Raw genomic sequence first — 539,434 nt, 5'->3', positions numbered from 1 at the left:
TAGCTGGCGGCTTTGTTGGTTTAGGGAACGTCTGGCGTTTCCCGTATCTCTGCTACAAGAATGGTGGAGGTAAGGCATTAACATACATCACATATTTACATATAGGGAAGATTTGCTTAAAAACATGCTCTATTTAGGGCTATTTCACAAAACCAAGATAAGGGATTAAACTGGGATTTCCCAGTTATCCTGGCTCAATTTAGCCTTGACTCGGTTTCACAAAAGCAGAGGCACCTCTAAGATACCATGGAGATTTATTCTGTACAGCTAGCCTGGTTCCGACCAGGCTAACAGCCAGGATTTATTAATCCTGGAGCCTTTTCTGATCACTCAGCAGTGGTTTTACCTTATTGTTATCAGCCTGCATTAAAAAACAACAGGTGCATATTGTTGTTCAGTTAAGTACTGTTATTTAAAGTTGTGACCATTCTTTTTTTATAATTCATGTGACATTGTTACTGTTATATTGCTGTATGAAGACTGCTGTTCATATTGTTAGAAGTTTGATGAATATATTACGGCAGTAATTAGAAAAGGCTGATAAAGTTGCCAAATGTGTTTTTAAATGAAGTCAGTTACTAAGGGCAATATATAAAGTGCTGTACATGTGTGTTTCTATAGTGGACCAATGCACCTTGAATTATTTTAGTTGATTTATTTTGTTTTGTATTCTTTAACAATAAATGATTCAATGAATTGGCATTCTTAGCACACAATTTGTGTTGTCCAGTAAACTGGGACTATAATTTGGGAGGATTGTACAATTTTAAGAACATATCCTAATTGTACAATCCTCCCAAATTATAGTCTTAGTTCACTGAACCAATAACTATATAGTGTAGACTACTGTACATTCATGTAACAACAGGGAGAGGACGCCTCAATGGTTTTTGACCTTATATTTTGCTGGGGGGGAAATAACTGATGAATATCACTCTGTTACGTTCATGTTTACAGTGTGCATTATATTTATCACTTAATTCTCTTTATAGCTTCTAGATTTTAGAGTGCAGTTTCTTCAGTGTTTTCTTTTCTATGCCCATATATACAAGGGAGCAAAGCATATAGTATGTAAAGAAGGAAACTCGGCCTAATAAAAAAAAACAAAAAAACGTGAGAAAAAGCGTGGCAGATAATAGCGGACCAACTGAATGATAGTCTAAAAATATACATTTACCAACTGCTGCTCTTAACTGAAACCATCCAATGAGTCACTTGTCATTTGCAAAAACAAAGTTGTACACTTTGCATTAAAAGCGGGCAGTGGAAGTTATATGACTTAGGTAATTTATATTTTAGCCCATGAGAGAGAGGGAGAAACGGAGTGAAAGAGACGTTTACGCATCATATTCTAGCATACTTCCACAAGAAGCTGCTGCTTCTCACTCTGTATAATGTATGAACAATGCGTAGTCTCCATTTTAGCATCAGTAAATCTGTGATCGACCTCGCGGTCTGTTAAGGAAAGCCGTGAACGTGCATCTATCCGAATTACTGATGCACAGAGTCAGGTCAAGTCTCGCTTTATCAGTTATCCTGGATTTATAAATTCTGCTTTTGTGAAACAGCCTCATGGTCTTCTTTGAATTCATGCTGATTGTTTTCACACCACCCAGGTGCATTTCTCATCCCCTACTTCATTTTCCTGTTTGGCGGAGGTCTGCCAGTCTTCTTCCTGGAGGTTGCCCTGGGTCAGTTCACCTCTGAGGGTGGCATCACCTGCTGGGAGAAGCTCTGCCCCATCTTTACTGGTATGTAGCCCCTCACCAATTAATTTAATTATTGTATAGTATTACATTTTGGGCAAACATAGTGCCTGTCATAACGTGAATGGTTTTAAAGGGGCTGTACTCGAAATACTGAGGAAAAAAAACAGTGGGATGGGATTGCCTCCAAAAGGCTCTCACAATACGTGAAATACCCACGTTTTTCAAGTGTGACTTCATTCTGTGCTCCCAACGCCATTACTTCACTATATCTTAACATAGCAAATATTTGTTTGATGCTATATTAATGTTCTGGATGTTGTGCACAGCCCCCCTGAAGAGCAGCAAAAAGAACGGTTGGTTGGGGTGGTGGGTGGATGGCAATTTCCCCCTCATCAACAGTGTCCCAGGTGTGTTTTTGTCTCATGGGGGCTCTTAGACCCTGCTCCTGGAAACCCCCTCACTTACCACCATGGAGACACAGTCTAATTTATAAAAAATGTGGTTTACATTCACAAGCAAACAGAACCAGTAAACGCATTAAGACCTAGCTGGAACTGGCATGGTAGGAGTACATTTAAGGGGTTAAACACCTGAATTTGGTCAAGTCATGGATGTTGAATATGGTCTGCAGACAGCTTTTAAAGTTGGCATAACTTAATTGCGACGGCATTATTTAAAGATATTTAAAATCTTGCAAATGTAGGGCACTTTGAGGAATTGAATAGCATAGTTTTCAGCCAGAGTGGCTAAAAGAAGCTCTAAGAAGGCACTGTACACTACCTGCTGGTGGTAGAGACAGAGCTAAAAAGGGAGAACATTGGCGTAACATTGGACAGAAACACGACTTGGTGGTATACTGTTCACTTATTGAATACTCACTTTATATCTCAGCCTGGTACAACGCCCTCACCATCAAACACAAAACAAAACTTTTCCGGATTATTAATCAGGCCAGCAAGACAACATGGCATGATGATGAGCCAACGCTCACTGGACCCTCAATGGGTCCGTATGATATTGTACGAAAATGAACGCACACCAAAACGTAGGATATCCTACGAAAGGAGACTGCTTAGGCTACAAAAAGTGAGTGTTACGCGGCGACGAAAGTTATTAGGGGTGTGCAGAAATATTGATTCACAGTCGAATCGCGATTCAACTCTACCGATTTCAAATTTGATTCATAGAATTCCAAAAATCGATTCAAATTTTTTTTTTTTTATTGTATGTCTACTGCAATTACATGGGAAAAGTAACTACATTTCGTTTTTTTAATCGAGAATCGTTTTTGAATCGAAAACTGATTTTTTTTTTTTAATCAAATCTTGAGCCTAAAAATCGATAACGAATCATGACATTTTCTGAATCGTGCACTCCTAAAAGTTATGTTTAGGCACCAAAATTACTAGTTAGGTTTAGGAAAAAGATCGTAGTTTGGAATTAAACACTCCCAAGGACCACACATTTCCTGGGTGAAAGTCTTTTGTTTTCCCTGGGAAGCGAACTCTGCTCCCCGGCTTTAAAGTCCTGTGTTTTATGGCCCAGCCATCAACTCCGACCTCCTCCCAGCAGCAGTCATTCGGGTGCATACAGCCAAAAAAAACCGTGGAATTCTTACGAGTTACGGTGTTTAACTTTTCGTAGTATATGAACGTATGGTTCATGAGAACAGGCTGGATGAGCACACAGCCCAGTGTCACAGCCTTTTTCCTGCCCAACTACTGGGTTTGAATTTTCCAGACCTCTGTTGCTTTTCACAGATGAATATCTGTGCAACATAAGGCTGAGTCACACCAGACTCTCCTCCAATCAGATGGCTGAGACCTTACCCTGCAACCGTTACCAGGCAACCTGGCTTGCACTGGTACACCAATACACTGAGGCCTCTATTCAGCGTTTACCTTCTCTAGCTCGCATATCCTCTCCTGTGAAAACCTTCTCACTCATAAGAATGCACATTTAGAGTTCCCATGTATTTCCTGACTCTATTACAGGTATCAAAGCGAGACGTGTTTTTTTTCCAGTCTCTTCTTTTTAGTCTTACTTCTACTCTCTCTTCCTTTCTTCCATCATATTTCTTCCCTCTCTTCCGTCCTAAGCTTCTCCACCTCTCCATTTACCTCATCAGTTGTTCTCACCTCCCTCCCTCCTACTGTTTGTTACCAGCTGATTAAGGTTAATGTATTATTCATAACTGTCAATTTTGCTCTCGGGGGGGGGGGGGGGGGGGTTATTATATATATCTTTTATTTATTTACTCACGCTGTTCTCACTTTCACATATACACATGTCCTTTCTTCCTTTCTTTCAGACACATCCCCCCCCCTCGTACACACACACACACACACACACACACAGCCGAGACGGTGTACAGCGTGTCCCAAATCACACGTTGCTACGGCAACAGTGCTGCAACACATCAGAAAGATGAAAGCGATAGAAAAGAAGCAGAGCAGCGAGATCTGAGGAGCTGTGAGATGGATTGATAAAGGAGAAAGGAAGGAGACTGAAGGAAATGAGGCGAGAATGAAAAAAATATTTAAAGCAAAAAAAGAGAGAGAGAGGGAGGAGGAATACCTTTTATATACCTTTCTTATGTGTTTGAAGCATGGTTTGGAAATATAAATGTGTAGTCTTGGCGTGCTAATATATCATTACGGATCTGAAGTGAAATAAGAAAGAGAGAAGACAAAGGAAATGGAGTCATGTGGTTCCGGACATCTGAATTGCTGCCCGCATCTCTGATTTTTCAAGCATTGGAAAGTGCCTCGTGTTGTGCTTATTAAAAACACTGAGTCAATCAGAGCTGTGCTGGTCCATTCCGAACCCTTCCAAAGAAAAGCATGACATTACGCGCTGATGGGATCAATGCAGGTTGTTGTCGACCTACAGAAATAACAACTCTTAAATCAGCATTTTTCTCAACAGAAAAACACTACGATGATGATATGCAGAGGGCCGATATACAGTCACTACTGATTGGTTAGGGCAAAACAACCCCTGTCCCAAACTGAGAGCGGCTAACACAACATGAACAACAATGTCAGACATGTATATATGGAATTCAGTCTAAATATCAGGCAACATATGATTAAGATGCCCCACATATAGCAACTGTTTCCACCAACATACAGGTATGTGCAGGAAGGAGCCCATAATGAATGGCATAGTAAATGCATAGAAAACACACTGGGCGACAGGTAGACAGTTATTAGTTGTCGCTTGGCAACTCCCAAAGTCAGGCTCTCAACATGTTCTTTCCAAAACAGTTTGTTCGTCACACTGCAATCCATGGTGGAGGTGAAAAGGCGGAGAGAAAAAATGCTACATTTGGATGGAAAGATGGTGAATGGAAAGCTGATGAAGCGGACTATAAAATAAGTGCTGCTCTCTCACTCAAAGCACATTGCACTTTATTATTTGCTTGTTTTTTTATTATAATTATTTCATATTGTTTTATTTTTTATTATTGCTTTGCTATTTTCATATTTATTTATCCCGATTGCACATGTCATGCCGGCGGTCCCGGGTCCCGTCTTAAACATCAAACATGTTTCGCTCAATTCAAAGAGAACAGCTGCTGTTGTGAACACGTAAAAGTCGAGTCCTGGAATATAATACGACCCACACATTTTCAAACAAAATGTCAAAAGAAAAATGTTATTCTGGCAAATAAAGTAATTCCATTAAGGGACTGGATCAGAGAGCAAATTGGTCAATAGCACACACTGTATGACTACATGATTTGATTATCTAAACTGGAACAGACTCTTGCATCTAACGTGCACAAATAGGTAATGGCGGAGACACACATTGTGATGTTTGAGCTGCAACTTATACAGAACTTTGCTGCTTGACTGCTAACAAAACCAAAGAAGAGAGAAGACATTACTCAGTCTTAGCTACACTGCATTGGCTCCCTGTGTCCTCTAGAATTGATTTTAAAGTCATACTTGTATACAAAGCTCTCGACGGCTTAAGACCGGCCTACATCACCGATTCTCTGCCGTCCTATGTTCCTTAACAAGCCCTTAGATCCTCTTCTGCAGATTTGTTTTAGGTACTTAAAACCACAAGAAAGAGAAAATTGCAGTTTTTTTTTTTTTTTTACATATACTCCTAAACTTTGGAACAGCCTCCCCAAAGATATTAGAGGCGTGCTCTGTTGAAAATTTTAAACTGCCCTTTAAAACATACATGTTCTACCAAAACCAGTTCCTTCTGAGGCTATTTTGCAGAGGCGCCTTCATTGTGTCCGGGGCTTAGCACCGCCCAAGACGATTGTGATTTGTTTATAGAAATGCCAATAAACCAGAGCACGTTACTCTCCCATCCCAGAATGCTGTGTGAACTAGCCAGACCCTCCTCCGCAGCGCTGTGGAGGAAGGTCTGGCAATGTGAGACTACCCTGACACTAAACAATATTACAGACAACTATTTCTTCTCAATCCTCCAAAGATACTTTATTCTTCCAGATTCCTCTGGGAATCATCATGTGTGAAGTGCAACGCTTTATTTTTTACAGTGGTAATGTGCGTTTAAAGGATCGGTTGTAAATGTAAACAGACGGAGCGAGGTCAGCCGAGGTCAGCGGTGAGCAGGAGAGATGACATCATGGAGGCGGACGCAACTGTTTGTTTGATCAGCACTTGTGTGTGTGTGTGTGTGAGCTGCACATTATCTGAGTGAATAAAAGGACATGATCCTATGGTGAAATAGTTCATACACACAGAGACACACTCTAAAATTCATGCGGACAGTTCACAAAGACCAACGTGCACACGCACACACACACAGATGGCCAATGACATTGAAGGACATTAATTTGGATGAGTGGGCTCTGTCGGCAATGTGTGCTGACACACACACACACACACACACACACACAAGTCTGTACTAATATACTTATAAGGACCACAATCATTACTTAACCTCTAACCTAAAACCTAATCCATGTCCAAATCTTGACCCAAATCCCAACTCCTACACCTGTTTCTCCCATTTTCTTATCCTTATATCCTTGTGTAGTAGAAACACAGGAACACAAACACACACAGCCCGGATCCTGTGTTTACCACCAGCACTATCTCAAGGCTAGATAATGCCATTGAAGGTTAAAACCACTAAAACATGATTGCTGTAGACCTAGATCTTGAACCTAGTACTGTCACGTCCTGCTTTATGGCCAGTCAAAATCCAGCACTAAAAACCTTACTGTTAATCAAAATGTGACACTACAGGGACTAATATGATGAAAATTGTTCTTGTTTTTTGAAGGAATTGACAATGTCAGTCAGCAATCATTCACATGTGGACATAGGGAAATGCCCTAAATTCCAGATGTTGTATTTTTACATAGAAATGGCATATGTTATTTAAAAGAGGGTTCAGTTTAGGTTTTTATGTACTTTTATATAAACAAATGTCTTTTGCCATCTTTTCTGCTATGTGGCCATTTCACTGGACTGTTGACGTCTTCTTGTATCATCACTTTGACCCCTCTCCCATTCTCCAGGTATTGGTTATGCCTCAGTCGTGATCGTGTCCCTACTGAATATCTACTACATTGTCATCCTGGCCTGGGGCCTCTACTACCTGTTCCAGGTAGGTTTGGAAAAAAGAAACTCTGATGGCAATAAAAAAAAAACTTTCATTTATTTTCTCTCATTTCCCTCATAAATGACTTCCATTGTAGAAATACTGAAGGATTTTTGTCCTGTGTGACTTCTGATTCTCGACCCTCTACGTACTCACTCGCTGGAATGTCAGTCTTGTAGAAACACTTCTGGTAGAATTTTTTGAGTGTCTGGAGTAAAATGAATAGTTCATCGAAGTAAATCATAATTTCTTACCAGCCCATGAACATAATGTAAGCCAAGGTTGGTTCATATAAAAACTACTTTTGAATTTGCACATAAATGAAAAAGGGAGAGTGTAAATGTGTGTGTATACAGTACATACCTGTATGTGTAGGTGTGTTTTTGTGTATAAGGTCATAGCATCAAGTTTCAAATCAATAACTTCACAGCTTATCATACCTCACCGTTGATTCCACTGGTGCTGCGTCTGTAGTCCTCCGCTGGCTGAGCATTTTTGGGACAGATGGCATCAAATGACGGGCTGGGAGTTGTAATTCCACTATTTAGGCACTATGTTTAATTTGCTTCAAAGCCCGGTGCACTTCCTGAGGGCCTGATGGAAATGCTCTGATTAGCCCCCTTAAAGATGTTGGTTAACTGCACAGGCGAACATTCAGTATGTTCACTAGGGACGTGCGTCAGTGCTAGCTGGGCCAGGCGTTCACGTAATTGCGTTGAAAATGTTTCGGGCCTTACCCCCAATTTCCACCAGTTGCGGAACGGCTCCGGAACGGCGGCGGAGTCAATAGGTTTCCATTAAAGTCAATGTGTGTATTTCCACTGACTGCGGAACGGCTGCGTTCCAACTGCGTCCCAGCTCCGGCGGTCCGCAGCCCTCCGGAGCAGATACGCAGAGCTTCTATTTTTGCCGGACGCCGGAGAGCTCCGCAGCAATTCAGCACAATTCAGATTGTGCGGGACAGGAAATTGAGCACAGAAAAAACAAAATAAAACATCCGGTTAATTTTCGAAATAAAATAAACCGTGCTCACGGCGGATCATATTTCCCTGCACTACACCTTGAAAACACAGCACAGAGTTGTTTCCCCTCTACTCCTCTGGATGGAAACAAACTGTTGTTGGTTTTGTGGTTCTGTTCTACGTGAATTCGCGAGATCTCGTGGGTCCTCGTGACTTCAGCTGTCAGTCATGGCCGCAGCCGTACTGCAACAAATCCGGACCTGGTGGGTATTGACGGACGGCAGAGCACGGAGCTGTTCGCAGCGGAGCCGTTCCGCAGCCGTTTCGCAACCGGTGGAAATTAGGAGTTAGAGTGTATTACACTTAGGCCATGTCAACCTACCTTAGACAAAAAGAGAAGCTGTACTCAATGATTTCAAACAATTAAAACTTGAGTGGTGCAAGCATGGCACAAAGCTAAGTTGTCCTCTAATGTAACTCCTGTTTTTTGTATGTGTTTCAGTGTTTTCAGCCGGAGCTGCCCTGGGCCAAGTGCAATCAGTCCTGGAACACCGATCGCTGCATTGAGGACACCTACCGCAAGAACAAATCCCTATGGCTGGCCGCCAACGCCACCAACTTCACCTCCCCCGTCACCGAGTTCTGGGAGTGAGTTACATAAGAGCACACATGCATGAATGCTCACTTGCATAACTACACGTTTTCATGTTATGTCATGTAATGTGTCATGGTTAGTTACATTCTATATGTCTTCTAAATGGTAACCTACAACTTTATGTAGGCCAAGACAGACATTAAGGAACCATAATACAGAGGCTTTGTTTTAGCTTTGATTTGATTGGCTGGCAGTCGGAGAGACTAATAAAGGGAAACGGACGAATACCAAAGACTGCAGGGTTGTTAGATTTTATTATCTCAAACATTTAGCAGGCAGTGTGGTTGAAGACCCCCGCCAAAGACAACCTTTTCAGTTGTCGAAAGGACACGGGAAGCTCAAACATCAGTAATTTGGTCAAAAACGCCCACTTGATTAACCTGAAATTGGTGTAATTGTCTTTTTGTCAACATGTCATGAAGTGCTGTGATTGAGTTGCACAGATGGACCCACACATTTACAGAGCTTTCCTTTTATGTTTCAGACATAATGTGCTGGGTATCACCAGTGGTATAGAGGATATTGGTCCTGTTAAATGGGACCTGGCTCTGTGTTTACTGCTCGTCTGGGTCATCTGCTTCTTCTGCATCTGGAAGGGAGTCAAGTCTACTGGCAAGGTAAATATATGTTTCTGTTATCCTATACTATCCTGTATTTTTTGTTTTTATGACTAGAGCCGTAGGATTGGTTACCAAAACCTGGTGCCAATATGGCCCCAGTTCCTTAACAACCAGTATCTACTGGACCAAATGACAACCCAGATTTCAGTGCCTCATTGCGGTGCTACTTAAATGCCTGTGCTGCTGTCATTTCGTGCTCTTTAAATTATCGGTTCAGGCAACGTTTAGGCACCGGAACCATTTTAAAAGTATCATTTTAGCACTGGTATCGGAAAAAAACCCAAATGCTACCCAACCCTAGACAGCCCGGGCCGGAGGCATTATGTTTTTGGGTTGTCCGTCTGTCACTCCCATTCTCATGAACGCAATATCTTAGGGAACGCCTTGGAGGGAAATTCTTCAAATGTGGCACAAACAACCACTTTGGGTAAGGTCACTGTGACCTCACAAATTGTGTTTTTGGCCATAACTCAAGAATTCCTATGCTTATTATGACAACATTTCACACATATGTCTGATACGATAAAATGATGGTGTGATGACATTTTATTTACAAAAGGTCAACTTGACTGTGACATCAAAGAAACACTTTTCATTATTCAACGCCGTAACTCAGGAACAGAAGGGAGGACATTAAGTCGGATACTGTACAGGTGACACTAATCTTAGGTGCCCCACCTTGAAACTGTGGTGATTGTCTTCGGTGCTGCCAGGTTGAAGATGTGTGTTAAGCGTCCATTTTACACAAAACATAGGCTTAATATATTTTATTGAATTGCTTTACAGTCTTCACTAAATATATTATATGAGTCTGGACAGACATCAATGTAAACTGCAACTTGACTGGTTGGTGGAGGCAAACAACCTCAAGGCGGTAGTTCTAGTTTATTACAGATTGTGTTTTGCATTGTTAATTTAGAGGAACGAGATAAAGTTCCTCTTGAGCTCGCTGAACTTAAAATAAATGCAAGAACTGACTCGTTTACTTGTATTATTGCTGAATCATAATGACTGCCAGAAACCATGACAGGGTGATTCTCATGTGACTCTTTCACACATTTTGTTTTTAGGTCTTACCAAGAGAACAATAAGGGCTATGTTCAAACTTAGTGCAGAGAAATGCAAGATTTTCTGAAGGCCTGGATGGGCTGTTTAATCAATTGAATAATCTTGTTTTAGCCCTTACATCAAAATAATGTAAAAAAAAACGACAACAATAGCAAGGTCATTAATTAGACAAGGTTGTACAAACATTTATGTGGCAGTAGTTCCTCTTTTTCTAGGAGGAAGAATAGAATACTGTTAGGGCAACATTTGGGTACACTCTGCTGTTGTATTTTCTCACAAAAAAAATATATCACCTGATTTTTAAGACTTCAAGACAGAGCAAGGGTTGAAAGTACTCAGATGTACTGTATAAGTTAAACAGTAAAGATATTTTACAGTTGAAAACACACTTGCTTGTCAGTGCTCTCAGCTGGATAAACTACTAATATGTAATGGACACAATTGTTAAAATCCCGAACATATCTGTACTGCAACTTTTTGTCATTTATTGCCTAATATACTGTGTACTGTATGCAGTATATATTTCAGTTTAACGGCTTAACAAGAAAAAAATTTATGGGGGGGGGATTCTGCAGTGGCTACCTTGTTTGTTTGTTTGTATAGTCTTGCAGGATGGATGTACCCTTGGATAAATGCATAAAGGGAACATTTCAGACCTTGTTCAATTGCTGCTACAACAACATCAACAACTCACCCGAGACCAGAGGCAGCTCCATCAATCCTAGACTGCTTTTTATATAACCTCAACACTATTTATTGATTGGTCTGGCCTGACGCATGCTCTCTGGTAGCTCCAAGTTGTAACTCTTGTAATAAAGTCACTCTGGCAAGGCCAAATGTGGTCACTGTTTTCCAAATAACAGAAACTGATACACTGCTATTGATCTAAGGGACAGCCTGTGGTCTTGGTCATAAGCCAAGAAGAGTTCACACATTTATCAAATAAAATTCCCTGTAATGACATTAAGGATAGCTAGTAGACCAAATAACAAACATGACATTTATGTCATGGCCAAAGCAAAACATATTTGAAACTCAAGTTCCAACTAATAGCCTTCCTCTGTAGAATAATACAAACTTGAGGAGTGTTTCCATAATGGGTGACTTTGCTTTTCTGCATTGTGATCTCCCTAAGGTGGTCTACATCACAGCCACGTTCCCATTTGTCATGCTCATCGTGCTGTTGATTCGTGGCGTAACACTGCCCGGTGCTGCTGCGGGCATCAAGTTCTACCTGTACCCTGACCTCGCTCGTCTGAAGGACCCAGAGGTAGGTGCCCCTGTGCTGTCTGAGTGAGAAAACCCCATCATTCTTCTTCAGGTATAGTTTAGTCACAACAGAATTACTGCACTAGATTTTCTACCCGACTTCCCTAGTCCATATTAGTGTTACCCACAACTTAAGGCATTTTCACACCTATAGTTTGTTTGCTCTAGTCCAAATCAGTTAATGAGCCTTGGAACGTTTTCCTCTTTTGGTTTTGTTACCCACGGAGAAAAAGTGTACCAAAATGAGTCATTACAAATCACACAAGAACGTTCACTCCGCTTATCAGTCAGATGTGTTTGGGGCAGGAGCAAGAAAGTAAATACAGGAAGAAGGTCCTGTGTTCTGGACTAGTGCGTATTTCTTCCATCTCCATGGTCAAACCAGCTAATTTCATTTAAATCATTTTTCAGACATTGTTTCGCGAGCGACACTACTATCACTATGACCGTCACATTGCTCTGTCTCCAACTTTGACCAGGGAAATACGAGGTTCAGTGCTGCTTCTGTTTGCTGCTCTGCCGTATCATAGATTGCAAAGCACACCTGACACATAGTTGGTGCGGTTCGAGGTCGGGTCGTTATCACCACAAACAAACCGCTCCAGAGTTAGTTTGAAAGTGTATCGAGACCACCTCATCAAGGTGGTCTCAGTATGCTTGTTTAGTCTGCTTTTGGTTCATATTTGAGTGTGATTGCTGCGTTCTCACCTGTCCAAATGAACCGCACCAAGGGGGTAAACTCTAGTGTGCTTCAACTGTACTAAATGAGGCAGGTACCCAAATCCTAACCCTAACCCGCCCCTCTAGCTTCTTGCTTCTCTATGCATGCCCTGTGCTTCCCATCATCAGCAGGCCTCAGCCTTTCTTTCCCCACTCTCGCCCCCTACTTGACAGGTGTGGATTGATGCCGGCACCCAGATCTTCTTCTCCTATGCCATCTGTTTGGGCGCCATGACATCCTTGGGGAGCTACAACAAGTACAAATACAATTGCTACAGGTGAGGAATCAGTTTTCAGTGAGGGGGTTAGCGGTAGTGGAGAGAGGGAAGTGAAGGGATCCTTGTGTGTTCATTAACAAATCCTCCTCATGACATATGTGTGACATAGGGACTGTTTGCTGCTGGGAGCCCTCAACAGTGGTACCAGTTTTGTGTCTGGCTTCGCAATATTTTCCGTCCTGGGCTTCATGGCACAAGAGCAAGGGGTGGACATTGCTGATGTGGCAGAGTCAGGTACGAGGGTTCTGTAAAGGTGGCAGTGATGGTGGGCGCTGCTTCCTGGATAACAAATTAAACAACAGTAATTGCAAAGAAAAACCGCAACGAATCCCTAAAGAGAATTAGCCAATATGTTTATTTTTAGACTTGAATGGTAACTTAGTATTAAATAGATTTAAATGGATTTCAAATGACGGCAATCGGAATATGGAAGTTTCCGCAATCAAACACTACTTGACAAAAGCAGAATGTGAGAAAATATTAACATATTTGATCGGTTTGTTAGCGCATCATTCAAGTAAAGCAAGTTAGTATAGATTAGGGCTAAGATAGAGATGTTGTAAAAATGATTTAGTTTTTGAAAAGAGAGACATTAAAAAATAAGCTAGAATTTACCCTTAGAACTAGCTGTGTGCATCTTGTGCCAGAAGCTTTAACATGCTATCACAGTTCTGGTCCTGAAAGGTTCCTACATGTGACAAACTGACGTCACCATTGCTGTGGCTCGTATCTATTTGAGTGCCAAATCGGCATATGGGGTTATTAGTTGTTGTTTTTTTTTTCTTTAACTGGCAACTTCATCTTTTTGTAATTTATGTCAGGGCCCACAGCCATGAAATAACTAACCAAATCACAAAACTCCATGGTAAACATGAACTACTTAACATTTCAGCAAAGTAAGAAAAGACAGTTACATAACATGAGTATTCATGATCACATTTCCATGGACTTGAACTATATCTATTACATTATATAGCGTTAGCTTATGCCATTTTACAAAAACTCTGACGCTGCAAATGCAACTTTTGTTTTTGTGAGGAGACAATGTTAGCCCAGTTTAAGCTGGACGTCATGCTTGCTTTTCCGAATCACAAAATGATTTCATTTAAGCTTGTTTTTCACGTCACAAAGCAGATACAAATTGCTGTTGGCTTGTTCTTTTTTTTTCTAGAGCCACTATTGGGCCTTGTTTGGAAAGTTTGAATCTCCTCTTTTTTGGATTTTACCTGCTTCTGTTACACCCTTAAGACATAAGTCATCTTGTTTGACGCACACACAAACTTGAAACTTTCATTTTTGCTTATTACAGAACAATGATGTTGTTAGCGTCGAATTCTTTTGTGAAACCTAGGCTTCATCTATTGCCCCGAGATTATCCAGTTTAACAAAATGAAATTTTGATTAGACTTTAAACACTGTCCATGCTGCCAGCCCAGTCGATACGAATATTGGACAATTCTATAGTCTCCAATTTGAGTCCAGTGCCAAATTAATTTTTAGCAGAATTATCCAGTATCAACGTTGTGTTTGGCGAGTGGGTTGGTGTTCCTCAGGTGACCAAAGATTAGAAGAGTATATCAGAGGAACTAGACACAGCAACATGTCACTCAAACGTCACAATAGAAATAGAAGGTTAGTCTGGGGTTAGCACTATTGGAATATCATATTATGGACAGACAAATCACAGTTCAAACATCTGCACACTGCAGAGGGCCCAAAGAAAACCTCAATATTTAGAGCCAATTGCACCGTTGTGCAGCTGCTAATCAAGAGGTAATTTTCCAGCTTGAAAAAGAGTGTCCATGTGCTGTGAGCCTAAGAATAGATTTACCGAACATTTGGGAACATCACAAGTAAGCCTGCCTTAACTGCGACTGCTTGTTTCTGATGTACCTGACATAGGAATGAAAATTATCAGCATGAGAGTGCAGTATAAGCACACATGCGACGGCTTCTGTAGACCCACGACTATACTAAAAAAGAAAAGAAATAAAAAAACGTAGGTTTTAATAAGTAGTATTTTATGTTTTATTTGACGGTCAAGTTATGATTTATCACACTGTTTGATGTGGATCTCATGAGTTAAAGGGTAACTTGTTCTTTTTTTCAACCTGGATTCTTGGTATCCTTGGACAATCTCTGAAATTGGTCCAGTATTAAGCAAGACCGCTGCAGTCGGCAGTGGCGAAACTAGCTACAATCAAAGTTATTGGGCAATTGCGTACCTTCAATTTACGTCCATAAAATCACTTGTTTTGCGACTGACAGACTCAGATTGTAATTCTAAGTGTCTGACAACATTATGGAAAGGTTCCCTAGAGAGATAGACCTTTCTGTTAAAGAGTAAGATCCTTTTTGTTTAACAAGAAATCCCCAAAATTGCTAACTGTCAAAAGCCGTCTTGGTTCGTCTTTCCACTGTTCGAACAATCCCCACTCTAGTGTGGTTGAAATAAACCCTTGACTCACCCATTTACATGTGAAAAAATGCTGGCACTATACCAGTAAAAGTATTGTTTATGGAGTTAATAAAGTCTGGTGAGTTTGGTGATGGCAATTTCAGGGCGGTTTCTAAGGATACTCTTACTTACTCTTTAATAAAAAAGTCCGTCTCTGCAGGGATCCTTTCCATAATGTTGTCAGACACTTAGAATAATAATCCAAGCCTGTAGTGGCAAAAACAGCACTTTTAGTAAACAAAATTGACGATGCACACGCCCTATGTGATTACAATGCAGCCCGGTTCGCTGTCTGCCGGATACAGCGTTCTCCCTCGATACTGGACCAATTTCAAAGATTTTTGTTCACATTAGTCACTTAGACACCAATGCATGAGAAAATCGAGTCCAGGTTAAAAAAAAAAAAAGAAATTAATTACTTTTTTGAAAAATTTGATTAACTGCTAGAATTTCCCATCTCAGGAAATGGAAGTTGGTACTATTTTTTCGAGTCAACACGGTGTTTGGTTGGATGCCTTGTCATAATTTGCAAAAAAACAAAAAACTGAACATACTTTAGTAACTTGCTATCAGTTGCAATACTGTATTGCTGTCACGGCTGTTTCCTTGTTTCTTAACTTCTGTTTTACAGTTCCCAATTTAGCATCAATGTCAAATTACACTGCAGAAAAAAAAGCCTCTGCCATCTGCTGCTATGTTGCTGTGGCCATTTTGTATTCCTGATAGAGACGATCATTCTTAATTCAGTCAGGGATGCAAAATGGCTAGAGTGACGTAGGTGTTGATATACTTAAACACTAAATATTTTGAGAAACCAAGATGCACTTGATTTACCTTTTCTAGCAGTTGATTGTCTTTCAGCTGCCTGGAAAGGTGAATCAAGCAAAATTAGGTTAAATATATCATTACATTTCTTTGTTTACTGCGATCTACGGTATTTTTGTTTACTCCACACAACATATAAAATTAGTACATGCTGTACATGCTTCTCGACTTCTTATGACTTACTTCCACAGAGATGCAGTTACACGATACTAATAATTTACATCACATGTTATACTCTACATGTTCTTTGTTATTGTTCTGTTTTCCATTATTATAAGTTTTCCTTGTAATATGTCATTTTCAATGTTTTGAAATGGTGTCATTTGTTAACTGCATAAGTAATGTTTTCAAATGAAGTAACAGGTAAGTAAAGATGTGTGTTAGACATACTTAATCCCTATTTATTGACAACACCTAGCTGCATTCAAATACATAACACATAAACATTTATTTTCAGTGTTGTAGCCCAGGTTTGATCATGCATTCATATCCAGTTTTGCATCTCCAATGTTCGGTTTTTTTTCTTCCCACAGGGAGGCAGATCAGATGAGCTTACCGTGATACTAATGTTGCCTCCCCCCCATCCCCCTCTGTCTGCTCTCACCCTCCCCCACCTCCCATCCCTTCTCCTCTGTAGGCCCAGGTCTGGCGTTCATTGCCTACCCTAAAGCTGTTTCCATGATGCCCTTTCCTACAGTCTGGGCAATTCTCTTCTTCATTATGCTGCTGCTGTTGGGCCTCGACAGTCAGGTGAGCAGAAACATGAAACAACTTTCACACATTTACAGCTGTTGGAGCTGCAGGAGCCTGGGTGCTAAGGGATGTGGTGATAACACTCATGGCTGTTATTGAGGTTCACATGAGCAACACACTGCAGTAGAAGCCTGTGCACAAACATTAAGGGTGTTTAAACAAGCCTCCTGCAGCATATTTTTATTTTCTGAAAATGTGTGTTTCTGTGTATTTTGAAGCATACAAACAGATTTTTCTTTTTTTCTAATAAACCAAAGTCTGATTAACATACATGAAGAAACCAACGTGCATCATACCAACATACTGGCAGATTTACAGATGCAAGAAAAAAGAATTTCTGACATTGTATCTTACCTTACATTTACAAAAATACTCGGTCACCTCACCTCCACTAATCCGCAGTCTTCAAGTGCAGAAATTAACATTGGCACTGACGTGTTAGTGGATCTGTATCCATCTTATTTTATATTTTTGATAACACCACTGTCTCTGTGTCCCCCTGCAGTTTGTGGAGGTGGAAGGGCAGATCACATCACTGGTGGATCTGTATCCGTCCTTCCTAAGGAAGGGTTACCGCAGAGAGATCTTCATCGCTATCATATGCTGCATCAGCTACCTGCTTGGACTTACCATGGTTACCAAGGTAACAACACCAAGCCACAGAGACAGAGCGCATTGTGTCATACTCTGAAAGCCACGCCCACCGGAGGGGAAAACAATCTGCGCCACAATATGCAACCAAGTGCCTGTAGCTAACTAAAGGCATCCGATTTACAAATGTCAAAGGATTATTTTAGCACCCATTGTCTAGTTAGCTGTTAGTAAGCTAATGTTAGCGAGTTAAGGCACTTGCAAACATAATAGTAAGCTTAACTTACAGAATTATAGTTAGCCTAACACTGACAATTGGATATTTAACTTGGTAACAAAATGCTTGCTGCAAACTAACATTGGGCATGTCGTTAGGTTAGGGTCTCTCCTTTCCTCACGTCTGTATCCACTTTTGTCTTCCTAAAAGCTCAGTTTTTCGATTTGACAGCGTATAAAAACTTAAGTTGTGGGTTCTTTACCATGTTGGTAATGCATCTTACCACACAGCAGCTTTTAGGCATTTTTCTGTTGTTTGCTAGCAGACGGAATTGACAAAGAGACACATTAACTTTATGCAATATAAGTCAATCGAGAGCGAGGAGTTGTTTTCCCCATCCGGTGTGGGCGGGACAAAAAAATTGTTCTGTCTCTATTAAAGGACAAATCAGCAAAATGAACCTAGGGGTTACGAACATGTGTACGGAGTTTGATGTTCTCTGGGATATGTTTTCATGCTAATCAAATGTGACCAGGTTTATCGCTAATTAGCTTATAACACTAGCCGTAGGGGCACGGGTAAAATAAAAAGAAATCGCTATTTCTACACCACTAACAAGGCTCAAAATAGCACCACACTTCCACGGTAGCATAATGAGGGTCCTTACATGTAAACCAAAGCATTGAGAACTTTCTAAGTGTACAGACAGTTTATTAAAAAGATAGTTTAGAAAGACAGTACCGTTTACGTATACAGGCGGGTCCCACCTTGGGAAAACAGTCACGACCAGTCGAATGACGAACGCCATTACCATGCACACAGCACATGTTGATATTGTATACTATGGCTGCTGGCCTCATTTCCAACAGCTCAATACTCCAGGGACAACAGTGTTCATGCAGCTATTAAGTGTCGGTCTCTGGGGAGATGACAGGGGGCTATTTATACTGTCAAGTCATGAGAACTTCCCATCAAACCTCTGGTATTAATAGATACTGTAGACCTGACTTAGCTTTTTCCAAATCTTCCTCTTCTTACTCCTTCTATCCTATTTCTGTCTCTTGTCTGTTTTCCCCTGTTTCTCATCATGTCTTATTCCGGTCCTTCATCTCCTCTCACTCGCTTCTCTCCTCTTTCTCTAGAATTATTCTGCCTTGTTCTCTCCTCTGTCAAACTTTTTGCTTCTCAAACCTTCTTCCTGCTTGCGTCCCCCATGTTCATTCTCTGGAAAAAAAAAATCAACATTTCCTTCACATAGATTCATACAGACACATCGTTGTGATGTATCATCCTCCCAACACTTAACAATAGACCCTTCTCACTATGGACATTTTGACTTGTCGCATACACGTGTTACTGTCATAAATTCGCTGGTATTGTGCATGCTGGCTCAGTGTGGATTAGCAGGACACAAAATGAAACTGAATCCCAAGTTATTTGTTTACCTATCATATTTGTGTCAAGTCCTAGCATAGCACATTTGGCTGTGAAAAAGGTCTTTTAATTGAGGCTTCTCAAAGTTGGACATTTTGTTACCTTGAGTGAAATAAGGAGGAATCCACCAAAAATGCTGCACTTTGAAACTTCTTAAGCATGTCATGTATCGACAGACTTGTTTTTTTAATCAAAAAAAAGTGTGTGTGTGTGTGTGTGTGTGTGTGTGTGTGTTCTGCACAGCCTTGTGGGGCCCAAAATGCTGGACCCCACAAGGTTAAAGGGTTTGAGGGTTAACACTTGGTTTTAGGGTTAGAATTAGGTTATGGTTAGGGTGAGGGTAAGGGTTAAGGCTAGGCATTTAGTTGTGATGGTTAAGGTTAGGGTAAGGGGCTAGGGAATGCATTATGTCAATGACGGGTCCCCACAAAGATAGTGAAACAAACTTTGTGTGTGTGTGTCTTTTGATGGACAAATGTTGTCCACACAGCAGTTTAAAAGGAGATTGAATGTAATTAGAGCCTAATATTCAAACACAATTACAACATGGCTACCAATGTGCCAAACTGAAATTGATATTGAAACATATTGAGTGTTTTGAGACACTAGAATCCAGTGCCAAAATGGTTAAAACACCAATTTCCTTTGTCAAAATTTTACTACGCTTATTGTACCTTCATTCCCTAGAGCACAAACCGACATCTCATATAAAGGTTGTCTACGTGCCAAAACTATGAGAGTATAACGTGACAAAGACCAAACTAACCTAACTATCTTGACTGGAACTGCTGGGTTACACAATGCAGTTAGCATCCCTCTGTTTAAAAAAAAAATAAATAAATAAATAAAAAATCCCTAATTTCCCATTAGGCTTTTTTCCCCAGTGAAAAACATACTTTAAAACATGAAACGCTTAGATGAAATATCTGTAGGTTGAATCAGTTATGGTACAAAAGAGCAGATTAGACATTTTTGTTGTTTGTTTATGGTGAAAAGTGTTTCTGTCCATCCATTGTCTCCAATTCCTGCACTTAATCTCACACTCTCCGCTCTTTTCTTCATTCATCCTCATCCTCTCCTTCCTATGCAAACCTGGTCTCACACAACATTCAACCTTCTCACTGTCATTCTATTTTCTGCCCTCTCTCTCTCTCTCTCTCTCTCTCTCTCTCTCTCTCTCTCTCTCTCTCTCTCTCTCTCTCTCTCTCTCTCTCTGTATCCTTCTGTCGTTCCCATGACAACATCTTTTTATGGCTGCGGTGGCCTGGTTCAAGTTTAGGATTCCCATGATTTTTAAAACAGTTTTCACACTGGACACACACACACACACACACACACACGCACGCACGCACACACAAGCATGTGTGCTCAAACTCAGGCAGTAGCAGTCTCGCGTATGGCCATGTCGGTTGCTCACATTTGGTCATGTTAAAGTCTTGAAAATGTCCCCGTTTTACATATTTTAATGATCATTATATGATCTTTCAAGAATCACATTTTATTTACAAGCTCCTACACTTTAGTGAGTGTTCCTGAAGCTCAGTGTATTGAGGAAGGCTAAACTGAAACTGTATGCACAGAAAGGCACAAGAATATAGACCCTGCACAGGTTTTAATATTTCACGTGAGATGAAAATATTGCCTGATATATGTACTTGGGAAAAAAAATGATTTTAAAGCCTGTTTGTCTGTGTGTCTGTCTGCAGGGTGGCATGTATGTTTTCCAGCTGTTTGATTACTATGCAGCTAGCGGTGTGTGCCTTCTGTGGGTGGCATTCTTTGAATGTATAGCTGTTGCCTGGGTTTATGGTGAGTACCATGCTTTGAAATGTAACTAAATATTGTGAGCCTGTAGGATGTATACTAAATAACTTACTAGTGCACAGGAAGTGAATGCTTCTAATGTATTGTCTTGTAATGTCTCCATATACTGACTTTGACGTCCGGCTGCCTTTTTGCACTCTCTCAAAGAGCATGCCTAGATCCCTAGATAGCTGTATCACAGCAAAGTCCATTTAGAGACAGCAAAGCTATCTTATCAGACCGCAGGCCAATTGCTGGTAATGCAACTGCAAATAAAAGAAGTACGGATGTAACGATGCATCATGAATCGGTTAAAAATCAATGCAAGTGGGGCAAACTCTAGCTTACCCAGTAGAGAGTGCGCCCCATGTAGGCTGAGTCCTTCGCAGCAGCCTGGGTTCAAGTCCGTTTTTAAACGGCCTAGGGCGTGATCTACTTTTGATTTCATTTGTCTAACTTCAGACCTCACTGTGTCATCTTAGTTTATTCATTTGAAGAGATTATTTTTCTATTTATTTAGTTATTTGGATGTGGGATTTGTTTATATAATATTTTTTTTATTCATTTTTTTCACTTTTGATAAGAGGAGCATCATTTGTCCGCAGCTCATTCTGTTAAAGAAATCGTGAGAAATTCGTATCGCGAACTTAAAATCGTGAATCGTATCGAATCGTGACTGTATCTTTACATCCCTAACTAGAAGGTTACATATACCTTTTTACAACACAGTAGTTTTCATGGAACATGGGATACAGCTTACTGTGGACTTGCAAAAGATAGGAACTTTTAGGACAACATTTTTCTGAATTGTGTCGAGGTAAAAACTGGCTAAGGCCATTGTTGGAACTTTATGAAGTATACACTAAATCTGCTGAAGCAAGAATACATCTAAGTATTAAAGTGCTTATATTATGCTTTTTGGCTTTTCCCATTTCCTTTATTGTATTATATATATTTTTGTGCACGTTTATAGGTTTACAAAGTGAAAAAGCCCAAAGTCCACCCCAAAGGGACTTACCATCTCCAACAGAAAACACTGTTCACAAACTGCTCCAAACAGCTCTATTGTAGTCCAGCCTTTACTTCTGTGACAAACGTGTGTCACTTAGTAACACATGTTATAATGCTCACCTAGCTTCTAGCGTGGTACTCCCTAATGCTCTGCAACTGACTGGCTAGCAGTACTTACTGCGCATGTGCGACTCCCAACAAAGATGGAACAGAAGTGTGATGCCTCACTCTGTAGCTAAAACAGAGAGCTCAACACACAGGGGGAAAAGAGGAGCTGCAGCAATGTGCAGTACAACAAATATATGGTGTTTTCTGAAAATTAAACCACATAAACCTATTCTGATACAACCTCTAAATACAATTATGAACCTGAAAATGAGCATAATATGAGCACTTTAAAACATTGTAGCTGGAAATCATCCATGCACAAGCCATCCAAGATTGGACACCTAGATTAATTGTTACTCTCTCTGACTTAGACAGAAAATAAGTTTGCAATGCAGAAAATGAATCAACCTAAGTTCTTTATTTTATTTTCCTCTTCATTATGTCATTTTTTTTAATTCCCTGTGTAAAGCACTTTGTATTGCCTCTGTGTTTTTATAAAAACAATAATCTTGCCTTGCCTATTTATTGTTGTGAAATCAAAAATATCAGTCCTGGTGCATTGTGTTACTGAGTAAGAGTTTACTTGCAGAACATAATCAGTATTTATAATAATCATCTTTTCACTATCTTCCCAGGCGTTGATAATTTCTATGATGCACTTGAGGACATGCTTGGCTACAGACCAAATCGTTGGATGAAATGGAGCTGGAGTTTCATCACTCCTTTACTGTGCATGGTAAGAGCCTGCTCTTATTGCAATAAACAGTAATCCATAACCAAGGGTTTGACTTCCTCCTCTTTTTATTACCACAATTTTTCTGCTTCCTGAAACTTGCAGAAGTGTCACAATGGTCACATGTGTCTTAAAGAGACATGTCGCCATTTTAAATCAAGAGTGGAATTCAATCCCAGACCATAATTACACACACATAAGTCTTTTACTGAGCAGCTAAAACATATGGATGGTCAGTACATATACAGTACATGTCAGCTCTAACACTATTTATTATGTATATATTCTGTTAGTTTGCAATCTTAACATATATGTACTTTATTTATGTTGTCCTCTTATATTCACTACTGCTTTTTATTGCTCTCAACAGCTGTCTTTTCTAATCTTTGTACTCTGTGCTCTGTTGTTTTTACCTTGTAACCTGTTCTGCTTTGTGCTTCCTTTTTTTTTTTTTTTGCTGCTAATCTTTTTGGTTCGGTGCTGTGTTTTGTCTTTCTTTCTTGTTTATTTGTATGTTAAAAAGCCTTTTTAACATCGAGGCCAGGGGACTACAGTTAAAAGAAATAGCCTTTTTGGCTAATTCTGTCTTTTTTAACCCCTGTAAAATCATGCATTTTTTTTGTTAATTTGCACTGTCCCCTTCTTAAATAAACTGAATTGAATTGAGTTAATTAACTTAAAATTCAATATACAATATTTGCCTTGAACCTGCCATAAATGCTTTACCAAAATGTCTCCACAGCATGTAAAAACAAGAATATCCGGTAACACTTTACTTGAAGGTATCTACATAAGAGTGACATGACACTGTCATGATAGGTAATTAGGACTACAGTTGAAAATTAGCCAACTGGCTAACACTGCTGCATTTACAGAAATGTTGATTAATGTGCATTGTCCTAATCAAATGAACTTACTAACAAACAAACAAATAACATGACACAGTCATGACACATGAACTCTAACCCTAACCTTAACCATTAATTCTAATGACAAAAACACTTAACACTTAACTTAAAGAAGCTTTATGTCATAAACGTCTATGACTTGTTTATAATGTTTATGACACGTTCATGACAGTGTCATGTCACTCTTATGTAGATACCTTCAAGTAAAGTGTAACCGAATATCCTCAAAACATAATCGAATAAATTATATAGTACATTGATACCCTTGGGCCATTACCACCATGTTATATTGTATACTTACTTACTATAGATACAAAACATTTCAAAATGTGAAACTATCCCTTTTTAAAGGTTGACATTTGTGTTGAAACGTGTTCCTCTTCCTCTCCAGGGCTGCTTTATCTTCTCCTTGGTCAAATACAAGCCACTGACATACAACAAGGTCTACGAGTATCCGGACTGGGCCATCGGAATAGGTTGGACTCTGGCCCTGACCTCCATGATCTGCATCCCCATGGTGGTTGTCATCAAGATCATCCGATCTGATGGGCCACTCATTGAGGTGGGTGGAGGAGCCATCTGGTAGCTATGCAGCTTCAAACAGTTAGTTTTGAAGGCTGGTTCAGTTTAGGGCTGCAACTAACGATTGTTTTCATTGTCGATTAATCGGTCGATTATTTTCTCGATTAATGGATTTGTTGTTTGGCCTGTAAAATTGTTAAAAAATCCACAACTCACAGATATTCAGTTTATTGTCACACAGGAGTGAAGAAACTAGAAAATATTCACATTTATGAAGCTGGAATCAGAGATTTTTTTTCTTAAGAAATGACAGAAACCTTAGGGACATAAAAGTTAGTCAATTATCAAAATAGTTGGCGTTTAATTTAATAGTTGACAACTAATCGATTCCTCCTGTCAGCTCTAGTACAGATCAGAGATGCTTGTTCCACTGAATGACAGACCGTGGGCTAAAAAAACCCAAATGATTATTTCAATTACCTCAAATGCAGATTTTGTAGGTTTTTTGTGGGTTTTTAGCAACAACAAAAATAAGCTAACACCCTCTTATCTCTTTTTTTGTTGCATTTTTTCTATCCCATCTCCCCTCTTTTGCTCACTCCCCTTTCCGTTACTGCTCACTCCATTCCTCTCTTTCACTTCCCTTTTCATCATTCCTTCTGTGGTCTTCTCCCCTTTAACTTGCCTTCTCTCACACTTCACTTCTCACTTCACTCCAATCCATCCTTCCTTCCTTCCTTCCTTCCTTCCTTTCATCCTTTATTTTCTTCCTTTCATCCTTTCCTTCCTTCCTTCCTTTCTTTGATCCTTCTGTCCTTCCGTCCATCCTCGCTTCCTTCCTTTCGTCCTTCTTTCCTTCCTTCCTGCAGAGGATCAAGGCGGTGGCCGCCCCGGTTCGCGGCGGGGCCAGCTCCCGTCCTGCAGACCACCGTGGCCTCAAGGAGCTCTCCTACCCGCTGGACCCCAACGGGAACAAGGGCCTGCTGATGAAGGCCCCCACCCACACCATTGTAGAAACCATGATGTAAAGGAATGAGGCGGAGGCTCTCCATGAGATCGCTCTTCTCTCCTCTCCTGTCCTGTCCTCTCAAATGCTTCTAAAGCTAGCTAGTTTTCTGTCTATCTGTCTGTCTGTCTGTCTGGTGGACTGATAAGGGTTTTAAGGAGAAAAAAAAATAGGTTCCCGTTTCAAATGTTTGTAGGAATACTTTGGAAGTAGTTTGCTCTCGGTGGGTTTTCTTAAGAGGGTGGCAATCACATTTCAAATCTTTTTCTGAATGATGGTGCTGGTCCTTTTTTTTTCTTCCTTCTCTTTGTAACATCCATGTGACTACATGTCCCACTATTGTCTTGTTTAAAGGCAGAGTGGCAACTACACACCAGCCTCTGGTCATCTGCTGGTACATATCTATGTTTTGTTACACCAGCTACTTTTGCAGAAAACCAGCCATTGTTCTAAAAAAAAAAAAAAAAAAAAAAGAAGGAAGAAGTGGTTATTGAGTCTTGGAATCAAACAGCCTTTTGTAGCCACAAAATGGAAAAAAAAGAAAGGTTTCTGACATTGATCACAGATCGCCAGTTTTTGGCGCTGTTCTTGGAATAGAACAGCTCTTTGTCTGTGTTTCAATGAACACGGTGCACTTATCTGAGCGTGTGTGCCGTAGGGTTCAACTTTGGCTTTTTCTGTTCCGCTGCATTCAGCAGAGGCCCAGTTGAGATGAGGTAGAAGATTGAGGCACTGCAGGTACAGCGTTATTAATTACGAAACGTGTTTTCTACCCATGTCACAATCAGACATAGTCAGGGATAAAGTCCCCCTTCAGTAATCAGACATTCTGATCGTGATATTTCAGTTGCACAAGGCAAGATGTTTTCGTCAGAAATGTGACCAAACTTTACCGTCCCTAAATTTCAAAATGTGGCTGTCGCAGGGGAAGTTTCCCAATCCTACGAATATTCCAACCTGTAGATTGTTTTTTTTTTTTCTTTCTGTGTTCTCACTTGGAGCTACTAATACACAAAATTGCCTGGTACAGCTAAAAGAAAGATTAAACAAATGTATAATTGACACAGCCATGATAGCCGATGACTTTTATCAAACCAGGGTAGATATCCTGGTTTTTAAATGCACCTTAGCACAAATATCCCCATCTTCCATAGCCATAAGCTATGGGACAAAGAGAGAACTTGCACTGAAACCCGCTCCTGCACAGAGAGAGAGGTATCTGAAAGGATTTGAAGTGTGGAGGTTGAACCCTTGAGTGTGTTGTCTGTGGCGTACTGTACAGTAGTAGCTAAACAGTCTGTATCTATCTCTTTATCTATCTTTCTCTGTCCTAGACCAGTTTACAGTACATTAGTGACTGCTATAGGCACTCTTGGCTTACAATTTTGGATTGGATTTGTTTTATTTTCCACAGAGGAAGTCACATTGTTATTAGTTTTTTTTCTTCCTCTGTCAATGTTTTAGATTTTTTTTAATTTTTTTTTTATTAAGACTATAATGTTATTGGTATTCACTATTGACGATAAGTGCTGTAGTTTTACATAGAAGAAGGAACACTTCTTTCATCGGGTGAAAATACCAAGCTATTATACAAATCATGCATTTACAGTGGCAGCCATTGTAGTAATAATCCTACATCATTCATTTCTCCAGTGTTGGTGTGGCTAACAGTTCCATCTTTGGCATCAAACAAACAACAACGCAACTGATTTCTCTAGTGTAGTTCAATGTACAGTAAAAAAACAGAAGGGAATTCTACAATGGCTCCATCTGTAAGTTCGTAGGTGTTGGGGGTTTATAGCTTTTCCTCTTCTGTAAATACCAGGGGACAGTGTTTAATTTGGATACATTCAGCGAGACCAGTGGTAAAACGCAACTATTGGTTGGGTGACACTCCCGACAAATCAGCCAGACTGTCCACTCGTCTGAGCGTCAAACTCCTTTCCAGACGCTGTGAAATGTGGCAGCTGGCTGCAGACAAATCCGAGCCAGGGAATGACAGTTTGGTCACGTCTTTCCCATAGTTGATTCTCCTCTCACTCAAAATGAGAGCTGAAAGCTTCATTTCAAAAAAGGAACCCCAACGGCTCTAAAAAGCAATTAAAAGGCATGCCGATGCAAGTTTTAGAATTTGAACCCACTGCACCTTAAATTCCCTGCAGTGGGAACTGGGTGTCTATCATAATTTTTGGGATAATTAGAATAATAGTTTTTTTGGCATAGAAACTATAACTGAAAATATTTTTACCTTCAAAACATTCTAAAAAAAACAAAACTTCAAATGTGTAAAGTCAGACCTGGACTTTGTAAGACCTTAAAATGCTGCCTGGAATTCAAACCAAAAAACAAAAATGAAGAGAGTAGTAAAATAAACTTAAGATCGAATATAAGCTGTGAAATTGGGCACTATATAATATAAGATGTATACGAAAATGACACTGGGAAGATATGTCTGACACCCTTAAAACCTGTACTTAACATACAACATATGTTGATGCATTTATAGCTCATTTAAAATGTCTTTAGACAGCCATAATGTTGTCCCATGTGAGCCTTTAACAACTGAAAGCAGACTATCTAAGAAGTATGACATTACAGCTGTTGCATTCACTTTAATATGTCTGTGTAACGTGTGTGTGTCACCAGTGTCCCGTTTCCTATAGATGCATTAACCCAGTGTCGGGAAATTTAGACTTTTAACTGTGGTAGCAAACAAAATTGATGTTTTTGTCCAGCTTGAAAGGCCATTAGATCAGTTCTTTGCCACACAGAATGGAAAATCACAACTTAACTGCCTAGGTTTTCCACAGTCAAAGGCAAATGTACAGAAATGGTGAGTCAAAGTCAGTTTTTATTGCACCTTATTTGTATAATATTGACTTTATATCAAATTATGAGGCCAAAAAGAAAGAAAACACTGCCATCTTTTTATTCAGGGCTCCTCATTGGCCTCCAAACAAATCTGAATACTGTCAAAACCCTTAAGCTTTTAGCTTTAAGTGCTTCTGTTCGCCCCCAAAAGCAGAAATATTAAAATAGATCAAAATGTTCATAAACTATTCATTTATGTCAGATATACAGTTACACATGCATTGCAGGAATTTGACCAACAGGGCCTCATTTTGCATCCTCTAAGATTTTGACTATTTCTTTTGTCAGTTTATTTGATTTCTTCAAATAGAATAAAGTAGTTCATATCATTAAAGGGGGGATTTGTGAAACCAAATCCACATCAGACATCTATTTTCATACAGTGACAAACTTTTCCTATATGAGTCGTCTTTGTACAGCTAAGCTCCCATTGCAGACGTCCCGTTTTAATACACAAAGCTTCATTTTAATCTTAAACTTTTGTACAGATCTGGTTCTCGATTCCCCTTAAGGATCTTTGCACAAGAAAAGAAAAAGGAAATAATGCTAAAAGGAAAGATCTGTCAGCACTTTCCAGTAAGAACAACAGCAGAAGCATTAAATAACATATACAAAAAAAAATGATTCATGGCATTTTAAAAACAGGAATTGCACAGAGCACCTATGGACAGTTAAATAAAATACAGCTGATCTTGTTCGATACTCTCACAACTAAATAAAATCTTTCCTGAGTGCTAAGATCCTTTTTTTTTTTTTGGTGGGGGAAACATGGACCACAAATAATAACTAATGCAGTCATTTATTGGTTTATTCTGCCTCTGTGTGTATATTAACAGTATGTACCAGTCCCTCTGCCTTCTTACACTCCCCTTCAGTTAGCCTACGTAAACCTTCCCTTGATCTAAGATAACCGATTTTTTTTTCTCAGATAAAAATGAATTTGCAAGAGAATCGAAGCATTAGCGATGCACAAGTTTTTACCGCCGAATGTTAAAATGTGAAAGTCACCTGCGGGTGAATGTAAACATTTCTGAAGATTTATTTTTTAGGGTGAGAAAAATTGCTTTCTTGTATTTCTTTAGTTATTGATTGTGTTTCATTGACTTCAGCAGTTTCTTGTTTGAGTTTATTTTTGATTGTGTGTCTGTCACGTTTGCCTTTTGTATTCCAAATATAGTGTATTGTGAACCTCTGTCGTTGGAGTAACGTACACAACTATCAATCATAAAAAAAAAACAAGCAAAAAAAAAAAAAGCTACGATTTGTTACGTGCAATACTTTGTAGAATACCTTTTATTTTTATTGCCGTTTTTCCAAGAGGTGGTACTAACCTTTGTAACACTTCAAGACGATAGCCTGTGAATTCTTAATGAAGAAAATTTTAATCTTAAGGGTCCATTTCAATTTAAAAAACCCGCCACAAAATGCTCTGCAGTGTGGAACTAAAATCCAAACTAAACTTCTACTCCAACAAAGATCTTGTGGTTTGAAATGCACTGAGAATGATACTAATCCGTTGTCACATCAAACTGAAGCGAAATGCTATTTTTTTGTTTTATTGTTGTGACACACTGCTAAGTTGTGAGTTTGTGAGGGGTATGAAACACAGTAACACTGCCACTAAGCCCACCTTCCTCCTACCTGCCTATGTTTATCTCAGTACTGCCAGGTTGCAAAAAAAATCAGGGCAGCTTTCCAAAAGCATGCTGCCACCAAAGTTCACCATTTCTAATCTACTAACACATCAGCGATATTTGATCAATCTAACCAGTCCCCTATAAGGCTTGTACATCTTATTTGCTCGTGATGGAACAAATACCTTTTTGGAGTCATTTCGGCTGCTTTTGGGAAGCCTGCCCCACAGCAGCAAAAGCAGTACATATAAAAACCTGATTACACCATATCAAATGTGGGCTTTTCTTTTAAAACCTTGTATGCAATTTCTACATTCTGCTTCTTCAGACATTTCTATCTAAATCCAAATCCACTTCGCCAAACCCTGCAACCTTAGTGCTTTATCAAAGAAACCGAAGAACCAAACTACATCTACACAGGAACAGATAACCTGATTGGAAATCCCATGTTGCCTACAGCATGTTTGTATGTGTGTATTACTGGTATGAAAACACCACCATATCTGCAGGATTCAGGATCCGATTTTCTGTTTCTGCGATACAGATGCAACATTGGACCATACAAATGTGATCTTCGGGCTATAGAGGTGACACAAAACTGCGACTGCGTGGCTGCGAAGGAATATAAATGGGGCTCCATTTTCTTAATGCAAGGATCGTCTTGGTTCTTTGGTTGAAAGTTTTGAAAAAGATGTCTCACTCAGAGAACCATATCTATGATGTAACCCAATTTACAGTTTTTGGCATTCATAGCTTTGATTCAAGATTTGACTTTTGGGGACGAGAAAATGAAACGCAATGCTGTAAAATCATCTTTTCTCCTTTTTAACTGAAACAATGGGCGCTAAGTCCTCTGGGAAATGGAGTCCCACTCATCCTTCCCATCCTCTCTGGCCAGACTCATTCTGACAGGTTTTCCTGCATTATAATGTATGCCAGCCCTTCCTTTTTGAGAATGTACATGAGAAAATGTTTTTTAATTCTTGGTGAAGAAAAAAACATTTTTTAAAGAATTTGAAAGGTTTTATTTTTATTTCTATGGCCAACCTGTAAGCTAGGTAGAAAAAAATGAAAAAAAAAAAATATGTGTTTGAACAGGTTTTACAAAGGTGTAAAACTTTTTTTTATTTCTTAATAAAAAATGTGTCTTCAGAAAATGAACTCTGGATGTTATGTGTCCGTCTGATTGTTCAACATTTTCAGGTGGGGTAAAGGTATGAAGTACATAGACACCCACATCTCAGAAAGACGGACACACACACACAAAGATCATTCCCTTCAAGTTCAATTTCCCCAACTCGTGGGACTTATGTACCTAAATCCCCTCAACAGCATAATAAACTCTAATCCTACAAAGCCTGTAATACAAGATTTAACGTATTCAAGCCAACACAGGAGGCTGCATTCCAGCACAGTCACTGCTGCCAGTTTTCCTTAAATATGTGAAAGTAGTCAAATGGGTTGGAAACTGCTTTGTGGCAATTACAATACTGAAACCTGCATGTAATTAAGATATATGTCATTCTGGCACCTGCTTATATTGCTTTTGCCGTTTGTTATTATAATGTAAAGCATAGAAACCAGAACTGCTAGTTGTTTTACAGACTGAAACAGTTTATTGCTGTTCCTAGTAAGCACTGAGGAGGTGAGTTGCAGGCCAAACCTGTCAGAACAAGGCCACATCTGCTTGAACGCTTGAAATGTTAGTGTTTTAGATGTTGCATAGAACTATTGTTTCAGGACTAACTACATGTTGACATATGGTACTCCAATGCTGTTGAAATAGCAGTTACATATACATAACTTGCACACCTAAACAAATGCATTTTTTATGGAGCTCTCAGTCTGAAGACACATTATTTTTTTGATCCTGTGTTCACACAAGTTAAAGTAGAATAACAATAACGATGTCTTTTGACATGCAAATCCTAAACTCAGTGCTGTACAGGATTCTGGTCTTCCCCTGTCTATAGGCTATATTTGGGTGTATAAGATAGTGGAAACCCTTCACAATATATTGAATTGCAATACAACAACACCACTATACAATGCTACAAACAGATCTACACAGCCAGAAGCTTATGGTGACTTTCAGACAGACGTGGTGGCTGGATGTGAGTTTGGGCTTATATGAGAACGCAACCAAAACAATGTATTACAAATGGCAGATCAATGTGCTGCCACTCAGCAGTAGGCTACTGTTAGTTAAGGTACAGTAACTCAGATTTTTCTTTGACATTTTCCACTGTTACAACCAAACAACAGACTTGTGTATTCCATGACATGTGTTGTGGCTCTCTCTCCGTCTTCCTGTGGACCTGCTGTGTGTGTGTGTGATGCAGTGTTGTAGTCGAGTCACCAACTGTTGAGTCCGAGTCATGTCTCGAGCTCCCAGTGTTCAAGTCCGAGTCACCAAAGAAGAGTCTGAGTCGAGTCACCATTACCTGTGTTCGAGCACCAGTGGAGACATGAGTCCAGAGAATAGTGACCAGAGTCCGAGTCCAGGACTGGAGTACTCCATCACTGCCTATTACACATAAAAGTAGTCAGAAACTGCATCAAACTTCCGTGTCCCATTTTGTCAATGCTCAAGTCCGTGTCCAATTGCAAGTCATCAGTGTGTGAGTCCAAGTCGAGTCACAAGTCCAGAGAATAGTGACTTGAATCGGACTCGAGTCAGAGTCCAGGGCCATTTTCAGTCCTGACAAAACGTAGCAACGCGTTTTTTTAAACTGAAACGGGGGTGCGTTGAACTCCCTGTTGTGTGCACAAGCGCTCTAAATGGTTGCCCATGTGGTTCTTTGGTTGGTGATTGGTAAGTAAGTAAGTAAGTAAGTAAGTACATTTTATTTATACAGCGCTTTTTACAGACAAGGTCACAAAGTGCTTTACAATATGCATAGACAATAACAACATGGTAAAAATAGTCAATAGAATAATATACAAATACAACAGATACAATTATCAATAAATAAAAGACATAGGCTACCCAAAAGCTAGACTGAACAAGTGAGTCTTCACTTGTCCCTTAAAACAGTCCACATTCTCAGCAAACCTAATGCTGGCTGGTAGAGCATTCCAGAGTATGGGTGCCATAGCCTCAAAGGCTCTATCCCCACATGTCTTCCTCCATGGCAGCCATTGAGGACATAAGACCAGCTGCCCCCAGGTTCTCCTTTTGCCAAAAAGTCAACAACTATAAATCCTCTTTTTTTTAATGTTTGTGTTGTGTTTTGGAGTTAATCATCTGATGCAAAAAAAACTCTGCCACTGTGGGAACTGTTGGGGTGAGTCACTTTTTTTTCCCAAAGTTAAGGGTTTGTGTTGGCTTCATGGTGGCACTACAACCCATAACAAGTGAGCTAAATCAATAAAACCTGTGCTTCCCTAATCCCCAAAAATACACCAAAACAGACATCATTTCCCTAAGCAAAAACAGGAGAAAAACAGTACAAACAACCTCCAACCCCTCCCAAATTAAGCTGCATGTTCTGAAATAATGGCAGTAAGCAGCTCTGTGAAGCTGCTGGAAACAGCTTCAGTTTATGGAATATTTTGACCCAAACATCCGTTTCACAACAGGGAAATCAAGGCTTAGACATGCTGGTGATTAATAGAAGCTGGGTACTGAACATAGCTAATTTTCCCAGACTGTAATTTTCCCTCAATGCGGCTGCGATTACATGCGGTTACTTTTTTCTCTCTCTTCAAATCAAAACAACTGACTTCCATTAAAGTATTAATATGAGTGCTACATAAAATACAAATTTAAGATGTCCTATATATGCTTCACAGCAAGTAGTCAATAAAGACAGAAGGCTCTTTCAGGCACAGTACAAATCCAGTCACGAGTATTTGTTCCTTATTTTGTCTTGATTTATAATTTTACCCGGGAATGTGGCACACAAATACCACCACGTTAGTTATGATTATTGCTCCCATGTGAACCAATAAAAGCCCCATTCGTTCAGCAGGACCACCGAGGATGTTGGTGGCTTGAACCTGCTGTTGAATAATGTTAAATTTGCTGTTGGGTTGTTGCAGTCTGAGCTTTAAATAACTTGCACTCCAGAGAAAGAAGCAAGACGCTGACATTTCCATTCTCTGCCTGCCAGTTCCAAGAATAGACTTTCCTGCTGAGAATTTCTTTTTCCATTTCATCTTTGTGACAGTTTTTTGGCGTTCACACAGAAACAAGCAATGCAAATCAGTGTGTTTTTTAAGATTACTGTTTCATGGTACTTTCACCTTTTGTTCTACAGTCAAAAATAGAACAGGAAATGGAAGGGCAAAGCACGTGAGGGATGATGTGAAAAATCAAATGTGGCCAGGTTTTGATCCCAGGATGTTGTGGTGACTTGGAACAAGCCACAGGGACACCGTGTGTGCACTTTTTTCCATGCACTTTTGCAGATTTTCCCGTGTTAACTCCCATTTGGCATGTCAAGTTCCATCCACACTGTATCCCAGTTAATGGTAACTACTGTTTTCCTGTGAAAGGCTGCATACGGACATGTGCTACCTTTTTGACACAATATTTTGCCTTTTTCTTTAACCTACCACAAGTAAGATTCACCTGGGTATAATGCCCATTCTCTGGGGGACAGTGTTCGTCACTTCCACCTACAAACAGCCCTTTATCTAGTGTGGACCAAAGAACAATCTTTTTTCTTAGTTAGAAAACCTTCCAGTCCAGTGGTGAAAGAACAAAAAATCATAGAAAGTCATAAAAAAACGTCACAGTATGGTATATTGAAAAAGTTAAAATAGTATAGTATGTCAAAAAAGTCATAGTATATTGTGTCTAATGAAGTCATAGTTTTGTATGTCGAAAAAAGTAAGAGTCATTGTATAGTATGTAAAAGAGTGATAGTTTAGTATGTCAAAATAGTCAGTGTAGTGTGTAGAAATAATTCACAAAAATCATAGTATAGTATGTCGAAGAAAGTTACAAGATAGTCAAATTATAGTATGTCAAAATAAGTCATAGTATATTATGTTAAAGTCATGAAAACAGCATAATATGTTATTTTAAACAAAGTCATAATATTGTAGGTTAAAAAAAGTAAAATATGGCATATAGTATTTTAAAAGAAATATAGGATAGTATTTTAAAAGTCACGGTATAGTATGTCGAACAAAAGTCATAAAAAGTAACAAAAAATCAGTACATAGTATAGTACATAAAAGTCATAGTACATTATGTCAAAAAAATCAAAGTATAGTATGTCAAATAAGGTAATACTATAGTATGTCGAAAAAAGTCGTATTAAAGTAAGTCAAAAAAAGTCATAAGTAGCATGTCGAAAAAACTCACACAAAGAAATAGTATGTCGAAGAAAGTCATATTATTTATTGTATGTTGAAAAAAGTCGAAAAAATGTCATAGTATAGTGTACTGAAAAAAGTCACAAAAAAGGTAAAAAAAAAAAAGTCACAAAAAAGTCAAAGTATGTTGAAAGAAAACATCACAAAGTCACAGTATAGTATGCAGAAAAATCACAAAAATGTCATATTATAGTTTATTGAAAAAAGTCATAGTATCCAATGTCGAAAAAAGTCATAGTATATTATTTCGAAAAAAGATATAGTATGTAAAAAAAAAAGTCATAATAACGTCATAATATATTATTTCTAACAAAGTCACAGTATTGTAGGTTGAAAAAAGTAAAAAAAAAAAAAAAGCACAGTATAGTATTTCAAAAGAAATCATAGTAAGTAGTAGCAGATGTAGTAAGTCTAAGAGGTCACAAAAACGTCAGTTTAATATGGTGAAAAAGTCATAGTATAGTATGTCAAAAAACACACAGTATAGTATGTACAAATAAAAGTCAGTTTATTTTGTCAAAAAAGTCATGAAATATTAAATCATAATAATAATACTGTAGTATGTAGAAAAAAATCACAGTATAGTATGTTGAAAATAGTCTTAGTATAGAATGTCTAAAAAAGTCAGTGTATATTATATTGAAAAAGGTCATAGTATAGAATGTCTAAAAAATCACAAAAAAGTTATAGTGCGGCAAAAACTCATAGTATAGTGTGTTAAAAAAATTATAGTATAGTATGTTTTAAAGAAGTCACAAAAACATCAGTAAAAATGATGAATAATTCATAGTATTGTAGGTCAAAAAAGTCATATCATGTCAAAAAAGTCATAGAATGGTAGGTCAAAAAAGGCATAATATAGTATGTTGAAAACAGTAAAACAAAAGTTTTAGTATACTACAGACATAGTATTTTAAAATGTCATATATGTATATGTATTGTATGTTAAAAAAAGTCACAAAGACGTCGTAGTATAGTATGTGGAAAATGTTATATTATAGTATGTCGAAAACAATGACAAAAAAGTCATAGTATGTTATATCGAAAAAAGTGACAGTATAGTCAATAGAAAAAGTCATAGAATATTAAGTCAAACAAAGATATATAACTGTAGGATGACAAAAGTTCAACAAATCATAATGTTGAATGTGCAATAAATGGCACAGTATAGTAAGTCCAAAATGTCATAGAATATATTGTAAAAATAATTGTTGCAAAAAAAAAATCAAAATAAAAGAAGTAGTATTGAATGTTGAAAAAATCACAAAAAGTCATAATTTCAATTAAATTTTATTTATAATATCAAATCATAACAATAGTTATCTCACAACACTTTACAGATAGTAGAGTAGGTTTAGACCATCCTGTAAAATTTACAAAGACCCAACAATTCCAATAATTCCCCCAAGAGCAAGCATTTAGTGCAACCGTGGCGAGAAAAAACTTTGTTTTAGGCAGAAACCTTGAGTTGCGAGGAAAAACTTCATTTTAGGCAGAAACCTCGGACAGATCCAGGCTCTTGGTGGGCAGTTGACTGACGGTGCCAGTTGGGGGTTCGATCTGGCAACAACGGCATTTATAGTCACATTAAAGATAATGAAACTATGACCAGAAATAGTAGTTGGAATAGCTCATGGTATAGCAGGGCACTGCAGGGCGTAGCAGGGTGTAGCAGGGCGCCAAGCAGGACCATGGCGGCAGCTGCAACCATGATTTAGGTGCCACACTAATCCAAGGTATTGTATGTAGAAGAAAAGTCACAAATAGTCATAGTTTGTCTGTAGAAAAATGTCATACTATAGTATATCCGAAAAAGTAATAGTATAGTATGTCGAAATAAGTGATAAAAACTCATAATATAGTATGTGGAAAAAAAGTGATAAAAAAGTCAAAGTATAGTATGTCGAAAAAAGTGATAAAAAAGTCTTAGTATATATAGTATGTCGAAAAAAGTTATGAAAAAGTCATAGTATAGTATGTCGAAATACGTCATAGTATAGTATGTCGAAAAAGTCATAGTATAGTATGTTGAAAAAAGTGATAAAAAGTCATAGTATAGTCTGTGGAAAAAAGTGACAAAAAAGTCATAGTTTAGTATGTTGAAAAAAGTCATAGTATAGTATGTTGAAAAAAGTGATAAAAAAATTATTGTATAGTGTGTCAAAAAAGTGATAAAAAAGTCATTGTAAAGTATGTCGAAAAAAGTGATACAAAAGTCATAGTATAGTATGTCGAAAAAGTCATAATATAGTGTGTCGAAAAAAGTCATAGTATAGTATGTAGGAAAAAAGTGATAAAAAAGTCAAAGTATAGTATGTCAAAACAAAGTGATACAAAAGTCATTGTATAGTATGTAAATAAAAGTTAATAAAAAGTCATAGTATAGTATGTTGAAAAAAGTCATAGTATAATATGTCATAATAAGTGACGAAAAGTCATAGTATAGTTTGTGGAAAAAAAGTGATAAAAAAGTCATAGTATATAATTTGTCGAAAAAGGTGATGAAAAAGTCGTAGTATAGTAAGTCGAAAAAAGTGATAAAAAGTCATAGTATAGTATATCGAAATACGTCATAATATAGTGTGTAGAAAAAAGTCATAGCATAGTATGTCAAAAAAAGTGATAAAAAAGTCATAGTATAGAATGTCGAAAACAGTGACAAAAAAGTCATAGTATAGTATGTTGAAAAAAGTGATACAAAATTCATAGTATATAGTATGTCGAAAAAGTCATAGTATAGTATGTCGAAATAAGTGATAAAAAGTCATATTATAGTATGTTGAAAAAAGTCGTAGTATAGTATTTCGAAATAAGTGATAAAAAGTCGCAGTATAGTATGTTGAAAAAAAACATAAAATAGTATGTAGAAAAAAGTGATAAAAAAGTTATAGTATAGTATGTAGAAAAAAGTGATAAAAAAGTCTTAGTATAGTATGTGAAAAAAAGTGATGAAAAAGTCATAGTATAGTATGTTGAAAAAAGTCATAAAATAGTGTGTAGAAAAAAGTAATAAAAAAGTCATAGCATAGTATGTCAAAAAAAGTGATACAAAAGTCATAGTATATAGTATTTCGAAAAAGTCATAGTATATAGTATGTTGAAAAAAGTGATAAAAAAAGTCATAGTATAGAATGTCGAAAACAGTGACAAAAAAGTCATAGTATAGTATGTTGAAAAAAGTGATACAAAATTCATAGTATATAGTATGTCGAAAAAGTCATAGTATAGTATGTCGAAATAAGTGATAAAAAGTCATATTATAGTATGTTGAAAAAAGTCGTAGTATAGTATTTCGAAATAAGTGATAAAAAGTCGCAGTATAGTATGTTGAAAAAAAACATAAAATAGTATGTAGAAAAAAGTGATAAAAAAGTTATAGTATAGTATGTAGAAAAAAGTGATAAAAAAGTCTTAGTATAGTATGTGAAAAAAAGTGATGAAAAAGTCATAGTATAGTATGTTGAAAAAAGTCATAAAATAGTGTGTAGAAAAAAGTAATAAAAAAGTCATAGCATAGTATGTCAAAAAAAGTGATACAAAAGTCATAGTATATAGTATTTCGAAAAAGTCATAGTATATAGTATGTTGAAAAAAGTGATAAAAAAGTCATAGTATAGTATGTCAAAAGAGTCATAGTATAGTATTAGGAAAAAAAGTGATAAAAAAGTTATAGTATAGTATGTCAAAACAAAGTGATACAAAAGTAATTTTATAGTATGTAGATAAAAGTTAATTAAAAGTCTTATAGTATGTCGAAAAAAGTCATAGTATAGTATGTCGAAATAAGTGATATAAAGTCATAGTGTAGTATGTGGAAAAAAATGATAAAAAAAGTCATAGTGTAGTATGTTGAAAAAAGTCATAGTATAATATGTAATAATAAGTGATAAAAAGTCATAGTATAGTTTGTGGAAAAAGAGCGATAAAAAGTCATAACATACAGTTTGTCGAAAAAAAAAGATAAAAAGTCGTAGTATAGTAAGTTAAAAAAAAGTGATAAAAAAGTTATAGTATGTCGAAAAAGTGACAGAAAAGTAATTGTATAGCATGTCGATGAAAGTCAATAATAAGTCATAATATTGTATGTCAAAAAAAGTCATAACAAAGTCATAGTATAGTATTTCAAAAAAAGTGATAAAAACTCATAGTATAGTATGTCGAAATACGTCATAATATAGTATGTCAAAAAAAGTCATACAAAAAAAAAGTCATACAAAAGTCATAGTATGTCGAAAAAAGTCATAAAATAGTATGTAGAAAAAAGTGATAAAAAAGTAACAGTATGGTATGTCGAAAAAAGTGATGAAAATGTCATAGCATAGTATATCGAAAAAAGTGATAAAAGTCATACTATAGTATGTCAATAAAAAAAGTGATAAAAAAGTCATAGTATAGTTTGTCGAAAAAAGTGATACAAAAGTCATTGTATAGTATGTCGATGAAAGTTGGTAAAAATCCATAGTATAGTATGTTGAAAAAAGTCATAGTAAAGTATGTGGAAAAAAAGTGATAAACAAAGTCATAGTATAGTATGTAACAGTAACAGTATAGTATGTCGAAAAAAGTGATACAAAAGTCATAGTATAGTATGTCGAAAAAAAAGTCATAGTATAATATGTCAAAATAAGTGATAAAAAGTCATAGTATAGTATTTCGAAAAAAGTGATAAAAAGTCATAGTATAGTATGACGAAATACATCATAGTATAGTATGTCGAAATACGTCATACTAGTGTGTCGAAATAAGTCATAGTATAATATGTTGAAAAAAGTGATAAAAAAGTCATAGTATATAGTATGTCGAAAAAAGTCATAAAATAATACGTAGAAAAAAGTGATAAAAAAGTAACAGTATAGTATGTCGAAAAAAGTGATGGAAAAGTCATAGCATAGTATGTCGAAAAAAGTGATACAAAAGTCATTGTATAGTATGTCGATGAAAGTTAATAAAAAGTCATAGTACAGCATGTCAAAAAATGTCATAACAAAGTCATAGTATAGTATGTTGAAAAAAGTGATAAAAAGTCATAGTATAGTATGTTGAAAAAAGTGATAAAAAAAGTCATAGCATAGTATGTCAAAAAAAGTCATAAAAAAGTCATAGTATAGTATGACGAAATACATCATAGTATAGTATGTCGAAATACGTCATACTACAGTGTGTCGAAAAAAGTCATAGTATAGTAAGTTGAAAAAAGTGATAAAAAAGTCATAGTATAGTATGTCGAAATACGTCATAGTATAGCATGTCGAAAAAAGTGATAAAAAGTCATAGTTTAGTATGTCGAAATACGTCATAGTGTAGTATTTCGAGAAAAGTGATACAAAAGTCATAGTATATAGTATGTCGAAAAGAGTCATAACGTAGTGTGTCGAAAAAAGTCATAGTATAGTATGTCGAAATACGGCATAGTATAGTGTGTCAAAAAATGTCATAGTATAGTATGTCGAAAAAAGTGATAAAAAAGTCAGAGTTTAGTATGTCAAAATTCGTCATTATATAGTGTGTCGTATAAAGTCATAGCATAGTATGTCGAAAAAAGTGATAAAAAAGTCATAGTATAGTAGGGCGAAAAAAGTGATAAAAAAGTCATAGTATAGTAGGGCGATAAAAGTGATAAAAAAGTCATAGTATAATATGTCAAAAAAAGACATAGTATAGTATGTCGAAACAAAGTGAAAAAAAAGTCATATTATAGTAGGGCGAAAAAAGTGATAAAAAAAGTCATAGTATAGTAGGGCGAAAAAAGTTATAAAAAAGTCATAGTATAATATGTCGAAAAAAGACATAGTATAGTATGTCAATAAAAAAAGTGATAAAAAAGTTATAGTATAGCATTTCGAAAAAAGTGATACAAAAGTCATTGTATATAGTATGTCGAAAAAAAGTCATAAAATAGTATGTAGAAAAAAGTGATAAAAAAGTCATAGCATAGTATGTCAAAAAAAGTGATAAAAAAGTCATAGTATATAGTATGTCGAAAATACGTCATAGTATAGTGTGTTGACAAATGTCATAGTATAGTATGTCAAAAAATGTGATAAAAAAGTCATAGTATATAGTATGTCGAAAAAGTCATAGTATAGTATGTTGAAAAAGGTGACAGAAAAGTCATAGTATAGTATGTCAATAAAAAAAGTGATAAAAAAGTTATAGTATAGTATGTTGAAAAAAAGTGTTAAAAAAAGTCATAGTATTGTGTCGAAAAAAGTCAAAAAAATAATTGTATAGTATGTCGAAAAAAGTGATAAAAAAAAGTCATAGTTTAGTATGTCGAAATACGTCATAGTGTAGTATGTCGAGAAAAGTGATACAAAAGTCATAGTATATACTATGTTGAAAAAAGTCATAATGTAGTGTGTCGAAAAAAGTCATAGTATAGTATGTCGGAAAAACTGATAAAAAGTCATAGTATATTATGTCGAATATAGTGATAAAAAAGTCATAGTATAGTATGTCGAAATACGGCATAGTATAGTGTGTCGAAAAATGTCATAGTATAGTATGTCGAAAGAAGTGATAAAAAAGTCAGAGTTTAGTATGTCAAAATACGTCATAATCTAGTGTGTCGTAAAAAGTCATAGCATACTATGTCGAAAAAAGTGATAAAAAAGTCATAGTATAGTAGGGCGAAAAAAGTGATAAAAAAGTCATAGTTTAATATTTCGAAAAAAGACATAGTATAGTATGTCGAAACAAAGTGAAAAAACAGTCATGGTATAGTATGTCGAAAAAGGTGACAGAAAAGTCATAGTATAGTATGTCATTAAAAAAAGTGATAAAAAAGTCATAGTATAGTATGTTGAAAAAAGTGATAAAAAAAAGTTATATTATTGTGTCGAAAAAAGTGACACAAAAGTCATAGTATAGTATGTCGAAAAAAGTGATTAAAAAGTCATAGTATAGTATGTCAAAATACGTCATAATATAGTGTGTCGTAAAAAGTTATAGCATAGTATGTCGAAAAAAGTGATAAAAAAGTCATAGTATAGTAGGGCGAAAAAAGTGATAAAAAAGTCATAGTATAATATGTCGAAAAAAGACATAGTATAGTATGTCGAAACAAAGTGAAAAAACAGTCATAGTATAGTATGTCGAAAAAGGTGACAGAAAAGTCATAGTATAGTATGTCAATAAAAAAAAGTGATAAAAAAGTTATAGTATAGTATTTTGAAAAAAGTGATAAAAAAAGTCATAGTATTGTGTCGAAAAAAGTCAAAAAAATAATTGTATAGTATGTCGAAAAAAGTGATAAAAAAGTCATAGTTTAGTATGTCGAAATACGTCATAGTGTAGTATGTCGAGAAAAGTGATACAAAAGTCATAGTATATAGTATGTCGAAAAAAAAGTGATAAAAAGTAAGTATAGTATGTCGAAAAAAGTGACAGAAAAGTCATTGTATAGTATGTCGATGAAAGTTAATAAAAAGTCATAATATAGTATGTCAAAAAAAGTGATAAAATGTCATAGTATAGTATGTCGAAACAAAAAGATAAAAAAGTCATAATATAGTATGTCGAAAAAAGTGATACAAAAGTCATTGTATAGTATGTCAAAAAAAGTCATAAAAAAGTACAGTATAGTATGTTGAAAAAAGTGATGAAAAAGTCGTAGCATAGTATGTCGATGAAAGTTAATAAAAAGTCATAATATAGTATGTCAAAAAAAGTGATAAAAAAGTCAGAGTACAGTATGTCAAAATACGTCATAGAATACTATGTTGAAAAAAGCGACACAAAAGTCATAGTATAGTATGTCGAAAAAGTGATAAAAATGTCATAGTTTAGTATGTCGAAATACGTCATAGTGTAATATGTTGAAAAAAGTGATACAAAAGTCATAGTATATAGTATGTCGAAAAAAGTTATAAAATATTATGTAGAAAAAAGTGATAAAAAAGTCATAGTATAGTATGTCGAAATACGGCATAGTATAGTGTGTCGAAAAATGTCATAGTATAGTATGTCGAAAAATGTGATAAAAAAGTCATAGTATAGTAGGACGATAAAAGTGATAAAAAAGTCATAGTATAATATGTCGAAAAAAGACATAGTACAGTATGTCGAAACAAAGAGAAAAAAAAGTCATAGTATAGTATGTCAAAAAAGGTGACAGAAAAGTCATAGTATAGTATGTTGAAAAAAGTGATAAAAAAAGTTATAGTATTGTGTCGAAAAAAGTGACACAAAAGTCATAGTATAGTATGTCGAAAAAAGCGATTAAAAAGTCATAGTATAGTATGTCGAAATACGTCATAATATAGTGTGTCGTAAAAAGTTATAGCATAGTATGTCGAAAAAAGTGATAAAAAAGTCATAGAATAGTACGGCGAAAAAAGTGATAAAAAAAGTCAGTATAGTAGGGCGAAAAAAGTGATAAAAAAAAGTCATAGTATAATATGTCAAAAAAAGACATAGTATAGTATGTCGAAACAAAGTGAAAAAACAGTCATAGTATAGTATGTCGAAAAAGGTGACAGAAAAGTCATAGTATAGTATGTCAATAAAAAAAGTGATAATAAAGTCATAGTTTAGTATGTCGAAATACGTCATAGTGTAATATGTTGAAAAAAGTGATACAATAGTCATATTATATAGTATGTCGAAAAAAGTTATAAAATATTATGTAGAAAAAAGTGATAAAAAAGTAACAATATAGTATGTCAAAAAAAGTGATGAAAAAGTCAGAGTATAGTATGTTGAATATAGTGATAAAAAAGTCATAGTATAGTAGGGCGAAAAAAGTGATTAAAAAGTCATAGTATAGTATGTCGAAAAAAGTGATAAAAAAGTCATAGTATAGTAGGGCGAAAAAAGTGATAAAAAAGTCATAGTATAATATGTCGAAAAAGGTGACAGAAAAGTCATAGTATAGTATGTCAATAAAAAAAGTGATAAAAAAGTCATAGTATAGTATGTTGAAAAAAGTGATAAAAAAAAGTTATAGTATTGTGTCGAAAAAAGTGACACAACAGTCATAGTATAGTATGACGAAAAAAGTGATTCAAAAGTCATAGTATAGTATGTCGAAATATGTCATAATATAGTGTGTCGTAAAAAGTTATAGCATAGTATGTCGAAAAAGTGATAAAAAAGTCATAGAATAGTAGGGCGAAAAAAGTGATAAAAAAAGTCATAGTATAGTAGGGCGAAAAAAGACATAGTATAGTATGTCGAAACAAAGTGAAAAAACAGTCATAGTATAGTATGTCGAAAAAGGTGACAGAAAAGTCATAGTATAGTATGTCAATAAAAAAAGTGATAAAAAAGTTATAGTATAGCATGTTGAAAAATGTGATAAAAAAAGTTATAGTATTGTGTCGAAAAAAGTCAAAAAAATAATTGTATAGTATGTCGAGAAAAGTGATACAAAAGTCATAGTATATAGTATGTCGAAAAAAAAGTGATAAAAAGTAAGTATAGTATGTCAAAAAAAGTGACAGAAAAGTCATAGTATAGTATGTCGAAAAAAGTGATAAAAAAGTCATAGTATAGTAGGGCGAAAAAAGTGATAAAAAAGTCATAGTATAATATGTCGAAAAAAAGTGAAAAAAAGTCATAGTATAGTATGTCGAAAAAGGTGACAGAAAAGTCATAGTATGTCAAAAAAAAAAAGTGATAAAAAAGTCATAGTATAGTATGTTGAAAAAAGTGATAAAAAAAAGTTATAGTATTGTGTCGAAAAAAGTGACACAAAAGTCATAGTATAGTATGTCGAAAAAAGTGATTAAAAAGTCATAGTATAGTATGTCGAAATATGTCATAATATAGTGTGTCGTAAAAAGTTATAGCATAGTATGTCGAAAAAGTGATAAAAAAAGTCATAGTATAGTAGGGCGAAAAAAGTCATAAAGTCATAGTATAGTATGTCAATAAAAAAAGTGATAAAAAAGTTATAGTATAGCATGTTGAAAAAAGTGATAAAAAAAGTCATAGTATTGTGTCGAAAAAAGTCAAAAAAATAATTGTATAGTATGTCGAGAAAAGTGATACAAAAGTCATAGTATATAGTATGTCGGAAAAAAAGTGATAAAAAGTAAGTATAGTATGTCAAAAAAAGTGACAGAAAAGTCATTGTATAGTATGTCGATGAAAGTTAATAAAAAGTCATAATATAGTATGTTAAAAAAAGTCATAACAAAGTCATAGTATAGTATTTTTAAAAAAGTGATAAAATGTCATAGTATAGTATGTCGAAAAAAGTGTTAAAAAAGTCATAGTATAGTATGTCGAGAAAAGTGATACAAAAGTCATAGTATATAGTATGTCGGAAAAAAAGTGATAAAAAGTAAGTATAGTATGTCAAAAAAAGTGACAGAAAAGTCATTGTATAGTATGTCGATGAAAGTTAATAAAAAGTCATAATATAGTATGTTAAAAAAAGTCATAACAAAGTCATAGTATAGTATTTTTAAAAAAGTGATAAAATGTCATAGTATAGTATGTCGAAAAAAGTGTTAAAAAAGTCATAGTATAGTATGTCGAGAAAAGTGATACAAAAGTCATAGTATATAGTATGTCGGAAAAAAAGTGATAAAAAGTAAGTATAGTATGTCAAAAAAAGTGACAGAAAAGTCATTGTATAGTATGTCGATGAAAGTTAATAAAAAGTCATAATATAGTATGTTAAAAAAAGTCATAACAAAGTCATAGTATAGTATTTTAAAAAAAGTGATAAAATGTCATAGTATAGTATGTCGAAAAAAGTGTTAAAAAAGTCATAGTATAGTATGTCGAAACAAAAAGATAAAAAAGTCATAATATAGTATGTCGAGAAAAGTGATACAAAAGTCATTGTAGTATGTCTGTCATGAATCCCGCTGTTTGAGTCTGTTTTCTGCTTGAGTTGCCTGTATTCTGCCCTGGAGTCTGTTTTCCTGTGTTCCTGAACGCACCCTGTCTGGTTGCCTGGCAACGTAGCAAGGCGGGAGATCTCTCTACTACCCACACCTGCGTCTCATCAGCTACCTGCACACCTGGTCCTGATCACCACCTCTCCACTACATAAGCTCTGACCTGACATCCATTCCCTGCCGGATCGTTAGCCACTAACACTATGTTGTGCCTGCGTCTCAGCCTCAGTTTGCTAAGAGTTAGTTTTGCTGCTCAGTTATTTGTATTTGCTGTTAACTTACCTCCGTTTCTTCTGTCAGCAGTTACTCTCCCGGAAGATTCACTCCACCTCTGCCGAAACTACATTGGATCTGCTCATTCCCTCCCACCTACTCACCTCCACTGCCTGCTTCGTCACCTGGATTCTCCTGCTTCCACATTTAAATCTGTAAATAAATACTCACCTTTTCTCAACTCACCTTGTCCTGGTCTGCTTCTGGGTTCCGCCTTAGAGAATCGTGACAATGTTGATAAAAGTTAATAAAAAGTCATAGTATAGTATGTCAAAAAAAGTCATAAAAAAGTACAGTATAGTATGTTGAAAAAAGTGATGAAAAAGTCGTAGCATAGTATGTTGAATAAAGTGATAAAAAAAGTCATAATATAGTATGTCTAAAAAAGTCATAGTATAGTATGTCAAAATACGTCATGATATAGTGTGTCGTAAAAAGTCATAGCATAGTATGTCGAAAAAAGTGATAAAAAAAGTCATAGTATAATCTGTTGAAACAAAGTGGAAAAAAAAGTCATAGTATAGTATGTTAAAAAAAGTTATAGTATGTCGAAAAAAGTGACAGAAAAGTCATTGTATAGTATGTCGATAAAAGTCAATAAGTCATAATATAGTATGTCAAAAAAAGTCATAGCAAGTCATAGTATAGTATTTCAAAAAAAGTGATAAAAAATCATAGTATAGTATGTCGAAATACGTCATAATATAGTATGTCAAAAAAAGGCATACAAAAGTCATAGTATATAGCATTCGAAAAAAGTCATAAAATAGTATGTAGAAAAAAGTGATAAAAAAGTAACAGTATGGTATGTCGAAAAAAGTGATGAAAAAGTCATAGCATAGTATATCGAAAAAAGTGATAAAAGTCATACTATAGTATGTCAATAAAAAAAGTGATAAAAAAGTCATAGTATAGTATGTCGAAACAAAGTAATAAAAAAGTCATAGTATAGTATGTTAAAAAGTCATAAAATAATATGTAGAAAAAAATGATAAAAAAGTAACAGTATAGTATATCGAAAAAAGTGATACAAAAGTCATTGTACAGTATGGCGATGAAAGTTAATAAAAAGTCATAGTACACTATGTCAAAAAATGTCATAACAAAGTCATAGTATAATATTTCGAAAAAAGTGATAAAAAAGACATAGTATAGCATGTCGAAATACGTCATAGTATAGTATGTCGAAAAAAGTGATACAAAAGTGAGAATATAGTATGTCGAAATACGTCATAGTATAGTATGTCAAAAAAAGTGATACAAAAGTCATAGTATAGTATACCAAAAAAGTCATTGTATAATATGTCAAAATAAGTGATAAAAAGTCATAGTATAGTATTTCGAAAAAAGTGATACAAAGTCAGTGTATATAGTATGTCGAAAAAAGTGATAAAATAGTATGTAAAAAAAAGTGATAAAAAAGTCATAGCATAGCATGTCAAAAAAAAGTGATAAAAAAGTCACAGTATAGTATGTCGAAATACGTCATACTACAGTCTGTCGAAAAAAGTCATAGTATAGTAAGTTGAAAAAAGTGATAAAAAAGTCATAGTATAATATGTCGAAAAAAGACATAGTATAGTATGTCGAAAAAGGTGACAGAAAAGTCATAGTATAGTATGTCAATAAAAAAAGTGATAAAAAAAGTTATAGTATTATGTCGAAAAAACTCAAAAAAATAATTGTATAGTATGTCGAAAAAAGTGATAAAAAAGTCATAGTATAGTATGTCGAAATATGTCATAGTATAGCATGTCGAAAAAAGTGATACAAAAGTCATTGTATATAGTATGTAGAAAAAAGTCATAAAATAGTATGTAGAAAAAAGTGATAAAAAAGTCATAGCATAGTATGTCAAAAAAAGTGATAAAAAAGTCATAGTATAGTATGTTGAAAAAAGTGATACAAAAGTCATAGCATAGTATGTCAAAAAAGTGATAAAAAAGTCATAGTATATAGTATGTCGAAATACGTCATAGTATTGTGTGTTGACAAATGTCATAGTTTAAGTATGTCAAAAAATGTGATAAAAAAGTCATAGTATATTGTATGTCGAAAAAATCATAGTATAGTGTGTCGAAAAAAGTCATAAAAAAGTCATAGTATAGTATGTCGAAAAAAGTCATGGTACAGTATGTCAACAAAGTCATAGTATATTATCAAGAAAAAAAGTGATAAAAAAGTCATAGTATAGTATGTCAAAATACTTAGAAAAAAGTCACAGTATAGTATTTCTAAAAAAGTCATAGTATAGTATGTCGAAATAAGTGATACAAAAGTAATTGTATAGTATGATGAAAAAAGTCATAGTATAGTATGTCGAAATACGTGATAAAAAATCATAGAATAGTAAGTCGAAAAAAGTGATAAAAAAGTCATAATATAGTATGTCGAAAAAAATTAATAAAGTAATTGTATGTATGTTGAAAAAATTGACAAAAAACTTCATAGAATAGTATTTCTAAAAATGTCATAGTATAGTATTTCGAAAAAAGTGATACAAAAGTCATTGTATATAGTATGTCGAAAAAAGTCATAAAATAGTATGTAGAAAAAAGTGATAAAAAAGTCATAGCATAGTATGTCAAAAAAAGTGATAAATAAGTCAGAGTATAGTATGTCGAAATACGTCATAGTATAGTGTGTTGACAAATGTCATAGTATAGTATGTCAAAAAATGTGATAAAAAAGTCATAGTATATAGTATGTCGAAAAAGTCATTGTATAGAGTGTCGAAAAAAGTCATAAAAAAGTCATAGTATAGTATCAAGAAAAAAAGTCATAAAAAAGTCATAGTATAGTATGTCAAAATACTTATAAAAATATAGTATGTTGAAAAAAGTTATAGTATAGTATCTCGAAAAAAGTAACAATATAGTATGTATATCTAAAATGTAGTAGAGTAGACATATGCAAATACTCAAGTAAAATAGTCCCTAAAAATATTCTTAGTACTGTTTTTGAGTAAATTAAAGTGTGGATACACGATATGATTTGCGAGTGATGATTAGACTGTTTTGGTAAAGAAATACACAATAATAACCTGTTTGCCTGTTGCTTAGTGATGCAACTCTAATCATGCTTTACCTGTCGCCTCTAGTGCTTCTTTCTGGCTTCCAAGACAAAAAAAATCAGTGTTTGATGGTGGAAGTCAATCATTAGGTGTGGTATGTTTTAGCTGGCCTTCAGGTCTTTCTCGAGCTGCAGTTACTTTCCTCCACTCCTGGTGGAAGTGGAAAAGCATGATAAAGACCTCTGATACAGTCCAGAGACGGACTTTCCTGTTTCATGGTTGGGGCTTGTTTGCATGCACATTAGCAGAACTGTTAGGTGGGAGTGTGCATACTTGTGAGTTTGTGTGTGTAATGTACATATAATGTAGTGCGCCATAAGGTCTTTAACTACTTTTCCATGTGTTGCTGTGCTTGTGTGTGTGTGTTTGTGTGGGACCTGTTATGTAACAGTAGACTCTTGGGGATAATTAAGTCAGCAAAAGAAGAATGTACAGTGGTGCTTTGGGCAAGAAACAAAAATTAAAACCCGGTTCCTTTAGTTGTAAAATGTGTTCTTGTACAAGTTCCTGAACTCTGGATGGAAAACGTATTCATGCACTTTAAAACAGTTTGTCCTGCCATCACTTAATCAGTCACACACGACTGTGCAGTACTAGCACTTAAGTATTTGGCTTACATTACATCACAAAGACGCACCAAAATAACGACAGACCAGTCACCCAACATAATATTTGACATTTTATTGTTCTTGCTTCTGATCTTTTCTCTTGTTCTTCTCGAAAAGAGAAGTATAGCAGTACACTCTTTGTTTCATAGAAAATGAAGAAATAAAACCCGACAACAACAAGTTATACATTTTATTTTCCCTTTGATCATTTTTGTTTTGTTTTCCTCCCATGTTTCGGGAGAGTAATACTGTCATAGAAAAATACTATATTACATAGAATAGAACTTTACACAATTTGAAAAAAATACACAATATCAACGCAAACATTATTAATGGCCCAATCCAGAATCGCAACATGCCACTTGTCAACACATCTTTTTTTATTTTTTTTATTTTAATGTTAAAATAAAGTCATAAAACAAATACAAATGTCATAGGCTTGCTGACTCCAATAACTTCTATGGAAAAAGTTCTTGTGGGATTTATCAGAAATGTGTGGCAAAGATTGAAGAAACATTTGTGACCAACATAAGACACTGAAATGTGCTAGTTTGGAAATTAAGCAACATTATCTTCTTTTCCCTCAGTATAGTCACAGCCACAGGTGGCTGGAGGTCCAGTGAAGAAGTTGGCATTCATGTTTACAGTAATGGCAACATGGTGAGCTCCATAACTTTAGTTCTCTGGGCTGAATGCTAATGGTTAGCTGACAAGATACTATAGTTAGCATGTTAACCGTTGTCTCAGTCCCATAGCCAGAGGAAACTTCTTGAAAGGATATATGATTTTTTTTCATCTTCACTTGAATTACAATATGCTGAAATATTATTATAGAATGTATGCCCTACGAAGCCCAAAAGAAATTGTCTAGCACAGCTTTGAAAACGATAATGGGAAATAATGCAAATATCATCAGGCAATAAGCTAATTTTAGCTAACCATCATTTATTGTTAGCTATAGTTTTCTAATGGTTAATTGAACAGATACTGTGTTTTTTCTTTTAGAAAACATGCTAAATCTAATTAAATAATCAGCTAGTCAAATACAAAAGCCATGTCTGAACTCTGTTACGTAAAGCTGTGCACAGCTACATTAAATCAGCTTTTGCAACTGTTAGCTAGCGGCTGAGAACCTCCAGTATGCACTGCCACTGCATGGTAAAAAAAAACAACCTGAAAGTCTACTTTTTCTCAAACAGTACAAACAGAAAGCTGTGACTTGACAGAAACAGTAAGCAGTGATCTTTTTTTTTTTTTTTTCAACGTGTCTCCAAATTCAAACACTGAAAGAATGCTGGCTACCATTGCACAATAAACAAAAAAATGCACGTGCTCGAACACCAACAAGGAACTTGTTAACGAAACACACAGTTATGACCTGCTGCTAAATCCGTCTTCTTCCCCAGCCTGGTTTCCCTCCTGGCAAAGGGATTTGAGCTAGCATCCTCTTGTTCAGAAACTGGGTTCTGTTGAAGCTTTAGGTTAGGATAAACCATAAAAACACAATCTATTGTGTGTCAGTGTGTGTTTAAGTAGGTGGGCATGTACTGCAGCTGATTTGGTACTGTAATAAATGTCAGATTATATAACAATGTGTCAATGCAACAGGTTCAGGGGCAAATCTTCAGACTGACGTGACATTTCTCCCCCCAAATTCAAAAATGAGTGACTCAATAATCTGTAATATTGATTTTAAATGATTGCCAAAGCAGTCCTACATTATCGCAGTGATCGAATGTTTTGTAATTTTTACATTTCCAACCACTTATCTGTAAATGTGTCATTTTTTACATCGTATCATATAACTGTGATACAGTTTTATATTTTCTTATAAACTTCACTCCTCCGTGGGACTTTTGTTACGATTCTGGATTGGGCTTTAAACTGACCTTTGACCCAGAAATGCATAGGGAGTATGGATGACCACACATACTGTACGTACATAAATAAAAAACAACAAAACAATTTGGAAGGCTTTTCTCAGCATTTTGTCTTTTTTCCTTTGTTGCTATACAAAACTTTTTTTTTTTTTTTGGCCACTTGACATTGGGTAAAAAACACTCAGACAAGTTTGTTCCATTGTACATGAAAATGCTTACAGTGCATGGTATTCAACAGTGTGCTTCTTTTTTTGTAGTAAATGCTCGGAGAGAAGTAAATGTCCATTTTTTGTTATTTTTGAAAAAAGTTGACTTCTTCCGGCTCGCTCACAAAAACTGAGTTTATAATGTTTTCACTCTCATCAGGGTTTTGGAACAGCCCACAACCCTGAAAAATATCACCACTGTACAATGAAATGTACACCACCTAGCTCTCTGTCTCGCTCTCTGACAAACACACACACACACACAAACACACACACACACACACAATGCATGCTCAAAAGCTCATACATGCTTAAAAGGAAAAGAAAAACCTGACATCCTTGGATACATACATGTAAACAAAATTATATAGTACACACAGAGGCACACATACCGATAGCCCCACACACACACACACACACACACACACACACACACACACACAAACACAAGTGCACACACACACACACACACACACACACACACACACACACACACACACACACACACACACACACACGGGTGTTCTCAAAGGGGGCAGCTGGATTCTTACTGTATTATGTAACAAAATGAAGAAAGAGTGGGAGACATGCAAACAGTGAAAGAGAGAGAACAGAGGTTGTGATTGTTCCTGTCGAAACATTTTCCAATCCTTCAGAGCACAAAGGCTATTCTGTCTCCTCTCTTTCACACACTCACACACATTCTCGCATGTAGTATTCCTGTGTTTTATTTCATACACTCACACAGTATTAGTTCTCTCTATTGTGCTTGCTTACTTACATACACAGAGGAACACATGTATGAAATGTTATATCCTAACCCGTATACACTTTACACATGTATATAATTTATCTCTGGCAAACACACATACACACAGTGCCGTGTGCAGTTGGAGCGGAGCGACAGCCAATTGCATTTCTGTTAATGCACAGATAATAAGGGCAAAGGCAGTTTTGTCAAAAAAAATCATGAAGACATGAAGTGGAAGGAATCTTTCTTGTTACCAAACAGACTAAAAATAGGCAGTGAGGAGAGGTGGGAGGGTTAAAAGAGAAGTCAATAAATGAAAGGTTCAGATTTCTTTGACTTTGGCAATGGGGTATTTTTGTAGTAAGACACAGTTGCAAAGTGAGTGGGGCTATTTTAAGCACACTGACAGTTGCCACACTTTTTGAGGGTCACAAATGTGATTAATTTTCTTCTTTCTTTGCTTATATATATTTTTAATAATTATTTTTATTATATAGTACTACTACTACTTAGCATGACATATCTGGTTCTTTGATTTAAAGGTCCCATTGGTTATAGTGCAAACATTCAACCACAGATTAAAAATCTGTTACTTGCACTGCTAAACGGTTGTTGGAAGCTAAAGATTATGCTGTTTAGAGGATTAAAAATACAATCTGCAGCTAGGATCAATTCACTTTTGAATTCTCACAATTTTGGATGATATCAGCAACTACGACACTGTTTTGTTTTCAATTGACAAAGTATTTAGTAAAATTCCCTACAGCTCTTATTAGCACCTGTGACTGGCTTTGTCTCCAAAGCAATGGCAGCCAAATCTCATGGGTATTATCATTTAATATTAAGAGCCATCCACCATGCCAAACAGATAAAACATTATTTTTCAGAAGCATAGTTTAAGTAATTAAACGTGGAGGGCATTACATAAACCTATAGTTTGGAAGAGATAGGGCACAGCTTCTGTGCAAAATGCATTCGAAAAGTTCAGCCAAAGCTATTATGAGAATTGAGCAGTTTCAGTTGGCCATCGAGTGGGTAACAGCATGTATATGCACCCTTTCAGATACACCCACAAAGATAGAAATGCACTGGCACACTCATGTACATGCACATTAGAAACAGAGATGCAATACAACACAGCCGAACACACAGAAACATGAACAAACATCAAGTCAAACACAAACTGCATTGTTTCATGTCCTTATGTTATCTGTGCTTGCTGGCCCTGTTCTGAGAATGAGAATGTGTGTGTGTGTGTGTGTGACCTGTTCCTATTCTGAACAGCTTGCTACCCTCAGCATCCTGACAAATTCAATTTCTATGTTTGCAGACGATGCTGTTAACTTTGTTTATGATCTCAGTGCCGCAAAAGGGCCAGTCTTCCCTACAAAGCCAAACAGCAGTAACACTTTATATACGGTAGACATCATTTGAAGGTCCTATGTGGAGCATTTTCAACGTCAGTTGTCAAAATTGTTGTCGTAGCTGGTTATAAGTGGTACTATTGATATTTGGAGTTTTTTTTTTTTTAACTTAAAGCAACACTATGTACCAGACAACCTGTAGGGGGACCGAAGCGGGAAAAGTTACATAGTGTTGCTTTAAGACTGTCGCTTGTGTACCCTGTTGCTTCCTGTAGCAAAGACGGTGTTGCTTCTTTTTGACTTTTGTTCACACTTTTCTTCTTGACATACAGTAGGCAGCATATGTGGAGCTAGCTACCTATTTATGAATGAAGTCAAAGAATAATATACACCTAATACCACCAAACATGCTTCGCTATGCTTGTATATTTTACAATCCATAAATGAGCAACAATATGGTGGAGCCTTAAATTATGAGAACAAGGAGTGTTAAGCATTAATACTAAAATACATCTTGCAAAAATAGTGTAATGTGTCAGTGTATGTCTAGCTCTTTAGTTACTGTATGTTGAGTCAACACGGGACTTAAGTATTAACTCCCCGGGCGAATTTTGATTCATACCAGTGAAAATTACAAATTGACCCTATATTACACTTTTGTCTGTTTAATGTGAAGATAAACCATGTTGGATAAATATGTTCCTACAAGCCTTACATTTAATCTACCATTTGTTTGAACTCACAGGCTTTACTGTAGCTTTGTTTGTTGTTGAAGAATATTGCTTTATTCCTGTTTTGTGTTAAGCAATTATCCTCAAAAGCTGCTGCAGAGGCTTACAGTGTGAAATATAGTTTGGCTGCTGTGACAGGCTCCTTCACATTGTTTGTTTATGGCAATTATACTACTGTTTCAAAATATATGTGGTACTGAATTTCTCCTAAGTGCTTCGCATAGCACCTTTTAATGGCATACATATGTTATTTCTGATTATTGTGAACCTCAACCTTTATCATGAGCCCTGCTATTTAGCTACTGCTCTTCAACTTTGTAGGCCAGCAATGAGCTGAGGTGAGATGAACCCAGTGCTCTAAGTCAACTCTAGGGACCGATTGGGAACTCTCCCAGCAATTTGCAAATAAAAACCACAACCCCAATAAAAACCGGAAAAGGGTCAGTAATCTCTCAGAAGGTTGCAGGAAAATGTTTTTTCTGTTGGCATCACAGTTTACTCTGAGGCATCTCCATGAGCACAGCTGTCCAACTGTGTTGCAGCAAAAGTTGCCTTTGCTTATCAATCCTTTCAAGACACAAAAGGAAAGCAATCCTTCCCTTCTTTCTCTTCTTTTTGATGATTGGAAAAAAACAGTTTGGCAGTTGTGATAACATCCCTGTCTTGACCTTGTAATGATGGCACAAATCTCACTATAATCTGTGCTAATTCACTAATAACTGTGCTGATGTGCAGACGTATCCAACATAGAAGTCCACCTTCATGCATACAACCACAGTCCGACACAATTCCTTTATAAACTGTTGGTCCCATCGTCTAGTGAGTGTTGAGGGCCTTTCTTAAAACAAATGGAATCTGCAAACTGAGCAAGGCAGTTTCTCTCTTTTATCAATAAGGTTTTACTTGAAATTTACTAGAATCACTTACAATATTGTGTAATAAGGCAGATCCCTCTGGCAACATTAGCCCTAGACATTTTCTATAAACCTGTGGCCTGGCATTAAAAACAGCTGAAACTACCTAACCCAAAATGCAGGGTTTTATTCTTTTGTTTTAAGTAAAAACAATATTTAAAGAGTCAGAATCAGTTATAGGTTGGTTAAAGGGCCAAGTAAGTGGTTCACGTTGGAACAACACTGCGAGGACTCAAAGCCAGCCTTCAGGAGAGCGTCTCTGGTGGTTTCTCTGCACGGTGCCAGTGCGTTCATCGCGGATTATAGTGTATGACAGCAGTTCAACCCAGTGTGAATGGGAAGGGGTGAATGTGTAAGCATGCAAGTGTGTGTGCCTCAAGGAGTCTCTGTGTTTAAGTAGAATTGTTGCAAGCCAGTGACGTGTGTTTGTGTGTGTTGTGTGTTTGGGCCAGTTCCATTAGATATAACTTTGCGCCTCATCACTAGTTAGAGTATGTCATCTGCCTGAGTTTGACTGACAGATACATCTGTAGACATACACACACAAATGCATTCACTCTGTCTTTTTGTCTGTGTGTTACAGGTCCAGCGGGTGGTCTAAAGTGTTGTTATTGTCCTCTGTGTCGTCGTCATCGTTTGCCAGTGGGTTGCGACTGATGACCAGCTCCAGTCTGTCCCCAGCCTCTGTGATCAGAGGCACCGCCAGGCAGCAGTCAAAGTCCCGCGTCCTCACATGGTTCACCTGGACACAGACAGAGACACGCAGAAAATAGCTGCTATGGTAAAGGGTGCTGCTGTTGGTTAGCTCGCTAACAAACACTGAGGCCAACTACTGCTTAAGGTTAAAGGAGAATTCCTCGTAACTTGGGACTTATTTTTATCGCTTGTCTGTAAGTGGTACGGCTGCACTACTGAGTTACACTGCTGAGTTTGAAATAAATGAAAGGAAATCATTTCCAACATTCTTTTATTGAACAAATTGAACATTGAATTGAATGTAAAAGGCACCATTAAAAAAAAGATTGAGTTAGATTTTGATTTTTTTTAAGGTTTCTGCTGATATTTTCTTTCAACCAACACAAATAAATGTATGTCTTTCGCGATACGCAAAGTGTTTATTGTGCCAGTTGATATAGCGATGATGATAAAAAAAATTATATATTGTGCAGCTCTAGTAAGTAGTAACGTGATGAAGCTGTGTTTGCTCTGACATCCTTCCCATTGAAGTTAAAACAAAACAACATGGTTAAAATGGTGAATTTGAGCATTCATTTGAGGGTGTTTGATTCCACAATTTTTATACAGTCCCCTTATTTTACAGGGACACATTTTTAGAAATGTAGAAGTAACTAATCTCATCATATTTATTATTTGGTACTAAATCCTTTTGTGTTGAATAATGTATGAAGAGTCAGACCGACAGATATGACCAGATTCATGGTATATTTCCTGGTGATGCTCTGCTAGGCCTTTACTGCAGTTGAAGATGACTGACTCTTGCTCATTTTGGGGGCTTTTTGCCATCAGCAACTGAAAGTTAGATAGAGGTTGACTAACTTGACTAACGTCATAATATTGGGACTATGTATGAAAGGGCTTTGAGGTCCAAACTGTGGCCCAGATATGGATGTTATCACCCTCAGACATTAAATAGAACCCCTATCTATCCTCCACTGGGCGTGTCTGCGCTGGGTTCTGGAGGTGCTGCGCCACCCGCGAGCAATCACAGCCATTCAAGTCAATGCTTGATATTCCACCAGCCACGGCGCGTCCTAGAAGCGTGCGTGAAGCAGCTCTCCGCTCCGCTAAAGCTACGCTCCAGGTCTATTTTCACGGGAGCTGCGGGACGTTCGGACAGCCGGGCAGAAAGTGAAACAGCGAGAGCTTCCAGTCAATTTACCAAAAGACACCACTACAACACCACGGACAACGGGAGATTCATCTTGGAGGTGGAAAAACGTAATAGACACCACAGATATTTTTTATCAAGACAACACCAGAAAAGAGAAGGCATGGCGTTTGATTACAGGAGTGCTTGGAGTGGAAGGTAGATACTAGCTAATAAACACATTTACATTTACAGATTGTTCTGAAAAGTGCTTGTAGAGACAATTACATCTGCGAGTCGGACAGGCAAGACGCTCCTGTTCTGAGACGCTCCCGGTGTGGTGTGGCGCGTGACAGAGGACGAAACAAAACTGGAATGCAGCAGACACGCCCAGTGGAAAAATCGAGGTTATCATTACCTGCAGGATCCTGTCGTAGGGTTTGAGCCCGGCTCGGTCAGCTGGTCCATCAGGTCTGATCATGTTGACGTAAACCCCTTTCTCCAAGAAGCCGTCGGACACGCTGAATCCAAAGTCGTCGATCTCTGGGTCCTTTACCACCGTTACCTACGGAAGACGACACAAGGATAGGATGTTGAATCTTTTAACTCTAAGTTTAGAGTAACCCAAGTTTAAACGTGAATGGAAAGAAATGGCTGTCTGTGGCTTAGAGTAAAGCATTAATCTATCCAAAAACACAAAAAACCATATACTTTAGAAAATGCAGCACAGGTTGTCTTTAAGGGCCCAGACACATGCCCATGCTACATATTTTACTGAAGCATGATTAAATGCAGGACAAATGCTTAACAGGCCTCTCCAACAAACAGCAGCTGCACAATACAGTATGATGAACAATAAAGTCAGAGAGAGTCAGAGGGTTTATGCAATTGGTAATGCAGGCCAGATGTGTTGCTAAAAATTATAGCTTAACAAAAAAATGAAAAGGCAGTATTATATGATGTATGAATATTGTATGCTCTTTTAATGAGAAACCATTCAGAGGCTGTAACATTTTGGCTGATGGCCAATGAGCCCATCAGTAAAACAGATCTAGCAGACTTTAATGTATTTTCTCCCTGAGGATAACAAATGCATTTCTCATTCTGGCCATGGGCTGTACAAGTTTAGTTTCAAGTAAAATCCACAGCAGAGGACATGTACTTTCCAGCATAAAGTAAAAAACAAGGTTCAGTATGTCATCGTCTTTGTGAGGTTGCCAGGCACAGAACTGTTAGGCAGACAGATTTGTCAAGAAATAGTTTCAGCATGTAATTCTAAAACCACATATATATTATGTATACAGGTTAACAAACCAGCATATTTTGAAACTTTGGACAGCTAGACGTGAGAATGGTATCAATCTTTTTATCCAACTCTCAGCAGGAAAGCCAATACCGGTAAGCATATTTCTCAAAATGCTAAAAACTATTCCATGAAGCTGAGGCTCTGCACTGAAACCTAGATGAACTAGACCTGTACGGCGACTTTTTATATTGTATCAAGATCTTCATCATGAGTGATATGTTTTTTGTGTGTCATTGCTTATTACTGCTTTGCATGGTTGCATGGGTCAAGAAAATGGCTCCAATCTGTGTTGCTTGACTGTGTTTTGTTGCTTGCATGACTTAATGTACTGAATGTGGATGCTGTTGATGTGTAACTTTACTAATGTCTTGCTGCTTCCTGTCACTCAGCATGCCACTTGAGGAAGCTTATTTTGTTGCTCTAGCTGTTCTGGTAGATTGCAGGGAGAGGTGAGGGGAGTGATAATTGAAGGAAGGTATCTTGCGGCCCGTTGGCTTTTGGATTTTGCTGCTTTCTGTTGCTCTGGTCTCAAAACATCTGGCCAAAGGACTACAGTTGAAAATTAGCCGGCTGGCTAACACTGGAACATTTACAGAAATGTTGATTAATGTGCGTTGTCCTTTTTATAAATAAAGAATAAATAAATAAATAAAATAAATCCAGACAGTCTTTTGAGGTTTGAACTCACTTTGTGCAGCTCCAAAGGCGTCGGGGACAGAATCCCCTGCATCTCCTCTTTGATCCGACGAGACTCCCACGTCCTCTCTGACACTCGCAGTGAGGCCTTCGACTTGGGCTCATGGTGCAGGAGAGGGGATTGGTTGTCTTGGTGGATGTGGGAACCCTGGTGCAGGTGGGCCTCATGGTTGAAATGGGCCTCCTGGAACAGGTGGGCGTCTGGGTGGAATGAAAGGGTTAGTTATAAATTAGATTAAAACTATTTCTACAAGTATAGTGCACTTCTATATGTTTATTATAAAATAATGCAGATAGTGTTCAGGGCTAATTCAAAGTCACTTCCACTACAGGAAAGTAAATATGATTTTAGAGGTATTTTTAGGTTTACTTTTGAAAAAGCAAACAGAGATTAAAAGGAAATGTATTTCTATTGTTGGGGTAAAATTATGGAACAATGTCAATATACATTTTAAAATGTCGCTCTTTTGGTTTTCAAGAAAATTACTTGTAATGCTTTTTTCTGAGGGTTACAAATGTGAATAATTATTTTTTGTTTCTTTAGCCATATCTTAGTGTCTTTATTTTCTTTTTCCTTTGAGGTGGTAGATTTAATTGATGAGAACAGAGGATAGGCATGTATAAGCTTTTGCTACCGCCTAAGCCTTTTCACTCAACAAATGCTACTTTACACAGCAACATGCTTGTACATAAACATTTGTTCAGTTAATTAGAAAGAATTAGTATTAGATTTTGGAGTTTTTTTCTTTCTTTTGTCAGTCCTATATTATGAACTACTCTGTCACATCAGCTGTGGAACTACCTTGGTGGAGTTGGGCCTCTTCATGCAGGTGGGCCTCCTCATGCAAATGGGCACCCTGGTGGAGGTGCGTACCCTGGTGGAGCAGGTTTCCCTGGTGTAGGAGAGAATTTCTCCGCAACGGGCTCATCCTGCTGTGGCTCAGTATGGGCTCAGCTGGAGGCTTGTTGACGCCGTCTACACCCAGACTGATGGCTGTTCCTGTCATAATGGATGCCTGCACAAACCAGAACACAAAAACCCTTAGACGTCAGCTGAAACTGCTACTTTGTGAGTGATACTGATGGTAGCCTACGGTACATCAAGGCCTTGCAATGTTTGATGAGTAATAAAAATGGGTAAGGTTTGAATCCATGCTTGATGCCATACTATCCAACAGGCCATTTGTTTGTGGTAACATTGTTTTTTTTTTCCGGGGGACTGCAGTTTAAGTTGTACTGTAGGTGGATGCTTGCATGCTAACTGACCTCTATCTCTCGGAGTAGTTCTGATTGGCCGCATGTCTCCAGATCCTCAAGCGCCTGACACCAGAAACTGTCATCTGGATCCAACAGAATGCCGTCTGGTGGTTGGCCGATAAATCTGTACGTAGACAAAGATACGCTTGGACAAACACTTCAATCTTGGTCAATCTGCATGACTTCTATATTATGCAAACTGTGTTTATTCTCTACAACACTTAAAATTACGCTAAAACAGTACCGTGGCCTGACAATGACTCATGCATTGTAATGTGAACAAATGTGCACTGCGTAATTGAGTCCACACATTAAAGGCAGAAATCAGTAAAGCATTATCAACAAAGCCGGTGTGAAGACAGAGCAGTGTCAGTATGGGGCAAGGCTATTTGTTCTGGTTAAATCCAACATGAGTAATCTTTTAAAACGTGTCCTTGACTGACCAGATTAATTCACTTCCACTGTGCAGCTGATTTAGTTCCCCCCCCTACCTCACCTTTCCTCTCCACCCCCCATTATAGTGTTATATAAGCCCAGTGAATGTTGCTATCCTCACAAGGCTTAACCTCCTGACTCATGACTATGCATACAGAGACACAAACGCACAGATACCACTCAGTCATGCTCACTGGCAACCTCCACACTGACATTTCCACTTCATCACAAACTCTTGGTGCTGATACTGGAACACAAGCAACCAGAGAATCAAATGTAACCTTTTGTTTTAAACCTAAAACACTGGGGTGTATAATTCAGACACCAGAGTTATGAAGATATGCAATTAGTCAATCGACTAGAGTAAAAGTTTTGATGAATAACCATGCATAATTTAGCAAAACTCCAGTTTATTCTTATTCTTAAATGTAAAGATTAAACAAATATTTTCCCTCTGATTTATATGATTAGAAGATGAACATCTCTTGGTCAGGCCACAGACTAAAAAAAAATGACGCCACCCAAACCAGCAGTCAGTCCAACTGGCAGTGAGATGTTGCTGTTCCTAACGCTGGATTTAGTTTATCAAAGATGCTAGCAAAGTAGACTCAAAGCGAGACCTTCCTCCACAACGCTGCGGAGGAGTGAGAATAATGTGCTCTGGTTTAATGGCATTTCTTTAAACCAATCACAATCGTCATGGGCGGCGCTAAGCCCCGCACGGAGCAACGGTGCCGCTGCAAAATAGCCTCGGGAAGGAACTTGTTTTGGTGGAACGTGCTTGTTCAAAGGTTGTTTTAGTCATGCAACAGAAAGCTCAGATTGGACAGATAGTCTAGCTAGCTGTCTGGATTTACCCTGCAGAGATCTGAGGAGCAGTTAACCATAGTCCTCAGAAATCCATCGGAGTTTAGAATTACAACACAAAGAAAGCAGAAGGACATCCGGCCAAAATGAAAGACATCCGGCGGAGTTTCAGGCGGAATTTCTGATGGCACCTGACCAATCCTGGAAGTGGAACGTCGCGGATATAGACTACTAGCAAAGCAACACAGGACAGGAAATTAACACAGCAGAGACGTCAAGATAGGTCGGACCTCCATGTTTAACTATATATCTTTACATGTTACAGTTACAGCTGAAAATGACAACAGAAATGAAAACAACTTTGCCGATTTCACGTCTCAAATTCAATTTAAATAAACTGCCATTTATTGAATGTATTTTTGTGTTGACGCAACGTCACGGTGATTCGGTCTAAAGCATGTTTTCAAGGATACAAGACTGCTAGTTAAAAAGATAACACTAAGTTCAGTCCTACCCAGGTGGTTTGTCCCAGTCATCCTCACTGAAGCCTCCGTCACTGAAAGGGTAGTTCTTCCGGCGTCCAGGAGGAGGCGTGGTGCTGCGCTGCTGCTTGGCACTACGCCACTCATGGGGGTGCAGGGCGATACCAGCTGCCTGGTGGCTGTAGGTACCTGCAGGACCAGTAGAGATGATCATAAATGGCCTGTAACAGCAAATGAGACTAACGGTGAAAAGAACGCTATTCTTATACGCCTCTGCCCGGGTCTGATTTTTCCCGCAAAGTCACAAAATGATTCACGGCAGGTAAACGGCGCTACAGTAACACATTCTGACGCGTCACAGATTTCGGCGTAACACCGGAAAAGCCTGTGTTAGTGAGTATCCAGCCAGGTAAAAGGTAGCAGGAGGTTTCTTTATATAGGCCTAATTGTATTCTAATGTTATCTGCTGTAGTTGTGGCTGATACTGGGGAAGGACCATCACAGAAAAGAAGGAAATTAAACGAAGAACAACTGAAAGTTAAAAGGGAAAGTGAAAGACAACTTTGGTCGGGCTTTCAACAGATGGAGACAATTACGGGAATGTAAATTATTCAAAAATGTCCCTGAATTGGCCCTCAGGTATGTAATATGTCTGTTTCATTCATAAAATAACTTTAGCATGTGCGATGTGGTTGTACGCCAGAAGCCTAGATTAAATGACGTCCCCCTTCCATTTAGCGCGTACGTGTTATTCCTTTTACTCAGTGTTTGTGTTGGCTTACTATTTTCTGTTCCCTTGTCCCCCTGTACCTGCGTAAAGCTTCCATGGGTTTCATGAAATGCGCTATATTAATCTAAGTTATTACTACGTTGGTTGCTACAACAAACTCTTAATGCTCTGGCTCTTGACAGTGACAGTGATAACGTTGCCCGGTTTAGCTCACGATATATCCAAAGTAGGCTAAGTTACTGTATGCAACACTTGAAATGCAACGATGCATCTGTAACGGATTCTCTTATTGTATAATAATGATTTTCTGTCTGAGCAAAACATTCATCGCAACTATATGACCTCCCGGTAATGCTAACTCAGTAATACTGTATACAGTGGGCAATACAGCACCATATAGAATAGACCTTTACGACAGCAGGTGTGGTAAAAACACTACCGCTTTTGTCCAAAGGGGCCGCTAGAATCAACACAAACTGAAAGTTACATATAGCCACTTTAAGTAAAAAATACTTATACCACAGTGTAAAAATCCAGCATTGAAAAGGTTACTTAAGTTAAAGTATGTATGAATGAATGAATGAATAGTTTATTTTCATGTCCGGCTGCTTAACCAGCCCATCCATTATAGGATTATTCAGACACATTTTAAATAAACACTTTCCTAGTGCTGACACAAAATATGAAATTTACAATTCAACACAAAAACCAGATAAAAACAGGGTAAATAAAATTAGTGTACCAACATAAAGTTAACGTTTCAAAATAAAAGCCTTTCAGATCAGAATAAATTACGGTACAAGTAAGTATGTAAGTATCATCAGGAGTGCGTGTGTGTGAATGTGTTATGTGTTCATGTGTGTCCAGGACAGGGGCTATTCATGTAGGTGATCGGATCCTGGCTATCAACAGCGTCAGTTTAAAAGGCAAACCCCTGAGTGAAGCTATCCACCTGCTGCAGATGGCTGGGGAGACGGTCACCCTCAAGATAAAGAAACAGCTTGATAGTAAGTATGAAAACTGTTAATGGTAACATCCATCAACTTGGTTGTGATGAAACAAAGTGCTATTTATTTTTGTTCATTTCTGTGTTCTTGGTGCTTTATCTTTATAACAATTACCAAGCTATTGACCTGATCTCAGCGGTTTTAGAATCAGCCTTATAGTACACATTCTTTGATCCTGCCATTTTCTTAAAGAACTTTTCTTAGATACTTACAGTCTGTTTTGTAGAAACATGTGCATGGTAGAAGAAGTATTCAAATCCTTTAGTTAAGTAAAGGTACTAATACCACACTGTAAACAATTCTCAGTTAAAAGAAAAACTCCTGCATTGAAAATGTTACTTTAGTAAACGTATGTAAGTATCCTCAGGAAAATGTACTTAAAGTATTACAAGTAAAATTACTTAATGCAGAAAAATACTCACAGTTTAGAAACTGGAAACGATCCAAAACGTTCTGCCTAATCATTTCAGCTGGACTTGTAGGCCGTTATATTGTTGGGCAGATTAATTCATAATAAAACATCTACATTATAAGAATACATGTGTTTTGTGTGCAAACATTTTAACATTTTGTGAAGTAACAGTAACTAAAGCTATCAGATTAATGTAGTGGAGTAAAAAGTATAATATTTCTCTCTGAAATGTAGCGGAGTAGAAGTAGCATGGCATGAAAAGAAAAGACTCAAATAAAGTACAAGTACCTCACTGTACTTAAGTACAGTACTTGAGTAAATGTACTTAGTTACATTCCACCACTGGATATACCCATTTAGGATCTGTAATATTTCTAAGAGCTACTCTTAATATATGTAGCAGTGTATGGCCATGCTGGCCTTTCACCATCTCCATGTTTTAATCCAAAGCTTACCCTGGCTGCCATAGCCGGCGTCCATCCCTGAGCCATCCCACGACTCCATGGCAGAGTCGACGCTGGGTATGGTTGTGGAGTAAAGCTCTGACAGCTTATTGGTCTGTTGGCTGTCCGTCAAATCATCCTCCTCCGGGTCACTGAGCTCATTCTCTGTGGTGTCCTCTGCATCTGCTGCCTTCCTCTCCTCTCCATCTTGGGGAGAAAAAGTTCAAAATTAGATTTGTCCGATAAAATGATCATCAAATGGCAAATGAGTTGATTGCAAGTCATCACAAGAGGCACATGTTCAGTGCTGGAATGTAACTAAGAACATTTACTCAAGTACAGTACTTAAGTACAAATTTAAGGTACACGGTACTTTACTTGAGTCTTTTCCTTTCATGCCACTTTCTACTTCTACTGCACTACATTTGAGAGAGAAATATTATACTTTTTACTCCACTACATTAATCTGACATCTTTAGTTACTAGTTACTTTACAGATAAAGAGTTTTTCACACAAAACACATGTAGTTTATAAAATACGATGCTTTATTATAAATGAAACTACCCAACAATATAACGGCCTACAAGTCCAGCTGAAATGATTAGACCATGTTTGGATCGTTTCAAGTTTCTAAACTGTGAGGATTTTTCTGCATTGAATGCTTTTACTTTTAATACTTTAAGGTCATTTTCCTGATGATACTTACACACTTTTACTCAAGTCACATTTTCAATGCAGGAGTTTTTCTTGTAACCGAGAATTTTTGAGAATTTTTTAGTGTTGTATTAGTAGCTTTACTTAAGTAAAGGATTTGAATACTTCTTCTACCATGCACATACTCCTACAAAACAGACTACAAGTATTTAAGAAAAGTTCTTTAAGAAAATGGCAGGATCAAAGAATGTGTCAAAAGGGTCAGGTCAGGTCAAAAGCTTGGTAATTGTTATAAAGATAAAGCACCAAGAACACAGCATTTTACAAAAATAAATAGCACTTTGTTTCATCACGACCAAGCTGATGGATGTTACCATTAACAGTTTTCATACTTACTATCAAGCTGTTTCTTTATCTTGAGGGTGACCGTCTCCCCAGCCATCTGCAGCAGGTGGATAGCTTCACTCAGGGGTTTGCCTTTTAAACTGACGCTGTTGATAGCCAGGATCCGATCACCTACATGAATAGCCCCTGTCCTGGACACACATGAACACATAACACATTCATTCACACACACACACACACACACACACACACACACACACACACACACACACACACACACACACATAGGTAAGAGGACACACACATAATGCACAATTTAGTACTATGAATGAACAGAGAAAACTATTACAAGGAGAGATCAGGTTAAGATAAGCCATGGAACAGTTGAGATCAGGTAAGATAAGACATGGAACAGTTAAGTGGATGGACATGATTCCTCGAAAATCCCAGTTTATATCAGCTCTAAAGGGAAACAGTACAGTAGTACACCAATAGTACATTTCTTACAGGTTGTCCGTTTGTCCCATTCTCATGAATGCGATATCTCAGAAAAGCCTTGAGGGGAAAGCCCGACGCAAGTGTCTTTGCTAGTTTAAGACCGATGCCATTGTCAATTTCCCGTTCGGCGCCCACGTCGTTTAAATAACAAATGCAGCTGCGCCCATCTGTGCGCCCATGGGCGTGCTGGTCTTACAGGGAGGTGTGTTCAGGTGCATTCTTGGCATTTAATATCTTGAGGCAGCGGAAAGTGATCGCGCTACTGACCAACAAAAACCTGGTCTGAAGTCAATAGTGCAACATTTCATTGTTATTTTAACAGCGCATTAGTAAAAGGCGTCACGGCTTGTGCACATCGCGCCCATACTATGCTTGTTACACACACAGGTAGGCACGGCAGCACACAAACATGCAGTAGATTAAAAATAAAAATATTACAATGTGAAATAGTATTATGTTATGATCTGCTTGCGCGCTTTCACTTCATGCATGAGCAGATCAGTTTCTTCTCCTGAAAATCTCTCCTTCCTGCTTAGCAAATGCGCCATCATAATAGCAATGCGCCAAGGTACAAACACGCCTGGCTTTTAAAGGGAATGGGAGATGACACTCCTGATTGGTTTATTTCATGTTACACCCAAAACACACCTATGATTAATTAAGACAATAAGTACAACCCTTTTGAACCATGCGCCTGGTGCACGGACCCTTTTCTTTGCCGTTAAACTAGCAAAAGTGGATTTGTACGCGCCCTAAACGCACCTACATCAGGCGCTTCACGCCGTGTGCTTAGATCGTTAAAATAGAGCCCTCTGTGTGTGGCCGTTCTCAAAATCCCTTCGCTACAAGAAATAACAACAAACTTCCAGCTAGCAAGCTACACGTTGAAAATGGCACGTTTTGAAGAAAATTTGTATGATGCAACAAGGCAGGCCTGCTTGGTTCTTTCGGTTATTCTGTGATTGTAAAGATTTACAAAGAATATACTAGTTTACTAGATAGTTTACTGCATTTACTATCTAACTGGAAAATGTTGGGACTGATTGGTGGGGATTTGCTATGGACGAAATACACACGGCGATACACTGGTAAGAGCAAATGACGTTTAACCATGTATCCAGCTAATTGAAATCCACTTTTTGTAATTTGTGTTAACTGACCCTTTGAAATTCTAGAAAAGCCTGATTTTCTCAAAAACGTTTTCAATATTGAAAACAAGACCCCAATCTATCCCTAACCTTATAATATTTCTTACGAAACACATTTGCAAGTGCAAATTAGCTTTATACAAATCTAATATGTAGGGAAGCGCATTGGATACAAACTGGATGCTGAAACATTAGGCTTTAGCGCTGCACAGTCATTGTTTGCAGATCAGAATTGGGTTTGAGAATTGAATTTAAAGGTCTTACTGTTGAAACAAAACTACATGTCTAGGGTCACAACAAAGTGACTCTGGAATGAAAAACACTGATTCCCTTCAATCCCACTATCACTGACCTACTGTATGAGTCTTTTATCTTGTGGCCTACTTTGATAAAGAATACAGAAGTTCATTTAAATCTCTTATCTCGAACATGCTCATGGACCAATATATCACATGCACATGCTTTAAACCTACATGCACAAGTGATTGAAGCCAGAGAAATATGTGTTGTTTTTTTTTAAAGAGAAGGTGTTCTAGATTTTATCTCTTTAGTTTTCTATTTACCTGAGCTGATTTTAACTAAATCAAGGCACTCGAATGGCTCAAAGAAAAACTGGGTCAGTGGGAACATTTTCCATTAGCCACACAGATGCAGAGATGTTACACATCTGAATTCCTGCAGTTTCTTTCTTCTGTGTCAAGCTGAGCCACATTTTATAGCGTGCTTTTAGCCAACAGGTCTGGGGCAAAGTGCGTTATCGACAACAGGACAGGACAGGACAGGACATAGAACAATTGCATCACAAACTCCAAGAAACGGGGTCACAGTTTGTGAGAAAGTGTGTGCGTGTATGGAAGTGTAGCAGGATTAGCAGTAAGCCGCCTCCCTGGGTGTGTTTTGGTGGAATAACGTGTGAGCCAGCTGACATTTTATTTTGAAATAAATGTGTGGTGGGCTGCATATAACCTGAATTCACCAATGGATGATTATGACTCAGGAAAACTATTATGTCAACCTCTGTTCAGTCTTGTTGCTGTGGAAACTAGCTGCCATCCCATCTCTGCACCGCATCATGTTTCTTATTATCTCATCGGTCATCACTCGGTGTCACATGTCACCTGCTGCACACTCAGCTGCTGGTGGGGAATACCTCTATTATTTATCCTAATAAGGTGTTACCCCCACTCCTCGGGAGGACTAAATAAGGCAACAACCGGGTGGTACCTTCATCTGCCTCAGTTGGGTTTAATTTTCTGCATGTGTTGCCATGATAACACAAAGTCCTGAATGATCTTTTTTTTTCATCTTGCTATGGATATACAAGATAATAATTATTCAATTTCCAGTGAAGGAAGAAGTATTCAGATCCTTTACTTAAGTAAAAGTACCAATACCACACTGTAAAAATACTCAAATAAAAGTCCTGTATTGAAAATGTTACTTAATAATTTGTGCTTTTTTATTGATCCCCACTGGGAAAATTACAATTTTTTCCACTCTGTTTTTTAGAACACATTACACTGGCACGCATCCTACACATGCTCAGGTCCTATACATGCATAAACTGGCACCTCTCCAGCTACCAGTCCACACTCCGTACCTCGGTCCTTGAACCAGCGACCCTCTGTTGCCAAACCCAACTCCCTACGGACTGAGGTATTGCCACCCCCTTAAGTAAAAGTACTATGTAAGTATCATCAGAAAAATTTACTTAAAGAATTAAAAGTAAAAGTACTCGATGCAGAAAAATCCTCACATTTTAGAAACTGGAAAGAAGTGTTTAATCAGCTAATCTTTTCGGCTGGACTGCCAAATTCAACATGCTTCTGATGTATTTATTTGGCAAAAAATGTTGCTTTAACAAAATTCTGGCTAAGAACATAAGGAACATAAACACTTCTTAACTGTCAAATCTGTAGTAGAGGAATAGATTTTTTTCAAAATGCGGCTTTGTTATTTGTATATGAAAATGGCCAAATTATAGACTAAGGTCATCAACATCAGCATCAATAGGCTGTTTAACCGCTGCAGGGAGAGGTTGCTCTTTACCAGTGGTGGAATGTAACTAAGTACATTCACTCAAGTACTGTACTTAAGTACATATTTGAGGTACTTGTACTTTAGTCTTTTCTCTCCATGCCACTTTCTACTTCTACTCTGCTACATTTCAGAAAGAAATATTGTTCTTTTTACTCCACTACATTAATCTGACAGCTTTAGTTACTTTACAAATTAAGATTTTTGCACACAAAACACATGTAGTTATAATATACAATGTTTTATTATAAATGAAACTACCCAATAATATATCAATAATCAATACAAGTCCAGCTGAAATGATTCGACCATTAAACACTTAGTTGATTGACAGAACAGTTTGGATCGTTTCTACAATGTGAGGATTTTTCTGCATTAGTAAAGGATCTGAATACTTGTTCCACCACTGCTCTTTCCTACCTGGCTCTCTCCTATTTGCACTGTCAACAGAAATACTGGCGTGATGTCTTCACAAATGCGTCATCATATTGGAAGTATTGCTGCTATGTGTTGCAAAGTGCCTGCACACAGTCGCCGCTTTATCCATCACTTGTTATGACATTGTCAGGTATCACTAAATCAGTAATGCTCTCATACAGCAGACAGAGACTGACTGGCACCTTCACTCTGCCCCTCATCCGTGACTGAAACTGAGGTTTTACCACGGCACAAGGCTTTTTTCCATGCCGTTTCATCCCTAAAATATATAATTTCTTGTTTGTGTACATACTAACTTGGCCAACATAAGGCTGATTCTGGTTCTGACCTTGTCCTAACCCCTTCCCAACCTAATAGGACAGTGTGAAAGATAATAGGGTGAAAAGGTGGGACTCAGGGTTTTTAGGAATCACACGTGTTGGACAAAGTGTTCCTTTTAGCTGCCAGTAGAAAAGAACATAGTGTACACCCATAATACCTCTTGTAAATTCACCGGTGGAGCTGCAGGTAAGTTGTTCCATGTTGTGCATGCTCAGGCTGTCAGTGAAAGATAACTCATCACCGCTACTGATGTTGCATAAATTGCGTTTTTGGAGGCTCGATGGTGTTTTTTTCCCCCCAACTGCTCCTTCCAGGCAGCGCTGCGACCGCTGCCTCCAAGGCACCTAACCCTAACCCTAACCATAACCAGTGCCTAATCCTAGTGCCTTCCAGGCAGCGCTATCTGGAAGGAGCCGTTGGGGGCAAAAAACACCGATAAACTTTTTGGAGTGAAATATTAACAGTTTACAGCAGCACTTTTAGTAGTCCTGGTAGTCTTCCATTTAATGTTTTTGCCACATTTGTATGCTGAAGCGCAATGTTAAAATATGAAAACTGAACAATCCAAAAATCTCCAGCTGCAATGCCTTTCCTAATGCTTCAAAACTCAAACTTGTAACCTAGATTTCAAAGAAAAGACAACGTGTGTGTGTCTGTGTGTGTGTGTGTGTGTGTGAGTGAGTGAGTGAGTGAGTGAGTGAGTGAGTGAGTGAGTGAGTGAGTGAGTGAGTGAGTGTGTGTGTGTGTGTGTGTGTGTGTGTGTGTGTGTGTGTGTGTGTGTGTGTGCGTGTGTTTGTGTGCGTGCGTGTGAGCATGTACCTCTCGGCAAGGCCTCTCTTGGTTAGGCCGGATATAGTGATGGGGTCAAAAGGCTCCTCGGTGCCCGAGATGGTGATACCCAGAGGGCCTCCATACCGCTTCAGCTCCACTGTGTAGATGATGCTGCCTGACGTCTCCTGCTCATCTGATACACACACACACACACACACACACACACACACACACACACACACACACACACACACACACACACACACACACACGTGTTATTTTAATGTTTCATCTCCAGTGGGTTGATCAAACTGCCATAGTATGATGCTCAAACTATCTACTGCATCACGTTCCCTGTTCATGTGAAATGCACACACACACACACACACACACACACACACAAACATTTGATTCCACAAGTAGGTCAAAACTCTCAAGACAGCACTGGTGAGAAAGACACAGTTTCCATGGTAACCAGGGAGAAGACTGCCTAGTCATGATGTAGCATTAACACATAATCTCTGTGTTTTACCCCATGCATGTGTCTGTCTGTGTGCATGCTCTGAATCATAATCTACTCTAGCATGATTACACAATCCTTCCCTGTGTTTGTGTGTGTGTGTTTGTGTTTTACATCACATCAGAACACACAGTGGAACAGGGTGACATCTCCTGCAACAATCTGGATGTGTTCATGTAATGAACTCGTCAAATCACACAAATCCCAAATGTTGGTGGTCAGATCGGTAACACGTGACTAAGGGTGCTTTTCACACCTACCTCGCTTGGTACGGAAATTTTGTCAGACGAAAAGAGGTGGTCTGGGTCCGGATCAAACTGAACCATGGTTCGGTTCGTTTCTAGTGTGAAAGCATTTTTTGGATGGTTCAGACTTTCGGACCAAATACAGGAAGTTCTGGCAGACTACCTGGTTTTATCAGACCAGGGAAGCTCCTTAAGGAATAGCTCAGTGCTTAGTGTGTACTTGAGAGAGTGATGTTGGATGAGCTCAGGGCAGACAGCTGTTGGCTATCAGAGCAGAGAATAAATTAGCATTTTACTTGTTAAGTGGTAGTAAATGTACAGTGTAGGTTTCAGTTTGTCTCTGAATAAAGTGGTTCCTCAGAACCACTAAAAAAAGTAATTGTGGGTACCTTTAGCCTCCGTTGTTGGTGTTAGCCATGCTGCTGTGGTTGGTTTACTTATTTACTTATTTTATTACATGTACTGTAGCCTATTTATAACTTGTATTGTATAAAAGTTTAATAAAGGTCTTTAAAAAAAAAAAGTAAAGACATGCTGTAATGAACAGTTAATATTCCGTCCTAGTCATCACATGTTATATCTAGTAACACAAAAACAACAAACAAAACAACAAAACAAAAAGAGCCGCGGTAGCACGGGGAGAGCAGGAGTCAGTTGCAAAACAAATTATTAGTTACTGTATGTCATGTATAGTTCTGTAGTGCAGGGGTCTTCAACGTTTGTTAGGCCAAGGACCCCTCAGCAGAAAAAAGACGGAGCAGAGACCCCCTACTACATATGATGTATAAAATTGAGTTGCATATTAAACTGGGCCTACAATACCATGTAGGGTGGCCTGGAGCCTTCAGATATACCTTTTTATGGTGCATGCAATACTAAGCTATTAAAATAATTATATTTATACATCATGTTTTAAAGCCTTAGTGCGTAACTTTTTGATATTAATGTACATCCGTTACATTCAAGCCATTACAAAGCTAATTAAGACTATCAGCGCCACACAACTCCATCTGTATTTGTCAGTATGGCTGTGTTCAGAAGGTTGTGTCGTCCGGTGACTTTCCCACACAGAAACTTGAGTGAAGATAATTACCTCTTCTGAAGAGTCCATCATGTTTTTTTAATCCTGCGTGTCCTCCTTGGCTACTAGCAACTGCTTGGGGGAGGGGTGGGGGTGGTGCGCGATCACGTAAGGCTTGTATCATGTGGACGCGCTGACAGTGTTGTTGTCATTACTTAGAATTCCTCATGGGGGAGACAGAAACTACGATCTATAGCTTTAATGTTAAAATGTGGAACAGTGAATCCTTAAGTTTAACTGTATCTGTGGATGTTCTACCTTACCTATAGGCCAATAGACCTATCATCAATGTTGTGTAAATAATAAAAAGATAATATGTTGGATTCATGTTAATATGTTATATATATATATATATATATATATATATATATATATATATATATATATATATATATATATATATATATATATATATATATTAAACTATCCAACAATAATTTGGTAACCTACCTGCAGCAACTCTGAGGACCTCCTAGGGGTCCCGGACCCCCTGTTGAAGATCTCTGCTTTAGTGCACTTGCGTAACTGCAGTGTGAATCCAAAACTAACCATATCAAATGTATACAATGTAGTGATAGACCGATTTTATCGTGTATCGGCATCGGCCGATACGCGGCTGCTGCGTTCGCCGATAGTTTTTTCCCAGCATTATTTACAGACAGGCATCCACAGGCAGCTCTGTGTTGCTGGAGACGCTGCAGTTCACGTGCAGACCATGCACTGCCCTCCCCCACTAGCAGAGTCCTCTTAAATTACAAATCAAGCACTTTATTTCAATGGCTACTTTTCAGGTTTATTGTTTTCTTCAATTATTTAAATGTGTTGACAAAGGACATTTTGTGAAGAACTGATTATATCTGTCTTATAATATGTCAGCAAGCCATGCATCATCACGGCTGTGTTGTAGATGTTGATGAAAGCCTTTTACCCTTTCACAGTTAACCATAGGCAGTGCACCTATCCATATGATGCACATTGCACACATAATTTGGGTGATATGAATGTAAGATGATTGCATAAGTGACACTGTTTTTGTTTATTATTTTTAAAGAAATGCAGATTCCGAAAACAAATCCAGTGTGGCAGGGTTTACATTTTTATGATGTAAATTGAGGGAGCAAAAGCAGTATCGGCTCCAAATATCGGCTCAAGAAAATCGGCAGCCGGTATCGGTCATCGGCTAAGGCTGATGAAAAAAAATCGGTACCGGCACTAAAAAATCCATATCGGTCAATCCCTAATACAATTTAACAAAAACATGAATCTTGGTCTGCAACTTGGTTCAGACTTTGAGGTGTGAAAAGGCCCTAAGTGAGGAAGCACAAGGCTCCTGGATTAAAATGTATGGTGTACACATTAGACCACTACACCAGCAGGATATCACTTTCCGAAAACATTTTCTTGCTATATCCCAGATATTTCGTTATTTGTTCTTCATGATTTGTTGAAATATAACTTTTGTTTCACCCTGGATTAAATTGCTCACTTTTCCAATAGTTTCTGTTTCCTCACTGGGATCAGTAATAAAGAAGCATCTTACAGTGTCCCAGTTGATCATTTTAGAGCTTGAGCAGGAATCCATGAGTCGCGGACAGCACCACCACCTGGTGGTCAAAGACTGTTAGTGCATCTCCTTAACCCCTTTAAACTAGAAATGGTCCGCCAGTGCCTACACTGGTGTTTTGTGCTAATTGTGATGTCATTTCTTAGAGTATCTTCAAATGCTTCATATCCCTAAAATAAGTACAACCTAAGCTGCAAGGTAAGTCAATAAACCATAATGTGTCATAAATATTATATTATATTTCATCATGTTGTTGAGGTGTTTGTTGTTTTTTACAAATAGTCTGATTTATCTTTGCTAATAATGTGTGTGATTCATGTTAATGTATATTTTCAAACATATTTTAACTTTGAGGGAAATGAACTTTCAAAAAAGTATTAAACAATAATTTGGCGGCCCCCCTGCAGTGACTCCGAGGACCCCCAAGGGGTCACAGACCCCCTGTTGAAGATCTGTGCTCTAGCTGTTATGGTTTTTATTTTGGAACACCAGGATCATGTAGACAACGATCTCCCACGGCCTTAGGGTTAAAACTGATGCCTGCTGAGCTGATGAACATTATTTCATAACAAACACATCAGAAAACTAAGTTTCTGACTGAAAAGTCTTAGTTGTGCAATGGTGCTTCCCTTACATCACATTGCTCATCACCCTCCCTCCTCTCCCTCCCCTCCCCTCTGCCCCCAATAAAGCTGGACTCTGAACCCCCCCCCCCGCATCAGGATCACTTTGCATAAAAGAAGACACTCAGGAACTCTTCCTTTACATTGCACATTTTAATATCTTCATCTGTAGTTTTCTGTACTGGTTGATTTTGCCTTACATTTGCACTATTTAGAATTCAATACTGTATTGTACATATTACTTATCTTTTTTCAATTGTATATATTACTTATTATTATATCTTTTTTATCTTATTTGTACATATTACTTATCTTTTTTAAATCTGTATTTGTATATATTTCTTATCTTTTACATTATATTTGTTGTACGTGTCCTTATTGCACCGTGGGTCGGAGAGAAACGTATTTTCAATTGCTGTATGTCTGGCACATATTGCAGAATTGACAAATAAAGTGGACTTCACATTATCATGTTTACTGAACCAACATAGACAGACTCAGCGTACCCATATGCACACACGTACCAGAGTTGTCTTCATCTTTGCGTATCTTTAGTTTGACCAGTTCCTCACACTGCTGCAGGATCTGCTCGGCATCTTCCTTAGAGCAGTTCTCCAGTCGGATGTTGTCGATGGCCAACAGCTTATCACCGGGCTCCAGTGTTCCTGTTCTGAAGGAGAGACAGAGACACAAAGGTGGAACCACGTACCATCACTTCTGTCAAGGTTGTCCTACAGCATCCTCTGTCACATTTCTGTCAAACTGTACTCACAGAGCGGCACTTGTAAGTATACTGAGAATAGAGTGTGACAAGTTAATAAATAATAGGGGTGGGAAAAAGAATCGAAAATCATATGTATCGTGACTTTTTTCCCCGACAATTTTGAAAATCGATTCTTTTCCCTAGAATGAATATTTTTTTATTATTGTTTTTACCAATGATTCACCTAAATACTTTCTGTTTATACGGTAGCGCCGCCGACAACTACATCATATCCGTTTTCTGAATGAAAACAGAAAATGCTGAAAAGCCATGTTATGTACTTCTTTACAAATAAAATAATGTGTCATGTCGTCTGACTGACATGTGATGTGCATTCTTCTTAGAAAACAATTTTTTTTAGAGTTTTTAGAAAGGTCTCATGATATATTGTCTCTAGAAGTGTATTATTCAACTTTTGTTTGTGTTAAAGAAGGAAAAGAAAATCACAATACTTAATACTATCGAATCGCAATAAATGCAAATCGCAATGATAGAAGATAAAGATATGAATCGGGACAAAAGCATATCGTCCCAGCCCTTATAAAGTACATATGTACATATATACATGCCATATACAGGAAGACACAGTTGAACACTAAATACATTAAAAGAGATCAAAATCGAGGGATGAGAAAAAAATGTGTTAGACCCAATAAAGAATCTAATAGTGCAGACTGTAAGATACCTGTGGGCCATGCTGCCCTTCTTGATGTCAGAAATGATGAGGGGCTCTCCTGGCTTCTTACTGGCTGTGGAGGGAGATGACATCACACTGAGCAGCAGCAACAACAAGTCAAAGTGTTCATTGCCATATGCACAGTTAAAAACAAGTTGCCCTGTACGATGCAATTCTTTCTTAGCCCTCCGCACTGAATGCCGTTCAAAAGGAAACGAAAAAAAAAGTACACAAATACAAGATAACAAGAAAGAAATAACACTATGTGCAATATACAATATATACAGAAAGAGGAATATATGTCCAAAACAACAAAGTATGAAAGTGCATATAACATCAACAACAAATTGTGCTACATTCATTCATTCAACCTTTATTTATCCTAGAGAGATCATTGAGGGGTGACCCTCCTTTTCAATGTCATCAAGTCAGATTACAAAGACAAATACAGGACAACAACACAGAAAGCACAATCATAAGGAATAGAGAAAGACAAAACATTTGGAATTGGAAACAGATTTGATAAATAAATTAGGATAATAGGGATGCAAAAGAAAAGAAAATGATGTAAAGCAGTTACAAGTAGAAGTTTGTAGGTTTAAAACCAGGTTTCTAAATTGTCCAACAGGCTGACAACTGAGTTGATTTTAAGAAAGTGCTTTAATTTGTTCCAGGAGTCGCTACATAAATAACATTGGTGAAAATAACGTGTATTACATTGTCAAGTTTTATATTGTTTTTATAGAATGGAAGCAAGTTAAAATCTGTTACTAAAATTTAGTTGCACACATCACAAATCAAATACTCAGACAGCCACTGAGACTGAGGAAGGCTGTACGCCTTGTTCGCACAGGACTAATATTACCAGGGCACCTCATGTGATTTTGAAATTGAAATTTGAAATGTCTGTTTCGTGCTGCCTATCACACGTGATGAGTGACGTCTGTATTTTACTCCAATTTACTGATATTATCAGACAGATATGATGTCAAGGTTCTGTCAAAACTTTCTTTTATAATTGCCAATGCAGCCAATACAACCTGGAATTAGGGGTGTCACGATACCAAAAATTCAGTAGTCGGTGCCAATACCAGTAAATTAACACGATTCCTCGATGCCAATTTCAATACCACAGTAAAAAAAAAAGGATTTTCTAAGATTCCATGTACTTGAACTTGAAACATGAACTTCTTTATAAAAAAATTGTATAGACATACAGAACATGTGCAATAGAACATAGAACAACATAATAAAGTGCAATGAATGGTCATAGTGCAACAACTAGTGTCCCCAGACACATTCCAGACTTCCAGGCATCTTTTCAAAAGGTACTGTGCAAAAACAACAACAGTGTTTCTAACAGTTGCGTGACCAGAGACGTTACAAACCCCGGGTAAATATTGGAGATGTATTTGAAAGATGGAGACAGCTTAGAGCCCAAGAGGACGCAGAGTTGGCTAATTTCCTCCTGAACAGGTAGCTAAGCATTAGCTTCAGGCTAATTTATCACGGCTACAAGGGACGGGCATTTTATGTCATTTCAACATTCGTGTAATCACATTAACTTATATAGCTAGAGTACCCAAGTTGGTTACTCGCAAAAACAACTGAGACACAGCCAGTAAAGTGATCCAAATCCAAATTACAGACATGGCAGATTCACACAGGATTAAGATCACAGACAACCTCCGTAAGTATTACAAATGACTAGAGGTCCCCAGGCAGTGTTGAAATGTAACTAAGTACATTTACTCAAGTACTGTACTTAATAACTATATACTTAAAATTGAGGTACTTGTACTTCACTTGAGTCTTTTCTTTTAATGCCACTTTCTACTTCTACTCCGCTACATTTCAGAGAGAAATATTATACTTTTTACTCCACTACATACGTCTGACAGCTTTAGTTACTTTACAAATTCAGATTGTTGCACACAAAACATATGTAGTTTATAAAATACCATGCTTTATTATAAATTAAACTACCCAACAATATAAAGGCCTACAAGTCCAGCTGAAATGATTAGCTGATTAATCACTTAGTTGGTTGACAGAACTGTTTTGTTTCCAGTTTCTGGAATGTGAGGATGTTCTGCATTGAGCACTTTTACTTAATACTTTAAGTACATTTTCCTGATGATACCTAGATAACTTCACTTAAGTAACATTTTCAATGCAGGACTTTTATTTGTAACAGAGTATTTTTTACAGTGTGGTATTTGGGATCTGAATACTTCTTCCACCACTGTCCCCAGGTAGTACTAGTCCTGTGCGAATAGGGCTTTTAACACTATCAGGGAAAAAAAAAACTATTGTTTAATTTGTCAAATGAGATAATGTGTGTAGCCTTCTCACTTACAGCTGTGATGCATTCAGAAGATGGCACCATTGCACCATTCTCTGCCTCAGACGCTGTTACAGCATAGCCTGTTATTCATGCAGATGCATTATAAAGTGAAGCTGAAAACTCTCTGGTGTCAGGCACTGATCAGCCCTTATTCACCAATGTCATTTTTGTTTTGTTGTAACCCCCCCACACATCAGGGCCATTTCTCTCAATTTACACATAGTTTTTACATAGTTGGGATGACATTTGTCTTTTTAAAATGACACATATGGCTTTATTGAAAGGCTTATAATCAGTTTAACACACTTTTCCTGGTAAAACACTTTGAGGTACTTGTACTTTACTGAAGTATTTTAATTTTGTTACGTTGTACTTCCACACTACTTCATCTTGGAGGCATTGTACATGTTAGTAACTTTGCAGATTCAGAACAATAATACAAACTATAATCAACTAATGCATTATGATAATTTTTTATGGATTAAGCCATCCCAAATTGTGATGCATACTGTACACATTAAAGCATTCATAATTGTAATCCAACAACATAATGTTTATTATTCTGAAATGGGCCGTTCTGCATAATGAGTACTTTTACATTTGGTACTTAAAGTGCTCATATTATGCTCATTTTCAGGTTCATAATTGTATTTAGAGGTTGTACCAGAATAGTTTTACATGGTTTGATTTACACCATATATTTGTTGTACTGCACATCGCTGCAGCTCCTCTTTTCCCCCTGTGTGTTGAGCTCTCTGTTTTAGCTACAGAGTGAGGCATCACACTTCTGTTCCATCTTTGTTGGGAGTCGCACTTGAGCAGTAGCTAGGTAAGGACTACTAGCCAGTCAGAAGCAGAGTATGAGGGCGTGCCATGCTAGCAGCTAGGCGAGCATTATAACGTTTGTTACAAAGTGACGCACGTTTGTCACAGAAGTAAAGGCTGGACTACAATAGAGCTGTTTGGAGCAGTTTGTAAACAGTGTTTTCTGTTGGAGATGGTAAGTCCCTTTGGGGTGGACTTTGGGCTTCTTCACTTTGTAAACCTATAACATGCACAAAAAAAGATATATAACACAATACAGGAAAGGGGAAAAGCCAAAAAGCATAATATGAGCAATTTAAAGTATTTTAATTCTAATACTTTTGTACTTTTACCTTGGTAAAGTTGGGTGCATAGCTTGCAGAGGTGTGGACTCGAGTCATGTGACTTGGACTCGAGTCAGACTCGAGTCATGAATTTGATGACTTCAGACTCGACTCGACAAAATGTACAAAGACTTGCAACTCGACTTGGACTTTAACATCAATGACTCGTGACTTCACTTGGACTTGCACCTTTTGACTCGAGAAGACTTGCTACTTCCCACTGGGGAAGAAAATGTTCACACGGCCGCGCCGCTCTCAGTTTATCTGCATCTGTGAAAAAAATATGCACCACCTGTATGCATGCAGAGAGCACGCGCGCTGCCTGCACGACATCCAATCACTGTAGTCCCACGTTGTTTTGATTCGACAGCATCTAAGCAGGCACATTGCAAGACAACCAATGAAGCACAAGCAACAACGCGCCAGTTGGCAAAATGATACCGAAGATAGTTTCGTTTGGTTATAACAATTACGAGGTAGTCGACAAAAAAAGAGTTGCAATTTGCAAAACATGCGGGTCGAAGATTACAGACGGAGCTGCCACAACGTCCAACTTTGTTCGACACCTGAAGTTGCACAAAGAAAGGTAAGTTTTGAATGAATGCTAAGCACCTTATCGGATGTATGTACCGTAACATACTAGCTGCTGCATATTTACTGTCTCAACGAGACAGTAAATGCACGTCTCCCTTGCTGGTTCATGCTTACAAAAATAGGGATTTTTGAACCCTGATTATATGAGGTACATGAGTGTAGCACACTCAGATGGAAAACCTCGCCAACATCATGTCAACGTCCGTTTTAAAGTAACGTTACCATAACACAGTCACAGTAGATCCACCATTAGCCTTCCCTTTTCATTTCAGGGGTTGTATTCGCTATAACTACCGCCTCGCTATACATTATCCCGCTTATTACATGACTACCTATCAAATAAATCATTACTTTGACACAAAATATTGATTTAAAAAGGAGTTTATTGATTTAAAAGCGATTGTATTGCTTCCGCTAAACCGAACTGCGTCCATAGCAACGCTCTGTTTTTCATGGCAACGGTCTGTTATCAAGAAATAACAGACCGCATTCTACATTGGAATTCAACCAAGCCATGTAATAAAATAAAATAATAACGATTACAGTAGTAATGTTCAGAGATGCAATAGATTATTATAGTGCAGTTCTTAACTAATGGGAATATTGTTTAGCTTATTTTTGGTTTAATTTGGTTTACTTTAGTTATTTAATTTATTCAATTATTTTGTTTTGCTATACTTTTCATGCCAACTTGCCATGGCCCCCCTAGCACCCCCTCGCAGCACCCAGGGGTCCCCGTCCCCACTTTGAAAACCACTGCTATAAAGCATATGACTTCAGTTTCTTGAGAGAAAGGGCTTTCTTATGACTTTAGAAGCAGTGAAAATATTCTTAATATTGCATACACTGAAACTGAAATGACTTGAAATGACTCGAAACGAAAATGGTAGGACTTTGGACTCGACTTGAGACTTGTTGGCTTTGACTTGTGACTCGACTCGGGACTTGCCTCATCTTTGACTCGACTTGACTCGGGACTCGAGGGCAAAGACTTGAGACTTACTTGTGACTTGCATAACAATGACTTTGTCCCACCTCTGATAGCTTGTAAGTTTCTCGTTGGTTTATTCAGCTGTTCATTTTGAGATATTGATAAATATTGTATAGTGATAAGATATAAGATACTAGATGGTAATGTTTATTTTTGTAAACTAGTTACTTGCATTCTGCATATGCATGTCATTTAAATTACACATACATGCTAAATACACACAATAGCTTGTTTATTATTTTTCTAAATACATCTTATGTTTGTATAGTGGACATTTTGTTAATTGTACTTTGTTAATTTTTTCAGTTTTACTACTAAATCGAAACTTCATGTAGAGTATACATGATGATGTCATATCATGTATACTATATATATATATAGTATTTATTAATTACTCCAAATATTTCAAATGTGCTGGGTTCAACAGTCTACAGTACCTGCCACTGAGCTCACACTACCATTGGAACATTAAAGTACACACGCACTCCAGACTAACAGTTTTGTGGGACAGCAGCACTAAAGCTTTACAGTGAAGTATGTAATTAATAACTTCATCAATAATCACAATAAAGTCCTTCACTGGAAGAGAAATAACACCATTGCAAACTGCATTCAATATGTTTAAAATACATTGATTTTTCTGCCAAAAGTGTGACATTTGGGTAGCTGAACCAAATAACGTTTTACATATAGCAAAATTGTATATGCTCCATGAACATTACAGACTTCTCACAAGGTTTTTGGAACCTGGCTGCAGGGATTTGCTACTATTTAGCCTGAGGAGCGTTAGTGAGTACTGATGTTGGACAATAAGTCCTGACTCTAATGGGGTTAAGGTCAGGGCTCTGTGCAGGCCACTCAAATTCTTTCCACTCCAAACTGCGAAAAATATTTCTAAAGCATCTGTCCTTGTGTACAAATCAGGAAAGGGCCTGCCACAAAGTTGGAAGCCCAGTACTGTATAGATCTAGAAATATAATTTTTATTATCATTATCTATTAAGATTTGCCTTAATTGCAACTAAGGGGCCTCAGGCTTTTCTCATGAACCATTGGTACATATATATGTATACTCAATATTTATAACTGTATGCAACACATTGACTGCCACTGTATAAGAGCACGGAGATCTGCATAGCGAGGAGGTCAGGGTGAATGAGTGGGCCATAAAACACAGGGCTTTCAGGCGGGGGAGTGAAGTTTGTGTCCCGGATAAAACACAAGACTTTCACTCAGGAAACGGGTGTTTGTGTCCCGGAAGTACTACTTAAAGGGGCCGGTGTTTTAACCCAAACCACAATCCCTTTTTCTAATCTTAACTCGTCGTTTTTTGCTTAACTGTCGTCGCCGTAAGACACTCACCTTTTGTAACCTCACACAGTAACCTGTACTCAGCTCACAGTGAAAAATTTCGGCTAAATTTAATTGTCAAGACCACTCAACTAAACTGTCATGTGTTTGGTCGTCACGTGACCGGTCGCCTAATTCCATAGGATATCATACGAATTGTTGTGCATAAGTTTTAATATGACATCATACATCATGAGAACGCGTTGGGGGGACCTAGACCAAAAAAAACTGCCTCAGACTAAAAGATCACAAATTTGACAGTGTGTCCAAATACTTTTGGTCATAAAGTATGAGGCCAGTCAGGCAAACAGAGTGTGAGGCCTGGTATCTATAGCCTTTCATAAACAGTGGTAATGTTTACAGCTGAGCTTTCCTGCAGGCTACAGTTACCATGAGAGATACATGTGTATGCTTGTGTGAGAATTGCAGGGTGGTCTCGTGACATTTAAACACTGCTAGCAGTTTGAAACAAAAAATAGATCATATGAACAACGGTGTGTGTGTGTGTGTGTGTGTGTGTGTGTGTGTGTGTGTGTGTGTGTGTGTCCTACCACTGATGGTGAGCCCCAGCTCCACTCCTCTTTTCTTCGGCAGTTTGACGTGGAACGTACCACTGCTAGGCACCACTGACTCTGTGACACAAACACATGCAGATAGACCATAGTTATTAAAAAAAAAAAAAATCAACAATTAAGTATTTTCATCCTGCGTAACATTTGTAATTACAAGGCATTTGGCTCTTGCTCTTATGCTACTCTGAATTGCTCTTCTACGGGGCAAACAGCAACTACAAATCCTCACAGTTTGCCTGCATGAGTCATAATACTAATTCCAGCAGTATAACAACACCATCCAGGCATTAACATGATGAGTGCAAGTTGTGAGCAGAGAAACCACTTAAGACTTCCCAACAAGCTATTCATATAGATCAGCTTCTCACTTCAGCATCCTCATCAAGATGCTCTAATCATTCTCTGACACTGCACACATGATAATCAACTTCTTTAGCTGTCCATCCGTCAGATTTCCATGTGCACCATTCATTTCATGAACAGTGTTGTGCCTCACAGCTACAAAAAGTGGACAATGAGTATATTCCATTCAGAGCTGTCTAACTTATTTTGAAAGCCTGCGAAAGAGTAATAGTCTTAATGCTATGCTTGGTAATTGACTGCATCAACGTATGGGGTTAATGGTAGGGTAAGAAATCATTCTAATGTCTCTTTGTTTTGTGGGATGAATGCTAATTTCATAATTACTTGCCATGTTAACTAAATGATGCAACATTAAGAAAGGCAATACCAAAACAGTGGTAAGTGCAGAGAGCTACACAGCTTAAATCAAGTCTCTGTCTTTACCAGTTTACCATACTGTTTCATTAAATGGATGAAACCACACCAAAAACACTTCTTCAACCAAAACAAATTCAATTGTGAGTTAAGTGTACCACTGTCATTTCCAATGACTGAAATCCTTCTGCCTCTTGGTGTTAAAATATTTCCATTTAAATGATGGATGTATACTGTTTTCTAAACTACATCCCTGGGAAACAGTTTTAGCAAATGATGTTGTAGTGCACATGCCTCATTCTGCAGAGCCAGGTCTAAAATCGGCTGTTCTGTAATCGAATGGCATTACTGCCGGCTCCTATATTTTACTGTTAAACGACAATGACATGATGATTTATAATGTTTACTCATTATTAGGATTGTTATAATTAATGTTATTTTATCATTAGTTTAGTGTCATATACAATAATAAGTTTAACAGATCGTTTATACTTTGTCAGTGGTTAATAATTGTTTTGTAAACCGTCTATAAACATTATTTGAATGGCTATTATTAAGTTGCAACTAATCCTTATAATAATACATTAATGATTAATAAAGGGTTTATAAAGCATCAAGTAACATTCATTTGGCTTCATTAAATCTTTTTTTGGCGATCTATAAAAGAGATGATTATTTTATTATTTGAGCACTGATAATAACTATCTAAATAATGTTTATAGATGCTTCACAAAGTCTTTATTAACCATTATCGAGGTATTATTTTCATCAGATGAAAAGAGTAGGAGCAGGAGCAACTTTTGGCCTCCACGTCCCCCAGATTGCCTGCGAGCTTCTCCTGACTATATGGTAATTTATCTATTGTGCGACAGAAAGTTGCGTGGTTATGACACAATCGTTAGCCTATTTTTATAAAAACACCTGCTACAGAGCCATAACGTGAGGTACAAGGTAATGAAGCCTTTTATACATTGTTGTGTTTCCTTAGGAATAAAGAATGGACAAATAAAGTCTTTAAACGCTTCAGATGTAAAGTTATTCGCTGTCAAAGTGACACTAAAATGAATGACAGTCAATGGAATGCTAGCAGAAGGTGATGCTTGTTAGCCTATGAACCTCCCAATAGGAGGTACGCTTTTCGGGTGCTCGCTTACCCCCTTGGTATTTATTCAGGGCAGTTTCACTGACGCCATATTTAAAGCAACACCAAAGCACTTTTCCTCTTCGGTCCCCCTACAGGTTGGAAGTGGAATTGTCCATTACCGTTCTCATTCGAACTACAGATCCGCTACCCGATCTGGCAAACTTGCATAGTACGGTTATAGCCGATAGAGTTACGAGTTGATGAACCACTGAAACGATTTTAGAAACATTATTTTAAGGTACAAAATAATCTTTGGTGTTGCTTTAATGTTTCACTGTGTCTTTAGCAGGAAAGCCCTGATCAAATCACATTACACATTTATTTAATTTAAACTACCTAACAATATAATGGCCTACAAGTCCAGCTGAAATGATGAGACCATTAATCACTTAGTTAATGACAGAACTGTTTGGATCGTTTCCAGTTTCTAAAATGTGAGGATTTTTCTGCATCGAGTACTTTTACTTTTAATACTTTAAGTACATTTTACTGATTACACTTACATACTTTTACTTAAGTAACCTTTTCAATGCACACTTAGAAAGATAGAAAGGTAGAAAAGGTACTAGTAATTTTCTGCCAGCACATCATCCGTTTTTCTGCAGAATTTTTTCTTAGCAGAGCTCAAGGATACACACAATGCGTTTGGGTGAGTAACACTGATTGTTTGTTTACCAGGAAACTCCACAGGGCTCCTATGAGTAACTTTAACAAAACAACAAGGCCAAGCAAGTTTTCTCTCGGAATGAGAAGTAATAAAAAGCAGCAGACTGCTTTGTCCTAGAGATCCTACCCAGAAATTAAACTAAATAAATACATTAAATGCTAGGTGGCGGTGATGGTGCAGTGGTTATGACACATACCTTTGGTGTGGGAGACCCGGGTTTGAATCCCACTGCGATACATCAACCAATGTGTCCCTGAGCAAGACACTTAACCCCTAGTTGCTCCAGAGGTGATATATATAGCAATTGTAAGTCGCTTTGGATAAAAGCGTCAGCTAAATTAGCTGTAATGTAATAATGTAATGTTAGCCATCAGTAGAATCACTTCAAAACAAACTGAATACTCTTTCAAGTTCACCTTTCCAAAAGCTAGCTTGCTTGAACCTTTATCTATGTGTGCGTTCAGCAACATATGCAATGCAATTGGATGACTTTTCTTCAATATAAAAATCAGAACGAAGGGGAGTAAAACACAGATTTAAACTTGTACGGTATTAGTGTGGTTGTTATATTTTCATAGAGTTAAAAGCATGTATAGATGGGGCCATTCCCTGCAGTGAAAAGCTGTAATTATTCTGTCTGCTCCTGTCTGCACTGAGACAAAAGCTCTCAGCGGCTGAGTTTGACCAGTTCATGCTATCTGTGCAAATGTGTCTATTTGTACAACAAAAAAGCTAAATGCTTGCTAATAAAGAATGCGCAGTTGCTCTGTGCTCTTTAATTACACTCTTTGAAAAGCGGTTCAAACCTTCACAGATGAGGACATAATTTCAGGTGTCTGACACAATTTACTATATTGACATGAGCTCTAATAAAGACACGCTGCAACAATACCAAGTAGCAAGACAGCTAATTCTGGCACAAATCTGGCGAAGAGGTAATATAGCCTATATCATGGTTTAATGATACAAGAGACAGAACTCTGAGAATGTGGTAAACTTTTTGTTAACAAACCTGCTACATCAAATTCTATCTCCAATGTGACCTTATTGGTTAGCGCCGCGTCTCGGAGAAGCTGATTGGCCTCCTCTAGTGTTCCGTCTTCTGTGGGGATTCCATTGATTGACAGGAGGCGGTCTCCAACCTGCAGCAGGCCACACCTACAACAGGAGTTACCATGGTGATGTCAGAAATATTGGAAACATTTGTTATTTTACCTTCTAAATATCACTACATCTTACCGCTATTTCCCACCGGGTGCGTCTGCGCTGCGTTCCAGAGGCGCCGCGAGCAATCGCAGCCATTCAAGTCAATGCTTGATATCCCACCAGCCGGGCCATGGCGCGGCCCAGAAGCGTGCGTGAAACGGACTTGACTATCCAGTCAATTTACCAAAACACCCCCCCAATATTGTTTATATCTCCTTTACAGCGCTACGAGAGATTCTTCTGGGAGGTGGAAAAACATAATAGACATCACAGATATTTTTTTTAAGGACTAAGCTAAAAAAGAGAAGGCATGGAGTTTAATTACAGGAGTGCTTGGGGTGGAAGGTAGATACTAGCTTAATAAACACGTGATTGCTCTGTAAAGTACTTGTAGAAACAATTAGATCTGCGAGTCGGGCAGCTAGACGCTCCGCTTCTGAGACGCTCCCTCAGTGGTATGGCGCGTGGCGGAGGACGGAACAAAACCGGAACGCAGCATAGACGCACCCAGTTAGTTTAAGCGCTTTCAGGCAAAAGTAGTGCTTTTAAAAAACTACAGGTACCATGTTGTTCTACCAGAGCAGCAGTGTGCTGCCATGATATCCACCAACGCTGTCTTTTAATACCTTTTATATACTGTATCTCTAATGTTTTATTTGTAAGCTCTGCATGTCTAAATGATGTGGTGATGCTCTTGGGCTTGTGGGACATGTTGCTTACATTTCAGAGCAGGGTTTTAGAAGTTTGTGTTATGCTTACTTCTGGAACATAACCTGGAAGTTCTGGTTTAATTTAGGTTTGCCATAGACAAGTGTATGAGTACTTTGGGTTCATCATCTAAATCATCTTGTACAACAACTTAGGCTTTTTTTCACCCTAACCCTGATACCCCCCCCCCCCCCCCAAAAAAAAAAGAGTTATATTAAATAGACCTTGGGAAAGGCAGAGGTTTAGTCAAAAGTGGTACTTTTCATGTTTATGAAGCCATTAATAGAGGGGTTCAATAAGGAACGCTCTGAGGTTCTATCGTCATTTCAGTCTGAATGTCCCATATAAGGGTTCTTCAAAGCAGAGCGAGATGAACATTTCCAAAAACATCCTGAAATAAAACATGTTTGTGTAGCTATTTTCTGCCCCTATTTAGATATGATTATCCCCAGGGTTAAAATGCTCCTGCAACAACAAGCATGTAGTAGTCGTGATCGTCAGTAGCCCCCCTACCTGGAATGTTTTTTTTTAATCTTTAATTCCTTTTACATAGAGAGATTACACCAGAAGGAGCTTCAGACTCCGTGTTACATATCACATTCTTTTTAGCTCCTGTATATTAAATATTTCAGACACCCCCAAAGCTGGCTCCACACTACATAAATCAGTTCTGCAAGGAAAGTAAAGCACATCAGTGCTGACAATTAAAGTAATTAATCATGTACTGTAAATACCTTTCCTTGGCAAAATAGAGGTGTATCACGAAGGAGTCATTCTGTCTTTTTAGAGGTTGGCCTGTGAATGCAAGCTAGTTTGGAAGCAAAGCTCCTCAAACTGGAAATTTAACTACATTTCAAGTCCAGTTTAGTTCAGGAATTCCCAATATTGCAATCGCACCAAATCACTGAGGGCCACTGACAGTGTGAACAAGTTGACGTAACACACAAACGTCGCCAAATTCATTTCCTTGTTTCTAGTATGAAGATGAGAGGTGTTTGGTGTTTTAAGCCCCCAATGTTGTCTTCCAGGCAGCGCTGCCTGGAAGGCACTAGGATTAGGCAATGGTTAGGGTTAGGTGCCTTGAAGTTGACGGTGGGGGCTTAAAACACCATCGAGCAAGATGTGTTTGAAGTTTGAAGTTTATTTATTTTTATACTTTATATATAAAGGGACTGTGTATATTAATGAACATTTCAAAGAATGTACAGTAAATATACAGGATTATAGCCAAAGGTTAATTTCCATCCTTAGTCCCTGACAGGTTGATAGTCCCTATACGTTATGAGACGTGTGACTTGAAAACCTCACATTTACCAGCTGAACCTACGGAGAAAGACCATCCTGCCAACAACCTGTACACATTTTAACATCAAAGTAGACTCAAGTCTTTTCCTTTCATGCCACTTTCTACTTCTACTACTACATTTCAGGGAGAAATATTGTACTTTTTACTCCACTACATTCATCTGACAGCTTCAGATACTAGTTACTTTACAAATGTAAAGATAATTTTTTGGGGCATTTTAGGCCTTTTTTATTTTCATAGGACTGATGAAGACACGAAAGGGGAGAGAGAGGGGGAGTGACATGCAGCAAAGGGCCGCAGGTCGGAGTCGAAGCTACGTCGTCGAGGAGTAAACCTCTATATATGGGCGTGCGCGCTACCAGGTGAGCTACCCAGGCGCCCATTACTTTACAAATTGAGATTTTTGCACACAAAACTATAAAATATAACTTAAAAAATTTAACTTCCCAACAACATAGGCTATAGACCTACAAGTACAGATGGACAAATGATTAGACGATTTAGCTGACATTTTCAATGCAGGACATTTACCTGTAAGAGAGTATTTATATAGTGAGGAGATGTTTGCTGTATGTGACAAAAAAATGTTGTAGCCTAAAAAACGTGTGACATTGCTTAGAGCACCTTTAAGTAGAGGATCTTAATACTTCTTCCACCACTAGGTGGAACATAGGTCAGGCTGAGCTAACTGGCACACTGTGATGTAAACCTATGCTGCATACACCTACAGTACTCTCCGCACTGTTCTCTGCGCCCTGTGAGCACAGCTATGTAGAGAAACTCTAGTGCTACGATCAATTAATGGGGAAAAGTGGACAATGTGATTCTAACTGTAGTAACTTTTTTTTTTGGTATGGCTTAAGGGCCAAAAGTCATGACTGTGGTTTAGAATTGGTGCAATGAACTTAAATAAAATAGGAGCCATGTTATTAAGTGCTACTGAATGATTACAGTCATGATCCCTTTCTGCTCCGAGGAGACTTCTGACAGGACGAAATGAAGATAAAGAGATTTCACTTTAACTAGGCCTCACCTTACTGCCCTCTGGATTTGCAGGACACTTAGGATTTTCATTTGACACACACACACACACACACACACACACACACACACACACACACACACACACACACACACACACACACACACACACACACACACACACACACACACACACACACACACACACACACAGAGTTGATTTATCCTCCATTAAGCCATGACTGGGTGACCAGACAACATCATTATGATCGCCTGAGTATTAAATGGCGTGCCAAGACTCTCGTCCCTGTCTCGCTGTCCCCTCGTATTTATTTATTTTTTTACAGTTTTGTTCTTTGCACTTATTTCCTGTTCTCATTTTCCCATTCTTTTCTTTTTGTGTAGTTTAAAAAATAAACTCAGTCTTATGTTCCAACCCTTTTTTTTACCTGTCTCACTCTCATTTCTCTTATGCTCTCATCTTATTTTTTTTGCTCTTTATTCCTTCCTTTTGCTTTTCATTCATCTTTGTCCTGCAAGGTGTTGATATCAGATCTGGTTCTTAGTGAGTAGTTTTCATAATCCAGCCTTAATCTGTAGTTTGTACAATGGTACATTTAACTAACAACATAGTATATATCTGTATATAATGTATTGGTTTGATTACTGGTTATATTGTACTACTTTGGTGTTGCAGAGAACTCAGTGGCGTGCATCATCAGTACTGTAAGTCTGACACAGTTTATACAGAGGCTTAGGTCAGGATAAGGATGTGGCTGTGTGTGGAGCACCTGTTTGTGTGTCCCGCCTCACGCTACTCCCTCAGTTCAGCATCCCTGAATGACTACACATGAGTGTATGTATGGCTACAGTAGCAGTTCCTGCACTGTCACCAGACTTCCTTAAAAAACCTGGCACTTTGATTGATTGATATCTTTTATTTTGAACATGTAAATAAAATAAGACATCAGAAAAGAAAATACTAATAAAAGACAGTTAAACAACAAAATAAAACTCCATAATTTCCAGTACTTAAATACATCTATTTACACATACAAAAAGGAGTAGGAAGAAGTACAACTTATGTACTCCTACCCCTTTATACCCTTTCTACCCTATTAAATAAGTTAGCTACAAAATAATGACTCTACAGAGATAATAAATCTGTAATCAATGAAAATATATATTCAGAAGTTCTATTGACATTCATATATTTACCCATACACAACAATAATTATACACATACTACAAATTGTTCAATAAAAACTCAGCTTATTAATTACACTGTGTTTCTCTGTACCTCTGGAATATAATTTCTTTGAACATCTTTTTGAATTGGAATATGTTTAGACATTGCTTTAATTCATTATTTAGTTTATTCCACAATTTAGTGCCACTGACAGATAAACAGAAACTTTTCCTTGTAGTTCAAAAACTGGGAGTCTTAAAATTTGACTTTCCCCTTAAGTCATAGCCCCCCCTCTCTTTCAGAAAATCTTTTCTGTATGTTGCCAGGCAATAAATTGTTTCTCGCCTTGAAAAAGTAATTTTAATGCTTTAGACTGTAAAAATAATGAATGTGTGTTCCAAATATCCAGTGTTATGAATTATTCTTATTGCTCTTTTTTGATGTATAATTAACGATTACAATGAATTTTGATACGCGTTTCCCCAAACCTCTACACAGTAATGTAAATAAGGTAACACCATTGAACAATACAAAATGTGTAGTGATTTGTAGTCTAAAATGTGCTTTGCTTTAGCCAAGACTGAAATACTTGTAGACAGTTTTGTTTGGATATATTTTATGTGAGATTTCCAGCAAATCTTGTCATCTATCATCACTCCAAGGAATTTCATTTCATATATTCTTTCTATATTGACACCTTCTATCTGTAACTGAACTTGATTGAATAATTTACAATTGCTAAATATCATGAATTTGGTTTTACTCACATTTAATAACTTATTCGTGTCAAACCACTGTTTTATTTTTCTGAATTCTGAAGTGATTATGTCCAGGAGTTGCTGTAAATTCTGACCAGAACCAAAGATGTTTGTGTCGTCTGCAAATAATACAAATTTCAGTAATTCAGATACTTTACATATGTCATTTATATAGAGGATAAATAGTTTTAGTCCCAATACTGACCCCTGGGGGACACCACACGCAATGTCCAAACATTCAGATGTATGACTTTAACTGTGCATTGCTTGGAGAAACGTCAAATACTCGTTGAAGCAGCCAATTCTTAATTGTTAATGTCTTTGTGTGCATTTGGCATTAAACAAAGAGTCCAAACTAACATTTCCACTCAGGTGGACAATGGAGTCAATCAAATTAAAATAATACATTAAGTTTCAGCTATTTCAAGAAATATCTATACTGCCGTTTGATGCTAAACATATACTGAACCATTTCTTGCCTTTGTAGTCCAAAAGTTACTTTTGTTTTGTTCTTTACACCCTTATTTAATTGTTCACTGTACATTTTCAGTCAAGATTTTGTATAGCAATGCTGACAGTTTTACAGTAAAAGTGGAATGTCAATATAGCGTTACAATGGGCTCCACCTCGCTTGCAGATGCCTCACAGATGCCACCTGGGGGTTTTTGGCTTTCAGAGCAACTACTGGCAGTTGAAGTGGCTCACTGCTGGCTAAAGGCCATGTTATGTTATGTTATGTTTAAGCGTTAAATAGACACCGTGGGTACGTACGTGGGTACATGGAGACACTGACCCTACGCCAGACTCTATGCCGTAGCCTGAAGTGCACCTCTCAAAAAATTTAACAACACGTCGCTCGGCCCGTGGCTTGGAAGCGTTGCATTTCCACCTACTCATTTCCTGGTTCTCCATCTCAATAAACAACATGAAATCAATGAGAGGGTTAACGTTTCCTGCTTTGGATTTCGGACCGTGGTCAGAAAGCACAGGGCGGACACTTTGTTTCTCCCACTATGACTCTAGAGTCAGTACTCGCTCCGAAGCTAATCCCCATCACATTCTTAATCGCTCTCACACACACACACACACACACACACACACACACACACACACACACACACACACACACACACACACACACACACACCAGCCCTGCTGTTATCTTAAAGAGATCAACGCACACACCAACGCACAAGTATAAACTTCAGGCCACTTACTTAGGCTACGATGTTCCACTTCCCAGACTGTTCAGGTGCCGCCAGAAATATCGTTGGATGTCCGTTACCTTCTGCTTTCTTTGTGTTGGCATTCTAAACTCCGGTGGATTTATTAGGACTATGGTTAACTTCTCCTCAGATCTCTGCAGGGTAAATCCAGACAGCAAGCTAGACTATCCGTCCAATCTGAGTTTTCTGTTGCACGACTAAAACAACTTTTGAACGTATACATGTTCCACCAAAACATCTTCCTTTACGAGGCTATTTTGCAGCGGCACTATTGCTCCATCCAGCACTTTGCGCCGTCCAAGACGATTGTGATTGGTTTAAAGAAATGGCAATAAACCAGAGCTCCCATCCAGGAATGTTGTGTGGACTAGCCAGACCCTCCTCCTCAGTGCAGGAGGAAGGTCTGCCAATGCGAAACTAGCAGAACAATAAATCAGATTTTAGTAGTGGGTTTTCTGAGGACTGCTACATATAAATACTTAAAATGAATTTAAAAGTAAAAGACTAAATAACATTTATGGTAAGAACTTCTAGCAGCACTAACGCTGGATAATTACAGGTGAAAACGTTAAAGGAGGATGCCCTTGCTGGTCACCGCTGCACAAGACTTATGCTTTTAAAGACTATAAATTGTTTAAAGTGTAATTCAGGGTGGTGTGAAAAGGGGTTTATTTAGATTCATCCTGTCAAGCAGGAAGGAGGGTACTTATCGATTCCTCCAGCGTGAGCGAGGGGAAACTAGCTAATTAGTGTTGTTAGCGTGGGCGCTAATGGAGAAGGGAGTGTGGCCTCAGGGTGCTGAAACACACCCCGCACTTACAGAGGCTGTTAATACGACGGGAACATCAATCAGTACACACACACATACACGCACACACATCGCATACACAATTGAGAACTCACACAGAAAGACTTAGAGTTGTGAACATATAGCCTATGGTTGAATAAAAGTGCAACAAAAGACATATTGCGAACACAGGCACACAGACTCGCAGACACACACACACACACACACACACACACACACACACACACACACACACACTTTTGCACGCTAATACTTGGAAAGCCCCACCTACACTCATGTACATACATTAAATGCTTAAAAATGTTCATACACCCACACATCACACAGAGCCAAGCAGAGCTTTTAATACGCGGCAACATCAGTCTCACACACACACACACACACACACACACACAAGCCTTAACACTGATATACACGCAAAGCTGAGTAAAGCTTCAAGCATTAAAGTCAACACGTGCATGCGCACACACACACACACACACACACACACAAGCCTTAACACTGATATACACGCAAAGCTGAGTAAAGCTTCAAGCATTAAAGTCAACACGTGCATGTGCACACGCGCACACTCACACACTCACACACACACACACACACACACACACACACACACATAACTGCACATTTGTTTAAGTTTGTTATTGAGCATGTGAAAGGTTTGTGATGCTGTAGTGTCTGTTATACGTCCCGATAGGGATTAATTATTGATGTTAAATGGGTTAAAGGAAGGATGGGAGACACTTCAACACCAAAAACCAGCTTGCCATAGACAGACAGAGGCCGATCAACTACACACAAAGGCTTTTATATTCGTATATCGTTTCTTCCATTTTTCCCCGTCAAAGAGTTTTTCTTTATCCCGTCGTATGCTGTACAGATTGTAAAGCCCTTTGGAGGTAAATTGATGATTTGTGATATTGGACTGTATAAGTAAAACTGACCACTTGACTGTTTGTTCACTTGACTAACTTTTTTTGTGTCTAAACGGCTTTACATCACAGAGCAGACACATTCAATTATTCATGTGTGAACATCTCACCTCTCTGCAGAGCTGTCGGGCTCTATGAATCGGATAAGTGGGGGTGCGGACAACGTTTCGGTGGCGAATATGCCTCCCTGCAGCTGGACACCGAAGCCGTTGAGTGGGTCGCCTGTTAGGACGACCTCACTGGTCTCTACATGGACCACTTGACCACCTGGACCCACCGAACTGGACGCCAGGGACACTTTAAACATACACAGACACATAAAACATAGATTTTTTTGATTACACATTTCCCTTCAGAGGAATGATATCATAGTCAAGACAGAGAGACATATGGAGCTTACAGGAGCTTTTGTGCTCTTTCTTTCTCTGCCGTCGTTTGAGCAGCGAGTTACGTGGGCTCATGGGAATTGTAGGCCTGGGCAGGGTGCTGGAGCTCTGGCTACTGGGCCCAGATGTAGTGGTAGAGCCGGGAGAGAAACTGGCAGATACCAGAGCTGCAAAAAGGGAGAGAGAAAAGAAGGTGACTATACCTAAAACAGTAAACGAGTTGTTTAGTGTACTGTAGGAACCTTAAGGGCTTCCGCCAAGTATTTCAATTTTATGTAAAGCAATTAATACAGTACTGTTCAGTGGCCATTGTGGCAAAGTGGATACATGTAAACCTTTGGGATAATGTAAGTATGTGTCTTTAGTATGGCCGACCCGAATGCTCTGAAGCTTTGAAGCTTTGTTAGTTGCCATGGTAATCTGCATCCAAATGAGTATTAAAATGCTTTGTATATTTGTCTTACTTTTATCATTACACACCCAAGAAAATCCTGAACATCCAATGCAATAAGGAATAGTAGTCCTACATCATTCATTTGTGCATCAACATTAATTATAACTGGTTATTCTCAGACCGACCACACCTGTCTCGGCCTGCCTTACTTCTTCATCCCCAACGTTACCACTACCAAAACTCAAAGTTTGACCACATGAGGCTAACTCGACTGCAACTGTCGCGACGCAAATATTTTAAAAAGTCAAGTGTCTGGAATAATTTCACAATTTGTGAAGATGACAACCAAAAAGTCGAGTGCCAGATATACCAAATTAAGCAAATCATCTAAAAGAAACCTGTAAGAAACCGCGTAGCTGTGATAGAGTGTGATTGCTAGGTCTCTTAAATTTTACATAAGAAGCTACGAATGTATTCGCATACTTCCCACCAAAGCTTCGAAACCTTAAAAGCGCGATATTGGGGACAGCCCTAGTCTTTAGCCGAGAAGCCCCATTTGCTAGGGTTACCCTGTTTCACCGAGCAGCAGGAAAATGTAAGAACTTCTCTGATTGGCGCCAATCCTCCATTACTATATTTTTGTTAAGACAAAATTAAAGACCAAATAGATAAACAGGAAGTAAAAGAAAACAGACAGACACAGTTGTATTGTTAGTGTTCTTACACTTGCAGTAGTCGAGGTTGATGGTGTTGTTATTCGAGGCGGTCCACGACTTGTTGAGGGTGGCGCTTGTGTTGCAGAGGGTGGAGTTTGAAGGGTGACAGTAGTTCACACAGGGGTCCCAGGAATGGGGGTGGTCCGACTTCTGAACCTTCACTGGAACACACAAAAATCATTTTGTTACTTGTGTCACGTCATAATCCAGTTGTTGGTTTCTATTGGCTGCCGGGTTGTGGTGGGTGTGGCTTATCTGTGTCACAGGGCTGACAAGCGGAAGTGAAGCAGACACGTTGCGGTGGAACAGCTCAGTGAGAGACTGCTGAAGCGGATTGTGTTTTCTGACTTGTCATGACGTTTGCCCACGGAGTTTGTGTTAATGTTATGTCCGCGTTTTGAATGTCAAAAAAATTAACTGTCAACTGAGCGTCAACGCTCTTCGACGCTGCACCGACTGACAGGGGGAGAGGAGCGGGCCGGCCAGCGTTGAAGCTGATTTCACGCCGAGCCGAAGAATGCCAGGTAGGCCTCTAACCCTTACCTGCAGTCGGGCGGCTAATCGGTTAGCTTTTCCAGTTTTCAAATGCACGAGTAATACCAAGCTCTGTTGTAATACTAGACGTAACTTACATTAATTCCCTGGAAGATTTCTCTAACCCTAAACATGTGTTAACACGTCTAACTTTAACCTTAACAGACACGGTTATTATAACTTTAAAAGGTAACTAACAACACAGTGGCTACAAAATGCAAGCCTGATATAAAATTAAAAAGAAAACTTAAAAAAAAAAAAAACAGACTGTGCCATCTGTTAAAAAGTCACGTTTCCTCAGATGTCGGGGAGAACCTCTTCTGGGGAAACTCCCACTGAGAGCATCAGCATACAATCAAGGCTAAAGTCTGACAACCTACACGGCTTCATGTGTAATTCCTCACCACACACACTTTTGTTGTTAGTTGATCTTAAGCTGCCCTGTACTGCCACGTCTATCCAGCAGAGCTTTTATTTCCTCGACATGTGAGTCATCCTTATCTAAATCGCTCGGTTGGCGGGAGGTTTGAGGAGCCGAAGTGTTGGGCGGCTTCAGGGTGGGATCTGAGAAAGGTCTGTCTCACTCTCATCCCCTCCCAGTAAAAATAAAGTCATTACGTCCAGCGACAACACACTGGAGAGACAGATCTGCTGACAGGAAAAGGCTACAGTCACACAGATAGATGCACACAGGCAGGCCACACACAAAAAGGCACTGCACATACACAGTTATATGCTCACTTACACACCTGTCATACATAAGAGAAGATACATAAATACACACAAGGTGCAGCGGATAGGGTGTGTACACACACTTATGTCCAGACTCACCAACACTAATCTATGCTGCAGTAACACAAACTGCAACGCAATCAAAGACACACACACACACACACACACACACACACACACACACACACACACACACACACACACACACACACACACACACACACAACCTTTAATGAGAGTGTCTATTAATAAAGCAGTGGGAGGCTGGCAGCAAGGTCTCCTGCAAGGCCATCAGTATCCTAATGAGCTGTGCTCACTTCCTCACACACACACACAAACACACACACACACACACACACACAAAAGGCAGTCACAAAAGGCAGTCACAATCATGATTAGAGGGAGGAAAGAATGAATTTTGCTGCAAAGACAAATGAAGGAGGTGCGAGATGAGATGCCGACCTTTCGAGTTTGTGTGTGTGTGTGTGTGTGTGTGAGTGTGTGTGTGTGTGTGTGTGTGGTCGGTTAACTTGCAGACTCTAGTGCTTCCTTAAAATAACTTTAAAATAACTGTTTTTTGTCACTTCAACCTAGATTAGAATGAAATAGAAGAGTAGGCAGGAAAAAAAATAGAAATAGGAAATATGAGACAAGAATAGATAAAAGGGGGGGCAAGATGAGAAGAGATGGTAGGAGAGACAGAAAGGAAGACAATAAAAACAAATAGAGGAGAAAACAGGAAGGAGATGAAACAAAATAGGAATAGAGAAGGAGAGGAGGAGGTTTCAAGCTGTATGCAACGTCTGATAGCATGGAGGAAAGGTGTAATGACTTTAATCCAATACCATCCTGCCTTTACACTCCCCGTCACTCACTTCTCATTCATCCGCCACTTCTCCTTTCAACTTTCTCTCTTCGTGCCTTCATGAAACTACTGCCCCCACCGAAATGCTCTACAAAGAGCCGTGGCAGAGGGTTTAGTCTATTTCAGTCTATAATTTCTCTTCTCTTTTTTTATCTCGCTCCTTCTTAACCTGTCATGAGTCTCTCATCAGGTTAAAGATTTTTCCAACCAACCTGGGTAAAAAAAAAAAAAAAAGGTAAGATGTGTGTGTGCTCGTGGTTGTTAATAGAGGGAAAACAGAATAAATTAAAGCTGTGCTAGGCACTTAACTTTTGGTGTCGTAGGGCAAAAATTTCATAATAATCTTTCAGCATATTGTAATTCAAGTGGTCATGAGAAAACTAGACTTCTGCGACTCTTCTTGACTCGGTTTTCAGGCTTTAGAAAAGCTAGCCCGTGACAGGAGACTTTGGCCAATCACAGGTCATTTCAGAGAGACAGAGAGAGCGTTCCTATTGACTGTTCTGCGCATGCATTGCCCATGCGAGAGAGAGAGTAGGGAGGAGTTGGAGAGCTGCAGGAAGAGTTCTCAATCTATATCAAATTCTGGCGTTTTTGTTGCATTCTACACACTGCAGCTTAAAATACACATTTGTCTGACGTAAACCGCAACAATACTGGCAGCTTAATCACAGGTTCACATGTGTGTGTGAAGCAGTGTACACTCAGCGTACAGGCGTGTGTTTCTACAGTATGTGTGTGCAAACTTGTCATACTGTACTTAAACCCCTCAGCTGCGAGGCATTAACCTGGGATAAGTAGCGTTTCCCCTGTAAATCCACTGGCACTATTTCTCCCGCAGATGAAAAGCTGTCACTTGGCCGCGGGTGAAGAAACACTCCTTCAACTAATTAAGCACCAAGTTGCTGTCATAGCGGAAATATTCCTCAATCAGTGTTCTGCGAGAGAGGAAGGCGGTTAGAAAATCACTTGATGGGTGCCACTTTTTTTACCTCTCTGATCTGGTAAATGTGCATAGGCCGACTTAATTGGGGCAAAAACTTTGATACTCTGCCCTAATTCCCTGTTTCCCTGTTCATCCAATATGACGGAGAATGATGCTGAGGATTTTTCCAAGTTTGCTTCCCTATTTTAAAACATAACCAGGCGTGCCTGGTGAGCACCACGGAGTTAACATCTGGGGCAAAATTCATATCTTCACACTATGCATTGGCTACTGGAGTAAATAGTTCACTTACTTAAAAGTATTTTAAAGTTTGTGCAGCTGCTGTATCCTGCTTTAACACTACTAAATCTGTCCAAAACAATCAAAGGTTTTTCAGCAGATCGATATCAACAAAAAACTACAGTACCCTTTCCAACGACCTGTCATTTTAGTCTTCAGTGGCTGAAAGATTAGATTTGAACAGGTTAATAAGAAATGGGTAACTATCTGAGGATAGAATACAAAGAAAAATGAAGATGTTGGTGGCTACAAACCAGACGTTTTAGTGACACACACACACACACACACACACACACACACACACACACACACACACACACATCGCACTATTTTCCGCGGCAATACCGTATCGATATACGGACGCAGAGTATCAAACTTTATTTAGGCCTTCCTCAGTCTTCTTTTAGTCGCCTAAAGATGGTCCAAAATGCAGCTGCAAGGACGTTGACTGGTAGTACAAAATGTGAGCACAACACCCCAGTGCTAGCCTCTCTTCACTGGCTCCCTGTGCACTTCAGAATCCAATTAAAGACCCTGCTGATTGCCTTCAAAGGCTTTTAATAGTCAGCACCATCTTATATTATGGATCTTATTCAAAGGCACTCAGCCCTGAGCTCTCTTAGATCTGATGATAAATCTCTCCTGTATGCTCCCTCCATTTCTGTATTTAAGTCTAGGCTAAACACACTTATAGTTATGTCTATAATATAAATCTGTATTTGTGAATTGCAGCTTCTTGTTGTCGTTAGGATGTTCTTTTTATGTTTTGTGTGTTTTTTTTGTTTTTTTTTACTGTTATTTTTACATTTCAATTTTCTTTTATACAGAACTATGGTGCTTTTTGTACAGCACATTGGTCCAACACAGTCTCTGACAATTATGATTGGTGTAAAGAAAGCGGTTTTTTTTTTCTCCTATCCCAGAATGTATCTGTGGTGTAGCCAGACCTTCCTCCACAGAGCTGTGGAGACAGAGCTGGCAATGCCAGATTTAAAGTGACCTGATGTAAACCTTTACATGCTGTAAGTTACATGAAGAAAGTTGTACTGTGTGTGTCAAACCAATGAAGTCGCAATCTTTTTCATGTTTTCACACTGTAAATTCAGTTAAATGTGAAAAACAGATATATAAAGAATATTGTGTTTTTTTAACAAAAAATACACTGTTTGAAAGTGTTCCCTCATTCACTCACTCACTCACTATTCCCTATGTAGTGTTTATTAAATAGTGAACTATATAGGGAACGACCAAACCAGATTTCGGACACTACACTGAAAACACATCGTTGCGTCAGTAGATGCGCCGGTTATGTGTGTGACTGAGGCGGGCGCGCCCAGCATCATTAAAACAAACCGAAACAAAAACATTTTTAATACGTCTCTGAAACAAACCGAGCACCCAGGAGGATAGTAACATGTTGTGTATATATATGTTCCGTGTTACATTTCCACTGTTAAGAAACAAAAGTCCGCTCCAGTTTTCCTTTTCAGTTTTCGAGTTGACTTCTGCTTCTTCTTCTCCTCCTCCTCCTCAGGGAAAACGTGGCCGCGTTGCATCGTGGTATACGGGAGTAAAATGTAGGGTACATTGTATGTACACTCAAATTAGCAGTACATTGTGGGTATTTTATAGTGGACTATATAGTGAATGAAACGAACTGGGAAGAATTCGAACACCACTACAAAATGGCGAACACACTATATAGTGCACTATTTACGTGATAGGGAACGGTTTTCAACACAGCTATAGACTGTTACTATTTACAGTCAATGAGTAGACAACGCGGACTTTGTACATACATAGATACACTGGTGCACTCACCTGTGTCGTGCTGTTTCCCAGTTAGCCTTGTTTGATGGGAGGGGAGTATTTCTAATTTCACCAGCTCTGTTGTGCTCGCTAATAGCTGTGTTGCCTCCAGGACTGTACAGTGTTCTGTCGATGTCCCATCTATGGACAGCAGGTGATCCCCAGCATGCAATGCTCCACATCTGGCAAAACACAGAGACAGGGAAAGTAATAGCGGTGGGAATCCGCAGAGGCCTCACAATATGAGAATATCACCCTACGTATGTCACAATACAACATTATTGCGATTTTAAACATATTGTGATATTCTGCGACACATTGCAATTAATTACCTTTTTTCCCCACTTAAAATGATGTCCCCAACAGAAAACTTCTGTTTTATCTAAAAGTATAGTGTATGTCTATTTTTGTTCATCTCATATCAATTTTATTTAGTTAAATTATCATGTGCAATTTATATAATAAATCAATATCAATACAGTATTGCCCCAGAAAATATTATGATTCAATGCCGTATCAATTCTTTCCCCCCAAGCCTAGAAAATAAGGAGGGAAGCTTACCACAATGAAAACACAGGAGAAAGAAATGCAGTACAGATGGTTCCTTTTCTGTTTCTGACATACTTTGCCATGTTTTTGTTCTGTTTGAAAACCATGTGTTTTTTCATGTTTATTTGAATAGGGACAGATGCTATCATATGTGTGCAACACATCTCCAATGTACAGCATCACAGCATTTATAGCTATTGTTAATTTCCAATTTACCAGTACTAGGCTACACGTTGCCTAGTACTGACCATGACCAAGACCATGCCGATCTGAGCCTGATTGGCTCAGATCGGCATGGTCAACCTGGTGTCTCTGCTCTTTCAAATTTAAAATTAAAATAAATTTCCAACCATGCGGGAATGAACAATGACAGAACATGGACCTGCACAGTCAACCTGCTCAGTTGACTGGGGGTATTTTAGAGCTTGTTTTAACACTGACACAATATCAAGGGCTTCATGTATATTTTAGAGGCAGAGTGAGGCTCGGGGAAATACCCTATCTCCTGCTGTCTGTGTTAGTTAGACGTAGGCCTAGACACAGCTTATGTGTGTGCGTCTGCGTGTGTCTTCGAGAGAGAGAGAGAGAGAGAGAGAGAGAGAGAGAGAGAGAGAGATTGCATAAATATGCAACCGTTGCATTTCTGTAACCCAACTACGTATGTTACAGAAGTGGCAGAGGGGACATGAAGACGGAGGTTCTTTAAATGTCCCATGGCATGAAAATGTCACTTGAGTGACATGAGTTTTTTTTAACATTATTATGAGTTCCCCTAACCTGCCTATGGTCCCCCAGTGGCTAGAAATGGCGATAGGTCTAAACCAAGCTCTGGGTATCCTGCTCTGCCTTTGAGAAAATGAAAGCTCAGATGGGCCGATCTGGAATCTCCTCCTTATGACGTCACAAGGTTACCTCCCCTTTCTCTGCTTTGCCCGCCCAGAGAATTTGGCCCACCCATGAGAAAGAGAGAGACATCATGGCTTGCAAACGAGCGAAGCATGACAGTTGGTCAAGGCCACCCCCCCCCCCCCCCTCTCTCCTCCTCAATAGCATTTAAGGCTACAGACACAGAAATGGCACATCCTAAGCAAAGCTCATTGTGGGACTGGCTCGTAGTGGCTGTAATTCTGCACCAAGGCTGAATTTCGGCAAAGAAACTTCAGATACAGTATTAGGGGACCACTAAGGCCTATATAAAAGCATCCAAAAAGCAGCATGTCATAGGACCTTTAACTTAAAAAATGCTGCATTCACACATTCATTTATATCACATTGCCCCCTTGGTTATTGTGCTTTCTATAATTATGATCTAATGCTAGGCAGATTGCTTAATTATCAATGCACTTACCCTTCATATTTAGTTTAATTGTTTTACATGAATTATATATTTGCATCTTCACTGAAAAAGTCCACTGTCCTTTACTTCCACAAACATAGTTTGATGTTCAGTGTGGTTTAAGGAAGATATTATAATTAGACTTTGTCAACTTTGAATCAATAAATGAATAAGATGTGGAGTGCTGTATTTTTTTAGTCCTGAGTAGTGTCTGCAGATTTACTTTTCAGACTGTATGTGGCCCCAACAAGTAGAGCTGCAACAATTAATCGATTAGATGTCAACTATTAAATTACTATTTTGATAATCGATTAATCCGTTTGAGTCATTTTTCATAAAACAAGTACACATTCTCTGATTCCAGCTTCTTAAATGTGAATATTTTCTAAACTGAATATCTTTGAGCTGTGGACAAAACAAGACATTTGAGGACGTCATCTTGGACTTTTGGAAAATACTGATTGACGTTTTTCACCATTTTGATTACATTTTCATACCAAACAACTAATCGATTAATTAAATCATTAAATCATGTGAACATTGTCAACCACCAATGGGTGCGCTCCCTCCAGCACCAAACAGGAAGCAGCAAACCGGCTAGATCAGGGGTCTTCAACGTTTCTTTAAGCCAAGGACCCCTTTACTGAAAGAGAGACGGAGCAGGGACCCCCTACTACAGTGGGGAGAACAAGTATTTGATACACTGCCGATTTTGCAGGTTTTCCTACTTACAAAGCATGTAGAGGTCTGTAATTTTTATCATAGGTACACTTCAACTGTGAGAGACGGAATCTAAAACAAAAATCCAGAAAATCACATTGTATGATTTTTAAATAATTAATTTGCATTTTATTGCATGACATAAGTATATGATCACCTACCAACCAGTAAGAATTCCGGCTCTCACAGACCTGTTAGTTTTTCTTTAAGAAGCCCTCCTGTTCTCCACTCATTACCTGTATTAACTGCACCTGTTTGAACTTGTTACCTGTATAAAAGACACCTGTCCACACACACAATCAAACAGACTCCAACCTCTCCACAATGACCAGAGAGCAGAGAGCTGTGTCAGGACATCAGGGATAAAACTGTAGACCTGCACAAGGCTGGGATGGCAACTGTTGGCACAATTATTAGAAAATGGAAGTTGTTCAAGATGACGGTCAATCTTCGGTCTGGGGCTCCATGCAAGATCTCACCTCGTGGGGCATCAATGATCATGAGGAAGGTGAGGGATCAGCCCAGAACTACACGGCAGGACCTGGTCAATGACCTGAAGAGAGCTGGGACCACAGTCTCAAAGAAAACCTAGTAAAACACTACGCCATCATGGATTAAAATCCTGCAGCGCACGCAAGGTCCCCCTGCTCAAGCCAGCGCATGTCCAGGCCCGTCTGAAGTTTGCCAATGACCATCTGGATGATCCAGAGGAGGAATGGGAGAAGGTCATGTGGTCTGATGAGACAAAAATACAGCTTTTTGGTTTAAACTCCACTTGCCGTGTTTGGAGGAAGAAGAAGGATGAGTACAACCCCAAGAACACCATCCCAACCGTGAAGCATGGAGGTGGAAACATCATTCTTTGGGGATGCTTTTCTGCAAAGGGGACAGGAAGACTGCACCGTATTGAGGGGAGGATGGATGGGGCCATGTATTGCGAGATCTTGGCCAACAACCTCCTTCCCTCAGTAAGAGCATTGAAGATGGGTCGTGGCTGGGTCTTCCAGCATGACAACGACCCGAAATACAGAGCCAGGGCAACTAAGGAGTGGCTCCGTAAGAAGCATCTCAAGGTCCTGGAGTGGCCTAGCCAGTCTCCAGACCTGAACCCAACAGAAAATCTTTGGAGGGAGCTGAAAGTCCGTATTGCCCAGCGACAGCCCCGAAACCTGAAGGATCTGGAGAAGGTCTGTATGGAGGAGTGGGTCAAAATCCTTGCTGCAGTGTGTGCAAACCTGGTCAAGAACTACAGGAAACTTATGACCTCTGTAATTGCAAACAAAGGTTTCTGTACCAAATGTTTGCTTTTCTGATGTATCAAATACTTATGTCAAGCTATAAAATGCAAATTAATTACTTAAAAATCATACAATGTGATTTTCTGGATTTCTGTTTTAGATTCCGTCTCTCACAGTTGAAGAGTACCTATGATCAAAATTACAGACCTCTACATGCTTTGTAAGTGGGAAAACCTGCAAAATCGGCAGTGTATCAAATACTTGTTCTCCCCACTGTACTTATATTGTATAAAATTAAGTTGCATATTGAACTGGGCCTACAATAAAGTGTAGGGCGGCCTAGAGACTTTAGACATACCTTTTTGCATAGAATACTAAGATATTCAAATAGTTTAATAATTGTTGGCATGATTTTATAAATCATGTTAAATGTTAAACATACCTGTGGCACAGACAATCCTTAGGATGAACTGTATATGTGGATGGCTAGTGACTACCTTACCTATAGGCCAGTAAGCAGTGGGGATTTATATTTGCTAATATGTTGGATTCACGTCAAGACTTTTTAATTTTTGAAAAAACTTTCAAAAATACCAAAATGCGCCACTACAAATCACGCAAGAACGTCCACTCCTCTTATTGGTCTGATGTGTCTAGGGGCGGGAGCAAGAAAGTAAATACAGGAAGAAGGTCCTGTGTTCTGGACTAGTGCATATTTCTTGCATCTACATGGTCAAACCAGCTCATTTCATTAAAATGATCAGACATTGTTTCGCGAGAGACGTTACTACGTATGCTCTGGTCACCGAGACTTCGCTCTGCTCTGCCGGCGTCTGTCTCCAATTTTAGCGGCAGCTGGTTTGACCACGGAGATGCGAGTGACGGACGGCAAGCTTGACCGCAGTCTATTTCTGTGAGAGAAACACTACAAGCTGCCACAGTTTGCTGCTCTGCTGCATCGCAGATTGCTAAGCACACCTGACTACAGGAGACATTAGCTCAGACTTGCGGAGTATGTATAGTTGGTAGAGGTTCGAGGTCGGATCACGTTCTCACCACAAACAAACCTCTCCAGAGTTCGATTGAAAGCGTACCGAGACCACCTCATCAAGCAGGTCTCGGTACGCTTGTTTGGTCCGCTTTTGGTGCGCACCTGAGTGTGAATGCCGCATTCTCACCTGCCCAAACGAACCGCACCAGCGGGACAAATGATCTCTAATACGATTCAACCGAACTAAACGAGGCAGTTGTGAAAGCTCATTTGTACCACGATAGAGTGGAGAAGAAAAAAAGTGGACCGAAATGACTGCAGCCCACAAAACCAGCTCCATTGTTGAACAGTTTTTTCTTCTTGCAAATTTTCACCAGTTTTCAAAACAAATGTAGTTGTAATTGTGACCCTCCAAGATCCACAGGCTTAAAAATCTGGCAAAATCTTATCGTCTGTGACTAAAAACTCAGTGACATTAGGAAACATTGTCTTTAGATGTGAGATGGTTTCAGACCTTAGTCTTTCAAAGTCTTGAGTCTCAGAGTCTTCTGGTGTATGGTAGACATCAGTTTCAGCCCTACAAAGAAGCTTTACCAAGTTCAGCCTGCATGTAGCCTGAAAGGTGAATCCCAGGACAAAAAAACAGTCCATAGAACTCATGCGCTGCTTTAAACCTTAAAGGTAACCTAGATGAGTGTATTAACACTTATCAACTCAGAGCTTCTTTCATCTGAAGTTTGTCAGCCAGAAGGCACAGTTAACAGAGATTTTAGAGAGTGAATCATGAGGTACATCCCATGTCCCTTATTTGATAGCTCCTCGACTCCTAGGTCCTCGACTGAACCAGAAGTTGTTCTGTCCCTCCTCGGTGAAGGCTGGCTCAAAGCTCTTATTTCTGGCCAGAGAACAGAGGAGCGAGGAGCTATAGCCGAGGATACACGAGAGCAGCCTTCCAGGAAGCCGTGCAGCTGAAGGAGTTGCTAACTCCGCCCGTACAGCTGACGGATTCATGTGACGCTTCAGAGGAAAGGACGTCTCATTCCTCTAAAACACATTTACTCGTTGCGTCTCTCCCATGCCTCCTTGGTGGTGGGGACTAAGACCCGATGAAGGGAGGCAGGTGGAGGAGTCGAGGAGGAAATTTAAGCAACATGAGATGCAGCTATGTTACATGCCATATTGTTTTGGCTGTGTTTGCTGCTTGTGTGTGATCCTCTTCAGGTGTGCGCTGGTGACCTCACTCCCACAGCTGAAGCCGTTCAGCTGCAATCAGGGAGAAGCATTAAGCGGCCGAGCTGAGCCGGTGACAGGAGAGCTTCAGTGGAAGCTGTGCGAACCTGCGTGCTCCAAGCTATAAGTGTCTATTGAATTCATCCGTTTGTTAAACCTTCGTTTTTTAGGGCGTTTTCCCACCTGAAAGTCCGAACCAAGGTAAGTTTTGGTTTCACGCTGCAGTTATGCAAGCGCACAAAAGAACTATACGTGACAAAACTACGTCCTGCAGTCATCGCATACGTGAGCTGCGTCTCCAGATACTTATAACTGATTGGTTTGTAGACGGGCTTCCCCGTCCTCTCGTATCCTCTCTCTGTGTCTGAGTTTTTTCAACTGACTGCTGCTCTCCCCTACTGCCGCGCCTCTTTTTGTTTTTTTTTTTTTGCAAGGGGCCGGATTTGGCCCCCGGGCCTTGAGCTTGACACGTGATACATAAACTGCTGATGTATTCTCTGCTCTGATAGCCGACAGCTGTCTGCTCTAAGTGCATTCACCGTCACACACTCTCTCATGTAGCCTACACACTAAGCACTGAGCTATTCCTTAAAGGAGCGTCCCTGGTCTTGTAACACACGGAGAGCCTGCCAGAGCTTCTTGTATTTGGTCCAAAAGTCCGAACCATCCAAAAAATGCTTTCACACTATAAACGAACCGGAGACCATCTCTCTTGATCGGACCAAAATTTTGTCTTTTGATCCGGACCGTGGTCCGGGGGAGGTTTCACACCTGTTATTTTGGTTCGGATCAAACTGAAAAGTCTGAAGGTCCGGACCAAATGAGGTAGGTGTGAAAATGCCCTTAGTGTATCTTTTTGAGAAATAGCAGTTAGTTTAACAATACATAACTTGACTACTACTGAATTAATCTTGAACTGTTTCCACCATTCCCTTGGTTTACCCCCCCCCCCCCCGGTTTTATTTAAATGTTAGCGTCCTCCACATAGCACATGGTCAAACTGCAAGAGTGCATGTATGCAAACATATAGAGCGTGTGTGTACCTGTCCACCACGCTGCCAGGTTTAACCCGGTCGATGACAATGACCTGCTTATTTCGATGATTGGCCGACGTCAGCGTGATACCCAGCGTTGCTCCGGGTGCCTTGACAATTTCCACTAAAAGCGGGCCGGAGGCGTTTGTTACGGTGTCTGATTGGGGGGAAAAGCAATTGTTTTCATTTTCAATCATTTTGCTCGTTACTGTGATCAGATGCTCCTGTGATATGAAAAACAGTGACACAATGTAGCAGAGTACCTTTCAATTCGGGATGCACTGATCCAACTTTTTCAGTCCCAATACCGATACCGATGCCTGGGCTTTGTGTATCTGTCGATACCTGATACCGATCCGATACTGTTGTTAATAATACACTGTATACCTTCCACCTTATACCTTCCTTCCACCATGTGGAAGAGACTAAAGGCACCAGACTTTCCTAACTAAACATTACTTTCCTAACTAAGACAAAATAACAGATGTAATGTATTAAATTCTTATTTATTTGTACACTCAACTCTTCCAGCATGTGACACATGTGCGACAGAGGGAAAAAAACTAACAAAACTGGATCGGCCTGTGGATCTGTTAATTTTTCCGATCCAGCTATTTTGTCAATATTGGGACCGATATCCGATCTTAATATTGGATCGGTGCATCCCTACTTTCAATGTCTGTTTCACCAACATTATGAGCCTAGCAGACGAGCTTGAGGTACACATGCCCTTAAAAGCAACAACTATGAGTTGTGATGATTCTTTGCAATGCATTTTGGGTGAGTTCAATTTCAGTTTCACATTGAAAGAAAAGGCATCACTTAGCCTGAGGTGGCAGAAAATGCCAACACATCCACAAAACACATCCAATTTAAAATTTCACTGCCATGTTAGTAAAGTGTATTATGCCCCTAGCTTTAATACTTGTGGTGTGTGTGTGTGTGGTCTCTCACCCATGATAGTGACGTCATACTCTATCTGGAACAGGGCTTCCTGGCCACACTGAGCCAACACACTGAGCGCGTCGCTGTGGTTGGTGTTGTGCAACGGCACGCCGTCCACACTGAGGAGACGGTCCCCGGGACGCAGTGTCCCCTCTCTGAACACACACACACACACACACACACAGAGAGATGACATAAGATGATAGTGATTAGAGAAGAGATTTGATAATACAAGAATTCAGAAACACAGCCAAAAAGTAAAATTAAAATTGAGACAAACCACCTCAGAGGGAACAATCAAACTATGTCTGCCAAGAGTCTAATGCTTTGTATTTCTCCTGCTTCCTTTCTTCAACATTTCTCCCTTTATCTTCTCATAGAAGTCTTAATGCACCAATTTGTTGTCTTACTCCTTTTTTAGTCCTACCTTCAATATCTCAAGTTCAAATGTGTTTTATTTGTATGATTGGGGAATGACCATTGTTGGAGAATATGACACGAGTATCCTGTGTGAAAGAATGACATCACGATAGACAAATGGCAAAGCCATAAAAAAATCCTAATAAAAAAAACACTTCCAACTACTTTCTTATGATCTGCACTTCCTCTGTGACTTCTTCTTACATCCTCTTTATATTGTCCCTTTTTCCCTTTCTGAGAAAGCTTCTCTCCCAGCTTTTTTTTTTTTTTTTTTTTTGTTCTCCAATCCTTACTTCCAAAAATCTTTTTCCTTTTAACATCTCTCTTATTTCTTACTTCCTGGCTGTCCAACTTGGTCCAAGCTTCTTTCTACTCCTACTTCCCCTAGTGTCCGTCTTTCTGATCTCATCCTCCTCTTTTCTCTCCTCTCATCAGTCTGAGACTTACAGTATTATTTCTCCTTGAGTTGAAATGGAGGACAAACCCAGTGGAAACAGCATTAAGATGATACTGCTCTGCTTCACAGTATTCAAAATATCAAGATTGAACATGTTGGCTTCATTTAAACTATTAAAAAATTCCCTGCATGGTGGACAAAAACCCTTTATCAAATAATGGATATGCAGCTTTTTGATTTTTTCATGCAAAGTGCTGCATTAAAGAGCTGAAAGATGCTTTATGCATGAAGCCAGAGTGTGAGTAATACCGAGCTGTCATCATACCAGCCAGAAGTTGTAAAGTATGATGCCGAGAGCCCTGAAGCTTTTAAACAACATGATGCAGACTAGGCTGAGACCAAAAGGCTTCATTAAGGCTGGAATGAGGTTATATGAAAGACGCATCTTAGAAAGAAAGTTTCACAAGAAATATGGAGTCAAATAAAAGTTTTAGGGCTGTCAAAATCAAGACGATAGTGAGCTGACGCAAATTCCTTTTAAACCCACAAATTTTTGTTGATGCGCGTTCTGTGATTTGGGCCTCGGGCCAATAGTTTGGGTAGTTTGGGTAATAAGGAAGCGATGCAGCAGTAACATTGTGGATGGCTAGCAGTAGTTAATATCAAAAACATTTTATTTCCGGGATTGTTCAGGTCCCGCCGGATGTCTTTCATTTCGGCCGGATGTCCGTCACCTTCCGCTTTCTTTGTGTTGTAGTTCTAAACTCTGGTGGATTTATGAGGACAATGGTTAACTGCTCCTCAGATCTCTGCAGGGTAAATCCAGACAGCTAGCTAGACTATCTGTCCAATCTGAGTTTTCTGTTGCACGACTAAAACAACCTTTGAACGTATACACGTTCCACCAAAACAAGTTCCTTCCTGAGGCTATTTTGCAGCGGCATCGTGGCTCCGTCCGCCCAAGATGATTGTGATTGATTTAAAGAAATGTCAATAAACCAGAGCATGTTTTTCTTCTCTCCGGAATGCTGTGTGGATTAGCCAGACCTTCCTCATCGCTGTGGAGGAAGGTCTGGCAACGCGAGACTAAGCTAGCAGAAACAAAGCTCCTTGAGCAGTAATGGATGAAGAAAAGGGTCTTTGGAATGGCAAGTTGAGTATCAGAGCCCTTCCAGATGGTTCTCTCCACAAGACTAAAAGTTATTTCCATGTACTGTCGATATGGCTGATGCAGAGAACCAAAAGCAAGCATACTTGTCCGCTGCCATCTTGATAAGAGCATTAAAAACCTTGACATTTTTTCCTTTCCGTTCATTTAGAACAGATAAAAAATGTACGATTAATTTGCGATTAATCACAAGTTAACGATGAAAGACTGTGTGATAAAAAAAGAAAATATTTAAATCGATTGACAGCCACTAAAAAGTTTTTAAAAAATAAATAAAATTGTAACAAAACTGAAAGAGAAAGGTTTGCCTTTGGATCTACCTTTTCAAAAGCAATAGAGCAGTTTTTCCCCCAACAAAATAGCTGCAGGCCGTACTCTTTAGCCAACCTGTTAACCCTTTTGTTACAGTGCGGATCCATTTTTGCGACACGACTGAAGCATGGTGTCGCGATGTAATACATCCATGGTTGATGCTCCACGCCTTTGACCGGCAGCTGATTGGACGAACGCGTGACGCGGGTCTGGCTACTCCCGAATTTCAAAACGACCGTCACGGCGGCTCGTTGAGAATACGATCTAGTATTTTACGAAAATAGTTCACCAAAACGTGTTTCTGAAAACATTTTAAGCGAGAAATAGGCCATACAGTTGTTGAATCCGTCTTCATTTCAGATCGACAAAGGTCAGTTTGAAAGATTTTCGTCTACTTCTATTGGATAGTCGCGTCGCGTTAAACGGATTCATTTGCATTAAGATGGGCATCGGCCAGCTTTTTTGACGCGTAGCATTTTTTCAAATGCAGCGCCGCCTTCCCGGGATGCTTTGCGGGCGCGTTAAAGTCGCTTGACGTCACCCATAGGAATAAAGTGGAGCACGGCGCAACAGAAGCGTCACACGGCCAGGTGGATCTGCACTGTTACACTCAGATTCTGATGGACAAATGCCAACATCTGATGTCTGCTGTCCAAGTTAAACCAGTTTTTAAGGTTCTTAAAACTATTAAAAAGGAATATCACCCTCAGCTGTTATTTCAAGAGGGAAGGGTTAATTTTAGTTAAGTTGCTGGTTGAAAATCTGAAGTCTTAAGGACTTCACAGCCTCATTTGTTTTCTGTTCATATGATGATGCAGTAAAACCATGGCTCTAACTTTCAGTGGTGGCGCTTTAATTCCCACTGGGTAATGCTAAAATGTAGGCACTCCTGAGACTGCATGGTGCTCTGGATTAAGTTTTCTCCAATTGGCATATAAATGGGATATAAAGCAGCATGAATATCTAATTCGTTTCCCCTGGACTGACCCACATTTTGAAGATGATTTTCTTTGGAATGGAGTTAAATGAGTTTTGGAGGAAAATAACCTAATAGTAAGCTAAAATTTAATTGCTGTCTTGTCCAAGTCTGTCACTGAGCATGTTTACATGCACACTAATATTCCACTATTATTCTGAATATGACAATATTCTGAATTCGACACGAGTCATGTTAAAGATGCAGTAGGTAAGTCTTATAAAACTAACTTTCTGTCATATTTGCTGAAACTGACCCTATGTTCCAATAGAACTATATAAAGCAGGTAATTAAAAAAAATCCAGCTCCTCTGGCACCACCTACAGCATGTAGTGCGAGTCTAACTGCGTGTCAATCACTGCTCATGCACACGCATTCATTGTCCCTTGTGGGGGGAGGGGCTCAGGAGATCGTTAGGGCTTTAGCAGAAAGGGGGGGAGGGACTGAGAAGTTGTCGATGTTCAAATTCTTTGGCTAAGTCCTGGATCTTCACAATCCTATCTACAGCACCTTTAACAGCATATTCCGTTTGGATATTCCAAATAAGGCCTTTTGCCGAATTTAGCATTTTCAGAAAAAGTCACGTGAGATATGCCGGTATTATTCTGGTTTTAAAAGAATTCTTTGGAATATGTGTCTCAATCAGGGGTTTTACCGCAGATGAGCTCTGTGCATTGCTATTTGGTTATGGTGTATAGGTTGTTGTACACTAACCAACTAGCGAACAATTTGAAAGGCAGCAACAGAGATGCATGCCCAAAAGAATAGACCACATTTCTGGTCACTTTTAAACATTATGAAAGACTTTGATACCAACAGGTCTTTGGATATGTGCAAACATGGCAATGCCGACCTTTTCAAGAAGGTGGTTGAAGAAATGAAAGAGGGAGGTTGCGTTCACACGGTCGAACAAGTACGCCACCAGTGGAAAACTTTGAAAAAATAGTATATTGCACTGCTGCATGTAAACGGGAATATCATTGGAATATTTATTTTAATTAGCCATGTAAACAGCTTAGTTGGAATGTTGTCTTTTTGTCAGGGCAAAAAACGGAGTAATATTTGCATGTAAACATAGTCACTGTGTGTGAACCTGTGAAGGATGAACTAGAATCAGGCCCTGGATAATGCAAAACCAATAGTTTGGGTTGAACTGCAATCAATTTGGACAAATATATGTTGGCTCACAATGAAACAGTCCTTTCACATGACCTAAAGATGCAAACCCAAATATCTCCACCAAGCATTCACTTACTCTGCAGAAACATACAACTGCTTAGTATCATGCAGTTGTTCTGCATGTGTCCTGATTTATCGTTTCATGCAATTCTCTCAAAGATAGATGCCACTAGAATAAAAATAGCATTCCCCAGTTCTAAAGTCTAGCATCAACTGAAGCTGCTGAGTGATCAGAAAAGGATTTTTAAAACATATCTTCCTATTGTATATTTGCTGGAGTGTCATTGTAGAAACAGCTAAGTAAAGTATGCTGTTCAAAATGGGACTCTCTAACTAGTGACCTTTACGTAATGGCAATACAGATGGATGACAATCAAAGGGAAAAAACTAAGTGTCTTAGAGCTACGTGTCGTTCTAGCACAAGCCTCCAGAACAGCTTGAGTGCTCAGATTATCCAAGTCTGTTGAACTTTTCTGAAGGGATGAGCATTCTGCAGAAATATCCTCCCATATATATATATATATATTTAAAGATGGTGGGGAGCAGTTTGCTCTAAAATCTCCCATGTTTTCAGTTTGCCTGAGATCTGGTTACTGTGAAGATCATACAGTATATTTATTCTAGTACATTCACATCATCTTCATACTTCTTTTGTGTCTGAATTTGATACGTTTCCTTTCATCACACTTTTCCTTGAATTTGTCATTTGTATGCGTTTTATTCTGTTGGGTGAAGTTAATTCTTAAGGGGCTTTATATAAAAGAAATATTTTCCTCCAGTTTGTTGCTAAGCAGTCACTGCTATGGTCCTTTGTTAACAGCATTTCTTCAAAACACCTAACAATTAAACTGCATCGTACAAGTTGTATCAAAGTTAGACCAGCATGAGATTAAATTAACAAAGCAATTACATACTCCGAATGTTACTGTTATCGATCATTTCATGAGGTCAACGTGTTTTACACAGCAGTACAAATGCAGAAGTACAATGTTTGCCACCCAACCAAAGTTATGACTTTAAGAAGACTTATGTTGAAGGTTGGGGTTAATTGACTCTTGGAGAAGGTATTGGAGCATATTTTTGCTTCAGTAACATTTTGCTCGTGGTCCTTGCTGGTTTAATATAGAAACACCACCTAATTTAGTCTACATGAGCCACAATGTTGTACACATATTTATGTACATTATTTTAGGTGCAAATTAATATAAATATGTTGATCAGCCTCAGGAGAACACAAGCTTCACAATAGGGCTGGACAACCATTTAAATTTATCAAATTACCGACAATCTCCTGACAGTCTAAACTTTATTTGTGATGGCAACACTAGAACAGTGACAGTTGCTTTTACAAACACATTTCAAGTTATGACATGACGCAGTTATTCCTTTTCATACTGCATTATTTATTGCATTTATGTCACAGATTCTTAATTTGACTGCAGGCATTTTAGCTAACACTCTGCTAAAGAAACAAAGATGTACCTTGTTTTTTGTCATGGGTTCATGTTGAGTATTCTCTTGGGCAAACAAGTGCAACTAGTTAAGATGGCCTCCCATACTCCTCAAACAGGAAGTGGAAGAGACCAACTATCTATGTTCATGAGGGGGGCCCACCACCTGGAATCCTTATTAAATCCTTTTTTTTTTTAAATAGCTGACAAAAGATGTAAAATGTTTATCTCTGTTTCTGTTCAATATTAATTGTGTTGTAGAGTTTACTTATTTCTCCCTGTGTTTCTGTGTAGGAGAGGTTGTGTGAATACCCTCCCCCCCAGTCCCCTATGTGTAGTGATAAGTAGATGTATCCTTACTGAAGCAATGAGGGGGTTCTAAGCATTGACTATAAAAAAATTAAAAAAAATAATATAAAAATAAAATAATTCTGAAAATTGAAGCCAATGCGGAAGAGCCTTAAACTTATATTCTATCTAATTTCCAGCAAGGGGCGACTCCACTGGCTCCAAAAAGAAGTCTGTTTCTATAGAAGTCTATGACCCTACTCCTCACTTTACCTTAGTAAACATTTTCATCATGAGTTTATCACCTCAATCACTACTTTTAAGTCTTCAATACAGCATGATGTTCATTTTGTAAATTATGGTTCCATTTATTTTAAAATAGACGATAAAGCAGGGGATGATTTAGGGGCGTGACTACACGCTGACCTGTCAATCAGGACAGAGGCTTAACAATGCTAACCATGGCGCTGTCTACACTAAATTAGCCATAAACTTGTTTTTGGGTGTTGTCCATGTTTTCATCTTAAACTTTGCGTTCTGCCAACCGAGCTAGCTAGCAACCACAAGCATTAATTTAAGAGAAAGTTTGTCTATTTTTCCGTAGCTTATGGGCAAACGTTTTTCTTACTCCGCAATGAATGGGCTTTAAGGTATATATAGGTAAAAATAAGGTGATATATTTGTGTACCTTAGCAAAAATGATTCAGTAGTAAGTAAGTGATTCAGTAGTAAGTAAGTAAGTAAAAACTAGTATGCATTTATTGGCTGTTAGCCCCAATTCAGCACAATACTCACACCTGAAAATTGACAAAAAAACCCAATAATGTCTAATTAGACATTCAACCATTCAAACAGTCAGTACAAAGCCCAGTCCAGAAAGTGCAGAATATTTTACTGGCCAAAGCAGTTAAGGGACAAACAAATCATAAATGAGCACTGTTATTAAGGTACATATAACAATTTGTTAGATAGTATAGATATTGTATAGATTCTCCCAGCCCTGCTATGGAAAATGTGTGTCCACCATTTGTGTTCCAGTGTTGGAGCTAAATTGATGGTATTTTGCAGGGTGTCATCTTCTGCCTGAGATAATGTGGTCCGAATTTCAGTAAATGTCACTCTTTTCTCTGTCTGTTGTCTGTCTGTTAAGTTCACTGCAGACTTATTTACACAAATAGAAATGTAAAAGGCATCGTTTTTGAAAATGTTTAGGAATTCATGCACTAGATCTACAGAAGGTTGAATCACTGCTGTGTTACATTAGTTTAACAGTCACAAAGCTGACATTTATATGAAATTGTCATGGATTATTACTTAAACATGAAGACTGAGACAAACACATGATGACAACTTTAAAGGAATATGAGGTGATTCATGCTGCTGCAGCTATGAGTAACACACAACTGTCAACATACCACTGACGGTTAAAGGAAATGTCACCATTATCCTTTGGCTTTATTTGCATGAAGGCACTGGCAAATCTCCCAGACTCCTGACTAGTTTGCACATGCATAACTTGCACTGTTTACATTTGCACTGTTTATTATTACTATTGTTGCTTTATTTTTCACATGCTGCCTTTTAAAAATCTTGTATTTTCTTAGTATATTTGTAGTATATATTGTAGATTTTACATTGCTTGGCATTCTGTGGACAGCAAAGGAAGAATTTCATTGTACAGGGAAAACATGTTTCCTTACTGTGCGTATGACAACAAAACTCTATAAGCTGTCCACTCCTCCTAATACTTAGGATGGGTTAAACTGCAGAAATGAAATGTCACTACATTGTACTGTGTGTACCTGACCATTAAGACCATTCTCTCTCTGGCCCTTACTGCGTATGTGTACAGTACATGTGTTTACATTACATTTAGCTGATGCTTTTATCCAAAGCGACTTGCAATTGATCGATATATCAGAGGTCGCACACCTCTGGAGCAACTAGGAGCTAAGTGTCTTGCTCAGAGACACATTGGTTGATGTATCGCAGGGGGAATTGAACCCGGATCTCCCACACCAAAGGCATGTGTCATAGCCCCTGCGCCATCACCACCACCATCAGCTGTGTCTCACTACAACTGTGTGTGTTAGTGAATATGTTTGTTTCTATTCTGGTGTATTCATGTGGCTTTGTGTGAGGTTTTACATTTATGCACTTGAGGCTGCATGTACAGTATATTGGTAGATCCTTAATCAGATCTGCTACACTGGTCGACATAGTTAGGTTTAAGCATGGGGAGTGGGGATTGGTTAAGGTTAATCCACCTACACATGATAGGAGGCAAAACCGCTTTGTGCTGGCCATTCCATTGATTTCCTATGGGGAGAGCGGTGCTGCCCAACTATGTGCTGCGCTACCCCTGGCGCCGCGCACCGCCCGGATTTGCCTCTTTGCACTGCGGTCAAAGTTCAAATTATTTCAACTTTGACCCAGTTGCCGCTTACCTTTCGAAAGCGCAACCGATGAGATAACAGCTGTCAGCTGTCAATACCTAGCAACGGGAAATAGCTTCGTTGCCACCTATGATGACGAATACCTGAGCTTTGCTTTCTGCACTTTGCTCTCTGCGCTTTGCTCTGCGCCCTACCCAGCGGTGCACAGAGAGCAAAACGCTTAAAATGTGTAGGCGGCTTTAGGGTAAGAATACCAGGGGGAGCCAATTAGAGGCAGAATAAGGGTGGCCACAAGGCACTTTCTTTGAAGTCGACACGTCTAGCGGATCCGATCTGGCATCTACCCAGTATATGTGGGTTTATGGTTGCATGGGTGTGCAGTCAGTGCTACCTGTCTGCAGGACCTCCCGGTCTGACGTAGGTGACCACTAGGGGGCGGGACTTGTGCCAGTCCTCGTGGATACCGCCTGCAAGAAGGGTATACTGAAGGTTAAAGCCAATCACACTAAACACTGGACTCATACGACTAGAAACCTTCACTCTCTATCTTTATTTCCCTTCAGTAGAACAACTACAGAAACTCGCCTCAGATAATCTATCACAGTGAGGAGTTTATTTCTTTAGTTACTTATTTTTATTGACAAAAGGCATTGTACAAAGCATCAGGTAAACAACAAGAGCACTTCAAGACTAAATCGAGACTAACTCTTACAAAAATATATTATGAATAAAAATAGATACAAAATAAATATAAAAACACAATAAAATAACAGATACATTACATAAAAATATAGATAAATAAGTAAAGAAACAAAGACTAAACAGAGAAGTCAGAGGATTCGGGGGGGAAAAGCTCTACAGTTTCCAAAAAGTGTAATACTTTTGTTGTTTAACAAATGGAGTCACTTAAGTTAAAAATTCAGATCTTTGAGAAAAGGTCAAAAATTAGGAAGTGAATTAGAAAAGTTCTGTTTGTGAATATACAATTTGACGTATAGAATAATTAAATGAATTCAATTTTGAAGAAAGCTATTTTCTAGATTATACAGTAAGTCATTTATTCATTTTGTATGTTGGTCAAAATGATGTCACTGTATCCATTGTACTGTAACACTGCTTCCAACTGCATGGGATTGTTCTGAAAACTCTCCATTAAGAAAACCCTGTCATCTGAGGCCAATGAGTCAGATTCAATCAATGTGTTCAATTTCAGATGACCAAAAAAACCAAACAACTTAACCATGAAGGTTATTTTTTCCTAACTTGAACTGCTTCAATTTAATTTTTTATTTTCCTAAAATAACGGGAGACTTTGGCCGATCACAGGTCATTTTAGAGATAGAGAGCGTTTCTATTGGCTGCTCTACACATGCAGACAGAGAGGGGATAGCTGCAGGAAGAGGTCTCACTCTAATGTGTTTGCTTTGCATCTACTGCAGCTTTAATGGGGAAAAAAACATATAAACCATCGTAGCCTTCTGGTTAACCATTAGTCGTTTAGGTGTGCCATGTTAGCCGAGTGACATCAACGTTTCCAGCTTCATTCTCTTTTCTTTTTCTAATGAAATAAATGTTGCAATAAGGCAGGGAAGTCTTTCATTGAGTGACAGCATTCCATCATGGTGCCAAAGTCAATCATATATTTCCCTAAACACACAATCTTTCACTGATGGTTACCTCTCATGACGAAACCAAAGCTGTTCCCCTCTTTGTGCAAACAGATGTCGATTGTCTTTGATATAACCCCTGAGGTGCTGTCTGGTGCTTTGAGAGGGAGGGAGAGAGCGAGAGAAAAAGAGAGAGAGAGAGAGAGAGAGAGAGAGAGAGAGAGAGAGAGAGAAAGGCAGAGAGAGAGAGAGAGAGAGAGAGAGAGAGAGAAAGAGAGGTAATTTATTCATTTTAGTGAAAGAATTTATGCTGCAGCTGTTAACTATTTCTGCTCCATAATAAGGTTTTGTTCAAGTTTTGTTCAGTTACAATACATTTTACATCATGCTAATGGGGCATAAACATATAATACAACAAAATAAAAAGGAGGGCTAATGACTCAATATAATGAGATAATGCAATACTGTTACAACACTACAAGAAATACATGTTTTTACTTGAAATTGCTCCTGAATGCCTATGATCTCCTTTGCTGCTATTACTATGGCTACCAATGCTACAATTCTATCATGTTAAAATGCAGTATGATTTCCATTCCACTCCATTACAGACAGAATACCAGCTGAGATCAGTTGCATTGTTTTTTTAACCAGGGCGGCAGTTTTCACATAATTGCAAAAGGGTTCTCCAATGTTTTCTCAGTTAGCCTTATAAAATGATATCAGATTAGTAAACAGAATGTGCCTTTGGAACATTGGATGAATGGTTGCTGATAATGGGCAATGTAGATATTGCATTAAAGATCAGCCACTTCTTTCTACAACAGTCGAGAACCCTTTTGTAATTATGTAAGCACATAATGTAATCTGAAAACTGCTGCCCTGATTAAAAAAACAATGCAACTGATCTCAGCTGGTATTCTGTCTGGAATGGAGTGGAAAGGAAATTTCTAAGTTACCCCAAACTTTTGACCGGTAGTATGTACTCTTTCATTTAACATGCATTCAGGCAGAAAATGGCACAGCTAAGGCAAGGGGTGTTGGTGCAGGTACCAGGGATACAGTGAGATAGATTGAGCAATAGATCCAAGAGTGTAAAGACTTTTCAGATGAGGAAACACTGCGAAGCAGTTTATCATACTTTGACTGGAAAGTCAAAGCGACACTCATTTTATCCTTATGATTGTCTTGCATCTGACAACCCTGTTTTTCTTTTGCCCTATGAATAAGGACCCCTGCTGTACCAAGAGTGGTCTCATTGAAATTAATAAGTAGGCTGTGTTTTTCCAGCTCAATATCATAGGAAACACATTCACAGTGGACATTTCCAAATCTCACTATTTACAATGAGTGCCAACATTCAACGCTGTAACCACCACCTCTCTCTAACCTTAACCAAGTGATTTAGTTGCCTCAGTCTAAAATACCCTAGTCTGGACCGCCAGATGCTGCGCAGGATGTTCTGGGGATGTTCTGCGGGATGTCCCTCACCTTCCACCCCACCCCTCCTACCTCTCACCTTTCACCCTCTGTGTGTTGCCGTTATCTAACTCTGTTCTCTTCAGGAAACAACAAACCTCCGAGCTAGCAAGTTACACACTGAATATGGCAAGTTTTGAAGAAAATTTGAATTGCGCAACAAGGCAGACCTGCTTGGTTCTTTAGGGGAATGATTGTAAAGATTTACAAAGAATATGTTTACAGCATTTACTCTCTAACTGGGATGTTTTGGGACCGATTGGTGGGACAAAATACATCCGCCGGTACACTGGTAAGATCAAATGAGGTTTAACCATGTATCCAGCTAATTTAAATAGCTGATATTACTGTATTGTGTGAACAGTTAACTTCATTTAATATTGTATGTGGCGTTTTCTTTTGCAGGTCGCAAATGTTCCACTAAAACAAGTTCCTTTCCGAGACTATTTTGCAGAGCCACCGTCACTGTGTCCGGAGCTTATCGCCGCCCAAGACGATTGTGAATGGTTTAAAGAAATGCAAACAACCCCAAGCTTTTTTTCTCCTATCCTGGAATGTAAGTATGTGTGACAATACGTTTTTCACGGCCACATGCAATACCATGCACACATGGCCAGACCGGCTATTAAAACAAAGTATAGAAAAGCTCAGATGACAGCACACACAGAGGGAGTGTGAATTAATTCTCTACTAAGGATGCTATTACTCCATATATCTTGACATAGCAAATATTTGTTTGCTGCTATATAAATGTTCTGAATTTCGAGTACAGCCCCTTTACCATTTCATTAATTCCAGAAATGTAATATCGACCTTGCTGTTTGCGGGTAGGGTTGCGTTTTTCACACTATGCTAATGTCAAACTCAACCTCACTAAAGCTATTACTTTATGACCATAAAAGCCATGTGAATGTATGTGTATGGAGCCAAACTAATATGCACATGTACCTGTAGGGGGCAGTTCATACTCCACCTCCAGCAGAACTCTCTCTCCTACGTTCTTCAGTAAGCTGATGATCTCCTCATGCCGCAGTTTGGTCAGGTTGATGCCGTTTACTGACTTGATGTAGTCACCGACATTTAGCTGGTCACTCCTGCACAAAAGGGAAATCACACTGGATTTAAAAAAAAAAATCAGAGGTACATTGTTTAGAAAATGTGGCTGTTACACTGTAAGACAAGTTCATTTTGTTCACTCCTGAGCATTATGTGAGTTGTTTTATTACAGATTATCAAGAAAGTCTGAAAGTCTTCCTTTTCTTCTCAGGCTGTTCTCATGAACCATTCGCACATATAGCTATGGAAAGTAATGCACTGTAATTCGTATGGATTCCACGTTTTTGTTGCTGTATGCACTACATTGACCGCTGCTGTTTAAGGGTGCTTTCACACCTGCCTCGTTTAGTTCGGTTGAATCGCACTAGAGTTGATTTCCCCCTAGGTGTGGTTCATTTGGGCAGGTGAGAATGCAGCAATCACACTCGGATGCGCACCAAAAACAGACCAAACAAACATACTGAGACCTCCTTGATGAGGTGGTCTCGATACGCTTTAAAACAAACTTGGTTTGTCTGTGGTGAGAACGTGATCAGACCTGAAACTGCACCAACTACTGTATGTGTAAAAAGTCTGAGCTAATGTCTCCTGTAGTCAGGTGTGCTTTGCAATCTGTGATGCGGCAGAGCAGCAAACTGTAACAGCTTGCAGTGTTTCTCTCCCAGAAACAGACTGCAGTCAAGCTCGTCATCACTCATATTTCCTTGGTCAAACCAGCCGCCACTTAAGTTAGAGACAGATGGAGTGAAGTCTCGGTGGGTGTCATAAAACACAGGGCTTTCAAGCGGGGGAGCTTGAGTTTGCTTCCTGGAAGAAGTTAAGGGGAAAACACAAGACTTCTACCCAGGAAACATGTGTTCATGTCGCTGGAGTACTACTTAAGGGGGCCGCTGTTTTAATTTAAACCACAATCTTTTTTCTGAACTTAACTACTCATTTTGTTGCCTAAACCTAAAGTCTACCTGTTGTCGGATAAACTGAAAGCAATGTTACCTCTCGGTGATCTGTGCCCGGCTCACAGTCAAGTTTTGTGGGCTAAACTCAACGGCCACGGCCGTTGAAACTGCCGGCACCTCGCGTTGAACAGTACCAGCTCCCAGTAACGTTTTCTTGGCTAAATGTAACTGTAAAGACTGCTAAACGTAACTGTCACGTGACCAGCCAGTGGACGCCGTCATTTTGTAGGATATCATACTAATTGTGCTTAACTTTTCGTTCAAAATATATATCATATGAGTGAATGCGTTGTTCTTCTTTACTGGTGTTGCACCTACCTGGCCGCCAGTCCTCCAGGCCGTAGGTTTGATACCCGCGGTTTCCCATCCTTGTCGGTTCCTCCTGAGATGGTGAGGCCCAGTGTGCTGCCTTCTTTCTTCACCAGCTCCACCATGGTCACCCCCCGCAGAGCTTCTAACCAAAAACACACATACACATAAAGACAAATACACACACACACACACACACACACACACACACACACACACACACACACACACACACAATAGGGAAAGAGAAGGATGTAACCACACACACACGGATGTGCACACAGACATACACACACACACACACACTCAAACACACAAATACAGCAGAGAGATGGAAAGTGGTTAGTGGCTACCCTCTGTCCATACTGATTCCCGGATTAAAGGCAAGGCGAGTTACAAGAAAGATGAATCAAAAGATGTTTGCTGCTGTGTGTCCTTGAGTGAGACACTGATCCTCTGTCTGCTCAATATAGGAGAGTCAGCTGAAATGACTAAAGTGTAAATGTGAAGATCAGATAAGATAAGCATCACTTAATTAGAAATAACAAAGCCTCGGCCATCATTGTACTTGAAAAGTCCCTGGCAGGGAGGGAAAGGTCTTGAAAGGTGAAAGCACGTCATCAGTACCAGCAAACTGTCGCATGACTTGAGAGTAAACTATGTGTTTTAAAACTGTTTTTTTAATGACAGAAACAAGATGTTTTGAAAAGACAAAACAATACATGTTCAAATATATAGACTGCAGGTTATTGATGGTAGTGTAGAGATTTGTTTTTTCCCTGCGAGGTTCTTCGGGCGCTTTCACACCTATGGTTCAGTAAACTCGGTGCGACTCGTGGGATAAGTTGCAACATTGTTGTATTTCTCATTTGGTTTGGTTTGTGTTCACAGTCTTTGCAAATTCTGCACTCAACCCATTCAGCCTCTTTTTTGTTATGCAACAATTATTTTGTATTTATATATTTGTTTTTCTGTATTTATTGGTTATTTCATATTAATGTTTAATATGTTTGTTTGTTTATGTATGCACCTTTCAACAAGGCAAATTCCAAATAAGTGTACCTATTGTGGCAATAAAACCTTTTCTGATTCTGACTTTATATAGAGTATGAATCCTTTTGTCTGAAGTTGATTTATTAAAGCAGTTTGTCCTTTAAGAAAGGACTGAATCGTGACATTAAAGCTATAGTGCATAGTTTCTGTCGCCCCCATGAGGAATTCTAAGAAAATACAACACTGTCGTTGAAGCAAGCCTTCTGTGATCGCGCACCACCCCCAGGGATGTATTAGAAGTGTTTTTGTTTCGGTTTGTTTACATGATGCTGGGCGCGCCTGCCGCCGTCACACAAACAACGGGCACATCTCCTGACGCAATTCACGCAATGATGTGTTTTCAGCGAGTGTCTGAAATCTCGTTTGGTAGCTCCCAATATAGTATAAACAGTGAGTGAGTGGATCAGGGTACGGTTTCCAACACAGCTATGGTCATGTCAGGTTATATCTGGGGACATGTTTCTGCTGTGTTTGTATGCAACAAATACAGCGTAATGCGTTGTTATCAACTGGTATTGCTAACAATGGCTAACCTGGCTAGAGCAAAATTATTCCTGTGGTGGAATTTCCAGCTTACGACCTCATGCTACCTTTCCAGGCAGAGTAGTAGTTCAACTCTGTGTCTCCAAAGAAGACAGTAGACATAACAGCAGTATGGTAACACAGTGCTGCCTCGTCCTGCCAAGGTCATGGAGGAAGTAAACACGTAACACATTCTGTCTGTGCTGAGGATCTAGGCTTTAGCATCTGTGTTTTAGGCGCCTGCAATATCTTTCTTTACATTGAAGGTTCAGCTCAAACATAACGCCTCCAGCATGAGTTTAAATACACCTTCAGGATGACAGGAACTTCAGAGAGTTGGGGACAACACTGCATGATGAACATCGTGGTTAAACTGTAAATCTGTCTACCTTAATTGTCTCCTCAATTGAGAATTCATTAAATGCTTCTGTGTAAGTCATCAGAGTCTCCCTGAACCTTTTTCACGTATGTGAAATGAGTTGTGCTGCTCCAGAGTTTTTCCTTAACAATTCCAGCTTGTACTGGAACGCGGGTGTGATGTCATTCTCAGCTCCGACTTCCAAAGTAAATGAAGCACAGCATTACATTCGTACGCACACACCTAACATTCATACGCACAGAAACTGCAGTAGTGATGCACACATAGAAACACTGGACGGTCACAGATGAATGCTGCATGTGATCTGGGGTACCTACAATGTATGTGACTTGTTACAAGGTAAGCATAGTTGTTGTAAATGATCCAATAGCATCTTCACCCAGGCATAGATGAGTGAAGAATGACCTAATTTGGTATTCTCTAAATCATGTATGTCCAGCCAGTGTTTAAATTAACCTTCAGGAGGACAGAAATTTCAGAATTTGGGATGGCACTACACCAAACTACATTGTGGTTAAAATGTACTGCTTAAAAATATATCTCCTCGATCAAGAATTCATTAAATGCTGTGTAAGTCATCAAAGATTCCCGAACCTTCTTCACAAGCTGCTCCCGAGTTCTTCCCTAACACTATTAATAATACAAGATTTCAAGACTCCCGATTGAAACCAAGACAATTGACAAACTTTGAAACAGCCTGTGTAAAACTACAACTCTCCCCCGAACCCACTGGAGGGGATTCTCTGTGCACTGTGGAAACAAGGATCAAGGAACGGTGGACCACTCCGACTTATTCCAACAGGAGGACAGTAAACTATGCAGTGTTATATTCCCCAAACACTTAAACTACTGTATAAACAAAAGGCATCGAAATATCCAGAAAAAATACATTTAACCTCTTTTCTAACAACGGTTAATTGTAGCTGCTCAGCTATTCTCTGACTGAGTCAAGGCTTCGTGAGGTAAACAATTTAATGGGCTGACTTGGGAATGATTCTGCAGAGCTGCAGAGTTCACTTCACCTTGACTCTTCTGCTGCTTTGAAGTGAAAAAGTTCAAGAAGAAAGACTAGTTTCTCCTTGACTGTGTGCACGATTACATGTAAAACATAATCAGGTTGGGTCCAAATCATCAACCGGCCTTTGAGGGAGGCACTGAACACCCAACTGCTAGCAATAATACACAATGGAAATGCATCTTTTTTTTACTTTTGTCGACAGTACTCATTCTGCATATGATAGCAGACTGATAAAGACATTTAGTGTATGAGAGACCATGTGAGCTTTTTTTTATATATATACTATAATGCGCAGCATTGACATATTTTTTTCGTTTTAAAGGGATATTTCACTGTTGGAAAGATGAATATGTCTTTAAATTGGGTCACGTATGTAGTAGAAATGTGAATTTGTTTTAGAAATTGGTGGCTTCTAGGCCGAGAAAAGCCAGAAAATTTATTTTTGGCTTATGTGGATGAAAGACACCAAATCCCAGAATGCACTTGCTTCGCTGCTTCGCTGCTAGAGTCCACTCCCAAGCCACGCCTACCATTTACAGACAGACAGACAGACAGACAGTCAACTCTTTTATTGTCATTTCAACCATATATACGAAACAACATTTCACCGTGGCTCAAGTGGTGTTACACATTTAAAATATATAAAAACGACCTTATATAAAAACGACATACGAAACAGGCTACATTTAGTGCACACACATATAGGCTCCGTAAAGTTCAGCTAACGCATACTAGCATTAGCACTTTGGTGGGCTGTAAACACCGAGTATAAACACAGGCGTAAATTTGCGTGGAATGTAGAATGTTCGGCATCTAACAGTCACAAACTCCACCAGCAGTTAGCAGTTAGTTGGATACAAGCACCCCATTTCTGTACCAGTCCATGTTAACACAGCCCACCTCCACTAGTCTTACCTGGCAACAGAGCAGCAGGCCTGGTAGCTGGATAGTCCCGTACACTTTTGTTCAGTAATGTTTTCACAACAACAAAAACACAGCAGTCTCTGTTGTGTCCTGTTGATACTGTTAGTGAACACTAGGGGCGCTAGAGTGCACCGTGCGGATACAGGTGAAAGGTATGTGCGTAGATGAAGAGAAGGATGTGCAGAGAAGAAGAAGAATAAAGTTGGAAGTAGTGTGACACGTGTCTCTCGGCTCGTACTTAAAATACTTTTACAAAACACCAGTCTCTGAACTCGTGTTGGGAGTTTCGTTGAAGTTGGATGTAGTCCAGTTTGTTGTCTAATGAGCGGACACGTGCAAGCAGGATTGACGGAACAGGTGGCCGGCTAGCGTTAGCTTTACACCTAGCTGCTTTCCACTCCTGCACACCGCTGTCGAGGTCCCTTTCCCCGGCTAGCGGCATCGGGCGACTCCGCAGGCTGAGGTGCTGGTCTCCATAGCAGGCAAAGCTCGCGTAGTGTGTCGAGTATTCCATATGTAATAAAGTGTCCTGCATATTCTCCGATCTGTAGCAATGTATCCCAGTGGTACACATGTGCGGTAGTTTGAATGCACATAATTGTTGTAAAAGTTTTCTGCTGAAAAGACGGAGCCTGTTAGCGAAGCTTCAAGATGGCTGACACTCGTTTTGCTTCGGCAAGCTTTGGGTAAAGATAACAGTCCAACCCCCTATGGGCGGGTTGAAAACATGCGGAAGTAGCTCCTACTACTGGCTGTAGTCCATTGCCTCTGGGCAAAAAAATCTTCCGATGACGCAAAAATTTTCGTTTTCTGTCATCGAAAGATTTTTTCCAGGCCCATGATACAGAGATCTCTCGTCTCAGGGGGACATGAGGGAGGTAAGCACGGTCATTCGAAAATACTACCGTGTTTCTACTGATACAAAGCTTAATGCTAAATCGGTGAAGTATCCCTTCAAGTTGATATGGTGAGCCAGCAGTTGCTTATTAACACATCCAGTAGTAACACAGCCACATTAGCTATCAATTGGAGTCATGTTTCTGGCCACCTGATGAATGTAAGTCTAGTATTCACACTATTTTAGCCCTGTCTTTGGTCCTGAGGGAATTATCTGGCTCTTTAGCTGCTAAATGTCTCGAACTGTGTCTGCCTGCTGTTTGGTGCTGAACAGGTTGTGAACAGGGGTTTTTAGAGCTTTTTCACTGAGAAAACAGCTGCTTTGTGCAGCTAAAAAGGGCAATTATGAGAGCGATGAGTGTGAATCAGAACAGACATTTACGGGCAAGACAGATAAACAACGAGCTGAAACTAAAGGTTCGGTAAAGCCGAGGGGAGCTGTAAATACAGGGGGTAATTCTCTGTAGGTTCCAGTGGTGGAATGTTAGTACATATATTCAAGAACTGTACTTAATTACAAATGTGAGGTACTTGTACTTTACTTGAGATGTTTGCACACAAAACACATTGTTGTGTTTACTTACCATGTATAGTCCACATTACACCACTAGGTGGTGCTGTGAGTAATTTGATCGTAGTTGTTAGACAGGAAGTACTGTAGTCATTAGATAGGAAGTACTGTTGTTGTTCTTACTACCTGTGTGTGGATGTAGATTGCGCCATGCTGCTCTGATTAAAACATCTATAACCATCCTACCTGATATTACATTTTTGGACATTCAAACCTTACACACATGTAGTTTATAAAATCTGATGTTTTATTATAATTTAAACTACCCAACAATATAACAGCCTACAAGTCCAGCTGAAAATATTAGCTGATTAATCACTTAGTTGATTGACAGAACTGTTTGGATCGTTTCCAGTTTCTAAAATGTGAGGATTTTTCTGCATTGAGTACTTTTACTTTTATTACTTTAAGTTCATTTTCCTGATGATAGTCAAATACATTTACTTAAGGGACCGTTCGGTATTTATGGTATGGACCACCGGAGGAAAATAGGGGAGGGTCATGTCTTTTTATATTTTGCTGAGGGGAGGGTCATCCAACATTTTTTAGTCTGGGTGGGGGGGTCACCCAACTTTTTTATTCATGAAAAGAGCAAAATTGTGGCTTGTTTGGTGCATATTTATCCATGTAGCTCTCAGTCTCGGCAGCTGGCGTGCAGCTCCTCTGACCCCGAGCTGGCGTGCAGCTCCTCTGACCCCGAGCTGGCGTGCAGCTCCCCTGACCCCGAGCTAGTTAGCAGCCTCCCTAATCCCCGCTAGCTAGCATCTCCCCAGAATCCAGGGTAGCTAGCAGTCTTCCTAATCCCCGGCTAGCTAGCAGCCCACCTGAATGCAAGCTGGCTAGCAACTTCCCTGAGCCCCGGCTAGCTAACGATCCCCCTGAGTCCCTGCTAGCTAGCAACCCCCCTGATTCCCCGCTAGCTAGCATCTCCCCAGAATCCAGGGTAGCCAGCAGTCTTCCTAATCCCCAGCTAGCTGGCAGCCCACCTGAATGCAAGCTGGCTAGCAACTTCCCTGAGCCCCGGCTAGCTAGCGATCCCCCTGAGTCCCTGCTAGCTAGCAACCCCCCTGATTCCCCGCTAGCTAGCATCTCCCCAGAATCCAGGCTAGCTAGCAGTCTTCCTGATTCCCGGCTAGCTAGCAGCCCACCTGAATGCAAGCTGGCTAGCAACTTCCCTGAGCCCCGGCTAGCTAACGATCCCCCTGAGTCCCTGCTAGCTAGCAACCCCTCTGATTCCCCGCTAGCTAGCATCTCCCCAGAATCCAGGGTAGCTAGAAGTCTTCCTAATCCCCGGCTAGCTAGCAGCCCACCTGAATGCAAGCTGGCTAGCAACTTCCCTGAGCCCCGGCTAGCTAACGATCCCCCTGAGTCCCTGCTAGCTAGCAACCCCCCTGATTCCCCGCTAGCTAGCATCTCCCCAGAATCCAGGGTAGCCAGCAGTCTTCCTAATCCCCAGCTAGCTGGCAGCCCACCTGAATGCAAGCTGGCTAGCAACTTCCCTGAGCCCCGGCTAGCTAGCGATCCCCCTGAGTCCCTGCTAGCTAGCAACCCCCCTGATTCCCCGCTAGCTAGCATCTCCCCAGAATCCAGGGTAGCTAGAAGTCTTCCTAATCCCCGGCTAGCTAGCAGCCCACCTGAATGCAAGCTGGCTAGCAACTTCCCTGAGCCCCGGCTAGCTAACGATCCCCCTGAGTCCCTGCTAGCTAGCAACCCCCCTGATTCCCCGCTAGCTAGCATCTCCCCAGAATCCAGGGTAGCCAGCAGTCTTCCTAATCCCCAGCTAGCTGGCAGCCCACCTGAATGCAAGCTGGCTAGCAACTTCCCTGAGCCCCGGCTAGCTAGCGATCCCCCTGAGTCCCTGCTAGCTAGCAACCCCCCTGATTCCCCGCTAGCTAGCATCTCCCCAGAATCCAGGCTAGCTAGCAATCTTCCTGATTCCCGGCTAGCTAGCAGCCCACCTGAATGCAAGCTGGCTAGCAACTTCCCTGAGCCCCGGCTAGCTAACGATCCCCCTGAGTCCCTGCTAGCTAGCAACCCCTCTGATTCCCCGCTAGCTAGCATCTCCCCAGAATCCAGGGTAGCTAGCAGTCTTCCTAATCCCCGGCTAGCTAGCAGCCCACCTGAATGCAAGCTGGCTAGCAACTTCCCTGAGCCCCGGCTAGCTAACGATCCCCCTGAGTCCCTGCTAGCTAGCAACCCCTCTGATTCCCCGCTAGCTAGCATCTCCCCAGAATCCAGGGTAGCTAGCAGTCTTCCTAATCCCCGGCTAGCTAGCAGCCCAACTGAATGCAAGCTGGCTAGCAACCTCCCTGAGCCCCGGCTAGCTAACGATCCCCCTGAGTCCCTGCTAGCTAGCAACCCCCCTGATTCCCCGCTAGCTAGCATCTCCCCAGAATCCAGGGTAGCTAGCAGTCTTCCTAATCCCCGGCTAGCTAGCAGCCCACCTGAATGCAAGCTGGCTAGCAACTTCCCTGAGCCCCGGCTAGCTAACGATCCCCCTGAGTCCCTGCTAGCTAGCAACCCCCCTGATTCCCCGCTAGCTAGCATCTCCCCAGAATCCAGGGTAGCCAGCAGTCTTCCTAATCCCCAGCTAGCTGGCAGCCCACCTGAATGCAAGCTGGCTAGCAACTTCCCTGAGCCCCGGCTAGCTAGCGATCCCCCTGAGTCCCTGCTAGCTAGCAACCCCCCTGATTCCCCGCTAGCTAGCATCTCCCCAGAATCCAGGCTAGCTAGCAGTCTTCCTGATTCCCGGCTAGCTAGCAGCCTCTCAATTTCCCCGCTAGCTAGCAACCTCCCTGAGCCCCAGCTAGCTAGCAGCTCCCCTGAATCCAGGCTAGCTAGCAGCCTTCTTGGTCCCCGGCTGGCTAACAGCCTCCCTGAGCCCCGGCTAGCTAGCGATCCCCCTGAGCCCCGGCTAGCTAGCGATCCCCCTGAGTCCCTGCTAGCTAGCGATCCCCCTGAGCCCCTGCTAGCTAGCGATCCCCCTGAGCCCCTGCTAGCTAGCATTTCCCCAGAATCCAGGCTAGCTAGCAGTCTTCCTGATTTCCGGCTAGCTAGCAGCCTCTCAACTTCCCCGCTAGCTAGCAACCTCCTTGAATCCGGGCTATCTAGCAACCTCCCTGAGCCTCGGTTAGCTAGCAACCTCCCTAAATCCAGGCTAGCTAGCAAACCCCCTGAATCCAGGCTAGCTAGTAGCCTTCCCGAGCCCCGGCTAGCTAGCAACCTCCCTGAGCCCCGGCTAGCTAGCGATCCCCCTGAGTCCCTGCTAGCTAGCGATTCCCCTGAGCCCCTGCTAGCTAGCGATCCCCCTGAGCCCATGCTAGCTAGCATTTCCCCAGAATCCAGGTTAACTAGCAGTCTTCCTGATTCCCGGCTAGCTAGCAGCCTCTCAACTTCCCCGCTAGCTAGCAACCTCCTTGAATCCGGGCTAGCTAGCAACCTCCCTGAGCCTCGGTTAGCTAGCAACCTCCCTAAATCCAGGCTAGCTAGCAAACCCCCTGAATCCAGGCTAGCTAGTAGCCTTCCCGAGCCCCGGCTAGCTAGCAGCCCTCTTGAATCCAGGCTAGCTAACAGCCTTCCCGAGCCCCGGCTAGCTAGCAACCTCCCTGAGCCCCAGCTAGCTAGCAACCCCCCTGATTCCCTGCTAGCTAGCATCTCCCCTGAATTCAGGCTAGCTAGCAGCCTCTCTGAGTCCCGGCTAGCTAGTAGCCTTCCTGAGCCCCGGCTAGTTAGCAGCCCCTCTGAGTCCAGGCTAGCTAGCACTCTCCCAGATCCCAGGCTAGCTAGCCCCCCCCCCCTGAATTTAGGCTGGCTAGCAGCCTCTCAGAGCCCCAGCTAGCTAGCAACCTCCCGGAATCCTGGCCACCTAGTAACCCCCCTGACTCCAGGCTTGCTAGCAGCCTTCCTAGTGTCCCCGAGCTTCCTAGTGTCCCCAAGCTGCCCAGTGTCCCAGCACTGCTTAGTGTCCTCGAGCTTCCTAGTGTCCCCGAGCTTCCTAGTGTCCCCAAGCTGCCCAGTGTCCCAGCACTGCCCAGCGTCCCCGAGCTTCCTAGTGTCCCCAAGCTGCCCAGTGTCCCAGCACTGCCCAGCGTCCCCGAGTTTCCTAGTGTCCCCGAGTTTCCTAGTGTCCCCGAGTTTCCTAGAGTTCCCGAGTTTCCTAGAGTTCCCGAGTTTCCTAGAGTTCCTGAGTTCCCTAGTGCCCCAAGGCTGTCCTTTATCCTTGATCCCTGGCTGACTAGCAGCTTTCCTGATCCCCGGCTGACTAGCAGCTTTCCTGATCCCCGGCTGACTAGCAGCTTTCCTGATCCCCGGCTGGCTAGCAGCCTCCCTGAATCCAGGTTAGCTAGCAGCCTCCCTAGTCCCCGGCTGGCTAGCCACCCTCCTGAATCCTGGCTGGTGTCCAGCCCCTCTGAACTGGCTATAGCCGCCCCTGAGACCGCCCTTGAGACCACCCCTAGGACTTTGCCTTTGTTCTGCCCCCCTGAGACTTTGCCCGTGGCGGTCAGGCCGACTCCTGCCCCTCGTGTCCTGTCGGCGGTCAGGCCGACTCCTGCCCCTCGTGTCCTGTCGGCGGTCAGGCCGACTCCTGCCCCTCGTGTCCTGTCGGCGGTCAGGCCCACTCCTGCCCCTCGTGCCCTGTCGGCGGTCAGGCCCACTCCTGCCCCTCGTGCCCGGTTGGCACCCCAGTCAACCTCTGCCCCGGTTGCCTGGCCACCTGACTCCGGCCCAGCTGACCCGCCGCCTGACTCCGGCCCAGCTGACCCATCGCCTGACTCCAGTCCAGCTGACCCGTCGCCTGGTCCCGGCCCCTTCACCTGCACAGCCTCCCAAGGGGCTCCACCTTGGCCGACCTGCAAGGCCCCCGGAGGGGCGCTGCCCTCGACGTCCTGCCTGGCCACCTGAGTGCCCTCGACGTCCAGTACGGTCTCCTAAGGGATTCTGCCTTCGTCGCAGGCCGCCAGAGGGATTCTGCCTTCGTCGCAGGCCGCCAGAGGGATTCTGCCTTCGTCGCCGGTGGCCAGAAGGTTTCTGCCTCCGTCGCAGGCCGCCAGAGGGATTCTGCCTTCATCGCTGGTGGCCAGAGGGATTCTGCCTTCGTCGCAGGCCGCCAGAGGGATTCGGCCTTCGTCGCCGGTGGCCAGAAGGTTTCTGCCTCCGTCGCAGGCCGCCAGAGGGATTCTGCCTTCGTCGCCGGTGGCCAGAGGGATTCTGCCTTCGTCGCAGGCCGCCTGAAGGTTTCTGCCTCTGTTGCGGCTCTCAGTCCCCTGTTGCCGAGGCCTCTCAGTCCCCTGTTGCCGAGGCCTCCCAGTGACTCTCTGTTTCCCCCCGAGTGGCCCCGCTCTGTGTTTCCCCCGAGTGGCCCCGCACTGTGTTTCCCCCGAGTGGCCCCGCTCTGTGTTTCCCCCGAGACTCTCTGTTCCCTGTCCCGAGTGGCCCCTCTGTTTCCCCCAGGCCTCACCGGCCCTCTGTTTCCCCCAGGCCTCACCGGCCCTCTGTTTCCCCCAGGCCTCACCGGCCCTTTGTTTCCTGTGCCCCAGTGACTCTGTTCCCTGTGTGCCAGTGATTTCTGCTCCCTGGTCCCCAGCGACTTGCTGCCTCCCCCGAACTCTCTTTCGCCCTCCCTGGGTTGTTTTTAGTTATGTTTCTTTGGACGTCTGGTATCCGCCCTTGAGGGGGGGGCCCTGTTACGGTTTAGGGATATTTCTGTTACCAGTTTGTTCATTTCGGTTGCCTTTATTGTTTTATTGTGTACGATTCCTGTGTTCTGTGTTGTCAAGTTTCTGTGTTTAGTTGTGATTTTAGGTTTTTGTTAGTGTTCCTGTTTCCTGTTTTATTTTGATAGTCTGTTTTCTGTCCTGTCATGTCTAGTTTTACTTTTTGCTTTTGTTGATTGTCCTGCCCCGCCCTGATGTGTTTCACCTGTCGTGTCACCTGTCCCTCATTTGTTCATTACCTCTTGTATTTAACCCCTGTGTTCCCTTTGTCTCTTGTCAGATTGTTTTGTATTCCCCCGTGTCAGTGTGTGTGTGTGTCTGCGTCAGTCTCTCCTTTTTCTCCCCGGTATTAGTTTTTGCCTGCAGCTCACAGGACTCCTTGATTGGTTTTTGTTTTTTGAGAAAATAAATCTTTGAGTTTCTACACTGCTCCTGCCTGCCTGTCTCTCTCTGCGTTTGGGTCCTCTACCTTCCACCATCATAACAAGTTTACTAGAGGAGTAACTTAGTATTTGAAGTAATGCAGTAATACATGAAGCGTGCATTTAGTTTCCATGCTTATTGTGTTTCCACAACAATGTTAGTGAGTAAATCTACTGAAATGGCCACCACACCATAACAGGAGTGTGATGTGTAAGATGAGAATGCAGAGGTTAACTCTGTACATCATGGCTGTAAAAATCAAATGGAATTTGTACTTCTTTGTTAAGTGCAAACTTGCACGCAAGGGGAGGGTCATTCCTTTTTTTCAAATCGTTTTGGAGGGTCATAGGAAAATTATTACTGATGAGGGGAGGGTCAAGTCTTTTTAGGTTAGAGGCCACAAAACTCCTCCGGTGGCCCCTAAGTAACATATTTAATGTGGGACTTTTACTTGTAACAGAGTATTTTTACAGAGTGGTATTAGTACTTTTACTTAAGTAAAGGCTCTAAGGATCTAAGGATAAGGATCTGAATACTTCTTCCACCACTGGTAGGTTCATCGCTACCAGCGACTTTTTTTTACATGTGCAACATTGTTATTGTTGAATATTGGTTATAGCTGCTTTAAAGATAAGTTTTACAGTACTTATTATGTTAACTAGTGCAATGCCCGTTTAGAGCATGTGCCTGTTGGAACGGGCCGATTGCTTGGTTTCCAGTATTTCTGTTTGAAACGTTGCCAGGCGCCCATTGGAAACGTTCTTGAGAACCACTTATCCAATGGTAAATGGTAAATGTACTGCATTTATATAGCGCCTTTCTACCTTACCGGACAAAGTGCTTACGAATTAGCCTCTCTTTCCCCCATTCACATACGCCACCATCGGTGCAATATCATATAAGTAATAGAATATAGCAATAGCTAGTGTGCAGATACATATGTAATGACATTGGTACACAGCAAGTTTAAAAATGTCTGGGTTTATGAGTAAAACGTGTGTGTTTAAGGCCAAAGCAGACAGGAGAACATTGGTAGGTAAAATAAGACAGGTAGTAATGTAATAGGTACAATGTAACCTTTGAGCTGTGCTGATAGTTCAGTTGTCTGTATTTATGTCATCATTCACACATGCACACACAGGCTCCAGGAGCCATTGAGTGAGTCCTGCAGATAAATAGCAGTCTCAATATCTTCCATTTCACACACACACACACACACACACACACACACACACACACACACACACACACACACACACACACACACACACACACACACACACAGGTGAGATGAAGCTTTGGTGTGATAGATGGCTAGATTAGGTAAATCCCTGAGGCGACACTGAGATCAGTGAGGTGCTTCACACCGCAGTTACCTCTGGTGGATATTACAACACACATTTTCAAACACACACACACACACACACACACACACACACACACACACACACACAAACTAACACCGCTTGTACACCCCACAGAAAAAGTCAGGAAATGAATTCTATCATCTAAACGGAGAACTGAGGAAAGCTATTTTACATCTTATAATGCTCAGGCAAATATTATTCATTTCTACTATACACACACACACACACACAACACACACACAGGTTGTACTCAAATAATAACACCAAGGAAACAGACGGACAATGTGGCTATGCAAGGTGAATGAGACAAATACTTGTAAATGTATACCTGAAGCAAGGTGACGCTGGAACCGAGCATGGAGCTGAGTTACGTAACTCATTAAGGCATGAAAATTAAAAAAAGGAGAGAAGGGAAAGCATAAAATAAATAGAAAATAGAAGAAATAGACAGAGTCAGACAGATAGGATGGGACAGTAAAAGGAGGGATTTGGTCGAGGTGATGAGAAGGCAGCAACTGATGCAGGAGATGAACTAACATGAGTAATTTGATGCATGGAAGAAATTCATGTGACAGAGACAGTAACAAACAATGAAGCAAATAAAACCAAAGTGTAATTCGAAAAAGAAGTCATGGAACACTATGCTTATATCTAAAATAATTTACACAATTCTTTACATTTCTTGACATTATTACATTTTTTTTGTAAGTAGATTCACAAGTTTTTGAGATTACAGTTTTAGCTCACTTTCAGCCAGGCTTCTGCTTGTGTGCTTGACATAGTTGGCATAAAAGAATCATTGTAAACAAATAAGAATTTCTTGATTTTTTTTAATGTAATATAATGTCTTCCTTAATGTGATGTTTGGGTTTGACTCAATGTAGGAAGACGTCAAACCAATATCACATCAGTTGGGACGAGGAAGACGGTTGTACTGGATGAGAGTGTATGTCAATCTGATGGTTTTAGTGATTATAGTTGTATGTAGCTCTTACTGGTACAGCATCAGGACACCATTTACTGTTTGATACATTGTTTTCAGAAAGTAGAATACATTCCTTTACAAAAATTCTGGTTTTGTAGGACAGTTCGCACTCAGGGACACTTTCAGAGCAAACAGGTTTTATCCCAGACCACCTGGGACCTTGTTGTCAAATGCATACTGTCTCTGCAATCATCAGCTCACCCTGCCATTCAAACACAAAGTACATCAGAATCTGCTAGTGAATTAGAGTCAAAAGTATCCAGTTTGGACCGCAGGAAGCTGTTTGCTGTCGTAGCGAAATTCTGCTTTAGATAATGGATCATTGTGATGTTTAGTGTGGTGATCATGATAGATAGATAGATAGATAGATAGATAGATAGATAGATACGACAGACAGACAGACAGACAGACAGACAAACAGACAAACAGATAGATAGATAGATAGATAGATAGATAGATAGATAGATAGACAATATAGAATGATAAGATAGATAGATACATAAGATAGAAAGATAGATGCGACAGACAGACAGACAGACAGACAGAATAGATGGATAGATAGATAGATAGATAGATAGATAGATAGATAGATAGATAGATAGATAGATGGATAGATGAGATAGAAAAATAGATACAACAGACAGACAGACAGACAGACAGACAAACTAGATAGATAGATAGATAATTAAGACAGATAAGATAGATAGATAGATAGATGGATAGATAGATGGATAGATGAGATAGAAAAATAGATACAACAGACAGACAAACTAGATAGATCGATAGATAGATATATAGATAGATAATTAAGACAGATAGATAGATAGATAGATAGATAGATAAATAGATGGATAGATGGATAGATGAGATAGAAAAATAGATAAAACAGACAGACAGACAAACTAGATAGATCGATAGATAGATATATAGATAGATAATTAAGACAGATAAGATAGATAGATCGATAGATCGATCGATAGATAGATAGATAGATAGATAGATAGATAGATAAATAGAGGTTGCATGTACCTGGTATACTGTGTCTTCTCGAGGCCATGGTCTGTTCTGGTCCAGAGATATCCTTAGTTTTTCCATATGGTCCGTCATCTAGAGAGAACAGGGACACACAATGAAGCTAGAGGTATCAAAATACTTCAATTCTTTTTTGATTTGGCTAATTGGTGCGAATCGCTGCTGTTTGGACATACATGCATTACTTGATGCCTGACAAGATGGATTTTTGTGTGATATGTGATCCCGCGATTCTTGCCTGATGTCGTGATATGGCGAAAATCCAGCTGCCGTGCAAGGTAAAGTGTATGCTGGCTTTTTGTGGATTTAGTTCCTTAAGATACTAGATGAAAATGAGTCTGTTCCCTATATTGCATGCCAATATAAATTAGAGTATCCCACAAGCCTTCAATATATGGTAAATTATGGGTTGCCAATACATAAATCCCCAGAGGATGGACCCAAACGACTTTGGTTAGCCCGAAAAGTGTCATACAGTGCCACAGAATTTCCACTTGTCTGGCACGTTAGCAAAGTGTATAGCATGAGCACATGTGAGGCTGACAAAGTGCACCACTGAGTCGGACAAAAGCTGACAATGTAGTTGACGATGTAGAGATGCAATTGAAATTATACAACTGTTAATTATTTCAAATTTTTTATTAGAGATCCACGATCCAAGTTTCCTTTCCCATTGGACAGATGCAGCCACAGCGGGTCTCCCTGCCTAAGGAGCTGCACCATGCTCTCTAAATGCTATGTTGGGGATGTTTCCTCCCTGACAAGTTCAACATTGAGAATTCCACAAACATGCTATGTTAATTCTTGAAAACGTCCCTATAATCTACTTAGCACTATCACCAGTGCACATTTTGCTTCCACTTTGTACTCAACCTTGTAAGATCATTACGCGTAAGATAGATATTCCAGGTACCTAGTTCTCGTAGATAGTTTGACACATTGGAAAATACACAGTCAGGCCATTTGTGAAGTGTTGATGAGGTTAGTTAGTGAAACCGACGCCATCATTGGTAAATGTCACAGGGGGAAACAGATGTTCTGTTTTATGGTCTCTGGCAGAGACTTTGTGGCAGAGACGTGTGAGGATTTTAATATTTGATATTATAAATTCAGTTCTCCTCGGATCTCCACAGGTGTTTAAAACTAAACTTTTAAACTGCTGAATTAACTGAAAAGGTACTTTGCTTTCATCAATCAATCAATCAATCAATCAATCAATCAATCAATCCATCCATCCATCATTCAATCAATCAATCAACCAGCACATCAATAATAAATTAAAAATTAAATCAAACAAGGTTGGGGATTCAGAGAACAAAGGAAATCAATAATGAAAATAACAATATAGTACAATATTGAATATACTATTTTATATTTTACCAATAGATTACATTAATATCCATTGGATGTGACACAATAAAGTTTAAAAAAATGTTTTTTTTAAATGTCCACTTGTTGAAACTGCTGCAGAAGAGCTTTTTGGACAGAAAAACCAGGCTGAGAAAATGTAATGTAATAGCAGGGCTGCAGTTTTAACTCTGCAGCTGTGGACCTGTAGCTCCAGTCCAACAGCAGCCTCACTTACTTTACACAGAAGTTCCACAATACTGCCGTAAAGAAGATCCACAATTAGACCGTCTTTACGTTTTTACACTGAACCAAACAAGGGCATATTGCTGCCCCAGTGTGTGATTTTAGATAAGATGCCAGCATTCCGGAAGCAAAAGAGCCTAAACTTAACTGCCGTCATTGCAGGACAGTCACCTTTTGTCAGCTAAACTTAAATGCAACGGCCCCTGAAACAACAGGGACCTCATAGTGGTCTGTACCAGGCTCACCGTAACATTTTCCTCGGCTAAATTTAACTGTAAAGACCACTAAACGTAACCGTCATAAGACCTTTCATCATGTGACCGGCCGGTCATATGCATTGTGCATACGTTTTCGTCCGAAATCCCATGAACCCGTACATGAGAATGCGTTGCTTCGTTATACTGCTGCTTTTGCTTTCCTTTTCTCCAGAAGTGCAGGCTGATACACAATAGATTTTGAGTAAACAATCACTTTAATCTTTGAACATCTTTCTTACAAAGTGTTTAAGAAGGTCATAGTTTTAGTTATTAAGGAGTCATGAGCGTTTATTTTGAGCATTTTTAGATTGACATATTCTAAGGTCTCATCTATGAGACACAAAGGACATTAAGTATTTTGCTAACCCAGACTCTATAACTCAGTTTGACAGCAGCTGTGACGCTATTGTTGTTGTGGCTTTTAGGGGAGAGGATGTGTCCTACTTTACATCCGCTGCTTCATCACAGGGGTGGGATAGGTTTAACAATTCATAAGCCAATTTTCAACTACTGTCAAACCCTACTTCAGAAGTGTCATTAAGTTGCAATATAATCAGGGACAATTACGCTGCAGCTTAAAGAGAAATGTCTCTGCTAAACTTCCAGAATACATTTTTATTACATATTTCTAATGCTTTCCAGCACCTGAAGCAGCATTTTAAACCAGCTTACTATCATCAACAGAGTTAAGCAGTTGGAAAGGACTTTCAAATCCAAAAATATGTCCTGCCAAATCCTTTATCTCCTTAGTTGTGCTTTTAATTCTTCTTTAAATTACATTTCCACTCTGTTTCGCAAGATTGCCTTCAAGTCTCAATTTCACTTTGTCAAAAAAACTGCAATAATTAGTTTGTGTTTTTTAGCTATTCACTTAAGCTCCTGTATATAGGAAATATTCCACGATACTTTCACCAAGCTAGTGGTTTTCGTTTTTTCTATACTAAATCCTAAATCACTTGCTCAATTAACCTGTGACTACGGGTTTCCAGCCTTAATCCAAACACATGCAGGGTAGCTGAACGTGTGTGTGTGTGTGTGTGTGTGTGTGTGTGTGTGTGTATGTGTGTGTGTGTGTGTGTGTGTGTGTGTGTGTGTGTGTGAAGCCAAAATATTCTGGATACGGGCGGCTCCATCTTGTAATTTTGGAGCCAGAGTCAGCGCAGTAGTGATCGGGTGGTGGAGCCTGTTTGAATCGATGCAACAAGTCAGTGTTTCCAGATTGGTCTGATTTCCACCGAGTAATTTGCGCGGTTTTGTGTGTGCTTGGCTTGGAAACCTAATCTGTATCTGGCAGCACTGCTTGTAAAACTAATCCTACATTTCCCATGAACACCTATGTTGTGACGTGTCATACAACCGTTGGCTACGTGCCTAGCGTGTGTGGTATCGATTAAGAGCTACGCTAAAACAGGCAAGACCAACGGAACGGCACAAAACAAACCGGAGGAGCTGAAATTAAAGTAAAGTTAGTTAGGAAAAAAAACAAAAACAAACATGGCTAGTGGAAAATCTGATTGGCTTGTAAACATTAAAAATCTACTAGCCATGTTGGCTGGTGATCAAAAAAAGTTAATTTAAAGCCCTGCCCGCCTGACCAATCACGAGTCATTCACAGTTGTCAATCATGACGTTTCACCCTGTTTTTATAGCATGAAATAACGCCAACCAAACTTATCAGAAAAGTGAACATGTCACCCGACTGGCCGGCGGTTGCCGTTTTGTAGGATATCATACAAATTGTGCATACGTTTTCGTAAGATATCATACAAACCCTTTCAGAATGCGTTGACCAGTTCAGTAAAGTAAGACTAAATATATAATAAAAAACATTTCAAGGCTGACACAGATTTTATATAGGACACATATCCACATATCAGGTAGCTAGGTTAAACATGAAAACTGTATATATATATATATATATATATTCTATAATAATATATTCTACTACTAAAGTAGTTTCCTACCATACAACAAGTAGTTTCCAGCCTTCCAACAGCCTCTGTATATAAAGTGTTTTCTCTCAGACGATCCCAATATGTGACACATTTCCCTGCCATCTAAGACATCTGAAATATGCAGCACTTCCCCACCGGTAATGCTCAGAAATCAGTTCTCTTCCCAGAAGTGACAGTGGCAAGGAGGCCATTGTTGTTGTGTTTCGGAGTTTAGCAATCTTCACAGAGGTGTAATGAGTTTAATCATTTATAAGTTGTGAATTCAATTTTGCTTTAAACTGCTTTCATAAGTTATCTGGCTGGCTGCTTCCCTGCTGTGGGGCTGTCACAGGCATAATGGGCCCCAGAGGCTGCTCATCAACACACACAAACAGGAACACATGCACACAAACTAACACGCACGCACAGCCTCTGGCGGCACAGATTGATGCATACCCAAAAGGATTAAGGCACCAAATGTACACCTGCATGTGCACAGGCACCAAAACACACAAAATAGACTAAAATAAGTCCTACACGCACGGTTATATAAACAGTAACTTGCACACACACAGTAAGACATAAAAGACGCTTTAGGCAACTTGGCCATCTCTGTTTCTGTGACTGGATGTAAAACAAACTGTTTTAGTCACAACTTTCTTCCCCCCAGCAGTATGAATCCTCAGCTCTTGTCCTTCCAAACCCAAACATTTCCTGTGCCATAGTTCTGGTGGCTGTGGTGGCAGCACACTGCAAATATGGTTGTCACAACAGGCTTCTGGAAGCATAGCACATGATCTGTTCTTTTTGAATGGATATTCAGATCAGCATCACTCTTAACACATTTTCTCTTTAGGGCCTTTTTTTCCTGTTGCCTTTTCTCTCTGTTGTCCAACTCTGCCTGATAAATTGGCGTCTCCCGGTGAATAATTTGAAGGTGATTAGGCTAATGAGTGCTGGCGCTGTCAGCTTACTGAACAGGTTGAGTTATAGAGGAGGCGTCAGGCTAGACCCCCCCCACCCCCTCACATTAGAAGCGCTGGCATAATGCTTACAGCGTGAGCATCTTTTCAAACAGAGACCGTAATGACTTAAGCACATGCAAGGCAGGGTGACAGAGTAAAGGAATGGTGTCATCATAAAGACCTGACTCATTTTTTCAAAGATTCAGATTCATCATTCAGCCACAGCAGTAATGCTTTTGTTGACATTGAAATTGTAGTTGAAGACGCATAGCTAGTTTTTTGTTTTTCAGACCATAATTGCATATTTTAACAATTCCAGAAATATTACCATTTGCTTGCTGTGACTTTTAACTGCCTGTTTTAACAACCCGTTTCCACTCCCAACTCATCAAATCCTGACACTTGGTCAGTGTCTCTCAGCGTCAGATAGCGACGCAAAAATCACCCTTCAGCATCTGTATGGAACGCACCGGGCCGAGCAGCAGCTCGACCGCGGCGCTGTAAGATGACGTAGTATTAAGAGCGGCAACAGTAGCGAGTAGTATGAAAGACCGAAAATCTGCGTAACGTTTCCCATTACAGTAAGAGGAATTGAGACAAAAGAAGATGCCATTAGATAATTGTAACACTGCTGTAATATTGGAGTAAAGCAAATGCTAAATAGGAAAAAGGTTTTCAAGTGTCCATCTACTTTAATTCAGTTTAGGTTCTGGTCTGTCTTTGCCTCAGATTTATTTCAGCTTAGGTACACATTTCTGGACTAGTGAAGACCACTACTGGGGGATGGCATGTTTATTTGTTACCAAGAAGAACACGCACCCATAATAATTCCTCTCCGTTGATAACGGAGCTGTGCAGCAGTAGTTCAGCAGGCACGTGAAAATGTCCTTTACCTGATACATTTGTTACAGAACTTAAATGTATCTATTGACAAATTGCACACACCTATAGAAGCTGAAGTACAAACTGCTACCTTTTGCTTGTTTTACAGGGTTGTAAGTGAAAAATTCCACCGCTCAGATTAAAAACATCCAGCTTTTTACAGAAACACCTGCTAGGCCTGTGAGTGTGTGTGTGTGTGTGTGTGTGTGTGCACATTTCTGTAAGTGTATCTCTGCCTGTGTGTGCACGCATGCATGAAGGAAATCTTAACAGACACTGCTCTGTTGTATCTTTCAGAATTCCCTCAAGCTTTCACAAAACCTTTACACACACACACACACACACACACTACGTATACAGTATAATCACACACACAATCTCTTTGTCCTCGGTGCAGGCTGCTAAGGATGAGGCTGTACTGACGACAGCCGAGGTTGAAAGAGATGTGATTGCTGTAGTACACAAACGTCCTCACTGCCTCCTCACAACCCTACAGCAGCATTCCCCAAACTACACAGCAAAACATTTCTGCAAATGTCAATCATCCGGGTACATGTAAGGTTGAAATGACCAAAGTTTTAATTTAAATGTCTGGGTGTCTTCAGATGTGCCACATCAATGCTTACTCTGAGTTACATACAGTAGCAGTCATGTGGGATTCACCAGGGTCACATGAATTGGTGTGAATACATCTGGGACATCTGTACATTCACTATCAGTGTAGCTTGTGACGTTTAGCTTAGCTTAGCACAACCAATGGAAGCAGGGGGAAACAGCTAGCTAGCTGCACCAATGTATCATCTTCAACTCCTTCCTCTCAAGCTACCACCGACACACACACACACACACACACACACACACACACACACACACACACACACACACACACACGCCGTGGAAACACTGACATGCAAATGCATCAGGTTATTTCACATTTTGCCTCAAGAACAACAGATACCTACTAGACAGGCAATGGGCCAGACAGACAGAGAGAGAGAGAGAGAGAAAGAGAGAGAGAGAGACACACACATAAACACACACAATTTCACACAGACAAAACACAAAAGACACATATGAGCATGCTCTGACAGATACTCAGGGCGATATCACATAATTACACAAACACACACTTGTATAGCTAATCCAGAGGGCACTCCTGTAGTCGCAGCCATGGTGAACATACATTATCCATGAGGACTGCTGACTCTACTAGGTAGTGATTATTTTTCAGATGAGCACACAGACTTATTGCTCAAACACATTTACATGCACAGAAAGTGTCGCATATAATATGCAGAGCAAATGTAGAAGCAGACACACAACCCAATTCATACATGTTGCCTACAAGCACACCCACACAGCATGTAGGATATTTTACATATTTACAGCGCATTAAAATTATCATGAATAAGTATTATCATATAGAGACATAACAGTAACAGCTCACATACAGGCATACACACATGAACAGAAATGCAAACACACATACAGAACTCTAAAGTTATTTCCCTGTATGCGACAGGTATGTAGATGTGTGGGTCGGACCTGCGTTATGATCAAAGTTCCACCTCACTAGGTTGAATGTGATACACACACACACACACACAAGACTAAGTAAAACAGTGCCATTAGATTTGTCTGTGTGTGTGTGTGTGTGTGTGTGTGTGTGTGTGTGTGTGAGTGTGTGTGTTTATGGGAACATGAAATAAGACGAGCAGTGTGTAATGACTGCAATGTACAGTAGTCATTGTAGCAGTAGTAGACTCTTCAGAGTAAAAAGGGGTGAGGGACTTCAGCATAGTATCTCAATATTTTCCTTGGCAATACCGTATCAATACACAGATGCCAAGTAATGATCGATTTTTATATAAATTTCACATGAGAATAAAAATTTTTGGTACTAGAATAATAAAATCAACTGCTTTTTCAGTCTGTTACATGGAACATTGAAGTGAGATGTATCTTTTTAGATGGGGGACATAAAATCGCAATATTGTACCGTGACATAAGTATCGTGATAATATTGCATCGTGATAATATCGCATCGTGATAATACCGTGCTGTGACATAAGTATTATGATAATATTGTATCGTGATAATATTGTACTGTGATATCGTATTGTGATAATATTGTACTGTGACATACTGTATTGTGATAATATTGTATTGTGATAATAACGTACCGTGAGATAAGTATCGTGATAATATCGTCTCGTGATAATATCATACCGTGACATAAGTATGGTGATAATATTGTATGGTGATAATATCGTATGGTGATAATACTGTACTGTGACATAAGTATTATGATAATATTGTATCGTGATAATATTGTACTGTTACATACTGTATCGTGATAATATTGTATTGTGATAATAATGTACCGTGAGATAAGTATCGTGATAATATCGTCTCGTGATAATATTGTCTCGTGATAATATCATACCGTGACATAAGTATGGTGATAATATTGTACCTTGACATAAGCATAGTGATAATATCGTATCGTGATAATATCGCACCGTGATAATATTGTATCGTGATAACATCGTTTGGTGGTGGGGCGTCAGGTGATTCCCACTAGAGTTCGGACAGATATTTAGAAATGATGTTCAGGTTTGAGTCGGCTCGCTCACATCAGCGCGACAAGGCATTTGTTGTAAAATGGTGCTGCGGCTCCTTTAAGAGAGCTCAGTGCATGTGTGTGTGTGTGTGTGGAAAGTGGGCAGAAGAGAGATAGAGAAAGAGGAAGCAGACGTGTAGATGCGACCGGAGCAGAGTTGGTGGAATAAGTTTAAGTTTTGTACACAGTATGTGCGGTGACTGAAAGCCAAGTTCATTCATTTGCTCACCAGAAACGGGATATAACCCTAACGTTATTCATTTTATAACGTCGGCCCTGGAGGTAACGAGTCTCCCCTGGTTTTCTGATCACGGTCGGAAACGAAGCAATCAGGAAAGGTTAACACATTGAACATTTTAAATTAAACAGCTTATTAACGTGCGCTTGTTGCCCCGTGTGCGCTGATGCGCTCATCTGTTGACATTTTCGAATGCCTTCCAGTTGCTTAATAAAAGTGGGCTTTCCACACAAACAAACATACATGTGTCATTAATATGAGAAAAAAATTAGATTTTAACTGTGTTGGGCTCGGGTTGGGTTCGGTTACTGCTCTGTCGGACGCGGGCCATGCTCGGACAGAAAAATGCGGCCCGATCAGCACTCTAATTCCCACCCATACAGAGTAAGTGTACCTGAAATTAATTTTATGGATGAGGTTCGGAGGTTTGGAGATTGGGGTCAGAATGTTTTCTAAAACTGATGTATTGATACAAAATTGAACAGTGGTGCTGAAACAAAAGAATATCAAGGTAATGTAAGCACGGAGGCCCTGAGAGCTCTGCTAAAATCCTACAATGTTGTCGGGACCTGTCTGGTTCAGTCGGGGCTTTTTGTTAAAACCGAAGTATTTTTTTAAACTTTCGTCTAAATTCACACAATACTGTCTGCCCAGCCTATTATGCTCTCTAATTATAATATTAAAATGACAGTAGGACCAATTGACTATGTAAATGCAGTCTTTAAAAATATAGCATTTGTATACCACCCATTTGGAGCCACCTTCATGGTCTTAAAAAACAAAAATCTGCTGAAATTCACATGACATAAAGTTCAGTAAAACAGCACATTAATATCCCAACCTGCTTAAAATAGTTCAACTTTGTCAAAATCGACAATTTTCAAATCTGTACAAGTCTGAGTCGATAAAGAAACTCAACTGTTGAAAAAGAAAATATTCTGCAACTGAAATCTAAAATCAATCATAACATTCTACATAATGTGTTTTTTTAATTAAAATAAGTGGTGTGACATAACCAAAAAAACTTTCAAAATATTACATTAGCTACTTATAAAAAACGGTGTCAGTCTGTTAAAACTGTCTTGCTCATAATGCAACAGATGTTACCATTTAGTGAATGCAACAGAAAGATTTAAAAGACCAGGAATCCTGGTGTGCAAAATGCTTCAAGGTGTTGAAACCTCCGATGGTTGTTTGTTTTCTTCGACTGAGGCACCCTGAGGCTTTAGATGAACCGAGTCTGTGTAACATGTTTGTTTGAAGATATTTTCAATCTCTCAGTTTCTTTCTCATATTATCTTATATTATTATTATAAAATAATTCTTTAAGACCACAGTTAGAATGTGTGACACAGTGTTTTTTTACCCTTAACTACACATAGAATGGCTTTCCCCTTATTTTTTCTGCCAAATCAATTGAACCATTCTACACCTACTCACCCACACAGATTGACAAATGTTCCAGCTATTCTGTAAATTACTATGAGTAACATTCTACTACTGGGCATTTTATTACTGTAAAAAGACCATGAATGGGTTTTCCAGATTAGCACCACAGAAGTAATATGTTTAAAGATTCATGATTCAGTAACCTCATCATCATTGGTTTCTTTAAAGATCCATTTCCGAGTTTAGAGACACAAAAGTGCATTTTAGCTACCTCACTCCTTTCAAACAACCCACAAGAAGAGCATGCTGAGACTTTGCTAACAGCATCTCCTCTGACTCCATGCATGTTTTAAACTCTGAATACCAACTTTTGCCTTCTAACAGGCGATTTAGAGTCCCATTATTTAGACAAATCAGGCTTAAGAACTCTTTTATACATCAGTGTATCCTGTTGCTAAACCAAAATCAGTTTGCTGCCAATTAAGATCTGGATCCGAGGATATCATGAATGTTTTCATCTTTTGTAGTATATGTGTAGTTGTTGTCTAAGTTTTTGTGTACTTTTCTTATTTTTTTTTGGAGCGGAGCTGCTAGAAATCACAAAATGAATTTTAGTGTAAACTGATCAAAAACAAGTTGTATAGTATCTTAGAAATACAAAGCAACACCTTGCTTTTACAACGCACAATGCTGGAAATCATGAAGAAACGACACAAAAGGATTTAAAACGGCACTTACAGAATAAGTGAAACTTTGTCCTGCGGGTTTCTTCTGTAGCAACAAAACATTGATGCATTTACTTTTTATTACAACAGCAGCACTCCATACGGTCTGACAGTCTGAGATATTTTTTTATTTTTATTTTTAAGAGATGATTTTTTTTTGGCTTTTCCGCTTTTAATTTTGACAGGACAGCTAGGTGAGAAAGGGGAGGGAGAGAGGGGGAAGACATGCAGGAAATCGTCACAGGTCAGATTCAAACCCTGGACCTCTGCGTCAAGGCATAAACCTCTCAATATACGTGCGCCTTATCTACCCACTGAGACAACCCGGCCACGACAGTGTGTTTCATCTGTGAGTAGAGCTGTAACAATTCCAAATTTTGCCGTACAATTAATTGTCTCGGAAATAATTGCGTTTAACAATATAATTGTCTCTTTCAGTCCAATTTAAAAATATGTATTCATTTATTACTTTTGCAAACAAATTAAAGTTTTGAATGAATCCCAGAATACATCTTATTGTTATATCACTATATATGTGACCGAGATGATGTAATAACACAAGTACCATGCCTCTTTATTATCATAAAACATTGACTTTTCTTCTTAAATGAACATAAAATTGGCAATGACCATCAACAGTCATTCTGGTTTAACAAAGAAATGGCAATTATGTAAAAAGAAAATTGCTTAGACAATGATGTTATAATTGTGACAAGCCTATCTGTGGGCAAACTATAATTTTGACTAGTTTTAATATGACCCAAGATATTCAAATTACTCATATTGTGAAAACAGAAAACACTTAATGAAAATCTCCAAACAACAATGTGTTTGCAAGGCTGCAACAAAATGAATGTCCAGAAGGTACTGCACTGTGCACAATAGTACATATTAACATAACAATGCTGCCTATTTATGATGTTTTGTTGTCTGAGTTAATATGGAAAATACACTTGACTGAGCTGAAATTACAGGAGTGTGCTGTGTTTGTATTGGGCAGCTGCCAGGTGCCAACGTCCGTATTAAAAGTGAAGCAGGCTGCCGTTGAAAAAAAAGCACCAATACTCAGCCAGTGTAATCTGGGTACATGAAAGAAAACGCAAGATGCTATTGAAAGGAGTTGAATCGAACAGAGTAATGCACTCAGCCTATTTCATTTCTTTGAATAAGGCATTTAAGCCGACACACCATTATAATCAACCAACTATTCAGCAAGCATCCAGGTAGGCGTCCCAATACAAATGAACCAACACGCTGCTGAAGAGCTCAGATAAAGGCCGATGCACCTGTTCATTCACAGCTGCAATACAGAAAGATTGGAAGCACAACATACGTGAAAAACCCTCTTATTCTAAATCCAAACACTATTTTCTCAGAAAAGGTATCAAATTATGCATATTATCTAGCACTACTTTCACCAAAGTTTTAGCATGACATGGCTAACTTTTTGTGCTTATTTTGCATTGATTCACATTCGAACTGGATACACTTCACTTAGCACTTTAATTATTACAGTTAATTCTTAGGATGTTGTGTTGTCTGTGCTGTCATGTGTGTCCTTCTTTTGTGTCTTAGGACGCTTTGCTGATCTAACTTTTCATGTTGATTTTATTTTATTGTGTTGTATATGTATTTTATTTTGATTTTAGAATGCTTTTTATGTTACATGTTGTTTATGTTGTGAAGCAACAGATTGTAGCACTATGTCCAAGACAAATTTCCCCTCAGGGACAATAAAGTGTATTCTATTCTATTCTATCTAAAATACAACAATTTCCGACAGTGACGTTGAGTCGAGTAAATTATCAAGTAAGAGCTTGTATACATTTGCCATCGTTTCTTGTGGATCCAATAGACAGATAACAGAGACTAACGTCAACAGATCAATGACACCATTGGGCCTTTATTTAAAAAAATGTTCCTGCTTTTGCCAAAGCCTGATCTAAGATCATAATAATAATCCTGATCCAAGGCATATCTTCTTCCTCTGTGCCATAGAGCTCCATTGTTGTTCAAAAACTATTAAAAACACATCAGTGAGCAACATGTTCCTTCATTACCATGAACTCACACACACACTGACTCAATCCCACACACACCGGTGCTCTTAGGTGGTAGAGCAGTCGTCTACCAATCGGAAGGTTGTTGGTTCGATCCCCTTGGGCAAGACACTGAACCCCAAATTGCTCCCGATGCTGCGCCATCTGCTGCGCCATGTGTGTGTAAATGTGTAAATGTTTATCTGATCCACCAGTGTATGGTGTGTGGGTGAATGGTGAATGGTCCTGTACTATGTAAAGGCGCCTTGAGGAGTCATTAAGACTAGAAAAGCGAAATATAAATGCAGGCCATTTACATTTACACAGTCCTGTTACTGAAATTACTTACTAGCTCATTGTGTGACTGACAATAGTCCCAAACAAAATAAGTGCACTATTTATTTCTGTTAGAGCAATGTTTGCTAAAAACTAGAGTGCCCAGCTTATTAAGGATATGACTAAGCCTTTTTTCAAAACATAAAGATATATATTTGTGACCCAGTTTAAAATATTTAGAGACATTGTTGGTTTTGGTCTTTTCACGGGATGACAAAGATTTAGAATATCACCAGTCTTACCCACTACTTTTCCAAATCAGAAGTATTAACTCCCAGAAATAACATTTAGAACTGTTAGCTACTTTGCTGACAACATGTATACTATTGACACAATATATAATTTACAATGCATGTGTTAACACCATAAAACCTATTTTTTTCTTGTGTTTAAAAACAGATCAGAAAACGCTCATGGAATCATTAGACAATGACCTACTTCAATCTATTTAAGCATGAGGACATGTTGATCACACAATACACGTACAAACACACAGCAAACCAAAGCAAAAAGATTGTGGACGTCTCCACTTACCCATGTATGTGGGTGTGTTTGTGTGTGCATGATGACACATACATACACACACACACACACACACACACACACACACACACACACACACACACACACACACACACACACACACACAAAGGCTCTGAGTTACTGAATGCCAAAGAGTCTGATTGCGGTCATTATGATGCTAAAGGCGGTGAAGATGTGTAATTAGCTATTGTTCGCGACAACGCTGGCACACAGTGCGCCTGTGGTTAACAAACACACACACACACACACACACACACACACACACACACAACGCATATACGGGGGGCAATAAGAGAAAGAGAGATGAGAGAAGTGAAACAATACCACAAAAATGAACCGTATCACCCCCCCTCATCCCACACCCGCTGAGCACACATTTTATACATGTACAGCACAGGCACGAACACACGCACACACACACACACACACACACAATTAAGCAAACAAACTCTGTCACCCCATGCACAAATTGTATCCTTTTCCACCAACACACACGCACACACAAACATACACAAAACTATCTCTCACCCACACATATAGAGCGGCTGTGGAAGGAACAAGCAGTAATTAGGCCGGTTAATGGCTTCTCTGTTGTGGTTAATTGCAGCCTGTATGGATCTGGTTGGGGGGTGGGCAAGGGCAGGGAGGAGGGAGGGGTAAACATGGGTGTCACCAGCGCTTTAGCTCTAATGATCGCATGTTTTTTTTTCCCTCCTCTGCTTCCTCTCTTTACCTCGTTTCTCTCAAAGCTCTAAACTTTAAACATCGGAGGAGGATTAGTCTGAAAACGGAGGCATCGTCTTCAGTGGACACTTAAGTCTCCATTTTGGTGTGACACAAGAGTTCCAGCTCAATTCAGCATACCATCGCTGTCGGGCGAAAACCTTGTATATCCCAAACCATTGTTTTTCAGGAAATTTAATTTAAAAAATGCTATCGTGAAAACATTATATTGAGGTATTCACCTTTGCCAAAGTTAGATGAAATTGCCTCATCACTGTTTAAGTATTAGTAAAAGCCAGAGACAGACGTAAAGGCTGACCAATAGCATTGATTTATGAAAAAAAAATTAACGAGGAAATTTGGAGATACGTTTCTGCCCGACAGCGACGATATTTATACCAGATTTATAAAGCAAATTCATTTCTTAAAAACTGCCCTGTATAGCATTTCATAATGTTGATGCAATTACTAGGGCTGTCAAAATTAGCGCGATTAAAAACAAGTTAACGCAAAGCCCTTTTAGCGGCAACTAAATATTAGCAGTGTTGGGCAAGTTACTTTTAAAAAGTAATAATTTGTAACTGAATAACTAATTTAGTTACTTCTTCCAAAAAGTAACTAAATTAGTTATTCAGTTACAAATTATGAAAGTAACTAGTTACTTAAGAAAGTAACTATTGCATTACTTTCAAGTAAATTTTTAAATGCTCAAATGTGACCCCACCTCCACCCCTCTTTAAACTTAAAATACATGTGCATGTTCAATTATTTATGATAAATCTGAATATTATAATGAAATGGACACTTAATACAATAGATTATTAACAGAAACAATGTACACAAATCTAAACTATTTTAATGTTGCTGTGGGACAAAGTGAGACTAGCCTCTCAATCCAATAGATATTATGTTTATATAGTGGATCGTTACAAATAACACAATATCTCAACAGGCCACAACTGGGCAAAATTAAATTATGCTTGTTAAGCACTATACCAAAAATAAATAACAAATATATACACTCTGTAGTGCAAATAACGTAAGTGGCCTGATCTTTATACTTGTGCGCTGGTGTGTGCGTCGAGCACACACCACACACAAGTGTGTGTGTGTGTGTGTGGAGTAGGTGATAGAGCGAGGAAGAAGTGAGAGAGTGACGGCGATTAGCTTTCGAGCAAGTACAGACTCTAGAGTCATATAGTAAGAGAAACAAAGTGTCTCCCCTGTTCTTTCTGACCACGGTGGAAAATCTGTAGCAGGAAAAGTTAACCCTCTCCTTGATTTCATAACGCCATACCTGTCTCTCTCTCTCGTTGACTGACTCGCTTGTGTTGTTCGCTGTGTGTCCGACTATGCGTGCTTTCGAACACCCGCCCAACTCTACCTTTGATTGGCTAACCATGACATTTTACTCAACCTCAGCTAATCGTCAGCATTTATGCGCTTGCGTCGTGCACTGCCCACTAACTAAGGAAGAACAGTAAAAAAAGAATTTGCCTTTCGGCTCAGACTCAGAGATCTAGTTGGTCTGATGAAAAAAACAGCTTCAAATATAGTAACGCGCCGCATTTTTTGGCAGTAACGGTAACAGCGTTATTAAGATGGGAAGAGTAATCAATTAGATTACTCGTTACGTAAAAAAAGTAACGCCGTTAGTAACGCCGTTATTTATAACGCCGTTATTCCCATCACTGAATATTAGATACGCGATTAACGCACCTGCCGCTCCATAGTTTGGGAAATCAGGAAGCGATGCAGGATCGCTGCACTCACATGAGACTACCGTACTTCTCTCAGTTATCACCTCGGGGTCACAGCACATTAGTTTGACCCACAGTGGGAACTTCGGTCGCATGCTTTAACTGTTGAAGATGCCGACGGGTGCAGCGAGCACTTTCTGCAATTAGCCAGACAGCGGGACATTGGACATGAAGTCAGCACAGCACACTGACCACTGGTAGCGCACGCAACAAGACTGCAGCGGCCAGGACACTCCTGCTGGAGCATAAGCCCTGTGTCGCACACAGTGTCTCTCACCCTTTGGTTATTGTTTGGTTGAATTTATTTTTTGTATTACTCTGTTTTGATCCCACTTAGTAGAAAGGGATGGTTTTGTGAGCCTTTTTATTTTCCAACATGTTAGGTTAAACACAATGACATTGTTACATTATAGTGTCACATTTAGCTGACCAATGTACTTGTACACTGTGTCTGTTGACAGACAGACAGACAGACTGACAGACAGACAGAGAGACAGTCGGTCAGACAGACAGACAGAGATAGATAGATAGATAGATAGATAGATAGATAGATAGATAGATAGATAGATAGACATAGTCTTTATTGTCCACTGGGGAAATTAGTTTTTTGTCTGTACAGGACTTCACAAATGTACATACATACACATACAGTAAACATTGACACCTCAACGAGCTACAAAAGCCAGTTCTATGGCCGGTTAGGGTAATGTGTGAGTCATGGAGATGACGTCCTGGTTCTGCTATTCACAATCACCACAAACTCTAATTAAAGCTTTAGCTCAGTTTGCTGTAAAAGCACAACAAAACCAAAAGCCTTAAAAAAACTGCTTTTCAACTACTGTAGACACATGATATGTCACTAAAACCCTTGGCAATGGCAGGCAAACCTTCCTAAAAACATGACAAACAAAAGGGAAGCTGTTTTTTATTATTATTTTTTTTTTTTAAAGGAAAGGTCTCACAGCTGAAGAGAAGCAGGCATGAGGAGGCTTGGCAGGTGGTGTGCAGAAAAAATACACACATCAAAAATTCCTTTGAAGATAAAGTTTCATTCTTCCAACACTTGGATGCCACGTTAACGCTGCTGACATGTTCATCGGAGTGCCGGCCAAAGCAGACAGATGAAGAGATGAAAATGAGAAATAAGTGGGTTTTGTGGTGAGAGAGACAGTCCCATAATTAATAAGTCAGATGGTTTGGTCCCCGTCAGCTGCCGTAGGCCTGTGCTCTGCCATGATATGATGTACCTGCGCGCTGCTTGTAAGCCGCTTGGAGTAAGAGCGTTATCTAAATGCCTCGACATGTAAATGACAGAGGGAGGAACTGAAAGACACAGAGAAATTTGTGTTTCTCACTACACGTCACTTTCATTATAATCAGTGGTGGAATGTACCTAAGTACATTTACTCAAGTACTGTACTGAAGTGCATATTTGAGGTACTTGTACTTTATTTGAGTCTTGTCTTTTCATGCCACTTTCTTCTTCTACTCCGCTACATTTCAGAGAGAAATATTGTACTTTTTACTCCACTACATTCATCTGACAGCTTTCGTTACTAGTTACTTTACAAATTAAGATTTTTGCACACAAAACACATGTAATTTAAAATACAATGTTTTATTATAAATTAAACTACCCAACAATATAACAGCCTACTGTAGTACTCTAGTCCAGCTGAAATGTTTAGCTGATTAAACACTTAGTTGATTGACAGAACTGTTTGGATCGTTTCTAGTTTTTAAAATATGAGGATTTTTCTGCATTGAGTACTTTTACTTCTAATACTAGTACATTTACCTGATGATACTTACATACTTTTACTTAAAGCTTTAGTGCGTAACTTTTTGATATTAATGAACGTCTGTTACATTCAAGCCATCGCCAAATGAGTTGCTACAAAGCTAATTAAGACTATCAGCTCACAACTCTCTCTGTATTTCTCAGTATGACTATGTTCAGAAGATTGTGTCATCCGGTGACTTTCTAGGCGCAGAAACTCGAGTGAAGATAATGACCTCTTCTGAAGAGTCCATCATGTTTTTTTAATCCTCCGTGTCCTCCTTGGCTACTGGCAACTGTGTGAAGGGGGCGTGGGGGCGGTGCGCGGTCAGGGAAGGCTTGTATCATGTGGACGCACTAACAATTTTGTCATTACTTAGAATTCCTCATAGGGGCGACAGAAACTGCGCACTATAGCTTTACGTAACATTTTCAATGGACTTTTACTTGTAACAGAGTATTTTTACTTTACTTAAAGGAACACGCCAAGTTATTGGGACTTTAGCTTATTCACCGTATCCCCCAGAGTTAGATAAGTCCATACATACCCTGTATGCCTTCTGAGAATATAGGGCCTCATTCACCAATATCTTCCTAAGTTTTCTCTTAAATATGTTCTTAAGAAAGTCCTTAAGAAAAGTCTACGTCGGATTCATGACGTGTTCTTAAACAACAGAATTGTTCGCACCTGTGTTCTTAGGATTGTTGAATCCCACGTCTTCGTAATTGAAAGCGTGTGCCAGTTGTTCCTAATTAGCATAAGGAAACGCCCCGCAAATTCCCATCTAAGGACATGACACTTCCTGTGCACCTCCTGGGAAGCGGGAGACTGCGTTCAAGAGATGATTGTCGGCGTCGCAGATGACTTGTACATTGCAGTGGTGGAGGAAGTACTGAATCTTAGTACTTAAGTAAAAGTACAAATAACCAGAGACATATTTACTTTAGTAAAAGTAGAAGATGTCCACTACCACAAAAAAAAAAGTTCCTATCCTAACCAGCATAAAACGGAAATATTTTGTTAGAATCAGAATGCGATTGGTTTTATTCATGGATGTATTTTAAGACAGTTTTATTTTCTTTAACCATGCAAATAAGCAAATAAAGTGTGTGAAGCAGCGAACATAGGGAGGAGATGTGAAGAGGTCTAGCCAAATAAATAAGATATGAACACGTCTTACGCCTGGCGGAAGAGTAAACAACGCTGTGGAGAGAAATAGATGGCAACTATGATTTAAAAATGGGAATAATAAAAAACAAGCATTTTCATTTTCACTTTTACCGGAGGCTGTATTACCATAGCTGCACCCGAGCTCTGGAGCACCGGAGCCGGTTTGGAAGCTGAAGGATCGGCGGTGCCCCATATCTATGGTAACCAAACTTCACTGGTGAGACAAACGTGTGACAGTCAGGAAGACGTTTTGGTAGGGGGAAAAACTGATCAGAAAATGTAACGGAACGTTGCAGAAATGTAGTGGAGGAGAAAGTATAGATAATTGCTGCAAAATGTAACGAAGATACGTGAAAAATGTAGGCTACTTAAGTACAGCAACAAAGAATTTGTACTTTGTTACATTCCACCACTGCATTTTGGCCCTATAAATAGCGCGATCAATCACCAAATAACGCAGGATTTAATCAGTTTAATTGCTGATGTAAATTGCAGTGTTAGTGTTTCTTTGCATACTATTATTTTTTTTTCAATAAATGATCAGAAATACATTACAGTACAATAATATCATTGTAAACAACTGTAGAATTAAATAAAATGCAGTAACCAATTATTTGGAGCAAATTGTCATCACTCAAATGTGCGTAAGAGTGCTCTTGAGTGTTCGTAGATTTTGTTCTTAGCTAAGAACAAATCCAAGATAAGAAAACATTAGTGAATGTCAGAATCTTCGTAAAAAGTGCGTAAGTGGGGTTTAAGAACACATTTTTTTGTATGAACGGTTGGTGAATGAGGCCCATAGTTCCCAGTATGTATACGGTTAGAAGATGGCTGTGTCTCATGTGACCTTGTTATTTGTACACGCTGTGACTATACAAATCACAACATGTAAATAGGAAAACGTTGGCGTTATTTTGTCACTTATTGGGAGCAGTAGGCTGGATGGAGCTGGTTACTTCCAGGATCTGTGCTAAGCGAGGCTAGCGGTGGGTGCGTCAGACAGAGTTACGTATGTATGGACTTATCTAACTCTGGGGGATACAGTGAATAAGCTAAAGTCCCAATAAGTCGGCGTGTTCCTTTAAGTAAAGGATCTGAATACTTCTTCCACCACTGGTTATAGTATATGAAATATTTAGTTGCAATCTACAGCTATACCATGTTACCAGTGTGGGCATGTACAGAATATATGTTCAATGAGTTCTCATCTTTGTGTGCTGTTTGCCTGCACCGCCGTCACGCTCTCCACCACAGAACAGACGCCCTCCTGGAGGATTATGGGTACAACATGCTGAGCCAAAGGCAGTTTGTCAGGAACGGCAGAGAAAATGAAAGAAAATGATCTGATGATAATATCCAACACACTCACAACAGCCACCATTAAATTCTCAGTCGGTCAGCTCAGTAATGCTCAGCAAACGGAGTGAATCAACTTGCACAATTGGCAGAAAACAAAGGCGGTGATACACCCCTCATCATTCATTTTTTCTCCATTTATCCTCCATTTTATGCACTCATTCCTTCAACACTGATAAAAAAGATTAAATCAGTCCCAGAAACAATGCAGACAACACACGCAGTAACAAACAGGCACCGCCACACTGCCCAAAAGCAAGGAAGAATTTAAGGCATTGAAATACACAAAAAAATCGAAGAAATAACAGAAGTTCAAACCAATCATGAATGTGCTCTTTGGACCAGAACACAAAAGTTCAAAAGCCTTTATCAACGTATCATAAGCCTCTATTATTTATTTTACGCATAGCAGCACGTGGGTTGCTACCCAGCTCTATCTTTAATGTTTAATGTACTACAATTTCAATATGATATATAAATAAAGGCTTTTTAACTTTTTGGAAGACAAGTTGACCTGCTGTTCTCCAAACCTTTTCTTCTAACTGCTTGACTTTTCCAATGAATCCCTCTTGAGGATGTAGACAAAGTGCAGCAGTAGTTTAACAAAGCATGCAGTGAAATATGAGACCTCTATAGTGTCTATATCGCCATAAAACTCCAAGAAAGAAAAGCATCTTCCTGAGTTTTTAGCACATTTCCAGCACAGCTATCGGCTTAGATAGTCTCTGAGGCCATTGAAGAGAATATAGCTCCCACTATGCTCATTGGTGCATGAAATAGGATGGCGCTCACATTATTAATACCCCTGGTGCATCTCTCTTACTCTACTATTACTCTACTAGTACAGTAAGTTATAAAGGACAAGATTAAAACCAGCTGTGTGCTGCTTTTGTATTTGCTGGTTTGGAGTCTGGACCATCGAGGTGAGCAGAATAGTTCAAGACGACATTGACCAGTGGGAATGAGCTTTGTTCATGCAAACACAGCTGGAACATTTTTTTTCAGGTTTTGGAAAGTCAGCCTTTAGGGTCTTTTAAACCTCTGGGAAGAGTTTGAGAAAATCCTAAACCATATTTTATACTAGGAAAGATACAATCAGTGGACATGCATCTTTTTAACATATTGCGTGTGATGCATGTGGAAAAAGCCAAATACTAAACTAAATGCATGGCTATCAATAATAGAACAAACTTTAGACATGGAAAAATCAACCTTCACAATCAGAAATCACATACACAAATGGAATAGGATCTACCCCAAAGATAGAATCTGCAAAAGAAAATATCTCAATCTTGCCCAAGATTTACAATGAAGAACTCGTCCCGCATCCTAATCCCAATACCCTCTTTTGAAGCTAATATCTGTTAGCTATTCATTTCAATTGTATAAAAAGTATAAAAATGTGCAATGGAAGAACATTGCAACAAAGAAATAAAGCATTTTTTTGGAAAGTCAGCTGAAAAAACAAAGATATTTTAAATCAAATACACAATAAAACAAGTAAATCATTATTACAGCTAAAGCACTTAGCATTGCCTAGTATGTTAATGGAAGATTGAGCTCATGTAAACTTCAGTACTACGAATACTAAAATAAATATAATGTGAAGTGGAATAAAGTGTTCTTCTTTATTTTAATGCATAAGCAGTGGAGGCAGTAACTGGAGGCATTTCACATATGGAAGTTCAACAGGAACCAAACTAAAGTCTTGCCATGCAGCAATCCAAACAGATCAACCGAAATGAAAACGCAATGTACATCATGAATTTCCTTTGCATTTGAACTCTTCAACCCCACGGAATTGTAGGTGATTTTACCCTGAAAAGAAACATCACACAACAACCACAAGGCATCTCGGGTGCAAATAGCTTAAAGGAGACGTATCATGCTCGTGTTTAGGTTCAAACTTGCATTTCGGGTTTCTACTCGAACATGTTCACATGCTTTAATGTTCAAAAAACTCGTCCGAATATTCCTGTATTTACCCTCTGTGGTATATCCTAAGGGGAAGGGGAGCCAAAATCTGAATGACTTGTTGAATCCCATGTTTTTGGATCTAGGCAGCCCAAAACAATCTGACTGGGTTGTATGATTTCACAGTTTGTGGGTTGGTTGGCACTCCAAAGACCCAAATGTATGTACTCTAGCACTGAAAAAGGGACTTATTCATGATATGTCCCCTTTAAGGTGGAAACATCCGAGCTGCATGTAAGTGAACATGCACTCGTTAGGAGGAGTTTACATGGCTGTTTTCTTTTCTTTACCTGGATGGGTTTTGAGTATGACGTTTATGAATAAATAACACAAATCCCTTTCTACCTCTTGACTCAACTAATGCCTACAATACACTAGAAGACTCTGAACAGACTTTGAAAAGACTAAAGTCTGACACCGTCTCACATCTAAACACAATCATCTCATATCTAACATCTAAGACTAATATGTAAAAACTGGGGATCGTGCAGGGTCGCACATTGCAAGACAACAACTACTGTATATTAGTTTTGAAAAATGTAACCAAGCTAGCTAGCTAACAATAGCGTTAGGTGGTTAGTTTTCTGTTCTGCCATACATGCAGATGAATGACAGGAGTACACGGAGGTCCGCGTTTATCCGCTGGTAAAACTGGTGGAATCACTTGAGAAGTCGTTTGAGATTTGGGAGTTGTGCATGTGCACTGCAACCCCATTTTACCCATAACTCCCTCTCTGTGTAGACATGCAAAGACATTTTTGTTTTAACCTACACTGAATCGGTATTGCCTGTTGTCTCTTAAAGCTGGATTCATGTTGTACTTGTGCATTAGGAGTGTGTCATTGTAAAACACGTAACTAAGAAGGCTATGTGCGTAAAAACCACAAAAAGTGTGATTGGCTGCTTGGGTTTTCTCCAACATGTTTCTGATGCTGGTATAAAGAAAGATAACAGCATCACGATTAAGAAATGTCCTCCTTTTTAGTAACACCACCCTTTATGATCCCTAGCTAAGAACTTCCCACAAATGTTACTCTCAATCACAGCAGATGTAAGAACGTCAGTATGATTACTTCCGCTATTAACAAGCATCCCGCAGTTTTCCACCCACAGTAAGACCGATTTAACACATACTACAGAAGCATAAATCCAAATCTTTTCCAAGAAAGAACCTCTACTGGTATAAAGAAATGCTATTTTGGAAATCCACTGACATTTCTGAAAAAAAAAAGGAAAAGTAAAAGACATAATGAACAAATACAAAACAGAAGCTGAACGAACAAAGGAACAGCACCTACTGAACCTAATCTTCATCAGCAGCACATCTATGCCATTGGACCTGCATGCAATGTTTTGAATGACAGGTGATTTCTGGGAAGTGTAGTTCAGAATCACCACTACAGTGGGAGCTTAACAGCAATAAATGAATCAATATAAAATCTAATCAGTGAAGGAATTTCCCCTCAAGGGTTCCGCACTCACCAACAGTGTTTGCCCCAACATCCCTCTTCAGACCGCAAAACATGACTGCAGACATCAAGCTTTCCTTATCAGAGTAACATCCACAGAGGAGAAAGAGAGAGCAGTGACACTCAGAGAGAAGAAGAAGACAGAGGGACGAGGAGACACAGGGAGAGATGTGGACTGCCGAGTGCTCAGGGAACACAGTGGCTGATGATAAGAGATGACTGGCGCTTACGTTACGACCGCTCAACCCCCGAGAGAGAGAGAGAGAGAGAGAGAGAGAGAGAGAGAGAGAGAGAGAGAGAGAGAGGGTAGGATGAGCTTAGGAGAGAGAAAGTGTGTAAGAGTGTGTGAGGGGAGAAGCAAAAAAAAAGAAAGGAAAAGGAAGTGATGCCAAGAGTGTAGAGTGTGGAAAGTGACAGGCAAAGAAATAAAAGGATACGGACGAGAGAGAGAGAACGTGTGTTTATTTTTGAAAGCAGAGAAAGAGAGTTCTTAGGGCCAAGTTATCCATGTTTATTTCAAACACTAAAATGGCAGCACTGTTTTACACCTCTGTACCTGTTTGTCTCCCTATTGCCGGTCTATATCGATATAACGTTTCGTATCCGGGATTGTTCAGGTGCCGCCAGAAGATCCGCCGGATGTCCCTCATTTCGGCCAGATGTCCGTTACCTTCGCTTTCTTTGTGTTGGCATGCTAAACTCCCATGGATGTATGAGGACTATGGTTAACTGCTCCTCAGATCTCTGCAGGGTAAATCCAGACAGCTAGCTAGACTATCTGTCCAATCTGAGTTTTCTGTTGAACGACTTAGACAACTTTTGAACATAAACATGTTCCATCAAAACAAGTTCCTTCCCAGGGCTATTTTGCAGACGCACTGTTGCTCCGTGCGGCGCCGCCCAAGACGATTGTGATTGGTTTAAAGAAATGCCAATAAACCAGAGCACGTTTTTCTCCCATCCCGGAATGTTGTGTGGAATAGTGTACACTATTCCGTGTTGTGTGGAATAGTGTAGTCTCGCAAAGCGGGACTACACTATTCCCAATATGTCCACAGTGTTGGGAAGCAAAGCATGCTACTGAAGGAATACCATGGATGTATATTAAGAGTTGGATACAGCATATGAGACAGACCCCCGTTCATTCCTATGAGAGTTGCTCAGTGGCGCATGAAGCCATCAGGGAGCCAGAAATTACGTGGATGATAGGTGCTACTTTCTCACTGTGCGGCCCATAGAACAGACGCACTATACCTCAACTGGCCAAGCCGGCTACTTCCGCTTTAGCGCTGCACTAACTTTAATGGGGATTAAATGATTTAATCGTGCAGCTGTTCTAGACTTCCCAAATCGGACCCAATCGATTAAATTCTGATAGAGAAACAAGTCATTTCACGGGGGTTGTGACGCCCAAAAAATCTATCTACTGATTTACAGACGTGTCTTTGGGCCAGAGGGCATCACGTGGCAGCCCAGGAGTTCCAACTGGCCGCTGCTTAATTTGCTTCAATGCCTGGCACACTTCCTGGGGGCCTGACGGATACACATTAATATCTATGCAAACCTATGCAGAGAAGGGTGCTATAAGTAACCTACAGTTATTCACAACACCTCCCAAATCAACAATGCACAGTGCAAACATGTGTGTCAAGCAAGCTCATTGGTTCATCCAACATCCTGTCAGGAAGTTTTCTATATCATTGCCCATCTTGACATTGTCCTGTCCATTAAGAGTTGATAAATCCATGGTGGACAGCTAGGCAGCGAACTAAACGCTCTGCCAAAAGGTTGAAGGCAGCAGATTGCTTTGAAAGTTTAAAATTTTAAATTTTTGTGAAAACGATGACATTCCATAAACAAGACCAAAAGTATTATTGTAAAAAAATTGTTCACCAATTCAGTAACAAAGACTACACAATTACAGAAAGGTCATGCCAATAGAGAACTGTATAGGGTTGGGAACTGAAACCCGGTAATGCCTGCGCTTCTCTCTGATGCTCCGAAATGGACGTTACAGACAACAGAAGCATCACTTCACATGACGCTAGTTAACACTACACTTAGCAGCAGGTAACATTAGCCTATGGTTAGCTAATAGCTGGATTAAACGCGGTTAATTTGCTGACAGCTAACGTTAAACGGTGTAAAGTGTGACTGTATTTCACTGTAGAGGATTCCATCATAGGGACATAATAGTCTGCCGTTGTTGGAAAAACAACACAGACTTGAAACTGGTAGCCTAAGCCTTGTGGTGCATTCAAGGTTATTGTAGAATACCCTTTTCCCATCTGGTGGTTGTTTTTGTCGTTTAACGGCAATTTACTGGTAAACGGTTAAGGCACAGTGCCTGAACCAATACTGCTTAGCACCAGTATCAGAAAAAACCCAAATGATACCTAACCCTAGAAATGTATTTATTTAAATGTGTTTAAAGAAAGGGAGAGAGAGATGAGGGTAAGAGGTATAAGCTGGAGACAGAGATAGATTGAGAGAGAGAGGACACAAAAGAAGTATGTTGAAAGCATCAGAGTAAGATATATTGTGTGTAAAGATATGAAAAGAGTGTGTGGAGATTAGATAGAGAGCAAGAGAGAGAGAGAGAGAGAGAGAGAGAGAGGGAGAGAGAGAGAGGATAGACTGGTTCAAGACATCCCACTCCTCCTCCTCCAGCTTCTCTCCACATTTGAATATACATTTTGTTCACACTTTTATCCACAGCAGCTTCAAACACATCACACGCTCCATTGACTAAATACCTTACAATACAAGCCACCAAAATATATATTTGATTTAATTTATGACGTGCCACTTTCATTTCCAGGATAAGGCATTTCTTTAATTCAGAGAAGACTAGTTTAGGCTAGTAAAAATGAGGTTTAGGCTAGTAAAAATGAGGTTAAGTGTCTTAAGTGTTAAATCTTATCCAAGACCACAATCTTTCCCAAATCTTAACCAAATCCTTTGAGTTACATAAACAGAACCATAACAATGTGAATTGTGCTTTAGTTGCCACACAGAGATATTTTATTCCTCAATAGCAGTTAAAAGATTAATGGAGATCTATCATTTCGTCGCTGCCAGGCAGAAACCTTTAATCTCCATATTTCCTCATTTTAATTTGTCTCCATAAATCAATGCTTTTGGTTTGCACTCTTTATGTCTGTCTGTGGGTTTTACGAACATTTGAACAGTGACGAGGTGGTTTTGTCTGACTTTGTCTGAGAAAAATAGATCAATAAAATGTTTTTAAATTAGCATTTTTTTCAATTTCCTGAAAAACAACGGTTTTGGACATACAAGGCTTTTGCCCCACACCAACAATATATAAATGCATGTACTGTATACATATATACAAAATTCACTGCACACAGGAACTTATTGTTCTGGCTGCATCATTGGTAACAAACAAGCCTTGTCTCCTTCATACCAACAGTTTCTCACTCTCCACTTCTAAAATCCTCGCTCACTCTCTTTTTTTTTTCTCCTCCAGCAATCTCATCCTCCTTGTATTTATTTTCTTTTCCATCTCTTACTCTCTCCATCCCTTTGTCTCTGCTCAGTAAGGTAGCTGCTTTAGGTTCTTTATGTCGCCCACTGTCAAGATCATCAAACTAAACAGATTCACATCACACACACACACACACACACACATATAGTAAATATATGCATATCTGACGTGCTTACACAAACCCTCTCACACACACACACACACACACACACACACACACACACACACACAGTCTAATCTGTCTGCTGGGCAGAGACATGAATAACCCTAGTTATTACTCTCTCTCTCTCTCTCCCTCATGGTCAGTACATCATCAAGGTTGCTTGCCCCGCGCTGCCTGACCTAGATTCATCCCAAACAGCTCAACCCCACATCTTTACATCAGCAGAGGTTCTGAGTCACATTGCTCAGTCTCGTCTAGCTACAAATTACTTGCTGCCAGCAACTCACACAAAGCGTGCAAACAGTTTTTCCACTTTTTTTTACATAAAAACTGCAAAAGTATCATAACGTTCAATCCGCCGAGAAATGCACATAGCCCGTATTCAGAAACTGTGCCTTTAAACGTCAGGACCTCTGTACGTTGTGATGTCACAACTATACTATATACATAGGTAGAAAGTGCCATTACAGTCACACCCCGGCTGCAATGACAGTGCAGAGACTCTGAGAGCACAGATGCTGAAGACCGGTAAGCGCTGACCAATTAGAGCAGACTGTGTTTTTTTTGTTGATTGGGCCTTAAAGAGACAGGCGCTAAAACTGATCATTTCAGACTAAGGGTGAATACAGGTATATTCAGACAGTGTGAAAGAAAAAAACTTTTTTTTTAACATTAAAGCATGTAAAAACCCAAAATACGAGCATGAAATTAAAAATGAGCATAATATGGGACCTTTAAGTGTGCAGTCCAATTTTCATAATGTGAAAATACTGTAAGGCATGCTTTAATGTCAAATGTGTCAGGTAGAAATACATGTCAATAGCCTACGTAAACAACCTCCATCTGCTGTGATGCCAAAACTTTCATCCAGCTATCAGTGCCAGGAGATGTGAGTCGAAAAACACAGAAAACAGAGAAGCTGCTTCTTGTCATGGCTTCTCGCAGACAGTACACAGTGAAGGAGGATATCAAGATCTGAGGCTAATAACTAAAAATACATGCAACGTTTTTCTTCATCTTTAGTTCATTGGCTCATAAAAGAACTAATTATAGTCCATGCTGCATCTCAAACTGAACAACAGCAACTTTATTTTAAACGCTAGAAGGTGATTGTTCCTCAGAATGTTTTTCCTGGTATGTCTGAGACGATACAATGATACAGTATACATTTTTAAATACAATTGGCTACAACCTTACATCCATGTGTGTAAAGCAGCAGCAAATGTGTATCTTTTCAGAGGTTTTAAGCGTATTTTGGAAGGAAACAGGTGCCTGTGATGTATGTGAGGGTTGGACAAATCTACACATTGGTTGCTTCTCATGTCCCTTATTTGATAGCTCCTCGTTCCTCGGTCCTCGGCTAAACCGGAAGTTGTTCTGGCCAACCTCCGTGAAGGTCGTCTCAAAGGTCTTATTCCTGCCCCGAGGAGCTAGGATTGAGGATTGATCTCTGATGAGCTATGAGCGAGGATGTATGAAAGCAGCCTTCCTGGAAGCCGTGCAGCTGAAAGCCGTTGCTTACTCCGCCCATACAGCAGACAAATTTGTCTGTTGCTTGTCTGATGCACAGAGAAAAGGACGTCTCATTCCTCGGTGGGACTGACTAAGACGCGAGGAAGGAGAAAAGAGGAGGAGCCGGGGAGGCCATTTAAGGGAAGTGAGAAAGACCCAATGAACAATTGGAGAATCAAGCTGCTGGAAATACATCAGTGTGTTTAGAGAGAAAAAAAACACTATTATCTGCCACATTTGATGCATCAACTACACAAAAAATACAAGATTAACTCTCTCATCTCTCAGTCGTTTTTAATTATTTTGAAGTCATAACTACTCTGTGATGAATATCTTGTCACATAAGCCAACACTGAGTATGTTAGTCTCAAAGAAACATGACAAATCACAGATGAGCTTTTTCATTTTGTGTTTCATTTTCAAAGACATTAGTTGTTATGTTCTGTTTGTGTAAAATCTTTGGCCCAAATATTCAAGGAAACAATCAGAAGATGCACTTTTGATATCGACCATACAGTAAATAATACACCAGGGTAACAGTTGTAGACTCTGGCAGAAAACCACCACGCCTACAGCTGAAAAGTAAAGTCTAATATGATCTGCCAAAGACTTCTAAACAAATGGCAACCAAAAATATATATTGGGTTCCAACTATTTCTGTGTTTGTATGCTAAAGAAAATCATATGAAACTGCACAGTGAAGTTTTGCTGTGCACAGGCTTTCAGGCAAGCCTGAAGTCACAGAGATAACAAACCCAATTTTGTTCTTTTCTTGGACTAGTTGTTGTTTGGCTGGACAAGTGCTCAGAGGCTCTCACGGGTTTCAAAATTGGTGTGAGTCACTGTTTTGAAGAGGACTTTTTGGCAATATTTCCTTTATTAAAGAGTTCAAGGAGGAAAATGACAAAAAATAAAAGTCCTGGACTGGAGCCAAACTCAGGACAAACGCACAGAGACACAATTAAAAATGCTGAAGGAGAACCAAAATGTACAAATAAAATTGAAAGTGAGCCAAGAAGAACTCAATGTCTGTTTTCCACTGAACAGAGAGCAACTACTGGAAGGAAGCAATAGAGAGAACAAAGACAGAATGGTAATCTCTTTAACACACACACACACACACACACACACACACAAGATAATCTAATAATCTAATCTGCACGCATGAATGGAGATCTATCATATCGTCGCTGCCAGGCAGAAACCTTTAATCTCCATATTTCCTCATTTTAATTTGTCTCCATAAATCAATGCTTTTGGTTTGCACTCTTTATGTCTGTCTGTGGGTTTTACGAACATTTGAACAGTGACGAGGTGGTTTTGTCTGACTTTGTCTGAGAAAAATAGATCAATAAAATGTTTTTAAATAAGCAGTTTTTTCAATTTCCTAAAAAACAACGGTTTTGGACATACAAGGCTTTTGCCCCACACCAACAATATATAAATGCATGTACTGTATACATATATACAAAATTCACTGCACACAGGAACTTATTGTTCTGGCTGCATCATTGTTAACAAACAAACCTTCTCTCCTTCATACCATTTTTTTCTCCTCCAGCAATCTCCTCCTCCTTGTATTTCTTTTCTTTTCCGTCTCTTACTCTCTCCATCTCTTTGTCTCTGCTCAGTAAGGTAGCTGCTTTAGGTTCTTTATGTCTCCCACTGTCTAAAATCATGAAACTAAACACAGATTCACATCACACACACATATAGTAAATACATGCATATCTGACGTGCTTACACACACACACACACACACACACACACACACACACACACACACACACACACACACACAGACAGAAAGTAAAGTTGTCAGAGGTGGATGGAAAGTCACTGCTGGTCTATTGAGACAGAAAAAAAAAACTCTTAAAGCCTGTGTGCTGAGAGAGATTAGTTTGTGCATTCGTTTGTGTGTGGGAGTGAATGTGTGTGTGTGTGTGTGTGTGTGTGTGTGTGTGTGTGTGTGTGTGTGTGTGTGTGTGTGTGTGTGCATCCCAGCTACCATCTCAATGAGTGTTTTATGTATGAATCTATGTGCCTGCGTGTGATTAAGTGGGATGTGTGAGTGTGCACATACAGTACATGTGCATTAGTGGGTCGGCCAAGTGTTTTTGAGTGTGCTTGCATCCGTGGACTGCATGACTGAGTGTGTAGACTGAGTGTGTATTTGGGCATCCCTGTGAGAGCTTTCTTTAAGGCTCCGAAAGAGCAAAAGAAAAGATGGAGAGAGGGAACGAAAAGAGAATGAGGCAGAGGTGGAAGGAGCAGAGGCAAAATAAGCAGTCAGGAAAATGAGTCATGTCGGCTTGCTCCTCCAGACACACACACACACACACACACACACACAGATATCTGAGATCACATTTTATGTTGCACATGGTCAGAGTTTTTGTAATCTTATCGCTGTCTCCTTTCCTCTCTTTCTTGCTCTCCTTGTCCCTCCTTCTCTCTCTCTCCCTCGTTCTGTTGGTTTCAAGTGCAAATGAATCCACACTCCGAGGATTATGGGTAAGTACTTTGAAGTGGCAAATGATGGCCTCCTGTGGCTAGGTGCATGAAACACATGCACACAGACACGCATAACATAAGACACCCACATTCGGACGTGTACACACACGTGCACTTTTTACACATAGAACGGCCACTTCATACACATTCATACATGCACAAACAGCAGGCACCTGGTTAAGAAGACTTCTGCACAGATGTTTAGGTGTCTAGACAGGGACAGACTGTACACACACACACACACACACACACACACACACACACAAGCTATCTAATCTGCACACATGCACTAATTTTCTCTCTGTCAGTCAGAGAGCAGCAGCCATTCTCGGACAGAAGCTCCTCATGGTTTGAATGAAATTAAATTAAAAGTTAAATTAGATGAAACTTAAAAAACATTTGTGTGTAAATTTAGTATAAGTAGGATACGGCGAGGGAAATGGAATACAAATGTATACAAATATACGCAGATGATACTCAACACAATCGGTGAAATGTAATATTTCTAGCAGAAATCTATGTATGTAATCAAAATTGTAGATTGATTACAGCCCTATAGGGTGTGCAAACAACTTGAGTCTTTCAAAAATATTCAAACTACAAATATTGTAAATGCATACCCAAATAATCGGGGTAAAGAACACACAGAAGAAAAATCAAACATAAATGACCTTTTCAATCAAAAACAGACTGTGGAGAAAAATAAATAAACAATAATAACGTAATCTTGCTGTAATTGTTTACATGCTAAATTCAGCATAATGTACAGTACCGCAGCATTAATTCCTCTCATAAATCTCTCTGCCGCTCTGTCTTCACTTCCCTGCTCTACCTTTTCTTCACTTACTTTACTTCCCTCTGTTTCTCTCTCTCTGAGTCTATATCTCCCCCTGCTGTGCATCTTCATTCTCTCATTCTAATAGCAATCTGCACTGCAGGACACAAATGAGGACAGATGGAAAGTTAAAAAGTGTCTGCTGGCAACACAAAAGAAAGAAAAGGAAAAATGAGTAAAATAAAAGATCGGATGAGAGAGAGAGAAAGTCAGAGAGGGGGATCGATTGGATGAAAGAGTGAGGTGAAGGAAAGAAAACCAGAAAATACATCTGAGTATATGGGAGAAAAAGAAGGGAACGGAAATGTGACAGTGTAATCAGCACAAACAATTAAAATTAATCAAATTATAAAACATTCCCCGATACTTATACAATACTCATAATCACATTTATCATACATTAATTGGTACAGTTGGTCATGATATACTGCAGATTTAAGGTTATCCTGCCCTTAGACAAAGACAAAGCTGTAGGCAAAATAGAGAGGGAATGAAAAAAAAAAAAAAAAAAAAAAAAAAATATATATATATATATATATATATATATATTTATGTATTAGGGCTGTCAGCGTTAACGCGTTAATCGTGATGCGATTAAGGGCCGACATGATGCGATTCATTTTTTTTTATCGCATTAATCGCATGCCGGCATTTATTAATTTATTTTACACTTCACTTGGCTTTGCGTCGTGCCTAACAGGCTACTATTTTGACCCTTTGCAGCACCGTTACTTATCATCAAGCTGCCACTTCCTCGTATCACATCCTGCTGCTGCAGGCTGCAGGCATGATGGAGAAAGACAGCAGCAATGAAATCCTGAATGGCGCTTTTTATTTTCCAAAACTCCCGGACGGCTCGTAGACAAGTCGAAAGCCATATGCACATTGTGTAAAGCCGAATTAAGATATCACCGAAGCACGTCAAGCTTGAGCTACCACCTATGGAGCTAAGAATAGTATTATAGAAGAGTAGTACAGTTCACACCGCGAGCGGGTACGCGCGACACACGGCGGAAAAGTTGAGAGAAAGGAAAAAGAGACTGTGCTGTCGCGTCCGTGTGTGCGTGCGTCCTTGAGAACTGTAACTCATATAAGTTATGTTGTCAGTTAATTGTAGCATTGACCGGCATGCTACTTGCCGACCTGTGGATGAAACCAAATCCCAAAAAATTACTACAGCTCTTGCGAAACGGGTGGCAACTAACTGCAGACCTGTCAGCATCGTAGAGGACTCGGGTCTTAAAGACGTACTACGGTTGGAATGTTCAGACCTGTCTCGTTGCCGTCGAGGGGGACAGTAGTTTCACCATACACAGCCTGTATGACACGGAGAAAGCAGCCACACTGGAACAGCTGCAAAGTGCTGCAAACGCTGTCTCATTAACCGGTGATCACTGGACGTCAGTGAGTAATCAACATTATTTAGGAGTTACTAAACACTATATTGACAGGATATGATAAGGATAGGGATTTTTAGTTTTTTAGTTAGGTACTTGGAGGAATTGTGCAATAATGACAGATTCACACATTTTTCTTTTGTTTACAGTAAATAAATAATTACAAATCTTAAAATCAAGTTCATAAAGTAACTTTCTTTGCATTCATTTGATTCCCAATCAAGATACACTGGTTAATATGTACTTAAAAACTGTTCTGAAATGCAAAATAATAGAATTTTAATCATGTGATAAAATATGCGATTAATCGCGATTAACTATAAAAATTCAGCGATTAAAAAAAATGAATCGTTTGACAGCCCTAGTATATATATAAAGAACATTGGAGGAGAGAGACAGAGAGGATGACATATGGGGCTCTATCTTGCACCCGGCGCAGCGCAAAGATCGACGCAGTTGTCAATTTCCCGTCCAGCGCCCACGTCGTTTAAATAGCAAATGCAGCTGCGCCCATCTGTGCGCCCATGGGCGTGCTGGTCTTACAGGGAGGTGTGTTCAGGTGCATTCTTGGCGTATTGCTATCTTGAGGCAGCAGGAAGTGATTGCACCACTGACCAACAAAAACCTGGTCTAAAGTCAATAGCGCAGCATTTCATTGTTATTTTAACAGCGCATCAGTAAAATGTGTCTAGGCTCATGCACAGCGCATGCACACTATGCTTGTTACACACACACAGGGAGGCGCAGCAGCACACAAACATGCAGAAGATTTAAAATAAAAATATTATAATGTGAAATAGTATTATGTTATGATCTGCTCGCACGCTGTCACTTCACGCACGAGCAGATCAGTTTCTTCTCCTGAAAATCTCTCCTTCCTGCTTAGCAAATGCGCCATCATAATAGCAATGTGCCAAGGTACAAACGCGCCTGGCTTTTAAAGGGAATGGGAGATGACACTCCTGATTGGTTTATTTCATGTTACACCCAAAACACACCTATGATTAATTAAGACACTAAGTACAACCCTTTTGAACCATGCGCCTGGTGCACGGACCCTTTTTTCCACCGTTAAACTAGCAAAAGTGGATTCATACGCGCCCTAAACGCACCTGCATCAGGCGCTTCACGCCGTGCGCTTAGATCATTAAAATTGGGCCCATGGAGATAATGAAACATTCTGAAAGACTAAACCAATCTGCAAGAGAGATAGAAAATACACAGTAGGGGAAAAAAATGCAATAAATCAGGAAAATAGAGAAAAATGGAAATATAGAGATGAAATGAGAAAGAGCGAGACGAGGCAGAGGAGAGGAGAGGAGTAGAGTGCAAATCAGCAGGTTTCTGGCATCGCAGGCTGGAAGTCGGGCGAGTTTGAAATGCAAATTAACCCCAAATCTGCTTTCCGCTCTTCCTCGGTGGAATCACAGCTTTCTGCCGTGCCAGCTACGCTACCTGTCAGTCTTCTTATAATTCACTCTCTCATTTCTCTCTCTGCTCTTCCTCTTTTATATTGCCTTTTTTCTCTTGCTTTCCTTTTTGCTGGATCCAGGCTGCTAAATTTGGGTTACACACAGAAAGAGCAGGTTTTTTTCACTGTTTCTTGTTCGGGTACTAATCTGTAGCATCTTTTATGTCCAGTTTACCACCAAAGCTGATTGTCATCTTTAATGTGACTTCTGTTCTTGTGGTTACAGGCAAACTTCTTTATTTATGCCTCACAAAGTGCAAATTGCAAAAAGCATTAGCTGCATTACATAATAAACATAATCAACAAACAAACCACTATATTAAAAGGGAGCTTTCCAGACAAACTTTAGTCAGAATCTGAGAGCAGCATATTTCTACAGTCTAATGCCTACCATACACTAGAAAAAGACTTTAAAAAACTAAAGTCTGACACCATCTCACATCTACAGACTATCTTTTTTTTTTTTTTTTTCAAGACTACAGCTATCGCTAGCGTTAGCTGGTAACATGAAGGAAAGTTTGCAGAATTTCCTTTTGGGTGCTGGAAGGAGCCCACCCATTGGCTGTTGACACTGTTCACCTGATTTCACTTAACTACCAAGACTTAAAACTTACAGCAATATTGAACACATTTGATTTTGTTGGAACGTCAAAATGGGAAAAACACTGACTCGGACTGATTTTTATGACCACCTTACACCAAATGATTCAGAGGACGGGCCCCAACTCTAGCAAGACTCTCAGGATTTCATTCTGATATTGTAAATAAGTCTGCGACAGTAGAATCACTCATAAAGTTGTTTGGTGTAAGGTCGGGTTAATCACAATCATGACTAAAAATGTAATAATAGTAACAACATTATTATTATAAACCAGTGCTCAGTGTTTTAAGCTGATAATCTGATAAGCCTTTAAACTCATGGATGTATTTACCAAACTGGACTTCCTGGATCCTATTTCATGTCTATCGTATCTTTTGAGTTTGTGAGAACTAAAACACTATTCCCTTTTAACTTCAGACATGTCCTTGTATGCAGATGACAGTATTCAGCTTCATGCAACAAGTCCTGCAAACAAAACAACAACACACTTCACTTGCCATGGCCACCTACAGTATAAAACAAAGCAGGGTTGTGTTCCATGGTTAAAATGTCGGACATTTTGGTTTTATGGCACTATAAAAATATCACGCTACTCCTGCCTTTGCTTCTTAGACAACTAGGGCTGGGTACCAAACTTTAATACCTTTTTGCGCACCAACCAAATTGCCTCCTTAGTATCGAGTATCAAGAAATTACTCTTCATTCAATACCAAATTTCAATACCTAAGCCTTATGTAATTTCTTTTTGTTAAATAGATTTTATAGAATTTGTTCAGGAACCGGTATCAAATTCACTAGCAAAAACTTGTGATTAATACCCAGCCCTAACAGTTATTATCTGTAGTATGTATCCAGTCGTTTTAGACATTTGAACAAAGAGACTTTTCTTCTGGCCAGAGAGATGGTTTTAACCATAAAATGCTTTTTTCTTGGAAACAGAATCATGTTTTGAAATTGACATTTTGTACAGTTTAGATTTTAAACAGAGAAAAGACACACAAAAACAAAAGACATTTTACACAGAAGGCAAAGAAAAAATACAAAATAAAAACAAAATCCACCCACCCCACACTGGCTTAGTTGTAATCATATGCACACATAAAAAATATAACAGAACTTAGTCTGATAAGACTTGCAAGTCTGCGAAATATGATAGAAAAAGTCTGCCATCTATTAAATAACTTGTCAGTATTTCCTTTTATCGTGTACTTAATTTCCTCAAGTTTCAAGAAAAACTACATCTACTATATCTTTAAGCCACTGTGAAACTGAAGGTGGGTTTGGAGACTTCCACTGAAATGCTTTTCTAAATAATATACTGTATTGTCTTACCCACATAACACACAAGTAGAATTCTTTCTGTTCTTCAAGCCCTCTCATTCCTTCCGTCACTCTCTTTTTTTTAATTCTCTTTCTAAATATTACTCCCCCCACCGTCTCTTATCTTCCCCCTTTTACTCTCGTGTAACCCGGCCTTGACATAATGAGGCCAGCATACCAAAAGTGTGAAGCCTCTGTCTCTCTCTTCGTTTTTATTTGTTGTTGTTTTTTTCCTTTCTTTCTGTGGGCTCATTGTTGTCACTGGCAGCTGACTGAGGGAGCTGAGAAAAGGCCAAGCAATGGTTTCTGAAAAGGTTTCTGAAAGGGCTTCTTCAAAGTGTCAGTCAGAGCCCTTATCTGCCTAATGGCACCAAACACACTGGCACTTGTCACTGCCTTCGTTCTTTACCCAATATGCAACACAACCCGTTATTACTCCCTCAATTTCTCTCTCTCCCTCTCTCTCATCCCGGCCTTATTTTGTTTCTCCTCCCTCTTGCCCTCTTGCTTGTTCCCTCTCTTTCTCATGTCCTGAAGGCTGCTTTGCCTCTTCCAACCTCTCTGTTAACCTCTCCTCTAACCTTACCTTCCATATTCCACTTTTCATGATTTATCTTTGTGTGAATGTGTCTTTCTTTGCTCTGTTTTCATTATCTGTACTCTTATCATCCACTGGCTCATTCTGACTCTGTACTTCGAGCCAGCTGCCCCAAACAGACAGTGCTGCTGATAGTCATAAGAAATAAATGCAGCTTCTGTTGTTTGTTCCTGTAGACTGCAACCTGAAGCCAGTCCTCAACAACTCTGCCACCCTCTTGAAACTAACGGCCCCACTGCAGCTTGTTCCTGACAGATGGGTAGCATTTTGAAGTGGGCAAGTACATTGTAAAATGGACTGCATTTACAGTGTCTTTCTACCTTACCTGACAAGGCGCTTTACAATTTGCCTCTCATTCACCCATTCACACACTCATTCATACACCAATCTTTCTTACACAAGGCCACATCGACATTTGGAGGAGGAGCCAGGTGAATCTCCAACCTTAGGGCGACCTGCTCTACCTCCTGAGCCACAGTAAGCCTCAAGAGCCGACAGTCAGCTCAATCAAATGTATCAACATGATGGTGGCATAGAAGGGATATTTTAGTCCAAAAAATGACAGAGACTGTCCTATCTAAAAAAAACGCCCCCATAAGTCGCATGTTGAAGAAGCAATTACAACTCATATTTATGCTTATGGTTGCGGAGAAAGAGAATTCTCCGCAACTAGAGAATTTTAACAGGGCGGCATTAGTACCTTTACTTAAGTAAAGGATCTGAAAACTACTTCCATCACTGAAATGATGCACCTCAGGTTTTTAACAGCTATTGTCTTCCTGCTGGCTCTGAATGGGAGCTCCGCCGCCCTTCACTGCCATGGTGCATCTGTGAGTTCACTTATCAAACAGCAGGCAAGTGAGCAACAGAGAGTTACATCATTCCAGTTGCTATGCAACAGAGTTGACAACAACTTTTTTTTTTGCATTTACTGGCTAACAAGACATAACAACGGGTATACTGTTGTCGAAATTAAAAATGGACGAGAAAAAAATGTTTCTCTACTTTCTCTATGACAAAAAGATGAGAACGCTGCTCTGAAATGGAGGATGTATTATTTTGTTAACCACTATGAAACTGTGAGAGGTGTTGTCATTTCTTAGCCTGTGTGACGCTGGTGTGAAGCGTTGCTGAAGATGATACTTGCTTTCAATAGTTCCGAGAAACACAAAAAAACAAAACAAGAAGCGCATCCTTTCTGCCTCCGGGATGGTACCACTTGTACTGATGCACTTCTATCTTCTTCAACAACAAATTAATAATTAAAGGTTTCTTTTTTTTAATAATATTTTTTTTTTACATGTTTGTCAGTTTTGTCTCAAAGCCTAAAGCTTTGCAGGGATTTGCAGGCAGAACGAGTTTTAAGAGTCACAGCGGGGTTGAAATCTGACAGGAGTATGCTTATTTTCCACTTTGGGTTTCAATAATCCATATTTAATTTTTTTCCGATTGTGGGGTTCAGTAAATTCGCTCCATGGCTGAATATTGTTTTAAACATCCGTCTAAGATCCCTCATCACTCTCATTCTTTCTCCCCTCGCTCTCTCCATCTCTCCATCATCCCTCTGGCAGTCGTCACCCTGTCTCTCTTCATCCCTCTCTTCTTCTTTTACAACCTCGCCTCCTCCTACCTCACTGACCTCCTGCACCAACGTACTCCTACCTCGTCGCTCCATGGTGTTTTAAACCCACAACGTCTCCTTCCAGGCAGCGCTGCGACCGACTTGACTTCAAGGTACCTAACTCTAACCTTAACCATAACCATTGCCTAATCCTAGTGCCTTCCAGGCAGCACTGTCTGGAAGGAGACGTTGGGGGCTTAAAACACTGATAAACTACCTCGTCGCTGCTCTTTGGGGGAAAATCTCGGGGACTTTCTCCATCACTGGCCCCTCGCTCTGGAACTCTCTCCCCCAACACCTCTGACAATCTCCTTCGCTCCTCTCTTTCAAAACCACACTCAAAACGCACCTACTTAAATCCGCTTTTAATCTGTGATTATTATTATTATTTCTAGAGCTGCTAAGAATGATCAATTAATAGACTACTTGTAAACTATTTATCACCAACCATTTTGATAATCGACTTATAGGTTTGAGTCATTTTTCATGACAAAAAGCTTTTTAAAAGCAGCTTTAGTTACTAATTACTTTACAAATTAGGATTTTTGCACATAAAACACATGAAGTTTATTAAATACAATGTTTTATTGTAAATTAAACTACCCAACAATATAATGGCCTACAAGTCCAGCTGAAATGATTAGATGATGAAACATGTAGTTGATTGACAGAACAGTTTGGATCGTTTCCAGTTTCTAAAATGTGAGGATTTTTCTGCATCGAGTACTTTTACCTTTAATACTTTAAGTACATTTTCCTGATGATACTTACATACTTTTAATTAAGTAACATTTTCAATGCAGGACTTTTACTTGTACAGAGTATTTGTACAGTGTGGTATCAGTACTTTTACTTAAGTAAAGGATCTGAATACTTCCTCCACCACTGCGTACCAATACCACTACTAAATCATTTCCCAAATAGGTTTTATAAGAATGTATGCGTACTGCGTGGATATTCTCTGGCAACATTCTCTCTACTGTAATAAGTACTTCATTTCGGACTGGGACACCTAAGACTGGGGTTCACATCCTGAGTCATACGTGTGACTAATGACCTATTTAGTCATTTAGTGAGGAGGACTTGTTCTTGCCGTCCTGCATCTCCTTTTCCTGTCTATCATTCTCTTTCCTGTTGCACTCGCTTCTCTGTATCCCTTTGTCTTGATCTCTGTTGACTATTCCCATTCCTGCACTTGTCTTTTATCCTTGCAGCCTCTATTTCTATGCTGCTTGCTTCTCATATTTTCTCATCCTTCCCCACCTCTTTCACTTTTGTCCCACTTATTCTCTTTTTCCATCATTCCCTCTAACCCCCGTCTTCTCCCGTCTCCATTTTTGCCTCAGTCTATCAGTCTCTCACTCCTCCTTCCCCTCCTCATCCTTCTCTCTTTCCCCTCTCGCTGCTGGAGGTATAAATAGGACTCCTAATAAAGTGCTAATTAATCTCTGGTGACAAAATCAAAGAAAGCACATCTGCATTGCTGCGAGGAGTGACGGAGGGGAGGAAAAGAGGCAGACAGGAAGAGAGGGGGAACATGAGGAAGGGTGGAGATAGAGGGAGAGAAAAATGCAAGAGAGGTAGGTGAGGAAATAATGAGGGAAATAAGGGGGGGGGGGAGACGGCAACAGAGATACTCAAAATGTTTCCACGAAGATTGGATAGTATCTTTGAGAAGTTATGATTTCCACTTGAGTATAAAACAGGAAACTTAAATCAAGCATGCTGATTGGTTTATAGCTGTGATATAATAACCACATATAACCGCTATGGGATTAAATTCCTTTGCACAATAATGCCTACCATACACTAGACAGTCTGACACCATCTCACATCTAAAGACAATCATCTCACATTTAATGTTAAAGACTGTCCTAATCTGTAAAAACTGGGGATCTTGCAGGGGTCACAAATTGCAAGACTACAACCAGATTTGTTTTGAAAAAGTTAACCAAGCTAGCTAGCTACCACTAGTGTTAGCTGGTAACCTGAGGGAAGGTTTGCAGATTTTCTGTTCTACCGTACATGCAGATAAATGGTGGCAGTACCCGGATGTCTGCCTTTATTTTTATATTTTATTTTATGGAAAATAGTCTGCGACAGTGGAATCGCTTGAAAAGTCGTTTGGTGTAAGGACGGCATAAGTTGCACTCTGCGTCTGAAAAAAAAACAGTTGAACGAACTGATAGCTGATGCCATGGAAGGAAGACGTTCATCTGCGCACACACACACTGCCGTGACAAAGAGCTGCTTTTAAATCGGCAAAGTATCGCTTTAAGTGTATGCTATATTTAGAATATTTTCCACCGCTTTACCTAGCCGTCAGAGACAGCCTTTTCTGACAGGATCCTGATGCCGTTATCTCTGCTTTCTTCAAAGACACCAGACTCATCTGACAAAAACAGTGATTTTACCTTGCAGAACGCAGGAGTTGACGGTCTACCGCTGCCCCGGTCGGTAAGTTTGTGTTGTTGTGCAAGCTTAATGAATCTGACACGAACTCTTTAGCATAAAGCTATGCTATCTGCTAGTGTAGGCTAACATTTCCTGCGCTGAGTTCCCTAGCAACCGTCTCGGAATGAGCAGGCAGCCGAGGAGGGCCTATTTTATTGTGAACACGATTATTTGTATTAACAGAAATCGAATGTGACTATAACTTTCATATTGCTCTACTTGATGACCATTTTTTTAAGACCAATAGCTAACTTCAGTCCGTGATATGTTGTGATTATACCACAGCTAAGGGGCGTTGTTTGACCCAATTCGAACAACATACCACGGCCTGTCCTAAGCTATTGCTTAAATATACAGGGTCATTAGGTTGATGGATCATCACTTCTGTATCCCACCTAAGAAAATGTGATGGAGGGGAAGAGAAAAGGTGTGAGGGAAGAATGGGAGAGCCATTACTTTAAGGATAGAGAAAAAACAATGAAAGATGTGATGGGAGTGAAGATTAAAAGTTTCAAACTCTTCAGGAGGATTGATGTACAAAAAAAAGATAAAATGGTGGCACATAATTTAGAGTCATATTTGTCATCTCAGCTCAACTTCCACTTAGTTTCAGCCGGTTGGACACTCGACTCAGTCGTCAATCAGCCCATTTCTTCTGATGAATATTTTAAACAGCTCGCCTCAAATCTACATCTCAACCAGGCATTGAAATCCCTCACATTCCTATTCCTTACTGCATAGAATCACTCATTTATGCATTTTAAATGCTCAACTGTAGGACCAAATTAAAGCAATGCAAAAAATGTAAAACTAACATGTTGCCAATACATTCATGAATAAGATATTGCTGCTGCATAAAAAAAACTTGTCATCTCTTAAATGTCACTTCAGGATCAACGGAAGTGCAATGCCAGGATAAACCTTCCCCTGTTGCTATCTGTGTGTCAAAATCCCTTCGCTACGGGAAACAACTAGAACAACCTCGGAGCTAGCAAGCTAACGTTACATGCTGAAAATGGCAAGGTTTGAAGAAAATTTAGATCGTTTACTGCTTGGATCTTTTGTAACATGATTGTAAAGATTTACAATGAATATGTTTACAGCATTTCCTCTCTAACTGGGACGTTTTGGGACTGTTTGGTGGGATTGCTGTGTGACAAAGTACACACGGCGATATACTGGTAAGAGCAAATGAGGTTTAACTATGTATCCAGCTAATTTAAATGGCTCACGGTACTGTAGCTGACTCTGGGTGTTCACTCTTTCAGTTAAACCAACCAGATTTGGCCACAATCTCCGTGAGCTGTCGCATTGTTGCATTCAAACTTTAAATCTGTTATCCTCTCTGCTGCTGTCAGTTGACACTTTAGGCAAAATCGATGCCACCCTCCTCCTCCACCCCATTCACCTCCAGTTCTCATCATTCCCAGCACCAAGACTCCATCGAGGGGATATTCCTGTATATCCATGGCGTCTATACCACTTAAAATTTAACATCGCAATGGAGTCCAATCGCCAAAGACTCTGACATATCAACCTATCATGCACCATGTTCATTAAACTTATTTTGACTCTTAAATAAAGTCTCTCCTGATTAAAGTGTTGTATGTATTCTTTTGCGGGGTGCAAATGTTCCACCAAAACAAGTTCCTTCCCGAGACTATTTAGCAGAGCCCCCGTCACTGCGTCCGGAGCTAAGCGCCGCCCAAGGCTATTGTGATTGGTTTAAAGAAATGCAAACAACCCAGAGTGTTTTTTTCTCCTATCCCAGAATGAGTCTGTGGTGTAGCCAGACCTTACTCCGTAGCGCTGTGGAGATAGTTCTGGCAATGGGAGTTCATAAAAAGGTTGAAAAATCTTCACAAAAAGTCTAGCTTCACTTTAAACTGTGCAGTGTTTACACCTTAATTGTTTTTGACACATTGTAAAATCCTTTCAGAAGAAACGTTTGCACTTTTATGAAAAGTATTCAATTGGTATTTCACACAGCAAAGTGTGAAATCACCTTCCATCTCCACAAACCAATTGCCTGGGAACAGCCATAGACAATTCAATCAGGAGAGACTCTGTTGTAGATATGCAAACATTTATTAATAAGCTATAACCAAGTAAGTACAAACATAATATTTTTTGGAGATTAGACTCCATTGTAAAGGGGTATTTATACAATTCTAATGTTTAGGAAAACCAAACATATCCCCCAATGGAATCTAGACACTGGTGGTGGTGAGAAAAATCTGTAGACGTAAAACGAGCCGTCAGCCGGGAGAAGACCGAGAACACCGTCGAAAATGCCTGGAGGTAGAAGGGGAGGAGGCGGGTCGCACTCTCGTCTGAAAATACAACTGACAGAAGCAGGAGAGAGAACAGATTTAAAACATGGTAGTCATGCTGTGATTGGTTAGAACACACGTGTCCGATTCTAATTGGTATACAGAACCGTAACACCCACTGCCCAGCTGATCAGTTAAAGAGAAGAGAGATAAAGTAATTGAAGTCTCCCTGACAGAATTTACGCTGAGCTACATTACAACTCTCCACTGACACTCGCAGTGATAATGACAGCAATACGAATATATACATGTATGAAATTAGATCAAAACATTATATTAGATTCAACTTTAAGATACCCTGTGAAAACGAAGACAGAGCATGTGGCGCTGTGGCGACAGGGTTCCCCGTGGACGGGCAGCTAATCTGCAGAACAACCATCAGCTGCCTGGAGAGAAGAGACACAGTGTTTAAAGCCACCATTGCTAAGTCATTGCCTGAGGTTCAGTGTGTAATAGGTTTGATGTGACTTCACAGGTAAATCTGCAGGTCTTGGAATTATTAAGTTTCAGAGAGGCTTTGACTTGGTGGATAAAAAAATCACAGGCAACCTGTAGCCCTTGCAGCTCTACAAAGCAGAGCTACAGCATTGAATGATACCAGCTTTTGCAGAATGATTGGAGGGACATGGTTTTTTTTTTTTAAGACTGAACAAAGGGACATTTCTTCCTCGTAGCAGCATGGTGACATAAAGTAAAAATGGGTTAGATAGTTCCTTGTGTCGACAAGGGGACAACTTACTTCAGTGCTAGAACACGACACTGAACAGCTGACCTTCTACCCTCCTGATATGGAGAGGAAAGTACAAAAAATAAAGGTTTTATCATATATGGCATTACAGTGTAGGTTTGTTTAAATGTCCCGTAAACAGCAGATGGTTGAGATTTTGTTTCTAACCACAAAACAGGTGCAGCGAAATGCTGCAGATTTCTTTTCAGGATGAGATTGACATAATTAATACTTCCACTCACAGTTTATTTTCCCATGATACCATATCATGCTTATATATTCAGTTTCCGTAATCTATTTTACAAGTACTTTTCGAATGAATTTTCTTGATGTAATTTCATGTTAAATGTTTAATAATGTAGAAAAAAGTGTTAGTGTAGTGTTTTGAAAAAGGTTTTTTGCCCGAGCCAAATGATGCTGTTTTAAGAACAGAAACTTTCTGCGTTGATTTTTAAACAATGAGAAAGCTTTTGGCAGTGATTGTGTTTAACCATGTTGTAGTAGTTGATTGTGAAAGGACTCCAACAAGAAAGTTTCAATGCTAATACTGACTATCAAATCATTTTAAATTATTAGCTATGTGTTGTGACGGGCATAACGTGCTTTCTCGCCTCGCAGATTTCCTTGGATTGTGGTGGCATCTGGATCGTGGTTGCAGCTGCTGCTGTGGTCCTGCTCTACGCCCTGCTACGCCCTTCACTACTACTTTTATTAGTAGTCATAGTTCTATTATCTTTACCGTTACTATAATTGTTCCACTGTCCATCATTCCCACTGCTATAATTATTTTGAGTCATATTTCTGTACTTGTAGAGTGGTTTAGACCTACTCTATCTGTAAAATGTCCTGAGATAACTTCTGTTATGATTGACACTTTAAATAAAATGTAATTGAAATTGAATTGCAGATTTTAGACAGGCTATTTAGCAAGTATGTATTGTATTGCATATATTACTTACAGTATATGTTTTTGAATCTTCTGCATATATTATTTATCTTTTATTTATCTCTGTACTTGAGATAAATGTACCTGTCCTTATTGCACCGCGGGTTGGCGAGAAACGCATTTTCGATTCGTCTGTATGTCTGGCACATATTGCAGAATTGACAATAAAGTCGACTTGACTTGAAGTCATTACATTTATGTTTCATAAAACTATAGCACCTAACCCAGAAATGCTGCTAAATGATGCGCAGGGCACGTCTGCATGTGCAGTCATGCAGTCATGGCTGTGTAACTCTGAACTTTGACCTCTTCACCATAATGTCACTGATCTTTAGTGAAGCTTCTTCTCCTCTGTCAAGAAGAGAGCATCTCCTAAATGTTACAAGAGTCCCCATTATCGCAAACATCCTTTAATATTAATGTATGAACACCAGCGGTGCACTCTGAAATCTTTATGTGGCTTTCCATTTATTGTAGTGATGAATTTGCAGATATAGTTATTGTGGAAGTCACAGTTTTTACTGCAGATTGAGCAACTCAAATGTCAAAGTTGTTCTCTTCAGCTCTGAGAAGTTACTCCGAATACTCTGGTTTCTATGTTACTGAGAGACATTAGGCTTATGTAATATTAACACCAGATAGAAGCAGTAAATATGACAACTCGCACTTCCTGTGGGTATTCAGATTGTTTTTGTTATGATAGTAATCCCACGGCAGGCTGCAGTGTGCCCTGACAGGCGAAAGGTGCCGTTTTGTCCCTGTTTTCCTACTTCTCCACTGCGTCTCAAGGCTTCATTTCAAAGTATTAGATATCCAAATTCATAAATAAATCAGCAGGGGAGGGAGGGAGGGGAATACTGCACATCTCTCCTAAAAACACAGGCAGAGGGGGCTAGAGGAGCGCCACATGCAAACGGCAAAATGAGCTATAGAAACCCAAGGATCATAAAAACGCCATGATAAAGAATATATGCAAGAAATATTAAGGAAAGGAAAATTAAACTCAATAAATCATCTTATCAGGTCACTTTTAATGAACAGTTTAGCTCTCAAAGCAACACCACGTCTCTAAAAAAAATAAAATAAAATCAACTATGTCATAGAGATATTATTAAAGACACAATTCCATAAAGTACAATTTAAAAACTCAATATAGTCCCTTAGTCCATATCGGGTTATTAAAATTAAATCATAGATGCCGTATAAAATACATGACTACGTCCCTTTTAGTAACTGAGTGACTTTTGAGGACAAAAGTCCCCAATAGGAAAATGTTATAGAGTTATTATGGCACACAATCAATTTACTTCATTTCATAATGTCACGGTAACTCACAATTAATCACAAAATGCAGCCAAAAATTCTTTCCAAAAACACTTTTGACATAGTTATAAAGAGCGTTTAGCACTGGATTGTCACCATGAACTATATTATTGAGTATCACACAGGCACTTCATGTGGAAATATTATAGTACTAATATTGAGTTGCTGGTACAAGCATGTCAATTTGAAGCAAACTATTCAATTACCATATCATTATTCACAAAGGCTAGTCATAAAAAATTGAAAACATGCACAGCACTATCATTAAAAAGATAATTTAACACAATAGAATCACAGTGAACTGCTAATTAATACCACACAGGATTTAAGTCTTTACAGACATGTTATAGAACTTATAATAATGTATCTGTAAGTTAAAAACATAAAGCAAGACTTGTTCATGGCTTAAGAGGTGAAAGAGGAGGCGGCGGTGGGACACTAAAACTATTTTTGGAGGTGATGACATTAAGCCACATGGGTAAAAGACTGCCCTCTCAGATACAAAAACACCGCTTTGTACTGCTTGTCTCCTGTCTGTAATGACTGAAACTGAAAAAATCCAGTGCTGCCTGTCCATCACTATAGAAATGCACGCCTGATGGGGAAATATTTGGCTGCTTGTAGCCCGCAACAAAGCATCAAGTACAAAAAGAGATCAATCACAGGATGATGGATGGCAGCAGATGTGCAGAGGGAGAGGGGCCTGGAGCAAACCGGGAGCTTCAAGTCGCAGCAATAAGCGCAAAACGGTAAACCAATGAGTATGATAATGAAGAGAAAGAAATGCTTTTTTTTGTTTGTTTTTTTACCTTTCTGCAGCAGCCTTCTTTTCAAAATAGCCTGAAGAAAAAGCATTTTCCACACCGGTTGCAGACTAGATGGGTAATTCTCTCCTCATGGAAGAGCAGAGGATGAAGAGGGAGGCACAACTTTTGTCTGCATGCACCTCTCTCTCTGTCTGTCTCTCTCTCTCTCTCTCTCTCTCTCTCCTCCTCCTCCTCTATCTCTGTTGGCTCTCTCAAAGGGATCCCCTCCCTGATGACACCAGCTGAACTGTAGGCTGCCTGTGTGTGTGTGTGTGTGTGTGTGTGTGTGTGTGTGTGCGCTGCATGTGTTTTAACACTCCTCAGAAGAAAACAGGAAGAAAAAGCTGTCTCTATAATCAACTTTAATCTTAGTCTGGTGCTTCCAGTCTGCTACTGATATTCGTGTTTTTCCACATATTCTCCTCCTCGTTTTCTTTATGCACTAATTTAATTACAGATTATCTCTCTCCTGCCCTCTCCGTCTCTCACTTTCTCTCCTGATTATGCAAAAAAATTGTAGCTCAAAGCCTTCGGGACTTTTGATGCCCTAGTTTTTTTTCTTCTTCAGAGTCTGTGTCTTGTGGGCCTGCATGTGCATGTGAAGCAGTTATGTGTGTGTGTGTGTGTGTGTGTGTGTGTGTGTGTGTGTGTGTGTGTGTGTGTGTGTGTGTGTGTGTGTGTGTAAAGCCGTTGAAAGTGTAGCCAAAAGATGAAAGCTTCCAACACTGAAACCCACCACATCATGACTTCTTTCTCGGCTCCCCTGTTGGATGGTGATCATAAGGTGACCGATGTCGCTTGAAGTGACATGAAACCAAGAAAACTTCTCTCCCTCAACCCACAAATGTGTCCCATCCATCCATCCTACATACATTAAACCAATGATTCCTGGTCAGAGTCAGGGCTGGAGCGTGCCTCAGCATATATTACATATGTTTTATGCACAAAAACTACTTCTTCGTGCTTAGAAAAAAATCGTGGTTTGGTTTAAAATCAGACGTTACTTCACTTTCGGTTCCGCATGTGATGTGTGAAACATTTCCATAAGGGTTCGCAGCACAGTGCAGTTTGTAAGTATTCAGACAGTTCTGGCTTTGGGTTCATAACAATAAAATCATAACAATGATTAGGAGATGCTGGCATCTTTTATCTGAAGGTGTTTACATCCACATCGGGTGAATTGTGTAGAAATTGCAACACTTCTAATACATACCCTCAAGGGTAAAAAGGGTTGCAAGCCCTACATTGTTCAGCCGTAATGGATGTGAACACCCCCAAACTCCCTCAAAGCTGAGAGTCAGCAATTTCACCGCCTCGTACTGTATGCAGATCCTGGAGTGCTGGAGTAGAGCGAATATATTGAAAAAAACATATCACTGTAGAGCTGCAAAGATTAATCGAGTAATTGATTAGTTGTTAATTATTAAATTATTCGCCAACCATTTTGATAATCCATTAATCAGTTTGAGTCATTTTTTATGAAAAAAAATTCTCTTATCCCAGCTTGTTCAATGTGAATATTTTCTAGTTTATTCTCTCTGTGATAGTAAACTGAATATCTTTGAGTTGTGGACAACACAAGACATTTGAGGATGTCATCTTGGGCTTTGGGAAACACTAGTCGACATTTTTCACCGTTTTCTGAAATTTATAGACCAAACAACTAATCCATTCATCCAGAAAATAATTGATCATTTGTTGCACCCCTATATCATTGCAGTGAATACTTATATAATACACGTTTATATGTTCTAGTTTTACATGCTTACTATTAATATGTATTAAATTGAATACCTGGTCATGCAAACAGCATTTGCACGTAATTTAGACTACTGTGATTGACATTTGTGGGAGTAAACTTGAGCATCCAGACCATACAAACAAACAAACATGGGGAGCTTGCCAATCCCCTCACAAATTAGTCAGTCCAGTTTGAAATGAGCCGCTTTTCCACCCAACATGTTTGTCTTGTCAATCCAGTACTGCCTGAATCCCTCATTCCTTTCCTTTCCTTTCCTCCGCTACTTAGGGTCACAGGGAGGTGAAACCTAAATATCCCAGCATGCACTGTGCAGTGGGCAGAAGGCAAGGTTGCTGGACCATCACATGTTTTACACACTCAGGCTAAACCCTGATGTACACACTCAAAAACTCCTGCTGAGTCCACAAGGGCTTGGAACTGCGCAACTGCACAATCAGAAAGTGCTTAAAGGCTCTGCTAAGAAGATTTTTTTTTACAGAGTCTGCAACCCTGTACATTTTTAGAGGTAATTGCCCATAATTTAGGAGACCGTGCAAGGAAATCTGGATAAAAAAAACACTGCAAGCTTAACTGAAAATAGAAGCATGTTAGTTGTGTTTAGCTTTAAATATCTGTATACATCAAGCTGCAACTTCTGGGCCTGGCAAGAGACCCCAATGCAAAAGAGCCTTAAACCTGCATTATATCTCATTTCCACCAGGGGGCGTATCCACTGGATGCAAACATAGCCGTTAACTTTTTTTTAGGTGTTGTCCATGTTTTCATCTTAAACTTTGACCCTCTGACTGTGTGTTTTCACTTCATCAAAGTAAGTTAGTTGGGACACTTTGGTTGCCTAGCAATGTCTTGTTTAGCGCTCTGCCAACCAAGCTGGCTAACTAGCGGTAGCGTTAGCTGGTAACTTAAGATAAATAAGTGTGTTTCAATTTACTTCTGTGAGTACATAACATGTAGTACACTGTGTACACTATGTATTCACTTGTGTATTGTGTACATTTTGACAGGGTAGTGTTGTCTCAAATCGCGCACGGCCGTTATGCACTGACTGGAAATGAATATGGTCACTTCTGGCTCCAAACATCTTTATCTTTATTTTAAAAATAACAATAAAATAAAACATACAAACACAATAAGTGCGTAACAACACACCAAAAGGAAAAACAATATCTATGAAGTGTTACAAATAATATGTTTAATTTGTCCAAAAAGGAGCAGGATGAACCCATACTTGTAATTTTTCCCACCCCTCATTCATCTGTAAATAGTTCCTGTATATGCTATATATTTTGTATTGCAAGATAACAAATACACATAACATATACATATATATATATATATATATACAATTAATATGGCAATGGCCAAAATGCAAACCCCTGGTTTAAAAACGGCAGTTCACAAACCAATGGGTGACGTCACTGATGGTACGTCTTTTATTTTTAGTCTATGGTATACATGAACACAGTAGTTTGAATCTTCAGACAACTGTGTATAGATACAATCCAAACCTATGTCTATCAAATTTATGTGATAAATGTCCAAGCATGTGGTATATTTATGTATTAGACAGTTGCATCATTATACCCAAACTATTATGTAAGTATATGACAATATCAAATCATTGATTCCTTGCTGTCCCTTCTATAGCATCTAGAGTCTTCTACCCTTCTAGCAGTCTCTTAACATATCTGTCACCAATGAGTCTGGAGGTCACAATTCAACTAGAGACAAACAACTGCCAGCCCTCCACAGCAGAGGAACAATATATGTCTATATCCACAGACTTGTACATCGCCTACCGATTGGTACAAACAGTAAACTGATTTTTTTCATCCTCCAAGCTGTCAAGCAGTGGAAGGCTGCAGTCGCACCAGGCAGCTCCAAGGCATGTGAAACTATAAAGCAGGGCATTGCTATGAAGAAGCAAGTGTTTTCCATAAACAACACCTGGGTAACATAAGGTAAAATAATATATATATATATATATATATATATATATATATATATATATATATATATATATATATATATATATATATATATATATATATATATATATATATAGTCACCAGGCTTCTGTTTTTTTTACATGTGGAGGCAGAGCTGTCACAGAGAGAAGTTTCATAAGTTTCTCTCTCTGGAAATCTTTTCATGTCTTCATGTGTCACCAGTGACATATCTGAGGTGAGGGGAACACAGAATAAAAGCTACCACAGAAGCTTTTGATTTGATATCCACCATTGCACACCAGTGACACATTCAAAAAGTGTTGAATTGTGCAATACATAAAGAAGTAGGATAAGTTAAAGGTATATGTGTACTTTTGGCTGGTAACAGCTTAGAACAGCATAGATCCAATACATTTTAAAGATAATAAACAATGTAGCTGAAGTAATGAATTCTACCTTCACCAGTGGTAGGCTATGTGTGGCATTTAATGTTGTCACATCCACTGTGATCACTGGTTCTAAATTAAAGCTATAGTGTGTAGTTTCTGTCGCCCCCATGAGGAATTCTAAGTAATGACAACAACACTGTAGTTGCATCCACATGACACAAGACTTCCGTGATCGCGCACCACCCCCACCCCTCCTCCACGCAGTTACTTGTAACCAAGGAGGACACGGAGGATTAAAAAAACATGATGGACTCTTCAGAAGAGGTAATTATCTTCCTTTGAGTTTCTGTGCACGAAAGTCGCTGGACGACACCAATTTCTGAACACAGCCATACTGAGAAATACAAAGGGGGTTGTGTGGAGCTGATAGTCTTAACCCTTGTGTTGTCTTCCCGTCGACCGTGCAACTTTTTGTTTTTCTGGGTCAAAATTTAAACTTTTTTTTCCAACGTTTTGGTCGTCTTTTTCAAAACTTTTGTTGCTTTACCTCACAATGTATTTGTCACTTTTTCCAATGTTTTTGTCAATTTTTTTCTGCACCTTTTGACATTTTTGTGGGGTTTTCCCCCCCAATTTTTGAAGCTTTTGCGGACATTTTTTTCAACGTTCTGTCATAAAAATAAATAAATTTGAATGTTATAAAATTTAGTAAAGCATCCAAATTTAAAGAAAGTAGAGGATTGATAATTTATTTTACTTGTGAAGAGCGTTGTGTGTAACAATCCGCGTTATTTTTCTGAAAATTTGGTTGAAAGAAACACACCACAAAAGCACAGAATGATAGAAACAGGAAGTAACTTGACATTGAATAGCCCCTATTATGCTTTTTTAAATTTTTTTGTGTATGTAATAGATGTATAAAGTAAATAAAAAAACACATTTCACTGCAAATAGAGCTTTCTCTTAAACAGATCAGAACAAAAAGTCGCTGAGGGGGTCTCAAAAGTCATTGAATCTAGCAACAAAGTCGCTAAGTTGCCAACGCTGCTGTACAGAGGCTTGTAACAGCGTGCTGCGTGTGACGTCTTTTGTAGATACGGGATCGTTTTAATGACACACACACACACAGAGGTTCCTCTATTTATAGTTAGATGAATATTTTCTGTCAATTTAAGCACCAGTTGGCCTAAATAACACAAATGTCTTACAACTGTTTTGCATTATAATGTAAAGACCTTCACTGGCACTAGCAGTTTAATTGCTCAAAAATGACCACAGAGATGAACCAAAACTTTGTCTTACTCTTGCCTTGACAAAACCATGACATTCCTCACACAGTTAGTGTTTGTTGCAGGGATATTGCATTAGGCTCCTGCATGATGCAATCAATTCATTTAGTCTACAGTGTGCTCCAAGCACAAGTTGTTGTTTTCAATTCTACTTGCTAATTTCCTCAATTCTTTTCAATTAAAGCCAACTGGAATGTTCGCTTGTAGCTGGCTGCAGAGGCGCTGTCACCTAGAAAAGTGTCAAAAAAGTTCTCACCAGCCGAGGGAAAAGGTCTTTTCATCTTTTCCTGTGTCAACAGTGAACCGTTTGAAGGGAGCGGTCCTCGGAGAGAAAGGATGTGGAAGTCTGCTGGCGCTGACTCCCGCTGCGTGTTTTTCATCACTTGTCTGCTAGAAGAGAGCGTGACCTCAAACTGCACGCTAGAAATTGGTAGTTTGATGTTTTATCTCACTCTCTCTCTTTCGTTTAGGTTAGACATAACTTCGGAATGTTTCTGTGAATTAAGGTCTACTTCTCACATGGTTCACAAGACATGACAATACATCTACTATATAATTTAAACAGTTTGCATTCATACTCAATGTGGTACAGCAGGTTTAGGTGCTGACTCAAAACTAGTATTTGACAGGTTTACACACGAAAGTGAGAAATATGAATTTCAGAATTTTGCAGATTCATATACATAATGTCCTGAAAACAATATGATTGGCAACAAAAAGGAAAGCCAAAAGGAACTATCATTTTTGGATGAAATGTGCACCTTTATAACAGTTCAAACCAAATAGTTGCAATGAGACAAAACCGTTTTTAGATCGTTGCAGCATTCTGAACCGGCCCATCTCAGCTCGACGTAACCTGGCTGATGTCGTCGCTGCGACTCAGTTGGTTAAGTTGCCAGAGGCTGGTTTTAGAACGTTAAGGACAGCACCTGTTTCAACAGCCAATAGGGGAATAGAGCTTGTAAAGTCAGCTACACATTATAGGAAATAAAAGTCTTGCATAGCTCAATGCATCCCTTATGTCCCTTTTCACAGGAAGTTTCTGGAAACTGAGGATCCCTGGTTTACCATATATATACCATCTTCGTCTTCACAAAAATCATCTGTTGAGTGTTTGATGGTAATTTATGTGTGCTTTAGAATGTGATCAGTGTGAAGCAATAGTAAAATAAGCTTAATTTCTCTCTGCCTACTGTACAATGGCAAATTCAACTACAAAACAACTCTCAACTACTGCCAGAAAACGCTTAGTTATGTTGTAACCTTGGTTCTCTGAGTGAAGAGACTCTCTCTCCACCATACATACGGAATGAGTAACAGTGTAACTGTTAGTTATACAGGAGAGAAGCCAGTCATTTGAGTTAATGGCAAAACCTTTCAGTGCTCGGTTTTCATTTTGTGACTTTGGATTGAATAAAGGACTATGTTTCCAGTCTTATTTCTTCATTGAAGTTTTCTTTAAAATAGTGTTAAAATCTCGTCTCGATCTCGTGAACCTAATCTCGTGTCTCGTGTCTCGTGAGCTGGGTGTCTCATCACACCACTATGAGTTACTATTCCTTATTTCGTGGGCTATTTGGGATTTTTGGGGTAATGCATATATAATAATAATAAAAATGAAAAGAAACGAAGCGTTACCATGTCAACAGTCAGAGCTTCGAAGCATTCAGGTAAGCCCTAGAGTTATGGCATGTCAAAGGGATCTGATTTAGTTTCAGTGGCTATTGGACCTTTAGATACAAATCACCCTGTTAATTTTTTTAACTACAAGTATACTTATGCTCCGGTCAGCATCTGGTTAGTCTGGATTGACGACAATTAATTATACCGGATAATCGCCGGAACATGTCTAACTCCTTTCTCTTCGGGAAACAACAACGAACTTCGAGCTAGCAAGCTAAATGCTGAAAATAGTTTTGAAGGAAATTTGGAAGATAACAAGGCAGTCCTGCTTGGTTCTTTCAGGGAGTGATTGTAAAGATTTACAACGAATATGTTCATGGCATTTACTCTCTAACTGGGACGTTTTGGGACCAGTTGGTGGGATTGCTGTGGACAAAGTACACACGGTGATACACTGGTAAGAGCAAATGCTGTTTAACCATGTATCCAGCTAATTTAAATAGCTCACGTTACTGTAGTGGTGAACAGTAAATTAATTTAATATTGTATGTAGAGTATACTATTTAGCAGATCCACCGTCGCTACGTCCGGACCTTAGTGCCGCCCAAGACAATTGTGACTGGTTTACAGAAATGCAAAAAAAAAAAAAACAGAGCGTCTTTTTCTCCTAGCTCAACATGTACTTGTGGTGTAGCCAGACCTTACTCTACAGGAATGTGCAGATAGGTCTTGGCAATGCGAGACTAGCATCTGGATAACTGTCTTAAACAGATCCAAGAGCGTTTTGTTCATATAGACAGCTGAAGCAAACACACGTCTCCTGTTTGACCTCATTACTATCAGCCTTCATCAGCAACATTTAGACTGGCAGCACACTGGAGCACACATAACACACAAGATAAATGGTTTGGGTACTAGAACAGCCATGTCACAATCATTCCTATCATATTTTGTCATCTTCATGCTCATCGTCACCATCATGACAGCCAACAAACTGCATACATTTAGTTATCAGGATGTCATTGTCTTCAAGACTAACAGCATTATTTTTACTATCAAAGTCATTATCATTGTCACAGTCATGGTATTTAAATAGCCGCCTTCAAACTCCTAACACAGTCCTCATCTCTCCATTTTTATGATGCTACATGTCTTCTACAGAGGAATGTTTTCTGTTTCTTCGAAAAACTCCAATAGTTGCCTGCTGCTGTTGGGGATTGATGCATTCTCTAAGACTGATCTATAGTACCAAGCTCCAGAGAGCTACAGAGTTGGTAATAATTCTCTGTGGGTTTGTCACTACAAATGAAAACTTTCGCATTACACATTCTTTTCAATCCTCCAAGACCTTCTAGTTCACAAACACGCACAGATTCATTTTGCTGTTGTTGTGAATATGTTACATTCCATTCTCTGAACAAAGCCTCTGTCATCTGTGTTAATTGGTATCATAAATTGTTACACTGTTTTCTGCCCTGAAGATTTATCTGTGCAAACCTACCTTGAACCAATCCTCTCCTTTGGTGTCCCTTTATTATCTATCTACTCTCACATCATTGAAGTGAATGAAGAAAATGTATATATTCTTGTGTGTACCAATAAAACTTTAGAACATTGTGAACTGAACCCTGCTTCGTGTAACTTTGTTTTCCGAGATCTCGTAACTGCTTTCAGAATCAACTCACAGAGGTCAAGCCAGAAGATGATAGGATACCAAATACAAAACAGTCGTGATCGGATTGCTTTTTATAACAGTTGTGCCATTGTCTAGTGTGACCAGGCACTCAGCTGTGGTCAAATGAACGCACTCACCTAACATTTGCGATTCAATTAATATTCCTACAATATCCACACATGCCAGCTACAATATGGTTAAGGTATGGTACAACAAACAACTTTGTACAAAATTGTAGGTCTGAGATACAACTAACACTCAGGTCTATGACATGAAAGTCCATCTATCACTTCTACTTCAACACCCTTACTTTCCAATGTGCTACCTAAATGACACACAACTTCCTGCATCAAAACATGAGCATTGGAAAACTCAATGAACAATAATAACCTATGGGAGACATGGATGTATTATGTTAACTGGATACCGGATCACAAAATGCTCGCCTGGCGCACAGCTTCCAGGTTTACTTCTGTGATACGTGGCCCATTGAATATGTGAAGTAGTGTTTCTCCTGCTGGCCTCGCCCAACAGTTCCCGCTCGGCCCAGAGACTTTACATTGTGGTGACGTCACAGGTTTTTAAACCGCTTATCTCGGCTAGAGGGAAGTTTTTCCAAATATATAAAGTCCATGGATTAAAAATTCAGAATAGAAAGGGTCATAACCAACCTTGTTTGCAGTTTGAGGTGTCCTGGCACCAGTTTTACAAACAGTCTTTTACAATGGTGGCCTATGGGGAAAATCATTTCTGGGCCGCAGCGGGATTTTCTGTTGCAATACCGCTAGTGGCCACTGGAAAAAGTTTGCTGCAAGGCTGAGTGCTCTTACTTGGGTGCCTGATGGGTGCCCAAGCTACTGTTAGGTTTACGAACTCTACAATGAGATTGTAGTGACATTTGCATTTTACCCCCTTCAGTTGATGAGTTTTTGGCCCTGACAGGGATGCATACATGTTTCAGCCTTTCTGGTGCCAATGGACTCGTGCTCTGACTCCTTTTACCTTTCGATGGTGACTAAATGCTGAACCCATCGAGCTACGCAGGGCCACTGAATGAGTCATGACATGATTCAGGAGAAGCGAGCAGCTGATGTGTAGGCAGTCTGGTTTTTTTCACTTGCTCAGTCAACCCATAAGAACATTCACCGCTCATGTTTATTCTGCACAATACGGTCTGGTATTTTTTCATACGCCCTTGATATCTCTCTCTCTCTCTCTCCTTCTCTCTCTCTTTCTCTTTCTCTCTGTGGCTTCCTCCATCCCTCTCTATGTCATAACTCTCCCATCCCAGCACCTTATTTAGCATGATAAACTCAAATCGAATGCAGCCACGGCTGGGGAACGCTTTTTTTCTCCGGGTCAGGTCAGGGTGATTAACTCCATCCCACCTGTGTGTCAAGATGATTAAATCGAACTTCAGCCTCTGCTGGAGACAGCAGCCAACAGGAGCTTAGTGTTCCACACACACATACACACACACACACACACACACACACACACACACACACACACACACACACACACACACACACACACACACACACACACACAGACACACACACACACAGGCTCTTGACAACTTCCTGCACAGCCACTTAGTAGTCAGGGGCTTAATTCTATTGGACAATCAAGAACCCCTGCTGTAATCTAATTGGACAAGTGGGCCTGCAGTTACAGTATAATCTAATTGGGCAGCCTCTCGTTAACAAACACAGCTGCAGCTCAGGATACAAACAGTGGGTCCCTGATGAAATAAAATTTCTCATTCCTGAGATGTTCTGAGGAACAGATCATATCTGTATTTTCTTTTTAAAATGTTGGTTTCCTTTTCAGTACTTCCCAAAGTTCTTTCCCTGTGCCCCTTGTTTTAATGTTATACTATCTCTTGGTATATGTCAAATAGGCCCCCATAAAAGTTTTTTTAAGCATTTATTTATTAAGATCCGCCTCTTTTGTCTTCTTTAAAAACAATAATTCATGACTCATTCTGCAATCGAAGGTGTATGCATCATTTTATTTGATCAAATTTGACTTCGGGTGTTTTGACTACGTTGTTGGAATCAATATATGATTAAGCATGGAGGCAAACAGTCCTCTTAAATTGCAGAGGGCGGTATGAACAACTGTAACTATTCAATGACAACATTTTCTTTCACATCCACAGAAATGATCACATTCTACAATGTCTGCCCATGGTTAGGGAAATAGCATTGTCATAGCAAATACACTATGTTTAAGGTACGGTTAGGGTCACGCTGGAACACTTGGTAAAAGTTAATTTAAAAGTCATTGTTAATTGCAGGTCTGTGATGGGATGAAAACTCTGATCTCCTACATGACACAACACATCCTAACTTTCCATCTTGGGAAACTCTTGGCCAATGAGTAATGTCTATTTGCCAGTTAAAAGCAAATGTACTTCTTGACATTGGATTTGACTATATGTAGTACAATATCATCTCACCATGATACTTCAGAATACAATAAAGTCATTGATATTTATTTAAAAGAAAAAAGTTTATTTCTGGTTATTTTCCTCATCTTCCTGTTCTGACTTTATGAATATAAACTCGATGTGCATTGTTTCCCCTATAATGGTATAAGCCGTGGTGGGCTGCTAAGCCAACGGGAACCTCCGCCAGAAATGCCAAAAATAATGCCAAATATCCATTGTGTTTCCCTTATATTCATTCTGCAGCGACGCACTGCTGTGAGTCTATAAAAGAGGCAACTGTCTGTGGTTAGTTTGCGTCTGTAACAGCAGGACAGTCGAGTGTGTTATCTAAACTGCTGTCAGTTGAAACGTTGTTGGTAGCCTACCGGTTACAAACAGGCTCGGTGGAGAACGACACACTAATGTGCGGACGGTTTCCGTGTTGTTGTGTTTTTTGCTGAGCTGGAAAATATTTGGTTAAAAACAGATCGGTAATGCCGTTTTGCCCTTATTGTTCTCCGTGAACTTAGCTGGAAGGGATGTAACGTAGCGCTTTATGTCAACTGAGTACTGTGCCGGACTTTGTTTTTAAAATGAATGCTACATTGCTTCTAAGGAACAGTGGAACCAACTTTAAAAGTGACATATTTTCTGTGTTGTGCGGATACAAATGATGCCAATGTGAAAAGTGGTCCACGTGGATTTCCACAAGTAACTGATAAATATTTAACGAAACTTTTAAGTGTTACGTTTTATGTTGTGTCTATATCCATAACTTTCCACTTCCGGGATTGCTCTCGTTCTGCCGGAAATTCCACCAGATGTCACTCTTTTCGGATGTCCATTTTCGGATGTCCGTCACCTTCCTCTTTCTTTGTGTTTATGAGGACTATGGTTAACTGCTCCTCAGATCTCTGCAGGGTAAATCCAGACAGCTAGCTAGACTATCTGTCCAATCTGAGTTTTCTGTTGCACGACTAAAACAACCTTTGAATGTACGCGTTCCACCAAAACAAGTTCCTTCCCGAGGCTATTTTGCAGAGGCACCTCACGTCAAGCGCTTAGCGCCACCCTAGACGATTGTGATTGGTTTAAAGAAATGCTAATATACCAGAGCACATTTTTCTCCCATCTCAAAATGCTGTGTGGACTAGCCAGACCTTCCTCCGCAAAGCTGTGGAGGAAGGTCTGGCAATGCGAAACTAAGTCTCCGCTAATTTGCAGCCCTTGTCCCTGGTCAGGCTTTTACAAAAACAACAACAACAAAACAAACTAATATAAAATTCTCAGAAAATACAGAAATAAATAAAAAAGAAATAATAAATAAATAATATAATTTGGCACACTTTACACTTTTAGTTCTGTTTGGGATTTAAGTTCCGTGGATAAAAGAATTCCATGAGTGTACACCTTTTACTAAGAGGATTGACCAAAATTTGTTTTGCACATTGGGACTCTACAATACTGGTTAGCTGCTACTCCTCTTGTCGTGGTCCGGCCATTATTTCTCTCATCATCCCTTGAAGGCTCTGAAGACACATGCTGTCTTATCCAATAGCTACAGTAACATCCGAAAGAATGAGGCCTGTAGCAAAACTACTCCACAAGGTTTATTCAGCTCTCACAAGGCTTCTACCTTCAATAGCAGCTCATTGTTTAACCAGCAGAGTCTGTGATCTCTCGCTCATCTCTCTATCTTTCTTTTGGCCTTGGAATTGTTTGTGAGGAGATGGTGGTACCTTGAGACTTTCAGAACAGATATGAAATGATACCAATTAAGCTTAACGATCTATATTTAAGAGAAATTAAAGCGGCCATTTCCCTGCACTAGAATGGACAGTAGAGTAAATGTATATAATTAAAGATTTCTACAGTGGCTGTTGCAGTGATACAAGTCCAAAGTGTTCATGTTTTAAATAAGCCATCTTGATATGAGATTTCCACTGACTACCACTGTGTATAATGGATTAAAGATCCGCTGACTTAAAGATGTGAAGTTTCCTACAAGACGACTCTGACTGCAGTTATGCAGAAGTGAATCTAATCTTCTAGAGGGCCATGGCAAGGACACGGGAATAATTTGAATATGCTTGAGTTTTCATTTTAATTTCAGGCTTATCTTCTATTTTTACTTTACCTTTACCCTTACCTTTTCACGACAGACATACTATAGTTTTATTTTTATTTTTTATTTACATGTAATTAGTGACGGTGAGTGACAGTGGTTTTTCTTTTTAGATTTTTGTCAAGGACTTTAATCTGATACTATGCAATTTTAACAATAATGTCCCTTTTGCAACTTTCTACTGCTAAAAGAAACACAGAATGCAGGGAAAGCATGAGCATTTAGCATGCAGCTATGTATAGCAGACGTGTGTTCTTTATTAGTTCCCCTTTTCTCTCTCTTAACATTGCATTTTTCTTGTATCCTAGCCTCCTCCTTTCTCTGCTTTATGGTTTTTATTCATTCATTTAGAACAGCACTGCTTGTCCACATGCACAACAGACACACATAAATATGTGCATGCATGCTGGATAAGTCCTGCCACAGTTAATAAGGATCCCATAGATGTGCACACAAACACACACACACACACACACACACACACACACACACACACACACACACACACATGCAAATAAAGAATATCTAGTGATTTCTGCTCGACTTAATTAGGATCGTGGACGCACACGAGAGTCCTGCCTCAGTTAATGAAGCATGCTGGGTAAGATACTGTACATGCGGCTTATTATTTTCAGCTTTGTTTCAGGCAGGATTATATCAGGATTGATATTTAAATTGGAAAAATAGTTTAGGTTCAGATGAATAAAAATCTATCAACGCACAATTTTAAATGAAGATCATAATCTCTATAAAAAAAAAACTAAAAAAACCTTTTGCAGCACAAACAAGACTGATTACCTTTTTGGCTTATTTCTTCTCATGTTTGTTAGCGAAACCTCATCTCACCACCAAATTTATTTTCAGTAAAGAGTGTTAATCACACACTATTAAAATATCTTGATACTTGATTTAGTGGGACCGTTGCTCAGCTCTAAATGAGTGGAAACCAAATAATATTTCATTAACCTTTAAGAATATTTGTGAAACTAGTAACAAAATGCCAAGTATAATTTCATTGACAAAAACATTATCTACAACATAAACTTTTATACACGTTTCTCATACTGTATGTACGGAAGCCTTGAAAAGCAAGGTGAAAAACCTAAACTGACCTGTAAGAGGCAGCAATGTGCAGCAAGGCATCTAGTCTGCTGGAAAGCCAGAAGCAGATGAGAAACAAGCCAATAGGCTACACCTGTTCAACAGGCAGAAACATGTAGCGAACCGTTAAATCAACCTGCTGTTCTCCACTGCAGCTGTTACACAGCACAGAGAGCGACTTGCTACAAACATGCTGAAAAGTCTTATATGTAGTCTAACTGTTTATCTTACTAAGCAAATTCTTGTAACCTTTTTGTTTATGCTGCATTTGGCCGAACTTTCAATTCCCTTTGTGCCCTAATCAAACTGCGTGAAAACGTTTAACAACGTTAAAGACTGTTTTAAACGTTTTAAACTGCGCTCTTTACATTCACAACAGTGACCAGCGTTCTCTGGGTAAGATATGAGGACGGAAAACGTAGGAACAAACGACCCATATTGTCGTAGGTTGCTATGAAAACATAACACAAGAAAGTGGATGTTGGAAATACCAGGAGGCACATTTCTCCACTGGTGGTATAGACTATAGCCTCATCCCTCCACCAATCCCTGCACCAAATACGGCCAGTCTGTGAAAGCACAAACTGATATCCACTCTGCATCCAACGCCTGGTTAGACAGCTAACAAGCTGATCCCCAAAATGTCAAAGTAACTTTAGTGTTAGTCAAATTAGTACTTGTAAAGTCATTAACTGAATTTTCAAATTGTAATCGGAATTAAAGCTGCAAGCAGCAATGGAAGTTGAAGTATGATGCCTGGAAAATGGCGAAAAATGTATTGAAATTGAACTCTAAATTCTAAATTCCTGTTTAGTTTAGGGTACACCCCCGAAAGGCTTTTTTGTACGTCTCAACATGTTACATATGCCTACCAATTTCCATCAGTCACAAAAGTTAAAGGAGTGGGCTTTTACTTTGAAAACTGTTAGGGGGAGCTATTGAGCCATTTTGTCACAGCCAAGCACAGATGAGTTTGTGAGCATCCTAAGCCCCTCGGAAATGTGATTCATTGGGGATAATAATAAACGCAACAGTTTCAATAGCGCTTTCGTCGACCGACGCTGTTGGTGCTCGGGCCCTAAAAATACTCATTTCATTCCTGTAAAATGTTTTTTTTGGTTTATCTACAAAAGTTGTTGTCAAAAAGACAACAGACTTTAGACTTTATTCTATCTGTCTTACCTGTTGTACTCATCTGTAGTGATTCATTTGAGAAGTTATTTATGTAGGAAGGAGAGAAGGGGATTTGCTGTGTTTGATCAGTAGGAGCAGAACAGAGGGCAGGACTCACCAAGGCCACATGGGGACCAATAAAGAACCAGAGCATGAAAGAACTGAGGGAAGAAACAAATATACACACAAAGAGGTTTTGTTGTTGTTTTCTTTGGTTTTTGCGTTTCATCAGGGCATTTGCTTTTATCGCTGGGTGTCTCTGTTGTACAGTGCAAATGAAATGAACTAGAAATTTGTAGTTTAATGAATGTGGAACAGAGATACAGCGGAGCTAAAAAAAGATGGTGGGGGAAATCTGGGTAGCAAAAGGAAACAAGACACAGAGTGTGCCACTGTTGAAGTGCCACTGAGCAAATCATTGAAACGAAGGAGGCTATTTCTCCAGTGGCCAGCAATATAGCTTAGATCGGGCCCAAAAAAAATCAAGCCCGACCCTACCCGAGCCCGTGCACGTTGCGTCCGAGCCCAGTCCGGCCCGACACATTAACTGTAATTATGAGCCGAGCCCGATTTAAACCCGACAATTTTTGAATACGTGGGCCGTTATAACTGACGTTCTCAACTACAATTCAGAGTTGTTTGAACTACAGAAATCTGTTTAGAATTACCTTAATAAATACAGGTAATGCAACAAGGACGAAGCATGTAAACTGCGCTGTTTGTTTATTCAGAATGGAATGGATCGCATATGGATCTGAAAGAAGAAACGTAAAAAAAAAACTCCCTCATCCGAATAGTGTGGGTAACAGATCAAGGCAGCAACATAATCAAAGCCCTGGAAACATATAGGAGACTTTCTTGTCTCGATCACCTAATTAATACTGTCCTTCGGCACAGTCTGCATGCTGACGCACTGGCCGTGAACAGTGCTGCAGATGGGGGAGACACGATGTAGCACAGTTTACCTTACACTCAAGTCAGTGCAGGATATACGCCCAAAGCTACGGGAGAAGCTGGAGAGGCATAGCTTTCTCCCCACCGAATAAGGCTAATGAAGTAATGATTAAAAAAACACAAATGCTTGATCAAGGGCCCGGCCCGAGGATAGCGGCGGAAAATATCGGCCCGGCCCGGCCCGAGGGTCTGGTCGGGTCCAGTTTGGGCTTGGGCTTGGGCAGAGAATCTAAACTCTAGTCAGCAATAGATCACTGTTTGTGTGATGTGGTGACTGTGTGGACATGGTGCTAAAAGTGTTTGGGCCCTATCTTGCACCCGGTGCAGCGTACCACAAAACCAGACGCAAGTGTCTTTGCTAGTTTTAGACTGACGCAGTTGTCAACTTCCCGTCCAGCGGCCACGTTGTTTAAATAGCATTCTCTTTCTCATGAACGGTATCGTACGATAACATACAAAATAACGTATGCACAGCAATTTGTATGATATCATATGAAATTAGGCGATCAAACAGTCACATGACAGTTAAGTTTAGCAGTCTTTACAGTTAAATTTAGCCCAGAAATGGTTACTGTGAGCCGGGAACAGGACATTGTGAGGTTGCGGTCTTTTCAGGGGCCATTGCAGTTGAGTTTCACCGACAAAAGGTGACTGTTAGCCAGGTACAGAGCACCGCGAGGTGTCATAGTAGTTGAGTTTAGCCGACAAAAATTGAGCGTCATGCGGTAACGACAGCTAAGTTTAGTCAAAACGACTAGAAAAAAGATTGTGATTTGGAGTAAAACATGCTGTTCCTGGGTGAAAGTCCTGTGTTTTTCCCGGGACACAAACTCTGATCCAAGGGTTGAAACCGCTGCGTTTTATGACCCATCTATCCACTGCCAACTCCTCCCTACGCGGACCAGAACAGCAGCAGTCAACGCGCTGCATACAGCAATAAAACCGTGGAATACAAATTACAGCACATTTTCCCCAAACGGGGGAAGCATCCATTTATTAAGCTAATGTGGTGCGAGAGCTTTCACCTCTGTGAGTCTGTAATGAAGTGAAGTTCAAACAATTTGTGTCCTCTGGGTCAGAGCCGCCTTTCTCTCCCCGTCACGACTCGATGAGCTCGGTGCTGGTTGGGTGGCAGAGGTTAACGGCTGAGGCAGTGAAAGTAGTTTGCGGTTACTGAAGTAGTAAGAAGTTGTCTTCACTAACCTGTTTTTTTTTTGTCATTTTAGGGGTGTAGCGTTACATTGATCTGGATCGATTTGTCGATTCAATGATCCACGATCCAGTATTATAGATGCAAAGTGAAAGTATCGACACATGTCATCTGTAAGATGCCCCTTTATTTTAGACTACCACTTTATATTTAATTATTTTTATTGAAAAAGAATAGTTGGTTTTTAATTGAAATGTCTGGTTTAATAAAGTATTTTTTAAACATGTGGTGTTGTCTCCCTCTTTGTTATGACCATCTGAGCCAGGTCACGACAAGTGGGGGCTCGTCCGGGATAAATAAAATAAAGTATTGTCTATGCTAACCTTGGGGTTTCCATCAGTGCTCATTTCTGTTTTGCTCTCTCTCATTCCTGTGAATTTGCTTCAGGATCCAGTTGCTGAGGTGTGAGAAGGGTGGCAAGACAGTGCAGGTTTTGTGGAGGTTCCCTCGTGCTGGGTAGGCCTATAGTAAAATGATTGCATCATGCCCTGTCATGTGCCCCAGTTGGTAAATGTGGTTTTCTTTGTTGTTGTTTGTGTGCTTGGTGGTGGTTACAATTTTCAGTGTTTTGTGGATCACTTTGTGACCCACGTCTTAAGGGGGGGAATGCGATGCACTTTGGTGTCATTTAAGTGTTGTTGCTGTCTACATTAAGGGGGTGTGTCTTGACTCGTGCCTCCTGTTTGCAGGTTACTAATTAGAGTAACTCAGCTCATCTGGGTCTGGTGTGCTGAGGCCACTTAAGCTGCAGTATCCTCTGTCTCTCCTCTCTGCTCTGGCTGTCCTCACAGGCACACCAAGGTTTGGTTATGTTTGGTTATGTTGTCCTAGGTTTGCTTTTTGCTAAGTTTACACTTTATAACACCAACACACACACTCACCTATTTCACTCATGCACACCCTACACCACTGACGCTACTGATTTCCACATCCCATTCTGTATATAGTTAATTTGGTCAAATTTGGTTCAGTTTGGTAAAAAAATAGTAATAAAGTATTGTTTAAACATTTAACATGGTGTTGTATCCCTCTTTGTTATGACCACCTGAGCCATGTCATGACAGAGACGAACACGCGTTTCCTGGGTGAAGGTCTTTTGTTTTTCATTGGGACGCAAACTTTGCTCCCCCGCTTGAAAGCCCTGTGTTTTATGACCCACCCATCCACCCTGACCTCTTCCTCTACGTGGTTCTTTGCGCTCTTATACAGCGGCAGTTACTGTGGCGCATACAGTAAAAAATATGTGGAATACATACAAATTCCAGTCATTACTTTCCGTAGCTATATGTAGTGGTTCATTAGAACAGCCTGATCTATAACACCTAGTGTTTTTTTTAGGTTTTAGTTTCAAGAGACGAAGAGTCACATATAGCAGCTAATGGTCGGCTTGACGCTGGGTAGTCGTCGTTGTCAAGTTGCTTTATTCAATGAGTTGTATTACATTAGAATATGCTCTATGTCACGTAAGTTAAACTGAGTCATACAGTACAGAGTAAGGTTAGAATGTGTTATTGTCTTGTAATATGTCTTATTCATCTTGTCATATCCATGCAAGTAAGAATTAGGTCTCTATGGTGAAGTCTATTATAAAATATCTTTCTTGGAAAATTGTCTCTCAGTGAAGTGTGATTAAAAATAAATGTGCACTTAGTTTATGACAGTACATCTAGCTTTGTTCAGGAAGGGAAGAATGAGTCACTGGTCAACTTGCTGCACTGAATAAGGACATGTTCTTATCAAAATGCCTTTCAATATCAAAAGATTGCATTCTAAGTGAACATTTAGAAATGTTTTTTTTTTTTTTCCAAAAGTTTTTCTATGTACTTAAAGGTGCAATTGGTAAGACTTATAAAACTAACTTTCTGTCATATTTGCTGAAATCCAGCTCCTCTGGCACCACCTACAGCCTGTAGTGTGATTTGCAAAAATCCACAGCTCCCTGTTCAGCTACACCAATCAAAGCCAGGGAGGATGTCTAACTGTGTGTCAATCACTGTTCATGCACACGCATTCATTCTCCCTTGTGGGGGGAGGGGCTTAGGAGACCATCTTGGCTTTAGCAGAAAGGGGGGAGGGACTGAGAAGTTGTTGATGTTCAAATTTGTTGGCTAAGTCCTGGAACCTCCCAATCCTACCTACAGCACCTTTAATTAAAGTAATTTGGAAGTGTCTCTAGTCAATTTGGTGCCTGTAGTCAAGAGTATATTCGTATGTCTTCCAAAGAATGAATAATCATAATGAACTAGAATATGAACTAGAATAAGTCTGGTAAATTATTTTTTTTAAAGTTCTCTGTGTAAGGGAATGATTGTAAAGATTTACAAAGAATATGTTTACGGCATTTACTTTTTAACTGGGACGATTGGTGGGATTGCTGTGGACGAACTGGTAAAAGCAAGTGCTGTTCGCCCATGTATGCAGCTAATTTAAATAGCTCTCGTTACTGTATTGTGTGAACAGTTAAGTTTTTTATTTAATATTGTACGTGGAGTTTTCATTTGCGGGGTGCAAATGTTCCACCAAAATAAGTTCCTTCCCGAGACTAATTTACAGAGCCACCGTTGCTGCGTTGGCTCTGTAAGACGATTGTGATTGGTTTAAAGGAATGCAATCAAGCATTTTTTCTCCTATGCTGGAATGTATGTGTGGTGTAGCCAGACCTTACTCCGCAGCGCTGTGGAGATAAGTCTGGCAATGTGAGACTACGCTTTGGTAAAAGTCTTCTTTTGTTAAATAAAGTATGCCGTTGCATCACATTGTTCGTCAACTTGTGATGTTAAATAAGGACACTTAAGCACAAAGACAGCAAGCTGCGTTTGTTCAAAGTGAAATTGTTTGGCTGAGTAAAGACTTATAGCCACTTTAGGAATAATGCAGAATGCTTGGCTTGGATAAGGTTGTGTTCACAGTCATCTAGCGGTTCAGAAAAGAGTGTCTTCTGTAAAGCCGCTTTGGGAAACAAATTAGAACTCCTGAAATATCAAACAAGTCTTTCATAGCGCCGTACTGCTGAATAAGTAAAGTGTCCACACAGAGAAATTGGATCAGCTGGAGTGTGTTTGAAGTTCTAAAGTCACAGCGTGGCCTCAGTGATCCTCCTCTCGTGATACAAAGAGGCAGGCTTATTGTTGCCTCAGCTCCATTCAAGAGCTTCTTTTCAGAGCATTTGCAAATGAACATCTTGTGACTTATATCTGCTTCCCCCAAAAATACACCATGCATCTTTAAGGAAGGACCGTACGAAACACTTTGTGTGTCTCTCTGCCGGTTTTTTTCCACTGACTCGGCTTCCCCGAATCGTTTCAAAGCTGCAGTTCCATAACTGCAGAATTATAATGACACAAAATTGCAATCACTGTAATTATAGGATTATTGTGAGTATTATTAGACTGAACATGTTCCCACTTACATAATGATTGTGTATGCACTTCATTCAAGGACTGACAGAGATGTAATTGCCACAGCTTGTTTCTCTCCTCTTTTTTCAAATACTCACATATAACCAGGATGTAAATCTGCATCTCCTTAATTATCTCCCTTTTCTTACCTCTCCTCATGATCTTAATGATCATCTCCTTATTTCCTCTCTACCTTCGGGTTTGCAGAGCTCATCACCATCTCCCACATCTCTCACTTTCATTATTTCTTATATTTCAATGTCATTATTTCTTGTCATAACTATCCGTCTGTCCATCCAACGTCTGTCCTCCCCCTCGCTCTCTCATTGCTCATCCATCTCTCACCTTCCTTTTCCTCTAATGAGCAAAATGTTCACAATCTCTGCTCCAGATATGTCAGAAATCTCCCCTGACACAATCAAACATTCATCACACACACATACGCACAATAACATGGCAGATTGTGCATCCCCGTGTCTCTGAAGGCTTGTGAGGAGAGCTCATCGCCTTCCTTGTCTACTTCCTTCCTTTCTGTCTGTAAAGACATACAGGTAATGATATGTTTAAATTTACATTGCAAACTTGGAGTCCCCTGGACAGTGTAAATGTTTCCACTGGGATTACAAACCAATGACAGCTGTGATCATGGCATTAGATGCAAAACAATATGTGGCACGCTTTTCTCGAGCTGCTGCAGATGAGCAAATTTGCTTCCTAATAGGGATGTTAACAATTAACCCTTTATTAACCGACTGACAAAAATAATTTTGACTGAATCAGTAAAACAGTTAATTATTATTAAATGAAAAAAAAGTTTGTTGCATGGTAAAAAAAAAATAAAAAATAGGCTATGTTTTTGCTGCAAACCTTTCTGCTCTGACTGCTGAATGCCGCTCACAGTGGCCAGCTACATTCCACTATATCGATGAGGCCACCGGTACAAGTCAAGACTGCATAAGTTAGCTAAAACATCTGGATCGCCCCCTGATGGCTGGCTGCAGTATAGGTCATAAACCGGGCATGGGGCATAGTAAAAACCTGTCATGTACACGTCAAATAAATTTTTCCCAAAGATAGTTTCTGACATTTTAGGTAGTTCTTATCACACTGATGTTTGTTCAAGTGTTCATTTTTCTGATAAGTTTGGTTTCTATTCGTTATTTGTACCTATAAAAACGTGGTGAAACGTCATGATTGACAGCTGTGATTGACTCACAACTGGTCGAGCGAGTGTATAGGCGGGGATTCCCCTGAAAGGACTGGCACCTCGCAGTAATCTGTACCCGGCTAACAGAAACCTTTTGTCAGCTAAATTGCAAAGGCCGCTAAACTTAACCGTCACGTGACCGGCTGGCGGTCGCCTAATTTCGTAAGATAGCATATGAATTGTTGTGCATATATTATCTTACGATCTTACGATATCATACCAACCCATTCACAACCAGCGTTGCATCTTTAAGGGAACGCACGTCAGCTACGGGGTAACCTACAGCCTAGTTACAGATACGTGGGTATGGCTCCAAAGCTACATCATAACCTCTTAATACAAACTATTCATCCAGCTAAACACAAGCTTTTGGGGACCTGCGTGGTACAGTAGCACGGCCAAACACAGGATGATACCAGCAGGTTGCTCATGACCCAGCATGCAAGTATCCCTACATACAGTATAAACAACATTGAATGTAATCAGAAAATCAGTAAGAGCATCAAAACTAACTAAATTACTTTTCTCAGATCTAATGGTTGTAGTTGGTCCCCAGTGGACTTCTTTAACAAGTTTTGTCTTTAAGCTCTTTGAGCTTTTGATTGGCTCCAGCTTTTCCAACATTTTAGACACAAATATGGTAAAAGTAATGGTCCAAAAAGATGTGATTTTCTTTTATTGAAAAACCACATTTTCTCAAGGAAGGACCCCTAAACAACCCCACCAAATACATACACTTATGTCTTTAACAATATAGGGAAAACACCGCAACAGGGTTTATGGATAGTTTTAAAATCAATCATCTAATTAACCATCTGATAGTAAAGTGTGCAATAACAAAATTCACCAAATTATGTTAAAACTTTTGTGCGCAACTATTTGATATTAATGAATGTCTGTTACATGCAAGCCATTGCTAAATGAGTTGATATAAAGCTAATTAAGAGTCCTCCTTGGCTACTACCAACTGCATGGAGGAGGGGTGGGGGTGGTGCACGGTCACGGACGGCTGTCATGTGGATGCGCCGACAGTGTTGTGGTCATTACTTAGAATTCCTCATGGGGGCGACAGAAACTATGCACTATAGCTTTAAGTCTGCAACCCAGTCCCCACCACAGGCACCCACCACAGCTTAATCTCTGCCTATCGGATGAGTTGTTAGCTCAGCTCAGCTGTAAGACTCTGGTGTTTGTAACCGGCAATTTCCACTGGATGCGGAACGTCTGCGGAACGTCTCCGGAACGTCGACGGAGTCATTAGGTTTCCATTAAAGTCAATGTGTGACTGTAGAACGTCTGCGTCCTGACTCCGTCCCAGTTCCGTCAGTCCGCAGCCCTCCGGAGCAGATACGCAGAGCTTCTATTTTTGACGGACGACGGAGAGCTCCGCAGCAATTCAGCACAATTCGGATAGTGCGGGACAGGATGTCGAGCACAGAAACAAAATAAAACATCCGGATACTTTTCAAAATAAAATGCACCGTGCTCACGGCAGGTCATATTTCCCTGCACTACACCTTGAAAACACAGCACAGAGTTGTTTCCCTTCTACTCCTCTGGATGGAAACAAACTGTTGTTGGTTTTGTGGTTCTGTTTATAGAAACTACATCCTGTTATATCGTACGAACATACGTGAATTCGCGAGATCTCGTGGTCGGCTGGCCGCAGCCGTTACGCAACAAATCCGGACCTGGTGGGTATTGACGGACGGCGGAGCACGCAGCCGTTCCGCAGCGGAGCCGGTCCGGTGGAAATCCACGGTAAGTGATACAACTAGATCAGACATGAAGGCAATTCATAGTCTCAGCAACAACATTTTAGACTATTGTATTTGTGTTTGGTTTTCTTCTTCTTGTGCTCTTGTATGTGTATATACTGTATGTGTATATGTAATTGGGTCTTAAACATATAATACAGACAGGGATAGGGCTACTTATATCTGCTAAAATTACCAATTTTTATTCATAACATTATAGGATTTGGAGCCTAATAGTGAATGTAATGCAGTGGAAACCAATCTTCACCTAACGTTGATTGATGTTAAATGCTAATGTGTTGGATGATGTATTGACATCCCTGTTGATGCATGTAAGAGCCAATATGTCAAATGTCATTTGTTTCTTACTAATGGTAATGATGCCAAAGATGACTGCAATGATTCGATGACTATTGAATTCATATTTAATCCATCTTCCAACACTGCCGGACACCTGAAAAAACTGGAACAGAGCGTCGGCTCAGCCTCTTCAGGGTGATGTGAAGCTGCCATCAATCAGCAGAGGGCAGTGATGGCACAGTGAGTGGAAGAAAGAAGGAGAGAAGGCAGCAGGGTGTATTAGAGAGCAAAAAGGAAAAAGAGGAGAGAAGAGGATACACGAAAAAGGGAGATGAGGGGAGAGGAAGTCAATGGAAAGAGAATACAAAAAGAAAGGATGAAATGTAGGTGTTGAAGAGGAAGGAGGGGATACAAAAGGGGGAGGAAATAGGGGGCTACGTGAAGGACAGTTAAGGGGAAGAATAAGAGAAAACATGAGAGGATAGAAGTGTGTAGATTGGTGGGATAAAATATAGAAAAGGGAAGGAATGGAGGAGAAATGGGATGGTAAGATGAGGAGAGTTAGAAAGAGACAGTACAGAAGTAGGAGAAGAGGACACAAGAGACAAGGAGAGGTGAGAGATAACAAGACATGCTGATAGTTTACTGTCAGGAATGGATGGGTGTCCGTCAAATTCATTAAAATACCTGAAATAAGATGTGTATCAATTGATAACCCATCATATTCTTCTAATATCTACAGGCTCTCAGGACAAATACTATGTTGCGATTAGTCCCCAAAACAGGACGTTTTTACTCAGAACTTTAATACCAATCCATCTAGTATATGTTAAGATACTCCACTGGATAAGTGAAAACTTGCTAGAGGCAGAAAAGGAAAAGTCAGGGAATCACCAAAGTCATTGGGTTTCTTCCTCTATGGAGCATGGATGTCTGTTAAAATATCATGGCAATCCATCTCATAGATGTTGAGACATTTCATTAAAACCCCAAAATGTCAAACCTCATGGTGAGACGAGAAGAAAAATCAGAGAATCCCCAAAGTTAGTAGGATTCATCATCTAGGAACCATGAATGTCTGTATAAAATTGTATGATAATCCATTAAAAAGGTGTTGAGATATTTGAGTCTGGCCCAAAGTGCTGAACCGACTACCCAACAGTGATATTGCCATCCATAGATCCATACTAAAACCAGTATGTGGTGAAGAGAATTTGAGCATAAAGGTGAACTAAATGAGCTGTGGAACGAGCAACTGCGTTGGTCTTTATTCAACAAATGGAGCTCGTTCTTTCGATTCTTCAGTCAAGTGGTAACAAGACTGACAAAGACATAGTGTAACCCCCATCTTTTGTTAAGCCTGACCTTTGGTGTTGGATGTGAATGGACTTCACATCAGCCATACAAACTTTCTTCTTCAAGGACATTGAGCCCCTCCCAATTGTTTAGCATCCACACTTTGAAGCTGATTTTCTAAATGAAAACCACGAGATACAGTTAAAAGCCCCAAAGATCTAAGATATTTTGATATGCATTTGTCCACTATGAAAAAATATAATGGTTAGGTCTGTCACACTCAACGGGCAAGTCAGTTCACAATCGAAGCGACAGTGTCTAAAGTCAAAGGTCAAAGCTAAGCTGAGGTACCAAAATCACTAGACAACGGCAGAGTCAAAAAAACAGGCAAGGGTCTTAACTTGGAAATACGATGAAGGAATGCTACAAGGCTATCACGTAGGTACAAAATGATGGCAACTAAGCCTTAGATCCTACCAAATGCGTCAGTGCTGCGTTCTGGCGGCACCAGCAATCCCAACCAATCATGACAATGCTTGTGATTCTATGCAGCATGTCCCAGAAGAAGCTCTCCGCTCTGCTCCACTGAAAATACGCGTTAGGTCTATTTTTAACGGAGCCACAGGGGGTTCAACAAGCCGGGCAGGGAGGGCAGGGAGGGCAGGGGCTAGAACAACCAGTCAATTTTCAAAATAATCATCCTGTGCAGACTCCAGATTGCATGTCCATAACTAACTGATAATAACTGGACTAAATGGAAGAAGCCATTTAACTATGTAGACTACTCACTTTCATGGTAGAAGCACAATATCCAGGAAACAACCAAAACAACAAAAAATTGCGAGTCGGGCAGGCAAAACAGTCCACTTTCAGACGCTTACGGTGTGGTATGACGCATGAACGGAACAGAACCACGGCACAGCCGCACCTGGTGAAATTCCAGGTGACACAGGTGAAACACATTAGGGTGATGATTAGGTGATCACACAGGCGGGAAAGCAGACAGACACCGGAAGTGAAGCGACCTGAAACGTGACACTAAAGGTCTTCAAATGCCTAAATAACGCTGTTCCCCCACCCCTTTGTGAAAACAATAACAAGACAGCAAAGTGGTACCAGATCCACCACCCAAGCAGCATTAAAAGGCAATTGTAGTATCCCTTTCCATAGAACATAATTTGACCAAACTGCCTTTTCAGTAAAAGGGGCAAAATGATGAAACTATCTGCCAGACCACTTGAAATGTATCCCAACATTAGCCACCTTCAAAAAAAATACAAAATTGTGGCTAATTCAGGAACAATATTGCTCTCATATTTAGTTTTTACACTGTGCTCTTCTGTATACTTTCTTTCAATTCCATTGTATTTCATCTCTCTCTTATTTTTAATAATGCAAATCTGTATAATTTTTAACCAAAAGCCCTACTAGGGACAAGTGTCGTGAATTAGCTTCAGCTAAAAACACTATGATACATACATCAGATGACTGTTTAAGAAAATCTATGTTTTTTTTGTATCCGTCCCTACCTAAATAAACTTTAATAATAATAAAGGTGGCGAGGATTGGAGTTTCAAAATGAAAAAAACAAAACAGTGTGTTTCAAAGCTATTTTGACCTTAGAAAAACAGATTAAATGTGTAATTGCTAAACACCAGGAAGAAATACTTGGCTCATTGCTCCACTTTCTCTCTCCTCTTCCTCTCTCTTCAGTTCACAGTGGTGTAAAACCAACTCCCTCCTAACTCAAGCTAACTAATAAACATGTGTATACAAATGATAAATGGTGCAAACATATACAGACATGAGTTGGCTCATTGTTTCACTATCTGTCTCTCGCTAAATTCCGGTCACATCATTACTGCTTAAAATGAACTATCCCTGACCAAATCAATCAATATTATGTGTACACATAATACATAATTAAGCATTGCGTTAGTTCGTGCAGGACACGGAAGTTGTAGGCCCACTAATTGAATTATCATTCCAGCCACTCACAACCAATCACAGCCATTTTCACATCAGGCGGTCCATTTAAATGTCTCCCTATTCCTCTCTGCTTCCTGCTACTCAAATGCTGCCTCACACCGCTGCTGCTGGTAAAGCTTGCTTCCACCACCCTAACCTCCACCTTCCTGGTTTTGGGTGTCATCATAACTATGTCTGAAATTGTTTTGATGTCCTGGATTGAACCTACTCTTGGGTACAGGGGGGTCTCAGCAGTGTGCTCCCTGTGTCATCTTAGCATGCTGCTTGGCTGATCCAGGGAACATCATCAGAACAGAGCCTTCATCGCCAAGTATAACTGTATTTCCATGTGTTGCAATAAATGGTTAAATCTATGACGATGAGTGTTCCTGACTGAATTTATGTAAACATATACAAATCTGATGATTAAGTTGGCTCATTGTCTCACTGTCTTCCACTCACAATTCAACACTGTGAAGTGACCCAATCCTGACTGACTGAATGAATGAATGACTGCAGGGTAATGTGTTGGCTTCACATTACAAACAATAGCAGCTAACAATAGAATCCAATCATGTTTGTGCGCTTCTGTCTTGACTGACGCTACACTATTAGCTGCAAAATATTACGTTCAAAACAGACATATTAGAAATGCACAGTAGCATTACATGTCAATTTTATGAAAAGGAAAGGTCAGTATTGAATTTAACTGCATTCCATTTTATTTTACCTTTTTATTATTATTCATAGATTTGTTTGTATCAAGCACATTTGACTGAACATATTTGTCTCATCTCTAAATAACAAAATATTACGCAGGTCATTGTTATTTGTTTATGCCGGTTATCCAAAGATAACCATACGATAGTCACGAATCGATGAGCCTTTTCAGTTTCAGCCATCAAAAGTCAGATCAGCCTGCGCTGCGACCACAGATAATCAAATGATACATTTTCACTTTCCTTGAGGATTGACGAAGGCAGAAATTGGTGTCTTATTTGCTCTTTTGTTAAAGAAGTTGAATACAGGCTAGGTCTTTGTCAGTGAGAAGAGAACAGTCATGCTAACTTACTTTGTATTTGTACCTAAATTTAATTCGTGATGCCATTATTTTCAAATAACGAGACCGTGAGACAACAAGATCAATAAATTGTGATTGCCAAAGTACAATGTCTGATTAGACGTCGTCATTGTCATGATATCGATATAGATTGTGTCAAAGCTAACATCCAGGACACTGTTAGAACTTCAGACACAACGCAACTGTTTCTCAGTTTCATCTCTGCTTATCAATTTTTTTGTCTCCTTTGTTGTTTTGTAAAGCTCTCTGTGGTAAACATGTGTACAATTCCTTTAAGCACAATTGTAGATATAGAATATGATGCATCATTTTCCTCCACCTTTTTTTTCTTAACATTTCTATAATCTCATTCTAGAATATTACACCTTTTTTATAATAATAATAATTAAATTTTAGTATTAACATTACAGCACACTTTGTACTAACCTCCATCCTGGACTATACATCTGCCCATTGCACACACTATATCTTTCTTTGCATTCTGCACTAAACCCATTCAGCCTACTTTCTTTTATACTAAACTGCTATTTTGTATACATTTGTCTCTGTTTCTGTATTTATTGTTAATTTCTTATTAATGTTTGATATGTTTGTTTGGGTATGCATGCACCTATCAAGGCAAATTCCACATAGGGTAAATGCTGTGGTAATAAACATCTTTCTGATTCAGTCATTATTATTGACTAAAACTATAATTAGTACATTGCCTTGTTTTCTTCCCTTCATTTAACTAATTGAACTTCTGTTTTTTGCATTTTATATTCTTCCTTTTTTCCTCGCTTCTTTCACTCTCTTCCCCACCCAATTCTAATAATTCTTTAACTCAATGTCTTTTTCTTTAGAGTTACTGTCTGTGTTTGATAATGATGATAATAATGATGATAATTGCGGTGTCTTAGGACCAGATTCTGTCTGTGTGTGTGTGTGCGTGTGTTTGTATGTGTGTATGTGGGCCAATGCATCATGGTATTATGAATACCCTTCTGCATCAGTGTGTGTGTGTGTGTGTGTGTGTGTGTGTGTGTGTATGGGTTATATGTCATGATATTATGAATTATACACAATGTGAATTTCACAGCGCTGACCCTATAAATAATATATTTTGAGAATAACTTAGTGAGTGTGTGTGTGTGTGTGTGTGTGTGTGTGTGTGTGTGTGTGTGTGTCTGTGTGTGTGTGTGTGTGTGTGTGTGTGTGTGTGTGTGTGTGTGAGTGTGATTTGACACTTAATATAATGCACTAAGCCACAGAAGAATGCTCCTGATGTCCGGGTCTTATAGAGCAGCAGCAGCAGTGAAAAGCCTCAGCAGCAGACTTCACATGTTACATCCTCGCAGTCTAAGAAGGCTAATCTCTGCTGACACTGTGTGTGGGCTACAACATCCATATTAAAACACAAAAGCACAGTGGGGTCTTGAAAAAATAGGCCTACTGGAAAAGCACACCCCCAATCTTCTATTGCATGCTGAAATGTCATCTCCTCAGGAAAAATAAAGTGAACTCCCCGAATAACTATCCTCCGTCTCTTCTGGCTCTAATCTGCTCTTGTCTAAAAAAAAAAGGAAGTACTTAGCTTTCACACTTGCTAACTCAGTGGTCACAGGACAACGCATTCTAATGAACGGGTTCGGTTCGTATGATATCCTACAAAATTAGGCGACCGCTGGCTGGTCACGTGAAGACCGGTCACATGACAGTTAAGTTTTGTGGTCTTTACAGTTAAATTTAGCCGAGTAAAGGATACTTTCAGCTGGGTTCCGGTCACTGTGAGGTCCCACTCGTATCAACGGCAGTTGCAGTGGGGTTTAGCTTACAGAAGGTGACTGTGAGCCGGGTACAGAGCACAGTGAGGCCTGGTCTTTTCAGCGGCCGTTGCAGTTTATGCGACAAACGGGGATCATCGTGAAGAAACGACAGTTAAGTTTAAGACTAGTCAACATTAGAAAAAACATTGTGCTTTGGATTGAAACAGCGACCCCCTTAAGTGGTACTCCCAGGACACAAACACCGGTTTCCTGGGTGAAAGTCTTGCATTTTCCCCGGGGCACAAACTCTGCTCTCCCGCTTATAAGCCCTGTGTTGTATGACCCACCCATCCACCCCGACCTCCTCCCTACACGAATCTTTGCGCTCTCTACAGCAGCAGTCAATGTGGCGCATACAGTAATAAAAACATTGAATACATGCAAATTACAGTGCATTACCTTTCGTAGCTATATGTACCAATGGCCTGCACAGGAACATGTTGAGGTGGCTCTGTCAGTTTCACTCATTAGTGGATGCTTGTGTTACTGGTTCTGTTGAAAATTAAATCTCTCACGTCCAACAAGGGAACCTCTCGCTGTTATTACAAAATAACAAGTCATCATACATAGCAAAAGGAGCTCGAGAAATCACACGTGATATATGGTTATAAGAATGAAGAAATGCTTTCAATCACAGCACAGCTAAAAAGGCCGAGTCAGGACCCTGAGGTGGACGGTGTGCAAATTAAAATCTGCCCCCCCTGAAGTTAATATCACAAATTATGAAGGGGTCAGCAGTGTTGAGTTGTAGGAGCTTCCCTATAGTGTTAGGTGTGTTGGTGTGTGTGAGTGAAAGAAGTATGATAGCTCAGAGAAGCCCCTGAGCCAATGAAGCCTTTCCAAGTTTCTTGTGGGTGATAGAGTACATAACCTGAGTACACTCAACACTGCTGCGCCTCTGCACTGTTGTTTCCACCTGGAACCTGCATCTCATAAATGCCTCCGTAACACTGCAGATATAAAATACATTGGATGTTCCAGAGGAACAGGGGTGTTCAAGAATTTGCAGTTTTAGCAAAAACAAGAAAAGTTACTACTTGATTATCAAAGTCTGCTGGATGATGACAAACAAGGAATACATGAAGAGGCCAGGCTCTAAATAAGACCTAGGTTAAGAAATAAAGGACTACATTCATTCTTAAAAAAATGACCAGCTAAAATAAAATGGGAAAAAGAATTAGAGACAGAAATATCCCAGGAGGATTGGCATCTAATTTGGAAAACACAACACTCAACAAGTTCCAAGAGGTGGTGAGAATTTGGCTGGAAAAACCTGATTCACTTTTTCATCACACCCCAAATCAAAAGCAAAATATCCCAGTCACAGCAGCAGTGTTGGAGACAGTGTGGACAAAAGGATGCCAGTTACTCCCACGTTTTCAAATATTTTGGAGTAAAATATACTTAAGTTTAAAAAAGATTCTGGGATATGAAATACCTATTGATGTTAAGGTCCTGTATTCAGGGATAATAAAGCTCTTAATAAAAACGACTGGTATTTGGGTAAGATATTGTGTATTGCCTGTAAGAAAGCGATTACAAAGATTTGGTACAATCCTGAGTCTCTGAGCCTTAAACAGTGCATGCACATAATCAAGATGATCAATACAACGGAAATGATAACTTTTACTCTAATATCTAGAAGAGCAATCATCAAAAAATGGGAGAAGATATGGATGCTTTTTCACTGTGAATGTCTGTGGCCATTTAACACGAGGGATCATGTAAAACTAGCTGTAGTGCCCGTTTGTATTTCCAGTTAATACAATATAAAAATCATTACTGCATGAAGAAAGAGGGTAAGATTAGTGAGGAAATTCAAGCCAGGCCAGGCATTCTCTGGACAGGAGCGGTGTCGCTGCTATTCATATGCTAATTAGGCCAGACACTCTCTGGCCAGGAGAGGTTTCCCTGGTATTCATGTGCTTACTAGAGCCATTAGCACCTCCGCGGGAGCTCTCCACATACGTCATGGTTCGTTTCCGACAATATGTGGCACAGACGAACGTGACGTTCACAGCCTGTAAATTGTCGTTTACTGCCGAAAATTAGGGAGATTTACGGGTGTTTACAGGGACGAAAATCCCACTTTTCATGCAGTGCTCCTTGGTGTGCTGGATTAAAATGATACTTCTGGAGCCAAATATGCTGTTACATCCTGCATCTATTGAGATCTTATATTTCAAGGTTTGTAATACATTTTCATTGGGCTTGGTCTCCACGTGAGACTAAATGATTACTTTTTCAGAACAGAGTGAAAGAGTTGAGAGCGGAGCGCCTGACTGTTACCCGAGCAGTGGTCTGAATCAAATGAACTCAACATGAAACCAACTATAAATTCAAAGATTAAAGAGTCTTAGTGGACGCAGAGAAGCTGAATGTTAAGTTAATCAAACTCTGTGACTGCAAATCAGCGTTGATTAAATGACATATTTTTGCTGTGATTTCTAGGATTGTAATATTTTTATGACTGTGATTGGTTTTAATTGTCTTTAAAAAATATAATACCTTGTATAACATTTCCAAATAAAATAACATAGAGAAATCTGAATTTAAAACATAAAATCTCAAAGTCGTCAGTCAGTCTTTAGAGGTTAACGAGACAACCCCCAAAAAACGGCAGCAATTAAGACCTACGTTACATTGACGTTTCTAGTGGCGGCATCCTCTAGTGGCCGCAGTAATTATGACGGAGGAGCAAAGTCCCGCATGTCACTGAAACCTACATTTTGTAACCCCACCCACCATCTTTTCCTAACCCTAACTGTCCCGTTCTTGTGCCACATGTCAGTAAAACATACGTCCCGACGCAGAGCATCAAAAAGTGACGCCAAGAGATGAAAAATGCTTCTGTGGGTCTTATTAGAAGGTAGGGAACAAACAACACATATCGTCACATTGGTGGGGAAGGACTTGTTGGTCTACAGCCATGCTGTCGACCCTGTGAGGCTGTACTTAGGTAGAGCAGTGGTTGAAGCTTAATGCTAATGTCAGCATGGAAAAAATGCTTACCCCTAAGGGGGAGTTTTTTAAAACTTTCAATTTCAAGCAGGAAGTCAGGTGATCATGAACGTCAATAGGACACATCATCTGGTAACCATGAATGTCTGTGGAAAATGTCATGGCAATCCCGGGAAATCATTTCCACTGGGATGGGGAGGACATGTCTTCCTCACTTCCTCACAAAATCCTATTTTTCTCCCCATCACTGTTACAGTTTGTTAGATTTACTCACAGCAATCTTACTAGATATTTATGGACTTCGTTGCCCTGGGTTTTGCCTCTACAGTACATACGAACTACTGCCTGACCCAGGTTAAACCTGCAGCCTGCAGCCCATATACCCCGGCCTGAAAAAGTTATTAGCAGTGCTCTTTTTTGTGTAGATGCACATACAATATTTATCTAAAATGTATATATTTGGCCACACAGAGTTACCCTGGCTGTTCCCAAGCAGTTAAGTACCCCAATACTATACACACTTCTAAACTGTATCAGTTGTGCTGTACTGTTATATCGGTTACATCTGAACAGCCTCCCTCTAATAACTTTTCTGCCGCATAAAGTAATATATTGGTAATTATGGATCGTGTACATTTACCAAATCAATGTATTGGCCGGTGTTCAGACTAGAAACAGTTCTGCATTAAAAATGCAAGGGGCAGTGTTGGAGTGAGTGTGTTGCTTCAGGTACCAGTTGTAAGAGGAATATGTGGAAAAGAACAAAATAGAAAATGGAGAATAAGTTGTCTGTTATTATGTAATGTTCTGAGTAAGTACAACGTCATGATAATAAAGGCTGAAAGTATATTTACTGAATTCACATTCAAATTTCTTTTCAAAAGACACTAATAATCTGACATAACTAATATGTTTTGTTTTTTTTTTATTGGATGCCGAGCAGCCTCGGCAGATGCAAAAAGTGTACAAAATGAAATCTTCACGAGATCAAAAATGAGCACATTTAAAACGAATGCTTCAGACGCTGCCTCGCCCACAAATCTAAGTAAGCTGCAGCTATTTTACAGACGCATGTGTATTGGAATTTATTCTTTCATATTTTAAGAGTTTCATTCCGAAAAGATGTATCCACTGTTGGAAAAATGGGCCACTTACAGTAGGCTGACAACATGACTGCATGACATCAAAGTTAAACTAACTGCTGATTAATAGTTATGTGGAACATTTCAGAAGATGGAATTTTTATAGAGTGCTGGGTACAAAGTCATTCTGCACATGAATGTATTTATAGACGAGCAGAGAGAAATCTGAAATCAAGTTTGCTATCAGAAAATGAAATGCTATCACAGAAGATAGCGCTTCAAATGCACTAATTTGCCAGATCTTTAACTCTATTTTCCAATAATTACAGATAGAGAGATGCTATAGTACATGCTGCAGCAATAAACAAGCCAGAGTTTATTAACACTGATACAGCCAGTAACAACTACTGTTGGCTGTGGGAAATTAGGGCTTGGAGAAATTCAATATTTACATGTAGAGCTGCAACAATTAGTCAATTGACAGAAATTTAATCAGCCATTTAATCATTTTTGAAGTAACAAATCCAAACCAATTGCTTGGTTTCCAGCTTCTCAAACTGCTACATTAGTAAATGACAACTTTTTTACAATAACCTCCAGGTAGATACCTCCTGCATCCCGTCCATACAGTTTACCAGCACCAAGCAAACGGGGGCGAGGAACAACATGATATACTCTCATGTCATTCATCTTAAATGCATGTTTGATGCTTTCATATTCCAACACTTTCACTAACATTAGGTTGGATACAGGGGCAGGGCTAGAATGGGGGCACGGGGTGGCACTGGCCTCCCCTGGAATATGATTGGCCTCCCCCCTCTCGCAAATCCATTGGACTAGAGCGCTGTCAATCTGACAATTTTGATTTCCTTTGGATCAGAGTACTGTCACTTGGCTGCCTGTTCTGCCAATCTTCCCAGCCCTTGTCACATGACCAATTCATGTTTCCATGATGACTAGCCAGAATTCTGATACCATGGAACCAGCACTGGAATTGTTTTTTTTGTTTGTTTTTTTTAAAGTGGCAGACTGAGCCTATAGAAAATGTGTATTGTATTGTGATGTCAAAATGAAAACAAGTAAAACTAATAATTAATGTGATATTTTATTTAGGAGAATTACATTATGTTCTATCCCATCTAATATTTCCTATATTTTTAAGCAGATTTTCTACGCTGTATTCTGATGAAATATATATAAAAATAATGTCCTCTGAAATGACAGGCGGCCTGCGGTGCCCTATACCCGACTCATAGTCACCTTTTGTCGACATGACCATCCGGCTGTCGCCTAGTTTCCATACCTCACAGGGAAAATGTCTCACTGTGAAACTATCCCACTCAAAAGAAAACCAAATCAACTTAGCACTGTGGCCATTTGCTGTTATCCTACCCTTGTTATCTGCACTAATACAGTAATTGTGGAAACAGAAGCTCCACAGTGAGTGTTCCAGAGGCCTCGCGCTGTGACAGAAACATGTCATCTGAAGAGGCCTGAGGATGGAATTAAACTGAGCTGTGACAAATGAAATGAGCCTGGAATGGTAGAGTGGTGGTGTTTCCTTCAGGCAAACACAGAGGCATCAAACATACAATTATAATCCAAGAGTTGCCACCGACAAGCAGCACACAAATATGACAAAAAATGTACATATGAATTCCAAGATCCATCAAAGCATGAACCCGTTCTGAATGTTCAAGACACTGCAGTCATCAATCTTGGTACACTACAGGAAACATGCTAAAGTTTAAGCCAATGTCGAAGGTATTCTAGAAGCATTAACCGCACTACATCTGGTGTCATGACTTCAATTTTCCCCTTGAAGATCTGAGGTTTTCTGCTGAATTTAACCAGTGGAAAGTCTGACATCAACTCCATTGGGCTGATATACATAATATATTAATCCTGAGACCTGTGTCCCCCATGAAACTGTCTCAGGAGACTATTGCCACAGCAGTGTGCAGCTTTAACATGGAGGATGAGACATTCATAAATATGGACTGAAAGCTGTGCTTGGTGAGAAAAAGTTTGCTTTGGTCTTGACTGATTAGGTTATAGAAAAAAAGAAAATGTTATAATTCCATTATATTTGAAAGTTGTCATTTTTGTGGTTGAACTGTCGAGGTACGTTATTTTGTATAACCTGCTATGGTATTATCTTAGCTGCACAAGTTTAATTGATCCTCTTATTGAGCAAATAAGAGATGAGCCATTCGTACATAAAGCTACGAAAAGTAAAGCACTGTAATTCCTAAGCATTCCACGTATTTATTCCTCTATGCACCACACTGACTGCCGCTGTATAACAACCTGTGGACTGCATAATGAGGAGGTTGGTGTAAATAGGTGGGTCATAAAACACAGCACTTTTAAGCAGGGAAGCGGAGTTCGCTTGCCAGCGAAAACAAAAGACTTCCACCCAGGAAACACGTGTTCGTTCTTCGTGAGTGTTAATCCAAACCACAATCTTTTTCCTAATCTTAACTAGTCGTTTTGGTGCCTGAATTTAACTTTCGTCGTTGCATGACGCCACCTTTTTTCGGCTAAACTCAACTACCACGGCCCCTGAAAGGACTGTCATCTGGCGGTGCCTGTAGCCGGCTCACAGTCACCTATTGGCGGCTAAACACAACTACCAACTCCGGCTGAGATGAGGGAGCTCTGTAGCTGGTTTCACGTGACCAGACGGCGGTCGCCTAGTTTCGTAGGATATCATACAAATTGGTGTGCATACATTTTCGTACGCTATCGTACGAACCCATTCATGAGAATTTCGTCGCATAGAGGGAGGAAAGCAGACAGTCTCTCAAACACAAGCATATGTTGCAGTGATCATTTAATTGAATTCAATTTCTATTCAATTTTATTTCTATTGTCAAATCATAGAAGTTATCTCACTTTACAGATATAGTAGGTCTAGACCACATTTTATTATTTACACAGACCCAACAATTCCCCACAGCAAGCATTTTGGTACAAAATCATACAGTTTTTGTTTCTGTTTTTCTTGGGTTTTTTTCCAGATCGTAAGCACGCATCCAAGAGAAAGCTACGGAAATGTCACAGTGCCGACAAAAACTAAAATATGGTAAGGCGAAATGCCAAGGAGACAAAAACATGTTCCAAAATGAGAGTTAATCTGGGGTTAGCTTTCACCCGCTTGGGAGGAGGGGGGGCAACTATGAATGTGTGTTTACAAACCGCAATGGACAAATCCTAGTCATTGAGTCTTTAACGTTACAGCTTACAGTTGAAATCCTCTTGAATCAGAGAGCCAGAATGTGTAATGCTGGAGCTGCTTTATTAGACTCATAACTCTAATCCAACAGAGCAACTACACAAGATACCCTCTGGGCTCTGCTTCATAGAGCAGGATTCTGTGGGTTCTGTGCAGCTCAATGAGTAGAACAAAGCACTAACACTGTCAGGGTTAGGGGTTCAATTCCCATTAGACATAGCCAAGTTTAACACATGCAAATTGCTTGGGGCAATAAGTTAAAGACAACCATTTTATACACAAAAAAAAAGTTATATTCAACACTCACAAGCAGTGTCTGTCTTTCCTGCTTAAATCCCACATTTTCTGGAGATGGAGCTCAACAACAGTTGAATCAGGAAGACATTCATTCTTCTATTCTAACCCTAAGCCGCAATGTGTGCCTTCTATCTATTCATGTATTGTCTTGCTTCCATCTTTTATGCTATCAGTTAGAAATCTAAAGGATTTGTCATAATTGCATACATCTAAGCAAATATCCATCTGGCTTCCCACTGAACTTCATACAACTGATTCTGTATGTTTGAACTGTAGTAAAAAAAGAATCAAAGTTCCCCTTCGTTGAACTATGACTTGCACATTTGCACAGGTTATTAACACAATGTTGTCTTGATGCAAATCAGATCTTTGCATTAAATCATTTAATACACAGCCTTTTTGTTGAGGTGTGGCCAGTGTTAAGCTGGGGCCATCAGTGTGAGGTTCGTGGCTGAAATAAAGGAAAGTCAGAGCAGACAGTAATGGAGAAAGAAAGGCAAATGAGAAGACAAATGTTTTGAAAAATAATCAACGTTGAACTAGAACTTTAGCTTCTTCTTCTTCAGCACCTACAGTACTGATTACCTCAGACTTAGGTTGGATGGCAGTTCATTACAATGAATGTTGGAGGCAAATCTTTGACTAACTGAACGAGTAAAAAATCTGCCCCCCTTGAGGCCTGGAGCTTTAAAGAACTAGCAACTCATTAAAGATTGATGGACGTGATTTTCTTCGCAGGTGAGAAACAGAAAGTGTATCTGATCTAAAAAAAGATCTACATGGCAGTAGAGACTTTTCCACATACCTCTGTGTGGAATGATATATATTTAATTAGCTGAGAAGGCAAGGTTGGAGACAGGGAGTGAGTACAAGCGCCCTCGGGCAAATCACCACCACATTGTGTGTTTCCAGTGCATCACACCTGACGTCTGGTTCGCTCGACCCCTCATTTAACCTACTTGTTAATGCGGTGCAGAGGGAGCCGACGGTGGCGGTGCATCAGGACGTCACTTGTACAGTCTGTTCAAGTGAGAGACTGGGGTTTGACGGAGTCTAATGCCTTCTCTACATTAAGTCGCTTTGCTCAGAGCCCCAGGGGCTCGCCAAGGGATGGGAAGGTTTAGCTAATGAACGGCAGAATATGAGAAGTGCATTATGTTCACCTTGGATTTGAATTAGCTTTGAAGACGGCACTGCAGGAACAATGAGGACAAAAATACCAAAAAGTGACAGCTTGCATTGTCTTCTTGTTGCTTTGTAAGTCAGTCAAACGTTCTTGGAATAAAATGTTAAATCACAAAAAGGAATATTCATAACATGAGTTTTCTGTACTTTTCGTGAAAAAGTCATTCTGGTACAGCCTTTGTTTTTCTACTAAACCAGGGAACATTGACTCTTGAAAGACTTCTAGTGGAAGTGGGGCACATTAGACACACAACACACTCAATCTTTCATGCTGTCATGCTCTCCAGACACAAAGTGAAACTCAAATATCATGTTCCAGCAAGTTTCTGAGTTTCTTTCTTAGATATCTGTCTCACTGCCTCTGTCTCCTTGGGATGCTGTTTACTTTAAGAAAACAGTATAAAAATCTGACGTATTTTGCAGAAGCAGAAATCATTGGTAGGTATGCCATGTACTGTAAGAGCTCATCCAGGGCCCAACCAGGGTATTTTAGCTCAAATAATCATTGAAATATACTTTTACAGGAAGTTATCAAGACTCAATCCTGCATTAGAGCTGCAAGCAATTGTTCTTTACCATTACACTGTAGAAAAGTGAGTTATTGAAGTATTTCAGTGACTAGAACATTCTCTCTGAAGCGCAACAGGTGAAAAAAACAAAACCTGATCTGCCCAGACCAATTCTGTTAAGGTTTAAACTAAACTGCAGCACGACTTAAGCAAGGCTGTAATATACTGTAAGTGGGGAAGTACAGGGAACATGTTCCGACACCTCCAACGTTGGATCCGGAACCTTTTTTATTGGATCTGGCACCTCCTGTGTCACTATGAAAAATTAATCACCTAAATGAAAAAAATAAATTACTGTTGGTGTAGTGTTCAAATTGTTATCTGTCTTTTTAGTCTTTATCCCCATTGATGTTCCACAAAAATCTCATGTTTGCATTTTCGATGTGTTTTGAGGTGAATTTTCAGGGTAAGACAGAGGGGGGAGAGGGACGGAGGGAGGGGAGGCACTTCAAGTGACACATGCACTTGTGCTGGTTGAGATGGCTGTTAGCCTCGTTTCACTCAGGGGGAAAATGTCAAAAAGACAACAAAGTTTGCTTAACTTGTTCAAATATGCTGGCCAGTCGGATCCCAAACAAGCAAAAATCGTTTCCGCCGATCAAGAATGTGGAGACATTAGCCTACATTTCGTACCCATGCAGTGCATGTTCTGAAATTAAAATAAACATTTCCCTGATGTACACACAGCGTTGTTTAGGTTTTTTTTTAGTCAGAGAAGCTACGTAGGCAGTGTAATTTTTTTTGTTCCGTTACCTCCAACCTTCGTTTTGAGTCGCCGGATCCACCCCCCATCTGCGCTCCGGGACCTCCCACTTTACAAATTAAGCACTGGGGAAGTTGTAGGTAATCTCTGAGGTCACAGTTTATGCCTATCGCTGCTTTTTAGTGGTATTCCCCTTAGAGTAGGGCTGCAACTAACGATCTTTAATCTGTTGATTATTTTCTCGATTAATTGATTAGTTGTTTGGCCTATAACATTTCAGGAAATGGTGAAAAATGTCATGTTTTGTCCACTACGCAGTTTACTGCCATAGAGGAGTGAAGAAAATAGGAAATAGTCATATCTAAGATGCTGGAATTAGAGAATTTTTACTTTTTAACTTTTTTAATAAAAAATGACTCAAACCGATTAATCATTATCAAAATAGTTGGCGATTAATTTAATAGTTGACAACAAATCGATTAATCTTTGCAGCTCTAGATTCACTGCAATACAAATGGAGAGGCCATCAGCACTTTCCAGAACAGGGTACAATACTACAGTTGTAAATAGTCTCAGCTTTTCTGCATTGATATCTTCTTGACACATTTTATACTTACTGAAACTTTGTGGTATGCGACTAAATCTTTATGTGAGTGTTATTCCAATGGGCATTTATCACAGATTGTCCTTTCCTAGGTAGGTGCACAGCTGAAGACGAGGTTGTTTGTCATAAGTTATCTAGAATTGATTAAATATCACAATGCACACGTTTTCATATAATTATTGATATGATATTATCTCTCTCTCTCAACTTTTTTCAATTTTAGTTTGCTTTATTGGCATGACAAAATCAATACATCTGTGTTGCCAAAGCATAAGAACTCACTCACTCTCTCTCTCTCTCTCTCTCTCTCTCTCTCTCTCTCTCTCTCTCTCTCTCGTCTTGATTGGTGGAACCTTGAGTAGTAGTATTTGTATCAGATTATGAGTAATTGTGTCAGTTTTTGGTGTATTTTTGTAGTTGTGTGTCATGAAGGATGTCATATTCTTGCTGTAGAACAAATCTACCTACGGGTAAAAATATAGTTTATTCTATATATTAACTATACTATTAGCAATCATCCCAAAGCTGTATTTAATGGAGAACACAGTTAAGTTCTGTAAATGTTGGTGATACAGGGAATGTGCTGGCACACTGAACGTTTAATATTCAAAACACATTTTTTATATAATTTTTTATTAAAGTATGATCTCATGATGATCTTATAACTTAAAGTAATTATGAACATTTTAGTTTGAGAAGTTATAAAAAAAGCCTCTTTTCTAGCACTTTGACACTGACTCCAGCTGGACTGGTTCCAGTACAGCTGTTCCTGGGGTTTGAGTAATCACTGAGGGATGACTGAAATCTGTCCAATTAGGCCACTTTACTTTACTTTGGACTGGAAAAGCTTTAGTCACCACGTTTACCTCAGTCAAACTACGGGAACTATACTCGTGATGAATAATCAGGCTCCAAAACCAGTTGTTCACATTCTTTAAACTGACCTAAATAAACTAATTCAGTCCAACTTTAAAATTAAGATAATTAAGGGTATCTGTTATCTGAAATCGTAGTTGTTATCTGAAACAACTAAGAATCTTTCAAGTCTGCAACATGGACAGCCTTAAAGGAAGCTGTTGTGGTTTTTAGTCAGCAAAGTTCCAACAAGACAGTTAAAATTAACCTGGTAGCCAAACAATGCATCAACAACTGAACCGTAATACATGACGTACATTGTACTGGGAAAACAGGACTCCGTTTTAGTGTACTACAAGTATTATTATAACCTTTATCGAATCGGGTAATCTCATTGAGCAACACTTTCTCACTCCTATAACACCAAAAAGCGACACTTGGTCAAGTGCCTTTAGCGTTTGTTACTGACGCAAAAAGTCTTCTATAGCGTCACTTTTTGGCGCGATGGGTCGCTCATATGTTTAACTGATATGTGGCCCAAGAACGGGACAGTTGGGTTTAGGAAAATATCGTATGTGGGGTTACATAATGTATGTTTCAGTGACACGCGGGACAAGAACGGGACACGAACCCCGGTCTCCTGGGTGAAAGTCCTCTGTTTTTGACCCATCCATCACCCCAACCATCCTCTTACACGGATCAAGCTGCTGCTATGCCTGGTTCGTTCCATACAGATGCTAAAGGCTGATTTTTGCGTCGGTATCTGACGCTGATGGCCACTGACCAAGCATCAGTATTTTACGAGTTGGGAGTGAGAACGGGTTGCATTGAGATCTCTTTTGCAAGAGTTGCCTCAGTACAACTGAAGAAGCAGCAACAAAACACAGCCAGTGACACACAAACACCATCAGAAGACCATCATATACATCTCGAGAAGAGAGAGTAGGGAGTAGACATTTGCCAGCCATCTAGAATTATAGAACAACACTTTCAGTGATTGTTGGTTATCTGCTAAAACAGCCCTCAGGGACGTAGCAGCATTTAGCTGATAATCATCTGCCTCATTTCAAGGAACAAAAGGGAAATGTAACTCTATTTCAACACTCACATGTTAATGTCAGTGGCTTTAAGATGGGTTTAATTGCATCTTAAAACACTTCTCAGTTGGGTGTTACTGCTAATTGGCTTGAATTGGTGGGAAACAGAACACAGTTTTCTTCCTTATTCACTGCATTGTCAAACCTCTCAGCAGTTTTGGACCCGGCTACTCTGTGGTCTGTGCATATGTGTATGTGTGAATACTGTATGCACTGGAGTGTATTTTCATGTCTTATGGAAGTGTGTGCCATTTCCTCCTGGGTATGTATGTATATGTATGTACATGTGTGACTTTGAGAAAAAGAGAGAGAGACATCTGTGGTACCCCCTCGAGGGTATAGGCGTCCCGCTTGGTTCTTTATCAGGTTCTCAGTGCTTTGATGCTGCTCCTGCTGTCTCCTCTCATATCGACTCCTAAACCCTCTGATAAAACCGGGGATAGATGCTGGTACATGTATTGTGATTGTGACTAGATCTTCAAAGAAAATCATCTGAAACCTTTCATGCTCCCTCTGCTATGTTTCCAGTGCTCTCATACATAAGGACACTACGACGGGTGAGCTGGCAGAGGCTTCACTGTCTTTCCTGAGGACATTTTGTCAGCTGTTGTTTGGGTCACTTTAACTGAGAGGCCAATATGTCGCCACTTCTGCTCATACAGACAGTGTCCTCTGAAACATGTTGTGTTGCATAACAAAATATTATGGGTTGAGTTAGCACCCAAGACTATGCTACATTTCTTTCCAACTATAACAATTGTTTTTCTCAATCTGGGAAACTCTGCCTATTCAACTATTTTGTGTGGAATCTTGCATAGATGCTCTTTTTGTTTGGTTGCATTTTGTTGAAGCAAGACACAGGAACTTTGCTTTTTAAATGGTTTTGAGGAGCTGCAGCATTTATTCAGAGACCAACTGAAACCTACACTGTACATTTACTACCACTTCACAAGTAAAATGCTAATTTATTCTCTGCTCCGGTAGCCGGCAGCTGTCTCCTCTGAGCGCATCCACCGTCACTCTCTCTCACGTACATACTAAGCACCGAGCTATTCCTTAAGGAGCTTCTGCGTTCTTATAAAACCAGGTAGTCTGCCAGAACTTCCTGTATTTGGTCCAAAAGTCTGAACCATCCATAAAATGCTTTCACACTAGAAAATGAACCGAAACATGGTTCAGTTTGATCCAAATCGACACTACCTCTTTCGGTGGGGCTAAATGTCGGCTGTTTGGTCCAGACCGTGGTTGGGGGAGGTTTTACACCTGTAATTTTGGTTCGGATCAAACTGAAAAGACCGCAAGTCCAGACAAAACGAGGTAGGTGTGAAAGCCCCCTTAAACACTCTTGTAATATCCAACGTTTCATTTGTCCATGAATAATTATTTTATTTGAATTTAGCTTTCTTTGAATATAAGAAAGTGCTTTTATATAATTTGGTTGAAACATGGTGCAGTGGTTAGTGTGGGCTCCCTCCGACCGGCCAGAGACATGCAGCTGTTTATTGTTGACTCTAAATTGCCTGTATGTGTGAATGGGAGCTTGAATGCTTGTCTGTCCCTATGTGTCTGGCGATCTGTCCAGGGTATACCCCGCCTCTCGCCCAATGTTAGCTCGGATTGGCTCCAGCACCCCCGCCACCCTAAATAGGATAAGCGGTTACAGATAGTGGATGGATGGTTTTTTCATTCATTGTCATCAAGTCAAATTACAAAGCCAAAAACTAACAGCAAGACAGAAAAGAAGCGACAACATATGAAAAATAGAAAGACACTAAAACTTTCTGAATTGTAAAAATTATTTGATAAATAAATTAGGATAATACAGATGCAAAACAAAGTACAATTATCTAAAGCAGTGGCTCTCAAACGTTTTACACCACGTACCACTTCAGAAAATATTAGGCTCTCTAAGTACCACCATTATGGCCCACGTTAAAATAGAGTAGCATACATAGTAGATCCTGTTTGGAGCCACGATTGCAGTGTTTTTGAACCATTCATTTTACCTCTGCTTACTATATCGCCATCACAGCTCGTAACTTATTATGGATGTATGCTCACTCCTTTAATGAACGTAACTATGTAGCAAGCTGATATCTAAACAAAAATGTTACACTTAAACAAACACTTATTTTAAATTACTTTTAACTGATCATAGTTTAGGTATTATTATTGGAAACATTGTAGTATTTCTATAGTATTATGATTTTAAATTTATTTAATTTTTTTTAAAAATATATCAGATTCCATCCGCATAGAGGGAGCTCGTGTACCACCAGTTTGAGAACCAGTGATGTAAAGCAATTACAGGTAGAAGTTTGCAGGTTTAAAACCTCTTAAGAAACGCTTGAAATTCCATGCTTTTTGGTCTAAACATCATACCCAAATTAAAAGTGGTACAGCTCCCATATACTTTGACACTCAGGGGTGTGCCTGACATCATTGGAAAGGTAACACTCTCAAGTTGTTGTTACAAGTGTCAGGGTGATTCTAGGCCTTACTGATACAGAGTTACAGAGGCTAGAATGGAGTTTTTTAATTTCCGTCCAAGTCATACATCTGTAAAATGATTAAAATCCACTGCTGTAAACACATCTGAGATACAGACAACACAAGGTCATAGCCACATGTCTCAGCTTACTACAGAAAAAATCCAGAAGCCAAAAGACTCAAAAATTATGATTTCTTTTCTACAGATATGTATGTACGTTTTTCTTATTTCAATTTGAAAAGTGCAAAGAAAAAAGCCAATAAATTACAAAATAAAACACACAAATACACAAACACACCCACATCAATCACACAAAACTTGAAATAACTATTTACATAAATATATAGAAATAAGTAATTATAAATTGCACAGGGTGTGATATGCTTATAGGAGGCCCTGTTTTTGCTTTGACAATTTTGTGAAAATTTCAGTGTCAAGTTTGGTGTCTATTAAATTGTCTGCTCATTGGCTATAACAATATTAGGGTCTCGTAACATGGGAGTCTAACTGGTCCGAGCAAATGTCGATCAGCCACACGTGGGCCTGACATCGCGTCAGAGGGATCATCAGATACCCATAGGGCTATCAAAGGCTAAACTGAACGTATTGGCTCAAACAAGGTATCTATGGAAACCTTAGACCTGCGAAAATACAGTGACGCCCACATTGAGCATGTAGAAGTGTCGGGTGAGAAGCAAGCCGTGATACAAGTGCAGAAATGAAAAACATGTTTAGCGTTTTTCCGTTGTGATTCGGCCAGAAACTTCAAGATTGTGAGGTGAACAGCTCGTTTTGGATATAATGGCTTGGATATTCCATTTCCTTTGACTCTTGGGGATTTATGTAAAAAAAGTTTTGGGCAAAATATCCCCGCTATGGCTAAGGAGAGAAGAAAAGAAAGGTATGGATGCACTCTCGACTCTACACACCAGCTATGCAGTTTACGTCTATATTGCTTTATTTTCTTTAACTTTATAGCAGTTGTATAACTGCTATAAATCATCTTATGCTTTGTGTGTTTGTGTTGAATCATGAGAGGCTAAGCTTTCAATTGTTGTGTCGCATGGCTGTATATTTTGAAGATTTAATGCTTTAAAGTTCTAAAAACGTTTATGAATGGAGGTTACAGCGATGTTACAGCGACGCTACAGCGACAAAGTGTGCCGTCCACGGTACAGTGAACCTAGAGAGGTTAAAACCAGATTTCTAAAATGTCCACAAGGCAAAAGTGAGTTGATTTTAAGGAAGTGTTGTCATTTGTTCCAAAGGTCAGGTGCACTAAAGTTAAAAGCAGTTTTTTTTAAGTTCAGATCGAGCTTGTGGAACATTAAGTAAAAGCCAGTCAGCAAAGCGAGTGTGATAATGTCCCTCTGAGTAACAGAGAAGTTCTCTAAGGTAGTGTGGTAGTTTTCCAAAAAGAGCCTCATAGATAAAGAGATACCAGTGAGTGTCACATCTCTCTTGGAGAGAAGACCACCCAACACTTTCATATAAAATACAATGATGTGAACCATAGGCATGACCGGTTAGGAATCTCAAGGCGGAGTGATAGACTTGAGTCTAGAGATTCAAGAGTTGAAGAGGATGCGTGTCCATAAATCACATCACTGCAGTCCAAGACTGACATGAGAATTGCCTCAACAACCCTTTTCCTACAAAACATGGGAAAGATGCTTTTGTTGTTGTAGGAATAGTCCACTTTTTGTCTGAGTCGGAACTTTATCAATGTGAAATTTGAAGATGAGCTTTTCGTCAATCCAGATGCCGAGATATTTATATTCTGTGACTCTCGCGATAGTAAGTCTGTTCATAATGGAAATATTAAGGTTAGTATAATCTATAGCTCTGGCTCTGGAAAAAATAGCATATACTTTGTTATCAGCGTTTAGTACAAGCCTTTAGGAGCCCTTCGGGTAAAACATGTCAAAGACTCATAAAATCATGCTGACAACCATCTGACTGTAGCAGAATAACACCGGATCCCTCCGAGCTGCGGAGGTGATGTTCTGTTTGAACTTCTCTTGAGGTAATCAAAAAAAAGGAGCACTTATAGTAAGTAAGCAAGTAAGGTATAAACATGCCTTCAGCCAGGTTTGCTAGAGAGGGAGAACAACCCTGACGTCTTGTAATTTGTGTTTATGAACTTAGTCATAGCAAAAAATAAATAAAAAATAGCTGACTCAAAATGACATGTTACTTAGCAACTACTCCTAGGAAGCAGGGCTATGGAGCTATGCTTGCTTAACCCTGATTTAACAGATAGCGAGAAGGAGTTCATTGCAGGTAGACACAAGCCACTTGAGGGGATCAAATCTATGACCTTTTCATTTTATGAGGATCAAAATGAGTGGTTAGTCTAAATGCTGACTTCCTTTACACTCATGGCGAAATACAATTTGATCTTTTGTGCACCTACTGTGGCTAAAATAAAATACTCTTGAAAAATGCACACAGCAAAAAGTGTAGGGAAGACAGAAATGGGAGGGAGCAAGTACATTTTAGGGCTGTCCAATTAATCAAATTTTTATTGCAATTTCGATTTCGGCTCCTAACCATCACAAAATCAGAATAATCTAGAAAAATGATTATTTTGCACATTATGTTTGCAAAAAAAGTCTTACTTTGTCTTGTTTTCTAAAGGGTAAGAAGTTCAACAGGAAAAGTATTCCCAGTTATTCCCAGTCATACAGTTCAAGGGGTTCAATAAATGACACATCTTTCCAAAAGTCAATGAGTAATCGTATTAAATGAATGCGATTTCAATATATATATATATATTTTGGGCATTTTTAGGCCTTTATTTGACAGGACAGCTGTCGACATGAAAGGGGAGAGAGAGGGGGAATGACATGCAGCAGGTCAGTAAACCTCTGTATATGGGCGTCCGCTCTACCAACTGACTGTGCTATCCGGGCGTCTCGTGATTTCAATATTAAAGGTCCAATATGTAATATATTTACTGTAATAAATCCAAAAATGACCCCAATGCGTCATCAGATATTAAGGAAACATGCTAAGTTGAAATACTATCTTTTCTGACAACAATGCTAATGCCAGTATTTTCTCCTTTTGAAATTTTCGTTGCGTGACAGAATTTCTGTTTATGTTTTGCCCTGTTTGTTGTTATCAACTGCCCAGTTTGTCAGCCAGGCCAGGTTGCCAGATATACCTGTAAAAACGTAAGCCCAGCGGGCTACAGCTGTAAGGTTAGTACATCCATGAAAGCAGCAAACAAACGAACAGGATCAACGGAGATTGATTTTACCCAACAAAAAACAGCATGTTTCTAATAGTTGCGTGACCAGAGATGTAACAAACCCGTCTGGGTAAATATTGGAGATGTATTTGAAAGATGGAGACAGCTAAGAGCCCAAAAGGACGCAGAGTTGGCTAATATCCTCCTGAACAGGTAAGCATTAGCTTCAGGCTAATTTATCACAACTACTAGGGACGGGCATTTTATGTCATTTCAACATTTGTGTAGCTACTCACATTGAATTATATAGCTAGAGTACCCGAGTTGGTTACTCGCAAAAACAATTGAGACAGCCAGTGAAGTGATCCCGACTGGTCCTGGCTAACGCCGCCATGCTAACCCTGCTAACGGCTAACGTTACCGGAGGACCAGGGAAGCAGCCACAGCTGTTTACAACGTGTAGCCTGTTCAGCGGCTGTAGCCGACAACGGTGAGTTATTTGAAGCCAAGAGAGGGGGGCTGTAAATCGGAAAGAGAGGACCTTGAGTTTGCAGTAGGTTTAGCGATTGTTGCCGTAATTCTAAGCCAATAAAGTGTGTTCAATCGGGTGGAAAATAGAGCTTAGATCGGCCCAAAAAATCAAGCCCGAACCTACAGTTTTGTAACTGCAGCCTAAATTTTGAACACATTTGCTACTTTTATATAGCTTATATATACATATTTATAATATTTCTGATTATGGCATAGCTTTCTCCCCACCCAATTAGGCTAAATAGGTAATGGATAAAAAAAAAAAAAAAAATGCTTGATCAAGGGTCCGAGGGTAATTCTAAGCCGAAAAAGTGTCTGTCAGTTGGGTACAGAGCTCCATGTGAACACGGGCTTTTTATGTCAATATAGCCAGCATCTAACGTTACTCCACAGCACAGCAGAGTAGCTAATGTCTGGCTATGTGAGACAAGCGTCTAGCAACATTGTTGTGGATGCTCCGATATCAGCCTGGCAACCAACGTGAACTTCGAGTCTGGGGAGGAGGGGGCGGGGGAGACGACTCTATCCAGTATTTTGAATTTGTACTGCAGTAACTATTTTAAACACTAGCTGTCAGTATTACATATTGGACCTTTAATCAAAAGAATTGTGATGATGATTTTTTCCATAATCGAGCAGACCTAGTAGATTTAATGCAAAACTCACAGGTTTTCAAGGCATCATAAGACAAATAGTGACTTTAAAGGTCCATGTGTGGGAATTTCTCCCATCTAGCGTTGAGATCATATATCTCAACTCAACTCTTTCACGCCACGCAGTTCAAAGTACGTATTAAAGCTATGGTAGCCTTCACGCTTTTTTCAGATGACGCCAGTCTTTTGCTCTTTTCAATATCCTTTTTCTTTTTCTGGGTGAAGAAGAAGACTCCTGTTCCTGAAATTTGGATTTTGAATACGTGTGGTCCTCCATGTTTCCTTCTTCAAATTTGTCGGTGCCAGGAAGCGACGATACCGATTAGCAGCATTAGCAGCACCTGTGAGTTTATCATGTGACAGCGAAAATGCGAAAGGCGGAGCAGTATATCCTGTATGTCCCTTACCAGCTAACGCATGAATATGCGCCAATTCATGCAAACGCAAATGTTAAATTTCAAGCCAAAAGGAATACTTGGAATTGATGGTTGTGGTGAATATTTATGAAAAGGACAAGTTTGTGAACGGGCAACACAGATTTTGAGAATGAACAACTAAAAACGTTACACACTGGACCTTTAAGGTTTAATACTCTAGGTTGAGTAAGTGTGTGTACTCTATAACAAGTTACACACAGAGAGTGTCCGAAGGCCAGGAATCAGCGCCACAGACAGCATACGAGGGAGAAAACTAAGTCAAGTGTGGTAGATAATCTATTTTCCAGTGCAGGTGCTCCAGTCTAATGGATCACGGACCTGAAGACATCGCTGACCGCTCAGTGATCAGCGAAAGAGCTTTTTGATCCGGTCACGCTTACAGAGGAAGCCTCTGCTTGGAGGAAGAAATACAGTCAAACAGCAGATAGTTGCCACAGAGGGGCTAAAGAAGTGTAACCAACCCAATAAAACTGGTAAGTCTTGGGCTCAGCGTTCCAGGAGGATAAAAGCTCAATCAGATCCTGACCCTCACCTACTGACAACACATCCCTGAAGCACTTCAGTTACCCTTTCTCCTCTAAAATGGTTGTATTTTTTGATGTTGGTGTTTCAGATTTCATTGTGAAAACATCCAATTGCAATCCCAGTGCAGCAGCTTACTGTTCAAATACACAACATTCATATACTACATTCTACTATTGGTATACTTGCTACTTCTGGCTTGTACAGTATTCCAAATTTGTTGAGTGTCCTTAACTTTTTTTTTTTTTGTTTAAGATTACTGTGAATTGGCTGCTACAACACAATTTCCCTTTGGGATTAGTAAAGGACTCTGTCTATTTTAAGAATGGTAAATGGACTGCACAGGGGTCGGAAACCTTTTTAATATGAAGATTCATTTTAAAATGTTCTTGTTAATCAGTGTGCCATATCAGCATTAAGCCTGCCGTCATCTACCAAGCCCAATCAGGCAGTGTTATTTTTTTTCGTCACGAGAACTAGCCAATCAGAGGCAATGTAAGGCGGGTCTTCGCGGAATGCGGATGGGGAAAAAAGTCAATCAAAGTACCGTAAATAACAGACTATGCTCCTGCCAATGGCTGTGAAAGATATCATTTGGCATGCGGACTGAAACATTTCCAAAAAACTCTCTGTCACACTTACTGTTGCCTTACAAGTGTGCCATTGGTTGAGCACCGTGCCTAAGGTTGCTGAACCCTGCTATAGTGCCTTTCTATGCTACCGGACAAAACGCCTCACAATTTGCCTCCCATTCACCCATTCACACATATTCATACACCGATTAGTAGTGAAGCTGCCATGCAATTTGGGGAGCGTATTGGGGTCCAGTGTCTTGCTTAAGAACACTTTGACATGCAGACAGGAGGAGCTGGGGGATCTAACCGACAACCGACGACCCGCTCTACACAGCCTGAGCCACAAGACTATAGTAACTTGTCATTTCTGCAGTATAATATAGCAAGTTGTTGGTTATATGTCTTATGCCATGATCAATCCAAATTCGAGGCAGACCCGAGGGATTAATGTGTCAAAAGTACAACCATTACCTCATGTTGTCTTGACTCGTTCCCCACTTGTGTCTGCCTTTTGGAAACTTTTCTTATCAACCAGGCTAACAATAGTTTACAAAGCGGAGGCACAGTCTCACAGCTGCGAGCACTGACAACAGCAATGATGAAACAAGCAGTAGTTCTGCTCATCACTGCAGGCTGCTGGTGCTATCAACAACCTATGGGATTCCTTCCGCGGGTTGTGTTAACCATGATCTACACTGCACACAATGCTGGTATTTCAGGGGCCAGGCATTCAAAACCAATTCCAGTAAGACTAAAGTCTAACAAAGTATCATGTGAGAGGACAAATGTGTCAAATAAATGAAACTTCTTTACATTTTTACTATCATTATTATTTTGCTTTCTTAATGTCATATAGTTATATGCATGTGTTATTTGTTTCTGTATTAATTGTTTGTTTATTTCATATTAAAAAGCTCATATTATGCTTTTTGGCTTTTTCCCTTTTCTTTGTTGTGTTACATATCTTAGTTTGTGCATGTGATAGGTTTAAAAAGTGAAAAAGCCCAAAGTTCGCCCCAGAGGGAGTTACCATCTCCAACAGACAAGATTGAACAAATTAAAGTGTGGTTTCTTTTGTAATCACTGGTGGGAAATCTCCACCTACAGAAAGTGATGAATCACTAAAGAATTCATCTCGACCAAAAAAGAAGCAAGTGAGCAACATGTCAGATAAAAACAAAGACGACCAAATCAGAGATTCAAAGCACAAGGTTCCTTAGTTCATATAGCAAATTACATAATTTCTGAGCAATGGGTTTTTTTTATTTTTGAAATTCGAAGCAAATGAAGTTTTCCAAACATCATTTTGAGATGAATATAAAAATGTAATCTACCATAACCATCTCTTCCCTTCTATGCAGCATCAGATAAAAAGCCAAAACTTCCATTTCAATACCGTACACCATCAGCTCAACGTCTCCTCATTCAACGCTTCGTTTGTTATCTTACAAAAAGTTATGGACAATTCTTTGTGCCTTTTCCAACGTAGGTCCAGCAACACGAGCGCTCAGTGCTCCTGTTCAAACCTCTGCAGGACAGAACATGTTTAGGGAATAAAACTACTTGGTTAGGTTTAGGAAAAGATTGTGGTTTGGGTAACATAATTGTTTACATAAATAACTTACATACTTAACTAACACCTAGTACGTAAGTTACGTAACAAAAAGAGTTCAAATAAGTTAACGTTGACTTTTGGTTTCACACCGGACACAAACAGCGGTCTCCTGAGTGAAAGTCATGTGTTTGTTTGACCCATCTAGGGCTGCAACTAACGATTATTTTCATTGTCTATTAATCTATTTTCTCAATTAATGGATTAGTTGTTTGGTCTATAAAATGTCAGAAAGTGGTGAAAAATATGGATCAGTGTTTCCCAAAGCCCAAGATGAAGTTCTTAGATGTCTTGTTTTGTCCACAACTCAAAGATATTCAGTTTACTGTCACAGAGGAGTGAAGAAACTAGAAAATATTCACATTTAAAGGTACAGTAGGTAAACCTTATAAAACTAACTATCTATCATATTTGCTGAAACTGACCCTATGTTCCAGTAGAACTACATGAAGCAGGTCATTTAAAAAAAAATCTGGCTCCTCTGGCACCACCTACAGCCTGTAGTGTGATTTGCAAAAATCCACCGCTCCCTGTTCAGATGCACCAATCAGGGCCAGGGGGATGTCTAACTGCATGTCAATCACTGCTCATGCACACGCATTCATTCTCCCTTGTGGGGGGAGGGGCTTAGGAGACCGTTCTGGGCTTTAGCGGAAAGGAGGGAGGGACTGATAAGTTGTCAATGTTCAAAGTCCTGGAGCTTCACAATCCTACCTACAGCACCTTTAACAAGCTGGGATCAGAGAACTTTTGACTCAGTTGACTCGATTCATTGCTTTTCAAAAGAATTGGCAATTAATTTAATAGTTCACAACTAATCGATTAATCTTTGCAGCTCTAGACTCATCCATCCACGCCCCCCCCGACCACATGTGGACTTTGTTGCTCTTTATACTACATCGCCTGAATTCCTTGCATGCATTGCTTTTCATAGGTAAATTGCGAACAGTAAATGTGAACAGCCAGGTAAATTGATTAAATATGTTGTGAAACATTCCTGTGACCCTGGTAAGATCATACATGACAGACAAGTGCGATCGTTGAATAGAAAGAATCTGAGCAGGACGCTCATTTAGATAGATTGCAGAGCCTTAATATTGGCACTCCTCAGCCGTTTAGCCCTCTGAACTGTGTAAACCTCTTATCTAATGCACCCAGCAACACCTCTGCTCTATTGATTTCTGCACCTATTACTAAGTGAGGAATTCTGCACACCGAGTTTTCCACACACGGCACCTCAGGCTTCCTTTAAATATGTTTTTTCCACCCAGGGAAGGTTTGCTGAGCACATTGTTCTCATTTTCACATTCACACACACTCTCACACCCTCTCCCCTGTGACAGGGAAAGCAAAGCAGTTTAAACCAGCTTGCCGTCCATGTTAATAACGGACAGTGGTTGGAATAACGCCGTTTAAAAGAACGGCGTTAGGTAACAACGTTATTTTTTCAGTAACAGGGTAATCTAACGAATTACTTTTCCCGTCGTTACAACGCCGTTAACGTTACTGGACGTTAAATGCGGTGCGTTACTATGCATTGATTGAATAAACTGTGTAATCCGAACGCACCCCTGGCTCACAGCTAGTGAGGAGGTGGGTTAATAACGAGGTAAGCGATTATGATTGGCTAAGGCAGAGTCATGTTTCATGGTAGCCAATCAGAGCCAGTGTTTTTACACACATGCCAGCACGCACCACACACACACACACACACAACAGCTAAACAGAGATTCGATGAAGCAGCAGAGATGGCGAGTCAGGAGCAATCCGATGAAAAGTTGGCATTTTCAAGGTGGAGATATAAGCACTACTTCAAATTCATTGTGGTCAAAAGCAAGAACGTGCATGTAATGTGTACATTATGTCCAGGAGCGAAGACTTTGTCGACATCCGTTGTAAACAACTCTAATTTAATGAAGCATCTCACAACAACACACGCATCTACAAAGCTAGTGGCCAAAACCACTGATACCTCCACCTCAGAGGATATATAGCTCGCCATCCACTAGCAAAGAAGGACTCGGAGCAAAGTCCTCCAAGCAGCAAAAGCTAGATCTTTGTGCCTCACGACAAAAAAAACTGCTCAAAAAAATCCGAATTCTTTGACATGTAGCAACTTTTTTTTTTTTTTTTTAACAGTAACGCAAATAGTTACTTTCCCTGGTAACGAGTTACTTTCATCATAGAGTAATTCAGTTACTAACTCAGTTACTTTTTGGAACAAGTAGTGAGTAACTATAACTAATTACTTTTTTAAAGTAACGTTCCCAACACTGATAATGGAGGTATTATACCTACGTTTTCTTTGAAAATGCTGAAAGCACCTGGGCTGACAGGGGATTGTCCTGTATCTCAGTAACAGAGTGTTGGATGAGATTAATAACACTTTCATATATGTGCACTACATACAAATCTACCGCCAGCAGCTGGCTAGCTTAGCTTAGCACAAAGACACAAAGGTGGGAACAGCTAGCCTTGCTCTGTCCAAAGTTAACAAAAGTCTGCCTGCCGGCACCTCTAAAGCTCACTCGTTAGTAGGGCTGGGACAATATGCTTTTGCAACTCACTCCGAACTCGTAAAATACGGACGTTTGGACAGTGGCTGTCAGCGTCAGAAGGGATGAAAAAAGCGCCCTTCAGCGTGTGTGTAGAACGTACCGCGGAGAGCAGGCAGCTACACGGGGTTTGAAGATGACGTAACACTAAGAGCGACTACGGTAGCGAGTAGTATGTAAGGGCGAAATTCCGCATAGGGAGGTTGGTAGGGGTGGTGGATGGGTCAAACACAGGACTTTCACCCAGGAGACGGGGGTTCGCATCTTGCTTGTGACTTTTCCTAAAGTCGCTTTCTTCTTTTCCTAAACCCAACCGTCCCGTTCTTCTCGCGTGTCACGGAACCGTAAGCCCACCCACGACCTTTTTCTTAACATAACTGCGTCAAAAGGGACGCCAATAGTCCCGAACAAGCGCGTTTAGATAAAGCGCGTTATATGACGCTAAAGGAGACTTTTAGCGTCAATAACGACAAAGGCACCTGACCAAGCGTCCATATTTTACGAGATGGGAGTGAGAATGTGTTGGCTTTTGTCCCGATTCCATTCTTTCACCATACATGGGTGCTAATTCAATTTGTATTGTGATTTTCATTTATTGCGATTCTAGAAGTATTGTGATTCGATAGTATTGAGTATTGCTACTTTCTTTTCCTTCTTTAACAAAAACAGAAGTTGAACAATACACTTCTAGAGACAATATATCATGAGACCTTTCTAAAAACTCATTGTTTTCTAAGAAGAATGCACATCACATGTCAGTCAGTCTGACATTTATTTCATTTGAAAAGGCAGTAGCTCAGTCTGTAGGTATTTGGGTTGAGAAGCGGACAGTCGCTAGTTCAAGTACCAAAAGTCCCAAAGTCCCAGTCAGACCAAAGTACAGTGGTGGACTGGTTGCTGGAGAGATGGCAGTTCATCTCCTGGACACTGCCAAGGTGCTCTTGAGCAAGGCACTGAACCCCCAACTGCTCGGGTGCCTGTCCATCGACAGCTGCAGCCCCATTCACTCTCACATCTCTCCATAAATGCATGTATATGACCTGTGTGTGTATTTCAGGCCTGTGTGTAATGTGTTCTAACAACAGAGTAATTTATACATACATTGTAATTTATACTTATAGATAATAAAATATGTATTATTATTATTATTATTATTATTAAGAAGTACATAACATGGATTTTCTACTTTCAGTCTGTTTAGCTAGGAACGGATATGATGTAGTCGTCATCAGCGGTACCGTTTAAACAGAATATATTTAGGTGAGTCACTGGAAAAAAATGCATGAAAAATCTTGATTCTAAGGAAAAGTATCGATTTAAAAAATTGTCGCAAAAAAATCACGATACATCCGATTTTCAATCTAACCTCCCCCCCCCACCCTTACTAAATAGCACGTTGTATCTCATTTGTTTAATCCATACAAAAGCAGAAGTGTAAAACTAACAAATCACAATTTTATTGGCTATGATGTGTCGGACTACTTCCAGCCGAGGACCAGTAACTTCCTGGAGTCTCTTCTGGTTGCCTTGCAACTGCTCAGAGCTGAGACATAAAACAGCATGTAATTTTTACACTTCTTTTATTTAATTTTTTTTAACGTGTTAATTATTGGCAGGGGCAAATTTTGGTACCTATGGACAGAGCCAGGCTAGCTTGTGCTAGGGGTAGCTTCATATTTAGCCAACAGATATGAGAGCGGTATAACTCTTTGGTTACACTTTACTTGAAGGTATCTATATAGACAGACTGACATGACACTGTCATGAATGTGTCATAAACATTATAAACAAGTCAAAAACATTTGTGACATAAGTGTCATTCAGTTTTTGTCATGCCAAGTTATGGTTAGGGTTCATGTGTCATGACTTTGCACCCGGCGCAGCGCAAAGCCCAAAGCCCAACACAAGTGTCTTTGCTAGTTTAAGACCAACGCAGTTGTCAATTTCCCGTCCAGCGCCTGCGTCGTTTAAATAGCAAATGCACCTGCGCCCATCTTTGCGCCCATGGGCGTGCTGGTCTTACAGGGAGGTGTGTTCAGGTGAATTCTTGGCGTATTGCTACCTTGAGGCAGTGGGAAGTGATAGTGCCACTGACCAACAAAAACCTGGTCTGAAGTCAATAGTGCAGAATTTCATTGTTATTTGAACAGCAAATTAGTAAAATGCGCCTAGACTCGTGCACAGCACACGCACACTATGCTTGTTACACACACACAGGGAAGCGCAGCGGTACACAAACATGCCGAAGATTACAAATAAAAATATTACGGTGCAAATCCGCCATCATAATAGCAATGTGCCAAGGTACAAACGCACATGGCTTTTAAAGGGAATGGGAGATGACACTCTGATTGGTGTATTGCATGTTACACCCAAAACACACCTATGAATTAATGAAGACACTAAGTACAACCCTTTGAACCATGCGCCTGGTGCACGGACCCTTTTTTCCGCCGTCAAACTAGCAAAAATTGATTCGTACGCGCCCTAAACGCACCTGCGCAATGCGCTTCACGCTGTGCACTTAGATCGTTCAAATAGGGCCCATTCTGTCTCTCTCACACACACACCAGCACACACACATAAAAACATTCAGACCCAAAAACATGAAACATTTTTGCCAACAATAAATAGTAAAGATAACTTATTTGCGAGTGGCGGACAATTTTGTTTTCTTTGATACATGAAACATTACACACAGACACACAGACACACAGACACACACACACACACACACACACACACAGATGCCCACTGCTGCAGTAATAAAAAGCAGGTAGAGCCCAACAAACGCTGATCAATGTAAATTCAAACACCAAAACAACATACACAAAGTTGAGAAAACAATAATTATTGGAACCTGCAAAGACTAAACACATCAGATATAATAACTTTTTAATGTTTTTAAATAGGAGCACACATTGACTGACAGGTAGGCTAGGAGAAAAGTCACATCAACATCCATCAAAAACGTATTTATGCTTTTGATGCAGAAAAGATAAATAATAGGAGGCAAAACATCACATTTGATCATTTGATGTGATTGCGTTCATAGATGTGAGTAACTTTAAACTCCACAGAGAGAGCTACAGGGGAGATAACTTTATCAGAGTGAGTTAAACTTCATCTGAAACTTGGTGAGAATAATTGACCCAACAGTGATAATTTATTGAATTGTTGAAATCTGTGCAGATGTTTACTCAATTTTTAAGATAAGCTTAAAACATTAAATAGTGAACAAATACTGGATGTGGGTGTTATTTATCTATGCAGTAAAGTTGTTTTTCATGCATGGTCCATGTGAAATATAATAGCTTTATGTTTGTTGAAAACTTATGTCAAGTATTTGTCATATTTCATTGGTGGTTATTTGGTTGTAAGGTTTCTTCCATAGATATTTTTTGTTTAGCAATAATAATCATCACATTAATTTTAAGTGCTGACAGAAATCTCAAACGTCTATCAGTTCCTCGCTGGCTTCTGCAAACTGTTGCAATCACTTGGGATTGTTTTCATAAATTTGCAAATTACATAAATGTCACCTCTATTTATGACCTGGTTCGGCTTTAATTTCAATGATTTAATTTTGACACTCAACTGGAAAAATCAAATGCTTCCCTTGTGATAAATAATAAACATCCTCGCGTGCTTCATTTCACTAAATTAAGTGAATTTGTTGAATAAAACAAGAGTCATGAGCTTTATAATCTCCAGCCATAAAAGTTTATAAACTGGCACTCATCCAGCCAGTATGCCCCAGTAAGCAAGAGTTGTACTGTATGATACAAAACAAACCCATATGACCATGAAACACATACACAACATAGTATGCATTGATACATGCATTAATCCCTATACCAGTTGTTCCTCCACACTCCTGTCAGATTACTCACCTACCTCTTCACCAATTTGTAATGCGTTCCAAGTGTATAACACTATTCATTATATACAAGTGGATATTCTTAATTTTTTCATACAACTGAACTATCAATGTTTAGGTTGGTTAGGTCAGCAATCGTAGTACTACTACTTGGGAGTGAAGCTAAGTATTTCAACTGTTTCTATTACTTTTCGCTAACTGTTTAGTCAGTAGTTTTAGCTAACTATTTGAACCGTAGTAGTCTTGGCTAACTATTTCAACTATTTAGTCAGTAGTCTTACCGGCAATTTCCACTGGATGTGTAACGGCTGCGGATCCGCTCCGGAACGTCGACGGAGTCAATAGGTTTCCAGTAAAGTCAATGTGTGTATTTCCACTGACTGCGGAACGGCTGCGTTCCGACTGCGTCCCAGCTCCGGCGGTCCGCAGCCCTCCGGAGCAGATACGCAGAGCTTCTATTTTTGCCGGACGCCGGAGAGCTCCGCAGCAATTCAGCACACGGCAGATAGTGGGGGACAGCACAGAAACAAAATAAAAATGCGGTTAATTTTCAAAATAAAATACACCGTGCTCACAGCGGATCATATTTCCCTGCACTACACCTTGAAAACACAGCACAGAGTTGTTTCCCTTCTACTCCTCTGGATGGAAACAAACTGTTGTTGGTTTTGTGGTTCTATTCTACGTGAATTCGCGAGATATTGTGGGTCCTCGTGACTACAGCTGTCAGTCATGGCCGCAGACGTGCCGCAACAAATCCGGACCTAGTGGGTATTGACGGACGGCGGAGCACGCAGCCGTTCCGCAGCGGAGCCGGTCCGCAGACGTTCCGCATCCAGTGGAAATCTGGAGTTAGCTAACTATTTGAAGTGTTAGTCAGTAGTTTTAGCTTACTATTGGAACTGTTTAGTCAGTAATTTAAGCTAATTATTGGAACTGTTAAGTCAGTAGTTTTAGCGAACTATTTGAACTGTTAGTCAGTAGTTTTAGCTAACTATTTAGGCCGCTTATGCGATACTTTTAGCTATTTATTTCTACCATTTATCCATTTCTTTTAGTTAACTATATGAACTGTTTAGTCAGTAGTTTTAGATAACTATTTCAACTGTTTAGTCAATACTTTAAAGGAACCATTTTAGCCCCTTATGCTTATGCATTACTTTTAGCTATTTATTCCTACCATTCATGTACTCATTACTTTTAGCTACCTGCCTAAATTCCTGTGTTCAGGTGTTACAGTTGATACAATATCTTAATCAAATCATAATTTTTTTAATTGTTTTAAATTAGTTCTGCTCCACAATTTTTCCAAGTATCCCCTGGCACTAGCAGAAGTACTCCACGGGGTACAAGTATCCCTGGTTGGGAGTCACTGCCCTATGCCAAAATAAAAAAAAGAAGACCATAATGTCAGTGGGCTTCAGGTTAAGACAACAACTATTTTGCAGAATCAGACTCAAAAAGGTATAATAATGTCAATATGATTGAATTTACCTAATAAAGGGTTTAATCTCTGACTAAAACAAATATTAAACCCCTTCAAAACGTGTCTCTTACTTCACTTCAACTTCACTTAAGTCACTTCATTGTCCCTTTTAGAGAAACTTGCAACCATTCCAAATCAAACATCACATAACCTGAAATTCTTTATATTTCAGGTTAGGGAGACAAAACAAAAATTCACATGCTCAAAATAAGATACTCACAACTGTCTAAACAGGATCTAAAGTACTGTTTCCATAATAAAAGACACATAGAAATCTACCATACATACCAAACAATTTGTGATAATCAACCTGTTGTGAAACGGATCAGCAGGGCTCACCTCGCAGGAAGAAAACTGAAAGTGGTTTGTATTTCCAAACACCAGCCAAGACACTTTGTTTACTCACATCAAGAAAATCAAGTTGACTTTCAAAGCGGAGAATAAGACCTTCTTATTTCAATCCAAACACAAACCTCATTCAGAGATTGCTTGGCTCCCTGTGGACATTCAGCCTTTGTTACAAGGACTAAGTAAAGTGGAGAAGAAGAAGAAGAAGAAGAAGAAGAAGAAGAAGAAGAAGAAGAAGAAGAAGAAGAAGAAGAAAAGGGGGACAGATGAGTAAAATAACATGCCGACAACATCAGCCGGAAGAAGGCGTCATGTTTTCCTCGTGGAACACACACACACAAATAACACATACAGTATGTATCTTACAGTAGGTACACACAAACATGTACACTTGCAGGGACACACAAAAACACACAAATACACCCATAAGACACACGCACACATACTATTATGTAAAGAGACAAACTGTGCACACACACAAAAAGCATTAAAGATAACACATATTACAGACACGTTCAAATAATCATAAAAACCACACACACACACACACACAGTATCCTTACTACGGCGTCTGATGACCCCCAAGCGGCACTTGAGTGAAACGGAGAACATCCTTCCTCTCTTTTCTTCTCTTTATCTTCTTCCTGCTTTCCTGCTTTCTTTCTTTCTCTCTCTCCTGTTCTTCCTCCTCAGTCAGACATAGTGTGAGCCGAGCGAAGGATGACAGAGTGAAAAAGAGCGGTATTGGAGCGTTGGCCGGTCACATGGCAAAGACAGGGAAAGAGAGAGAGCAAGCAAGTCCTTTTCTCTAACGTGGAGAAGTGATTACACAGTCTCCTGTTCTCTCTCTGTATCTTTCACCTGTCTCTCACGTTTGTTGTTCTCTCGTTCTCTCTCTCTCTCTCTCTCTCTCTCTCTCTCTGTGTGGGATGTAATGTGAAATAGAACTGCCTCCTTCTTTCTCTTTTACACTCTATTCTTCCTCTGCCTTGGTGTTAATTTCTTTCCTCTCTTTTTCCTTCTCCAAGGTATCTTGTCTATTGATCCTAATGTTCTCTTTGAGGCCACTTCCACACATACCAAAACGATCTTTTTTTCCCTCGTCTTACCTGGAACCGTGTCAAAAAAAAAGTGCGTCCAAACGGATCCATTTGTAAAAGACTCAACATGCTACTTCATATTCCAGGCCTATAGGTGGCGCTGTTTCTGCTACAGAAATTCACCAAAAACGGAGAAGAAGAGCATAGTCTTCAGTCACTTGCACTTCGGTTCATAACATGACTAGACTTTAATAACTTTCACCACTGCTCATTTTAAAGGCTGCCGCAAGAAAATGTGTCTATGTTTACATTGTATAATGTGCTGTTGGATTGCTTTTTATTTTGCAATTCTGTCTGCCATCGGACATGACTGCAGCTCTGCTAGTTAACATCGGCAGTCAAACAAACATCAATGATCCAATGTCTTTTTGATAATCTACACGTTTTTCTTGCGGTAGCCTTTCTACAATAAGCCGTGCTAAAAGTTACTATAATCCGTTCAAGGAGTTGATAAGCAGACAGATTAGCTAGCTAGTTGATAAGTTGTCTTCTTCCACTTTATAAACAGCTAACCATAGCATCTATCATTAACGTTAGCTAGCTACGTCTCTGCTGGAGCGGTCGACTACTTTAGCGATGTTTAACGTTAGCTACATAACGTTGGCAATATATCTTATGTAGAATCCAGGACCAGCAGAGCAGAGGGAAGTGTCAGGGATCAGAGACAAAGTATTTAGATGAAGTGAGCTGGTTTAACCATGTAGATGGGATATGGTTAGCTTCACCGCAGTCGTGTCAGTGGCCGTGCACTAGCTAGTGCGGGGTAAGAGGTCGAGGGGTGTGGCGATGACATCATCGATACGCACGTATGCGGCTTCGCCGTCCAAACGAAGCCAAAAGGGAGCCTATTTGTTTGGACGATCGGCCCAAACGATGCAAAACATGTGCGTTTGCATCAAAAAGCGTCTCCGTGTGGATGGCCCCTTATTGTTGTGTCTTTTCCCACTCTGTCATACTCTTATAATCTTTCTTCCTCTCTTTTTCAGGAATTTCTTCCGGCTTATTTTTCTCTTCATCTTTTATGTTTGCCTTGAATATGGTCATATACTCCTTTTATGTCTCCATTGAGTCTTAGTGTCCTCTCTCTTTAGCCATTACTATTTAAAGAAAAAAACATCTAACTGATTGTCTTTCTTTCCTCAAGTAATCTGTCGCTCTTAAGTCACACTAGGGATTTAATAATCATTTAATAAATAATAAAATAAAAAGATTGGCTGTTCAGTTGGTTATACTTTAGTATCCCGTCAAATATGGGATGGATTGCTATTAATTTAAGATATTCATGGTATCCAGAGAATAAAGCCCTAATGACGTTGGTGATCCCATGACATTCTATCCATAGTCCCTATAAGTTTTAAATTCTTGGTTTTGAGTGAAATATCTTGACTATTGACTATTATTATAACTATGGAAAATTCCGGAAATTTGATCTATTGCCACAACGCATTCTCATGAATGGGTTCATATGATATCGTACGACAAACTTTTGCACAACAGTTTGTATGATATCCTACGAAATTATTTGATTGCTGTGGACGAAGTACACACGGCGGTATACTGGTAAGAGCAAATGAGGTTTAACCATGTATCCAGCTCATTTCAATTGCTCACATTACTGTAGTGTGTGAACAGTTAACTTCATGTAATATTGTATATGGTGTTTTATTTTCCGGGTCGCAAATGTTCCACCATAACAAGTTCCTTCCAGAGACCATTTAGCAGAGCCACTGTCGCTTAGCGCCGCGCAAGAAATTATGATTGGTTTAAAGAAATGCTAACAACCCAGAGCGTTTCTTTTCTCCTATCCCAGAATGTATGTGTGGTGTAGCCAGACCTTACTCCACAGTACTGTGGAGATTAGAGACTAGTGTGAACGTGGCCTTAGACTCTGCCTTTAAAACTGCCTTTCTTCCTTAAAAAAATAAATAAACCGGTTCTATTTTCTTCACTGATAATTGCCTTTGTGTATTTTACTGCTTTACACTTAAACAATATGACTTGTCTATGCCTCTCTCTCTCTAATTTATTCCTCTCTCTCTCTCTCTCTCTCTCTCTCTCTCTCTATTTGTCGCTTTCTCTGTTGTCGTCTCTCGCCCCCAACATTAATCTCCACTCTTGCTCTTTTTCTCTCAATTTAACCTCCCTCACTCCAAATCATCTTCTGCATGGCTCCACATTCCTACAATCCACCTCTCTCGATCGCTCTCTCTCTCTCTCCAACTATCTTCCCTGCTCTCGGTAAATCTCTCTCTCTCTCTTTCTCAGTGTCATGGTAACAGTGTTGAGGGGGTGGAAAGGGTTGGGGGGGGGGGGATTGAAGAATAAGCTATAGAAAAATGAGAGATCAAAGGAGCAAACGGCTGGGCTCAGCAGGGGAAGGGAAGAATGGAGAGATGGGGAGGAGAAGGACGAGGGCAAGTAGGTGGAGGTGTGTTGAATAGGGAGCAGAGAGAGGATGGGAGAGGTGGAGCAGAAGGAAGGAAAAGGAGAGTTGAGGAAAGGAGGGAGGGAGAGAGAGCGCGAGGAAGTGAAGAAAAAATCCAAGCGGAGAAGAGGCAGGAAGTTGAGAAGAGAAAGAAAAAAACTGTGGGCAGCAGATGAGAGAAGACGTGAACAAGAGGAGAGTGAAAAATGGAATAGGGAGAGGGGAAAAGTGAAGCGAAGAATAAAGCTGTTTAGTTGCGCTGTGATGAGAGGGGTGACAGAGATGAGCTCACAGAAGAGAGGATGAAAAGAGGACAGATGAGAGGTGGCTCACAGAGAGGTGGAAAAGGAGACATGACAGGTATGAATGGAGAGGATAACCTATTCTCACTCCCAACTCGTAAAATACGACGCTTAGTCAGTGTGTCTCTCAGCGTCAGATACCGACGCAAAAATAACCCTTTAGCATCTGTATGGAACGCACCGGGCAGAGCAGCAGCTCGACCGTGGCGCTGTAAGATGATGTAGTATGAAGAACGACAATAGCAGCGAGTAGTACGAAAGACTGGAAATCTGTTTAAGGAGGTTGGTTGGGATGGTGGATGGGTCAAACAACACAGGACTTTCACGTCACGTTCATGTCCCCACTCGTCACTAAAACATACATTCTGTAACCCCACCCAAGATCTTTTCATAAACCTAACTGTCCCGTTGTTGTGCAGTTAAACGTACGTCCCGACCCAAAATGTCAAACAGTGACGCCAAGAGTCCCGACCAAGCACTTCTAAATATGACCCTAAAGGAGACTTTTTGCGTCAGTAACAAACGTCAAAGGCACCTGACCAAGCGTCGCTTTTTGACGCGCTGGGAGTGAGAATGTGTTGGGGAGGGAGAACGATGGAAGCGATTGTGGGAGATTCCATAGTGAATGAAACACTGTTACCTCCACTAAGAAGGTTATGTTTGTCTGTTTGGTATGTTTGTCTGTCAGCAGGATTACGGAAGAAATACTGGCCTTATTTCCATGAAACTTGGTAGAAGGGTGAAGCATGGGCCAAGAAAGAACCCATTACATTTTGGAACGGATCCGAATCACGGGGCGGATACACCGATTATATTCCACTTTTGTTTACATTTGAGAGATATGGCTTGGCCTTGGCAGAGGTCTGCACTCGCCATTCTCTCTCTTCTAGTTTTCATTATGTTTTGCGAATAATAATATGCTTTCACAGTTTTGGCAGACTCGTGAGTAAGAGGCTGAAGGAGTCAGCTCAGTGTTACGATGATGCTGTGTCTACATAGCAATAGTCTATTTTAGATACAGTATATCTGTTTTCTAGCTCGGTTATATATTTAGAAAATAGCTGTAAGAAAGAAAAACAATCATTATACCAGTGTCGCTCCATGCTTAGCCTCTGTATTCAATCTGTTTAAAGCCTTCTAATTATTACGTGTAGGCTTATACTTTAGTTGACTTTAGGATTATTTTGGTTCGATATTACTAAATTGTTTTCCCAGTTACGTTATGGTGGCAAATGTAATGCTGCCCTTATGTCCAGAGGCAACAGTTTTTTGTTGTTTTTTTTATGAATGAAGCACTACATTTACCAACCTCGGAACCTAAGGGCTCGCAGGGCGGTGGGGATGATTAGCAGCCGAAAAAAAGTTCAGGATTTTGAGTCCTAAGACCAGAGATTGCATCTTGAATCCCATGTGTTGTTAGGGTTATAGGCAACAAAAGCATGTTGGTTAAGGTTAGGGAAAGATTATGGTCTTGGTTTAATGGTAAACACATTGTGTCTCATGAGTCACGGTTGATTTTCTGTATTAAACCAAGACCATGATCATTCCCTAACCTCAAAGAGCAGCTATTAAACAACTTTTCTGGTGTTACTTTTTGATTCAGGAATCCTATAGAGCAACCTGACATGATTCACCGCACAATAAACTATGTAGATCGTCTGGAAACTCTTACCGTCACACCGTTGTCATCTTTCGGAAGACTTCCAAAGGGGACGGCTCGGAGCGTACAGCAGCATGACCGTAGCTGCATTTCATGTTGCTTAAATTGCCTCCTCGACTCCTCCACTTGCATCCCTTCCTTGCGTCTTAGTCCCTCCCACCGAGAAGGCACGGGAGAGACGAGAGGAAATCACCAGTGGAGAGAGGCAACGAGGAAATGTGTTTTAGAGGAATGAGACGTCCTTTCCTCTGAAGCGTCACATGAATTTGTCAACTGTATGGGCGGAGTTAGCAACTCCTTCAGCTGCACGGCTTCCTGGAACGCTGCTCTTGTGTATCCTCGGCCATAGCTCCTCGATGATCCCTCCTTGATGCTCGGTCCTCTGTCCTCGGGGCAGAAATAAGAGCTTTGAGACAGCCTTCACCGAGGAGGGACAGAACATCTTCCTGTTCAGTCGAGGACGAAGGAGTCAAGGAGCTATCAAATAAGGGCCATGGATGTACCCCTTGTAGGGAATTCCGTTTCACTGATGTAGACAAATACAGGAAATGACCCCACTGAGACCCAATGAGATCTGACCGTTCAGAGCTGGGCAGAGCGAACCCAAGCACCCTGCAGTGCTCACGTCTAAAGGCATTTACCTGATTAGTTGACACTTTGGCATCGTTTACCATGACTATAAAACATTATACCAACATTTATAGGTCAGACAAGATGAAAAATCCAAATATGTGCTCTTTAACCAAGTGCTGTGAGTGCCTAACGTTATAATTAATAATGCTTTAGCTGCAAGGAGTTGATCTTTTTTCAGATTTTTGGTGAAAAACAATTGAAATACTTTGTCAGGGAATATTTTAGTAATATGTTCAGTATCAACCTTTTTGTGACTTGCCAGATATATTCATTAACAATATTTCCTCATTATGTTAATATAAAAAGTAATCAGGCTGACATTACCACAATATTTTTCCTAAACTTAACTAGTTGTTTTGGTGCCTAAAATTAACTGTTGTCGCCGCATGACGCTTACCTTTTGTCGCTTACTTTTTGTTGCCTAAAATTATCCGTAAGGTGCGCAGCTCGCGGTGCCCTGCACCTGGCCCAAAGTCACCTTTTATCGGGTTAACTGAACTACCAACTGCCACCGATTCGGTGAAATCTCACGGAGCTCTGTAGCCCGCGTCATGTGACCAGCCGTAAGATATCATACGTATCGGTGTGCATACATTTTCGTACAATATCATAGAAAAACGATCATGAGAATGCTTTGTGCAATTGTAGATTTGGGAGTTAATTCTCAGTGGGTTTGGTTCCAAACATATATAAAAATATACATATCAGAATCCACTCCGTCATTTTACAATAAAAAACAATATCATGTACAGTGTGCTAAAATAACAAAGCACAGGCCCATTTGTAGTCAAATCATGCAGACAGATATTGAGCTCCACTAACTGGGAAGGGTACCATGCAGGCCTAATTATGATTCTGATGCTCCATGTGTACACATGAAACAATACACGTCACAGAGCATCTCTAACACGGGTGACACAGAATCCCTTGAGGCCTATTAAGGAAACTGCTTAACCACAAACTGCAAAATACAAATTAATGGTCTATTATACAAACAGCAGCACAGTCAGTGCAAATCCAGTAGCATGCAAAAAAACATTCGATCATAGCTGTCACTCAAGACCCACCCGCCAGAAAATGATATTATCTTGTTACAAATGAAATAATTCTTCAGCACAATTGCTGGAGGACATTAAACTGGTAATTGAGACAATAATGACCTGTGAAAATAAAGTATTAACAAGATGTCGACCCTTTTTGTTAATGGGTTCTTCTCAGAGAGACATATTTCGAACCAATTCAATTTCAAGTCAATTTTATTTTTAGTGTCAAATCATAACAGACGTTATCTCAGGACACTTTATAGATAGAGTAGGTGTAGACCACTCTCCCCCCGGAGAGTAAGCATTTGGTGCAACAGCGGCGAGGAAAAACCTCCTTTAAACAGGCAGAAACCTCACAGACAGAACCTGGCTCTAGGTGGGCGGCCATCTGACGCGACCATTCAGAGCCATCTAGCAGCCATCAGCGGCACTGCACCTTCTGACTCTTGGTCAGTGTCTCTCAGCGTCAGATACCGACGCAAAACTCACCCTTAAGCGTCTGTATGGAACGCACCGGGCAGAGCAGCAGCTCGACCGCGGTGCTGTAAGATGACGTAGTATGAAGAGAGACAATGGTAGCGAGTATTATGAATGACCGTAAATCGGCGTGAGGAGGTTGGTTGGGGTGGTGGATGGGTCAAACAACACAGGACTTTCACCCAGGAGACCAGGGTTCATGTGCCGTTCTTGTCCCGCGTGTCACTAAAACGTACATTTTGTAAACCCACCCACGATCTTTTCCTAAACCTAACGGTCCCGTTCTTGTGCCACATGTCAGTTAAACGTACGAAGAGTCCCGACCAAGCGCGTCTAAATATGATGCTAATGGAGACTTTTTGCATCAATAACCAACGGCAAAGGCCCCTGACCAAGCGTCGCTTTTTGACGCGATGGGAGTGAGAATGTGTTGGGCAGTTGATTGAATGAACCATCTGTCTGTCATGTCCCCCATTGTTGTTTTGAACAAACAGTCGAGGCCGTTTCACACACACGTCAACCACGCCCAAAGCTGCCAGTAGCCCCTCTCAGGACGCTGATTGGTTCGGACACAAACACATTACTTAAAGCCTGACAAGATGGATTTTCATGTGATATGTGATCCCGCGATTATCGCGTGATATTGCGAGAATCCAGCCGCCGTGCGAGGTAAATAGAGAGCAGAACAGAAAAAACCTGACCTGATCCAGACCCTGAGGGAGATACAGGCTTTTCCTTTGCATTTCAATCCATCGCTAGTAGGAATTGATCCATATTTATGATTCTCCTCGCCTTTGCCTCCACACACAAATGCATATGCACCAACACATGCACATATACAATAATCAAAAGGGGAAAAAACAAAATCCATGTATTAGCTTCAAACATAAACAAGACTCACAAAAGCACTATGTTGTAAACACCCTGTTATTTGGGGTTCTCTTTCATTCTTATCCATCAGACAAACACACACACACACACACACACACACACACAGATTGTACGTCACACATCCTCCAAAAAAAATTGCAGGCGAATAATACACCAACCCACGCACAGGTATACATGAGCAGAGTAGAGTGCACTGGCAAAACATCAATACAAACATCTGCCTACACAACAACAACACACGCAGCACACACTAAATGTTATATTGCCTGAGAGAGAGATGAAAAAGGGAAATAATTAAAGTCATAAAAAGGTCTTTAACATGTACATACAGTTTTTTATTTTATAATTATGGCTTGGTTCTGTTAATGCAATGTTAAAGGTAAAGGTACTTTATTGTGACATACACATACATGTAGTGAAATTCATTCTCTGCATTTAACCCATCCCTCAAGGAAGCAGTGGGCAGCCATTTACAGCCATTACCAACTCCAGATCTGAGCCAGTGCCTTGATCAAGGGCAATGACTGCAGAACCTAGTACATGTTTTTTGATGGTGGGGGAAACCAGAGCACCCGGAAAACATGGGAAGAACATACAAATTCCACACAGAAAGGCCCGAAATGACCTGGATTCTAACCCAGAACCTTCTTGCTGTGAGGCCACAGTGCTAACCATTGGGCCACCATGCTGCCAGTTAGAGCAAGATCATGCTCACTCAAACCTAAAAGAAGCCAATGATGAATGTTCTATGTAGAGGAATGTAAACTGTGGCCTCCAGAGTCAAAGTAAGTCCCCCAACCAATCCTTGCTCTTGGGGGGAATTGTTGGGTTTTTGTAAATTATAGAGTGTGTTCTAGACCTACTCTATCTGTAAAGTTTCCTGAGATAACTCCTGTTGTGATTTGACACTATATATGAGCGGTTTAGTGATTCTATAACAACATCATGCCTCTCCCTCTTTCAATTCCAGCATTTGACCAAATGACCAATGCTGTAGTTTCTCTGGTGAGGACAGTCTCCATATTTTCATTTATTTGCAGTATTTCAAAGCTTTGGTTAATATTTGCTGGGAATTAAACAGGGATTACTTCAAACATACAGAGGAGCAGGAAGCTGATGAAAGACATTTAAGTAAGAAGCACATACAAAGGCTTTGCAGAATGCAACTGCATCATTTTCTGGTTCGTATTAGAGTCTCTTAAGTGTGTGTTCAGCACAGTTATTAATCACAGCACTGCTGCGTAGCTTGTACACTTTATCACCCTTCAACACACAACCAGAGTGCAGATGTGCAGAGCAGCAAGCCACTGTAGCACCACGCTTGTTCAATTAATTGGTCCATACAAGCCCAGTGCACAGAGAACAGAAATAAGGGATGTGTTGCACCAAGATAATGTGACCTGCTGCAGTCCAAAGCTATGTCTATTTAAAGAGCAACACACAACAGTGTTCAAATACAGAGGAGTAAAACCAATGGTTGAATATAACTAAGTACTGTACTTAAGTACAAATTTGAGGTACCTTTCACTACATTAATCTGACAGCTTTAGTTACTTTACAAATTAAGATTTTTGCACACAAAATATGATGCTTTATTATAAACTATATAAACTACCCAACAATATAATGGCCTACAAGTCCAGCTGAAATGATTAGCTGATTAAACACTTAAACACAGTTGATTGACAGAACAGTTTGGATCGTTTCCAGTTTCTAACTTTTACTCTTAATACTTTAAGTTCATTTTCCTGCTGACACGCACATGTGTTTACTTAAGTAACATTTTCAATGCAGGACTTTTACTTGTAACAGAGTATTTTTACAGTGTGGTATAAGTAATTTTACTTAAGTAAAGGATCTGACTACTTCTTCCACCACTGAGTGAAACCAATGTTGGTGATTTTAAATGATTGTATTCATTGACAGAGTGTGAGTTTGTGAAGCATTAAACTCTAGTCTATGTCCCTATGTCTTTCCCTGGATGTATAGCGTAAATCAATCACACTTTAATGCAGGAACTGTTTGAATCGATGCACACAATGCAGATGAGCAGAGCAGGAACTAGCAGACCAAAGCTTGTTAAATAAATCATCACAACAGCATAGTCCACAGAGTACAGCAAGAAGCCAATATGACTGCTCAGTACAGCACACAGCCTACTTCAATACAGTGTGAAAATATAGATGTCTGCAGGGTTAGCAATTAGGCCTACCACCACCCCGGGTCAATGCAATCTTTACATTCTAATAGATAAAGCTTACTTTTGGTAAAATGTTCCAGGCACTTTGGCTGCTACCCATCTACAGTACGGTTCAAGGGTGCGTCATACTTGGCTAAGACAGTCTGTGTATTGTAAATTGTAGAAACCTTAAGCAACTGTGGTTAGAAAAGGTTCCTTTCCTTCTGGTACTAACTGGGGTTGGGTGTGCACTAGGATTGGGCATCGAGCACCAATTCCTACTTGGAATCGTTTAAAAAATTACAATTCCATTAGAATCGTTTCTTTATTTGGAATCGTGGTTTCAAATCCGATCATCGCGTCCCAATTTAATATGCGCAAGTTTTGGTTTCCGCAACAAGCGCCTGGCCGCTTGTTGTGTTGCAGCCTTGGAGAACAGTAAGCACCGCTCTAGTGTGGCTTTATTTTACATTGAAAAAGCCCTGTAAAACTGCAAACCACCATTGAATAAAAATAAAACGTTCCTCTTATTTGTGAAAATAGGCATGTGACCCATTTCAACTCCACCCCTCAAAGAATCGGAATCGAGAATCAATAAGAACCGGAATCGAAAGGAAGAATCGGAATTGGAATCAGAATTGTTAAAATCCAAACAATGCACAACCCTAGTGTGCACAGTGCCCTCCTCCTCCTCTTCTTATTTACTACATAAAAGAAGAACACAGCACTGTTACCAACAAGTCCTCCAAACCATACGACAATACCGGTCGTTTCTTCCTACCCTCTAATACGACCCATATAAACTAGCACTCCATAGCGGTGGCAGGGAACGTATCCTCATATCTAAACCAGGGAACGTAACGTTAGTGTTAAACACGTTAACGGTCACAATTTAGTTAGGTTTAAGCACAACAACTACTTGGTTATGTTTGGGCACCAATGTTAATTAGTTACGTTGTAAAAAAGATGGTGCTTTGGGTTGGAGTCAGACGCTACTTCACATCCGGGAAAGCACGGAACGCAGAACGTGACGTAGTTCCGTTTGTTCCGTAAAGTAGAAAAAAAAAATCCCCGTTTACGTGATTTATGGCAACTGCAGTGCAGAAAAAGGACAGCAATAAGCTTTTAACTCCATACTGAACTAGATAGAAATACATGTTAAACAAGTGAGAAACCTGAGGATAAACCCTTTCAATGAACAGAGATGTTTTTTATGGACAAATATGGAAAAAGCTATAGGAACACAATAAATGCTGTAATTGTAAATTGTACATGTTGCATGTTTTGGTTGCTAAGTCAATTAGTACTGTCATCCTCATACCATTACAAATCCAACACACACACACACACACACACACACACACATACACACACAGCATTATGTGTGGTCTGTATAGGGCATTAGCGAACAAGTGATGTGGCTGGATTAACTCTGCTCTACTCTCATTAGCTTAATCTTCTGTGTGAAACATTTTCAAGGCCCAGTACTAACGGGTCCAAGGACCTGGGGGTTGGGAATCGCTGCCTTAAACCCATTACATCCACTGCTACTGTGTTTACTTTCTTTCCATTGCCTCCTGCTCTTTTCATAAAATATCTGATTTGGGGTCCACTTATCTTCCTCTTTCTCCCGTCCCTGCTCTTCCTCTTCAGTTTTGGCAGAAATGGAAATTAGTGCTAATCTCAGAGCATGAGGCTTAGTGTTTGCAGACACACACATATGAGTGTATGCACTCAAAGATCTCCTCCCACATAGTGTGTGTGTGTGTGTGTGTGTGTGTGTGTTTCTTTTTCTTCTTTGTTGCTGTGCTCTAAGTGTGCATCTGCATACATGCATGAGGATGCAGTTGTTTGTGCTTGCATGCGCTTGTGTGTGTGTGTGTGTGTGTGTGTGTGTGTGTGTGTGTGTGTGTGTGTGTGTGTGTGTGTGTGTGTGTGTGTGTATGTTGGTCTTTTGCATACGTGTGCATCTGTTATCTACGGGAGTGCAAATGTGTTTGTTGCATTTGTTATGTCCGTTTTTTGGGTACTCATCTGTGCATATGTGCATGCAAGTGTGTTCTAGATTTGTGGATGTATGTAGATTTGTGTGTGTGTGTGTGTGTGTGTGTGTGTGTGTGTGTGTGTGTCTTGAATCTAGGCCACATCTTATGATCTCGACACTAAAACAGCATCACATTAGTGTTGGGTTTTTGGAATCCAAAAACAGTTCAACAGCCAATAGGCAGCAGTGATGACGGATTTAGCCCCACCTTGTCACGTGACATCACCATGTCAGTCAAACACCACGGCTGCACTGAAAGCAGCATATGGAGACTAAGGTTCACTGATTCATGTGAAGTAGGACAGAACTGAATGTGAAAACATCCAATCAGACAAGTTGCTGAAGCAGGTTTTGTTGGCTCTACCAGTTTTGTTACATGAAAATGTGTTTTTATGTTGTATAATCATCTATTTTTAAACTAATAGAAACTAGGTTTTTTGTTGTTTTTATGAATTTATTTCATGTATTAATCTATTTTTTTTATTTGTCTTATGAACACAAATAATTTAATATATTTCTTGTCTTGTGTACCATTAATTATGGTTATTGCATTATCATCTTTATTTGGTCTTTTGGAGCCTCTTCTTTATTTTGTTTTGGCATTCAACCATAAACTGCTCTCATTAGGTTAATCTTCTGTGTGAAACACACAAAAACACACACACACACACACACACACACACACACACACACACATAATAAAGTAAAAAAGCATTTGAAAGCATGTCCACTACACAAATACATCAACAAATTGTTGAATTGCTGCCTTAAACCCATTTCACCTGTCATCCTCTACTACTGTGTTTGCTCTTTTTTTCTTTTTCTTCGCCAATCAAATATCTGATTTTGGGTTCACTTATCTACCAATTTCTTCCATCCCTGCTCTTTTTCATCAGTTTTGGCAGAAATGGAAATGCGAATGATGTGAATTACCCTAAAGCACATATCAATCTCTCATCTGCCAGCTTCTGACTTTGAACAAAAACGTCCCACCGACTGGAATAATTCATCACTGAATTGTAAGATCTGCTGTCTTGTCCTTCGAGCCATCTCAAATTCTGTGCTATCAATCACGTTATGAGAGTGGGTGTAAAATTGTTCACTCCTAAACCCAAACCATCAGTTAATGGAGGCCGTAGGTTTGCTGATGTTTGTGTGTATTTCAATATCTTCTGTGAAAAGCTTTGCTAGAACTTAGGGCTGGGCGATAGGGAGAAAATCACATATCACGATATTCTTGACCAAATACCTCGATATCGATATTGCGGCGATATTCTAGGGTTGACAATTGGTGCTTTAACAAAATATCTTCACACTTACACTTTAGATAAATAATCATCGGTAATGTGGACATAATGTCTAAGTGGGGAAAAGGCAAATAATAGAACAGCTAGAACAGTGTGGTAAGTTCAGAAAAGTACTTTACTGTAATGCAGCCCTTAAAACCAGTAAAAGACACCACTTATGTCATATCTAGGGATGGGAATCTCTTGGCACCTCACGATTCGATTCGATTCCGATTCAGAGGCCAACGATTCGATTCTAAACCGATTATCGATGCATCTCAATGCAACAGTTTTTTAATGTACATTTCCATGCGTGATTTAAAAAAATATACATATAAATCTGAGTTTGCTACTCAGAGTTTGCTAATCACTTCCTAGACAAAGCAGCTAGACAAAGCTTAGATTTTGACATATACAATATTTGTCACACACAAGTTTTAATGAACTGTTTTGTCTACTGAGGTTTTTGTTTGGTAGTCGTTCCATGCTTAAGCCTTAAACGTGCTGTCCCAGTAATCTTCCACGTCAGAGGCTCAGTCATGTTTAAAGGTGGATAATTGGCTTCTTAGAACATGAAACATGAGGTGGTCAGATGTAATGTGATAAAGTAGATGAACAGCCTATATGTGTTTATATATATGTCTTATTAGATCATGTGTATATATACAAAAAAATGTTTTTCCTTTTGGCCATTTTTGTGTGTTTTTTTCTGCCTAAACTCTAAGTTGTTGTCCATTATCCCATCCTCTTTCAGTCACTCTGTTTTCTGATTCGTACATGTCTGGTGACAGTAACTTTTAAATAAAAATCAACACATAAAAAAAAAATAAAAAAAATCTTAAATAAAATAAATAATCGATTATTAACTTATCAGAATCGATAATCGAATTGTTCTAGGGAGAATCGCGATGCATCTAAGAATTGATTATTTTTCCCACCCCTAGTCATATCACGATATTACGATATCCAAAATCTAAGACGATATCTAGTCTCATATCACAATATCGATATAAAATCGATATATTGCCCAGCGCTTCTACAACTTCTTTCTCTTCAACATCGCCTCTCCTCTTGCTGTTTGCACACTCTGCATAATTTCAGATATCAGGGCTTATTTTTCCCCAACAGAAGTAAACCACTCTCTCTTGTACAGTATGAAAAAAAACTTCTGCAGAATGGCCTAATTCATTTGAAGTAAACAACTCGACGCTAGGACTTAAGTTGGTGATAGTTTAATCCTGCCAAGTAGGTTCATATTGGTGCAGCACCATCCACTCCCTACTGACACATTCCTGTCTACTTATTTAAGAATTCTTTCCAAGCCAAAGCAGGACGGTTTGTATATCAAAAAGTACAAATATGAATGATACAGACCAAGCATGGACTGGAACTCTAAATACCACAATAGTCTCCCTTACAAGCGTGCTGCAGTGCCAGATAAAACTGATGTGCATTTATTGTACGTGGCAAATTAAATGATTCTCCTTTCAAATATAACTCCCCCTGTGGTTCCGCAGGGAGTCACTGCACAGTATGTTCAGGGTTAAAAAGGTCTTCAGTTAACCATTAGGAGGATAATTTACAGCCATGTTTTATTCAAATGGAAGGGGAGGTAATGGCTGCTAATAGAGAAGGGATAATGGACAGGAAAGGAAAAGAGCAAAAATGAAGTGGGAAGTGTTTGTGTGTGTGTGTGTGTGTGTGTGTGTGTGTGGATATGGAGGAGAGGGAATCTCAGAGTTGCAAATTGGCACTTTTCATTTCTAGATTGGAGAGGGAAAGAGAGATAGAGAGGGAACGTATGTGATTTTTCTGTCTCTTGCACCCTCCAGTGGTACGTCCGACAAATCTTCCAAACTTCACGGCAAAATATGTTCTTTCTTATTGCCCTTCAAAGGGACGTTTTCTGATCTCACTCCTCTATTGTCAGAGTGGCAGCATTTGTCACTGTGTTCCCAAAACTGTTACATATGCCTGTCACAAGAAAGGAAGCTAGCTTAAGTTCAGACAGGAAGACTATCATGTACTCACTCACTCTCATTCACCTCACTCTCCCTCTCCTCCTGCTCCACAATACCAGCTGATTAGGGGGCGTTTGCACTTAGTTAAACCAACAAGTTTGAGCCACAATCTCAATCAGCCAATCGCATTCTTGCGGTCAATATTTAAATGTTGCCCTCTCTGTTGATGTCAGCTCTCATTTCAGCGTGAATAGTTGCGACCCTCCTCGACCTGTTCGCCTCCAGTTCATCAATTCCGGCTCCCAGGTCTGAGCTCACCAGAGCTCTCTCCTCTTCTCATTCATCCAGATCTCACCATCCTCTTCATTCATCACCATCACCACCAATGTCTCCATTGGGAGGGTATCCTACATACTCACGGCTTCTCGGCCCCCTGGAAATATGACAACGTCACAATGGGAATTTGATGATGTCACGATGGGGTCTACCCGGCAAAAGACTATTTATCATTATCATGCACACATTAATAAATAATTTTTTCACTCAAATTAGGTCTCTCCTGATTGAACTGTTATAGTTAAGGTCCTTTACATGTCTGCAAATACCAATGCAGGTCCACCTGTGCCTGCATTGGTATTTTTGCTTATTGTGATGTCATTTCTTGGAGTATCTTCAAATGCTTCTTATCCCTAAAATCATCAAATTCATCAAATTCATCAAATTTGACTAAATAAACACAAACAATTATTGATTCAGAAGATTTCTAAATGTAGAAACATGAACAAATAATTTCTTATTTAAAAATCATTATAAAAAACTATTTTCTGCTGCAAAAGAAATGAATGCTCTAGCTGTTTTGGTTTATATTTTAGAATGATTCAAACAGTATCATGTAAACAACGATCTCCCGCAGCTGCCGGCGGGAGGTCTATAAGGGTTATTAATATGCTATGGGTTTCATTAGAAAATGTCAGACTTTTGCGACTCCCAGTAAACAGTCGCCTTTCTAAAAAGACACTACAGTAAGCATTAATATACACCAACAAACGTATGCCATCAGAATACTTAAATACATAAGATGCAGCAACCACATATTGATTCTGCAGATGAAGGATTTACATTCCCAATAAAGTAGTAAAATATATGATCACACTGTGTCAAGCACTGTAGGCGTAGTGGCAGTCTTTGTAAAACAACACAGCAACAGCAAAACAGCTTAGAGAAAAGCAGCAGGATGAAATGACCCAGTCAGAATATACCACAGCAAACAGAGAAGGACAAACACTGCACAAACTCATATAGGAGTTACACTGGTACTCAAACACTGAGACAACGTGACTATGGCACAGATGTGCAGGCAAGCAAATAAGCCAGTAAGCTAATAATGAAATATGAATGTGAATACAAACAGGACAAAGCTGCAATAATAGCTAGATAGATGGATGGGTGGGTATCTTCTTTCTTTACAGCAGTGATCCCAACCAGGGGTACTAGTACCCCAAGGGGTACTTCTGCAGATGCCAGGGGCTACGTGGAAAGATTGTGGAGTAACTCCAAATTGATATCTCCAAATTGCCTAATTATGTGGCCTGGTGGAAGCATATACAACGTAAATAAAATCGGACCTAACACAGAGCCCTGAGGCACCCCACAAGAAAGGGCAGCAGTTTCAGAGAAATAGGGATCAAGAGACACAGAAAAACGTCTATCTGAAAGATAAGAGGCGAACCAGTTCAGGGTGCTCCCAGAGATACCAACCCAGTGCTTTGGTATTTCAAGCAACATGGCGTGATCCACAGTATCGAAAGCTGCGCTAAGGTCCAGCAGCACCAAAACAGAACATTTACCCGCATCAGAAGACATTGTTAAATCATTGGACACTCTAAGAAGAGCGGTTTCTGTTGAGTGTTTCTGACGGAAGCCAGATAGAAATTTGTCTAGAATGTTGTATGTGGCCAAGACAGCAGAGAGATGTTTGGCAACAACTTTTTCTAAAATTTTGGAAATAAAAGGCATCTTGGAGATAGGCCTATAGTTTGCTTGAGTTCATGGATCCAGATTAGTTTTCTTCAATAGTGGCTGAACAACTGCATGTTTAAAATACAATGGGACACAACCAGTTTGCAGAGAGCTGATTATAGACAGCACACAAGTACTCACAGACCCAAGGACATTTTTAAATAAGGAAGTTGGTATAACATCTAGCGGACTCGAGGAAGATTCCATACTGCTCACCAAGTCACTGAGTTCTTGCAGTGAAATAGGAGCAAAACGATTCAAAATTGATGGCCAAGAACATGCAGAAGCGGAAATGATGATGCTATTCCTGACATCTCTGATCTTATTTTCAAAGAAAAATAGCTACGGTCACGGAAGGCTTGTATCATGTGGACGTGCCGACAGTTTTGTTGTCATTACTTTGAATTCCTCATGGGTGAGACAGAAACTACCACTTTAGCTTTAAAATAATGTATATTTGTTCTCTTGCTATGAATATATAATGATATACATATGTACAGGAACTATTTAGAGTTGAATGAGGAGTGGGGAAAAATAAGCTTCGGCTTTGTCCCGCTCATTTACGGACATATTGAACATGTTTGTAACTAGGGCTGTCAGCATTAACGCGTTAATCGCGATGCGATTAAGGGCCGAGCATAATGCATACATTTTTTTTTAATCGTATTAATTGCATGCCGCCATTTATTAATTTATTTTCACTTCACTCGGCTTTGCATCGTGCCTAACAGGCTACTATTTTGCCGTACTTCCTCGTAACACATCCTGCTGCTGCAGGAAGAGCAACGCGGATTTCGGTGCCTCAATTCGGTGCCACTGATATGCCTGCACTTCTCTCTGATGCTCTGAAACAGACGTTAGAGGCAACAGAAACATTGCTGCATGTGACGCTAGTTTCGACAGCAGCTAACGTTAGCCTACCGCTAGCTAGTAGCTGGATTAAACATGGTTACAATGCTGACAGCTAACCCTAAACGGTGTAAAGTTTGTCTGTATTTCACTGTAGAGGATTCCGACACCGGGATGTAACAATACGCAGCTGCTGTTGTTGGAAAAACACAGACGGTGCGTTCAATGAAACTGGTAATTTACAGCCTCGTGGTGTATTCAAAGTTGTTGTTAAATGCCATTTTCCCATCTGGTGGTTGTTGTTGTCATTCAACAGCTATTTACTAGTTAAATAAGTTATTGTTATAGTGATTACATTATTATTAAACATTTAATTTTGACGATATGGCCTTAGCAATAAACAAGCCATTCTTTAATGTCGCCAACTGTTTAGTACCCTTCTTTTTTTTAATCTTTCTTAAAAAGTATCAGTTCAGGCACCGTTAAGGCACCTGTACCGTTTTAAAAGTACCGCTTTAGCACCGGTATCCAAACCAAATAATACCCAACCCTAATATTGACTCTAGATTCAAATGTGTGACTAGATTAAATATAAAATAAACAAATACAAATCTTAAAATCAAGTTCATAAAGTCATTTTCTTTGCATTCATTTGATTCCCAGTCAAGATACACTGGTAAGAAATGCTTTCCATTGTTAATATGTACTTAAAAACAGTTCTGAAATGCAAAATAATAGAATTGTAATCATGTGATAAAACATGCGATTAATTGCGATTAACTATAGAAATTCAACGATTAATCGCAATTAAGAAAATGTAATCGTTTGACAGCCCTATTTGTAACACTTCATAGATATAGTGTTTTTGTTGCATTTTGGTGTGTTGCAACACTTTTTGATTTAAAATGTTGTTGGGTAGGTGGGTATATCTGACAGGGCTGTGGAGGTACCTTAGACCAAAGAAGTTTGAACCACTGCTTTAGACGATAAATTGATTTCTTACTGTCTCCTGTCTCCTTACTTACCTCCTGTCTTCTTTACCTCTCTTGTCTGTCATCTAAATATCTGACATTTCTCCCACTCCCTCTCTTCTCCTCATCTTTTCTAAACCCTTCTTAAACCTCTTCCCTATCAATCCATCCTTATCTAATTTTCTCTCTTGTTCTTCTGACACCTTTTTCCCCTCTCAGTTACCTCTCCCTTGTTTGTTTTTCTTGCTCTCAATTCGCCATTGTTCCCTCTCCCTCCTCCTTTATCTGACATCCACATGTCCATCTCCATCTCTTCCTCTGCCTCCCTTGCATATTCATGTGTGTGTCTTCCTTTCTTTCCCGCCCACCCCTAACATCGCCCCACTTCTCCAACCATTTCTTTGCTGTTTCAACATCTGATGCAACCCAAAGCAACAGCACCCACTGCTGCTTCCATTCCACAATGCAACAACTACTGGAATCTGCACACACAGCCCGAGCCTGTAATGGCGCAGGAAGGAGACGCCAGCTGCTGTGTTGTTCCCACAGCGGCCAGTGCACAATAACGCCAGCATCATTTCTGCTTTAACTTTCCTGCTGAGTGTGAAAATGTTTTTCCTCCAAGCAAAGCTGTGCGTAAACGGTGTTGTGCTGATGGACTGCAGCCGTCCACACTGTATGGCCCTGATCTAAAAACGTATTGTCCCGGGAGGGAAATTTGACTGCAGACAGGATTTGCATAAAAAAAATAAAAATAAATAAAACTAACACTAAATGCATGAGGCATTTTGAGATAATGATATACAAGTCATATCCATGTGTAAAGTTAAAGGCAATATACATTTTGCACAGTAGGTCATATGCATGTTTAGGGCTGGCTATCGCTAGAGCTTTAAAGGTCCCATGGCATGAAAATTTCACTTTGAGGTTTTTTAACATTAATATGCCTAGCCTGCCTATGGTCCACCAGTGGCTAGAAATGGTGATAGGTGTAAATCATGTTATCATATAAAATTGTCTCCAAAGTATCCCCCAAGGTCATTTTTGTTGCTATGAACGTGTATAGGTTCAAGTGCCAACAACTAACAATTGAAATAATAATAAAAATCTAGTCTGACCAATAATCACTTATTTAATTACAGTTTGGCATATCAAAAATTACCTCATACGTCATACGCCTTAAGACCTTAGCCAATGATCGTAATTAATTGCAGTTAGACAAAGAAATGGCGATTATTTAAAAAGAATTGACAATTAGACAATTATGTAATAACTGTTACAAGCCTAGGTATCGCTCAAAAAGTTTCCGTACTGATACAGGTACCGAATTTTTTCGATAACAATTTTTTTTTAAATCCATTTTAACAAAAATAAATTTGCAACATTACACGTTATAGTGTACATTTTTTATTTTCTGCTCCTTTACTCCTATGTGATGCACACTCTATTCAAGCCTTTCAAAATAAGCAACACACACACGAGCCCAGCTCTGTGCGTAAGGTAGAGTTTGTCCGGCATGCCTCTGAGATGTGTAACATTAGACAGCCAATCACAAGCATTATTAGATCTTGGTACAATCATGCTGCATTCTTATTGGCTCACTGACGCTGATGAGTATTATTCCTAAGGTATTGAAATTTGGAATTGAATGACAAGGCATTTTTCAATACTCGATACTATGGAGGCAATTCCGTCACTGCCTAAAAAGTATCAAAGTCTGGTACCCAGCCCTACGCGTGTGTTAGAAGAAGAGTAAGAGACAGTATACATTACAGTATGGGATAGTTCCCCATAAATTTCCCCCAAACAGTCAGTTTAAATAAATTATGCTGCATTTGTATTCTTACGGGTTTATATGAAACCTCAAACTTGTTCTCCATCCTGAAGCATTTTATGTTTCAAATTACTTTACAAAGAATCTATAAATCAACATTCACACTACAGTAGTATGCAACACAATACAGTGAGTCACAGCACAGACCATGGCCCTGCTACATGCTATGCATGTCAATAAAAAAATGCTTCACAAGACAATGACTGCTTATTACGGAAGAGGATTAGGGCCACATGTGAAACATGTATTTGAGTTTTGAGTTTAAAGTCAGAATTCTCAGTTTTAAGTCCTTGTCATAAAAACATAGGTCCAATGGCACAAGAAACACAAGCAGTCAGACGATAGGTAAGGGTTGTAAAACAAAGCCCCAGGTTGGTCAGATTTATTTGGAAGAAAAGACGAAGGCAAATGATAAAACTATTACCCAGACTGTCTTGTTGTACACATCCATCACAGTTTACAGACCAATTTCCTGGTGCAACTTTGATCTAACACACTTGGTGCATTTGTGCCCACTAACAAGTTTAATGTTGCAATTTTACAACCAAGTAAAGTGGATTTAATAACTGTAATGTTGGACTTTGTTGTAGCAATGCTGCCGGTTCCCAGAATTCAGCATTGGTGAGTACGTCATTAGAATGACTAGAATCGATGGCCACAGCTCCGAAAATAAAATTTAGGTTGTACAATAGTAAACCATAGTTTTCTTTTAAGCATGGTTTATTTTTTTAAATACCTTACACAACCACTTGTTCTGTTTTTCCTGACAAGCACTATCTAATAGTTTTAGCTAAAATCAACTGAAAACAATAGACTAATGAACGAAAAGCTGTAAATGAACACATTTTTACATTCAGTAGAAAAGCCATAACTATAAACTAGGGCTGTCAATCGATTAAAAAATGTAATCTAATTAATTACATACTCTGTGATTAATTAATCGCATACATAATTAACAGTGCCTGAACCGATACTTTTTAAGAAAGTAAAAAAAGAAAAGAAAAAAAAAGGATAGGATAGGTTTGGATACCGGTGCTAAAGCGGTACTTTTAAAACCTGTCTGTCTGTCTCTGTCTGTCATTAATTGCAGGAGTGAAGCCTGGTGTGCGGGAGTCAGGGTTCCAGCTGCAGCTCATTCACCACAATCACCTCAGCTTTAAATACCCCAGTCAACTTTCCACTCTTCGTCAGATCATAGTCAAGACTACCACGTTAGTCTAGCTGTTGACTTCACCACTTTGTACTAGCTCTTGTGTGTTTTGCTCGCTCTGACTTTTTCCTGTTTTTGACCACAGCTCTTGGAACCTGACTCCTGCTGCCACTTCACTCCTGCTATCCACCATTCCTGCCATCCTCCATTCCGGCCATTCCTCTTCCTCCTCTCCACATTGGATCTCTGGATTATTGGACACAGACCTTGGATTTTACGGTACCTCTCCCGCTCTGTACCCTGGATCTGCAATCAGTGGACTTGGACTTTGCTTTTCCGGTTGCCTTTTGATCTTGGACATTTTATAATAAACCTGTTAAACTTCCATTTGGCTCTTGTATTGTCTGCACTTGGGTTCAACCGTAGTTTCACTCATAACAATTTCACTAGTAAATTGCTGTTGAACGACAAAAACAACCTCCAGATGGGAAAAGGACATTTACAATAACTTAAAATGCACCACGAGGCTGTAGTTTACCAGTTTCAAGGAACACACCGTCTGTGTTGTTTCTCCGACGGCAGCTGCAGATTGTTACATACCGGTGTTGAATCCTCTACAGTAAAACACAGTCAAACTTTTGTTTAATCCAGCTACTAGCTAGCGGTAGGCTAACGTTAGCTGCTGTCGAGTATAGTGTTAACTAGCGTCACGTGCAGCGGTGTTTGTGTTGCCTGTATCGTCTGTTTCAGAGCATCAGAGAGAAGCGCAGACATATCAGTGACACCAGATTTCGGTAGCCAGGGTTGGCAGGAAGAAGATTTTTACAGGTAAATGTTCCAATTAATGATCCAGGCAGCACATTGTCGTCTCCCTCCTTCATTTTACAGTCCAATGGTGGCTAAACGTCAATATGGAATAGATTAATCTGTTATTTTTTTTAACGCATTATTTTTTCTCAGATTAATCAAAATGAACGCGTTATTTTGACAGCCCTACTATAAACATTATTATACTGCTGCCAAAAGTCTTAGGATGGGGGTTGGGATGGATGGATGGGCATGTTTGACCAACGCCAGAGACCAAGGTATGCGTACTGTTTTTCCCAACCATAACCAAAAAGTTTTAGCTGCTTAAAGTGTACATTCTCATGAACGGGTGCATATGATATGGTACGAAAATGTATGCACAGCGAAATGTATGACATCCTACGAAACTAGGAGACCGCCGGCTGGTCACGTGACGCCGGCTGGCTATGAGCTCCATGACGCCGAGCGACGGTTGCTAGTTGTTTAAGCCGCTACAGAGCTTCGTGAAACCGGCTTTAGACCTCCGTTGTATCAGCGGTAGTTGGTGGTTCAGTTACCCGCAAATAGGTGACTTTGAACCGGGTACAAAGCACCGCGAGCTGCCGGTAGTTTCGGCCGGCATTACGGTTAAATTTAGTCCACAATATATGAGCGTTTTGCTGCGACGAAAATTAAGATTGGGCATTAGGAAAAAGATCGTGGTTTGGATTAAAACACTCCTGAGGAACACACATTTCCTGGCTGAAAGGCTTTAATTTTCCCTGGGAAACTCCGCTCTCTGGCTTGAAAGTTTTCTATGTTGACGCCCACCCATCCCCCCTACCTCCTCCCTTGACGGCCAGCCGCGTTCTTATACAGCGGCCGTCAATGTAGTGAATACAGAAAAAAAACAAAACATGGAATGCTTACGAATTATAGTGCTTAACTTTTCGTAGCTTTTTGAACGAATGGTTCGTGAGAACAGGCTGACCAAAACCAGCCCACCACATGCTTTTATACACACAGACTTTGGATTTTTCAACTGAAAGGGATACGGGACATTTTAGTTGAGGCTGTAACAGAGACCACAGTGTAATGGAAATAACATAACAATGGGATGGAAAGAAAAGGAATGCAATGAGATATTAATTATAGAGTAAGTCAAGACATCTTTAAAGAAGCTCGTTTTGATTATATTTTGAATATGTCTGCAACATTAAACTGCTGTGATGGTTGCTGGATTTGCATCTCCAGACACTATGATCTGATATGAGCATAATTCTCCAAAAGCTGTGCTTGTGATTCATAGAATCTGAAAACTAGGACAGGGGAACATTAGATTCCAAATATATAAAAATTGCAGTTGTTGTAAGCTGGAAGGGGAAAAAAAACTTTTTAATCTATATAGACTGTTAAGGCCTTTATAAAGAACATGTCCATGGATCATCATGGGTGTAAATATGCCATGGGTTTAATTTGAACATTTTAGACTTTTGCGACTCCCAGTGAACAGTCGCCTATATAAAAAGACACTGCAGTAAGCATTTAAGCAATACTAGAGAACTTTTCCCGCTTCGTCCCCCTACAGGTTGGAAGCGGAACTGTCCATTACATTACATTATGCAAGTTTCAGAATCAGAAATACTTTAATAATCCCAGGGGGAAATTATTTAAAGTTTGCCAGATCGGGTAGCGCGAGCTGTAGTTCCAATGAGACAAACTGTAGGGGGACCAAAGCAGGAAAAGTTCTCTAGTGTTGCTTTAATATATGCCAACAAAATTTATGCCGTCAGATTACTCCATAAAATGCAGACATCACACTTTTTATTATTAAAAAAGCATAGAATCTGAAAACTAGGACAGAGAAAAATTTGATTCTGAAAATCAAAATTGAAGTTGTAATAAACTGGCAGGGAAAAAACAAACATTGTAATATTTGGACTGTTGGCATTTTGTTGACACAACCCTGAGACAAAGATAAGATGATGACTCCAGCAGGAATGTTGAGACAGAAAGACACATATGAAGGACATGTTTGAGATGAACCTCCTACAATCATCTCTTTTCTCCACCTATTTGCATATTTTATTTAGTGTGATGCTTGAAATCTCTAACTTGCAGTATAGTCAGGCTGCTCATTATGAATTCATGCTGCAGTATTTATTTATATTGCCTCAATTTCATAAGTAGTGAATCAACAAATTCAGCATTAACATTACAGTAGTCAGTGGTTATCTGACCAGTTAGATACTGAAATGATCACAGGTCTATAAAAGTAAGACTCTTCTGAGCTCTCCATGTCCTCAACAAAGTCATGTCATTCCAACAGAGATGTGGATTTGAGACTTGGTGACTTGGACTCGAGTCGACTCAAGTCACCGTTTTGACAAATAAGAAAGAAAAAATAAATGACTTGAGACTCGACTTGGACTTGTAAGTTAATGACGCAAGACTTGACTTGACGTGAGGCACGATGACATGACAGCCCAATCCCAAAGTCCGGACTCACAGACTCACGGACTTTGGTGCGCGTTCTTGTGAAATTCGTAAGGGCTTAGGGTTGTCCCAATGTCGAATTTCAAAGGGTGTGAGGGTTTGAGTACACACTTACCGAGCCCTTTCCATGAGTCTGCATCGATGCAGACTTCACCAAAGGGAATTACCCACAGTTCAAAGTGTTGTGATGTTTACCGCGGAGACCATAGGGAAATCCGGAAATTACAAAGGTAAACAACAGCACGACATACGACCACGGAACACAGACCAACCTGTTGTCCAGCTTGTAAAAGAGTTTGAAAAAATATGGAATCAGGCCTCACTTTGGGATTGGGCCAGTCTCACTCCCATCGCTTAAATTATGGATGCTGGGTCAGGTGCCTTTGGCATTGTTATTGACACTAAAAGTCTCCTTTGGCGTCATAACTTAACACACTATATCTAAACGAGCTTTATTTAAACGCGCTGGGTCGGGACTATTGGCGTCACTTTTGATGCAGTTAGGTTAATGAATAGATCGTGGGTGGGCGTATAAAAGTCTCCATGACACGTGGGACAAGAACGGGACAGTTGGGTTTAGCAAAAGTGACACGCAGGACACGGATCCCAGTCTCTTGGGTGAAAGTCCTGTGTTGTTTGACCCATCCACCACCCCAACTAACCTCCTTACGCGGAATTTCGGCCTTTCATACTACTCGCTACCTGTGTTCTGACTGGGTGCTCTTTGCATTGTATCTGACGCTGACAGCCACTGCCCAAGTCCGTATTTCAGAGTGAGAAATGGTTGTGTTTTCATACATTTGAATGTCAGCTGTTAAATATAAAATAATATAATTTAAAGGTACACTGTAGTGTTTTAAGTATTTTATTAGCTAAAACCAATGTCTTCATTCATAAATATGTCCTCATTGGTGTAAATTAACTCTGCCAATGATCTGACTTATCCTCGTAAGCAAAGAATTTCTTATCTGTATTTACATTGGACGGGCAAGTCCAAGGAGGCTTCCATGTAGTTCTGCCATTTGGAAAAACTACAATCGCTGAGAGGGACATAAAGCATTAGCCTACCTGTCTAGCTAATCCACAACATGTTTTTGTTCAGAGCCAGCGTCACGTGACTGAAACCAGTTGAAACGGAGAAGGAGATTAGTGAGAGGAGCTTGTCACTGCCCCGGCAAATTTGAAAGCCTGCACTGCACTTTAGTTCATAATGGAGGATCATAATTATGCCGAGCCACAGGAGAAGGAATCCTCGAAGCGAAAACATGTTGTTATGTTATGACATGTTGTCATAGCTTCTTGGTACATAACGGCTACCGTAGTTGCAACACGCATTTGAAAAGTGAGGCGCTAGAGAGCACTATTCGTTTGAATGCAAAGTACAATTTCACCGCTAGATGGGAGAAATTCCTACACAGTGTACCTTTAACGTTATCAGGTTAACTATCAAGTATGCTATGCAGCGGCAGCAGCGCAAACTGTGAATCATGATTGGACGTCTCAAAAAGCTCACCGGTATGTAACTGTCATGATTGGATGACTGGCTGTCAGTCAAACTCCTCGCTATGGCAACACGTAACATCAAAGACCCCTTACCCATGCCTTGTCTTTTCTCTTTATAAAGACCAGATACTACAGGTGACCCCGATTTTCCACTGGGCACGTCTGTGCTGCGTTGTGGTTTTGTTCCGTCCTCCGCCACGCGCCATACCACATACACAACAATCACGTGTTTATTAGCTAGTATCTACCTTCCACTGCAAGCACTCCTAATAATAATAGTAATTCAACTCCATGCCTTGTCTTTTCTGGTGTTGTCCTTAAAAAAAAAATTGTGATGTCTATTATCTCCCAAAACTCCCCAAAGTTGCACAAATGTTGACAATCCCCACCCAGAAAACATACAATAGTAGGGCAACTTTTATAATTAAAATAAATTAATAAATCAAACCTAAAAAAAACAATAAATAAATAAGACTTAGAAATAACTTTCAACTTTCTTATGCTTACTGTAAAAAAAAAATGTATCTAGTGGGAAAATTTGATTTCTTCCCTTATGTGCAGTTCTGTCACGACAATTTCCACTATTATAGATCACTGAATGCAGACCATCTTGGATGCCCTATCTTCCTCTTAATTTACATTTACAATGAAAATAAAGTCTTCCATTTCTCAGAGGATAAAAACATAAATAACTTCTCAATACAGTGGTAGTGCAACTTTTATAAATAAAAAATAAATAAATAATAAAGTATGAATGTGAGGAAGTTAAAAGTGATGCAGGAAGCTCAGGTATTCTTGCCAGTGACAGCACAAGCAGATATAAAGGCTCTAACGGAACACATCATGTTCCTCATGCTTCAAAAAACAGTGAGGGGGAGAAAGATAGACAGATAGAGAGAAAGAGAGGGGGACATTTTTTATTATTTCATTTTGCTCTCCCCACCGATGGCAGAAAACAGTTTGAAGCTGTTCTCCTTCCCTCTGGTATGTCAAGGTTTAGAGATGTTCCCGAATTGAGCGCTTCCCGTCTCTTCTGGCGTCCTGCTGATCTGTCTCTGTCTTTATACACTCTCTGTTTCAACATTACGCCACGGGAAGGCTTCCTGTGTGTGAGCATGTGTGGAGTTTTTTTTACAACTAAAACTGTGTGTGACCATGTCTGTGTGTTTTTGACTGTGTAAGCGCATATATTTTCAGGCTTATGCCGACCTTACACCAACCAACTTTTCAAGCGATTCCATTGTCACAGACTAATTTACAATATCGGAATGAAATCCTGAGAGTATTGCTAGAGTTGGGGCCCGTCCTCTCAATCGTTTGGTGTAAGGTGGTCATAAAACTCAGTGTACGGCAAAACAGAAATTCTGCAAACTTTCCCTCAAGTTACCAGCTAACGCTAGCGGTAGCTAGCTTGCTTGGTTACATTTTTCAAAACAAATCTAGTTGTAGTCCTGCAATTTGTGACCCCTGCAAGATCTCCAATTAACCCTTTAATGTTAGATGTGGTGTCAGACTTTAGTCTTTTCAAAGTCTGTTCAAAGTCTTCTTGTATATGGTAGGCATTAACTAGATGGGCCTATCTTGTTTTCTGTCGTAAAACCTGATTTAGTTTTTTTCTGTGTATGTGTGTAGGCTGTTCTCATGAACCATTCGTACATATAGCTACGAAAAGTCATGCACTGTAATGCGTATGTATCCCACATATTTATTACTGTATGCAGAGTGTTCTGGTCTGCATAGGGAGGAGGTCAGGGTGGGTCCTAAAACACAGGGCTTTCAAGTGGGGCAGCGAGTTTGTGTCCCTGAAGAAGTTAAAGGTGCTGTAGGTAGGATTGTGAAGATCCAGGACTTAGCCAAAGAATTTGAACATCAACAACTTCTAAGTCCCTCCCCCCCTTTCTGCTACAGGCCAAACGGTCTCCTAAGCCCCTCCCTACCACAAGGGAGAATGAATGTGTGTGCATGAGCAGTGATTGACACTCAGTTAGACACCCCCCCCCCGATTGGAGTGTATGAACAGGGAGCGCTGGATTTTTGCAAATCGCACTACAGGCTGTAGGTGGTGCCAGAGGAGCTGGATTTTTTTTTAAAATTACCTGATTCATGTAGTTCTACTGGAACATAGGGTCAGTTTCAGCAAATATGAAAGAAAGTTAGTTTTATAAGTCTTACCTACTGCATCTTTAAGGAAAATACAAGACTTTCACCCAGGAAATGGGTGTTCGTGTCACAGTAGTACTACTTGAGGGGACCGGTGTTTTAACCAAAACCACAATCTTTTTTTTCTAATCGTAACTAGTCATTTTGGTGCCTAAGCTGTCATTGCCTCATGACGGTCATATTTTGTCAGCTAAACTCAACGGCGACTAAAACGACCGGCACCTCACAGCGCCCTGTACCCGGCTGTATTATTACCCCTGTAGACCGCTCAACCTAACTGTTATGTTACTGGTCAGAGGACCAGTCGTCAGTCAGTAATTTTGTAGGATATCGTAAGATTTGTTCTGCAGAAGTTTTTGTACAATATCATATAAATCCATTCATGACAATGCGTTGGTGCGTGTTTGCATAAGTGTATGTCTGTAGGAGGGAGATAGAGAATGAACAGCAGGGTTAAGCAGGACAGAAGAAGACTCTTTACCGTGCACTTTTGTCCTCAATTCGTCAGGGTTAGTGTAAAACATTCATGTTCCTTCACTGATCTTTTCAATACAGCATTGTGGCTAACTGAAACTACTAAAAAGTCTTTGGCCTGCTTGTTCAGGATGACATAGGAAGGATCTGCAGTTAATGCTTGATCGTGTGTAGAAGACTGAAAAACAAACATCTAAAGTTGCAACATACAACATCCAAATGATGAGTAGCATCATAGAGATACGTGCTACATTATCAGTGGCTGACCCTGTAGGTTCTAAATCCCCTGATTGTCAGACTTGTCTTGTCAGTCTCTCCAGGTGCCAGATAGCTCAAACTCGAGTTGTACAGCTCATAGGGGGAGAGAGCACCAGGTGGGGTGAAGGTAGTGCACACTGTAACATAATGTCTTTCTAGCAGTAGCAGGTGATTTCTAAAAAAACGTTCGTTGATGGAATTGATTTTATTTCATTTTTGGGTAATTTAGAAATCTGGTTTTAAACCTGCAAACTTCTACTTGTAATTGCTTTACATAATTGTTCATTCTTTTGCATCATTATTATCCTAACTTATTTATCAAGTGATTTTTTCCAATTCAGAAGGTTTTATTGCCTCTCTGATTTTCTTATGATGGTGTTTTCTGTTTTGTTGTTTTGTTTTTGTCTTTGTAATTTTTACTTGGGGTCGCCCCCTCAATGATCTCTCGATAAATAAATAAGATCTTATATGAATAAAGGTTGAATGAATGAATGAGGGTCTGAACCAACTTAGAAAAGCTACAGATGACAACGCAGGCTGCTCTAAAGGCAAGCTTACCCTTTGCTAGTCTTAACGAATACTCAAAGCATGTTTACATCAGAGATCTTCAACAGGGGGTCCGGGACCCACTAAGGGTCCCGGACTGCACAGGGTCACAAAATTATACTTTTTTGAAAGTTAAAATGTCTTAACATGAAGTCAACATATTATTAGCAAATATAAATCAGCCTATTTGTGAAAAAAAGCCCACTGATGATAGGATAACTGGCCTATAGGTAAGGTAGATACTAAGATAGCCATCCACAGATACACTTAATCATAAGGATTCACTGTGCTTTCAATTCAATGTTTAACATTAAGACATGTTTTATAAAATCATGCTAACTATTATCATTTTGATAGCTTGGTATTCTAGGCACTAAAAAGGTAGGTAATTTACTGTATGTAGTAGGGGGTCCCTTATCCGTCTCTCTCAGTTAAGGAGTCCTTGGCTTAAAAAACGTTACAGACCCCTGGCATACACACACACACATTCATACACTGTGGCCAAGGCTTCAATACAAGGTGCCACTTGCTCATCAGATAAACATTCGCACACTGATTGCGCAGCATCGTAAGCAATTTGGGGTTCAGCGTCTTGCCCAAGGGCACTTGGACATGGGACTGCAGGGGACCAGGCATCGAACCACATGTCTCGACATTTAGAACGGAGCACATTGAGAAACAGAGAAAATAGACAATACAAGGTGCTGAAGAACTGGTAAATGGACTGCATTTATATAGGGTCTTTCCACCTGTAATGTATGATTTTATCTCCTAACTTTCCACTACTAGGCTTCTCCTACCTACTGGCCTAGACTCGAACACGGTCCAAAGTTGGTCGGATCAGCTGTGACACATTAATCATTTGAGCATTTATAAAAATGATCTTTTGGGTTATTCTGGAAAGCACTGTCAAACAACTTCATTTGTTAGTTTAAAAAAAAAGGTAATTATCTCTGTCATATCATGAACTATGCCTCTAAAGAAAGTATTGTTACAGAGCCAGCTTTTGCAACATGCACCAAAGACACTATCACATCTTCCAGGACTAATATACAGCAGCACTTCCCCTTTCGGCCACTATAGCTAGACGTGCACGGCTCTACTCCATCAGCTCCTGCACGGAAGGGTGAAATGAATCGACCTCTGCATTCAGATGGCTCAGACGAGAAGCAAATTGCCAATTTTGCAGACAGATCAAATGAGAGAGGTCAGACTCTATTAAGGGAAAGCAGATGGCAGATCTTCAATCTACCAAACAGTGCACAACAAATAAAGCCTTCTCTGGTGAAATGTGCTTTTAAAAGCACCCAAAAGGTGTCATTAAAGCACTTGGATTGAATTACAGGCATCACATCTAGTCCGTAAATGTTTTCCGTGATATGATAGTTCCAAATTATGGTCTGGTTGTTAACTCGCATGCCCGCAGGAGTCACTGGGTAGTGGTGCATGGCTTGGTTATCTTGATTCTATCAGGGGTGTCCGCCAACCAATCAACCTCATGACCCAGACGTTTCAGAGTGGAAGCAAATTGCCAATTTTGTTGTCAGAGCCTGCTGGGTTGGCTTGGCTTGTTGTAGGCAGATAGCTGCTCTTTTCTGCCTGCGAGCTGCCAGAAATCACGGCTCAACCTCCGCAGTGTGCATCAGCCTCGTCAAGTACCCATCCAGACAAGTGGCCATTCCATCAGACAGCTAAGACTTTAGGGTAAGGGTTCAATCAGAGGAGGAATGCGAGTTATAAACAGCCACTGTTCATGTTCATTGTATAACATAATTTCGAGAAATTAACAGTGGAGTAATAATAATAATACATTTTATTTAAAGGCACTCAAGGACACCGAGCATGTTCCTCTGATTTAGCTGTAACAAGTAGCAGAGCTTATTTCTGATTTGTTTGTTTATTATAATTATTTTTAGGATATTATGTTAATAAATCTATCTGAGAGTTATAATATTTTCTATGTATCAATCAATTGACACAATTTAATTTGTATTTCTGTGATTACCATGTTTCTACCTATACAGTACTATCCATCAGAGGTGAGAGTAAGTCACACATGTGCAAGTCGCAAGCAGGTCTCAAGTCGAGTCCCTGCTATAAGTCAAGCAAGTCACAAGTCAAGTCATACAAAAATTCTGATGATCTACCCCAGTTTCCACATTTAAATCAGTTCAAAGACAGTTGTCATGAAAAGTGTTGTTTTATTTCTAATATTACAATGAAAACTAACAAAATCTAAATATCATACAAACCTGATGTAAACTACGAAAGACCTCAGCAAAACAAACAACAGCATTGCTTCTTCATCATTTGAGAACACAGCATTTTCTGCATTACTGCCACCTAGTGGACAGAGTGATTGAGATCACCAACCTATTATATTATTTAGGGCTGTCAGCATTAACGCGTTAATCGCGATGAGATTAAAGACAGAGCTTGACACGTTATAATTGTGTTCATCACGTTAATCGCGTGCACCAAAGATTCTTTATTTTACACCGTCACTGGTGTTGTTACCAAATTAACTTTGCTAAAAAGAATCGCTATGCTCTAGAATTTTTTGCAGACCATCTAGACTTCTTGTGCATGCACTTTTGCTGTATAATTTATTTTTACATTTTTAAAAAGCAAGCTTAAGGCAAGCTATATTTCTGAACCCATTGATTGTGTTACCTCAGTCTCGTTGCGGATCTTTTGATTTGAAATAATCAAATAAATCTCATAAAAAGTCAAGTTCATAAAGTAACTTCCTTTGCCTTGGTTTGATTCCCAATCAAGATACACTGGTAATAATTTGTTTACATTGATAATGCAGACTTAAAAACAGTTATGAAATGCAAAATAATTGAATTTTAATCATGTGATAAAACATGTGATTAATCACGATTAACTATTGAAATTCAGCGATTAAGAAAAAATTAATCGTTTGACAGCCCTACTATTATTATAAATCAGAGCTTCTAGGTGGCGTTACACACATGAGAATGGATGAAAGAAGTCAATTGCTCCTGGAGATGTCCTTTTGCCCCTACTGGTACCTGCCACGTATTACATTGATAAAACGTCACGTCCTTTTGAGTCATCTGTCTCAAGTCCAAGTCAAGTCTCAAGTCTTGACTAGCAAGTCAAGTCGAGTTCTTTATCAATGTAAGTCAAGCAGGTCTCAAACCCTCAAATTTACGACTTGAGTCCAACTTGAGTCAAGTCACGGGATTTGAGTCCCCTACCTCTGCTATCCATGGAGAGAATGCATGTGCAAATATCTTAATAATAAGATACAATCATTCCAAAATGACTTTGCATTTGGCTACAAACACCCACTCGAAATTCTTCTTCCAGCAACCCTCATCTTTGTTGCACATTTGCATTCACACTGCTAAATCCATGCAATCCAGACTTTGCCAACAAAAGTCACACAGACTCAAAAGTAGTTTTTTTTTAAGACAGAGTGTTGGCAACCTGCTTTTCCATGAGATTAGAAATTACACAAACACATCAGTCTGGAACTCAGGCTAAGCATGATGGATTCTCTGACAGATGGACTCTCTGACAGATGCACATCTGCTGAAATGTACCTGCTCTAGTGTTCAGAGTCGGTTCATTCATCAGCCCCAGTACTGAAGAGGTATTTCACCTGATGATGTTTCAAAGTATCCCTTCAGGAATTTCCTGCAGTGAGGCTGGCTGTATAGATGTCTGCATTTGTCTCCGTACGTGTGCTAAACCTTGTCCTTTGGGTTTGTTTTACTGCATTTGATTTATACTTGGTCCTCACTACAGCTACATGACTGATCTCTGATGTCTGGAAGGAATTCCTAAACAAACATTACGGAAATCAATCCTTTCAGAGAAACTGAATACACAACTTTCTGTGGAGCTAATCCTCAATGCGCTAAGGGTTGCTGCGAAGTCAAGAGTAGGCTGCTACTGTAATTATATTGCTGCAACTAATGATTATTTTCATTTCATTCAACAGGCTAATGATTGTGTCATAACCACGCGACTTACTGTCACATAGTAGAGGAATTACCGTATAGTACAGGAGACGATCGCAGGCAGTTTCGACTTACATTAGCTGTTTAAGTTTAATTACTAATGTTAACTATGATTTTAGTGATCAATACTTAGCCTGTGCCTATGTTATCTCCTTACATATACCTACGCTCTACGTCTCTGCAAGATTGGGAATGATTGAGATTTCTCTTGGCACAGCTACCAGAAGACTTACAACTTTCAGACAGGTTGCTCACGTCACATTTACGTCGTCTCTCTCAGTTGGAGGCTGCTCAGTAACGCTCAGCGCTCACCGGAAAAGTGCTTCTAACAGCCTTCACTGGTCTCTGTCCAGAGCAACGGGATCTATTGGTCCATTCTTATATACCGTCTATGGGAAAACCACAGAGGTAGATTCTGGACATTATCATAACTGCTGATGTAAATAATCAAACATGTAATGTAAACAAATAGTTAACTGTATAACGATTATAAACATTTTTTTGTAAATTAACTCAAATATATAACTTGTAAACCTTAAAATAGTTCAAATAAGCAGAGTACCTGCATGTAATGGACTAACAATGGTGTTTGGAGTACAGATAAAAGATTATCACACTGTAGGTCACAAATCTGACAAAACTTGACATGTAAAATGTCAGTTTAAATGCAAATGCTATGGCATTGTGCCAGTAGTGGTTGCTATTAGCAACATGGACATTTAACTAACTAACTGCTGCTGGCAATTAGATATATTGTTAAATAATTACACACATGTACAATAAAACAATATACATGGAAATATCTATGATTTACACACATGCATTATTACTTATATGGATACATTTTATGCTGTATTTTCAATTTGTTTTCCACGAAATAAGTGCTTTATTAATCAAACCAGACTAGCAATCAACACATTAGAAATCTGCTTCAAACATCAAAAAGCAAATGAAGGCAAAACAAAACATCAGCTGCATCAGGAGATGCTAAAATCAGTGCTAGCAGGGAATGAAACATCCACCCACACACAACTGTAGTATCTCCGAGAGAGAGAGAGAGAGAGAGAGAGAGAGAGAGAGAGAGAGAGAGAGAGAGAACAAGGTATATGAGGGAGAGAGGTTGACAGAGAGAGCAAAAGGAGAAGCAGAGAGACAGGAAAGAGAGAGAGAGAGAGAGAGAGAGAGAGAGAGAGAGAGAGGGAGAGAGAGAGAGACCAAACGAGTAAGACAGAAAGAGGACTGGGGGTGGAGAGATGAGAGAGCAAAAGAAAAGGAGGATTTAACACCTAAATTTAGCTGCTAAACGTGTCTCATGAGCGCACACACAGATAGACACAGCAGCCATAACATCTGATATTACCATCTGAATACCAGGAGGATTTAAAACCACTGAGACATGTATCATCATATCCACAAAACATGATGTATCACTCGTGTCTGTTTGGTTGGAAATCTACTGTAGAAACTGTTGTGGATGCTACCAAAGGCACTCAAAATATGCCAGCAGATCAAGAGACAATCAAACAACGTAGTCAAATAAACACTGGATTAGCATTAGGGTTGGGTATCAAAACCTGGTGCCAATATGGCTACGGGTTTTGACCGGTATCTACCAACAACGCAGATTTCCGTGCCTTATTTTGGTGCCTCTTCAGTGCCTGTGCTGCCCTTTGGTGGTCCGAAACGGACGTTAGAGGCAACAGTAGCATTGCTGCACGTGACGCTAGTTAACACTACACTTGGCAGCAGCTAACGTTAGCCTACCGTTAGCTAGTAGCTGGCGTACACATGGTTAAAATGCTGGCAGTTAAACGGTCTAAACTGTGGCTGTATTACACTGGAAAGGATTTCAACAAGGGGACGTACAACAGTCTGCAGCTAAAGACACAGAGTAATGTTAGACCAGCTGCATTATGGCCACTGCCGTAGTCGGAGGTACAACATCAAAAGTTAGAGAATCTGCTTCAGAGTTTTGTGTTCACAACAGTAATTTAGATTTATAAGCTTATCCTTAGATCATAAAATGTTGTCAGACAATGTAACACATGGTCTTATTTTCCTCATTATCTCTATTGTTTTAGCAATAGCATGTCTAACCAGCTGGTCATTGCGATCTTGCGGGCCCGACGTTACGTTTTTTAGCTTAACGTGCAGTTATATAGTTAGCCTAAAACTGACATTTGGATATTTCACTTGGTAACAAAATGCTTGCTAACATGACATTGGGCATGTAGTTAGCTTTGTGTCAGGATCCCACAGTCTCCCCTTTCTTCCTGCTGATTACTCACATCTGTATCCACTCAATGTCTTCCTAAAAGCTCAGTTTTTCGGGTCAGCAGCTTATAAAAACTTAATTTATGGGTAATACACATTGTTAGTAGTGCATCCTACCACACAGCCGCTTTTAGGCATTTTCTGTTGTTTGCTAGGATATGGAATTGACAAAGAGGCGCCTTCACGCAATACAAGTCAATAGAGAGCGGGGAATTGTTTCCCCCTCCGGTGGGCGTGGCTTTCAGAATATAATATTCAATATTTCAATATTGCGATGACTGTAGTTCAGCACCTGTAGAGTTAACTCAGTTAAAATGCCAGTTTTGGAGGAGGCAAATCTTTTGTTTTCTGCTTACACCTGTATGGTAATTTCATTGCTCCAAATAAACACACAGGGAGCACTAGAGTGTGGCAGCTGAAGTTGTGTTTATGCATAACTGGCAGTTTAGTGCAATTGTTGTACTTGTTTTGGCATGAAATAAACCTTTTTATATTTTTACCAAACAGCATTAGATGCAATTACATGCTGGTCAGGTTAGATTGTCACATGTGGTTGGTTTCAGTTACAATAGGTAAAATTGGGTGAATATAGGGTAGGTAAGATTAGGTTAGGTTGGATTGGGTTGAATTAGGCATAGGGCATCATGTTACAGTAGGTTACGCAAACTAGGGTTGGTTTCATTACAGTTTTTACTCAGCTTGTATGCCCACAGAGCCCTGTCACCTAAAAATGTTGTTCCCATACAACTAAACTGCATTCTCAATTACATTTTGACGATTTTGTCCCGGATAACTTTGGTTTATGAAGCATCACAAATAGGTTTCTAATCAAAGTCCGTGTATAGGTTGGGATGGATGGATGGATGGATGGATGGATGGATGGATGGGTCAGTCAAACACAATAATTTCACCCAGTACCAACCACCGCTGTTCGTGTTCCGTGTGAAACTAAAAGTCGACGTTGACTTATTTTAACTTTTGTTACATAATAAACATACTTATTTTACTCCATGATCTCTTTTCTAAACCTTACCAAGTAGTTTTCTTTCACAATGTGTGCCTGTCGGTGGTATGAGGACATGTAAAATACATTTCCCTCGTAATGTAATTGAGAATGCAGGTAACTTGTATGGGAACGTATTTCTTTAGGAGACAGGGTTGTCTTAAAATATATAAAAGCAGATTATAACCTACACATTCAGCTTAAATAATCCCACACATAAGGATCAGGATCACAAAGATCAAACCAAGTCGATATAAATCATGAGTTACCAGTGCCCTGCTCATTTTAGGGGTTTAGTACAGTGACATGTCTTAACAAAATCCAGAGGGTATTGGCAACTGCAAAGACAAGGATATTGAAGATAAATTATCAAGTCATTACACATTGTAAGCCCTCTTTATATGCTGTATCAACTATGCTATTTTCTCTCTGAAAAGATGAACATGATAACACTACTATCAGTAGTTGTTACAGATGTAGCCAATGAGATAAGTAAGAAGATATGATGAGCTTTGTTGATCCCTGAGGCAAAACTGGATCACTCCAGCTGCAAAAAATAGCCCCTGAAAATAAATACTCTAAAATATGTTTGGATCCTGGCCACAGAAATGCCTGGCTCTTCTTAAGTATATTTTTTGTAAAAAGTACAGTATAGTGACAGACATGTAGATGTCTACAGTTTGAAGATTCTTTTCGGGAGATAAACAGTGTATGCTCATGTGGAAAAATATTAAAGAGACCGAGACAGTACAATAGCAGATGTGGCACTGCACAACTATCACAAAATATCCAAAATTAAATAAATGTATTTGAAATTGACTCATTTAAATTCCATATTAGAAAAATGAATGAAGTTATTTTGGTGCTGTACAGCAACGGTCCCCAACCACCGGACCACGGCCAGCACTAGGCCGCAAAGCATTTTATAAATATGAATAATAAACATAACATAACATAAAACTGAATTGAACTTGCCTCGGTCTGTCTGTGCTGCCCCTTTCCTCACCAGTCATGCCTATAACATGCATGTGAAATAGCCACGAAAGCACGGAAAACGCATTAAAAATATTGAATCCCTTCAATATATTGATTTGGTTCTGCCTTATAATGTTCAATAAAGCACAAGTTAGATGGAGAATAAATGTACAAAAATATATTAACAACTCCACAACTGACCACTACAGATGTTTCCTCCTTTTGTGAAACACTACCTCACTGCATTATTTTCACTTTCACTTACGACTTTCTCCCTTTTATGTGTATGCATAAACTGTGCTGAATGCCAGTTTTTGTGTGTTTCATGTTTTATTTTCATTTATGCATTCATGCAGTAAAAAGACATTCCTGCATCACGAACAAGTCTGATCACATTTCTCTCAGCTGTGGGTTTTTACATTTGTAGCAAAAACCAGCAGTTATCAATCTTTCTTTCTACAGTGTATGTAAAGTGTTTCTGAAATGAAAACCTTGATATTCAGAGAATGAAACTACATTTTTATCTAACTTCCAAAGGTAGAAACTTAGTAATTTGCTACAGCAGTCTATAGCGACGAGGGTATAGTTCCGGTGCTGCCGGATGTCACTTTCTGCTTTCTTTGAGTTAACGTTAAACTCTGGTCGTATTGAGCAACCTTAACCGGAAATTCTGAGCAACGGTACAGGCTGAAAATGGCAAGTATTAAGGAAAATGTGGATCGGGCAACAAGGCAGGCCTGCTTGGGTCTTTCGGGTAAGGATTGTAAATATTTACAGAGAATATGTTTACGGCTTTACTCTCTAACTGGGACGCTTTGGGAGAGATTGGCGTTGATTTACTATGGACAAAATACACACTGTAATATACTGGTAAAAGCAAATGAGGTTTAATCATGTATCCAGCTAATTTAAATAGCTCACATTACTGTATTGTGTGAACAGTTAACTTCATTTAAAATTGTATGTGACGTTTTCTTTTGCGGGGTGCAAATGTTCCACGATAAAAAAATGTTCCTAATTTTGACTAATTTGCAGAGCCACCGTCCTGCGTCTGGAGCTTAGCGCCGCCCAAGACGATTGTTACTGGTTTAAAGAAATGCAAACAACCTATTCTCCTATCCTGGAATGTTGTGTGGACTAGCCAGACCTTCCACCGCAGCGCCGTGGAGATAGATCTGGCAATGCGAGACTACGCTATAGAAACGCTGACAAGAGAAAGTGCGATTCAACCCTGGTAGAGGAAAGTTCTTTACGAAGAAGCATGACGTTATGTGATTAAAGCCACAAAGTTACGGAAGCCTTACAGCCGAAGGCCCAAGAACACCTGGTGAAGAGCCCTCAAGACAGACATCATGCAAAACGAGATGACATGGGAACAGCTGGAACAAAAAGCCCAGGACTGAAAACTCTGGCAAGCTGTGATCATTGGCCTATGCTTGATGAAAAAGGCGTGATAGGCGTAAATAAGTAGCCATGTGGGTCACAGTATGGCACAGGTAAGCAGGGAGGGATGTTTATATTGACATCAGGCAGTGTGCTGTAGATGTTATTTACCTGTTTGAAGCAGGTTTCTAATGTCACATTTAATTTTCTGCCCTGTTTGATGCCTCGCCTTTTCTGTGATGTTTTTTTCATTGCTGGAATATTCAATTATCTCCCCTCTCTCCATAGTTTTGGATGTTGTTCAGCATCTTAAGCCTTTTTGCTTTCAATGGGCTGATGTAAAATGTTTCTCCATCTGCTGGGCTTTTGATGTGCATCCACACATTTTTCCAGTTAACAGGTCATTCAAACACTTCAGTTGTTGTAAACAAGCCAGGCAACTAATTTCTTTTGTCCATGGTAGAAATAGCTAATTCATCCCTAGATTCACCTGCCAGGTGCATAATTTTAAACAGATGTTCGATGGTTAGAATGATAATTGACTCCCAAATGACAGTTATTTGCTGCCAATGGGGCTGTAAGTGCAGGTAAATCCACCAGCCAAACCCAAAAATGTATAGCAATTTGTCTTGTGGCTAATAATAATTTCCGATTGCCATTATAAGTTGGCTCCTGCTATTTTTGAAAGATATTTATCCAAGCCTTTAGGTTTTCTTTCAAACTTTATTTTTTTTTTAAAGCAAATACCTGTTCCACTTTTTTACCACCACAAAGAGATTATGGATATGGGGGAAACACAAATTGGAAAGGTAAAAAATTAAGTAAAATACTGAAAGTGTTTTGTCGGAATTAAAAGTGGATGACTGGCGGAAGCATTGAGAGGAGACATTAACCTCACCTAATGTCACTTCACGTGGAGTCAGAATTATCCATGTCTAAAATATATCTGCCACAATTGAAGGCTGGTGCATAAGGCTGACATGACGCTGTCATAACCATGACATGACGGTCATGAACATGAAGGAGTCTTTATGAATGTTTATGACTTTTGTCATTAAGTGTCACACGGTAAACAATGACATTTTTAATGCTAAGCGTTTGAGATGTTTGCGTTATGACAACTTGACATTAACGAGGACAACAACGTTTGTACATGACAATGTAACCTGTCATAAATATGTCATAGCAGGCCTAATTATCAAACTTAAAGAAACATTAGCTTTATGTGTTAACATTAGATTAAACTGTCAGACTTGTCATAACGATGTCATTAAGTTGGATTTCCCTATCGAATGCTTTTATAACAGTGTCATGGATAATTCCCTTGACCTTGAAGTAAAGTGGAACCATTTGGACTCGCCATTAAGATGTCATAAATGTTGTAAGACCAGTTTGACAGACAGTGACAGCTTCCACATTTTACTGTTTACTTTCTCTGTTGTTTATGATATTCTGAAGGGTATTTTAGGAGGTTAAATGAAAAGGCCAGAGGGTGCCAGTTAAATGCACCCAGAACATGCCTGAACTGAAATGTACTGCAGGGTTTGTTTATCTACAGCTCCAGTAAAGGTGAAGCTTTGACTGTTGGAGCAGGATTTAGCTTCTGTCTGATGGTAATTTCCCACCTCGATCACACATCTATTTTGCATTATCTGTCAGCTGCTGTAGTATAAGTTAAACAGCTGGAGTTTCACTGTGGAACGTACCATTTCAATGCGGTAGGCGTAATTATAAGATGCAGATTTGAGATGAAAAATTGGATCTCATTGAAATACTGCAGAGGCTCAGCAGCTTTCGGGTATATTTAGGTTCCAGAACACACATGCACAAACCAAATCTGGCAGGGTTTGACAATATCGGTGGCTTGAGGGATTACTCACAGTCACTCACCAACAGACCTGATCCTTCTGAAGTATCATAATCTTTTGTACAACCAAGGGAAACTGTATGACTGGTAAAACAAAGCATGGTTTAATTTTGTTACCTTTTTCATGATCTGTTTTTTCCACCAGAATTCCACAAAATGAAATGAAATGAAAAAAAACATGTGCTTTAATGTAGTACATGCATACTGATTGTTGTAAATTAAATCTTGTTATATTATCATCACCTTATCTGGAGACAAACAACCTCTTCACATTCTGAAGCAGCAATCTGTTTTTGGCTTTACATGCATAACATCAAAGGCATTGTTTTGATCTGTTTGTTTGCAACTGAATCCACCTTGTTCATAATTACTTTTTTTGCTTCTTTCTGTTATGTATATGCTAGATTTAAGGGTATTGACCCACACCTCCATACAATAACTGGCAAAATAAGTGGATATTACAAGATTTGAAATAATCCTAAATTCACTTTTAATATTTTGGTAAAATTGGCAAAACCTTTGGACACTATCATCCTCATCATGTGACATTTTCGAGCATGCTTATAGTCCATTATTACACCCCAAAATAACATTTCAGACACCCATGTCAAATTATCATCATCTACATGTTTTGTGCCATGAACATCCTTTTTTCGACTACCAAAATACATTATACTAAATAGTTTTCTTCAAATTAAAAATGTTGCCAGTAAAGGGGCATAAATGTTTGCAGCTAATTAACATCCTGCTTTAGCACTTGATCACACTGTTTTTGCGCATATGTCAGCATATGGGTCGACTTATTGTGGCTAATTTCCAACATTTCCACGACTGAATGTGTAGATTACTTTCTTCCTGTTCCTTACCCTGGCTTTCAAGCCATTCGCCTGACATAAATTTGAATCTTTGCTGCAGGGCACATCCACTATGCTCATTCAAATTTAGCACAGGATGACAGTTGTAGTTGTACTAGTTTTATTGGCATTCATTTGTGTCACAGGGCCATTTTGGCAAGAGATAATCATGCTTTGAGACATTTGATTTTCCAGCCTGGTCTAAACCCAACCCAACCCAAATTTCCCAGCATCCCATCACTTTCCCATATCTTAATCTATCTAGTAATTCCCATCTTTATTACACACACACACACGCGCACACACACACACACACACACACACACACACACACACACACACACTGTTCAGAGACAATAGTCAACATGTTCCATGAATTCCTCCTCTCAGATTATTGTAGGTTGTGCCTTTCACTAACTGTCAGTTACTGCACTTAGTTGGATAGAAAGAGAGCCGTGAGAACTGCAGTTAACAAGGAACACTGAATTGTAATGTCAAAGTTAATGTGTCTTTGATTGAAAGGACTTGGGAAGCTTGACAGCTATTTTTTACCCCACAGATTGTCCAATGCCTTGTGCCAATATCCCATGAATTAAAAGTGTATCTTTTGTGTGGTTATATTTGTCAGGGTGGAAAAGCCTCTAAAACAATAGCCCACCTTGGGATGCCACAACTGTTCATTGAAGTCATAATAAGGGGGCTTTAACATCGACACTGTTCCAATCCAGAAAGAGTTCACCTAAAACAATTTGTATTAAAAATGCATTTTCCAAAACCGGGTGCTGACCGAGAAACCACACTTGAGTCTACTTGTACAAGCTGGCCTGAGACTGGTTCCAGTTGAACTTTGGAACAGTTGAAACACAATCTGTACTCCTATAGGAGGACAAACATTGCAGGTGCACTATAAGCCAGCAAATGTAGGTGATAAAACGCCTCACTCATGTCTGAGCAGAGGATAATTTTTACGGCCAATGTGATGAACCATGACATTTTGCTACCCTGTGCTGCGACGTTGCTGTATGGAGCAGAGCGGACATGTTCACGGGGCAGCTGATATGCAAAAATTAACTAAATGGGGTTTCTTTCTTTAAAAAAGAAAGCTAAACGATGGTGGGGGCGATAGGCAAGAATGTAATCGGTGTATGCCTGACCACCGTGGCAAGCCTAATGCGGTTTGAAGAAAAGTTAATATGTCTGACAGCAGACCAGTGGGAACGAGGGACATTTGAACTCTTGTTTGGACTTAAACCTGGATCAATAGGATTCAATTAAAACTATTATCAACCACAACAGTCAAAAACTAGCTAGCTGCTTCTCAAAGTGGCTTGGCCATGTTTTCTATTTCTTTTTTTTCCCCTGCAGCTATAATCACCACCATAGCAGAGGTGTTACGAGAGGTCTTTCAAATGGTTAGCCGATAGGGAAAGTCCTGACATGTGACATAAGGGGGCGTGTTTTTGTGACGCTGATAACTTAGTCCATTGCAGGTGTGTGGAAGAGACACATTGAGATATTGTTTGAGGAAGCAGAGGCAGAGGGTCCATCAGGTCTTGTGGGTTGTTTGATGCTGTTTGAAGTCTGGCTGCTGCAGATTCTGCTGAGTGATCAGAAAAAAAATGTTTGATGAAAGGATATATGGGAGGAGGGAGAGGAAAATAGGCATGCTCACACATGTACATTTACTGCTGTATTCACCCTTTCTCTATATGTACTACTATACTCACCCTCTCGCTCTCTTCACAGAGCTGTTTGTGTACGATCAAAGCAAGTTAAAAAATAAATCTCGCAAAAAAACTCTGAACTCTCAAACACTTCCCAAAGTCTTTGAAGAACATGAGGTACCTAAACTGTAGCATCAAAACTAACCAGCTCAGAGCTAATTAAATGCTAGCACTAACTAATTAAGCCAAATGAACAGCAATGCAGCAAACACTGGCAAACAGACAACAAAACAGTGTCACAGAAACTGTGAGAGCCAAACTTTTCTGTCCCTGAAGGAGAAAATGTCTTCACATGACATCTCAGCAGTGCCAGTTTCCTCCAATCTTCCATGAGTCATATGCAAGACTTATGCATTTAGCAATTATATTTCAGGCCAACATTGCTAGTAAAGAAACAAGTCTAATGTTCGTATGTGGTGCAGTGGTCAAGGTGGTGGATAGGCATTAGTTTGCCTTCAAAAGGTGTCCAGTCAATATTTAAATGTTGCTCAACCATGACCAATTTTGGCATCATATATGATAACAATTTACTTAGAAGTTTCATCACATAGAGAAGTGTGAGACTGAAAATTTGCACAATTTAGTTGCATCTTATTTCATGTGGGTGGATACTGTAGTATAACTGAATGAAAAACGTTGGCAGTGAACATAACCTGGGCAACATCAGGCCTGTTTCCCCCAAAAAGTCATTGCTGATGCAAATAGGGTTGCCACCTATGTCTGATAAAAAACCTGGACATATCGATGACCCGCTTTGCTCACAAGTGAAAATGTCCATTAGACATTAGACCCACAAGACAAAATTGGCCTTTTTGCAGTAAGACTGTGCATAGTCCTGAATATTTTAAACATCTCAAGTATTCTCATAAGTGGAAACTTATCTTACTTAACTTATCTTAGCTTACCTGATTGCTTAGATACTAGTGCTTGTGCTTGCTTTTGCTCCCTCTTTGCTAAAGAAATAAGTAGAGGGATGACATTAGATTTGCATTTACCATACCTTAGCCACATCTATAGCCACTTTTATTTATTCGCTGCAGCTATCAGTGGTTTCTGTTCTTAAATGAATGTCTTGAATTCACTGCATGACAATTTTAAATTCAATCTGACCTGAAGCTCAGACTTCACGATTGCAACTGACAGTCTGTTTCTTTTATTGGACCAAATATCCTCCATATGACTGAACGCTCTTTCTGTATAGGCATTAGAGTGCGGATCGGGCCGCATTTTTCTGTCCCAGCCCAGCCCGCGTGCGACAGAGCAGTAACCGATCCCGGCCCAAGCCCGACAGGCATTAAGATATTTATGTCCGAGCCCGACCCTAGCCCGACACAGTTAAAATCTCTATTTTTTCTCATACTAATGACACATGTACGTTTGTAGGAAGGCATTCGGAAAGTGCATCAGCGCACACGGGGCAACAAGTGCACGTTAACACAGGCGCGCACCTACATAATAAGCATTTTTTAAAGGGGTGATTGAATGCAAAACCGATTTTACCTTGTCATAGTTGAATAATGACAGTTTGGTGGGTAACTAGGACATACATAGAACCTCAAAATCCCATTGACACCTTTTTCCTCTGCAAATCTCACAATTTGAAACTGCCTCTGAAAATGGGCAAATCTCAATCTCCTCCTCATTTGGCTCTAGTCTCTATCTTTGTAATGCCCCAAAATTTACATAGGCCACTAACTGATCTGAGGTCAGTTAGTCTTCTAAATCTAGGTCGCGCAAATCTCAGACACTTTTCACATTGTTCGCCTGCTCTTGCATTACTAAATTCACTTCTGAGACTTCAGAAATCAACTATGTAGAGGTCAAATATGGGCCGTTTTACGAAAATGTATGGCTAATTGCAAATTTTGTCCGACTGTGTGTCGCAGTCCATACCCGTGCAAAGTCACCGTTTCTCGGTTACTGGACTACCAAATGTCGAGGCCCTGATGGAGCTCCAGGGCCTGCAGCTAGCTGCGATCTTTACCCATAGGATTGTAGGGACAGTCGCAGCTAACGAAACCCCTAATGTTCGCAAAAATTCATTAAATTCAAATCGGACACCATTGTTAGCTTTATAAGACCTTGGGGTATATGTTATGTAAGTGGCGTGATGAAATTCAAACTGTAAATATACTCGGAATTACGCCGAAAATGAAGCTAACTAGCCGCTACCTGTACACATAGGATTGGAGGGACAGTCGCAGCTAACGAAACCCCTAATGTTCACAAAAATTCATTAAATTGAAATCGGACACCATTGTTAGCTTTATAAGACGTTGGGGTATATGTTATGTAAGTGGCATGACGAAATTCAAACTGTAAATATATGAAAGTTATGCCGAAAGTGTAGCAACGATCTTTTCCCATAGGATTAAATGGGACACATAGTCTAGCTTGCAGCTCCGGAGCTCCGCGGAGCCCCGAGCCCCAGTCGTCCAGTAACCGAGAAACGGTGACTTTCACTGGGTATGGAGTTTGCCGCTTTGTCCACTGTGTGGAGCTCCTAAAGTCTGACACGTCTTACCAAATTTGCAATTAGCCATACATTTTCGTAAAACGGCCCATATTTGAGCTTTATATAGTTGATTTCTCGCTTAAAAAAGTCTCAGAAGTGAATTTAATAACAAAATAGCCCAACAAACAATGTATAACTTTGCAGTGTCTGAAATATGAGACCTGCTGTCTCGTCTCCAATGTGTTTCTATGGGGTTCGCTCAAACCAATCCGCGCGCATCTCATCTAAATATTCATGAGCATACCATATTTGGAAGAAAAGCTCTTGTTCCAAATAGAGCCATATTCACAGGGTAGTTAAGGGCGTAATAAAATAGCATTCGGGAAATTTTCAGCCCAACCAATGTTACATACCCTATTAGGAGACCTTAAGGAACAGTGTAAAATATCCTATATAATCACTCAATCACCCCTTTAAATTTAAAATGTTCAATGCCTTATCGCACTGATGTGAATGAGCCCGACCCGAACCCGAACATCATTTCTAAATATTTGTCTGAACCCGGCCCGGCCCGTCGGGTACTGCCGGGTCCCGACGGCTCGGTTCTGGTATCCATCCTCTAATAAGCATTACTGACTGGTATGGAAAAAAACAAAAGCAACTACTTTCAACAGCTCCGTGGATTCAGTTGCCTTGCTAAAAAAAAAAGGCCCACTTTCTGTCTGGGGTAAGGTCTGTTGGAATGGTGTTTAACACCTCATTCAGAATGACTACATCACCATACAGCTGGTCTTCTTCAACATCCAGGGCCAGTTTTTCCACTAAAACATCCAACTCTGACCACTGGAGTGATTGTCCTCCATGAAAGCTGAGACAGCCAATGTGTGCAAGAACCTGGTCATTGAAGTCAAATTTATCCTTTTTTTAAGCAGAAAAACTGAATTAACTATACACCTTCAGCACAAAGGCCTCCACGTCACACCCTCCAGCACTAAAGACATGATTAGCTGCTTTGATAGTGTTGTTTATGATGTGACACTTGCAATTGCCCTTCACAATTTGTGGGTTAGCTTCGCTGAGTTTCTGAAAAACTGAGTTGTGCCGACCATAATTAACTGATGAGTTATCTGCACCATAGGCACTGATCTGGCTGACTGAAAGTCCATTGTTCTCAGTAATAGACACTATTTCTTTGAATATGGCTTCACTAGATTCGTTGGCGTCGTCGTAAAAGTCTATCAATCCGTACTTCACAACCTCGGATGCATAGAAATACTGGACCGTGTAGGGAAACAATTTTGTGTGCCAAAATTGGACGCATCAGAACATACCGCAAAACAGTGCGCTTTCTGCAACTCTGCTGCTAATCTTTGCTGACTAAATGGTGCCAACACATTTTCCACTAAGGCCTTACTTGTAGTTCTGCCACAAGACATCTTAGTTGCAATATCAGTCACTGAATATTTTTACACTGACCTTGTTCCCACAGTCACTTGACAGATAGCTATGGCCATGTAATTAATTTCATTAATTCGGCGACAGTAATTTTGTCCTGAGTTTTTTGTTATCATGAATGATGAAATTGCCTTGGTTTGTCTGGTTACTTGAACACAACTCTGATGTTTCTTTGTTTTAGCATGGTCATCCAAAGCAGTTTTGCCTTCATGTTTAACCAGAATTTTAACTGAGCATATGGAGCAGGTAGCATAAAGTGGGTCACCTGGTGTTGGCTTTAGCCATGTGGAGTAATTGTCATTTTTCATCCAGACATTATTAAAGTATGTTTCATTTTCTTTTTTACTGGCCTGTCAGTCTTTGTGAACACACGGTCATCTTCGTCCTCCGTCTCGCCACCCATGTTAACGAACAACGTTGACGTACAATCTTCAATGATTCTTTAATTGCCGCTTGTAGTAGGCGTAGTAGCTGCCAAGACAGACGCGCTATATAGGCTACCGTCCCTACAGAGCCAATGATAGCGCATTCTATACACAAGAGACACCGACTGCTCTGTGTACAACACATAGGCTATTTCAAGTGGAGAGAAAATAGTAAATTGAACATATATATTCACGTAGCCTTTCAAAAACCGGGACATTCAGTGTCCCGGGAGAGTGGATAAATTTCCCGGGACAGGTTATTAAAAAGAAGGACAATCCCGGTAAAACCAGGACAGGTGGCAACCCTAGATGCAAAGTAGTTACATTTGACAAAGTGATCCCATGGGAAGGTGTGTTGATAACACATCACTTTTAAGGACATTTTGTGTGTTATGCCAATGCAATTTAAGCTTTTTGCGTGTCATTTAACGCACCGTTCTCTTTCCCAACTCTTCAGCTTTAAACACATGGTTAGCTTTGTTCTCATTCCCAACTTGTCAGTTTTAAACATGTGGTTAACATAGTAAATTCAAACAAAACTACTTGGTTAGGTTTAGGAAAAGATCATTGTGTGGGTTAAAATAAGTATGTTTGTAACATAAATTAAATTACAAAAGTAGGTTAAGTAGTAAAAACAGTAAACGTTGGCTTTAGTTTTCACACAGGACACAAACAGCTGTGTCCTGGGTGAAAGTCCTGTTTGTTTGACCTGTCCATCCACTCCAGTCTCCTCCCTACGCAGATGTCACTCTTCATACTACGTCCAAATGTAAGTCAGAGACTAAATGGCATGAAATGACACACGAAAAGCAACACGTGTTGTGATAATATGCAAAATTACTAAAGAAAGTGGGAACCTCACTTTGGGAACCACTGATCTAATCAACAATGTAGGAAGTTTATTGGCGACTTCTGAAAATGACTCACATGAGCCTTTTCCTGTCTGCCATCTCTATGGTTAAGGTCTGATTGAGTTAAGGCAACTTTACCTGCTTGATTAAGGTAGGAAAAGTTTATAGTCATGGTTAAAACAACCAGCACTGACTTGTGTGGGAGACAGGACACAAAGCCTGATCTCCAGTGTGACACCCTGACATCCTCCCTGGGACTTTTAGAGGACCTGACCAATCCCGCCATTTTTTTTTTTCTCCTGAAGAGTCATTTTTCACATGACGGTGGTTAATTGCAAATTGCATGGATCTACAAAGCCAACTAAACAATGTTGCAGTATCTTTCAGTCCCACTGAATCAAAGCAGCTCAAAGAACAAAAGAAGCACATGAAAATGACACAAACATATGACTCAGAACATATGGAATATAGATAAAGAATAAATTTGCATATTAACTATAATGTAGTCTTCATCTTTGAGGCATGCAGGCAATGTGTGTTCTATACACCATAAATAAACAGACAGACACTTCTCTCAGAAGCAATGCATACATGTCTTTTAAACACACATGCGCACATACACTCAGAAGAACATACGCCGTCCAATTGTGTCGTCCGGTGACTTTCCTGCGCAGAAACTTGAGTGAAGATAATTACCTCTTCTGAAGAGTCCATCACGTTTGTTAATCCTCTATGTCCTCCGTGGCTACCATGGTGGCTACTAGCATCTGTGTGAAAGGGGCGTGGGATCGGTGCTCGGTCACAGAAGGCTCGTATCACGTGGATGCACCGACAGTTTTGTTGTCATACTTAGAATTCCTCATGGGGGCGGCAGAAACTACGCACTATAGCTTTAAACCACTTAGGTTATTGATAGGGAAAGATCGTGGATGAGGTTTAAAAAAAAGTATGTGTAACTAACACGCAGGACAAGAACAGGACAGTTAGGTTTAGGAAAAGATGGTGGCTGGGGTTATAAAATCTACGTTTCTGTGACACGCGGGACAAGAACGGGACAAGTCCTGTGTTGTTTGACCCATCCACCCACCCCCAACCAACCTCCTTACCTAGATTTTAGGTCTTTCGTACTACTCTTAATATTACGTCACTCTCGGCCCGGTGCGTTCCATACAGACGCTAAAGGGTGACTTTGCTGTCGGTATCTGACAATGAGAGCCACTGACCAAGCGTCAGGATTTGATGACTTGGGAATAAGAACAGGTTGGCTATGGTATGTTCATGAACAAACACCCAACTTCTCACAAACACACACACACACACACACACACACACACACACACACAGGTTGCGGTACGACTTCTCACCACTGATGCAGAGGCTGAAACGGCAGAGTTCGTCGCACAGGGTGTCCGGGCTCTCCAGCTCTCCTGGTCCTCCCCCTCTTCCTCCTCCTCCTTCTCTCCTCTTCTTCCTCGGCGACATCCTCTTCACCATCTTCATCACTCGCTCCACTTTGTCCATCCTGTATGATGCGATGGCTGACCAAGTTTTAAGGTTCAGCTGTAGGCAGACCTCTGTTTTTCTCCTTATCCCCCTTCTTCTCTCTTTCTTTTCTCACTCTTTAGCTTCTTCTGTCTCCCACTTCCTCGTCCTTTCTATCGTTGTCTTTTTGAGAATCCTGATAACTTTCACCACTTGTTTCTTGTTTCCCTCTCCTCTCTCGTCTTTCAAGCACAGTGGGTCTATTGCCTTCCCAAAAGCCCTCCTCCCCTTCTCTCTTCTTCCTCTTCCCGGTCTTGTCTTCTTCTTCACCTCCCTTTACAATGCAGCACTTAGTTGCTCAGGTTAAGTACGACAAACACATCAGTCATTCTCTTCTTCTTCTTTGTTCTTCTCTTATTTTTCTTCCCTCTCCAGCTCACGGAAAAATGCGACGAACGAAGCAACGAGAGAAGTGAGACACTGAGGGAAAAGAGACGAGAGGGAGAAAGGGAGAGGCAGCACATTTACTTCTCCCCTCCTTTCTCTGTCTCTCTCTCTCTCTCTCTCTCTCTCTCTCTCTATGCACCCCCACTTCGCCAACTCCCACATCAAACCTTCAAAACTCTCAGCTGGTACTTCCAGAGAGAAAGAGGGGAGAAAAAAAATAATGCAACATTTTAAAAAAAAAAGTCTCAGTGTGGTGCTATTGTTTTGTGTCTCTGCAGTTCTATGCTCCATTATTTCTCTCTTTCTCACACACACACACTTTTCATTCTGTCAATTAGCACATACACAGACACACACACACACACACACACACACACACACACACACACAGTGTCTCCTTCCACAACAGCAACCACAGCTAACTTCTCCAATCAATCTGTGTCTCCCTCCCTCCTGCTTTATATCATTTCTTCCTTCTTTCCTCTTCCCTATATTCCTCCCTGTATATCCCTCCATCCCTCCCACTCCACCTGTTCCCTTGACCCTAACACAATCCCTCTTCCTCTTCTCTCTCACGCCTCCATGTTATCTGACCCTCTTAGTTTCTCTCTCAACATCCACATTCTCTTTTTCCTATACTTCTTCTTCTTTTATCCCTCCATCCCTCATCTGCTCTTTAATCTCTGTATCGTGTCTCTACATAATAAGCTCATCATCGCACACATCATCAGGTCTCACACACACACACACACACACACACACACACACACACACACACAGTTTAAGCAGGTATGCTGTATGACACACACTGGACACTTCTGCTTAGCTCTCTCACACACAAAAGTATACTCTCTATGCTACACACTCAGCCTTTTGTGCTTACACACACACACACACACACACACGCGCACACACACACACACACACACACACACACACACACACACACACACACACACACACGGGGTGTAGGAGATGCTTTTTAATCACTGACCAGAGACGATCCATACAGACAGTGTGATCCTGCAGTGAAGTTCTTACTCTTTGAAAAGTCTGACACCTGATGAAATTGATTGCAGGCAGGAAATTAACAGTCACCCCATGAAGATTATTGAGGTTTCTGAGTGTCTTGGGTCAGCTGCCTCTGAAAGAGTAGCACTTTAGAGGACACTATCATCTGTGGGAGTGTTTTTCAGCATTAATTAAAGGAGTTCAAATATTTTGTGATTTGGAATTTCATATTGACATGAGGTCAGGAGAGAAAATAACTTTTATTTGGGGTGTAATCTTGAGGTGTAAAAATTCCATTAAAACATTATTTGCAGGTCATAAATCTAGCTGAGGGTGGAGGGGATGGCCGTGTTTGCAGAAGTCAGGTTTGCTATCCATTAAGAGGTTGTATTCATGTCATGTAGGATGGCAACCTGTTCTCATTCCGAACTCGTAAAATAAGGACGTTTGGACAGTGGCTGTCAGCGTCTGATGCGATGAAAAAGGCGTCTTTCAGCGTGTTTGTGTAACGCACTGGGGAGAGCAGCAGTTAGATAGGATTTAGCGAGTAGTATATAAGGGCGAATTTCCGCGTAAGGAGGTTGGGGTGGTGGTTGGGTCAAACAAACACAGGACTTTCCCCCAGGAGAGCGGGGTTCGCGTCCCGCTTGTCACGCTTGCTATAGTCGTTTCTTTCTTTCCTCCCGCGTGTCACGGAACCGTAAGCCCACCCACGACCTTTTCCTTAACATAACTGCGCCAATAGGGACGGCAATAGTCCCGACCAAGCGCGTTTACTTAAAGCGCTAAAGGGACGGCAATAGTTCCGACCAAGCGCGTTTAAAGGAGACTTTTAGCGTCTGTAAGAACGACATGATAGTTATATGTATTGGCAATGTAGCACTATACATTACATATGGGTGTGAAATACCTTAAACAACAAAATAGCTGATGTAAGGCATCCATTTTTTTCAGACACTTCCATGTTATTAAGTGCCAAGTCAGTCGTAATTACAAAGATATTAGAGTCTTGAACTGGCATAACTTACAAAGACCTTTTCCGTGTGTTTTTTCTTTGGTTAGTTTGGTTTGAGTTAAACAATATTAGCCAGCTCTCGCTTGATGTCTTTATCTACAAACCCACCTCAACAATCTCTTGAGAAGAATTTGAGACTGAAACTGAACTAAAAGTTTAAAAAGGAGGTCAGCTGCAGACTGAGCAGCACTGGAGGACTGTCCTCGGCTCAAAGTATAACAACTTTCAAAGTATTATAGACTCTGCAGGAGTCAGAGAGACAGAAATAGACTAAATTCAGCATTTGGCTTTGTCAGCGGATTCCAAGACCTAAAACCAGTTGTTTCTTTCCTCCAGTGCATTAAAGCTTTAGTGCGTAACTTTTTGATATTAATGAATGTCTGTTACATTCAAGCCATTGCCAAATGAGTTCATACAAAGCTAATTAAGACTATCAGCTCCACACAACTCTCTCTCTGTATTTCTCAGTATGGCTATGTTCAGAAGATTGTGTCGTCCGGCGACTATCACACGCAGAAACTTGAGTGAAGATAATTACCTTTTCTAAAGAGTCCATGTTTTTTTTAATCCTCTGAGTCCTCTTTGGCTACTAGCAACTGCGTGGAGGAGAGGTGGGGGTGGTGCGCGGTCACGGAAGACTTGTATCATGTGGACGCGCCGACAGTGTTGTGGTCATTACATAGAATTCCTAATGGGGGCGACAGAAACTACGCACTATAGCTTTAAGAGAAAACTAAACTCCACCAAAGCAAAAGCATCCCGGCTGCAAATTCCTAATGTCTGAAATGAGCACATAACATATATAAACTGCACCTTGTAGGGATGGATAATGTGAAGATGACATTCTGTCACCTCTTAACTACTGTGTGTATGGGAAATGACTTGGTAATTAGAATTATTTTCTTATTAAAAAGGTACTGTAGTCACATCACCTTCCGACCAATATTAGCAGTGCATTACTCTTCACATTACTTTCTGTTACTCAGCCAAGCTCCCTCTACAGTGCTCCAACTTAACATATTCTTAAACCACGATGTCTCACTTTCTATTTCTTCATGTGTTAAATATAGAGATCGACAGCCAGCCTTCACAGTAAAGCTATTTACAGCTTACATCAGCTAGTTTACCCCCCAGAAGCGTAGCCCTGAGCACACAGAACTCCCGTCTTCACAGCACAGCCACTGCATACTTTCACTCACCCTACAAACTAGACTGAATAAAATCAAGCGGATTCATGGATACTAGCTAGCCAGTTAAAGGCAGGGTTGGTAACAATTTCCAAGATACACTTTTTTATACATTATTTGAAATGGTCTTTACACCCCGACAGCAATACATAACGTATTGGCTCTGAAAAGGAGCGAAAAAGATCTATAATCTGTAGCTGCTGTAATCCTGTAAAAACGCCCACCAATCACTGCATCCTCCGCTTGGAGAGAACCAATGAAATGCCTCCTTACCCCGCTGAGTGTACTCTACCCCTCCCGTGCACGAGCCTGAGCTAAATGTGGGTGTTCGCCACAGTCATGTTTGTTTTAAACATTCATTGCCTGCCTCCGATACTGCCTAACATGCTGGTACTGTATCTGAGTCTATGCACCGATCCAATACCACGTAATTTAGCCATGTAAAAGAAGAAAGAAGAATCTACTTCTAAAGTTGTTTATTCATGTTTTTTTAAGTTGTGTCTAACTGTCAAAGTAGATAATAAAAGAAAGTACTTTGGCATTTATTCTCTGTAACCTGACCCATACGAACAACGATAACAATCATATCGAAGCCATACAAGGTTTACATTATACAGCTTGCACTATATATATATATATATATATATATATATATATATATATATATATATATATATATATATATATATATACACACACACACACAGTACTGTGCAAAAGTTTTAGGCAGGTATGAAAACATGCTGTAAACTTAGAATGCTTTGAAAAATGGAAGTGTTAATAGTTTATTTTCATCAATTAACAAAATGCAGTGAAATCTAAATCAAATCAATATTTGGTGTGACCACCCTTTGCCTTCAAGACAGGATCAATTCTTCTAGGTACACTTGCACAAAGTTTTTGAAGGAACTCGGCAGGTAGGTTATTCCAAACATCTTGGAGAACCAACCACAGATCTTCTATGGATGTAGGCTTCCTCAAATCCTTCTGTCTCTTCATGTAATCCCAGACAGATTTGATGATGCTGAGATCAGGGCTCTGTGGGGGCCATGCCATCACTTCCAGGACTTCTTGTTCTTCTTTACACTGAAGATACTTCTTAATGACCTTGGCTCTATGTTTGGGGTCGTTGTCCTGCTGCAGAATACATTTGGGGCCAATCATACGCCTCCCTGATGGTATTGCATGATGGATAAGTATCTGCCTGTATTTCTCAGCATTGAGGACACCATTAATCCTGACCAAATCTCCAACTCCATTTGCAGAAATGCAGCCCCAAACTTGCAAGGAACCTCCACCATGCTTCACTGTTGCCTGCAGACACTCATTGTACTGCTCTACAGCCCTTCAGTGAACAAACTGCCTTCTGCTACAGCCAAATATTTCAAATTTTGACATATCAGTCCAGAGCACCTGCTGCCATTTTTCTGCACCCCAGTTCCTATGTTTTCGTGCATAGTTGAGTCCCTTGGCCTTGTTTCTATGTTGGAGGTATGGATTTTTGGCTGCAAATCTTCCATGAAGTCCACTTCTGGCCAGACTTCTCCGGACAGTAGATGAGTGTACCTGGGTCCCACTGGTTTCTGTCAGTTCTGAGCTGATGGCACTGCTGGACATCTTCAGATTTCGAAGGGTTTGGCCAAGTTTCCTTGGCCAACCACTGTGTCTACGATCCTCAACGTTGCCGGTTTCTTTGTGCTTTTTCAAAAGAGCTTGAACAGCACATCTTGAAACACCAGTCTGCTTTGAAATATTTGTCTGGGAGAGACCTTGCTGATGCAGTATAACAACCTATATACTATAATTGGTTGATCATACACCTGACTATAATCCTACAAAATCCCTGACTTTTTGCAAGTACCTATAAGAATTGATGCTGGTTTGAAGGCAAAGGGTAGTAACACCAAATATTGATGTGATTTAGATTTTTTCTTTTGTTCACTCACTTTGCATGTAGTAAATTGATAAAAATAAACAATCATTATTTATATTTTTGAAAGCATTCTTAGTTTACAGCATTTTTTCACACCTGCCTAAGACTTTTGCACAGTACTATATATATATATATATATATATATATATATACACACATACATATATACACACATATACATATATACACACATATACTGGTATCGGATCGGTACTCTGTATCGGCCGATACACAAGTTCATCGGAATCAGTATCAGGAAAAGGAAGAAAATTATATTTGTACATTCAGGGCATTTAGATGTTATTGCATTTGGCTCATTTCATTAAAGCTTCAGAAAAGATCATAACATGTATGCCCATCCAAACCACTTTTCTTTTAATTCTGGCTGAACAACAGCGCACATATATTTGTGATGTATCTCTTTTTTTATCTGTTTTTACATAACTATCAAAAGACAAAAAAAGCTAATGACTGAAAACATTTATAGGAGTGATTACCTTATACGTTATCTAACAGGCAGAAAGGCACAGAAAGTCTAATGGGATACAAAGGGGTGATTATCTGATGCCAAGAGTGTGTTGCCATTGGTACTCTACATGAACTCGTTATTAAACAGTCTCACAAAGTGGGGGTGTGAATTAATCATAGCAGTTCAATTGCATTCAATGACTTCAACTGTGCATGCACACAAGCAACATTCAAATGTATATAAGCATCTAAATGTATAGAAGTGACTGTATGAAATATTTCGATCAAGAGGGACAAAAATATATTTGAATGAAAACTCAAAGGGTTTCAGTTATTCTGTGAGAAGGTCAAAATATGTACAGCACACACCGTGATGTGTTGGTAGACGGTTGTTTCATGGATTGTAAAGCCCAAGAAGTTTCTATAAACAGATATATTTATGTGTCACAAATGTGTCATTAATGCTTGTTTTTCCACCTTTCCTCCTCCTAATTGTACAATTAGAGCATTAATGCTAATCCTAATTTATGACATACATACACGCACACGCACGCAGAGACGTATGCATTGATGCAAATATTTTTAAAAGTCTGCAACACAGTGTAGTGGCAATCTGACCACAACAAATGCCACTTGAGGGAATTTGAAACCATTTCCAATGCTTGCTGGTGCAAATAATGAGGTCCGCCATTTTCTTAAGGTTAACCCTTTATTTTATAAATGCATTTAAAAACACCTACAAAAAGACTGACTGTGAAAGATTAAAAAACGAGCAGACGAGATCTAAAAACATCACTTGCACACAGCTGAGGTTGAAAAACTGTGTGCCTTCCCAGATCCTAATTTCCTCCTTCCCCTTCTCACCTGTGATTCCCTTTCTAACCTCTGAATAGCACAGATACACACAGGTGCGCAGGTGACGTAGCAAAAAAAACATTCACACAAACCTACCACACAAACACACACACACACACACACACACACACACACACACAAACACACTTTACACATAATACACGCAGGCAGCACATGTCTAAATTGGCTACAACAAAAGCATTTGGAACACAGATGCACATTAAACAAGGCAATCTAAGATAATGGAGAAAATAATGATTCAAAATCACTCAAAACTCAAAAGATGACATTTGAAAGCTGCAGTCATTACAGTAAACTTCTGACTCAGCCATATGAAAGCCAGGTCCCAAATTCAACATAAAAGGGATTTATTACACAGAGGATGGCTTTATGGGTTTGGATCTTGTCCGATTCCTGGTGCAAACTTCCACATGATGAAAAGCAACATAAAAAAGCATTCATTGATTTTTGTGGAATTCAGCCGATGTCAATGGGGCACCTTCTGAATAACTTTTAATCTGAATTTCTCATATTTCTGATTGCATATTCACTTTGGTGTTACCCTTTGGTGTAACACCCAGGGAACCAGGCTCATCAAAACAGCCTTGTGTCATGTTGGCAAACCACAAGAAACAGACTCATGACCCATTTTTCGGGTCGACTTGCTCTAAATTCACTCAAACTTTTCCATTCCTTCCGTGGATTGACTGACTGGATGGTTTCACACAGTGACAGGCCATTTGGCCGGGTGAGAACAATGCTAGTTTAGTCTCAAATTGCCAGACATTCCTCCACAGCGTTGCGGAGGAGGGTCTGGCGAGTCTACACGGCATTCCGGGATAAGAGAAACCAATCACAATAATCATGGGCGACTAACACTAGGAAAAACCAGAAAAAATGAACAGCCAATTCCTAGAATGCCTTTTAGTACAACCGAACACTGAACAAGACATTTTTCGGCGACCAAAATGTTACAATTAACTGAAAACACACAGGGAAACGGTTAAAGTTATAAGCCAAAAACACGGACAACACCCAAAAACAAGTTCACGGCTATTTATGGATATACACTGCATAACCTCTATCCTGATCGACAGATCGCCGTGGTAGCAACTTGTCAATTACAATGTAGCCACACCCTAAAATGTTTAAAATAAATGGGACCATAATTTACTAAATTAACATCATGCTGTATTGAAGAAGACTTCAAACTAACGATTTAAACCATAAACTCATTATGAGAGAGAAGTGAGAAGTAGGGTCATTTTCTCATAAACTTCTTTCAAATCGGACTTCTTTTAACAAACAGTGGAGTCGCCGCCTGCTGGCCATTAGGATGAATGCAGGCTGCCAACATTTGTAAGCTCGCACAATGTCAGGTGGTAAGGAGGTAATTGTGATTCATGTGGCATTAACAAGTTCTCATCGGCTTGTATTTTGGTGGCAAAAAGATTATTTGACTTGGACCAAAGAAAACTGTAGCTGGTGGTGTAACTCTACTGTATGCTTAAGTAAAAGTGGCTAAACTAATTTGAAGTGTAACATTCTCAACTGTTTTCCTAAACCTCAAAAAGAAATCGTTACATAAGGCCTAACAAAAGGCCTCCTTTTTCTCATAAGGCTGTATTGTGTTTGAATGATTGCCTCTTTCCTCCCTTGTCTGTCAATATCTCCCACTCCCTTCCTTAGCTTTTCTTTTCCATCCCCCGTCTCGGTCAGCTTGTCAAGCAATGATCTAAGTCTAACAATTAGGAATGCACTGTAAGTGCTAAATTATAATGCAGTGCAGACTACAGTGAAGTGACAGCCTAGCGTGTTGCAAGACACCTTGGATAAAGTGTGCATGACATTTCCTGAGGCAGATTAAGTCTTAAAATATAAAGAAAAACCTGTAGAACTAATTATGTCAAACAACTCATTGAATGTCTTGGCAGTGGCTTTGTGAATGTGACTGCCGACTCGATGGATATACACGTGTGTATTAGCACACTAAATGTACAGTTTTCCTGTTTTCAGGTTTTGAGATATCTGCCTCTAAGATTCCCTGTGCTAAGACAAAAACAATGTCGAATTGAAAACATTTTGACAGTTTTTACTAAACTAGTTTTCAAAATGGATTTTTCAGTGTACCGCAAACAAAGCTCCTTCCACATCTTTTGTATTTGGATGGAGGCATAAATCTCAGAGATGGATATTTCAAAACCTAAAGAAATACAGGAGAGTGAGTAAATGTGTTTCTGGGTGAAGTGACTCTTTATGATAATAGTTTAAACTAGCAAAACAAACAAACAAAATAAAATGTTGAGTTTTGTTCAATTTTAATGATGAATTAAAGCTTTAGTGCGTAACTTTTTGATATTAAAGTGCCCATATTATGCTCATTTTCAGGTTCATATCGTATATAATCGTATTTTGAGGTTGTACCAGAATAGGTTTACATGGTTTAATTTTCAAAAAACACCATATTTTTGTTGTACTGCACATTGCTGCAGCTCCTCTTTTCACCCTGTGTGTTCAGGTCTCTGTTTCAGCTACAGAGTGAGGCATCACACTTCTATCCCATCTTTGGTGGGAGTCGCACATGCGCAGTAGCTAGGTAAGGACTACTAGCTAGAAGCTAACGCTGCTTTAGCTAATACCACATCAGCTAGCTGTTTCTCCAACTTCGGTCAGTACAAGGCAGGATTAGCCAGGAAACTTCTTCTAAAAGAGGGTGACCTATCCAACTTTGCGTGGAATACCTGCAGAACAGGGACATGTAAGTAGTTCTTTTGTAGATTATGGTGAACTTGTGTGTGTTGTAGCAGTGTTTTGTTGGCTGTAGCTAGCGCTAGCATGCTAACAGTTAGCCACCTCGTTCTCAATGGCAAAACACTACTACAACACACACGAGTTCACCCTAATCTACAAAAGAAATTGTATAGAACTACTTACATGTCCCTCGTCTGCAGGTATTCCACGCAAAGTTGGAAGTGCACCCTCGTTTAGAAGAAGTCTCCCGGCTAATCCTGCCTTGTACTGACCGAAGTTGGAGAAACAGCTAGCTGATGTGGTATTAGCTAAAGTGGTTAGCACACACCAAATGTTTCGGCCAATGACATAGATAGCCCTGCCGATTTTGACCAGGCTCTGGTTCTGGCTTGGCTCTGTTTAGAAATTGGTGTCGTTTGGCGACTTTGGCGCATAAACTTGAGTGAAGATAATTAACTCTTCTGAAGAGTCCATCATGATTTTTTAATCCTCCGTGTCCTCCTTGGCTTCTAGCAACTGCGTGGAGGAGGGGTGGGTGCGCGATCATGGAAGGCTTGTATCATGTGGATGCAACATCAGAAACTACGTACTATAGCATTAAGAAAAACCGGCATCCAGGTCATTTACCTCCGGGACTTTGATCTTCATGTAGAGCTGGTGTTAACATGTGATCTTGATCTGTTACCTGACAAATGTCTCCTCGTTTAATCTTGAATCTGCCAACATTTTGATCGGCAAATAGGCTGATCTGATCCAGATAAGATGTCCAAATACAGATAGCACGCTAATAACTAAATTCTGAGCAATGCAGGTATATTAACCAATCTATGGTGCTGCTTGCAGTTGTTGTGAAAAGCTAGGCTAAAGTCTATCCTGATGCTGTGACTGCATTATCTGTCTTAAAATGTGTTGATGAGTGAGTGTTACAATACAAAATGTTGCTAACTTTCAATGAAAATAACTCAAGGTCACAAATCCAGTACTATGTTTTTTAGGTAGATAAGCTAACTAGAAGCTGATGTCATCAGCCAACTCATTCTCATGAATGGACCGTTGCAGTTGAGTTTAGCCGACAAAAGGTAACCGTCCTGCAGTGACCACAGTTAAAACTATAGTGCGTAGTTGCTGCCGCCCCGATGAGGAATTCTAAGTAATGACAACAAAACTGTCGGCGTGTCCACATGATGCAAGCCTTCCATGACCGCGCCCCCCCCTCCTTCACGCAGTTGCTAGTAACCATGGAGGACACGGAGGATAAAAAAAAACATGGACTCTTCAGAAGAGGTAATTATCTTCACATGAGGTTCTGCGTGGGAAAGTCACCTGACGACACAATCTTCAGAACATAGCCATACTGAGAAATACAGAGAGTTGTGTGGAGCGGAGAGTCTTAATTAGCTTTGTAGCAACTAATTAGGCAATGGCTTGAATGTAACGGACGTTCATTAATATCAAAAAGTTACGCACTAAAGCTTTAAGTTCAGGCACTAAAGAGACTAGGTAAAATTAGAAAAAAAGATTGTGGTTTGGGTTAAAGCACTATTCCTCTTAAGTAGTACTCCCGGGACATGAACACCCGTTTCCTGGGTGAAAGTCTTGTGTTTTCCGCTTGAAAGCTCTGTTTTTTATCACCCATCCATCCACCCTGACATCCTCCCTACGCACATCTTTGCACTCTTACACAGCGGCAGTCATTGTGATGTATACAGTAATACATAGAGTACGTGGTATACATACTAATTACAGTGCATTACCTTTCGTAGCTATATGTATGAATGGTTCTTGAAAACACAGAGCATTCAACCAGCTCAGGAACTATGTTGCTGTTACGGTTGAGAACCCTACCAGGTCCCCTTTAATGTTTTATTTCTCCTGTTAAACCAGCTACCCTCAACTTCCTCTTACATACTGGTAAATCTGGGACCGGACCAGTGATGTATAGTAAGCAGATGTCCAAATCTATATTGTAAACATACTCATCTACTGAGAGTAGATGAGTGCAGTACTGCAGTCAATGTGCCTGACCCTGTGAGGAACATTTGGGCACATCACATTTTACTGTCCTGTTAGCTGTCCAGAGTTTGAAAGGAGCTAATTAGTTCAAAGACATTAGACATTTGTTTCATACCAATTCTACATTGGAATTTTGAGAAGAACTTTCTGCAGAGCGACTGCAGGAGAGATTCTAGATAAATGGATGTAGCAGAGCCTCTACACTTGGCTGTAAAGGAGCATTTGTAGCGTTGATGAGTCAAGTCAGAGAAGGAGTCTAACTCTGCACTGCATCACTGAAAGAATGAGACGATTAGTCACAGACACACATGCACGCGCACAAATTCCAGTATAGTTTTTATTTTTTATTTTTGTATACAAAGAGAGGAACAGAGACAGAAAGAGATAGTGGGATAGGAAATGAGCTGGGAAGGGAATGGTAAATTGAGGATGAAGAGAGGTAAAGCAAGGGGAGGGAAAAAAAACAGAGGAGGACAAATTATAGCTTTGAACTGCAGAGCACACACTCTCTCTCCATCGGTCTTTTTTTAATTCTTCTGGGTTGCATTCACAAACACACACGCATATACAGCATACATTCCCTCAGAATGTTTCTGAAGATGTTCTGGCTCCTTCTCCCCGAGTGACAAGCAGGACATAAAAATCAGGACGTGTTCCCGAAATTTTCGGTGGTTTCTTCTTAGTATGACTGAAAAACTTCTGCTGACATTGGTAGGGGTTGGGGGGTGGGGTGTGTGTGTGTGTGTGTGTGTGTGTGTGTGTGTGTGTGTGTGTGTGTGTGTGTGTGTGTGTGTGTATATGTGTGTGTGTGCGTGTGTGTGTGTGCGTGTGTGTGTGTGTGTGTGTGTGTGTGTGTGTGTGTGTGTGTGTGTTGGGGGGGAAACACAATTTCCTATGTTTTCCAGCAGGGTTTTGTTAGTACTGTATGGAAACCATACAGTATGAGAAACAAACCAAAGTATACCAAGTATACCATTTTTTTTAAGTGAAATGAAAAGCTGTTTTAGGGGCAATATGACTGATTATTGATGAATGCAGAGTACAACAAATCCTTAGTTCATTATGGGCTGCAATACATGTTCAGCACTGTTCAGTCTGACAGCTCGGTAATGTAGAAGGGAACTTGCTGATTCAGTCATTGTACCCAACATGTTTGCTGAACAGCTTCTGCAGTTTGGCTCCATCTGCATGAATAAATTAGAAACTGTTTGAACTTTTGGTGAACGGCTGAACCTTCAGATGCTAAGAAGCTAGATGATTATTGAACATTCTTTATTGTTTCAAAAACAGTTTGGTCTTCTTTTTTGTACTCAAGATCAGACTGGTCAAGTGTACAGCTCCAATTCTGCCCCTAAAAATAAAGTCCAACAAAAAAAGAAAGTAGGTTGTTTAGGTGTGATTGCACATTGACCTACATGTCCGTTACAAAAGAGAATAATATTAGGGTTCTCTCAAATTTCACACAGAGCTTTGTAATAGAAATAGCAGCCTATATGAAGCTTTTACTGTTATTATCAATTGATTTCACTGGGATTTGTCCATTGATTGTCTTGTACTCAATGTCAATGGTGACCTGGAGATTGGACCGTGACAGAAGCTTTAGCATTTTTCTATTTCTGGACTTATTTGTTGTTTAAAAATGTGTAAGCTGCACTCTGGTTGTGGTTTGTATGAATTTATGGTGTCTTGTAAGGACATGTGGGCTGGCCATAGTAATATGCATGAGACAGTAATGAACATTTGATTATTTCATTCATTCATTTTATTGTGTCTTTGCTTTCATTGTGTCAGGTTGAGTGGTGCATTGTATGTACTGTGCGTGCTGCTTTTGTCTGTGCTTCTGCTTTGCATATTTCAATTAGTGTCTAATAATGGAGCATAATGTCATATTATTTAGTCAATATTTCTATTAACATTAATAACCCCCATTTCATTGCTTTGCATGTCTTGTATTATTTGCTTCTGTGTTGCATGTTTTAAATGGAAATAAATAGTATAATGGTGTGCTGTTTGGTATTTTCCCTGCATGAATCAATAGTGTGTATGCCCCGAAACAATCTCAATAACTTTTATCTTAATAATAATCTTTTTTTAGATTGTTAATTGTCCGCATTACTTTTGTAACATCTGTCCATGGATTGCTAATGAACAGACCCAAACAGAATTTGCAGATTTATTACATTTTTCTTAACGGTTTTCAGCGGTAATCCAGAATGAAAATCTGTGGAATTTAGCGGGCTTTCTTCTGCTTGTGGTGGAGATGTATTGACATTCTGCATTCTACTGTTTTTTTTTTTTAATCTGCAGAAAATCTGAAGAAAATTCATTGACAGCAATGCCCTTTTAAATAAACCAATTAATAAATGATTAAGATCCACGATCCCAACACCATCAGTGTCAAAAGCATTTTTGTTCACTTGTGGTGTCCCGTCTGATTGAAAAGACTAGGCTACAACATACCTCTAACACTGAGAGTCCATCTAAACAAATTTGGCACTATTTCTTTCTTCATACACCAATACAGAGTATTGCACCCTTTCTGCTATACACCACTGCTGGTTTGCAACAAATTTAACTCCCCAGCCAGCTTTTATTATTCACATTTTTGTGGATTTTCACAGATTCTGTCAATATGTGTTCATGTTCATTCAGCTGTTCTTAGACTCGTGTTTTATGAACTTAGGGATACAAACTAAAAAAACTTAAGTGCAGTGTTAAAAGGAGAATTCCGGCCAATTTTTACCTGAATCTTGATCGCTATATATCTCCGAGTACTGTCGATAGGAAAAAAAAAACTAGCAAAATCGGTGCTACCAAACTGGAGTTACTGCAGCTACGTCCAGAGCTCCCAGTTAGCTAAAATGCCAGTTGTTGGAGCATCTTATAAAGAGTGACTTTGTGCCTCTTAACAGACACAAATGCAATTAAAAGGTCTGTGCAACATGAACAGGGCCCTTACGTGACAACAAGATGCGTCCAAATGATGCCTGTGGCTTGCGCAGTAATAGCGTTACTGAAGGCTAGTTGTAGTCTCGCGCTGAAGTCCCGTTGGAATTCAGTTGTTGCAGGAAATGGTAAACAAACAAACGCAAACCACTTCTTTTCCACAATAGATCAACACGTTATTCTTACTCCAAGCTTTTTCCCTTGTGAACACCTCCGATCTTCACTCTTCACACATTACGCTCCGATCTGCACACTACTGTTTACCGACGGGAGAGAAAGCAGAAGCGAAGATGCCAGTCGGCCTGCTAGCAGGCCGAGCTAGCTACTGGCAGGATCGAGATAGGTGACAATACAAACTTTGAATTTAAGCGGTTTCTGTCAGAGTTGAAAACGCATCTTGTTGTCACATAAGGGCCCTGTTCATGTTGCATAGACATTTTAATGACATTTGTGTCTGTTAAGAGGCACAAAGGCACTCTTTATAAAATGCTCCGACAACTGGCATTTTAGCTAACTGGGAGCTCTGGAGGCAGCTGCAGCAACTCCAGTTTGCTAGTACCGATTTTGCTATTTTTTTTTTTTTCTATCGACAGTACTCTGAGATATATAGCGATCAAGCTTCAGGTAAAAATCGGCCAGAATTCTCCTTTAATGCTAATTTTTAAATGTTTTTACACACTGGAGTTTCAGAGTTTCTCTTCTTTTCCAGCAAACATGTACTAATCCTCTCTAACAAATACACACTCTCACACACCAGGTCGTACAAACAAACAAAGAAACTTTCAAACACACACAACTTCTCAATCCTGTACACACACTTCAATACCTGTGTTCCACATATCTCTCCAAACCCCCTGATGCTCTAACACAAATGCACACACTAACTCTGTAACACACATGAGTTCGAGCCATGCGTTGCCACGGGTAACGGGACTGTGTCAGTGGTGTACAGAGGAAATTAAATGGGTCATGAGAGGAGCAGAGTGGTGTGTGCAGCAGAGATAATGTTGAGCTGCCACACACTGCAGCATCTCCCGAACACGCGCTCACACACACACACACACACACACACACACACACACACACACACACACACACACACAGAAGACCTAAATGGTGAGTGACATAGTCCAGCAATGCAAACGGAGGGATTAAGTCTAATGAATAGATAAGTGTCATGAAAGCCATATGCCATGAATCAGCATGTCTGTGTGAGAGAGAGAGAGAGACTGTTGAAATGTGTTTGTATATGTGAAATGTAGTTAGGTTTTTAATGTAATCTGTTTACGTACGCATATTGTGTGTGTGTGTGTGTGTGTGTGTGTGTGTGTATAATAATGTGAACTAGGGGTTGCACAGACTTGTCCACTTTACTACTCCACAATGACGTTTTGAGCTTGACGTCCCTGATCATGTGGTTTTGTCACTAACAACATGAGGCTTTTCCCAATTCCCAACCTCCTCGACTCTTCGGGCTTGTGACCCGGAAATCGCTCTCAGCGCGTCATGTTAAAGGACATCCCAAATCCTAAAATGCACATTATCCTCACAAGGAGTGAGCATCGAGCATCGAGGATACACTGATGTATCCTCGCGGAAGACTTTTCACCCAACGCATGTAAACAAAGAGGCATACAAGAGTGAGAAGAGGAGGGAGAGAGAGAGAGAGAGAGAGAGAGAGAGAGAGAAAACCGGAGAGAGAGCGAGCGAGAGCGATAATATCCGCGGCTCTGTGGTTAATCTTACATTACGGATCGGGCCGGTCAAATCATACAAATTAACATTCTGATTAATAGCGGGTGTGTGAAATAATACACAATCAAAAAGGAAAATATTATTAATGTTCTCTAAAAGGTGAACAGAGAGCTGCTGTTGGACACACGGCTTCATTTGTAAGATCGTCTGAGAGACGCTCGAGAAACAGCAATTTAACTTCATTAGGATTATTTCAGAATCTAAAGGTCTAGTTCGGTTCACTCTGTCCAGTTTATAACTACAGTTAGTTTTGCTGCTTAAATATCCGACGATATCAGCTGCAGTGGCATTTCTGCGCGCATGGAAACATTTACAAGCAGCATATCTAGTCCTCAAAGAGAATTGCTATAGAAAACACTTGTACATTAATACAGTACATCATTTAAAAAGCAACGGAGCCTGCATGGACAGCAGAGGGGGGGGGTATCGAGGAGAGGAATCAGGGATGCACAAACTGGGAAATGGGAAAGGCCCATGGACGCCTAGAGAAAGCAACAGGTGATTGTTGGGTCAGTGCAGCAAACTAGCAGCGGTACATCAAGTGTGTGGAAATATTTCAATAAAGATGAGACCGGAGCCCTTTTCCAATTCCCAGTTTGTGCATCCCAGATTCCTCTCCTCTATTCCTCCCCTCGCGTCTTAGTCCCCCCCACTGGAGATCCAAGCCGAGGAGTCGAGGAAGAGCCTCGAGGAGAGAGGAGTCGAGGTAACAGCCATTTAACAAACACAAGACATCTCTTCCTCGGAGCAGTCATTAAAAGCGACGGCAATTAAATATGACGTGCAGCACAACTGCATCAGCTGTCTATTGTTTTGTCACACGCTGCATTTTATGATCTCTGTCAGAGGAGCAGAAGTGTTCAAGACAACTTCTATATTTACTTTGAATTGATTGAGAATGATTTCTGGGTCACAAGCCAGAGGATCGAGGAGTCGAGTAGGTACAAATTTGCTACTGTCATTAGCAACATTATAACAGCAGAATGTGTGTGTGTGTGTGTGTGTGTGTGTGTGTGTGTGTGTGTGTGTGTGTGAGAGACTGTGTTTGTGGAGCAGGTGCCTCAGCAAACAGGGGAGAGGAAATGAAAATAGCAGCAAAATAAAGTAAACTTAGCACAAAAAGTAAGGAAATTTGTGTTTGGTAGATTATTTCTCTGTGGTAACAATGCTTTTTGGCAATAAATCATATACCGTTGGAAAGCCTGGCACCTCCTCCTCATGCTGGTCACCAGCCTGGTCACACACTGCTGTGGGATGGCATCCCATTCTTCAACCAGCATTTGTCGCAAGTCAGCCAACGTGGTTGTGTTGGTCACTCTGGCATGAACAGCACGCCCAAGCTGATCCCACAAGTCTTCAATGGGGTTGAGGTCAGGACTGCTGGTTGAAGAATGGGATGCCATCCTACAGCAGTGTGTGACCAGGCTGGTGACCAACATGAGGAGGAGGTGCCAGGCTGCTGTGGCTGTGTATGGTTCTTCCACACGCTACTGAGGCTCCTGTTTGTGAAATGAATAAATTGCCAATGTGTCTTGTTTCTTCAAACTTCAATCATCCAATCCGCCAAACACCAAACGAGTCAATGGCAGAATAAGCTGTTTAGCATTGGCAGAGAAGATTTGGCAAATTTTTCATGGGCGCAACCCAAATACTCAGCGCTGCTGCTCATCCCACAAATGCATGTTCCTTACAAATGGGGCACAATTTGAAAGGGAACTAAACAGGCTTTCCAACGGTATAAGATTTATTGCCAAAAAGCAATGTTACCACAGAGAAATAATCTACCAAACACAAATTTTAAAAGTTTAAAAGTAGCTTTATATCACTTTGCCACGATTTAATTATATTTAAGAATAAACTGAAAACACTCCTCTTTGATAAAGCTTATAGTTAGGGAGTGAGTAGAGTAGAGGGAGGCAGGCCAGTACAACCCGATCCGGTTGGGGAGTTCTAGCCCGACCAGGCTCCTCTCCTTAACCTGTCTCTCTTAGTTAAGCTGTTATAATTCTAGACTGCTGGGGAAGTTCCTTCCTTCCTGTGACACACTGAGCTGCTCTCTCCTCTCTCTTTCCATTTGTTTCCATTTGTGTGCATCCATGTCCCAGAAATGCTTGTTACTAACCTAGCTCTGGGGAGTTTACTCCCCGGAGTCCTTATGTTTCTTTTCTCGCCCAGAATATTCCCTTGGATTAGTGTGACACCAAGATCTTGGTTGGAGCTGTCACTGTGGTCCTACGCTCTGCGGTGCCCTGCAGTGTCCGGCTGCGTCCTGCTGCGTCCTACTGCGTCCTGCTACGTCCACCCATGCTATGCTGTGCCACGCTACATCCTGTAACACCCTTCAGTGCCCTGCTATGACATGAATTACTACGACTACCATTTTTAGTCACTGTTCCATTATCTTTGTGACTATTATTGCCACTGTTCATCACATCCCCAACCGGCACCGTCAGACACCGCCTACCAAGAGCCTGGGTCTGCCGAGGTTTCTTCCTAAAAGGGAGTTTTTCCTCACCACTGTCGCATTAGCCACTGCTAATGCTTGCTCTTGGGGGAAATACTGGAATTTTTGGGGCTTTGTAAATTATAGAGTGTGGTGTAGACCTACTCTATCTGTAAAGTGTCTCAAGATAACTCTTGTTATGATTTGATACTATAAATACAATTGAATTGAAGATTGAATTGAATTGAAATCTTGCTAGACCATGTTGAGTTTGCAGAGCAGAAAATCTCATCAGAGAAGAAGTCATCGAGACCTTTGGGAAGCCCAAGGTAGCCTTTCGATTGGCTGCAAGTTTGGAAGCACTTGCTGAAACCAGTACAGCAAGAGACTGCTCTGACTCGAGGCTTTTACTAACCAAATATTGTACTTGAATTGATCTTACCAAGGATGACAGCAACAGTTCATGTCTAGAAATGTAAAATGTATAACCAAGTAACAAAACCATTCATTTCCAATCAACAGACAGTCTTTTTTTTCCAGACTAGGTTTGGAAATTACTGCTTATCTGCAAAATGGACAAATGGACACAATGCACCTGCATTGTTCACTTAGGGGCCATGGAAAAGACCACCCGTGAATGTGTTTGTGTGTGTGTGTGTGTGTGTGTGTGTGTGTGTGTGTGTGTGTGTGTGTGTGTGTGTGTGTACGCGCGCCTGTGTATGCTGTGATAGTGGTTGAATGTGACCTGAAGAAACAGTGATATCTGTGAGACTTGCAGGTGGTGACAGGCTTTCTAATTAACTGCATGCTGGGTTGTTGTACAGGATAATTAATTAACAAAATGACCCAAGGACTTTGAGTGTGTGTGTGTGTGTGTGTGTGTGTGTATAAAAACGTGTATTGGTGGGTGTTTTAAGACATGTCTTTTTCTGCACTGCAGCAGTGCATAATTGCATATGCAGGGAGGCTGATGAGTGTGCTTGTGTGTTTTCAGTGTGTGTGTGTGTGTGTGTGTGGGTGTGTGTGTGTGTGTGTCAAATAAAGATAGGGTGACTTGTTTGAACATTGTTGTCTAGTTTTTTTGTTGTGCATTCTAGCTCTGAGGCTAAACAGCAGGCTATCAGAAACAAAAGCATTCAAGTTACCATTATTCAGAGAATACTGAGGAGTAATCATCCAACAATAGGATGCCATTCAATGTTGGTCATGGGGGTGTTGCACTACATCCTAGCTCTGTGTGGTCAAATATACAACAGGTCACACCCAAGTAGCAACTTCCAGGCCTGAAAAGTGAAGCCAATGCGGAAGAGCTTTAAAATCTGCATTCTATCTAATTTCCAGCAGGGGGCGACTCCAGTGGCCTTGATTTACTACTTCAATAAACATTTCCATAATGAGTTCATGGTCTTAAATCGGTAGTTTCAAGTCTTTCTTCAATATAGCATGATGTTCATTTTGTAAATTATGGTCACAATTATTTCAAAATAGACGATTAAGCAGGGGATGATTTAGCGGCGTGGCTACACTCCGACCTGTCAATCAGGACAAAGACTTAGCAATGCTAACCATGGCACTGTGTACATTAGAATAGCCGTCAGCTTGTTTCCGGGTGTTGTCCATGTTTCACTGTGTTTTCACTTCATCAAAGTTAATCGGAACATTTGGTCGCCCAAAAATATCTTGTTTAGCGTTCAGTAGTACCTTGCTGACCAAGGCTAGCTAGCTAGCACTAGCATTAGCTGGTAACTTAAGAAAAATCTGTTGATTCTCAACCAGCTGTGTGTACTGCCGTAGATGCAGATGAATGGCGCCAGTACCCGGAGGTCTGTGTTTACCCACTGGCAAAACTCTGCCGGATGACTCGCGTCAGAAGGGTTGAAAATCGCATTAAACCATACACAACACTGGCTTAGACGCATTATACTCCGCAGTTCCACCCTTTTGTCCAAATATGGTCACTTCTGGCTCCAAAATACCAAGACAACGACAGCCAAAATACAAACTCCTGGCTTTAAAATAGCAGTTCACAAACCAATGACTGATTCTACATCCATTATTTTTACAGTCTATGGTCATGGCTGACCTAGTCTCGCATTGCCAGACCTTCCTCCACAGCGCTGCGGAGTGTCTGGCTAGTCCACACAACATTTCGGGATGGGAGAAAAACGTGCTCTGGTTTATTGGCATTTCTTTAAACCAATCACAATCGTCTTGGGCGGTGCTACTAAGTGTCGGACGGAGCCACGGTGCCGCTGCAAAATAGCCTTGAGCAGGTACTTGTTTTGGTGGAATATGTGTACGTTCAAAAGTTGTTTTAGTCGTGCAACAGAACACTCAGATTGGACAGATAGTCTAGCTAGCTGTCTGAGGAACAGTTAAGGAACCATAGTCCTCATAAATCCACCAGAGTTTACAATGCCAACACTAAGAAAGTGGAAGGTAATGGTCATCCGGCGGATGTCTGGCACCTGAACAATCCCGAAATTACGAAATTACAAATTATCCCAGTAACCATAGACTGGTGTTTTACAGGTGAAAATACGTCTAGATCTGTAAATTAAAACTGGGCTATATTTAGTTGAAAGTGAAACATTTAAAATGTCTAGAAATATGTCTAAAATAACTATTATTAACTACTCTTGTTACATGCAGTTATGACCTTCACATTGAACTCAATGGAACACACAATAAAAAAAAATAAAATCACCTGTAAAAAGTCAGATCTAAATGTTTTCTGAGAGCTGTTAACTGGTGTCAAAGCCAGATGCAAACTATTGTTTTGTGCATGCGTATACAGGAGCATGCCTACTTTTGTATACAGCATTAATCATCCTAATGGCAATTAATCTGGAGTTCATTAGTCTCACAGCAAGAGAAAATGGAATGTCCAGATGTTGGGCCTTGCCAGCCTTCATAATGATGCCGTTAAGGTTTATCTCAATTTTGACTGAACTTCAAACAACTATATTAATGATATTGTTTTCAATTTAACAGATTACCAATTTAAGATGTTAATCTCCCGCTGAGAATGATGCTGAGAATAATCTTAGAGGATATAGATAGAGGACCTAGTGTCTTAAATGTTATCAAACTACGCATTACACAGAATGAAACAACAATTTGTGTTTCTGAAGCTAAACTTAATCCCCAACACCCTATGCGTGTAGAATTAGGCCATTTTCAGGCTGATATCATGTAGTGGGAAACCCATTATGGAGGTCTTGGACAGGAGTGTCTTGCTAGTTTATGGTTTGACTAGTTGATGACAGTTGCGTATTTCTATCCAGCTGTTCCTTAGTCTTCCTGTCCCCTTCTCTATGATTATTGTCTGGATGTCTGTCTCTTCCTCTCTGTGGCATCTTTCAGTTTCCGTGCTCTCCTTTTTACATTCTCTCTCTCTCTGCTTCTCACTGCTTTGAGGAAACTCCAGCTGGCTCCAAGATCGACTCGCCCTCCTGTGGCGATCCCCTTAATAAGCCGTGTGCTCATCTTGCTGTCCCGTGGCGACGACGATCACACACCGGGTTTTGGCTCGTCTCAACTCCCCTAAGAGCTCAAACATTCCTTTATGCATGTACGCGCCCGCGTACACACACACACACACACACACACACACACACACACACTTGCTCTAACACTTCTCGGTTCGCCCTCACCACTCCAGTCTCTACTTGTCAGTCTGTGCTGCGATGAATATGCCAAACTACAGAGCCGGTGCTTGGCTTGGCTTCGACACCGGCCTCCTGCCGTGTGGTGATTACTTTGGGCCATGTGGGACTCAATCCAGAATTCCCCTGCTGGTCCAGCAATTTCTGGAATATCATCCAATTTAGGGAGGTGAAATCCAGAAACTGAAGTGTGTTGGAGTGAGTGTTTTGTGTCCGTATGTTTACATGTAGCCTATGTGTCTATACTGCATATGTATGCTTCTTCTCTCTTTCAAAGAAATTATGTTCGCTTGTTAGTTAGCTGGAGGTCTTAAAAAGCGTGTTGCAATGTGTTCATGTAAAAATACTTCAGTCTATTTTTGGTTTTTTGGTGCCAAACCACTTACTTTTTAAAAGGGGCACTCCAGCGATATAATTATTGTTATACTACAGTAAAGTTAAGGATCTTGCAAGACACAGAAAAAAGAATGGTAAGAATCGATGCAGCAGAGGCCAAGATATCTTGACTTTTAGGCCCAGGTATTAGTCAAGATCCCCAAACCTCAGAGCCTACATTTCCACAGTGCAACCTGAAAGCATCTTTCAATAGTCTCTCCCTCACCCTCATCTTTCCAATTCCACAACCCCAGTTTGAAATGCAGGCTTTCTAAAAACCTCCAAGTCTCCAAGCAAATAACCCTGATGACATTATCAGAGCCACATGGGACATACAGTACATACAGCTGGTTTGACAGACTGTCTGTGGAGTACCCTTTAATATAATATATTATAATCTCAAGGACAGACATCTTTGTATGTCTTTACAGTGTGTGTCTGTGCATGCCCACTTTCACAAATGCCTCTGAACTGTCATCAGTGAGCCTGCAGCAGATTAACCTGAGGCCTGACATCCTGCGTTCTACTGTTGTCCTATAAATGGATGTCTCCGCTCAATGTGGATATGGAAAAATGGAGAGAAATACTCACCTTTATTACACAAAAGGAGAATATGACACTCTCCAGAGCGATGCCGTTTATCACTTTGAGTTTAGCGGAAGCCCAAAGCCGGGGAAGCAAATTGCCACCAGCCACCTGCAATACACTGCTATGATAATGAGGAATTGATTGATTGATTATGATACGAATAATATGTGGTTTGGAGTAAAATTATTTTACCATTTACTCTATCCTTTTACACATTCACATTCTCTGCTCTATGTTCTTAGTTTAACGTGTGTTTTTATGTTTGCACAATAGAGTAGCACTTTTAATTTCCCTAAATGCACTTACAGTCACTACGTTTACATGCACATAATATTCCGGTTTGTGCCCTTATTCCGAAAAAGACGATATTCCAAGCTGTTTGCATGGCTAAGGGACCGTTCGGTATTCATGGAATGGACCACCGGAGGAAAATAGGGGAGGGTCATGTCTTTTTATGTTTTGCTGAGGGGAGGGTCATCCAACATTTTTTAGTCTAGGCGGGGTCACCCAACTTTTTTATTCATGAAAAGAGCAAAATTTCAAAGTGGCTTGTTTGGTGCATATTTATCCATGTAGCTCTCAGTCTCGGCCCCCTAGCAGATGGTCTGACCGCATACGCGGAGTTTGCTGGGGGGGGCAGGAGGAGCACTGCCCCCCTGGTGGCTCAAACAGGTAATTGCATTGTTTAAAAAATTAGATATTAAATAAATATCTTAAATAACACAAAACAACTAAATGGTGATAGGTAATACATCTGATTTCATATACTGCTTTGGTAAAAAAAAATATTACCTGGCTGACGATGGGAGCAGCAGGACGCAAAAAAACGAAAGTTACTGTTGCACTATGTCTGGATATCTTGCCGTGCCAACCTTGCAATAAAGGTTTCCTAAATGCCATGTATATAAATGTGATGTCAGCTTACTAATTGATTGCGGGTTTTGTGTAGATTTGGACTTTTATACATTTATTCCACTTTGTTTAAACAGCGAAGTGGAGAGGCCTCGTATGTCACGCTCGTATCGGCCTTCCTGGATACACCGTATCATTTACCTTTTTGTGGATCTACTGATCGCTGTGGATTACTTTTTTTTCGTGTCATTGGATTACGGCAAAATGCGGATCTTTTTTCTCAACGTGTCTTAACGTTTTATGGTGAGTTTGGAGAGGCATCTCAACAGAATGTACCTCCAACACTGATTGTTCACGGTTACATTTTAGTTGAATTTAAGCGTCTGTCTATTGCGTTCCAAAACAGCCGTGCTGTGATTAGATTTCATATGGGCGAATTGTTAAATTGTTACAATGTAACTTAAAAACTTTAAAAATAAACATATGTGTTTTGGAATATAATGTTCAGCTTCGGCAGCTTTACCTATGTGCTAAAATATACAATGACGATAGTGACAAGTCCATAGCAACCAGTGTTGAATTGGTTATATCCCAGCGTCCTTTGCTGAATGGTCTCAATGTTTTATTGTTTTATTTCATATGAATACTAGTTTACTAGAGGAGTAACTTAGTATTTGAAGTAATGCAGTAATGCATGAAGTGTGCATTTAGTTTCCATGCTTATTGTGTTTCCACAACAATGTTAGTGAGTAAATCTACTGAAATGGCCACCACACCATAACAGAGGAGTGTGATGTGTAAGATGAGAATGCAGAGGTTAACTCCTGTACATCATGGCTGTAAAAATGGTATCTGTACTTCTTTGTTAAGTGCAAACTTGCATGCGAGGGGAGGGTCATGCCTCTTTTTCAAATTGTTTTGGAGGGTCATAGGAAAATTATTACTGACGAGGGGAGAGTCATGTCTTTTTAGGTTAGAGGCCACAAAACTCCTCCGGTGGCCCCTTAATTAAATAACGAACAGTCCTTAATGAAAGTGAATATTCCACTAATACTCCCGTTTACATGTAGCCGTGCAAAATACAATTTTTTCAAAGTTTACCAGTGGTGGTGGACTTGCTGGACCTTGCGAACACAGCCTGCCTCTTTCATTCCTTCAACCAGCTTCTTGAAAAGGTCGGCGTAGTGGCCGGGTTGGAAGTGGGTAGAGCAGGCGCACATGTACATGGAGGTTTACGCCTCGATGCAGAGGTCCAGGGTTTGAATAATCTTTAAAATGGCGTAGCAATGTGTGCGCATTCCTGAAAATCTGTTGATATCCAAGTCCTTGATAATGTTTAAAAGGTCTCTTTCCTATCGGGTCTGCAGCCTGGCAAACTGTTGGCTGGTTGGTTTGTGTACAGCAACCATAGCAACGCACAGAGCTGACCATTAGCCTCCGGTGAAAACCCCAATTGAGAGGCATATTCTGAATGCGCTGTAGACGTATATGTCCAAAGAATGCCTCTAAAACCCGAATATAATAAAAATGCTATATTCGGAAAAAGGCCTTATTTAGAATATCCAACCGGAATATGCTGTTTACATGACCTAAATCAAATCCACAATATTGTCATATTTGGAATAATAGTGGAATATCAATTCTGATTCTAAATTCAGATTTAAATCTGGGTGCATTTTTCTTGTTTTCTAAGTAGGCTATTGCCGTGTTTCCGTTTAATCTGTACGAGAGAGAAGCGCATGCAAGGTTTTACATTGATTTGCGAACAGAAATAAGTCAGAAAACATTTTAATCACTTTAGCAGGTAACCATGCATCTGTTTGAAGTCCTAATAAATCCCCAAAACACACTTGGCTGGTAGAATAGTGTTACTTTTATCTCCATTTAAAATATGGTGCTGTGAATTGACACACGCATGTCTATGTGTACTCGCAGGTGTGTCTTCACAAATACTTTAATATTGCGACAAATTGTGCTTTTGAAAATTCTTTGCAAAAGTTGAACATGAGATGTCGCATGGCAGGGATGCTTGGATTACAGTATAGGCCTAGAATGGTATGAGTTATTTTCTCACCAATAGGACAGCACAGCCCAGTGGTTATGCACTTAACTACCATTCCACTCAAGTATTTTTCTTTTCAAACCCCACACTGAATAATGATTGAAATCTTGAGGTGGGAGGTTTGCTTTGTATTGGGGCTGTGATACTCATAATGCATGACCTCCTCATCTAAGCAGCTCACTGTGGTTGTTTGTTCTGTAATCATATCTCCCTGCAATTTATTTCAGGTTCATTTATCAGGGACAATACGCACTAATAGTACATAAATGAATGTAAAATGTGCCAGAATTAGCCTGGAGGCTATTGACAACTGTTGTACCTGGACTGGTAAGATACACACACACACACACACACACACACACACACACACACACACACACAGTTAAACTGTTAGACCAGACAACGCACAAGGCACAATAGCATAGACGTACATTTTTGGTAGACACATTGGTGTAATTTACGGGGGGAAGGAGGGGTTACAACTACAGATGTTCTGATACCGATACTGGTATCGGTATCGGCTCCGATACTGCCTAAAACGCTGGTATCGGGAAGTACTGGAGTTTATGCGCCGATCCGATACCACATAATAAAGCCCTAAAGAAAATCTACGTTAAAGTAGTTTATTTATGTTCTTTTTCCATTATAACTGACTGTCAAACTGCATAATAAAAGAAAGTTCTGGGGCGTTCATTGCTTGCATTTGTTCATGTTTCACAAAGAGTTTAACATGAGCCAGACGGACAACAAAGATAGAAATCATATCACATCCATACAGGGATAGTAGTATACACTTGTTAAAACATAATAAAATATATGACACACTGGTATCGGATCGGTACTCGGTATCGGCCGATACACAAGTTCAGGTATCAGAATCGGTATTGGGAAGCAAAAAATGGTATCGGGCCATCTCTAGTTACAACCCCCTCAATAATTATAAAGTTTAAAAAACATCAAAAGTTTTTGTTCCTTTTCAATATTTTTGCCGCTACTTTCGATGTTTTTCAAGGTTTTTTAAGACAGTTTTTTCGACGTTTGTTGCCTTTTTTTTTGTTTTTATTCAAAGTTTTTGGCGCCTTTTCCAACATTTGTTTCTCTTTTAGAGTTTCTTTTCGACAATTTTTTATTTGATGTTTTTGGCGCTTTTTTAAAAAAGTACATGCATACATGTCCCAGGACCTCCCTAGATAGTTATCTTCCTCCCTCCATCTTTCTATCTCTTATCCCTTAGCTTTACGTCTCCGCTGCTTCCACAATCCCACTTTCTGTTCCTTCTTTGTCCGTCTGTCTCTCCTCTTATGCCCTCACCCCTCTTTACCTGCCCTCACCACCTTCTTCTTTCGCTTCTTTATCTGACTCCCCCACCTCTCCACCTCTCTCCTCCTCTGTGTCTCCTGCTTCTCTGCCGTCTCTCTAGTCACATATGGTGTGAAGGCGGTGCCCTCTTGTGGCGATGTAACTTTGCTCATCTTACCAGGCTATTCACACTATTAATACTAATATTACAACAGCAACAACAACGACGACGACAGTAGAATGATACTGTAGTACAGCCGGATGCAGACTTGTCTTCTTCTCCCCAGGGGGCTCAGTCATGTGACCCATTTCCTAGAGGAAGTTACAAAATAACCAAATAAAGCTGCAGTTGGCTTACACAAACATATCTTCTGAGCCCTCGGTTCAAAGATTTTCACTTTTCTTTTCTTTGTCACACAAACACATAAAATGAAAACACACCATTCAATCTTTTTTCTAATAAGCTGCCGTTCAAAACAGGATCATCTCTACTTACAATTTGTGGTTATTTAATTTCCGGCATTGATGGTGGTAGTTCGCTTTTGTCACTGAAATTCTCATTCTCTCATTAGTCTACTCAACCATCCAATAGCATCCCATGTAGTTGAGCGTGCATGAACTCATTTGAACTCAGAATGCACATTCAACGGCTCCTTTTTGAATGCAGACCAGCTTTTACATTTCTTACCAAGCTGTCTTTGTAATGAAGGTGGACTGGAATACAAGGTCCTAGGCCAATTCCTCAAATCACCTGCCTGTTCCTTGTTGCTTTTTATTACAACTCACTTTTGGAAGTCACATTTAGGAATTATGCCAACAATAGAAAGCTCTGAAAAAGTCCTTCAAACCATACGACGAAATGGGTCGTTTATCCCTACCCTCTAATACGACCCACGGGAGTGTTTCATAAAATAGCGCCCCTAGAGGTGGTGGAAATACAACCTCATATCTAACCCAGAGAACGTCAGTCGCATTTTTGAACGTAAAGGTCGCGATTTTAAACACATCTTTAACGTCGTGAAATGGTTGCAGTTTGGTTATGTTTAGGTACTAAAACTACTTAGTAAAATTTAGAAAAAGATAGTGGTTTAGGTTAAAATCAGATGTTACCTCACTTACTGAAGGTTATGCACGTGACACTGAGCGTGATGTTCATTAAGTAAAAAAAAAACCCCCGCACCTTTTACTTTAATTTTCAAACGGGACCCGAACCCTGCATTCCCGGGTGAAGGTACTATGTTTTTTTGACCCATCCTTTCCGCCGAATATCTTTCATTTCGGCCGGATGTCCGTCACCTTCCTCTATCTTTGTTTTGGAATTTTAATCTCCGGTGGATGTATGATGACTATCATGGTTAACTGCTCCTCAGATCTCTGCAGGGTAAATCCAGACAGCTAGCTAGACTATCTGTCCAATCTGAGTTTTCTGTTGCACGACTAAAACAACTTTTGAACGTACACATGTTCCACCAAAACAAGTTCCTTCCCGAGACTTTTTTGCAGCGGCACCGTTGCTCCGTCCGGCACTTAGCGCCACACAAGAAGGTTGTGATTGGTTTAAAGAAATGCCAATAAACCAGAGCACGTTTCTCTCCCATCCCAGAATGCTGTGTGGACTAGCCAGACCCATCTCCGCAGCGCTGTGGAGGAAGGTCTGGCAATGCGAGACTATCTTACTTCCTGCTACGGCCACTATTGGGCGCTGCCACTGGAAACGTAAATATAGGCTGTAACTGCATGTACAAAGGACCTCTGGGACCGTTTGTCAGGGAAGGCCTAGTCTATATCCTTGACGGTCCACTTCAGACCCTCCTCCGCTCCGCAGCGTGCGGATGGTCTGGCAAAGCAAGAGTAGGGGAGGCCAGGCTCTGATAAATATGTGGATTGTATAGGGAGTTTTAAAGTGGATATTTTTAAAATCAAGGCGGTTTCTATTTAATGATCTTTACACACAGAACAAAGCAAGATAAAGATAGAAATGAAAGAATTAGACATTCACAATCATTCCCTGAACAGTACAGTTTAATGAGTGCTCCATTGCTCTCTCACCTCTCACCAGCCCTGTCTTTCCACAGCACCTTTAGGTGTTAACAGTATATTTCTGAGTCAGTATGCACCTGACTACATGCTAAAAGGGAGCTTTATTTTAGGACAAAAGCATTTCATATCCATGGTGTCAGGCAAAGGATGTATTGGGAATTATGCAAATTATCTTGTCTGCAACAATGCACCACAAACATCCAAGAGTAACGGTAACAACAGGAAATGGTGATGTAGATCGGGATGAGAAACAGACAATAGCGGAAGATAAGTAGCAACATCCAATCAATTTAGAGTTTGTAACAGCAAAACCCCCAACGCCGCTCACTCTTCTCTTCACAAGTTTCATTTCATTTGAGTAAAATACAACTCATACAACATAATGACTGAAAATGGCAGCAGCAAGCCTTCATCAGTCCACTTGCCAGCCATCCACTCAAACACAACAACAAAAAGTATCATTTGGAATAGATTATCTTGTATCAATTGACATCCTTTCAAAATGCAGTGTAATGTAAATGTAAACTGTTGCTTGTGTTGGATGAAACCACAACTTTGTTGGCTATAGGTAAATATTATCATCAACCGCTCTAAATGACTGGGAATACAGTATGTGTATGACTACCTGAGTCACCAGAATCACAAATCAAAGGCTCTTTTAAGAGCCACACAAGGTTAACTAAATCAATGATCATTAAAAAGATGCTCAAGACCTAAAGAAAGAAAGAAAGAAACAAACAAAGCTCCAAAGCGTCTTTTGAATGGCAAGTTGAGTTTCAAAGCTCTTCTAGATGGTTCTCTCCACAAGACTAAAGATATTTGCATGTACTATCAATGTGAGTCTCAAATACCACTTGATTATTAAGAACTTGAAAATTATCCCTTTTAAAGTAAATTCATAACAGATATAAAATGTGTGATTACTTTGCGATGAATCACAGGTTAACTATGGACAATCATACAATTAAATATTTTAATTGATTGACAGTATATTGACGGTAATATATATATATATATATATATATATATATATATATATATATATATATATTATTGTAAGGATCCATGTATGGACTGAAAGTTGTGTTAGATCTAAAGTACAGGTTAATAATCTATAACATTACATTTAGATTAGCGGTATGTTGCTGCAAAGGTTAGGGTTACATATTTCCTGAGGTTAAATAAAGAGAAAAAGTGACGCACATATTAAACTCCAATCAAGGAACCTGGCTTCCCTGGGGTTTGATAAAGTGCCTGGCAACCACTGCTCACTCCACCTGAGACCCACACACACACAGCTTTCACTAATTGACCGGAGCTACATAAAACAGATAAACACGCATACACACACACACACACAGTTGCCATGAATACAGACACTGAATCACAAAATTGCAAGCAATTCTACAATACAGAGACATTAGATTACACCGATTAGGGAGAGACACACAGGCACAGCATCATCATAAAATGACATTACTTGTTGTTCGCACATGTGTAGCACACATAATAATGAAATAGCACAATGTGGTGTCACCATAAAACACAGCGCATTCAAGCCGGAGCGTGGAGTTCACTTTGCGGTGAAAACAAAAGACTTTCACCCAGGAAACACTTTGTTCCTCTGGAGTTAGGGCTGCACGATATTAGAAAAATATCTAATTGTGATTATTTTGACTGATATTGCAATTGCGATATGATTCACGATATTGGAGGGAATGATCATTTTTGTATCATTATTCTCATTTTCATTGAAAAATATAAAAAAAAAATGATTGAAGTGTGATTTTTTGCGAGGATCTGTAACAAACAGATTTTTTCTTTAGTCTGTAAGATAGCATTTGTATGCCGGGATGTCTCTGCAGCACCACAATATTTTAGAATGGTTTGACGCATGTTTTGCCTTTAACAAATATTGCCCCCTCCTGCGATTTGGATATTGCACTAGTTCATTGTGATTTCGATAAAATTGCGATTAATTGTACAGCCCTATCTGGAGTGTTTTAAACACCTAAACTTAACTGTCATCGTTGCATGACGCTCACTTTTTCTGGCTATACTCCACTACCACGGCCCCTGAAAGGAGCGCCTGTGCCTGTACCCGGCTCGCAGTCACTCCCACGCATCACCCCCAACTGAACCCTGCAGATATCCATGCCTAGATACATCCCTTTGTGATTTTGTTTTTGACACAATTGTCAAATGACTTATTATGAATCTATATAACCAGAACAAAAGAAAAAGAAAAATGGAGCCAATCAGAAGAAGGGAAGAGGATGTGGGAATTCATGACATGTCTGAGAGGGTGGACCTTGGCTGGAATTCAATTAAATCAACAGACTGAAAAACTGTCCAGCAATAGCCACATGGCCTATACGGAGGTTTTACATGTGATTCTCAGAAAAAAGGCTTTAGACAGAGATAACTCGATGCATGTACATTCACCTGTTCTGAGACTTCTGAAAGCTTCTAATGCCTTGGTGTGAGTGAACATGTTGTATTGAGAAAATGCAGTTATTATATTTCATCAGATGTGTTAATTCAAAGTATGTGATTTAATTGACCTTTGTGCATGGCCAGAACTTTATGCTCTCTATATGGATTATCGACTGGCCACATAGGTGCTCACACGGTTGGGTTTGTCCATTGACAATTCCAATTGAAAAAGTGTATTCAAACCAGACAACTGCATCCTCAATACTGTTGGATAAAAAATAGAGAAAGGAAGCATTACTTTGCGCAATTCTACTATGAACAGAAAGTAGAAGAAATATGGCTGGAAGATGCACACAATATTTTCTGTCTGTACTGCAGCCAGTTATGTTTTATATTACAGCAGTCTCGGTCAAGACTACAGTTTCAGCCCAAACACAGGCCCGGCGATTGCTATAGGCGAACTAGGCGATTGCCTATGGCGTCAAATGTGTTGGGGGCGCTGTGGCGCACCTTAGGTCTACTTCTCATTAATAATAGAATTAGAATGACAAGCGAAATGTGACGTTTCCAGTCTATGGGTCAGACTCAAACACACGGAGCTCTGAAGCAGACCTGTGCGTCGCTTAGTGTCCACTCTCGCTGTAAAAATAGAGACGAGAAGCAGCACAGACCATGGAGCTGCTGCAGCGCACCTTCCATGGTCTGTGCAGCTTCAGATTTATAATGGACGTGCTCTGCTGTGGGCATGCTGCGGCAGATGTGTCCCGTTTGTGCTCCGTGTGTTTCTGCAGTAGGTCTAGTTTCGGTTCTCCACCTCCGATGTAGAGCAGTGTACAGCCACGTCCCTAAACTTTGTCTCATTCAGAGACCAGGGACCCAAACGGGGCTTTGTGTCTGTCAGAAGGTCTGAGATCTACCGTATCAGCAGAGCAATCACGTGATGCACAGCAGACTATGGTGCAAGTGGATTATTTTCTGAAATATAGTGACTTTATTCTTGTAATAGCCTATTATCACTTACTTCCCCAACAAAAGACACAAAAGAGGAGGGAGGAGTAAATAATGTCTAAGCTACATGTGTGGTGACTCAGATTTAATTAGAGAAGTCGATCTACAGGAGAATAAATAGATGAAAGCAATACAGAATGCCTGACAGCCTTACTGCTAAATATTTCAACATGTTTTTATATTTGGATATTTGTAATCTATGTTTCCCTTTTCATAAAGATATTTCCAGCATAAATTGATTCAGAAAAAGGTAGAACTAGGTGCATAAAAATTCACCGGAATGCAGGAAATTAAGTGTTTAATGCTCAAAATTTTCAGGGGGTGGACCCCAGACCCCCCATCATAAGTCACCTTACACATAAATCTGGAAACATAACCTTGACCTTTGGGTTGCCAGACCAATTATGATTAGACCAAATGTTGGTGCCATCTAACTTACATGCAAGCTAGAAACTAAAATCAACATACATTGCTACTCTATTGCTGACACAGCACTGTGAAGATCTGGCAATGCGAGACTGGGGCAACCAAAGGGCAAGAGCCGGCTTTGCCCAAACACGTCAAATACTACTTAAAAAATATTGAAACAAGGTCACCACTATTTATAACGGATATTTTGACAGCAGTCATTAAAAGGAAAACCGACTTCTCAAACTGCACAACAGCCAACCCAAATGTCTGAAATGCCAACCCGGCCAAATGTCTGGCCAATCAAATGTCTGGCCAATCAAATACTGACGCTTGGTCAGTAGCTCAGATACTGACGCACAATGCACCCTTTAGCATCTGTATGGAACGCACCGGGCAGAGCAGCAGCTCGGCAGCTGCGCTGTAGGATGATGTAGTATGAAGAGCGACGATCATAGCGAGCAGTATGAAAGACTGAAAACCTGCATAAGGAGGTTGGTTGGGGTGGTGGATGGGTAAAACAACAACAAGGGACTTTTTACCTTATTGTCCCACGTGTCACCAAAACGTAAATTTTGTGAACCCACCTACAAACTTCTCCTAAACCTAACTAAGTGGTTTTACCCTGCACATTGAAAAATGACGCAATTGGGGTTCTGACCCGGAGAGTCAAAAAATGACGCCAAGGGGTCCTAATCAAGTGCGTTAAAAAATTACGGCAAAAGGGTAGCCAGAGCTTCAAATATCAGGATTACATTGGAATTAGTTGAAAGCCCCCTGGGTCTGAGTAAGACGCTAAAGGAGACTGACCAAGCATCGTTTTTTGACGCGCTGGGAGTGAGACAGTGTTGTAAATGCCACAAAAAAAAAACAGTGTCCGACAACCAAATCGTTGACCGCAATTATTCAGGCATTGTGACCCCCTTCAAACTTCACGTCACACTAATCCGTAGAGTATCTGCCCATTTTACCACACAGCGTGTGCAGGTACAGGGCTCGGCGACATCAAAGTAATTTTGACAGCATACACAGACATGAGCTGATGGGCACTTCAACCATGACGTGGTTTAGTGTTGTTCTGTAAGGCTAGCCTTGGTGTCTGCTTCCTTTTTGTCCTTCACTGCCTTCCTCCTCCTCTACTTTCCCCTCACTGGCCTCCCTGCTCTAGCTTAAAGCAGCAGCAATACACATGTACAACATGATGCATACTGCTAAAAACAATGGGCCCTTCTTATCTTAATGTATTCCTTATATACCCTGAGATGGAGTTTAACTGGTTATCTCTCATACACACACACACACACACACACACACACACACACACACACACACACACACACAATACTATACTCTATGTACACACCTCATTAACCTGGAGAGAAGCTCTTAATGCGCAGGAAGCTTTCCACTCCATTAGCCAATGTCATTATTGCAGGTACTTGGATTGTAGATAGGAATATGTGCTTTCAGTCAGATAGTGGAACAGGTATGCACATTGAAATAAGTAATATGAATAGCTGAGAGAGTCTAATTTGTACAGTGAAAAGGAAGGGGCATCCTAAAAGAGCTTTGCACACAAATCTCCCAGAAGTCAGTTCTGCCTCCATCATGGACTATTTTCTGAATGAAACGTGGGCAGGGAAAAAGATTCTTTAAGAAAACAACTATTATAAGAAAACAAATTGAACAGCAGTCTTGCCTAAGTCATTGACCTATTTGCCCCAGTTACTGTTCCATATTACATTTTTTTTTTTACCATAGGAAGGAAAAATAAAACTGCAATTGCCAACATCGACATTTGACATTGACTCATACAACCACTTCAACTCTTTGTACACAAGGAGTTACTCAGAAATATGTGAGAAAGGGCCTGCCATAAAAATGACCCTTAAATTCAGGAAGTTGTTAACTTCAAAATTTGAAAATAAACCAATGCATTTTTCTATCGATAGGTGGTTAGTGCAATAAGTGTTTTATATCCTCTATGTTTTTGGAAATACTTTCCCTTTCAGCCGGACAAGATCATTTGTCAGTGCCTTCCAAAATCATTGCTCAGGCTGTTATCTTGAACCATTCGTACATATACTGTAGCTATGACAATTAATGCCCTGTAATTCATATGTATTCCATGAATTAATTACTGTATGCACGACATAGACAGCTGCTGTATAAGAGAAGACCTGCTTAGAGAGGAAGTCAGGTGAATGGATGGGTTCTAAAACACAGGGCTTTCAAGCAGGGGAGCGGAGTCGGTGTCCGGAAGAAGTTAAGGGGAAAACACAAAACTTTCACCCAGGAAATGGGTGTTCATGTCCTGGGAGTAATACATAAGGGGGCTGGTGTTTTAAAACTAACCACAACCTTAAATAGTTGTTTGGCTGCCTAAAATGAACAGTCGTCACTGCAGGACAGTCACCTTTTGTCAGCTAAACTAAACAGCAACGGCCGCCATAATTTGGTAGGATTTCATACGAATTGCTGTTCATTAGTTTTTGTACGATATCACACGGATCCGTTCATGGAATATGTTGCATTGCAAAACACCATTACAAAATAAATCATTTTCTCATCAGGTTGTTTTGTCATGTGTAGGTTAAAAAATATATGTTTGGGTTGAATAAGGGTCTTTCTTGTTAGGGTCGATCATTTTGTTGACCTATCCATCCACCCGAACCTGCCAACTTTGTGGCTATATGACAACATCCCACTACTTCTTCCTTTGCTCCTGACAAACAAGACTCTTAATTCCTACAGCCACTAGAGGCCACTTAAAAGTTAACAAAAGTCGTTATTGGACATTTGCTGAAAGAACAAATGCTGTCGTTTTTCTTGGAAGGACAGGCTTGGTTAGTAAAGTAAACCATTCTAAGACACTGGAAATCCAAATAGGATTGTTGTCTACTCACTATAGCATTCACTTGAACAATGAAATGACATCGGCAAAGCTTAGGCAAACATGTGTCTGGTCAGTAGGGGGCAGGGGAACACAAAAACAAGCAGTTAACTTACCAAGTTATGACTTACCTTTTAGCAAACACCTACTTACCTATGCATCTATCAGTCTTTCAAAATGTTATTAGCTCCTGTGCAGGGAGCAGCTTCCCATCATTTTATACAAAGCAGCATATCACTGAGTCAACTGATTCAATGCATTATTAAAAAGCTGCTTAATGCATGCTGTAATACATATTTATTGGCTATGTAGTAACATAAGTCTCTGACAGCTGTGTTTATTACACTTTTAAAAAAACTGTGATGTATGTGACTGACTGTGTCAAACATCAGTGATTAAGATATTTCATGGTCAGTAATGATGACAGGAAAACAGAAAAGTGCACATTACACACTAATATTTAGAAGTTTCATAGTGGCAGACTAGAAGAACAGGGAGCCGGCAATGACAGCAGTGAATCATGTCAAAAATTGTCTTTTTTTTTCCTGTACTCTCTCTTTTATGTGGTCCTTTAGCTCTGTACACACACACACACACAATCACAGCTTTCAACAAAACCAATAACTTATTTTCTCTCACTCTCCATCCTTTCTCCCTCTCCATTTGTTCACAGATGTCTGAACTTATCCTGCCTTTGCTGCCCACACACACACACACACACACACACACACACACACACACAAGCAGGGTTTCATTCACAAAAGCAGTCACTGTGCTCCATCAGAGACCAAAGCAGAGTCCAGGCACTCAGTCACTGTCAGTGATGGAGACAGAGCCTGGAGACTGTTGAAGCAAACTGCAGCCAGCAGAAACACACAGCCAGGTCTTTTAGACGCTCTTCAACAGTGAACAGACCAAACTCGCATGTCATTCCACTGAAGATTGTATGACTTTTCAGCAATTGTATGTCATTATAGTGTCTAGAAACTTATTTGTCATCATATTTCCTGGAAAAATACAAAATAAGCCACTTTATAGTGCACGAGGAAGCTCAAAGGAAGATGAGGGCAGGGGATTGAGTTGATCATTGCAGTTGTAGCTTGAGTTGTGAGCACTGAGAGCACTTAAAGCTTTAGTGCGTACCTTTTTGATTAATGAACGTCCGTTACATTCAAGCCATCGCCAAATGAATGGTTACAAAGCTAATTAAGACTATCAGCTCCACACAACTCTCTGTATTTCTCAGTATGACTATGTTCAGAAGATTGTGTCGTCCGGTGACTTTCCCACGCAGAAACTTGAGTGAAGATAATGACCTCTTCTGTAGAGTCCATCATGGTTTTTTATGGTCCATTATGGCTGACAGATTTGTTGTCATTACTTAGAATTCCTCATGGGGGCGGCAGAAACTACACACTATAGCTTTAACTGTATGTATCTGAGCCGCAGTATACCATATTCAGTGTGTACTAGCAATTCATGAGATGTACTGCATCGTAGTTTATGATATATGTATAGTTATCTTAACATATGTGATTGAGCCTTTAGACAAATCATTGTTCATCCAACCAGCCTCTCAATTTTGAAACGTTTTTGATTATTTCACCATTTACTAGGGGTGGAACGGTACACTGAAGTCACGGTTCGGTTCATACCTCGGTTCAGACATCAGGGTTCGGTACAATGGAGGGAAAAGCATAACAAAAATGCAGAAGGCACATTTTTTTTATTGTGCATGTCTCAGGCTGTACCACCTAGTGTGATCCAGTCTCTCCCCTGAGCTAGCTGCACCAGCCTGAAGCGTATAAAGTAAGATGTAAACAGTAGCCTAAACAATAAGTAGGCTACCCCACATCATGTCCAGACTCCATCTGGAACTTGTAAACAAAATAAGACAATCAGCTAGGTAGTAGTGTGATATGGGAGACAAGCGCTGCTCTCATATGTGAATGCACAGAGCAGGGGTGTTAAAAGAGCAGCTTCTTACACAGAGCAGTTGGCGAATTGTGGCGTTAGCTTCACATGCTAACCGCGGAGCTAGCAGCAAACAGCGAAGCTAACGACGGAGCTAACAGCTAACGGCGGAGCTAAAAGCGGAGCTAACAGCGGAGCAAACAGCGGAGCAAATTGGCCTGGAAGCCATTTGTGTTCGAGGCAAGAAGGGATACAGCTACAGTACATCCGTGTTTGGTTGTATATGGAAGGGACTAGTTTGCTTTGTGTGGACCAGAGTGATGGAGAAAGACATGGCTCTGGTCTGGACTCACTGGACCGACTTGACGTGTAGGCGGAGCACAGGAGCTTCAGAGCTAAGGCGGGGCTACAGATTAGGTGTCCCTAAGAAACGCGTATCTAACAGTAGTTCCACATTACATTAATTAATTTGCACGCAAGTTTTATTTATTTTTATACCGTGTATTCTCCGTGTAAATTCATGCACCGAACCGAGACGCCCGTACCGTTTCGGTTCAATACGAATACATGTACCGTTCCACCCCTACTATTCACTGAAGAGTGTAACTTGTGACCAAGAGAGTAAAAAGTAAAAAGCAACACACTGTGTGCCTCAAATCAGTTCAATAATGAATGATTGAGCAATATGTCAATAGTATAAAAACTGACATAAAATGATTGAAAAGTTGAAAAAGCTGGATGGAACGACAGAAGGTTTAGCTTTTTCAATTTCAGAATCCCTTTCCAATGAGTTTGCCTGAGACACAGCCGAAAGCTCCTCTGCCTAATTCACTTTTGGGCCCCGGGGACCCAAACAAAGTAAAAACAATTCCTTTGACCGTGAAATGCAATTTTCCCCATTTTTTTCATCAAAATAAAAGTACAGCATATGTGGCGCACATCAAAACCACCATTTTATCCCCGTTAAAAGGTTTTTAATAAATGTCAAAGTAGAACAAACTTTCTCCACCTTGTAGTTACTGCACTGCTCATTGTAAGCTTAAAGAGAGCTACTGTAGACATACCTAAATATTTTCCTCTTAGGTTTTAGATTCACCAGGTTACGTATGCGACAGTAAGAAATGAGAAATATATTATAGGTCAATGTATGGCTACAGTTACATTACACACTGCATTACTCTTTGTCCCAATCTTTCATGCCTGCATTTACAAGAAAGGAGTTTAAGACAGAACAGTTAAACAAAGCACATAAGGCACAGTGGGAGTATAACTGCAGTAAAACACTGCAGTAATGAAAACTTCAAGAAAATTGTTATGATTGGCTGGCAGGTATCTGTTAAAATAGTATAACAGAACACCACAACAGGTAGTCATAGCAACAGTACTTACTTAAGTAAATACTTTCTAATATTTGCTGACTCAAATAAAAAAATACTTCATTTAATCATGTCTCTTTTTGCGTGTGCTAAGTGGCCAAGGTGAACATGATAAAAGATTCTGGAAAAAAAAATAACAGACTCGCTACCATCATTGTTCTATATGAGCACACTTTGATATGTATTATTGCTTACAGTACATACAGCATCCATGGCTACAGTAAACCTCTTAAAGTCTAGTCAACTAAAACCATGTGCAAACCCAACACGTCCTCATGCCTGAAAAACACACTAGGTTCATTGCCAACGACTCCCAAAACGACATATCTGACCGTATATATGACCTTATAAAACTGGTAGCTCAACTCAAATCCATTTGATTTGTTCATAGCCGTGATATAATAACCATATACAACGGCTATGATTCGAATTTCTTTGGACAATAAGTATCACTCCGCGTCTGGGGAAAAAACGCGAGACTAACGTCCATGACATGACCTAGAGCTGGTTTAATATTGGCAAATTATCCCTTTTAAGTGTACGCTATGTTTAAAATATTTTTACCACTTTACCTTGCTGTCAGACAACCCTTTTCGACAGGGAACTGAAGCCGTTATCTATGCTCTCTTCTCCATTAACAAAAACAGCAATTTTACCTCGCAGAAAACAGGAGGTGCTGTCTCGATCGGTTAGTTTGTATGTGTTATTGTGTGCCTTGTCTCAGGCGTAATACGTCACTAAATTAACTATGTCCGTAACAAAAAAAAAAGTCACCGTTGACTTTTTTACACGGTACACAAACACTGGTTTCCTGGGTTACAATCCTGTGTTTGTTTGATCCTCCCCCCAAGCCGACCAACCTCCCTACGCGGATTTTGGGGCTCCTATACTACATCACCTTACTTCCTCGTTTGTTCCTTTGTTTGCTCCCCAGGATATTTATTACGGCCACAGGAGGCCACTGCCTAACAACAAACGTAAATATGGGTCGTTATAAGCTGCTTGCAGAATTGACATATATAGCCGTTTTTGTGGTGAGGACAGTCTGGTGAACCACAGTCTCCACTGTAAAAAATCAGTGTCAATGCTTTGAACACCATCCATATATCCCAGCGTCCACCATACTGCAGTAAAATACCGTAATATGCCACAAATAAACTTACAACCATTTTTTTTTATTTTACTACTAAGTAAACAAAGAAACAGGAATTGTATTTGGCCTTGGGTTAAGAAAATGAATCTAGCGCTACGTTATGGGCAAAAAGGAAGTATTTTAAAGTATTTTACTTTAATGGGGGAAAAATGACAAAGAAAATTGCTAATTCCTAGACAACAAACACAGCACAGAACAATAAAGGCATGTGCCAAACAAACCAGCAACCAATTAAGATAAAGAGCAACTAAAGATACAAAAGAACAGGGTCTGACCAAGCAATTTATGTACTGTATCTAACATGAAGGGAAACGGTCAAACAAGAATGTGCATGGACTGAAATTGAAAGGGAGTACCTGAATTAAAATAGCTCTAGTGGAGAAAATGAATTTGTAGAAACCGTGCAAAATGTAGGGAGAGAAAACTTGCAGGAGACTGGTAAACAGCTAACCAACATTCTCATTTGTATTCACAGTAACACGGCTGAAGTGAGTTATGTGCAGCAGCTTGAGCAGGGCTCATTTGTGAGTCATAAAAAATGATATTCAGTAGAAATGTAGTGACCTCTGGCCTAGGGAAAATGTAAAATTGATCAAATTAAGTTGTCAACTTAGTCAAATTAGTCACATTAAATTACATTAATTCTTGGCCTTGACATTCCTTAGGGGGTGAAAATATGTGACCAGGAGTGAATGGTCATTATTGCAATATACTTCAACATTATGTTGTTTTTTCGGCCAAAAACATATTCTTGGAGTGGTAATAAAGTTGGCCTTGAACCCAGAGCCTCTGAAATAAACCCTGAGGCAGCGAGCGTCATCGCCAGCGCTCCGCTGTCTCCCCATTACTCGAGTGACTGACAGAGCGCGGAGGCCTGTTTTGTATACCTGATGGAGCAGAGACACCAGACCAACAGTTTGTCTACATTCACCAGATTAATGTGCAGCTACTTGAAACACTGGCACCCAAGGTTTTCTTGATATGAGTGAGACTTACACAAACAAAGCCATTGTGTGCATTGCGTTTTACGAATATAATCATCTCATTATACAAAGTACAGTTCTACAAAATGTTTAACATAAATAAAACATACTTCACTATTTTAGCATTGCACTCAAACTCTGTTGGACCCGTGAAGGACGGTTTAAAGCAAAACTATCAAAATATATGCAGCAGAGGCAACTAGATCATCTGTCATATTCCTGTCTAGTTGCACACATTACCCACAATGCAACTTGACCGACAACAATTCCATTGGGGATTCGTGTGTGTATGTAGGAGTCATAGAAAAGCAATGGATAGAAAGCCCATACCCATTCAAATAAATGTAGCAGTATGGTCAGAGCGGCGGCCATTTTTATGTGTACCTGTGACGGCCACAGCCACACAGCCATCTTAAAAAAGTGGTAACCTTTTGCACTTATACGTTATTTTCTTTCTTGTAACCCTTATTTCTTTTAAGCTCACCAGTTTGAAGGTTCCACACTCAGAGATGTTTTCAGGCAGTCTGCTGGGCAAAAGGGTGGAACCTGGAGCAAGAGCTGTTTTATAGGGGAGGGGGCCTAATTGGACACTACCACTACTCGCCGTGTCATGGGGGAGCATCATTCTTTCTTTTTTGATTACTTTTTGCTCGATATACATTATATCACGTATTTTTCTTTTGGTCAATAATAAGCTAAGTATACATTTTTTGGTGTTTTGATTGTTATTTGTAGTTTAATTAGTAATATTTTATTGTTAGTTTCCCCTTTTGTGTCAAACCTGGTCTAATCAGCCAGTATAGCCCCTTTGTCTCATGTTTGTTAGGTCAGTTATATGTTGAGCTTGTTCCGTTAAGTGCTTTTGTTGCCTTCTGTTTAGTTGACTGTCTGAGTCTTTTTTTGGGCCCAGAACTTATCTTAATTTTTGTTGTTAATTTGGCTATTTTTAGGGGGAAAAAAACCTTCCTTTTTATAAACTTACCTGTGACTCCTTGTGCCTTAGGGCTTGGTCCCCTAAACCATTACCACGGCAACGTATAAACCGACTTGAGGCAAGTCGTGGAGGTGAGGTTTTATAATAATGGACAAACTACAAGTGGAGTAGTAACGTTAAGAGGCAGACAGCCAGCCACTAAATGAGTCAAAGTGAGCAAGTTAGCCAACTAGCAAGTCGTCTACTGGCTGGCTGGCTGGCTGGTTCCACCCTACGTTCATGCTGCATTGGTTACAGAGAACAGAGATGTATAGTAACGAAGTAGAACTACTTCACTACTGTACTTAAGTATTAAAAGGCTGTATCTGTACTCTGCTGGAGTATTATTTTTTCTCCTACTTCCACTTTTACTTCAGTACATATTTTCAATGAGTTTAATACTTTTACTCCGATACATTTTTTATGTGCTGCATCGTTACTCGTTACTGTTGTGAATTCCTCACGCTATGGAGACTGTGTAGTTTACAACGTGCGTAGTTATGGCTACGTTAGTTACGTACGCTATTTACGTAAGTTACGTAAGAAATCCCAGAGATCGCCTCGTGTTTCTTTTCATTACGGCGGTTGCATGTTCAGAAGTCAGAGATGCTGTAAGTTTGTACTCTTTCTATTTAGCTATTGTTGCAGCAGATTAAGCTATTTCTGTGTTTACTGTAGTACTTCCACTTAAGTGTGGTGCTTATAGAGCACTTCAACTGCTACTCAAGTCACTTTTTTGATAGAGCACTTGTACTTTTACTCAAGTCTGGGTCTCTAGTACTTTATAAATGTCTGACAGAGAATGAGCCGGACAGCGGGCTGGGTTGGCTAACCCGCTGCCGCTGGTCCCCGCTGCTCCGGAGAAAGTCTTCCAAGTAGTGACGGGGAGATTAAGCCTCTTTAAGCATTGAAGCTTCCCAGCAAAGTGTTTCACAAAAGGGTTAATTTCTCGAGGCTTCATTTGCTCACAATACCACCTGTTGGTTCAAGAGTGTAAAACAAGCAGATATATTACAGATGATCTATGTGATCTGTGATACAGTGGATCAGAGACAGTTTTTGACTGAGTTTTCTGCCAGTAAAGACATCAATTTCAATCAATTTCCACGTAATCCATTCATATCAATATAGTGTGTATATTCTGGTGGTAAAATAATTAACATACCTGTATAATACATATATTTCCTTGAGAGGAATGCTGCTATCAAACGTGTGTGAATCAACCCTTTGGGTCATAATATAAAAGCAGGTGGAGCAATATTAGTAGGTTATTCTAAAACTGTAAAGTGGCAGTGGTTTAACTGGGTAGAGGGCAGTGAATGTGCTCGTGTAGATCATGGATATGTAACAAAACCGTGTAGATTCAAACCACTTCCTAAACCAGTCACGTGGTACAGTCGGGCAGCGAGGCTTCAGATGTCATCAATGACGTCATTTGTCTAAAAGGATACAAGCCTCGATACGGGCTTCATGGAAGACTTCCGGGATTTCTCGACACACGCTTCGAAGCCTCGGCAACAAATTTAACATCACTACTCCCAAGTCGAGTCACTGCGACACACTTTACAGCCCTAGTGGCGCGTGTTGTCACCATGACAACTAACAAAAATCGCCATTTTGTTTCATACTGATCAAATTACCAAGGCAAACAGTTCAATGGCCTTTCTATGCATTTTATTTCTATGGTAGTAGTACTCCCAGAGACCTGTACACAGATTTTGATGTGTGGAATTGGTGCAATCCCCCTTTTTAATATCCTGTTATCTTTTCTGTTGGCTGTTATAAAAAAGAAAGAAACTAAATGGCCAAAGAAATAATGATGAAAAGAAAACACTTCATGAAATCAGTCTTATAATGGTCTGACCTGACTAGGGTTGGGTACCGAAACGCGGTGCCAAAAGGAACCGGTTCCGACGTACCAACTGTCGTTTTGTGCTCCTTTTTTGAAATATTTTATATTATATACATTATAAATATATTATATATATTTCGGGTCAGGCACCGTTTAGGCACCGGCACTGTTTTAAAAATATAGTTTTAGCACCGGTATCGGAAAAAAACCAAACATACCCAACCCTAGACCTGACCAAAATGAGGGTCAAGCACAACAAGTGCTCGTTTTAACCAGCGTAGTGTGTCACAGTGGAAGACAATCAAGGCCCCATATTTATTTTTGGGCTTGCACTCTTGTAAAAGTGCAGTGCATTTAGGTGTTGATATGATCACTGAAACACACACAATGTGTGCATTCTGTTCTCATCATCACATCAAACATACATGAAATAGGTATTTGATTAAATATGAATTGCTCTTATTCAGGAAAATGAGCAGGTCTGTAGCCTGAAGAAAATACTGCTAATAAAGATGAATTATATCAGTATGTCCCTTTCCTTTAAAGGTCTATACCATAGTCATCTAATTATACCTGCAAATGTGCATTATCAACTGTTAACTGTTGACTGTCTAATGATTAGTTCATGCATAAAGAGTAAGGTGGGCGGAAACTTTCCTGTAAATTTCCAGAAACTTTCCATGGAAAGTTTAGCTGGGGAATTTTGGAAACATTCCAATTTAGAAACTTTCATGGGAATTAACGGGAATTAATGGGAATTAACTGGATATTTTTAATATTGCTTTCCATGGAAAGCTTAGCTGGGGAATTTTGGAAACATTCCAATTTGGAAACTTTCATGGGAATTAATGGAAATTATGGGAATTTGGATGGGATGTAGTCCTTGGGCTCAAATGCAGTACTGTCTTCAATCAGCTTCAATCTGCTGTAGAGTGATTCTAGAAATGATCTGTGCAGTGGGTGTGGCCTCAATAGCCCTGCAGTAGGCTAAATAGTAGCCCAAACTATTGACCTTTAGCTTAATATATGAAGGTAGCTAGCATGCTGCCTTTGATTTACTATGGTTATGGTTATATGCATGCTAAGCTAACCATCAGCGCTGTCTATTGTTTCCCGCCTATCAAGAACAAGTGGGCTATACAATTAACACACACAGGTTAATAGCAATCGGTTATGTATTATTGCAACCTTAATAAAGAGAGAGATCCATAAAAATATATATATATTTTTAAATTAAGAAATATGTGCAGGTCCTGAGATAAGATAAATCTATTATTAAAGATTAATGTTATGCCCCTTTCCTTTTACATGCTTATAAAATTAACAAAATAAAGTAAACAATTAGCTAAAATAAAGGACAGTAGTGATCTTGGACATTAACAGCAGCTTGTCAACTCAGCATATCAGGTTTCCAATAAACAAATTAAAAACACTACTACAGCACATTGAGAGCAATGGCAGCTTGTCAGACAGGTGACAAATTTATAAAAAGGACGTTTTGCACTGCTGACTCCATTATGGCTTACAGCTTACAAAAGGCACACTCAGCAGAAATACAGAAACAAGGCTGAGTTAAAGCTGTTTCCAAAAACATATGGGGATCAACAATAACAGCATCTGTGTTAAGTGTAATTTTAGAAATGGAATGTCTCCACTGCTGGATCCATTAACGCTCACAGCTCATACAGCAACCTGGAAATGACAGAAACAAATGAACATTCCTGCCAAACTTAAGGAGCGACGTGAACTCTATGGGATTTTATTTTTTTCCGTCAAATATTGTTTGAACACACACTATTATGCATCCTTTATGGATCTAATTTTGTCTGTGAATATTTTATAGGCTACTAAAAGCTGCACATCTTGTAATTGCCCCTTCACATTTTAAGTAACCAGTGTCAGTTTTTACATTAGTGCTCTGTTTTTGTAGCCTCATAATCAGACTGAATGTTCATTTCATTTTTGCCTCATTTACACACACATTGTGTTCATGTGAGAGAATTTCTGGTTAGGCAGGGTAGCTTTTTTTAATTTATTCTGTGTATCCCTAAACAATCAGTAGGAAATTACATATCCATTCCCCCATGTCATTTTCTGATGACACTGAAGCTGCTGTGGCTGGTCACGTTGTTTTACAAATATCAAACACAAGTGTGGTTTGCAAAGTAGTTATTTCTGTAAATCGACAATGTGTGTTCATGCATCGGTACATACCAAATTCCAGATTTGTTCATTTAGTGCTGAGCAAATGTTATACGATCTTGCAGAAAGTGTCAGTTTTCAAACGGGTAGCCCTCCAGAGCCATTTGGTGCCACAAATATGCAGAGCTGCCCAGATGTGCTTTAGGTTTTTAAGAAAACAAAGTGTAAAGACTAGTAGAAGTACGGGAGCATATGACAGTCCAAGTTTACCAGCGTCCGCATGGTTAAAATCAAGTTAAAATAAGACCACTTCTCAACTTTCATACAGTCAGCAGGATTGTAACGAGGGAGGAAGAGAGATGTGAAGAGAGATACAGACAGATCTGGGGGAGTAATGGAGAGTGTGTGTGTGTGTGTGTGTGTGTGTGTGTGTGTGTGTGTGTGTGTGTGTGTGTGGAGGGGGGAGGGGGGTTTGGGGGAGAGAGATAAGAAAAAGTAGGAGTCAGCTTGAGAGCATAAAAATCAATTCATATAAGAAGCTCTATTTCTGATGCAGTTAATTACTGTTTCAGCATGAGGAGCACACACAAACACACACACACACACACACACACACACACACACACACACACACACACACACACACAGGGGAATTTTAATTACATCCTGCTCTATGTGAAGAAGCTCTCAGTCACTGAACCATTTACCAAACCCACATACAGTACAATGCATCAGGGACCAATACTCCTAATGTGTATTAGTACATATTGGGGTTACTGGGTATAGGATGGAGGGCAGGATTTGTGTGTGTGTGTGTGTGTGTGTGTGTGTGTGTGTTTACACAAGAGACAAAGCTGAGGGAAGTGCAATGAGTAGTCTACCTCTTTGAAGAATAAAACATAGGTAGTGTATATGTACAGGATATTGTTATTGTTTTGATAACGTTACACCGATAAATTAACTGAATGTTGCTTTTTAAAATGATGTGTGTTCTACGTTTAAATTAACTATTTTTACATAGATTTATTTACACAGTCAAAAGCACAAATCCTGCACACTGATGCACCACAAGGTCCATTTAATGGCTGTTCTGCAGCTTTCGCTCATATTACACGCTCTTCATCAACAGTCACCAGTAGTGGTTCGTATACACATATCGTACGAACCACTACTGGCAGCTACGGGCGTGGTTTAGGTGTGTTTGACAAAACAGAGAGGTAACTGTTCGTTCAATAGAACAATAAGGTTAGCGTAGAGTATTCTTCTGTATTTAGAATTATAAGCTGGGCTTTATGTGGTTGAGGTTGGACGGTGACAGCATGTGGCTATGAGTCCCTCATTAGGATAGGGAATCAACTTGCCAGTCTCCTGCCTGCCTGTCATCGACTACAATTCATTTACCGGATAATCACTGGAACATCAGTCGCCGCCGGAAATTCAGTCGCCACCGGAACTTCCGCTGGATGTCATTTGCCTTTGCAAAACTCCATTGGTTTCGGGTAACATCAATTAACTTTGAGCTAGCCAGCTATTCGCTGAAAATGGCAAGTTTTGGAGAAAATTTGGATGGTGTAACAAGGCAGGCCTGCTTGGTTCTTTCGGGGAATGATTGTAAAGATTTACAAAGAATGTGTTTACGCCATTTACTCTATAGTCTATATCCTTGACGTTCCACTTCCCGGACTGCTCCGTTGCCGACGGAAATTTGGCCGGCTTTCACTCATTTAGGCCGGATATCCGTTGCTTTCGGGTTTTTTTTTTTTTTACGGATTATTTTTTGGGCATTTTAGGCCTTTATTTTATAGCACAGCTCGGAGATGAAAGGGGAGAGAGAGGGGGAATGACATGCAGCAAAGGGCTGCAGGTTGGACTCGAACCCGCAGCCTGCTGTGTCGAGGAGTGAACCTCTATATATGGGCGCCCTCTCTACCAGGTGAGCTACCCAGGCGCCCTTGGGCTTCCTTTGTGTTGGCATTTTAAACTCTGGGCGATGAGGCATGAGGACTATGCTTAACCTTTTTCAGATCTCTGCAGGGTAAATCCAGACAGCTAGCTAGACTATCTGTCCAATCTGAGTTTTCTGTTGCATGACTAAAACTACTTTTGAACGTAAACATGTTCCACCAAAACAAGTTTCTTCCCGAGGCTATTTTGCAGCGGCACTGCAGCTCTTCTCCCATCCCGGAATGCTGTGTGGACTAGCCAGACCCTCCTCCGCGGTGCTGTGAAAGAAGGATTGGCAACGTCTGGGACGTTTTGGGGCCGATTGCCGGGGATTGGCTTAGGACAATGTACACACGACGATACACTGGTAAGAGCAAATGAGGTTTAACCATGTATCCAGCTAATTTAAATGTCTCACGTTACTGTATTGTGTGAACAGCTAACTTCATTTAATGTTGTATGTGGCGTTTTCTTTTGCAGGGTGCAAGTGCTCCACCAAAACAAGTTCCTCCCTGAGACTATTTTGCAGAGCCACCATCACTGCAACCGGAACTTAGTGCTGCCCACCACAATTGTGATCGGTTCAAAGAAATGAAAACATGTTGTTTTTTTTTTGTCCTATTAAGGAGTGTATGTGTAGACGGGCCGACCTTACTCCACAGCGCTGTGGAGATAGGTCTGGTAAGTGAGACTAACCCCCTGTTGACTCTGCTAACCTGGGCTACCTAGCCAGTTGGCCGGTCGAGATTTCAAATGTAAACATCAGAGGAAAAGGTTAGGAGGTGAGCTCAAGCAAGACCATCTCTGCGGCCATCTCATGACTACGGGTCGCTCATCAGGTTGGTGAAATCAACTCACTAGTCCCCTGCTGACTCTGCTAGCTCTCCTGACTGGCTTTGGCAAGAGTTTGATTTACGACCTGCTACTGTGGTTGGTCCGAAGTTAGCCCGTGATAAACAGAACCTTCATCCAATCAGCCGCTAAGTAATTTTTGAAAGTGCTTGCCCTTTTCCATGCAGTTTCTAATGACGCCTTTTCAGATGGGTGTGTCTAACAAAACATCTGGCGCCTCAGGTTCCTCCATCTGCTGATAAAGACCATGCTACTAAAAAGGACCTTGTGCTGAAATTGTTTTCTCAACTGCTGCTGCAGCCCCTATTATGCTCCTTTTCAGCATCATATTTGCACTCTTGGGGTCTACTAGAATAGGTTTAAATGCTTTGATGTTCCAAAAACACATTATGTTTCTCATACTGTCCGTTGCTGCAGCTCCTCTGCCTGCTCAGAAAGAGAAAAGCCGAGTCTGCTCTGATTGGTCAGCTGGCCCACTCTGTTGTGATTGGTCAGCTGGCCCACTCTGTTGTGATTGGTCAACCAAATTCAAACAAGCCAATGGGCTGGCATTCTCAGTGACTTCACTAATTGAGGAGTTTCAAACAGAAATGTGGGCGAGGCGTTTCAGGCAGTTTTTTTTTTTTTTTTTTTTTTACTTTGTACATCTATTACATACACAAAAAAACCCCGATATAACACTAAAAGATGGGGAAAATCCAAATAAGCATAATAAATAATTTAAGCAATAATCCATTCTGAACATAATCATTAGTTGAAAGCCGTATGTGTTTTTAAGTGTATGTATGTGTGTATGTATGTGTGTTGTAATCCCAGTAGCTCGGCCTGAAGCAGACTGAATCGGAGCCCTTAAAGTTTCCCCCTAGACGAAAAGACAAACAGCTCCGCCGTGCTGCTCCCTTCAGCTGGGTGAGCGCTGCTGCTCTGTGTCTATCTGCCCGTGCTGTATCTCTATCCTCTCCCTGTGATGTACAGTGTAGCCCTGGGCTCTGACAGACGGAGACACTGCTTTATTGAAGTATTTATCAGGCCAGGTTAAACAAGAACAGCACACAGTCGCAGCGCCTTCAGCCTTCCTTTCTTACATCTTTCTTTCTTTCCATTCACGCTACTCTTTCTTCTGCCTCTCCGGTCCTGAACCTGCAGCAATTACCAACATCCTTCTCTCCCTCCTTTCCTCCCTGTATTCTTACTTCTCTCCCTCCAAACAAAAATGCTGAGGCTATTTCCCTTATTTCCTCTTCTGCCCCTTCTTCTCTTGCCCTTCATCTCTCCCCTGTATTAATTCTTCATCCCCCTCCCTTGCTCTTATTTCCTCTCGCTCCTTCTCTCCCCTTTACAAATTGTTTCTTCCTCCTCCCTCCCTCCCTCCATCCCTCCCTTCTTCCCTCCCTCCCTCTTTCTTCCCCAAATCTCTCCTTCTATTCTTGCTTTTTCCTCCTCCACCACCCATCTTTTCTGTATGTTTTTCTAGTTCTCATTTCCTTCTCCCCACCGCGTCATCCCTCCCAGCATTAACATACAACCTCGAGCTAATTTTTACCTTACCTTTCTTTGTACCTTTTTTGGTTTGTACCTCTTTCCCTTTTGTGTTGTTTTGTGTCAACTGAGTGTCTTGCAGGTGATATGGAACACCTACTGCCACCATCAGCCGATTCCTGGCACTTGCTGGAAGCCCTTTTAACACCCTCTCAGATCTAGTCTATATCGACGACGTTTCATTTCCGGGAATGCTCCAGCACCAGATGTCCCTAATTTTCGGCCAGATGTCCATCACCTTCCGCTTTCTATGTGTTGGCGTTCTAAACTACAATGGATTTAAGAGGACTATGGTTAACTGCTCCTCAGATCTCTGCAGGTTAAATCCAGACAGCTAGCTAGACTATCTGACCAATCTGAGTTTTCTGTTGCACGACTAAAACAACTTTTGAACGTACACATGTTCCACCAAAACAAGTGCAGAGGCACCGTGGCTCCATCTGGCGCTTAGCAGAACCCAAGACTATTGTGATTGGTTTAAAGAAATGCCAATAAACCAGAGCACGTTTTTCTCCTATCCCGGAATGCTGTGTGGACTAGCCAGACCTTCCTATGCAGCGCTGTGGAGGAAGGTCTGGCAGTCTGTCAGACTATCTCAGAACCAACTCTTCTCTTTCTCACATCCCAGCCTGCATTGGTGTTTAATTATTCTTTTATTGTAACAAAAAAGATCTTGTTTTGTAAGTTTAAGTTGTGACTCATCTATGTTGCTTCCTTTGAGCTGAGATCATAATTCTGAGAAACCAACTTGCGGACTGACTGACTTGCCATCAAATGAAAAGCGCATTTTGACAACCCATGCGCACTTCGCATCACAGAAGATTAAATAAATGTTTCTCTGTTCCATCAAAATAGATGTATGAACCCTCATTATCCCAGAAAACCCTAAATGTTTGATTCATATGCCATCTGTTGTTTTTTATCCAAAACACAGACAGAAGTGGGAACTTACAGTACTTCCATTTCCACTTGCGCCTGAAACTCTGTGAAAAGCAGACAAACCACAGTGAAACCCAACTGGGACAGACTCTAACATCTGCCATTAATTATTCACTGACTTTACATCAACGTGCAAATTGCCTGATGAGATCTAACACAAACTTTAACACCTTCTGTCTTCCGAACATTGGCATTCATCGAGGTGACAGAGCGTATAGTGTTCATCGCTCAGTGTATCCATAATTAATGGAACAATCTGTATGTCTACATCAGACTGCTCGTTGCTGCTCATCCATTCATACGAAAGGTAACATCTTCATTCAATAGTGACAGAGGGTGACGGATTGCAGAAATACTTTAGTAGGATTTAGTTTATCAAAGAACAGCAACATTCTGTTAAAATGTCACAAAGCAGACCAACAACTAACCTAGCTCTCTTAACTGTTTTTATTTTTTTATATCGTCATATCACTAAAGCCCCTTTCACACATACACTTCAACCCTGGAATGAATAGACATTAGCCAGCAGAGCAGTATGTAGGACTGTCACGATAACAAATTTTGCTGGACGATAAATTGTCCCAGAAATTATTGCGATAAACGATAGTACTGTCGTTCTGAGACCATTTTCATCTAATATAATGATAATGGCATAATAATGCAGGTACACCTTTTCAAAGATCAATAAACTTTTATTTCTAAAGAATAGTTAACACTGGAAGACATTTTAAATATCCACAAAATGTCTTTGATCTCCTTTAGTATGTCGTCTTTCACGCTGTTGTACAGTTGTGGAATTGCTGTTTGTGACACGTATGTTCTCCCAGGCAACTTGTACTGGCTGTCAAATGTTTGCAGCATTCCTCGAGTGTTTGTGCGATAGACTACAGACTCTGTACTACATTTAACAATGATTTATTAAACACTAAATATTAAATTTAAATAATATGAAATAATTAATAAATTATATCTATCTATTTCTATGTGGCTATCTGCCACATGGCGAGTAAATGTACCAAAATAGGTCTGTTTTTCAGTCTTTCTTTTGCTTCTCTGCAGGTCGGAGCTTCGTGGGGGCGGGCCGACACACACACACACACACACACACACACACACACACACACACAAACACTGGCGCACACACAGATGCCAGCCAGCATGTCACTTCTGTTTACTGATAGGTAGCGTTTACCTCAGGCTAATTCATTAGCTAGTAAGTGGCGATTTTTGACAAGCAGGTTGTCAGCTGTGTGGTTTGGAATGAAAGGGAGAAAACAGGACGCCGAGTAAAACGGCGGATATCGCTCATATACTTCTTTTTTTGACGGCGCCTTAACTGCCAAGTGCTGCGGGAAACCCTGCTCCAATTCTCAACAAGCATGCAAATGGAAATTATCGCGGCCGGAAAAATTATCAAGCTAATTTTTTTTATCGTGTGATTAATTGATTTATTGACTATCGCGACAGGCCTAGCTGTATGTGTTCAAATGACAGATCAGTTGGACCGGACATCTAACGGACTTCACCCTGCCAGCTCCCTATTGTAGTACAAAGTCTTGACAAAAAAGTGTATTGGATTAGATTCGCAGAACTGAGTGTTAAATCTCAGTTTTAATGAAAATATAAGTTAGAGATGACGAGTCCTGTGTGATAATTACCAAATGTGATCATTTTAATTGAACAAACCTAAAGAACCCCCTCTCAAAAAATGTGAAACACATAGTTGAATCAAAACTGGGACGTTACTGAGGATCATAAACTGAAAAAAAAAGTATTTGCCAACCAATTAGTACGACTGCTCAAGCTATAAGCAGAACAGAGTTAGTCCGGTCTTGAATTCAGTTTCATTAGCAAGGTTATGTTTTAACAGTTTTGCATTTCAATGAGGTATTTGAGCTCCTGGCTTCCTTTTCTTCCTTAACTCTTGGTTTCAGAGTTGAAAGGATTATTGGCCAGGGAGAACATGGTAATATTTCTCTCTCTGCCTCTGACCCATTCTGTCTTTGACTCTCTTTCTCCTTCATCTGTTTCATCATTTGTTCATTGAATCAACCTCTCGGTAGGCTACTAACCGTACTCTATGTTTGGTGGTTTTGCATTTTAATATGGTGACATTTTTTGCTATTTTTCTTTCCTTTTTTTAATTTGTCCATTTCTGCATTGATTTTGAATTGTTTTAAATTGTATTTCAGTGATGCTAACCCCACACTCCCTCCCCCCCCCAACACCGCTCTCTCTTTCATTTCCTCCTCGGTGATGAAGGAAATGCTCCAAAGGGAAAAGTTATTCCCTCTCTGTTTAAGTTTATTTCTCCCCTCTATCCGTTCATTCTCTTATCACGTCATACATTCTGCAGCCTCATTGAGGTTACAGTCTGTTTGGTGGTTTGCATTTCAATAAGGCTAACCTCTGTATTTTTTTTTCTTCCTTTTTTTCCTCCTCTTTCTCCTTTCTCTCACTCTGTGCCTCTTGGTGCAGTGATCAAAGACTTATTCCCCAGGGATACATTTGTCATGTTCGCTTGCGTTCACTACCTTGACACAAGATAATGTGCCAATTGGTTGAGGCTTTTTGTCCAAAGAGTCTTACAGTTCCATGAGGATTGTATGAGCACAGCCATTGGGGAGTAGAACTCCTAACTCTGGCAGTGGTAGTGCCTTGCTCTCCTCTTTCAGCTATATGGAAGAGATGGAACTGAACCCCTAGGTGAGAAAAAGTGAGTCAAAGAAACCTTTGTAATCTTAAACCAGGGCTGTAGTCAAGTCCACCTTTGTCGATTCTAAGACAAGTCCAAGTCCATGTCCAGGACTAGTCGAGTCTGGTCATAATTTATTTGACGTGAGAGACAGTATGTCTTCTATTTTAAGATGATACATTTGCATTACTACTTTTAATGATCAAAAACCACTGCAGAGTAACTACACTGTAGGATCAAATATAAAATAAATATTTACTTTAAGTAAGCATTCTTGAACTTATTACTTGTCCTGAAGAATCCATAGTACAAAGTGCTCGCTGACATTGTGTCTGTGGCCAAAATGAAAATGATTGATACCTGATGATTGAGGTATATGACGCAGCCATACATATACCAAGGACCAATACCATTGCCCGTTCTACATGGACTTAGAATCAAACCAATACCCGTTATCTGAACAAGCCATCATCAATGGTTTTGTTTTGAAGGAGAAAGATACTTTAGAAAAAAGCACGTGCTGGATTGAAGACCAGTCAGAGACAATAGAAAGTCCAGACTACAGCACTGTCTTAAACTGACATTTTTCTTCATTAGTTCAGTGAGCATCAGTTACATGCAGCCGCCCATTCCAGGTAGAATACATGGTCATTTGTAGATGGTGCTAGTTTTGTTGCTGCCATGATTGTCAGAGTTGTAAAATGCTGCCTGTTGTACTTTTGGTTCATATAACATTTTCTGATGACGAAAGGCAGATTTACGCAGACATTTGTGGCTAAAAACTGCATTCAAAGCATTCACCTGGCACTGATTTTCCTGAGAATTTCACAAACACGTTTTCTTTCAGGCTGGCTGCTGTTGATAAGTTTTATGATGCAAAAGAAAAAAAAAAAAAAAAACAGGATTCATTTTGTTTTAACTAGAAGCAACAACAAAAGAGCCTAAGCGTAGCAAGGCAAAGCTGTGTCCAAAGCATATTTCAATTTATCTTAAATGGTGGTCAGTGACAGCTTACACTTTAACTGGGGTCTGCAATGCATTTTGGCTCCAAATGTAGTAGAGACAGATTTCCGAATATTTCTTTTAATGTTTGGCCTTGAGAAAGTGAACTTTCTCAAAAAGAAGCGCAGGTTCAGAGCTGGTTTGACACTGCCTATTGCCAGTTGCCATTAAGAAAAACACTTGATTTATACTATATTCATATATGTGAAAATAATTTCAAATGTTTACCACATGGAAAACACCATTTCAATTGAAATGAAATTTTGGGATATATCAACTTTTGGGTCCTAACTTGCAATCTTGTGTGTCTGTGGCCCAATCGCAATGCAGTGTTTCCCAATTATTTACTAGTCTATGGCGCCCCGCCATAGTCTCATTTGTTCCGCTACAGTTTCATAATGAACCGAAAATAATTTTCTCACACACACACACACACACACACACACACACACACACACACACACACAATCAGAGGAATGCAAACATAGGCTATATTACACACCAAGTTTAGTCAACCTTTCCATTTCATTAATTTTCCTAATGATACTGTTTTGAGAAAAGTAAAAAAAAAAACGTAAAATAAAAACGTAATATGCTTTGTTGTCGTCAAGGTAACGTGATGTCGCCGCAAAGTGCTGTCCCATTCGTATTTAATGTATTTTGAGCCTCTCACACTCAAGCGCGACGTCAGTTGAATCTGTGAGGGTTCAGGCCTTAAGGCCTCGTGGCGGACATCGGTATCGGGCCTATCTCGTTGGCCTGTGAGATCAAAACATGGCGCCCTGAAACTGCAGACATCACACAGAAAGGACCAGGGTCAACATAATACATGCAACATACCTCTTTAACCGCTGAGTCACTGCGCTGCTTCTACAATACTTGAGTAACAGTTGTCTTATTAATCTATTCTTTGACATGGTGCAGTTCTCCTTCAGTGCCGGTTTTTCCCTCTCCATCACACCTTTACCCATTTATTAACTGGCTCCGTACACTGGGGGAAAGAGTGATTTTCTGTCAGGGTGTAAGTGTTCACGGTAAGTTTCCCTCAGAAGAGCTTTCCATTTCCCAGGCCGTTGTTGAGATATTACCACAACTAATCCTAAAGGCACAGTTCTCTTTACTGCTGCATACTCAAATATGTGGGTGTATAAATGCCCAACTGAAAGAGACAGTATCAGACAAATTGTGTGTTTTTCTCTGTCTGTGTGTGTGTGTGTGTGTGTGTGTGTGTGTGTGTGTGTATGTGTGTGTGTGTGTGTCATAACATACACTTGGCCTGATACTGCACCCTGATACTGCAGCAATGTTTTCCGCCAAGGTGTGTGTGTGTGTGTGTGTGTGTGTGTGTGTGTGTGTGTGTGTGTGTGTGATAAGCCCTGGTTGACTGAAACCCATTCAGGGTAGTACAGGAAGAGGTTACCCCTTTACTGCAGAGGACACACACACACACACACACCTCGGTTATTCTCTCTCTATCTCTCCTCTCTTGCTTTGTCTCATTGATACACTGTCTCCTCTCTCTCCAAAACTTCATTCTATCGCCTGCATTTTACACACTGCTCATCTCTGTCTCTGTCTCTGTCTCTCTCTCTGTCTCTCTCTCTCTCTCTCTCTCTCTCTCTCTCTCTCTCTCTCTCTCTCTCTCTCTCTCACACACACACACACACAAATGCTAGCACAGCCTATCCTCATCTTTCTTTTCACTAATTAGTTTTTTTACAATGTTCCCTCTTTCGCTTTCTCCACGCTACTTTGTCTTTCCCTCTCCAGCTAAATTTGCTTCATATCACTCACTCTCTTTCTCATGCACACTCACCCACACACACACAAACAAACGCACACACAGAAAGCTGTAACTTGGCAGATGTGAGTACCGCAGTACCAGGGTGCTGAACTCAGATTTGGTTGCAAGTCAGAGACAGACACACACACACACACACACACACACACACACGTACAATTTTGTAGTAATTTACAGCTGATTCAGTTCAATTTAGATTTGACACTGGTAAATTCATAACAAACGCTGGAAATAATTATTACCAATCGTTCAACACTTTTCAAGTAAAATTGTGTGAAAAACGCCTGTATGTAGTTGAATTAATATTCCCAAAAGCACTACACAGCTGTCAGTATAAGATAATAAAAGCAAAAGTAATTACCTCTATGGAACACGGACACATTTTAAGAACTATATATATATATATATATATATATATATATATAATTAAAGACCCTTCCCACCCCAGTCAGCACCTCCTGCCCTCGGGTAGAGCCGGACAAACAGACTCAAAAACAGTTTCCATCAGAACTCTTAATTCCTGCAAATAACCATAACTTATCTTTTAAAATATTTTATTTTGTCCGTCTCTAACGTGCAATTCTTATTTTAAATCTTACGCCCTGAATGTATGTAATGCAATATCTTGTTTTGTTGTTTTGTTTGTATATTTTGTTTTTGTAGTCTTTCACTGAACAGGAGAGCTCTCCAAACTGCATTGTATGTTACCATGTACAATGACAATAAAGGCTATCTTATATAATAAGATTTTAAGGGACACTTGCCAGCCAATCAGAAATGAGTACAATATGTTCTGTGGCCACAGCATAAATGCCTGTTTTGTGAGAATTTACACCCACTGTCAGGTCAACCATTTAGTCAGTCAATGTGAAAAGTTCTTCACTGATTTACCATCAAACTTTCAAGAAAGTTTTGACCAATCCAGATCTCTGTCTGATATCCCGCTCAGAGTTGCGCAAGCAGACAGAACAGGGTAAAACACATAATACACAAATGGCATACAGCAGTTGTAAGCTGCTGTCCAGACAGATAGAGATGCCACATACACAGACAGACCAACAAACAACAACTATAATGTGTGTGGAAACATATTTTTTCCTCTGTGGGTGTCTTTGACGAAAAGCATACTTTCATGTAAATAAAAGAAATAACTAACCATGAATATTTTCCTTATGGAGTTTTGAGATGTTGGTTTGACTACTTTGTGATTGAAATAAGCTCATGTTCCACTTTGATTCCAGTTCAGTGTGGGCGGACTGGGATCCAGTTCAGGTCACGGTGGACTGTTTGACGCTGCTGCCTGTTTTCAGCTGCTTTATTCCAAATGCTGCAGTCACTTGTCAGAGCCAGACCGAGGCTTTACTGAAGCAAATCCCTGTTTTTAAAACTATTCCAGACCACATGATTACATCCTCTGGAGCTGGCACTGAAACTGAATGCCAGGTTGGAAATCATATGCAATGTGAATATCAATGAGTAAAAAGTTTAAAGCAATGATACATGTGTGTTCAGTCACAGGGCAGCTAAAGCTTCCTTTTAAATGATCTAACTTACAAACTGTGTCTGTTCTTGTAGAGCCTGCGGGTAAAAACAAGACGGTTTACCTACGGACGGTAAGTGGCAGCGGAAACAAATCTGCCTTAAGGCCTGGACACACAGAGCCGATAATTGGCCGTTGGACAGTCTGGCGAGGTCAGTGACTCGAGTCTGTTTGGTGTGTTCCGTGCCATCGTCCGTCCGAGGAACCGTTAGCCTTCATTTTGGCCGATTTGACATGTATAATCGGTGGGTCGGGCACTGCCGGCAGTCGGACTCAAATGACCAATCTGATTGGTAGAGTACGGGGAGCGGAATGAGCGTGACGAAAATCTTTTAAACTGACCTTTGTCGATCTGAAATGAAGACAGATTCAGCAACTGCAAGGTCTATTTCTCGCTTTAAATGTTTTCAGAAACACGTTTCGGTGAACTGTTTTAATACAATATGAGATCGTATTCTGAACAAGCCGCCATGACAGTCTGTCTTTGAATTTCCGGAGAAACCAGACCCACGTGACACGTTCGTCCAATCAGCTGCCGGTTTTCATTTTTGGCCGACAATACAGATTAGCGCCGCCTGCTGTTATGGAGACGTATTACGTCTCGTCGCTTTGGTGTGTTCCGAGGCCAACTCGGGGACACTGATCAGTCCAACTGCCTTTTCTGCCGAGGGTCGGCCGTCTGTTCTGTGTGTCTGCAGCTTTAGACCTTAAATTGGTCCACCATACAGCCATTAATCTCTATTGTGGAGCAGCTACATCTTCCCGTAGCCTAGTTAATAACTGCATACTCCTCAATGTGTAAAAAAAACAGGTTGACATCAAGGACTGCTTGAAGACAAAACAGCCGCTGTGAGCTGAAATTAAAGATGTGCATGTGCAACATCAAATCTCCAACACATCACATCACCAAGGTAAGCATTTCTTTTATTTGGGGCAAGTTTCAGCCCCACCTTTGAACTCGAACTCGAGGGGGAGGGGGGTTGAACATCGAAAAGTACGGGCTTATCTGCTAATGTTAGCTACCGACCGCTACCTTGAAACCATCCAGCAAATAGACGGTACCGTAGGGTGATTTAACGTCACCGCTCATTTTACACACAATTTAACAACAAAACCATACGCTGAGTGAACATTACTACGTTTTTTATATTGGTTTTGAGCAGTATGCACCCCCACTGTTTATTTGGTTGCCATGACTTTGCGAGTGATGACGTCCTGTCACTGTTCCAGTTGCTCACCCTAAAGGGAAGAGAGCGCGGATGACAGTTCACTTGAGTTCAGGAGAGCACACGGCTCTACAGTGGTGTAATTACGACTTCATGGCTTTTCATAAACAGCTGAAAGAGTGGCGGTGCGCGGTGTACATAGCGGAAACCCTGTTGTGCGTCTGCCCTATTTTTGATACTGTGGTGGCCCGCCGCGATAATATCAACATAGAGGAAACACTGGTATGAAAATTTGATATCCGCCGGCCAGTCACGTGATAGCCTGGTCACATGACAGTTAAGTTTTGCCGCCAAAAGGCAACTGTGAGCTGGGTCAAGCTGATCTCATGAACCATTCGTACCAACCCGGTCTCACAGTTCGTGAAATGGTGACGTTATTTTGATCTATTGATTCGTGTACAGGGAAACGATTTTCTACTTTATTTCGTGCTGGTCACCATGAAATTGGAACGTTACTATTTCACAAACTGCCATGACACTGGGCTGCAGCTGGGCTGTGTTTGAAAGACACAGAGACCTTAAACGTTAGAATACCTGGTCACGTAAGGATAAGAGGACATAGTGATAAATGCATGTCCAAAAATGTTTGGCTTGAGTTCTTCTCAACAGGAATGTCTAGGTATCGCTTTCACATTCTTCAAAAAAAAAAAGAAATTCTTAACCTGCACTTTCATATGTCTCTTTGTAGCTTTGCTTATTTAAAGCTAATGTACTTGCACTTACTACTTGTTGTCTGGAGTTTGAACCTTCACAGTTGAAAGCACTTAATTGTAAGTCGCTTTGGATAAAAGCGTCAGCTAAATGACATGTAATGTAATGTAATGTAACCAGCTGAGACAGAGGAAATTGTAGCTCCGAGCCTTGCTTTTTAGGAATCAATAATTGGAATCAAAAAGCATGTTTCGTAACAAATCTTAAGTTCTGATAAGATTAGAAGTAGTTCCAATTCAAAACTGGTTCTCAATACTGAATGATATTGAACACTCAATGCAATGGCAAGTAAAAGGTTTCCATAATGCATAGGCCAAAACCAGTGGCCAAAATTACAATAATAAGACCAACTTATAATAAAACGATATAGTTTATCTTCAGTAAGAGAGTATAAATGTGTGCATGTGTATCTGAGTGTGAGTGTATGCTGATGCTACCCTCATGTTTGTCTGTCTGTGTGTGTGTGTGTGTGTGTGTGTGTGTGTGTGTGTGTGTGTGAGTGAATATGGTAAATGGACTGCATTTGTGTAGCGCTTCTCTAGTCTTAAAGTCCACTCAAAAGGTACCATTCACCCCTTTCACACACACACACACACACACACACACACACACACAAGTAGCTGAGGCTGCCACACAAGGTAAGATAAGCAGATAAACATTCACGCACATTGACACACCGATGGTGCTCCTTCTCTTATGTTAAACAGCTATTTTCTATGCATTTGTTTCGGTTTCTGTATTTATTGTTTATTTCATAATGTTTGATATGTTAGTTTGCTTATGTATGCACCAACCACCAAGGCAAATTTCTTACTTTGGCAATAAACCTGATTCTGAAGCATCGGGGGCAGTGGGGTTCAGTATCCTGCCCAAGGACACTTTAGACATTTAGACTGCAGGGGCCAGGGTCGAACTACTGACTTTCCGATGGAGATAACCGCTCCACCTCCTGAGCCACAGCCGTCGTGTGTGTGCGTGTGTGTATTTATATGTCACAGTCTATAATTGCTAGTAAGTATTGATGTGCACTCACGTGAAAGTGAAGCTCTGCATGTGTGTTAACGTCTCTATATGTGTACCAGAGTGTGTGTGTGTGTGTGTGTGTGTGTGTGTGTGTGTGTGTGCGCTCTAAGCAAGGGCAGCCTTGGCAAAGTAAAGATGCTAACAGAGACAGACAGGCTGCCATCTCCCTCAGCTGCTTGGCAATCACACAAAACACACACACACACACACACACACACACACACACACAGTTATAGATTAACACTCACGGACACACCGAAATACACAGTATTACAGACGTTCACATCAGTTCTCGCTCTCTCACACAGAGCAGAGTGCTCACATCAGCAAGAAGAAAATGTCCGTTGACAGAGATTAAGGAAAAATCTTTGCTGACTCTTTGGAACGAAGTTAATTGTTGTCAGAAGAGTGCGAGTGGTCATGTGCTTAGCTTTGAAATACAATGTCAAGGGCGGACAGAGAATGGAATAAGGGAGAAGAGGACAATTATATTTTCAAAAATAATTTCCTTCCTTTTGATCTACAAAGATCTTAGCATGGTCCAAACCTCTCCTCCACTGCGCCATGTTCTCAGACTTAAAATGATCACAGTCTGGGCTTACACTGATTCAGTGGCAAGATTCAGTTTTTCCTTAGGCTACAGTTATACTTAACTACATTTTAGCAGGTTGTAAAGAGTCTGCAATGTGACCTTATTATTTCAGAATAAAAAAGTAAAAAAAAATAAAAATAAAAATGGTATTACTACAGAATAATATTATGAAAAATCATAGATCTCTGTCTCCAGTGATGTGACTACTTGAGAGTATTTATGAATCACCACACTCCGAATCAGGGCTGGGCAATATATCGATATTATGTGGATATCGTGATATGAGACTAGATATTAGATTTTGGATATTGTGATATGGCTACGGTGTTGTCTCTTCCTGGTTTTAGAGGCTGCATTACGGTAAAGTGATGGAATTTTCTGAACTCACCAGACTGTTCTGGTTGTTCTATTATTTACCTTTACCCATTTAATTATCATATCCACATTACTGATGATTATTTATTTAAATCTCATTGTGAAGATATTTTGTGAAAGCACCAATTCAGCAGTCCATCCGACATTATAGTCGCAATATCGACATTGAGGTATTTGGTCAAGAATATCGTGATATCTGATTTTCTCCATACTACTCCGAACTATAGTCACCTTCATTTAGCCCTTTTGCACTTTGCGCTGTATATGAACCAAAACAGCAGGTGTGCTTGGAGATGGCCCAGACCCTTCTGCTTTCCGTTAATTATTTATTACACAATTAAAATAGGGCCCTGGCAGTATAACATGTTTTGTTGTATGCAAACATTGGGTGAAAAGGATTTACGAGTGTGTGTATGCATGAGTGTGCAGGTGTGTGTGTGTGTGTGTGTGTGTGTGTGTGTGTGTGTGTGTGTGTGTGTGTGTCATAACATACACTAGGCCTGACTTCAGCACTGTGACACAGCAGCAGTGTTTTCCGCCAAGGTGTGTGTGTGTGTGTGTGTGTGTGTGTGTGTGTGTGTGTGTGTGTGTGTGTGTGTGAGTGAGAGAGAGAGAGAGAGAGAGAGAGAGAGAGAGAGAGAGAGAGAGAGAGAGAGAGATCGACAGGGAGTTTATGTGACAGAGTGAAAAGAAAGGGAGTGTTAGAATGCGTGAGTGAGTGTGAGGAAGTGAAATTGGTAATCAATAAAATGGGCTCATTGCCGTATTGATAAGGAAGACAAACGAGAGGATATCGAGTCAGCGAAAATGATGGCTCATTTTGTCTGCAAACGGCCATCTTCTGTTGCCTTCTCTTCAACTCTCTTTCCTGTCTTTCTGTCCTTACCTCCCTGCGTTTTTCCAGAATAATAGCACAATGACTATTGATGCAGAGCAGAGCTGTGGCAAGATTACTGTTATTAAAAGAGAATTACAAGCTGAGCGGTATTTGCTCCGCTTCAAGGAACACACTCGCATGCACAAGCACTCAAACATTCAAATTAGTCCGCACGCAAGCACACATTCAAGACTAGAACAACATCTTAAAGTCAGAAGGTGTGTGTCACTGCTCTTGTTTTTATATTCTGAGCTGTTTTTTTTTTTAATCTGGTAAGGCTGTTTCATTGTTTGGATGCAAGCTAAATGTACTGTATATGTTGCATGTAACATCTTAATCTGCTAAGTAACAAGAACAGAATTTGAGTGTATTATATACTTTTCACCACGGCCAATTGGTTTTGAAAAAACAGAAGAGGAAACAAGTACTTAGTATGAGCACTGAGAGCCACCGTGACTGAATGGAAATGATTATTACTTTCCTTTTGGTCATTTGGCCGAGCCTCTGATCAACTGTGACGTAGAGAACAAGTCCTCCTATCTACAGTATACATGTCATTGCCTTTCACAGTGACTTGTCTGAGTCTTGATTGGCCATTGCGGTTAAGATCTGGCTACCTTTTAGCGGCTGTAACTACTTTGTATATTGGTTAAGCAGTGTTTCCCCAACAGACATGTTACAGTCCCCGACTGTCCTGTGCTCACACTGAGACACAGAAGTATGATGAGTAGGGCTGTGTATTGGCAAGAATCTGGCGATACGATACGTATCACAATACATGGGTCATGATTCAATATGTTGCATTATATTTCGATACTGGGCGTAAGGCGATATATTGGGATTTTTTTTAAGTATAATTTTAGAAAAACTAATATTTAAAAAAAGACATGATGTTCATAAAAGTCAAAGAAGTTTACTTTAGGTAAATAATTCAGTACACAGAAAATCAAACTGCCAGTTTGGGATTGTGGTTCACAGGTTCCCTAGTGAGCACATTTTTATATGCTAAAGTAGGCCAAAGTTCAGCCTCAGTTACATTGTTGGCTTCTAGCAAAAAGTCAGGCACTGCTAGGCACTGTTAGGCAAGGACACTAGTGGTGTGTCTTAGCATAGCCACCTAGCGGTAGGGGGTTTAAACACAACATAAACGTGAACCACTGTCTTACATGAATATTGTTGAACGTTTAAAAAAAAATAATATCTTTTTTTTCTTTAATTAAAAAAATAAAATAAAATAAAATCAATATTTCCTTTTTGAAAATCGATACAGTATTGCAAAGTAAAATATTGCGATACTCAAGTGTATCGATTTTTTCTTACACCCCTAATGATGAGTGCAAACGAAAGCAACTGAAAAGTCAAACATTTATACTTTCCTGTTGCTCTAATTCTGTGGTAGCTTTTCAAAGGCCTTTGCTTTAGTATCAGCTCTGTTTGTTGCTGACTAAATGACAAGTTGGCCATAATAGAGTCAGCAGTGCAGTCCTTAGTATTTTTGTATCTAATGGTAAATGTTATTTTCTAAGGCTTTTGGGAAATTATGTTCACATATATCAACTATAATTGGATTATAACTACTAAAGGGAGCACAGTATAAGCAACAGTGGCAATGACTGCTCAGTGCTATTATTAAGAGACAGTAATAACAGTAACAGCTGTAGTACTAATGAAATACCAATTGTAACATTTTAATATTTACTAGTATTTCACTGCTACATTTAATATTAGCTGAGCAGATTCATTTTAGCTTCCTTAATTATAATTTGTAAACGTAATTTTTTTCCCTGTAGAACGAACAACAAATAATTTGGTTTGTCTAATAAATCAGGCGGACTGATTAATCAGATCTAATTAAAACTCTTGGAATTAATCAGCGATGGGTAGAATGAGTGACGCTAATGAATTCCTGATTAGTTTCAACTTCAAAGTAAACTTTGAACATCACAACCTCCGAGTAAGATGACACTCACGTTACAGTTAAAGCACATCTGATATCTTTACTATCACCCTACACTGCTGACACTTTAGTAATACGCCTGACACACAGCCAAAATAGTATCCACCCTTTTTCTGCATCACCATTATTACAAGTAACCAGTAATAGGAAGCCTATGGCTCCTACACAACCCTAAACACTGTCAAAACTCGAAGGGCCCATTCAGACATAAGTAAGCAACCCTGTAGGAGTGTCTGAATTGGCCCATTTGTGTGACGTCCTGTTGTGTTCTTTAACCCCCCAATGTAACACAAGTACACTTTATATTTCAAAATTACTGTTTCGCGACAGATCGTTTATAGATCTCGACGTTTCAGACCGCACTTGAAGGCAGCTCCATGACGCCAAGCAGCAGCTGCTAGCTGTTTAAGCCGCTACACAGCTTTGTGCCGCATTTACAGACCTCTGTCACAGCTCGGCCGTATCAACAGCAGTTAGTAGATGTGTTTAGCCGCTACAGAGCTCTGCGACGCCGGCTACGGTGCTCCGCATGGTGCTCTGTCGTATCAGCGGTAGTTGTGGGTTCAGTTAACCCGAGAATAGGTGACTTTGAGCCGGGTACAGAGCACCGCGAGCTGCCGGTCATTTCGGATGACATTACGGTTAAATTTAGGCCACAAAATGTAAGCATTATGCGGCGAGAAAAGTTAGGTTTACCCCTATGCCAAGTTAATGAAAAGACCTGCATTTTTGCCGGACCGTCTGGCTTTGTGAATGCCCACTTCGACTCTGCATAGCCCTACTTGTATGTCCCAATCATATCAAACGCACCCTGAACTTTAACCCGTAACAGTCCAAGATTCCACTGCACTGCGCTGTGCTCTACCCCCTATTTAAATGCTAATCAATTCATTACTGAGAACATCATTATGCTCTCATTGCAGTTCACTATAAATCACGTCAATCCAAGCAAACACCCCTGAGAGGGAGAGAGAGAGAGAGAGGAGTAACATTAGTTTTTAAATGAGATCTGATTGAATCCTCATTCTCAATTTCATAATGAAAGTTTTCCCAATCTACCCCCCCTTCTCCTCCTCCCTCCCTGTCTCCTCTTCTTCTCTATCCCGCACTTTCCTCTGTGTGTGTGTGTGTGTGTGTGTGTGTGTGTGTGTGTGTGTCAATCACTGCATGTAATGAGAAACTGAGGAGAGGTGCGCGCGCACACACACACACACACACACACACACACACACACACAAAGTCTCAGAGCTGCACTCTCGCACACCGCCAATAACCAGTCACACATACAGGAGTCTGGGAGAAATTAGCTCTCTGTTAGTTCATTCTCATTGTCTAAATGCAGGGTAATTTCTTGGATAAGGGAGGGGGAGGAGGTGAATGGTGGTGGTGGGGCGGGGGGCTGTGTGTGGAGGGGTGAAACTTCAAAAACCAACTGCAGTGTGCAGCAATATAGGAACAAACCATGCATTACAGCTCCAGCTTAATTATTATGCTAATCGAGCCGCCCGCGGGGCTCAGAGTAGTGATGTAACGCTAAGAAATAAATATATAAATGCACTTTCACACTGTTTCAGTGAATTTGGATTTTTTTTTTCCAGTTCATTGGATTATTGTTTCCTTTTTTTTCTTCTTCTTCTTATTACTCAGACAGAAGGGAGTTGAGACAGGAAGAAGGAGATGCAATGGGCTGCGAGGTGGGAATTCAGAGGGAAGAATGTCTGTTTTTTTTGTGGCAGTGAAAAACTGTGTTTTACTAATATCTGCAGTTTTTAATATTTTCTCATTTACAACATAACAGTCATTGATAAAAATTCCCCTCCATAAGTACAGTCCACTGAATTAAAAAAAAGTCCACCTCTGTGTATCTACATTGTAGGGACTCAATTCTTTCTTAATCATCCAACAACATAAACAAAATCAGAATGATCTATTTTCCCAAACAAGCTGACTATCAGACTATCGTAACTACTGAGGTCTTAAAATAAACTTTTTTTTTTCCCCCCCAACTTACTCTTTTGAGTGTATGAACCCTTCTGAAATGTAGCTGTTGGGATAGTTACCTCCTAGAGACCAGGCATACCAGACTTAGTTACAATGGATATAGTCTAGATCAGCGATGTTCCACTTCTGGGATTGCTCCGCTGCAGATGGAAATTCGACCGGATTTCACTCATTTAGGCCGGATATCCGTTGCCTTGGGATTCTTTTGTTTTGGCGTTCTAAACTCCGGTGGATTTATTAGGACTATGGTTAACTGCTCCTCAGATCTCTGCAGGGTAAATCCAGACAGCTAGCTCAACTATCTGTCCAATCTGAGTTTTCTGTTGAACGACTAAAACAACTTTTTAACGTACACGTTCCACCAAAACAACAACAGAGTTAGCTTCCGGGGGGGGACCAAAGAGTTTCACCCAGGAAATGTGTGCTTCTTGGGAGCGTTTTAATCCAAACCACAATCTTTTTCCTAATCAGAACTAGTCATTTGCGTTGCTCTGTACCTGGCTCAAAGTCACCCATTTTCAGCTAAACACATCTACTAACTGCAGCTGATATACGACTGAGCTGTGACCGAGGTCCATAGCCCGCTGTCGTGAAGCTCTGTAGCAGCTTAAACAACTACGTTTCGGTTTACATAAATTTCCGTAAGATATCATACGTATATATATTAGTGCTGTCAAACGATTCAAATATTTAATCGTGATTAATCGCATTAATGTCAAAGTTAACTCGCAATTAATCGCACATTTTTATCTATTCTAAATGTCCCTAGATTTCTTTTTGTCCAATTATTTTTTCTCATTTTAATGCTCTTATCAACATGGAAAAGTGGATCGGCTTGCTTTGTGCTTTTGTCGCCTGGCTTTGACGAGGGGGCGGAGAATTTGCATCAGCTGTGTGCTTGGCCATCAAGTGGTATTTCAGACTGGACGTGCTGCGATGACAGCTCAGTTCACAACGACAAAACACACAGATCAGTTTGGTCTTGTCAATGGAACCATTTGGCAACTTTTTAAAAGTAAACTTTCCATTCAGAATCTCATTGGCATCCATTTCGGCGTCTTGCGCTCGCCATCCACTCAAAACGTAACGGTAGCCTACTACTCTTTGGCTGGCTCGCAAGCCCAAACATGTGTGTGCCTGTTGTTTTGTTTCCGGTCTAGCTAGATCCGGTGTGGTGTTGTAGTTTTTCTAACGTTACTAGTTGTTGCAACAGCATGTGAAAAAAAAACTCCGTTTGCTATGCCAAAAAGAACATTAATCTCACGATAAAAAACATTACGCTGTTAACATGGGTTCGCGCTAACGCCATTAATAACGCGTTTAACTGACATCACTAATATATATATATATATATCTCATATGAGAATGCATTGACTAGTATCATATAATGGCATACGTATCGTGATAATATCATATGGTGGGGCCTGTGGTGATTCCCATCCCTACTGCCAATTTTGTTTTCCAAAATGTGCCAATACGTTTTCATACAGAAGTTCACTGCACTAGCTATAAATGTAAGCTGTTTATGAAGCCGTATTTTGGTGACCACTGGTAATGATGTGCTATGCAAGTGAAACATACTGGAACATAGTGACTAATGGATGGGGAGTTGGGAAGCAAATGATGAGGCAAGAGAGGTTTGAGAAGCGTGGGCATTTTGAAACTGTTGTTTCTGCTGTAACATAGTATCATGTGTAACCATTGGAATTCATTGTAACTTCTGTAACTTAGACTACAGGAAAAAAAAAAACAAGGGAAAGGTACAGCAAATTGATCTTTGAACAACATTGGTTAGTCTTTCTATAGATGGTAAAAAGCTTCTTCAAAGCGCTGTTCAGACAGAGGTTGGATCTGTTACCAACTTTTTGTATATTGCTGTGATTGACAATGCAACACTCGCGCATGCATTCCACAGCGAATGGCCAGATGTGCCCAGGTGTGAAAATAGGCGGATCTATGAGTGCCCTTTCTCGATATTCTTTAATTTGACATGTCTTGTTTAGAAGGCATACTTTTGATCTTTTTTTGGTCACTTGGGGTATTTGATTGTGCTTATAAAAGGTACAAATGGTAAGGGTACTTCATGTACTTGTATAATATACTTTGCCAGCTTATTTAATAACCATATTTTAATAGTTGTATTAAATGACTGTAGATTTAATTGTTTCCAAAACAGAAGTCCAAATACAGAGACTTTTTCCATTAGTTTGCGCATGTGGGTCATCTCATGATGCATCCATCAAACTGACATCAGCCAGGGGCCACATTCAAAAATGTCAGTCAAAAAAATTGGATCTAAGCAAAAGGTGAAATTGAGTGGAGCATTGTAGCCCTCAGAGCCGTCGGGGCCAGCGCCTCCTTTGAATTCAGTTAAAGCAGAGTCACATTTCAGTGTCTAGCTGCGCACGAGCCGCTGCCAATCATCCTCCAGTGGAGCAGAGTGAAGGAAAGGTGAATCGCCCCTGTGCTATATGCATATCAAACAGCGGTGCTTGTCACCATGCAGCAGCCAATGCCAATAAACAAACAGTGTGTGTGTGTGTGTGTGTGTGTGTGTGTGTGTGTGTGTGTGTGTGTGTGTGTATGTGTGTGTATGTGTGTGTCAGGTTGTAATGTGACTGTTGCTGTATTTGTGTTTATTTTATGTACGTTTTGTGGCATACTTGTGCAATATGATTTTCAGTGTGTGTGTATGCATTTATGCTGTGTGGATATGATAGACTGTGCGTGTGTGTGTGTGTGTGTGTATCGTAATTTTTTTGTGTTTTGAGCAACCTATATATACATTTATCATGTTTTGCATGTCATGTGAACTTATCAAGCATTTATAGCAGCCCAGAACGTGTGTGTGTAACCCGCTCTCACTCCCAACTCCTAAAATATTGACGCTTGGTCAGTGGCTCTTAGCGTCAGATGCCGACACAAAAATCACCCTTTGGTGTCTGTATAGGACGCACCATCCCGTTCTTGTGCCACATGTCAGTTAAACGTACAGTCAAAAGAATAGAGTCTGCCAAGAGTCCCGACTTAGCGCGTCTAAATATGAGGCAAAAGGGCTAGACGCTAAAGGAGACTTTTTGCGTCAGTAACAAACGCCAAAGGCACATGACCAAGAGTCGCTTTTTGACGCGCTGGGAGTAAGAATGTGTTGGTATGCATTTGTTCTTTGAATGTGTGCTTCCATGCAAGTTGTGTATGTCTGAAGTGCACCTGTATGCAACCGTGATGACACTCATGTCAATGCCTGTCTTTGCACTTTCTGGCTGTGTGTTATGTGTGAAAGCATAGTATGTGAGTGTACCTTTACGTCGATAAGCTCTGACAATAGGAGAGGATGCAGCAATGAGGAAACATCGATGTGTTAGGCTTTGGATGGCTCAGAGTAACTTTACTGCATCCGCTTAGATATTTTCAGTGAAGAAGATGGGCACACTATAGTCTTTTAACACGTATTCAAACAAGGAGACCGAACATAAAGCTAAAATACTAACAGGGGTTTAAAGAGTGGTGTCATTACATCATCTGGAGTCCAGTTTTTTTTTAGGAGAATGGCAAATATGTTTGCAAGTCTTTGCCTGATCAGAAGAGTGAGAACTCCCAGTACAGTATACTATTTAATTTCAAATTATGTCTTTCTTGTAATTTCACATCATAATCCACCTGTTGGTTACTATTGGCCGCCGGGTTGTGGTGGTGGTGGGTGTCACAGGGCTGACAAGCGGAAGTGAAGCAGACACGTTGCGGTGGAACAGCTCAGTGAGAGACTGCTGAAGCGGATTGTGTTTTCTGACTTGTCGTGACGTTTGCCCACGGAGTTTGTGTTAATGTTATGTCCGCGTTGACTGAGTGTCAACGCTGCAACGACTGACAGGGGGAGAGGAGCGGGCCGGCCAGCGTCGAAGCTGATTTCACGCCGAGCCGAAGAATGCCAGGTAGGCCTCTAACCCTTACCTGCAGTCGGGCGGCTAAGCGATTAGCTTTTCCAGTTTTCAAATGCACGAGTAATACCAAGCTCCGTTGTAATACTAGATGTAACGAGACGAATCAAGTTTCCCCAGGGTGGGTTATGCCGTGACATAATCTAAACTTTTAATGTTAGTAAGTTATGTAAGGTTTAGTTTATTTGGATGTGAAGTTGGGCCAAGTAGCTAATGCTTTTATCACAAGGTAGCAAATCATTACAGAGCAGAACAACTGAAGGGTGACAGGGTGGTGAATCCTGCCAAGCAGCAGCCAATTAGCAAACAAATGTATAGATGTAACCAACATTTCAATATGGCATTCCGTTGCTAATATTCAAGATCTTTAACCGACATCACTTACACACCAACAGCCAATAAGTAATGAAGCTCAGCGCAAATTCTTTCAGGAAGACTTCTAATAACTTCAATCACCGCTCTCTCTTCCTAAAACTATTCAGCTGTTTAGAGGCATTCATTTTCACTAAACCAACCAGAATTGGCCACGAAATTCACGATCCAATCACAGCATTACATCCCTGCTTTAAATCTGTTTCTCTCTCTGCTGCAGCCAGCTGTCATTTCAGGCAAAGTGTGCATCCCTCCTCCTCCCCTTCCACCTCCAGTCACCATCACCCTGGGTCTTCCTCCAGCAGAACGCTCCGTCAACTCCTTTGGTCTGGTCTTCGGGCTCCTTCGCCGCCGCCACCAGTGTGTAGACTCCATCGGGGGGATATGTCTTGGCTTCTCTACCCCTTTAAAAATGATTTCATAACGATGGAGTCTAATCTCCAAAGACTCTGTACAGTTCATATTATGCATATGTATAATAAATCTTTGCATATCTGCAACATAGTCTCTCCTGAGTGAATTCAATGTTTCTTCCAGAAATGTTCTGGAGGAAACTGACATTGAAATAGCATTTCGACCATCATGGAAGACTGGGAATCTCCAGAGAATCTGAACTAATGAAACTAAAAAAAGGTCCATATGTCAAAATGTTGAATTAGAATCAAGTGAGCTGTTTTCTCTTGCCAGTGTAGTATTGATTAACTGTAATGAACAAACGATCAAGCTTCTTCAATAAAGTCCCAATCTGCTATATTACTTATATTATTATATAAGATATGCTCATACGGCAGTATGAAGTGGTTACAAAAGGATAGACCATAAACATATTCAATAGACTTCAGTGTAGCAGATTAGAGTTTCAATCATATTGTTTGAAATAACAAGCATAAATGAAACAATACATTGATTTTTTTTTACACCCATCCATAAATGGTTACATCCATGGAAAATTCCCCTCATGTCCCATGTAGCTGGGTTCAGAAATTCAGTCTTGTCTTTGCTCAGAGCATTTCATTTCTTGTTTCCATGCTTGTTACAGCAGTTGTTTCAAAGCCTGCAGTGTTTTTCACCTTCAGCTCCGTCCATTTGGACTCATGACAACAAGCAGTCCCACTTGGATCCAGACCAAAACAATTAGGCCAAGAGTTTGACAGGGGTTCATTCTGAGTGACAGCCAGCTCCAACTGCATAATGCATTGTGCATAACCAATCTAACACAGCTAACTTTTCTTTCAAATACTGTAAAGTCCATTTGTAACGGTTCAAAGTTCCGTGAAATTAGAAGCAAAAATACACAACTGGGAACAATAGCAGACATCTTTAGGCATCATTATACAGTATTTAAGTGGTTGGTAGGGTTGTAACGATGCATCGTGAATCGGTTAAAAATCTATATAAATGGCCTCAACCTACCAGGTGAGCTAATCAGGGCGATTAGCTCACCTGGTAGAGCGTGCGCCCCATGTACAAAGGCTTAGTCCTAGCCACAGCGGGCGTGGGTTCGATTCCAACCTGTGGTCCTTTGCTGGATGTCATTTCCGCCCTCTCTCTCCCCTTTCATGCCTAATCTGTCTTATCAAATAAAGGCCTAAAAATGCCCCCCAAAAAATCTATATAAATGTGTAAACATTACAAGCAGTTGAGATAAAAAATGAATCGCAATTGTTAAACGGCCTAGGGCCTAATCTACTTTAGATTTAATTTGTTTGACTTCAGACTTCACTACGTGTTCTTAGTTTATTTATTTGAAGAGATTTTCTTCTACACAGTATTTATTTAGTTATTTGGATGTGGGATTTGTTAAAATGTAATTATGAATTTTTGTTACAAGATTAAATACAATTTCAGTTGCACTTCTGATAAGAGGAGGATCTGTTTTGCACAGTTTATTTAAATAAAGGAATTTTGTCTGCAGCTCTTTCTGTTAAAAAGATGATCAGAAAATCGTATTGAGCCTAAAAATTATGAATCTTACGGAATCGTAAGCCGATTGTACGGTTACATTCCTAGTGCTTGGCGTACTTATAAGACACTTTGCTCTGCAAGAGAGGAGCAGCAATGCTGACAGATGTGAACAGATGTTCCAACCTCAGTCCCAACTCGACACACTGGCCCCCACCGGCTCCAGAGGAGAACAAACCCGGGCAGATGAGACGGAGGGGTTGTGCTATGTGTAAATTTGCATATTTGTGTATACAGTATTTGATCCATTTAGGGAAGTGTTTGACTAAAGAAATACTGTAGATAGACGTTTCTAAATTGGACGAAAGCCAACAAATGAGTCAGAAACACCCACAGCAACATCACATGCAGACTCCGATGTAGTTTTAGAAGTTCATTCTGCCTATCTCGTTTTGGCATTAATGGTGACGTTCATTCTAAGGTACTAGGTCAAAGTCAGTGGTGGAGGAAGTATTCAGATCCTTTACTTAAGTAAAAGTACTATTACCATACTGTGAAAATACTCTGTTACAAGTAAAAGTCCTGCATTGAAAATGTTACTTAAGTAAAAATATGTAAGTATTATCAGGAACATGTATTAAAAGTAAAAGTACTCGGTGCAGTAACGTGTTTAATGGGCTAATCATTTCAGCTGGACTTGTAGGCCGTTATATTGTTGGGTAGTTTAATTCATAATAAAACATTTTATAAACTACATGTGTTTTGTGTGCAAAAATCTTAATTTGTAAAGTAACTAGTAACTAAAACTGTCAGATTAATGTAGTGGAGTAAAAAGTACAATATCTCTCTCTGAAATGTAGTGAAGTAGAAGTTGAAAGGGGCATTAAAAAAGAAAAGACTATCTCAAATGTGTACTTAAAGTGCTCATATTATGCTCATTTTCAGGTTCATAATTGTATTTAGAGGGTGTACCAGCTCCTCTTTTCACCCTGTGTGTTGAGCTCTCTGTTTTAGCTACAGAGTGAGACATCTCACTTCTGTTCCATCTTTGTTGGGAGTCGCACATGCGCAGTACCTAGGTAAGGACTACCAGCCAGTCAGAAGCAGAGTATGACGGAGTGCCATGCTAGCAGCTAGGCGAGCATTATAACGTGTGTTACAAAGTGACGCACGTTTGTCACAGAAGTAAAGGCTGGGCTACAATAGAGCTATTTGGAGCAGTTTGTGAACAGTGTTTTCTGTTGGAGATGGTAAGTCCCTTTGGGGTGGACTTTGGGCTTTTTTACTTTGTAAACCTATAACGTGCACAAAAAGATATATAACACAATAAAGGAAAGGGGAAAAGCCAACAAGCATAATATGAGCACTTTAAGTACAGTCCTTGAGTAAATGTACTTAGTTACATTCCGCCACTGGTCACAGTTTTACATCAATTACGTATTTTTCTAAACCAAACACAGAATTGCAGTAGCATTACTTCCAACACTTATTTTAACAGCAGTCCACTGAAGTCAGATTAGGGCTCACTCAAGGCATCAATATCTCCAATCCACCTGCGACAGGCCTCATTTGCCTCTCTCATAAAGAGCAGTAAATCAATAAAAATAACAGTGGGTGCATGCCGATGGTTATGTACCCTCTAACAGGACAAACATTAGTCAGAAAACATTGTCTTTAGATGACTAAAGGTCAAATTAAATGGAATGAAAGCAATACAATATATCCTGCAAAACTAAATGATCACTTTAAGGAAAGTGTCCAGTCCAGTGCTAATGATTTTATATGCTAATGGTTTTATCTCCCACCAGCAGCGCAGATGATGAAACATATGGAGCTGAGACAGAGGCCCAGAAGGGACAATTGACACTAAACACAATCTGCATACATGAACAGTTTCCTGGAAAAAGGCTGCAACCTAATCCTCCAGATTAATCATTTGTGTTATTTTTGCTTTAAGGGCAGTCCTGCAAAGCAGACACTTTGAGTGGTGAAAAAAATGTTACTCCTACATATAAGCTTTGCATAAATCACTGTCCAAACATCACATATAATAATCCAAATTAAATCATGCCACGCAAAAGTACGGAAGAGGATTAACTGAAACAATTTATTTCAGTTTCTAAGAATTCTGAGAAAAAAGTCTGACTTTTTTTCTTAGAATTCTGACTTTAAAGTTAAATAGTAAGTTAAAGTCAGAATTCTCACTCTTGAGAAAAAGTCAGAATTCTGACTTTATAATCAAAATTCTGACTTTTATCTCAGAACTCTGAAACTCAGAACTCAAAACACATTTTTCACATGTGGCCCTAATCATCTTCCGTACCTTAAAGTGATCATATTATGCTTTTTGGCTTTTCCCCTTTCCTTTATTGTGGTATATATCTTTTGTGCATGCAAAGTAAAAAAGCCCAAAGTCCACCCCAAAGGGACTTACCATCTCCAACAGAAAACACTGTTCACAAACTGCTCCAAACAGCTCTATTGTAGTCCAGCCTTTACTTCCATGACGAACGTGCATCACTTTGTAACACACGTTATAATGCTCGCCTAGCTGCTAGCATGGCACTCCCTCATACTCTGCAGCTGACTAGCTAGCAGTACTTACTGCGCATGTGCGACTCCCAACAAAGATGGAACAGAAGTGAGATGCCTCACTCTGTAGCTAAAACAGAGAGCTCAACACACAGGGTGCAAAGAGGAGCTACAGCAACGTGCAGTACAACAAAAATACGGTGTTTTCTGAAAATTAAACCACATAAACCTATTCTGATACAACCTCTAAATACAATTATGAACCTGATGATGAGCATAATATGAGCACTTTAATGTGGACCTCTTTAAAGTAAACTGTATTGCTAGTGCTAAAGATGCTAAGATGGACTGGAATTGATAGTTGAAAAAAATAAAAACATTCATATGAAGTTAAAAATTGTTGCAATTCTTGCGTCACGATTTCCAAGTGCCATCATCTATTCTATGTCTCTTGATCATTCTCTCGCATCCTCGTCCTGAGATGGAAGCCAACTTATTTAAAGCACATTTAACAACTAGTTTCAAATCAAAGTGCCGTAATGAGAACAGACACTACCAGAACAGATAGTATCAAGTGATGACAACATGCAAGAACAAGAGCAGCGCATACTCTGGATAAAAGTGCAAAACCCTGACCTCACATTTCAAAGATGACAACAATGAGATAAAAAGGTTCCCTGTGAGAATGCACAGGCCTGTTTACTGATGACAGTTTGGGCAGATAGTGACAAACTGTCTGGGCTTCACATCGACTAAACTGTCCCCACTGACTGTTCCAGTAGGAGATGACCAACATCAACAAGAACAGGAAAATAACACCTTCTCTTACAAAACAATTGTTGGCAGATGAAGTGAGCCACTTTTTCTAAAGGACTCCCACTGGATGATGAACTTATTTGTTCAGCTCACAATTACTTATGAGCTCTATCTAACAGAGGCATTTTTACAACAGTGAAGGGTAACTAGTACAGTTTTTGTGGCCCATAACAATTCTGCAATATACTGTATCTGTATATGTTGTATATGTATTAACTAGGGCTGTCAATCTATTTAAATATTTAATCATGATTAATCGCATAGTTTTCCATAGTTACCTCACGATTAAGTGCAAATTAATCGCACATTTTTTATCTGTTCTAGATGGCCTTGAAAAGGGATAGTTTTCTAGGTTTTAATGCACTTCAACATGGGAGCGGACACATATGCTGCTTGTAGAGTTGTCCAGGTGTCTCCGTCGTGCCACTGGTGAGGAGGGGTCCTCTGCATCAGCTGTGTGCTTGGCCAGCAACTGGTGTTTGAGACTGGACGTCCTCCGGTGGTAACTCAGTTCACATCGACAGTACATGGAAATAACTTTTAGTCGTGTGGAGATAACCATCTGGAAGGGCTCTGAAACTCAACTTGCCATTCCAAAGACCCTTTTCTTCATCCATTTCTGCTCAAGGAGCTTTGTTTCTGCTAGACACCCACAATGTTAACTACCCAGGCCCGAGGCCCAAATAACAGAACCCGTGTGCGTTAATCGCGTGGCAAAAAAGATTAATGGTGTTGCGAAACTGGTTATTATTGTGTTAATTTTGATAGCCCCTAGTATTAGTCAATATTGACGACGATACATTTAGGGGATTGCTCCAATGCCGCTGAAAGATCTGCCGGATGTCCGTCACCTTGGGCTTTGTTTGTGTTGTAGTTCTAAACTGCAGTGGATTTATGAGGACTATGGTTAACTGTTCCTCAGATCTCTGCAGGGTAAATCCAGACAGCTAGCTAGACTATCTGTCCAATCTGAGTGTTCTGTTGCACGACTAAAACAACTTTTGAACATACACGTTCCACCAAAACAAGTTCCTTCCTGAGGCTATTTTGCAGATGCACCGTTGCTTCGTCTGGCGCTTAGCACCGCCCATGACGATTGTGATTGGTTTAAAAAAATGCCAATAAACCAGAGCATGTTTTTTTCCCATCCCAGAATGCTGTGTGGACTAGCCAGACCCTCCATTACATTACATTACATTACATGTCATTTAGCTGACGTTTTTATCCAAAGCAACTTACAATTAAGTGCTTTCAACTGTGAAGGTTCAAACTCCAGACAACAAGTAGTAAGTGCAAATACATTAGCTTTAAATAAGCAAAGCTACAAAGAGACATATGAAAGTGCAGGTTCAAAAATTATTATTTTTTTTTTTTTTTTTTTTATCCGAGGTGTAGTCGGAAGAGATGTGTTTTTAGCCTTCGGCGGAAGATGTGTAGGCTTTCGGCCATCCTGATGTCGATGGGGAGCTCGTTCCACCATTTGGGAGCCAGGACAGTGAACAGTCGGGATTTCGTTGAGTGATTAGTTCTCCCTCGCTGTGAGGGGGCAGCCAGCAGGTTGGCTGATGCAGAACGAAGTGGGCGGGTTGGGGTATAGGGTTTGACCATGTCCTGGATGTAAGCTGGGGCTGATCCGTTCGTGGCCCTATATGTAAGTACTAGTGTCTTGAAGCGGATGCGGGCCGCAATTGGTAACCAGTGAAGAGAGCGGACGAGCGGTGTAGTGTGAGAGAACTTGAGGAGGTTGAAGACAAGCCGAGCTGCTGCGTTCTGAGGAAGGTCTGGCAATGCGAGACCACCCTAGTATTAACCTAACATTTTGAAATTAGAAGGACAACAGGTGGTCACAATTTGAGCTGGGCATCAAACTTTAAAAAATGGTGGTACCGACTGAAAATAAGTCATTGACACAGACACTCAAAAAGTATGTAGTAGGTCACCAAAAGTACGTCTACTTATTCTTCACTACTACTATCAGGTAGTTCCTGATCTTAATCACAACGCTGCCAATTTAAGACAATTTTCAGATTATCTCATTTATTATTTTAAATTCTTGTGCAGCTGCTTGTGGTTAGACGACATTCAACATTTGAGAACTTTGGCCTCTTTTGTGAAATGAAAACAAATGGTTTTGTAGGAAAACACGTTTACATTTCTCAAACAAAGATATGAAAAATGTTTTCATGTGTTATCAATACGAAAGACACGTATTGCAACTGCATTGATATTTAGAAAAAAAATGTAATATTAATAATACCTAGTCCTAATCACAATACAGTACAACATGCACTATAGAATGTGCCTCATACTGTATGTTGGCTCCTTAATGTACGATTTCATATACCACATCCTCATTATGTTTAGTATGTCATTAATATGTAAATTTCATACGATAGTGTAGAATTCTTCACCTTTGTTGAGAAGAAGAATGATGTTGCCCATGTTGTTGAGTGTCTCAACATGTCATTTATTAGCTCCAGTGTGATCTCTGGACGTACTTCATTTGACCAAGACTTTAATCACAACAGTTGGGCCGTGCGCTTGTGGTTAAAGCGCTACGAAATTGCCCAGGCATGTGATTTGGAAGAGGACGGCAATAAAAATACGCATTAGCAAGAACAAAACAGCCCTATCACTGGTTCTTAATTAGCTGTGTGAGACCGAGCGCGTGTGTGTGTGTGTGTGTGTGTGTGTGTGTGTGTGTGTGTGTGTGTGTTTGAGAGACAGAGAGACAGAGCATGAAGGTTGCCTCTCTCCTGGCTATAACTTTTATGAGGGGTCATTCGTGTCACTTCTTTGTGTTAGCATGTGTTATCTTAGCATGTGTTATCTCACTTTCTCACACTTTCAGGCACACTGCTCCGTTTCCTCTTTTTATAAACCCAGACATGCAATATATATCCTGCTCACTAGGGCTGTACAATTAATCAAATTTCAATTGCGATTAAGGCTCCTTACAATATCAAAGAGTCATCGAGAAAAATTATAATTTTGCACATTACGTTTTGCGAGTAAACTCCCATTTTGTCTTGTGTTCTGAATGAAAAAAATAAAAAGTTCAAACGGGAAAAGTATGAAAGGAAATTTCACAGTTCAAAGTATTTTCACTGTTGATTTTTCACAGTGTTTTCACGGTTTTACTGTTTACTATAATTTAGTGTTAAATAATTGTGATTTCAATGTTGACCAAAACAATCGTGATTAGGATTTTTTTTCATAATCGAGCAGCCCCACTGCCCCCCAATTCAGTAACACACACACACACACACACACACACACACACACAAACACACACACACCATTTTCTGCCTTGTCTGTGTATAAAAGGTTATCAAAATGTGAGATATCCAGCAGCTGAACGGTGCCGCTCAGACTCTGACCAAATGATTTCTGACTTCAAAGTATAACTCTCAAAAGGATTCTTAACTAATGAAGTTTTCCCCTTTTTTATTTGTTACCCCTAATTCTCACTGATTATGTCAAGGGAAAACTGTCTGCGGACGCTTTCTTGTTATTTTCCTCGGCCCCATCTGGTTTTCCCATTTACACAGCAGCATTGACACCTGGGAGCTGACTAGTCCTGCCGCAGTCTCCTCCTGTGAGCCACTGATCAGCTCCACTGGAGCATTTGGACTGTTACATAAAGCACCGCACATGGGAGTTTTAGTTCTTCAAATGGGTTCTTAGAGGCAGGACTGCAGAGCAGAGGATATTCTAAGATTAACTTGGTTGGAGCCAAACTGTTTTTCACAGTCGTATGTTGGTGCAGGTAGATGGGAAACCATGCTACACAGGCCACTTCCCTGGTTTCCAGCTCGGCCTCATTCTAACTACTATAACTTGACCTCCCTTGTCAGGTAAAAGCACGTTTTCCCCTTTATTTTCTGGTGAGCCATAGGTGAAGAGAATGGCTTTTCAGGTGACGAAAAGGCCTTTCTCACCGAGGACATTTTTACTCATTTATTCCAATACCAGGGCATGGTACTGGCCAACGCATTCTCATCAATGGCTTTGAATGATATTGTACGCAATTACAGCGAGCACCGACAGGTCGTCACATGACCGGCCGGCACAAATTACAGTTAAATTTAGCCGTTACTGCCAAGGTTACTGTGGGCCGGGTACAGAGCACCGTGAATGTTGCAGGACGACAGTTAAAGGAACACACCGACTTAATGGGACTTTAGCTTTTTCACCGTATCCCCCAGAGTTAGATAAGTCCATACACACCCTTTTCATCTCCGTGCGTGTTGTAACTCTGTCTGATGCACCCACCGCTAGCCTGGTTAGCAACAGATCCTGAAGGTAACCGGTTCCATCTAGCCTACTGCTCCCAATAAGTGACAAAATAACGCCAACATTTTCCTATTTACATGTTGTGATTTGTATAGTCACAGCGTGTACAAATAACAAGGTCACATGAGACACAGCCTTCTTCTAACCGTATACATACTGGGAACTATATTCTCAGAAAGACAAACCAGCTGCTACTTCTGCTACTTGGGCGATTTGCTGGGCTTCTCGGTTGCTGCAAGAAAATCACTCCACTTATCTAACTCTGGGGGATACGGTGAATAAGCTAATGTCCCAATAAGTCAACGTGTTCCTTTAAGTTTATGCACCAAATAAACTTGCTCTCACTCCCAACTCATCAAATCCTGATGCTTGGTCAGTGGCTCTCAGCGTCAGGTAGGACGCAAAAATCACCCTTTAGGGGCGCCTGGATAGCTCACCTGGTAGAGCATGCGTCCCATGTACAAACCTCAGTCCCCATCGCAGCAGCCGCTAGTTCAACTCCGACCTATACATCTGATCCACGGTTTTATCTCTCCACCTTCAGTCCTCACTTTAGGTTTCCTGTGTCTGCGTCCTCCTGTTGATCCGCCTCTCTGTCTCTGCCTCTCTCTTTTTCCCTTGTTCATTTCTGCAAGCTAAGCCCGACTTATTCCTAAGTGCTTTTATCAAACAGGTTTGTCAGACAGTGCTTTACGGAGATCAGGGAACAACAAATACAGATAAAAAGCAAGAGATAAAAGCAAGAAAGTAGAGGCACGTCAGAAAAAACAAGATAAGGGTGGTAAGATCCTCCTCTGTGTGTGTGTGTGTGAGTGTGTGTGAGTGTGTGTGTGTGTGTGTGTGTGTGTGTGTTCTCTTTCCCTGTACAAGTCTTTCTCTTCATCATCCTTGTGGAAGCTGACAATGTCATGGGTAATGTAAAACCTGTCAGAATGTAATAAAATGTCTCTCTAAATAGTGTTGAAGATGTAGCTGCAATCATCTGTTGTTTGCCACTCTGAGCGGCTCAGAACAGCCGCAGATTTCCTGTAATAATTTAAGTGTAATAAAATGTCACAATAACTGAATGTATGACAAGATGAAGACACAACTTTGCTATTCCAATACCATGGATATGGCCAGCCACTTGTTTATGCACTTCAATATCCAATAGAAAATAATCTCAAAATGAAATAGCACAACAAGCCAGAGAGCGCAGTTCACTTTGCGGTGAAAACAAAAGACTTTCACTCAGGAAACGCTCGTTCGTTCCTCTGGAGTGTTTTAATCCAAACCACCATCTTTTTCCTAAACTTAACGAGTCGTTTTGGTACTGTCAACGCCCCCATGACGCTCACTTTTTCTGGCTAAACTCAAATTCCACGGCATCTATGTATATCAGAAACATTGTGATAATGGATTTTCTCGATATTACACCAGCTCTAGCGGGAAGTCTCCCCGCTGGTCAAAAGAAAGAAGTATCTAATGAGCATGCTCTCAACCGGCTGGACCAGAGAAGGGCTCTAATGTGCACGCTCAATGGGCCCAAAAGTGCTGAAACCCCGGGAAGCCTGTGCCTTTGTCAGCGTATGCATCCTAGAGCAGGGGACATCGACTCCATTTTTCTAAGGGCCAGAATTTTTCCAAGCAGACGCTCCAGGGGCCGGACTTTCAAATAAAGAAAATAAAATGTATTCATACCTAATACACCTGTTCTTGTTCGATATTTTCACTTTCTAACTGAATTAATGCTATATTTCTTTTACATGTATTAGTGTGAGCAAACTCCTAAAAAACATGGAAACTCCATAATGATAACTGGCTCTATAACTAGAAAATGATCTCAGACTAGGAGGCAGTTCACTGAGGAGTGATGGTTAAAGTCTCTGGTTATGAAAACGTAGTTGTAGTATGCAGTGTCCTGATTGGTGGAAAACGCTTGCAGGAAGAAAGGCCTGTGGTCAGGTAAAAATGTCACTGTCAAAGAGCCTGAAGCGAAAGTTGTAGAAAACCCAAGCTTTAATGAAGAATGGACTGATAAGCAGGCCACGCGTTTGTCCTGTATGCCTCATTACAATGAAACGATGCTGTTGCAAATTAATACAACCGGCATCATCATCAAGAATGAAGAACGCGCACATGATCGTGGCGTCATTCACGTGGCGTCATTCACGTGCATATTAAGTAGCCACATGCATCTATTTTGGTCTTATAATACATCCATAGTTTCACTGCTCCAGTGGAGAGGATGGTTCGTTTAGCCAGCAGTTAAGCAAGAGTTTGTCCAAAGTTCAAGATTTGTGGCAATCTACAACAGTTAGACTACAAACTGACAGCTTTCACTTTAGTTTGTTTGTAAAAATTCACTATTTGCAGAGTAGAGCTGTGTTTGCGTAAAACAGCACAGTGGACAAGAGATTGAAATATCGCTTCCTACATGTTTATGCCTGTAGAACAGGTAGGTGGGTATTGACTTTTTACCAGTGTTGGGAGTAATGCGCTACAAAGTAACGCGTTACTCTAATTCCACTACTTTTAGCGGTAACATGCATGTAACAAAAAATCTTTTTAATCAAGTAACGCAATTACTGAAATTTAAATGAATTTGTTACTAGCGTTGCAGACAAGAAGACAGATAGGCCTACTTTAGCTGCTTCTGATCTAACGTCACAGGACCTTATGGTGGGGATTGATGCAATGATACATCAATCAAACAATGAGCATTAAACCACAGCATGGCCGATAGTGCAGATAGAATGAGCTTTCTCTCCTGAAAGTATGGACATTGTAAAATGATAACGAAGGAGGCAGTAGTAACAAGTGAGCAGTGACACACACGTTTTGGGTGCTACCGTATATATCACAGTATATGCGCAGGCACATTTTAACTACCGTTTATATATCACAGTATATGTGCAGGTGCATTCTAACTACCGTGTATGACAGACATTACTTTTCGCTCGTCGAAATTAAAGACAAAAATGAAGTAACGATGAAAGTAACAAGTGAGCAGTGACACACACGTTTTGGGTGCTAAGGTATATATCACAGTATATGCGCAGGCACATTTTAACTACCGTATATATATCACAGTATATGTGCAGGCGCATTCTAACTACCACATATGACAGACATGCAAACAACCAAAGCTAGATTTTACACGGACTGCAGTGCAGCCGATAAGCCAGGCAGAGCTGAATAAATTGATTGCTAGGTATACTGTAGGCCAATCACTTATTTCATTGGGCCTAATGTGGTAAAAAAAAATCACTGTTAAATGACTGAGACAGTTATTTCATTTCAAGTATTAAAAGGGACTTTTGTACTACTGCTTGATTTGAATGCCTGCTAAAAAATAAAATAAAAACGGACAAAACACCCGTCAACCATGTTATGAGTGTTGCCATTGCATAGTTTGTCCACCAGAGAGCGCTCTACAACGTCCCTGTTGGCAACACTCGTGTTTAACCCTTTAAGTTTCATATCTTGAGTTTGTATTTTTATACAGTTTATTCATCAGAACTTTAATATATTTTGATGTTCCTCTGTTCTGGGCCCCATTTCAGGAAGGAGGTTTAACAAACTCTGAGTCTAACCCTGATGTCTGAGTTGATTTACCCTGAGATGGGAAACTCATCATCCATCAATCTTAGTCCGCTTATCCGGTATCGGGTTGCGGGGGTAGCAGCTCCAGCAGGGGACCCCAAACTTCCCTTTCCCGAGCCACATTAACCAGCTCCGACTGGGGGATCCCGAGGCGTTCCCAGGCCAGGTTGGAGATATAATCCCTCCACCTAGTCCTGGGTCTTCCCCGAGGCCTCCTCCCAGCTGGACGTGACTGGAACACCTCCCTAGGGAGGCGCCCAGGGGGCATCCTTACCAGATGCCCGAACCACCTCAACTGGCTCCTTTCGACACAAAGGAGCAGCGGCTCTACTCCGAGTTCCTCAAGGATGACTGAGCTTCTCACCCTATCTCTAAGGGAGACGCCAGCCACCCTCCTGAGGAAACCCATTTCGGCCGCTTGTACCCTGGATCTTTTCGGTTTCAGAACAGCTGATATGAGTTGGTTCAATCAACTCAGAGTATGTTCACACGCGTGCACCACCACAATAAAAAAGGCAGCATGAATGGAGCCATGATACTACAATTCACCATGGCAACAACCACAAACAAACGGGTCGGCGGAAATACTCATGCGCACATACAGCGAGTTAAAAAAAACAACCCAGCGGCTGCTGCAAAAGACAGAGAATTTGCGTGGGAGAAAATTGCTGCTAGAGTAAATATTCCAATATGGTGTATCATATTTAATCATAAGTATAATATTACTGGTGAAATGGTATTGAACCTATAATCTATTTCATTTAGGTGCAATACTGCGGGCGAAAAAGTACTACGCCTACTAATCCCACTGAGGCTGCAGCAACATCATTAACAGAATTCTAATTCATAATCTTTTATTTCAAAGGGTTTACATCATTCACCTGCAATCCTGTGGAACTCCTTTTTAATGGCTCTTACTGGTTTGTGTCGAGGGAACACTACAAAACATTTAAAACACGTTTCAGAGCGAGTCACACTCTTCTGACGGCGTTACAGTGGCTTTACTAAAATGCTCCGCATCACCAATGTTGTAAAGAAAACCAATAACCAATAACAAACTGCGCTAAAATGCGCCTGATCCAGACTGAATGAATGAATGAGAAATGAATGTGCGCTGTGTCAGAGGGAGGAGACTGAGAGAAACTCGAGGTTTCTTGAAGAAAATCTGCTCCCGACCAGGTTAGGTTCACAGAATCAGTTACCATAGTAACTGACTCTGAGGTGAAGTTAACTCTCTTTCTGAAACAGAAAACCCTCATCTCAGGGTTAACAAACTCAGAGTTTTCTTACCTGCTTTCTGAAACGGGGCCCTGTTATCACAATAAAACAAACACGTTTATTTTTAAACTGCATTATAATATTATTTTATTGAGGACTCATAAATAACTACAAATAACTAATGTTAGGGAAATCTGTTTATGTTTTGTTACGCGTTTCTGGATGTTTTCAAAAAAAAATATATCGGCCAATATATCGGAATATTGAATTTATCTCCTCTTATACTGTTTATCTTTTCTAGTGCTATCTCAGTGCTATAGCTTGTGTGTGTGTGTGTGTGTGTGTGTGTGTGTGTGTGTGTGTGTGTGTGTGTGTGTGTGAGTGAGTGTGTGTCATATATTTACTGTCACAGTACAGTGGTATTCCTTTGCTTTCCATGCTCTCTCCACTCTCTCTGTTTCTCTCTCCCGGCCGTTTCAGTATCTGTCACGGCATTGTTTGGCAATGTCATCACAGATTAAAACATAGAGGCAACCATGAGTGTGTGGGCCTGAGTATGTGTGAGTGTCTGTGCATGTGGATCTAAATGTGGGTTTTTGTGTGTGTGTGTGTGTGTGTGTGTGTGTGTGTGTGTGTGTGTGTGTGTGGGTGTGGGTGTTTACAAATGCAAGTCATCTGTATGCATCCCTGTGTGTGTCTGAATCTATATGTGTTTATGTCTGCGTTTGTGAGTGTAATTATGTGTGTGTGTGTGTGTGTGTGTGTGTGTGTGTGTGTGTGTGTGTGTGTGTGTGTGTCCTCCCTGCAGCTGTGTACTCATGCATGGCTGCCACTGGAATCAGCCTGCTGCTGCTGCTGTTGAGGGCTGCTGTCCACTGCTATTCAGGACAAACACACAAATAAACACACACACACACACACAATCTCGAACATTCTTTTTTCTTTCCAAGCACGATAACATGTCCCCAATTTGTCCTTTCATTCTGAAACCTCTAACACCTTTCCTCTCTTCTTTTAAGGCTACGTTTGGTGTTTCTATAAAAAAATTATTTCAAACAAAGCACATTTCTCATAAATCCCCTTGGGTTTTTTTGCCAGGGGAAAGTGGATACCTGTCTGATCTGCTGAAAATCACTTTTGTCATGTTTGTTTCTACACATTCGGACAAAGTAACCTGACATGATGTTGAAACTATCCATGGAAGAGCTTTGTGATGCAGAACATCAGTAAGACGTTCTGCCAACGCCAACTTGGTAGTTCACATTGTAAAACGCAGGACAGAGGCTGTCAGTTATAAGCCTTGATTATAGTACGGAACGGGCACATACAGGGACAGCTGTAGCTTGTAGCGGAGTGGCGCGCTGTCACAAAAAATTGGCGGTACGCAAAGGTCTGCACAGAGCCTACGCAAACCCTGGCAGACCCTGGTGCATGCTGGTAGTCAAATATTGGTTTTAGTAAGTCTTAAAGATTTGGGGGAAACAGCTGAGATGTTAACTTCAAAGAACTGCAAATCTGCCCTAACTAAAAGGAAAAGTTAGCTACGGTCATAACTAACATGATCTAAGAAAAAAAAAACAATATGAACAGCAAATAGCAAAATAGCTAAAGTTCCTTTAAACCAAAAAGCAACAGAACAAACATAGTGTAAACAATGTCCAAAACAGGTACCCTGTGTGCACATGATGCAACATGGTGTTATGACAAAGATCACAGCAGCCTGATGACATCAGGTGTAAATGTGTGTGTGTGTGTGTGTGTGTGTGTGTCTAAACGTTGACTAAACGTGTAACCGTAACCATAAACAGAACTGTCGCGCGATAAAAAACTGCCATCGCAGTCGCGTGTTATGGTCACATGCTCAAAATGGCCACCATGCAGCCATATCACAGCGTTAAAAGACAAGACTGAGCTCCTTTTCCTTCCAGCGAAAAGGCTCTCCTACCCTGACTATAACAATTGACAACTCTGTGGTAGTCCCCACCCAGACTGCTAGAAACTTGTGTGACATTTGACGACCAACTAACCTTCACTGCCAATATCGCTGCAACCACCCGATCGTGTAGATCCATGCTGCATAACATCAGAAGGATACGTCCCCTTCTAACGCAGAAAGTGGCTCAGGTTCTGGTTCAGGCTCTAGTCATCTCATTTCTAGACTACTGCAACTCCCTGCTGATTGGCCTGCCTGCATGTGCCGTCCGGCCCCTGCAGCTTATACAGAACGCAGCAGCTTGACTGTCTTCATCCTCCCCAAGTTCTCTCACACTACACCTCTCCTCCGCTCTCTTCACTGGTTACCAATTGCTGCCCGCATCCGCTTCAAGACACTAGTACTGACTTACAGGGCCACGAACGGATCAGCCCCAGCATACATCCAGGACATGGTCAAACCCTATACCCCAACCCGCCCACTTCGTTCTGCATCAGCCAACCTGCTGGCTGCCCCCTCACAGCGAGGGAGAACTAATCCCGACTGTTTGCTGTCCTGGCTCCTAAATGGTGGAATGAGCTCCCTATTGACATTAGGATGGCTGAAAATCTATGCATCTTCCGCCGAAGGCTAAAAATCTCTTCCGACTACACCTCGGATAAAAAAAAAAAAAAAATCTATATACTGTATGTATATGTGTATATATATATACACACTGCACTTTCATATGGCTATTTGTAGCATTACCTATTTAGAGCTAATGTACTTGCACTTACTACTTGTCTGGAGTTTGCACCTTCAAGGTTGAACGCACTTAAATGTAAGTCGCTTTGGATAAAAGCGTCAGCTAAGTGACATGTAATGTAATGTAAAGAGTAACTTTGTTTTTTCAAACTGTACCCTATTTTTCTATGTTTTTATGTCTAAGTGACTGACGGGAACAATAATTTTTGACACTGGTCCAGTATTAAGCAAGATCGCTGCAGTCGGCAGTCAGAAAATCAAGCTACAATGTAAGTTGATGGGCAATTGTGCCCATCAACTTAACCATTTACCTTCACAAAAGTACTTGTATTTTATTTTTTTTCTTCATTTTATTTTGATTTTTTTTGGTCCTGTCAGATGCTTCGTTGTCTTGCCATGTATGTCTGTGCTGACGATGAATAAAAAATAACTTCCCAAAAAAAAAAAAAAAAAAAAAAAAAGTGCTTGTTCTGCATGCTGATATTATTCTTCTAAGTGTCTGAAACATTATGGAAAGGATTTCTAAGGAGGTCAACCCTTCTGTTAAAGAGTTAGAAAGTTCTTTATTAATGTAATGCCCCCTGTTGTTAGTGTTTTTCAGGTCAGTGTGTAATGTGTGACGATGTTTCTGAGTGAGAGGTGTGGCCAGTGTTTTGGTCCAACGAGCTAATTTTGAGACATGTCTGAAGTGTTTTGGTGGTTTGAGTGAGTGTTGGAGGTGAGAGTAACTGTTTGGCCAAGATACATGCTGGTAATGCAGACTGTATGACGAGTTTTCAGAGAGTGGCTTCAGTTTTTAGGGATGCTAGTTAGGCAATCGATGGCAGTTATTGAGCAGCCTCCTGCAGGTTAGCTGGTCACCATCAAGCCTTTCAGGATTGGTACCACAAAATGTTATTGACACATTTTCGTTATGTCTGGATATACACACGTGTAAAGATTTCTCTCATTTATCATGTAAAATGTTATGTGCATGTGTAGATATATAGCACTTTGTGGGGATTTATTTCTGCCCATTTTGCAAATGTGTGCCTATAATGCATGCGAATGCGGTGTTGAAATAGCTCTATAAAGATGTGGGGTGTGTGTGTGTGTGTGTGTGTGTGTGTGTAACAAGCCATTGTGTTATGTGGAGTCATGGTGTGATTTCCGATCAAACTACCTCAATTATCATTAAATTCTCCTGCTGCCATTTATCAGAAATAGTGTGTCCGCGCGTGCGTGTGTGTGTGTGTGTGTGTGTGTCCGTGTGTGTCCGTGTGTGTGCACGCGCATTTGATGGGAGAATAAATCACTAAAAAGTGATTCTCTACCCCCCCAACCTGCCGCTCATCTTTCAGACTTTTTTAATTTTCACCCTTTTCTCATTCATGCCTCGCTCTGTTAGAACTTGTCAATAAACAACCTCATAAACTCCGATCATTTCCATCTATTCCTCCTTCTCTCTTTAGATTTCGACTGTACTTTGCATCCAATCCGTCTGTGTCTCTCTAACTTATTCTGCCCATGTCTTCTTTTCACTCCTTTTGTTTTTCTTTTAAACACTTGTTAATCTTCTCTCTCCTAACATCAAGTGGGTTTTCCTTTCTAACAAAAAAAACCATTATGTACATAACTAAGTACTAAGTAGATAACCTGTTACTTGTACATCCAGATGGAGGATTATTAAACCGTATTGAATCAGGTGTTTCTTTGTAAATATTCTTTCACAGTCTCAATCAGGCATACATTCAATGTTGCAGCACTGCAGTAAAGGCTTTGCTGTACCTGATTAATGTGCTATTATAGAGCCACAGAAACACAGTTTCAGGGTGGCACTGACTTATTTCCAGATGCCTTTATTCAGTTAATGAGGTTGATATTGATGACAGAAGTTTCCCTGTTACTGCAGTCAAGGAATGCAGAGCCAACAGAAATCCATGAGGACACAACACTCTTGTTGTTAGTTGTTCATGGACACATAAATACACAACTAGGCAACAAAAAGACATGTAAGGGCTAGTAAAACATCAGGGATTGGCTTCAAAAGGAGCCATGTAAAACTACTAAAATGAAGCCGTAACGTGACATCATTACGTCATGGACTAAGGTCCGTAAAACACGTTAATTTCAAAAAGCTTATACTTTGTCACCTAACTTACTCGTTTGCGCTCGTCATAATTACTACAGCTGGATCTCACTTCCCTTAAAATGCCTCCTCGACTCCTCCACTTTCCTCCCTTCCTCGCATCTTAGTCCGTCCCACCACGGAGGCACGGGAGAGACGCAGAGAAATCGTGGGAGTGGAGAGGAATGGAGGAAATGTGTTGAGGGATGAGCAGACTTTCCTCTGAAGCATCACGTGAATTCGTCAGCTGTATGGGCGGAGTTAGCAACGGCTTTCAGCTGCAGAGCTTCCAGGAAGGCTGGTCTCATGTCCTCGCTCATAGCTCTTCAGAGATCCCTCCTTGATCCTCAATCCTAGCTCCTTGCGGCAAAAATAAGAGCTTTGAGACGGCCTTCACAGAGGAGGCCCAGAACAACTTCCGGTTTAACCAAGAAACTGAGGGCCGATGAGAAATCAAATTACAGAAGTGAAATTCAGCCTGTGACCACGACATCCACATGAAAAAAAAAGTAAATATGCAGTCCTTCCGGGAGTACGCAGCTTTTTTTTGGTTGTTTTGTTTTTTGTTTTTATTGTTCCGGCCCAAAAAGCCTTTGTAAAAAAAAAATGACGATGCAAGTTTCAATGTCTTGACCAAGCGTTGTTTTTTGGCACGCTGGGAGTGAGACTGTATTGAACCAGTGATCAGTGGCCTCGTGCACCAGTTTAAAACCCATCCTAATGCATGGTCTCACATCCTGGTTAGTTATTGAAAGTAAATGAGGTTTTATAATCTGTCAGACAATCACTCGCAGGACGCGGCATACTAGCAGCATGGTTAAATGGCACAAATGACACAAATGTCCCATTTAAGTCACACTCCCAAACCGCCGCACAACCCTGCACTAATCTCTGCAACGCCTGATCTCGTGTGAATGCAGATTTAGTCTTGGCACCTTCATAAAGAGAACCTGTTGTAGTCTCCAAAACTCAACAAATATGACACTTTTGAACAGCTCAATCATGAGAACTTGATCCATTTAGAGAGTAGAACTATTTGTGTCCCTGGATAGAGAAAGAAGTGAAGGAAGATGATTTTAATCAGCTGTCTTTGTCTCTGCCTTTGTCTTTTTATATGCTGCGCTCCTCACAGGATGGATGATCCCATCAGAAAGACTTTTTCAGACGGAGACAGGGCTATAAAGCATGAACCCCACTTTCGTGTTTACGGCTCTCATTCCTGGGACGGGCTCATGATTCAGATAAGGTGTCCTGAATAGAGAGATAGAGGCGGATAGATACAGAAATAGCTTCTTCTTCTCCTTCTTTTCTTCTTAGATAAATTGCATCAACGTCCACAGGAAAGATAATGTCCTTCCTTGGCATGTTTGAATGTTGGGCCCAGAGAGTGCAGCTTCGCTGATATTTTTATTTTTAAAGGCTGATAACTAAACTGTTTGGATTGAAGTTGCCAATCACTGATATGTGTAATTTGTTTGATCAAAATGTCACTAAAATTTCACATATTTACCATTTTCCCATTAAGGTGTAGTTCAAAAAAGCCTCTAAAATCATCACGGAATACTAACAATCACTGTATTCAGTAGCACATCATTAATGTAGTTTTAGTTTGCCAATTTACAGCAAATGAGTTGAAAAACTCAAGAAAACCCAAGAGGTTTATCATTTTACAATCTCGAACCCCTCAAAAAAGAGAGATTAACAAAATCTGCACTTCTGTAAGGGAAGTAAGATTCCAAACTTCAAATAAAACGCAAACACAGACTCCAGATTCAAATAATTAGTTAGAGAATACACAGTGAACTGTGTGATTTCTGCCTCCCTTGGAATATTAAATCAAATTTCTGGCAAAGTTTTCGTTTTTTTCTTTGTTTGATTGTATTTGCACATGGGAAGGAGACAGGAGAGGAGAGAAGAAAGGAAAAGAAATGCAGACTGTGCAGGTATAGCAACACACTCTGAGGGACTTATTAATCGCCTCACCTCAAAAGAGAGAGTATGAAATGGAAGGATGAAAAGAGTGACATGCAGTCTGAGACTCCCTGCTCCAAATCACAGGACAGACTGTGAGTCTGACTGCTTTCAACAATCCAAGTGCCAATTCCTATACAAGTATAGGTGTGTCCTGTGAAATCACAAACGCTGTGCTAATCTTGTTGTTTTAGATCTCACGTATGGCGATTAAATGAAAACATTTGTCATCTCTTGGGTTAGAAATGTTGTTTTAATAAGAATTGGAGCAGTAAAACTTTTTTTTCCAGCAGTTTCTGCATACTGCATCACATTTGTATTACATTTTATTACGGAGCACACATTTTAAATGTTAAAAGGTTCTCTACAGTTGACACAAACTCTACCATATACTGTAAGTCCTCTAGTGGTTCGGGGCTTCACCTTAACTAAAGAGAAGTAGAATTTTATTAGAGAAAGGGGTTTATTTCTAGTACAATGAAATGTTACACCATATTTTAATAAGAAACCCTCTGTCTGGACTGGAAATGGTCATGAGGTTGATTTTTTTCTTCACCTTTACGATACAACTTTATTGTCTGTTCAAACCAAAATTAATTTTGTGTTCTTGAGCAGCTCCGCTCAAAAGAAGAAATAAATAGAAAATTACACACAGAGCTAGACAACAATGACACATATAGTACAAAGATGAAGACGTGTCAACAGCCATGACAGAGAAACATGTTTCATGATATCCTCTGATTGTCTGATTGTTGACTCTGAGTGTCTTCATTAGGATTTCATCAATTAATTATTCCTGCTTCAATTCACAAGACTTTGTTTGGCAAATCATCCTTTTCTTTTGTGGCCATAAGTCAGTGGAATACTCTCCCAACACACCTTTATGAATGTGTGTGTGTGTGTGTGTGTGTGTGTGTGTGTGTGTGTGTGTGTGTGCGCACACGTGCAGAATGGGAGGGGTCAGGATTATGATTGCATAGCTTTGTCGGGAAGGGGTGGGGGGGGACTGGTTTTAGGATGTGGGAATGATGGAGCCCATGATCATTTTATTGATGCAACTTTGCACATTTGTATTATTGTAAATTAGGTGTGAATGTGTTTGTAAAATTGTATATTCTGATGTTTTGAATATTTACTGTTTTACCTTTTAAAATAATCCTGATTTCAATATTGACCAAAATAATCGTGGTTAGCCCTAGGAATAATTTAAGTTTGATTGAATGTTACTGTATTTAATGTTCAACCACTTTTGACTACATTTCCGATGATTTAAATGCAATGCGTGGGGAAGATAGAGACTAGTGTGCACGACACCCGTGTAATGACTCGACCCCCCTTCCGCTGGTCACAGCGGAGCGGCTTTGACTGATTTCAAAGGAAAGCGTTGCTGCCGTGGCTGATGGCTGCAGTGGAGACTGGTGGTAAGTGGCTGTGGATAAAAGCTGGAGCTAAAATGACAAAAGAATTTAAAAAAAATAGGAGACAGTGGCCAGGTTCAGGTGGGGGTGCCCACCTGCTTTCAGCTGAAGCCCCATTCCCCGCTGCTCTGGGCCTTTGAAGTCCGGATGAAATTGGATTGGATGCTGTTTATCCGACACACTGAGATATTATTCTCTCTGTGTCTCTCCTTCCTCTCTCCACCTTCTCCCCCCGCCGCCGCCTCCTCTTTCTCCTTTGCAGTCTCGGTCACTCCTGTATTAGTCTACTCTTCCGTTTTCTCACGTCCTCCGTCCTTCCCTCTCTGCGACTCATCATTTCTCCCCTGACTAGAGCGCTGCACCTTCAATTTCAGCAGTCAGTTCCAGGCCCATCAGCTGACAATATCTCTGAAACCAAAGCCTATCAATCCACCTCATCCACCCTGACCTACTCCTCAAGACTTTTCCTGGTGGTAGAATAATGTAATGCTACTTCATAAACATAAACCTAAACATAGGGTTTTGGAATTAAAGTGGCTATACGTAACTTACAGTTTGTGTTGATCCTAGTGGCCGCTTTGGACAAAAGTGGTAGTGTTTTTACCACACCTGCTGTCGTAAAGGTCTTCTCTTTACGGTGCTGTATTGCCCACTGTATACAGTATTACTGAGCTAGAGTTACCGGGAGGTCATTGTTGCGATGAGTATTTTGCAAAGACAGAAAATCATTCATTTTGATGATTTGGTGATTGCCCTACTTTCAGACCAACAAAAGGCAATCGCCACAGGGTTGTGCAGCTATGGGAGTGTCATTCAAATAACCCATTTGTGTGACGTCCAGGTGTTTTCTTCAACCCCCTCAAAATGTAGCACAAGAAGACTTTACATTATATTTCACAGTTTCTGTTTTCCGTCAGATATTTTGTGGATATCGACCTAGGGCTGAAAGACTAATCGTTTTCAAATCGAAATCGCGATTTGAAAGAATGCAATTAGCTAATCTTATATTATCTAATATTTAGTTGAATGTTTGGCGTAACATTTGATTTATCATTTTATTCCTCTTTTTATTATTATATTTACTGTTGTTTCATAAGAGCTGGAATAATGTTACATTTACAGAAATGTCCTATTGTCAGTTTTTTTTTTTTTATTTATTTTATATTACTTTATTTAACATGATCTAAATTTCAGTTAACAGGAAAGTACTGATATTTTTTATTGGAATCATTTTTTTATGATTATAACTTTAGCTTTTGTGATAAATGTTCTGTGTTTAACTGTTCAATGTCCCATGCTTATTAAAAGAAAAACACTTAATGCTGGCAATTCATATCCATGTTCTCATCCCTGCATAAGAATATAGAGCAGTTTTGATGGTGTCTCATGTTACTATGCTCCATGACATGTTTTTTTCTGTTACACAGTGAATATTGAACTTTCGCTAAACTTTTAAGGAAAAAAAACGCAATCAAATCTAGTTGCAATATCTGGCAGAAAAATCGCAATTAGACTTTTTGCCCAAATCGCGTCTATATCGTCCTTTCTGACTGCACTTGAAGGCAGCTTCATTTCCCAGAGAAAGAGATGGAGGGACTGTGCTTTGTTGTTGCAGAAGCAGTCAGCTGTTACACAAACTCCTGGGCAGTTGAGTGCTTGTGTTATAAGGGTGTGTTTGGAGGACGTGTTGGCTTGATAAATCTGAACTGAGTCACCACTCAGCCTTGATGAGATACCTTGTGAAAGGTGTTCAAATTACATTGGACCAGATTTGAGAGAATATGTTGGTAGCAGCAGACAAATAGTGTTATATGATGATGGACCTGGTGATTCAGCATCCACAACAACAATAGCAAGTTACTACATAGCTGCAAAGAATATGCAACCTCCTACTTCATTTAAAATTACACCAGTACAGCACGGTGACAGAAAGGCTCACCCAACAAAAAAAAACAGGTGGCAAAAAAACTGAACCAGGCTTAACTTTGAACAACAAAATGATTGCCTCTGTGAAAAGTAGTGGCTTTTCAATTTTGTCCATTTCCTCCTTCCCCGTCTGCCTCGATTTTTCTCTTTCACCTTTCACACTCTCCCTCCCTCCATTTGTCTGTTTTCTGTGTAAATGCCCTACTATCGGCAGCCAGGTCCATCTTTTTCTCTCTCTCCATCTTTCTCTGCCCGCAGTTCAATTCTCAGTGCTTCATCGCATACATGTGACATGAGCAGCATCACCCAAGTGTCCAGATATAATATGCATAATAAAAAGGGAAAAGAAAAAACTGTGAGGTACTAATCTCTGTTTTCTCTCTGAGTGTCTATGCTTCAGTTGACATGTAAGCTGCTACTGTGACTGCAGACAGAGAGTTGAACTGGAACAGAGACACCACACACACACACACACACACACACACACACACACACACACACACACACACACACACACACACGGCCTGCCAACTTGGCACAAATGGACACACTCACTCACACATGAACAAGCAAATACAGGCAGTTACAAACACAGACACCGTCTTCCACTTGACTGTCCCTTTACCTTCTCACACACACACACACACACACACACACACACACACACAGTCTGACGTCTCTGTGTCAGGGAAAACAAAGCAATTCAATAGGCCAAAAGGACATTTCTATCAGTGGGTATTAATTGCTTGGATGTGTTCAATTAAAAAAATCAAAATCCATTATCATTCAGAGTGCTGTCTGACACTCCCACAGCTATACAAAGCTAAATTCCACCGTGTGTTAGTGTCTAGTGTAGCTGTCAGAATGTCTCACCAACAAATTACTGTTTTTGGGAAATCGAGTCATTGTGATTGTACAGTGCGAGATATATTTAAAGCTCATCATGCCTGCCTAGTGGTTTCTATGACTGATCACACAAGACGTTCATTGAGATCTTGATATTTTGAATGTCTCTTCTGCAGGGACAATGGCTGTTGACATTACAAAAGGTCTGTCTCTAACCCGCAAGCCCAGTCGCCTCTTTCAGGTCATAAAAGATCATAAGCTATGGCTGGTCTGTGTATTGTATGCACAATAAACATCTGATGTGACCGAGTATCTCAAAACATGGGTGGAGTCTGACCGTGGCATTATGCCAAAGCAACCACTCTGTAAGCAAGAAGTGGTAGAGAAGAAGAGACCGGAAGTAAAGGAAAGTAGGCTGCCTGGCAACACTAGTAAACACATTCATATCTAAACACCGACGTACCACGAAACATCTAGCTCTAATCATTGACACGACTGTTGTTTATCTCCAAATCAAAATGACTGTCTGCCTGTAACACTGTAACATGTAACTTGTTGTTTTTTGGCTTTGACAAAACAAATGATTTTTCCCCACAGTCTCCAGCCAAATGTTTCTTCTTTTCCCAGTCTGGTGTCTCTCTTTGACCACATATTTAAGGCTGTTTGACTCCCTGTGGTCTGTACATGAAGAATCACATGGATGTTTGTACAGACAAACCTGCTTTTCCCAGCCGACCGTGTTGATGAAAGCGCCACGCGCCGCGACAGCTTACGGAGCCTTTGCAGACTGGTGTATGTCACCATTTAAACCTTTTTTGTGAAATGATTGAATTGTGAAAATTGAAAAAAACACCCAAAATGCGATGAAAGTAATCATTAATTTTACCCGTGAAGAATGTTGCCTGGGTCCCATACAACGTGCATGCATCCATATTATTTTTGGGCAATTTGGTAGAAAGAAACCCATATTTCTGACATAAAAACTTTGACAAAGGGCCAAAATTGACCTGAGGACAACACAAGTGTTAAACACGTCTTTAACGTTGTGAAACGGTCGCAGTATGGTTATATCTAGGCACCAAAACTAATTTGTTTAGTAGTAGTAGAAGTTTAGAAAAAAGATAGTAGTTTGGGTTAAAATCACGCACGTGACGCTGAACATGACGTTCGTAAAATAAAATAAAAAACTTGCCCTTTAATTTTATTTTCAAATGGGACTCAAACCCCGCTTTCCGGGGGATTTTGGGGGAGGACAGTCTTGGAGAAAGAGATGAAAGTGGTATAAATTACAGATCCAGGTAAAATCAGCTGGTATAAACAAGTCTGTTCTTTATGACATAAGAAGCATGCTGTAGTCACTGCCATATCGATTATAAAGAAAGTCAGGAGGCAGTTCTTCTACTACTATCATCAGTAATAATGTCTCCCATTATTTCGAAAAGTTACGATGTTTGCAATTGTTCTAAACCCAACTTTAAAGAAATGCAAAGTCATTTCAAAACCACCAGAGCAACACACTGACTGACTGAACCTGCTCACTCACTGACGTATTGGAGCAGTGCATCAGATAACTGCCTTAAAAACAGTCTAATGTGTTTAAAAAGGTCTAGTGTGTGAGCTACTGGGAAATGATTATTTTTTCTCAATGGTTCAGAAATCCACTTACGTGGTGCTTTCTAGATTTAAAATGAATTGGTTGGGCTGAGGTTTTGGATATTCAGTCCTCTACGTGCTGAAGCCAGCGAATGTGACAGAAATGATCTTTCAGAGAAAGATGTGAGGTGTGCAGAGAGGAGCTGACAGGGTGACGACAAGACTGGCGCGCGCATGCGCGCGCACGCACGCACACACACACACACACACACACACACACAGAAACACATACACACACAGAAACACATACACACACAGAAACACACACACACATAAACTGATAAACAGACAACTCTGCATCAATTCATGTGATTCTATACGAGCCAATGCTTTTGCAGTAATGTCTAAGAAAGTACAATTGCACCCTCAGGTCTCAGGGAGTGGTAACAACAAGGGATTAACCCAAAAGGGATCAACACATGAACGGGTTAAACATGGCATAAACGTCGGTCATTTGTGCATCTTTAAAAGGTGCGATAATGGCAGACAATTGGATACACATGCAGGATTTTCATCATTTAGGTGAGTTAAGTATTATCATATTAAAAAAGACCCTAAATTGAGACACCTTCACCTGATTTTCGATATCCTGCCGAAGAACAGACAACAAGAAAGACTAAAAACATGGCCGCTGTGGTGGAGGTGAATATACAGTTGACACATTTTGAATAGATAAGAACATAGTGTAAAAATAATAATAACAAACTGACATTTTATCATTAAACACGAGTTTAGACAAAGAAAACCATCCACCATGAAGGATTAAACCAGCATTAGAGCATAGAATGAATTCTACACCTCCAGTTTGTAACGCAGGCTTTCTATTATAAATCTGTAGTCTAAAAGCCTGAACCAAAATGACCCTGATGACATCATCAGAGCTTGACAAAGCTCCTGCAGAGCCCCAGAAGACATTGTGCAACTGTTGAAATAGGCTGAGTAGTGCTCTCCATGAAAATGGTGCAGTTTCCCTCAAAGATTACAGTTTAGTTCAAACAACGCAGGTCAGGGTTTCATCAGGACTAATTTAACAAACCTGAACCTTGGTCATCACAGTTTCACATGGCAGGCCTATCCAGATGGGTCAGACTATCCCCATATGTGCTATAAAGCTCAACAGTGACCACCCATTTTTTGAACGGCTCTGGTTCTGGAAGGGATTTTCCCCATTCCAATTCTACATTAACGTTTCATAAAATGCTTATAGAAAGACGTTTAAGAACTGGAACCAAGCCAACCAGCTATGAGATGAATCGTGACCATAAAACATTTGATTAGGCGCGTAGAAATATAAAAAAAAAAAATGGCCAAAAAAGGCAAAAGGTTTAAGACTGTCTTCATACACGATCATAGACTTCAGTGCAAGCAGCTCGCTATAGCGGTCTGCGGGTTCGGTAAACATTTCCATGGTAACAGCGAGCTCCACCAATCAGAGACGGTGGTGTTATGCTTAGGATTGTGGGTAGTCTTGTACTTCTCCATTGCATCGCAAGTAAAACAAGGTTGATTTCATATAGACTTGTAGCTTCAAGTTTTCTGCTTTTCTGCTTCAAGGAGCAGAAACCTTCGTTTCACAACCTCGTAGCTCGTGGTCAGTCTACCTCGGGTGGTTTAAGGTGCTTACACACCAACCAGACGGCCGACCGTCGGCAGAAAAGGCAGTCGGACTGATCAGTCGGGTCCCCGAGGTCCAAAAAATTGACATACTGCATACTTAAAATATGGTCAGTTAAAAGTAATTTTAAAATAAGTGTTTAAGTGGAATATTTTTTTTCCCCGATATCAGCTTGCTACATAGTTACGTTCATGATAGAGCTGTCAATCGTCCTCTATAATACCATTCAAATTTCATTTATTTTTCTCAAAAATGCAGCCTGTACTACAATACTCAGGCTTATGCATTGTCAATGCCACTATTGACCCTTTGCAAACATGTCACACGACCACGTGACGGCGCCATGACGGACGGCGGAAGCACAGGCTAAACAGTAGTGGACAAGCGGAAAGTTTCATAGTTTCAATCAGTTTGAAATACATAACACTAAATAAACTGTATTTGTGGCTTTATATGGCTTCTTCTATTGAACAACAAGTTGTCGTGCCGTTATCGGTCGAGGTAGGGCATCTGGTAGGTGCTCACAAAGAGCAGTATTTGGAGAAGTTGGAGATAGCAGGGTTGGATACCGACCCTTAATTCGTTCTCCCTCCGTTTTCACGGACCTCATTAAATCACAAAGTCTGCCCGACTTCAGTCCACACGATCTGTACCACTATGTGGTAAACGGGGTATCCCCATATACTGGTGCTGATCTCAAAGCTTTTAAAAGTCTGGATGCCAACCAGTTCTTTGTAGCTGGCTGGGTTAGAGGTACGTGATGCTACGCTAACGGCGGGGGGAGGTACCTCATAATGGCAAAGATAAGACATCAATCTAGGGTTTATTTTGTATTAACATCTATTCTTTACTTAAAGGAGAATTCCGGGCAATTTTTACGTTAATCTTGATCGCTATAGCTACGCGAGTACTTTCGATAGAAAAAACCCCGACCTGAATCAGTGCAGGTAACACGGAGAAGCTACAGCTACGTACTACAAACGTCCACTGAGCTAAAACGGCAGTGGTCGGGGCAAGTTTTAGAGTTCCTTTGTGCCTCTTAACAGACACAAAATGCAATTAATATGTCTGTGCCACATGAACAAGGCCCTTACATGTCAACAAGATGCGTTTTCAACTCAGACATTGTTTAAATTCACCTACCCTGGTCCCTGTCTCGATCCTGCTGGTAGCTAGCTTGCCCTGCTAGCTGATAGCCGTTAGCTGCTAGCTGCCGTCCGGTGAGTGTATTGAGACAGGCTTCTGTGATAATCATCCCAATAATAATCCGCGGAGCGGCGGTGGTGTGGCTATGTCCTCCAGAGGACAGGTCATGCCACGTCTTGAAGTTTATTCCCCCCTAAAAAAAAACCAGTAGTGCAGTAGTAGCTGGACGGCACTCACCGGACGGCAGCTAGCAATTATTAATAGAACACATTGTGAATTACAACCATTAGCTATATCCATTATTACAGCTAGCTACATGAGCTCGGGAGAACAGTCATGTGAGCGGGCGGGCGCAGTCCCGCGGCTCTGCTCGCGTCCACTATGCGCGTTCATCATGCCAAATTTAATAATTCTGGATTTGCTTCTAGTGAATGTTAAAAACGTAACGTTTTAAACAAGGACCCTTTCAGTGTTCGGGCTGGTAAGTTGATATACCCAGAAACAAATTATCCGCTGAAATATAGACGTTTCTTTCGCCATGCAAAGTCTATGTGAAAAGTCTTCCTGGGCCATGGGGTGCAGTACCACCGTTATCCGCTAAGCCCATGGTGGCTTTTAGACTCGGCGCTCTTCCTGGGGGCTTGATGGTGGGGGTGTATGACCCGAGTTACCTCAAATTTTGATTCAGTTGGAGGGGGACAGAGGAAGTACAGCGTTGCTGTGGCTGTTGACAATACATATTGTTTTTAGGAATAAACCTGCCTCCTGCCTGAACTGTCCGTAGCTGAATAGGGTGTGCGTATTCTACTCTATTTTAACGTGGGCCATAATGGTGGAACTTAGAGAGCTTAATATTTTCTGAAGTGGTATGTGGTGTAAAAAGTTTGAAAAACACTGGTTTAGCCATTATGGCTAATAATCAAAATCCTTATTGAGAAAATGAATGGGATTTTTACTTCCAGAACCACACTGTTGAGTTCTATACACATTTGTCTTTTTTCCTGATTGCCTCCACTCTCATCTAACATGTAAATAGGGTTATCACCTGGAAGAGATTGAGAGATAAACTGGGAATTTTCAAATTTTCTATAATTTGAGCTTCCACTGTAGATCAAAATCTAACCCAGCAGACACAACTACTGTGTGTAGGGGGAGTGCAGAAAAACACTCCTCTTCTTACTCTCCTTGTAAATCATAAACTAAACTGTGCAGAACAACAGCAACTACAGCTGTAAGATAAGATCAGGCCTTCAGCAGATCTGACACCCACACACAGTACTATACATGCACACACCTCGTACGGTGAAGGGATCAGGAGGTTGTGTGGAGTTCATTGCCAGGTTGGCTGCAGCTACCTTGAAAGCTGACGCACTGTGCACATCCCTTTAAATCAATGTGGAGGTGATGCTTCTTACAGCTGTCAAGTATCCGACTGTTAATATATTTTTTTCAATGATACAGTGGAACAGTGCTGTACTGTTGTGCTGTAAATGTAAAGAGCTTGTATTAGTTTCACAATGTATTTTTGCATTGTTTTCTTTCATATTTCTCTCTGAACAGCTAAAACACAATACTGTAGTTTTCTCTCCACATGCTAAGCTCAATAAGTATCTAATAGCCTACAAGTAGAGCTGGGGGTAAACGATTATTTATTAAACGATTAATCGGGCGATTATTTTATTGATTAGTCGACTAATCTAACGACTAATTGCACGATTAATATAACGATTATTTTTCTGTTGCTCGATTAATAAAAACCATAATGTATCTCAAATAAATACCAAAAAATTCTTAATATATTTTATTAAACAATTTTGCACAGCAAAAAATCTTCTGCTTTACACAAAATAAAATAATTATTTTACTGTTATACAAAATGAAAGGCCAGCCTGTTTACTCTTTTACAGTACCAACATAACTCTCTTGTTCAAAAAAATCAAGTTGTAGTGCAAAAAAGAAAAACACTGCAGTGAACAGTACAGACATTCCTGAGAGTGTTTAACACAACATAACAGTCCCAACATAAAACCTGATGCATAATCAAACTCACTCTCTTAACTGCTATTCTGTAGGTTTACATGCTAATGCAGCTGTGCACTTTGGCGGTGCTAGGCTAACCAACGCATCTTAGCTCTCTGTGCAGTTTGTTTGTGCTAGGTTAGTAGCTAACGTTCACGTTAGCTAACGTTAGCTACTATAGATAGCTGTGTTCTGCAGCTGTAAGCTAGCTACCATTCAAGCCAACATTAGATGATAACTAACATTAGCTAAACACAGCTGTCTAGGCGCCAGTAGCTAGCTAACGTTAACGTTAGCTACTAACCTAGCACGAACAAACTGCACGGAGAGCTAAGATAGTTAGCTAGCACTTGGGACTATATTTGAAGTATTCCCATACCTTCGATGATTATGGGCGAGCTGTTTTTTTAGGACTTTTTCTTTTCATGAGGCTTTTTGCAGGGCTTTGTTGGGAATTCTGAGGAGGTTGCTGTTTCCTGCAATGTTTTGGTCTCCCACATGTGTGTGTGACGAAGCGTCGACGCAAAAATACGACGTCGACGTAATTTTGACGTTGATGCGTCGACATCATCGACGCGTCGCTGCAGGCCTACCTACAAGTCCTCCAAACTACTCCTCCAAAGTACATTATTAGTTACAAAACAACTGCTAACAGGACACATGTGTACACATAAATGTATGGTAACTCCACTATATTGAGGAACAGAGGCATCTGAATTTGCTACAGAGCGATGGATGCACCACTGCAGCCACGTAGCCTTCAGCCCTCTGATTGGCCAACATCTTCTTCTTCTTCATTGCATGATTGGCCAACATAAAACAAAGTGCTTTTGTGAAAGGACACCTTGAACTCCTAAAGAGGTTTTGCAGTGCTATAGTCTGGATCAATGGAAGTACATTACAAGGATATGTCATTGCCTGACATTCTGTGTGTTGCCGTTCTCAAACTCTGTAGAGCTAACAAGCTGCACGCTGAAAATGTGAACTTTTGAAGAAAATTTGGATGGTGGAATGAGGCAGGCCTGCTTGATTTTTTCAGGGAATGATTGTAAAGATTTACAAATACTATGTTTACGGCATTTACTCTCTAACTGGGACGTTTTGGGACCGATTGGCGGGATTGCTGTGGACGAAGTACACACAGCGGTATACTGGTAAGAGCAAATGAGGTTTAACCATGTTAAAATACCAATTAAAATAGCTCACATTACTGTAATGTGTGAACAGTTAACTTTATTTAATATTGTATGAGGCGTTATACACAGGGCTTAATTTGAGCCGGAACACGCCAGAACATGTTCTGGCACCTCCGACGTTGGAGCCGGAACCTCCTGTGTCACTATGAAAAATTAATTGCTTAAATGAAAAAAATAAATTACTGTTTGTGTAGTGTTCAATGTTGTTATCTGTCTTGTTAATCTTTATTCCCCATTGAAGTTCCACAAAAATTTTGTGTTTGCATTTTCGATGCGTTTTGAGGTGAATTTTCAGGGTAAGACAGAGGGGGGAGAGGGACAGAGGGAGGGGAGGCACTTCAAGTGACACATGCGCTTGTGCTGGTTGAGACTGCCGTTACTTGCTGAACCTTGGGTGATGGGAAAACTTCCTTTTAGGGAGAAACCTCGGACAGACCCAGGCTCTTGGTAGGTGGTGTCTGACGATGCCGGTTGGGGGTGTGAATAAAACTATCAATTATGTCAATTATGTTTTGCAAATGTTGGGTTGTAGATTGGCCAAAACAATTTAGGCCACATCCAATGTTTAACTAAAAATAAAGAAAGAAATACACACACAACCCCATTTCACATTGAACACCATGGCAATTATTAGTTTGGCAGTATGTGAGAGTCGAGGAGAGGCAGACAGTGAGACATGCTGGGGGGGGGCGCGGTGTACATGTGTGTGTACTGAAGTGTACTGTATGTGTTACTCCTTTTCATAGCCCACGACCAGTTTAGCCTATAATTGACTTAGAAGCTGCGTGTGGGTGTGCAATTAACTGAAACCTAATTAAAGAAGTGCCTGAAATCTGCATAAGCAGTTAAGCCAACCCAACAACAGCCAGCATCTACAATGGAGCTTTCCTTTAATAGACTTTTGATTAAACAAATACACTGACGTTTGAATAAATAAGCTCTTTGATCAAGCCGTTGTCGACACACTGCATTTATGAGTAATTTTAGCCCCAAGTGTTTGTGATGTGTTCATCTTTATGTCTTTCTTTTGTTATTATGCATATTTCTTAAATTCTACACATGGTCCTTAACCAACTCTCCCTTACTCCTAACATTGCTGCAACTACCCAATCGTGTAGATCCATGCTGCACAACATCAGAAGGATAAGTCCCGTTCTAACGCAGAAGGCGGCTCAGGTTCTGGTTCAGGCTCTAGTCATCTCACGTCTGGACTACTGCAACTCCCTCCTGATTGGCCTGCCTGCAAGTGCCATCCGACCCCTGCAGCTCATTCAGAACGCAGCAGCTCGACTGGTCTTCAACCTACCCAAGTTCTCTCACACTACACTGTTCTCCACTCCCTTCACTGGTTACCAGTTGCTGCCCACATCCGCTTCAAGACACTAGTACTCGCGTACCATGCTGCAAACTGATCAGGCCCAGCTTACATCCAGGACATTGTCAAAGCTTACACCCCAGCCCGACCACTCCACTCTCCATCAGCCAATCTGCTTGCTGCTCCATCACTGCAAGGGACACCTAATTACTCAACTAAATCCTGTCCTGGCTCCTAAATGGTGGAAAGAGCTCCCCATTAACATCAGGACAGCTGAATGTCTACACATCTTCCGCCGCAGGCTAAAAACACATCTCTTCCGACTGCACCTTGGCTAAGAAGATGATGTTTATACAAATACTTGCATGTGGCACTTTGTAGTTTGGCTTATTTGAAGCTAATGTACTTTGATGTGATTCTTGCTGTTCTGAATTTGTACCTTCATGGTTGAATGCACTTATTGGAAATGGCTTTGGATAAAAGCGTCAGCTAAATGAAATGTAATGTAATGCAAACCTACAACCAACCAATTCTGGTGCAGAGAAAAGTCCTTGGCTCACTTCCATCATGGCAATTTACTGGCAAAATAAAAATATTAAATGCTTAAGTAGTGAAATGCCCGTTCAAAACGTGCCAGTTGCTTGGCCTCCGGTGTTTGCTGCTTGCAGCTTTCTCGAGAACCGCTCATCCAAACAGTATCACACTCGATGCTGCACTTCCTTGGGTCCTGAGCAATACACCGGTTGTGGCTATGCTAGTGTCATTTGCTAACAGCTGGCTATTTGGGACCAGGCTATTTCCGGGGAAAAAGGTGTTCATTCCTTTATCAGTTACATTGCTGATGCTTGAAATGTTTGAGTTTGCTACACTGTAACCGTAATCTACGTTCTCTTTCTTCATCTGTTGTCGAATGTACTGCAGCGAGCGAAGGAGAGCAGGCTGTACTCAGCATGCCTTTCGGTGGTATAACAGTTACTAGTTAATAGGACAGACAGATAGAGACTTCTTGCATTTTAGTCATAGATCATGCTCATATATTCTAAATTAACACCGAGAAAATTGATGGGAAGTATCCAAGAGCAGGACACAGATAGATTACATAAGGAAGTGCTTCACTTGAGAAGCACTTTACAGCAGTTACTTATTAAAGTGGTTTCCGGATAGTTTTAAAAGCATAACATTTATTCAACATAAAGAGGAAACCTGGTACAGAAACAGATCATTATAGACTTGAATGTGTTGGCTGCCACGTCATTTTTTAACATTTCAGGACAGTTTCTACTAGGGCTGTCAATCGATTAAAAAAATGAATCTAATTAATTACATACTCTGTGATTAATTAATCGGAATTAATCGCATACATAATTAACGGTGCCTGAACCGATACTTTTTAAGAAAGTAAAAAAAACAAAACAAAAATGGTGCTAAACAACAGCTGGTGACATTAAAGAACGGCTTGTTTATTGCTAAGGCCATATGGTCAAAATTAAATGATTTAATAATAATGTATAACAATAACTTATTTCACTAGTAAATTGCTGTTGAATGACAAAAAAAAACCATCAGATGGGAAAAGGACATTTACAATAACTTAAAATGCACCACGAGGCTGTAGTTTACCAGTTTCATTGAACGCACCGTCTGTGTTGTTTTTCCGACAGCAGCTGCAGATTGTTACATCCTGGTGTTGAATCCTCTACAGTAAAACACAGCCAAACTTTACACCGTTAGCGTTAGCTGTCAGCATTTTAACCGTGTTTAATCCAGCTACTAGCTAGCGGTAGGCTAACGTTAGCTGCTGTCGAGTATAGTGTTAACTAGCGTCACGTTCAGCGGTGTTTGTGTTACCTGTAACGTCTTCAGAGCATCAGAGAGAAGCGCAGACATATCAGTGGCACCAGATTTCGGTAGCCAGGGTTGGCAGGAAGAAGATTTTTCCAATTAATGATCCAGGCAGCACATTCTCGTCTCCCTCCTTCATTTTACAGTCCAATGGTGGCTAGAAGGGCTCCGGGTCAAACGTCAATATGGAATCGATTAATCCGCGTTATTTTTTCTCAGATTAATTAATCAAAATTAACGCGCTATTTTGACAGCCCTAGTTTCTACCCATTAGGCCACTCAAAAAAAAATTTATTTATGACTTACTTTACCCAGAAATATAGTTGAATATATACACTGAACATGTAAAACTCAACATGGTCTGAGGTCCTAAAACAGCTACTTTTGTCTTTTCCAAGGTCAGATTCTGCCAGCATGTGTAGCAGTTGAAAAAATAGCAGTTGGTAGCAGTTTTGTAGTCCTGATCTGAACATTAAAGCAAGGACACATTTACAAAATACTAATGTATGAGTATGCATTGTAATTTAAATGTAGACAGCAATATAACAGTCCAAACCTGGCCTTGATTTGTAAGAACACTTAGGTCCTTTCTAAGGACATGTTCAGACCAGGAAACAGCAATCCGGGATTTTGCCTCAGGGTTATGTGGTGGTGGGGGTGTCACTGAAATGGCGTGACATTGTGTGACATCCTGTTGTGTTCCTTAACCCACCAAATGTAGCACAAGTAGACTATATTATATTTCACAATTACAGTTTTCTGTCAGATTGTTTATAGATCTCGAAGTTTCCGACCACACTTGAAGGCATACTTATTTCACAGTTGTTGTAGGAAATATTCAGCTGTTACACAAACTCCTGGGTAGTTCAGTGCTTGGGTTTCAAATTTTACCCTCATAGTGTTTTTCTTGTGGCAGCAATAGAGGCAGTGATGTTTCCTGTTTCCTGTTTCCTGTACGGGATTCTTACAACGCCTTAAAACACACTGACACTCTGGTGCTGGTTACATGACCGCAGTGTGACGTCTGATTGGGTTTCCCTAAAAGTTGAGTTGGTCTCAACTTTTGGCCACAGGACTGCTGCATTGTTTTTCGCCTCCCCCCTGCGGCACCCCCCCACCGAGGGCTAAACACACTAACCCTATTCAAAATGAATCGGCAGACCTGTGTTTTCGCTGCATCGTCTAATGGCCGACGCAGGCAGTGTGAATGCAGGCTCACTCATGACTTTTATACAGCATTTTAAGACTATTTTGAATGGCATTCCAAAAAAGAAATCCCAACAGGGAACCCCCCTGTGGAGCTAATAGTTGCCTAAAGTGGACAAATGACAAGAAAGAAAAAGAAATGAAAGAAAAAGGCGCAGTCCAAAACAAAAATAAAAGCAAAAGAATGTGAAGATCATAGTCTCAAAGGAAGGACGCACTTTCCAAGTCGAGTCTCTGGTGTTTTTACTGCACAACAACACCAGTTGAGACAGAATCCAACTGAAAATGGGACTAGAGTATGTGCCTACATCGGTAAAGGCAGCGCCACAGAGCACTGTGCTGGTGATGGTATCCAGCTGGCAGCAGCATCTGCACAAACACAGGCTGCACCTGCATCACTGCCAGCATGGATTCCAGTTTGCTAGGGGGAAAATGGGCAATGCTTGGTGTACAATTTTACAGAATTACCTTTTTTTGGATTGCATATGGCAATGGCATACAGGATTGAATGCAAAACCATAGCATTATTATGAATTCCAAGGCACCTGATCTAAGAAATACTGTTTTTGGTTCAATTGGAGCGAACAGTGACTCACGTTTTACTCTTGTTTGTGAGGGTTAAACCATAGTGACATTTCTGCACAACACGTGAGCTGTTGTAGGGGATTGAACTTGAGACTGTGAGATGAGACGGCAGTATCCGCAGCCACCAGGCCACTACTCACAGTGCAGATACGGTCAGTATAAGTGGCTCCAATACGGATCTTGTCAATGGGCTTTTAGAGCAGGGGAAGGAAACTAACTGTGCATGGTTTGATTCCATTTGGACAAGCAGATGGCAATGCCAAATGTTATGCTGAAATATTGTATCTTAACATAAAGCATTCATGTTATTTAACAAAGCGTGGTGGCTATCTCAAAAGAGGATTTATTTCAGGTAAAAACGGGGCTTGACCTGACTTGACTGATTGAACTATGTGCAGCACTACAGAGTCGAACCCACAACACGTTTGGTTTGTGAGTAGATAAAGAAACACATATTGAACACTGAGTGGGTCACACACACACACACACACACACACACACACAAACCCACGCTGTCGTATACAAGCACTTGTTCTCACACACGCATGCACACACACACAGACGAGACATAAAAACACATACACACACGCACAGTGTTACAGTGTTGCAAAAAAGGCCATGAGGCATAACACTCTGTGGAGTTGCCCTGTCTGTCAGTAGGTCAGCCAGCTAAAGCTGCAGACCAGATGGGGCCACACACACACATACACACACACACACACGCACAGAGTGTGCTACTTCGCAGTCACTGAGATAAACAAAGTTTCAACGCAGTTTAAGGACATTTAAGGATACACAAAGCTCATCCACATTGCCTGGCTGGAGACTGTGTGCTCTGCAGACTGAATCTAATCAAAACACACACACACACACACACACACACACACACACACACACACACACACACACACACACACACACACACACACACACACACACACACACACACACACAATGTATTTAATGAGAATGCTGACTTACAATGGAAAAAGCAATCAATAAATGTTTTTATTGACACAAATTGGAAATAAAACAAACCTTCCTTGAAATACAAAATGTATGTGATAATATGCATTTGATGAATATTTCAATTTATTTGCACATTTCAAATGTGCTGGTGGCTTTGCTAAAATGCCATCTGCAAGGTATCTGTCTCCCTCTTAGTTGTATGGCCATTAGTTGAGACATTGGAACCATAACTAGTAGATGTGGTTTCTCCTAAGACGAAAGTATGAATTATGGCCAACATTATCTGAATGCAAATGCATAATTCCTAGCAGGAATACAAATCTTCACAGGCTTCCCATTTGTCTTGTGGATGCATGTTTTCTAGCAGTCACGGAGCTGATTTATTAACCTCCCAGCCGGTCACATTTTAGTTTGTGATATTTAGGAAGTTGGCTTGACATTTGGGTTGAAACAGTGTCAGCATCAGTGCTGCCTCTTCCACATCATCTTTCCTTGTGGAGTTACTGTTGTTTTTCTTGTCTTTAGCAGGTGGAAACAGGCTGATGTAATTCTTCTTTAATAGCTTTAATGATCCAGACAAGGTTTACTGAGCAGTCTTGCTTCACAGTCTTGCTGTGTTCTTTATTGAACCTTCACAATTAACAGGACAAAAGGCTGAGGTTACCTTGTTTGTCAGAAATGTGATTGGGTCGATAACAGTTACAGATTTCAGTGGACCTTGTATGTGGTCAATTTGCGCTCAGTCAGAGGCTAAGCTACCTAAAAACACAACAGAAGTAAACTCTGTACAAAAATTCGGTGTTTCAATCTGTGTACTTCTGCACTGAACACTTTGTATTTTGGTGCAGCGCATCGGCAGGTCATTTGTGTTACCTATCATTGCTGTCGGGCAGAAACCTTGTATCTCCATATTTCGTTATTTTAATTTCTTTTCATGAATCAATTATATTGGTCACCCTTTACGTTTTTCTTTGGGTTTTTACAAATATTTAAAACAGTGACGAGGCAGTTTCAACTGACTTTGTTGAGGGTAAATAGTAAGGGTGTGACGAGACGAGACACGAGATTGGGTTCACGAGAACAAGACGAGACAAGATTATAACACTATTTTAAAGAAAACTTCAATTAAGAAATATGACTTTACTCAGAGAGCCAAGGTTACAACGTAACCAAGCGTTTCATTGCAGCACTAAACATGGACGTAGGCTGCTCTTGTATTGATGTATGACCACTTTAAGACGAGGGGAGAACATTTCTCTTTGTTTAATATCATTAAAAGTAAAGTTAGGTTTTCATTTCTGCTTCCGACTCATTTAAAAAAAGACAGAGAAAGAGAGCGATCTGAGTCAGCGCCACACTGAACTGCACGCTGCAGTCGGTGTGTGTGAGTGTGTGTGTGTGTGTGTGTGTGTGTTTGTGTCGGGAGAGAGCGGCCGTACACTCTAGAGTTCTAACGCTGGGTTTTACAGGCAGCTTTTTACAAATGCAATTCCGCTACCGCTCTGCAAAAGTGAACTCAGAGTCGATTTTGGCGAACGGGCAGGGGCTCTTCTATGCTAATTTGACGGTCCAAGACAGACTTGTCTTCAAAGCCATGATGTATTATAAGACCAACCAGGACAGACTCAACTGGCTACTGCTCTGCACTTGTGAGCGATATCGCGAGACAATTTTTACCTCGATGAGTAGTCTCGTCACATTTTAATCCTGCGATATCTCGTGGGACAAGATCTCGTCACACCTCTAGTAAATAGCTCAATAGAATGATTTCAAATTAGCCTTTTTCCATTTCCTGAAAAGCAACAATTTGGGACAAACAAGGTTTTCACCCGACAGCGACGATATGTCCCGTGTATGAAATGTCTGAGTCGTCACTGCGCTGCATTGTTATTAACCATGATAATCTCTGGGACGCGTCCAGACGCCATCTCACTTGCTCTTACTCATAGAAGTGAAGTTAACATTACATTTTTTTGCATCTGCTGCCGCCACAACAAAAAACATGACCAATGGAAACTCAATAGCTGACGATATGTGATGGTAATGATGGTTGCAAATCACCATTAAAAAGATGAAGAATTTTAACCATGCAGAACCACGGGAGTTGCTGGTTGGGAGTTGTGTGACTTTGGTGTTTTAAAGGGTTAGTTAATATTCGCAGTAAGACAAACTAACCGATTGAGGCAGCAGTAGACTGGCAACTCCTGCGTTCTGCGAGGTAAAATGACTGAATTAATTTTTGTCAAAGGAGTCTGGTGGCTTTGAAGAGAGCAGAGATGACGGCTTCAGTTCCCCGTCGGAAAAAAACGCGTATACTTAAACGGATACCGATAATTTAAGGTGGTCCTTTTTTTTTTAGATCTTAAACTACTTTTACCTGCTGCCCAAGACCACAGCAGTACTTTGCTTACCATGTACTAGAGGCCACATGCAGCACCAGTGGATAGTTGGGGTTAAATTTGCTGCCCATTGGCACCTTGCCTAAACCTGCTGAGGGGCAGTGAGCAAACATCCCCTCCATCTTCTGTTCCGCCGTCTGCTTTTGATATCTTTCTCTGCCTCCATTCCCTGCTGTTTTTTTTTATTTCATAGTTTTTTTATGGTGTTGTTTTTGTGTCTTCAAGGGAGAAGAAGGCTGATGTAAGTCTGCCTTTTGACGCATTGAAATGCAGTTGTATCATTCCACTAGTCGATCGATAAAAGGGCATTTTAAAATGTAATTCTTTTTTTTTTTTACTTCTTCCCTTTCCCTTTCACAGTCGTTCTCTTTCGACTTTCATTCACTCTCTCTCCTACTCGCCACCACAATATCGCCACCACACACACACACACACACACACACACACACACACACACACACACACACACACACACACCTTGCTGCTCTGGTCTAAAATCATCTGGCCGAAGGACTATAGTTGAAAATTAGCCGGCTGGCTAACACTGGCACATTTACAGAAATGTTGATTAATGTGTGTTGTCCTTTATAAATAAATAAATACAAAAAAAGAATACACACACACACACACACACACACACACACACACACACACACACACACACACACCTCTTATCCGCTGTGATACTGCTGAGCTCTGGCTTATGTAGTGGAACTTGCAGCATATGTTTTGGAGTGTAATGGAGAATGTATAGCACAAGAGGGGCAGGGATATGTAGCAATAAATAGCTCTTCCACATTCTCATTTACCAAACCTCTGTTTTACAAACTAGGCTATGTTACAACACTATGTCATGGATTGGTTTTCAGAACCAATCTAGGAAGATTGAAATTCAATTAGTAACTGTGAAAAGGTAGAGCCCCTCCTTTTCCCCAACTCGCCTGACATTCCCCACAACATTTAAACTGACTACCTTATCCTACACGCACAAACACGCTTACACGCATACCCACACACGTAGCGTCTAATGTTTGTAACTACACGCGGTGCCGGCAACCGCGGCGTGATTCATTCATGCGCGATCTTTATTTACACAACTTTCAGTTACTCACCAAACATCTGTAAACCACATAGCGAACGACGCGGTACCCGTCGATTCTGCTCCATAATACATTCCATTCTGTTAATACATACATTGTGCACGCAAACACCAACAATACACTGATAGCACCTACTTTCATTTCCTGGTCCCGCATCAATTTGTTTCCCCAAGGAACACGAGCCCATGACAATTGCTAGTTTTATTCCCTGTTTGGGACAGGGGAAAGTGTTTATTTGAGCGGGGGAAAGCTATTGTAGCAGTATAAAATTATTGGCTGTATTGTAATTAGATTATTATTTAATTATAGGAAATTAAAGTGCCCATATTATGAAAAAAACACTTTTTCTGGGATTTGGGATGTTCTTTTGTGTCTCTGGTGCTTCCACACACATACAAACTTTGAAAAAAATCCATCCATGCTGTTTAGAGTGAGATACGGTTTCTGAATGTGTCCTGCCTTCAGTCTCTGGGTGAGCTGTTCAAAATCGGCACGGCTTTCTACGTCACAAGCCGAAACGAGCAGGCTAACCGCAACCATTAGCTCGTAGCGTTAGCATGCTAACGCTAATGCTAACGCTAGCATGCTAACGCTAGCATGCTACCTCGTTCTCAATAGCAAAGCACTGCTACAACACACACAAGTTCACCATAATCTACAAAAGAACTACTTACATGTGTGCCCTCATTTAGAAGTCTCCCAGCTAATCCTGCCTTGTAACTGACCGAAGTTGTAGAAACAGCCTTTCTTTTACTGTCTATGGAGCTAGCTAGCTGACATGATCTACATCTGAGCTACTGCACATGTGCAAGTGCAATCAAAGATAGTACAGAAGAAGAAGAAGAAAAGAGGTCTCACTCTGTAGCTAAAACAGAGACCAGCTTAAAAGAGGATCTGCAGCAGTGAGAGAGAGCACTGCAGTACAACAAAAATATGGTGTTTTTTGAAAATTAAACCATGTAAACCTATTCTGGTACAACCTTAAAATACAATTATGAACCTGAAAATGAGCATAATATGGCTGCTTTAATATTACTATTATGAGTACTGAGGTGTATGATGAACTATATTTCAGTGTATGTGTGTGATTAGATAAAATATCTGCTGAACCACTATACCTAACAAAACACCCTGTCACATTGGTTTCTACCAATTAACTTAATTGAAGGGCCTTATTTAAAGCGAGGGTTTTTCTGCCCTCGAGAGAGAGTCGGGAGAGTGTCAACTTGCTGAGAGGCTGTATACAGAGAATTATTGAAAGAAGAGAATTTTTTGCTTGTGCTAGTTAAATTGAGAAACCCGTTGGTTCATTTTTGTTTGTTTGTTTTGGAAGTTTTTTTTGTTGTTGGCAGAGTGCTGGACGACGTATTTTATAGCACTGTAAATAAATCTATATTTTCACCGCAAATCCACGTTGGCTGTCTGCTGTGTCTTCACCCCATCACCACCCATTCTCATTGTGTCCTTGTCGCCACCATCCTGTGTGGACGTGGGCTGGGAGGCCCATTTTTCACAGTAACCCTTAAGTCTGTTTCTTGTTTGTTTAATTTCATTTTTAATAATAAGTAAACAGCGTCCTATTGAATTTGCTGTAACAAGAATATGGTGGAACAGTGGGTGGGTATTTAAGGGCATAACAGCAGACGAGAAAGTACAGCAGTCTTGAGTGGAATAGTTGTTTAACACAATAGAAAGGCAGTGCTCTACTAGTCGTTTTTCTATCATCTCGGACCTGTCTTGGACTGGTTGGTATTTACACTCGGACTCGTCTCGGACTTGGCCATTTCTTCTCGCCAAATATTGTAGTTGGTCTTGGCTTTTGTTCTAAAGTAACTTCCTCCTTCAAAGCCAAACCATTGATGAAGCGCGCTTGTTTAGATAACGGGTATTGGTTTAATTCTACATCCATCTAGAACGGGCATTGACATTGGTAGCCTGGTGTATGTCTGGCTGCGTCATATACCTCAATCATCAGGCATCAATCATTTTCATTTTGGCCACAGACACAATGTCAGCCAGCACTTTGTACTATGGATTCTTCAGCACAAGTAATACGTTCAAGAATGTGAACATGTTAACTGTTTAGTGACACCTGTGCTGCTTGTTATTTGTTCCATTTTCCATCGGCAGTCCATAGTATTATTGTTACACCAGAATAAAAAGACTCCACATCTAAAATGTGAAGTTGCACTTCGGCTTTATGTGACTTAAGTGATATTGCTCTATTTAAAGTAAATAATATGGCCTATAGGATGCTACAGTTTAGTTATTCTGCACTTGCTTTTTGATCATTACAAGTAATAATGCAAAATGATCTTCTTAAAATAGAAGACATACTGTCTCTCACATCAAATAAATTAGTAACAGATAAGTAGGTGATCTTGAAGAAGATTCTTTTTTTTTCCTGACTCGGTCTAGACTTTCTCTCATTTGGAGACTCGGTCTGGACTTAGACTTGAACCTCTTTGGACTCGGTCATGACTAGTCCTGATCTTGGACTCGACAAAGGTGGTGTTGACTACAGCACTGATAGGAGGTTTATCAGATAATTATAGGGTGGAGATGCAGATCCCATGAACAGAGGGAAGGTATTATAGAGGGCACTGCAGAAAAGCAATGTTGTTGTAGTAGAATATTGCTGAGGGGGAAAGAGTACATCAGGGTACAGTAGGCTATAGCAGGGCAGTGGTTGGCAGCGTAGCAGGGCATGCAGCAATTTAAGTTTAGGACACAGCAAGGACAAACGAACAGCAGATAGACAGATGAAGCACCGTGTTCAAGACAAATGATTGCTTCTGCTAGCAGATAATGACAGCAGAGATGCAGATACTGAAAAGCGCACAGATGTATGAGGTGTCGGAGAGCTGTAGATTGAATGTGTGTTTGTTTAAAAGAGCGGGAGATGAGGAAAAAGAACATTGGGTGTTTGTCATGCATATTCAGCAGGAATAGAAAAAGAAAAAGATGGAGAAATAGGGTTTGTGTGCCTTAAAGCACCAGAGAAAATGAAAGAGAGAAAGATGGAGCTGAGGTAGAGCAACAATGACACAGGGAGCAAAGACAACACAGTTTGATTAATAGAGGTGATCTGACAGGGTAGCAGTTGTGCCATGTAATCATGTAACCCTGAAGTCCTGGGTTTGTCTGGTCAAGAACCTATGTCACCCCTATTTTTCTTTTAACTCTCTTCGCCGCATGACCATAAAAAATGAAAAAAGGCAAAAAGCAGTAAGGAATGAGGAAGAGGAGCCGTTCAGTGTCTTCAGACAAAAGCAGAGAAGAGATGCGGTTGTGAGATTGATAAATTGATGACTTTGGTGATAAGGGAAATGAGGGACTTCTACAGGCTTCAGTCTGCACCATCAAAAGACTTGAAATATCTGTAAAACAAACGGAGAGAGAACGATAAAACTAGGCTCCTGGATGAGAAGTCTTTGGTAGTGGACAAATGCTTTACACTGCTTTTAAAAATCTGCCTTCTGTGTCACGCACTGACAAAGATTTCATTCTGTGGCTCATAAATCTCTCGTCCGCGGGGAAAGGGCTAATCTCGGTTCGGCGAGGGAAACCACATACCTCTGCAAAAAGCACATTTTTCTCCTGGAAATAAAGAAAAGAAAACTTGCCGACACCATTGTGTTTGTGGGATTCGACAATGTGACGTATGACATCATGAAGTAATAGGTTTCAAGGGCCCACGGACCATGAAACAAATCAACAAAATTGCAGTTGCTCTTTCTACAAGAGGCTCTGAGGTGTGTGGCTCAGTCACACAGAGGAGTGCCTCAGAGAGCAATCAACCCAAGACAAGCACAACAGATTTTAATCAAGAACGAGGCAGAGAGACAGGCAATGTTTAACAAGTATCGCTGCCGCTTACGACCGCTGTGAAAGACGCATGTGAGCAGCAGCGCTCTGTCGGTCTGTGCAGTTTGGTATTCACTACATTAGGATCCAGGCATGTTTGAGAGCAGGTCATTGACTCATCTTTGTGAATCGTCCCAAATGATGCTAGAGGAAGGAGACGTAATTCTGTTAGATCGTGCTTGAGTCTGGGTTAGATATATTGTGATGTAACCAATGCAATGTCCTACTTGGTTTTTACTTAAGCTGAAATTATACTGTCCGACCCCCGCGAGTGCACAAGAGTCCGTTAGGGTCAGAGGGTGTTCCCATAGGCTCTGTGCGGACGTCCGCATACTGCCAATTTGACGTGAGCATGCGGACTTGTCTGGATATGTCAGCGCAGCCACTCCGCTACAAGTGCTACGTAGCGATCGTCTGACCATGTGTAAAACAGAACTACTATGTATCCATGGTGTCTGTGTACGCGTCCGTTTGGGAGAATAATCAAGCCTTTAAGCTCAGTATAAACAGTAAGAGTGGATGATACAACGTATCTGTCCCCTAGCCTGGTTCCAGGTTGTTTTGGTGGAACATTTGCAAACCGCAAAGAAACCACCACATGCAATATTAAATGAAGTTAACTGTTCACACAATACAGTAACGTGAGCTACTTAAATTAGCTGGATACATGATTAAACCTCATTTGCTCTTACCAGTGTATCGCCGTGTGGACTTCACCACAGCAATCCCACCAATCAGTCCCAAAACATCCCAGTTAGAGAGGAAACGTCGTAAACATATTCTTTGTAAATCTTTACAATCATTCTCCGAAAGAACCAAGCAGGCCTGCCTTGTTGCACCATCCAAATTTTCTTCGAAACTTGCTAGCTCGAAGTATGTTGTTGTTTCCCGAAGAGAGTGGCAACACACATCGAGATTATCCTGGCAATGATTTGTCGTGGATCCAGACTACGATGATAATGACTTTAGTTAGACTACAGAAAAAAAACATGTAGTAGTAAAGTTGTGTGGCTGAAGTTACTTGCAAACTTGGTCAATAAATATTTTAAATTCATAATACTGTACATAATGCAGGAAGCGGCATCAAATTACTGGTTTATGATGACAATCGAGGATGAACTGAACATTTGGCATGGGGATCATATTTTACCCATGGTTGTATTTATCATTAGATAGATATTAGTGGACATTATATGATCAGATACTCGGTGGGTAACGAGACATTAACTGGACATTCTTTCTCGTTGTTTTGGCGAGTAAAATACGTAAAGTGATGATGGTGGTAAAGTGGTGATGCTAAGCTGGAAAATAAATATGAGGGAGATTGAAGAGAATAAGTGGGAAAAGAGACACGAGATTTAAAAAGGGGGGGAAGAAACAAGAAGAGAGAAGAAAAGTGAAAAAAACAAAGAAAAATACAGAGATCAACAGAGAAGTACTAAAAAAAAATAGAGGGGGAAATAAAGTACGAGGAAGGCAAAATAAGCTGCCCCGGGAGAAAAAGCTGCAAAAATGTGGGAAGAACAGAGAAGACAGGAAGAAGACAGGAAACACAAGAGAGAAGGGAAAAAAAGAAGGGGAAAAAAGCATAGTACAGCAACTAGAGGCAAACAGTTAAGATGCACGAGGGAATGATGCATGACGAGATAAGAAAAGAGAGATGAGGAGGTGGAGAGACGATAGAAGAGAGAAGACAGAAAGGAAAGGAATCAAAAGGAGACGGGGAATAGGAATAAGAAAAGGAAGCCTGAGATGAGACGGTGAAGAGGAATAGAAGATGAGAGGAGGAAGACGAGAGCGTTTGTTGTTTTTGCTGTGCATGAGTCATCGTCAGATCCTATTATGACTGAAGCAGCGTTACCGCTCTCGCCCACTGCTAACCTACGGCTACATGCCTTCTACACGCATCAAACACACGTACACATACATGCACGCACATGCACGCACACACACACACACACACACACACACACACACACACACACACACGTGGCCGGTTGCCACATTCTTTTGAGTGTTTTCTCATCAGATAATGCCAAGGTAGCAGCTTTTCTCCCAGGGTCCACAAAAATACATTAACAAGATTACAATTTACAGATACACCGACCACAAATGAGATTAGGGCCCATAATACATTGCATTGTACAACATTTGACAGTAAAATATGTCCCATCAGTTACATTTGTTTTCCATCCCTTGAACCTCACAATACAATCAATACTTTAGCATTCTGCTATTGTAGCAAGCAGAAGCACTGTGAAATCAACAGCACTGCATTGGTGGAAATGGTCATTTTGGAGCAACGGTGCAGACATGGTGACACATTCCCGCACTACAATTAATATTCTTACTATGTCTCTATGGGTAATGGCACTTTTTGACTGCTAGGAGTCACCAAAGTCAGACTTCTTATAGTCTCATGAAACATCCGAAAGAATACGAGTTGTGCATGAAGGAATCTACAGACAGCAGCCAAAATGCAGCAACTTCAGGTACGGCACAGGAACATTGTTTACTTCATTAATGTGTTTACTGTGTTAATAGACTGAAGATGGCAGTAGGGTTCAGTATTCGGTTTCGAATTTGACAGAATCTTAACCAGTGGATTCGGTATTCGGCCGAACACCAAAAATCTGAATTCGGTGCATCCCTAGTTAAGACCGCCAAAGTTAACTGACATGTGACCGGTCGTCACGTGACCGGCCAGCGGTCGCCTAATTTCATAGGATATCATATGAATTGTTGTGCATAAGATTTTGTACGATATCATACGGACCCGTTCATGAGAATGCGTTGCTTGGTGGCATGGTGGTGCAGTGGTTGCCTGACAGAAAGTAGGCACTGCTGAGTACTGTGTTTGATTCCCTGGGCCATGTAGAGTTTGCGTGTTCTCCCCGTGTTTGCATGGGCTTCCTCCCACCATAAAGATATTCATGCTAGGTAACCCCTGCCGTTGCCCTTAACGTAGGGTACAGGCAGTACGACTGGAGTTGGTCCCCGGGTGCCAAACTATGGCTGCTTAGGTAGGATTATTATATTATTACCATACACCTAGAGGCTTTAATTATATACAATGATATGTCATTTAAACTTGTTGTAACTCTGAAAGCCTGATACCCTAGTTGATCTTAATCTGCATCACTGTGGAATAACATTACCATCCGCACCAGAGAAAAACAGCATTTGACAGTTTTTCACTCCACCTGTGATAGGCATACGATCAATTCACTCCTAACCTTGGTAATGTTATCGGGGTAACCTCAACTTGAGCTTGGAAAGCAAAAACTTTTTTAATGGAAAGCCTTTTGTTATAAACTCAGGGTGTAAGGCAGCAAAAGCCTAATGAAAGATGGTATCAAGTTGCATCGATTTAGGCCATTGTTTCTACGGTCGATCTTTTGCAAGTTCACCAACTTTATGGAATTGCAATACTAAAGCTGGGTTTAATTTATCCTGACAAGCATCCCCGTCGTGAAAAACGATTGGCCTCTCTCAATACCATGACACTGTTATACGGCCCCAAACTGTCTTGTTCAACAAACACCTGACTTTCACACAAGAAACTAGGGTTTGCGTCCTGTTTCCTACTAACATCGGGGTATTTTACCTGTGATGGCAGTCACCTGCTCTCCTTAACCATGACCACAATTCTTTTTCTAAAACTAACCAAGTAGTTTCAGTCGTCTAAGCGTAACTAGTCCATAACCATAGAGATGGCAGATCAGAAAATGCAGTCATTTTTTGCAGCGGTCATATGAGTTATTTTGGAAGGCATTGGCAAACAGCCTATTGGTCGTTTATGTAGGTAATGTACCTATGAAGTAATCAATCAGGTAAACTCAAGCAGTAATACTGCAGGGTGACAGGGCTGATTCTATAGCATTGAAAGAAGAGATCAATCAAAATGGTCTATAATACACAACTTTACAGACACGCTGAAGTGAATGCATTTCACAAGCATTTTGAAAAATGCTGCCCTTTTTTCCCCCCTTTCCTTTCTTTCAGAATGCCTGTCTCATACAATTTATTTCATGCTAATTACATATTTACACATTTGAAAACATCCATCTGTTATGTTATGTGCCATGCAAACATTCAAGGAAAAGCATGGATGCAAGACGCTCTCCAAATGCTGTCTCTCAGAGGAGACACTACAGGGACAAATATATGCCATGTGCCTGAGGCTACCTCCACATGTCAAGCGGTCTGAGCTGCACTCTCCGCCGGTTTGGGCGGCAGAGTCAGTGCAGGGAGCTCAGCTCAAAGCCGATACGTCATTGTGTTACTTATAAAGAATTGTGTTACTTATAAAGAAGAACGGATACATATCTGCAGAAGGGAAAGCCACTGCAGAGATGGCTTGAAGGTTTATAGGCTTCTTGGTTAAGTGTAAGGTCAGCAGAAAACACTTTTAATATTCAAATTATTTGATATTTAGGTATACTGGCGAGTGTCAAACTTTCAAGCTTCAGCGTCTTTCTCCACAGGAAAACTCTTTGCAGATATGTTGTCTGCACTTTGGAATCAGAGTTAATACCATTTCATTCTCCTTTTTTACAAGGGTACTGAAGAATGACAATGCGCTATCTCGCATCTTTAACAACCCACAGCCACTCAAACAAGACACCCTCTGTCTACTCTCGGATGCAATCATCCATCACTGACAGATTCTTTGGTCAAATAAGAGCTGCAAAGATTAATCTTTAAAAGTAAAAATTCTCTGATTCCAGATTCATACATGTGCATATTTTCTAGTTTCTTCACTGCTCTGTGACAGTAAACTGAATATCTTTGAGTTGTGGACAAAACAAGACATTTGAGGACGTCATCTTGGGCTTTGGGAAACTGATCAACTTTTTTTCTGACATTTTATAGCCAAAGCAACTAGTCAATCAATCAAGAAAATAAAATAATCAATAGATTAATTGACTATGAAATAATCATTAGCTGCAACCCAAGTCATATACATACACACCTTATTCCTTTTGAGTTTCACTATGTATAACATAAAGCTCGCTCACATTCAAGTCCTCTGCTGATCTGATGTCGAAGAACATTTTGTGACAAGACGCGACGCTGGTATCGTTTTCACCTTGGGAGTGTGTGTCTCATCATGGCAAACATGGTCCTGGAGACACCTACCGTAGAGGGAACTACCACAGAGGCCGTTTTGAGAACTTATATTTCTGTCTGCAGACAGATTTTGTCACCATCATAGCGTCACAACCGTGCGAGATGCAGTCACGAAACTTTACAGGTGTGTAGTTTAGATCAAAATGAAGGACAAGTTCAAAGATCGCTGTGGTCTGAGGTGAAAGGGCGTCTGAAGTAGGGGGCTGGGAACTAAGGAAGGGACCGGCCACCCCCCACCCCCCGTTTATTTGGTGTTGCAGCTGGTGTGATCCCATTGCAAGATCGTCTCTACTTTGTGTTTGCATTGCAGCATTTGAGATTCTGAATCTTTTTAAACCACTCTGAGCTACTAAAATGGCTTCACTTATTGCATGTTTTGCAAAGTTTTATCCCTTAATTTAAAGTTAAGTTCAAATCAAGCTGGTTGCTTTCTTTGCCTGCATGTAGTCAATGCTCTTTATGAGAGCACTTCCCGATCCATGAGCATTTGGGACTTCTGCATCTTGCTTCATCACCAGCGTTGATGGACATATGATCAATAATGTGGCCTTTTCAGCAAAAGGTGCTGCATGTGGCATTTTCAGACACCAATGTATCAATGAAAAACTCGATTCTCATATGCTAAGGGATGATTACTGTAAACAAATGAGACGTGTCTATCAGCTGGCTGGTGTTCTGGAATGAAAAGCCATATCAGTCCTGTTGTGCGTTGACAGTTGCAGTGACACCCAGGCTCTAAAAGGGCTCTCTCTCTCTCTTAGTTGAATCCCTACAACACACAAAGTGATTTTTAGGGCTGCAACTAAAAAATATTAATCAGACAATAGTGAAAAATGCTAACGATAATTTCCCTAAGGGAACTTGATTGGTCCGTCCGACAGGCCAAACCCCGAATTTATTACGTTTCTAATAATATAAAACAGAGAAAAAGCAGCAAATACTGACATTTGTGAATCTGGAGCCGGAGATTGTTTAGCATTTTTTGCTTGATAAATTACCTCAATGAATCGGTCGTAGAAAATGTTGTTATTGAATAAGCTTCTGTTGATCAACTAAACAATGTGTTGACTAGTCAAGCAAAGCTGATAAAAAAGCAGTGGTTTTTCATGATTCCGGTTACATTTCCGTCAGCCATTTACACTTTTCCTTCAGCAAGGAAACAATTATTAAATCAGTCAGTATAGTTGTAGTGCCCAGTGGTTGCAGATCAGTGCCGTATTGATGGCGCATATTTATTTATCCAAAGCACTTTACAATTTGCCTCTCATTCAGTCACGCACCAGTGGCAGGCCTGACCAACGGGGGCAATTTGGGTTTAGTGTTTTGCCAGAGGACACGTGGATAGCCGGGGAATGGCCAACCCTGCAATTAGCAGACAAATCGCTCAACAAACTGGAGTAAACATTGGCATAGCTTTTCAGTGACAGCGACATCTGAGGGAGCTGAAAGGCATAAAAAGTGACGCCATGGTTGCCGTCTTTCTGTTGGACAGGTACTTTACTTTGTTTATTTTTTCGGGGGGGTGGGGGTTGTTGTTTTCAGAAAATGTTTAATACACTTGAGCTGGCCACAAAGGAAAATTCTTGTTATTAGCCTACTGTTCTTATTTTTTTAAGTTTTGGCATTCATTCCTATAGTGTGGAGGTCGGTGTGCATCGCTTGTTTTCAGTGTTGGGAGTAACGCCTTTTTGCTGTAACGCAGTAATATAACGCATTACTAATTACATTTCGGTAATATTATACTCGTTACAATCTCAGTAACGCGAGTTACAACGCATTTTAACGCAACATTTAGTGGTGCATTGCTTTTTTTAAGAATTCACCAACACCGCGACACATTTCTTCACAGGAAAAAAAAAAGCCGTATTATTTTCCTGTCGCTGTATTCGATGGTTGAGATGACTGCAGAGACAAATACATTTGCGAGATGGATATTATTTTCAGGAGTTATTACGCTGCGTTGAAGTGAGCTGTCCTGTTTCTGTTCCCGTGGTCAGAACCAGAGACGGTACGGACAGCATGTATGTCCCAACAGTTGAGGGTACGTCAGCGGCTGACAGATATAAACATGTCGGGAATTAATGTTGAGGCTTGCTACACGTAAATATCATTGCATTTTATCAGCCGTGGAGAGTAACTATGCCTGTAGTGGAATGGCTTCGAATGACGACCAAAAACGCTTGTCTTTTACTGTGACCATTTACTGTTCAATATGTTGCAGTTTTACAAACAAGAAAGTGAACAACTGGAGCCTGACAGACATGTTGCTTCTCAGTAAGCTAGCAAGAGTAGGCTACACAACAGACAACTTCCGTGTAGCCTACTTCAAAATAAAAGCACTTCCTGTGAAGGTTCGCAGTAAAACTAAATTACTGTTAAATAAGGTTGTGTAGGCTACCTTTTCACAAATCAGCTGTAAATCAAGTACTGTAAATAATGTTAATAGTGAGTTTTAATCACACTATAATTGAACATTTCCTTTAGAGTGTTTTAACCTAAACAACATGAATTTCTTATTGAAGTGCTATAAACAAACATTTTACAACAATGCCGTACTTTTAATTGAGTATTTTCATTTTCTCCTACTTGCCTATTATACGTTTTACTTATCTATTTTGTATAGCTTTAGTTACTTTGCATATTTATATTAATTATACAAAATATGAATAATCTATGATGTATTAAAGTGGATAAAGACGAGACTTTACTGATCCGGTGGTGAAATTCACAAGCTAGCTGCCAAATCAAATTTCCCCTGTTATTTTGGTGAAAGTAACTCAAAAGTAATGCAAAAGTAGTGTAACACATTACAATTCAGAGACAGTAATATTGTAATATAACTAATTACTCTCAAATGACAGTAACTAGTAATCTATAATGTATTACATTTTGGAAGTAACTTGCCCAACACTGCTTGTTTTTGTCAGTTATAGTCTTATTTGGTAATTATACTAATGCCTGTAAATAAACACACTGATGGTGTACCGACTTGAAATGTCGCCAGAAGCCCGTTCAGTGCTGTGTTCTGTCATCTGACTCGTGTCTTTCCTTTATCCTCTCCTGTCTCCTCTCCTGTCGCCTCCTCTGACCGCCTCTTTTTCCTGTCTTCTCACTGCTCTCCCTGTTGGGTTTTTTTGGTGTTGGGAGCTAAATCACACACCGTTTATTACACACCCACACATACAATCACAGGCTTGCGCTCCACTAACCAGCACATTATTTGATCTTCTAGTTCCCTGATTAATGGGATCTCCTCCTTCCACTGATAACGACTCGAAACCGGGCCTTCTATCTTTCTCCTTCACACTCTCCTCGTTCTTTATCCGTTTCCCTCTTATGGCTCTCAGGACTCACTCAGTCTCTCTTTTCATTTGCCTTTTTGTCCTCCCTCTCATTCTCCTTTCTCTGCTTTCTCCACGTCCTTCATGCAAATCACGGACGCCATCCTTATTTGTACTCTTAAATTACTACATGGTCTGCATGATGGATGAGTGTTGCACGCACAAACATTCTCTCTCTCTGTTTTCTCTCTTGCGTGCGCACGCACGCACGCACGCACGCACGCACGCACGCACACACACACACACACACACACACACACACACACACACACACACACACACACACACACACACACACACACACACACACACACACACACACACACACACACACACACACACACACACACGCTTATCCATTATCTGTCCTTCAACAGGGGAATGAGATGTTTTGATCAAACAACTGTTACACGGCGCTGGTGAAGCTACTTATAAATGCATTACACAGTAGTCATTTCCTGCTAAATGTACACACACACACACACACACACACACACACACACACACAAAATGCTGTATGAAGAAAAAAAGTGACTGTCCTATCAACATTTTGGTTGTCTGTCTACCTAATCTTTGTTTAGAAGTTAAGGTGCCAACCATGAACCACAACATTACTGGTTTGTCATTACCCAATCGTTCTTCCCCAGTTTCCTGCTATCTATGTACTGTTGCTAGCTTAACTTCCTGACATGTGGGGAATTATTTTAGTGCAACATTAGCTCATTAAAAAGTGCTGTTATTAACAAATGTTTTTCTAAGAGTGCTCACTTTATGTTGTAGGAACACTGTGTGATGTTGGAACAGCATTACATACATGCGAACTAAAGCAAATGATCTGCTAGGTAGTTAAAGAAATAAAGCAGCATTGGTTATTATGCATTTCTTATTGTTCATGCAAAAGTCTATAGCATAGCAGTCTGGATCAACGGTAGTACATTTCCAGGATAAAGCCTGACAGGCTTTGGCCCTTATCTTCCTCTCTCTGTGTTGCTGTTCTCAAAATCCCTTCGCTTCAGGAAACAACATACTTCGAGCTACACGCTGAAAATGGCAAGTTTTGAAGACATTTGGATCGTGCAACAAGACAGGCCTGCTTGCTTCTTTCGGTGATTCTGTGATTGTAAAGATTTACAAAGAATATGTTTACGGCATTTACTCTCTTAACTGGGACGTTTTGGGACCGATTGGTGAGATTGCTGTGGACCAAATACACACGGCGATACACTGGTAAGATCAAATGAGGTTTAACCATGTATCCAGCTAATTTAAATAGCTCACGTTACTGTATTGTGTGAACAGTTAACTTCATTAGGGCCCGAGCACGAAATGCAAGGCCTTGCACTGAAAGTGCGAGGAACCTATTGTTTTTGTAAGGATTATTATTATTATTATTATTATTATTATTATTATTATTATTATTATTATTATTATTATTATTATTATTATAGCCCCCTAACAAGCTCCGTTATTCGGAAAAAATGAGAAGTTAATATATCAAATTTTAAGGGAACATCTTGAAGTCCATGGAGCATTTTTTTGAAAATGATTCCATCTGACAGGAAGTCGGCAATCTTGGTTTTCTTGCAAAAATTTTCATTTAATATTGTATGTGCCGTTTTCTTTTGCGGGTCGCAAATGTTCCACCAAAACTATCCAGAGACTATTTTGCAGAGCCACCGTCTCTGCGTACGGACCTTATTGCCACCCAAGACGATTGTGATTGGTTTAAAGAAATGCAAACAACCCAAAGCGGTTTTTTTCTCCTATGTATCTGTGGTGTAGCCAGACCTTACTCCACAGTACTGTGGAGATAAGTCTATATGGCATTATTGCCAGCCCTAACAGTTGGAGAGAAGGTTTCCCCCACCTCTGTCCTTCTTTCTGTCTCTTTTTGTGTGTTTTCTTTTTTGTGCGGAAAGTTTGTGTTCTTTGCATGTTCTTTATTAAGCAGCGCAAGGTTGATCCAACTAAAGCTTGGTTTATTTATTCAAGGCAAGGTTTACGGTCTTTATCGCCACTCACTCTCACATTGTGCACACTCCTAACCTTGGGAGGATTGCTGCACTGGGGGTTCAGTGCCTTGTTCAGGAGCAGCCATGGGGGCTTGTGTTTTCTTCCCTTCTACTATAAACTTGTCCTTTTCGGGTCAAAATTGAAAATGAATTTTTTTGAACGTTTTTGTTGCTTTTTTTGGATGCTTTTGGCGCTTTTGTAAACTTTTAAGTCATTTTTTTCAACATTTTTTTTAAATTCATGGTCAATCAACCTAATTTAAATGACATGTTATCCTTAATTTTTGAGTTTAAAAAAGCAGAAATTATGAATTATTTTGACTAATAGTTAAGATCAGAGGATGTCAAGTGCTATAAAATTGAACAAAACACCCAAAATTCAATGGAAGTAATCATTAACGTTAACTGCGAAGAATGTTGTATGGGTTCCATACAACGTACACCCATGCATCCATGATATTTTTGGGCAATTTGGTTGAAAGAAACCCATACTTCTGATATAAAAACAACGTTAAAAACGAAAATTTGGCCCGAGGACAACACAAGGGTTAAGAAAGAAGAGGATGTACTCAGCCCCTAACACAGATCTTTACCAAATACATTGTGTGAAGTACCCCCCCCCACCACATTAAATGAGAAGGACTGGTACAATTAGGGGCCTCTAACAGCCATTCAGGGGTCCACAAGGCAGTTATCATTGTGTCTCTCACACACACACCATGAGCAAACACAATTCTGGCACCATCGCTGTCCGTGTCTAGCACTTCTCGTTCTGTCTCTTTTTCTCTCACACAAACAAACATCATTCCTACTCTGTCGCCCCATCTCCCTCTCTGACACACTAATCTTGAGCAAACACCTATCCCGCTTTGTTGCACACGCACATAAATATAGCTTTACACACACACACACACACACACACACACACACACTCTCTCACTTTGCCATGCACTTCCTCTCTTTCTCTCATACACACATGCAGGTTAAGTAAACATGCAAAAGGATTTTCAATCGGAAGATAAACATGCTCGCGGGTTAGAGGCCACGTGGTCTGCTGGTGCACATGAGGCGCTGTCACACTTTCTGTAACAATGATAGAATAAATCACTATTCTATTCCTCCCCTTATTGGTGATAGAGAATACAACGGATAAACGTTGACAGAGAATCCCAACAGAGCACATATACATTGACACAAGGGGTGCATCACTAAAGGAGAGGGGAGAAGAAAAAGAGGATCACTCTACTGCCAGGCTTTGCTCATGAACCATTCGTACATATCGCTACGAAAAGTAACGCACTGTAATTCGTATGTATTCCACGTATTTTTATTACTGTATGCACCACATTGACTGCTGCTGTATAAGGCCGCAAAGAGCCACAAAGAAAGGAAAGGAGAATGCTGCTGCAAGACTACTCACTGGCACCAAAAGGTATGACCACATAACTCCCGTCTTAGCTGAGCTTCATTGGTTGCCAGTGAAATTCAGAATCGATTTTAAAGTTTTACTTTTTGTTTTTAAAGCACTACATGGTCAAGCCCCTCCGTATATTTCCGATCTCCTGTCCACTTACTCTGTCGCCAGGGCACTCAGGTCCACAACCCAACAACTCCTTGTCATCCCCCGGACACGCCTAAAAACCAGAGTGGACCGAGCCTTCTCTGTAGTAGGCCCCAAACTCTGGAATTCCCATTTTTACTCTCTTGCTTTTAACTCCCTTTGATTCTTAATGTTTTTTTGTTTGTTTTTTTAAGATTCAGAGTTATGACCTGAACTCAACTTTTTCTTATCTTTTTGTATTTACAAGCGTTCCATTGTTGTTACATTATTTAATTCTACCTTTGCCTAATTATACTCACGGTACATTGCACAATTGATTATGTATCTTTATGGCATACTGTTTTTGCCTTCCCTGCTCTACCTGTAAAGCACTTTGGGTTAACTGTTGTTCATTTAAATGCGCTATATAAATAAAATGACTTGACTTGACTTGACTTGACAGGAAACAGGTGTTCATGTCCAGGGAGTACTACTTAAAGCAACACCAAAGCACTTTTCCTCTTCGGTCCCTCTAGAGGTTGGAAGTGGAATTGTCCATTACCGTTCTCATTCGAACTACAGATCCACTACCCGATCTGGCAAACTTGCATAGTGTGGTTATAGCCGATAGAGGGCCGCGAAGCGAATGCAGAAGTGCCGGTCATCCTGTTACGAGTTGACGAACCACTGAAACGATTCTGGAAACATTATTTTAAGGTACAAAAGAATCTTTGGTGTTGCTTTAAGGGCACCGGTTTTAAATCCTCCATTTCTTTTTTTATCCTAACTAGTCGTTTTGATGCCTAAACTTAACTGTTGTCGCCACATGACGGTCACCTTTTGTCAGCTAAACTTAACTGCAATGGCCGCTGAAACAACCGAAACATCACGGTGCTCTGTACCCGGCTCACAGTCACCTTTTCTCGGCTAAATTTATGCAGAGAGTCATGCAGAGATGGCAAAAGTACTCACTTCCCGTACTCAAGTAGCAGTATAGATACTTGTGTTAAAAAAATACTCTCGTAAAAGTAGAAGTACTGATTTAACTTCTTTACTCAAGTAAAAGTAACAAAGTACAGGCTTGGAAATGTACTTAAAGTATAAAAGTAAAAGTAGTCTGGTGAATGACAACCATTTTTTTATGCAAAGCTACCTGGACCACACAAATGTTACTAGAGTGCAAGCTGAGAGACTTCAATGGACATGGAAAAAAAGACTCTTTATATGCCATTGCCTACATTTTAAATGGATGTCTGCCAACAGGCCTAAAACATCACATATATGATTATTGTGACAGAGACTGGGACTCCAGGTTAATAAGATTCTGACTGAGTAGCAAGATATAAATTCAGTTGTGATTCTGTGAGCATTCAAACATGAGTCCTCTAACTTACGTTAACATTAGCTTCAAATAAAGTTATCCTTAACTTAAGTGGTCTCGAAAAATAGGGTTGGGTACCGAAACCCGGTTCCACTATGGATCCGGTTCCTACGCAAACGGTAGTATTCAGACCAGATTAGAACGCAAATTTTGGTTCCGACTGAAATATTTTCCCTCTGTCGCTCCAGGCAGCGGCATACTCTTTTTTCTTTCTCCCTTTTCTGCCGAGTGGCGCACGTGCCCGCTTTTCTGTGAAGCACGTGTCCACGCTATTCTCGGACATGCACTCTACTATCACAAGTTGGAAGCTGGTTAGCATACCAACTCAACAACATTTATTTTGTTGTTACTTGTTAATAGTGTAACTGTTATTTGTTAAATTATTGTAGTTATGTGTTAGGTGACCTAGGTTTACTTATTATATATTTAAGTACTTTAAAACGTTAATATATTGGTAAATTTAAATAATTTTCAATTAAAAAAAAAAAAATCCATAAAAGAGCATTTCTTTGATGTCATTTTTCAGTTTTTCAAGAATCGGTTTAGGAATCAGTTAGGAATGGGAATCATTTTAAAAGTACCGGTTCGGCATCGGAATCATAAAAATTCAAACGGTACCCAACCCTACTCGAAAACAAGAACGGCCTTGAGTAACATTAACGTTACTACAGCACTGTTACACTAAATCAAGTTACTGAATTCATTTTTTAATATAAAGCTATACATGCAGATATTGTATCAGCTAGTATTAGATTATTTTCAAATAAACTGAACGCTCACTAACCTTAACGTTACTTGGGTTACTTAACTAAATGCTAGCGAACCAAAGCATCATCATTGCTAGCAGGAGAACAAATGTAACTGACCATTAACGTAAACTTAATAAAGTTACTGAAACAAACAACAAATAGCTTTTGATAACAACAAAAAGATGCATTTACCTCTGTGTTTTTTTAAATTCGATGGTAAATTCTTGAAAGCCAGCAGTTCATGTTGTTTCGGTTGGCACAATTTGCAGCACATTATAACAATGTATATTCCCATCCAATTAGATTGAATTCGGTATTGATGACGCGAAAAATAATAACGGTAACACAACTGAAATTATTTGAAACTAAAGTAACGAGCCAATTTTGTAAAATGTAAGGAGTAGAAAGTACCGATATTCGTGTTGAAATTTAAGGAGTAAAAGTAAAAAGTCGGCACAAAAATAAATAGTAAAGTGAAGTAAAAATATCTTAAGTATTTGTACTTCGTTACTTCCCATCTCTGCTGTCATGTGAGCCGTCGTTACGCGACCGGGCAGGAAGATCTAATTTGTTTGTTTTTTTGTAGGGATTTAGGCGAGGGAGTCCCTACCGTGGGCTGCACCCGGACCCTTTAGAGGGTGCTGGCCTGTGGAGGGGGCTGCCTCACATCCCACCTTGAAAAAAAAGGTCCCAACCCCACAGGAGGGGGCCTACTCGCTGTAGGTTACAGTGACAGTTTGGATGCATTTTCAATTTGGTCATTTCCTTATTTGTCCATTCATCTCAGCCCCACTTGTGTTCACCCTTCTCCACTGGGACTCCACGTCCATCTACCTTAGTCTCAGGAGCCAATGAATGGAACTTGTTGAAGCACTTTCCACCAAGCCGTCAGAAGCCGTGTTTCTTAATGACTCAGCTAATGAATGGGAGATCTGAAATGAGCAAATCCTGGCTAAAAGGCCCATTGGGGATACATCACTTAACACAACAACGATGAATGTCTCCACCTTATTTAATGTCAGGTGACCATTAAAACACTGCCACCATACCCCTAACCAGTACATCTGTGATTGTTATGCCTCTCATTCCAAAACATTTAAAATGCTGATTATCAAAGCCTACACTCTTTTGGTTTCAGGCTTTCCAACAGATTTTGGAACCTGGCTGCAGGGATTTGTTCCCATTCAGCCCCAAGAGCATTAGTGAGGCTGGTTACCGATGTTGGGAGTTAAGGCCTGGCTCGCAGTCCGCTTTCCAGTTCATTTTGGATGGGGTTGAGGTGGGAGATCAGTGCAGGCCAGTTGAAGGTATTTTAAAACCCTAAAAAGATGTGGGGCTTTTGTGGCCGGGTTGACTCAGTGGGTAGAGCAGGCGCACATATACTTAGAGGTTTATGCCTCGACACAGAGGTCCAGGGTTCGAATCTGACCTGTGATGATTTCCTGCATGTCTTCCCCCTCTCTCTCCCCTTTCTCACTTAAGCTGTCCTGTCAATTAAAGGCAGAAAAGCCCCAAAAAAATAATAATTAAAAAAAAAAGATTTGGGGCTTTTGAGAAAACATTTAAGGCTGGAGCCCCAGAAATCCCCCACCACTCCGCCCCTGATTCAGACAAAATGCCAATATAAAAATGTTGTGATGATCCTATCCTTCCAACTTCTAACTTCAACTCTACATTCACACATGACCTGAACCTTCAGAAACGCAGTGTCTCCAATAACATATGAATGTGGAAATCTCTCTCTCTCTCTCTCTCTCATACTATTGTCAACACCGTTCTGTCTCTTTTTCACATGCGACACTTTCTCTGCTGCACACATTCACATATGCGCACTATCACGCACGCACGTGCACACTGTAGCTGACCAACATCATCACTGTCTGCCTCCTCTCTGTGTTCATGCTGCAGGACCAACACGCAGCCTCTCTTGTTCTTTCTCTCTCACTCGCACAAGTACGCACGCACACGCGCGCCCTGACCTGCCAGCATCAGTAGCCTCGCGCAATCTCTGCTGAAACGGCGGAACAAACCCGTGGTGACATGTGTGCGCACAAGCGCGCGGGTCCAACAGACCAAGCTTGTACACACGCGCGCGCGCGCACACACACACACACACACACACACGCACACACACACACACACACACACACACACACACACACACAATTAGCAAAGCTGCAGGTGCTTCTCAATCAGCCCACATGCGCAGAAGACGCTCGCGAGCGCACGCGACCACTTCCAGTGATCCAGAAAACTCTAAAAACACACGAAGCAGAAGCCGTAAAGATTCAAAGTGTCCCCTGGAACAAACTGCTCACATTTCGGCACACATTTTTAAGCAGTAAGAAACCCACATTAGCGCGAAAACACACACTCGAGCGCACTCACGTGCTAGCGAGAGCAAAACACACAAACGCACATGAATTTGTTTTGCCTTCCTACCTTCCTCGTGCATCCGCTGCAGACAGAAAGTGAGGTTCCTCCGCCAGCCCGGCATGTTCATGAGGGAGAGGAGGGAGAGGAGGACAGGTCTAGAGGGTGAGGGTGGTGATGATGAAGAGGAGTGCTGATGGTGATAGATCCTGTCCGGTCTAGGTGATGACACGCAGGCGACAGCAGCAAATATAATGATTCCCCCTGTTTTTTCTTCTTCTTCTTCTTCTTCTTCTTCTCTTCTGCTCTTCTTCTTCGTCTTCGTTGTTGCTTCTCTGTGGTCCTCTCCCGGTGTGGCTATCGATACACGGCAATTAGCGGCTGCTCTCTCCGGTAACAACCCCGCTGACGGTCCGTGTGACAGTCGGTCCCGCTGCGGCACCAATGCTCTCTCTCTCTCTCTCTCTCTTACTCTCTCACTCTCTGCAAACAGAGTCCAGTCACCTCTCTCTCTCTCTCTCTCTCTCTCTCTCTCTCTCTCTCTCTCTCTCTCTTTCATTCTTCCTTTCTGTCTCTCTATAGGCTATCTGCTTCTCTCTCCCCCCTGATTTCCCTCCATCGCTTTGTCTCTATTTTCTTTCATTTACTCTGTCTCTCCTTGTCCCTTACTATTTTGTCCTCCTTGCTCCACTCTCTGTATCCACTCATCTTTCCATATCTGAGTTCATTCTCAGTTCAAAAGTTTTAATTTTTTTATTTGCTTATCAAGAAAAAAACAATGTATTTCCAAGGCAATTTAGCCTTGTGCTTTTATCAATATTTAACAAGTAATTTCTGCATTTATAAGTACACTACAAAGGCTATTTACAGAGGCTTTATACAAATAGGCATGCGTTGAGCCAATATGTACATGGATACACACATATGCTTTAACAAGCAGCAGCAGCTGCTGGGCCATTCTCATTTTGTGCTACCAAATATTGTTCAAAGCCACAGAACTTTCTGTCTTTTCATTCTTGTGGAGATCCCACAGTTTAGCAGTGGTGTTCAAGACATGCAGAATATTTAGATAGAATGGTGCATTCATGACCGTAAGAACGAGATCCAGGGTACAAGTGGCCAAAATGGGTTTCCTTAGGAGTGTGGCTGACGTCTCCCTTAGAGATAGGGTGAGAAGCTCAGTCATCCGTGAGGAACTCGGAGTAGAGCCGCTACTCCTTTGCGTGGAAAGGAGCCAGTTGAGGTGGTTTGGGCATCTGGTAAGGATGCCCCCTGGGCGCCTCCCTAGGGAGGTGTTCCAGGCATGTCCAGCTGAGAGGAGGCCTCTGGAAGACCCAGGACTAGGTGGAGGGATTATATCCCCCCTGGCCTGGGAACGCCTCGGGATCCCCCAGTCGGAGCTGGTTAATGTTAGCCTCGTCCTACCAGACTCTCGTACATTTCATTTGTACAGAGAGTCTGGCCACTCTCCATTGACAAGTGTTAACTTCCTTGAAAGCGGGTACTCTATTGAAGTTTAAAACTATTGGATCTGCCCAGAGCTACTCTGGATCTGCCATAACCAATCGCTAACGTTAGCTAACGCCAACTCCTTCACCACTAACGGAGCGAGCTAGAAAATCAAACTTTTCCCGAACTCCGTGGGGAGGAGGGCCACAACATCATAGCCACCAAGATTGTTCTTACTCGGGCTTAAACTTCTGGACATTCGGCAGCGTTGCCACAACGGACCGAATGGCTTCGCTCGCATCTTTCCCCGCCGCCATTACGGAGCTACATCTCAAACTAGCGCACGACCTATGATCAGTATTGAACACAATGTGTGTATGTTTACCTGATGAGTAACCTGATGGATTGCTTCGCATTTGCTCGGCATATCCATCTGGGAACTTTCCTTTGGAGATTTTTTGGTAAGGGGCGAAAATACTGGTTAGCTGATTGGATAAACCATCTGTCTATCACCACCTATGTGAACCAATCAGATCAACGAAGCTAGCTAAGTTAGTGTAGCTAGCGTTAGTTTGGCTTCAAGGACCTTGCAGTTCTTCTAATGCCATCGTTTAACATACAATTAAGTTAGGTAACGTAGCTAACGTTAACGTTTTTAAACTTACCATTTGTATGTGACATGAATCTCATCAAAGACAATCCCCACCAAGTTTTCATGGTACACTTCTGAAGAAGAGCAAAAACATCTTTTCCTCCGAGAAAAGCCTCCAGTGCCGTTTTTTGCTCTTCTTTCAATGAAGGAATACTTTCTAATTCGGATCAAACTTGCGCGATAGCTATGCTCATCTCATCTGTAGAAGCCGCCATGTTGTTTAGACTGAACAGTCTAAACAACTGTTGCGTCACACCTAAACCCGCCTCAAAACCAACGCTAATTGATCGGTCGTTTGGCAAACGGCTCCAAATTTTCTCTATCTCAAGATGCCAGACTGATCTGCGAGTGGAAAACTGGAGCTCGCGAGATCAGGACGGTCTCACGAGGCTACCTGATGAGCAGGTGGCACCGGAAAGGCAAAAGAGTTTAAGATTAACAACATTGTGTACATGGTACATCCAAAAATTTGCTATTATGAAAAAAGTGTTTGCCATTGGATGCAAATGCTTCATTTTGAAGGAGATATGAGGCATTTTGTGTGCAGTGTGGGAATTGTAGAGTTTAGAAAAAAGGAGACCGTTTTGAAAACGTGTGTAAGCAGTTGTAAAAAACTGTAGTTTAGTAAGTCTTCACTTAAAGCCATGCTCTCTTTTGATAAACTGTATATTAATTATATTTCTTATGTGCATTATATTTACAATAAAAATGTAATTAAACCAAACTGAAGATCAGTCTCCTCTCTGTGTCTTCTATCCAATGAGAATAGAATAGAATGACATGAATAAAAAAAAATAAAAAAAAGTCTCCTATAAAATTACTGTTTTTCATTTTTACAATGAAGTTGTTCTGCATACTTCAACTGTTACTGGAGTTTTTCCTCTTAAGAGTTTTTCTCTTCTGCGTGCATCTTGGAAGTAGGTGAAGTCCCTACTCTGCTTATTTTTTGATCTGTTGTGGTTTTGGTGTATCAGCCGCAATAATGCATTTGTCCACAGTACCTGTTGTTCACTTAGCCTTTTAGTTGTGGCATTACTCCTGTCATTTATCACAAATGCAAATCTACAAACCTTAATATAGCATTTTTTAGTGCCTTGCTTGTGTAAACCAATAATGTCTGTTAGAAACAGATTTGCCCTGTTAAATTTATATTTAAAACTTTTGAATTTAAAATTACGTCCTCCTATGCCCTACAGTGCTCTGCTACGCTCTGGTTTGTTTTCAACCAACTTCAGATAAAAAAAAAAATATATATGTTCTACTTTCTTCAGCAGCTGGTGACTGACTTGCAGAGCTACCGAGTTGGCAATGGCTCTCTGTGGTTTCACCACTGCAAGTGGCACTTTTCAAAGCATGCAGTAATTTCAACTGTTGTTAATAAAAGAATGATATATTAGTGATGCTTTAGTCTATATCCTTGACGTTCCACTTCCAGGATTGCTCCAGTGCCGCAGGAAATTCCACCGGATGCATGTATTTTCCATTTCCTTCCGCTTTCTTTGTGTTGGAATTTTAAACTCCGGTGGATTTATGAGGACTATGGTGAACTGCTCCTCAGACCTCGGCAGGGTAAATTGAGACAGCTGGCTAGACTATCTGTACAATCTGAGTTTTCTCTTGCACGACTATTTTGAGGCGGATCTGTGAAGAGTTTAGCACCTCCCATGACGATTCTGATTGGTTTAAAGAAATGTCATTAAACCAGAGCACACTTTCCTCCCATGCCCGAATGCTATGTGGAGTAGCGAGACCCTCCTTCAGTGCGCTTTGGAGGAGGGTCTGGCAAAGCGAGACTAGTGATGCTTTAACCTTTCTATTCCATTTGGTATTCAAAAGCAGTCAAGTAAGTGAGGGCGTTTTCACACCTGTAGTTCGTTTGCTTTGGTCTGAATCAGTTGGTGAGTTAGTAAACTTGGAGCGATTTGCCCTCGGTCGGTTTGGTTTGGTTTGGTTTCACACCTGGAAAAATACAAGCGTACAAAAATGCGTCATTACAAATCAGGCAAGAACGTCCAGCCCTCTTATTGGTTATCTTATCTTATCTTATTGGTCCTGTGTTCTGGTCTAGTGGTCAAACCAGCTCACATCAGACATTGTTTCGCAAGAGACGTTACTACATCTGCTCTGGTCACCGAGACTTCGCTCTGCTCTGCCGGCGTCTGTCTCCAATTTTAGCGGCACGGAGATACGAGTGACGGACGGCAAGCTTGACTGTAGTCTATTTCTGTGATAGAAACACTGCAAGCTGCTACAGTTTGCTGCTATGCTGCATCGCAGATTGCTAAACACACCTGACTACAGGAGACTTGTGCAACAGTGGAGCTTGTATAGCATATAGTTGGTGCGGTTCGAGTACGGATCACGTTCTCACCACAAACGAACCGCTCCAGAGTTCGATTGAAAGTGTACCGAGACCACCTCATCAAGCAGGTCTCAGTACGCTTGTTTGGTCCGTTTTTAGTGAGCACCAGAGTTCGAATGCCCGGTTCTCACCTGCCCAAACGAACCGCACCAGCGGGGCAAACAAACTCTAGTTCGATTCAACCGAACTAAAGGCTGTCGGTGTGAAAACGCCCTGAGTTTGTGGGAATGCAACAAAAATCCACTGTCATGTTTTTCTGCATAAGTGGACGAGAACCCTGGAACTTTTGGGAGTGAGAACCCTGAAACGTTTGAGAGTGACAACCCTGGAACATTTGGGAGTGACAACCCTGGAACTGTTGGGAGTGACAACCCTGGAATGTTTGGGTGTGACAACCCTGGAACATGTGGGAGTGGACTATAATTTGGACTTGACTAGATAGATAATATGATGGACAATGGCCACATGTCTAAACTGGGACCAATGGCCATGGGACTGACTCATCTACTTTCCTATTGTTTTCACCATTAATATGGGCTATGGTGCAAATGCAGTGCCCTATTTTGTTTCGTTACAAATGTCACATTTTCCTTTACATTCTTTTACTTTACCGGTCTCGTAGCACTACTGTCTGTTCATTGTTTGTTTAAGGGCGCTTTTACACCTGCCTCGTTTAGTTTGGTTGACTCACACTAGAGTTTGTTTTCCCCCTTGGTGCGGTTTGTTTGGGCAGGTGAGAACGCGGGAATCGCACTCGGATGCGCACCAAAAGCAGACCAAACAAGTGTACCGAGACCACCTCATCAAGCAGGTCTCGGTATGCTTGTTTTGTCTGCATTTGGTGCGCACCCGAGTGCGATTCCCTTTCAAACAAACTCTGGAGAGGTTTGTTCGTGGTGAGGACGTGATCCTACCTCGAACCGCACCAACCATGTTTACTGTTTAGCACTGTGGCCTCACAGCAAGAAGGTTCTGTGTTCAAATCCAGGTCGTTCCGGGCCTTTCTGTGTGGAGTTTGTATGTTCTCCCCATGTTTGCGTGGGTTTCCTCACCATCAAAAAATATGTACTAGGTTCTCCAGTTAGTGCCTTGATAAGGCACTGGCTCAGATCTGGAGTTGGTCCCCAGACGCTGTAAATGGCTGCACACTGCTCCCTTGAGGGATGGGTTAAATGCAGAGAATGAATTTCGCTACATATATGTGTATGTGACAATAAAGTACATTTACCTTTACCTTAGTCAGGTGTGTTTTGCAATCTTGGATGCGGCAGAGCAGCAAAATGTAGCAGCTTGCAGTGTTTCTCCTTAACAGAAATAGACTGCAGTCAAGCTCGCTGTCTGTCACTCGACTCTCCGTGGTCAAACCAGCCGCCGCTAAAGTTGGAGCCAGACACCGGCAGAGCAGAGTGAAGTCTACGTCTGCTCGCGAAACAATGTGCGATTATTTAAATGAAATGAGCCGGTTTGACCATGGAGTTGCAAAAAATATACACTAGTCCACACAGGACCTTCTTCACGTATTTACTTTCTTGCCTCCGCCCCAGATCCAACCAACAATAGGAGTGACCGTCCTTGCGTGATTTGTAATGACTCATTTTGGTACTCTTGTATTATTCCAGGTGTGAAACGGAACACAACCAAGGGGCTCCAAGTTTACAAACTCACCAAGTGATTTGGACCAAAGCAAACGAACAACATTGCCATCCATAAGGCCTTGCTGCTAGCATTGTTAACAATAGCCTATACCAAACAATGAGATGAGGCCACTGTCGAGCTACTGATAAACTGAATAGACATGTCTCTGGAACAGGAACTCCGAGGTTAATTGTAAAGACTCTCTTGTCTCACAGCAAACAATAGAAAGTTACCAACGTAATTTAAATGAAAAGAAAACAGAAAAGTTTAGCAATTTTAGAAAGAAAAGTTATCTTATTTCCAGTGTTGCTAATAAAATGTGCTACCTTTGCTCGCTGTTTTCGTCTCCCTGTTGCTGTCTATGTATATTTAAGTCTCTGCTGTGTTCGTCTTGATGTAATGTAAAGTCCAAGTGCTTGGAAGCACCAAGTAAGTGGATGAAAAGCATAATCAGTACGAACTGCTATTTCCAACAGCAATATTACATCTTTAAACTCAACTAAACAGTTCTTGTTTAGAAACTGTTTATAAAGTACATGATGATGTATCCCACAACTACAATATGTGGGATTGTGTACTAGTGAACGCTGTTTTTAATCTGCAATTACCAGCAGAAGAAGAGAGTGTTCCACCCCCCCATCTGTGATGTCACACAGATGTATGCAGAAGCTCCACAGAGACTGAAGGAGGGAACATGAAGTAGATGAGTGTGACAGTGCAGCTAGGGAAGGTGACTTTCCTGAGGATGTGGACACGCAGTTTTTGAATGACTGCTTTTTTTCTTCTGCTTATTACATTTTTTAAAGGCAAACAGAACATAGTCTATATCCACAATGATCCACTTCCAGGATTGCTCCGGTGCCGCAGGAAATTCCGCCAGATGTCACTCTTTTTGGCCGGATGTCCGTTATGAGGACTTATGGTTAACTTCTCCTCAGATCTCTGCAGGGTAAATCCAGACAGCTAGCTAGACTATCTGTCCAATCTGAGTTTTCTGTTGCACGATTAAAACAACTTTTGAACATACACATGTACCACCCAAACAAGTTCCTTCCTGAGGCTATTTTGTAGAGGCACCATTGCTCCATAAGGTGCTTAGCGCCATCCAAGACGATTGTGATTGGTTTAAAGAAATGCCAATAAACTACAGCATGTTTTTCCTCCCCCGCAGTACTGTGGAGGAAGTTCTAGCAATGTGAGACTAAACAGAACATAATAATCAGTCCCAAACTTTGGTCCAGACTGAAGATTCTCAACTCCTGAATGTATTGGTGTGATATTTGGTACACATATTCATGTTCTCCTCTAAGAACTTGAAAACCTCTTAACTTTTCTTCAAGCGCCAGCATCAACATTTTAATTTCTCCAGTACTTATTTATGACTAAATAACTGCAAAACTAGCTTTTAAACAACGTGTAAACCAGCACTGGACATTACAAACCTTCACTTAAGTGCATTCGAAAGGAATCTTCTTAAGCAGCATCAGGGGCAATTGCAGGGGGGGGGGGGCAGAACAACAAAATGTACTTTTGCTAAATATAACACATCACATTCATTATTAATTTCACTTTTTTTTTTATTTTCAACAAATTGTGTATCCAAATACAGTAAACATTTTCTATAGGCTCTTAAAGGGTAACTACTGTTTTTTTCCAACCTGGGCCCCATTTCCCCATGCATTTGTGTCTAATAGGCTGATGTGACCAAAAATGAAGTATTGAGTGAGATCTCAATGACGGGCCGGCGCGAACCGAGCTACAATGTAACCTAATGGGGCAATTGTGGAACCATGTTTTTTGTCCAATAAAAGTGACTTTTTTTTTTTTTTTGGTACTGACAGGCTCAGATTTTTACTAAAAGTCTCTGACAACATTATCCATCTCAGGATGTGACTTTTAGTCCGAGGACAGCGGTGTGGAGCGAGGAACGCGAGACGAGAAAAAGGCATTCAGGTATAGTCTGTTGTTTCGTAGTAGGCTACAAAAGATTTTCAATGTAATGGCTCAACATTTAAATAATTTCGACAGTGTGGATGAGGTCGTTATAATTGGATAGCCGCCCTGATTCATTTGAGCCAGAGTATAGAGTATGGATAAAGTATACGGATAAAGAGCGGGCGAGGGGAGAGGGAGAGAGAGAGAGGCTGCAGCTGCGTGCACTGCTTCACCCTCCAACTCCCGCTGCCTCTCGTTCTCTCGTTGAAATCTTCCCGTCGACCATGCAACTTTTGGGCATTTCATGGCCTTTATTTCTACAGGACAGCTGAAGACATGAAAGGAGAGAGAGTGAGGGGGAAGACTTGCAGCAAAGGGCCGCAGGGCAGAGTCGAACCTGTGGCCACTGCTTTGAGGAGTAAACCTCTATATATGGGCCCCTGCTCTACCAGGTGAGCTACCCAGACGCCCTGGGTTAATTTTGTTTTGATTAAAACTTTTCTCGCTTTTCTCAACATTTTTGTCACTTTTTACCAAGTTTTTTTTCACTTTTTCCGATATTTGCTGATTTTTTTTCCTGCGTTTTTCTGTTAACGTTTTTTTTTTCTTTTTTCCCAATATTTTTGAAGCTTTTTCCAACATTTTTGTTGCCTTTTTTCAACGTTCTTTTATCAATTATTTTCTTCAAATGCTATGAAATTGAATAAAACTGAAAGTAGTGAAATGATTAATTTGGTTAAAAGAAACCCAAATTTTTGATACAGAAACTTTTTTGAAAATTGGTCAAATCTTAAATGAAAAGCTTAATGTTAAATCGAAATGTAAAAGGTTAATCGTAAAATGTCAATGTCAAATGTAAAACATAAAATTCAAAAGATAAAAAATAAAATAAAATAAAAAATATTTTTCCATTTGAGATTTTAATTTAAGTATTTCCATTTAAGCTTTTACATTTCACATTTAATTATGGCATGATTTTTCCTAGTAGCGTAGTAAAATAATACTATTTTTAATTAAAATAATACTATTTTTAATTTGATCTTGCTTCGTTTTCTCTTTGGACTTTCAATTTGAATTATGAATAAATATTCCCTCCATACATCTGTCTAATAGACACAAATGCGTGGGGAACTGGGGCCCAGGTTTGAAAAAAAACGGTAGTTACCCTTTAAGGCAAAAATTTGGATAGTCATCATGGAAACATGAATTGGTCATGTGACAAGGGCTGGGAAGATTTTTTTTCACAGAACCGTATACAAATAAGGTGCAATACACGTCCAATAAACATGCCTCAAACTTCAACAAAGAAAACCTTGCTGTACACAGTTTTCAGATAATAGGAAACCGAATAAAATAAAGTGCAATAAACAATTTATTTCTTACAGCAGCAAGTGCTCTACAGCGAGGTCAATACTACTTCTAAACTGGCCTCAAAATTTAAACAAAGTACACATTGTCATACACTGTGTGTTTAAAGTATATATCCGTTTATGCAATGGAAAGGCAGCGATTGGCAGAACAGGCAGACAGGCAATGTTTCTATTAACTTGAAACAGAATTATAATGATGGACCGGCTGATATCCAACTTAATAATATAATGTTTAGTTTAGTTTATTGGTTTACATATATGCAAATATTACAGATTAATATACACATAATCAATAAAAGATGTGATGGAGAGATGCAAAAAACCTCAGAGGGGACTAATTTGGGCACTCTCAATGTATACAGTAATCCAATTAAAATAGAAAGAAACTAAAATACTGAAGAGAAATGAAGAGAGAGAGAGAAAGAGAGAGAGAGAGAGAGAGAGAGAGAGAGAGAGAGAGAGAGAGAGAGAGAGAGAAAAGCATAAACTAAAATGACACACAATATCAAATCAACAGCATAAATATGAAAGGTAAAGTGATATTAGGAGTTACATGGGTTGTTTACAAAGACATTCCATAGGGATAACACTGCACTGACAAAAAGAAACCTTTAACAGCTTTCTTAAACTGTTTTTTCTTAACAGATAGGAGGCCTTAGTTTGTAGTTATATTTCCAGTGATATGATTATGAAATTGGTAACAGTGAAAAAAAGGAGTTCTTTATAGAATGAAAGAAGTATCTTATTCAGAGATCTGTATACAAATGAAGCAATCTGTAGCTGATTGACTTGATAAACAGTAAAGATGCCAGAAACAGAACTTGAGAAGTATGATTTTTGTGCACACAGTAGATGATTCATAATGCCCTTTTCTGAAGATGAAAAGGTAAAGGTCAACTATACAGCTTTACTGACTGGGACAACTTCTTGTACAGTTATGGTTCCTAGATAATGAGGTGATTTTAACTGTGTCACACTAGGGGTGCATGATATATCGACTCAAGATCGTTATCGTGATATATATATATATATATATATAAAGTGTCGCGATAAGTATGCAATATTTTGTTTATATTGTGGAGTGCTGCGTCCCGTCTGTTGGCTGTGTGGCTTAGTTGTGTTCGATTTAGATCCCGCTTGAAACGCTATAATGATCATCATTTCATTGGCCGGTTACCGTGCCACTTGCACATGTTAGTACACGTCAGCGGAGTGACAGTGTAAGTGATCTATGTACTGAATTGGGTCCAGTAGAAAGAGCAACGAGCCGGAACCGTGCCATCATGGTCCAAATACAGGTCCTCACCACTCTGGGGGCAACCGGGTGTTTGCAGAGGGAAATGGCAGACAGCTAAGTGTTTTATGTAAATATTATATATAATCTTCAACTTTATCGCTAAGGCTTGTTTGGATATAATATATAGTTCTGTTAAATCTTATCATATAGGTCTGGTATATCGAAGCTGTTTCCGAGTGCCGTAATGCCTGCCGTTTTGGACGGTATTATTAATATAGGTAGTCTATATATCAGGTTTCCCTACATTGTGCGAGAACAGGCCGAAATTATAATTCAGTTTGCAGCAATTCCTGAACGTCTCAGAAGTTTTTTGCTTTCCCCCGCCAGTCATCATGATTCGGCATAAAGAACTGCCAGGCCATTAACATACTGATCAGCATTCACAAGGTGCTTTGCATTGACTATTTATGGTTAAAAATAGGCGTGTACAGGGTGGGATAAGAGGCGGATTCACGTACGCACACTTGTGGGAAATCTGTGATTTATAAAGGGAACATTGCTTACAGATGTGCGTACGCATGGTTTTATAAATCAGATTTTTTTTACAGGTACACTTTTAGTAAGAATCCTACGCACAGTTTTATAAATGAGACCCCAGTTCTGTAGACACGGTCGTTATTTATTTATTCATGTTGTGCCAGTCCAATATGACTGTCAGTTGAAATTAACCTTGTGTTGTTATGATCTATTTATATGCATTTTCCCATAACTTTTGTAATTTTACATATGTTTAAAAATATCAATTAATATCTATATTGCAATATTCATAATCAATATCGTAAAATCACATTTCGTCAACCCTATGCTACACACACACACACACACACACACACACACACACACACACACACACACACACACACACACACACACAACCTCACAGACATTGTTCAAACTTGGAGGGCTGTTTGGTGGAGGAGTGGGACCTCTTGTGGTTCTTCAATAGAGGTGCAGTGCAATTTGTCCCTCTGCAATGTACTGTAACTAAAGTCACTGATCCATGGGCACCCGAATTACAAACTGCTGACGTCATCAAATTAACACACACACACACACACACACACACACACACACACACACACACACACACACACACACACACACACACACACACACACACACACAAAAACACCTCATCCTTACTGCAGTGTGCACTCTAAACACATGATTTCATAACCACAAATCCTTATCTACTCTACTCTCTCTCGCTCTCTCTTTCTCTCTCTCTCACACACACACACACACACACACACACACACACACACACACACACACACACACACACACACACACACACACACACACAGCAGTACTCTCTCACAAACATGTGCACACAGTATGTTCTCTCTTTCTTAAATGGACAAAATGGACACATATTGCTCTGATACAGATAATTGCAGTGAAAGGACCTGCTGACACAATACAACACATAAGGTAAATAAGTAGAGAAAAATATACAGGTCAGCAGATGTTCTGAAGTTTAGAGAGCTGCAGCAGAGATGCAGTGTGGGCAAAAATACACAAAGAACTAATGGTACCGGGGATTGTTTCTACTCACAACAGCTGCAGCACTGTGATAAACTGGATTAGAAGGACACCAAACGAGAAGAGTTCTCTTGGTTGGGAAGTATTTTGCAACTGGATGGCTTTTTGAACCATGAAACTTGCTTACAAACAAATCTGTTTGTCACAGTGGCCTCTATCTATCTATCTATCTATCTATCTATCTATCTATCTATCTATCTATCTATCTATCTATCTATCTATCTATCTATCTATCTTTCTATGAGGGTGGAAGAGAATAGTTTGGCAGCTATACACATTACTTTGGACGAGCAGGGTTCTATTTTTTCTGTGGAATATAAGAAAGCATCTTTAGTTGATCTGCTTGGTAGCTTATGCCCTTTCTAGCTCATCAAATGTACTTGCTCGGACATAGCCATAGGCCTAACCCCATGGACATTTTTACACAAAAAGTTGGACAGTCAATATTTCTGGGGAGGAAAGACAGTGCTTCAGCTTTAGTTGTTCCTTTGCGGCAAAGCAACCAGTTAGCTGTTCTCTTACTGTTTTATTTCTATTGATAGGGAGAAGGCATTTGCGCCTCCATATATGTGAGGATTTTTCTGCATTGAGTACTTTTTATCCTTTAAGTACATTTTGCTGATGATACTTACATACATACTTTTACTTGTAATAAACTATTTTACAGTGGTGGTAAAGGATCTGGATACTCCTTCCACCACTACTTTATTAAAATCAATAATCCCATTTCCCTCAAAAATGTGTAGCGATGGTATAGCCTAATAATATTAATAAAACAAGAAAAAAAACAAGTCAGATGTCCTCATCTGTATGCCCCAAAAACAATAATAGTTTATGTGAACTACAAACAGTGGAAGAATTTCCAACACTTGTACTATTTCTTGTGCTAATGATAACAAACAGGGGGTGAATTTATGGATGATGATGATGATGATGATGATGACGAAGATGATGATGATGATGATGATGATGTGAATGCAAATGACCAAAAGGCTGCTGGGGGATAAGTTGTGATTTGTAAAAGTATAACTAGGGGAGACGTGCAAATGTTTGCTGTATTGTATTACACAATATTTATTAATATTTTATATATATATATATATATATATATATATATATATATATATATATATATATATATATATATATATATATATACACTATGTTTATTTAGCACTGTAGCTGATCTATGTAGCTGAAGTATTCTACCTGAGCTGTAGGCCTACCTATTTGACGGGGAAGGTGCCTGATCTGGCGGATCTATTTCTATGAGGAGAGAACAGGAGGAGGCTTCTCTAGCTGACGTGAGTCTATGGAGGGGGGTTCCACACGTGACTGACTTGGTGCTCCTCTATAGAAGACTGAACGGAGGTAAAGAACGACAGACAGAGATATCCCACAGCAAGAGAGAGGAGAATCAGCCTTTGGTCTCATAGCCTCATCACCCGGAAAGAAGCATATTCTCGGATCATTATTTACCATTATCTTTTCTGCATTTTGTTTATTTCTTTTTCTTTTTTTTTTTATAGACAAATACCCAGCACCGATATTGTAATCTTTTCATCATCAGCCTGCATCCCTCATCATCTCCAGCGGTTCTGTGTTTCTAATCCTGCCTGCCCGGTGTGTTGGATGTGTCGGCCGAGTGCAGCGGTGCTCGCGGTGCTCACCGCCTGTCTCTGCGGCGCGAGCGTGTGCGCGGCGGCAGGGAGAAGCCAGCAGCTCAATTACCGACCGGTCATAGGTAAGAAAGATTCAGCCGCATGGACGGCGATTCAAAACGTTTCTGACTGTCCCTCTCCGCGCAGAGACAGACTGTAGGATTATAGCTCCTACGTCATTCGAATCGAGAATGTTCGAGAAAAAGGTGCGTGTATAAAATAGCCTACCAGAAGCCAATTCTGTATATTTCTGGAGGTGCTTATCTTATATCTAGCCTATATGTAGGCTAGCCTAGGCTATGTGTCGCACATACAAAGATAACCTAGTACACTTCATACAATCTAATCCAATTTCCCTCCACAAAGTGTAGCGTTACTGTTATAGCGTAATAATAATAATAATAATAATAATAATAATAATAATAATAATAATAATAATAATAACAATAATAAAACTAAAAAACAAAGTCAGATGTCCTGTGCCCCAACAATAACAGTTTATGTGAACTACAAATAGTGGTGGAATGATAATAAGTACATTTACTTAAGTACGCCTACTGTATTTAAGTACAAATGTCAGATACTTGTGCTTTAAGTGAGTCTTTTGTGCCCCTTTCTACTTCTACTCCGCTACATTTCAGAGATAGATATTATACTTTTTACTCCACTACATTCATCTGACAGCTTTAGTTACTAATTACTTTACAAATTAAGATGTTTGCACACAAAACACTTGTAGTTTATAAAATCTGATGTTTTATTATAAATTAAATTACCCAACAGTATAAAGGCTTACAAATCCAGCTGAAATGATTAGCTGATTAATCACTTAGTTAATGACCCAACTGTTTGGATTATTTCCAGTTTCTAAAATGTGAGGATTTTTCTGCATTGAGTACTTTTACTTTTAATACTTTAAGTACATGTTCCTACTGATACTTACATACTTTTACTTAAGTAACATTTTCAGTGCAGGACTTTTACTTGTAACAGAGTATTTTTACAGTGTGGTATCAGTACTTTTACTTAAGTAAAGGATCTGAATACTTCTTCCACCACTGGCTCTTTCCCTTGTGTTTGTCTCATAATGATTATAGGGTGACGTGCAAATGTTTGCTGTATTGTATTACACAATATGTATCAGGTCTTACAGTCAATCTCTCATTTTTGATTAATATTTGTCATATACTACTAAAATATAGTGTAGTTCCCTGAACAGTGGAACAGAGGCCCTCTTAGAGTTTTGAGAAGTTGTCAATAATTGTTTTGCAGCAAATTCATTGGGGTATGTATTTGCCCAAACAATATGACCATAGATCACATTTATCAGGGATAAATCATGTAATAATATACAGTTAACAAACAAGAGGCATTTGTAAACTGCATAGTTTGCAAGAACATTAAAACATAAAAGTTAGCCTAGTAATTTGCTCTATTTACACAACGATAGTCCAGTTTTCTGTTTCTTGATTTTCCACATTGTTTAGTGGGACTTCCTTTATAGAAATCCTGCTAGAAAATTACTAAAACAGCACTTTGTTTCCTGCCTACATGCCCTGTGAAACAGTGATCCCTATGTGGCTCCCAGCAGTATCAGTCATGGTGCCTAGATTGGTTTCATGTGGGCGGAGCCTGTGTCAATTAAAGGGAGGTCACTATAGCTTAACTGTATTACAATGATGTTGTTTACAATAACACAATGAATGTATTTGATGTAACCAAGGGTGTAACTTTGGGTTGAGAAGTGGGGGTGGACACAAAACAGGGTGTCTGGGGGTCCTCCGCCAGAAAAAACGTTTCTATCGTTTGAATCCCATTTCTACATACATGTATAGACACTATGGTTATACAAAATCCAGGAAATTATTAAGCTGACCATAATAATAAATGATGCCAGAAAGAATAGTACTTAACTATAAGAGACTATAAGGAAAATATGTCTTACTTTCTTTATTGTTTAAAATAGGGGCCAATCACAGAGACTTATAGGCTAAATAAAGTATCAAACAAATTTAAAAGTGTGTGTGTGTGTGTGTGTGTGGAAGCGGGGGGGGGGGGGAACCACTATTTGTAATCAAAAATTTTCATGGACCACCTCATAATAGCCTACACATAATAAAATATGTCTACACACAGTCCTACCTGAATTAATCCGCACCTCTTAATAGCCCTACTAGCACTAAAACTATAACTGGTCATCGCATCAGTACAGCCTTGTTAAAAGAAAAGTTTAAAGAAAAGAGAGTTTACAGCACACAACGGCTGCCACATATTTAATTTATTTATTTATTTAAGCGCCCATAATCAGGTTCATTTGAACAACAGGCTTATTTCCATAGCAAAGGAAGTTTAAAATCTATACAGTAATAAGAACACTTGGATATAGTCAACATTTCAAAACCTTTGGCGATTTTAGGGGATTATTAATCTTCAGAGTTTTACAAATCCTCAAAAAGTAGGCTATGTGAAATTGTCCACTTAACAGCACATCCGCAAAACATTTCAGAAACGCGAGATCAAGAAACTAACTGGAAATTAAAATAATACGCCTTATTCATTAGGGCCCGAGCGCCAGTGGCGCTAGACTCAATTTGCCTCTAGTCTTAATGAGTTCTCTATTTACGTTGCTGTCACTTTAAGGCTCTCAGCTGGTAACCGCTATGTCACGTGAGCCGTAGTTGGGAAGGAAACGAACGCTACAAACAAACGATTTAGTGATTTATGATTGTAGTGTAGCAAGCCAACTAGAGTTACATTTGCCTACATTTATACCTAGAGTAGCATCGTTGGTATGTATTCATTCACTGTTTTTAAATAATTACATAGGTTCATAGATCATTAGTTTGATGTCAGTGTTATTTTGTGTTAAGTTTATCTCAGAAATGTCCGTGATTGCTGGCGTTGGTGCTGTGACTAACGTTGCATGGTTACTAGGCAACTATAAGTCATAGGACAGGCTACACTTGTATGAATGAGTATGAATGAACGTAATATTGTTTACATGTAAAAATGTCTTTGTACAGCATAATCACATTCACTATCAGTTTAATAGTCATGAATTATATGGTGTAACGGTAGAAAGGAAATATTTGAATTGATGAAATTACATTCTGAACATTAGGCTATATTGTATGTTAAAAGCTAGCATAGAATTGATTAGTCTGTCTTTGTATGTTACAGTTACACATCATGGTTAATATTGGCCACTTGGGAGATTTGGTCTCCTTGTGCATAATTCCTTCACCTGTTAAATCTCGGTTGACAGAAAACTGCCTTGAACCTTATTTTTGATCTATCGAAGCTACAAAATGGCTTTACCGATAAGAATCAGAGAACTATGACAGGATGTTGTTGTGTTGAGCAAACCTGCTACTGTCATTGTGGTTAGAACTCAGACATGGTTTCTGTGGTGATGAGTAGAGTAGGAAGTGTATTAACATTGAATTGCATTATCATACCATTTAGTTTGTCACCCCATTGAGGTGGCCTGTTTGTTTGGCAGCACAGTATCAAAAGAGAAAAAGAAAAAGAAATCCCCCCACAACTTTTGAAGCAAATTAAAAGTTTGTAAACTTCTTGACATCAGGTTTGCATGATGTCGTAACCTAATATAAAGCATTATATAGTTTCAATTTTATGATACATTTTGTGATACATCACACAAGATCTTGCACAACTTTTTAGTTTGTGTTAAGCCTGGTTCACACGGGACGATTTGAAAATTGTCGGCCGATTTGAAAATTGTCGGCCGATTTTCCAATCCTGAGAGACCCCACACACGGCGATAAAAAATCACGGGTCTAACAGTTTTGGTCGTACAGTGTGTGGTGCGCAGCACACGGCAAAATTAACACATCACACACGAACCGATTTGACTCCCGAACATTCCCAGGTCAGACGGGAAATCTGGCAAAATCCCTCGAGATCAAACGTGACTTCAGAGTAAACAATCATGGCGGACGAAGAGGATGCAGTGGCGATAATTTGTAGTTTGTTTTTAACCGAAAAAAAAAGTTATCAAAAGAAAAGGCGATGGTCAAAGAAGTGGAGACAACGCGAGCATGGACTATACTTGCTATACTTATCTCCGACGTCCACCGGACTTTCTGGTGCGCCATGCCGCCGGCTGTTTTGATTTTGTTTCCCGGTGCTTTCCTCGCCGCCTCCTCACCTCGCTTTCTAATTGGCTACATGCCGCAGTCCACAGGCTGCGTGCTCGTTTGTCCCCGGGGGACACCACACACAAGGAGAAATCGGGCCAAAACAATCCAACATGTTGGATATCCCCAATTTGAGATCGGAGCGGTCCCGACGTCCTTCCGAGCAGACGAGAGCAGTCTTAACACACCACACAAGGCAGGAATATCTGATCAGATTATTTTACGATAATCGGAGCATCCTTAAGATTGTCGGAAGGGGTGAATCGGGGCTAAAATCGGCCTAATTATCCTGCCGTGTGAACCAGGCTTAAGGACATCATCAAACAAGCTAAGTTAAGCACTGTAATTCGTAAGTATTCCAAATTTTTTTTGCTGTATGCACCGCATTGACAGCTGATGTGTAAGAACGTGGCTGGCTGCATAGTGGTCGGGGAGGATGGTTTGGCGTTAAAACACAGGACTTTAAAGCCGGGAGCGGAGTTCGCTTCCCGGGGGAAACTAAAGAGTTTCACCCAGGAAACGTGTGTTCCTTAGGAGTCTTTTTCCTAATCTTAACTAGTTGTTTTGGTGCCTAATCTTAACTTTCGTCGCAGCAAAATGCTCATATTTAGTGGACTATTTAACCGTAATCTCCGCCAAAACGAGCGGCAGCTCGCGTTGCTCTGTACCCGGCTAAAAGTCACCAATTTTTTGGCTAAACATATCTACTAACTGCCGCTGATACGACCGAGCTGTGACCGAGGTCCATAGCCCGATGTCACAAAGCTCTGTAGCGGCTTTAACAACTAGCAACTGCCGCTCGGCGTCATGGAGCTCGTAGCCAGTCGGCGTCACGTGACCAGCCAGCGGTTTCCTAATTTCGTAGGACATCATACGTTTTGGTGTGCATATATTTTCGTACCATATCATACGGACACACATATCATACGTTGCACATATCATACGTTGCACATTTCATTGTTTTTGTTTTCATACTTTTTATATACTGTATATTAATAGATGTATTCAAATGTTTGACTTTTCTCCAGCTTTTTGGCTTGTGAAAACCTTGTTTTTGGCTGTATGTCTATTTCTGTATAAGTAGTGTACATTATTTAAAGCAACGGAAAAACGGAGTCAAAGTCCAGGTATGTGTACACATACTTGGCCAATAAAGGTGATTCTGATTCAGATTGCAACCAAAACTCGGGTATTGTATATTGTATATTTGAAGCAGGGATTTTGGACCCAGTACTTGGTATTCTATATTACCCATCTGCCGTGCTTTGTTCATTTCATTCCATTTTCACTCACAGCCTTGTTTTGGTGGCTGCGAGTAAAATAAAGGGCTGTGGATGGAAACACCTGTTGCCGTTGCTTTGTCATATCAGAATCTGAAGAATCTGGGTTATTGCCAAATATTTTCACATACAACGAATTTGCAACCATCTGGACATTGTAATGAAGGGGCGTTGTTGGGATTTAGTGCATATATTTTGCTAATAGAGTTTTTGGTGTTCCTTGATAAATATGAATTTTGATACAGTGTTCCGGAGACCTTTGCGGAAAAACCGAAAGGAAACATAGAGAGAGACGCCAGAATGAACAAGTTAATACCTGTAGGGATTTGATCTCTTCAAGAGTGCATCCGTATGGACATTTTCCTTGTCAAAAAACACTTTGGTTCCCTGTTGCTTTTTAATCTTATCTATGTGGTCAGGATTTCTCTGCCATGCAGCATCAACTTTTCCATGCATAAATCTATAGTTAAACTGTATAATGTCATCTGTCTTGTGTTGCTCCCTAGGTGTGTTGGCACAGGAAAATCTTCCAGGAGACCAGTTTGCCCGTGGCTCCTCGTACATCGCTGCCTCCTATGTCAAATACTTGGAAGGAGCCGGAGCTAGGGTCGTACCCATAAGGTATAAATATGATATCATCTCATACCTGTCAGCCTGGATTTATCTGTTATACAGGGCCCTGGGGAAACATTTTGCCGTAGGATACTGAATGAATGAATTTAGGAATTCAATTTTGAAGAAGTTGCCAAACGATGATGGTTCAAGAAAAAGACAAGAACACACATATCTGATTAATATTTATGTCATACACTGAAAGAAAGTTTAGTTTCCTGAACAGTGGAACAGAGGCCGTGTTAGAGTTGGACAAACATGACAATCCTACAAATTGTTTTTGTTGGAACGGTATGTATTTGCCCAAACAATATGACCATAGATCAACTTTATCTGGAATAAAAAATTACTAAACAAGACACATTCAGGGTTTTTCCTAGCTCAGAATGGGCCTTTGGCGGGACACATATTAAGCGGGGATCTGGGGGTCCTCCCCCAGGAAATTTTGTCGGAGTCGGAGCTCCGTCAGCAGCGGTTTCTCGCTGTGCTGCCGGTCCCCCGGTACTCCGCTACATTTCAGAGAGAAATATTATACTTTTTACTCCACTACATTCATCTGACAGCTTTAGTTACTAATTACTTTACAAATGAAGACGTTTGCACACAAAACACTTGAAGTTTATAAAATCTGATGTTTTATTATAAATTAAATTACCCAACAGTATAAAGGCTTACAAATCCAACTGAAATGATTAGCTTATCAATCACTCAGTTAATGTGACGATTTTTCTGCATTGAGTACTTTTACTTTTAATACTTTAAGTACATGTTCCTGCTGATACTTACATACTTTTACTTAATTAACATTTTCAATGCCGGACTTTTACTTGTAATAGAGTATTTTTACAGTGTGGTATCAGTACTTTTACTTAAGTAAAGGATCTGAATACTTCTTCCACCACTGGCTCTTTCCCTTGTGTTTGTCTCATAATGATTATAGGGTGACGTGCAAATGTTTGCTGTATTGTATTACACAATATGTATCAGGTCTTACAGTCAATCTCTCATTTTTGATTAATATTTGTCATATACTACTAAAATATAGTGTAGTTCCCTGAACAGTGGAACAGAGGCCCTCTTAGAGTTTTGAGAAGCTGTCAATAATTGTTTTGCAGCAAATTCAGGGTATGGGGTATGTATTTGCACAAACAATATAACCATAGATCACATTTATCAGGGATACATCATGGAGTAATATACAGTTCAAAAACACAAGACACTTAAAAAACTTAGTAGTTTGCAAGAGCATAAAAACATAAAATCTGGCATAGCAATTTGCTCTATTTACACACTTTGGCATTTCATTTCCTACCTACCTACATGCCCTGTGAAACAGTGATCCCTATGTGGCTCCCAGCAGTATCAGTTATGGTGCCTAGATTGGTTTCATGTGGGCGGAGCCTGTGTCAATTAAAGGGAGGTCACTATAGAGGTAGTTAACTGTATTACAATGATGTTGTTTACAATAACACAATGAATGTATTTCATGTAACCAAGGGTGTAACTTTGGATTGAGAAGTGGGGGTGGACACAAAACAGGGGGTCTGTCTGACCTTTGCGGAAAAACTGCCGCCAGACCCCTGGTGCAGCATTCTCACCGGGAGAGTCCGGTACAGCCTGACTCTGCAAACGGACATCCCATTAGCGCTAGCATCACAGCAGAGCGTTCAGAACCAGCCAAATCAGCTCCAGCCGCGTGTGTAAAATATAGTGGCTGTGGATGAACGGGAGGGTGGCTGCTGAAAATCAGACGCTTTGGCGCTTGTCATTTTCCTATGGCGCTGGCTAAAACCTCTTTGGGGGGCGCCAAAACTTTCTCTATGCAGGAAAATCCAGTTTGCATCAGCGTAGAAACTTAAAGGAACACGCCGACTTATTGGGAATTTAGCTTATTCACCGTAACCCCCAGAGTTAGACAAGTCGATACATAACCTTCTCATCTCCGTGCGTGCTGTAACGCTGTCTGACGGCTCCAGCGGCATCAGGCCAGCACAGTACATGCAGGTGAATGGTTCCAGCAATCCTACTGCTCCCAATAAGTGACAAAATAACACCAACATGTTTCTATTTACATGTTGTGATTTGTATAGTCACAGCGTGTACAAAAAACAACGTAACATGAGACACAGCCATCTTATAACCGTAAAGAAACCAGGAACTATATTCTCAGACAGGTTTGCTGCAAAGCAAATCATTCCGCCCAAGTACTATATTTTTCCGCCTGAGAATATAGTTCCCGGTTTGTTTACGGTTATAAGATGGCTGTGTCTCATGTTACGTTGTTTTTTGTACACGCTGTGACTATACAAATCACAACATGTAAATAGAAACATGTTGGCGTTATTTTGTCACTTATTGGGAGCAGTAAGATTGCTGGAACCATTCACCTGCATGTACTGTGCTGGCCTGATGCCGCTGGAGCCGTCAGACAGCACGCACAGAGATGAGAAGGCTATGTATGGACTTGTCTAACTCTGGGGGTTACGGTGAATAACCTAAATTCTCAATAAGTTGGCGTGTTCCTTTAAAAGCTGCCCCAGTGTGCACCACAGAACTCAACTCTGCTAACACAACAGTAAGTCAGTTTCCTACTTTTTACTTTCCACATTGTTTAGTGGGACTTCTTTTATAGAAATCCTGCTAGAAAATTACTAAAAGAGCATTTTGTTTCCTACCTACATGCCCTGTGAAACTGTGATCCCTATGTGACTCCCAGCAGTATCAGTCATGGTGCCTAGAAGTGGTTTCATGTGGGCGGAGCTTGTGTCAATTAAAGGCACGTCACTCTAATGGTAGTTAACTGTATTACAGTTTTTCTCGACTGCTAAGACACATTTCTTGAATCCCTCACCCATTTTCTCAAAACTGTAAAAATAAAAAACACCTGACTCTGCTGGCAAAATCAAACAATGCCTTCAGATCATACACAGAGCCAGTCAGTAACTAAACACTACAGAGCATTCATTAGACATTACCTCAAACATTCCTGGACACAGTGTGCAGGGCATGTAGATACAGAAACAGAATGTTTACAGTATTTCATACAGTAAACACATTTTCCAATGAAAACAAAAAGTAGATCACATGTACAGTGAATTTCTGTACAGTACATACATACAGTACTTGCAGTACACTGCAAGTAGTGCAAGTACTACAATTTTGAATGTCTATATATTAGGCACTTAGGACAATACAGTAGTTCAACTGCAAACGGCCAAAGAACAAAGAAAACAAAATGAGAAACACAAATTCCGACATCAACATTCAATGCTCCTGTGCCACCTGTGCACTGTGAACTGGCTTATATTCTCTACGATTGGTTTGATCACCTCATTAGAAACGTGTACAATTTTGAGTCATTATGTGTAAACAATGACAACTGTGTTGTAGTTGTGTTTAAGTTTTGCTGCCCGCGTTAACTATTTTGCAACACAAGTGCATCACAGTGTGAAATGTGTTTTAGCGAGTGAGAATGTGTTTAGAGTTTTGCAAGAAGAGTGATTGATTGGACAAATGGGTTTAGGCCACTGAGCATTTGGTTCAGAGAATGGGGTTTAGTGTTTTAGCAATTCAGAAAACCTGTAATGAGGTGGTTTTCAATAACACAATGAATGTATTTAATGTAACAGATTTAAGAACAAAGGAGTAAATTGGCTTTCAGCACCTCAGTCACAATAAGTACCATTAATAGGAAATGGTACACAGTATCCTCTAAATGTCGAGATTACATTCATTCTGACCTATAATGTTGAAATTCTTCAGGCTAATTTATCATTGGTCGCCATGCATGACATGCTGCTTTTATGCAGGGTGATTAATAACGTATATGATTGATTACCTTAATGGGTTTAACTATTTTTTTGTCTTCTTGTGCCTTTTTTTGCTCACCAGAATAAATCGTACGGAACAAGAATACACTAACATATTCTACTCAATAAATGGGTGAGTTAACTGGGGTTCTCTTGTTGCCTCCTGTGTTGAGCTCTCTATGTGACACACTTACTGTCTTTAGCTGCTAATAATGACACAAAACAAGTCTCTGCCTGGCTAAGTTTTCCATTATACTACAGGTTTTACCGTTGCATATTTAAGTTTGATAAGAAGTGATGATTAAAAAAAAACCATTGTAATGGTTGTTATTGGTATGTTCTATTTCGTATAGGCTTCGCCGTCCAAGAGCTGTTGCTATCAGGGTTATCCCTCGCACATGCACAGTCGTTAAGATTTCTTTTGCGCCCTTGTGCCCTGCACGGGCCTCTCTTACATCCGCAGTTAATGTATATTACAGCTGCGAGACCAGAGATCTGCTCCCTATTTTTCTTCAGTGACAAGCAGTTCGAAGACTTCGAAGAACACTGTCCGATTGACGGACCGGCTACATCCTGCCGCCAGAGCTCCATCCGAGCTGCGGGGCGTGCCTTGACCCGGTCACCGGGCTGGCACCCTGCCGGCCGCCAGCAGTTCGGCTGTATGTGAATACACAGATCTTAAGTCACAGAATGACTAGTATGACTAGCGGCCTTATTCATTCAGTGTGTTACGCTTGACGGCGGTCCACTTTCCAGCAGTGGTGTGCGGAGGCTCGGACACCACCTTGTGTCCTCTGCCTCACGGGTTAACCTACCCTCAGACACTGCTGAATAAGGATTTCGTTGTGCCACAAGGACTGTGGAGAAGAGATGAGGTTTTGCGCATTCCTTAGTGAAGAGTTTGTTGAAGAGGATCAGACGACAGAAGCCTGTTGTGCTAGCACCTTTATGGGATTTAATCCCAGGGCTCCGGGCTCAGGGGTTCCCTTTTTTGAGCCTCTGGCACAATCTCTCTCAGAATGTTGTTCCTGACAACAGTGACAACTGACAACACTCCTCAGAGTGAGTGACTTATGCGTGCTGTTGGGCTCACCGTGGATTTCCACAGGATGCAGAACGTCTGCGGACCGGCTTCGCTGCGGAACGGCTGCGTGCTCCGCCGTCCGTCAATACCCACCAGGTCCGGATTTGTTGCGTAACGGCTGCGGCCAGCCGACCATGAGATCTCGCGAATTCACGTATGTTCGCGCGATATAGCAGGATGTAGTTTCTATAAACAGAACCACAAAACCAACAACAGTTTGTTTCCATCCAGAGGAGTAGAGGGGAAACAACTCTGTGCTGTGTTTTCAAGGTGTAGTGCAGGGAAATATGACCTGCCGTGAGCACGGTGTATTTTATTTTGAAAAGTAACCGGATGTTGTATTTTGTTTCTGTGCTCGACTTCCTGTCCCGCACAATCTGAATTGTGCTGAATTGCTGCGGAGCTCTCCGTCGTCCGTCAAAAATAGAAGCTCTGCGTATCTGCTCCGGAGGGCTGCGGACTGACGGAACTGGGACGGAGTCAGGACGCAGACGTTCTACAGTCAGTGGAAATACACACATTGACTTTAATGGAAACCTAATGACTCCGTCGACGTTCCGCAGACGTTCCGCATCGAGTGGAAATTGCCGGTCACCGCCCTGCTTTTCTATTAGAGAGGACGGGAGCGCGGCTACTTCACAGCCAAATCCTTCATTCCGAAAGTCAAAACAAACTATTTTCGGCCGGAAATTTCAAACCGACATCATGCTGCGGTGGCCAATCCTGTAGATCAGGTCAGGTCAGTTGGTTTTGAGGCGGATCTCGTACAGGAAACAGGAAACATCACTGCCTCTATCGCTGCCACAAGAAAGTTTTAAAACACTATGAGGGTAAAAAAACAAACACAAGCACTGAACTGCCCGGGGGTCTCATTTATAAATGTGACGTAGGTTGTGATTTATAAAAAAACTAACTTGACGGGAGAATGTGCAGTCCACGCAAACTCTGACCCATGCGTACGCACATTTTGGAGACAAAATAGGAATTGGCGACGCAGATGGTGAGATGGTGAACTGAAGTCAGACTGCAGGAAGTAAATGGGAATAACGATTACTCGTAATATTTTCAAGTATTGATGCCTCACGCACATTTTTTCACTCCATATTATCCATGTTATCATGAAGATTAAATCCAGCAGTGTTGTTCGGAGTGATACTTATTCCATAAACACCTCCAACTCAAATCTTAAATAACAATTTGTTCTTAATGTTTAATCGGCGATGTCTCGCCGTCACATTTTATATATTTTTATACTTTTTATACTATTTATTGATCCCCAATGGGGAAATTACAATTTACACTGCTATTACACACTGCACACAGGCCTGAAATACACACACACATGCTCAGGTCCTTTTACATGCACTAATGGAGAGATGTCAGAGTGAGTGGGCTGCGACTGCTGAACAGGCGCCCTGAGCAGTTCGGGGGGGTTCGGTGCCTTGCTCAAAGGTGTGTTATCAAGACGCATAATCGCTTTTTAGCGTGTTTATCAACGCAATCCGCCTGCCATTGACCTACATTACGAGTGAATTTTTGACATAGCGAGTAGTATAAAGGGACATTGGTCTGCATGTTGGTTTTTTTTTTGTTATTGTTTTTAAGCCTTCCCCAATATTTCTTTCCTAAACCCAACCGTTTATTCCTGAAGTTTTCCTAAGCGTGTTTTTGTTGTTATTTTCCGTGTTTTTGTCACTTTTTTGTGTTACTAAAGCCTTTCCCAATGTTCTTTTCCTAAACCCAACCTTTTTTTTTTTTTTTTTTTTTTTTTTTACATGCGTGACGTTCTCGCGATAGTACGTCACGTTCTCGCGATAACACGCAACGTGGTGGGTATGTTTACATCTGCTGTATACAGCGTAGATATACATGTGGATAGCTGAAAATGCGTACAGATAACATGCCATTTGGCTTTAGGAAAGTGGCGTGTATGTTTACGCAAAGTCATGATGCCATGTTGCATATACTGATCAGCATTCACGAGGTGCTTTGCGTTGACTATTTATGGTTAAAAGTAGGCATGTACAGGGCGGGATAAGAGGCTGATTCACGTACGCACACTTGTGGGAAATCTCTGTTTTATAAAGGGAACATTGCTTACAGGTGTGTGTACTCACAGTTTTATAAGACTTTTTTTTGGCGTATGCCATTTTGGGCTTTTGGGCGTACATAGTAAGGATCCTACGCACAGTTTTATAAATGAGACCCCAGGAGTTTGTGTAAGAGCTGACTGTTTCTGCAACAACAAAGCACAGTCCCTCGTCTCGTTGCCTTTTTCATTTTCTCACTTTATGTAAAAGTTCTGATGTTCACAAGCTCTTACATCCCCTCATTTAGTACTATGTTCTGTACAGCTACAAAGAAAAACATGTTTTAGTGATTTTTTGTATTATTAAGGCAGAGAAAAGTGTAAAAATACAAACATTGTTGAAGATATTCTAAGTTCAGCGTCCCTGACGTGATGACATAGAAGAGAGTAGGCCTATAGTATGTGTAACCTAAATGTAAAAACAGAAGTGTCTCCTCAGGTTGTTGCTGCCGGGAGGAGATGTAGATCTTCAAACATCGCAGTTCAGCCAAGCAGCCAAGATCTTCTACGACTTGGCACTGAAGGTAAACATTTTTTGACTTGTTCAATTGACTGCCAAGATGAAGTGACATCTCAGGATACCACGGAAAGAGATTATAGAGTAAATCATTGTGTTATTACCTCATTGGCTTGGCTTAATGTTTCTCTCATTAAAGGATACACTCACATTTTTCACCTATGGGATCGGACCTCGAACGGAACCAACTGCTGGAAGAACCTCACATTTCTGGACTAAACCAGTTGCCGTAGTCAGCTGTGCTGTGCATTATGGGAAAAGGACAAGTTTGCACTTCACCAACATAAGCTGCATCCCATGTCCCTTATTTGATAGCTCCTCGACTCCTCTGTCCTCGGCTGAACTGGAAGTTGTTCTGTCCCTCCTCGGTGAAGGCTGTCTCAAAGCTCTTATTTCTTCCCCGAGGGCCGAGGTGCGAGCATCGAGGAGGGATCATCGAGGAGCTATAGCCGAGGAAACATGAGAGCAGCCTGCCCGGAAGCCGTGCAGCTGAAGGAGTTGCTAACTCCGCCCCTACAGCTGACGGATTCATGTGACGCTTCAGAGGAAAGGACGTCTCATTCCTCTAAAACACATTTGCTCGTTGCCGCTCTCCTCCGATGATTTGCTTGCGTCTCTTCCGTGCCTCCTCGATGGGAGGGACTAAGATGCATGGAAGGGAGGCAAGTGGAGGAGTCGGGGATGCAATTTAAGGGCCATGGGATGCACCTCTAGCCACACGGCAACTCACGGACAATCTTGGAGTCCTCGTGGAAATTTTCTCTGATGACCATATTAGGTCCAAACTTTTAAAAAAAACACAAGAACAGTGAACATTGTTAAGCAAACTGCTCAGGGAAAGGGGTTTCATAGATCTGTCAACAGTCATGCACTGTTGACAGATCTATGAAACCCCACTGTTTTTAGAAAATACATTCAAAGACACATCTGGCCAATGATGTGAATGTTGTCATGTGACTCGTGTCAGTGTTGCTGCAGTTTGGTTTGTTTCACCAACTCATCAACTGATTTGGACCACAGCAAACAGTGTGGTGTGAAAAGGAACCAAAACGGCTGAAAAATACTACAATGTATAATGTTTTTGCCCTTGGTGTGGACCACATGAACCGAACTACCGATGTGAAAGCACCCTAAAACAAAACTCACATATCGACATGTACATTGAAAGAGATTTTGATCACTCTAATTGTTCGTCCAGTCCTGATGCAACGCTAATGTAAGTGATTGGGGACAAAATCCAGTCTGGCTTAGACAAATCAAGTACAATATTTTCCAAGGAGATACTGTCTTTTTAGTACAAAATTCCCTTTGGAACTTTGGTACTACAAAGACTGTAATATTGGAAGATTTGTCTAACTCAATCCACATTAAGCCTCAGCTGTACGTGGTGTAAATGTGTGCATCTGTATGAGATGGAAGCTCTTGGGTTGTAGGTGAAATAGAACATTCTGTGTAGAATTCCTTTGACAAATGACTTTACACTAAGGTGACCAGATTTCTGAGACAAAATCCGGGGAAATTTTCAGCTCAGAAGCGTAAATACCTCCATAAAAAGTTAATGTTTTTATCTTTATAAAACTTTAAATGGGACACTGCCCCAGGGCACAAGCCCCATAGGGGGATCCATGCGCATGCTGCCCTGTAAGAAAATTTTGTCTTTTTTAATGTTTAAATGCATCGATCTGGTGCACTTTGAAAAGAAATTCAGAGGTTAGACTTGATTATTCTTATCTATGGATGGAAATATTTGTGCTGTAGCCTGAACTATTTTTCACTTCAGAATGGTAACCATGCACAATGTCACTAGGAAGCATACTAGTAGAAATATATATATATATATATATATATATATATATATATATATATATATATATATATATATATATATAAGTGGGATTGTCTGGAATCTGGAAATATAATAACCATTATGGTGGGATACACAGGCTAAGCAATTTACAAAAATGTCTGTGCTGACAAATAGTTTACATGAGAATACATTATAATTTTGGCCCTTTGGCTGAGTCTCTATCTGTCAGAGGAAGAGCAGGAGTGCGGTTATGAAGTTGGTAATTTCATGGTGCAGATTAACACTTTTGCATGCACTATATCCGTGTCACATTGTCATTAGGGGCTGAGCCCCCCTAAAGGTCTAATCCTAGAATCGCTGCTACTTCATAAGTACTCCACTACACCTCAGAGGGACATGTTGTAATGTTTTCTGCACTACATTTATCTGACAGCTTTTGCTTTATTGCTTCACACTGGGCTTGTTTCTGCAACAGCTCATTCATTGAGTATCGGATACATTTAAAACTATTGAGGAAATATTTTCCTTTGACATTGGTCCAGTATTAAACGAGATTGCTGTAGTTGGCAACGGTAAAACAAGTTACAATGTAAGTTAATAGGACGTCAATTGTCCAGCTTGTATTTAAGTTCATAAAAGTGCTTGTTTTGCCACTGACAGGCTCAGGTTAATATTCGAAGTGTCTGACAACATTATGGAAAGGATTTCTAAGGCGGTCGATCTTTCTGTTAAAGAATAAGATCCTTTTTTAAAAACATAAAAAGTCTGCGAAATTGCATTCGCTAAACCAACCAGACTCCATGTAAATAAACAGTAATTTTAGCATCGTAAAATGGGCATTCTAGAGCATGTCTGAGCTCTGAGGCTTGCTCTGGCTGTCTTGAGCCTGTGTGTGTAGGGTGCACGACTATTTCATTCCAATTTCGGGTCTGTCAGTCACAGTGAAAACCGGGGACATTTCCGGGGACAGCTCCAGCCGGGGACAGGTCACCGAAACCGGGGACGTCTGGTCACCCTACTTTACACCTTCCTCAGTGTCAGCTTCTCATTCCTCACTGTCTTGTCCTCTGCAGGCCAATGATGCTGGGGACTACTTCCCCATCTGGGGAACGTGTCAGGGCTTCCAGCAGCTGTCCGTCCTCACAGCCAACAAAAACCTGCTAACCCTCACTGATACCAAGGCTGTGGCTCTACCTCTCACTCTCACACCAGGTATTCGTCTCTGTCCCTGTCCTCTGCTCTTGTTCTGCTTGCCTCGTTTGCTCTTTTCTTCTCTCTTCTTCTTCAGCAACCTCTCGTCATAAAGATGAACAACTATTTTCTCCCGTTTTTGGTTGTGCCTGCCTCTCTTCTCAGATGCAATGTCTTATATAGTCCTATAGTTCTTTTTCTGTCAAGCAAGTTTAGCAGGGAAAGCAAATATAAGTGCCACTCTGCATTCTGCTGCTATGGTACTGTGATGTGATCATGACTGCACATAATGTGCAGCATAACTGATATAAAAGGTCCCCGTGGAAAAAAAGTCATTTTTAGTTCAGCTAAGCTGTTAGGCCAGCTACAATCGTAGAAAGAAAGTACACATGATAAAATATTATGCATATTACTTTTAAGAAGTGTTTTAAGGAATCATTTAACCAAATATAGCTGGCCCTCCCTTACCACTGATCCTACTGCCAAAGGACTGATTTTAATACTAATGCTGTATTAAACCATTAACTTTTACTAATGTAACTTCCTCCCTCCTGTGTTGTGTGAACTGCTTGTCCGGACCTCCTGCTCCACCACTAATCTGTGTCCGTCCTCTAGCGGCCCAGTCCAGCCGTCTCTTCCGAAGTTTCCCCAAGGATCTTCTGCAGTCTCTGGCCGAGGAAAACGTCACTTCCAACTTCCACAGATGGAGTCTGTCTATGCAGGTATTTTTTTTGCTCCCTGTCAATTTCTCTTTTCTGCCCACTCCTGAAAAGCATGAACACCTGGCATGGCCGGAATCTGGAAGCCAAACTGTTCCCAGACAATGGAGTTGGTTTTGCCTTTTTTTGCTCACCAAACGCTGCTGTGGCAGCCCTCCTTCTGCCATCTTTACTCGCGCTGAGTTTTTAAATTCCAGGACTTGCCTGTATAGGCTGAGACAAAATGAACCCAAGACAAAATAAGAGTGTTCTTGCAAAACAGAACATGGCAAAATAATCGTTTTTTTCTCGATTGTACTATTTTGGTGATCGTTGGGAGCCAAAACCTAAATCAAAATTCAATTAATTGCACAGCCCTAGTTTCAGTTTTGGGGGTTTAATAATGGAATGAACTGAGTTGAAAATGTGAACGTCTACGTTGAGTTTAAAACAGCTTTAAAATCAAAAATAATTAACGGTTGTGAAGTCATTTGAATAAAATGTAAGTTGTAAAATGTATTACTAGGATTGTACTCAAGTATTTGGTTTCATTTAATTTTTTTGGATTTCTGGGGGATTCTATAGGGATTATGGGATAGGATAGGCAAAAATAAGCTCAGCCTATTCCTTTTTGGGTTAACTACGGTGGCAAATTGTGGGAAATAATTGTTTCTTTCATGTATGTTAACCGAAATAAAATTATTCATCATCATTCTTCTGGTTGTTCTGTTCGAAAGAAACAACAGTAAATGAGCAACCATTCTCTATCCCATATTAACAAGACCTTAAGCTACTGTTGTATCAGCGGCATATCGTTGACTGCATAAACTACACATTCTCCCTCTTGTTTAAGTCAGGCTTGGTGTCCAAGGGGTAACACGTTGGTCTCAAGACCAAGATGGGTTCAATTCCCATCCATGGCCTTAGAGCATCTGGTGTAATGCATGTCCATTGCTGAGATGAAGCCTCACATCCAACACGTGATTCTCCCATCTAGTTATCTAAACTATCTGTGCTTATTGCTTCCAAGGATGGTTGAGATTGGTTTAAAGAAATATAAACAAGCCAGAGTGTTTTTTTACCCCCATCCCAGAATACATAAGTGGTGTAGCCAGACCACACTGTAGTGCTGACACACACGTTGTGGAGATAGTACATCAACCAAAAGTCCAAGTACTGCTATCCTACCTACCACAGACACACGTAAAAACACTCAGCTGTGACTAGATGGAGTCAGACGTTGGTCTCGTACCAAATCCAAACAAAACATTATGGGTTCAATTCCCATTCATGCCTTATTAAGTTACTTACAATTTTAATCTGCTTGACGATCCTTAATTTAATATTGGAAACCAACTTGCTCAGTTACTCCTGATGTAGTATATATATCCACAATGTTCCACTTCCGGGATTGCCCTCACTCTGCCGGAAATTCCGCTGGATGTCACTCTTTTTGGAAGTCTGTTTTCGGATGTCCATTACCTTCCGCTTTTTTTGTGTTGTAATTCTAAACTCTGGTGGATTTATGAGGACTATGGTTAACTGCTCCTCAAAACCCGCAGAGTAAATCCAGACAGCTAGCTAGACTATCTGTCCAATCTGAGTTTTCTGTTGCACGACTAAAACAACTTTTGAATTTTTGAGGCTACTTTTGTGGCTCCGCTCGGCCCTGCACCGCCCAAGACGATTGTGATTGGTTTAAAGAAATGCCAACAAACCAGAGTACGTTTTTCTTCCATCCCAGAATGCTGTGTGGACTAGCCAGATCCTCTTCCGCAGCGCTGTGGAGGAAGGTCTGGCAATGCGAGATCACTCCTGATGAGTGTACGTGTGCAAGGCACTCAATGGCAACCTGGTATTAGAATTACCCTTAAAATGTTTCAACTCAACCCTTAGCATCGAATCACCATACATCAGTATGTTTGACCAGATCACTATGCTTCAAACACAGGGTTTGTCAGATCGTCAAACTGAAACGTGAAGGCTGCCAAAAAAAGTGTATTCAGTCAGACAGCTAACGTTTGAAATGTTTATTATTACAGCAGAATATTGTGTTTGGCACCCAGACTCCGACCTCATCACTCCCCGCAGGGTTTACATGAGATATTAGGAAGTGACGAGAAAGTAGCTTCCCCCCTGGCCGCAGCCTGCAGGTGGATGGTGGGGGGGGTAGGGGCGGGGCTTAAATAACAGGCAGCAATACGGATGCAGGGCAGCAGCAGCATTGACAAGCAGAGATGGGGAAATGTTGCAGCTTAAATAGACCTCCAAATTTGTGTGTGTTTTGGTAAATGATACGGAGATTGAGGCATGTCACGTGTGTGACTGCCTGAACTAGCTCGCAGGCGTCGCACCATTTTAGTCAAGCAGAACCATACCACACAGTGTACAGTGGAAACACGTCATTAGTGTATTTTCTCATGTAGGAGTCCTGATGAGTGTCCTTGCAGAAGGCATGTTTCAACTCACCTCTTGCAGGTTTTTCCTGCATAGAGGAATTTTACCAGAATGCAGGAAATGATGTCTTTGACGCTCCAAATTTCCCCATACCCCCCTAATTTGTGTGCCTCCACAAAGGCCCATCCTGAGCCAAACCCCTGGCATCAATTCTCCATACACCAGTTAGTTTGACCACATGTCTTTATGGTTGTTCCACGCAGAAGAAGCAAAGTAGTTTTAGGGCTACGAACAAATATTTTAAGATCAGTCAAGTCAATATGAAATCTCTGCCTTTGAACCAACAGAACTATAGCCGGAATGCCAAGCTCAAGAGGTTTTACAAGGTCCTGTCCACTAACAATGATGGGAAGAAAGAATTCATCTCCACAATGGAAGGTACCATTCCTCCCTGGCTACTTTGCAGTTTGCTGTATTGTTTGTGTCGTTCACTGTACAGCTGATTATTCAGATTCAGACATTGTAGGGAATCGCAGAGATTATGAAATAGGGGTAATGTTGATTTTAATGACCATGATGGTCCTATTTGAAAATGAAAACTTTTCTAAAATATGCTGATTAGAATGATTTTCTCAGTAAATGAGCAAGTTTTCTTTCCTATTTTTTGGTCTGCTGACAGTGTTTCTGGTTTTCCTCCTAGCCTACCGCTACCCATTGTATGCAGTGCAGTGGCATCCAGAGAAGAGCCCCTTTGAGTGGATAGATAAGCCAGGCATGATTCACTCCACCACTGCTGTAAGAGCCTGCTTCTACACTGCCAGCTTCTTTGTCTCTGAAGGTAACCCGAGGCACCTCTGTATGCTTCTATTATCCCTGTCAGGTTGTAACCAGCACTTTTTGTTCGTCCATTTCCTTTCTTTTCCGAGCAGTGTATCTCCAAAGGCTATAGGTCACTGATTTAACTGAAATTCTATGGAAAGTTAGGCTGTGAGCCAAGAAAGAATCTGATTAGTTTGACTCATAACTGCTGATGCAAAATAATAATTATTTACAATTATAACTACAATGTTTTATTTTGTTCAAGATCCCCAAGACCCATCATTTCATGATTTGTGCTTAAACAGATTTTCTACTCTGTTAACAATCTTCACCAAATGTTACATATAATGATTAGGGCTGGGTTACAATAATCCATTTTCCATGTTTGAGTGATCTGATATTGATTCATAAAATCCAGTAATTGATCTTTTAATATATGCATTTTCACCATGGATGTGGTGAATTGACTCCCTTTTAGGGTTGATTCTTAATGTAAGCATTAACCTGGGGCATTATAAAAAATATTTAAGGGTTTTTTCTTGCTAGTACAATTTACAGCAGAAGTTCTCTGAGAATCACTTTTATACCCAAGCTAAATTGGTAGTGTAACTGAAATGTCCCTAACCTAACTGATATCAATTCGGAAATCTAATCGAGTTGGGACCTTGTGAACCAGAATGAAATCGATTGGGTTAATCATTGGCGATACCCAGTCCTAATTATGATGATCCTGAAAACAATCATTTCAGTAGCTCTCCTGGAGCTTTCAGTTTTATCACGTGATCTTCATCAGCAGATGGAGTTTGCGGAGTTCTCATGTCAATTTTCAAATTTCCATTTTTTTGTCCGAGCACTTTAAGGATATTTTGCCCATGTTGAGCAATTTCTTGATCTGTGCAAGTGCAACTGAATTCAACTGACACACACACACACACACACACACACACACACACACACACACACACACACACACACACACACACACATACATACTGTCTTTTCTTTATTTACACTCTCCCCTTTTTATACCTGCCTTCCTTCCTTCCTTCAGCCATGAAGAACCAGCACCATTTCTCCAGTGCTGTGGAGGAAGAGCGAGCTCTCATCTATAACTTCTCTCCCGTCTACAGAGGCATGCATGCCATCTTCGTGCAGAACTATTACTTTGATTGATGGACAGTATACCGAAGACCAAACAGACCTGGGCTCAGTCTAGTCAGAATTTGTTATAAGTATCGTCATCTTGGCCCACGTTTAATACCAAACTTTATGCTGTCGTCACTTACAGTAGCATCAAACATCAAGTCAATAATTACCCGTTTAGCTTAGCTCATTTGCCACAGATTTGGAATGCAGTGCCAACAGGACAGTGAGGAAATGCAGTGATAATTAATACAAGAAGAATTAAACGTCCTTTTAAGTATTCGCTGGTTGTCTTGAGTCGAATGACAGATAAAGAAAATAATACAAATTGAATTTACTTTTAATCAGTGTTTCTCAAACGTTTTCAGAACAAGGACCACTTACCCAATAAAAAACCAAACCTAACGGACCACCTTACAGCCAAAATAACCCCAAAAACAATAGCCTTCTTACTTCAACAGTATATTACAAACAACTGCCAAATCAAATGACTAGATCTAATGACTCTAGAAATAGCTTACTCACTCATTGTCTCTTTTGCCATCTTAATGCAAGAAGAGGAACAATGGTGCTGCTTATACTGAGACATCAGGGAAGCAATGTATGTCATAAAGCTATAATGCGTAGTTTCTGTCTCCCCCATTAGGAATTCTAAGCAATGACACCAACACTGTTGGCGCATCCTAATGACGCAAGCACCCCCACCCCTCTCCCACGCTGTTGCTACAGTAGTAGCGTCTAACCCGTCAAATCAAGGAGGACACGGAGGATAATATAAACATGATGGACTCTTCAGAAGAAGTAATTATCTTGTCATTTTTATGTGCTCTTCGTCTCCAAAGCTGAACGCTGCTGTTGTTCTTTCTCAGCGGTGACGAAAAACACATCACTAGAGCTTCTATGCGCGAAAGTCGCCGGACTACACCATTTAGTTAACATATCCATTCAAGTAGCTTTGTATCAACTCATTTGGACATGGCTTGAATGTAACAGACGTTCATTAATGCAAAATAGTTGCGCACTATAGCTTTAAGTCATCGATTTATCTTGTCAGTTGTCAGTTAAACGTTGTTCCTCCGTATTTCCTTCAAATGTCACGCTGATCATTTGTGGCACAAATTTGCTGAAGTCCGAGCACACAGAAAACAACAGCCAATTTAAATAATAATGTTAAAGTTTGCACACAAGTTAATTTACTGTAATATTGAAAATAACACATCTATGCTCCTCCTTATTAGGCTTTGGAGTTGCTGGCAGACAGTTTGAGAAACACTGTTTTTTTTTATCTGACAAATAATGGTTTCATACCGTCTTCAATCCAAATCACCTTATAGTGCGTTGGAAGTAGTGCGTTTTCACACTTGGTCCGTTTCAACCCTTCAAAAGAACGCAGACTTATTAGTCAGAATTTTTTGCGCATATGTGAACAGTCCAAAGGGACCCAGACCCCTCCGGAATGAACCTGAGTGGTCTGAGTGTGGTTCTCATCATCTGTGCATTGTGAACACAACACACTTCAGGTTCGCTTTGCCCTTTTGCCTTTTTGCCAATGTATTTTAGCCCTGAGGCCCCGTCAAGGCTGAAGTGGAGCAGAAAGAGAACTGAGCCCTTTTTCAAGTAAATTGACAATGTGAACACAAAAAGAACTGAGTCTCTTTTCTGTTGGTTCACTTTTTGGTTCACTTTAAAGGCAGCTACACACCGGGCCGATAATCAGCTGTTGGACAGTCTGGCGAGGTCAGTGACTCGAGTCTGTTCGGTGTGTTCCGTGCCGTCGTCCGTTGGAGGAGCTGTCGGCCTTCATTTTGGCCGACCTGACATGCTCAGTTGGAGACAGGGCAGTCGGGACTCACCCGGAAACGGCAAGCGGGATGACCGTGACTAAGCCTCTCAAAATCTGACGAAAATCTTTTAAACTGACCTTTGTCGATCTGAAATGAAGACAGATTCAGCAACTGCATGGTCTATTTCTCGCTTAAAATATTTTCAGAAACACGTTTCGGTGAACTATTTTAGTATAATATGAGATCGTATTCTGAATGAGTCGCCATTAATGGCCGTTTGAAAAATCCAAAATCCGGAAGTAGCAGCCAGACCCACGTGACGTGTTATCCAATTAGCTGCCGGTTTTCATTTTTTGGGCTACAATACAGATTAGCGCCGCCTGCTGTTATGGAGACGTATTACGTCTCGTTGCTTTGGTGTGTTCCAAGGCATTTGTTTGACCAACTCGGGGAGACTGATCAGTCCAACTGCCTTTTCTGCCAACGGTCGGCCGTCTGGTTGGTCTGTAGCGGCCTTAAGAGGACTGAGTTTGGGTCCTTTAAAGAGGACTATATGTGAAAACACCCACAGTGAACAAAAGATGGTGCTCTTTGGTAGAGGGCAAGAATAAATCCAATAGATATCAAGGAAAATCCCAAGGCACTCATCTTAAGAAAACAAATGTTAATGTTAGGAGGTTAAAGGCACAGGAATGGGATGAAACTATTTAAAACAGCAGGTGTGAGCAAATCATCAGGTGCACCTGGTGTTTGAAATAGTTTCACCCCATTCCTGTGCCTCTAACTCCCTGAAGAAGTTGGTTTTAAACTGATGATGCCAGATGAATTAAAGGCATTTTAAAAAACATTTCTTAAGACGAGTGCCTTGGGCCTTCCCTTGATGTCTATTGGGCTATATTCTACCTCCAATTAGCCCCAATAATCACAAACTAAATTAAATCAAACATGTCCAAATATCCAGTTGTCAGGGTGTCTTTTGTTACAGCACAGCATTCCCATGTTTTTAAAATGCTTTATTGGATACCTTTACTGGTGTTTGCAACCATTAAATGACTCCAAAGTCCACCATACAGGGCTTAACACACTGAGTGATCAGTGAGAGAAGAGTTTTGTGACGAGCTGCTGTTTCAGTATCAGTCTGAAATAATGAATGTGAGTCCGTAACGTTATTTCTGTCAAAATGGAAACATACTCTGCCACCTGTATTCCAAGTTGTTCAACCCTCTATGTCTGTAAGCAAAAACAGCATTCAGTGTGTATGTCAATGAGAAATGGAAATCCGGTTACCAACTTATCTTTTTAAAAAGAACTACTTTCCTATTTTGAAGTTGTATAGTCATTTTGTAATTTTGTTGCCTTGTTCCACAGGCAGATATCAATAATCACAAAACTCTATAGATGAGTCTAGAGAAATAGTTCATCTTGGCATGATTGTATTCTTGTGTGTCTCTGTGGACATTTCCACATTTTTATTCCTCAACAAAAAGACTATTTTGTATATCACATTGTCAGAGAATGCTACATGTCTGTAGAGATTATCAGGATTTGAGAAATTATAGTTTTTACATTGAAACATTTACAGTAGCAATTTCAGTAGGCTCAAGTAGTGGCATTTATTTTATACAGGGGGGGGGGCGTTGGAAACCTGAAAACATTGTTGCTTTGAGGTTCTCTCATTACACACCAACAATGTTCCTTATGGGAAAAAGTGGATCATATGGATCAGTTAACAATTTTCTGATTTTGAAATGTAACATTGAATGTTTAACGGTGTAGCATGGCATCCTGTCTTCAAACGTTGTCATTTTCTTCATTAATCAAATATTTTAAACTAGTATACCAAACCAGTAAGGCTCATAATTTTGTTTAAAAAAAAAAAAGATTATTATTATTATTATTATTATTATTATTATTTCAGTCTAGTTGAAATTATTTTCAAGCATTTTGCATCGCCACATTGAAACATTGTGTTTCTTGCTGCAAGAGAAGTCTTGAAAAATACAGCCAATGTGAAAATAAATAATTACAAATCCAGTATTTCCCTTTTGTGTGTGAATAAAAACAAAAATGAGCCCTACAAACTAACTTCTTGTCCAAATTCTACTTTGGAACGTTCTTTATTATATTTATCAGCTCAAATCAGTGGCTTTGGATACATTGATTGCATAACTGATTGTACAAGTTTTGCTTGTTTATTTCATCATGTGCCGGATGATCGGACAATAAAGGAAGTCAAGTAAAACTCTGAGTATCCAACATCCTTTGTTTCCTTTTAAAATATTCCATAGGACTCCCATTAACTGGAAGTTCCAACATCTGCCGACTGAATGACTGAAAGTTTGAATTACTATTCAACATTTAGCCTTTATCCTGCTACGAAAAAACACTGATTTAATTTTCTATATAACCCAATGGTTTTTGCAGTGAATAGCTTATTTAGCCAGGAGAACTGTCTCAAACATTAAAAGAACACTGAAATGACATACTGTATATTACAGAGTTTGAGTTCTAAATGATAAAAATGCATTTTGTGTGATTTGCTTATATTATTCTGCAGGTATGTGGGGTGGTCGATAAAGCATGACATATAACTTAAAACTGAGTGAAACCTGGCAGACCAACACATCTGGAACAGGAAGTGGTTTGTTAATATTCAGCGAATTCTGAAAGGATTCGACCGATTCACTTGTTTCACTTTGTTATTTTGCAGGGGGGGGGGAACGGACAACCATCACTGGAACCCTCTTCTGAGCTGGGCTTTTTTGTTTAAATTGAGTGTGTAGATTGAAGGGGGTGATACATTTACCAATTTTTGCATAAGGCTGCAACATATCAAAAAATCAAAGCCTCTGAAAATGTGGCTTTAAAGGCTCTGAACACCAACACGTGTTCTCATTTAATCTGGCTGATTAAACCTCTTCTGAGCACTGTGTGTGTGTGTATAGACTGATTAACTGACATCTTTTGGAGTCTCGTTAGCTTTGTTGCACCTGATAGGGCAGGACAAATGACAACTTATCATCAATCAACAATCATTATTATTGGTATATGAAGACATCTCATCTAAGCTATGGCCCACTTTCAAACTGAGCAGAGGTCTAATTAGCAAGAATAACTGAAATCACCTGTGTGGTGGCCTTAAAACCTTGGCTATGTATATATGACAATATGTTCATTAACAAATGAGTCAAGTTTGCAAAATACAAAAAAACCTGAGTTCCTTAGGGAATAATTTATTAGGAGTTTACACTTAAAAACAGGGCTCAGACATAAAATACAGAAACTCTCTCCACTAAAATAACCAAAACTTTGTTTAAATGTTATGATCATGTAGGACCTACATGCTCATAGTAAGAAGGTGGGTGAGTAAATTGGTTTTCATGGCCTTTATATAACATAAAATACATGACAATCCATTTGAGAGTGAGGCCATGCCCTAGACTGGGTAAACTGGTGATAGCCAGACTAGCCATGCCCCGCTATTGTGTTTAGATTTGGCACACGTGTAAAAGGTTTGTGCAAAAAAAAAAAAGAATCCCACTAGATGGCAGCATGATACCACCGAATGTATGCCTATGATCATAAGCAATAACAGCAGAGAGACTGCTTTCAATGTGTGCAAACACTTGATACCCAGGATTTGTAATGTTTAAATAACAATTAGTTGCGCAGCACAAAACTAAAAAGTTATATAGTACTAATATAGAAATTCAACAATTTCCAACTTTCCACCTTTATTTAGTATTTTAGTATAGTTCTTAAGTTTCTTTAATATGCTCAACCTTCTATTTTATATTCACACAGTTATTTTGTAAGCTATGAATATGATTATTATAGTAAATAACACACATTTCCCCCAAGTTCACCCTGACATATTTGGTATTTCTTGGAAAATGTGTGCATCTACAGTAGAATAAAAATAATGAAAGAAATGTTGGCTGTAGTTATTGAAAAAGAGGAAAAACAAACTAGGAAAAATCTCAATATGGTTTAGAACTGTTTTCAGAAAAGAAAATTGGAAAAACATCTACAATTCAATGGCAGCGGGTAAAATCCAGAAACAGCTAAATGGTAGTCTGGGTATCACCAGACCAAGCTCAATCTTTAAGATTAGATTAAGATTAGATTAGATTAAAAGATTAAACATTAGTCTGGGGAGTCTGCTCTGTATTTTCTCTGCACAAGAGGCGTGATCAACGGGCATAGTTCAAATGACTCTGTACGCAACTGGATAGTCCTTCAACCAATCAGACCAACGATCCGGGTGACGTAGCAGCGACATCAACGGGTTGCTGCCGGTTGCTGCTCTTCGGTGGCCGGCTTGTTGAATGTAAACAAAAAGCTGCTTAGTCACTTCTTTATCATCATCGTGTTAAACCCGCCAATAGCGCGCCAGGTGGATAAGCCAGTTTCTGAAAAAAAAAAAAAAAAAAAAAAAAAATTATATATTAAAATAATGTATCAGCTGTAACACCTGAACACAAGAATTTAAAACAGGTGAAAACATGAATGGTAGAAATAAAAAAAAATAAAAAGTTGGGAACCACTGCCCTACACTACCAAAGAACAGTGAACGCATCAACTCAAATACCATTATGTGGAACTTGGGAGAGACTATTCTGCTGAGCTGAAAAGCAATGCTGACACCTTCTTTTTTCTGTTACTGAGACGTGGATGGCAAATAAAATATGTTTTCAGGCATAAACTGTTCTTTGACACACAGTTGTATACATAATACGTAACCAACCTGATCTCATTTCATTTTCGAAGCCTTTAATTTTAAAATCCTACATCAGAATGGTGCGATATTCCCAGACTGACAGTCTGGGGGTTGTGTACTATCACTCTGAGCTTGAAATTAGTCTAGCTAAACAGGAGGTTTCATTTTTTTAGAGCAGCCTGAAAAAGATTTAAAATATGGCTTTAATTAGCAGCCTGAAAAAGAGTTAAAATATAGCGTTATTTGGTCATTTTCAAAGCCTTTAATTTTAAAATCCTACATCAGCATGGTCCGATATTACCCGAGTGACAACTCAAAATCTGTGGCAGTTTCACGGAATAGCAAAACATTCCGTGATGGGCCCAAGGAAGAATTCCATGAAATGAACACGGATCGCAGAAAATTCCATGATGGGCCCACGGAAGAATTCTGATAAATAAACACAGCCCCTTAAGTTAAGGAAAAGGTCATGGGTGGGCTTACAGTTCCGTGACACGCGGGAAGAACAGGACAGTTGGCTTCAGGAAAAGGTCGTGGGTGGGCTTACGGTTCTGTGACACGTGGGAAGAACAGAACGTAAAAGAAGAGAGCGACTTTAGGAAACTTGACATGCGGGACACAAACCCAGGTCTCCTGGGTGAAAGTCCTGTGTTTGACCCATCCACCAGCCCAAACAACCTCCTTACGTGGAATTTCGGCCTCACATAGTACTCACCACCATAATCGCTCTTAATGCTACGTCATCTTCTCATTGACTTTATATTGGCATTGTTTTCCGTGGTGGCCACACAGATTTTTCACACATTCCGTGCCACCTTCATCTAATGCGCTGTTAACAATTCGTCATCATTTTACGGAATTCTGCGCGACCAGGCTGGATATTACCCAAGTGACAGTCTGGGCGTGGTGTATTATCACCCTGAAGTAAAATGTAGCTTTAATTGGACTTTTTCAAAGCCTTTCATTTTAGAATCCTACATCAGAATGGTGAAATACTACGCGAGTGACAGCCTGTGGGTGGTGTACTATCACCCTGAGGTGAAATGGGTCTAGCTAAACAGGAGGATTCGTTTTTATAGTAGCTTGAATAAGAGGATGAGTGACCGAGGAAGAGATGGAGTGACCCTGCCCGGAGGAAGCCCGGGGCCCCCGTCTGGAGCCAGGCCCAGATGGAGGGCTCGTCAGCGAGCGTCTGATGGCCGGGTTTCTCTGGACAGGACAGACTCTGGACAGACCTGGTAAGCCCAAACGGGTAGTGCGGGTAAATTGGGAACGTCTGGAGGAGGCCCATGTCCGACAGACTTTCAACTTACACCTCCGGCGGAGCTTTTCGTGCATCCCTATGGAGGCTGGGGGCATTGAACCTGAGTGGACAATGTTCAAAGTTTCCATTGCTGAAGCTGCGGCGAGGAGCTGTGGTCTTAGGGTCTTAGGTGCCTCAAGGGGTGGTAACCCACGAACACCGTGGTGGACACCGGTGGTCAGGGAAGCCGTCCGACTGAAGAAGGAGTCTTTCCGGGATATGTTATCCCAGAGGACTCCGGAGGCAGTTGCAAGGTACCGAAGGGCCCGTAGGGCTGCAGCCTCTGCCGTGAAAAGCAGCGGGTGTGGGAGAAGTTTGGAGAAGACATGGAGAAGGACTTTCGGTCGGCACCAAGGTGCTTCTGGAAAACCGTTCGCCACCTCAGGAGGGGGAAGCGGGAAACCATCCAAGCTGTGTACAGTAAGGATGGGACGCTGTTGACCTCAACTGAGGAGGTAATAGGGTGGTGGAAGGAGCACTTTGAGGAACTCCTAAATCCGACTAATACGCCCTCTATGGTAGAGGCAGAGCTGGAGGATGATGGGGGATTGTCGTCAATTTCCCTGGTGGAAGTTGCTGAGGTAGTTAAACAACCACAGTGGCAAAGCCCCAGGGATTGATGAGATCCGTCCAGAAATGCTTAAAGCTCTGGGTGTGGAGGGGTTATCTTGGTTGACACACCTCTTCAACATTGTGTTGAAGTCTGGGACGGTGCCTAAGGAGTGGCAGACCGGGGTGGTGGTTCCCCTTTTCAAAAAGGGAGACCAGAGGGTGTGTGCCAATTACAGGGGTATCACACTTCTCAGCCTCCCCGGTAAAGTCTACTCCAAGGTGCTGGAAAGGAGGGTTCGGTCGATAGTCAAACCTCAGGTTGAAGAGGAACAATGCGGATTCCGTCCTGGTCGTGGAACAACGGACCAGATCTTTACTCTCGCAAGGATACTGGAGGGAGCCTGGGAGTATGCCCAACCGGTCTACATGTGCTTTGTGGATCTGGAGAAGGCGGGTCCCCCGGGGAGATACTGTGGGAGGTGCTGCGGGAGTATGGGGTGAGGGGGTCCCTTCTCAGGGCCATCCAATCTCTGTACGACCAAAGCGAGAGCTGTGTCCGGGTTCTCGGCAGTAAGTCGGACTCGTTTCAGGTGAGAGTTGGTCTCCGCCAGGGCTGCACTTTGTCACCAATCCTGTTTGTAGTATTTATGGACAGGATATCGAGGCGTAGTCGGGGTGGAGAGGGGTTGAAGTTCGGTGGGCTGGGGATTTCATCACTGCTTTTTGCAGATGATGTGGTCCTGATGGCATCATTGGTCTGTGACCTTCAGCACTCACTGGATCAGTTCACAGCTGAGTGTGAAGCGGCTGGGATGAGGATCAGCACCTCTAAATCGGAGGCCATGGTTCTCAGCAGGAAACCAATGGAGTACCTTCTCCAGGTAGGGAATGAGTGCTTACCCCAAGTGAAGGAGTTCAAGTACCTTAGGGTCTTGTTCGCGAGTGAGGGGACAATGGAGTGAGAGATTGGTCGGAGAATCGGCGCAGCGGGTGCGGTATTACATTCAATTTATCGCACCGTTGTGACGAAAAGAGAGCTGAGCTAGAAGGCAAAGCTTTCAATCTACCGGTCAGTTTTCGTTCCTACCCTCACCTATGGTCATGAAGGCTGGGTCATGACCGAAAGAACAAGATCCAGGGTAAAAGCAGGTGAAATGGGTTTCCTCATGAGGGTGGCTGGTGTCTCCCTTAGAGATAGGGTGAGAAGCTCAGTCATTCGTGAGGAGCTCGGAGTAGAGCCGCTGCTACTTTGCGTCGAAAGGAGCCAGTTGAGTTGGTTCGGGCATCTGGTAAGGATGCCCCCTGGGCGCCTCCCTAGGGAGGTGTTCCAGGCACGTCCAGCTGGGAGGAGGCCTCGGGGAAGACCCAGGACTAGGTGGAGGGATTACGTATATCTCCACCCTGGCCTGGGAACGCCTCGGGATCCCCTAGTCGGAGCTGGTTAATGTGGCTCGGGAAAGGGAAGTTTGAGGTCCCCTGCTGGAGCTGCTACCCCCGCGACCCGATACCGGATAAGCGGACGAAGATGGATGGATGGATGGATGGATGAATAAGAGGTAAAATATGACTTTAATTAGTAGCTTGAAAAAGAGTTAAATATAGCTTTAATTGGTCAATATCAAAGCCTTAAATGTTTAAATCCTACATCAGAATGGCCAAGTGACAGACTGGGGGTTGTGTACTATCACTCTGAGGTTTTTTCGTTTTTAGAGCAGCCTGAAAAAAAGATATAATAAAATAAAGCTTTAATTAGAAGCCTGAAAAATAGTTAAAATATAGCGTTATTTGGTAATTTTCAAAGCTTTTAATTTTAAAATCCTACCTCAGAATGGTCCGATATTACCCGAGTAACAGTCTGGGGGTTGTGTACTATCACTCTGAGGTGAAAAGAGTCTGGCTAAACAGGAGCTTTCGTTTTTAGAGCAGCCTGAAAAATAGTTAAAATATTGCGTTAATTGGTCATTTTCAAAGCTTTTAATTTTAAAATCTTACCTCAGAATGGTCCGATATTACCCGAGTAACAGTCTGGTGTTGATGTACTATCACTCTGAGGTGAAATGAGTTGGGCTAAACAGGCGGTTTCGTTTTTAGAGCCTGAGTTTGCACTGCCCCCAAATGGCCAAATATGGCTACCCGTTGAATTTTAAAGCTGATTCACATACTACAGCTCCTCGCCTTCCCATTGATGCCTAGCATGTCTATACATCTACCCTGGAGTTATGATGAAAACCCAGCTCCAAAGAAATCAAGATTTTGACAATTCTATTGCTAAAGTGCCTGACTTTGCACTGCCACCAAACGGCCAAATATGGATTCCCTTTGAATTTGAAACCTCATTCTAGGGATGCCCATGTCCATATCTACTGTGGAATTATGGAGAAAAGCCAGAAAAAAGCCAACTCAAACAAATCCAGATTTCGACAATTATGTCTCTAAACCTACTTACTTTGCGCTGTCCCCAAACGGCCAAATATGGGTTCCCGTTGAATTTGAAACCTGATTCGCATACGTCAGCTGTTCACGTTTGTAGGGATGCCCAACATGTCCATATCTACTGTGGAATTATGGAGAAGAGCCAGAAAAATCCATAAAAAAGCCAACTAAGACAAATACAGATTTCGACAATTATGTTGCTAAACCTCCTGACTTTGCTCTGTCCCCAAACGGCCAAATATGGGTCCCCGTTGAATTTGAAACCTGATTCGCATACGTCAGCTATTCACGTTTGTTGGGATGCCCAACATGTCCATATCTACTGTGAAATTATGGAGAAAAGCCAGAAAAAAAGCCAACTCAAACAAATCCAGATTTCGACAATTATGTTCCTAAACCTCCTGATTTTGCGCTGTCCCCAAACGGCCAAATATAGGTCCCTGTTGAATTTGAAACCTGATTCCCATACGTTAGTTCTTCACGTTTGTAGGGATGCCCAACATGTCCATATCTACTGTGGAATTATGGAGAAATGCCAGAAAATTCCAGAAAACAGCCAACTCAGACAAATACAGCTTTCGACAATTATGTTGCTAAACCTCCTGAATTTGCTCTTTCCCCAAACGGACAAATATGGGTTCCAATTGAATTAGAAACCTGATTCCCATACGTCAGCTATTCACGTTTGTAGGGATGCCCAACATGTCCAAATCTACTGTGGAATTATGGTGAAAAGCCAGAAAATTCCAGAAAAAAGCCAACTCAGACAAATACAGATTTCGACAATTATGTTGCTAAACCTCCTGACTTTGCTCTTTCCCCAAACGGCCAAATATGGGTTCCCGTTGAATTGGAAACCTGATTCGCATACGTCAGCTATTCATGTTTGTAGGGATGCCCAACATGTCCATATCTATTGTGGAATTATGGAGAAAAGCCAGAAAAAAAGCCAACTAAACAAATCCAGATTTCGACAATTATGTTCCTAAACCTCCTGACTTTACGCTGTCCCCAAACGGCCAAATATGGGTTCCCGTTGAATTTGAAACCTGATTCACATACGTAAGTTCTTCACGTTTGTAGGGATGCCCAACATGTCCATATCTACTGTGGAATTATGGAGAAAAGCCAGAAAATTCCAGAAAAAAGCCAACTCAGACAAATACAGCTTTCGACAATTATGTTGCTAAACCTCCTGAATTTGCTCTTTCCCCAAACGGACAAATATGGGTTCCAATTGAATTAGAAACCTGATTCCCATACGTCAGCTACTCACGTTTGTAGGGATGCCCAACATGTCCATATCTACTGTGGAATCATGGAGAAAAGCCAGAAAAAAGCCAACTCAAACAAATCCAGATTTCGACAATTATGTTGCTAAACCTCCTGACTTTGCGCTGTCCCCAAACGGCCAAATATGGCAGTATTTAGCCCAGTTGGAACCTGCATTCGGCACCAGATCGTTTCGTTTACCAAAGTAGTAACTTGGCTCTCAGTTATACTTCGTTGTAACTCTAGTAAGTTTTTTGCCTTTCCTTTTGTTCCTCGAGCTCAGTAACGATCTGTTTTTTTTCCTCTCTTGCTTCAGACAGACACAACTACACCTGTTTGCCGTTTGCCGCTGTTCAACAAGCTCATCGCCTCTCTGCCGTGCCACCCTCAGCCCGGATCCCTGTGAGCATTCGGACACACTATATTCTGCTTCGCCCGCTGCAATCCTGACCACACCACCAGCGCTGCAAGCTGACCCTGCCTTCGTTGTCTTTTTTTTTGTGATCATTTATTAAAAAGACACTTAAAACGTTCCTCATTGTGTTCGTGTCATGATCCTCTGTGTTCTGGGTCTTAGCCACAGCCATAACAGAACGATCTGGCCATGGACCCTACAGAGGCATCACACACGGTTAAGGAAGATGGCGTCCAGCGCACCATCCAGTCCCAGGGAGCTCTATTAGGACAACATGATCAGTTAATCCGTTCGCTACTAGACAATAACCAACAATTACTTGATCAAGTCACCAAGTTAACCGCTGAAGTTGCTAATCTGTCTGCCTGCAATCCTCCTCTCCCTTCTCCTCAGCCTCCCAGCCCTCCTGCCATCTCCGCAGATATGGCGGCGAGTCTGCCTCATCGGGAAACCCCTGTAACATCGCCCGAGCCTTTCAACGGAGAACTGGATAAGTGCCGGGGATTTTTGCTTCAGTGTGGACTGATCTTCCAACAAAGACCACTGTCGTTCACTACAGAATCCTCCAAGGTACATTATACACTGGGGTTGTTGAGAGGGAGAGCGTTGGCTTGGGCAGAGGCGGTTTGTTCCAATCAACAATTAGTGGGATTAACTTTTGCTGATTTTTCTTCTCAGTTGAGAACAGTTTTTGACCACCCTGACCATGCAGGTAATGCATCTAAAAGACTGATAAATCTGAGACAGGGCACGGGCAGTGTGGCGGAGTATTCAGTGGAGTTTTGGACGCTAGCAGCAGACTCCAAGTGGAATGAGGAAGCACTACGAGGGGTTTTTGTCAATGGTTTGAGTGAATCAGTCAAAGATGAACTAGCATCCAGAGATGAACCTAGTGACCTGTTTTGTCTTGTTTCCTTGGCTATCAAATTAGACAATAGAGTGAGAGGTGCCGGGAGAGAAGCAGCCGATCACACAATTCTGGACAAGTATTTACGCCACCGACCTCCCGTACCTCACCACCTCGGGGATGGCCCTCTTCGTCATCTACCTGCCACATTGGTGGGTAGCCAATGAGAATTGAGTGATTCAGACTCGTAACTATCGGTAAGCAGGGTACGCGGTTGCTTACGGGCCTGGTCCAATCAGGGGCCCGCGTCACTGGAAGACATTGATTGACAGCCGGGGCCCCCTATCGCATTTTCATTACTCACACAATCCCAGCAGTCCCACGTGCAGCCACTGACCAAGCAGGAGTGAGAACGGGTAAAATTAATTTCCTAGTTTCTGATATGAAGATGAGACGTGTGTGTGACTCGAACATCTCACATTTACCAACAAAACATACAGCGAAAGACCGTGCAAAACATTTCAGACCGTCCTGCCAACCTGTAGACATTTTAACATCAATGTACGCTGTAACGTTTTTTCACTCTAAAGTCAGCGCTGCTGTTTCAAATTGTCGGCTCTCTGCAGCGGGCGGGGCTGCTCCGTTTCCCCCGCGACTGACGCGCACACACAATCACACACAAACACACGCACAGACACACACACACACACACACAAACGCACACGGTGGATGCAGGAAAAAAACGCAGATGAGACGTACAGGATGACCTAAATTGAGGACAGCTACATTATTGTAAGTGCAATGATAAGTTAAAGTCCAATAAGTACTTTATTAAACCGTATGAATGTGTGTCCCAGGCCAGGATAGGAAATGAACTAACAATGTAAAGATCAACAAGCCAATGACAATGACAGATATGTTCATATTTGATTCATCCAATAAATTATTTTGTGTCTTAAATCCACCAGCCTTTTTCATATTTTACCAACATTTGCAGCATCCTGAGCCTTTTTGGTAAGGTTCCTAGGAAATCTCAGCCCAGAGTAATTAATTAATAGTAATAGGTATTATTCTCCCCAAAACAAGTTTCCTTTTTATTTATTTTTTTATTTTAAAGAACTATACAAAAAACATTCATGTGTAATGGTGCGCATTCACCAGTGTTTTGTTGTTGTGGTGTGCGTAGGCTACTCCTGATTTTGTCAGTCATCTCTTATATGCAGTGGCGTAACGAGCCAACACCGGGCCCCTATGCAGGATTATCAAGGCGGGCCCCCCTACTACAGCACGTGATGACGGCGCAATGTTCACGAGTAGGCTACCATCAATAGAACAGGACAGGATCATAGAGTCACAGCAATTCCTGTTTTTTACCTTTATGACGCAAAAAAAAAGTGGCTGGTAAAAAGTCCCTGTGGCAGGTGGATTTAAAAATCCACCTGCCACAGTGGCTGGTGGTCAAAAAAGTTAACTTCATGCCCTGGCTATTTCCATTGAGCCACTCCCTAAACCCCTCCGGGTCACTTCCCTAGATGGACGCCTCCTAGCTAAAATAACTCATCAAACCGTACCCGTTACGTTAATTTTGTCAGGCAACCATCATGAACTCATTCGTTTTTGTCAAGATTTTGTCCCCCTCTACCACACCCATCATCCTCGGTTACCCTTGGCTTAGTCAACACAATCCTCAAATCGACTGGACTCATCATGCTATTCACGGTTGGAGTGGTCACTGTCATTCAGAATGTTTGGTTTCAGCTGTGCCACCTACTCCGGGTGAACCGGTGTCCCTGGTAGACCCCCCCCCCGACCTGTCATCTGTCCCCATGGATTACCATGACCTTGCTGAGGTTTTTAGTAAGGACAAGGTGCTTTCGTTACCCCTTCATAGGCCTTACGATTGCGCCATCGAGCTGCTTTCTGGAGCCCCTTTCCCTTCTAGCCGCCTGTATAATCTGTCCCGTTCTGAAAAAGAGGCTATGGAAAAATACATAGACGACTCGTTGGTTTTTTTTTGTTGTCAAGAAGGACAAGACTTTACGTCCCTGTATTTTTTCCTCTCTTGCTTCAGACCGACACAACTACACCTGTTTGCCGTTTGCCGCTGTTCAACAAGCTCCTCGCCTCTCTGCCGTGCCACCCTCAGCCCGGATCCCTGTGAGCATTCGGACACACTACATTCTGCTTCGCCCGGTGCAATCCTGACCACACAACCAGCGCTGCAAGCTGACACTGCCTTCGTTGCCTTTTTTTTGTGATCATTTATTAAAATACACTTAAAACCTTCCTCATTGTGTTCGTGTCGTGATCCGTGAACCTTTTTTATTGGATCCAGCACCTCCTGTGTCACTATGAAAAATAATTTGCCTAAATGAAAAAAATAAATTACTGTTTGTATAGTGTCCAATGTTGTTATCTGTCGTGTTAGTTTTTATTCCCCACTGAAGTTCCACAAAAATCTTGTTTGCATTTTCGATGTCTTTTGAGGTGAATTTTCAGGGTAAGACAGAGGGGGGAGAGGGACGGAGGGAGGGGAGGCACTTCAAGTGACACATGCACTTGTGCTGGTTGAGATTGCTGTTAGCCTTGTTTCACTCAGGGGAAAAGTGCCAAAAAGACAAAGTTTGCTTAACTTGTTCAAATACGCTGGCCAGTCAGATCCCAAACAAGCAAAAATCGTTTCCTCCGATCAAGAATATGGAGACATTACATTTCGTACCCATGCAGTGCATGTTCTGAAATTAAAATAAACATTTCCCTGATGTACACACAGCATTGTTTAGGTGTTTTTACTCAGAGAAGCTACGTAGGCAGTGTCATTTGTTTTTGTTCCGTTACCTCCAACCCCGTTAAGTTGCCGGATCCACCCCACTCTGCGCTCCGGGACCTTCTACTTTACAAATGAAGCACTGGGTGGAGGTAATAGGGATAAGGGTGGTTGGTAACAGGACCTGTTAAAGAAAGGAAAATAAAAACAAAACATGGTTATTTATCTTGCAGCAAGCATGAATTTCTCACATTAAAAATACAGAACTGTATCAAAATAAAAAAAGATAACCTTGATGTTGCATAATGTAAACAATTGTATTTTGTCATATTCAACATGTAAACTGCATGAATATTAGCAAAATAAGGGGCAGTAACGTTAGCTATTTGAGCTCACTTTTACAAAGCTCTAACGTTACAGTTCATGAATGCACATAACGACAGAAACTAAAACAATGTTTACAACACTTTACATGATTATTTAAGTTACACAAAATAAGGATAACGATTGCTTAAATAGATCCAACCGGACATGACATGACCAGTTCCGAAGGATTGCGTTGGGTCCAAGCATGGACCTGTCAAGCTAGCCTTTCAGCTAACATTAGAAAAATAAAATGAGCTTATGGAACGTTAGCTTATGTATGTAAATCACGTAATTATTACGTTAATAACCTTCAGCTGTAACTTTTCTACATTAAAATGTCTAAAAACGACCATACCTATGTTATATATTTTTTTGAGTTGTGTAGTTACACTATCCCAAATGTTTCCATCAAATGGCAAACCCAGAGAAATCTGTTATTTATTTTCAGACATGTCACATTTCATTTAGCTAGTCGCCCATCACCATCTAGTTACTCGCAACTTCTGTCAAAACATGGGCACCCAGATGCTACGTTCGAGAGTAATTGTAAATCATACAATGTCACAGAAAAAAAACTGGTAACACTGCTTTTTTGCTTCTGCAAAATGCATAATTTTGTGATTAATAACATGCCACTTTGCAACACAGTAATACAGGAGAAACCTTATTTATTGATACATATCAATATTAATCCAGCTTAATGTTACTGCAGTGTATGCGCTGGGTGACAAGTAGCTAACATTAATGCTAGCTAATGCTTGGTGGATGAGTCAATATCACTATCAAGTGCCTTTGGCGTCCTCATCAGACTCACTCACCCTTTTTCATCATGAAAATGTAGCAGAATAATGAAAGTCTGAGGTCTTATTATAAGTGGCCAAACATTTGCACACATATCAGTACAATGATAAGTCTCTACAAAAGTGTTTCCTTCATTTTATACAATCTTTTTTCATTGGATGTACGTGATTTTGGCATGTCCCACACACTGCTCTGCTAACTACAGTGTGTGTAATAAGTGGTTAAATGATACTAAATCCACATTTTTTTTTACATGGTTTTATTGTCCACAATAAGTTATTTGATAAAACAAGTAATTTTGATCATGTATATTGTATTTTCATAATCATATTGAACATTTTGCATGTGTCCCTGAAATTGCTGTCCACCCTGTCATTATGTGGTAACTGCCCCTTTAAGAAACCCACTGATGTTTTCAGTGACATCACTACGAGCATTTTGTCTTTCTTCAATGAAGGCTGAAGCAGTGTCTAGTTGCAGAGTAAATATTTACACTTATGTTTCATAATTTTCATCATATTATGTGTGTAGTTGGATGTTGTTAAGCTTAACATGTCCACTCTGTCATAGTGAAATATCAATTGATAGAAAAACCTATCAGAACTTTGAAATATATTTGGAAAACAGTACACAGTCAGCTTGCTAACTGTAGTATGTTGCTAAGTGAAGGTCCACCATGTGCTCATTAAATGCTAACATTAGCCAAAAATGTCCACCCTGTCAGCAAGCCTTCCATGACAGGGTGGACATGGTTCATGACAGGAAGGACATGTGCATAGTTTAGGCCACATGCTGATAATGTTACACATATTACAACAGCTATTACACACATTTTATAACAGTACATGCTATACATAGTAAGAATGGGCAATATGGACAATTTTTTTGGCGATATCGGTATCAGCAAACCTAGTTTGATAAGGCAAGCCTAGTTTACCGGGACTGCCAATTAAAGTGTGTAAGGGAACATTTTGAATCGTCTTTTTCAAGGAATGAGATCAAAAGGAGCTGAGATAGCAAGGAGATATCGGGAACGTCCTGATGCTGACCCAGACAGAAGAAGAAAGTACCTTGAGAAAGAAAGGGTCAAAAGGAAAAAAGACAGAGAGACTGGAAAGAAGAAGGGTGTCAATGAGCTCAGTGAGAGAGAGAAGAGGACAAAAAGAAAGAAATGGAAAAATAAAATAATAATAATAATAATAATAAGAAGAAGAAGAATAATATTATATATTATTATTATTATAATAAATAAATAATAAAATAAATAAAAATAATGTGGGGGTGTTGGCTGAGATCGAATTAGGCTTGATAATAATATTAATTATGGGGCACTAGTCAGTTCAAATTGAATAAAATGCAGGAAATGAGACCAGACCTGGTAGAATTTACCCCTACGATCATTCAGTCTTGCAATAAGATCCTCAAATGAGGCTGTGTCCGTCATTAACTTCAGCCAGTCTATAAAACTAGGCCTTAATTGGCTTTTCCAGTGTAAAACATTTTTCTTCTTGTTCTACAGTTGAATGTTTGACTTTCACTGTGCAGAATGATGTACAGAGTTTAACGCTAGAAGGCCACATTAATGTCTCATTTTGGGCATCTTTATTCAGTGGCTGCATGCAGGTAGAGTGGATCAAAACCAGTCTGTTCAACTGGTATTTCATGTTCTATGAAAATAAACAAATTATTTTCACAAGTTAGCAAAATCTTTTGTGTGATTCCTTTATAAACAAATGAGGGCCAAATAGTATTGTTTCAAAGTTTGACCAGATATCTTTTTTGTTAGATTTTATTTAGAAAAGAAAGTACAACTCTCGCAGATTTTATAGAGAAACAAATAGTTTGCCATAATTTCATTATTATCCAAATACTTATCCCATTAACTAAAATATGTTGTTGAGAAAGTGACTAAATAGTTTTCTGAAAATGTACGTTTTATAATCACTATGTAATTACAATGTATTTATTCTGCTTTGAAATTGTCCATGACAGGGTGAACATATTTTGCTGTTTGCATGTAAATTGTCTGCTTGCAGTTAATTTATAAAAAGTGTGGGAGCTTGACCAATATGCATTTCTAACAGCATAACATATACTTAATACAATGAATATGAAGTTCGATGGAAAATCTCAGCTGTTTTGGGGGGAAATGGGGAAGTCTCAAAGGCACCTTATGGTGATATTGACCCGGATAACAGCATAGGCTTACAACATCGTTCAACACGCTCATCAAGTTATTAGTAGTATGATTGTTTTGACCATGGATAAAAGCAGCACTGCGCTAACCGACGAATAAGTTCACTAGTAACGTTAACGTTAGCTGTATAGATAGACGATTAATCTAATGTTAATTTAGCCAGCTAGCACACTCTGCTCTGCCTGCCTCACTCCCCCGGCACAAAGAGACATCATTCGGGATGATAGCTGACAACACAGCCGGGACATGTAGCAATAGCTAGTTACCGTTAACCCCAGCCGGTGCTTACAACGCTAACGGCAGTTTAATGAAGCGTCGGGAAACAGAGAATATCAGACCCAGGCATCCTAGTCACAACATCGGCTATCCATAATGTTAGCTAGCTAGCTACGTCTCAGTAAACGCTAACGGCGTTTGTACCAAAAATCTCCTCCCTACCAAATTTCTCCCCCCTTCACATTTAGCTGTCTTTAGAGTTAGCTAGCTAAATTAACCCGACAATAGGTGTGTTAAGCACGAAAAAGAATAGTTAAGATTACAGAAAAGTGAAGGGGGAGATCGGGCAGCTGGGAGATGTTCTGCTGCTGCACAACAGGCATCGAACATCATCGCCATTGCGTAGATTCCCCGTGCAATCCCCACCCACACCCGTCTCTCAGCCTCGTTGAGTAGCTAGCTAGCGTTACAACAAACCCCGTCCACCCGGTAAAATCCAAAAGGTGACATTGGCATGTGAAATAGACTGTGATCGTGTGGTAAAACCTGCTAACGTTAGCCGCAAATGTTAGCTTGCCGGCGCACTAGCTAACTGAGGCCTGTACTACGAATCAAGATCAACATGCCCTGGATTTCTCTCAGTTATCTGGCTTCACTAACCCTAACAACCGCGGTCCCGCATAACCTGTGTCACGACAGTGGTTGACAACTAGTTCAGTCAACTCAGGGTTTCCCAATCCAGCGGCGCGCGCGTTCACATAGAAGAGTCAATGTTTGCGCACCACGACCAATCGCAAACATCTACAAGAGCCGCATATTTTAAACAAGAAGAGCAAACTATAATTCTACATAAATATGAAGAACACAAACACGGTTCTACAGGCAAAATGCAGGAAGGAAAGCTGGCAAAAAAAGCCAACGCTGTTTTACGTAAATCACAACGCTTATCCTATCAATATCACTTCCAGTGGTGTAGTCTACGTGATTGTAAGCTCCAGGATTTCTATATACCCACTTAAAAATGCCCAATGACACGTAACAACATACTTTCCATTATATTTTTGATAGGCTACATTTTGAATTGTCACCTTTGCTTTATTTTTATGATATGGCCCCCTCCTCCCCCAAAGGCAGATTCTGGCCAATATACAGTACAGTACACCCACTATAATAGCCTACATTAGACTACACTGTCTACAAGTGATCACTTCCCCATCAGTCAGGCACAAGATCTGACCATAATTACACTTTTGCTTTCCATGAACTGTCTTTAGCCTTTTATTTCAGTTGGCAACACACGGCTGAAGAAGCCGACAAATAGCCGATATGTAATTCCCTCCGCTTATATCTATATCTTTCATAAAGACACCCTTCAGTGAATGTTTACAGGGTTGTCGGTCTCTAAATGTTTTAACTTCTCTCTCTCTCTCTCTCTCTCTCTCTCTCTCTCTCTCTCTCTCTCTCTCTCTCTCTCCTAAGACCGGTGACGGCGTTATCAATCGAGTATTGATTGGTCAGTAGGCGGTGCTTTAACACCGGTTGATCTCTAATCTCCATCTTAACCTGCTCCCGACCAGGTTAGGAGTTCAGCATGAGTTACCACGCCGATTGGAAAAATGTAATTATATTGGGGAAACTGCAGCTATTTTATTAGCATGATATGAATAAACGTTACTAAACGTAACGTGAATAAACTTGAATGGGTAAACTTGTCCGTGAACAGATGCATTCTAATCAACGATAGCATTTAGCAATAAAAACTCCCATAATTCCATGCAACTTCCCTACGTCATCAAACATCTGTGTTTACAATCCATTGTTTTGGTTGAGAGACCCCTAGCGGCAGAAAGTTATATATTGTACGTTTAAATGAAATTCACATGGCAACACTCATAGGCAAACTATAACAGTTCAAACAAAAGCCATTAATGAATTAAAAATATATAAATCTAGCCTTTTAGCTAACGTTGGAATGATAAAACAAGCTATCTTATTTATGCTACTTATTTCCTAAATCCTTCAATTCCCATCTCTAACGTTAAAAACCTTCGGCTCTCTACCACAAAATGAAATTAATGTTACGGCTTGACGAGGGATGGACAAAGCTTGGACCCAAATGCAGATAAGAAGGAGTTTATTGAACAAAAACTTACAAATAAGAGTGTCCAGGGGTTGGCAGGCAGGCACACACAAAATAATCCCAAAAGGCTTGAAGACCAGGAAGCAAAAAACACAGGCATCTAGTAGCCATGACAACAGCACACAACTCGACATGAAGCGCAACACCAAACAATGATCCCACACCAGACAAAGACAACACAGAGACTAAATACATAAGGTAACGAGGAGAAATGAGAGATAGGTGACACAAGGGCTACAACAGGTGAAACACATTAGGGCTGAGCAGAACAATCAAAAAAGGCGGGAAAACACAACGCAGGAAGTAAAGCTAGACAAGACAAGGGAGAAAAGACAGACTACAAATTAAAACAGGAAACAGAACATAACAGAAACTCACAATCATAACAACATGGCAACACTCATAGGCAATCTAACACTGTTTAAACAAAAGCAATTCATTAATTAAAATATATTAATATATATCAACCATGTATCTTCATTTTACCTGACAGGGAAGGAAGTTGGAATATACTGTTCTTCTCTTTGGTCCGCGGGTAATTGTTGGCATTGAGGAAAAGTATCGCCCCCTGCTGGTATAGCACCTTCATAATGCATGTAATGTTTACACCTCCGCGAGGCAAACCATGACACTGCAACACGTTCTCACACTCATCTCGTAAAATATGGACACTTGGTCAGGTGCCTTTGTCGTTCTTATTGACGCTAAAAGTCTCCTTTAGCGCTTTAAGTAAACGCGCTTGGTCGGGACTATTGCCGTCCCTTTAGCGCTATAAGTAAACACGCTTGGTCGGGACTACTGCCGTCCATTTTGACGCAGTTATGTTAAGGAAAAGGTCAACCGCAGGCTTACGGTTCCGTTACACGCGGGAAGAACGGGATGTTTGGGTTTAGGAAAGGGTTGTGGGTGGGAGTACGGTTCTGTGACACGCGGGAGGAAAGAAAAAAGCGACTATAGCAAGCGTGACAAGTGGGACGCGAACCCCGCTCTCCTGGGTGAAAGTCCTGTGTTTGTTTGACCCATCCACCACCCCAACCAACCACCTTACGCCGAAATTCTCTCCCCAGTGCGTTACACAAACACGCTGAAAGACGCCTTTTTTGTCGCATCAGACGCTGACAGCCACTGTCCAAATGTCGTTATTTTACGAGTTCGGAATGAGAACGGGTTGGACACTGACACGCCAAACCCAATGGACCAGCGGGTGTATTACATGCTTAGGCGTGATACTGGGTTGAATAATTTATTAGGAGTTTACACTTAAAAACAGGGCTCAGACATACAGAAACTCTCTCCACTAAAATAACCCAAACTTTGTTTAAATGTTATGATCACGTAGGACATAAATGCTTATCGTAAGAAGGTGGGTTTTCACGGCCTTTATATGACATAAAAGTCATGACAATCCATTTGAGAGTGAGGCCATGCCCCAATAATGTGTTTAGATTTGGCACATGTGCAAAAGGTTTGTGCAAAAGAAAATGTCCACCAGATGGCAGCATGATACCACCAAATGTATGCCTATGCTCATAAGCAATAACAGCAGAGAGACTGCTTTCAATGTGTGCAAACACTTGATACCCAGGATTTGTAATGTTTAAATAACAATTAGTTGTACAGCACAAAACTAAAAAGTTATATAGTACTAATATAGAAATTCAACAAGTTCCAACTTTCCACCTTTATTTAGTATCCTCTAGTTTCATTACGTGTTCTTAAGTTTCTTTAATATGCTCAACCTTTTATTTTATATTCACACACTTATGTTCTAAGCTATGAATATAATTATTATAGTAAATAACACATCTAAACTCCCATTTCAGCATTGACTATATCTTGCATTTCAGATGTAAATATTCCAATCCACAGACTAGTCACTTTTCCCCCAAGTTATCCCAAGTTCACATTCTACAACAATGTGGGCATCTACAGTAGAATAAAAATAATAATAAAAGAAATGTTGGCTGCAGTTATTGAAAAAGAGAAAAACAAACTAGGAAAAATGTCAATATGGTTAAGAAGTGTTTAAATCTTTCAGAATTTCTTTTGGAAAAACCTACAATTCAGTGGCAACAGGGTAAAATCCAGAAACTGCTACTAGTTACTAGGAAATAGTTAGCTAAAACTTCTAACAGTTCAAATAGTTAGCTAAAACTACAGACTAAATAGTTCAAATAGTAAGATAAAAGTAATGGATAAACAGTTGAAACATTTAGCTTCACTCCCAAGTAGTAGTAGGCCTAGTACGATTGCTGACCAAACCAACCTAAACATTGACAGTTCAGTTGTATGAATAAAGTAGCAATATCCACTTTCATATAATTAATAGCGTTATACATTTGGAAGACATTACAAATTGATGAAGACGTAGGTGAGTTCATCTGACGGAGTGTGGGGGTACCTCAGACCAAAAAAGTTGGGAACCACTGTACATGATTGATAATTATGGGACGCCCGTGTTCCTCCCAGCCACCCAGAGTGGGGCGGGGGGAGGGCCCCAGGCAGTACACATGAAGCGGCACATATCATGATTGTAGGCGTGCATAGTAGTGAGAAAGAATGTATCAGGATCGGTAATAACGAGGACACCGCGTTACACCCAGCACTCAATACAGGCGGGGTGAGGAAGCAGGAAAACATACATGCAGGACGCATAATCCGTGATTGTAGGCGTGCATGATAGTGACAAAATATATTTACATATATGTATAATATATACATATACATACACTATATGTGGGACACCGCTTTCCTCCCGGCAGCAGACAGAACACACACACGACGGGGCATCAGTCGTCGAGAGGATAGGACAGAGTGGGTCAAAGAGGGCTCGGACATATCCCACAGATAGAAACGGATGAAAGGGCATGGAGATGCCCAGGAGGCCACTGCGCTGTTGCCGATAGTGCCCTTGTAGAATGTGCACGGATGCCCTGGGGGGGCTCCGCCCCCTCCGTGTTATAGGCTTGGGTGATAGCCTCGCACAGCCAGTGAGACAGATGCTGGTTTGACAGGGCCGCTCCTTGGGAGTGTTCCCTATAGTGTACAAACAGCTGCTGTGTCCGCCTTATGTCCGCCATGCGTAAAACATACTGTGATAACGCATGCACCGGGCACAATCGGTGGAAAACCTCCTCCGCGTTGTTGTTATGAGGCGGGGGGAAAAACCCTGGAGGGAAAAAAACCTTTTCGGTGTGAAAGAGGGGTTAGGCTGTAGGGTGGCTGCGCTCCCGTCCCCTCTAATGGAGAGACAGGACGGCGAAACTGACAGCGCACATAAGTCGCTCACTCTCCTGGCTGACGTCAAGGCAAGGAGAAGCGCTGTTTTTAGAGACAGCAACCTGAGAGGGACTTGTGCCAAGGGCTCGAAAGGAGGCTTCCCCAGAGCTCGAAGCACCAGGGCCAAATCCCATTGGGGTGTGAGAGAGCGCACGGCGGGTTTCTGTCGTCTGACCCCTTTCAAAAAACGATTTACTACAAGGTGCGCAAAAAACGTTCTCTCTCCATAGCCTTCGTGGCAGGATGAAATGGCTGCTGCGTAGGCTTTGACTGTGGACGGAGCCAAGTCGTTATCCACCAATGTTTGCGCCGCGTAGCCTACACGCTGTTGTGGAGGGGGCTCTCGCCCTCTGAATAGTGCGCACCATGGCAGGAGGCAAGCCTGATCTCTGCAGGCGTTCCCACTCAGCAGCCAGCCCCACAGTCGCTGGGTTATCACCGGGGGGTGAGATATCAGGGACCCTCCGGCAGCTGAACCAGCGTCGGGAACCAGGATACGCTGGTGCGCTCCGGTGCCACCAAGATGACCGACAGATTCTCTTCCTGGATGCGTTCCAGGAGACGAGGAATCAGAGGGACCGGGGGAAAAGCGTATAGGAGGGTTCTGGGCCAGGGGTGGTGGGAGAAAGCGTCCACACCGAGGGGTGGATTGTCCCGTGTGCTCAAGGAAAACCACAGAGCACACTGTGTGTTTTCTCGTGAGGCGAACAAATCCACCTCCGCTTTCCTCAACCTGCTCCAAAGCTTCTGAACAATAGTGGAATTCAATTTCCACTCGTTGTGAGAAGGCCCTCCCCTCGACATTAGGTCTGCTGCCCGGTTTAGGATCCCGGGGATGTAAACAGCCTTGAGGGACTATGTTGTTCTGTGCCGCGAGACCCTGGGCCGCACACTGGTGTGACCGGTCAATGACCTGAGCACATACCTGATCCTGGGGCGAAGGAGGCGTAGGCTTCCGGTGGCCAAAAGAAGTGGCCTTCGGAAGCAGGATGGACGCCAGGCTCTGCTCCGGGGGGGGGGGGGGCCCGAAGGGAAGCTCGCTTCTGTGTCGCCTTGAACCCGGGTAAATGGGGCGTAGTGAAAGACGGGAGCCTTCAGTTTCCCGGGCTGGGAGAGCACCTCTTCCACAAACGGCCGAAGCTCCGTGAAGCGCGGCCAGAGTGGAGCCTGTGATGAGGGCGGCTCCTGAGCGTAAACATCCCCGCTCAAGAGGCCGCGAGCGGGGGCTGGAAGCTCAGCCGGGAGCGCTATGCCTCTCTGGTCTGCCGCCTTTTTGATGATCTCCGGCACATCCAAAAAGAGAGTCTTAGCAGTGGAGGGTGGAGCCACCTGAGGCAGAGGGGAAGACCGCCGGAGCGGTGCCCTTGGCCATTCCGGAGATGGGGAGAGCCGCAATGGGAGGACATCGATCCCCGTTTCGAGGTCCAGTTCTCCCAGGGGGGAGGAGGGACAGCCGGTGACGAAGGCGTTATCCGAGGGAATCGAGCCATCGGACTCGTGCTCGTCGACAAAGCTTTCCTCCGGCGGATCCAGGGTGTTGACGGATTGCCGTCTGTCTGCCCAGCTGCCATCCCCTTCCCCGCTAGCCTGACACTCCAGAAAAGCTTCTGCCCACCGGTTAAGCTTTTTAGATGGCAGGCGGATGCAGAACTGGCAGGAGGCGTCGGGGGTGAGAGCCTGACTCTCCAGAAAAGCTTCCGCCCGCCGGTTAAGCTCTTTAGATGGCAGGCGGATGCAGAACTGGCAAGAGGCGTAAGCAGCGCCAAGGCAGGTCTCACAGCGGGGATGGAGGTCCGGCGGCAGGATGCAGCCGGTCCGGCAGGTGGGGCAGAGGCGAACACCGCTGGAAGTCAAGCTTGTCTTCATACTGCTAGCTTGAAGAAAAAGTCGGAGCAGAGCAACGGGTCCGCTCTGTTTATATACAGTATTTGCGGACGTAGTTGAAGCCCGAGTGGTACGCAAGGGCGGGAAAGAAAATCTTCACGACTGCGCATGCGCGAAGGGATGAACCCAATAGCGTGGCTTAGAGGGCGAAGCCTATACGAAATAGAACAGTCTTGGCCATGAATCCTTAGATGCAGTGTGTGCATTTGTGAGCATGTGTGTGTGTGTGTGTTTGCTTGATATTCAGATAAGTGACATGACTGTAGATATAAGGACTACATGAAGTTGATCTGTCTAGACAACAGATCAACTTCATGTTTACCTTGGGCACCTTTATATATTCTGTATACAGTGCTAAGCATAAGTGAATACACCTATGCTAAAGTTGACCAAAAAGAGGAATAAAAAAATCATCTTTTGGAAATTGATCTTAATGCCTTAATTAAAAAAATGAGGAAAAATCCAAAACTTTAAGGACACTAATTTTCTTTGTGAATGAATAATGTATCGTAAATAAATAAATGTTCTTTCTTAAAATACAGGGGGCATGAGTGAGTACACCCCTATGTTAAATTTCCATAGAGGCAGGCAGATCTTTATTTTTAAAGGCCAGTCATTTCATGGATCCAGAATACTATGCATCCTGATAAAGTTCCCTTGGCCTTTGGAATTAAAACACCCCCACACCATCACATACCCTTCACCATACCTAGAGATCGGCATGGTTATTTTAATTCCAAAAAGATCAATTTCCTTTTCAATTTTATTCCTCATTTTAGTCAACTTTAGCATGAGTGTATTCACTTATGCTTAGCACTGTATATACACAGTTGTGTTCATAATAATAGTAGTGTGTTTAAAAAAAGTGAATAATGCTCAAAATCCTTAGAATAGCTTTTACTTCCATAATATCAATGCATTGGGAACACTGCACATTCAATTCCAAATCAAAACATGACCAAAATTGATGAAGTTTGTGTTACACCTTCACAGAAAGTGAAGAAAAAGGAATATTAGGCTGTTCAAAAAAATAGCAGTATTTGCATTTTTCTTTACAAATTCAAACATTTACTGTATAAACTGAAAAAATATCTCAAGGGTTTGCTTTACTTTGTATCACTGCACTAATATTTAGTTGCATAACCATTATTTCTGTTAAGTTTCCCAGGACAATTGGACTACATTCCACAATTCCTCTGTATTACTGGGTTTTGCCTCAGAAACAGCATTTTTGATGTCACCCCACAAGTTTTCTATGGGATTGAGGTCTGGGGATTGGGCTGGCCATTCCATAACATCAATCTTGTTCATCTAGAACCAAGACTTTGCTCGCTTACTGGTGTGTTTTGGGTCATTGTCTTGTTGAAAGACCCATTTCAAAGGCATTTCCTCTTCAGCATAAGGCAACATGATCTCTTCAAGTATTTTGATGTATTGAAACTGATCCATGATCCCTGGTATGCGATAAATAGGCCCAACACCACAGTATGAGAAACATCCCCATAACATGATTTTTACACCACCATGCTATACTGTCTTCATAGTGTACTGTGGCTTGAATTCAGTCGGACAAACTGTCTGCGGCCCCTAGACCCAAAAAGAACAATTTTGCTCTCATCAGTCCACAGAATGTTGCACCATTTCTCCTTTGGCCAGTTAATGTGTCATTTGGCAAATTTCAACCTATTCAGTACATGTCTTTTTTTCAGCAATGCTGATGCTGCTTTGCGGGGGCTTCTAGCTGATAGCTTTGCTTGACATAGCCTTCTTCTGATCGTAACAGTACTCACAGGTAACTTTAAGTCTTCTTTGATTTTCTTGGAGCTGATCATTGGTTGAGCCTTTGCCATTTTGGCTATTCTTCAATCCATTCGAATGGATTTTTTCCCACGTTGTTCAGGCTTTGGATGCCATTTCAAGGCATTTGAAATAATTTTGGCTGAGCAGCCTATAATTTTCTGCACTTCTTTATATGTTTTCCCCTCTCCAATCAACTTTTTAATCAAAGTCCGCTGTTCCTCAGAGCAATGTCTGGAACGACCCATGTTGCTGAGTATTTCAGTGTGAAATGCACTATAACCAGCATGCACAACATTTTCTTCCTTCCTTCCTTAAATATGGGCCATAATTGACACCTGTTTCTTCACAGAATCAATCACCTCACTAATTGAACACAACACTGCTACTATTTTGAACATGCCCCTTTCAATTACAGATTAAATTACACAGAATGAGCAGCATGCATGTCATGACTGTTGGGTCTGTTGATTTTCTATGACACTTACTAGTAAATTATTTGCCATGTAGAAATATCATTTCTACCAAAACATTTGATTTATGAGGTTAGTGATGTTGGACTGCTATTATTTTGAACACAACTGTACGTATGTCCAAACAGACAGATACACACTATAGCTCCATGGCTTTGTTGGTTTGCTGTGGGATTATTTTCTTTCATCTTAAGTTTCAAGGATCTTCAGAAAAATAAGCAGTGTTTATTTGCAAGATGACTTGAGAATAGTCGTGAGGGTAAGTGGAGTGGATTGGAGGTAAGTGGAGATGGAAAATTACAGATGATGCAATGACACGATAAAGCGAGGGAGGAGGGGTAGTTAAAGGAGAATTCCGGTCGATTCCAACCCGTAGCTCTGTTGTTTGTAAATTAGGAGTACTGTCAGTAGCGAGAAAAACGAAACCAATCGGTGCTGCCTACACCGAGTTATCCTCCTGCTAGCGTTAGCACCCAACAGGCTTAAACAGGGCTTAAACGGGGCAAGTTTTAAACGTGTTTTTAGCCTCTAAACATGCTCGAAATGCCATTACAAATGCTTAGCCATGTGCAGTTATTCCTTCCAAGGGAACACAGCGAATTTGACTGCAGTAGATGTGACAGAAAGCCATAAAAGTTGTGTTAATCCATACCTCTGTTTATTTCATGCTGTCCGGTGAAGCCCACACTAGTCGAATGCCGATCTCATACAATCCAATATTCCAAAATGCATTTTTTCCACAAAAAAACGATTTGCCGAGGTTCTTTCCATAGTAATGCGTATGTATCAACAAGCTGTAACCTGACACCACAGAGGAGCGAGCAGAGCTGCAGTTCAAGAGTTCAACAGCTAGGTAACCTAGCAACGGCAGTAGGGGGAGGAGCTCACAGAGCTGACAGACGGAGCTTGGAGTTAGATCAGGACTAATATGAGAAAATGGTTCGAGTTTGTGCCTTTCCAAATTGCGGCAACCAAATGAAGAGATATTTGAGCTTGAGCTTTCACCGTCTACCCCTCCGCAACCGGGAGATTTCACAGTTGTGGCTGGTTGCACGTGATGCGGGTACATGATGCTCGTGTGGATACTGTATCGCAATGAGGAAGAATGCTTGTGCTGTAAGGAATGGGATCTCATCCAGCCTGGTCTGGATGGGTCCCCAGATAACGGACATTGTTTCGCCCATACACAGAGGTTTCCCCATCTGATCTATAAGGATGTTCTGGAAGCGTTTTTTTTTGTCCTGAAAGTAAATTGGAAGAAGCAGCCTAAACCGGACGGACCTGATGGCCAGCTGTCTAATGAGTGAGTACAACAGGCTTTCGTGACTCTGTCCTAGCTTAGGTACATGTACATTTGTCCTGTCAGGACAAAGAGAAGTCGGACAGGAGGGCTGGAAGAGAGAATGAATGAGGCGGGAGTGAATTAGGCACCCAGCCAGCATGTCGATGTGGGACACACAAGTTTGATGGGCCATATTTGTCCACTGGCTCCATCCAGGCCTGACGTGTGTCTGCCCATGTGGAGGTTAATAGGGCCATGCAGAGTTACAAGTGGGGCTTGTGTGAGTATTCATCCTTTTGTTCCACATAGGCCCCTGTTTGTGTTCATTTACAGTATGTGGGCTAATTGATTGTGGGATGGCAGACCGTGTGTGTGTCAAAACTAGGTCCCATGTGGGATATCTGTTGGAGTCTACCTGGGTTACACATGGGCTCTTATATAATTACAGGTGCATTTATACATCAAACTGTAACACTGAGTTAGATATGCTTTTGTTTTTCTCCTAAATGCAAATTTCTCCTAAGGTGTTGAATATTGCCTCAACTGTGCTGATTTTCATTTTTTTATATGATCTTATAGATATTCTCTGTCAAAAACAGTCAAATGGACAAAAGACATAACACATAAAACATTCCATTAAACCTAAAAGTCAAAAGTCAGGCTAAAGACGTAGGTTTTAAGTTTACGTTTAAGATATCAACGCTTTCTGCTCCTCTGGACAGACAGTTCCAACGGTTCAGAGCAAAAAATCTATAAACTGCCTTACCAAAAGTTTTTGTATTGCTCTTTGGAACACACTTGTGCCAGATGAACTGAGGGGTAATAATAATGGTGAAGCGCTGCTGCCTTATACTGAATGTAACTGCCTGATAATGATAAAGAAATATAAAAATAGACATATAAATTATGTATGATTAATACACATAAAAACGTTGTCATGGTCAGGCCAGCGTTAATCCCTGAGGGCCAGATGTACGTACATTTGCGAATGTAGCGTTATCAGCGGCATGGCCAACCCGCAGAAAGCGCACACTTTGATACTTCAGTTTACGTCGTATTTACCAAACCTGCAGTTCATCAGGTAATCAGCGCCTTTCTCCGCCCACTATACCGTAAATTGCGCTGTAGCAAAGCGTTAAGTACTTGTGCTATGATACGGCTGTGTGCAGACTGCGATATTCCCACTGCTGATGCTATGACTGTTTGAAATGATCCTGATGCCAATATTTGTAATGTAGTGAGAAGTTTAACAACTAGAATGGAATGTGAACGCTGAGTCGGGGATTCAATGTCATCTTTGATTTCTTCCAGTAACTGTAATATTGCATGGCTGCTTAATCTGTAACGCTTAATGATTTCGTGTTCACTCAACTGAAAAAGCGTGATTCTTGTGGCAAAAAAAATTTCAGCTCATCTCCTTGGCCTATGTCTTCGTCTTGCTCGGATTACAGCTGCCATTTCACTAGGAGGCATATGCGAGGAAACACGCTTGCAGCTGGTTTACACCTGCTTTTAAGAGGCGGAGAATTTTCACCGCAAAATAGAGGCACGCTTTCACGGGCAGTTTTTGTACATGCAGCGGAATACATAATTAGGCGCACTTTACGCTTCCCCTCATATCTATTTATGAGAAACTCCCACTTTCCCCTTGACCCTCCCGTGAATGCATATGCATGACACGGAAAAGCGCAATTTGCCATTTTCAGTTCCCGCGACAGGCAGTCTGCGCTTTTACCTCAGTGCGGCCTGTTTGTACAAACAAGTGCACGTTGTAAAACAAATACGCCTGAAGTAGGCGCAAAAGCGTTAGTACATCTGGCCCTGAGTATGTGTTTGCATCTGTTTCTATCCCTTGACCCTGTGTTTCTGCTCCTGCCAACTAGATGCCCTCAGTGATGCTTTACATGTCACTGTGGTCACCTGACTGGCCTTCCTCACAGCAGACATTTTGACTTGTCATAGTAAAAGCACAGGTGTTACTAATAACAGTGTTCCAATGAGAGTGAGCACGCATGCACAATACCAGGAACCAGAAATCAAAACAGCTACTTGGAATCCAACATTAATTTGATCATTTACACCTTTGCTTTTCCTACTGTGACAAGTTTGACCGTGCAAACACTGCTACCCTCTTTCATTCCTTCAACCACCTTCTTGAAAAAGTCAACTTTGCAAGTTAGCGCATATCCAAAAAGCCTGTGGATATCCAAGTCTTTCGTAATGTTTAGATTTGTGGGCTTTTCTTTTGGCCATGCATCTCTCCCTCAGCCAAACAGACAAGAGGCCTTAAACTGGCAGTAAACTGTCGCAAACTGCTGCAAAGCCTGAACAATATCGGCATATCCCACGTCTTAATCGGACATTGCCATATTTGGAAAAAGGCCTTATTCGGAATATCCAAATGGAATATGCTGTTTACATGACCTATATCAAATTTAGAATATTGCCTTATCATATTCAGAATAATAGTGGAATATTAGTGTACATGTTATCATGGGAAGTGAGATCCCAATCTTACCTCAAGATTGTAACTTTAAAGTGCACGGACACATGCATGAATGCAGAAGATTTGTCTATATATGTCTATAATGTAAGGAAACACCATCAATCTGCAGCTGATGCCTCTGAAGTCCAATTCAATTCAATTGTATTTGTAGTATCAAATCATAACAGGAGTTATCTTGAGATACTTTATAGATAGAGTAGGTCTAGACCACACTCTATAGTTTACAAAGCCCCAACAATTCTAGCAATTCCCCCAAGAGCAAGCATTTAGTGCGACAGTAGCGAGGAAAAACTCCCTTTTAGGAAGAAACCTCGGCAGACCCAGGCTCTTGGTAGGCGGTGTCTGACGGTGCCGGTTGGGGATGTGATGAACAGTGGCAATAACAGTCACAATAAAGATAATGTTACAGTGACTACAAATGGTAGTCGTAGTAGGTCATAGCAGGGCACTGCAGGGCGTTACAGGATGTAGCATGGCACAGCAGAGTATGGCAGGACGCAGCAGGACACTGCAGAGCATAGCAGGGTGTAGCAGGGAGTGTAGCAGGACCACGGCGACAGCTGCAACCAAGATCTTGGCGCCATCCTAATCCAAGGAAATATGCTGGGCGAAAAAAAACATAAGGACTCCAGAGCTAGGTTAGTAACAAGCATTTCTGGGACAAGGATGCACACAAATGGAAACAAATGGAAAGAGAGAGGAGAGAGCAGCTCAGTGTGTCAAAGGAAGGAAGGAAGTCCCCCAGCAGTCTAGAACTATAACAGCATTACTCATGGCGTTTTTCCATTACATGGTACCTGCTCGACTCGCCTCGACTCTACTCGCCTTTTTTGGTTTTCCATTATGAAAAAAAGTACCTGGTACCTGCTAACAGGTACTTTTTTTAGTACCTCCTCAGTCGAGGTTCCAAGCGAGCTGAGGCGAGCCGAAAAGGTGACGTGAAAGCGACAGACGGGGGTGTCCTGAACAAACCCGCTATTTTTAAACAGTTTAGCCAGCTGTTTTTTTTTGCTGCCTCCAGCTTAATCTGAAACAAAATGTGTCTTCTGGCAACAACAACACACCTTCGACGTTCTGTGTGTGTGTCGTTAGCTCACAGTAGTTTACTGCGGCGCCGCTTGTTTACAGTTCTGCGGAGGCTCCGGCAGAGCTTTCGCCGTATCCTAACTAAACACACACATGGCCGGCTCCACGCACACACCAGCGCACAAGTATAAACATCAGGCCACTTTTACACAGGCTACATAGGCTACGGCGAAAGCTCTGCGTGGAGCCTCCACAGAACTGTAAAACAAACTCAAGTGGCCTGATGTTTATACTTATGCGCTGGTGTGTGCATCGATACGGCATAACGACCAGCCACGCTGAGGCGGTACTAAAATCTGCAATGGAAAACGGACGCACAGTGTGCCGAGTCGAGTCGAGGCGAGTAGAGTCGAGGCGAGTCGAGCAGGTACCATGTAATGGAAAAACGCCATAAGAGAGACAGGTTAAGGAGAGGAGCCTGGTCGGGCTAGAACTCTTCCCAACCGGATCGGGCTGTACAAGCCTGCCTCCCTCTACTTTTATTTAATTCTACAATTTATTTATTGTCCACTCTACTCCAACAATTTTGTTTTGCAGATGACACTAAATATCCAGATGACACAGTGTACAGTAATAAAACCCACATCCCAGGGCCCACTTGTGATCCAATGTCAGGCTGTACTGCCCTATAGTCAACTGATTACAGGGCAGTTCAATGCTGCTTTGGAAACTCTAAATTCAACAACAAAAATACCATAAGCTGATTCATCTGCACAGCAATTCCATCATTTAATTTGCACATGTAATCATGTTGCCTCTAGAGCTTTAGTCATAGCTTATTTTGTAATGATGAACCATCATTTTGCACTGCATCAATACAGACTTTGTGTCTGACCTTACGTTGCACTTTATGGTGTTCTATCTATTAAACATGCTTTCCACACAAATGTGATGCTATGGTATTTGATGAATGATGCTCAGTGTTTTTAATTAAATAGTGGATCAAGTAAGGACTGCAACCCGTTTCATATTTGTTCCCTGAGACACATTAATTACACAGAGCTTTCCTCTCATCAATTCATGAAATAACTCAATTTCCTCTGCATTATTAAAGCACAAGGACACATGGGACCCAATCAGAATATTTGGAGTTTATTAAATGATTGAGTGTGGTGGGTTATGATGGTACTATAAGCAGGGTAATCTTCATCAGACATGCTTTATGAGTTACATGCGGAGCGTCACTCAGCCCGAACATTACCTCTTGAACCGTACTTCATACGGTATCTTCCATCAGTCACACACACAATTGTAATTTCTACCATCATCATGATGATCGTCATCTTCCTGGAAGCATTTCAACAGCTGCAACATTCATCTTTACACGTCATTAACATAAGAAGGGGATGCCATGATCATCTGAATGCATGCATGTACCCACGCACACACATCGTTACGTACAGATTAGTCTCACATTGCCAGCTCTATCTCCACAGCACTGTGAAGTAAAGTCTGGCTACACCACAGATGCATTCTGGGATAGGAGAAAAACAAAACGCTCTGGGTTGTTTGCATTTCTTTAAACCAATCACAATCGTCTTGGGCGGCGCTAAACTCCAAAAGCAGAGACGGCGGCTCTGCAAAATAGTCTCGGGAAGGAACTTGTTTTGGTTTATTTGCACCCCGCAAAAGAAAATTCCAAATACAATATTAAATGAAGTTAAGAAAGCTCAAACTGACCAAACGATCAAGACGACCGGAGTGCGCCCCAACTCTAGCAAGACTCTCTCTCCAATATTGGAAACTTGAAAAGTCGTTTAGTGTAAGGTCGGCATTAGATTGTAAATGCTTGGTTCTTTCCAAAAGAACCAAGCAGGTCTGTCTTGTTACAATTCTCAGCCAAATTACACGAGCCAAATATTCTTCAAAAACTTGACATTTTCAACATGTTATAATTTATTTACCAGACGGGTGTCTCTCTGCCCTGTCAGTCGCTGCTCTCCCTCGCATCTGCCTGCTCCGTGGCCGGTGTGTGTGTGTGACAGCCCGGTCAGCGAGCTTGTTACGTTGCGCCCGCAATCTCTTGTGGAGCTTCATAACTTCAAAAAACCACAGGTTCCAGTTAATCTTGTAATGGATATGTGTGTTGTGTTATTTAAACAAGCGATCGGGGAAATAAACGCCTCTTGTCTGCGAGTCTCCTGAGAGAGCTCCAGCCAGCTCACAGTGGGGTCTGTGAAGGTGGACAGGCCGACCGGCATGCCAGCAACCCCGGCAGGCACCCGCCGGCTGTCACGTCAGACTGTGGAGCTTCCAGGTATTTTTGGCATACTGCAGATTTAGCTTTTGTTTGCATACTGCATACTACATGCTACATTTTGGCCAAATCAGTATGCACTGTTAGTATAGTATGCGGTTTTGAAAAGGGCCAGAGACCACAGATCGTATGACGATAGGAAGTGCGTTTCACTGTGTCAGAGCCACCACCTCAAAGGCACGGTTGCCTTTTGTTTTTTGTCGAGTGCGAGGGACAATCACTAATCCCTGGTCAGAAGACCTAAGTGTCCAACTAATAATATAAGGATGGAGCAGGTCAGAAATGAAGCTTAGCATAAGCTCATTCAGGAAGACTTCTCTGCTTCACATTTTCTCTCTCTCTCTCTCTCTCTCTCTCTCTCTCTCTCTCTCTCTCTCTCTCTCTCTCTCTCTCTCTCTCCCAACCTAATTAGCTGACTCTGTCATCAGCTAGTCTCGCATTGCCAGACCTTCCTCCACAGTGAGCAGGGTCTGGCTAGACCACACAGCATTCCAGGATGGGAGAATGGGGGGGCGGGGGGAAAGGGGTATATCCACAGCCTCCATACCCCTTATAAATTTAACATTGCGATGGAGTCTAATCACCAAAGACTCTAAACATATCAACCTATTATGCACCATGGCATGAAACTTATTTCACTCTTAAATGAAGTCTTTCCTGATTGAAATGTACATACTGTAGGCAACACAGTCTCACTCCCAGTGTGTCAAAAACCAACGCTTGGTCAGGTGCCTTTGCCGTTAGGTACTGATCGTCTCCTGTAGCAACTCATTCAGACGCATCCTTTTGGCAGCTTTTTTCGGCGCACTTGGTCAGGACTCTTGGCTTCACTTTGTGATGCTTTGGGTTGGGACCGATTTGGCGTCATCATTCAAAGTGCAGGGTAAAACCACATGGGTATTATAGATTGTGGGTGGGGTTAAAAATGTACGTTTAAGTGACACACAGCACAAGAACGACACAGGTTTAGGAAAAGATTGTGGGTGGGGTTATAAAATGTACGTTTATGTAATCGGGGAACAAGAATGGGACACTAACCTCTGTCTCCTGGGTGAAAGTCATGTGTAGTTTGACCCATCCACCACCCCAACCAACGTCCTTACACAGATTTTGGGTCTTTCATACTACTCGCTCAGAGGTGAGGGGTGTATTATGCTGCAGGACATTGAAGAAGCTAACTTTTGAGTATAGTGAACATTTTATATTCACAAGATAGATTTTGGGTGGAGTGTCATTTTATGACTATGACTGTTGCCACTTCTTCTTATGACAGAAATCTGGTAAATTCATGGCCAAACCTTTATTTCAACCTCAAACTTACAGACAGTGCATGCCAACCTACTTTAATTCCTCAATATTTCAGCCTGATTTTTGCTGCTCCTCCTTGCTGCTTTCCATAATAAGGATGAACTAAAATATGTCCACACTGAGATGTTGATGCACTTTCAGGGTGGCACCCTGCAGTTTTCATTAAGTTTATATCTTTTCAGAGGTTTAAGGCTGTCAGGTTGAGGTGAGTAGCTTCCGAAAAGCACACATTATATCTCGATACCGAACAAACAAGTTAGCACGAGTTTTTCAATGGGCCTTAAAGCAACACTATGTAACTTTTAGCTGCAGCTGACACAACCTGTAGGGGGACCAAAGCGGCAGGTAGCGCGAGCTGTAGTTCCAATGAGACAACCTGTGTGGGGACCTAAGCAGCGGGTAGCGCGAGCTGTAGTTCCGATGAGACAACCTGTAGGGGGACCGAAGCGGGAAAAGTTACATAGTGTTGCTTTAACTGTTGTATCAAACCCTGAATAATTGTGAAACAGCTGCATTAATTTCTACTAAATCAACTAACCACTTGTGTCCTGATGTGTGTAACCCACATTAATTATTTAGACCGGTAATGAGGGACCAATACAACCTTATTTAAAAACTGAACAAGATGATTGAGGCAAAAAGCACTTCAGTGCTGGAAGTCAATAAATAGTCTTGGTAGAACCTGGAGACTGTTCCAGCTGCATGTCCTCATTAACTGGCTGATTCAAAAAGAAAATACATAAGATCAGAGGACAGCAAAACAGATGTGACATTTTCAATTCATGGGTCTTTGAAATTAGAATCCAATGGATAAGATTTTGGCAATATCTACAAATGTAAGATAATTACTACTATTCTTTTGTATCATATAAATCAGGGTGTTGTCATGAACCATTCATAGATATAGCTACGAAAAGTACTGCACCGTAATTCATATGTACTCCACATATTTATTGCTGTAAGCACCACACTGACTACTGCTGTATAAGAGCGTGAAAATCTGCGTAGGGAGGAGGTCAGGGTGGATGGGTGGGTAATAAAACACAGGGTTATCAGGCAGGGGAGCGGTTTGTGTCCCAGAAGTAGGGAAGGGGAAAAGCCAAGGCTTTCACGCAAGAAACAGGTGTTCATGTCCAAGCAGTACTCTTACTTAAGAGGGCCGGTGTTCTAACCCAAATCATGGGTCGTTTTGATGCCTAAACTTAACTGTTGTCGCCGCGTGCTCTGTACCCGGCTACATTTAACTGTAAAGACTGCTAAACGTAACTGTCATTTGACCGGTCGTCATGTGACCGGCCGGCGGTGGCTGTAACTTGGCAGGATATCATACGCATTGTTGTGCATATGTTTTTGTACAATATCATACAAACCTGTAGCTGTTAAAATAAGGTTTTATATTATCATTGATTTTTTCATTGCAACATCATCATTTTACAACTCAAATCAGAATATGATACAGGTTGCAAAAAAAACCGTTTTGATGTATCCTATCCCTTTACCTTCACTCCCTTCTTCCCAGCCCCCCCCCCCTCCACCAACCACCATAATAATAATAATAATAATAATAATAATAATAATAATAATAATAATAATAATAATAATAATATCCACTCAAGGATATTATTGTTATCTACTTCGAAGATCTTTTAATTGAGATTTCAAATCTGTCTACATTGAAATTGTATTTGGATGTGCATCGCTGACTTGTGCTGAAGATAGTTCCAGGGAAGAAATGTCCAAAAAACTTAAATTATCCTTAACAATAAGAATGCAACAACTTTATTCAATCAACTCTGACCATGGAGAGGAGAAGAATGGGCAGAAGGGTACAGGTTTCAGCTTTAACTGTTAAATACAGCAAAATGTCCTTATTTTAAAGATGTACCTTCAGGTTTCAGTTCTTCATTCAGTTCAGCATATTTGGTCCTCGTAAGTACAGATGTACAAAGAACACAACATACGTACGCACCCATACTGTCTGTGCTCACACACACACACACACACACACACACACACGCGCGCCAGGGATTCCGTTCAGCCAGGCTCTATGTCGGGATGCGACGAGATACTTTGGTAGGTAATTGCAGCTCATCTCGCCTTTGAAGTGAGGTGAAGCATAGGTCGGCTGGAGTTGGAAACATGAAGGAGGCTGAAGTTGGTGGGGGGAAGTAAGTGTGTGTGTGTGTGTGTGTGTGTGTGTGTGTGTGTGTGTGTGTGTCTGTGTGTGTGTGTGTGTGTGTGTGTGTGTGTGCGTGCATGCGTGCGTGTGTTGTGGGTTAGACTGAGAAAAAAAAGCCAACCTGTAAGTCAGTTTAATCTATGAACCAGACTGACACCTGGAGGTAAAATACATCAACTGGAGAGAACAGAAGCCTTTAGAGAGGTGGAGGGAGGGTAGGGGGGGATGAAAAAACAGAAGACAGAGTGTAGAGAATGAGAAAGAAGAGGACTGGATAAAATAGGGGGAGAGAGAAGATGGAATTGGCAGATAAAGAAGCGATAAAATAGGTAGGAAGATGAGGTAAAGGGGTAGAGAACAGGGGACGTCATAAGTAGAGCCAAGAAAAGAGCAGGATGGAGAAATTCTAGGAAAATTACACTTTTAATGGGTGATAATGTATTTTTATTAATTTGACTAAGTGACACATAAATTCAAGCCATATCTACACTAATACTGACAAATTTAATAATCTTTTCTTGTAAAAAGGTTTTATATCAACTCTTCTACACTAAAATTTCAAAAAGAAACAGTGAAAAATGAAAACCCTTTAATCTCCTCTTCCTTTTTCTTTTGAAAGGAATATATTTTTGTGTGAAATGTTACTTTTAGAAAATGCTAGTGTGACCTGCCCCCAAAGCCTAAAATTACATTGTCAGCATCAAGCCCATGGTCGCACTGTAGTTGCTTTTCTCTTTCCTGAAAAGTCTAGACTACTACACTGCTCCAGAGGTACGCTGTTGATGTAGATCATCAGATTTTGTCAGGGAATAACAGGACAGGCATTTTTGGGCAGCTTCCGTCAAAAGCATGCATCAATGTCTAGCATTTGACAGATTCATATTATCTGAACAGACGTGCTGTTTAAAGCAGACATGGTTAACAGTTAGACATTTTGACATAACTCACAATGTTTGAACGGTACAGGTAACTCACCGGCTGCTGCAGCTTCTGTGGTGGAATTTCCAGAAACACCATGTTGTGGTATGATGAGACAAAGGGAAAGCTTAGACAACATCAGGTCATTCATAGGTCACAGGAATAGGGGATGAGAATATTCGGCCAGATGCCCCTCATTTTCGGCCTGATGTTCGTTACCTTCCTTTTCTTTGTGTTGGCATTCTAAACTCTGGTTGATTTATGAGGACTATGGTTAACTGCTCCTCAGATCTCTGCAGGGTAAATCCAGACAGCTAGCTAGACTATCCAATCTAAGTTTTCTGTTGCACGACTAAAACAACTTTTGAACATCCACCAATACAAGTTCCTTCCCGAGGCTGTTTTGCAGAGGCATGTTGCTCCTTCTGGTGCTTAGACGATGACAATTCGTTTAAAGAAATACCAATAAACCAGAGCATGTTTTTCTCCCATCCCGGAATGCCAACACATTCTCACTCCCAACTCGTAAAATCCTGACACTCGGTCAGTGTCTCTCAGCGTTAGATACAGACGCAAAAATCACCCTTTAGCATCTGTAAAGTGCAGAGCAGCAGCTCGACCGCAGCGCTGTAAGATGACGAAGAGAGCCACAATGGTAGCGAGTAGTATGAAAGACCCAAAATCTGTGTAAGGAGGTTGGCTGGAGTGGTGGATGGGTCAAACAACACAGGACTTTCACCCAGGTGTTGGAACCTAACAGTTTTGAAGGTACTATCCTGTGAGACAAAAGAAACAGGCCACAGGCCTGAAGCCTCCTCTGAGACAAAGAAGCGGCCCGTAGGGAATTCACCATCTCCTGGAACGCACACTCCTAACAAAAGAATTCTTCAAAATGGAGAATGTACCTTCACCACGAGGAGAAACATGGCAGACTGGTGGAAGGGCTAAGAACTGCAACACCATGGCTTCACACCTGTAGGAAGACTGAGGCTTCCCATTGGCTGTGGGTCCTTGAACGCACCAAAAAATAAAAGACTTCGGCGCTCACTGCCCTGAGCTGGTAATCCCTTTGTTATGTCTGAAAACGTTCAGTATTGTGTCCTGCTGGACTCTGTTATGCACTGCGAGTGACAGGTTATTGTGCCTTTAAGGCTTACAGCAGTGATTTACGGCAAGGGTTGTAAAATGTAAGGTTTGCAGCAGTGAGTAAACGCAACATGAACAGAGCTACACGGTGTGGTTATTGAGTCCTACACAAACATAATACTCTTGCCGCATGAAGACACGTTGTTCAGCGCTGTTCGAGAATCAACTAGTATCATTCGCTGGTCGAGTGAGACGCCGGTATCTTTCGTGATACAAAAGGATCCGAGTGAGATACTAAACCCAGTATCTCATCACATCTGCAGAGAGGGTAAACCAGCCTTGTTCCAAGGAAAAGGAGGACATCGCGCCCTGTTCTTTTTCCTGTAAAGTCGACTAGACTGTTTTCCGCTCAACTGCTCTGGACGGGATGGCCCGTTAATCTCTGGCGAGAGGTTAACTCAGTTCTGTTCACCGTGGAAAATCCGCCGGACAAACAGACTGCACACCAAAAAAGTAAGAGGCTTTAGGTAGTTCTGGGCAGACTTTAGAACTAGTGTGTTTCATTAATGAGTAAAGGTTATTGTTACTATTGTTTCCCATTAATGTGTGATCGGACCGCTGTGTCCCAAGTATTGCTGTGAAGAATATCCCTGATCAAGATAGTGTTGAAAGTTGTGTTGAAATTGTGACTACTACCTCCCTCCGAGGAGGAATCATTACTGTACAAGCGAAGCCATTATCCTGCTTTTTGTCACTCAACTACAGCGCTATGATATAAAAGACGTTATATCATAGTCCTGTGGAGAGACGGAGCATGGGATTATCGTGCCGCGGAGTCAGCTGCGGGCTCACAGAAAGGAGTGGAGAATACACACACGTGCCCCGTGTTAACAGCTGGTCTCGGCCGCTACCAGAGACGTGCGAGACGTAACGGAGTTTCAACTGCCATTTCGGTGCCAAAATAACACTCTGGGGTGTGTCCCCGCTTTGTCCGTAAAATGTGTTGAAGTCTCGCGGGGTTCCCCGCTATTTCAGCGTTAGGAGTAGCCATTTTGGGCCTTTTGTAACAAACTACAAATCGCCTCCAAGCAGGCACTCCTACCCCCCCCCCCCCTCCTCCTCCCATCCTGCACACACATACACACACACACACACGTACACACAAGCTGGATTGATGTTTTGTTTGCTAGAACTGTAACAAGTCAGTAGAGCTTTTGATAACTGAAATATTATTGATTGACCATCAGTATTTTTGAAGTTAAATATATTCTGTTATACTTTAACTAGCAGTGGTCTGTGATTATTTGTGTATTGTCAGTCTTTTCAAACTTTTCACCCTTCTAGTGTTCCCTTTTTAAGCTACAAAGATAAATTAATCAAATTAATTGAGATTTATATTTAAAGGAGACTACCTTTGAGACTGTTTCTACAGTTCAGTTATTGGCCCCTGAGTTCAGGGTGGTGCCCCGTTGCGATGTTGTCAATTTGGTAAAGTTATTAGTACACATATTCCTATCTTTGTTAATATTGATAAAACATCTTTTGATAAATTGCTAATAATTGAATCTGTACCCCCCCCAATTCCCAACACAGGAGACCGTGGTTCCTGTCCTGTTCTTGTCCCGCGTGTCACTGAAACGTACATTTTGTAACCCCACCCATGATCTTTTCCTAACGCTAACTGTCCCCTTCTTGTGCTGAATGTCAGTTAAAGGACAATTCCAGCACAAAACGAACCTAGGGGTTAATAACGGAGGTGTACCCACTCGATCACTCTCTTTGACAAGTTTCCATGCTAATCGAATGTGTTTGTAGCTTGAAAGAAGCTAGCGCGGATCACTAATTAGCTTACAACGCTAGTATTCGGGGCACAGGGAAAGTAAAAATAAATCGCTATTTTGTACCACTAAAAAGGCTCAAACTATCACCAAACTTCAACGGTAGCATAATGAGGGTCCCTACATGTTAACCGAAGCATTGAGAACATTGTAAGTGTACAGACAGTTTATTGAACGAAGAGCTGCGGGAGCTCGTGAAAGGGCTACGAGAGAGAGAGCTACCGGCCGGTAGTCACACAGCCTCGTACTTCGGGAACTGTGGTGTACCTGCGGACATTGTGAAGCTATGGCCACCGAACATGAGTGTCTGTGTTGCACGGAGTCAATTTTCAATTTTATTTATTTATAGTATCAAATCATAACAAGAGTTATCTCGAGACACTTTACAGATAGAGTAGGTCTAGACCACACTCTGTAAAGAGTGGGACCTATTGCGTTGCAACACCCAAGAGACGCAGTGTTTTGTACAGTCTGAAGATTTCCCTTCTCTGAATGGACAAAATCACTGGAGTTCTTTTAAGAGCTTGTTTACTTGCAAGTAGAGTCAGTTTACAGCACTCACAGCACAAGTACAGAAAATGACTGAACAGTGTCTTTTTATAAAAATCAGGGAGTAATATTACAAAAGAGATATTGTCTTTATCTCCGGTCAGGCCCGGCATCTCCTCCACAGGCGCTCTGCCCTCAGGGGCATTCTATGCTTTTCACTAGGTCAGTGGCTCTCATGATTATCTCATGAGAGACAGAAATAGTTTGCACACAGACTTCATGCAAATAGTTTAAAGGAACACGCCGACTTATAGGGAATTTAGCTTATTCACCGTAACCCCCAGAGTTAGACAAGTCGATACATAACCTTCTCATCTCCGTGCGTGCTGTAACGCTGTCTGGCGGTTCCAGCGGCATCAGGCCAGCACAGAGCATGCAGGTGAATGGTTCCAGTAATCCTACTGCTCCGAATTGTGACAAAAGTGACAAAATAACGCCAACATGTTCCTATTTACATGTTGTGATTTGTAGAGTCACAGCGTGTACAAAAAACAACGTAACATGAGACACAGTCATCTTCTAACCGTAAACAAACCGGGAACTATATTCTCAGACAGGTTTGCTGCAAAGCAAATCACTCCGCCCAAGTACTATATTCTTCCGCCTGTTTGTTTACGGTTAGAAGATGACTGTGTCTCATGTTACGTTGTTTTTTGTACACGCTGTGACTCTACAAATCACAACATGTAAATAGGAACATGTTGGCGTTATTTTGTCACTTATTCAGAGCAGTAGGATTACTGGAGCCATTCACCTGCATGCTCTGTGCTGGCCTAATGCCGCTGGAGCCGTCAGACAGCGTTACAGCACGCACGGAGATATGAAGGGTATGTATCGACTTGTCTAACTCTGGGGGTTACGGTGAATAAGCTAAATTCCCAATAAGTCGGCGTGTTCCTTTAACACTAAAATGAAGTAAGCATAACTTTTCTAACAGTGGACTAGCCAGACCCTCCTCCACTGCGCTGTGTATGCAGGTCTGGCAATGCAAGGCAAAGGTGGAGCTAATTCAAGCTCATTTATATATTATTATATGGCTACAGCCCTATGTTAACGTGTAGTTACTAAACCTGTCACTTTTCACTCCAAATAGCTGCTCCATATTACAATATTGTCATTGAAATGCAGTGGTGGAATGTAACGAAGTACAAATACTTTGTTACTGTACTTAAGTACATTTTTCATGTATCTGTACTTTACTTAAGTAGAATCAATAGTGCATACTTTTGACTTTTACTTCGTTACATTTTGAGGCGATTATCTATACTTTCTACTCCACTACATTTCTACAACGTTCCGTTACATTTTCGTTACATTTTCTGATCAGTTTTTCCCCCTACCAAAACGTCTTCCTGACTGTCACACGTTTGTCTCACCAGTGAAGTTTGGTTGCCATAGATATATATGGGGCAGCGCCGATCCTTCATCGGCTTCCAAGCCGACTCCGGTGCTCCAGAGCCCGGGCGCAGCACCGCTGACCCTCGGTAATACAGCCTCTGGTAAAAGTGAAAATGGAAATGTTTGTTTTTTATTATTCCCATTTTTAAATCATAGTTGTCATCTATTTCTCTCCACAGCATCCTTTACTTCTCCGCCAGGCTGCGTAAGACGTGTTCATAGCTTATTTATTTGGCTGGACCTCTTCACATCCACCTTCCTGTTTCCGCTGCTTCACACACTTTATTTGCTTACGCTCCCATGGTTAAAGGAAATAAAACCGTCTTAAAATACATCCATGAATAAAACCAACCGCATTCCGATTCTAACAAAATATCTCCGTTTTATGCTAGTTAGGATAGGAACCTTCTTTTAAAAGCCAGGCCTTGTTTGTGGTAGTGGACAGTGTCCACTACCACAAACAAGGTCTGTGGAAGCTCAGCATCAAAATAACTGAACCACCCGTTTGTAAATCACGGGTCACTAGACACAGTGCCCTCAATGACCAAGGTGCAAACTAACGAACTAACCAACTTTTTTTTCTTATTTGCATATTACCATTTAAAATGGTAATATGCAAATAAGATTAAGAGAATAAATTGTTATGCAAGTACTTTTAATACTTAAAGTACATTTAAAATCAGGTACTTTTTACTTTTACTTAAGTAGGGTTGTCATTGTTGTATTTCTACTTTTACTAAAGTAAATATGTCTCTGGTTATTTGTACTTTTACTTAAATACAGAGATTCAGTACTTCCTCCACCACTGTTGAAATGGTAATAAACCATCAGTTATAGGTGTTCTAGATGTCTAAAAACGTCACTTTTAAAACAAATGTAGGCCACAACTAGAACCAAACTAGATGTATTTAAACGTCTTTAAATATCCATCACCACAGCCCTACTGTTCCACTAAAATAATGTGCATCTCAGACCATTTCAATTTGAAAATATCACAAATTGGACACAGTGTTTTCCTCCACAACTAAAAAAATCTAAAAAAGGTTAAATAAAACAATATAAAGTGTTTTGTATTCCTATGTAAAGACATGTGGACTGGACAGACCACATACGAGAAAGCTGGAGTGTAATGAGGAAAAATTTAAGAGAGAAACTAAGGGTAAGATGAACAAAATTGAGAGAGGGAGGTAAGGGAGGAGAGGGATTATTGGCAATTGAAAGATAAAATGGTAATCATCCAGAAAGGGGTGAAAGAGCTCTCCTTTTTCATTTAAGGTGGCATGGTAGCAATGGAGACCGAGAGAGAAAAAGAGAGCTAAGTGGAGGGAAGGACTGGGGGTAAAAAATTTAGTAAGAGAACAAAGAAGAAAGAGAGAAAAGTGCGAGAGACAGCTGGAGAGGGGGAGAGAAAAGAGCGATCTGCTCAAATTCCACTTTTCTACCACTCATCCTTCTTCATAATGGAACTGTCAAATCAATGTGGAGCTTAACGACAAGCCGCTCTCCTGCCTTCCGCTCTCTCTCTTTTACTCTAAATCTATTTATCCTTCTTTTTTTCCCTATTTCAAGTCTCTTACTCACTTTTCTAGTCACTTTAGTCCTTTACATTTCAGTCTTAGGGTTGCTATTACGTCTCTTTCCCCATCAATTTGATTACAGAAAGTATTGTAAACTGTTTTTTTTCCCTTCCTTTTGCTTCATTTCCATACTTCATACTTTATTGTTTTACTTTACTCTGTCTTACCACTCCCTCTATCGCTCCATACCTACTCTCCGATTTCTTTCCATTTTGCCCTCCATGTATTACTAACCTTCCTTTATTCTTCCTTTCTACCGATGCATTTCATATTGATCCCTTCCTCTCTCTTCTCCTTCCCTTCACTCTGTAATCCCTCTCAGTTGTCTCCCTCTTAAGTGTAAGTAAATTCTGCCTAAAAAGCTCTGCACGTGAACAGTGCTGGCTGCCTGGGTTCTGAATATTTGATAAAGGATACATCTAACTCTCATGCTAAAAAACAAACTTAATAGTATGCAGTTTACTCAAAATGAAGAAGAAAAAAATGTGTCGCATTTTGTGCAAAATGGTGTTGTTTAGAGGCAATGAAGTTACACTGGAATGGAACAGCCTTGTGGTCCCTTAAGTGCAACACACCAACATATTCTCAGGTTCGTATGATATCGTATGAAAATGTATGCACAACAGTTTGTAGGAAATCCTACAAAATTAGGCGACCCCCAACCGGTGACATGACAGTTAGGCTTACTGTGAACTGTGAGGTTACGGTCATTTCACCAGCCATTGCAGTTGAGTTTTGCTGACAAAAAGGTGACTGTCCTGTTGCACGACCGTTAAGTTTAGGCATTTGTAAAGATTAGAAAAAGAGATTGTGGTTTGGGTTAAAACACCGGTCTCCTTACGTATTACTCCCGGAATACACTTGTGAGAGGTTTGTGTTTTTCATGTACAAATAGTTCATGAGAACAGCCTGAACACACACAAACATGGCATCAAGAAATGAGAATTAAAAATGACTTGTCTCGATTAGATTTGATTTCAAATATTTGCTTATTACACCATATACACTGGCACTCCCGCTCCGCTCCCTTGATGCTGGTCTCCTGGTCATTTCCCTAGTAAACAAAAAAATCTGTTGGTTATAGAACATTCTCCTACCGTGCCCCTCATCTGTAAACCCACCTCTATTTATTATACTACAGCCAACCATAACACACCGTCCTTCAGAAAAAAACCTCTTTCACTTATTGTCTTATGTTGCTGATTTTGTATAGTTTATTAATACTGCTTTAATGCTGTTCAATTGTTGTTGTTTTTTTGCTGTGTCATTTCTGTGTTCCATTTATTGTAAAGTGCATTGCAACCTTGTTTAAAGGGGATTTTACACTTATAAATACATTTGATTAATTGATTGATTGCTGTACTTTTACAGGACAAGAGTTTGCTGATGTACACACACACACACACACACACACACACACACACACACACACACACACACACACACACACACACACACTGGCCATGTGAGGCCTTACTAACTTCCCAAACTGCCCTGCCAAAATGATGAGAGGATGAGGAATGAGATCCTCCTACCACGGCTCCCTCCTCCTGCTTTTCAATTCCTCTCACTGTGGGTTTGTGTGCCACTATGACACTATGAGGAAAACTCTCTCTCCATGTCATTCTCACTGATGCTATCTCTCTCCAATAGGCTTCACTGCAGGCTTCCATGGGGAGAATGATTGGTCTCTCTTTCTGTCTACATTAGTCTTCGCTGGGCTGGCAAAAGAAAGATGCCATAGAGGAATGTTTTCAATTTTTCCCCTCTTGTCTTGCTTCCTGTCTTTTTGTTCTATTTTCTCTTTCTATGTATTTATTGAAGAATCCTTTAGTTTAGAGATCTTCGACAGGGTGTCCTCAGAGTGTGTGTAAAAATGATACATTTTTTGAAAATTTTTAAAATAATTGTTGCCATGATTTTATAAATAATGTTTTAATGTTAAACATGTGGTACAGTGAATCATTAGGATTAACTGTATCTGTGGAGGGCTCCCTTACTGACTACTCTACCTATGATAGGCCAGTAAGCCTATCATCAATGTTTTTTTTTTCCACAAATAGGCAGATTTATATTTGCTAACAATGTTAGATTCATGTTGACATTTTTGATTTTTTAATAGCTTGGTATTCTAGGCACTACAAAGGTATGTATAAAGGCTTCAAGCTGCCTTACACATTATTGTAGGCCCAGTTTATTATGCAACTTGATTTTATACAATATATAGGGGGTCCTTGGCCTAAAAAATGCTTAAAACCTGTGCTTTAGAAGACAAATAGTGGCTGACTGTAACAGAGTTTCCCTCTAGCAAATTGTGGTCCTTGTGATGCTGATGGCCATGAAGGTTCGACAATGATACATTAAAAAACCTAAAAACTCAAAATGTGAAAATGCAATTAAAAGGACTTAATGTGACTCAAACTCTTTCCAAAAGAAATCAGTCAAGTCAAATTGTATGTTCAATTCCCGGTTGAAAAACGTTCTCTCTTCGTCTTCCAACCTGTGTGGCACAAATACATCTATGTGGCTACTTTCTTTATTCTATATTAGGTGTTTCTAGTAAGCCTATACAACGTGAGGCTGCGATCTAAAAGTAGAAATGGCCCCTCAAAGTGAATAATGTATTTTGTTTTACAATAAATGACATTGGAATTATTGCATCAAATAAATGAGATACACTAGGGGTTGTTTGTGTAGCTATACATTATTTCTGCTTTTCAGAAATGCTACTACTCGTGACAGGAGCCCAGTATGGTGTCATTAGCTGGCATGTTAGACTATAGACTTAATTGCCAAGTACATTACTTTGATCGCCATCTGACAATAAATAGAATAGAGTATTTTTCTCATTGATAAATATCGGTTTGACATTAATGAAGCAAATTTTTTACAGGCCACGCCATAGTTCAAATAGGCGCCATGAACCCAAGGGCGTAACTTTGGGTTCAACATTAGGGGGTGGGGTCAGATATTTAGCATTGGGGAAGGCAAATTATATCTGGGGGGTTCATTTGGAGCATCAAACACATCATTTCTTGCATTCTGGTGATTTTTTTCTGCAACAATTTGGACGGAGGAAGGGTTGGGTGCAACTAATGGCGCTTACCCACTGCTAGTAACAGCTCTACTCTACTCGGCTCGACTCCATTTTCCATTGCAGATTTAGTACCGCCGAGCGACGCCGCAAGAAACTGCCGTGACCTGACGCGACACACACACAGAACGTCGAAGGTGTGTTGTTTTTGACTCTTGGCATGTGGCTGTTGCCACAGCCAGAAGACAAATTTAGTTTCAAAAGAAGCTGGAGGCAGCAAAAAAAACACCACTGGCTAAACTAGCAATGATGTGATGTGATTAGTGACGATTCTCTCTGACCAATCAGTAGTCTGCAGGTTTTCACGTCACCTTTTGGTATCGCCTCAGTTCGCTTGGAACCTCGCCGGAGGTGATACTAAAAAAAAGTACTTGTTAGCCGGTACCAAGGACTTTTTTTCGTAATGGAAAACCAAAAAAGGATGGTAGAGTCGAGGCGAGTCGAGCAGGTACCATGTAATGGAAAAACGCCACAAGTCTCACAGAGGCGGGGGAGTTGTGTGAAATTTTTTTTTCTTTGCTTGCCAATTACATTGAATTGAAAAAGCCAACCACTTATGTTTTAAAACAGTTATATTTGTAATTAATCATCCTCATGAGACCCCCTAAATTACGCCTATTCATGAACCATACATACCTGGTGATAATAAAAGTCCTGCACTGAGCAGCTAAACAAGGCTTGCTAGTTAGTTTGACTTCATGCTAGTGGCCTCTTTACTATTAAAATGCTTAGTTATATGAACTATTTGTATGTTAAACCTACACTTGTATGTAAACCCAGCAGTTCTTTAAAAAAATAGTATCTTTATTTCAATTTTAGCCTTTAACGTGATGAAAAATTATCCCTATTTTGTTATTTTTCTTTTTTTTCCTTTTTGATCTGTTGGACTACTTTATCTCTCACTGTTTCCCTTAGACAGTTGGATTGCACAGATAAATGTGCTGAAGGAATATTCTTTGTTTTTTTGTATCTGTGGTACCTCCCTGTGTGTGATACTGTATGTAGTAGCTGTGCTAAATCAAAAGTTGCTGTCTGCATTCTCAGCAGGTGTGTGTGTGTGTGTGTGTGTGTGTGTGTGTGTGTGTGTGTGTGTGTGTGTTCCCACCCTGCCGTTTAAATGCCATCCCAGAGAAGGGCCCAGAGGATGAGAATTGGAACCAGGTTACCCATTCATTTCAGAGGGATTGTGGGGAGGAAAAAAGAGAGGGGAGGGAGGAAGGCGCTGAAATGGGAAGAAGATGGAGGAGAGGAAATGGAGCGAACAGGGAGGATAAGTCAGGAGAGGACTCCGTGGCAAAGAGGAGGGAAGAAAGGAAAATGGAAATGGGGAGATGGAGTGGAAATCAAAGGTAAAGGTAGGGGGGAAGTGGAAAGAATATAGAGGATATGTGGCAAGCAGGTTGTAGAAAAGACGTAGAGAGGAAGGAGTGAAAAGTGACAAGCTGAAGGAATCAGTGATGCATTCATCCAGAATGCCGAAACCATTTCTGTTTAGTTCTGTCCATTTTGTATGTCCTATTATCAATTTCCACAAGATTCAGATGCACTGAGGGCCTCACACTTGTCTCGTTACTAGCTGCTTGAAAAACACATTTTTGGGTGTGTGTGTTTATGCAATCAGACTGTGCCAAAACCGTTGCAGTTAAGTTCAGCGGACAAAAGGTGACCATCATGCAGAGACGACAGTAAAGTTTAGGCACCAAAACGACTAGTGAAGATTTTTTTAAAAATCGTGGTTTGGGTTAAAACACTGGTCCTCTTAAGTTGTACTGCCAGGACACGAACACCCATTTCTTGGAGAAAAGTCGTGTTTTCCCCTTAACTTCTCCCGGTACTCAAAATCTGCTTACATGTATTACAATTTAATTACAGCAATCAACAAATAGAACCTGTAAATGTTAAAACCTCTGAAGCCTCTTTCAGTTATTCTGGCTGATTAGACTTCTACTCACGTTGAAGGTGGGCCGGAGCTCAGATGGGAACTTATTAGATCACAAATCTTTATCTACCAATAACAATGATAAAGCTGTCATTTGTCCTGCCCTATCAGGTGCAACAACGCTAACAGGACACTCAGGACGATGTCAATAAATCAGTCTATACACACCCACACAGTCCTGGGAAGACGTCCAATCAGCCAGAATAACTGAAAACACCTGTGTGGGTTTTGAGGGCCTTTAAAGGGGTGATAGAATGATTATATAGTGTATTTCACACTGTTTCTTAAGATCTCCTAATAAGGTATGTAACAGGTGCTATTCTATGGGGCCTAATGCATCCCTGTGGAATGGCTCTATTTGGAACGAGAGCTTTTCTTCCAAATATGGTATGTTCATGAATATTTAGAGGAGCTGCGTGCTGATTGGTTGAGCGAAGTACATACACATACAGTGGAGAAGAGACAGCAGGTCTCATATTTCAGACACTGCAATGTTATACATTATTTGTCTGCTATTTCGTTAGTAAATTCACTTCTGAGACTTTTCACTTCTGAGACTTTTTTGTATGCGAGAAATCAGCTATTTAAAGCTCAAATATGGGCCGTTTTACGAAAATTGATGGCTAATTGCAAATTTGGTAAGACGTGTCAGACTTCAGGAGCCCCACACAGTCTGACGAGACAGCAGCAGCCCGCTGCGCTCCATACCCAGGGCAAAGTCACCAGGGCAAATTTTGTTTGACTGTGTGTCGGAGTTCAGGAGCTGCCTCCGCAGGCTAATGTGACAGCGGCTGGTGCTGCCTGGGTTGCTGCCTCTCCGCCTGGTCTGTCCTTTCACAGACCCCGGGTACACTTTCGGCGTAACTATAGTATATTTACAGTTTGAATTTCATCACGGCATTTGATATGAGGAGTTGACGTCAACTTTTAGCTTTGTTGAGATTCGCCCGTTTTCAGTAGCAGTTTCAAATTGTGAGATTTGCATAGGAAAGAGGTGTCAATAGGACTTTGAGGTTCTCTGTATGTCCTTTTTACCCACCGAACTGTCGTAATTCAACTATGACAAGGTAAACTCGGTTTTGCATTCTATCACCCCTTTAAAGCAGTATTATTAGATTTTTTCTGGCATTGTGGGCAGCAGAACAAGTTGTAAACACAACAGTGACACATCCCTTTATGAAGTTGATATGGTGAACATGTTGTCAAACAGTTACCTATTTGTGTGTCCAGCAGACAAAGAGCGGCATCAGTATAATAATGAACTCAGGTTTGTGTTCACCTGACGAATATAAGTCCAATGTTCACTCTCTTTCTACCTGTGTTTTGGTTGCCACCAACTCCTTGGTACTTTAGCTGTTACCAGCGAACCAAAACCAAAACAATGAGCTAAACGACAATAACATGCTCCTTGGAGCCAAGGGGAACTGCAGAATTGGTTGATAATTTCCGGTGGGTTTTCTCATTACGAGTGATCCCTTTCGAATGACGTCATTTAGTTTATTGTAAGTACAAATATTGATTAGTGGAGCTTCAAAGTAGGAGACAAACACATTGTGAGATGTAATATGATAGGCTGACACATTAATACATGTAATATCAAAAAGAGTGATCAATATTTACTTCTGCAATTTGCGACATTTGATGACTTGGATTTGTGTATGTCACGCTTAATAAAAATGCAACCACGGGGGAATTACACAGCCTCAGATCTCATTCTTCTGCTTAGTTTTTATTGCCAGTATCCAATAAAAAATAGAAAATCTAAATGCTAAGAAAGAGCACAAGTGAAAAACCAATGAGATACTCAGAGAGGAACACACAACCTGCACATACAAAAAATGAAGACATAAATCCATTCCATCTCCTTGGAAACTCAGCTGTAATCGCTCCTACCAACGCACTTTATTTTCCCTGCTGTCTAAACTGATTCCACAGCCCTGTTATTTGTCAGTTGTTTAACAGCTGTGACACCTAGCCTGTGCTGGCAGGAAATAGAGACCGACAGAACTGCAAATTATACACAGGGCGCATTCAGTGGCTACACATGACTAATGACTCGAAAACTCTGTAAACCCAAGAGTTAACTTCTACTCTGAAGAAACACAGATCCTGGGTTACTGCAGGTGTTTTTTTTCACAGGGAAATGGGAGTAAAAAAAGCTGGTTCTTCAGGTTTTTGTGAGATGAATGAAACTATGTAGGACCAACACTTACTGAGAAATCACTTAATCTCAGAACAAGTCTTTTCCTTTCAACCTGATCTCACAGAAATACGTGAAATGACCATGACCTCTTAATTAGTTATTATATGAATCATTTGATGCTGTAAAAACGGGCTGAAACGTCATGACTGACAGCAGTGATTGACAGTGGTGTATGGGCTGGACTTTGATCCCGTAGCTCCATCATCCAATCACTACTGCGCTGACTGGCTAAAAAATTACAAGATGGCGGCGCCCAGATCTGGGATATTTTGGCTTCACTTTTGTAAAGTGGGAGGAAGTGGAGATGCTTCGTCCGTCTTTTTTTTTTTTTTTTACAGTCAATGATCTAATCACACTGCCCACACAAAGATGAAACAGAGCTGGATTTGGAAGTTACCTTTACGTTACGTCCATAAGTTAAGTATGTTTTGTAAACAAGTCAACATTGACTGCTTGTGACACACGGGACACAAACAGTGGTATACTGGGTGAAGTCATGTCTTTGTTTGACCCATCCATCCACCCGATCCACACCAACCTCCTCCCTACGTGGATTCTGAGACAGGGCTGTGTTGAACCAGGAAATTTGTGTGTTCACCACACAACAAAGGATCTTGTTTGACTTCCCATTGGCTTTGTTTCCGTGGTTCCAGCACGTAATGCGGTGTTAAGAGTTTGTGGTCATTTCACGTATTTCTATGAGATTTAGAGAAAGTGATACTTCAACATACATTTGGGTACTATGTGTATAATGTATTAGTCATATCATAATAATCATGTATAATGTATTATCAATAAGATCTTTAAATAAGTTTTTACTGCTTTAAATGTACCTTAAACCAAAAAAGCACTTTTACCAGAATGTCGCATGACCACTTTGTCCTCTCTTTCGCATTATTGATATTAGAGCTTTAGGCATAACATGTTTTTACTAGGGCTGTCAAAATAACTAATAATAATAAAATAAACTAATAATCTGAGAACAAATAACGCGTTAAAAAAATAACGCAGATTAATCCATTCCATTTTGAACTTTGACCCAGAGCCGTTCTAGCCACCATTCGACTGTAAAATGAAGGAGGGAGACAAGAATGTGCTACCTGGATCACTGATTGGAACATTTACTTATAAACGTCTTCTTCCTGAATAGGGTTGGGTACCAAAATCCGGTGCTAATACGGCACAGGTGCCTTCACGACCGGTATCTACCAGACCGAATAGCAACGCGGATTTCGGCGCCTCATTCCGGTGCCACTGATATGTCTGCGCTTCTCTCGGATGCTCTGAAACAGACGTTACAGGCAACAGAAACATTGCTGCACGTGATGCTAGTTAACACTAGACTACACTCAACCGCAGCTAACGTTAGCCTAACGCTAGCTAGTAGCTGGATTAAACATGGTTACAATGCTGACAGCTAACGCTAAATGGTGTAAAGTGTGACTGCATTTCACTGGAGAGGATTCAACACCGGGATGTAACAATGTGCAGCTGCCGTTGTCGGAAAAACACAGACGGTGCGTTCAATGAAACTGGTAACCTACAGCCTCGTGGTGCATTCAAAGTTGTTGTTAAAGGCCCTTTTCCCATCTGGTGGATGTTTTTTCTCATTCAACAGCAATTTACTAGTGAAATAAGTTATTGTTATAGTTATTACATTATTATTAAATCATTTAATTTTGACCATATGGCCTAGCAATAAACAAGCCGTTCTTTAATGTTGCAGACTGTTGTTTAGTATCCTTCTTTTTTTCTTTTTTTTTTTAACTTTCTTAAAAAGGCACCGTTAAGGCATCGGGCAAAAATTATGTATGCGATTAATTTAGATTAATTAATCACAGAGTATGTAATTAATTAGATTAATTTTTTTAATTGATTAACAGCCCTAGTTTTTACCCTTCGTTCATATTTTTACAGTTTGTTAGATTGCACAAAATACATACTTGTATATAATAGCTGTTTAGATTTTTCAGCACATTGCAGCAGACATTTGCAGATTAATGAGGGAGACATGTTCTTGACAGTAGCCTACTCATAACCCCTTTATGTTAAAACAGAGCTCATGTTAGCACCACCCACGTGTTATGTGAGATGTTCTGACATATTACATCGTAATTAGTTTTAGTTGGCTTATAACTGTTCACATTTACATAACTCCTACAGTTTAAGGTGGAGCTATTTCCAGGAGACACCCACTGCAGACATTTTAATGATAGATTGCCAGGACAGAGATCATGTCAAGACAAAGCAAACATTTGCATTTACAACCGCTTGATGTGCTGCATTCATGTCATACATCAACCTCTGCACCGAGCTTGTCTGTCCATATCACTCTCTAGCACCGCAGGTAATGACCTATGCCTGTCTGTTAATGACCCAAGTGTGTCTGTGTTTCATTGTTCTTTCAGTTTGTATTTTCAACAATCAGATACCACAGGTAAAAAGTCTGCTGTGGCTGAACTGATCAATTTTGGATTGAGGCACTGTATTTTACCACTATACTGTATGGTATTTTAATAAACTATAAGAAAGAAATGTCAAAAAATATATATTTTTGTTGATGCTTGTGTCAAATACACCAATTACACGGTCATCGGCCTCATCAGTGGAGCGGATGAGACTGCGTACAGGGACGAGGTCAACAGGCTGGCAGGTTGGTGCTCTGAACACAACCTGCCGCTCAACACCAGCAAAACTAAGGAGATGATCATAGACTTCAGGAAACACAAGGGGGAACCAGCCCCACTGAGCATCAACGGGGACTGTGTTCAGCAGGTGTCCTCCCACAAATTCCTTGGGACATATATAGCTGAGGACCTCTCCTGGACTGGCAACACATCCGCGGTGGTAAAAAAGGCCCGATAGCGACTCCACTTCCTAAGGATACTTAGAAGGAACCATCTGGAGGAGAAACTGTTAATGGCCTTTTACCGCAGCACCATTGAGAGCATCCTGGCATACTGCATTACGGCTTGGTATGCCAACTGTAATATGGCGGCCTGCCATAGGGCAGGAGGTACAGGTGCCTCAAGAGCAGGACTAACAGACTCAAAAACAGTTTCTTTCCCTGGGCCATCAGGTCCCTAAATTTATAAAATGTGTGTGCGCTATGATGTGTAAATTATGTATATATTGCCTCCCTTTATTGTTTTTATTGTTTATATTTATTATGCACTGGCTGAAGAAGCACTGCAATTTCACTGTATACCTGATGTGCAATGACGATAAAGATTCTCATCTTATCTTACATAAAAACATTGCACTTTGTTTATATGTTAAAAATCTAAATAAAATGAAAATAATAATGAAACTTAATATTTTTCTCTACTGAAGTGGTAGCATAACTAGACAAATGTATTAATGACTTTTACAGGAAATATTAGTTACGTTGAATATGTTAATACCACAGTGTCATTTTAAACAAATCTAAGGAACCACTTGTTTATTCACCTGTGAGGCACTATTTTATAACACGTCCTTACTTCCCTCCTTCTTCCTTCCTTCCTTCCTCTTCCCGTCCTCCTGCCACTCCTCTTCTTCACAGATCATTACAGGGAAGGGTGGATGAAAGGTAGATGGGTAGATGGATAGGTGAAAGGATGAGGAAAGACAAACAAAAACACACACCAGTGAACACGCCTCCGCCTCCAACGTATAATTTCTCTGATACAGTGGGTGGAATCTTTATCTTTTTGTGTTGGTGTGTATGTGTGTGTCAGTGTGAAGATTTGTTTACATAAGTATTTTCTCTGCACATGCATTTGTATTTGCTTAAGTGTGTGTGTGATTTGTTTAGGTGTGGTTAGGTTTAGGCTAACAGACAGACATGTGACTGCAGAATCTGGAGGCAACAGGACAAGATTTTGGTATCGGAAGCGTTCTGGTTTCCGTTTGTAGTCAGAGTAGTATTGCCCAGTCATGTTTAAGCAGTCTTTCCGACAATTTCCACTGGATGCGTAACGGCTGCGGAACGGATCCGGAACGTCGACGGAGTCATTAGGTTTCCATTAAAGTGAATGTGTGTATTTCCACTGACTGCGGAACGGCTGCGTACCTACTCCGTCCCAGCTCCGGCGGTCCGCAGCCCTCTGGAGCAGATACGCAGAGCTTCTATTTTTGCCGGACGCCGGAGAGCTCCGCAGCAATTCAGCAAACGGCAGATAGTGCGGGGACAGGGGACAGGAAGTCGAGCACAGAAACAAAATAAAACTCTGGTTATTTTTCAAAGTAAAATACACCGTGCTCACAGCGGATCATATTTCCCTGCACTACACCTTGAAAAGACAGCACAGAGTTGTTTCCCCTCTACTATTGTGGGTCCTCGTGACTACAGCTGTCAGTCATGGCCGCAGCCGTGCCGCAACAAATCTGGACCACGCAGACGTTCCGCAGTGGAGCCGGTCCGCAGACGTTCTGCATCGAGTGGAAATCCACAGTTTAGTTGGATGCCGGTAAGCAGTCCGTGTGGAGAGCAAAAAAGGCGGCACACATTGGCTGAAATATACAATATTGGAACCCATCAGATATTCTCTGATCATGATTTAGCTTTTTATTAGCTTTTTAAATTTATTTAACCTGGCCCGAGCCCGACAGGCATTAAGATATTTATGTCCGAGCCCGACCCTAGCCCAACACAGTTAAAATCTTTTTTTTTTTTCTCATACTAATGACACATACATTTGTTTGTGTGGAAAGCCCGCTTTTATTAAGCAACTGTAGGAAGGCATTCGGAAATGTCAACAGATGAGCGCATCAGTGCACACGGGGCAACAAGCGCACATTAACACAGGCGTGCACCTACATAATAAGCTTTTTTAAATTTAAAATGTTCAATGCCTTATCGAGCTGATGTGACCGAGCCCGAACCCGAACATCATTTCTAAATATCTGTCCGAACCCGGCCCGGCCCGTCGGGACCCATTGGGACCCATCGGGACCCGACGGGCTCTGTTCGGGTATACATCCTCTAATTCAGATATGTGTATCTGTTTTTATAGAGACGTTGTCTCTTAAATCCAACTCCAATTCTTGCTTTCTTAAGTTGCTAATCAATAATGCTAATCAAAATATTGGCTGTTGCCCCCAGTGGCTAAATCGTTGCCAGACGGATAGTCGATGGGGTCCAAGATTGAGTTCAGGCAACTAAAACTACATATTTAATGTTAGAGGAATATTGTGATAATGGTTAAAGGAAAACATAGTTGACTTTTGCAAACCTTAAAAAAAAAACTAAAAAACACCACCAAACTTTTTCTGCTGTAAAAGTCAGAGGTTTGTGCACCTAACCATCCACCCAAACCAAAGTACATTTAAATACAGAACTACAACGGTTCCTTATAGGAAAAAAAATTTCTTTAAAGGCAGCTATGCATCCAAGCAGATTAACATCATATGTGAAGTTCCCCAAGGCTCAATCCTCTGACCTCTTTTATTAAACCCTTCACTTCCATTAGACCAAATGATGCAAAAGAGATAAAAATCAACTATCATAATTATTCAGACAGTGCCAAAATTCACAATACTCTGTCACCAACAGCTACAGTCCCATAAATTATCTATATAAAGTTCATTGATTCAATGATTGTATGTTCCTGATCTTGCTGAACACAGACTGCAAAGACAAAACACAAAAGAAATAAGTCAGCTCCTGAGAGTCCGCTCACCTCTGTCTCTCTAAAAACTAAAACCAAGTCAGAATTCTTGGTGTAATGATGAACTTTGACAGTCACGTCAAATAAATAACAAAGCCTGTGTGGCACTGTGTGTTAATTATTTGCCCCCCCCCTCTAAATTTTGAACTGAGTGAAGCTAAAGTCTAAAAACATGAGGTAACTACTGTCTCTATTGTCTATAAATACCACAAGGGATTCTGAATTAATGTGTTTTGAATGGGTGATATTAGTCTGGCTTAACTCAGCTTCGCCAGCAGAGGGCGCTCTAAGCTTTACACTTGACTGGGTATCAGTAGCTGACGCCAGTAGTGCCGAAGTAGAAGTCAGTACGTGATGAACGAGTTTAAGTATACATGCTACAGCTCCTGATCTGAACTGTGTTTTCATATTTCCTACAGGTAAGCTGACTGTAATCAGAACCCCGGTAATAGACATTAGTAGTTTGTGTTATTAGAGCTTTAGCTAACAACTGTGACATTAAGAGACATTGAATTTGACCGTGTTATGAGTGTGTATGTTTGCCGCCTCGTGTGTCTAAGATGGCGGACGCCGATAGTAATGACTTTGGTCGCTAAACACAAGCTACTACCTTTCTGTGTGAGCTGTAAGGACTAAAACACATGTTTAGAGACATATGTGGTTAAGACAGTAGTGAGGACAAACGGTGTGAAACGGGATGAACCGAGTGAATGTTGTAGGAAACTGTTTAACTGTGTGTATTGTTTAGCAGGCCAAGCTAATGCTAATCACCGGTAAATGCTAACGCCACAGCCTGAGCGTCATGAAGGTTAAAGGAGCATTCCGTGATGTTTTGTTAAGTGGAGTGTGCGGTAGTCAGTGTTTAAAACGTTAATTGTGAAATATTTGTGAAAATAATACAGTAACTGGTTGTGGGTTAAACATTAGTTATGTTGGATAATTCAGTTCATAAACATAATTCATAGAGGTTTAAAAACAGTAAAAGCAGTGAGATTAACGAGACAAGTTCATAGAGTATTCAGTCTGGAGTAATGTGGTATTACTGAACTGTTATTTTCATGTTTTTATGTCATTTCAAGTTATACATTAATTACCTGTGTGTATGTTAAAAAGAGTAATTTGACACTAAAAAGAGACAGTATTTTTGTAGCTACGGTCACATGCTAAATACTTACCTGTAGTCCCTGTAAGAGTAAGTAAACATGTATTTGGGTACTTAACATGGGTATTGACACAAAGTAACAGTGGAAGCAATAGTGAGTATGGTACCAAGAGTACCATGTTTGTTTAGTGTATGAGTTGAGTTGTGTATGAGTTATGTGTATTATGAAGTGTAGGCTATTGTTATTGATAGTAATTGAGTAAGAGTTATGAAAGTATATGCTATGAACCAGTAGTGCCAAAGTAGAAGTCAGTACGTGATGAACGAGTTTAAGTGTACATGCTACAGCTCCTGATCTGAACTGTGTTTTCATATTTCCTACAGGAAATAAATGTGTTATTCCAAGAGTGAGCGTCGCCTCATTCTTAAAAGTGTAACACCTGCATACCAACATTTTAAAAACGTGATCATGAGGATTTGTGTCCAAGCATGACTTCATAATATCTCACAAGTTATATTACAGTCTCTTCTCAGGTCTCCTTCAAAAAGATTTCTCAGGCAACTTCAGCCTCTTCAGAATGCTGCTGCTAATTAGTCTACATATCTGACAGTCTTTTGCCATTTGGATCAACTCACCTGTAAAAGTGTACTTAATTAAAAACTGACTTAAAAACTTTACAAAGTAATTGGAATGCATTCCAATATTGTCCTATCAGTCATTATATTGAAGCTTTTTTCTCAGTGGTTGATATTTCATATTAAAACACAACTTTTAAAATCCACTTCAATAACAGCCCTCACATGCCAAATGCTCTCCCGATAAAGGAAGCTTGCCTCAGTGAATGGCAGCTTTATCTCTAAGTCTGTGTCTGAGCATACGTCTTTTGAAATCAACATCTTGGCCCTGATAACCAAAGAGCACTGATTCAGAACTGGACTGAAAAAAACACTAACTTCAGGACATATCTCTTCAAATTTATGCTGCAGGTTTCAAACTATAATGAGCATCTACGTTCTCGTACTTCTCCCAAGCAGGTTTACCGCTGTGACTGGCAGGTGTGTATCTGACAATCTGACCACAACACACATTTGTCGTGTTAGGATCTGTGTGCCATCAGACACTGAAATGAGTTTCGCTGTCAAACCTTACATACAGTATTAAACTCTGCTTGGAATTCTGCTTGATGATGACAATAATGATAACCGTATGAATAGTAATGTGATGTAGTTGATACAGCCTAGAACTTGGCTGTGGAATAAGATAATAATTGTATCTCTTCCTGCCTTCTTCCCTCTACTTTCTCCTCTCCTCTCCTCTTCTCAAATATTGACCAATATTTAACTTACCTCACTGTAATTTAATATTGTCTTATATTAGAGACATGCCTATTAGTCCTTATCACCCATGTTTTAGTATTAATATGTTAAGTATTATTTATCATACTTATACAGTGCCCGTTCAAAACTGTTTGGATCGGTGGTATTGCTGCTTGCTCCTTTTTCGAGAACTGCACATACAAACAACTTCACACTTGACATTCGGTTTCCTTGGGACCTGGGGTCCGTTTCAGAAAGCAGGTTTAGTGAAAACTCTGAGTTTGTTAACCCTGAGATGAGGGAAACTCTGGGTTTTCTGTTTCAGAAAGAGAGGTAACTTAACCTCAGAGTCAGTTACTATGGTAACTGATTCTGTGAACCTAACCTGGTCGGGAGCAGGTTTTCTTCAAGAAACCTCGAGTTTCTCTCAGTCTCCTCCCTCTGACACAGCATGCATTCATTTCCTCATTCATTCATTCAGTCTGTATCAGGCACATTTTAGCACAGTTTGTTATCTGCATGAATAAAAAAACGTATTGGTTTATGTTAGGCAGATTATTAAAAAAAATGTTCTCAAACATTGCGTGTCCTTTTGTCGATGATCCCGTTGATGAAAAAGCTGTATTACTTCACAGAGAGTTTACGTCAGGATATGATATTGAGTCCCGACTAGATGTATTTTAATTTCCAGATAACCGATTTGAGAGGTATTTTCTTCACAGTCGATCAGATATGTAGATACCTTATCCGTCCTCCTATCACTAACATCCACCATTGTGGACATGCTACATCCCAGCAGATTCTTTGTGTCGCATTATGTTTTTTGCAAATGGCAGTTTTCTTTACAACATTGGTGATGCGGAGCATATTAGTAAAGCCACTGTATGCAGAGCCATCAGAAAAGTGTACCTTGCTCTGAAATGTTTTTTTAAATGTTTTTGTAGTGTTCCCTGGACACAAACCAGTGAGTGCCATTAAAAAGAATTAAATGATTATAAATTATATTTCTGTTAATCATGGTGCTGCAGGCTCAGAATGGGATTAGTAGTAGCTTACTTTTTCGCCCGCAGGATTGCACCTAAATTAAATTATAGGTGTAATACCGTTCCAGTTTTCATCAGTAATATTATAGGTTACCTGTGATTAAATATGAAATTAATACACTGTCAATGCTTACGCAACATCTTGAGCATGAGTATTTCCGCCGACCAGTTTGTTTGTGGTTGTTGTGAATCGTAGTATCATGGCTCTATTCATGCTGCCTTTTTATTGTGGTGGTGCATGCGCTTAGCTCTGAGTCAACGTACTTTGAGTTGATTGAACCAACTCAAATCAGCTGTTCTGGAACCGAAAACTCAGAGTTTCCCATCTCAGGGTAAATCAACTCAGAGATCAGGGTTAGACTCAGAGTTTGTTAAACCTCCTTCCCGAAACGGACCTCTGAGCATCACACGTCAGGACATATTGTTCTGTAGCAATGCTAAAGTGCCATTAGGGTGCAAAAGCTGACACTAACTTTTAATTGAGTGAGTTACAAAATAAAACAGGAAGTAGAAGCTGTACATAAACAAAACAAAACATGACCTCTGGGCGCTGAATGTGACAAATGACAAAACGCTATTGCATGTCCTCCAGGTGTGGCCATAAAACCAAAGCAAAGCTGTCTCTTTGGCATGTTCTCAGAAATGTAATGAACAAAATGCAAAACATAAACAGTTTGAGAGAAAAATTGTGAGCCTTTGGCTTTCAGTTATTACTTTCTGGCCGGATTTGTCCAACAACGCCCAGGCATTTTTTGGCCCTTGTGGTATTCTCTAAAGTGGTTGTTCCTCTCGAGCTGAAGACACAGGCCCACTTGGGACTAACCCTAACCCAATGAGTCTGTCGGGTGCTTTTCTTACTCTGGATGACTTTATTAACATCAGCTCTCACAAAAAAAGTTCAAAACTGTCAATAAACTCTCCATAAATATTGTTTTCTGTCATTATTCGTCATATTTCTGTTAGCTAAGTGCACTCTTCTCTCTTCCTACTTTCTCCTCGCTGGTAAATGGCGACTGCCGCAGCCTGTGTTACTGATCCTACCATAATGTCACAAAGATGCGCGAAAGCTCTCGTTCTCTGCTTCAGGAACAGTTTTGATTTGTTCAATAGCACCAAAGGTCTAGGAGTTACGGTAATTTGAAGCCTGCCTGCAAATGTGTGACACAGCCAGTAAATCTTGTCTGTGATTGGACGGTCATATCTCCCTGTACTGAGTAGGTACCCTAATGCCCCATATATGAGCACAATGCTCTCGTTGTCTGCTTTTAGAAACCGTCAGCTACAGCTGCAACTCCCCGCCCCCGCTGATGTACTGCGCATGTGTGGGGACACACAAACTCACAGAGGTTCCTCAATTTATAGATAGATTTTATTACAAAGCCTCCTTGTTTTCTGATCAGCACCTGTATTAATTGATGTTAGGGTTTTTTGCTGTCTCAATAAATTTAAGAAATGTCCCACTGAGTTTCTCTTTTTATCATAAATACTGTACTCACTCGCCAATGCTGATTGGTGCTACGTTGCCATTTTTTTCCCGATGGAGCTACTTTCACTGTCACCAACCACTTCCTACACGTGTCCATGTGTTATAGTACACAATCCTGGAAGACTTTTAATGTGACACATACATAAATGCAGGAAATACTGAGCTTCACTCACCGTACACTGATCGAAAGAATGGCAAAGTAGAAAACCTTTTTATTCCTTGTGTATACACAAATGGAATTAACTTGGGAATAAAAAGAAGGTTTTCTGTTAATATAGAGAAAATCAGACCAGAAGACATGGCATGACAGTTGTCCTGTGGTAATAATGCAGAATTACACATATGACCCATTACAGTACAGCTACTCCAACCCCCCTAACTGTTTTTACCTGGTGTTCATTGGGGACTTTGTATGTTTGGCCAATTATTTGAATACATTTACACTTGAGGTTTATATTTTTATACATAACACAATTTCCTCCCTTTGCCTTTCTGTCCTCCCCCACCCCCCTACTTTTAATACAAGGCAAACAGCGTCCATTATTGCAGTTTGAAACCTTTTGACACATGGTCGGAAACACACGCTGGCTTCATGTTGGGCTGTTATATGACTTCACACACACACACACACACACACACACACACACACACACACACACACCTTCACAAACACATACACTAAAAAAGTAATTTTCCCTTTAACACAGCCTGTTCCATTTACACTGGCACACACACACGCTGTGCTTTTGTATGAAATATAAACGCGCTATTACCAACCAGCCTCCTGTTGTTGCTCGTATATGTTTGGTTTCTGTACTGCAGAGTGCTGAGTTCGATTGTGTTTTCCTATAATCAAATAAATGCTGGGGTCCAAATAAAATGTCTGGCTTTGTCATGTTAGACAAGACTGAGCGTGGTCACACATCTGATTAGGGCTGAACGATCTGAGAAATATAAATAATTGCAATTTAAACTGGGATTATTTTCTATAAATTAAACTTGGGGCCTGCAGTTGTGGCTGTTTTAAAGGAGATGTGTTTGTACCAAGAATTACCTGACAGTCTGAGAAACCTCAACTCTGCTGCTTGACCATTTATGCCTAGATTTATTTTTTATATTACTTTTGTCATATTAATAAGTTGCATCATATTTATTGATTGAACAGCTACCAGGTTGGCCAGTTATGGTGATATAAAAAACTGCTGATTTTGGACAATTGTGTGTATTGTTTTATGACAAAATAAAACTAAAATCACATGGGACACATTAATTACGTGACTGACGACCCCTAATGATACTGTTGACAGCACGGCACCTCAGCTGTTTAAAATACTGTCAGCCAAGACGTTCTTTTTTTGTTGTGTGGCTAACTCACAGATGTAGCTACGATGGATGTATTATAAGAACTGGATACAGCGTTCAATGCGGAGTCCCGTTCATTCCAATAAGAGAAGGTAATAATGCAATAATGCAACAAGGACGAAGCCTGTAAACTGCGCTGTTTGTTTATTCAGAATGGAACGGATCGCAAATGGATCCGAATGAAGAAACGTAAAAAAAAAGAAACAATTGTGAACAACATATTGTTGTCACTGCCCACGACTTGTTTAAACTGCTTCCATACCTCCGACTTTCCTCCACACTTGCTCAAAGGTAATTCTCCTGTTTTTCTTTTTTTCTTTACATCTTCAAGCTCCATGTTGCACTTAAGATACACGAGAGGAGGAGACTGCGCATGAAGTGCTGCATTTTGTAACTGCAGCCTAAATTTTGTACACATTTGTTATTTTTATATAGCTTATATATACATATTTATAATATTTCTGATTATGGCATAGCTTTATCCCCACCCAATTAGGCTAAATAGGTAATGGATAAAAAAAAATTAAAAAAAATGCTTGATCAAGGGTCCGGCCCGGGCCCGGCCCGGCCCGAGAATAGTGGCGGAAAATAACGGGCCGAGCCCGACACGACCTTGGGTCGGGCTCGGCCCGTTATTTTCAGGCTCGGGCCGAGAATCTAAACTCTAAGTCAACGTAGACCAGTTTGGGCCATTTTACCCCTTCTGAGGTCGAGCATATAGGTCATATATGATGCCAAACATCACTTCTGATTCATATAATTAATAACTTTCTAATTATAACTAGTAGAAACACAGTCTTTTGTGTGATGGCTATGGACATTTCTGTTAACTGTTTGGTCATTTCTGTTGCCTGTATTGTTGATTTCTGTAGGTTTCCTGTGTTGGTATGTTTATTCTGTAGTTTTCTGTTCCTGTCTTGTAAATATGTCCTGTGTTGTGTATTGTGGTCTTTATGTATTTTGTTGTGTTCCCTGTTGTGACTTTCTCTGTTTATGTTCTGTTTCCTGTCTTATTTTGATAGTCTGTTTTCTGTCTTGTCTTGTCCATTTACTTCCTGTGTTTTCCCTCCTTTGTTGATTGTCCTGCCCCGCCCTGATGTGTTTCACCTGTTGTCTCACCTGTTCCTGATTTACTCATCACCTCATGTATTTAGCCTCTGTGTTCCCTTTGTCTCTTCTTAGATCGTCTTGTGTTCTTCCCTGTGACCTGTGTTTTGCTCCCTCGTGTCTTGTGTCAGCTTGTGTTCCTGCCTGTGTTTTTGCCCGTCAGTTTATGCATTACCTTGCGAGTTTTCCAGTCTTTGTACTGCAGCTTTTTGTTTAATTAAATCCCTGAGTTACATTCATCTCCTGCCTGCCTGCCTCAACCTGCATTTGGGTCCTCTACCTTCCGCCATCATCACACTTTTGGAGCTAAAAGCGAACAGTCGCCGCGTTCTGCTGATGTCTTTGTTGTCTTCCTAGCCCTTACAGAAGGTTTTGTATCCAGCCTAGAAGTTTTTTGGGGTCTTTGTGCCATTAATCCATATTGTTACATCCAAGATTGATACACTGTCTGTAAGAAATGTAAATAGTTTGTCCTTTATATGAGTTATAATGTTCAATATGTTTATTTTTGCACTGGATGACTCCAAATATTTGGAACTGTTTTAGACAACACAAATGCTTTTGTGGCATTGCTGTGTGTGATATCAATATATATCTGAGATTCATGTTCAGTTTGATTTGTCTTTATGGTCCTACAATCTTTTTAACATTCACGTTACCTCACTGCAGCACAAATATTCTAATAGCCCAGTTTTTCCTGAAAAAAAATGATGTTCATAGATTGACTGTGGACAACAGGGTTGATGGTTTACAAGCTTTTATAGAAAATAAAACCAGATGGACCAGAGGTTGTAAAAAATCCTTTAGGGCTCTGGGATATTTGCAATGGCAGACCTTGCGGCTCACACCTTAATATTTCCTGATGTTTGCCTCCCCACCGTTACGCTTTGGGTCCCACTTTCGCACGCTCCCCAGGTCGTCGGGGCGACTGGCGCCGGGAGGCTTGGACCCCTTTATAACGGCTTGCAGTTCTAGTTAGGGCCAGAGCATGAAAGTGCAAAGGAAACTATTGTTTGTCTAAAAGTATTCCAGTTTACATGAAACTTAGAATGTGTGGTCTACATGTGATATTGCGTCTGCCAGTAACCCCCGAGGCAAGGGGTGAGGGCCCTTTATCGCTGCTTGCAGCTTTAATTTAATATTGTATTTGGTGTTTTCTTTTGCGGGGTGCAGATGTTCCACCAAAACAAGTTCCTTCCCGAGACTATTTTGCAGAGCCACCGTCTCTGCGTCCAGAGCTTAGCGTTTAAGAAATCATATAAGAAGGCTGCTCTTTTATTTGGCAAGATATAAATAATGAAAATTGCCATCCCAGTGGATCCTGTG

At 40.4% G+C, this 539,434-nt stretch overlaps 3 protein-coding genes, 4 long non-coding RNA genes and 1 other non-coding gene across 15 annotated transcripts in view; 4 read left to right on the top strand and 4 right to left on the bottom strand.

Annotated features, from left to right (window-relative positions):
• LOC116034585 (sodium- and chloride-dependent taurine transporter-like) overlaps window positions 1-30,905 on the top strand; it is a 47,550-nt gene extending 16,645 nt beyond the window's left edge. The window contains exons 2-15 of the mRNA XM_031277292.2: window positions 1-69; window positions 1,617-1,751; window positions 7,225-7,313; window positions 8,772-8,917; window positions 9,409-9,541; window positions 11,748-11,882; window positions 12,776-12,879; window positions 12,989-13,113; window positions 16,800-16,912; window positions 17,421-17,558; window positions 20,864-20,966; window positions 22,715-22,815; window positions 24,112-24,282; window positions 25,112-30,905. The exon at window positions 1-69 is cut by the window's left edge and continues 161 nt beyond it. Coding sequence (XP_031133152.1) covers window positions 1-69; window positions 1,617-1,751; window positions 7,225-7,313; window positions 8,772-8,917; window positions 9,409-9,541; window positions 11,748-11,882; window positions 12,776-12,879; window positions 12,989-13,113; window positions 16,800-16,912; window positions 17,421-17,558; window positions 20,864-20,966; window positions 22,715-22,815; window positions 24,112-24,282; window positions 25,112-25,270 — 1,721 coding nt within the window. The 3' untranslated portion in view covers window positions 25,271-30,905. The remainder of the gene's footprint in view (window positions 70-1,616; window positions 1,752-7,224; window positions 7,314-8,771; window positions 8,918-9,408; window positions 9,542-11,747; window positions 11,883-12,775; window positions 12,880-12,988; window positions 13,114-16,799; window positions 16,913-17,420; window positions 17,559-20,863; window positions 20,967-22,714; window positions 22,816-24,111; window positions 24,283-25,111) is intronic.
• Window positions 30,906-55,729: 24,824 nt separating this feature from the next.
• On the bottom strand, window positions 55,730-435,533 carry LOC116034505 (glutamate receptor-interacting protein 2-like). Of its 8 annotated transcripts, none has more exons than XM_031277187.2 (25): window positions 435,132-435,533; window positions 139,046-139,123; window positions 124,173-124,308; window positions 122,791-122,936; window positions 120,434-120,520; window positions 119,148-119,223; window positions 110,179-110,324; window positions 109,234-109,381; window positions 102,139-102,308; window positions 96,970-97,122; window positions 95,866-96,018; window positions 95,576-95,762; window positions 87,364-87,509; window positions 83,803-83,883; window positions 76,832-76,895; window positions 75,908-76,053; window positions 71,399-71,543; window positions 66,189-66,328; window positions 65,150-65,344; window positions 62,578-62,734; window positions 60,831-60,945; window positions 60,367-60,580; window positions 59,557-59,765; window positions 57,981-58,127; window positions 55,730-56,476 (listed from the first exon to the last, which is right to left on the bottom strand). In XM_031277187.2, the coding sequence occupies exons 1-25, from the start codon at window positions 435,190-435,192 to the stop codon at window positions 56,312-56,314; spliced, it is 3,465 nt and encodes a 1,154-aa protein (XP_031133047.1). In that variant the 5' UTR covers window positions 435,193-435,533; the 3' UTR covers window positions 55,730-56,311. The 8 variants fall into 8 exon arrangements, with proteins under 8 accessions (XP_031133047.1, XP_035857927.1, XP_031133048.1 ...); XM_036002034.1 differs by having other exon boundaries at window positions 124,173-124,305; XM_031277188.2 differs by lacking the exon at window positions 435,132-435,533 and adding an exon at window positions 248,871-249,172.
• LOC118495252 lies at window positions 219,681-223,983 on the top strand. The gene is made up of 3 exons (XR_004897583.1): window positions 219,681-219,692; window positions 221,204-221,206; window positions 223,885-223,983. It is a non-coding gene; the product is annotated as an uncharacterized LOC118495252 (long non-coding RNA).
• LOC116034507 lies at window positions 249,988-260,990 on the bottom strand. The gene is made up of 3 exons (XR_004101122.2): window positions 260,980-260,990; window positions 260,009-260,012; window positions 249,988-250,343 (listed from the first exon to the last, which is right to left on the bottom strand). It is a non-coding gene; the product is annotated as an uncharacterized LOC116034507 (long non-coding RNA).
• A 13,120-nt stretch (window positions 435,534-448,653) lies between the features above and the next one.
• On the top strand, window positions 448,654-471,384 carry zgc:171566. Its single transcript, XM_031277266.2, has 9 exons — window positions 448,654-449,051; window positions 454,915-455,029; window positions 458,912-458,962; window positions 462,442-462,526; window positions 465,400-465,538; window positions 466,133-466,239; window positions 468,960-469,050; window positions 469,313-469,450; window positions 470,483-471,384. Exons 1-9 carry the CDS (start codon window positions 448,940-448,942, stop codon window positions 470,602-470,604), a joined length of 960 nt encoding a protein of 319 aa, XP_031133126.2. The 5' UTR covers window positions 448,654-448,939; the 3' UTR covers window positions 470,605-471,384.
• On the bottom strand, window positions 457,635-457,691 carry LOC116034619. Its single transcript, XR_004101153.1, has one exon. It is a non-coding gene; the product is annotated as a U7 small nuclear RNA (small nuclear RNA).
• On the bottom strand, window positions 470,670-471,604 carry LOC116034561. The gene is made up of 2 exons (XR_004101137.2): window positions 471,465-471,604; window positions 470,670-470,953 (listed from the first exon to the last, which is right to left on the bottom strand). It is a non-coding gene; the product is annotated as an uncharacterized LOC116034561 (long non-coding RNA).
• Window positions 471,605-472,818: 1,214 nt separating this feature from the next.
• LOC116034562 lies at window positions 472,819-474,395 on the top strand. Its single transcript, XR_004101138.2, has 2 exons — window positions 472,819-474,222; window positions 474,299-474,395. It is a non-coding gene; the product is annotated as an uncharacterized LOC116034562 (long non-coding RNA).
• The last annotated feature ends 65,039 nt before the right edge of the window (window positions 474,396-539,434 follow it).

Source organism: Sander lucioperca, chromosome 6 (assembly GCF_008315115.2).
Source record: "Sander lucioperca isolate FBNREF2018 chromosome 6, SLUC_FBN_1.2, whole genome shotgun sequence".
NCBI classification, from domain to species: Eukaryota; Metazoa; Chordata; class Actinopteri; order Perciformes; family Percidae; genus Sander; species Sander lucioperca.
Note: the sequence above shows the minus strand (reverse complement) of the source record. Positions and strands in the feature narration are given on the sequence as shown.

Coding starts and splice junctions, on each gene's coding strand:
- LOC116034505 (XM_031277187.2), bottom strand. CDS start 435,192: ATGAACATGCCGGGCTGGCGGAGGAACCTCACTTTCTGTCTGCAGCGG. Junction 76,896..83,802: donor GCTGGGGCTCACCATCAGTG/GTAGGACACACA, acceptor CTCCCTCCACAG/CCAGTAAGAAGCCAGGAGAG. Junction 58,128..59,556: donor CGCCTTTGGAGCTGCACAAA/GTGAGTTCAAAC, acceptor CGTCTTCCGTAG/GTAACGGTGGTAAAGGACCC.
- zgc:171566 (XM_031277266.2), top strand. CDS start 448,940: ATGTGTCGGCCGAGTGCAGCGGTGCTCGCGGTGCTCACCGCCTGTCTC. Junction 449,052..454,914: donor CAATTACCGACCGGTCATAG/GTAAGAAAGATT, acceptor GTTGCTCCCTAG/GTGTGTTGGCACAGGAAAAT. Junction 469,051..469,312: donor ATTCATCTCCACAATGGAAG/GTACCATTCCTC, acceptor TTTTCCTCCTAG/CCTACCGCTACCCATTGTAT.